At 40.5% G+C, this 492,581-nt stretch overlaps 1 protein-coding gene and 1 pseudogene across 1 annotated transcript; one reads left to right on the top strand and one right to left on the bottom strand.

Annotated features, from left to right (window-relative positions):
• Positions 1 to 23,506: 23,506 nt before the first annotated feature.
• On the top strand, positions 23,507 to 478,422 carry OCA2 (OCA2 melanosomal transmembrane protein). Its single transcript, XM_049905844.1, has 25 exons — positions 23,507 to 23,583; positions 73,653 to 73,858; positions 86,491 to 86,541; positions 112,771 to 112,869; positions 116,976 to 117,167; positions 119,867 to 119,924; positions 122,352 to 122,424; positions 126,289 to 126,449; positions 128,107 to 128,189; positions 131,680 to 131,833; positions 139,003 to 139,074; positions 141,994 to 142,059; positions 144,586 to 144,642; positions 145,302 to 145,426; positions 148,254 to 148,392; positions 165,371 to 165,503; positions 187,282 to 187,429; positions 188,901 to 188,958; positions 191,062 to 191,170; positions 231,185 to 231,312; positions 265,474 to 265,533; positions 266,178 to 266,282; positions 269,293 to 269,386; positions 278,073 to 278,166; positions 477,957 to 478,422. Exons 2-25 carry the CDS (start codon positions 73,668 to 73,670, stop codon positions 478,039 to 478,041), a joined length of 2,535 nt encoding a protein of 844 aa, XP_049761801.1. The 5' UTR covers positions 23,507 to 23,583; positions 73,653 to 73,667; the 3' UTR covers positions 478,042 to 478,422.
• LOC126057277 (translationally-controlled tumor protein-like) lies at positions 214,634 to 215,346 on the bottom strand (annotated as a pseudogene).
• Positions 478,423 to 492,581: the final 14,159 nt, after the last annotated feature.

The raw sequence follows: 492,581 nt of genomic DNA, 5'->3' as shown, positions 1-492,581 counted from the left end.
AAATAAAACATCTGCCCCAAGATTGCTGGCTGAACGTGCTCTCTGGGTGGACTAGCAGTGGCGGATGTGCTACAATCACACAGTAGGTTAGTCTACAGCACAGCAGTCGTCAAGCAACTTCAGTCTAGTGTAGCCCTTTTTTAAAATCAAGACCAAACTCCCTCAGTTAGCAAAGGAGGGGTTTTCAGAGCGGAGAGATTCAAGGCAGACACTGCTGGCTGATGGGCAGGCAGGAACCAGGGGCTCCCAGGGTCCGAGGGTGCGTTGGTTCACACTCCCATTGGCCTTGGGTCAGGTGTCTTTCTGATCTAACCAGCCAGAGGGTAGGACTTGAGCTGCTTGTTCCAGGGACTGTGCATGTAGCAGGCTCTGCAAAGGGAAGGCCTGGGACTGGTGCAGGAGAATTAGCTGGCAAGTCTGGTTCACTAGAACTTGAGAGAGAGGCCAATGTGTTTCGTTTTGGTAGATAGTTTCTTACTCAGGGACAGAATGTTTAGCACTGACATTCGAGGGACAGGGAAGGCCTTTTTCTGGAAACTTTCCATGACCAAACTGGAGAGTGACCACCTGGCTTAGTACTTTTTTCAGCTTGGCTCCAAATTCCCATAAGCTGTATGATGATTTTTTTTTTTTTTTAATTGTGCTTAAAGTGAAAGTTTACAAATCAAGGCAGTCTCTCACACAAAAACTTATATACACCTTGCCACATACTCCAGTGGTTCTCCCCATAATGAGACAACCCACTCCCTCCCTCCACTCTCTCTTTTCATGTCCATTTCGCCAGCTTCTAACCCCCTCTACCCTCTCATCTCCCCTCCAGGTAGGAGATGCCAACATAGCCTCAAGCGTCCACCTGATCCAAGAAGCTCACTCCTCATCAGCACCCCTCTCCAACCCACTGTTCAGCCCAATCCCTGTCTGAAGAGTTGGCTTTGGGGGTGGTTCCTGTCCTGGGCCAACAGAAGGTCTGGGGGCAGTGACCACCGGGGTCCTTCTACTCTCAGACCATTAAGTCTGGTCTTTTTATGAGAATATGGGGTCTGTATCCCACTGCTCTCCTGCTCCCTCAGGGGTTCTCTGTGGTATTCCGGGTCAGGGCAGTCATCAGTTGTAGCTGGGCACCATCTAGCTCTTCTGGTCTCAGGCTGATGTGGTCTCTGGTTTATGTGGCCCTTTCTGTCTCTTGGGCTTGTAATTACCTTGTGTCCTTGGTGTTCTTCATTCTCCTTTGATCCAGATGGGTTGAGACCAATTGATGCAGCTTAGATGGCCGCTTGCTAGCGTTTAAAACCCCAGATGCCTCACTCCAAGGTGGGATGCAGAATGTTTTGTTAATAGATTTTATTATGCCAATTGACTTCGATGTCCCCTGAAACCATGGTCCCCAAACCCCGCCTCTGCTATGCTGGCCTTTGAAGCATTCAATTTATTCAGGAAACTGCTTTTTGTTTGGTCCAGTTGTGCTGACCTCCCCTGTATTGTGTGTTGTCTTTCTCATCACCTAAAATAGTTCTTATCTACTATCTAATTAGTGAATACTTCTCTCCCACCCTCCGTACCTACTCCCTCTCATAACCATCAAAGAATATTTTCTTCTTCTTGAGTTCTTATAATAGTGGTCTTACAGAATATATTTGTCCTTTTGCAAGTGAGTAATTTCAGCAAAAATGCCTTCCAGGTTCCTCCATGTTATGAAATGTTTCACAGATTCCTCACTGTTCTTTATCGATGCGTAGTATTCCATTGTGTGAATCTACTGTAATTTATCCATTCATCCGTTGATGGGCACCTTGGTTGCTTCCATCTTTTCGCTATTGTAAACAGTGCTTTACTGAACATGGGTATGCATGTATCTGTTTGTACAAAGGCTCATATTTCTCTAGGATATAGTCCAAGGAGTAGGATTGCTGGATCGTATGGTAGTTCTATTTCTGGCTTTTTAAGGACTCGCCAAATTGATTTCCACAGTGGTTGTACCATTTTACATTCCCACCAGCACTGTACAAGTGTTCCAGTCTCTCCACAGCCTCTCCAACATTTATTGTTTTCTGTTTTCTGGATTAATGCCAGCCTCATTGGAGTAAGATGAAATCTCATTGTAGTTTTGATTTGCATTTCTCTACTGGCTAATGATCGTGAGCATTTCCTCATGTATCTCTTAGCTACCTGAATGTCTTCTTTAGTGAAGTGTTTGTTCATATCTTTGGCCCATTTTTTTTGATTGGGTTATTTGTCTTTTTGCAGTTGAATTTTTGCAGTATCATGTAGATTTTAGAGATCAGGCGCTGATCGGAAATGTCATAGCTAAACACTTTGCCCTAGTCTGTAGGTAATCTTTTTGGTCTTTTGGTGACGTCTTAGGATGAGCACAGGTGTTTGATTTTTAGGAGCTCCCACTCATCTAGTTTTTCTTCTACATCGTTAGTAATGTTTTGTATACTGTTTATGCCAGGTATTAGGGCTCCTAATGCTGTCCCTATTTTTTCTTCCCATGATCTTTATCGTTTTAGATTTTATATTTAGGTCTTTGATCCATTTTGAGCTCGTTTTTGTGCATCGAGTAAGGTATGGGTCTTGTTTCATTTTTTTGCAGATGGATGTCCAGTTATGCCAGCACCATTTGTTAAAAAGACTGTCTTTTCCCCATTTAACTGTTTCGGGGCCTTTGTCAAATATCAACTGGTCATATGTGGATGGATTTATGTCTGGATTCTTAATTCTGTTCCATTGGTCCGTGTATCTGTTGTTGTACCAGTATCAGACTGGACTACTGTGGTGGTATAATAGGTTCTCAAATCAGGTAGAGTAAAGCCTCCTACTTTGCTGTTCTTTTTCAGTAATGCTTTACTTATCCGTGTCCTCTTTCCCTTCCATATGAAGTTGGTGATTTGTTTCTCCATCTCATTAAAGAATGTCGTTGGAATTTGGATCAGAATTGCGTTAAATGTATAGATCACTTTTGTAGAATAGACATTTTTATAATGTTAAGTCTTCCTGTGCATGAGCAAGGTGTTTTTCCACTTACATAAGTCTGTCTTGGTTTCTTGCGTAAGTGTATTGTAGTTTTCTTTGTATAAGACTTTTACATCTCTGGTAAGATTTATTCCTAAGTATTTTATCTTCTTGGGTGCTACTGTAAATTGTATCGATTTGCCAATTCCCTCTTCAGTGTTCTTTTTGTTGGTGTAGAGGAATCCAGCTGATGTTTGTATGTTTATCTTGTATCCCAATACTCTGCCGAACTCTTTTATTAGTTTCAGTAGTTTTCTGAAGGATTCCTTAGGGTTTTCTGTGTATAAGATCATGTCGTCTCCAAATAGAGATAATTTTACTTCTTCCTTGCCAGTCTGGATGCCCTTTATTTCTTTATCTAGCCTAATTGCTCTGCTAGGACTTCCAGCACAATGTTGAATAAGAGCAGTGATAAAGGTCATCCTTGTCTGGTTCCCGTTCTCAAGGGGAATGCTTTCAGGCTCTCCATTTAGGATGATGTTGGCTGTTGGTTTTGTATAAATGCCCTTTATTATGTTGAGGAATTTTCCTTCTATTCCTATTTTGCTGAGAGTTTTTATCATGATTGGGTGTTGAACTTTATCCAATGCCTTTTTCTGCATCAATTGATAAAATCATGTGATTCTTGTCTTTTGTTTTATTTATGTGATGGATTACATTAATTGTTTTTCTAATGTTGAACCATCCCAACATACCTGGTATGAATCCCACTTGGTCATGGTGAATTATTTTTTTGATCCCAACCCAGTTTTTTGGATAGGTTGTTGAATTCTGTTGGCTAGAATTTTGTTGAGGATTTTTGCATCTACGTTCATGAGGGATATAGGTCTGTAATTTTCTTTTTTTGTGGTGTCCTTACCAGGTTTTGTTATCAGGGATATGCTGGCTTCATAGAATGAGTTTGGTAGTATTCCGTCCTTTTTTATGCTGTGAAATACCTTTAGTAGTAGTGGTGTTACCTCTTCTCTGAAAGTTTGGTAGAACTCTGCAGTGAAGCCGTCGGGACCATGGCTTTTTTTTGTTGGGAGTTTTTTGATTACCTTTTCAATCTCTTCTTTTGTAATGGGTCTAATTAGTTGTTCTACCTCTAGTGCATTTTTTGGAAATCATTTCTTCTAGGTTTCATACTACTCTGATACGATTCTTTCAATTTCAGTTGGGTCTGTGGTAATATCGCCCATTTCATTTCTTATTCGGGTTATTTGCGTCCTCTCCTGTTTTTCTTTTGTCAATTCGGCCAGTGGTTCATCAATTTTGTTGATTTTTTTCAAAGTACCAGCTTTTGGTCTTGTTAATTTTTTCCATCGTTTTTCTGTTTTATTTAGTTCTGCTCTAATTTTTATTATTTGTTTTCTTCTGGTGCCTGAGGGTTTCTTTTGTTTTCTATTTGTTCAAGTTGTAGGGATAATTCTTTGATTTCGGCCTTTCTTTTTGTATGTGTGCATTTATTGATATAAATTGATCTCTGAGCACTGCCTTCACTGTGTCCCAAAGGTTCTGATAGGAAGCGTTTTCATTCTCATTGGATTCGCTGAATTTCTTTATTGCATCCTTAATGTCTTCTATAACCCAGTCTTTTTTGAGCAGGGTATTGTTCAGTTTCCAAGTGTTTGATTTCTTTTCCCTGCTTTTCCTGTTACTAATTTCCACTTTTATGGCCTTATGGTCAGAGAAGATGCTTTGTAATATTTCAGTGTTTTGAATTCTGCTAAGGTTTGCTTTATGACCTAATATGTGGTCTATTCTAAAGAATGTTCCACGTGCACTAGAAAAGAAAGTATACTTGGTTGTTGTTGGGTGGAGTATCCTGTATATGTCTGTGAGGTCAAGTTGGTTGATTGTGGCATTTAGATCTTCCATGTCTTTATTGAGCTTCTTTCTGGATGTCCTGTTCTTCACCGAAAGTGGTGCGTTGAAGTCTCCTACGATTATTGTGGAGCTCTCTCACTTTTCAATGCTGATGGAGTTTGTTTTATGTATCTTACAGCCTTGTCATTGGGTGCATAAATATTTCATATGGTTATATCTTCTTGGTGTATTGTCCCTTTAGTCATTATATAGTGTCCTTCCTTATCCTTTATGATGGATTTCACTTTAAAGTCTATTTTTTCAGAAATTGCCATTGCTACTCCTGCTCTTTTTGGATTGTTCTTTGCTTGATATATTTTTTCCATCCTTTGAGTTTTTGTTTGTGTCCCTGAGTCTAAGGTGTGTCTCTTATAGGCAGCATATAGACAGATCTTGTTTTTTAATCCATTCTGCCACTCTCTGTCTCTTTATTGGTGCATTTAGTCCATTTACATTCAGGGTAATTATGGATAGCTATGAATGTAGTGCTATCATTTTAACGTCTTTTTTTTGTGTGTTGTTGACAGTTTCTTTTTCCCATTTAATTTTACGTGCTGAGTAGATTATATATTTCTTTTCCTCATATTCGTTGTTGTGGATTTTGTTTCTGCTGAGTCTCTTTTATTTTCTTGTAGTTTATTTTAATGAGTAGGATAGTTTGTCTCCTTTGTGGTTACCTTATTATTTACCCCTATTTTTCTAAATTTAAGCCTAACTTTTATTTCTTTGTGTTGTATATTCCTCTCCATATGGAAGACCTATGATTCCATTCTTAGCTCCTCTTTATTGTTTTAATGTTGTTTTATATAATAACATCGCTGTTACCCTCTTTTGAGCTTTTTTTTTGTAATCTTTGGGGTTTTTTTTTTTTTTTTTTCCCTGTCTGGGTTCACTTCTTATTGCTCTGCCCAGTGTTCTAGTCATAGGTTGATACCTGATATTATTGATTTTCTAAGCAAAGAACTCCCTTTAGTATTTCTTGTAGTTTTGGTATGGTTTTCACGAATTCCCTAAACTTCTTTTTATCTGGAAATGTCCTAATTTCACCTTCGTATTTCAGGGACAGTTTTGCTGGATATATAATTTTTGGCTGGCAGTTTTTTTCTGGCAGTTTTTAAACAAGTCATCCCGTTGCCTTCTTGTCTGCATGGCTTCTGCCGAGTAGTCTGAGCTTATTCTTATTGGCTTTCCTTTGTAGGTGACTTTTCGATTATCTCTAGCTACTCTTAAAATTCTGCCTTTATCTTTGGTTTTGGCAAGTTTGATTATAATATGTCTTGGTGACTTTCTTTTAAGATCTACCTTATGTGGAGTTCGATGAGCATCTTGGATGGATATCTTCTCATCTTTCACAATATCAGGGAAGTGTTCTGCCAATAAATCTTCAACGATTCCCTCTGTATTTTCTGTTATCCCTCCCTGTTCTGGTGCTCCAGTCACTTGTAGGTTATTTCTCTTGATAGAATCCATAGGATTTTTAAGGTTTCTTCATTTTTTTTTTAATTCTTCTAATTTTTCTTCAAATATATTAGTGCCAAGTGATTTATCTTCAAGTTCAGACATTCTGGCTTCTACTTGCTCAGTTCTGCTCCTCTGACTTTCTATTGAGTTGTCTACTTCTGTAATTTTAATGTTAATTATCTGAATTTCTGATTGCTGTCTGTGGGTTTTTCCAGCTTACTAAGTTTTTCATTATGTTCATGAATAATCTTTCTAATTTCTTCAGTTGCTTTATCTGTGTGTTCCTTGGCTTGTTCTGCATATTGCCTCATTTCCTTCCCAATGTCTTGAAGGGGTCTGTTTGTTCAGCTTTTGTATTCTACCTCTGATAATTCCAGGAAGGCACTTTTGTCTTGAAGATCCCTGGATTCTTTGTTTTGAGAGCTTGTTGAGGTGATGATGGTCTGTTACTTTCTGTGACTTGATATTGACTGTTGTCTCCGAGCCATCTGTAAGTTATTATATTAGTTTATGTTTGCTTACTGTGTCTTGTTTTCTTGCTTCGTTTCTTTTTTTTAATCAAAATTTTTTTTCTTTTTTTTAAGTCAAACTTTAGATGAAGGTTTATATAACAAACTAGTTTCTCATCAAACAGTACACACATTGTTGTATGTCATTGGTTAACAACCCCACAACATATTAACACTCTCCCTTCTCAACTCTGGGCTCCCTATTACCAGCTTTCCTGTTCCCTCCTACCTTCCAGTCCCTTCTCCAGCTGGTGCGCCCCTTTTGTCTGGTTTTCTTCCGTGGGCCTGTTCGATCTTTGGCTGAATGGTGAAACTCAGGAGTGACCTCATTACTGAACTGAAAGGTATCCAGGAGCCATAGTATCAGGGTTTGTCCAGTCTCTGTCAAGCCAGCAAGTCTGGCCTTTGTCTTTTTAAGTTAGAATTTTGTTCTACATTTTTATGCAGCTCTGTCCAGGACCGTCTATTGTGATTCCTGTCAGAGCAGTCAGTGGTAGCCAGTCACCGTCTTTGTGATTCCTGTCAGAGCAGTCAGTGGTAGCCAGTCACCGTCTTTGTGATTCCTGTCAGAGCAGTCAGTGGTAGCCAGTCACCGTCTATTGTGATTCCTGTCAGAGCAGTCAGTGGTAGCCAGTCACCATCTTGTTCTGCTGGACTCAGTCTGGTAGAGGCTGTGGTAGATGTGGTGCATTAGTCTTTAGTTTTCTTCATTCTTCCTTGCTCCTGAAGGGGTGAGACCAGTGGAGTATCCTAGATGGCACTTCACAGGCTTTTAAGACCCCAGACACTACTTACCAAAGTAGAATGTAGAACATTTTCTTTATAAACTCTGTTATGCCAATTGAGCTAGATGTTTCCTGAGCCCATGGTCCCCACAACCCTCAGCCCAGCAATTCGGTCCCTCAGGGAGTTTGGATGTGTCTATGGAGCTACCATGGCCTTGCCTTGGACAAGCTGTGCTGGCTTCCCCAGTATTATGTAGTGTCTTACCCTTCACGAAAGTTACCACTTATCTATTGTCGATTAAGTGTTTTTCCATCCCCGCCCCTACCCTCCATCGTAACCATCAAATATTGTTTCTTTCTGTATGTAAACATACAAACAATGTTTGATGGGCATCTAGGTTATTTTCTTCTTTTTGCTATTGTGCTTACTCTCCTGTGCTGAGTTCCTTTTGTTCGTGGATTTCTTTTTTTTGTAGATTTTTTTTTTTTTACTAGTTAATCTAAACTATTGTTTGATTTTTTTTTAACTTACTGAGCTTCAAGTGAACGTTTACAAATCAAGTCAGACTGTCACATATAAGTTTATATACACCTTACTCCCTACTCCCACTTGCTCTCCCCCTAATGAGTCAGCCCTTCCAGTCTCTCCTTTCGTGACAATTTTGCCAGCTTCCAACTCTCTCTATCCTCCCATCCCCCCTCCAGACAGGAGATGCCAACACAGTTTCAAGTGTCCACCTGATACAGTTAGCTCACTCTTCATCAGCATCTCTCTCCTACCCACTGTCCAGTCCCTTCCATGTCTGATGAGTTGTCTTCGGGGATGGTTCCTGTCCTGGGCCAACAGAAGGTTTGGGGACCATGACCGCCGGGATTCCTCTAGTCTCAGTCAGACCATTAAGTATGGTCTTTTTGTGAAAATTTGGGGTCTGCATCCTGCTGCTCTCCTGCTCCCTCAGGGGTTCTCTGTTGTGCTCCCTGTCAGGGCAGTCATGGGTTGTGGCTGGGCACCAACTAGTTCTTCCGGTCTCAGGATGATGTAAGTCTCTGGTTCCTGTGGCCCTTTCTGTCTCTTGGGCTCTTAGTTATCGTGTGACCTTGGTGTTCTTCATTCTCCTCTGATCCAGGTGGGTTGAGACCAATTGATGCATCTTAGATGGCCACTTGTTAGCATTTAAGACCCCAGATGCCACATTTCAAAGTAGGATGCAGAATGTTTTCGTAATAGAATTATTTTGCCAATTGACTTAGAAGTCCCCTTAAAACATGGTCCCCAAGCCCCTGCCCTTGCTCCGCTGACCTTTGGAGCATTCAGTTTATCCCGGAAACTTCTTTGCTTTTAGTCCAGTCCAGTTGAGCTGACCTTCCATGTATTGAGTGTTGTCCTTCCCTTCACCTAAAGTAGTTCTTATCTACTAACTAATCAGTAAATGACCCTCTCCCACCCTCCCTCCCTCCCCCCCTCATAACCCCAAAAGTATGTGTTCTTCTCAGTTTATATTATTTCTCAAGATCTTATAATAGTGGTCTTATACAATATTTGTCCTTTTGCCTCTGACTAATTTCAGCATAATGCCTTCCAGGTTCCTCCATGTTATGAAATGTTTCACAGATTCGTCACTGTTCTTTATCGATGCCTAGTATTCCATTGTGTGAATATACCACAATTTATTTATCCATTCATCCATTGATGGACACCTTGGTTGCTTCCAGCTTTTTGCTATTAGAAACAGAGCTGCAATAAACATGGGTGTGCATATATCTGTTTGTGTGAAGGCTCTTATTTCTCTAGGGTATATTCCGAGGAGTGGGATTTCTGGGTTGTATGGTAGTTCTATTTCTAACTTTTTAAGATAATGCCAGATAGATTTCCAAAGTGGTTGTACCATTTTACATTCCCACCAGCAGTGTATAAGGGTTCCAATCTCTCCGCAGCCTCTCCAACATTTATTATGTTGTGTTTTTTGGATTAATGCCAGCCTTGTTGGGGTGAGATGGAATCTCATCGTAGTTTTAATTTGCATTTCTCTAATGGTTAATGATTGAGAGCATTTTCTCATGTATCTGTTAGCTGCCTGAATATCTTCTTTAGTGAAGTGCATGTTCATATCCTTTGCCCACTTCTTGATTGGGTTGTTTGTCTTTTTGTGGTTGAGTTTTGACAGAATCATATAGATTTTAGAGATCAGGCGCTGGGCAGAGATGTCATAGCTGAAGATTCCCAGTCTGTAGGTGGTCTTTTTACTCTTTTGGTGAAGTCTTTAGATGAGCATGGGTGTTTGATTTTTAGGAGCTCCCAGTTATCTGGTTTCTCTTCATCATTTTTGGTAATGTTTTGTATTCTGTTTATGCCTTGTATTAGGGCTCCTAACGTCCCTATTTTTTCTTCCATGGTCTTTATCATTTTAGTCTTTATGTTTAGGTCTTTGATCCACTTGGAGTTAGTTTTTGTGCATGGTGTGAGGTATGGGTCCTGTTTCATTTTTTTGCAAATGGATATCCAGTTATGCCAGCACCATTTGTTAAAAAGACTATCTTTTCCCCAATTAACTGACACTGGGTCTTTGTCAAATATCAGCTGCTCATACATGGATGGATTTATATCTGGGTTCTCAATTCTGTTCCATTGGTCTATGTGCCTGTTGTTGTACCAGTACCAGGCTGTTTTGCCTGCAGTGGCTGTATAATAGGTTCTGAAATCAGGTAGAGTGAGGCCTCCCACTTTCTTCTTCTTTTTCAATAATGCTTTACTTATCCAAGGCTTCTTTCCCTTCCATATGAAGTTGGTGATTTGTTTCTCTATTACATTAAAAAATGACATTGGAATTTGGATCAGAAGTGCATTGTATGTATAGATGGCTTTTGGTAGAATAGACATTTTTACTATGTTAAGTCTTCCTATCCATGAGCAAGGTATGTTTTTCCACTTAAGTAGGTCCTTTTTAGTTTCTCGTGGTAGTACTTTGTAGTTTTCTTTGTATAGGTCTTTTACATCTTCGGTAAGATTTATTCCTAAGTATTTTATCTTCTTGGGGGCTACTGTGAATGGTATTGATTTGGTGATTTCCTCTTTGATGTTCTTTTTGTTGATGTAGAGGAATCCAAGTGATTTTTGTATGTTTATCTTATAACCTGAGACTCTGCCAAACTCTTCTATTAGTTTCAGTAGTTTTCTGGAGGATTCCTTAGGGTTTTCTGTGTATAAGATCATGTCATCTGCAAACAGAGATAATTTTACTTCCTCTTTGCCAATCCGGATGCCCTTTATTTCTTTGTCTAGCCTAATTGCTCTGGCTAGGACCTCTAGCACAATGTTGAATAAGAGCAGTGATAAAGGGCATCCTTGTCTGGTTCCTGTTCTTAAGGGAAATGCTTTCAGGTTCTCTCCATTTAGAGTGATGTTGGCTGTTGGCTTTGTATAGATGCCCTTTATTATGTTGAGGAATTTTCCTTCAATTCCTATTCTGGTGAGAGTTTTTATCATAAATGGGTGTTGGACTTTCTCAAATGCCTTTTCTGCATCGATTGATAAGATCATGTGGTTTTTGTCTTTTGTTTTATTTATGTGGTGGGTTACATTAATGATTTTTCTAATATTCAACCAGCCTTGCATACCTGGTATAAATCCCACTTGGTCATGGTGGATTATTTTTTTGATATGTTGTTGAATTCTATTGGCTAGAATTTTGTTGAGGATTTTTGCATCTATGTTCATGAGGGATATAGGTCTGTAATTTTCTTTTTTTGTGATGTCTTTACCTGGTTTTGGTATCAGGGAGATGGTGGCTTCATAGAATGAGTTAGGTAGTATTCCGTCATTTTCTATGCTTTGAAATACCTTTAGTAGTAGTGGTGTTAACTCTTCTCTGAAAGTTTGGTAGAACTCTGCAGTAAATCCATCTGGGCCAGGGCTTTTTTTTGTTGGGAGTTTTTTGATTACCGTTTCAATCTCTTTTTTTGTTATGGGTCTATTTAGTTGTTCTACTTCTGATTGTGTTAGTTTAGGTAGGTAGTGTTTTTCCAGGAATTTATCCATTTCTTCTAGGTTTGCGAATTTGTTAGAGTACAATTTTTTGTAATAATCTGATTGATAGGATTCTTTTAATTTCAGTTGGGTCTGTTGTGATGTGGCCCATCTCGTTTCTTATTCAGGTTATTTGTTTCCTTTCCTGTATTTCTTTAGTCAGTCTAGCCAATGGTTTATCAATTTTGTTAATTTTTTCAAAGAACTAGCTTTTGGCTTTATTAATTCTTTCAGTTGTTTTTCTGTTCTCTAATTCATTTAGTTCAGCTCTAATTTTTAATATTTGTTTTCTTCTGGTGCCTGATGGATTCTTTTGTTGCCCTCTTTCTATTTGTTCAAGTTGTAGGGACAGTTCTCTGCTTTTGGCTCTTTCTTCTTTTTGTATGCGTGCATTTATCGATATAAATTGGCCTCTGAGCACTGCTTTTGCTGTGTCCCAGAGGTTTTGATAGGAAGTATTTTCATTCTCGTTGCATTCTATGAATTTCCTTATTCCCTCTTTAATGTCTTCTATAACCCAGTCTATTTTCAGGAGGGTATTGTTCAATTTCCAAGTATTTGATTTCTTTTCCCTAATTTTTCTGTTATTGATTTCCACTTTTATGGCCTTGTGGTCTGAGAAGATGCTTTGTAATATTTCGATGTTTTGGATTCTGCAAAGGTTTGTTTTATGACCTAATATGTGGTCTATTCTAGAGAATGATCCGTGTGCGCTAGGAAAAAAGTATAGTTTGCAGCAGTTGGGTGGAGAGTTCTGTGTAAGTCAATGAGGTCAAGTTGGTTGATTGTAGCAATTATGTCTTCCGTGTCTCTATTGAGCTTCTTACTGGATGTCCTGTCCTTCTCCAAAAGTGGTGTGTTGAAGTCTCCTACTACAATTCTGGAGGTGTCTATCTCACTTTTCAGTTCTGTTAAAATTTGTTTTGTGTATCTTGCATCCCTGTCATTGGGTGTGTATTTAATATGGTTATATCTTCCTGGTCAATTGTCCCTTTTATCATTATATAGTGTCCTTCTTAATCCTTTGTGGTGGATTTAACATTAAAGTCTATATTGTCAGAAATTAATATTGCTACTCCTGCTCTTTTTTGCTTATTGTTTGCTTGATGTATTTTTTTCCATCCTTTGAGTTTTAGTTTATTTGTGTCTCTTAAGTCTAAGATGTGTCTCTTGTAGGCAGCATATAGACGGATCGTGTTTCTTTATCCAGTCTGAGACTGTCTCTTTATTGGTGCATTTAGTCCATTTACATTCAGCGTAATTATAGATTAAAAAAAAAAAAAATTTTATGTGTTTAGTTTTGATGCCTTTTTATGTGTGTTGTTGACAATTTTATTTTTCCACTTACTTTTTTGTGCTGAGACGTTTTTCTTTGTAAATTGTGTTCCTCGTTTTCATAGTATTTGACTTTATGTTTGCTGACTCGTTATGTTTTTCTTAGTTTTTATTTTGAGTTATGGAGTTGTTATACCTCTTTGTGGTTACCTTAATATTTACCCCTATTTTTCTAAGTGAAAACCTAACTTGTATTGTCCTATATCGCCTTGTATCCCTCTCCTTATGGCGGTTCTATGCCACCTGTATTTAGTCCCTCTTTTTAATTATTGTGATCTTTTACATATTGACTTCAATGATTCCCTGTTTTGAGCTTTTTTTTTTTTTTAATTAATCTTAATTTGTTTTTGTGATTTCCCTATTTGAGTTGATATCAGGATGTTCTGTTCTGTGACCTTGTGTTGTGCTGGTATCTGATATTGGTCTTCTGACCAAACAATATCCTTTAGTATTTCTTGTAGCTTTGGTTTGGTTTTTGCAACTTCTCTAAGCTTGTGTTTATCTGTAAATATCTTAATTTCGCCTTCATATTTGAGAGAGAGTTTTGCTGGATATATGATCCTTGGCTGGCAGTTTTTCTCCTTCAGTGCTCTGCATATGTCATCCCATTGCCTTCTTGCCTGCATGGTTTCTGCTGAGTAGTCTGAACTTATTGATTCTCCCTTGTAGGAGACCTTTCTTTTATCCCTGGCTGCTTTTAAAATTTTCTCTTTATCTGTGGTTTTGGAAAGTTTGATGATAATATGTCTTGGTGTTTTTCTTTTTGGATCAATCTTAAATGGGGTTCGATGAGCATCTTGGGTAGATATCCTTTCGTCTTTCATGATGTCAGGGAAGTTTTCTGTCAGCAGATCTTCAACTGTTCTCTCTGTGTTTTCTGTTGTCCCTCCCTGTGTTGGGACTCCAATCACACACAAGTTATCCTTCTTGATAGAGTCCCACATGATTCTTAGGGATTCTTCATTTTTTTAAATTCTTTTATCTGATTTTTTTTCAGTTATATTGGTGTTAATTCCCTGGTCCTCCAGATTTCCCACTCTGCATTCTAATTGCTCGAGTCTGCTCCTCTGACTTCCTATTGCGTTGCCTAATTCTGTAATTTTATTGTTAATCTCTTGGATTTCTGAATGCTGTCTCTCTATGGATTCTTGCAACTTATTAATTTTTCCACTATGTTCTTGAATAATCTCTTTGAGTTCTTCAACTGCTTTATCAGTGTGTTCCTTGGCTTTTTCTGTAGATTGCCTTATTTCATTTCTGAGGTCATCCCTGATGTCTTGAAGCATTCTGTAAATTAGTTTTTTATATTCTGTATCTGATAATTCCAGGATTGTATCTTCATTTGGGAAAGATTTTGATTCTTTAGTTTGGGGGGTTGTAGAAGCAGTTATGGTCTGCTTCTTTCTGTGGTTTGATATCGACTGCTGTCTCCGAGCCATCACTAAGATATTGTAGTGATTTATTCTATATTTGCTCACTGAGTCTTTTCTTGTTTTGTTTTCTTTCAATATACATGGATGGGCTACTAGATTGTGCTGTCTTGATTGTTGTAGCCCTTGACTTACTTATGACCTATTACCAGCTGGTTTGGGCTGTTACCAGATATATATGTCTGAGTCCATTCACTATTCTTGAGTAGAATCTGATTTTGGGTCATCAAGTGTGTGATGCACCCTGTCACCTATCCACCTTGAGAAATAGTGGTGATAGTTGTGTGCACCAGATTCTAGCAGCAACTGGGGTTCACACTCCAGGGGGGACAGGATGCTGACAGGCTTCCCCCAAGTGTCAGTGAGGTAGGTGTGTCTCTATTCCTAAAGCACCTTGGTGGGTGGGCTCTGCAGCTGTACCTTAGGCCCCGAATGCAAGTACCTCTACAGATTGGTAGGTGTCACCCTCCTTAGACCCCTAAGGCAGGAGGCTAGGTGGTCTTGGGGGGAGCTTCAGCCCTCAGTTCCCTGTTGTGGGTCAGTGAGGGCTCTGTTGAGTACACAGAGATATCAGACCTGGGAAACTTTTCTTTCCAGTAAATCCGTTAAAACAAATGCAGTGAGATCCCTATCAGAGATGCCTTTGCATTATAATAGCCACCTTGTTCCCTGTAGGGATGAAAGCCTGAGACTGTGGATCACATATACTTCGTTGGAGAAGGATTTTCGGTCCCTGGGTTTTTTGTGGTTGCTCCTCTCCGGCCAGAAGAATGGGTTAGGAAAAGACCAAAAAAGGAAAAGAAAAACCACGGAGCAGTTCTCCCTGTGGCTCAGGAAATTCCAATGTTAATGAAGCCGCCTGGGAAGGGGAGGGGAAGGTTCAGAAAAACCGGAGAGAGTAGCACCCCGGAATATAGCAAAGTTACTTTCTTGGGATGACTGTTTTATCTGAGATTCCCAAGGGGCACGTTGCCTGTGTGCACTGGCTGGGTAGCGATTGCCCCCGAGGGTCAGGCCCGCGTCCCGTGCTTGCGCTGTCTCAGAAGCCGCGGTCAATTCCTCTGCTGCCAGTCCAAAGCCCAGCATCAAGGTTCCCTGGCTGGGACGCTGCACTCCTGGCTCCAGTACCAGTCGCTGCCTCCCGGGGACTTCTCCTCCCGCCAGCCGCGTCGCCACTGTGCCCACGTGGACTGGCTGGGCCCCCTCCCGAGGTCAGTTCAGGGGGATAGGGCTGCGCCCCGAGTTTGCTCCATCACAGGACGCTGTGCTCAGCTCCCCTGTGCCCAGTCCAGAGCCCGGCGCCAAGGTTTCCTGACTGGGACGCTGGCTCCAGGCTCCGAAAACAGTCGTTGCTTCCCCGTAGTTGTTCGTTCTCAGTCTCTGTCACTCAGGTCAACTCTTTAGATCTGTGTTTGTTGGTCAGGGTTCGTAGATTGTCCTGTATGTGATCGATTCACTTGTTTTTCCGAGTCTTTGTTGCAAGAGGGATCCAAGGTAGTGTCTACCTAGTCAGCCATCTTGGCCCCCTCTCTCTTGGTTTTGTTTTGATATGCCCAAATGGGTTGCTTGAGTAAGCTAGCTTGATTATTTTCGCCTTTGGAACTCTGGTGTCCTGTCCCCAGATGGCTAGGGCTATTAGCAAGTATACCAGTCTAGGAAGCCGTTCACTTTTTTTGTTTATGAATTCAGCTCAGGTTTCCAGGTAGCTGATCATCAAGTGTGTGGTACAGGCTCTGTCCTACAATCTTAGAGGGGCAGGGGTGATTGGTGTAGGTACTGGTATCTGGTTGCAGCAGGGGTCACACTCTGAACAAGGCAGGGGGCTGAGAATTGTCCACCATGTGTCTCTGAGGAAAGCATGTCCCTGTTCCCTAGAGCATGCAGGTGTGTGGGTTCTGCAGACGGACTATGGGCACCCAGGGTTTTTGGTTGTAAGGACTGGGAGGTACCAGTTATCATTGGACCCCTGTCGTGGGTGGCTGGGTGACCTGAGTAAAGCTACCAGTCCTTAGGTCCCTGTTGTGGGTAGGTGAGGACCCTGTTTAATAGGCAAAGCAATGTTAAACATCAAACACCTACCTCTCCACCGCACAGCTGAAACAGTTGTAGTCTGCCAACAGGGGCCTATTCTCCTGAAATAGGCCCACACAGGTCCATGCAGAGGGGAAAGGTGCTCAAAGTCCACAGACCATTTATGCCTGGACAGGAGCTGCTTCTGTCCTGAGCTCCCCCGGTTAGTGGAGCTGACACATTATCTTTCCCCCCATTTGCAAATTTTTTCCTTCTCCAAGGCCCGGAGGATGGCTCTAGGCACTCAACGGTGCCTTTCTCAGGCCCAGGGAATTCAGCTGCTGAAGCCAGCTCGGGGGTGGGAGGGTGCGTTAAAATATACGCAAGTACTTAGCTTTTGCTGATAGCACCATTCTTCTCTGGTTCCAGAGGTGTGAGCAGGCTGTGTGGCTGGCTGCTTCTCCCTGAGGAAACTACAGCCAAACGCCAGTACCAGCCTGCCCACCGCAGCTCCAGGAATGGTGCCTGAGGACTCCCCGCCATTCAGGCCCAGTAACTCCTCTCCGCTTCCAAACCATATGTTCCTTCCCCTGCCCCTCTGTTCATTTCCTAAGTTTGCCTTTGATGCTCAGGGTTCCTAGCTTGTCATAAATATACTCATTTCACTTGTTTTTTCGGGTCTTTGATGTAGAGAGGGCTCGCCGGAAGCATCTGTCTGTTCTGCCATCTTGGCTTCCCATATGGTATTTTTATCTCCACCCTTTTGTATTAGTCAGCGTCTGCTGCATAACACTACCTCACAGGTCAGTGGCCTACGAGAAGCTTCATTTACTTCTCATTTGTGCATTGGAGTCTTGGCAGAGAATTGGCTGATCTTGGATGGGTGTCTCTAGGCTTCAGAGCCCTGCTTCACACATCTCTTCTGGCAACCTGGGCACGTCTTACCATGGTGACGATGGAGGAGCAAAAGAGCAAGTGACACATGTTAGTCCTGCACTCAGAACCGCCCTGTCACCTCCACCTACATTCTGCTGGCCAAAGGCAGCCATGTGCAAGGAATTGCATTCTGCCCCATAGAACAGTGGTTCTCAGTCTTGTGCAAGGACCCCTGGGTTCCCAGGTCTCTTTCAGGTTGTCCATGAGGTCCTCCCTTTTCTATCTACATATCTATGGAAACCGTGGTGGCATAGTGGTTAGGAGCTACTGCTGCTAACCAAAAGGTTGGCAGTTTGAATCCACCAGGCGCTCCATGGAAACCCTATGGGGCAGTTCTAGTCTGACCTATAGGGTCATTATGAGTTGGAATCGACTGGATGGCAATGGTTGTTTTTTTTTTTTTAATCTGTGTAAGGCTAGATTTTCTTCCTATACTTCATCCAAAGTGACAGTGCAGTAGGAGAAATGCAGAAGGTGATATGAGGATCCAGCTGTTTTTTGTTAAGCCATACAGTAAAGAGATTTATAAAAATGTAGACAATACCATTCTTCTTGCTAAATGTTTTGTTCTAGAGAATAATTTTTTCAGTGTAATATGTTAAGAAGCAATAGGTTTGTTTTTATTTTTATATGTAGTCTAATTTTATTACTATATTAAGGCCCAGGGAAATGTTATTAGGATACAGATTTGATGTCAACCTTAAAAAGATTCCAAAATGATGGTAAAGTCATTAGTATCAATATATCTCTAGAAGAATTCAAGGATACCCGTAACTTTCATTCCATGAACTTCCCTGTTAGTGGTAGTCACTCAGAGCAAGTTAAAAGTAATGAGCTCGTTCATCTGCCATAATAAAGGTATTTATTCCTAAAAAAAAAAAAAAAAAAATCTTTTCTTCTTCCTTGAGCATGTAAGATATTCTTAAGTTTGAAACTAGACAACTGCAGTGACTTTCCAAGTAGTCTTTTTGAGTATAATTTGCTGCCCCTTCGGTGCTGCCAACTCATGACCATACAGTGAGCAGTGTCTTTCCCTTCCTTCTCCTGCTGGGATTTGGATGAGTCAGAGATTAGAATGTTTCACTCTGCACTTGGTGTCTCTTACATCTCTTCCATGTATTCTATTGTGTTGCATCCTATTGAAGTTCTCAATATCTACCTTTAGTTCCAGGTTTGTCTAGCGTGTTATAAAATGTTAGGTTCTGTCAAGTTGGTTTGACTCAGTGACTCTATGTACAATGAAGCAAAACGCTGCCCAGCCCTGCACCATCCTCAATAATCATCACCATGTTTGAGCCCATTGTTGCAGCCACGGTGCCAATCCATCTCATTGGGGGTCTTCCTCTTTTTCGCTGACCCTCTACCTTACCAAGCATGATGTCCAGGGAATGGCACCTCCTGACAGCACGTCCAAAGCACATGAGACGAGGTCTTGCCATCCTTGCTTCTAAGGAGCATTCTGGCTGTATTTCTTCCAAAATGGATGTGTTTGTTCTTCTGGCAGTCCATGGTATATTCCATATTCTTTGCCAACACCATTAAATACTGCTATTAAACACAATATTTTTATACCTATTGTTACGTTTTTCTTTTGTAGGTAGTCTAATTTGTTAGAATTTTTGGTTCATCTGTCTTCTTGATTCTTAATTTATTCAGTGCTTTTCTTAATTTTTTAATATATTGAAAGCATCCTCTGTATTGGAAATTCTTATACATAAAATAATTGCAGAGATGTATTAATTTTTTTTTTATTAATAATGTTACTGCAGATTCTTATATTGGCTGATTTTCTTCTTTTTATATAATTTCATTTTTTGTTGTTGAGACTATACACAGCAAAACATACAGCAATTCGGCAGTTTCTACATGTACCACTTAGTGACATTGATTACATTCTTTGAGTTGTGTAACAATTCTCACCCTCCTTTTCTGAGTTGTTCTTCCCCCATTAACAAATTCACTGCCCCGATCTTCCTTCTAACCTTCGAGTTAATGTTGTCAATTTGATCCCATATAGACAGTTCTAAAAAGAATGTAATACTCAAGGCGGAAATTTTTTACTTGTTAAGCTAAACGATTTTTGGTTTTAAGAAGACTTAAAGGGATATTTTTCATTTAAGGTTTAAAGATGATCTCAGGGCAATTCTGTATTTTCCCCCTTTTGATTAGGATTCTTCTAGGCAATCTTTGATGAAAATGTTCAGTAATGGTAGCTGGGCACCATCCAGTTCTTCTGGTCTCATGGCAAAGGAGGCAGTTGTTCATGGAGGTGATTAGCCACACATTCCGCATCCTCCTTCTATTCCTGACTCTCTTCTCTGTAGTTCCAGGCACTGCACAACAAATTAGGAGGTAGAACAGAGGCACTAAATATATTATGCCAGTTAACTGTGATGTCCCATGAAACCATGACCCGAAACCAAGAAATCAAATCCCATGAAGTTTTTATCGTACATAAGCAGCCTCAGCAGTTACTCTTTTTGTTTTTATTTTTAAATGAATTAGATATTTAAAATATTTCCAGTTTTAATTGTATCGTGATAGCTATCAATAGATATGATCCAGACAAAAATTATTGAGACTCCAAAGAGCTTTTCAGAGTGTAACAGGGTCCTGAGACCAACCCTTGTCCCTATAGAGGGGGCCCTGCAGTGTCATATGGCGAGGGGTGGGGATCTCCAGGGAGGAAAAAAAGGCCTCCTGTCATGCCCACTCTGTATCTGCTTTTTGTGTATGTTCGGAAGCAATAGTGCAAGACAGACTCGTTCTGAGTTTTGTTTTTTGTTATTTTGTTAATACTGGAGGATTGCCTGTTTCCTTCTCTCGTTACCCTCCACTTCTGCTCAAAAGGGGAGGCTTTGATTTTCCTAGTAAGTTTCTTCACTTGTACCACGTGGTATCCTCAGTGTGGGTGCACCAGGACCTGTGGAAAGGTGACTGTCAGGGAGGAGACACAGCTGTGGCTGAGGACTGACCATTCCCCTGATGAGTTGGCAGGTCCCATCAATCCATATCTGGAATTGTAGAGCCACTCCTCCTGAGGAATTGGGCGGTGTGTATGTGTGTGTGTGTGTTTACCGACCGTGTGGTGGTGGACATACACTTAGAATGTGTCTGAAGTTGTCTGCTCTGATTCTCAAGACCATCATAAGGCTCTTGACACAGTGGCTTTTAAAATCCCAGCAAAACCTGGTTCTGCCCACATAGACATCCCCAACATTTTCACCAGGGGGCTCATGTCCTCACCTTCAAGTACATGCTCAGGTGTCTCCTCCCAAAGAGCGGCCCTGGCCCTCTATCTCCTGAAGGCCCCTCTTTCCCACCCTCTCAGCCCGTACTATGTGTCCTTCCCTGCACTTTATCCATTTTGTATAGTGTTTGTCCATCCTCTGGGCTGAGGTTCCCAAGGGACATCTTTGTTTTCCTCACCATGTGTCTCAGCTCTAGGAACAGTCTTGGCGGAACTAGGGCCGAGGACCTGTCTAGACCTCAGAGTGGCAGCAGCTTCAGGTTACCACTGACACCTCAAGGGCAGAGGAGCCTGGGCCTTTTGGGTGCTGCCCAGGAGTGTCTGGCAGGCTCCTTCCTGAAACCCATCTCCTCCCATCCAGGCAGTGAGGCCTGCCCCACAGGGCTGTTTGGAGCTGAGAACCCGGAAGGTTGCTACATTTGCATTGGTATGGATGCTGCCCAGTGTCAGGGACCCGTGCTTTGTCTTTAAGGTTCTGCTGCCAGGTGTAACTGGGTAGGAAAGTGCTAGAGCACTGTGAGCTTACCTGACTGCAGCTGCCAAGAGGAGGGAGAAGTCTGAGGAAACATCCTTTTTGAAGTGTCAAAGTTCATTGAGAAATCCACTTTGAGTTGCTGTGAACTCCGTCTTTGGAGTGAATCCCCTTACTGCTGGCGCACGGCCCAGTGCCCCTGGGATTTGGCCTCTCTCTCCACGGGGGCTTAAGCCCGCAGAGCAGCCACCCAGCGTGTGAAGTAGGAGACTCCTCGAACTTAGGGGCTCTGCATCTCCAGTCTTGTGATTCCTCACAGTTCTCATCCTTGGTGCAACTCATGTTTCACATTAACATATGCCTGAGAAATCACTAACTCTTTGTAGGGAAGTCATTTCTAGCAGGGGTCACCAGGATTATCCCTGTTACTAGGAAGTCCCTGGTGGGCACTGAGGATGGAATTGTAGAAAGGACCAGGGCCCAGGGCTGCAGAATCTGGGTGTACTCCCACAGGTGCAGCATCTGCGCCCCTGCCCTGCCAGTGTCTTCCAGAGTCCCTTCCTGTTCCCTCAGTGACCTCTAGCCCCTTGCCTCTGCATTAGGTCCAGGTCCTTCTGAAGGCAGGGCTGTGGCCCTCGCGCTGTCTCCCCATGAATTGCTGTTGGCACTCCGCCCCCTCCCCTGCTTCTGGAGGGCTTTAGCTGGTCCTCACCTGTGTGTCGTGTGACTCTGCCAGTGCCCAGGGTCTTCTCAGCACGCAGGTGCGGGGGCAGCGTTGTCTGGAGTGGCATCCCCACGGGGTGAGGGGATGGTGTGAGCCAGCTCTCCATCTCATCTCTGCCCGGGTCCTGTGGACTGACTCAGAGCCAGCCCTCCCAGGGTCACAAACGGTGCAGAAGGGCCGCCTGGGATGTGTGGCAGCTCCACAGTCTACACAGCAGGTGTCCACAGAACTCAAGGAAGGAGAAGGGACCAAGGTGAGGACAGACCTCCACAGAGCTGGGCTGGAGGACAGCAGCCAGCAGCACAGCTGCCTCTCTGGCCTCCCTCTCCGCCTGCCCAGTGGAAACTCCTGACCCCTGACCGCTGCTCGGCACCTAAATTGTACATGGCCTGCTGGGATTTCTGCATCCAAGCTCTGTCTTCCATCTTATGTGTGTGCCCAGTGAGGCTGCTGTTTCCTCAGAACATTTAGGAAACTCTGGGAATTTCTCTGAGATCCAGAGATCCAGAAAAGTGAGACTCTAGGTCCTGTCTTGTCTCTGTCCCAGATCTTTGTGCCTGGCTTCATCACCAGGTCATCCCCAAGACCTGGCTCCCATCACCTGTGTCCCCGTTGGGGCACAGCTCAGCCACCCTGAGCTCAGGCTTCCAAGGCGCTCCACGTTAGGGAGGTGCTGTAAAGGCAATGACAGTGCTCACCTGCTTGGACCTCCAAGCCTCTACCTGTGGATCCGCCTCCACAAGGCACTGTGCCTGCATGGGAGCCCCAGGAAGGGTGGTGGCCAGTTGCACAGACATGCCTCCCCATCAGTGTCCTGGGGCAAATATGTGGGTGCGTGCATGGGATGAGCTGGGTTCCTGGCCCCTGAGCTGACTCCAAGTCCGGGCTTGCCCTGCTTTGACAGGCTGTGCTGCCTCACTGAGGTGTGTCAGGAATCTGACACCTGCCGGCACAGCCTGCAGATGGGTGTGCCTCCCAGGCCTCTGTTCCTGCTTAGCCTGGCCACCCTTCTCGGTTTACAGCCTGTGGTTGTAAAACCCGTGCCAGACGGACAACGATTATCCCTGCACAGCGCGGCCCTTCCTGACCTCCCTGGCTACACTGTGGACAAACCAGTGAGCCCTGAGCTTCCTGCCATCCCCTAGGCGGAGCCAGCAGGGCGAAGGTCCACCTGGGGCTGCCAGTCCTCTGCTGGAGTGTGCGCGTGTGTGCATGTGTTGGTGTGTTTGTGTGTATGTGAGTGCACATGTGAGTGTCTGTATGTGCTGTGTGTCTGTGTATGTGTGTCTGCATGTGTCTATAGAGAGAGAGGGAGGGAGGGAGATTTCCACAGTGTGGTCTTGGGGTCTTGGCTGCAGCCCCCAGTGGGAGGGGGCAGTGAGAAATAACTTGGTGCCAGTCAAGCTTATTGGCCCAGCAGAGATCTCTTAGAAAGCAGAGCAGCAAAAATCCTCAGAATATTCACTTGAGTTGACACCCAGTTCTTGTTGGTGAGGCCACTGCTCGCTTTTATGATGCAGAGCAGAGACTGGGCATTGCCCTGTGAGGGGAGTCTACGCAGCTTGGCTACAGCCAGTAGACTTTTCCTGGGAGCCCCCTGCAGGGCAGGCCTCCTTCCCACAGCCTGTTTCTGTGGCTCGACTTCCCCCTCCCCCCCGCAAGCCTCCTGACTGCAGGGTCAGCGGGCGGGACCTGTGCTACCCTGGGGCGGGGGAGGGGGGAGGGGGGGAGCGGGCTGAGCGGCAGCTGCAAGTCCTCCTGACTCAAAGGGCTGTGTTCTACTCCTCTCCTGCGAGCTCACTGTGGCTGTTAGGCTTCACTCTGCAGGAAGGACCAGCTACCCTCAGGTAAATGGCAATGCTTTGGGTGAAAGAGTGTAATGAGTAATTCTATGCTGGTGAGCAGACAGGCTGCAAATGGGGGATGTGCAGATGTGTGCGGGGTCAGTGGCTGGAGAGGAGCCCACCGCTTGCTACTCCCTGGTGCTGTCTGACCTGCCCACCCACTGCTTCCAAGGACTCGGTGCCTGGAAGACCAGCCCGGCCCCGACCCTGACCAGCTGGGCAGTCAGTGGAGGCCATCTACCTCCCTGAGGGTGGGCTGTGAGGGTAGGGGGACTAGCCTGTACTGCTGTGCATTTGGATGTTTTCCTTGAGCTACGGGTGACCTTTCCCATGGCTTGGTGCATGAATACAGGCGGTCAGGTGCCCTCTGGCTCAGACTGTGTGCGAGACAATTGAGCCCTCATAGCCCCTGTCCTGAGGCACAGTGAAGTGAGTCAGGTCCATGTATTCAACTCTTTTCCTGGAGAGACGCTGAGGTACCCCCATGCGTGGGTGGCACTCGGACTACAAGGAGGCTCCCAGGCTGGTCCCCCTGGATGTGGTGAGTCAGAACCCAGCCCCTGTGGGAAAGGCCTCCCAGGCCTCTCAGGTGCAGGCACCTTGGAGAAGCGCTGCTCAGACAAAGAGGTTCCACGGCACCTCCTCCTGAGGTTGGCGGCTTCAGGAAAAGCTAGCAAGGGGCTGTTGGCCACTGCCAGGTGCTGTCTCCAGAGAACAGGCCAGTGTGTTAGGATGGTCCCACCATATACCGGCTCTGGGGGCCTGGAAACACAAATGTGCTGTGATACCAGCTTTCCCCTAGGTGCTAATGTGGGTGAGAGCTGGAGTCCCAGAAACCGCTTATTACTCCAAGTTTAGTTCAGAAAACCTGAGTGCAGGAGTCCACACCAGGGACAAAGTGGGCTAACTGATGGTGTACCTGAAGGCCTTCCACCCTGATAGACAGTAAACACTGGCTCTCTCTGGCGATTCAAGAAGCGACAGTTTCAGTGTCTGGCCAAGGTTCAAGGACAGCAGGACAGACAGGGAGAGGCCTGGCCTTTCCACAGGAACATGGCCTGTGGGAGATTTCCAGAAGGCAGCCTGGGCCCTGTGTGCATTTTTGCCCATCACCATAGCTGGGCACTCAGAGGGGGTACTTGCCCCAAGAGCTGACTGCTTGTGGGGGGCTCCTGGGTCACCTGGACATACCAGGAAGGATGGCGGTCCCAGTTCTAAGGAAGGTGCTGGGGCTCACTCTGTCCATGGGGTGGTGGTGCCTTAGATGTCCTGGAGACAAAAAGGTGGCAGGACCTGGTGGGCCCAGAGAGGTGGAGAGGGGCTGGGAGTCACCTGACAACAGGTGGACAGGTGGAGCTCAGCAGGGGTCCCATGTCCCACATAAACGGTAACTGCCAGCAAAGATTTCAGAGGCTAGACCTCTCCCTGCTGGCGTCAGGGGCAGCACCCATCTCACCCACTGGTCATCATAAACTTTGTGGTTACCTCCAATTGCCTGGAGGGATGGAGGTCATTGTCAGATGCAAATGTACCCCACCTCCACTCCTCAGGGAACTGATTTGACTTCTCTGGTTGTAGACAACACAAGATGTGCAGGCTCAGCAGGGTCCTCGCCCATCTGCCATGGAGCACAGCCCAGATGGGTGAGCACCTGGCCTTGGAGCCTCTGGGATGGGAGAGCAGCTTTTTTCCTCCTTTGCACGTGTTCTATGGAGCCCTGGTGGTGCAGTGGTTAAGAGCTTGCCTGCTAACCAAAAGGTCAGCAGCTGGAATCCACCAGCTGTTCCTTGGAAACCCTGTAGGGCAGTACTACTCTGTCCTGTAGGGTGGCTGTGGGTCAGAATCAACTCGACGGCAACGGGTTTGGTTTTTGGGGAGTATTCTGACTCTGGCAGCAAGAGTGAGGACAGAGGGAGAAGCAGCCGGGCTCGGCCTGCCCCAGCTGGGTGTGAACGCAGCTGTCACGCCCTGGAGAACAGCAGCAGGAGTGAGGACAGAGGGAAAAGCAGCCGGGCTCCGCCCGCCCCAGCTGGGTGTGAACACAGTTCTCATGCCCTGGAGAACAGCAGCAGGAGTGAGGACAGAGGGAAAAGCAGCCGGGCTCGGCCCGCCCCAGCTGGGTGTGAACACAGCTGTCACACCCTGGAGAACATCCCTCGGCCTGGCCCAGCTGGGTGTGAACGCAGCTGTGATGCCCTGGAGAATATCCCTCGGCCCGCCCCAGCTGGGTGTGAACGCAGCTGTCATGCCCTGGAGAACATCCCTTGGATTTATGTTTCTCCTTTTTGCTGGAAGAAAGGTGTCAGTTCCGTAGAAACGAGTGTTGGGACTGCCTCTTCATGGGCTCTGGAGGCCTCCACAGGACTTGTCTGCACCCTCAGCTCAGGCTGGCGGCCCTGCAACCCCACCGCAGGTCCAGGGTGAAGCAGTGGCGTCATAGAAGGTGGCACTGTTTGGGGGTGTGCATTCCTGGCCCCTTGGTTTTGGGATATGGACAGACCACAGGGTGAGCTGGTAAGGTAGATGTTTTGGGAATAAATCCTCCAGGTTTCTGAGTGAGGCCACCCCCTTCTCTCTGCACTGACAAAGTGACCACTACGGTGGCTTTGCATGGAGGGAGCAGGGGCGGATTAACCAGTAAACAAAGTGCACAGGGGCTTACAGTAAGCAAGCTACGCGCAGGTTTACTTGTTTTTACTAATCTCTAGTGCAGGGTCGCTATGAGTCGGAATCAACTCGATGGCACTGGGTTTGGTTTTTTTGGTTTTAATGCACAACTTTGTGGTGGAAAACAGGTGAAGGTGTGCACGACAGACTAGCAAGTAAGCACAAGTAAGCTTGTGTGTATCTTGTTTATTGGGTAATCCATCCCTGGGAGGGAGGTATTGCTCTTCAAGAGGGTCAGTCCATCTGTGCGCAGTTACGCTGAGGGTCGGCCAGGGTGGCAAGGGCACTGCGCTCACGGGCTGTCTGGGAACCACAGATGTGGTATAGGCTACAGCTTGGGTTTAGAGTGGGAGAAGCCGAATTCCATGGACACCACCCATCACCTGGCACGGGCCAGAGCTGGGGCAAGGAAGGTAAGGTGGCGGTTTCATTGCCCAAACTCCTCTCCGTCGGGCAGTGGCAGCTTCTTAGGTTCTTCCCCTTTGTCGCTGTCCCTACATCTTACACCAGGAAGATACTGACACCCGTCGTCCCAGCAGTGGCCCGGGGTGCATGCTGTGTGTGTAAGGGAAAGGAGCTGCCTTCTTAGGCTGGGCGAGCATCTGCTCCTGTCACTGGAAGACCTCTGCCACATCACTCCAGGATCCAGGGTGAAACCTTGTGACTGTGGACGTGTCACTGCCCAACCTGGTGGAGACCAAGCAGGGAGGCCAGGGACTCATGTCATGTGGGAAAGGGCCTGTCTCTTGCAGACAGAAGGACTTGAAAGATGCACGAGTTCCCCACTGGCTTTAGGAGCCCTCCAGTCACCACTGCCTGTGATTGTGTGCTCGCTATCTCTGTTCTTCCAGTGAGAGCAGGGAATTCCAAGGTTGAGGCTAACGTTTGTGTGAAAAAATCCAAAGTGTTTGAAATAATAGAAAATAGTTCATTAACATAGCATTTTTTAGGTGCCTTCTGATGCACAGTGCTAGTTAGGCATCAAAGATGGTATGAGAGCATCCCAGCACTCTCACGGGACCATTGCCCTCAGCCTGCCTCTGTGTCAGCCTCCTCTTGGTGTGGGCACCAGTTACATAGAGCCTCGCTGAAGAGAGTGTCCCGGGGCAGGGCTAGGCAGTTTCTCTTCTGTGGGGTTGTGACCAGACCACTTCCCAGGGGTGTACAGAATAGTGCCATCGTCTTACAACTGTGTCTGTCATTTTGCCTTAACGACCCATCTGCTGGGGCTCACTGGCCAGGCAGGCAGTGCTCTCTGTGTCTTCTGTTCAGAATCCCACAACCATGTATGCCATGGCAAGTAAACTGAGGCACAGAGTGGCACCCCTCGCTCACCAGGCAGGCTCTGACTAGCCCGTAGTACTGGGCTGGGAAGTGCAGATGCCACTGCAAAAAGTGCCCTTTGTGATTCCAGTGGTGCCCGGTGCTGGGCCTGGCGCTGCACCTGGGACGGACTTTGATTTGAGGCCTCCTGCAACCTGTCCACAGCGTGGAAGGAGAGTGCCTCCCACAGGAAAGGGTGCTTAGGACCTGGTGGTTTAGGTTTTTATTATGAGGAGCCAAATGTAAAATTCTCATAATGGTTTTCAGTATTGGTGAGCAAAAGCCAATAATACAGCAATAGAAATAATTCCAAATTCTGTTAGTAAAGGTGGCCAATCCTCTATAGGGTGGGGGGCAGGGGGCAGGTGCAGGGGCTATGCTCCACAGCTGTTCCTTCTGGAAATCTCTCCGCCTTTCTCTCGTCCTGCAAGGCAGCTGGCACTGCCTCTGAGTTTGTGTGAGGTTACAGAGAGAAGGTCAACACCTGCAGCCAGAACATGCTCCACCCCAGGTGACCTCTCTGCTCTCCTCAGATGCTTGAGGGCGATTTACTCCTTAAAACAAGAACTATAAAAGGGATTAAAGACCATGCAGTTTGGTTGAATGTTCTAGAAGCTTTTAACCAAGTTCACATGTTGCAAACCCATCTGAAGGGATGAGTGGTTGAATTTGGTGGGCTGGGTCCTGTGGGGCCTCGGAAGCTGGTCCTGACAGTGGGCTGTGCTGCCATCATGTGACCATCTTTGTGTGCCCAGGGCTGGCCTGTCCCTGCCGGGGATCTTTGGATTACAGAGCGTACAGCGCTGGGAGTAGGGTCTGTGTGAGGAAGAAGCTTCTAGTGACAAGTGTGCCCTCAGGACTGGGAAATTGTTCCCAAGACGGGAATGGACTACTGAGGGGATTTGTTTTTAACACAAAATTTTCACAGTAGCCAGTCCCTTTTTTCATTCTTCTATTTTCATTATTTTATTACATCAAGTGATTAAAGAACTTAAAGAAAACCCTTAATTAGAATGCACAGACCTCCTCAATGTGGCATGTACTGACTTTGCTCTAATGTAGAGTCCATGCTGGTCCCCTGGCCAGCGGGGTGGTGGGAGATGGCTCACCCAGTATCACGAAGCTCAGAGACCGCATGCTTTCAGGGCCGCACTGGGGAGGCACCTGGGTCCTTAACTGTGGGCTGGAGTGCCAGCCGCTAGCTGTGCCGGCCTCTAGGCCTCTGCTGTCTCATGTGTGGGCCTGCCCCACTATGCCAGCACTCCAAACCCTGATAGAACTCAGTCACACTGTCTGCCAGAGATGCAGGGGGTACTTGGGCTACGGGCTGGGTTCTTATCCCCTCACTGGGTCTTCTCTGCAACAAGGGGGGAGGCCCGGGCTGCATTGGGCCATGCTCAAGCCCTGTTTTCCTTTCTGTCCCTTGGCCGCTGGTGGCTTTCATCCCAGTTCTGTAGTCCCAGGAACCCCGTCAGCACCCCTAGGTGGCTCTGAGGGTGGGGAGGAATGACAGCCTGATCGCACCACCCTGGAGCAGGCTGGAGTCCGGCCAGGCCAACCTCAGGCAGACGGCGGTGTGCTGAGAACATCAGGGTGCCCTGGAGGTTGGGAGAGGGCCAGACACTGGATCCTCCAGAGAACAGTAGGGGATAGGTGTCAGGCTCCCTGGAAGTTAAGTTAGCTGGGAGTGGACATGGACCAGAGGACAAGCAGGGAGGACATTGGGATGCTGGCTGAGTGACATGTCAGTGTCCCACCAGGCTCACTGGGCCACCTTCAGGGCAGGTCACTTCGTAGTGTAAACCAACAGCCATCGATTGTTTCTGGTGACTCTGAGGGCAGCCTGGATGTGCCCTGCTCCCCGTGGGCCTTGGTTCTTCCTCTTGGTCCCTCTGTGGTGTGGTGGCCTCAGGTTCAGAGAATGGGAGGGGCAGTGGGGACACTGCCAGGCCTGTGAGGCTGGGCCTCCCATGGCACCCCTGTAGCCCAGGCTCAGGGTGGGCATGGGCAGTGGGTTTTGGCCAACCATCTCCCACCTCAGAGCTGGGAGGCTTCATCCAACACCCCATCTCTGGCCTCAGTTTGGTGTGAATTGCACAGAGAGAAGGATAGGGACACCTAGGAGAAAGAAGGTTCCTCCAAGCTCAGGCTCCACAGACAGGGGCACACTGGATCCTCAGCCTGCACGTGGAGGCTTCTGGTGGGGCAGACTGGGTGGGCTTCTGGTGTGCTACGCAGCCACCTGCAGGCACACACGCACAAACTATAATACACCTGGAGGCTGTTACTAAAGACACCTAGAAGCAACACAACTTTTAAACTCAATTTAAGAGATAGTGCTGGGAGGGCTTTTTGATTCTCTCTCTCTCTTTTTGTTGTGGTAAACGTATACATAACAAAACATTTGCCATTTCAATGTTTTTTTTTTTTTTTACACGTACAATCTGGCAACATTAATTACATTCATCACCACTACCAATTTCTAGATTTTTCCATCATCTTAACAGAAGCTCAGTGTTCCCTAACCAAAGACTCCCTCTTTCCCACTTCCTCCCGCCCACCCCTGGTAACCACTAATAAACTTTGCTGTCTATACACTTACCTATTCTAGATATTTCATGTAAGTGGGATCATACACTATTTGTCCTTTTGTGACTGACTTTTTTCATTCAGCATAATGTTTCAAGGTTCATCCATGTTGTAACATGTGTCAGGACTTCGTTTCTCTTTATGTCTGAGTAATATTCCGCTGTATGTGTATTCCACATTTTGTTTATCCATTCATCTGTTGATGGACATTTAGGTTGTTTACACCTTTTGGCTATTGTGAATAGTGTTGCAATGAAGATTGGTATAGAAGTATCAGCATTCTTGCTTTCAACTCTTTTGGGTACGTGCCTATGAGTGGTGTTACTGGATCATTTTGGAATTCCATGTTTAACTTTTTGAGGAACTTCCAAACTGTTTTCCACAGTGGCTGTGCCATTTTACAGTCTCACCAGCAACAGTCTCACCAGCAATGAATGAGGGTTCCAGTTTTTCCACATCCTCACCAACACCCGTTTTATATTTTTTTAATCATGCCCATCTTTGTCGGCATGAAGCAGTATTTCGCTGTGGTTTTGATTTACATTTCCCCAATGACTAGTGACCTTGAGCATCATTTCATGCATCTGTTGGCCGTTTGTGTTTCTTTGGTGAAATATCTATTCAAGCCTTTTGCTCATTTTTTGATTGGATTGTTTGTTTTTTGTTGTTAAGTTGTAGGAGTTCTTTATATATTCTGGATATTTAAACCTTTCTCTGATATATAGTTCCCCCAAATTTTCTTCCAGTCTGAGGTTGTCTTTTCACTTTTGTCAATAAAGTCCTTTGATAAACAGAAGTTTTTTGTGTTTTTTTTTTTAATTTTGATGAAGTCCAATTTATCTGTTTTGTCTTTTGTTGCTCATTCTTTTGGTGCCATATCTTAAAACTCATTGTTAAAAAGTAGGTCCCAAAGTATTACTCCTATGTTTTGTTCTAAGAGTTTTATGCTTTTAGTTCTTACATTTAAGTCCTTGATCAACTTTGATTTGTGTATGATGTGAAGTGTGGGTCCAGGTACATTCTTTTCCTCATATGAATCCAGTTGTCCCAGCACCATTTATTAAAGAGGCTCTTTTTCCCCCCATTGGATAGACTTAGCCTTGTTAAAAATCAATTGATCATAGGTGAATGGGTTTATTTTTGGACTTTAAGTTCTATTCCATTGGTATATATGTCTGTTATTATACCACTACTAGAACATTTCGATTACTGTAGTTTTATGTTTTGTTATTAGGAAATGTGAGTCCTCCAATTTTATTCTTCTTTTTTAAAAATTGCTGTGGCTCTGACAAAGTCCAACACCCATTCCTAACTTAAAAAAACCAACAAAATAGGTACAGAAGGGAAATTTCTCAACATAACGAAAGGCATCTATGAAAAGCAACAGCTAGCATCATTCTTAACGGAGAGAGGCTGAGAACAGGAACACGACAAGGATGCCTTTTATCATCACTCCTATTTAACATTGTCTGCAAGTTCTAGCTAGAGCAATAAGGCAAGAAAAAGAAATAAAGGGCATCCAAATTGGCAATAAAGAAGTTAAATTGTCCCTATTTGCAGATGATATGATACTGTGCATAGAAAACCCAAAAACTCCACAAGAAAACTACTGGAACTAATAGAAATAATCAGCAGAGCAGGGTACAAGACAAACATACACAAATCAGTTGGGTTCTTATACACCGATAAAGAGAATGATGAAAAGGAAATCAGTAAATCAATACCATTTATAATAGCCCCTAAAAAAATAAAACACTTAGGAATAAATTTAGCCAGGATGCAAAGGACCTATACAAAGAAAACTACAAAACACTACTGCATGAAACCAAGAGATCTACATAAATGGAAAAACATACCATGCTTATGGATAAGTAGACTCAACATTGTGGAAGTGACGATTCTACCCAAAGCGATTTACAAATACAATGCAATCCAGATCCAAATACCAACAACTTTCTTTAAAGAGATGGAAAAACTTATCATTAACTTTATATAGAAAGGGAAGAAGCACCCGATAAGAAAAGCACTATTGAAAAAAAAAAGAATAAAGTAGGAGGACCTGCACTGCCTGACCTCAGAACCTACTATACAGCCATGGTAGTCAAAACAGCCTGGTACTGGTATGACGACAGATACATTGACCAGTGGAACAGATTGAGAACCTAGATGTAAATCCATCCACCTACAGTCACCTGATCTCTGACAAGGGCCCAAAGTCCATCGAATAGAGGAAAAGACAGTCTTTTTAACAAATGGTGCTGGCAAAACTGGATGTCCATCTGCAAAAAAAAAAAAATGAAACGGGACCGATACCTCACACCATATACAAAACTAATTCAAAATGGATCAAAGACCTAAATATAAAGCCAAAAACTATGATGTTCATAGAAGAAAAAATAGGATCAATGCTAGAGGCCCTAATGTTGTTGTTGTTAGGTGCTGTCAAGTCAGTTCCGACTCATAGCTACCCTATGCACAACAGAACGAAACATTGCCCGGTCCTGCGCCATCCTTACAATCGTTGTTATGCTTGAGCTCATTGTTGCAGCCACTGTGTCAATCCACCTCGTTGAGGGTCTTCCTCTTTTCCGCTGACCCTGTACTCTGCCAAGCATGATGTCCTTCTCCAGGTACTGATCCCTCCTGACAACATGTCCAAAGTACGTAAGACGCAGTCTCACCATCCTTCCTTCTAAGGAGCATTCTGGTTGTACTCTAAGACAGATTTGTTCGTTCTTTTGGCAGTCCATGGTATATTCAATATTCTTCGCCAACACCACAATTCAAAGGTGTCAATTCTTCTTTGGTCTTCCTTATTCATTGTCCAGCTTTCACATGCATATGATGTGATTGAAAATACCATGGCTTGGGTCAGGCGCACCTTAGTCTTCAGGGTGACATCTTTGCTTTTCAACACTTTGAAGAGGTCCTTTGCAGCCGATTTGCCCAATGCAATGCGTCTTTTGATTTCTTGACTGCTGCTTCCATGGCTGTTGATTGTGGATCCAAGTAAATGAAATCCTTGACAACTTCAAATAATAGATGGCATTAATGGGATACAAATCACAACCAACAACACACAAACTCCAGAAGATAACCTAGATAACTGGGATCTTTTAAAAAAGAAACACTTATGCTTATCAAAAGAGTAAAAAGAGAACTTACAGACTGGGAAAAAAAATTGACTATTATAAATCATACAAGGGTTTAATCTCTAAAATCTACAAGAAAATCCAACACTTCTACAACAAAAAGACAGTGCAATCAAAAAATGGGCAAAGGAAATGAACAGAGACTTCACCTAAGAAGACATTTAAGTGGCCAACAGACACATGAGGAAACGCTCACAATCTCTATCCATTAGAGAAATGCAATTCAAACCACAATGAGATACCATCTCACCCCAGCATTACTGGCACAAATCAATAAAACAGGAAATAACAAATGTTGGAGAGGCCGCGGGGAGATTGGAACTCTTATGCACTGCTGTTCAGAATGCAAAATGATACAACCATTTTGGAAGATGATATGGCACTTCCTTAGAAAGCTAGAAATAGAAATACCATATGATCCAGCAATCTCACTCCTAGGAATATATCCTAGAGAAATAAGAGTGGTCACATGAATAGATGTATGCACACCCATGTTCATTACAACGTTGTTCACAATGACAAAAAGATGGAAACAACCTAGATGCCCATCAACAGACGAATGGATACAAACTGTGGTACATACACACAAGGGAGTATTACACAAAAATAAAGAACAATGACGCATCTGTGAAGCATCTCATAACATGGATGAATCTGGAGGGCATTACGCTGAGTGGAGTAAGTCAACCACAAAAGGACCAATATTGTATGAGACGACCGCTGTAAAAACTCATGAAAGTGTTTACACACAAAAAGAAACAATCTCTGATGGTTATGAGGGAGGGGAGGGGTGATGATGGGAAAACACTAAGTAGACAGTAGATAAGCGGTAACTTTGGTGAAGGGTAAGACAGTAAACAATACTGGGAAAGCCAACACAACTTGTCCAAGGCAAGGTCATGGAAGCTCCATAGACATATCTAAACTCCCTGAGGGACCAAATTGCTGGGCCGAGGGCAGTGGGGACCATGGTCTCAGGGAACATCTAGCTCAATCGGCATAACATAGTTTATAAAAAAAATGTTCTACATTCTACTTCGGTGAGTAGCGTCTGGGGTCTTAAAAGCCTGTGAGTGGCCTATAGGATACTCCACTGTTCTCACCCCTTCAGGAGCAAGGAAGGTGGAAACTAACGATACAATGGAAAGATTAGTCCAAAGGACTAATGGACCACATCTACCATGGCCTCCACCAGACTGAGTCCAGTACAACTAGATGGTGCCCGGTTACCACCACTGACAGCTGTGACAGGGATCACAATAGAGGGTGCTGGATAGAGTTGGAGAAAAACGTAGAACAAAATTCTAACTCAAAAAGGAAAACCAGACTTGCTGGCCTGACAGAGACTGGAGAAACCCTGAGAGTATGGCCCCCAGACACCCTTTCAGCTCAGTAACGAAGTCACTCCTGAGGTTCACCCTTCAGCCAAAGATTGGACAGGCCCATAAACCCAAACAAGACTAAAGGGGTACACCAGCCCAGAGGCAGGGACTAGGAGACAGGAGGGAACAGGAAAGCTGATAATGGGGAACCCAAGGTTGAGAAAGGAAAATGTTGAAATGTCGTGGGGTTGTTAACGAATGTCATAAAACAATATGTGTACTAACTGTTTAATGAGAAACTAGTTTGTTCTGTAAACCTTCATCTAAAGTACAGTTAAAAAAAAATTGATGTGGCTATTTGGGGCCCCTTGCAGTTCCATATAAATTTGAGGATGGGCATTGCCATTTCTGCAGTGAAAATTGTTGGGATTTTGATGGGGACTGTGTTGAATCAATAGATTGCTTTAGGTAGTATTGACATCTTTAACAATATTAAGTCTTCTGATCCATGAGCACAGAATATCCTTCCATTTATTTAGATCTTCTCTAATTTCTTTCAGTAATGTTTTATAGTTTTTAGTGTACAAGTCTTCCACTTTCTTCGTTAGATTTATTTCCAGCACTTTATTCTTTAGATGGTATTGTAAATGAAATTGTTCCTTTAAAACCTTTTTCATATTGGTCATTGCTGATGTATAAAAACCTGGCTGAGTTTTATATGTTGACATTGTATTCTGCCACTTTGCTTAATTTATTTATGAAATATAGTAGCTTTCTTATGAGGCGATTCAATTGCCGTTGCTGTCTTGGAAGAAGTACAGCCAGAATGTTCCTTAGAAATGAGGATAGTAAGACTTCGTCTCACATACTTTGGACATGTGACCAGGACGGACCAGACCCTGGAGAAGGGCATCATGCTTGGTAAGGTAGAGAGTCAGCAAAAAAGTGGAAGACCCTCAACAAGATGAATTGAGACAGTGGCTGCAACAATGTGCTCAAACACAGCAGCAATTTTGAGGATGGAGCAGGACTGGGCAGTGTTTAGTTCTGTTGTGCATGGGGTCACTATAAGTTGGAACCATTGACATGTAATAACAACAACAGCTTTCTTAAAATTATTTGAGGTCTCCCAAGTTTAGGATCATGTCATCTCCAGGAAAGGATAGTTTTACTTTTTCCTTTCTAATTTGGATGTTCTATTTGTTTCTCATGCCTAATTGTTCTGGCCAGGATTTCCAGTACAATATTGAATAGCAGTGGTGAAAGGAACATCCTTGTCTTGTTCCTGACCTTAAGGGGAAAGCTCTAAGTCTTTCTTCATTGAGTATGATGTTGTTGTTACTTGCCGTCACATTGGCTCTGACTCATGGTGACCTCATGTGTCACAGAAGAAGACATTGTCCGGTGCTGCACCATCTTCATCATCACTGGTATGTTTGAGACCATTGTTCTGGCTATTGTGTCAACCCATCTCATTGAGGGATTTCCTCATTTACAGACTCTTTACTAACCTTGTTTACTGAAATTGAAGAGGACTTGAAGCACTTACTGATGAAGATCCAAGACCACAGCCTTAAGTATGGATGACACATCAACATAAATAAAACAAAAATCTTCACAACTGGACCAATAAGCAATAACATGATAAACGGAGAAAATATTGAAGTTGTCAAGAATCTCATTTTACTTGGATCCACAATCAACGTCCAGGATGCAGCAGTCAGGGAATCAAATGGTGCATTGCATTGGGCAAATCTACTGCAAAAGGCCTCTCTGAAGTGTTAAAAAGCAAAGATGTCACTTTAAGGATGAAGGTGCACCTGACCCAAACCATGATTTTTTCAATTGTCTCATATGCATGCAAAAGCAGGACAATGACAAGGAAGACCAAAGAAGAATTGAGGCCTTTGAATTATGGTGTTGGCAATGGACTGCAGAAAAATGAAGGAATCTGTCTTGGAAGAAGTACAGTTGAAATTCTTAGAAGCAACAATGCTTCTCACGTGTGTCTCACATACTTTGAACATATTATCAGAAGGGGCCATTTCCTAGAGAAGGGCATCATGTTTGGTAAAGTAGAGGATCAGCAAAAAAGAGGAAGACCCTCGATCAGATGGATATGTTGTTGTATTCAATTGCATCCATATTCATAAAGGGTGTTGGTCTGTATTTTTCTTTCCTTCGGATGCCTTTGCCTGTCTTTAGTATCAGAGTAATGCTAACCTCATAGAATGAATTGGGAAGTGTTCCTTACTCTTCTATTTGTTGGAAAAGTTTATGAAGGATTGAGGTCACTTCTATGAATGTTTGGTAGAAATCCCCAGTGAAGCCATGTGGTCTGGAACTTTTCTTTGGTGGGAGGTTTTAAATTACTGATTCAATCTCTTCCCTTATTTTGGTTCTGTTGAAATCTTCTGTTTTTTCTTGAGTCAGTGTGTATCTGGGAATGTGTCCGTTTCATCTAGATTATTTAATTAATTATTTAATTTGTTGATGTACAATTGTTCATGATATTCTCTTATGATCCTTTTTATTTCTGTAGAGTTCTTTGACAGTTTGTCCTACTGTGGTGGCTTGTATGTTGCTGTGATCCTGGAAGCTATGCCACTGGTATTTCACAAACTAGCAGGGTGACCCATGGTAGACAGGTTTCAGTGGACCTTCCAGACTAAGACAGTCTAGGAAGAAGAGCCTGGTGGTCTACTTAAAAAAAAAAATTGTCCAGTGATAACCTTATGAATAGCATTGAAAAATTGTCTGTTATAGTGCAGGAAGATGAGCCCTTAGGGTTGGAAGGCACTCAAGATACAACTGGGGAGGAGCTGACTCCTTAGAGTTGACCTTAACGATGTGGATGGGATAAAGCTTTAGGGACCATCATTTGCTTATATGGCATGACTCAAAATGAGAAGAAACAGCTGCAAACATCCATTAATAATTTGAATGTGGACTGTATGAAGTATGAATCTAGGAAAATTAGAGGTCATCAAAAATGAATGGAACACATAAAGATCAATATCCTAGATGTTAGTGAGCTGAAATGGACTGGTTTGGCCATTTTGAATCAGACAGTCATATGGTCTACTATGCCAGGAATGACAAATTGAAGAGGAGTGGTGCCACACTCATTATCAAAAGCAACATTTCAAGATCTGTCCTAAAGTACAACACTGTCAATGATAGAATAATATCTGTATACCTACAAGGAAGGCCAGTTAATCTGAATATTATTCAAATTTATGCACCAACCACTAATGCCAAAAATGAAGAAACTGAAGATTTTTACCAACTCCTGCAGTCTGAAATTGATCACACATGTATTGAGTATTCATTTATAATTACTGGTGATTGGAATGTGAAAGTTAAGAACAAAGAAGAAGGATCCGTCGTTGGGAAATATGACCTTGGTGATAGACACGATGCTGGAAATCATATGATAGAATTTTGCAAGCCAAACTACTTCTTCTTTGGAAATTCCTTTTTTCAACAACGTGACAATGACTATACATGTGGACCTCACCAGATGGAAAACACAGCAATCGAATCAACTACATCTGTGGAAAGAGTTGATGGAAAAGTTCAATATTATCAGTCAGAACAAGGCCAAGCACTGACTATGGAACAGACCATCAATTGCTCTTATGCAAATTCGAGTTGAAACTGAAGAAAATTAGAACAGTCCACAAGAGCCAAAGTACAACCTTGAGTACATCCCACCTGAATTTAGAGACCATCTCAGTAATAGATTTCACATGTTGAACACTAATGACTGAAGACTAGGCAAGTTGTAGAATGACATCAAGGACATCATACATGAAGAAAGCAAGAGGTTATTAAAAAGGCAGGAAAGACAGAAAAAACCAAAATGGATGTCAGAAGAAACTCTGAAACTTGCTTTTGAATGTAGAGTAGCTAAAGCAAATTGAAGAAATAATGAGGTAAAAGAGCGGAAGAGAAGATTTCAAAGGATGACTCGAGAAGACAGAGGACAGTATTATAATGAAATGTGCAAAGACCTGGGGATAGAAAACAAAAAGGGAGGAACACGCTCAGCATTTCTCAAGCTGAAAGAACTGAAGAAAATATTTAAGCCTCAAGTTACAATATTGAAGGATTCTGTGAGGAAATTATTAAATGATATAGGAAACATCAAAAGAAGACAAAAGGAGTACAGAGTCACTATACCAAAAAGAATTGGTTGACGTTCAACCATTTCAGGAGGTAGCATATGATCAGGAACTGATGGTACCGAAGACAGAAGTCCAAGCTGCACTGAAGGCATTGGCGAAAAACAAGGCTTCAGGAACTGACGGAATACCAATTGAGATGTTTCAACAAATGGATGCAGCGCTGGAAGTAGTCATCTATGCCAAGAAATTTGGAAGACAGCTACCTGGCCAACCAACTGGAAGAGATCCATATTTATGCCTATTCCCAAGAAAGGTGATCCAACTGAATGCATAGATTATCAAACAATATCATTAATATCACACGCAAGTAAAATTTTGCAGAAGATCATTCAAAAGCAGTCGTAGCAGTACATTGACAGGGAACTGTCAGAAATTCAAGCCAGATTCAGAAGAGAACATGGAACCAGGGATATCATTGCTGATGTCAGATGGATCCTGGTTGAAAGCAGAGAATACTAAAAAGATGTTTACCTGTGTTTTATCGACTATGCAAAGGCATTCGATTGTATTGATCATAACAAATTATGGATAACATTGCAAAGAATGGGAATTCTGGAAGACTTAATTGTGCTCATGAGAAACTTGTCCATAGATCAAGAGGCAGTCGTTCGAACAGAACAAGGGGATACTGCGTGGTTTAAAGTCAGGAAAGGTGTGCATCAGGGTTGTATCTTTTCCCCATACTTGTTCATTCTGTATGCTGAGCATATAATCCAAGAATCTGGGCTATATGAAGAAGAAGGCAGCATCTGGATTGGAGGAAGACTCATTAGCAATCTGCATTAGGCAGATGACACAACCTTGCTTGCTGAAAGTGAAGATGACTTGAAATACTGATGAAGATCAAAGACCACAGCCTTCAGTATGGATTATAGCCCAACATAAAAACAAACAAACAAAAAAAACATATAGAAAACAAAAATCCTCACAACTGTACCAATAAACAACATCATGATAAACAGAGGAAAGATTGAAGTTGTTAAGAATTTAATTTCATTTGGATCCACAATCAACACCCATGGAAGCAGCAGTCAAGAAATCCAACGATGCGTTGTTTGGGCAAATCTGCTGCAGAAGACCTCTTTAAAGTGCTGAAAATCAAAGACGTCACCTTGAAGACTAAAGTGTGCCTGACCCAAACTATGGTCTTTTCAATTGCCTCATATGCATGGGAAAGCTGGATGATGAATAAGGCAGACTGAAGAATTGACACCTTTGAATTGTGGTGTTGGCCAAGAATATTGTACATACCATGGACTGCCAAAAGAAGGAACAAACCTATCTTGGGAGAAATACAACCAGAATGTTCCTAGGAAGCAAGGATGGTGACACTGTGTCTCACATGCCTTGGACATGTTATCAGGAGGGATCAGTCCCTGGAGAAGGACATCATGCTTGGTAAAGTAAAGGGTCAGCAAAAAAGAGGAAGACCCTGAACGAGATGGATTGACACGGTGGCTGCAACAACACTCTCAAGCAAAACGATTGTGAGGATGGCACAGGATCAGGCAGTGTTTTGTTCTGTTGTACACAGGGTTGCTATGAGAACCGACTTGACGGCTCCTACCAACAACATCTCTTTATAGTCTCATTTTGTTCATGTATTGTTTTCCTGATTTCTACCTATCTATTCATATTCTGATTTTATTTATTCATTGTTTTACTGATTTCCTTTAGTACTTTGTGTGTTTTCTTGCATTATATCCTTCCAATCTGTTCAATATTTAGGCTTTTATAAATACGATTTCTTCCCCATTGACTTGTTTGCTTGAATGGGCTCTCATTTCCAGTTTTTTGTGTGCCTTATGATTTTCTTTGTTGTTGTTGTTGAAACCAGGGTGTTGGAATTTTATAAGGTTTTAGCTTTCTTAATTCCACCGGATATGTAGTACTTTTCACCACTTATTCTTGCAAGATCCTCTTAAATGGGCACAGATTTTACTTATCTCTCCCTCTCCCTACTTCTGGTATGTCTGGTTCAGGCCAGACCTAGGTTTCAGCCCTTTAGTGTCTCCCTTACAAGTTAGAAAGCACACACTAATCAATCTGCCCTCAGAGGATGCAGCCTTCAGTCTTTAGATACTGCTCCCTACCCTGTTCTGTGAGGGCACTAATTCCAGCAGGCCAAGGTTTCAGTCCTTTAAGAGCTCCCAAACTGACCTGAAGGTACACACTGATTAAATCATCCTCAGGCTGGTATAGGCCTCAGTCCTTCGTTGCTGCTCTCTCTTCCATTCTGTGGGAACTCAGCTTCATCCAGGCTGCAGTTTCAGTCTTTCAGACATCCTTCAGACCAATCAGAAAATACCCACTGAACAGTCCACTAGCAATATCTGTCCTATTTGTCTTGGAGTCAGAGACTGGGGCCCTTTGAAGTACACAACAACACGCATTGGCTGGGGTCCTGCTCCGCCATAGCTCATGTTCATCCATCTGCCATGCTGGAAGGGAGAGGGGCAGGGACAATGGAAAAAGCACTTGTCCTACCACATGTTCAGAGTTCTCACAGGGCTGATTACAAACTTCCAGTTGGAAGGGTCAGAATCTTAGACCTGCTTATGCCCCTGTCTTCCCAGAATTTTCCTCTTTCACTGGTTGATTTTTGAATATTGAACAAGTCTTGCATACCTGGAGTAAACCCCGCATGGTTGTGGTGTATAATTATTGTACATAGTGTTGAATATTTTTGTTAATATTTTAAGGACTTTCCTACCAAATTCATGGGAGATATTGATCTGTACTTCTCTTTTTTTGTACTATCTTTATCTTTTCTAAAAAAATTATGTATTTTATTTTTGTTTTGCTTGAGAATAGACACAGCAGAACATACACCAATTTAACATTTTTTTACATTTACAATTCTGTAACATTGCTTATGTTCTTCGAGTTCTGCGACAATTTCACCCTCCTTTTCCAAATTATTTCTCCCTCATTAACATAAACTCACTGCTCCCTAAGTTTCCTATCTAATCTTTTGAGTCGCTGTTGTCAGTTCGATCCTATATAGATAGATCTTAAAAAAGCACAATGCTTGAGACAGACATTCTTTACTAGTTAAGCAAAATTTTTATTTGGTTTTAAGAAGACTTTGGGGCATATTTTTGGTTTAAGTTTTAAAGGTTATCTCAGGGCAACAATTTTAGGGGCTCATCCAGCCTCTATGGCTCCAGAAATTCTGAATTCCATGAGAATTTAAAATTTTGTTCTGCATTTCCCCCGTTTTCATCAGGTTTCTTCTATAGAGTCTTTGATCAAAATGTCCAGTAATGGTAACCAGGCATCATCCAGTTCTTGCAGTCTCATGGCAGAGGTGGTAGTTGTTCATGGAGGCAATTAGCCACGCATTCCATTTCCTCCTTCTATTCCTGACTCTCTCTCTTCCTCCGTTGCTTCAGGTGAATAGAGACCGCATGTTGTACCTTGAATGGCTGCTTGCAAGCTTTTAAGACCCCAAGCACTATGCAGCAAAGTAGGAGGTAGAACTGAAGCATTAAACACAATGTTAGAACAATTAACTGGGATGTCCCATGAAACCACGACCCTAAACCTCCAATTTAATCTGAGAAGCTGGACTATATGAAGAACAGGGCATCAGGATTGGAGGAAGACTCGTTAACAACCTGCGTTATGCAGATAACACAACCTTTGCTTGCTGAAAATGAAGAGGACTTGAAGCACTTACTGATGAAGATCAAAGACTACAGCCTTCAGTATGGATTGCACCTCAACGTACAGAAAACAAAAATCCTCACAACTGGACCAATAAGCCACATCATGATAAATGGAGAGAATATTGAAGTCAAGGATTTCATTTTACTTGGATCCACTCTCAACACTCATGGAAGCAGCAGTCAAGAAATCAAAAGACGCACTGCATTGGACAAATCTGCTGCAAGAAATCTCTGTAAAGTGTTTAAAAGTAAAGATGTCACCTTGAGAACTAAGGTGCACCTGACCCAAAACTTGATGTTTTCAATCACCTCATATGCATACAGAAGCTGGACAGTGAATAAGGAAGACTGAAGAAGAACTGACTTCTTTGAATTGTGGTGTTGGCGGAGAATATTGAATATACCATGGACCACCAAAAGAAGAACGAATCTGTCTTGGAAGAAATACAACCAAAATGCTTCTTGGAACCAAGGATGGCAAGACTGCGTCTCACATACTTTGGACATGTTGTCAGGAGGGATCAGTCCCTGGAGAAGGACATCATGCTTGGTAGAGAGTCAGCGAAAAAGAGGAAGACCCGTAATGAGATGAATTGACACAGTGGCTGCAACAATGGGCTCAAGCATAGCAGCAATTGTGAGGATGGTGCAGGACCCAGTAGTGTTTCATTCTGTTGTGCACAGGGTTGCTGTGAGTTGGAACCGACTTGATGGCACCTAACAACAAACCACCCAAATCAAGGAACAAAAACCCATGAGATGTCTGGTTGTATATAAACAGCCTAAGCAGCCACTCCTTTTTTTTTTTTTTTTTGTAAATGTATCTATCACACAACCTTTGCCAATTCAACTTTTTACAGGTACACAACTTCATGACAGCAATTACATTAATCGGCTGTGCAACCCTGGAGGTGTGCAGGCTAAGTGCTACAGCTGCTGACCAAAGGGTTGGCAGTTTGAATCCACCAGGCGCTCCTTGGAAACTCTGTGGGGCAGTTCTACTCTGCCCTATAGGGTCACTATGAGTCGGAATCAACTTGATGGCAATGGGTTTGTTTGTTTTTTGGTTTATGGTGGTCTTATTTTTAGTTTTTTGAGAAACCACAACACTGATTTCCATAAGGGCTGTACCAATTTGCATTTACACTGGCAATGGATAAGCGTTCTAATTTCCCACATCCTCATCAACATTTGTTGTTTTCTGATTTTTTTAATTTAATCTTAGCCATCCTGGTGGGAGTGAAATGGTATCGCATTGTGGTTTTGATTTGCATCTCTCTGATGGCTAATGACACTGAGCAGCTTTTCATGTGTTTGGTGGCCATTTTAATGTCCCTCTTTGGTGAAATGTCTGTTCAGATCTTTTGCCCGTTTTATGTTTATGATTGGGTTATTTGTTTTCTGGTTGTTAAGTTGTCAAAGTTTGTATATATTTTGATTATTAGATTCTTGTCAGATATATGGTTTCCAAAGATATTCTCCCAGTCAGTCTCCTGTCTTTTCACTTTTTTGGTAAAGTCTTTTGATGAACAAAAGTTTTTAATATTTAAGAGATCCCATTTATTTTGTCTTTTAGTGTTTTTGCTTTTGTTATTATATTAGATGATCCATTGTTAAAACTAGACCTGACAGCATTGCCCCTGCTTTTTCTTCTATGAATTTTATGGTTTTAGTTTGCACACTTAGGTTCTCAATCTATTTTGAATTTATTTTTGTGTATGGTGTGAGTCACGTGCCCTCTTTCATTTTTTCTTCATATAGAAATTCAGTTTTTTCCACACTGTTTATTGAAGAGGCTCTTTTTTCCCCATTGAATGGACTTGGCACCCTTGGCAAAAATCAGTTGATCATATATGTGTAGGTTTATTTCTGGGCTGTCAGTTCTATTCTACTGGTCTATGTGTGTATTGTTATACCGGTACCAGGCTGTTTTGATAACTGTAGCTGTATATTTTAAAATCATAAAGTGTGTTGAAATGTGGTGTCTGGGGTCTTAAATGCTAAAAAGCGGCCATCTAAGATGCATCAATTGGTCTCAACCCACCTGGATCAAAGGAGAGTGAAGAACACCAAGGTCACATGATAACTATGAGCCTAAGAGACAGAAAGGGCCACATGAACCAGAGACTTACATCATCCTGAGACCAGAAGAACTAGATGGTGCCCGGCCACAACTGATGACTGCCCTGACAGGGAGCACAACAGAGAACCCCTGAGGGAGCAGGAGAGCAGTGGGATGAAGACCCCAAATTCTCATAAAAAGACCATACTTAATGGTCTGACTGAGACTAGAGGAATCCCGGCGGTCATGGTCCCCAAACCTTCTGTTGGCCCAGGACAGGAACCGTTCCTGAAGACAACTCATCAGACATGGAAGGGACTGGACAGTGGGTAGGTGAGAGATGCTGATGAAGAGTGAGTTACTTGTATCGGGTGGACACTTGAGACTGTGTTGGCATCTCTTGTCTGGAGGGGAGATAGGAGGGTAGAGAGGGTTAGAAACTGGCAAAATTGTCACGAAAGGAGAGACTGGAAGGGCTGACTCATTAGGGGGAGAGTAAGCGGGAGTATGGAGTAAGGTGTATATAAGCTTATATGTGACAGACTGATTTGATTTGTAAACGTTCACTTAAAAGCTCAATAAAAATTATTAAAAAAAAATCTTAAAGTGTGAATCCTCCTACTTTATTCTCTTTCAACATTGCTTTGGCTATTTTGTAACTCTAGCCATCCCACATAAAGTTGAGGACTGGTTTTTCCATTTCTTAAAGACGGTTGTTGAAACTTTGGTTAGGATTTTGTTGAATCTATAGATTGCTTTGAGTACTATTGACATCTTAACAATATTCCGTCTTTCAATCCATTAACAGAGAACAGCTTTCCATTTATTTAAGTCGCCTTTAATCTCCTACAGCAATGTTTTATAATTTTTCATTGTAAAAGTCTTTCACATCATGGGTTAAATTTATTTTTAGGTATTTTATTCCCTAAGATGCTATTTTAAATAAAATTGTTTTCCTAGTTTTCCATTTAATTGCTGGTGTATAGAAACCCAGCTAGTTTTTATTTGTTGACCTTATACCTTGCAACTTTGCTAAATTCCTCTACCAGCTCTAGAAGCTTTCTTGCAGATTCGTTGGGATTTTCTGTATATGGAATCATGTCATCTGCAAATAGGGATAATTTTAGTTCTTCTTTTCCAGTCTGGATAGCTTGTATTTCTTTTTCTTACTGCTCAGGCTAGGACTTCTAATAAAATACTGAATAGAAGCAGTAAGAGCAGGCACCCTTGTCTTACTCTGGTTTCTAGGGGAAAGCTCCCAATCTTTCCCCATTAAATATAATTTTGGCTGTTGGCTTTTCAAGGTGCTCTGGTGGCACAGTGGTTAAGCACTTAGCTGCTAACCAAAAGGTTGGTGGTTTGAACCCACCAGCTACGCCATGTAAGAAAGAAGTGGCAGTCTGCTTCTGTAACAATTACTGCCTTAGAAATCCGATGGGGCAGTTAACTCTGTCCTATAGGATCACTATGAGTCAGAATCAACTCAGTGGCAAAGGGACTGGTCTTGTTTTTTGTTGGCTTTTCATATATGCTCAGAATAATATTGAGGAACTTCCCTTCTATTCCAGTGTTCTTGAGGATTTTCATCAAGAAAGTCTGCTCGGTCTTATTTTGGTTAATACCAAAATAATAATACTTAAGGAAAATAATTATAATGCTTACAGGATAAGTATTATATATACTACTTGTAGAATAAATTGGGAGGTGTACTCCTTCTATTTTCTAGGAGAGATTTGTGTTAATTCTTCTGTAAATATTTAGTAGAATTCTCCAGTAAAACCATTTGGACCTAGAGATTTCTTTATTGGAAATTTAAAATTTTTAATTCAACCTTCTTAATAATTTATTAAAAAAAAAAAACAACCCAAACCCATTGCCGTCGAGTCAGTTCTGACTCATAGCGACCCTATAGGACACAGTAGAACTGCATAAGATTTCCAAGGAGCGCCTGGTGGATTCAAGCCACTGACCTTTTGGTTAGCAGTTGTAGCTCTTAACCACTATGTCACCAGAGTTTCCCAGTAACAGTTTATAGGGCTATTTGAATGATCTTTTTTTTTTTTTTTAAGTTATGGTAACTTTTGCATTATGAGGAATTGGTCCTTTACATCTAAGCCGTCAAATTTACATCTAAGCTGTCAAATTTATCGTAGTATTTCATTATTATTCTTTTAGTTTTGCAGGATCTGTAGTGACATCCCTGTTTCATCCCTGATGTTGGTAGTTTTTGCCCTCTCTGTTTTTCTTTGTCATTTTTGGTAGAGGTCTGTCAATCTTGGTAGAGGTCTGTCAATTTTACTGTTTTTTTCAAAGAATCACCTGTTTGCTTCATTAATTTTTCTCTATTGTTTTTGTTTTCAATTTCATTGCTCTATACTGCTATTTTTATTACTTCTTTCTGCTTGCTTTTGCAATTATTTTACTCTTCTTTTTCTAGATAATTGAGTTGAGAACTTTGCTTATCGACTTGAAACTTTATCTCTTTTCTAATATAAACATTTAATGCTATAAATTTTCCTCTCATCACCGCTTTAGCTGTGTTCTATGAATTTTGATGTATTTTCACTTTAATACAATTTTTTAAAATTTCCTTGGGACTTCCTGTTTGATCCATGGACTATTTAGAAGTTATTGTTAAGTGCTCTCGAGTCAGTTCTGACACACAGGGAACCTACATACAACAGGACAAAACACTGCCTAGTCCTGCACCATCCTCACAATCATTGCTATGTTTGGGCCCAATGGTGCAGCCACTGTATCAATCCATCTCATCAAGGGTCTTCCTCTTTTTCGCTGGCTCTCTACCATATCCAGCATGATATCCTTCTCCAGGGACCGGTCCCTCTTGATAACCTGTCCAAAGTACGTAAGAGGAAGTCTCATCATCCTCGCATCCAAGGAGCATTCTGTCTATATTTCTTCCAAGACAGACTTGTTCCTTCTTCTGGTAGTCCATGGTATATTCAGTATTCTTCGTCAACACCATAATTCAAAGGCATCAATTCTTCCTCAGTCTTCCTTATTCATTGTTCAGCTTTCACATGCATATGAGGTGATTGAAAATATCATGGCTTGGGTCAGGCGCACCTTTGTCCTCAAAGTGACATCTTTGCCTTCAACACTAAAGAGGTTTTTTCGCAGCATACTTGCTCAATGCAATACATCATTTGATTTCTTTACTACTGCTACCATGGGTGTTGATTGCAGATCCAAGTAAAATGAAATCCTTGACAACTTCAATCTTTTCTCCATTTATCATGATGTTGCTTATTGCTCCAGTTGTGAAGATTTTTGTTTTCTTTATGTTGAGGTGTAATCCATACTGAGGGCTGTAGTCCTTGATCTTCATCAGTAAGTGCTTCAAGTCCTCTTCACAATCAGCAAGCAAGGTTGTGTCATCTGCACATTTCAGGTTGCTAATGAGTCTTGCATCAATCCTGATGCCACATTCTTCTTCATATAGTCCAGCTTCTCAGATTATTTGCTCAGCATACAGATTGAATAAGTATGGTGAAAGGATACAACCCTGATGCATATCTTTCCTAATTTTAAACCATGTACTATCTCCTTGTTCTGTTCAAATGATTCTCTCTGGGTCCATGTTCAGGTTCCTCACAAGCACAATTAAGTGTTCTGAAATCCTTGTTCTTCACAATGTTATCCATAATTTGTTATGATCCACACACTTGAGTGCCTTTGCATAGTCAATAAAAGGTAAACATCTTTCTGGTATTCTCTGCTTTCAGCTAGGATCCATCTGACATCAGCAATGATATCCCTCATTCCACATCCTCTTAGGAATCCAGCTTTAATTTCTGACAGTTGCCTGCTGTCAAAACTGCTGCAACCATTTCTGAATTATCAGCAGCCAAGTTTTACTTGTGTGTGATATTAATAATATTATTTGATAATTTTGGTATTCTGTTGGATCATCTTTCTTTGGAATGAGCATAAATATGGATCTCTTCCAGTCGATTGGCCAGGTAGGTGTCTTTCAAATTTCTTGTCATAAACGAGTGGCACTTCAAGCACTGCATCCCTTTGCTGAAATATCTCAGTTGGTATTCCGTCAATTCCTGCAGCCTCATTTTTCATCATTGCCTTCAGTGCAGCTTGGACCTCTTCCTTCAATGCCATTGGTTCTTGGTCATATGCGACCTTCCAAAATAGTTGAATGTCAACCAATTCTTTTTGGTACAGTGACACTTTGTATTCCTTCCATCTTCTTTTGATGCTTCCTGTGTCATTCAGTACTGTCCCCAGAGACTCCTTCAAAATTGCAACTCGATGCTTGAATTTCTTCCTTATTTCTTGCAGCTTGAGAAATGCCGAATGTATTCTTCATTTTTTGTTTTCTAACTCCAAGTATTTGCACACTTCATTATAATACTGCCCTTTGTCTTCTGAGCTGCCCTTGACATCTGTTCTTTTACCTCATAATTTCTTCAATTGGCTTTAGCTACTCTACATTCAAGAGCAAGTTTCAGAGTCTCTTCTCACATCCATTTTTGTCTTTTTTTTTTCTTTCCTGTCTTTTTAATGACGTCTTGCTTTCTTCATGTATGATGTCCTTGATGTCATCACACAACTCTTCTGGTCTTTGGTCATTTGTGTTCAATGCATCAAATCTATTCTTGAGATGGTCACCAGATTCAGGTGAAATATTCTCAAGGTTGTATTTTGGCTCTTATGGATTGTTTTAATTTTCTTCCGCTTCAACTTGAACTTGCATATGAGCAATTGATGGTCTGTTCCATAGTTGGCCCCTGCCTTGTTCTGACTGATGATATTGAGCTTTTCCATTGTCTCTTTCCACAGATTTAGTCGATTTGATTCCTGTGTTTTCCATTCACTAAGGTCTACATGTGTAGTCACCATTTATGTTGTTGAAAAAAAGGTATTTGCAATGAATAAGTTGTTGGTCTTGCAAAATTCTATTGTGCTGTTACTAGCATCATTCCTATCACCAAGGGTATATTTTACAACTACTGATATCTTTCTCTGTTTCCAACTTTCACATTCCAATCACCAGTAATTATCAATGCATCTTGATTGCATGTGTGATCAATTTCAGACTGCAGAAACTGGTAAGAATCTTCACTTTCCTCACCATTGGCATTAATGGTTGGTGGGTACATTTGAATAATAGGATTAACTGGTCTTCCTTGTAGGTGTATGGATATTATCCTATCACTGACAGCATTGTATTTCAGGATAGACCCTGAAATGTTCTTTTTGATGATGACTGTGACATCATTTCTCTTCAAATTGCCATTCATGGCATAGTGTAGACCATATGATTGTTCAATTCAAAATGGCGAATACCAACCAGTCCATTTCAGCTCACTAATGCCTAGGATATCGATCTTCATGCACTCCATTTCATTTTTGACGACTTCCAATTTTCCTAGATTCATACTTCGTACATCCTGCTTTTAGATTATTAATGCATATTTGCAGCTGTTTCTTCTCATTTTGAGTCATGCCATATCAGCAAATGAAAGTCCCTAAAGCTTTACACCATCCATGTCATTAAGGCCGACTGTACTTTGAGGAGGCAGCCCTTCCCCCGTTGTGTTTTGAGTGCCTTCCAACAGGAGGGGCTCATGTTCTGGCACTATATCAGACAATGTTCCAGTGCTATTTGGAAGGCTTTCACTGGCTTCTTTTTTCAGAAGTAGACCACTAGGTCCTTCTTCCTAGTCTGTCTTAGTCTGGAAGCTCTGCTGAAACCTGTCCAACTTGGGTAACCCTGCTGGTATTTGAAATATTGGTGGAATAGTTTCCTAATCACAGCAGCATGTGCAAGCCACCACAGTATGACAAACTGATAGACTTGTTTAATTTTATTGTTTAATTTCTAAGTTTGCAGATTTTCCTGTTGTTTTTTTGTTATACTAATTCGATTCCATTGTGGCTGCAGAACATACTCTGCATGGTATTATTCTTTTAAATTTGTTGAGGTTTGTTTTATGGTCCAGGATATGGTTTCTCTTGGTACAGGTTCCATCCATCTGGAATGAATGTACATTTTGCCATTGTTGGATAGATTGTTCCATAAATATTGATCGAGTCCTATTTGTTGATCATCTTAATGGGTTCTTTTATATCCTTGCTGGTTTTCTGTCTAGTTATTCTATTAATTACTGAGAGAGAAAGAGAGATGTTGAAGTCTCAAACTATAAAACTATCAGTGTATTTTTTCTTTTTTCAGTTCTAGTAGTTTTTACACTATATCTCTCTCAGCTCTATTGTTTCATGCATACACATCTAGGATTGCTATGTGTTCTTGGTGAATTGACACTTTTATCATTATGCAATTGTTTCTCTTTCCCTGGTAATTTATTTGCTCTGAAGTTTAATTTATCTTATGTTAATATAGTCACTCCTACTTTCTTTTGATTAATGTTTGAATGATAAATTATTTTACTTTCAACCTACCTATATCGACGACAGTGGGTTTGTTTATATCATTATTATTTTTTAAAATTTTTACTGTGTTTTAAGTGAAAGTTTACAAATCAAGTCAGTCTCTCATACAAATATTTATGCACACCTTGCTATATACTCCTAATTGCTCTCCCCCTAATGAGACAGTACACTCATTCCCTCCACTCTCTCTTTTCTAGTCCATTCGGCCAGCTTCTGACCCCCTCCACCCTCCCATCTCTCCTCCAGACAGGAGATGCCAACATAGTCTCTTGTGTCTACTTGATCCAAGGAGCTCACTCTTCACCAGTACTATTTTCTATCCCATTGTCCAGTCCAATCCCTGTCTGGAGAGTTGGCTTTGGGAATGGTTTCTGTCTTGGGCTGCCAGAAGGTCTGGGGAAAATGACCACAAGGGTCCTTCTAGCCTCAGTCAGATTAAGTCTGGTCTTTCTTTGAGAATTTGGCGTCTACATCCCACTGTTCTCCTGCACCCTCAGGGGCTCTCTGTTGTGTTCCCTGTCAAGGTAGTCATCGGTTGTAACTGGGCACCATCTAGTTCTTCTGGTCTCAGGCTGATGTAGTCTCTGGTTTATGTGGCCCTTTCTGTCTCTTGGGCTCATAATTACCTCGTGTCTTTGGTGTTCTTCATTCTCCTTTGTTCCAGGTGGAATGAGACCAATTGATGCAAATTAGATGGCTGCTTACTAGAGTTTAAGACCCCAGGTGCCACTCTTCAAAGTGGGATGCAGAATGTTATCTTAATTTTATTATGCCAGTTGACTTAGATGTCCCCTGAAACCATGGTCCCCAAACCCTCACCTTTGCTACGTTGGCCTTCAAAGCATTCAGTTTATTCAGGGGACTTCTTTGCTTAGACCAGTTGTGCAGACTTCTGTAATATGTCTTGTCTTTCCCTTCACTTAACATAGTTCTTATCTACTATCTAATTAGTAAAAAACCCTTTCCCTCCTTCCCTCCTCCCTCTCATAACCATCAAAGGATATTTTCTTCTCTGTTTAAACCATGTCTTCGGTTCTTATAATAGTGGTCTTATACAGTATTTGTCCTTTTGCAACTGACTAATTTCACTCAGTGTAATGCCTTCCAGGTTCCTCGATGTTATGAAATGTTTCATGGATTCATCATTGTTCTTCATCGATGCATAGTATTCCATTGTGTGAATACACCATAATTTATTTACCCATTCATCCATTGGTGGGCACCTTGGTTACTTCCATCTTTTTGCTATTGTAAACAGTGCTGCAATGAACATGTGTGTGCATATATCTGCTTATGTAAAGGCTCTTATTTCTCTAGGATATATTCCGAGGAGTGGGATTTCTGGATCATATGGTAGTAGTATTTCTAGCCTTTTAAGGAAGCACCAAATCAATTTCCAAAGTGGTTGTACCATTTTACATTCCCACCAGCAGTGTATAAGTGATCCAGTCTCTCCACAACCTCTCCAACATTTATTATTTTGTGTTTTTTGGATTAATGCCAGCCTTGTTGGAGTGAGATGGAATCTCATTGTAGTTTTGATTTGCACTTCTCTAATGGCTAATGATTGTGAGCATTTCCTCATGTATCTGTTCACAGCCTGAATGCCTTCTTTAGTGAAGTGCCTGTTCATATCCTTCGCCCATTTTTTAATTGGGTTAGTTGTCTTTTTGTAGTTGAGTTTATATCATTATTTTTGAAGTGACTTTGTTGTAGACTACGCAGAGTTGAGTCATGTCTTTTAATCACTTTGCTAATCTCAACCTTTTAATGAGTGTATTCAGACTGTTTATTCAGTTTAATTTTTTTAAATGTTATAGTTTGTCTTGTTTTAATTTTTGGTTTTCTATTTGTTCTATCTGATTTTAGTTTCTTTTTTCTTGTCTTTCTGTGTGTTACTTGAACATTTTTTAGAATGTCATTTTGATGTATCTGTGATTTTTTTAGTGTTTCTCTTTAAGATATTTTTTGTAATAACTTAAACATTATTTATTTTTTGTAGTTGTTATTATTGAGAATATACACGGCAAAACATAAATCAATTCAACAGCTTCTACATGTACAGTTCAGTGACAATGATTACATTCTTCAAGTGGTGAACTATTCTCACCCTCTGTTTCTGAGTTGTTCCTCCTCCATTAACATAAACTTACTGCCCTCTAAATTTCCTATCTAATCTCTAGAGATGCTGTTTTCAGTTTGATCCCCAACAGGAAGATCTTGAAAGAGGATGATGCTGAAGGCAGACATTCCTTACTAGTTAAGTTAAACTATTGTTTGGTTTTAAGAAGACTTCAAGGGATATTTTTGGTTTAAGGTTTAAAGATTATCTCAGGCCAGTAGTTTCACAGGGTTATCCAGCCTCTATGGCTCCAGCAAGTCTGGATTCCATGAAAATTTGAAATTCTGTTCTGCATTTGGCCCTTGTGATCAGGATCCATCTATGGAATCTTTGATCAAAATGTTCAGTAATGGTAGCCAGGCACCATCCAGTTCTTCTGGTCTCATGGTAAAAGAGGCAGTTGTTCATGGAGGCAATTAGCCATGCATCCCATATCCTCTCTCTGTTTCTGACTCTCCTTCTTCTTCTGTTGCTCCAAGTGAATACAGACCATTTGCAAGCTTTTATGACCCTAGGCACTACATAACAAACTAGGAGCTAGAACAGAAGTTTTTTTTAGTGGCTTCTCTAAGTAGTATATATTTATTACTTATCACAGCCTACTGGTGTCATCATTTTGTCAATTTGAGCAAAGTCCAGAAAACTTATCTGCCTTTACCTTTCCTGTTTGCAATAAAATTGTCTTAAACATTTGTTTTACTTACATTGAGAGCATATCAACTGGTTTTATAATTTTTACTGGAACCATAAAAGACAATTTAGAAAACTCAAGAGGAGAAGTAAAATATATTGCATTTATCCATATTTTTACACTTTTCATTGTTCTTTCTTCCTTCCAGTTGCTCTTAAATGCCTTCTTTTATCATTCCTTTTCCGGTTGGAGAACTTTCTGTAGCCATTCTTTTAGGATAGGCCTCCAGTGACAAATTTTGTTGGTTTCCCTTTACCTGAGAATGCTTTGATTTTCCCTTCATTCCTAAAGGATATTTTCACTGGACATAGAATTCTGGGTTGACAAGCCCTTTCTTTCAGCACTTGGAAAATATTATGCCACTTCCTTCTTCTGCTCTCCAAGGTTTCTAATGAGTAATCTGTAGTCATTGAAATTGTTGTTCTCCTAGAGAGGAGGGATCATTTCTCTCTCATTAATTTCAAGTCTTTTTGTCTATAGTTCTCAGATGTTTGCATATGTCTTGGTGTGAATTTCTTTGAGTTTATCTTATTTAGTATTTGCTTTGAGAATCTGTATATTTATTTATTTATGTACTTTAGATGAAGGTTTACAGGGCAAATTAGTTTCTCATTAGACAGTTATTACACATATTGTTTTGTGACATTGGTTGGCAACTCCATGACATGTCAACACTCTCCCCTTCTCAACCTTTCCCATCCCCTCCTGCCTTCTTGTCCTTGCCCCTGGGCTGGTGTGCCCATTTAGTCTCATTTTGTTTTATGGGCCTGTCTAATCTTTGGCTGAAGGGTAAACCTCAGGAATGACTTCAGTACTGAGCTCTGAGGATATCTGGGGGCTATACTCTTGGGGTTTCTCCAGTCTCTGTCAGACCAGTAAGTCTGGTCTTTTCTTTTTAAAATTTTTCTTGTACTTTAGAGGAAGGTGTACAGAACAAACTAGTTTCTCATTAAACAGTCAATATACACATTGTTCTATGACATTGGTTAGCAACGCCAAGACATGTCAGTACTCTCCCTTCTCAATCTTGGGTTCCCTATTACTAGCTTTCCTGTTCCCTTCTGCCTCCTAGTCCCTGCCTCTGGGCTGGTGTGCCCCTTCAGTCTCATTTTGTTATATGGGTCTGTCCAATCTTTGGCTGAAGGGTGAACCTCAGGAGTGACTTCCTTACTGAGCTGAAAGGGTGTCTGGGGGCCATACTCTCAGGGTTTCTCTAGTCTTTGTCAGACCATTAAGTCTGGCCTTTCTTTTTGAGTTAGAATTTTGTTCTATATTTTTCTCCAACTCTGTCTGGGACGCTCTATTTTAATCCCTGTCTGAGCAGTCACTGGTGGTAGTTGAGCACCATCTAGTTGTACTGGACTCAGCCTGGTGGAGGCTGTGGTAGATGTGGTCCATTAGTCCTTTGGACTAATCTTTCCCTTGTATCCTTGGTTTTCTTCCTTCTTCCTTGCTCCTGAAGGGGTGATACCAGTGGAGTATCCTAGATGGCTGCTCACAGGCTTTTAAGACCCTAGACGCTGCTCACCAAATTAGAATGTAGAACATTTTCTTTACAAACTATGTTATGTCAGTTGAACTAGATGTTCCCTGAGACCATGGTCCCCAGAGCCCTCGGCCCAGCAATTTGATCCCTCAGCGAGTTTGCATGTGTCTATGGAGCTTCCATGACCTTGCCTTGGACTAGTTGTGCTGGCTTCCTCAGTATTGTGTACTGTCTTACCCTTCAGCAGAGTTACCACTTATCTATTGTCTATTTAGTGTTTTTCCATCCCCATGCCTCCCCTCCCTCATAACCATCAAAGATTGTTTCTTGTTGTGTGTAAACGTTTTCATGTGTTTTTACAGTAGTGGCCTCATACAATATTTGTCCTTTTGTCACTGACTTATTTCACTCAGCCTAATGCCCTTCCAGATCCATCCATATTATGAGATGCTTCACAGATTCATTGTTGTTCTTTATCTTTGTATGATACTCCATTGTGTGTATGTACCACAGTTTATCCATTCTTCTGTTAATGGGCATCTAGATTGCTTCCATCGTTTGGCTATTGTGAACAATGCTGCAATGATCATGGGTGTGCATATGACTATTCATGTGACAATTCTAATTTCTCTAGGACATATTCCTAACCGTGGGTTTGCTGGAGCATATGGTATTTCTATTTCTAGCTTTCTAAGGAAGCACCATATCGTTTTCCAAAACGGTTGTGTCAGTTTACATTCTGACCAGCAATGCATAAGAGTTCCTATCTCCCTGCAGGCCCTCCAACATTTGTTATTTCCTGTTTTTTAAATTCATGCCAGTAATGCTGGGGTGAGGTGGTGTCTCATTGTAGTTTTGATTTGCATTCATTTAATAGCTAGTGATCTTGAGCATTTCCACATGGGCCTGTTGGTCACTTGAATATCTTCTGTGGTGAAATGTCCGCTCATTTCCTTTGCCCATTTTTTGATTGGGTTATTTGTCTTTTTGTTGTAGAGGTGTTGGATTTTCTTGTAGATTTTAGAGATTACACCTTTGTCTAATTTGTAATAGCTCAATTTTTTTTTTCCCCAGTCTGTAGTTTCTCTTTTTATTCTTTTGGTGAAGTCTTCTGATGAGCATAAGTTTTTAATTTTTAGAAGATCCCAGTTATCTAGCTTATCTTCAGGAGCTTGTGTGTTGTTGGTTGTGGTTTGTATCTTGTTAATGCCGTGTATTAGGTCCTCTAGTGTTGATCCTATTTTTTCATCTATTAACTTTTGGCTTTTGGCTTTATATTTAGGTCTTTGATCCATTTTGAGTTTGTTTTTGTATATGCTGTGAGGTATAGGTAGGTCCTGTTTCATTTTTTTGCAGATGGACATCCAGTTTTGCCAGCACCATTTGTTAAAAAGACTGTCTTTTCCCCATTTGATGGATTTTGGGCACTTGTCAAAGATCAGGTGACCATAGGTGGGTGGATTTACATCTGGGTTCTCAATTCTGTTCCATTTGCCAATGTATTTGTTGTACCAGAACCAAGCTGTTTTGACCACTGTAGCTGTATAGTAGGTTCTGAGGTCAGGTAGTGTGAGTCCTCCTACTTTATTCTTCTCCAATAGAACTTTTTTTAATCCAGTGCTTCTTCCCTTTCCATATAAAGTTAATGATAAGTTTTTCCATCTCTTTAAAGAAAGTTTTTGGTATTTGGATCTGGATTCCATTGTATTTGTAAATCGCTTTGGGTAGAATCGTCATTTTCACGATGTTGCGTCTAGCTATCCATGAGCGTGGTATGTATTTCCATTTATGCAGATCTCTTTTGGTTTCTTGCAGTAGTGTTTTGTAGTTTTCTTTGTGTAGGTCCTTTACATCCCTAGTTAGATATATTCCTAAGTATTTTACTTTTTTAGGGGCTATTATAAATGACATTGTTTTTGTGATTTTCTTTCCATTGTTGTCTTTATTGGTGTATAGGAATCCAACTGATTTTTGTATGTTTATTTTGTATCTTGCTGCTCTGCTGAATATTTCTATTATTTCCAGTAGTTTTCTCATGGAGTCTTTTGGGTTTTCTATGTCTAGTATCATGTCTTTCACAAATAGGGACAGTTTAACTTCTTCATTACCAGTTTGGATGCCTTTTATTTCTGTTTCTTGCCCTATTGCTTTAGCTGGAACTTCCAGGACTATGTTAAATAGGAGTGGTGATAAATGGCATCCTTGTCTTGTTCCTGTTCTCAAGAGGAATGTTCTCAGTCTCTCTCCATTAAGAACGACTTTGGCTGTTGCTTTTGCATAGATGACCTTTATTATATTGAGAAATTTCCCTTCTATACCTATGTTATTGAGACATTTCTTTTTATCAGAAATGGGTGTTGGGAGTTATTTATGTGGTGAGTATGTTGATTGATTTTCTAAGGTAGAAGCATCCTTGTATACCTGGTATGAATGCTACTTTGTCATGCTGTATTTTTTTTTTTTTGATATGATGTTAAATTCTATTGGCTAGAATTTTGTTGAGAATTTTTGCATCTATATTCACGAGAGATATTGGTCTGTAATTTTCTTTTTTTGTAGTGTCTTTGCCTGGTTTTGATATCAGGGTTATGCTGGCTTTGTAGAATGAGTTTGGCAATATTGCTTCCTTTTCTATGTTCTGAAATAATTCAAGTTACTGGCGTAAGCTGTTCTCGGAATGTTCAGTAGAATTCTCCAGTAAAGCCATCTGGGCCAGGGCTTTTTTGTTGTTGTTGTTATGAGTTTTTAAATTACCATTTCAATCTCTTCTCTTGTTACGAGTCTGTTCAGATTTTGTTTGTGATAGTTTGGGTGGGTAGTGTGTTTTTAGAAATTTGTCTATTTCCTCTAGGTTTTCAAATTTGTTGGAGTATACTTTTTCATAATGCTCTGTTATGATTCTTTTTATTTCAGTTGGGTCTGTTGTAAGGTCCTCCATTTCATTTCTTATTTGGGTATTTGCACCCTCTTGTATTTTTCTTTTTTTCAATTTGGCCAGTTGTTTATCAATTTTGTTGATCCTTTCAAAGAACCAACTTTTGGTTTTCTTTATTCTATTTTTTTTCTATTTCATTTATTTCTGCTCTTATCTTTAATATTTCCTTTCTTCTGGTGGCTGTTGGCTTCTTTTGCTGTTCTTTTCCTATTTGCTCAATTTGTATAGCTAATGTTTCAATTTTGTCCCTTTCTTCTTTTTTGATGTGTGCATCTATTGCTATAAATTGACCTCTAAGCGCTGCCTTTGCTGTGTCATAAAGGTTTTGGTATGATGTGTTTTCATTTTTGTTTGATTTTAGGAATTTTTTTATTCCATCTCTGATTTCTTCTATTACCCAGTGATTTTTAAGAGGGTGTTATTCAATTTCCAGCTAATTGCTTTTTTTCCCTTGCTATTCCTGTTGTTAATTTCTACTTTGATGGCATTGTGGTCAGAGAAGATACTTTGAATTATCTCTGTGTTTTGGATTTTGTTGAGTGTTGCTCTGTGGCCTAAGATGTGGTCTATTCTGGAGAACGTTCCATGTGTGTTGGAGAAGAATATGTACATTGCCGCTGTTGGGTGGAGTGTTCTATATATGTCTATGAGGTCAAGTTGGCTGATTGTACCCCCTAGCTCTTCTGTATCTTTGTCGAGTTTCTTTCTAGATGTTCTGTCCTTTACCAAGAGTGGTGTGTTGAAGTCTCCTACTATTATTGTGGAACTGTCAATTTCTGTTTTCAGTGCTGTGAGGGTTTGTTTTATGTATTTTGGATCCCTGTCATTGAGTGTGTAGATGTTTATTACAGTTAAGTCTTCATGATGGATTGTCCCCTTAATAATTATATAGTGCCCTTCTTTGTCTTTTATGGTGGATTTTGTTTTAAAGTCTATTTTATCTGAGATTAGTACTGCCACTCCTGCTCTATTTTGGCAGTTATTTGCTTGATAATTTTTTTTTCTGTCCTTTGATTTTTAATAAATTTACATCTTTGTTTCTAAGGTGTGTCTCTTGTAGACAGTGTATTGATGGATTCTGTTTCTTTTTCTTTTTAATCCATTCTGTCACTCTCTGTCTCTTTATGGGTGCATTTAGGTCATTTACATTCAGTGTAATTATTGATAGGTGTGAGTTTATTGCTGTCATTTGGTAGTGCTTTTTTTTTTTGTGGTGCTGACATTTTCTTTTTTCCTCTTATTCTCCTGTGCTTAATTTCTTTTGTTTGTAGATTTCTTTTTCATTTCTTTTGTTTTTATTGAGACTTTATGTTTTTCTTCTTTATTTTGATTAGTAGGCTTGTTAACTCTCTTTGTGGTTACCTTGAAATGTACCCTTATCTTCCTAGGTTTGAACCAGTCTATTAATACTTGGTATCATTTTGCCTTCCTCTTCATTAGAAAGTTCTATACCTACACCATTTATTCCCTCTTTTATTGTTCTGATGTTGTTGCCATTTACAGATTAACCTCTCTGTTGTAAGAATTCCTGTTGTAAGTCTTTTAGTTTTGGATAGTCCTTGAGAATTCATTTCATAGGTTGATATTTGGTACAGTCTTGTGTCCTAGATTCAGGCTGTGGTCTGATGTTGTTTGTTCTCAGTCTGGAGGACTCCCTTTAATAATTCTTGTAAGTCTGGTTTGGTTTTACATATTCCCTTAATTTCTGTTTGTCTGGAAATATCCTAATTTCACCATCATGTTTGAACAAAAGTTTTGCAGGATATATTATTCTTGTTGGCAATTTTTTTCTTTCAAGATGTTATACATGTCATCCCATTGTCTTGTTGCCTGCATGGTTTCTGCCGAATAATCAGAGCTTGGTCTTGTTGTTTCTCTTCTGTATGTGACTTTTGGTTTTTTGCGAGCTGCTCTCAGGATTTTTTTTGTCTTTAGTTTTAGCAAGTGTGATTATGATGTGCCCTGGTGATTTTCTTTTGGGGTCTACTGGGGTTCATTGAGCTCCTTGGATGGTCAGCTTTTCATCTTTCATGATATTAGGGAAGTTTTCTGTCAGAAATTCTTCAACAATCTTCTCTGTGTTTCCTGTTTTCTTCCCCTGCTCTGGAACTCTGATCATTCACGAGTTTTTGCTTTTGTTTTTATCACGCATAATTCTCAAGGTTTCTTCATTTTTCTTCATTCTTTTCTCTGATTTTTTGCTAAACAGAGTTGTATCCAAGTGTTTGTCTTCAATTTTGCTTATCCTGTCTTCTGTCATTTCATACCTGCTCCTCAGCCCTTCTATGACACTGTCCATTTCTGAAATCTTGTTTATCTTTTGGATTTCTAATTGTTGTTTTTGTATGAGTTCTAGTTGTGATTCTATTTTGGCATTTGATTCCTGTATTATTTTCCTGAATTCTTTTTTTTTTTTTGCATGTGTTTTCCATGAATTTGTCTTCCTTTTTCATGAATTTGTCTATTTTTTTCCTCATTTTTGTCTGCTTTTTGCTTCAACTCTTGGATTGCTCTGAATATTACAGATTTGAATTCTCTGTCAGGCAGTTCTAGTGCCTTTTGTTCTACTGGAAAGTCATACTGGAACCATCCTGTCCTTTTTTTTTTTTTATACATTTTTATATTGTCTGCTGTCTTTGGGACATTCAGTAGTTCTTTTCTTCATTTATTGATTGTAGACCTGTTTGTTTCATCCTGGTTTTTTGTTTCATTTGGTTATGTGTGAGCAGATGGGCTGTGTGTTCTTTATTGTTTACTTGTCTGTGATCAGGATAGTTTTCACTTCCTTGTTCCGTGGGCAGGGCCAGTCACTCAGCTATGGTGCAGCAAGGCAGGTCCAGCTGAAGGGGAGGGGCTGGGATGGGTTGTTTGTGGCACTTACTAGGGCAAGAGGGTGGGCTGGGAATCTGTGCTGGGCAGGTTCCAGTAGGCTGTGCCTATGCTTCTCAGAGATGTGATATTCAGTGCATGGTGCAGGTAGGCAGGAAGTGGGGGGGAGGTTGTGATATGTGGAGCTAATATGGGTATGGGGAAGAGGAGAGAGAAACAGGATCCCAAAACAAAAAAACAGAAGAAAAAAAGAGTGCTAAGAGATTTTGGCATTGTAGTGGAGGGATGAGAAACCAAGAAATGGAGAAAAAAGGGAAAAAGAAAAAAAATAACTTGATAAAAATTTGGAAGAAAAAAAATCCCCAGGGGTATACTTGGTGCAGCTTCAGAGACAGGGGAAGTGGCTCCCAGGCTGAGCAATATAGCCTGGCTAGAGGGGGTGTAGATTCCACAGAGTGCCAGGTATTCAGAAGACAGGAAAAGAAGGTAAGCATAGAGAGATGAGAACTGAGAAATGAAGAAAGACAGAAAGGAAAAAAGAAATTCCCCCGGGATCCCACCTACGTGGCGGCGCAGAGTTGGGGAGTGGCTCTTAAGCCATTCAGTGCAGCCCAGCTAGGAGGGGCTCCCAAGCTGTGAAAAGAAAAAGAAAGCAAACAAAAGAAAACAGAACAAAGCAAAACAAAATAAAAATTTAAAAAAGCCTCAGGGATCCCACCAGTGGGGTGTCATGGGCAGCGAAGTGGTTTCCCAGCCTTTTGAGAGGAAGCAAAGAAGGCACACAGAGCCAGGTTTTCAAGAGGAAGGAGGGGGAGGTGGTAGAAGGCATGGAAGAAACCAAAAGAAACAGAAACAAACAACACCGGCAACAGACAAATGGCATTCAGTGTGGGTGGGGTGAATCCAAGAGGCCCAGAGCTGAAGAAGTTGCCTATGGGCCAAGAGACTGCAGCCAGTGGGAAGTAGAGGAGCCAGGGATGGGGAGAGGGAAGAAGAGTGGGTGTTAGGAAAGCATATATTGCTAGTTACTAGGTGCTCTGTCTCCTGCTGTGAGCTTCATGAAGCTGCTTTTCCCATACTCACTGTCCACTGATTTCCAATGTAGGCAGGGAAAATCCAAGCTGCACGAATGCTGCACTTCCTGGCCAGCTGAACAACTTCAAGCCAGGAAGCATGGGCAGAGCAGTGGGGGGAAGATGGGGGTTGGGAAAGGATGTATTGCTGTTTACCGGGTGGTCTGTCTTATGCTGGGAGCTCTGTGAAGCTGCTTTCTTGTGCTCCCTGTCTGCCAATGTCCTACAGGAGTCCAACACGGCAAATCCGTGCTGCATCAGCTGATAGGGAACCTCCTTGCTCTCTGTTCTCTGTCAGTTTCTTATTCCATTTGGTGCTTTTCTGAGTTCTTTATCTCTTCATTTGACACTTCGGGTTCCAAGACTGATCTATGTCTCTGTTTTGCTTAGTTTTTCTGGTCTTTGCTGTGAAGGGACAGTGTGGTACTTCTGTCTATGGCGCCATGTTTGCTGGAAGGCTCTCTTTTTTCTTTTTTTTGTGAGTTAGAATTTTGTACTACATATTTCTCCAGCTCTGTCCAGCATTCTCTATTGTGATCCCTGTCAGAGCAGTCAATGGTGGTAGCCGGGCACCGTCTAGTTGTACTGGACTCAGTCTGGTGGAGGCTGTGGTAGTTGTGCTCCATTAGTCCTTTGCACTAATCTTCCCCTTGTGTCTTGGGTTTTCTTCATTCTTCCTTGCTCCAGACAGGGTGAGACCAGCGGAGTTTCTTAGATGGCTGTTCACAAACTTTTAAGACCCCAGACACTACTCACCGAAGTAGAGTGTAGAACATTTTCTTTATAAACTATGTTATGCCAATTGAGCTAGATGTTCCCCAAGGCCATGGTCCCCACAGCCCTCAGCCTAGCAATTCAGTCCCTCAGGGAGTTTGGATGTGTCTATAAAAAAAAAAAAATTTTTTTTTTTTTTTTTATGGAGCAACTCTGACCTTGCCCTGGAAAAGTTGTGCTGGCTTCCCCAGTATTGTGTAGTGTCTTACCCTTCATCAAAGTTACCACTTATCTATTTTCCATTTAGTGTTTTTCCACCCCCACCCCTCCCCTCCCTAAAAAATATTGTTCTTCTTGTGTGTAAACCTTTTTGTGAGTTTTTACAGTAGTGGTCTTATACAATATTTATCCTTTTGTGATTGACTTACTTCACTCAGCATAATGCCCTCCAGACTCATCCATGTTGTGAGATGCTTCAGAGATTCATCATTGTTCTTTATCGTTGCATAGTATTCCATTGCTTGTACGTACCATAGTTTGTTTATCCATTCATCTATTGATGAATATCTAGGTTGTTTCCATCTTTTTGCTATGGTGAACAATGCAGCAATGAACATGGGTGTGCATATGTCAATTTGTGTGATGGTTCTTTTTTCTCTAGGATGTGTTCCTAGGAGTGGAATTGCTGAATCTTATGGTATTTCTATTTCTAGCTTTTTTAAGGAAGCCTCATATTGTTTTCCAAAATGATTGTACCATTTTCATTCCCACCAGCATAAGAGTTCCAATCTCCCCACCGCCTCTCCAACAATTGTTATTTTCTGTTTTTTTTTTTTTTGGTTCGTACCAGTAGTGTCTGGATGAGATGTTACCCCATTGTGGTTTTAATTCACATTTCTCTAACGGCTAATGATCTCAAGCATTTCCTCGTGTATCTGTTAGCTGTTTGAATGTCTTCCGTACTGAAGTGTCTGTTCATATCCTTTGCCCATTGTTTAATTGGATTATTTGTCTTTTTGTTTTAAAGGTGTTCAATTTTCCTATAGATTGTGGAGATTAGAACTTTGTCAGATTTGTCATAGCCAAATTTGTCTTCTTAGTGTAAAGATTCTCTTTTCACTCTTTTGGTGAAGTCTTTTGATGAGCACAAGGGTTTAGTTTTTAGAAGATGCCAGTTATTTAGCTTATCTTCTGGTGTTTGTATATCGTTAGTTATGGTTTGTATCCTGTTAATGTCGTGTACTAGGGCCTCTAAAGTTGACCCTGTTTTTTGTTTTATGATCTTTAGTTTTGGGTTTTATATTTAGGTCTTTGATCCATTTTGAGTTAATTTTTGTGTATGGTGTGTGGAATGGGTCCTGTTTTAGATGAATCTTTTTTTCCAAGGGACATCCAGTTTTATCAACACCATTTGTTAAAAAGACTGTCTTTTGCACATTTGATGGAATTTGGGCCTTTGTTGAAGATCAGGTGACCCTGGGTGGATGGATTTACATCTGGGTTCTCAATTCTGTTCCATTGGTCAATGTGTCTGTTGTACCAGTATCAGGCTGTTTTGACTACCAAACCTATATTGTAGGTTCTGAGGTCGGGTAGTGTGAGTCCTACATTATTCTTCTTCAGTAGTGTTTTACTTTTCTGAGGCCTCTTCCCTTTCCATATAAATTTAACAATTAATTTTTCCATTTCTTTAAAGAATGCTGTTGGTGTTTCGATTGAGATTGCATTGTGTTTATAGATTGCTTTTGGTAGAATTGACATTTCACAATGTAAGTCTAATTATTCATAAGGACAGTATGTTTTTCCTTTTGTGTAGGTTTTTTTGGTTTTTATCAGTAGTGTTTTGTAGTTTTTTTTTGCGTAGGTCTTTTACATCCCTGGTTAGATTTATTCCTTTTAGGGGCTATTACAAATAGTATTGTTTTCATTGTTCTTTTTACTGGTGTAGAGAAAGCCAACTGATTTTTGTGTGTTTATCTTGTATCCTGCTGCTCTGCTAAATCTTTCTATTAGTTTCAGTAGTTTTCTCTTGGAGCCTTTTGGGATTTCTATGTATAGTATCATATCATCCGCAGATAGGTCCAGTTTTACTTCTTCCTTACTAGTTTGGATGCCTTTTATTTCTTGCCTAATTGCTCTAGTTAGGACTTCCAACACAACGTTAAATAGGAGTGGTGATAAAGGGCATCCTTGGTTTGTTCTTGTTCTCAAGGGAAATGTTTTCAGCCTCTCTCCATTAAAAGTAATGTTTGCTGTTAGTTTTGTATAGATGCCCTTTATTATGTTGCAGAATTTCCCTTCTATACCTATTTTATTGAGAATTTTTTATCAGGAATGTGTGTTGAACTTTGTGAATGCCTTTTCTGTGTTGATTGAGATGATCACGTGATTCTTTTCTTTATGTGGTGGATTACATTGATTAGTTTTCTAATGTTGAACCATCCTTGCATACCTGGTATGAATTCCACTTAGTCGTGGTGTATTTTTGTTGTTGTTGTTATGATGTTGAATTCTATTGGCTAGACTTTTGTTGAGAATTTTTACATCTATATTCACGAGACATATTGGTCTGTAATTTTCTTTTTTTGCAGTGTCTTTGCCTGGTTTTAGTATCAGGGTTATGCTTGCTTTATAGAATGAATTCAGAAGTATCCCTTCCATTTCTGTGCTCTGGAATAGTTTGAATAATACTGGTGTAAGCTGTTCTCTGAATGGTAGAATTCTCAAGTGAAGCCATCTGGGCGAGGGCTTTTTTTGGTTGGGGATTTTTTTAATTACCTTTTCACTCTCTTTTTATAGGTCTGTTCAGATTTTCAACTTCAGTTTGTGTTAGTTTGGGTAGGTTGTGTGTGTCTAGAAATTTGTCCATTTCCTCTAGGTTTTCAAATTTGTTGGAGTATGGATCTCTGTTAAGATCCATTTTATTTCAGTTGGGTCTGTTGTAAAGTCCCCTAGTTCATTTCTTATTTGTGTTACTTGCATCCTCTCCTGTTTCTCTTTAGTCGATTTGACAAATGATTTGTCAATTTTGTTGATCCTTTCAAAAAACCGACTGTTGGTTTCATTGATTCTTTCTCATTTTTTTCCTATTCTGTATTATTTCTGCCCTTATCTTTTTAATTTCCTCTTTTCTGGTGACTGTGGGCTTCTTTTACTGTTGTTCTCTTTCTATTTGTTCGAGTTGTGTGGCTAATGTTTTGTTTTTGTCTTTTTCTTCTTTTTTGATGTGTGCACTTAGTGCTATAAATTGACCTGTGAGCATGCCTTTGCTCTGTCTTGAAGGTTTTGGTGTGATATTTTTCACTCTTGTTTGAGCCTAGGATTTTTTTGATTCCTTCTGTTACCCAGTGGTTTTTTAAGGAAAGTACTATTCAGTTTCCATGTATTTGATTTTTTCCTTGTTCTTCCTGTTACTAACTTTTACTTTGATGATGTTGTGATCAGAGAAGATGCTTTGTATGATCTCTATTTTTTGGATTTTTTTGAGGGTTGTTTTGTGGCCTAAGATGTGATCTATTCTGGAGAACATTCCATGTGTGTTGGAAAAGTATGGGTACTTTGTTGCTGTTGTGTGGAGTGTTCTATATATGTCTGTGGGGTCAAGTTGGTTGACCGTGGTCTTTAGATCATCTGTATCTTTGCTGAGTTTCTTTATAGATGTTCTGTCCTTTACCGAGAGTGGTGTGTTCAAATCTTCTACTATTATTGTGAAACTGTCAATTTCTCTTTTCAGTGTTGTTAGAGTTCGTTTTATGTATTTTGGAGCCTGTCATTGTGTGCATAGATATTTATAATAGTCATGTTTTCATGGTGGATTGTCCCTTTAATCATTATATAATGCCCTTCTTTTCTTTTTATGGTGGATTTTGTTTTAAAGTCTATTTTATCTGAGATTAGTACTGACATTGTTGCTCTTTTTTGGTAGCTGTTGGCTTGATATATTTTTTCCATCCTTTGATTTTTAATAAATTTATGTCTTTGTTTCTAAGGTATGTCTCTTGTAGACAGCATATTGATGGGTCCTTTTTTTTTTATCCATTCTATCACTCTCTGTCTCTTTATGGGTTCATTTAAGCTATTTACATTTAGTGTGATTACTGATAGGTATGAGTTTATTGCTGTCATTTTGTAGTGCTTTTTTTTTTGTGATGCTGATGTTTTCTTTGTTCCTATTATTCTTCTGTGTTGAATTCCTTTTGTTTGTGTATTTTTTTCTCTGTTTCTTTAATTTTTATAGATTCTGTGTTACTAAGACTTTTTTCTTCTTTATTTTGATGAGTGGGTTTGTTAACTTTCTTTGTGATTACCTTTACTCCATCTTCCTAATTTTAAACCAGGCTTTTATTACTTGATAATGCCTTGACTTCCTCTCCATTTGAAAGTTCTATACCTATACCATTTATTCCCTCTTTTATTGTCGTGAAGTTGTTGTCATTTACAGATTGACACCTCTGGTTCCCTTTTGTAAATTTTTTAGTTTTGTTTTATCCTCAAGAGTTCATTATCTAGGTTGGTATCTGGCTGATGCTATCTTATGTGCTAGATTCAGGCTGTTGGCTGATGTGTTTGGTTCTCTAACCAAAGGACTCCCTTTAATAACTCTTTAAGTTTGGTTTGGTTTTTACGTATTCCCTCAATTTCTGTTTATCTGGAAATGTCCTAATTTTGCCAGCATATTTGAGGGAGAGTTTTGCAGGATATATCATTCTTGGCAGTTTTTTCCTTTCAAGATTTTATATATGTCATCCCATTGCTTTCTTGCCTTCACAGTTTCTGTTGAGTAATCAGAACTTAGTATTATTGTTTCCCCTTTGTATGTGTCTTAGTTATCTAGTGCTGGTATAACAGAAATTTCACAAGTGGATGGCTTTAAAAAGTGAAATTCTCTCACACTCTAGGAGGCTAGAAGTTCGAATTCAGGGTGCCAGCTCCAGGGGAAGGCTTTCTCTCTATCAGCTCTGGGAGAACATCCTTATCTTGAATATTCCCCAGTTGAGGAGCTCCTCGGTGCAAGGTCTAAAAATTCTTCTGGCTTTTGTTTCTTATTTCTTGTATGAGGTCCCCTTGTCTTCTGCTCACTTCTCTCTTTTATGTCTCAAAAGAGATTAATTTAAGATACAACCTGAACTTGTAGATCGAGTGCTGCCTCATTAGCATAACTGCTGCTAATCCCGCTTCATTAACATCATAGAGGTAGGATTTACAATTCAGGAAAATCACATCAGATCACAAAATGGTGGACAATCACACAATACTGGGAATCATGGTCTAGTTAAGTTGACACACATTTATGGGGGACACAATTCAATCCATGGTAGTATGTGACTTTGCATTTTTCTTGAGCTGCTCTCAGGTTTCCTGCTTTGTCTTTGGTTTTAGTGGGTATAATTATGATATGTTTGGTGTTTTTCTTCTGGGGTCTATCCTATACGGGGTTCGTTGAGCTTCTTGGATGGTCAGCTTTTCATCTTTCATGATATTAGGGAAGTTTTCTGTCAGCAGTTCTTCAATGATCCTCTCTGTGTTTTTGATTTTCTCTCTCTGTCCTGGAACTCTGAATACAAGCAATTTTTTTCTTTTGATGGTATCCCACATCATTCTCAGGGTTTCTTCATTTTTCTTCTTTCTTTTCTCTAATTTTTTTCTCAAAGTGGTATCCAAGGATTTGTTTTCAGTTTTGGTGATCTTGTCTTCCACTATTTCAAATTTGCTCCTAAAATCTTCTATTGTACTGTCCATTTCTGAAATCTTGTTATTTTTTGGATCTCTAATTGCTGTTTTTGTATGATCTAGTTGTTTTTTATTTTGACATTTTGTTCCTGAATTATTTTCCTGAATTCTTCCATTATTTTATATGTCTTTTCCATGATTTTGTTAGTACTTTCCACGTTCTTGTCTACATTTTCCTTATTCTTGTCTGCATTTTCCTTCATTTGTTGGAGAACCCTGAATATTAGAGTTCCAAATTCCCTATCAAGTAGTTCCAGTGCCTTTTCTTCTAGCAGAATGTCATCTGGTGTTTTATTTTGGTCATTTCTGGAGCCATCCTCTGCTTTTTTTTTTTTTTTTTTTTTTAATGTTTTGGTGTTGTCTGTTTCTGGAACATTCAGGGATTATTTTCTTTATTTGTTGATTGTAGATTTGATCGTTTCATCTTGCTTTTTTGTTTTATTTTGTTACGCTTGGGCAGGCGGGCTGAGTGTGTTTTGTTCCTTGCTTACCTGTGGGTACAATACTTCTAACCACCTTGTCCATGTAGGCAAGGCCGGTCACTCAGCTATGGTTCAGCAGGGCAAGTCCAGCAGGGGTGGGGGGGTGGGGATGGGTAGTTTGTTGCATGAACATGGGGCAAAGGGTGGGGGATGGAGGCAGTACAGGGTGGGGTCCAGGGGACTGCATTTGTACCACTTGAGGGTGTGGCACTCAGTGCATAGCACAGATAGGCAGGTGGGAAAGGAGAGGATGTGATGTGCAGAGCTAAGGGCGTGTATGAAAGAAGAGAGAGAAACAAAGTGGAAAAAAGGCAAAAAAAAAGTAAAAGGGGAAATAGAATGGTGATGTGGTAGAATTCGGCAGGTGGGAGCAGAGCAGACCTGGCTGGGCCATGTGCTTGTGGCTGTCTAGCCAAGTGGTGTTGCTTGGCTTGTCAGTAAGTGGTGTGGGTAGCCCATGGGGCTAGGTGGGTGAGAGAAAAGAAAGAAAATGGGAAAGAGAGAGAAGAAACCAACAATCAAACAAATTAAAAAACAATAAAAACAAAAACAAAATATGGTGATGGGGATGTCGGCCATTAGGGGTGGGACAGAATTGGGGTGGTGGTGAGCTGATGTCTCTCTTGCCAAGTGGCACAGCATAGTCTATCAGGAAGGGGCAGTGACAGTGCAGGGACTAGGTTGGAGGCAGAAGGAAAAGGAGAAGGGGCAAGGTAAAGAAAAATAAAAATATGATGCTAAGGGAGCTGGTCTGTGGGGGTGGTACAGACCCAGGGAGGCCATGAGCCAGGGACTCTCCAGCCAAGCAGTACAGCACAGGCCACCAAGAAATTGGGGCAGTGCATGGGGCTGAGTGGTTGGGAGAAAGGAAAGGAATAAGGGAGAGAGAGAAGAAACAAAAAATAAAAAGGTGCTGAGGGAGCCTATTGATTGCATTACAGACACAGGAATGCTGCGTGCAGTGACCCTTCAACTGAACTATGCAACAAGGTCCCTCCAGAAGAGGGGGAGGTGGTGTACAGGGCTGGGTCAGTGGCAGAAAGGAAAGGAAAGAAAGAGGATAGAGGGAAGAAACAAACAAAAAGAACAAAGCAAATAAACCAAAAAAGTCACAGCCCATCAAGAAGGGGAGAGGATGGGACATGTGACTAGCTGGGCAGGAGAAAGGGAAGAGAGAAAGGGAGAGAGAGAAGCAACAAAAAGGCCAAATAAATAAAGAACAACAAAACAAACAAACAAAAGAACAAAAAAAACAAGCCAAAAAAGCACAGCCTGTCCAGATGGAGTGGGAATGGCCCATGGGGCTAGCTTAGTGGGAGAAAGAAAAGGAAGGTAGAGAGAGAGAGAAAAGCAACAAAAACAACAAAAAATTATATATATATATGTATATACATATATAAACAAACAAATAAAAAACTCCAGCCCCAACTCCCAGGTTCCAGCCCCAGCCTCATCTCCCAGCTCCCAGCTCCCAGCCCCAGTCTCAGCTCCCAGGCCCAGCCTCCAGCCCCTTGTTCTCAGCTCCCAGCTCCCAGTCCCAGCTCCAGCTCCCAGATTCGAGGCCCAGCCCTCAGCCCCAGCTCCAGCTCCCAGTCTCAGTTCTCAGCTCCCAACCCTAGCCCCAGCTCCAAGGCCAGCCTCAGCTCCCAGCCCCAGCCTCAGGCCCAAGCCCCAGCTCTCAGTTCCCAGCCCCAGCTCCCAGCTCTGAGGCCCAGCCCCCAGCCCCAGGCCCAGTCCCAGTCCCAAACCCCAGCTCCCAACCCCATCCCCCAGCCCCAGACCCACCCCTAACTCCCAGATCCAGCCTCTAGCCACAACTCCCCCTTCCCAGCTTCAGCTCCAGCTCCAAGCCCCAGTTCCTAGCCCCACCCCTACTTTCCCAAAACATTATTGCCTTACATGATGGATATGGGGTCAATCTTGGGCCTCACCTGCCTACAGTTTTACCTCAGTCTGAATCTCTAAAGTTCTGGCTGGCTGACCCCTTGAATCTTGCTGAAAATTGGACAGAGTTTGCTGCTCCCCCGTTTGAGCTTGATCTTCAATCACCTCTCCTGGCACCCCTTAGATGTCCTGCCCTCCAGCCTACATGATTATTTTTACAGATATATGCATACCAATTTCAATAAACACATTACCCTGTACTAATTCTCCTTCTTCTGCAGAAATACACCATTCATGTTTTTCAAGTCAATAAATCTTTCCATAACAGTTTGCCGGTTAATAAATATCTCTAATTACCCCTCGAGGCGTCTTTTTTTAATTACCCCTTGAGGCGTCTTTTTCTAGGCAGACTGGTTTAGTTAAATTAACCCTTGGGACAGAATGTGCCCTCAAACATTTTCAGGTTCTCAGGTTTCGCAGGAGGCTACTTGCCTCACTAAAAGTATATGCTGCCCTCAAGTGGGAGCTTGTGTAATGGTGAAAAATGAAAGAAATGTTTTGAGAAAATTCACAAAGGTAGAAAGCTGACGTATGAGACGATGTATCCAGGAAGTGTGATTGAGTCAAACTTGTCTCTTTAGGTTTTTGTACAGCTAGATAAGCCTTGTGAGCATATTTATGGTTTCCTGTGTGATAGGGAGCCCTGCTGGGTTGTGTGTGTATGTGTGTGTGTCATATTAGGAAAACCAGAGGTGCCCAATGTAACCAAATGGAAGGTGCCTGCAATAACTTGTGCTGCCCATCATCTTTGGGACATTGTCGTCCCACAAACCATGGTGCCATGATTTGGTGCATTTTTGGGGACATATGCTTCCTGGAAAATATATATCAAATCCATATTTCATAACATAAATTCAGAAAGACTCTTTGATTCAGCATGCCTCCCATTGCTAACACACAGGACCAAAAATAATTTTTTAAAGGAGAAAGGGTCTTGAAAGGCTTTAAAGGGAACACCCAGGATAGGGGTAGGCAGTTACGCACTGAATTTGTAAAGTCTGAATTTTAAAAATTGCATTTAAAATTTACCTTAAATCTATTTTTTTTGATTTTTTGTTTTGTTATATTCATTTCATTTTTATATGTCATGAATTGATCCAACTCCAATTCTGTATCCGGAACTGAAGCCACAAGCACGTACCATCACTTCTCAGTGCTGTGAATCCTACTCGAACCAAAGCTAATGTGATCTCTGGCTTCATGGCAACACTTGACAACAAACCAGGCATATTTGCAAAGCCAAAAACCATGGCTGGAGACTGGGAGGCTGGCAAATGTAAAAACAAACAAGCAAAAAAGACGCCCAAAAAGGAAGATATTGTAAGCTCATAAGTATGACAATCTTTCTCATTTTTATAACAGGTATTACAATTTTTGTATTTTAAAGTACTATTTGCTAGCTTCAAGAAAATATAAGAGAAAAAACACAAAGGAAAAAGCCTCCAAACATCTGTATCTTTGCTGCCCAGGGATAGCCATGTTTTGGAAGGTTTTTGTATTTTTTTAATGCATATTTATCTAAAAAAAACAAATCACAGTATATCAATTGTCGTTTACACATCACTAATATTTCCCAATATCAGTAAATATCCCTCTAGAGCATTTTTGTGGTTGCACAGTATTTCATCATCTGGACATATTATAATTCATTTAACTAATGCTTCGCTGCCGACAATTTAGGCCACAGCTAGTGTGAAATGGGCTGAAGTGCTTATCATTGGGGACAAGCATATGCTGTTTGCCATGCAGTATGAGAATCTTGGAGCGCTGTGTGAAATAAAAAACAAAAAGCAAAGACAGAGCCCTTTAAACAAATGTTAAGTGGCTACATCTGTGGAGAGGGCATTTGATCCAAAGCTGGCCTGAAGCTCTTCACTGGGAAGGAAAAGGAAGATTTCAAAGGCAATGAGAAAAAAATTCTATCAACAAAATTCTAAGTGATTGGTTAAGTAAGAAATCTTTAACTTTTGGGGAGGGACTATAAAAACAGGGAGAGATAATTCATTGGGTTCTTTGGGAAGTTCTTATGAGTGGTTTGGCTTCAGTCGACTGGGTCAGAGGAACTTGAATTGCTAAATTGATATAAACCAGACTCTTTGGGTCCCACTTGGTGCCTTCTAAAGTTTATGGGTGCTCTTTGGAAGAGAAGATGGCAAAACTTCATCTCATGTACTTTGGGCATGTTTTCAGAAGGGACCAGTCCCTGGAGAAGGACATCATGTGAGGTAAAGGGTCAGAGAAAAGGAGAAAGACCCTCAATGAGATGGACACAGTGGCTACAACAAAGGGCTCAAGCATAGCAATGATTTAAGGATGGTTCAGGGTCAGGCAGTGTTTCATTGCATTGTATATGGGGTCCCTATGAGTTGGAACTAACTTGGCACCTAACAACATCTCTTGGGAGAGGTCTGACATTTTCCAGGACGACTAGCATAGATTTAGTGCTGCTTTGAAAAACAGTTCTGGGAAAATGCCCAATGTTACTGTGAGGTTAGCCAAATTTACAGCTTGAACCTGAACATTTAAAAACTGGAAGGGCTGCAATGTCAGCTGCCTTTCTGTGGTACGATTCAGTAGCATGCAGTGTCCCTCCTCCTCCATGCAAACATATTCCCTGTTTGGTTTTCATAAACAGCATTTCTTTCTGGCTGATCACAGTGCCAAGACAGAAGCATGCACTTGGAGAGCAAAGATGGTGGTCTGCCCTCGGCAATACTGGAGATGGAGTCGCCCTGGAAGGCTGCTACCCCTTGTTTAGGCAAGGGGCCACAGGACCCAGCAGGAACACAGGCAAGCAGTACTGCCAGGTGGAGTGGCTGGGCTGCTGTGAGCCATGGTTTTGGCTCCTTCCTCATGGAAAGCAGGTGAGTTGCAAACCGTTTTATCTAATAAATGTGAAATTCACATATGTTGGGTTTCCACTTTTGTGGGAAATATTTCCAGGAATTTTGCAAGAATCTTTCTAGTATTAGATCACTTTCCTGACCTGTTTTGGACTAACAATGTTTCTAAAATGTGGTTAATGTAATTCCAAAAGATAATAAAATTAGAAAACTGATAATTGGCATGAAGACTTAGCATTTAGCATATTATTTCTACTTCTATATCTTAGAGCATGTTTTATTTCATTGTTATTGATTCACATCTCAAGCAAATCAATTGAATATTGTTTTCATGTCAGAAAAGTCTTGATTAACATAAAAAAGAAAATCTTTTTATAAACCTTTAAATACTTATTGATATAAAAACAATAAATGGATTTTGCATATCATTTCTTGTCACCTAATTTGTAATTTGCAAAGCAAAAGTGTCCTTAAAAATGATAAGCAGCAGAGTCCTGTAATGAGGTGTCCCTGCTTTGGGGCATCCAGTCACTCTGCTGACCTGGAGACCCTGATCCCTATGGGCTGTAAGCCCTGCCCAGCAAGAGTCCTGGCAGGTACAGGACTGATTCTCTCCCTCTCATTTAGAAAGGGAAAGCACCACAGAATACACGTGATCTGAAAAACACGTGTGGACTGCCCTTCCCTGTCCTGTATAGCCCTTCTCTAGGAGTAGGACCTCTTCATCTCACAGATGTGGGTTTCCCCTCTGCCCATGCTCGTATTTTGCCACATGTTTATGTGTCTCTGAGTATCCTATCCTCCCATTTTGCCAGTGGTAAAACTTTGAGTTGCTCTTTTTGTCCATCCTGTTTCTGAGATTTCTCTGCATAGATGCCTGTAGCTGTTACTCATTTCTTTGAGCTGCTTGCATAACATTTCATTATATGAATATGCCACAATTTGTATATCTTCTGGCATTGGTGAAAAACCAGGCTCCAGGAATTGACAGAATACAAATTGAGACACTTTAAAAAATAAGAAATTTGGAAGACAGCTATCTGGTCAACTAACAGGAAGAGTTCCATATTTGTGACCATTAAAAAAAAAAAGCAATCAGAGAGGACGTGGAAATTACCAAACAATATCATTAATATCACATGATAGCAAGATTTTGCTAAAGATAATTAAAAAATGACTGCAGCCATATATTCATACATCAAGCCAGATTCAGAAGAGGACATGGAACAGGGATGTCACTGCTGATGTCAGATGGATCTTGCCAGAGAGCAGAGAATACCAGAAAAATGTTTACTTGTGTTTTATTGACTGTATGAAGGCATTCAACTATATGGATCATAACAAATTATGGATAACTTTTCAAAGAATAGGAATTCCAGAACACTTAATTGTACTCATGGGAACCTGCACGTGGATCAAGAAGAAGTCCTTCAAACAAGGGGATACTGCCAGGTTTAAAATTGAAAAAGGTGTGCAGCAGGGTTGAATTCTTTAACCTTACTTATTTGGTCCATATGCTGAGCAAATAACCTAAGACTCTATATGAAGAAGAATACAGTATCAGGATTGGAGGAAGACTCATTAACAGCCTGTTACGGGGATAACACAGCCTTGGTTGCTGGAAGTGAAGACAACCTGAAGTACTTACTGATGAAGGTCAAAGACTAGCGCCTTCAGTATACATTACACCTGAACATAAATAAAATGAAAATTCTTACAACTGGACCAACAAACAGCATCATGATAACTAATGAAGAAATTGAAGTTGTCAAGGGTTTCATTCCTTTGGGTCAACAATCAATGCCCATGGAAGCAGCAGTCAAAAATCAGACAATATATTGTATTGGGCAAACCTGTTTCAAAAGGTCCCTTTAAAGTGTTGAAAAGCAAACATGTCACTTTGATGACTAAGGTGAGCCTGACCCAAGCGATGATCTTTTCAGTTGTCTCATATGCATGAGAAAGCTGGACAATGAATGAGGAAGACCAAAGAATTGACACATTCTACTTGTGTTGATAAAAAATATTAAATATACTGGGGAATGCAGGAAGAACTAATAACGCTGTCTCAGAGGAAGTACAGTCAGAATGCTCCCTAGAAGTGAGGATGGAGAGACTTTGAACATGTTGCTAGGAGGGACCAGCCCCAGAAGAAGGGCATCATGCTTGGTAAAGTAGAGCATCAGCAAAGAAGAGGGAGACCCTGAGGGAAATGAATTGATGCAGTGGCTGCAACAATGGACTCAAATATAGCAATGATTGTGAGGATAGTGTGAGACTGGGCAACGTTTCATTCGGTTGTACCTAAGGTCACTATGAGTTGGAGCTGAATCAAGGGAACCTACTAACAACAACAAAAACTCCTGGCAGTGCTTATTCAGGATTTTCCCAGTATGTTGCTATTAGAAATTGCCCACGATGAACATTCTCATTACACCTTCTAGGACACATGTAAGGGAGTTTCTCTACAGTCTCAGATTCTAGGAGTGAATTGTAGGTCCCAAGGTACTTGTGCCACAGCATCAGACTAATGAGCTGTGTAGTATGCCCTCCCACCAGCTGGGTGGTTGCCCTTGCCTTTCCCTAATTGGTGCTTTTGGATGTTAAGATGGAAGCGTGTGACTGTACCTCGCTGTGGACCAGTGAAGAGTAGCACCTTTCCTGGTGTTTATGGGACACTGGGTTTGTTTTTCGTAATGTGCTGCTTCATACTCTCTGTTTCTTTTTCTTTATTCTTAAAAAAATATTTATTTATTTTGTTGTTGTTGAGAAGATACACAGCAAAACACATACCAATTCAAACAAGAACCATTTAGTGACACTTATTACATTCTTCTAGTTGTGCAACCTTTCTCACCGCCCTTTTCTGAGTTGTTTCTCCTCCATTAACATAAACTCACTGCCCCCTAAGGTTCCTATCTGATCTTTCAAGTGGCTGTTGTCAGTTTGATTCCATATAGATAATTCTTAAAGAACATAATGCTCAAGGCAGATATTTTTTTTACCAGTTAAGCTAACTATTGTTTGATTTTAAGAAGATTTCAAGGCATGTTTTTGGCTTAGGGTTTCAAGATTATCTCAGGGAAGTAGTTTCAGGGGTTCATCCAACCTTCATGGCTCCAGAAAGTCTGGAGTCCATGAGGATTTGAATTACTGTTCTGCATTTTCCCACTTACAATTAGAATTCTTCTTTAGAATCTTTGATCAAAATGCTCAGTAAGAGTAGCTGGGCACCATCCAGTTCTTCTGGTCTCATGGCAAGGGTGGCAATTGTTCATGGAGACAATTAGCCACACATTCCGTATCCTCCTCCTATTCCTGTCTCTCCTTCCTCTGTTGCTCCAGGTGAATAGAGACCAATTGTTGTGCCTTGAAGGGCCATTTACAAGCTTTTAAGACCCCGGGTGCTATGAAACAAACTAGGAGCTAGAACAGAAGGCCAATTAACTGGGATGTCCCATGAAACTATGACCCTAAACTTCCAAACTAAGAAACCAACTCCCGTGAAGTTTTTGGTTGTACATAAGCAGCCTTAGCAGCTACTTTTTTTTTTTTTGTCATTGTTGTAAATATATCTATCACACAACTTTTGCCAATCCGACTTTTTACAGGTGTACAAGTTATTGACAGCAATTACAATAATCAGCTATGAAAACCTATCCTTAATCAATGTGATTTTTCCATCACTGTTAACCTCCTTTTTCCCCCTCCCTCACATTCCTGGTAACCATTAATAATAAACTTTGGTCTCTGTACATTTGCCTTTTCTTGTCTTTTTATATAAATGAGTTCATATAAAATCTTTGTCCTTTTGTCATTGGGTTATTTTGCTCAGCATAATGTCTTCAAGCTCCATTCATACTGTAGCATGTATCAAGACTTCATTTCTCCTACTGTCTGAAGAGTATTCCATTGTATGTGTGTACCACATTCATCTGTCGGTGGGTGTACCACATTCGTCTGTTGATGGGCATTTTGGTTGTTTCCATCTTTTGGCTATTGTGAATAGTGCTGCAGTGAACATCGGTATACAAGCCTCTGTTTGAGTCTCTGCTTTTTAAGTCTTTTGGTATATATCTAGGAGTGGAACTACTGGGTTAAAAAATGGTAGTTCTATCTTTTAATTTTCTTGACAGTATTCATTGAAGCACAAAATTTTTTAATTTTGATGAAGTCTAATTCATCTTTTTTTCTTTGTTGCTTATGACTTTAGTGTCATATCTAAGATGCTATTGCATAATCCACAGTTATGAAGCATTACCCTTATGAAAGTTTAAGATTTTTCATACCTTTAGCATTTATATTTAGTTCTTTGATTCATTTCAAGTTAATTTTTAATATAGTATGAATTAAGGGTCCAATTTCATTCTTTCGTATGTGGATATCAGTTGTCTTAGCACAGTTTGTTGAAAAGATTATTCTTTTCCCACTGAATTTACTTGGCATCCTTGGTGAAAACCAATTAATCATAAATGTTTATTTCTGGAGTTTTAGTTCTGTTCCACAATATGTATGTCTGTCCTTATGCCAGTACCTTATGAATACTGTAACTTTGTGGTAAGTTTTGAAATCAGGAAGTGTGAGTCTTTCTACTTTGTTATTCTTTTTTAAAATTTTTTTTAGCTGTTCTGCCTCCTTGCATTTTTATGTGAATATCAAGATCATTGTCAATTTCTCCAAAAAGGGCATCTGGGATTTTCTTAGGAATTATGTTGCATCCGTAGATTAATTTGGGTAAAATTGCAATCCTAACAATATTAAGTCTCCCAATCCGTAAACGTAAAATATCTTTCAATTTATTTAAGTCTTTAATTTCTTTTAATAACATTTTGTAGTTCTCACTGCATGCATTTGACACTTTTTTTTTTTTTTTGCTAACCAATGAATTTTCTTTAATTTTTATTTTTTGTATTTATTTTTTATGGAACTTTAGATGAAGGTTTACAGAACAAATGAGTTTCTCATCAAACAGTACACACATTGTTGTATGACATTGGTTAACAACCCCACGACATGTCAACAATCTCCCTTCTCAACCCTGGGTTCCCTATTACCAGCTGTCCTGTTCCCTCCTACCTTCCAGTCCCTGCCCCAGGGCTGGTGTACCCCTTTAGTCTTGTTTTGTTCCATGGGACTGTTCAATCTTTGGCTGAAAAGTGAACCTCAGAAGTGGCCTCATCACTGAGCTGAAAGGATGTCTGGGGGCCATATTCTCAGGGTTTCTCCAGTCTCTCAGTCCAGCAAGTCTGGTGTTTCTTTTTGAGTTGGAATTTTGTTCTACATTTTTCTCCAGCTCTGTCTGCACCCTCTATTGTGAGCCCTGTCAGACCAGTCAATGGTGGTAGCTGGGCACCATCTAGTGTACTGGACTCAGTCTGCTGGAGATCCTGGTAGATGCGGTCCACTAGTCCTCTGGACTCATCTTTCCCTTACGTCTTCATTATTCCTTGCTCCTGAAGGGGTGAGACCAGTGGGGTATCCTAGACGGCCATGCACAGGCTTTAAGACCCCAGACACTACTCAGCAAAGTAGAATGCAGAACATACTCTTTATAAACTCTGTTATGCCAATTGAGCTAGAGGTTCCCTGAGACCATGGCTCCCACAGCCCTTGGGCCAGCAATTCGGTCCCTTAGGTCCATGTGTCTATGGAGCTACCATGGGCTTGCCTTGTGCAGGCTGTGCGGGCTTTCCCAGTATTGTGTAATATCTTACCCTTCACCAAAGTTACCACTTATCTATTGCCTATTTAGTGTTTTTCTATCCCCACTTCTCCCCTGCCCCATAACCATCAAAGATTGTTACTGTTTGCATGTAAATTGTTCATGAGTTTTTACAGTAGTGGTCTAATACAATATTTGTCCTTTTGTGACTGACTTATTTCACTCAGCATAATGTCCTCCAGATTCATCCATGTTATGAGATACTTCACAAATTCATCATTGTTCTTTAGCGTTGTGTAATACTCCATCATGTGTACGTACCACACTTTGCTTATCCATTCATCTGTTGATGGGCATCTAGGTCGTTTCCAATTTTTTGCTATTGTGAACAATGCTGCAACGAACATGGGTGTACATATATCTATTTGACTCATTTCTCTAGGGTATATTCCTAGGAGTGGGATTACTGGATCAAATGGTTTTTCTATTTCTAGCTTTCTAAGGAAGCACCATATTGTTTTCCAAAAAGATTACATAATTTTGCATTCCCAGCAGCAGTGCATAAGAGTTCCAATCTCCCCATACCCTCTCCAACATTTGTTATTTTCTGTTTTATTGACTCGTGCCAGTAATGCCGGGGTAAGATGGCATCTCATTGTGGTTTTGATTGCAGTTCTCTGATGGCTAGAGATTGTGAGCATTTCCTCATGTGTCTGTTGGCTGCTTGAATGCCTTATTTAATGAAGTGTCTGTTCATTTCCTTTGCCCATTTTTTAAATTGGATTATTTGTCTTTTTGTTGCAGAGCTGTTAGATTTTCTTGTAGATTTTAGAGATTAGACCTTTGTCTGATTTTTAATAGCCAAAAGTTTTTTTTCCCAGTCCATAGGTTCTCTTTTTATTCTTTTGGTGAAGTCTTTTGATGAGCATAAGTGTTTAATTTTTAGAAGATCCCAGTTATCTAGCTTATTCCCTGGAGCTTGTGTGTTGTTCGTTGTGATTTGTATCCTGTTAATGCTGTGTATTAGGGCCTCCAATATTGATCCTATTTTTTCTTCTATGAACTTCATGGTTTTTGGCTTTATATTTAGGTCTTTGATTCACTTTGAGTTAGTTTTTGTATATGTTGTAAGGTATGGGTCCTGTTTCATTTTTTTGCAGATGGACATCCAGTTTTACCAGCATCATTTGTTAAAAGACTGTCTTTTCCCCATTTGATGGACTTTGGGCCCTTGTCAAAGATCAGGTGACCATAGGTGGATGGATTTACATCTGGGTTCTCAATTCCATTCCATTGGTCAATGTATCTGTCCGGGTTGTTTCAACTACCATAGCTATATAGTGGGTTCTGAGGTCAGGTAGCGCGAATCCTCCTACTTCATTCTTCTTCAATAGTGCTATACTTATCTAGGGCTTTTTCCCTTTCCGTATAAAGTTAATGATAAGTTTTTCCATCTCTTTAAATAATGTTGTTGGTATTTGGATCGGTATTGCATCATATTTGTAAATCTCTTTGGGTAGAACTGTCATTTTCACAATGTTGAGTCTGCCTATTCACGAGCATGGTATGTTTTTCCATTTCTGTAGATCTCTTTTGGTTTCTTGCAGTAGTGTTTTGTAGTTTTCTTTGTATAGGTCTTTTACATCCCTGGTTAGATTTATTCCCAAGTATTTTATTTTTTTAGGGGCCATTATAAATGGTATTGTTTTCCTGATTTTCTTTTCATTGTTCTCTTTATTAGTGTATAGGAATCCAACTGATTTTTGTATGTTTATCTTGTATCGTGCAACTCCGCTGAATCTTTCTATTAGTTCCAGTAGTTTTCTCATGGAGTCTTTTGGATTTTCTAATTATAGTATCATATCATCTGCAAATAGGGACAGTTTAACTTCTTCATTACCAATTTGAATGTGCATTATTTCTGTTTCTTGCCTTATTGCTCTACCTAAGACCTCCAACACTATGTTAAATAGGAATGGTGGTAAAGGGCATCCTTGTTCCAGTTCTCAAGAGGAATTTTTTTCAGCCTCTCTCAATTGAGAATGATGTTGGCTATTTGTTTTGCATAGATGCCCTTTATTATGTTGAGAAATTTCCCTTCTATACCTATTTTATTGAGAGTCTTTTATCAGGAATGGGTGTTGAACTTTGTTGAATGCATTTGCTGCATCGATTGAGAAGATCATGTGATTCTTTTCTTTCCTTTTATTTATGTGGTGGATTACCTTGATTGATTTTCTAATGTTGAACTATCCTCCCATACCTGGTATGAATCCTACTTGGTCATGGTGTATTATTTTTTTGATATGATGCTGAATTCTATTGGCTAGAATTTTGTTGAGAATTTTTGCATCTATGTTCATGAGAGATATTGGTCTTTAATTTTCTTTTTTTGTGGTGTCTTTGCTTGGTTTTGGTATCAGGGTTATGCTGGCTTCATATAATGAATTCGGAAGTATTGCTTCCTTTTCTATGTTCTGAAATAGTTTGAGTAGTACTGGTGTAAGCCGTTCTCTGAATGTTTGGTAGACTCCAGTGAAGCCATCTGGGCCAGAGTTTTCTTCTTTTTTGGGGGGGAGTATTTTTTGTTACCTTTTCACTCTCTTCCCTTGTTATGGATCTGTTCAGATTTTCAACATCATTTTGTGTTAGGTTGGGTAGGTCGTGTGTCTCTAGAAATTTGTCCATTTTCTCTAGCTTTTCAAATTTGTTGGAGTATAGTTTTTTCATAATACTCTGTTATGATGTTTTTATTTCATTTAGGTCTGTTGTAATGTCCCCCATTTCGTTCTTTATTTGGGTTATTTGTGTTCTCTCCTGTTTTCCTTTTGTCAATTTGGCCAGTGGTTTGTCAATTTTGTCGACCCTTTCAAATAACCAACTTTTGGTTTTGTTGATTCTATTTTTTTTCTATTCTCTATTTCCTTTTTTTTCCTGCTCTGATCTTTATTATTTCCTTTCTTCTGGTGGCTGTGGTCTTCTTTTGCTGTTCTCTATTTGTTTAAGTTGTGTAACTAATGTTTCGATTTTGTCCCTTTCTTCTTTTTTGATATGTGGATTTAGTGATGTAAATTGACCTCTGAGGACTGCCTTTGCTATGTCCCAAAGGTTTTGGTATGATGTGTTTTCATTCTCATTTGATTCTAGGAACTTTTTGATTCCATATTTGAGTTCTTCTATTACCTAGTTCTTTTTAAGCAGGGTGTTATTCAGTTTCCATGTAATTGATTTTGTTTCCTTCCTCTTCCTGTTAATTTCTACTTTGATGGCATTGTGGTCAGAGAAGATACTTTGTATTATCTCAATCATTTGGATTTTGTTGAGGGCTGCTCTGTGACCTAAGATGTGGTCTATTCTGGAGAACATTCCATGTGCATTGGAAAAGAATGTGAATGTGTACTTTGCAGTTGTTGGCTGGAGTGTTCTATATATGTCTATGAGATCAAGTTGGCTGATTGTGCTCTTTAGCTCTTCTGTATCTTGGTTGAGTTTCTTTCTAGATGTTCTGCCTTTACCAAAAGTGGTGTGTTGAAGTCTCCTACTGTTATTGTGGAACTGTCAATTTCTGTTTTCAGTGCGGTAAGGGTTTGTTTTATGTATTTTGTAGCCCTGTCATTGGGTGCATAGATGTTTATTATGGTTAAGTCGTCATGATGGATCATCCCCTTAATCATTATATAGTGCCCTTCTTTGTGTTTTATGGTGGATTTTGTTTTAAAGTCTATTTTATCTGAGATTAGTATTGCCACTCCTGCTCTTTTTTGAAAGTTATTTGCTTGACATATTTTTTTTTTCCATCCTTTGACTTTTAATGAATTTAGATCTTTGTTTCTAAGGTATGTCTCTTGTAGACAGCATATTGATGGATCCTGTTTTTGTATCCATTCTGTTACTCTGTGTTTCTTTATGGGTGCATTTAGGCCATTTACATCCAGTGTAATAATTATTGATAAGTGTGAGTTTATTGCTGTCATTTTGTAGTGCTTTTTCTGTGATGCTAACATTTTCTTTGTTCCCCTTACTCTCCTGTGCTGAGTTCTTTTTGTTTTTATAGATTTTGTTTTTATTGACACTTTGTTTTTCTTGTGTATTTTGATGAGTAGGTTTGTTAACTTTCTTTGTGGTTACCTTGAAATTTACCCTTATCTTCCTAGGTTTGAACCAATCTATTATTACTCAGTATCAACTTGCTTGTCTCTCCATTAGAAAGTTCTATACCTATACCATTTATTCCCTCTTTTATTTTTCTGACACTGTTGTCATTTATAGATTAACTTCACTGGTTCCCTTGTGCAATTGTTTTGGTTTTGGATAGTCTTTCAGAGTTCATTTCCTAGGCTGGTATCTGGCTGGTACAATCTCGCATCCTAGATCAGGCTGTGGTCTGATGTTGTTTGGTCTCAGACTGAAGGACACCCTTTAATAATTCTTGTAAGTTTGGTTTGGTTTTTACATATTCCCTTTATTTTTATCTGGAAATGTCCTAACTTCACCATCATATTTGAATGAAAGTTTTGTAGGATATATGATTCTTAGCTGGCAACTTTTTTTCTTTCAAGGTTTTATGTATGTCATCCCATTGCCTTCTTGCCTGTATGGTTTCTGCCAAATACTCAGAGTTTAGTCTTATTGTTCCTCCTCTCTATGTTACTTTTTGTTTTTTGCAAGCTGCTCTCAGGATTTTTTCTTTGTTTTTGGTTTTAGTGAGTGTGATTATGATACGCCTTGGTGTTTTTCTTTTGGGGTCTATCCTATACGGGATTTGTTGAGCTTCTTGGATGGTCAGCGTTTCATCATTCATGATATCAGGTAAGTTTTCTGTCAGAAATTCTTCCATGATCCTGTCTGTGTTCTCTGTTTTCTCTCCCTGTTGTGGAACTCCGATCACTAGCAAATTTTTGCTTTTGATTGTATCCCACATAATTCTCAGGGCTTCTTAATTTTTCTTCATTCTTTTTTCTGATTTTTCCTCAGTGTTGTAGCCAAGTGTTTGTCTTCAATTTCACCTATTCTGTCTTCCATCATTTCAAACCTGCACCTCAGCCCTTCTATGACACTGTCCATTTCTGAAATCTTGTTGTTTATCTTTTGGATTTCTAATTGTTGTTTTTGAATGATTTCTAGTTGTGAACTTATTTAGGTGTTTTGTTCCTCTATTATTTTCCTGAATTCTTCCATTTTTTAATGAATTTGTATTTTCCATGAATTTGTCTGCCTCTCCCATAAATTTGTCTATTTTTTCCTCATTTTTGTCTGCTTTTTGCTTCGACTCTTGGATTGCTCCAAATTTTAGAGATTTGAATTCCCTATCAGGTAGTCCTAGTGCCTTTTTGTCTCCTGGAAAGTCATCTGGTGTTTTATTTTGGATGCTTACTGGAACCATCCTGTCCTTTTTTAAAATAATATGTTTTGATACTGGCTGCTGTCTTCAGGACATTCAGGAGTTATTTTCTTCATTTCTTGATAGTAGATTTGTTTGTTTGGTCCTGCTTTTTTGTTTTATTTCATTATGTCTGAACAGGCAGGCTGTGTGTTCTTTGTTGTTTGCTCGTCTGTAGTCACAATATTTTCACCACCTTGTCCAATTTGCAGGGCCAGTCATTCAACTATGGTTCAGCAGGGCAGATCCAGCTGAAGGGGAGGGGCTGGGATGGGTTGTTTGTGGCATGTACTAGGGCCAACAGGGCAGGCCAGGAATCAGTGCTGGGCAGGTTCCAGTAGGCCGTGCCCATGCTGCTCAGGGGTGTGATGCTCAGTGCAAGGTGCATCTAGGGAAGAAAGAGGGGAGGTTGTGACGTGTGGAGCTATTAGGGGTATGGGAAAGAGGAGAGAGAGGAGAGAGAAACAGGAGCCAAAAACAAAGAAGTAAACAAGTAAAGAAAAAAAGAAGAGCGCTAAGAGAGCTTGCCATTGGAGTGGACAGATAAGAAACTGAGAAATGGAGAAAAGCACAAAGGAAAAAAAAAGAGAGAGAAAGAAAGAAAAAGTAACTAGATAAAAATTTGGAAAAGGAACAAAGAAAGGAAAACCCCACAGGAGTCCCAGAGTCCCACCAGTGGGGCTGCTAAGACTGGGGAAGTGGCTCCCAGGCTGTACAGTATAGCCTTGCTCGAGGGGTTGTAGATGCCACACAGCACCAAGTATTCAGGAGACAGAAAAAGAAGATAAGTGTAGAGAGACAAGAATTGAGGAATGGAGAAAGACAGAAAAGGAAAAAGAGAAAGAGAAAAAAAAAAAAAAGAAGAAAGGGGGGGGAAAGAAAGAAATGCCCCCAGGGATCCCACCGATGCAGCTGTGCAGATTGGGCAAAATAAAAAGAAAACAAAGGAAACCAAAACAGAGCAAAGAAAAATAAGGGAAACAAAAGCCCCAGGGATCCCACCAGCATGGTGTCGTGAGCTGGGGGAGTTGTTTCCCAGTTGAGTGTGGCTTCACAGCCTTTCAAGAAGAAGCAAAGATGGCACACGAGTCAGGTGTTCCAGAGAAAGGAGGGAGAGGTGGTAGGAAGCACAGAAGAAACCAAAAGAGAATGAAAGAACCAACACCAGCTCAGGGACCTGGCCAGGGTGGGCAAGGGCAATCCAAGCAGCCTGAGGCCAAAGCAGTTGCCTCCTGGCCAAAAGACTGCAGCTGGCTGGAAGCAGAGGAGGCTGCGGGTGGGGGCGGAGAAGAGGGGGGTTAGGAAAGCATATATTGCTCATTACTGGGTGCTCTGTCTCCTGCTGTAAACTTCGTGAAGCTACTTTCAAGTACTCCCTGTCTGCTGATCTCCTATGTGGGTGGGGGGAATCCAAGCAGCACAGACGCTGCACTTCCTGGCTGACAGAGCCACTGTAGCCAGCCAGGAAGCTCAGAGGTAGAGCAGAGGAGAGAGAATGGGGGGGTGGTGGGGGTGGGAAAGCGTGTATCACTGGTTACCAGGTGCTCTGTCTCCTGCTGGGAGTTCCCTGAAGCTGCTTTCCCGTGCTCCCTGTCTGCTGATCCCCTACAGGAGTCCAAGATGGAGGATCCGTGCCGCGTTAGCTGATGGGGCCTTCAGCAGGTATGTCTCCTCTATCTCTGTCCTCTGTCAGTTTCTTATTCCATTTGGTGCTTGGCTAAATTCTTCATCTCTTCATTTGACACTTCAGGTTCCAAGAATGACGTTTGTCTCTGTTTTACTTAATTTTTGGGGTCTTTACTGTGGAGGTACGGTGTGGTGCCTTCTGTGCCTCCTACTACCTCCCCCTCCTTTCTCTGAAACACCTGGCTCATGTGCCATCTTTGCTTCTTCTTGAAAGGCTGTGAAGCCACACTCGACTGGGAAACAACTCCCCTGGCTCATGCCACCACTCTGGTGGGATCTCTGGGGCTTTTTTTTTCCTTGGTGCCATGTTGGCCAGCAGTCTGCATTTTGCACTTCTTTTGTTAAATTTCTATTTAAGTATTTTATTCCCTTTGATGCTGTTGGAATGGAATTGTTTCCTTAATTTCATTTTTGGAATATTCATTGCTAATGTATAGAAAGCCTGGAAATCCTGGTGGCATAGTGATTAAGTGCTACCGTTGCTAACCAAGAGGTTGGCAATTGAAATCCGCCAGGTGCTCCTTGGAAACTCTATGGGGCAGTTCTACTCTGTCCTGTAGGGTCGCTATAAGTTGGAACTGACTTGATGGCAGTGGGGTTTGGTTGGTTTTAATGTATAGAAATAGAATTAATTTTTGTATATTGATTCTGTATCTTGCAACCTTACCATGCTTGTTTGTTCATTCTAATAGATGTGTGTGTGTGTGTATTCCTTAGTGTTTTCACTATACAAGATCATGTCATTTGCAAATCTAGTTTTATTTCTTCCTTTCAAATCTGGATGCATTTACTTCCTTTTCTTGTCAAATTACCATGACTAGAACCCCCAGAGCAACGTGGAATAGCAATGGGGAGAGCAGACATCCTTGTTTGTTCCTGATCTTGGGGGGAAAACTTTCTTTTACCATGAGATATGATGTTAGAGATTTTTTGTAGATGTCCTTTATCAGTTTGGCTTGTAGTGTTGTTCACATTTATTTCCTTGTTGACCTTCTCTCTAGTTGTTCTATCCTTTATTGAAAGTAGAGATTGAAGTCTTCAACTAGTATTGTTAAAGTATTTATTGCTTCCTTCGATTCTGTCAGTTTTTGATTCTGGTTCTCTGTTATGTGCATATATATTTATAATTGCTATGTCTTTATTGATGGACTAACCCTTTTTCATTATTAAATTGTCTCTAGTAGCAATTGTTGTCCTACAATCTACTTTATCTGATCTTAATATGGCCACTCCAGCTCTCTTCTGCTACTGTTTGCAAGGAATATCTTTTTAAAATCCTTTTACTTTGAACACATCAGAGTCTTTGATTCTAAAGCGTATTTGTAGATAGCATGTAGTTGGATCATTTTTTAAAATCCATTCTCTCAATTTTTGCGTTTTAACTGGACTGTTTAATCTATTTACATTTAATGTAATCATTGATAATTTAGAATTTATGTCTGCCATTTTGGTTTTTGTTTTCCTTATGTCTTATGTCTTCCTCCACCTCCCATTTCCTCCATTAGTGCTCTGTTTTGTGTTAAATAGATATTTTATAGTGTACCATTTTGATTCCCTTGTTGTTTCTTTGCTATATATTTTTTAGTTCTTTTCTTAGTGGTTACCCTAGGGATTACAATTATGATATTAATTCAAAGCAGTCTACTTAGAATTGGTACCAACTTAAATTCAATTGTGTACAAAAATTTTGCTCCTGTATAGTTCTGTTCCCTCTCGCCAGTTTTGTACTATTATACTTTGTATCCCCTTCAACACAGATTTATAATTATTGATTTATAGAATTGTGTTTTAAAGCAGATGAAAGAATGAAAGAGTTATAAATAAAAAAATACATTTAACTTGTATTTTATATTTCCCTTTGTTACCTTTACTGGTGCAATTTATTTCTTCACGTGGATTTGAGTTAGTGTCTAGTGTGCTTTCATTTTAGCCTGAAAGATTCCATTTAGTATTTCTTGTAGAGCAGGTCTGCTAGCGACAAATTCTCAATTTTTGTTTATCTTAGAATATCTTAGTTTCTCCTCAGTTTTGAAGGATTATTTTGCTGGATGTGGAATTCTTGATTGACAGACTTATTCTTTCAGCAGAAATCTGCTGTTGAGCCTCTACAGTGAAATTTTTACTTAACTTATTGCCCTTTTCAACTCCGAAATTTCTATTTTTTTTTAGAAAAAAATAATTTATCTTTACTGATATTCTCTATTTGGTGAGGAATTACTCTTATACTTTCCTTTAATTCTTTAGACATGGGTTACTTTAGTTCTTTAAACATATTAAAATAGCTGATTTGAAGTATTGTCTAGTAAGTCTAATGTCTGGCCTTCCATAGGGAGAGTTTCTATTAACTGCTCCCTCCTTGCCCCCATACGGATCATACATGTCTTTGCATATCTCATAATTTTTTTTTGTTGCAAATTGGACATTTGAAATAATATAATGTAGAAGCTCTGGAAATTGGATTTTTACCAGGTCTTTCCTGGGCATGCACATAGTCCTATCTATGCACGTGGCCTTCTAAATTATCAAGGGTATGTTGGTACTTTTCAAAGTTCCCTAAGCACATCTCATTTTCCTTTCTAAGTTTTTTGGTCAGCTTTTTGTTTTCCCCAGTAGTTATTGCTGCCTCAGATAGCTGCAGTTTTAAACAATTGCTGCTGATTGTTTGTGACAAGTGTCCCCAGGGAAAAGGCTGTTTACTGTGGAAGCTTGGAGTCAGGTCAAATAAAGACAATCCCTGTAAATGGGATTTTCTAGCTCAAATAATGACAGTTCTCTGGCAATGGAGATTTGGAAGAGCTGCAGCACCCTTGTGCCCTCTCCAGTGGGTGTTAGGCTGCTGGTTTTCACAGTGATTGTGGGACTGTTGGTTTTCAAGGCAACTGTAGAGCTGAGTAGAGGAATATGGAAACAGGACAAATTAAAATGCCACTGTTCTTATTGAGATTCAGTTGTTTTTCTTGAATAAATTCTCCCTGGATTGTTGTAAGACTTTGGTTAATTTTCAAATTTCTGAAAATGTTGATTTTGAAAACTTTTGTCAGTGTTCTCATTGCTTTTATGGAAAAGAGGATTTTTGGAGGTTCTTACTCTACCATTCCTGATGACATCACCCTCTTGTTTTTATTTGAAAGAAAATACCATCTTATAAAATAAAACTTATGAGATGCTATGTGGAAGTACTTTTCTATCCCTGCAAGGGTGCAGGAAGATTGGATTTGGCTTAGAACAAACAAATCATTGCTCAGCTTTGAATTTCAAGCTGGGATTTAAGAAAAACCATTAGTGACAGGATGATAGTTTTGTGAGGCTGGCTGGGAAGCACTGGCCTGCTTGGGCACATCTCTGCTTGCAGTGTGGTACCTCAAGGGTAGGTTAGCATTGCTGGTGGAGGTGTCCAGGTGGGTGGTCTGGGACAGGCCCCCAGTCTACAGTCTTGGGTGGGCATGCTGTGGAGCTACACCTCCCTGCTGTATTGGTGCAGAGGCCAGCAGATCTCAGGAGCCTGGTAGAGACCAGGAAGGTAAAATGTAGGAAGCAGCAAAGGCAGTTTGCACAAAGCCCCCCAGCTTGGTGGAAGAAGCACAATGGGGCGAGGGGCATGTGTGTGTGTGCTCATCCCCACAACCTCACCCTTAGTTGGTGCAATTGTATGTGTGTGTGAGACTCCTTGGGAGGGGAATTTGAATTTTGAATTGACCGATTGCATACATGAAAAGAGACTGAGTAGCTACTGATTGGCATTCCATTTTCCCATCCATCGAGGAAAGTAGGGGCCCAATGATGGGAACTAGAGTAACTAATTTATTCATTGATTACACATCAACATGGTATGGTGGGTTTAAACTTGCTCAAATATTCTTCCTTCCAAGATGGCATTCACCCTTCCTTTTCTGGGTCAAGAAAGATCGGAAATCTTTAGAAGACTTTATTACTGGGAAGCAAAAGATATTGAGAAGTTGTTAAAAATTATTCTTCTTTTTTAATTTACATTTTTGTGTAGTACATCACTTAACGTCATGCATTGTTTAGATTTATCAGCAGTATTTACCTACTCTTTTTGCTGATTGCTTACTTCTAGACTTTTACAAATTATGCTTTATTTTGAAACAATTCTAAACTTACAGAAAGATTGGAAGGATAGTAGAAAGAACCCCAGTCATGTTTTGCCAACTCTCCCAATAATGTCCTTCCTTTATAGCAAAGGACCCAGTTCAGAGTCACATGCTGCATTTAGTTGTGATGTCTCTTCAGTCTCCTTCAGTATAGAACATTTTTTTCAATCTTTTCTTAACTATCATGACTTGAAGCTTTTGAAGATTAGAGTCCAGCTATTTTATAGAAGGTTCTCAGTTACAGTTTGTCTGATGCTTCTTTCTGATTAGGTTCAGGTTATACATTTTGGGCATCAACATCAGAGAAGTGATGCTGTGCTCTTATCACATCCTGTTGGCTGGTGCATGATCTCCATTTGTCCCATTACTGATGAATGTTATTTTGATCACTTGATTAAGGTCAAATCCACCTTGCTTCTCTACTGTGAGATTATTTTTTTCCCTTTTGTAATTAATGCTTTGTGAATATGTCACTGTCTCATTTCTCATCTAAGTTTTTCACCCATTTTAGTATCCTTTGATATTCCTTATCTAAATTACATTTTACTAGGATGGCTGCCTAATGGTGATGCTGGGTTAACTAAGTGTTCATTAGCCCTCGAACGCCCCCTCCCCAACTCTTTGGCACCTCCACGGCCCCTGTGCTCTGGTCCTAACCGTCCCAGCTCTGGGCATTGGTGCTCATTATTCCTGCTGCCCGCAGCACCTCCCCTCACCCTTTTCAGGTCCTCCAGATCTCACACAGGCATCTCTGAGTCTGAAAGCCCTCATTGCCCTTTGAGATTGAGGAGATTAATTTTGGTATATCATTTCATGTATTCCATAAGAGAGAGTCCATTTCTTTGTTGGGACTCCTCAGTTGCAATTGGCAGAAACTCAAAACACAAAATAAATGAAAAGAGGAAGTTCAGGGTGGGTCCAGGGACTCTCTCAGTCCCTCGCTTTGCTTTCTTGGTGTTCCCTCAAGTGGGTGCCCTGGAATGCCACAACTCTGGGTGTACAGACTGCCAGGTTGGCAGCTTCCACCAGGGCCCATCAACAGTCCCAGGGCCAGTCTATTGGCATGGATCATGGGCCCTTCATTGCACCAGAAACTAGGCTTCCATTGGCCAAGGCTAGGGGCCAGAGTCACCTCTTGAGGCTGGAGTGACACCTGCCTTCCTCACCAGGTGGTGCCTTCACAAAAGGGTGCCACCCCCTGTGGTACCATCTGTGACCAACGTGCTGTAGACGTGCAAGGAGGCATGTTGAGTTTGTGCACGGACTCGATAATTTCCTAGTGCTGCCCTAACAAAAGTACCACAAGTGAGTGACTTTAAAGAACAGAAATTTATTTCCTTACAGTTTAGGAGACTAGAAGTCTGAATTCAGGGCATGGTAAGGGGAAGTTCTTCCCTCTTGGCAGTCCTGGTAGTTTTGGGGCATTGTTTGGTTTTCCTTGGTGTATGTCTTCCCCTTCTGTGGGTCTCTGCATTTACTCTGCTTTATATAACTCAAAAGGGATTAGATTTAGGACCCACCCTATTTGGGCATGACCTAATTAACATAATAAAAGAAAAACCTATTTCCAAACAGAATCTCATCCACAGGAATAGGGTCCAGGACATCATATTTTTAGAGGGACACAATTCAATCCACAATACTAAAGATAAAAAATCTTATTGTGACTTGAAAATGACAGGAATAGCTTTTTTTTTTTTTTTAAATTATTCTGTTGTTGTAGTTGACAATATACAAAGCAAAACATACCCTAATTCAACGGCTTCTACATATACAATTCAGTGACATAGATTACATTCTTTGAGTTGTGCAACCATTCTCAGCCTCCTTTTCTGAGGTGTTCCTCTGCCATTAACATAAACTCACAGCCCCCTAAATTTCCTATCCAATCTTTTAGTTGCTGTAGTCAACTTGTTCCCATATAGTTCTTAAAAGAGCATATTGTTCAAGACAGACATTTTTTTTTTTGCAAGTTACGCCAAACTGCTGTTTAGTTTTAAGAAGTCAGGAGATTTTTTGGTTTAAGGTTTAAAGATTATCTCAGGGCAGCAGTTTCAGGGGTCATCTAGTCTCCATGGCTCAAGAAAATCTGGATTCCATGAGAAATTGAAATTCTGTTCTAAATTTCTCCCCTCTTGATCAAGGATTCTTCTATAAAATCGTTGATCAAAGTGTTTAGTAATGGTACGTGGGCACCCTCCAGTTCTTCTGGTCTCATGGCAAAGTGGCAGTTTTTCATTGAGACAATTAGCCACACATTCCATATCCTTTCTCTATTCCTGACTCTTCTTCTTCCTCTGTTGCTCCAGGCAAGTAACGACCAATTGCTTTGAACGGCCACTTGCAAGTTTTTCAGACCCGGGCTCCACACAATGATCTAGGAGGTAGAACAGAAACACTAAACACATTATTAGGCCAGTTTACTGGGATGTCCCATGAAACCATGGCCCTAAACTTCGAAACTTAGGAATCAAATCTCATGAGGTATTTGGTTGTACATAAGCAGCCTCAGCAGTTTTTTTTTTTTTTTGTCATTGTTGTAAATAGACTTGAAAGCAGAGACGCAGAGACTTGTGCACCAACGTTCATTGCAGCACTATTCACAATATCCAAAAAGTGGAAACAACCTAAATGCTTATCAACGGATGAATGAATAAACAAAATGTGGTACATGTATACAATGGGACACTACTCAGCCAGTAGGAGAAATAAAATCTTGATGGAGCTTGAAGACATGCTGAGTGAAATAAGTCAATCATAAAAAGACAAGTATTGTCTGACTACACTTACATAAAAAGACAAGAAAAGGCAAATGTATAAAGACCAAAGATTGTTAGCGATTACAAGGGGAGGAAAAGAGAGGGTTAATGGTGATGGAAAAATTGCATTGATTAAAGGTAATGTTGCACAGCCAATTATTGTAATTGCTGTCAATAAGTTGCACACCTGTAAAAAGTTGAATTGGCAAAAGTTGTGTGATAGATATATTTACAACAATGACAAAAAAAAAAGTAGCTGCTAAGACTGCTTATGTACAACTAAAAGTCTCACAAAATTTGGTTTCCTTGGTTTGGAGGTTTAGGGTCATGGTTGAGGGAATAGCTTCTAGATGTGGCATGCCATTGCTTCGGCTCTGGGCAGCTGTGGGCAGCTGTGTCTGCTTCTTAACAGTCCTATTTGTGCCACGCTTGTCCATGCTCATCTGCTCCAGCCCACTCACCTCTCATCACCACCCTTTCTAGAGCAGTGCCTTCCTCAACACCTACAGGCAAATAGAAGATATTACAGGCTACATGCTTTTATAAAATATAGAACTCCAGTACTTAACATTTTTAAGTTTTGCCTATGCCTGTGGACCCTCTTAATATGGGCATGAGACCTCTGTGAAAAAACGGAGATAGAGCATTCTAGTATTATATAGTATTCTAGTATTATATAGTATTCTAGTATTATATAGTATTCTAGTATTATATAGTATTCTAGTAGTATTATGTGCATTGCTTCATCTCACAAGAGTATCTGATGGAATGCAGTTATTTTGGAGTATGGACTTATTTTCATGTACCCCAATCAACTCTTACTGGTTTTATTTTCAGCTGGCAGATTAGTATCTGATCAGACCCTGTTCCACAATGCTCATATTTAGACTGAGGTTGAACAAGGTCTTGAATAGCCTATCAGCATAAGCATAATTATTATATGTGCCATGTCCTGGGATTAAATACAAATGTGAGAGCTGGTAGCTCACAAGTTTCTAATGAGCTCTTTCCGTCCCGCTGACGTCGAGAAGTTAATTGGGTCCATCTGGTGTATAATCTGTGCTATCTCTGATATCTTTGGTTCTATAAGCCAGCTGCCTGATGAGACATGGGGTTTGCAGAGTTCTAGCTTCAGTATCACAGACTCATAACATCCCTATAGGACAGAGTAGAACTGCCCCATAAGGTTTCCTAGGCTATAAATCTTTATGGAAGTAGATTGCCACACCTTTCTGCCATGAAGCAGCTGGTGAGTTGAAATCGTCAAACTTTGGTTAGCAGCCAAGAGCTAACCACTGGGCCACCAGTGATCCTCGAGCAGAGTATAGAAGGGCAGGTTTGGAGATTAAAAAACAATAGCTTAATAGTGGACATATAAAGTTTCTTGATCTGTAGCTTGGTGCCTTTCACCACCTTTAGAAAATTCTCAGCCATTATTACTTTAAATATATTTTTCGGATTAATTCTCTCTCTCCTCTACTTCTTGGGCTTCAATTATATTAGTATCCCTCACTATACCCTTGTATCTCTTACCCATTCTACTTTTTATTCTTTTGTCATTTTGCATTTTTTTCCTGGCTTATAAAACACAAAGAGGACCTGTGTTTGCTTTTCCAGGAGCTGGGTGGGAGAAGAGGGTGCTACCATGTGGAACCACTTTGGCTGCCCTTGAAGGTCCCTGGCTCCGTCAGGAGTCTCTGGTTCGTTGCTCCTCCCCCAAGCCCACTATAGTGGATACCAGGCTTAGCCTCCCTAGTGCAGCCTGGGAGTGGGCATTTGCCCTCAGGCAACCCTCCATCTTTCCCTGCTGACCGTGCATGGTTTCCTGGATTCTGGCTTATTTTCCGATCTTGGAGATTTTTCTTAGTTCCCAGGAAGCCCAGCAATGCACAAACATTTGTTGCAATTTATCTGAGTTCTAGTTGCATTTTGACGATGGGCCTTTGCAGTGTTTGGCCTCCCGTGTGGCTGGAACCTCCTGTCCTGCTGGCACTTTGGCCTCACCCACCCTCTGAGGGATGCCCTCACCTTGGGGCTGTACTAACAGAATCCAAGAGTCTGTTCACTGGACAATCATAGCCTGTGTCCCTGGGGGAAATCAGGTAAGGGAAATGCAAAAAATCGGTTCTACTCTACTACTTACAGTTCTCCTCCCTTCCCAAGAACATCAAGTTTTCCTGTAGGCTTATCATTGATTTTTATTAAAGTGCTTGCCAAAGCTTATATTCATGGATGCCTTAAACTGCCCGTTTATTTCAAAGTAAGCAAGGGTTGGGATTATATTGAGTGCAAAAGCTGTAATGTACCCAATTTTAAAAAGAGTTCCTTGAACAGGAAAATTAGTTGTTTATTTTCTCATGGTATGACAATAAAGTGACTGCCCTGGGCTTCAGAATCCTGGATCCCAGGTCATTTTATGTATGAGAACATGTCACAAGTTGATCTTAGCACCAGGTCATGTACAAGTGAAGTAATCGTGGAGAACTTCCAACCCTGGTCCCTACATCGGAGCATGGGGTTTCTAGCAATTCTGGTTATTCTGGATTATGGCCAAATAATTTTTGTCAACATGCCTTAGAGCCTTAGCTCCTTAATGGGAACTGTCACTTCTAAGTCATTTCTTTTTTAATTGTACAGAACAAACTAGTTTCTCATTAAACAGTTACTACACATATTATTTTGTGACATTGGTTGCCAACCCCAAGACATGTCAACACTTTCCCCTTCTTGACCTTGGACTCCCCATTATCAGCTTTCCTGTCCCCTCCTGTCTTCTCATCCTTGCCCCTGGGCTGGTGTGCCCATTTAGTTTCATTTTGTTTTATGGGCCTGTCTAATCTTTGGCTGAAGGGGGAACTTCAGGAGTGATTTCATTACTGAGCTAAAAGGGTATCCAGGGGACATTCTCTCAAAATTTCTCCAGTCTCTGTCAGACCAAAAAAGTCTGGTTTTTTTTTTTTTTTTTTTGTGAGTTAGAATTTTGTTCTACAGATTCTCCAGCTCTGTCTGGGACCCTCTATTGTGAACACTGTCAAAGCAGGGTGGTAGCCAGGCACCATCTAGTTGTGCTGGACTCAGTCTGATGGAGAGTGTGGTAGCTGTGGTCCATTAGTCCTTTGGACTAATCTTTCCCTTGTGTCTTGAGTTTTCTTCATTCTCCTTTGCTCCCAATGGTGTGAGACCAGTGGAGTCTCTTAGATGGCTATCCACAAACTTTTAAGACCTTAGGTGGTACTCATCAAAGTAGAATGTAGAACATTTTCTTTATAACCTATATTATCCCAATTGAGGCGGATGTTTCCCGAGACCATGGTTCCCACAGCCTTCAGTCCAGGAATCTGGCCCTTCAGGGAGTTTGGATGTGTCTATGGAGCTTCCATGACCTTGCCTTGGACAAGTTGTGCTGGCTTCCCCAGTGTTCTGTGCTGTCTTACCCTTCACCAAAGTTAAAAAAAAAAAAAAGTTACCACTTGTCTATTTAGTGTTTTTCTCTCCCACCCTCCTCTTCCCTTGTAAACAGCAAAGCTTGTTTCTTTTTGTGTGTAAATCTTTTCATGAGTTTTTATAGTACGGGTCACATACAGTATTTGTCCTTTTGTGATTGACATATTTATCTCAGAATAATGCTCTCCAGATTCATTTGTGCTGTGAGATGGTTGGCAGATGCATCCTTATTCTTTATTGTTGATAGTATTCCATTATGTGTAGGTACCATAGTTTGTTTATCCGGGCACCTAGGTTGTTTTCATCTTTTTGCTTTTGTGAATAATGCTGCAATGAACATGGGTGTGCATATGTCTATTCATGTAATTGCTCTTATTTCTCTAGGATATATTCCTAGGAGTGGAATTGTGGGATTATATGGTATTTCTACTTCTAGCTTTTTAAGGAAGTGCCATATCATTTTCCATAATGGTTGTACCATTTTGCATTCCCACCAGCAGTGCATAAGAGTTCCAATCTCCCTGCAGGCTCTCCAACAATTGTTATATTCTGTTTTTTGATTCGTGCCAGCAATATTGGGAGTGAGATAGTATCTCATTGTGGTTTTGATTTGCATTTCCCTAATGGCTAGTTATGGAGAGGACAAAGTAAAATATTATAATGACACGTGCAAAGAGCTGGAGATGGAAAACCAAAAGGGAAGGACACGCTCGGCGTTTCTCAAGCTGAAAGAACTGAAGAAAAAATTCAAGCCTCGAGTTGCAATAGTGAAGGATTCTATGGGGAAAATGTTAAACGATGCAGGAACCATCAAAAGAAGATGGAAGGAATACACAGATTCATTATACCAAAAAGAATTAGTTGATGTTCAACCATTTCAAGAGGTGCCATATGATCAGGAACCAATGTACTGAAGGAAGAAGTCCAAGCTGTTCTGAAGGCATTGGCGAAAAACAAGGCTCCAGGAATTGATGGAATATCAATTGAGATGTTTGAGCAAACAGATGTGATGCTGGAGGTGCTCACTCATCTATGCCAAGAAATATGGAAGACAGCTTCCTGGCCAATTGACTGGAAGAGATCCATATTTATGCTTATTCCCAAGAAAGGTGATCCAACTGAATGTGGAAATTATAGAATAATATCATTAATATCACACGCAAGCAAAATTCTGCTGAAGATCATTCAAAAACAGCTGCAGCAGGGAACTGCCAGAAATTCAGGCCGGTTTCAGAAGAGGACGTGGAACCAGGGATATCATTGGTGATGTCAGATGGATCCTGGCTGAAAGCAGAGAATACCAGAAGGATGTTTACCTGTGTTTTATTGACTATGTAAAGGCATTCGACTGTGTGGATCATAACAAACTATGGATAACACTGCAAAGAATGGGAATTCCAGAACACTTAATTGTGCTCATGAGGAACCTTTACATAAATCGAGGCGGTTGTTCGGACAGAACAAGGGGATACTAATTGGTTTAAAGTCAGGGAAGGTGTGCGTCAGGGTTGTATTCTTTCACCATACCTATTCAATCTGTATGCTGAGCAAATAATCCAAGAAGCTGGACTATATGAAGAAGAACAGGGCATCAGGATTGGAGGAAAGTTCATTAACAACCTGTGTTATGCAGATGACACAACCGTGCTTGCTGAAAGTGAAGAGGACTTGAAGCACTTACTAATGAAGATCAAAACCACAGCCTTCAGTATGGATTGCACCTCAACATAAAGAAAACAAAATCCTACAACTGGACCAATGAGCAACATCATGATAAATGGAGAAAAGATTGAAGTTGTCGAGGATTTCATTTTACTTGGATCCACAATCAACAGCCATGGAAGCAGCAGTCAAGAAATCAAAAGACGCATTGCATTGGGCAAATCTGCTGCAAAGGACCTCTTCAAAGTGTTGAAGAGCAAAGATGTCATCCTGAAGACTAAGGTGCGCCTGACCCAAGCCATGGTATTTTCAATAACATCATATGCGTGTGAAAGCTGGACAATGAATAAGGAAGACCAAAGAAGAATTGACACCTTTGAATTGTGGTGCTGGTGAAGAATATTGAATATACCATGGACTGCCGAAAGAACGAAGAAATCTGTCTTAGAAGAAGTACAGCCAGAATGCTCCTTAGAGGCAAGGATGGCGAGACTGTGTCTTACATACTTTGGACATGTTGTCAGGAGGGATCAGTCTTTGGAGAAGGACATCATGCTTGGCGGAGTACAGGGTCAGCGGAAAAGAGGAAGACCCTCAACGAGGTGGATTGACACAGTGGCTGCAACAATGAGCTCAAGCATAACGATTGTAAGGATGGCGCAGGACTGGGCAGTGTTTCGTTCTGTTGTGCATAGGGTCGCTATGAGTCGGAACCGACTTGATGGCACGTAACAACAACAACGGCTAGTTATTGTGAGCTCACCTTCTTGTATCTGATAACTGCTTGAATGTCTTTGGTGAAGTGTCTGTTCATATCCTTTGCCCATTTTTTAACTGGATTTTTTTTGTCTTTTTGTTGTAGAGGTGTTGGATTTTCTTGTAGATTTTAGAGATTAGACCTATGTCTGATTTGTAATAGCCAAAATTTTTTCCCCAATCTGCAGGTTCTCTTTTTACTCCTTTGGTGAAACGTTTTGATGAGCATAAGTGTTTGATCTTTAGAAGATCCCAGTTATATAGCTTATCTTCTAGTGTTTGTGTATTAATAGTTATGGTTTGTATGCTGTTAGTACCATGTATTAGGGCCTTTAGAGTTGACCTTATTTTTTCTTCCATGATCTTATTGTTTTTGGTTTTATATGTAGGTCTTTGATCTATTTTGAATTAGTTTTTGTGTCTGGTGTGAGGTATGTGTTCTGTTTCATTTTTTTGTAGATGAACATCCAGTTTTGCCAGCACCATTTGCTATTTTTCTCTTGTATCCTGCTACTCTGCTGAATCTATTAGTTCCCATAGTTTTCCAGTGGTGTCTTTTTGGTTTCCTATGTATAGTATTATATCATCTGCAAATAGGGACAGTTTTACTTCTTCCTTACCAATTTGGATGCACTTTATTTCTTCTTCTTGTCTTACTGCTGTAGCTAGGACTTTCAGCACGATGTTAAGTAGAAGTGGTGATAAAGGGCATCCTTGTCTTGTTCCTGTTCTGAAGGGGAATTTTTTCAGCCGCTCTCTATTAAGAATGATGTTGGCTGTTGGTTTTGTATAGATGGCCTTTATTGTGTTGAGAAATTCCCCTTATATACCTATTTTTATTTTGTTTTATTGTGTCTTAAGTGAAAGCTTACAATTCAAGTCAGTTTCTCATACAAAAGCTTATATACACATTGTTATGTGACCCTAGTAGCTCTCCTACAATGTGACAACACACTCCTTCTTACCACCCTGTATTTCCTGTGTCCATTCAGCCAGCTCCTATCCCCCTCTGCCTTCTCGTCTTGCCTCCAGACAGGAGCTGCCCACATAGTCTCATGTGTCTACTTGATCTAAGAAGCACACTTCTCACCAGTATCTTTTTATGTCTAATCTTTGTCTGAAAATTTGACTTCAAGAATGGTTTTAGTTTTGGGCTAACAGAGAGTCCAGGGGCCATGACCTCTGGGTCTCTCCAGTCTCAGTCAGACCATTAAGTCTGGCCTTTTTGCTAGAATTTGAGGTCTGCATTCCATTTTTCTCCTGCTCCATCAGGGACTCTCTGCTGTGTTCTCTGTCAGGGCGGTCATTGGTAATAGCTGGGCACCATCTAGTTCTTCCAGTCTCAGGCTGATGGAGTCTCTGGTTTATGTGGCCCTTTCTGTTTCTTTATTGGTGCATTTAGACCATTTACATTCAGCTTTAATTATTGATAGTTTTTTTTTTTTTATGAGTTTAGTGCTGTCATTTTGATGTGTTTTTGTGTGTGTGTTGTTGACAGTTTCTTTTTTTCCCTTAATTTTAATTGCTGTGTTGTTTTTGTTTATATGTTTTCTTTTCCTCTTTTTCATTGTTGTTGGTTTTGTATTTGCTGAGTCTGTGTTTTTCTTGTTTTCTGTTTTGATGTGTAGGATTGTTAGTTTCCTTTGTGGTTACCATATATTTACCCTTATTTTTCTACATTTAGAACAATCTTTTATTTCTTTATATCGCCTGGACTTTGTCTTCATATGAAAGGCCTATGACTAGATTTTTTTAGTCCCTCTTTTTTGAATTAATGTTGTCATCGTTTACATGATGATATCTCTATTTCCCTTTTGGAGGATTTTAGCTTTGATTTATTTTTGTGGCTTCCCTATCTGGGTTAATACCTGGTTGCTCTGTCCTGTGTTCTAGTTTTGGGTTGTTATCTGATGTTATTGACTTTCTAACTGGAGGACTCCCTTTAGTATTTATTGTAATTTTGATTTGGTTTTTGCAAATTTCCTAAACTTCTGTTTGTCTGGAAATGTCCTAATTTTGCCATTTTTTTTTTGAGAGACAGTTCTGCTGGATATATGATTCTTGGCTGGCAATTTTTTTCCTTCAAGCCTTTATATATGTCATCCCATTGCCTTCTTGCCTGCATGGTTTCTGCTGAGTAGTCTGAGCTTAGTCTTATTGACTCTGCTTTGTAGGTGACTTTTTGGTTATCCCTAGCCACTCTTAAAATTCTCTCTTTATCTTTGGTTTTGGCAAGTTTGATTATAATATGTCTTGGTGACTTTCTTTTGGGATCTACCTTGTGTTGGGTTCAATAAGCATCTTGTATAGATATCTTCTCGTCTTTCCCAATACCAGGGAAATTTTCTGCCAACAAATTTTCAACAATTCTGTTCGTTCTGTTATCTCTCCCTGTTCTGGTACTCAAATCACTTGAAGATTATTTCTCTTGATAGAGTCCCAAATAACTCCTAGGGTTTCTTCATTTTTTAAAATTCTTTTATCTGATGTTTCCTCAGAAATGTTGGTGCCTAGTGCTTTATTCAGTCTCACTAATTCTGACTTCCATTGCCTCAATTCTGCTTTTATGACTTTCTATTGAATTTTCTAATTCTGAAATTTTATTGTTAATCTTCTGAGGTTTTGTGTGCTGTTTGTCTATGGATTCTTATAGCCTATTAAATGTGTGTAATGATTTGTGCATTCCTTGGCTTGTTTTGTTTTGCCCGATTTCTTTCATGATCTCTCGAAGAGTTCTGTATATTAATCTTTTTTTATCCTACCTCCAGTAACTCCAGGAAGTTCTCTTCATCCAAAGAATTCTTGATTCTTTGTTTTGGGATCTTGCTGAAAACATCTTGGTCTGCCACTTTCTGTGATTTGATATTGACTGTTGTCTCTGAGCCATCGATGTTATTCTATTTATTTATTTAATGTTTTCTTACTGCGTCCTAGCTTTTTTTTTTTTTAATATGCTGAAATAGGCTGCTCTAGTGAGTTAGTTTGATTATTGGTGCCTTTGAAGCTCTAACGTCCTGTCACTAGGTGTTTAGAGCTATTACTAGGTATGTGAGCCCAGGAATCCATTCACTTTTCTTGTATGGGTTCAGCTCAGGTGTCCAGATAGTCATCAAGTGTGTGGTCCAGGCTCTCACGTACAGTCCTAGAGAAGCAGGGGTGATTGTGTATGCGCAGGTATCCAGAGGCAGTAGGGAGTCACATGCTGCGCGAGACAGGGGTCTGAACCCCCCCGCCGAGTATCTGGGAGGAAAGCATATCCTTGTTTGCTATAGCACATAGGCGGGTGGGTTTTGCATCCAGAGTTTGGGCACCTAATGCTGTTGGCTGTAAGGACTGGGAGGCAGCACTTATTCTTGGATCCCTATCACAGGTGACTAGGTGTCATGGATGGAGCCACTGGTCCTCAGGCCCCTGATGTGGATAGGCAAGAACCCCGCATAATAGGCAGAATGATATCAAATGACATGAACTTACCTCTCCAACAAGTAGCTAAATCAGTTGAAATTAGACTTCAGGTACATACCCTGTTGTACTGTGCTAATGAGGGCCTATGCTGTTGAAGTGGTCCCACAGAAGTCTATGCAAGGTGAAAGACATTCAAAGTCTGTTGACCCCCTTATGCCTGCACCTAGGCAAAGGAGCCGTTTCTGTCCTGAGTTCCCAGCTTAGGGGAGCCAGCAGGTTATTTTTTCCCTGTTTGCTAACTTGTTCCCTCTCCAAGGCCAGAAGGATGGTTCAGGGTAAGTGCAGGGTCCTTCTTCTGGCCCAGGGGATGCAGATGGCTGGTACCCAGTGCAGAATGGGAAGGGAATAGGTAAGTGGGTGAGAAGTTTTTCCCGAAGGGGTAGTTTTGGATCTCGGTAGGTTAAACGCAAGTACTTACCGTTTTCTGATTGTGGGCCTATTCTTGCTTGTTCTGGAGGGTTGAGCAGACTCTCTGCTGTTCGGCCTCCCCTGATGTGGAAAATGAGTCTCAAACACCCCTGCTTGCCTCATCACACTTGTGGCAGCGGTGGAATTGGTCTGCAGGGTGCCAGTTCCCAGTGGGCCAGGTCTGGCAACTCCTCACAGCTCCTGAACCATTTTTCCCTCCTCCTGCCACTCAGTCTGATTCCTCAACTTCTCCTTTGATGTTTGGGCTCCTAGCTTGTCATGTGTAATAGATTCACTTGTTTTTTTTTTTTTTGGTCTTTGTTGTAAGAGGGACCACAGGAAGTGTCTGACTACTCCACCATCTTGGCCCCGCTTTCTCCTTTTATACCTATTGTATTGAAAGTTTTTTTTATCAGGAATTAGTATTGGACTTTGTTGAATGCCTTTTCTGCATTGACTGAGATGATCATGTGATTCTTTTTATTTATGGATTATGCTGATTGATTTTCTTATGAATCCCACTTGGTTGTGGTGTATTTTTTATTTTTTTTATATGACGCTGAATTCTAGAATTTTGTTCATAATTTTTGCATCTGCATTCATGAGAGATATTGGTCTGTAATTTTCTTTTTTTTCAATGTCATTGTCTGGTTTTGGTATCAGGGTTATGCTGGCTTCATAGAATAATATCAGAAGTATCCCTTCTTTTTCTATGTTCTGAAATAGTTTGAGTAGTACTGGTGGAAGCTCTGCTCCGAATGTTTGGTAGCATTCTCCAGTGAAGCCATTTGGGCCAGGGCCTTTTTTGGAGGGAGTTTTTTTTTTTAAGCTTTCTCTTGTTACGGAAACCTGGTGGTGTAGTGGTTAAGAGCTATGGCTGCTAACCAAAAGTTTAGCAGTTTGAATCCACCAGGTGCTTCTTGGAAACCCTATGGGGCAGTTCTACTCTGTCTTATAGGGTCGCTATGAGTTGTAATTGACTTGATGGGAACATTTTTTTTTTTTTTGGTCTCTCATTATGGATCTGTTCAGATTTTCAACTTCAGTTTGTGTTAGTTTGGGTAGATAGTGTGTTTCTAGAAATTTGTCCATTTCCTCTAGGTTTTCAAATTTGTTGAAGTATAGTTTTTCATAGTGCTCTGTTATGATTCATTTTATGTCAGTTGGGTCTGTTGTAATGTCCCCCTTTTCATTTCTTATTTGCATTATATGGGTCCTCTTCTGTTTTCCTTTCATCATTTTGGCCAGTGGTTTGTTGATTTTGTTGATCCTTTCAGAGAACCAGCTTTTGATTTTGTTGATTCTTTCTATTGTTTTCTATTCTCAATTCATTTGTTTCTGCTCTGATCTTTATCATTTCCTCTCTTCCTGGTGGCTATGGGCTTCTTTTGCTGTTCTCTATTTGTTTGAGTTGTGTAGCTAATGTTTTGATTTTGTCCCTTTCTTCTTTTTTGATATGTGCATCTATTTTTATAAACCGACCTCTGAGCGTGCCTTTGCTGCGTCCCAGAGGTTTTGGTGTGTTTTCATTCTTGTTTGATTTTAGGAATTTTTAAATTCTGTCTTTGATTTCTTCTATTACCCAGTGGCTTTTAAGCAGGATGTTTCCATGTATTTGATTTTTTTCTCTTCTTCTTCTTATTAATTTCTACTTTGATGGCATTGTGATCAGAGAAGGTGCTTATTATTATCTCAATATTTTGGATTTTGTTGCGGGTTGCTTTGTGGCCTAAGATGTGTTCTATTCTGGAGAAAAATCCATATGAATTGGAAAAGAATGTGTACTTCGCTGCTGTTGTGTGGAGTGTTTTATATATTCCTATGAGGTCAAGTTGGTTGATTGCAGCCTTTAGATGTTCTGTGTCTTTGTTCAGTTTCTTTCTAGATGTTCCGTCCTTTACTGAGAGTGGTATGTCGAAGTCTCCTACTATTGTTGTATAACTATCAATTTCTATTTTTGGTGCTGTTAGTTTATATTATATATTTTGGAGCCCTGTCATTGGGTGCGTAGATATTTATTATGGTTATGTTTTCATGGTGGATTGTCTCTTTAATCATTATATAAGACCTTCTTTGTCTTTTATGATGGATTTTGTTTTAAAGGCTATTTCATCTGAAATCAGTATTGCCACTCCTGCTTTTTTTTTTTTTTTGGTAACTGTTTGCTTGATATATATTTTCCATCCTTTGATTTTTAATAAATTTATGTCTTTTTTCCTAAGGTGTGTCTCTTGTAGGCAGCATATTGATGGGTCCTGTTTTTTTATGCATTCTGTCACTGTGTCTTTATGGGTTCATTTAAGCCATTTACATTCAGCGTGATTATTGATAGGTATGAGTTTATTTCTGTCATTTTGTAGTGCTATTTCATGACGCTGACGTTTTATTTGTTCTTCTTACTCTTCTGTGCTGAATTTCTTTCGTTTGTATTTTTTTCATTTCCTTTGTTTTTGTAGAGTTTGTGTTTACCGAGACTCATGTTTTTCTTCTTTGTTTTGATGCGTAGGTTTGTTAACTTTCTTTGTGGCTATCTTGAAATTTACCGTTATTGTCCTAAATTTAATCCAGTCTTTCGTTACTTGATAATGTCTTGACTTCCTCTCCATTTGAAAGTTCTATACCTACACTCCTTTTATTCCCTCTTTCATTGTTGTGACATTGTTGTCATTTACAGATTGACATCTCTGGTTCCCTTTTGTAAATTTTTTAGTTATGTTTTATCCTTGAGAGTTCATTATCTAGGTTGGTATCTGGCTGATGTGCTAGATTCAGATGGTTGTCTGACGTTTGATTCTCTAACTGAAGGGCTCCCTTTAATAATTCTTGTAAATTTGGATAGGTTTTTACATGTTCACTTAATTTCTATTATCTGGAAATGTCCTAATTTCACCATCATATTTAAGGGAGAGTTTTGCAGGATATATTATTCTTGGTTGGCAATTTTCTTCTTTCAAGATTTTTATATGTCATCCCATTGCCTTCTTGCCTTCATGGTTTCTGCTGAGTAATCAGATCCTAGTCTTATTGTTTCGCCTTTGTATATGACTTTTTGCTTTTCTCGGGCTGCTGTCAGGATCCTTTCTTTGTCTTTGGTTTTATCAAGCATGAATATATGTCTTGGTATTTTTCTTTAGGGTTCTGTCATATGTGGGGCTCACTAAGCTTCTTGGATAGTTGACTTTTCAGCTTTCATGATATTAGGAAGTTTTTTCTGTCAGCAAAACTTCAATGATCCTCTCTGTGTTTTCCGTTTTCTCCCCCTGTTCTGGAACTCGAATCACATAAGGATTTTTGCTTCTGATTGTATCCTACATCATACTTAGATTTTCTTCATTTTTCTTCATTCATTTCTCCAATTTTTCCTCAAAGTGGTCTCCAAGGATTTGTCTTCAATTTCACTTATCCTGTCTTCCATTGTTTCAAGTTTGCTCCTGAAACCCTCTTGCACTGTCAATTTCTGAAATCTTGTTGTTTATCTTTTAGATTTCTAATTGCTGTTTTTGTATGATTTCTAGTTATTTATTTTGAAGTTTTCTGTGTTATTTTCCTGAGCCCTCCATTGTTTTGTCTGTCTTTTCTATGATTTTGTCTGTTTTCCAAGAGTTTGTCTATTTTTTCCTCAGTTTTTTTTTTTTCCTGCATTTTCCTTCATCTGTTGAAGAACCCTGAACTTTAGAGTTTTGAATTCCCTGTCAGGTGGCTCCAGTGCCTTTTCTTCTAGCCGAAGGCCATCTAGTGTTTTATTTTGTTCACTTTCTGGAGCCACCCTCTCTTTTTTTTTTTAATGTGTTTTGGTATTGTCTGCTGTATTCAGGACATTCGGGAATTATTTTATTGGTTGTAGATTTGATTGTTCTACTTTTTTTGTTTTATTTGGTTATGTCTGCGTAGGTGGGCTGGGTGTGCTTTGTTGCCTGCCCGCCTGTGGGCATGACATGTGTCACCCCCTTGTCCATGTGGGCAGGTCCAGTCACTCAGCTATGGTGAAGCAGGTCAGGTCCAGTGGGAGTGGAGGGGTGGGATGGGATTGTGACAGGAATAGGGGGTGACAGGGAAGGACTGGTGGGCAGTGAAGGACAAGGTCCAGGGGACTGCATCGGTACCACTCAGGGTCATGGCACTCAGTGCATGGTGCAGATTGGCAGGAGGGAAAGGAGGGGAAGTGATGTGCAGGGCTAAGTGGGTGGGTTAATGAAAAGAAAGAAGAGAGTGAAACAAAAGCAAAAAAAGTAAAGAAAAAGCAAAAAAATGAAGTTAAAAAAATAATAAAGTAACTGAAATGACAGTGTGGTAGGATTTGGCAGGTGGGGGAGGAACAGACCTGGCAAGGCTGTATTCTGGTGCCTCTCTAGCTGAGTGGTGTTGTTCAGCCTTTCAAGAAGCAGTGTGGGTGGGGCACAGGGCTAGGTGGGTAGGAGAAAGGAAAGAGGGGAGAGAGAAGAAACCGACAAATAAAAATAAAAGAAAATAAAAATAGCAACAACAAAAATATGGTGGTGGGAGAGCCAGCTGTTGCGGGTGGAGCAGAACTGGGGTGACGGTGAGCTGACGTCCCTCTCGTGGGTGGTACAGCATGGCTTGTGAGGAAGGGGTGGAGGCAGTGATGGGCCTAGGTGGGAGGGAGAAGGAAAAGGAGAAGGGGAAAGATAAAGAAAAATAAAAAAATATGGTGCTGAGGGAGCCAGCCTGTGGGGGCAGTGCAGACCCAGGGAGGCCACTTAAAGTAACTCTCCAACTGAGTTGTGCAGCACAGCCCCACCAGAAGGGACAGGGGTGGTACACAGGGCTGGGTGGGCAGGAGAAAGGAAAGGAAAGAGAGAGAAAAAACAGAATAGAAGAAGAAGAAGAAGAAGAAAAAAAAAAACAAGAAAATGGAGCTAAAGGGGTCAGTCGGTGGAGGCAGGGCGGACCCTGGTAGCAGTGAGCTTCTGTCTCTTTGTCCAGGCAACTGTGGCCCATTGGAAAGGGTGGAGGCCATGTAGAGGGAAGAAGGATGGGGGGTGTAAAAGCATGGATCCCTGGTTACAGGGTGCTCTATCTCCTGTTGGGAGTCATTCTTCATGGCAGTCCATTTCTTTTCGAGAAACTGCAACTGAGAGCTAAGTGTAAATAGTCCAGGGAATGATGTTTCCCTTCAGACACTCCTATTGCAAGTAGTAGGAAAATGATACATGAGAACATTCATTCTAGCTTTTGTGGACCTAGATTATTGAAACAGAATTTCAGTATTTCCCCCTAATTCTTTTCTCTCCATATACTTTAGAGATGCCTTCAAGTAATTGAGACAAAAGTGTCAAGAGACCTCACAAGGCAGGCCCCAGGCCCTGTTCCTGTTCTCAGCATCATCTCGAGGTTTCTCACTCTCTTCGCCCTGGCTTCAGCCCCTCAGCCCCCTGCCTATGAGAGCGCAGACTCTCTGGGTGCTAGAAGACAACGGGCATAAAGAAATTTTTCAATCCTGTAATTCTACACTTTAGGAATTCTAAGAATGTATCCTAAGAACCAAAGGCACACACAAAGAGTCATCTATCAGAACCCTTACAGAGTTTCTAACTTGTCTTACTAAAAACCTAAAAATTTCTTAAATTTCCAAGAACAGATGAGTGGTTAAGCAATCCATATAATGAATGGAATGCAGACATTAAACATTATGCTGTAGACACATATTCTATAACACAGGAAACTGTTAGTGACATAGGTAAGTGGAAAAATCAGAGGACAAAGCAATTTCTATATTAGAATGTGTGCCTCTATATACAAGTATTTGAACCTGACTTTAAAAAATATTAATTTACCTGTAGAAAATAAAGACTGAAAAGAAGTTCTCCAAATGTTAATAGTATTTCTGAATTACAAAATTATATACAATTGTTATTTGTTTACAGGTTATTCAAACTATGTGCTGTACTGCCTGCTTGTAACTGTGCAGGCACATAAGAATTTTGGATGCATATGTGCAGAGTTGCTGAGTGAGACATGGGGGAAAGCAGGTACAGAGAGCACCTAGGCTTAGATGTGAAAGGGAAAAGGTCATAAAATACTTTGCACCTTAATTAAGTCAGTAGGAAAAAAGCCAGGCCTTCAATTCTGTGCTCTGCCAATTTTACTTCTAGGCCATGAGATGCATGCTTTTTGGTGAACCTGAATCTTCACTACATGCTGATTTGTGAGTCCTCTTCTTCCAGGACTTAGGTAGGGGAGCTTGTCAGCTGAATGGTCTCTGTTATGCTTCCATTTAAGGCTCATAGAGAAAACTAGATTAGGATCAATGGAGAATGGTATTGGAAGGTGTTGAATTAATTTAAATTTCGAATGGCCTGAGGTCTTTTTGAGACGTTTCCTAGTGTCTTGGTCATCTAGTGCTACTCTAACAGAAATACCACAAGCGGATGGCTTTAAGAAAGAGAAGTTAATTCTCTCACAGTCCAGTACGCTGGAAGTACAAATTCAGGGTTCCGGCCCCAGGGGAAGGCTTTCTCTCTCTGTCAGCTCTGAAGGAGGGTCCTTGTGATGCATCAGTCTTCCCTTGGTCTGGGAGCATCTCAGTGCAGAAACCTCAGGTCCAAAGGATGTGCTGTGCTCCCGGCATTGCTTTCTTGGTGGTATGAGGTCCCCCTGTCTCTCTGCTTGCTTCTCTCTTTTATATCTCAAAAGAGATTGGCTTAAGACACTATCTAATGTTGTAGATCTCATCAATATAACTGCCACTATTCCATCTCATTACATCATAGTGATAGGATTTACAGCACACAGGGAAATTGTAAGGGGGAGGGGGAGAGTTTGCACTCAGGAAAGAGAGAGGAAATGGTCCCTACAGGAGTCCCTGACTCAGCAGTTAAACATTAAGTCAACAAAGTGTTCTAGCCCGAAGAAAGTTAACAAAAAGGGAAGTCAAGTACCATGAGAAAGATATAAGGGGGAGGTAGGAGAAAAGGGTGTAAAGCTCTAAGAAAACTACTGTTATCTGGGCATTCAGGCTCTCTCTCTCTCTCTCTCTGAGTAGCCCACTTGACACCTCCTTGTCAAGCGTACTTTCACTATTAACTCTCTGCTAGCTAATAAACCTCTACTTGATTGGCACTATTTGTCTCAGTGTTTGAATTGTTTCCTACACCGAAGACAAGAACCGAGGGCATTCTCTCCAGTAACAAAATCACATCAGATGACAAAATGGTAGGCAATCATACAATACTGGGACTCATGACTTAGCCAAATTGGCAGATATTTTTTGCGGGCACAATTCGATCCATGACATCCAGTGAAGGTCTTTTTTTTTTTTTTTTTTGGCTCTTTAGGAAGATGATTAAATATGAAAACACTTAGAAACCATTCCCTGTGTGCTTAACTACAATTATAAAATATTTTGTGAACAAGTACAAGGTGTTACAGAAATGCGGAACAATAATGAGACCAGCCAGATGTGGCCACCACAGAGAAATTTAAATGGACTCTGACTTTTCCCCGTTTCCAATTTTCCTTCTGGATGCCAGCAGGTCATACCTTCCTGGTGACAGGGTGCTCTAATGGGTTGTCCTCAGCTCACGGCTATGCTCCTGGGGACTGACAGCACCTCGGCTCCTGTGTGCTGCCCTGAAGGCCAGTGATAATTCTAAGAATGTGGTTGATTTAATGATTTAACTGTTCTATTTGAGTCAAAAAGTCAACCTAATGAAAATAAAGCTATGATTACCAGGTTTAAGCCATTTAATAAGTATTATTAAGAACCTGCATTAAACTAGGTACCATTTATAGTACCAGATAAAACAAAATGAAAGTAACTTGGCAACCGTTCAAAAAATGCTCACAGTCTAATGGAAATAATTCAACCAATAAGCAATAATCTATCTTTATGTTTTCCATTTCTATTATATGATGCAACAAAACTTAGGTTTTTTTTTTTTTTTCATTTATCTACACTGCACAGCTGAGAAAACAAAAGCTCAGGGTGGTGACACAGCACGCACAAGGCCACTGTAACAGTCATCTTTGCACAGTAGTGTTACACAACTACCCAGGGATAGGCTGAACACACCTGGGCATTTGTTGACTCGTTGAGCCATTTATCCAAGTACACCTGAGGCTTCTCTGGCTTTACGGTTAAGGTTAGAAGAGATAAAACAACAACTAATTGTTTAAGCCAGTCTGAAGAGCCAACAGCATGTGAATGGTTAAATTCCACTGGTGGAATTCATCCTTCACCACATCCATGGAAGTCGGGGTATGTGCTCCATACCTCATCCCCTGCCATACTCTCCTCCTCCAGTGGTCATAGCCCCAGGACAGAGTCCTCAGCCAGCTGTGTTCTCTATAGGAACCAGCCAGGGCCTGGCTGGAGATGGTGCCCAGCGGCTCTTGAGCCTTTTTCTAACTTCCACAACATTGGTGGGTGTTGTCAGATGTGGCTCAGGACCCTAGGTTTCAGTTATCTCCAAGACTAGAGACTTATTTTTGTGTCACAGGTGCATGCTAAAATAAAAAAGAGCAAGTGGGTGGAAATAATGTTCTCAAAATTCCTTCTTTGCTGTGCATTTATGGCTTAAAAGAATGACTGGTATTTCCTTAGGTGAATGTTTCGCTCCACCCAAAGCATCTCTACAGGCCTGAGGTCCCTCTACGAAAGACAACCTACTAACATGTAGAATGACATATCCCCAACAATTAGGAATGACACGTGTTTGCAACTTTTCATGAGATGCTGATTGCTTTCCAGCCTCATGTCTCCTTTGATGAGGGTGACCATGTATGCTGGTAGGCTCTGTTGTGTCTGTGAGATTTTTTACCTCTCAAAAGCTCCAGGTTTGGATGACATGTATATGGTACAGGCCAATGCTGTGGAGGGGGACCCCTCAGCTCGGACCTTTGCTTTGTTTCAGGTGTAGCTGCTGCTCCCAGGAGCCCCTCCCTGCCATCTGGTTACCTTTTCATTATGGCCCTGTGGCCAGCTTCTGCGCTTGGCTTCTCAAAGAAGCTACTAACCAAAAAACAAAAGCCATTGCTGTGAAGTCAATTCGGACTTATAGTGACCCTGTAGGACCGAGTAGAACTGCCCCATAGGGTTTCCAACACTATAATCTTTATGCAAGCGGACTGCCACATCTTTTTCCCAAGGAGCAGCTGGTGAGTTTGAGCCTTAGGTGACCAGCTGAGCCCTTAGCCACTGCACCACCAGGGCTCCTAAAGAAGCTATTAGGATGTTTAAATTGCCACTACACTGGGATTTTAGGAAATTGACTGTTCTGAGTATAAAAGGGCTCACCAGCCTCTGACTGCTTTTCTTGATGGGAAGCTCAGTGTAGAATGGTAGGTGTGGCCAGACTGACTGTAGTGCTTGAGGAAGCCTGACAGTACCACCCAGCAGCACGTGGTCCCCGTGCAGGCATCTGCTTTGCACGTCCAGTGTGGTTCATGCTGGACAGGAGAGCTGTTCTGTGTCTTTCCTAAAACTCTAGTTCTCCACAGCTCAGCTATAACTTTTGTGACATTTCAGTGTGAAAGCTATCACTGAATCTTGGCCACACTCCTGAGCGTGACTCACAACAACTGGGGCCAGTTGTGATTTTTACGTTGATGACTCCTGTTTCTTTACTGTCTTCCTCCAGATCTCACTCTGCTTTGCCCCGGCTCTTCAGCTTCGGGTCTAAAGACTCCTGCTTTACGGAAAATACTCCTTTGCTGAGGAATTCTTCACAAGAGAAAGGGTGAGATTCCTTTTCCTTCCTATGAAATTAAGGAATTTCTGGGCATTGCCCTTGGCACTTAGGCGGGAATTTTTTTCTGAGATATGAATTTTTACCTGATCTGTTTGGTCTCTGCCAGATCCTTGCCAGCTCAATGGAGCACATGGTACGTGATCCTAGTGGCTCTGTTCTGTGGCTTGTGGACCCTCAGAACATTGCACTGGTTGATCTATCTACACAGGTGTGTGCACACATGCACACTGCTGACAGGCTATCTCACTAACCTAGCACTTCTCACCTAGGGCAAGGTTGGCCCTGTTTGAAGGTATCTTTGGAAGTCACAACTTGGGGGAGGTGCTACTGGCATCTAAGGGTGGAGGTCAAGGCTGTTGCTGAGCACTCTGCAAGGCCCAGGACACCACAGAGAATGATCTGAGGTTGAGAAGCCCTGCCCTGTATGATGCATAAGAAAACTCCCTTTCTGTGAAGTTGAAGGTCCCTCTGGGGACAAAGCTGGGTGGTTCTGGAGCTCCCTGAGTGAATCTAGCCTGGGGGAGGAGGGCAGGGCACCTCCTAGGATGAGGGCCCAGGCCTCTCCTCTTGCTCCGCCCCTCCCACAGACGGACTCCTCCTGAGCCAACACCTGAATTGTCTAAATTCATGAAGAATAAGAAATAGGATTGGCACAAAGCTAGGTCCTTGAGGCAGAATTCAGGTATACCTTCACCTTCCCATTTCTCCATTACTTCTGACACCAGCTGCTCCTCCCACAGCACTGTTTCTCTGCTGGGTTTGATAACTGCAGTGGCCACACTGAGCTCACAGACCATACTTACAGTTATGTGGTTTATTAGGGAAGTGACAGGCTACAGCTTGAGATCAGGATCCACTGGGGAGTAACAGGAACAACTTGAAATCAGGTCAGGGAATATGCAGGCAAGATCTGGAAGGGTCCCTGAAGTGGAGAGCACATCCTTCCCTTCAATGTAGGACAGTTTCCAACCAGGACAGGCCTCACAGCTGCTTTCCATTGTCAGGCCTTTCTGCCATCAGGCTTCTCCACCATCGGACCTCTTTGTTGTCAGCCTCTCCATACCTAACTGACCCAGCTCTTAGCTCTGCTCAGCTCTCTCAGCTGCTCTCTGTCATCAGGCCTCTTTTCCATAAGGTGCCCTGCCTTAAGCCTATCTGCTGTTGGCCTCTCTGCCATCAGCCTCTCTGCTGCTAACTGGCCCAGATCATAGCCAGTGTAGCAGCTTGCTCAGCTCTCCCTGCTGCTGTTCTCTTAGCAACAGATCTCTGCAGTTGGGCCTCTCCGCTGTCAGCCTCACCTCTGGTAACTGGCTCAGCTCATATCCAATGTTGCGATTTCAGGACCGCTCTGCTTCTATGTGGCTCTGCTTCTCTGCCACCCAGGTCTTAGCCAGCAGCTCTCTTAGCAGTAGCTTTTTTTTTTTTTTTTTTTTTTTACCAGACCTGGGAGGTACCTCTGTGTCCCAAAGGACACACTCCTCTCCAGGCTTATGTCAACCAGGAAGCCTTGAAAAACTCTGCATTTCAGCCCCCTATATAAACCAGTCCTCATCTGTTAAAAGGTGGGGCCTCCCACATCAGACCAGAGTCCGACTAATCCTCACTTACACATGAGATGTCAGTCAATTTAGGTCCTGTACCAAAGTAACATTTTCTGTCAGCAGAAACCAGCTCTTCCCTGGGGCAAAGTAACAACCCTCTAGGGTAGAAAGCAAGTTGTTTCTCTAAAGAACTAGGGCAAAAGTAACAACTCCTTGAGGCTTAAGGGAAAAATCTCCCATTTTTCCAAAGAATCAATGCAAAAGGCCACATAAAGGAACTCATTGCACCACACCCTGGCCCCATACATCACCATCTTGGGTACCCAGTTGTCTTGGAGCCCTCACTCTTTTGCCTGCTGATCCTGCACCCTGCATCACGGGGGCCTGCCGCGCTCCCTCACTGGCCTTCCTCCCCAGCTACAGCCAGGGGCTTCACACTTTGGGGTGCACAGAATTCCCTGGGGCTCACTCTCAGAGGATTCAGGGTTTTGGATGGTGTTTGGGGATCTGGATTCACCATTTCCTAGTGCAGGTCCCACCTGGCTCCCCTCTGGAGGCTCCTGATGATAAGCTGTGTCTCCCTGCCAAGTGCCTACCAGTCCCAATGACTACAGCAAACTCCTTCCACCCCTGGCTCTGCAGGGCAGTCCCACTTGGCTCAAGGGGGCCTGAATGTCACCTCCTCTGGGAAGTCTTGGTCTGTGCCTCTGCCCTGCTCTCTCAGACTTTGAGTTCTTCTGAACTTGTGCATGTGTTGTCCATGGGGTCGTGCTGGCCTGCACCCTTGTTGTCCCACACCCCAGTGCCTACATGGCCACTGACCCTCAGTGACGGATGGATGGAGGATGCAGTTGAGCCATTCCCACCAACCTATGTCTCAAGGCTTCTCTCTTTGGGGACAATTACTTCTCCTTCATCTGGTCTATCAATAACTCTGAAAGCAAACATGGCACATTATCTCTTTCATTAACACTTTCCCTTGAATTTCTTGGTAAACTGTGAAGGCCTGAGGAATTTTTTGAATTCTCATTTCATCAGAAAACCAGTACTGGGTGCATTTTTCCAGGGCACGTGAGGGCTAGGGACGTGCCCTGGGGCCCAAGCTGTTCCAGTCACAGGAACCACATCAGAGGAGCAGGTCATCTTTGCTTAAGAACATTCTTTTCTTTTCTTTCTTTTGTGCATGAAGCTAATTGAGGTAGTGCTAATGGGCATGTCTTTTTGAAGCTTTGTTACTGCCACCTTAGTTCTGTTGCAGTGTTAGTTTGGCCTAATGGCTTATTAGGATGATGTCCATTGATTTATGTTCTCAGAGAGAACATCTCTTGTTTTGAGGCTAGGAGTGCATAGGTAGGGTCTGCTCTGTCCAGCTGGATTGCCACTACCTACATGTGGTCGTTTAAGTTTAGGTTAATTACAATTAAATAAAATGTAACATTCAGTTCCTCAGCTGTGCTTGCCACAGGACTGCTGTATAGGACAGAGCAGAAAGCATCTCCTTGCTGTGGACAGCTCTGTGGATGGCACTGACATGGCTAGCTGTGATCCTCTTCCCACTTATAAGAAAATCATGTTTCCTTAGTTCTAGTTTGGCTATAGTTGTGTTTGTTCCTGGCACACCTGAGCATTTCCCAGGGTCAGGAAACCACAGGAAAGACGAGTGATTATTTTCAAGTCTGTGTACTGTCAGTGTCACCATCCATTGCTCACATGCTGGTTTTGCACAGTCTAGCTTGCCCCTCTGGGCTTCCCCTTATGGGGACAACTGTCTTTTCTTTTAATTGTTGTGAACCAGTTTTAGAGCAGTGGTAAGTGTTTGGAAAATCACAGCACTCCATTGAACTGGCCTCAGGGTGTGCTGGGCTAGTGAGGTCATTCATTTTTGCAGATTGTGGCAGGTGTTAGTGTAAATATTTGACCCCACAAGTACATCATGCAGTACACAAACATCCTGGGTGTCGGTGTGCAACCTCGAGCGTATCTGTGCAGAAGGATAGTTTGGAAGCCCAGGGATGTGACTTTGTAAGGTTTGAGCTTCCACTCGACCCATCCTTCTAGACTCAGAGCTGTCCTCTGCCACTAGCTTGGCGTTCCTGCCCCATGTCCATTGGGAAGGCCCCAGGAGACCACCTTCCTTACAGCCTTGCTACAGAAAGATATGTCACAGAGGAGAAAAATTCACAACGCTCCTTAAGTTACAGGATGATTATGACAGAACTAGCTATTGAGAACTGACTGGATCATATTCAAAGAGAGCAAATATAGAAATGAGAGGGTGTGGATATGAGACAGTAAGGCCCAGACTCAGGACAGGCACTCGTTTCTTGAAAGTCTACAACTCATTTTGAAGACTCCAGTAACCCAGACAATTTGCTTTGAGACCAGAAATCTGTGGCGTCATCCCCATTAGGGTAGGGTGGAGGTTACACTGTCTTTGGTTATTTCAAAAGCCAGGGCTGACTCCAGGACAATTCCCACATCCCCACTGAGAGGAAGCCTCATTTGCAGGATGGTTCCATTTTGGTGAGAGTAACCCCAGACTGTGTTTTCCAGGCTACAGTGTATGCCCATCTGCCCTCCGGATGCCACCACAGCAGAGGAGTCATGGGGACACAGCCCCACAGACTGGGAGCGGAGTCACTTGCTGGGCCGTGATGGGGCTGGGCTGTCTGGGTCTGCTTCCACAGAGGAGAATGGTGACTTTCCTGATGGTGTTCCTGGCACGTTCTGTGTGTGGACACTGAGGTAGGAGGGCTTGAGTGCAGCCCTGTTGGGGTGACACTGCCCACAGGTTTCTTGGCCTGGTACTGGGGCACATCCTCACTTTGTTCTTCCAAAGCCCACTCATTGAAGGTGGAAAGGATGATTTTTCACAATGGCAGGCCACACTTTCTGTCAGGCGAGGGATTGTTTCTCCAAGCCCCAGAGGATATCTGGGTGTGATTCATGAAGCTATGAGAGACTTGGTGCAAGCATGCAGCACACATACCCTGCAGTCCTCCGTTTGTGGGTCTCTGTGGCCATCAGGTTTGCAAATGGAATTAATTCTTGTCAAGAGTGCTAAGAGGTCTCAGAGGCTGGCACTGTTATTGGTAGTTATCTATGAAGCCCTTTACTAGGAGGAGGCTGGTTCTACTGCCTGAGGAGAGCCTGAGGGAGTGGTGAGGCCAGAGCAGAGGGAGCGCCCAAGCTCTGGGGAAGGCTGGCTGAACTGCAGACCCGCTCTATCCTCTGTATCTGCTAGGTACATGCAGACATTGATGTGAAGGGAGGGCTCTATTGAGAGCAAAAGGTTTAAAAATGGCATCCCCTCACCACCTGACATCCCCTCACCCCTCCTGTTCCTTCACCACCTAGAGTCACTGTAGGTCTTCATGGTGCCTGATCATCCCCTTTGTAGACACACCAGTATCTGGCTGATAAGTCTGCTAAGAAATTATGTGAATTAGGCGAGGGGCGGGGGTGGGGGGAGGGGGGAAAGGGTCTGGCCCCATCAGTCGCCAGCATGGACACCTGACACTCTTAATGCCCTTCTTAGCCCCTGGGCCCAGCTCCCGAGGATGCTGTGTGCTCAAATGTCCCACAACTTAGGTGATAGCACCAGGTACCTTTGAGACTTTACCTTCAGTGGTTGTTTTACCTTCTGTGATTAATGGAATAATTGCCTTGAGATCACCACAGACTTACAAGATTCCACGCCATTCTGTCATGTCTAGAAAGTACCATGCACTGTTGATGAGCAAACATTTTATTTTGGGTTGTCAGCTCCGTTGTATATGTCAGAGTCACGTGGAAAGAGATTTGTGTTTAGGATAGCTGGATGAATGCTTCGTGCTTTAAAAAGAAGTGTCATTTTGATTCTTATTTAAATAGGAGCTCTTGAATCATAAGTTGGAAGTGTGAAATGGTTACCCATCAATTTCGATAAATCTAGGTTAATGTAAAACACGATTTTACCATTTTCATGGGATCAAAAAGAAAGTTTTGAAGGAAGGATGGAACTTAAAAAGATGCCCCAACATTGACTTTCTTCCTTCCTCTACCAACACCAACACATACCAGTGCCATGGGCTGCTCAGGGAGAGGGTACAGCGCCCAGGGCCCTATCCTGCCAAGGGGATGCCAGTGGGGGGAGGCCGGACCCTGCACACTCGGCTGGTTGGTTAGGAGGGAGGCTGTCACAGGCCTGTTGGGACAGCGTGAGCTGGGATGGGGAGAATGGCTGGAGGAGGGGAGGCCCCCATGGTGGAGCAGCAAGAAAGCCGGTGACCAGGAGGGGCCTTGAGGGGTGGTTTGGAAGGGCATGGGGGAGTCTTTCTGTGACAGTATCTCCTGAAAAATTCTGAAAAGGCTATATGGTACAACCAGCCACAGACTTGCGATTACTTCCTAGAATTATTATTAGTTTATGGACCAGTCAGTGCTTTTATATTGGAAGATGAAATTCATGTACCTACCTCCCAGAAAACTCTGGGGAAAATCATCGACAAAGATGAATCTGAGAGCCAAGACAAGGCACCTGATTCACTTGTAAATCGTGGAACCTTGGAGCCTTTACAGAGCCCTGGTGGTGCTGTAGTTAAGAGTTACGGCTGCTAACCAGAAGGTCAGCAGTTTGAATCTGAAGCCGTCAACTAATAGGTTCTTGTCGAGCAGACTAGCGAATTGAAGTCAGCCAGACACAGGTTTGGGAGAACAGAAAGCTTTATTCAGAATTTGTAAACTGGGAGACAGGCAGGGTCTCATGACCTAAGGCTGCCAGCGCTCTGAAGCAGGGCAGATGAGCTCCTTTTATAGGGAGCGACATACGTGTGCGTGAAGAGTGAGGGGCAGATCTTTTGATGCTTGCACAGCCCGCATAATTCTAGTGAATGGGTTTTTGTGCAGGGCTCTAAAAATACTGAGCACAGCCCTGAAAAAATGGTGACCAGTCACTACTGCCACCCCAGGAAGGTCATATAGAGGGTAGATTCAGAGTCAGTGTGCCTGTGCCTCAGCTTCTTGCCAGGGGAAGACAAGGAACCTGGGGATTGACCAGTCGTGGTGAAGTGCTGTAAAAGTTGTAACAAAAATGTAGCAAGAGTAGACTTTTCTGAAGAACAACTATTATGGGATGGTTAATAACCATTTCATGACTGCCTGCTTCAAATCCACCAGCCACTCCTTGGAAAGAAACACTATGGGACAGTTCTACTCTGTTCTGTAGAGTCACTATGAGTTGGAATTGACTCCACGGCAATGGCCTGGAGCCTTTACAACCTAGTGAAGAGCCCAAATCTTGAATCCCAGTGCCTCTGCAGGAAGGCACTGCTTACCGTCTGAGTTTGTTCTCCAGCAGTGCTTTTCCAGGAGGCGGTGGTTTCCAGGGAAGCAGTTCAACAGTGCCGGATTCATTTCACCAGGGACAGACTCCTCCAGTGACGGCTGTGGCCCTTCTTTTGCAGGAGCTGCGTGCGTGGGCTGACGGTCACCGGCCTGTTCATCCTGGTAGTAGTGTGCTCCGTGAGTACTGCGGCTCTGCACGGGCCCTCTGACCCACCCTCCTGCCTTCCTCTGCAGGAGATGCCAGGGTGCCTGGGGTGGCAGCTAGGGTTTAGAGGAGGCAGAGGCCCAGCATAGACCCGCTGTGTTCTCACTCAGCAGTCACATCCCCAGATGGGCTTGCTTCCTCGGAGGCAGTTCGTGTACTCTGGATCTCTCCTTCCGCTCAAGGGGCTTACAAACTTTTCTTTTCAATCACATACAATAAATACACTCTTAATTTGCACTGTGACCCTTCCAGCTACATGGGGCCCCTTTGATGTAGCCCTGGGCCTCTGCTGCATGGTTAGCCTGCTTGAGAGGGAGTGAAGCTACATAAACCTTCTTGGAGGCTTCTCCAGCTCCATTGGTCCATCTGTCTCTGTGCTTTCAGAACACACTGCATGCCCAACAGACTCTTCCCAGACTCAAATCAACCTCACATGCCCACACGCCAGGCAGAGTGCTGGAGAGAGGGCGCGTACAGGTGTTCAGTGAACGTCAAAGGCTGGGAGTGATGGCTTCTCTTAAGTGGAAGAAGACAAGTAGGGGCCGTGATGGCGGCTCTTGTGGCACTGAGGGTGAACTGAGCCTGGAAGCCAGGAAAGGCTGTGAAGTGGCAGGGGGCAGAGAGGCCATGGAGTGGGCTTTGAGTGCATCCTGCCATGACTAGACGGATGCTTGCTGCCAGCATTGTGTGTTTCATGGCCTCACCAGTGTATGTGCTGGATAAATGGGTGTGTGTAGCCATCTGTTCCCAGCTGTGTGTGTGTGTTTGTGCATGGGTGTGATGGACATTGTGGGACGCTTGTGAGCTGTGACTAGGATAAGTCTGCTTGTGCTTGGGAAGTTATTTCTGGATGTGTGGTACACGACGGGTTGCGTTTGGTGGATGATTGCTGGTGTTGCGGCGTGACGGGTGTGGGGTTGTAAGTGAGGTCCCCAGTCCCACATGTGTGAGGTGGTGTTTCTGTGACTGCCTTTGTGTCTGAGCTGTGGGCTTGTCTGGGTCCAGGGTGAGTATGATCTGGGTGTAGGGAGTTCTCCTGTCCTTCCACCATGGAGAAACTGTGCTTGTGACCCTGTGTGGTGTTATCTGCACAAGTGGCATGAGAGTGGGAGTGTGCAGAGATGTATGTGACTATGATTGCCCTCTTCCCACCTGTGAGATCAACAAAGATGATCAACAAGATAAAGCACTTGATTCATTTGTAAGTGATGGGACCCTGGAGGCTTTACACACTGGTGAGGAGCCCAAATCTTGAACCTGAACACCCCTGCAGGAAGGGTGGGTAAGCAAATGGTGGGCACTTGAGGTAGATGCTGACTGAGCAGTCAAATTTGAGGGAGGTCAACTCTTAATGCCCACCAGTGGAGGAAAGCCATGGCTCCAGGAAATGCAATCTAGGGATGAGACAAAACAACCATACTGAACTTTGGAAACTAAAGGATTTTGTTTTTCTGGCTACTAATTTGCCTTTCTAAGAAGTCCTAGCGGTGCAGTGGCTAAGCACTAAGCTGCTAATTGAAAGGTCAGCAGTTCAAACGTATCAGCTGCTTCTTGGGAGAAAGACGTGGCAGTCTGCTTCTGTAGATTTACAGCCTTGGAAACCCTATGGGGAAGTTCTAATCTGTCCTATAGGGTCTCAGTGAGTTGGAATCGACTTCAGGCAATGGGTTAATTTACCTTTCTAATTCCTTTCACATGCTTGTGTTTGTAAGTAGAGCACACCCACTGGTAAATGGGGTGGGCGGTGGAGGGGCAGGGGGTGGGGGGGGCAGGGGGGTGGGGGGGTGGGGGGTGGGGGGTGGGGGGTGGGAGGGCGGGAGGGCAGATGTGTGGGCGTGTGGGTGTGTGGGGTTTTTAGTAGCTGGAGTCAGGGCTGTCCAGTGCTCATCTCACCCACTGAGGGCTCACCTGGCTTCTATGTCTATTTATTACTCTTCTGGGAGATGAGTTTTGTGGATACTTCCAAAGTAGAATTTGAGAAATTTGTTTTGAAATTCTAAAATCTGTTCTCTCGTCAGTACTTTAATTTCCTATGGTATATAAGGTGATTTGCAAAGTCCACAAAGACTTATTACCCCAGTTAGGCCACATTACTTTAGTTTTGAATATGGAAAATCATGTTTACCCACTGTTGACAATGTAACTTTTGTGGTTGGGTATTTTATCCTTAAAATGGGCTAATACCAATAATCAATGTTCATTGTAACAGACAATAGTGTAATGAATCAGAATTGTATTTTTTTAATATCTAGGAAAGGGTATTCATAATAAACTGGTGAAGTTTGGATACATAAATGAACAGCATTGTAAGATCCCTATTTTTAACTGTTGTCAAGGTTATTTAAATCCTATTCTTTTCATACCACACGTCTGTAATTGAACGTTTCTGATTGTTACAGATTTTATTTAGCCTGTATCCGGATCAAGGAAAGTTCTGGCAGTTGTTGGCTGTGTCACCATTGGAAAGCTACTGTATCCAGAATATACCTGAGCTGGTCATCACCGTGGCTGGGGTTCACAAAGTCAGGGAACAACTGTTGCTGAGATTGAAACATGGTGATCAGTGTTCTTACACACACATCTTGTTTGTTCAGGACTTTTGAGAACCTGGGGAGAGGGGGCCTAGGGAAACTGCTGTGAGGTGGAGTGTTCTAGGGCAGAGATGAGGAGGTGGTACATTCCTACAAGGGCCTGGTGTTCCTGGGCTCTAGGACACTGGATTCTGTCTCTTTTCCCACTTCCGAGGTTTAGGTAGGTGCTTCCTGTTTACCTGTCTTCATGTGCATTCATTCTTTCCTTGACTCTATGGAAGCCAGAATCAGAGGTGGTAGGGGTGGGAGGGGGGTAGATCCTGGAAGCTCTGGTTTGCTAGTCTCAGAAGCTGGGGTTTGGAAGTCACTGCTGACACCAGAACATTGGAAGGGGTTTTGAATCTTAATGCTGGCAGGCATCTGGGAGAGGAGAGAGCTTTTGTGTGTGCTCCACTTGGGTGACATGCTTTAACGGCTACATGGTTGTCTCCCACCAGTGTGAGATACCCAAGGACAAAGGCCTTCTTGTATTCGTTTCTCTCTTGGTACCCAACAGATGCTCCCAAAACACTCAATAAATCTTAGAGGGCAAACCTATCTGGGTTGGTCCAGTGTTCTCTGATATTGGTCGCCAGGTGTCACTGTTCCAATTTCCTAGTCCTCTTCAATATTTCTTGAAGCCATTCTGTGTTAAAACTTTTCTCCTCACCCCAAATCTTATGTCTGTCTGTACTGGGGAAGGAGCAGGATAGTAGCAAGTTTAGGTGTGGACAAAGGAGCACTTTGTCTTTGGGCCTTTTCTTAGTGTCCTCCGCAGAGACTTCTGTTTTTCTGTTGTCCTCTTTGGAACTCAAGCAGCAGACAGGTGTGGGGAGTATCTCTCTAGCCAAATAGGGCGTCAGCTGTCTGTTCTGGACTCTTTTAACAGCCGTGCCGACACAGCACTGAGTTACCACCACATTTCTGTACTTTTTCTTACCAGCACATTTGCTGGAAAAACTAAACAATGAGAAAGGATTAATCATTCCCTCACACTCCCTAGCACGCACTGCAAATCCTGGAAATATTTTGGCAACAGGGGAGTTCTGCCTTTTCTGTAAACCTGCTCTGTCAGCCATCTCTTTCTTTAGGAATTTAAGGAAGGAGTAAAGGAATTGACCACTGAATTCTTCTAAAATCAGTGAACTTCCGTTAAAGATGTTATTTAGAAGTACGAACAAGTATGAGATTTCTTTTTCTACAACTGTTTTGTCTTCTGGATAAAAACGTAGACTGCTGTACTGTATAGGGGAGCCCTGGTGATGAAGTGGCCAAGAGCTCAGGCTGCTAACAAAAAGACTGCCAGTTTGAATCCACCAGTTGCTCCTTGGAAACCCTATGGGGCAGTTCTACTCTGTGCTATGGGGTCGCTATGAGTTGGAATCTACTTAGTGATACACAACAGCAACAATGTACTGTATAGGGAGCCCTGGTGGCACAGTGGTTAAGCACTTGGCTCTGACTGAAAGGTCAACAATTCAAACCCATCAGCTGCTCCTTGGGAGAAAGATGTGGCGGTCTGTTTCAGTAAAGATTACAGCCTTGGAAACTCTATGGGGCAGTTCTACTCTGTCTTGTAGCGTTGCTATGAGTCAGAATTGACTCAATGACAATGGGTTGTACTGTATAGGATCTGAAGTCCCTGGGTGGTGAAATGGTTAATGAGCTAGCCTGCTAACCGAAAGATTGGAAGTTTGAGTCCATCCAGAGGTGTCTTGGAAGAAAGGTTTGGTGATATATTTCTGACTAATCAGCCACTGAAAACCCTAAGGAGCACAGTTCTACCCTGACACACGTGGCGGTCACCATGTGTTGACGTTGACTTGACGGCAACTGGTTTTATATAGAATCTGTGTTGACAAAGACGCTGATACCCCAGGCTCCAGGAACTCAAAGCCTGGGGTGTGAGGTTCTGCAGGGGTCAGCTGGGGGTAGAGGAGAGAGGGGCCAGGCCTCCACTTTGACATTTATGCAACAGTGGTGTGAGGCTAAGGGGAAGGCGGGAATAAACACTATGGATTACACTTTGAGGTGGGCAGGGGCCTCTTTTCCTGGTACCTCTTTGCTGACCAGGAGCCATTGCCACTGAGTTTTGAAGGATTTCCTTCAAAACTATAGGCTATTTGCTGCTTAGCCAGCCTCAGATTTCTTATTTTCAATCCTCTGTTTCTGCCTTACCGACGGGTGTTGATATGTAAAAATGGCCTGGGGCCGACTTCTGAGCTCCTCCAACCCCACAAGGGAATGGAGAATCAAGATCAGTAGCCCAAGCCTGATTCCTTTGAGACGGGGGTCAGACAGGCCTCCTCTCTCGGCCATCTTTACCAATTCTGACACCAACCGTCCCACCCGTGGCAGTCTGTACTCTGCTGGGTTTGATAATTCATTGCAGTGGCCACACGTAACTCACAGACCATACTCAAGATTGTGGGGTTTATTAGGGAAGTAACAGATTACAATTTAGGCTCAGGAACACTCAAGGATACAGTTTTTCCATCAGGACAGACTCTTTGCAGCCATGCTCACAGGCATGCCTCTCCCTGGCCCAAGGCCTCTGCCCAAAAGCATTCAGCCTTCTCTCTCCGTGGGCCGGGAAGCCCATTGTACCGTCTCCTGCTGCTGGGTCTCTCCTGCCACTGCTCCTCACCATCTTCAGGGTTATAGCTCTCTCTCTCTCTGTCTCCTGGTCCCAAGAGCCTCCCAGCGCAGGAACCCCGGTCCAAAGGATGCACTGGAGCTGACTGTTCTTCCTTGATGGTGGTGGATTTTACCTCTCTGCTCTGGAATTGCCTCCCTTTTAAGGCAGAACTGACCACATAGGCAACGGTTACCCTATCACACAGTCACCTGGGTGGGAGTTAAAGATCGTGGCTAAAAAGGCCACCCACATGCAGTCATCTTGTTTACTGCTCACTGTGGGCCCAGGAACTTGGGCAGGAGTTCTACAATGGCTGCAGGAAGTGGAATCATATACGATCTTCACTATGATGTCAAAATAATCAGAGCTCAAAAGAATTAAAGTATATAGAGTTTATTTGAGCAGTTATCTCTATGCATACAGGGAGACCTCTCTGTTTAGGAAGACTTCTTAGGAAGGCCAATCACAATGAGTTTTTAAGGAGGAAAGGAAGAAACGGAGTAGAAAATTAACTACTGGTTTTTTAATCTTAGCACGATTGATCAAATCATACTGCCCTTCCTGAGATCGGCAGGTATCAGGCCACCAGGTGGTTTTGCCTGGCCAGCCCCCTGTCCATTTGTACAAATTCTCAGGTATTGTCCAGAGGTTTCAACGGCACCTCAACTACTCAGGAAATGCTAAGATTTTAGAATTTTCTCTTAGAAAACAAGGGAAATTCCCTAAAGTTAAATTCTTTGCATAAGGTAAACTCTGAGTTAGTTTATGGTTAACAGATGTCTGTGTCACAAAGGGGAATCTGTGCAACCCCATGGTCACTGTTTCTGCACATTACTTCTTTTTATCTGCTTGTGGGTACATTCCACAAGGGTCAGTGACCTTTGTGAATTTTCCCCTGCACTCAGGGATCTGTCAGTTTGGTCCTCGGTTTCTCTCTCTAACAGTGGGGAGATACCATTTAGATGTTACAACAGAGGATGCTAAATGTGAGGCGTGAGGGGACAAGGAGATGGGCATGGTCGGGATGGTCCTACAGATGTATCTCTTCACGCACCTCCGAGAGGGTGCAAGGCCAGTCAGGCAGCTGGGGCGCCTGGTCTCATTGCGTTTCACCTTGACACACCACAGCTGTGAACCTCAGTGGTGCTTTGGACTCCACGCTGCTCCAGGTGGACCTGGCGGGGGCGCTGGCAGCTGGTGGCCTGAGTGCCCCCGGGAGAGAAGAGCACATCGTGGTCAAGGTCACCCAGACAGATGCTGCGGGCACCAGACGGCGGAGGCCACAGCAGGTCACTCTTACGAGTTATTTGAAAAGAATTTGAAAACTCATTCCATCTCATTGTAAATTGGATTTCCTCTTGAATGGAGGTGATGGGGAGCCATGAGACAAGGGGACCATTATTATTATTAGTTAAGCAATTGACTCTTATCTTTTGCTTTGTCTTTAAAATTTTCTTTTCTCCTTTTCTATGAATCAATTATAAAACTTGCCATTTCAGTAAAACCAGGCTTGTGACTTCAGAATGATTTTACAGGGCAATTCAGGGGAACAGCCTATTTTTAAAAGTACTTTTGTGGTTGTTAAAAGTTCATTTAATTTGGACTTCACTCTGTGACACTGAAGACATACTATAGCTCGGTTCCATCGTGGTTGTGGGTGATTGCAAGAGTGTGCATGTTGTCCACTGGCTTCTTTTTCTGTGTCAATGAGCTAAAGCCTTCTGCTCGTGTCCCATAAAGGGCAGCACTGGCAGGGAGAGCCAGCCCAGAGCCCCCGAGAATTCCTTCTGCAAAGAGAGGACCCTCCCTGTGCAGCCAGCTGCCCCCAGAGCCTGACCTCTGTGACCCACTGAACTGTTAGGCCAAATTCTGCTTGGAAGTCACATCTTCAGTCAGTGGTATCCCTGCCCTAGCCAGGAGAAGGAAGCCCTGTTTATATAGTCCGGCAGGCCCCGGGCAGAGACTGGGTTCTCAGCAGGGTGTGGAGCACTCCTGGGCTGAAAAGGCCACCCAGGGCCTTTGTCTCCAGGATGTAATTTTGGCATTTCATGTGCTGCACCTGCCCTTGGCAACCTGTGAAGAGCTAGGCAGGCACTCTTGCCCACCTGGGAAAGTAAGCCTGGCATGAGGTGGGGGCTGCTGTGCAGCCCCTGTGCACTCAGAGCCCACCTCTGACATGCCACAATGGTAGCCTGAAGACACTCCCAAAGTGCTCTTCCCCTCCCCCACCCCCACAAATTCAGCACAGGGCTCTTCGTGGAAGGAATTTTCCAGATATGGTCCATCCAAACACCGAAATGTTTCACAAGAACTTGTGTGCTTTGCTGCATTGACCGGTTTCAGAGGTCCTAGTTTCAGTTTCTGTGGGATTTGTTGTATTGGCCCTCCACTGAAAGTTCCTTGCCTTCCCCTTGGGCAGCTCTCCTCTCTGCCTCTTCTCCATGTACCACCACTGCAGCTGGATTTGGATTTGCCAATAGCAAGTGAACTGTCATTTCCCAGCTGCATTGCTGGCTCCCCGGAGCCCTAGGTTGCAGAGGCTTTTGGGGGTGGGAGTGCAGCCAGGCTGCCAGCAGAAAGCAGTTCTAAGTAGCAGTCCCTGTAAGTTGCCTAAAAAGGTCTCAGAAGGCTTTTTCAAGTTTGTAGCAACTTGTAGTGATTTATTTTCTTATATCAATATTTACTTCTATGTGGTTTGCACTTTTGTACACTAATTCTGTGTTTGTACTTTTGTATTCTTTTTCTTGAATGAAGCCCTCTGAGTTGTGTACATTTCAAGCACCGCAGACCCTGCATCTGCCCTTAATGCCATAGATGAGGGAGCTACAATAAAACTGCTTCATTGTTCCTCTTTCTCGTTTTCTCATTCTTCTAAACAAAATACCCCAGATCCCAGATGGCATTCCAGTTTAAATGTTTTACCACAATTTTAAACTTGTTTTACAGGTCACCCATAACTGGACAGTATTTTTAAGTCCAAGAAGAAATGAGCACTTTGTCATAAGCAGGACCTTTGAGATACGGAGCAGGTGGGTTCTCAAATGAGTGAGGCCTTAGGAGCCAATGTTCTAGGACTCAGTCACCCACAGAATTTTGAGCTATAGGCCACACTTTTGGCACGAAAGCACCTGGTCAGTTATGTGGCCTGGATGGGGTGGTAATGCTCAGTAGACCAGGAGCACAGAGGATTCTGGAAAGCGTTTGTCTTAGTTATCTAGTGCAGCTATAACAGAAATGCCACAAGTGGGTGGATTTAACAAAGAGGAATTTAGTTTCTCATAGTCCAGGAGGCTAGAAGCCTGAATTCAGGGTGCCAGCTCTAGGGGAAGGCTTTCTTTCTATGTTGGCTCTGGGGGAAAGTCCTTGTGTCTTTTCATCTTCTATTCCTTGGCTCCTTGGTGATATGTGGCATGGCATCTATCTTCCCCCATCTCTGCTTGCTAAATCTGCTCCTTTTATATCTCAGAAGAGATTGACTCAATACACCCTACACTAATATTACCTCATTAGTATAACAAAGGGGGGAAAAAACCCAAACCTGTTGCCGTAGAGTCGATTCCAACTCATAGCAACCCTACAGGACAGAGTAGAACTGTGCCATAGAGTTTCCAAGGAGGGGCTGGTAGATTCAAAGGCTGACTGGTTAGCAGCCGAGCTCTTAACCACTGTACCACCAGGGCTCCATAACCCTTTCCCAAATGGGATTATAACCACAGGTTATGATTTATAACATATATTTTGGGGGGACAGAAGAAACTAGCTTCTCATTAAACAATTAGTACACATATTTTTTTGTAACGTTGGTTACCAACCCCACAACATGTCAACACTCTCCCTTTTTGATTTTAGGTTCCCTATCACCAGCTTTCCTGTCCCCTCCTGCCTTCTAGTCCTTGCCCCTGGGCTGGTGTGCCCGTTTAGTCTTGTTTTGTTTTATGGCCTATCCAATCTCTGGCTGAAGGGAAAACCTCAGGAGTGACCTCAGTACTGAGCTAAAAGAGAGTCTGGGAGCCATACTCTTGGGGTTTCTCCAGTCTCTGTCAGATCAGTAAGTCTGGTCTTTTTTTGTGAGTTAGAATTTTGTTCTGCATTTTTCTCTAGCTCTGTCTGGAACCCTCTATTTTGATCCCTATCAGAGCAGTCAATGGTGGTAGCCGGGCACCATCTAGTTGTACTGGACTCAGTCTGGTGGAGGCCGTGGTAGTTGTGGTCCATTAGTCCTTTGGACCACTCTTTCTCTTGTGTCTTTGGTTTTCTTCATTCTCCCTTGATCCTGACAGGATGAGACCAGTGGAGTATCTTAGATGTCAGCTCACAAGCTTTTAAGACCCCAGAAGCTACTCATCAAAGTAGAATGTAGAACATTTTCTTTACAAACTATGTTATGTCAACTTAGCTAAATGTTCCCTGAGACCATGGTCCCCACAGCCCTCAGCCCCGCAATTTGGTCCCTCAGGGAGTTTGGATGTGTCCAATGGGCTTCCGTGGTCTTGCCTTGGGCAAGTTGTTCTGGCTTCCCCAGTATCGTGTACTTTCTTACCCTTCACAAAAGTTACCACTTGTCTGTTTAGTGTTTTTCTGTCCCCACCTCGTAACCATCAAAGATTGTTTCTTATTGTGTGTAAACCTTTTTATGAGTTTTTAGAGTAGTGGTCTCATACAATATTTGTCAGGCAAATGAAATTAAAAGAATTTTTTTATTGTGCTTTAAGTGAAAGTTTACAAATCAAGTCAGTCTCTCATACAAAAATTTATAAACACCTTGCTATATACTCCTAATTGCTTGTCCCCTAATGAGACAGCACACTCCTTCCCTCCACTCTCTGTTTTCATGTCCATTTGGCCAGCTTCTGACCCCCTCTACCCTCTCATCTTCCCTTCGGACAGGAGATGCCAACATAGTCTCATGTGTCTACTTGATCTAAGAAGTTCGTTCTTCACCAATATTATTGTCTGTCCGATAGTCCAGTCCAATTCCTGTCTGAAGAGTTGGCTTTGGGAATGGTTCCTGTCTTGGGCTAACAGAAGGTCTGGGGATCATGACCTCTGGGGTCATTCTAGTCTCAGTCAGACCATTAAGTCTGATCTTTTTATGAGAATTTGGGGTCTGCATCCCACTGTTCCTCTGCTCCCTCAGGGATTCTCTGTTGTGTTCCCTGTCAGGACAGACCCCAGTTGTAGCAGGGCCCCATCTAGTTCTTCTGGTCTCAGGTTAATGTAGTCTCTGCTTTATGTGGCCCTTTCTGTCTCTTGGGCTCATAATTACTTTGCGTGTTTGGTGTTCTTCATTCTCCTTTGCCCCAGGTGGGTTGAGACCAATTGATGCATCTTAGATGGCTGCTTGCTAGCATTTAAGACTGCAGACGCCACTCTCCAAAGTGGGATGCAGAATGTTTTCTTCATAGATTTTATTATGCCAATTGATTAAATGTCCCCTGAAACCATGGTCCCCAAACCCCTGCCGCTGCTACGCTAGCCTTTGAAACATTCAGTCTATTCAGGAAAGTTCTTTGCTTTTGGTTTAGTCCAGTTGTGCTGACCTGTCCTGTATTGTGTGTTGTCTTTCCCTTCCCCTAAAATAGTTCTTATCTACTATCTAATTAGTGAAAACCCCCCTCCCTCTCCCCTCTCGTAACCATCAAGGAATATTATCCTCTCTGTTTGAACTATTTCTCCAGTTCTTATAATAGTGGTCTTATACAATATTTGTCCTTTCTGTAAATGAAAATTTTAATTGAAGTTCTAATTACATTGATATTGCAAAGCTATTCAATGGGGAATTCCAGGAAATTTTAGGGTTCTTTCTCTTTTTCTTTAGCAGATGCCACTTTGTGTTCCATCTCTCTGGGTTACTGATTGGACTTTTTCAGAAGAGTGCTCCAGTTTCAGTATGCCACAAATTCTTGATGATTTGTAGACTTTTAGTTTGTGGCACTTAATTGCTCTGTCAGGAACTGAAGTTTAAATAGTTGGCTTTGTTCTTTGTCAACAGGTAAAGTGGTTAAATATGTGGTGAGAAGGAAAACAGAAAAAAAGTAAATGGGTAGAATCATATGTGCACTTCCCTGCCTCCTAGTCAACTGTTGGGTGTTGGTTCTAAATCGAGGTGGTACCTCCAGTGAGGTGAGCATGGCTGGCTTGGGCGGAGGAAACTGGGTACCCAGCGCTGCCACAGGGAGCCATCCGGGCCTCACACCACTTACCTGTGCCCCCTTCTGTGAGACCAGATATTGGCTTGATCACTTCTAAGATTCAATCCAGTTCTGACTGTGGCCACAGTTGACACTAACTGATGACATAAGATTCGCTTCCTTTACCTGTTGACCCATTGCTGTTGAGTTGATTCTGATGCTTAGCAACCCTACAGAACAGAGTAGAACTGCCCCATAGAGTTTCCAAGGAGCACCTGGTGGATTCGAACTGCTGACCTTTTGGTTAGCACTGTAGCACTTAACCACTATGCCACCAGTGTTTATTTGCTTCTCTTACCAGCTGGAAAATCTTTGTTTCCTTCTGCAGAGAGGCCATTTTGATCACCATCCAAGGTTCCCTCCTGCAGAACCAGGCAGTTCCTGTCTTGATGGCTCATCAGTACCTCCGTGCAGATGTGGAGACACAAGTCACAATTGCTGTGGCCATCCTGGCGGGCGTCTACATACTGATAATATTTGAGGTGCGTTTGTGTCTGCTTTGCCCACAAGTAAGAACGTTCTACACATTAGACCCTAGGAGGGCTCAGTCCCAGGTACTTAATAGAAGTGGAGAGTGTTTCCACTCGAGGTGAGCATCTCTGCTGTGCACAAAACTGAACTGTGTTGGAGTTGTTTTCTGAATCTGCGCAGAATGAGCTTCTGAGGCATAAGGAAAAGGTTGCCTAAGAAGATTGAGTATGCACATTGTTCTCACCCTCACTCTGCCTCTTGCTGGAAGTGTAACCTTGCTGGGACAGAATTTTAACCTAAGACTCAAGGTCTTCATCTATAAGATGAACCCATTAATGTGTGCCTACCTACTTCCTTAGACGACAGCTATGATGGGAACTTGGGCACTCTCAGGGCTGTGGGCATGGGAGGGTCATCGATTTGCTACTTTATCAAATCAGCTAATGAGCGTTTTCACCAGTGGACTTATATCCTGTAAATCTGCTGTTTTTGGACAACTGTAAGCGTGGCTGTACCTTAAACAGTAAGAAGTACAGGCTCTGCCTGTGCTGGGAACTGTGGATTTAATTGTGAAATGGCACTTTATAGTAGCACATGCTGAGAAACAGTGGCCCAGTAAGTCAAGCCTGGAAGGTCAGTGCCACATGGCTGGGGTAGGTATGAGCAATGGCTGGGAGTTATTGAGGATGTGGTGGCAGGAGGATCAGCCAGGGAATTTTAGAAATTTGCTGTCAGTTGTCTAGATCTTCTGGCCTGTGGGGAGGACAATACTGTGATTCTCAGGGGATGGGAGATTATGTGTGCTTACTCCCCAAAAGGTCACACTGCAGCTACCCTGCAGAGATGTGGCCTTGAATGAGCCCCCAGGCCCCTTCACTCATGTGCTTCCTAGGAGGCTTCAGGTTTGGCGTGGGATGAGGGCCTCAGGGACTGTGACTCAGCTCTTCCTGAGAGAACCACAGGGCAGAGTAGGACATGAACAGTGGTTAATATCACACAGTTTTGAGGCTGAGAGAGCGAGTGCTCTTGGTCTGGCCTGTGGTGTTTGTTAACCTACCGTTCATTACCCTGGCAGGACAGTGCTGCAGTGAGGGGTCTGCACTCCCTAGGAAGGACTGGGGCCCGTGTAGAACCTGGCCATGAATCAACTTGTCAAGACACAAATTGGCCACAAGGAAAATAGTGATCGTTCCAGAGTTAACATGGGTCCTTGGGCTGATGTCTGGGGTGTGACCTGTTCTTCTAAGGGGCCAAATGCAGGAGCACCCTTGGATGTTTCTGGGTTGTGTGTGCTTGAGGAGTGCGTCCTGCCTCTGGGAGAGTGTTCTTCCCCTTGATGTTAACCAGTTACAATCAAAAGGGATGAAGATGAGAAACTTACTACAGATTCTCCAAGTCCTGCTGCCTGATGCTGGCTCATCGATCCAGATGCTCTGCCTTTGCAGCTTTTTACCCCAACAATTTCTTTGTAATGTTCAAAGGCTGGGGCTTCCCCTCTCTCTCACTGTGGATTGTGGGGACTCTGCCCTGTGAGACACAAGCCAGGGTTGAGGCAATGGCTTTTGCTTTTGTAGATTCTGTTTTTATTGAGACTTTATGTTTTTCTTCTTTATTTTGATGAATACATTTGTTAACTTTCTTTGTGGTTACCATGAGATTTACCCTTATCTTCCTAGGTTTGAACCAGTCTATTATTACTTGGTATCGCCTTGCCTGCCTCTCCATTAGAAAGGTCTATACCTATACAGTTTATTCCCTCTTTTATTGTTCTGAAGTTGTTGTCATTTACAGATTAACCTCTCTGGTTCCCTGTTGCAATTGTTTTGTTTTTGGATAGTCCTTGAGAGTTCGTTTCCTACGTTGGTATCTGGCTGGTACAATCTTGCATCCTAGATTCAGGCTGTGGTCTAATGTTGTTTGTACTCAGACTGAAGGACTCCTTTTAATAGTTCTAACAAGTTTGGTTTGGTTTTTACATATTCCCTTAATTTCTCTTTATCTGGGAATGTCCTAATTTCACCATAATATTTGAATGGAAGTTTTGCAGGGTATATTATTTTTGGTTGGCAATTTTTTTCTTTCAAGGTTTTATACATGTCATCCCATTTCATCCTTGCCTGCATGGTTTCTGCCAAATAATCAGAGCTTAGTCTTATTGTTTCACCTCTCTATGTGACTTTTTGTTTTTCTTGGGGGTGCTCGAAGGATTTATTCTTTATCTTTTGTTTTAGAAAGTGTGATTATGATATGCCTTGGTGTTTTTCCTTTGTGGTCTATCCTATATGGGGTTTGTTAAGCTTCTTGGATGGTCAGCTTTTCATCATTCATGATATTAGGGAAGTTTTCTGTCAGCAATTCTTCAATGACCATCTCTGCATTTTCCATTTTCTCTCCCTGTTGTGGAACTCCTATCACTCGCAAATCTTTGCTTTTGATTGTACCCCATATAATTCTCAGGGTTTCTTAATTTTTCTTTGTTATTTTTCTGATTTTTTCTCAGAGTTGTATCCAAGTGTTTGACTTCAATTTCACTGATTATGTCTCCCATCGTTTCATACCTGCTCCTCAGCCCTTCTATGACACTGTCCATTTCTGAAATCTTGTTTATCTTTTGGATTTCTAATTGTTGTTTTTGTATGATTTCTAGTTGTGAATTTATTTTGGCATTTTCTTCCTGTATTACTTTCCTGAATTGTTCCATTTTTTGTCTGTATTTCCCATGAATTTGTCTGCCTTTTCCAAAAATTTGTATATTTTTTTCTCATTTTTGTCTGCTTTTTGCTTCAACTCTTGGATTGCTCTGAATATTAGAGATTTGAATTTCCTGTCAGGTAGCTCTAGTGCTTTTTCTTCTCCTGGAAAGTCATCTGGTGTTTTATTTTGGATGCCACTGGACCCATCCTGTGCTGTTTTTTTTTTTATGTTTTGATATTGTCTCCTGTCTTCAGGACATTCAGTAGGTATTTTCTTTGTTTTTTGATTAGAGATTTGTTTGTTTTGCTTTGCTTTTTTGTTTTATTTGGTTATGTCTGAGCAGGTGAGCTCTGCATTCTTTCTTGTTTTCTCATCTGTAGTAATGATACTCAATGGCAATGGGTTCATATGCATGCAGAACCTGAACGATGGATAAGGAGGACCAAAGAAGAGTTGATGCCTTTACATTATGACATTGGCAAAGAGTATTGAATATAACATGGACTGCCAGAAGAACAAACAAATCTATCTTGGAGGTGCAGCCAGAATGCTCCTTAGAAGTGAGAACGGCAAGACTTCATCTCCCATACTTGGACTTGTTTTCAAGAAGGACCAGTCCCTGGAGAAGGACATCATACTTGGTAAAGTAGAGGGTTAGTGAAAAAGAAAAAGACCCACAGTGAGATGGATTGAAACAGTGGCTGAAAGGCTGGGCTCAAACATAGCAGTGATTATGAGGATGATGCAGAACCAGGCAGTGTTTTTTTCTGTTGTACATAGGGGCACTGTAAGTTGGATCTGACTCAATGGCACCCAGCCAACAACAATACAAGCAGTATCACTGAGTGAGGATTCCAGGAAGAGATCATCAAGAAATACACAGCCTGAGACAGAGATACTTCATAAATGGTTCTGGAGAAGAGCAATGAAGTGGGCAATCAGCTCATCAGATCTGGGCACGCAGAGAAAGAGTGCCATACGGGAGCAATATCACATTGAAACTGGGGAATCACAGGGAAGAGATTCAGGAGTAAAGGTTTGCAGGTTGGGTTAAAGAAATTTCAGGACAGGGACAAATTAATCAGGGAATGCACATTTGTGGAAGGACAAAGGGAAGGTAAAGGAGGGAGGGCATGAGCACTGATGGCCTGTTCAGTGCTGAGCAGGATGGAAGCTAGATTGCCCACACACGTTTATGCAGAGGACTCCCTGCCCCCTCTAAGACTAGGTCATTAAGTGGAGGCCCCCACCTCCCTGCCCCCACTCCTTTCACCTCCCCCACCTGATTGGAGGGTTCCCTTCCCCCACCTCAAAACAGGCTGTGCACACATGCACAGAGACACTGTGTTAACCCTTCCCAACCTTTTGTACTGTCCAACCAATCCATACCTGGACAGAAGTCTTATGCAGGTCCCTCGGCCTCCCAGGGACTCCACCGATGTTTAGTACTAGTGCCAAAGCCCTCCAGGTTTTGTGCCTGAGTGCAGAAAACTTTTGCCACCTAACCCCCCGCCATAGGCTCCCCTGTCCTTCTGCCTGTGCAGAGGTGTTTCTCCCCTTTTATGAATGGGTAGAAACCACTTACCCTCCTGCCCCCACCCTACCATCTACCTGTGACTGAATGGAAGGCTTACCCTGACTACCAAGGCTCCACTGCCCAAATATGCGTGAACAGACAACCCACCAGCAAACAAGGGGGAGTGGCATTTACATCAACACAAAGGGTTTGCACTGTCCCTCAAGCTCTACAGAGGGACCTCAACTAACTGATACCTTTTGCCTTACCACGGGGAAGGACCCTGCTCTCTCAATTCTAAGGAGTCATCCAAAGGGGAATCCTAAGGTCTTAATGCCATAGTCTCTATGTACACACTCAGCTATCCATACTGTCCAGTGAGGGGAAGTCACAATTAACTACCTGGCAGCTCCAGTGACATTTGTACCTCAATATTTAAAAAATGGCAATAATTAAAATATTACAAATGGTAAAACAACCCAAGGAGAAAGGAAAGAATCTAAACTCCTAATATATCAAAACAAAACGAACAAATAATAAAAAAAAACTTTAACAGCTCAAAGAAAATAGACAATTCCAAAGCATATGAAGAGACAGGAAAAGATGGCCCAATCTAACAAACAAAATAAAAGGACAAAAACAATATCTGAGGATGAACAAATAATGGGACTTTCCAATAAAGACTTCAAAAAAACTACTATTAAGTTTACTCAGAGAGATAAAAGAAAACACAAAAAAAATCTATAAGAACTTAGGAAACAGTACAAGAACAAAATGACAAATTCAGTAAAGAGATAGAATCCCTAAAAAATCAACAAGTAGAAATTCTGAAGAGCAAGAATAAAATAAGAAAACAGACAACTCCATGGATGGACACAGAAGTAGAATTGAAAATTGGACAAAAGAATCAATGAATCAGGAAACAAAACCTTTGAGACTACTCAGTTTGAGAATCAAATAGAAAAAAAGCGTAAAGAAAAATGAAGAAAGTCAAAGAATTATATGAGACAATCAAAAGGAATTATATACACATAATGCCCCACCTATCTGTCTGTGCAGAAGTTTCATGCACCCCCCTCCCTCCCCACCATTGTGAATTGAATCGTGTCCCCACTAGAATGTGTGTCAACTTGGCTAGGCTACAATTCCCAGTATTGTGTGATTGTCCACCATTTTGCCATCTGAGGTAATTTTCCTATGTGTTGTAAATCCTACTTCTGTGATGTTAATGAGGCAGGATTAGAGGTAGTTATGTTAATGAGGCAGGACTCAATCAACGAGATTTGATTGTATCTTGAGTCAATTCTTTTGAGATATAACGGAGAGAAGCGAGCAGAGAGAAAGGGAGACCTCATACCACCAAGAAAGTAGAGCCAGGAGAGTGTGTCCTTTGGACCTGGGGTCCCTGTACGAGAAGCTTCTCAACCAGCGGAAGGCTGATAACAGGGATGTTCCCCCAGAACCGACAGAGAAAGCATGCCACTAGAGCTGGCCCTCTGAATTTGGACTTCAAGCCTCCTAAGCTGAGAGAGAATAAATTTCTATTCATTAAAGCCATCCACTTGTGGTATATATGTCATAGCAACACTAGATGACTAGGATACCACCCAAAAGAAAAAGACAAAAATAAGTACAGAAAGAATATTTGAAGAAATAATTGGAGAGAACTTCCCAAATATCTCAAAAGAAGAGATTTTCATCCAAGAAGCTCAATAAACTCCATATAGGATAGACCCCAAGAGAAATTCAACAAGACATATAATAAAACTTTTCAGATCCAAGGACAAAGAAATAATTTTGAGAGCAGCATGTAAAAAGAGAAATACCTCCTAATAAGGTGCCTCAATAAGATTAAGCACTGAGGAGGCAGGGCCAAGTTGCCGGAGTAGTCAGACACTTCAGTGAACCATCTTACAATGAAGACCTGAAAGAACAAGTGAAACGATTACATTTATGACAAGCTAGAAGCCCTGAACATCAAAGGCAAAGTTAGAAAATGGACTGAGCGGCAAGGGAAGGGAGAGATGGTTCAGAAGTGAAGAGGAGTTGCTGGACCTGAATCGCTGGGAACCCTCAGGTTGCAGTGGGTTGTTGGCAGCATTTGGCCACAGTTTTCTCCAGGAGAAACAGCGAGCTGCACAGCCTACTCTCACCTCCAGAACCAGAGAAGAATGGCACTCTTGGCAAAAGCCAAGTACTTGCGTATACTTTACTGCACCCCCAGCCCCCAAGCCAGTTCAAATGGCTGAAGTTTATTGTGTGTAAAAATATACCTCAATAAAGGTATTTTCAAAAGTGCGTTAGACAGGGGGACAAGGGCTGAAGGGGATTCTCTGCAAGTATTAAAGGCGGGAAAGGCTGGTGGAGTGTTCCTCTGTGTGCCTCCCTGTATGGACACCCTTGGCTGGCACATCCATGGCATACTCGCTCTGGAAACACTAGTGGCAAATAAGGGTTGGTGTCTATGCTTTCCTTTCTTTAGATTTTGTCTTAGAAATTTCACTTCCATTTGAATAATAATTAAATACAAAGATACTTTCATGATTCAGTGATGACATTGGACTCTTAATTAGATTAAGCATTTGGTTGTGTACCTTTTGTTTAGTAACAGTCTCCATATTAGGCAGAATTGATTTATGTTGTATAACTAATGGTCCAGTTGCACAGGGATTACATGGAAAAATAATGACAATTTATGGCACGCGTCTCTATAACATATGCTTCATCCTTCTATGATCTTTTCAGGGTAATCTAATTGTTCAGGAAATAAAAGCAGCTTTCTTTAGAAGGCAGAGTGGTGGTGGTGGTGTGGGGTCCAGACCCTGAAATTAGCCTGTGATCTATTTGTTGTCTTAATAGACATGGTATAGATGGAGATATAGACAGATACTCATATCAGCACAGTCTTTTGTTTAAGTCCCTTAAGAAACGAATGCAAAACACTCCTCCTGATTTCTTGTTTCCTTCTAGATCATCCACAGAACCTTGGCTGCCATGTTGGGCTCCCTCGCAGCATTAGCAGCACTGGCCATGATTGGCGATGTAAGTTTCAAATAACGTCAAACTCAGAGACTTCCCAGAAATTGGACTCAACCTGGTGTCTCTCATTCTTCAATATGCAATTTTTACGTTTTCCTCCAGGAACCATGCTAGAGGTTTGAACTAACAAACTTTATCTTAATGAATATTTTTCATCTAATTTTATTACATCACAGTGGCGTGATTTCCCATTTTACATTCAGCTGAGGAAAGGTTCATCAAGACCATGCATCTGTGCAGGGTCACATAGCTGAGTGGTGCTAGTGCTAGATCTACGTTGTGTTCCCTTGGGAGCCAGAGATCACCTAGCCGGGAAGATGGTTGGGGATGTGTCCTGTAGACTTCAGGAGGCCCGTAGAGATGCATACTTGGGGTCTGAGGATGGTCCATCAACAAGAACATGCTGGAGAGGGAAGCCTGGTGGCCTGGTGTTGTTGGAGAGCTGACACTGGGGAGAAATTAAGGAGCCCCCAAAGGTAGCAGCATGTAGACATGAATTTGAAAACAAGTATATGTAATTTAATGGATTATCCTGAAACAATTACTAGATGACATTCAATAATAACCAGTTTATTTTAAAATAACCAGTTTAACAAACTACGTGTGTATTCAGTTATTTATTTATTTATTATTTTTTTAATTTAAAATTTGAATGTAGGCCCCGCTTGAAAACAGTAATAAGAACTTGAACATTTCCTTGGCTAGCGTTGGTGTAAACAAACGCACGCTAAAGGTAAAATGTCCCAGACCCCAGAACTTAGGCATAAAACCACTTGTCCTGGAGGATTTTATCTTAAGAATAAAGAAATGTTCAGGTTTGTCATGCATAAATTTGTTTGTTTATTTCAAGATAGTCATGGCAAGGGATGCAAGTAAGACCCTGAGACATTTAGCATTGGAGAATCAGAGTTGACAATTACAATGTTAGTTTAAATGTTGGAGTCTAAATCTTTTAGACTTTAGGCTTTTACCTTTAATGAGTGGTTTCAGGAGGAACTCAGAAGAGGCCCCTCTTGGCCAGAGTCTGAACTCGGTTGTGACAAGCAGTATCTCAGCAGATTCTCAGTCTTCAGAGTCAGAGTCAGAAAGTCAGAGAGAACTTTTGCTTGTCTTACTTCAAAAATGAGCAGAAATCCATGGATTTATATATTACGTGTGCTATCATGTCCAACTATAATTGGTATGCTTTATTGCCAGTTAGGGGCATTGTTGTATGACATACTTATGTTTTGCTAATTTATAGAGATTTGCATTATTGCCAGTTACGGCATGACATGTACATGTTCTTATTTACTATGTGTGTTTCAAGGCTAAGGTAATTAATTAAAAATTATGGGAACTATTTAGTAATGTATTTATGTTCTGCTAACTTATGAAGTTTTAATTTATAGAGTTGATTAATGTTACATTCTATTATCAGAGAGTGCAGGTGCGTAGCCAAATTTAGGGAAGCTATTTACAACATGCTTTACTATTTCCAAGGTTAGAACAACTTTTCTTTTTTATGTTGGTCAGGATACACTTTTTTTTTTTTTTATTGTGCTTTAGGTGAAAGTTTACAGCCAAGTTAATTTCCCATGCAAAAATCCATACACATATCGTTATGTGACACTAGTTGCAATCCCTACAATGTTACAGCACACTCCGCCTTTCTACCCCAGTTTCCTCTGTGTCCATCCAACAAACTCTTGTCCCATCCTGCCTTCTCATCTTGCCTGCTGGACAGGAGCTACCCTTTGGTCTCGTGTATCTGCTTGAACTAAGAACACTCTTCATGAGTATTATTTTATGTTTTATAGACCAGCCTAATCTTTGTCTGAAGAGTGGGCTTCGGGAATGGTTTTATTTCTGAGTTAACAGAGCATCCAGCAGCCAGTGGCTTAAGGGGTTCCTCCAGTCTCAGTAAGTCTGGTCTTTTTACGTGAATTTGAGTTCTGCTCCACATTTTTCTTCTGTTCCGTCAGGGGGAGCAACTTTCTAATGACTTATAGTTACTGGTTAAGGGGCATTATAGAAGTATACATGTTTCTATTTCTAAGTTCAGAAATTTTCTAACATCACATTATAAGTGACTTATACATAGGTGTTTAAAAGCATTTTAAAAACATAACAGTGGAAAAAGCATTATAGATGTATACATAGTAGTGATTTATACATAGGTGTTTACAAACATAAAAGCACCAAAACAGTGTGAAAGCATTATGGATGCATACATAATAGTGAGAGGATTTTAGAACACAGCAGAAAGTATGCATAACACCACCATTGGTTCATTAATTGTTAAGAATAACAACTATGTGTGCTGTTTTGTTTTGTTAGGAATAACAATTATATGTGCTGTTTTGTTTAAAAAATCACTTACATGGCACAGAGCTGGCACATGCTATAGGGAGATGCCCTGGCTTTGAGCCACTGGGCAGTCTTTTCACCCCAGCCAGCCCCCAGGCACCAGCCTCTGAGCTCTCAATCTCCCTTGGTACAGCATGGCAATGATGCCTGCCTTCCCTGCTCCACAAGTGGTTAGAGGGAGAAATGAGAGCAGGCAGGGGGAGTGCTGTGAAATGTAGGACAAATGGTTGTTGTCATCCTGGCCAAAGACCACTGCACTGAGGAAAGCATGGGTGGACATCACTAAGGCCATATCCAACAAGGCTCATCCTGCAATTTGGGCAATAGGCCTTCATGGAATCAACAGGCACAGGGTCTTTTTAAAAATTACTAATTGTGTAGGCTTGTCATTAGAAATGACTTGCTTGTTGGTGTTTTTGAGGGGTGTTATAATCATACCTCAAAGGCAAGTAGGTGGTATGATTTTAGCTGTGGGCTGATGATGGGTGCAGTAAGCAGCCAGATATTTGTACAGCTTGTTATGGGTGTGGAGTTGGGTGCCAGACTAATCGTCACATTTATGTTTGATTGCAGAGACCTAGACTGAGCCATGTGGTGGAGTGGATTGATTTTGAGACCCTGGCCCTCCTGTTCGGCATGGTAATTGCAGCCCTCCCTGGGGGCGTGACTCAAACCACTGTTAACTGAGACTATCTCTTTTGCTGCTGGAGCTGATCGTTCTGTTAGAGACACTTCACTGCTTAGCAATTACGGCTTGACTGAAGAGTGTTAGTGTGTGTCTAGCTAATTTGTCCTGGGAAGGAATCAAATGGTTGATACTCTATAGTTAGTCAGAATTTAAGTCTAAGACTGTTTGATAGTGAAAAAGAAAAAAATAACCATCTAGAAAATTTAGGGATATTTTTAAGTTACCCAAAACCAAACCCACTTCCGTTGAGTCAATTCTAACTCATAGCGACCCTACAGGACAGAGTAGAACTGCCCCATATGGTTTCCAGCGCTGTAAATGTTTATGGAAATAAACTGACACATCTATCTCCCAGAGAGCAGGTGGTGGGTTTGAACTGCCAACATTTTGGTTAGCAGCACCTGAGCACTTTAACCACTGTGCCACCAGTCTCCTTATTTTTGAATTACTACCCTTAAAATATAAAATAGAATATCTCAACTTAATGAACCATAAAAAAGTTTTGGTGATTAGAAAAGAACATTTAACATTTAAAGTAAGAAATGGCCCCTAATAGTTCCTTTTTTTTTTTTTTGTCGTTGATATTGTTAAGTGGCCACTCTGTACAAGGCAGCTTTGATCTGTGAGAAATGTCACCAAGTCAGCTTGCTATAAGGGAGCTTTAATAGCACATGGGACATAGCCATAGCTCAGTGTAACTATAATCAGTAGAATTTGACAAGGGCTTTTTTTAGGACAGTAGATGATTTGAAGGGACAGCCTCTTCTGTCTCGGCTTTTCTATGTAAAGCAGGCTGCAAGCGAAGGGCCTGCTACCCTAGACTTCAATCTCACCCAAAGTAGCACTGCACCATCTTTGGGGTAAAGTATGGGAGGATGCAGGTGGTGATCTGACTTGTGTATCCCAGAGGAACTAATGTTTATGTTGAGACCTGAAATGCATATAAGGCTTGGGCATCTGGATGGAGGAAGGCATACCAGTTGTCTTATTCAATTCTGACTCATAGTGACCATATAGGACAGAGTAGAACTGCCCCATAGGGTTTCCAAGTAGTGTCTGGTGGATTCGAACTGCTGACCTTTTGGTTAGCAGCCATAGCTCTTAACACCTATGCCGGCAGGGTTTCTGGATGTCTTATAAAGTACATGTTCCTAAAAAACATAAATGAATGGTTTAATTTGGCTTTTCTCAATTGAATAAGTTCAGCAAATCCTCACAAGTTCTATGATTTTAGAACTATGGGGATGCAAAGGTAGTCTCGTATCTTTGTCATGACAGCAACCCCCTCTTTTGGTTTTTTGGGTGATTCCAGAGGCTAACATGCTGCACTGCTTCAACACGACCATGGGAACCACATGAGACCTACCCAGTCATATTGGCCTGGGACTTTCAGTGCTGTGAGAAGCATCAAGTTCTGCAAACAGCCTCCACAGTGGCCGTTTTGTATTAGAATGAACATCAGTGATCAGTTTAGATAAAATGGAAACTTGTATTGGGTCTAAATTGACTTTTAGACATTTTTATTTCATAAGTCTATTTGTAAAAAAAAAAAAGGGCCCACAATTTACCAAATACTTTAATTCATATTTTTACTGAACTATCACAACAACCTTACAAGGTATGGAAAATTAAAAGGTAAGAAAATTAAAGTACAGAGGGTTAAATAGCTTTTTGATCAAAATTAAACTACTCAGAAGTGACAGAATCAGGCTTTTCTTGCTCCAAGTTCAACACTACCATCTTAGGAAGTGAAATATAGACTCTTCCAGAAAGTTCAGACTGGTTGAAATGTCTGGTTGTTTAGATTCTAAACAAATGGGACATGACTTTTGATTAATGTTTAGGATGGTTCTCATCAAATCACTGTCATCCCTAGAAAGAAACACGGGTGAGTAGACATGCTGTTTCCTACAGAACCCCGAGAAGAATTCTTTTAATATGACTGCTCTTGTTTACATGCCTTGATACGATTGGTGCCAACAGTTTAATTACTTTAAAAAACAAAATTTAACCCAGCTTTAAAATCTTGAAATGTCTAAACTGTTGCATGTGTGGCCAGCGAGGTGCAGAGGCCACATTCTGGTGCACTCCTTACCTGCCTCCAGCTCTGTGTGTGTAGGCGCGTCACCTAACTTCTCTGACCAGTGCCTAGTTTGTAAATGGAGAGTAATAATAATGCCTGGTATTTGCTATGAGGATAAGATGGAATGATAATGCGCCATGTGGACAAATCCCTGACAGAAAGCTAAGTGCCAAAGCACTTGCAAGAGCCCCCCTTCAGGTAGCTAATTAGTTATTATGGAACAGAAGGAAGTTGACAGGATGAGGAATGAAGGCCTTTCAACAAGAGATGCAGAGCTTGGTGGTGGGGAGCTTTCTCTTAGAGGCCATGGCTCAGGTAACATCACTCTGACCCACTGTGATACACTGCTCTGCTAAAACATTCTCCTTGTCTTTTTTTTCTCTTTCTCGCATAGATGATCTTAGTAGCCATATTTTCAGAAACTGGATTTTTTGATTATTGTGCTGTAAAGGTAGGTTTAATGTAACATTTAATAGTTGCATATTAATCAATTAATATGTCTATTTTTCCACCATTATGTATTTAGTAAACAAAACCACCATTGAAGCAAGTATTTTAAAATCCTGTCCTCCCTTTTGAAAATGACATCTGTAAAGCTGTGCTAAGAAGTAACATGGCTCTGAGCAATACTCTTAGCTTCTCTATAAATATGTGAAGAAGATCGAGGAAAAGAGTACTGAGGTTGAATGTTTGTGTAATAGTATATAAATTGGCAGATCGAGAGCTACACATCAAAATTGCTCTGCATTTTAGAATATGTAAATATTTCAAGTGATCAGCCTCTGATTACTTTGCGTTTGGTAAAATAATTTTAGTGATTGCCTTCTAAACATTGAGCATATTCACTTTCATAACCACAGCCCTGGGGAAACTCACCAGCATGTTTTGACCTTCAGAATTTGCGGAGGTCTAATGGTTCTATCATTCAGAGTTGGCAAGAAGAGAGCAAGACTAGTGTAAAGACTAATGGTGTGCTTGGGTTTTTTCGTTTTTATCATTGACAAGCTCTTTTAAGACGTTATTTAATCAACTTTAGCATCACTAATGAAGAGTGCCACGTATCCATGACTTTGCCGAACTGTCTTGTCCTTCTTTGTGTGTGTGCCGCAGGCCTACCGTTTCTCCCGGGGAAGAGTGTGGCCCATGATCATCATGTTGTGTCTCATTGCTGCCGTCCTCTCTGCCTTCTTAGACAACGTCACAACCATGCTGCTCTTCACTCCTGTGACCATCAGGTATGCAGCATGCTTCTGCCACAGGTGTTCTGGCTGGACTTGGGGAAGGTGTGGCTCTGCCCAGACAGCCTTGCACAGGGCTCCATCTTTGCACCCATGCGAGTGCCTATCTACTCACCTCATGGGCCCACCTGGTTTCAGTTGAGCTGGCGTGTTGGCACGTACTTTGTATACACCGTGCTGTGCTATGCCAACACCACATAGCCACGGTGCTGTGATGGCTGCAGGGGTGGCCACAGCTGCTGCAGAAACACTTGCAAGGAGTGAGAAGACACAGGCCTTGCTTTTGCAGATATTTGACTTTAATCCTAACCACTAACGACTGGGTTATTGTCCCTGCACACTCTCCCATCCATGGCCTCAGGCCACTCACATGGCTGGGAGGGCTCCTGTCTCTGAGCTGTACCGGAGTGCCCAGCATGAGGACTGGAGAGGCTGTCCTGGGGGCAGAGGGCCGCCAGACTTACCAGGCTGACTGCGGTCAGGGCCAGCCTGGCGATGCTCTGCAGGGACAGTCGGGGAGTGAGAAATTCAGCTTCTTTTAGTTTCATCCACTTCAGTCATGCGCCAGAGGCCACCTCCCAGAATCTCTTGCAGCCTGAGCCTTCCAGGCCATGGGTTGGATCTTGTATCCACACTTATATTCTTTGTTCTGTCAGCCTTGGGCCCCAGGCCTGTGTCCTCCCTGCTTAGACCTGTCATGTGCAGCACTTGGCTTGGCCCTGGGAGTACAGAGGGACAGGACAGGCACCCCCTCAAGGGCTTACAGGGAGTGGCCAGCATTAGCAGGTCCTTCAGCTACACGTTCTGGTTTGTGTCATCAAAGTGATGACCTGTTTGGGAGTTAGATTAGATGAGGAGCCTACCTGGACCCTGAGGCTTATGACACAGGTGCCTTCAAAATTGCTGTAGGGAGCTACTGCCAGCTCAGGAGAATCCTGGGGAGAAGGTATGTGGCATCTGGAGAATGGAGAATCATAGAGAAAGTGGGAGTTGGAGTGTGGGGAGGGGAGGAGAGGAGGAAATGTAGGAGGAGCTGACTTGCTCCCTGTACCTCTACCTAACAGAGGCCTGCACTGCCCGGTTGGTTCCCTGCTGTTGCTGTGGCAGATTTGGGCTCTGGCCCAGGTCTGCCAATTTGCTGGCTCTTGTCCTAACCCATGTATAGACAGGGATTCAGAGTGGGAGAGGCTGGACCTACCACCTTTCCTGGGCAGGGTGGCACACTGTCACCTCTCAGTACTTGGGGGTTCTTCTGAGGATAAATGAATGATGGAGTGAAAGTGTTTGGAGGGCATTAAGAAGGGTAACCTGCACTACCAGTGTTTCAAATTGTGCCCTTTGGACACTTCGGGGCAAGAAGCAGGCCCCAGGGCACGATTCCAGGCCACACACCTGCTCTCCTCCAACCAGAGCTCTCTGTAGCAGACACTTATTTGAAAGCCACCATATTAACTGACTGTGCCAAGTCTCAGCGCAGTGTTGCACTCTTCTGGAAGTAGCTCCTTGGCCAGGAGGCATTGTGTTCCCAGAATGCCTGTGTGGTTCTCACCGAGTGGGTCTGTTTAGCCTTGTCAGAATCAAGTGATATCCTCACTTCTCCAGGATTTGGCTTTCTCATTTTATGTTATGGCAGTGATTCCACTTATTAGGCTAAAATCACGTCTTTCAAGATTCAAGATTTACAGTTCTAAGAGTGACGTGTTATCATGTTCTTCACAACTTTCAAGCTTTGGTGCTTTCATTTTGCCTTTGGACTGAAAAGTAGGAATCTCTGGCCAGTTCAGACTGCATATTTTCTCTGTGCATTGCCTGGGTGGTTTATTAATGCACACCTGTTGTTTTCTTGCTGGAAACAGATCCTTGTGAACCTTCTCCACTGAGTGATGTTGATGACTGGGGGTCTGACGCTCATTTGTGGGGCCACCTCTGCTTTGGGTCCCCAAACATTATTATTTCATTAGCTTCTGTGTGGCTCCATTGGCCAGTGTCTCCCTGAGACCAGCCAAGAGAAGGGCTGTGTGACTCACTCTGACAGAAGGATCCCTGAACTCAGTAGGACCTCCTGCCGGCCTGAAGACCGAAGGCCCAATTTCTGTGTAGAAGTGGGAAGTGCAGGCTGGGCAGGTGGGGAGGATGTTGTGATGCATTTTCTAAACTCTCTTTAGAGCACTGTTATCACATATGTGCACTGTCGGATCACCTGGGAACTTGAAACTGGGCACTGGTGTGGGTGGGCCTAGATAGTAGGACTTTAAAAGCTCTGAGATGACTCTAGTGAGAACAGCTCCATGTGAGACGCAGTGCTATAGGGTGTGTGTTCATTTCACAAGGAAGAAGCCCATGTTTAGCAGCTAAAGGGAAGAGGTGAGGGGGAGCTTATGGACTGAGGGAAAGGGATTCCACATCATAGAAGGGACGGGTAGGGGGAGGGGAAGGAGAGACTGGCGATAGGGTTGGTATGCACTGTTGGGCAGGGTGCTTCTCTGCTGCCCAACAGCCAGCCTTGGAAAGTCTGGGCTAGGGCCAGCCCTTCTGGGGGGACCTACCCAAGGGAAACTCCCTCTAGACCTGTGGGGCCAGGGGCATCAGACTGATAGGTCATGTGGTGGGTTAACTTTGGGAAGAAATAGTCTCAGAGTCAGCTCTAACCTGAGTTCTAATCTCTCAGAGTGTTGTTGTCATTGTTTGTCTCCCAGTCTTGCCCATAGCTGTGTTTGTGTGCCTTCCTTGTACAAGCAAGTGTTCTGAAAATATTTGGATTGCCCACAGGCCTTTTAAGATATGAAAATGAGGGACAACTTTCATTTTCCTCTATTTGTGACAGATTATGTGAGGTACTGAACCTTGATCCAAGACAAGTCCTGATCGCAGAAGTGATTTTCACAAACATCGGAGGAGCTGCCACTGCCATTGGGGACCCGCCAAATGTCATTATTGTTTCCAACCAGGAGTTGAGGAAGATGGTATGTACTAGTATACAGGGTTACTTCAAATAAATGTAGACTTCATCTTTCCCACTTAGAACTCTATTCAACACGAATACATTTATTAGAAATCAAACTCATCTCTGTGTTCATAGTAAGGATATTGGCCATGTCAAGAGTGGGATATTAGTTGACTGGCCCTCCAATGTAGAGCTAAGTGGTCTAAATTGGTTTCACTCTCATTCTGATAACTTTTAAAAGAAATAATTGAGTAAATGATCTATTTAATCACAGTGTATTATATTATGTTAATTATATTAGTAGAGCTGAGGTTTCTCTCGACTAATATTGAGAACAAAATGATCTGTCTCCTCTCATTGAAGATGTGGGATTTTCTTCTCAACTGTGGTGGATGAAACCTCCACTGATGGTGATTCTTCACTGATGAAAAACTTAAGAATTTTTTTAAAAAAGGGTCAGAAAATGAAGGGCTTTAGACATTCTTTAAAGGCCCTTATAATTATTAATATACAATTAATTTTTTCACTACAACAAAGGCAAAGTATTAAAGAGAATGCAAATAGTATTTATATATCTTAAAGGGTTAAATTAGAACTATGTAATTAGGCTGCATTTTTCATTCTTGGTCATCAAAAGTTTTTCAGTCTCGCTTCTCTAAGGTATCAGTAAAAATGCTTTATTATTTTATTTAATATAATGTGTTTTTGTGAATGTGAAGTGTACTTGTATATGCATGCCATCCTTCATAAAAATATTTAAACCTTTGAGAGTTCATGGTTCTAAGATGTTGGTGGTCACTTTGTGGGCCACACCATTCTAGATATTCAGGTATAACTTGGATGTTTTGGCTAAACTTTACACTGCCTGGTTGCCCTGGGACACCACCTGGTAACATTCCCCAGCCTTGCTGGTGAGTTGAGTCATCGCATAGATTTTACTCTGCCCATAATTTTTTTTTTTATAATCATGTCACCTTGTATGCATCAGAGGATGACAGAGACCTGTAATTAGTTCTAGGGCAGTTTGTCACCCAGGATGTATCTATAAAAGAAATATAGGACAGAACTATTTCTAAAAAACTGATATTTGCTTTATTGTTTTTATTGTACAATAATACATTGTAGAAAATAGAAATCACACACAGAAATATACACAAATAAAAAATTTCTTATAATCTCACCACCAAGAAGAAACTCTTCTTATTATTTTCGTGCACATAGTCTCCAAGAATGTTTGTGTGTGGTTGTTCATGGATAGAAAAGATAGCACAACTTCTGCTTTTGATCAGTATAAGGTGCTGGATTTGTTCTCTTGTTTGAGACAGTAATAAAAAAAATAAACGCAACAATGGTTATCAAGACAATGGCCATCAAGCAACAAAAGACAGTGATCCCTGAGACACACAGAAAACAAATGATGTGAGCCCTGTGACTGCCCAGGTCACTGCCTTGAGTTTCCAGGATGTCTTACAGAGAAAGAAATCTAGGTGAGCCCATTGGACTCCCTGAGTTGAGGAAATGGAACTTAGAATATTGGGAGACCAAGGTGGCTAGAGTTCTTAGGATAGACTAACAGAGAGGAGATAGTTACACACAGAGAGAACCCCCAAGATCAAGAGGGTTCCCCTTGAATATTCATCATAGTATTCAGATCAGCGCACACATGTGAGGGAACTCTTCAAGGCCAGGAGGAGAACAACCCAAAAAAGATTAGAAGGAAGAGTGCTTGCTACTAAGATATGACTTGGAATAATGTCTGTTCCTGCTAGGTAGACTAGAAAACCTCTTAATTCATGGGGCAGTGGGTAGACTACCCACAAGTGTCTTACCTAAATAAAAAAAATAGTGGGGAATAATTAGTTCTAGACTAAACACTGTTCTGATTCCACCTAAAAGATACTAAGATAAAGACCCCAAGGAATCAAACTGTTTCTAAATAATTCAGCTCATTCCAGAACAAACCTCAAGAATACTTACGGGAATGCAAAAGTATCCAGCAACACATAGGGTAAAATTCACAATGCCGGACATCGCATAAAAGATTTACTAGGCAATCTTTTTGGAAAGAAGCATGAAAATATGACCTATGGACAAGGAGAAAATTATAATCCAATCCAGAACAGACACTAATGTTAGAATTAACAGGAAAGGGCATTAAAAATATTATTATAACTGTGTTCCAGGTGCTTGTTAAGTAGAAATACAAAAGATATAAAAGCCCAAATATAATTTCTAGAGATGAAAATTATAATGTTCAAGAGAAAAAACACACAGGATAGATTAATAGCAGATTAGAGGTTGCAGAAGAAAAAATTAGTCAACTTGAAAATATAGCAATAAAAAATTTTAAAAATGAAGCAAAAAGTGAAATGGTAACAGGAAATGAAAAACATTAGTAAACTACAGGAAAACTTCAAGTGACCTAACGTGTAATTCTAGTTCCAAAGAAGGGCACGGAACAGGAAAAAAATGAAGAAAAATATAATCTGAATATTTCTAAATTTTATGAATGGTATAAACCCACAGGATCAAGAAGTGAACCCGATACACAAGAAAACTACACTAAGTCACATCATATTCAGATTATATAAAAGCAGTAATAAAGAAAAAAATGTAAAAGCTGCCATGGAGAGAAGACATTACATACAAAGAGAAAAAAAGATAAAGATGACAACAGATTTATCTTCAGAAACAATGCAAGTGAGAAGATAATGGGACAACATCTTTAAAGTGCTAAAAGAAAAATAATGTCCAAATACCAGTGAAAATATTATTTCCTTATATGCACACACACACACAAAAGACTTCTTCTGATACATAAAAGCTAAAAGAATTAATCAGGAGTAGACCCGTGCTGCAAGAAATGCTAAAGAAGGTCCTTAAGGGAGAAGAAAAATAATACCAGATGGAAACATGGATCTACACAAAGAAATGAAGAGCACCAGAAATAATAACTACATGAGTAAATTAATATGATTTTTGTACTTATTTAAATATCTTTAAGATAATTGTTTAACTAAAATAACAATTTTAGAGGGTTTATAACATATACACAAGTAAGATTATGACATCAATATCATAAATACCAGGAGAGAAGAAATTAAAGTACACTAAGCAGTTCTACTCTGTCCTGTAGAGTCTCTATGAGTCAGAATTGACTCGACGGCACTGGGGTTTAATGTAAGGTTCTTACACTATATGTAAGTTGACGTAATGTCACTTGAAGGTAGACTGTGACAAATTAAACGTGTGCTATAAACTCTAAATCAACCATAAAAATGACAAGACAAAGAGTAACAGCTAATAAGCCAGCAAAGATACACAATGGAATCATAAATAATATTCACCTAATACAATAAAAAAAAAGGCAGAAAAAAGAAAGCAAAGAATAGATGGGACAAACATGAATTAAATACCAAGAGTTAAGCCCAACCATATGAATAATCACATAAAAGTAAATAGACAGTATCCCAATTAAAAGCAGGGATTGTCCCAGTTAAAAGGCAGGGAACAAAAAGCCTGATCCAACTATATGCTGTTTACAAGACACACTTAAAGTACAAAGACACAAACAGGCTAAAAGTAAGAATGGCAGAAAACATAGTACACTAATAATTATCAGAAGATTGCTGGGGTGGTTATTTTAATATAACAAAATGAGTATATTAATATGACAAAGAAGATTGCAGAGCAAACAATATTACCAGGATTAAAGAGGGACATTTCACAATGATGAAGAGAGAAATTCATAAAGAGGATATAACGATCCTAGGCATTCAACCAATGACAAAACTTTAAAATACATGAAATGAAAGCTGAAAGAACTGCAAGAAGCAACAGATAATTATAAATATAATTTATAATTATAAAAAAAGATTGCTAAAACAAGTAGACAGAACATCAGCAAGGGTATAGAAGACTTGAATGGCATTATCATTCAACTTGACCTAATTGATATTTGCAGAAAACACCTAACAATATCAGAAATGTGTTCCCATGAGACATTTAAACAAGATAGACTGTATTCTATGACATAAAACAAATCTCCGTAAATTTGAAAGGATTCAAGTAATACAAAATATGTTCTCTGACCACAGTGAAATTGAATTAGAAATTAATAACAAAGACATTTAGAAAATCCCCAAATATCTGGAAGCTGAATAACATACTTCTAAATAACCCAAGAGTCAAGGGTGAAGGAAAAAATTAAAATTGAAAATAGAATGTATTTAGAACTGAATTATAATGAAAACAGAACATATAAAAACTTGCAAAATCTTCTAAAGCAGGAAGTCAGCAAACTTTTTCTTAAATGGCCAAATAGTTAATATTATAGGCATGAGGCCCATGCAGTCTCTTTCGAAACTACTCGACTCGGCCATTGTAGCACAAAAGCAGCAGTAGACAGTGTATAAGTGAATGGGTATGTCTGTTTTCCAGTAAAGATTTGTTGGTTAAAAACATGGCTAGTATGCAAGCCAGAGTTTGCTTGTCCCTGATCTAAAGCAATATTTAGAAGGTGGTGCAATGGTTAAAGCACTCTGCTGCTAACTGAAAGTTCAGCGGTTCGAACCCACCAGCCACTCCCAGGGAAAAAGATGTGGCAATCTTCTTCCATAAAGATTTACAGCTTTGGAAATCCTATGAGACAGTTCTATTCTGTCCTATAGGGTGGCTATGAGTTGGAATCACAGTAGTGGGTTTGGTTTTTTTCTTTGGTTTTATTCACCTATATTAAACCTGTTACCATTGAATTGATTCTGAATCATAGCAACCCTCTACTAGAAAAGAAGAAATAAATCAATGACATCAGCTTCCATCCTAAAAGACTAGATATAGAAGAGCAAATTAAATTAAAAGTAAGCAGAAAAAAGAATAGTATAAAGACCAGAGTGGAAGAACGATAGGAAAAATCAATGAAAGGAAAAACTAGTTTATTGACAAGGTAAATAATATTGATAAATCTCTGGCTACACTGATGAGGAAAATAGGAGGGATGACATCACTATTACCAATATCATTTCCAGTAGCATCAATATGTAAAATACTCTTGAATGAGTCCCACAAAATATATGTAAGACCTGTATACAGAAAACCACAAAATATTACATAGAATAATTAAGGAAAACCTAAATAAATACTTTTATAATGGGTCAGAAGACTCGATATTTAACATAGCAGTTCTCCCCAAGTTGATCTATAGATTCAATGCAATCTCCATCAAAATGATAGCAGGCTTTTTTTTTAGTAGGAATTGACAAGGTGATTCTAAAATTTACGTAGAAACTCTAAGTATCCAGAATGTCCAAAACACCTTTGAAGGTGAAGAACAAAATGGAAGGGATTTCTTGTTCTTAGCTGCTGTCCAGTTGGTTGTGACTGATGGTGACCTTATGTAACAGAACATAATGTTTGTTGTCCTGTCTTGTGCCGTCTTCACGACGGTTGGTATGTTTGAGTCCTTTGTTGTGGCTGTTGTGCCAGGCCAGCTCATTGAGGGTTTCCCTTGTTTTTAATGATCTTCTATTTTATCAAAATGATGTCTGTTTCTAGAGATTGGTCTTTCATGTGTCCACAGTAAGCAAATCGAAGTCTCATCATCCTTGCTTCTGAGAAGCACTCTGGTTGTATTTCTTCTTAGACTGACTTGTTCATTCTTTTGAAAGTCCACGATATACTCAATAATCTTTGCCAACATCACAATTTGAATGTATTAATTCTTTTTATGTCTTCCATTTTCACTAGCCAGGTTTTCCATGCATATGAGATGATTAAAAAGACAGTGGCTAGGGTCAGGGGCACCTCAGCCATCAAAATGACATCTTTGCTTTTTTGAAACTTTAAAGAGGTCATTTGAGGCACAGGAAACCCTGGTGGTGTAGTGGTTGAGAGCTATGGCTGCTAACCAAAAGGTCAACAGTTCGAATCCCCCAGGTGCTCCTTGGAAACTCTAGGGGGCAGTTCTACTCTGTCCTATAGGGTCGCTATGAGTCAGAATGGACTCGATGGCAACGGGTTTGGTTTTGGTTTTTTTGAAGCACAGTTGCAATATGTCATTTGATTTCTTGATTGCTGCTTCCATGGCTATTGATTATTGACCCAAGTAGAATGAAATCATTGACAACTTTAATTTTTTCTCCATTTATCATGATATTTTTTATCAGACGACTTGTGAGGATTTTCATTTTCTTCTTTCTGATTTATCCATACTGAAGACACTGTGGTCTTTCCCTTTCATCACTAAGTACTTCAGGTTGTCTTCGTTTTTGGCAAGCAAGGTTGTGTCATTTTTCTCCATCCATTCCTGATGCTGTATTCTTCTTTATATAGTCCAGCTTCTTGGATTATTTGTTCATCATACAGATTGAATAAATAAGGTAAAAGGTTACAACTCTACCACATACCTTTTCTGACTTTAAACCACACAGTATCCCCTTGTTTTATTTGTATGACAGCCTCTTGATCTATATACAGTTTCTGCCTGAGCACAATTAAATGCTCTGGAATTCTCATTCTTTGTAATGCTATCCATAATTTGTTATGATCCACAAAGTTAAATGCTAACATATAGTCAATAAAACACAATAAATATCTTTCTGGTATTCTCTGCTTTCAAGAATTCCCTGGTATTCTTGTCAGCACAGATCCAGCTGACATCAACAGTGATATACTTCATTCTATGGCCTCTCTGCATCTGGCTTGAACTTCTGGCATTTCCCTGTCAATGTACAGCTGCAGTTGTTTTTGAATTACCTTCAGCAAAATTTTGCTAGCATATGATATTAATCGTATTGTCCAATAATTTTTGCATTCCATTTGCTTGCCTTTCTTTGGAATGGGCACAAATATCAGTCTCTTCCAATTAGCTGGTCAGGTATCTGTCTTCTAAATTTCTTGACGTAGATGAGTGAGTGTTTCCAGCATTGCATCAGTTTGTTGAAGCATCTCAGTTCATATCCTGTCAATTCCTGGAACCTTGTGTTTTGTGAATCATTTCAGTGCAGCTTGAATTTTTTCCTTCAGTACCAGTGGTTCTTGATCATCTGCTGCCCCCTGAAATCGATGAATGTTGACCAGTTCTTTTTGGTAGGGTGACTGTGTGTTCCTTCCATTGTCTTTCGATGCTTCCTGCATCATTCAATGGTTTTGCCTATAAAATCCTTCAGCAGTGCAATTCCAGGATTAAATTTTCTCTTCAGTTCTTTCAGCTTGAAAAATGCTGATCATGTTCTTCCCTTTTGGTTTTCTAACTCGAGGTCTTTGCACATTTCACTGTAATATTGTCTTCTTAAGCCACTCTTAAATCTTCTGTTTATCTCTTTTACTTATCATTTATTCTCTTATCTTTAGCTACTCTGGTCAAGTATTTATGACCAAGTTTCATAGTCTTTTCTGATATCCATTTTGGTCTTTTTCTTTTTTCGTATTTTTTTAATGACCTTTGACTTTTTACTTTCCTCAAGTTTGATGCCCTTGATGTTTCCCCACAACTGTTGGGTCTTTGGTTATTAGTGTTCAGTGTGTCAAATCTTTTCTTGAGATGGTCACTAAATTCAGATTGGATGTATTCAGCATCATATTTCAACTCTCATAAACTTGGTTTTATTTTTTTCAGCTTCAACTTGAACTCGCACAACCTCCCCCTGGCTTTGTCTTGACTGGGGATGTTGAGCTTATCTATAGTCTCTTTCCACAGATATGGTTGATTTTATTCCTGTGTAATCTACCCAGCAAGGTCTACATGTATGTTGTTGTTGTTAGGTGCCGTGGAGTCAGTTCTGACTCATAGAAACCCTGTGTGCAACAGAATGAAACACTGCCTGGTCCTGTGCCTTTCTCATTATTGCTGTGTTTGAGCCTACTGTTTCAGCCACTGTGTCAGTCCATCTTATTGAGGGTCTTCCTCTTTTTTGCTGACCCTCTGCTTTACCAAACATGATGCCCTTCTCCAGCAACTGGTTCTTCTTGATAACATGTCCAAATTACATGAGATGAAGTCTTACCATCCTTGCTTCTAGGAAGCGTTATGGCTGTATTTCTTCCAATACAGATTTGTTCTTTCTTCTGGCAGTCCGTGGTATAGTCAATATTCTTCACTAACACCATAATTCAAAGGCATCAATTCTTCTTTGATCTTCCTTATTCATTGTCCAGCTTTCACATACATATGAAAAAAAAAAAATAAACCTCTTCACCGTCGAGTCGATTCTGACTCATAGCAACCCTATAGGACAGAATAAAACTGCCCCATACAGTTTCCAAGGAGTGCCTGGTGGATTTGCACTGTCAACCTTTTGGTTAGCAACCATAACTCTTAAACACTATGCCACCAGGGTTTCCACATACATATGAGGCAATTGAAAATACCATGGCTTGGGTCAGGCACACCCTAGTCCTCAAAGTGACATGTACAGTTGTCAATTATGTTGTTGAAAAAAAGTATTTCTGATAAATAACTCATTGGTCTTGAGGAATGCTATCATGAAATTTCTGGTTTCATTCTATCACCAAGTCTGTATTTTCCAGATACTGATCCTTCTTCTTTGTCTCCAACTTTTGTATTCCAATCACCAATAATTATCGATGAATCTTGATTGCACAATCCATCAATTTAAGACTGCAACAGTTCGTAAAAATCTTAAATTTCTTCATATTTGGCATTCCTGGTTGGTATGTAATAATAGTCATATTAACCTGGTATTCCTTATAGGCATATGGATATTAACATATCACTGACCCTGTCATGCTTCAGGATGAATCTCAAAATGTTCTTTTTAATGATGAATTCATTGTCATTCCTCTTCTGTTTGTTGTTTCTGGTGTAATAGACCATATGATTGTCAGATTTGAAATGGCCGCTATCAGTCCATTTCAGCTCATTAAGGACTAAGATATCGAACTTCAAAAGTTCTATTTCATTTTTGACAACTTCCAATTTTTCTTGATTTAGACTTTGTACATTCCACAATCCAGTTATTAATGGATGTTTTCAGGTTTTACTTCTCATTTTGAGTCTTACCACATCAGCCCCTGAAGGTCCTGAAGGCTTTACTGCACCCGTATCATTAAGGTCAATTCTACTTTAAGAAGGCAGCTCTTCCCCAGTTGTATTTTGAGTGACTTCCAACCTGGGACAGGTGGGAGACTCATCTTCCAGCGGTCTATCAGAGAATATACTGTTATTGTACATAAGGTTTTCATTGGCTAATTTTCAGATGTAGCTCACCAAGCTTTTCTTCCTAGTCTGTCTTAGTCTGGAAGCTCTGCTGAAACGTGTCCATCATGGGTGACCCCGCTGGTATATGAAATACTGAGCCTTCCAGCCTCATAGCAACATACAAGCCACCATTTTTGTTTTTAGGTGCCATTGAGTCAGTTTCCACTTATAGTGACCCTATGTACGAAGAATGAAACACTGCCCAGCCCTGTGGCGTCCTCACAATTGTTGTTATGCTTCAGCCCATTGTTGCAGCCACTGTGTCAATCCATCTCATTGAGGGTGTTCCTTTATTTTTGCTGACCCTCTAGTTTACCAAGCATGAAGTCCTTCTCCAAGGACTGATTGCTCCTGATAACATGTCCAAAGTATGTGAGATGTATTCTTACCATCCTTGCTTCTAAGGAGCATTATGGCTGTACTTTTTCTGAGACAGAAGTGTTTATTCTTTTGGCAGTCCGTGGTATATTCATATTCTTCGCTAACACCACAATTCAAAGGCATCAACTCTTCTTTGGTCTTCCTTCTTCCTTGTCCAGCTTTTGCGTGCATATGAAGTGATTGAAAACATCATGGTCTGGGTCAGTCACACCTTAGTGTGACATCTTTGCTTTTTTAATACTTTAAAGAGGTCTTTTGCAGCAGATTTGCCCAATGCATTGCATCTTTTGATTTCTTGACTGCTACTTCCATGGGTATTGATTGTAGATCCAAGTAAAATGAAATCCTTGACAACTTCAATCTTTTCTCTGTTTATCATGATGTTGCTTACTGGTCCTATGGTGAGGATTTTTGTTTTCTTTATGTTGAAGTGTAGTCCATACAGAAGGCTGTAATCTTTGATCTTCATCAGTAAGTGCTTCAAGTCTTCTTCACTTTGAGCAAGCAAGGTTGTGTCATCTGCATAATGCAGGTTGGTAATGAGTTTTCCTCTAATCCTGATGGCTTGTTCTTCATATAGTCCTGTTTCTCAGATTATTCCCTCAGCATACAGATTGAATAAGTATGGTGAAAGGGTACAACCCTGACACACATCTTTCCTGACTTTAAACTGCGCAGTATCCCCTTGTTCTTTTTGAACTACTGCCTCTTGATCTATGTACAGATCTCTCATGAGCACAAGTAAGTACTCTGGAATTCCCATTCTTCACAATGTTATCTATAATTTGTTATGATCTACATGGTCGAGCACCTTTGCATAGCCAATAAAACGCAGGTAAACATCTTTCTGGTGTTCTCTGCTTTCAGCCAGGATCCATATGACATTAGCAATAATATCCCTTGTTCCACGTCATTTTCTGAATCCAGCTTGAATTTCTGGCAGTTACCTGTTGATGTACTGCTGCAACCGCTTTTGAATGATCTTCAGCAAAATTTACTTGCCTGTGATATTAATGACATTGTCCGGTAATTTCTGCATTCTTTTTGACCACCTTTCTTTGGAATAGGCATGAATACGGATCTCTTCCAGTCCTTGGCCAGGTAGCTGTTTTCCAAATTTCTTATCATAGATGAGTGAGCACTTCCAGAGCTGCATTTGTTTATTGAAACATCTCAATTGGTTTTCTGTCAATACCTAGAGCCTTTTTTGTTTTTTTTAAACCAGTGCTTTCAGTGCAGCTTGGACCTCTTCCTTCAGTCCCATCAGTTTCTGATCATATGCTGCCTACTGAAATGGTTGAATGTAGATGAATTCTATAAGCCACCACAGTAGGACAAATTGTCAATGGGTGGTGGGGTGGAAGGAATAAGTCTTGAAATCGTGTAGTATGGGAGGACTTATACTACGTAATTTCAAGATTTATTATAAAGCCACAATAATCAGAACAGTGTGATAAATAGAAAAATAAATAAATGGAAAAAGTAGGGAGCCCAGATATAGACCCACACATACATACACACTGATTTTTGACAAAAGTGCAAAGCCAATTCAGTGGAGAAAGGGTTGTGTTTTCCGCAAACGGTCTTGGAACAATCTGAGATTCATATGTACAGAAATTAAATTCATACCACTCACTATATCCAAAAATTGAATCAAGGTGGATCATAGCCATAAATGTAAAACCTAACTGTAAAGCCTAAACCTTTAAAATTTCTAGAAGGAAACATATGTTACAGTTGGAGAGTAAGTATGGAAACAGTGTAAAGTTCAAGTAAGGGTATAGGCTGTTGTGTTTTTTTAGATTGTTCCTAGAACTTGGGTTTTGATATCTATTATTTCTCTCTTTTTTCCCCTTGTTTTTATAACACCATGTTCACCAGTGCTCCAGCAGTTTAGATGCCCCTGGTTAACATCTCATTTGTATTAATGTAAAATCCTAGGCATGCTGTCTTTCTTGGATACAAATTCAATATGAATTGAATGCTCTAAACTAAACAGTGGGAGATGACCCAAGACAAGCCCTGAGTCCTGGTCCTCTAGCAAGCCATGAAGAAATCCGAAGGAAATAACAGTCTATCAGACCATTCCCACAGTTCCTCCATTGCATTTTGACATACTCAGATTTTAAATCTGATGGTAAGGGTGAAAGGTGAGGTATTTGCAAAAAAGTATGCAGAGGATCCCGGAGGTGAGCGCCCCCCTTGCGGACTTGCCAAGACCGTGTCCAGGCTCCGAGAGCTGGAGAACTTGCAGCAGGCATCATCGTCTTACACATGTCCTTCTGGGCCATGGCCTTGGGGCCACCCCGGTTTTCACTGAGGATGGCTTCCTTGTCTTCCCTTCAAGTGACTTCGCTGGATTTATGAGCTAAACTGTATCACAGAGAAAAGATATCTAATGAATCGCTCTTTGTGGATAATCAAGTGCTGTTTTAATTCATTTAATCGTAGTTCAAAGATAAGGGAAAACTTGTCTGTATGGAGAGGCGAATGAGTTCCCAGGGTAAGTGTCTTTGGTAGTGATTACTTTGTAAACCTCAGTGTCAGTGATACCAGATCAGGCATACATCTGCATCACAGGTTTATGTCCCATTATTTTGTTTTTCATCAACCACCTGAAATAGGAAGAACATAGATTACAAAATGCAATTAACTTTGAAATTAATTTTTCAAAGTATTCACAAATAAGATTAATATGTAATTCGGAGGAGTAATAAAAAAAATGGTACTAGACTTCGAGACAGTAAAAAGAGTGACACCTGGCAAATTATCAACTTTCTCTGAGGACCAGGGCAGAAGTTACAGGAATTTGTGAGGAAAGTTCTTTCCACTTCTCATACGGTCTTTTGGGAGAACCCAGTTGGTGGAATTTCCAGCATTAAACAGGCTGGTAGGGAAGATACCCAGGGTCCTCCGTCTCACCATGTGGACAACCTATTGCCCTACCCTGCCTGGTGAGCATGATTCTGTAGTGCTCTAGGATCCCATCCATGTTCTTCTGTGGTCCTTACACCTCCCAGCAGGGTGACTGAGGTGTATTCCCCACCTTCGCCAGTTACACTCGATCTTTTATGCTTGTTCTAAGGGAGATTCACCAGTGGCAAACACAATCGTTCTTTTGACCAACTGTCTTTTCCATACCACTTGAAAAGCCTCTTTGGGGAGCCATGTACCCCTGTGGCATTTTACAGATCAGAGGGTGGCTTTTCCCCGTGTGACCCACACACTGTAGTGAGTGCCAGAATGTCCTTCTGTTGTTCCTTTCATGCCCTGTGTGTCGTGGTGCATGCCAGGATGTCCTTCTGAGGCTTCCCTGTGTGCCCCATGCATGGTGTGTGCCAGGGTGTCCTCCCACTGCTCTGCCACCCGTGTTTACTACATCTGGTGACAACTTTGATGATGACTCTCTTCTAGTTCTTCCTACTCTGCCTCTCTGGTTGCTTCTTCTTAGTCTCTTCTGTAGGGTGTTCTGCCTCCACACTTCTCTTCAATATCAGCGAGCCTCAGGGACCTGTTTTTTTTTTCCCCCTCTTGGGTGATGCATTCTGCCATGGAGCTCACCCACTTCCACACTTTGCTGTTTCCTGTGTGCTGGGAGCTCTGGGGTCTGTATCTACATCAGGGATCCATGTTTCCCATGCACGTCTCCTGCCGTGTGCTCCTTAAGTTCAGAAGGTCTAACATCAATGCATTGTTACTGCCATCACCCCCATTTCTGGAACTGTGATCCTCCCCTTACCAGGTCTACAGATATGATTCTTTTCTCAAATTAGACCTTGGATATTTTAGTAAAACATCCAATAGATTCAGTCAGACACTTCATAAAAATGTCTAAGTTTTTCACTCAGAAGAATTCAAGGAACTAATTTGGCTTGAACCACTCTATACTGCTCAGCCGACTATTTTGACTTACTGTAGAACTAGCCTGAGAGCACCATTCCTAGAAGATGATGTTGCTGGGCCAGGGTGTTCACAGCTGCATCCCCATAAATATATGGAGCTTACGTGGCTATGAATGTCCTGATCTGATTTCCGGGCATACTCTATTGGTTGTTTTGCATCAAAAGTAGTTAAATGCCTCAACATTTGGGTACTTATGCCATCAAATGAGGACAATGTGGAAACTTAAGAAGAAAATGGTTGTGTGGAGCAGGAAAAAATAAAAAAGACTTAGAGGGGCCAGGTAGAACCACAACACTATAGGGAGAAAAGGTTGACTGAAAGCATTGCACTGCTATAAATGAATAGTAACCAAACCATACCCATTGCTGTTGAGTTGATTCAAACTCACAGCGTCCCTATAGGACAGGGTAAAACTGCCCCATAAGTTTTTCAAGGAGCACCTGGTGGATTCAAGGTGTTGACCTTTAGAGTAGCAGCTGAACTCTTAACCAGTAGGTGGGTTTTATTACTGAGAATAGCTGAGGAGTGTAGTCCTCTAGGAAATTACAGAGGTGGGTAAAGCAGTACAGTATAAGAACCCCCACACTACAGGAAGAAAAGGCTGTCTGAAAGCTCTGCATTACTGCAAATGAAAAACCAAAACCCATTGCAGTTGAGTTGATTGTGACTGATAACAACCCTATAGGACAGAGTAGAACTGCCCCATAGGGTTTCCAAAGAGTGGCTGGTGGATTCAAACTGCCCACCATTTTGTTAGCAGCAATAACTCTTAACCACTGTGCCACCAGGGTGCCGTAAACGCATAGTGGAGGAGGAGGGAGGTTATTGCTGAGAATGGCTGAGGAGAGCAGTCTTCTAGGAAATTACAGAGGTGGGTAAAGCAGTAGAACACCCATGTGCCCAAGAGTCTTAGGGGAAGATATTTGCATCCCACTAAACACTTGACTCCACCACTCGTCTGTCAGTTTGTTGTACTGTAGTGCCTTGCGTGTTGCTGTGATACTGGAAGCTATGCCGCTGGTGTTTCACATACCAGCAGGATCACCCATAGTGGACAGGTTTCAGCAGAACTTCCAGAGTAAGACAGACTGGGAATAAGGAGCTGGCGATCTACTTCTGAAAAAATTGGCCAGTGAAAATATTACAGAGAGCACAAAACATTGTCTAATATAGTGCAGAAAGATGACCTCCTCAGGATATGACTGGGGAAGAGCTGCCTCCTCAAAGTAGAGTCAACCTTAATGATGTAGATAAAGCTTTTGGGATCTTCATTTGCTGCTGTGGCATGACTCAAAATGAGAAGAAACAATAAGGAAGACCAAACAAGAATTGATGCCTTTGAATTATGGCATTAGCGACAAATATTGAAAATACTATGGACTGCGAGAAGAATGAACAAATCAGTCTTAGAAGAAGTACAGAATGCTTCTTAGATGGGAAGATGGTGAGACTTTGTCTCATGTATTTTGGACATGTTATCAGGAGGGCCCAGTCCATGGAGAAGGACATCATGCTTGGAAAAGTAGAGGGTCAGTGAAGAAAAGGAAGACCCTCGACAAGATGGATTGATACAGTGGCTGCAATGATGGGCTCAAATATAGCAATGATTGTGAGGATGGCACAGGACTGGGCAGTGTTTCATTCTGTTGTACATAGGGTCACTATGAGTTGGAACTTGACAGCACCTGACAAGAACAAGTGCTCAACTACTAGCCACAAGGTTGTTGTTTCAAGCCTACCCGGAAGCACCTTGGAAGGCAGGCCTGTGATTTGCTTCTGAAAGGTAAAACAGCCATGAAAACCCTATGGGACAGTTCTGCTCTGCACACATGAAGTCATCATGAGTGGAAAGACTCAAGGGCAACGAGCAGCAACAGCACAGTACCTCTGCCTGTTTCTTAAAGTTATCAGTTTGGATTTTTTCATTCTGCCTTTTTCTTACTTCATAAATCTGCCCATTACCACACTGATAGAAACCGTATACGTTTGCTCAGTGCTACATTATTTTTTTATGGAGGCACTTCCAGGACCCCTTAGACCTTTTTTTCCTTTAATTTACTCATCAGTTTTTTTCTTCACTTGCTCCGCCATACCTAATGGGACAACACTTTATAGTTATGTTCCAATAGGCCACTTTGTAAAAAAAAAAAATTAACAATTGTATTTCATGACTGAGCTGGTGTAAAGACAAATACATTAATACTATATTTTAAACCATTTTATTCAACCTAAGAGTTCATTTTTTTCTTTTTACCTCTGATTTTAGAAAAAATTAAAACATTTCATGGATCCCTACAAGTATTGTGAAGCTTTTATTAACCAGATATTTGGGGTATGAGTTCTATAGATAAACACAAAGTCTAAGGTAGCACCTTCAGTGAAAAACTACCAGAAAAATGGTGACTTCTTACACAATTTAAAACATTCCCCAAGGCCCATCTCTCTGTGTTTTCGTCCCCCACTTTCTACCTGTGAATGAGTTCCTCTAGCTCCATCCTTGTTTACAATGTGGTTTTCAAGGGCAGCCATTTGATGTGGGAGAGATGAAGAAGTTTAGGTTATCCGCATGTCGTCGGTAAGCCCGAAAACTGACTCAAGTTGATTGGTCAGGATTTCTAGATGGGTTGTATCGTTAGAAATACCAAAGTGATTTCAGATTATTTTCTAGAAATGAGGGGAGAAATAACTGAATTTTAATACCCAACAGTTCATAGAGTTACTTCTTGCAGCCAAGGCCTTTGAAGGTGTCTTTCTGACCCCCACCTAGTGCCACTTGAGGTCCTCACTAACGTCTCCAGAGAACTTCCCCTTGTGTGCACCCCTCCCCAGTGCACAGTGCCGTGCTTGCCACTTTGTCTGATTCATTCTGTGGCATTTGAATGCTGGTATGCTGCAGGAAAGAGTCACGTCCTCCCAGCCAGTCACCTTTATTGGGGAGGCATGAAAGGGATGAGAGAACCAAACCTAACTGCTTCTGCTCCTGTGGATTCATCCCCTGACACGTCAACCTAACTGTAGTTTTACCCAACCCCAAAGGCAGGCCAGAGACAGGCACAGGAGAGGAGGGCAGGTGTATGAAAGGGCCCTGCCAGGAGTCAGAGTCAGCCCCAGGACCTCTTGGCACCCTGGACGGCTGTCCTTCCCAGGTGGGGGACAACCTTTCAGCATCCAAGGCAGGGATCTAAGCTGGGTGTTTTTATGTGTTGTCTCCTTAGTCTTTCCCATCCATTCATCATGGAGAATGTGCCAGCCTGTGGTGGCAGCAGACTGAACCAAGGTGAAAATCAGATGGAATTGCCTGTTTTCTTCCTAAGGTTGCTTGTAAGAATTAGTTTTTCAACATGAAACAAAAAAAACCTTAAGCTTTTCAAAATCCTAGGTAGAGCACATTCTCTCTAAGCCCGGGTGCAGGTACCCCCCTCACCCTGGTACCCTCCTACCTCTGCCTCAGCTTACCCTGGCCCCTGCTCCGTCTCACCCCCTTTTGCACTTGCAGGGCCTGGACTTTGCAGGATTCACGGCACACATGTTTGTAGGGATCTGCCTCGTCCTCCTGGCCTCCTTCCCCTTCCTCAGGCTCCTATACTGGAACAAAAAGCTTTACAACAAAGAGCCTAGTGAGATTGTAGGTGAGTATCGGCCCCTCTTCATTCCTCCTCAGAGCTCACTGCCATGACCTTATGTTTCCAGGGCAAGTTCTCACAAAAGGTAGGAGGAGTCATCACCCTCAGAACTTTGGGAGATGTGGGCTGTTGGGATGCCCATCTACTCTGTCTGCTGTGACTTTGGGGAGTTTAAATTCATAAGCCATGTCTCTACAGTTCTCTCACAAGTGAGATGGGGGAAGTGATAGCCCCTTTATCAACTGAAACACCATGACGTCATAAAAACACAGCCTACAATGTAAATAACACCTCTGTTGTAGTGGTCCAGAATCATGTAGTAGTTTGCCCATTAAATGTGATTACAAAATTGGTAATATAATCCTGCCCTTGCCAATCAAAAGCACTTTGGGGAGGCACCAGTCAGCAAGGGGAATTGCAGCTGTCTTATTGCCTTTTTTTTTTTTTTTTATTGCTTTGCATTTCTCTCACAGAAACATTTTAGTAGGCATTTTCCTGTGAACAGTACTGATTCAGATACAGTAGGAGAACTGGATTAGTTGGGGAAGAGCAGCCAGTCTTGTTGAGGTCCAGATGTGGGTGCTGTGAGGGTTGCTGGGTAACAGCTGCCTCTGGATTGGCTGAAGCAGGTGATGATGCTTTTCCTTCCTCTGCGACTTCCTGTGGAGTGCCTGACTGGTGTCCTCAGCAAGTCTGAGAGTCCATGAAGCGCATAGATTTTATTTTTGTCTCTTTCATTCCATGTTGTTCCTCCACCCTTGTGTTTTACAGTTTTCTTTATTTTTAATGAGATAATCAAATTCCACTCCAGTGTGAATAGCTGGAGATTTGTGTGTGTTCTTGCCAACACTCAGATTGTCAGGTGGTAATTATGTGAGGAGATTTTCCTTCCTTTAATGTGTGGCTTTCGCCTTATTCAGAATTTGACTATTTTTGTTCTAGTTATGAAAACATGTAGTCAGTGCTACCAGAAAAATGGGATGGTAAGCAGAACCTACTATTTTGGGTAGTACTTAATGACCAAATGCACAAAGAATTGGACTGCCCTTGTGGATATAAAGAAGTCCCTGTGTGGCTCAAATCGTTAATGCACTGGGCTGCTAACCAAAAGATTGGTGGGAAAGATTGGTGGTTTGAGTCTATCCAGGTCTGAGTCCATCCAGAGATGCCTCAGAAGAAAGTCCTGGCAATATACTTCCGAAAAATCAGACACTGGAAACCCTACTGAGCATAGTTCTACTCTGACACACAAGGGTTGCTTTCAGTAGGAATTACTAGACAGCAATTTGTTGTTTTTTCTAATTTTTTCTTTCTTTTTGTGTGTGTATGGATATAAAAATGTTACTTTTAATGAAATCAAGCTACAAGGAGTTGCTGCGTGGCCCCTCAGCCTCATCCTGATGGAGGGGCATGTGTAAGTAAAAAGACTTAACAACTCTGTCTGTCATTGCCAGCTTTGGAGAGGTGAGAGGCATCAGCATGGGGTAGACACAGTGAATAGGACCCAGCCTAGACACTGGCGGAGAGGGGGGCAACCCTTCTGGCAACAGTGCCATGAAGCTTCCTGAGGGGCAGGACTGGCTGACCCTTTGTTGTTGTTGTTGTTAGGTGCCATCGAGTTGGTTCTGACTCATAGCAATCGTATGTACCACAGAACAAAATACTGCTGAGTCCTGCGTCATCTTTACAATTGTTGTTATGCTGGAGCCCATTGTTGCAGCCCCTGCGTCAACCTATCTCCCTGAGGGTCTTCCTCTTTTCCGTTAACCCTGTACTTCACCAAGCATGATGTCCTTCTCCAGGGACTGATCCCTCCTGACAACATGTCCAAAATATGTAAGACAGTCTCGCCATCGTTGCTTCTAAGGAGCATTCTGGTTGCACTTCTTCCAAGACAGATTTGTTCATTCTTTTGGCAGTCCATGGTATATTCAATATTCTTCACCAGCACCACAATTCAAAGGTGTCAATTCTGCTTTGGTCTTCCTTATTCATTGTCCAGCTTTCACATGCATATGATGTGATTGAAAATACCATGGCTTGGGTCAGGAGCACCTTAGTCTTCAGGGTGACATCTTTGCTCTTCAACACTTTGAAGAGGTCTTTTGCAGCAGATTTACCCAATGCAATGCGTCTTTTGATTTCTTGACTGCTGCTTCCATGGGTGTTGATTGTGGATCCAGGTAAAATGAAATTCTTGACAACTTCAATCTTTTCTCTGTTTATCATGTTGTTGCTTATTTGTCCAGTTGTGAGGATTTTTGTTTTTCTCTATACTGAAGGCTGTGGTCTTTGATCTTCATTAGTAAGTGCTTCAAGTCTTCTTCACTTTCATCAAGCAAGGTTGTATCATCTGCATAATGTAGGTTGTTAATGAGTCTTCCTCCAATCCTGATGCCCTGTTCTTCTTCATATAGTCGAGCTTCTCAGATTATTTGCTAAGCATACAGATTGAATAGGTATGGTGAAAGGATACAACCCTGACACAGACCTTTCCTGACTTTATACCACTCAGTATCCCCTTGTTCTGCCCAAACAACTGCCTCTTGATCTATGTACAGTTTCCTCATGAGCACAATTAAGTGTTCTGGAATTCATGTTCTTTGCAATGTTATCCATAGGTTGTTATGATCCACACAGGCAAATGCCTTTGCATAGTCAATAAAACACAGGTAAAGATTTTTCTGGTATTCTCTGCTTTCAGCCAGGATCCATCTGACATCAGCAATGATATCCCTGGTTCCAAGTCCTCTCCTGAATCTGGCCTGAATTTCTGGCAGTTCCCTGTCGATATACTGCTGCAGCCAGTTTTGAATGATCTCCAGCAAAATTTTACTTGCACGTGGTATTAATGATATTGTTCAATAATTTCTGGATTCGGTTGGATCATGTTTCTTAGGAATAGGCATAAATATGGATCTCTTCCATTCAGTTGGCCATGTAGCTGTCTTTCAAGTTTCTTGGCATAGATGAGTGAGTACTTCCAGGGCTGCATCTGTTTGTTGAAACATCTCAGTTGATATTCCATCAATTTCTGGAACCTTATTTTTCACCAATGCCTTCAGTGCAGCTTGGACTTCTTCCTTCAGTACCATGGATTCCTGATCATACACTACCTCTTGAAATGTTTGAACACTGACCAATTCGTTTTGGTGTAATAACTCTGTGTATTCCTTCTGTCTTCTTTGGATGCTTCCTGCATTGTTTAATATTTTTGTCATAGAATCCTTCACTACTGCAGCTTGAAGCATAATTTTTTTCTTCAGTTCTTTCAGTTTAAGAAACGCCTAACATGTTCTTCCCTTTTGGTTTTCTATCTCCAGCTTTTGCACATGTCATTATAATACTTTGTCTTCAAAGGACTGGCTGGCCCTCTGGTATTTAGTTTAATTCATTTTTGGAGGAAAATTATGCTGTCTTTACAAGAATTGCTGATTTCTTATCCTGGTGGTTTACAGAGCAGGAAATACTCCTTTCTCAATTAAAAAAAAAGAGTCCCATAGTATCTTGCAGCCTGTTTTCAGCTTGGTAATTAAGTGAAAGACTAAAAGCATCCTGTTCCTTCCCTTTTTTGAAGAAAAATTTAATCTATGTTTGTCTTTTTTATAATGATTAGGTATTCCTGGCAATAAGATACCTTGATCCACTTTTATCATTGACCAGTTAGAGGTGTTCAGAGTGTTTTATTATCAACCATTCTGATAAAATGAAATAAAATCACACGCGCACACACACACACGCCTAATTTAGTGTATCCAAGCTTGTATTTACGCATTCGTACTTCTGTGTGACCTGGGGCAGTTGTTACATATATAGACTTTCAGGCCCCACCCCCGGGAACCCTGTGTTGTTAATATGCTCTCTGGTAGAGTCATAACTTAAGATAAATTTGGAATACATGGATTTAGAGGGTATAGAAAATAAGTAAAACTGTATGAAAATTGTCCAAATGTTCCTTAGTCAGGAATGAAGAAAAGCTTGAGGAAGTGGTGAGGAATGGTGGGAGGAGAAAAACCTGGAGAATGCTGAAGCTCCATGACAACACCAAGGCCAACTATAAAATAAAGACTTGGCTGTGGAAAGGCGGGGTGATTGCTTTGCACATGCGAGTTTCCAGTTTCGGGGTGCATATGAATCCCAAATACCACCCTGGAGGTTTGGATTCAGCAGGTCTGTGATGGTGTCCAGAGTAATTTCAGGCCAGGTGTGATGATGCTGCAGTTCACACTGGCCCTTGTGTGCCCTGGCCACAGGTGACACATACCACTTGTGCTCACAAGAGGCCAGTGTCCAGAAAGGAGGAAAGCATGGTATATGCGATGAAAAGCACGAGTACCCCCAGAGCTTGCTCCTCTGGTCGCTAAATACTCAGTTCATACTGCTGCTTGCTCACAAAGTACCCTCGTCTTGTCCGCAGCAAACAGCCTCAAGCCCCCATGGGTCGTGGCATCTTCAGGGGCTGGGCTCTCTGGTGGGTGTAGTTCTTCACCAGAGGAACATCCGGTTATAGCTCGTTGATCCGGAGAGAACTGAGAAATAATACACATACGTGAATACAAGTAAAACAACAGCCGCTGGTTTGGGTTTTTTGTTTTGTTTTGTCTTTTCCAACTGCTGGTGACCCCATGTAGTGCAGAGTAGAGCTGTGCTCCCTGTTTGGAAACAGATTACCAGGCCTTTCTTCAGAGGTGCCTCTGGGTGGGCTAGAACCAATAACCTTTCAGTTAGTAGCTGAGTGCTTAACTGTTTCCGTCACCTAGGGACAGCTCTGGTGGCACAGTGGTTAAGAGCTGGGCTGCTAACCAAAAGGTCAGCAGTTGGAATCCATCAGCTGCTCCTTGGAAACCCTATGGGGGCAGTTCTACTGTGTCCTGTAGGGTCGCTATGAGTCGGAATTGACTCTATGGCAACCGTTTTGTTTTCTTTCTGGTAGGGACAGCTCTATGGATACAAATAGCAAATGTTAACTGCTAGCCCCACCCCTCCCCTGATGCAACTTTCCAGCTGTGGTGCAGGGCAGATGACCACAGTCAGACTCCCATTTGGAAAAAAGAAGAACGGGAGACATGCAGTGGCCACTGGTGGGTAGCAGTGGACACATGGACTGTGGCAGGCCCCTTTCTGGGATCTGACCCCAATTCTAATCCCTGGGAGGGTTCCTGATTCATGGTGCCTGTGGTCCTTGGCTCTGCTCTCTGGGAAGTCCTTCCATTACCACATCTTTGGAAGACATGGGGATATGACCTCTGTGGGGTTGAACAGCATGTCAGCTGCCTCCTCCCTCTAGAAAGTTGAGCCCAAGGTGGTGTAAGTTTTGAACAGTTACAGGCTTATAGACCTCTCATGATTTCTATGGCAGTACAAAAAAAAAACAGTGCCCTCAAAATCCTAACTGGCCTTTTAGCTCTGTGGTTCCCTGCAGCAGTAGGCGACAGTATGTACCCACAGCTCTTTCCAAGATACTTTCTCTTTCATCTTAATTGTATGACCCTTCACAGCCTGTCAGGCTTCTGTAGGAGGGCCACACCCACACGCTCTATCGGAAGAATTTATGGGTGGTGCAGTGATCCATTCAGATATTTTCACAATGGAGGTGCCAGCCATCCCCTTCATTTAATCCTTGCTTTGTAGTTGGATTTTAAATAAAAACATTTCTAAATCTTGTCTTTGATTATTTAAGGTTGAGAAAGATTTGCCTCTTCCAAGCCTACAAGCTTCTGAATTTCTGTATTTTCTCTTTCCTTTTATACCCAAGTGCAGACCAGTCAGTTATTTTCTGAGCTTGTTTTTTTTTTTTTTTTTTTTCTGGCACTAACTTGTCAAATGCAGCAAATAGCAGCCAACATGAGCTAATGTTCTCTTTCTTAGCCTCTTCATCTAAAGCTTGTTTATTGTGTACATTTTCTGCCTCATAGGCTTATTTAAACGGAAGTTTGCCACTAAAGGATCCTTAATTCTTTGTCATGTATTTTATATTTCCTTTGATAAAAGGTCATGAAGATTTACCCATATATTTTCTTCTAAGAGTTTTATAGTTTTTGCTGTTACATATAGATCTTTGATCCATTTTGAGTTAATTTTTGTATATGGTGTCAGGATCCAACTTCAGTCTTTTGCATGTGGAAATCCAGTCCCAGCCCCATTTGTTGAAGAGACTATTCTTTCCCCATTGAATGGTCTTGGCACCCTTGTTGAAAATCAGTTGATGATAGATGTATGGGTTTATTTCTGGACTCAAAATTCTATTCCATTGATACGTATGTCTATCCTTGTGCCAGTACCACACGGTCTTGATAGTCGTCGTTGCTTCATAGTAAGTTTTGAAATAGGGAAATGTGAGTTCTCCTACTTTTGTTTTTCAGGATTGTTTGTCTACTCTGGGTGCCTTGTAATTTCATGTGACTGTTAGAATAAGCTTGTCAATTTCTACAAAGAAGTCGACTGGGATTGCATTAAATCTGTTTGTGGAGTATAAGTAGTCCCTGATTTACGATGTACTCGAGTTACGACAAACTGCATTTACTACTGTCTTTTTTTTTTTTTTTTTGGTACATTTTATCGTTAGTTATATGTACTGCACACAGCATTGCAGCACATAATTTGGTACCTTTTATCATTAGTTATATGTACTACATACAGCGTTGCAGCGCATAATTTGGTACATTTTATCGTTAGTTATATGTACTACACACAGCGTTGCAGCACATAATTTGGTATGTTTTATCGTTAGTTATATGTACTGCACACAGCATTGGAGCACATAATTTGGTACATTTTATCGTTAGTTATGTGTACTGCACACAGCACTGCAGCACATAATTTGGTACGTTGTATCGTTAGTTATATGTACTGCACACAGCGTTGCACCACATAATTTGGTACGTTTTATCGTTAGTTATATGTACTGCATACAGTGTTGGGGCACATGATTTGGTACATTTTATCGTTAGTTATATGTACTGCACACAGCGTTGCAGCACATAATTTGGTACATTTTATCGTCAGTTATATGTACTGCATACAGCGTTGGAGCACATGATTTGGTACATTTTATCGTTAGTTATATGTACTGCACACAGCGTTGCAGCACATGATTTGGTACATTTTATCGTTAGTTATATGTACTGCACACAGCGTTGCAGCACATGATTTGGTACATTTTATCGTTAGTTATATGTACTGCACACAGCGTTGCAGCACATGATTTGGTACATTTTATCGTTAGTTATATGTACTGCACATAGTGTTGCGGCACATAATTTGCTGATGTTTCGTTTTCAGATGTTCACTCACAGATGTTGAGTTTTATGATTTACTGTTCAAAACACTGCTGTGTAGATTTAGTTTTCTAAATCATTTGCATCATTTGCTGGAAAAAATTGAGCTGAACACTGATTGCTTTGCTAAAGTTGATAGGCAAAATCAGAAGCAGTGAGATGTTACTGCGAAATATATGAAGAAAAAAAGGAAAGGACCATGCAGACAACTCTCACTAATCTTCTGACTGGAAACGCCATCCCCGTTCCCAGGGATAGCCCAGATGATCCAGAACCTTCCACAAGTGGAGTCATCACCACAGCTGACAAAATGCCAGGATCCTCCAGCTATATTTCATCCCCAGAGTAAATTTTTATGATACATGTGTTTTTTATGTATGTATGTATTAAGATATATCTATAAGTTTATGTGTAATGTTTCTAACCCCCAAAGACAAATAAAGATCAGATTTGAAAAGCTACTGATAATAAAATAATAATAATAATAATAAAAGGCAATAATAATGAAAACTAAAAAAAAAAAAAAGATTTACATCAGAACCAACTTAGGACAGAGTCACTGGAAAGGAACCCTGCCATACGTTGAGGACTACCTATATCGCCATCTTAACAATGTTAAGTCTTTTGATTCATAAACATGGAATGTTTTTCCATTTATTTAGGTATTCTTTAATTTCTTTCAACAATGTTTTGTAGTTTTCAGAGCATAAATTTTGCACTTCTTTTGTTAAATTTATCCGTTTTATTCTTTTTGACACGATTGCAAATGGAATTGTTTTTAAATTTTGTTTTCAGATAGTTTAACATAGAAATGAAATGAACTTATGATTCACTTTCTAAATTTATTCTGAAATATCATGTATTTTTTCATAAGAAACTGATTTTGTTCCACCTGGAGGCTTATACCTCCACTAAGTAACTGGCCATAATATTTTTGAATCTGGAAAAATTTCTGTGATCTTTAGTAAAAAACTAATGACGTTTAAAGCTCCTGAAATATTTTAAAAATAACTATTTGTTGAGGGTTTCCATCTGCTGTTCCCACACTGACCCAAAGGAAAATTCACGTACACAGGAAAACTGTTATGAGAGAAAATCCAGACTCTCAGGAAGAGAAGTCTTTGATAAACAAAAATTAGAAGCTGGGGACTTCAGCTACGAGGTTTCCTTTACATTGATTTCCTGAAGCTCCTCTGTTAATCTCAGCATGAAGCTGGGTTTTCAGCAGCAGTGTCTCCGCTGCTGAGGGGCTGATCAGTGGCATCTCAAAGAGAGTGTTTAGAGCCTACCTCCCGTTCAAGTCCCCTTGTTCTGAAAATGGATGTGAAGGTCACAGAAACAGGTTTCGCTGAAGCTACCTACATTGACCCCAGGGAGGAAGCAGCAGGGGACCATTTCTCTCCTTAATCTTTGATTCTGAAATACCTTAAAATGGGTGTTGGGAGAGCTTTGTGAACCTGTTGTGTATCTGACAGGTCCCCTACTGGCTGGCACCCAGATGGGCCGCAGAATTCCCCAGCTGCATTGCTGTCCTTATTCCTGATGTCTCTCAGGCACTCTGGAGTAACATGGTTGGGAGAGTTTAGCTCAGTGACCTCAAGTGGGGACTTCCTTTCATGAAGTTCAGAAGATTTGCTCAAACCTGCCCCAAACAGATGATTGGGAGCCTTAGGTTTCACCTTGAAATATTATCTGCAGCACTTTGGGGTTAAAATGTTTTCTAGGCACTGGGATGAGTTATTGCCAAAAGTGGACACTGAGTTGTGGGACCAGTGCTTAGGAAGTGCTCCATCCTAGCTGGACCTAGGATCTAACTGATGTGTTCTCTCTGGCATCACTTGCTGCCCCGGCTGCCACACCTTTGTCTGCATTGGGGTATTTAGATAAAAATAAACCAAATACTAATAAAATATAGAGAGCCCCTGGCTGCTAATAGACCAAGACATGCATGGTCCCTGTGGTGACCATGAGAGATGTCTTCATCTCCTAATGAACTTTCTCTGCTTTAGAATTCAATTTATTGAGCTCATTTACTTGCCCTTGATTCTGTCAATGCAGATTCCTATCTTGCCCTGCATGTTTATGGAGGAAAGAGCACGTCTTTGATCTTTGCATGGAGCCCTGGTAGCATCTCTGGGGGCACCAGAAAGCAGGCTTCTGAAAAAGCTTATGAGAAGTGCACATCTGGTGGGAGAGCTCAGCCATCTGCAAAAGCAACCGCCACAAGCACCACCCTGCAAGTGGATGGCTAGGGCATGTGAAGAAGAAACCCCATCCTTGTCTGGGTGACTGGGACCCTCAGGGGACTGTGCTTGACCTTCGGGGTAGTGCATTGAAGCCTGTAGGCTCATCAGTATACCCCAATATATCCCATCCGTAGAAAGGATGTATTAAGAGAAGAGGGATGGGCATATAGCAATTCAGAAAGATGACCAAAGAGCCATACTTTTTCCAGTGGGCCTTCCTCTCTGGCCAGGATCCCCACCCTGGTTGTGGCCTCTCCTCTCTGCCCCACAGCCTTTTTCTCCATTGAATAGGTTTTGTCTTCCTTCTTTGAGTGTGAGTTTGAGGACTAGAATGGTGCCTTCCTTGTTTTTGTATCTTCCACGATGACTACAGTGTCATACAAATCATAAGCCTCTTCGAAATGCATGTAGAGCTGAGTGAATGGAAGTTCTCTGGTCCCCATGGTCAGCTTGTCCCCTAGTGACAGTGAGTGCGTCAGGCCATTAGGATTATCCAGGGAAATCTCCTTTGGACTGAGTCCATGCATAGCAAGCAACTTTTTGACTGATTTCCAACTAGATTTGTCTACAAGAAAACTAAAAAAACCCATTGCTGATAAGTTGATTCTGACTCATGGCGACCCAGTGTGATACAGAATAGAACTGCATTTTTTTGGCCTTAGTCTTTATAGAAGCAAATCTCCGGGTGTTCCTTCTGTGGTGCTGCTGGGTAGGTTTGAACCACGAATCACTCGTGTCACCCAGGGACCTTAGATTTGCCTGTAGAGGGAGAAAATATTAACTGTGTATACAAGTAGTTCAATTGCTAGGCTCATTCTAGTTCTACCATATTGATAAACCAAAAAAACCCAAATCCGTTGCTGTTGAGTTGATTCTGACTCATAGAAACCCTATAGGACAGAGTAGAACTGCCTCATAGAGTTTCCAAGGAGTGCCTGGTAGATCTGAACTGCTGACCTTTTGGTTAGCAGCTGTAGCACTTAACCACTATACCACCAGGGTTTCCATATTGATAGTACATAGCATATTGATGGGCTCTCTGGTGTATACATCAGCCTCTTGTGAGCTTTCACAGTGGGTCATTCTGTTTAAGCCCATTATGCCTGCCTAATGAAGTATGAACCCTTGGTTCATGTAATTAAATTGAACGCTTTCACCTTGTGAGGCTCAAGCCATTTGATTCTAAATTGTGATGAAATCAAATGATTTTCTCTGCTGGAGTTTTGTTGTTTATGTTTTCCTGTGTCTATGGATAAAGAAAAGCATCAGACTCTTTTTCTATATGAACAGCCTGTGTTTTATTTACCAACTCTATCTTTTAGAAGTTAATGAAGCTCTTGATGTGACTGTCTGTGAAATGTTACTCTAGGTAATCTCAGCAACATATTTCCCCCATGGTGAATCTCCTATTGTGGGTCTTTGAGAGACTTTGTGTGTTGCAAGGACTTACCTCCTTGTTTGCTGTTTCCACTGCCATCCACTCTTGTCTTCCTGAGGTAAACACTGATACCTCCATAGGTGGGAATTGAGTAGATACTATTTGTCAAATGCCTTTAAATTAGACCATTAAATATCTCTTCTTGTCTAGACTTCACTCTGGCATCAACTGCCAGAATTTCACAGTTAGAGGAGAGGATGGTTATTGGTAGAAATTTTGATTAGATACTTCCTTTACTATTAGATTAATATGGAGTACTTGCAAAACAGCATAAAAACCAAAAACCAAATGCGTTGCCATTGAGTTAATTCAGACTTACAGCAATCCTATAGGACAGAGTAGAACTGCCCCATAGGGTCTCCAGAGCTGTAATCTTTACGGAATCAGGCTGCCACATCTTTTCCCATGGAGCGGCTGGTGTGTTTGAAATGCTGACCTTTTGATTAGCAGCTGAGCACTTAACCACTATGCCAGCAGGGCTCCTTAAAACAGTATTACTAAGGCGTAATTGACAAACATTAAACTGCACATATTTAAAGTGTATAGTTTGGTACTTTTTGTATATATGCCCATGAAACCATCACCACAATCTAGCTAATGAACACATTCATTACTCCCCAAAGCTTCCTTTTGTCCTGTAATCTCTCCTTCCCTCCCCTCCCTGACATACCCTAGACAACCTCTGATATACTTTCCATTCTATAGATTAATTAACATTTTACAGAGTATTATATAAATATATATATCAGTTTGTTGTACTGTGGGGCTTGCGTGTTGTTGTGATGCTGGAAGCTATGCCACTGGTATTCAGATACCAGCAGGGTCATCCATGGTGGACAGGTTTCAGCTGAGTTTCCAGACTAAGACAGACTAGGAAGAAGGACCCAGCAGTCTACTTTGAAAAGAATTAGCTAGTGAAAACCTTATGAATACCAGTGGAACATTGTCTGATATAGTGCCAGAAGATGAGCTCTCTAGGTTGGAAGGCACTGAAAAGGCGACTGGGGAAGAGCCACCTCCTCAAAGTAGGGTCGACCTTAATGATATGGATGGAGTCAACCTTTTGGGACCTTCATTTGCTGAAGTGGCATGACTCAAAATGAGAAGAAACAGCTGCAAACATCCATTGATAATCAGAACCAGGAATGTACAAAGTATGAATCTGGGAAAATTGGAAATTGTCAAAAATGAAATGGAACACATAAACATCGATATTCTAGGCATTAGTGAGCTGAAGTGAACTAGTATCAGCCATTTTGAATTAGACAATTTTTTATGGTCTACTATGCTGGCAACGACAACTTGAACACAGGAATCAAATCTACTACATCTCTGGAAAGAGATGATGGAAAAGCTCAATATTATCATTCAGAACAAGGCCAGGGGCCGAATGTGGAAAAGACCATCAATTACTCATATGCAAGTTCAAGATGAAATGGAAGAAAATTAGAACAAGTCCATGAGAGCCAAAGTACAACCTTGAGTATATCCCACCTGAATTTAGAGCCCATCTCAAGAATAGGTTTGACACGTTGGGCACTAATGACCCAAGACCAGACGAGTTGTGGAATGACATCAAGGGCATCATACATGAAGAAAGCAAAAGGTCATTAAAAAGACAAGAAAGAAAGAAAAGACCAAAATGGATGTCAGAAGAGACTCTGTAACTTCCTCATGAACTTTAAGCAGCTAAAGCAAAAGGAAGAAATGATAAAAAAAACCGAAGATTTCAAAGGGCATCTGTAGAAGACAAAGTAAAATATTATAATGACACGTGCAAAGAGCTGGAGATAGAAAACCAAAAGGGAAGAACACGCTCGGCATTTCTCAAGCTGAAAGAACTGAAGAAAAAATTCAAGCCTCAAGCTGCAATAGTGAAGGATGCTATGAGGAAAATATTAAATGACGAAGGAATCATTAAAAGAAGATGGAAGGAACGCACAAAGTCATTATGCCAAAAAGAGTTGGTCGATGTTCAACCATTTCAAGAGGTAGCATATGATCAGGAACCCATGGTAGTGAAGGAAGAAATCCAAGCTGCACTAAAGGCATTGGCAAAAAACAAGGCTCCAGAAATTGATGGAATATCAATTGAAATGTTTCAACAAACGGATGCAGCGCTGCAAGTGCTTATTTGTCTATGCCAAGAAATTTGGAAGACAGCCACCCGGCCAACTGACTGGCAGAGATCCATATTTTTGGCTATTCCTAAGAAAGGCGATTCAACCAAATGTGGAAATTATAGAACAATATCATTAATATCACACGCAAGCAAAATTTTGCAGAAGATCATTCAAAAACAGCTGCAGCAGTATACCGACAGGGAACTGCCAGAAATTCAGGCCGGTTTCAGAAGAGGACGTGGAACCGGGGATATCATTGCTGATGTCAGACAGATTCTGGCTGAAAGCAGAGAATGCCAGATGAAAATCAAAGACCGCAGCCTTCAGTATGGATTGCACCTTAACATAAAGAAAACAGAAATCCTCACAACTGGTCCAATAAGCAACATCATGACAAACGGAGAGAAGATTGAAGTTGTCAAAGATTTCATTATACTTGGATCCACAGTCAACAGCCATGGAAGCAGCAGTCAAGAAATCAAAAGACACATTGCATTGGGCAAATCTACTGCAAAGTGTTGAAGAGCAAAGATGTCACCTTGAAGACTAAGGTGCTCCTGACCCAAGCCATGGTATTTTCAATCACATCATATGCATGTGAAAGCTGGACAATGAATAAGGAAGACCAAAGCAGAATTGACACCTTTGAATTGTGGTGCTGGTGAAGAATATTGAATATACCATGGACTGCCAAAAGAACGAACAAATCTGTCTTGGAAGAAGTACAACCAGAATGCTTCTTAGAAGGAAGGATGGCGAGACTGCATCTTACATACTTTGGACATGTTGTTCAGGAGGGATCAGTCTCTGGAGGAGGGCATCATGCTTGGTAAAGTACAGGGTCAGCAGAAAAGAGGAAGAGCCTCAAGGAGATGGATTGATACAGTGGCTGGAACAATGGGCTCCAGCATAACAATGATTGTGAGGATGGCGCAGGACTGGGCAATGATTTTGTTTTGTGGTATATAGGGTCACTATGAGTTAGAACTGGCTAGACAGCACTTAGAACAATGACGATATAAATGGAATCATACCGTATTACTCTGCTTTGCCTGACTTCTTATACTGAGCATAATTTGAGATTGACCCATGTTGTGGTATGTATCAATAGTTTATCCCTTTTTATTGGTGAGTAATATTCCAGTGTGTGGATATGCAATAATATGTTTATCTATTTACCTGTTGATGAATACTTGGGTTATTTTCAGTTTTTGGCTATTACAAATAAAGCTGTTGTTGAACTTTTGTGCAAAAATCTTTGCATGGCCATATGGTTTCTTTTCTCATGGGTAAATGTATATGAGTTATTTTTAACTTGTTAAGAAGCTGCCAGACTGTTTCCCAAAACAAATCTAAAGTGGCTGTACCATTTTACCACTCCCATCAGCTATGTTTGAAAGTTCCATTTCCTCCACATTTTTGCCAATCCTTGTTATTGTCAGTTTTCTTAATTTTAGGCATTCTAATGGAAGGGATGGGAGTATAGTGACATCTCAATGTGGCTTTAGTTTGCATTTCCGTAATGACTAATGACGTTGAGCATCTTTTCTTATGCTTATTTGACATCCATATGTCTTCTTTGGTGAAATATGTATTAAAACCTTCTGTCCATTTATTTGGCGGGGACGGCGGAGGTTATTTCTTTATTATTGAATTTTGATACTTCTTTATGTATTCTGGATATAGTCCTTTATCACACTCAAGCTGTGCAGATATTTTCTTTCATACTTCGGCTCATCTTTTCACCATCCTAACAATGGCTTTCAAAGAGCAGAAGTGTTTAATTTTGATGAAATTCAGCCTATCAATTTTTTTCGAGTTATTCTTTTGCTATTGTATGTAAGAAATCTTTTCCAAATGCAAGGTTATAACTTTTTCCCCTATGTTTACTTCTAGAAGTTTTATAGCTTTAGTTTGTACATTTAGGTCCATGGTTCATTTTGAATTACTTTCGTACCTGGTCCAGGATATGGACTGACTTTCTTTGTTTGCACGTGGATATCTGTTTCCATACCATTCATTGAAAAGGTTATCCTTCCTTTTCTGATTTGCCTTTGAATCGCTGTCAAAAATTAGTTGTTCGTGAATATATGAGTCTAATCCTGGACTCTGTATTCTTACATTGATCTGTTTGTCTGTCTTGATGTCAGTACTACCTAATAGGCATTGAAGTTGGGTAACATTTGTCCACCAATTTTGTTCTCCTCTTTAAAAGTTGTTTTGGTCATCCTAGCTACTTTGAATTTTCATATAAATTTTTGAATTTTCATATAAATTTTAGAATAAGCTAGTTGATTTCTGCAAAAAAAAAAAAAAAATCCTGCTGGGATTTTTATTGGATTTGCACTGACTCTATAGGTCAATTTCGGTAGAACCGGAATCTTAAAAATTTTGAGTATTTTCGACTAAGGAATGAGATATATCTCTCCATATATTTAGGTCTTCCTTAATTTGTCTCAGCAGTGCTTTATAGCTTTCATTTTAAAGGGCTTGTACATCTGTTATCAAGGTTATCTCTATGTATTTCATATTTTTGAAGCTACGTTAAGTATTTTTTAATTTCAATTTCCAACTCTTTATTATTATATATAGAAAACAATTGATTTCTGTATATTGATCTTATATATTGCAATGTTGCAAAACTTTGTTATGAGTTCTGATAGCTATGTTATTGATTAAATTGGGTTTTATACATAGGTGATCATGTCATATATGATTAAAGACAAAACTACTTCTTCCTTTCTAGTTTCATGAGTTTTATATCTTCCTCTTGCTTCATTACACTGGCTAGCACCTCTAGTATAATGGTGACTAGTTTTTTTTTTTTTAGAAGTGGTAAGAGCAGAAATACTTATTTTGTTCTTGATCTTAGTGGAAAGTATTTAGTTTTTCACCATTAAGTATGATATCAGATGTAGATGCTCTTTATCAGGTTGAGGGAGTTTCCTTCTATTCCTAATTTGCTGAAAAAAATTTTTTTTTGTTAGGAATGCATATTTGATTTTATCAAATGATTTTCCTGCTTCTATTGAGATGATCGTAAGAATTTTATTTTTAATTTATTAATGTTGTAAATCACATTGATTTTTCAAATGCTAAACCAATTTTGGATTACTGTGATAAACCCCACTTGGTCATAATGTTTTACCTATTTCATAACATTGTTGTATTGGGTCTGCTAAAATTTTACATAAATTTTTTGTAACTGTGTTCATTAGTGATATCAGCATGTAGTTTTCTTTCTTGTAAAAAATGATCACGTCATTAGCTTACTTTAAATTTTGTATATTGTCTTAGGCAGGGTTCTCTAGAGAAGCAAAACTGGTAATGCATATAAATATATATGTTGTTGTTGTTGTTAGGTGCCGTCGAGTCGATTCTGACTCATAGTGACCCTATGCACAACAGAACAAAACACTGCCCGGTCCAGCGCCATCCTTACAATCATAGTTATGCTTGAGCTCATTGTTGCAGCCACTGTGTCAGTCCACCTTGTTGAGGGTCTTCCTCTTTTCTGCTGACCCTGTACTCTGCCAAGCATGATGTCCTTCTCCAGGTACTGATCCCTGCTGACAACATGTCCAAAGTATGTAAGACGCAGTCTCACCGTCCTTGCCTCTAAGGAGCATTCTGGCCGCACTTCTTCCAAGACAGATTTGTTCCTTCCTTTTGCAGTCCATGGTATATTCAATATTCTTCGCCAACACCACAATTCGAAGGCATTAACTCTTCTTTGGCCTTCCTTATTCATTGTCCAGCTTTCACATGCATATGATGCGATTGAAAATACCATGGCTTGGGTCGGGCGCACCTTAGTCTTCAAGGTGACATCTTTGCTTTTCAACACTTTGAAGAGGTCCTTTGCAGCAGATTTGCCCAATGCAGTGCGTCTTTTGATTTCTTGATTGCCGTTTCCATGGTTGTTGATCGTGGATCCAAGTAAAATGAAATCCTTGACAACTTCAATCTTTTCTCCGTTTATCATGATGTTGCTCATTGGTCCAGTTGTGAGGATTTTTGTTTTCTTTATGTTGAGGTGTAATCCATACTGAAGGCTGTGGTCTTTGATCTTCATTAGTAAGTGCTTCAAGTTCTTTTCACTTTCAGCAAGCAAGGTTGTGTCACCTGCATAAGGCAGCTTGTTAAAGAGTCTTCCTCCAATCCTGATGCCCCATTCTTCTTCATATAGTCCAGCTTCTCGTATTATTTGTTCAGCATACAGATTAAATAGGTATGGCGAAAGAATACAACCCTGATGCACACCTTTCCTGACTTTAAACCAGTCAGTATCCCCTTGTTCTGTCCGAACACCTGCCTCTTGATCTATGTACAGGTTCCTCATGAGCACAATTAAGTGTTCTAGAATTCCCCTTCTTTGCAGTGTTATCCATAGTTTGTTATGGTCCACACAGTCGAATGCCTCTGCATAGTCAATAAAACACAGGTAAACATCCTTCTGGTATTCTCTGCTTTCAGCCAGGATCCATCTGACATCAGCAATGATATCCCTGGTTCCATGTCCTCTTCTGAAACCAGCCTGAATTTCTGGCTGTTCCCTGTCAATATACTGCTGCAGCCGCTTTTGAATGATCTTCAGCAAAATTTTGCTTGTGTGTGATATTAACGATATTGTTCTGTAATTTCCACATTCAGTTGGATCACCTTTCTTGGGAATAGGCATATTTATAAATATATATATAGAGAGATTTATATTAAGGAAACAGCTCACGCGATTGTAGGGGTTGGAACGCCCCAAGTCCTTGGATCAGGATAGAGTCCTTTCCCAATTCACAGAGCCGCAGAAGCTGGTGAACCCAAGATGAGCGGGTCGGAGAGCAGGGAACCTGCTCACTGGTTGTGATGGTTGAGGAATCCTCAAGGACAGCAGGGAAGACTGCAAGGTTTCTCCTGAATCACTTAGCTGCAGGGCCTGGCGAACCCAAGACAGGCAGGATAGGAAGCAGAACTCTTGTTCATAGGCCATGAAGATCGGCGAATTCCAAGACGGTTAGGTAAGCTGCTAGCTCAAGTCCCAAGAACCAGAGGTCAGGCAAGAGACAACTGCTGGATGCAGAACAAGCCAACAACCTTTGCAAGGCAAGCAGGAAGAAAGTAGGTGGTGGAAGGCAGAGAGATGAAGGCTGAGGAAGCAGTGAGCTGCCAAAGGCCCTACCGCTGCTGTTACCATTCAGCAGATTCCATCGTGGGGGTGATCACATATCAGATTTCAACAGGGAAGTGATCACAACATTATACAACTGCCAAAACACTGAGAATCATGTCCCAGCCAAGTTGACACACAATCTTAACCATCACGTATGTCTTTGCCTTATATTAAGACCAAGCCCAAGTTCAGTGAAAGGCTTGTAATGTCATGTTTGGTCTGCACTTACTGACCTCTCCAGCCTTTCCTTCCCACTTCTTTCTTTTTCCCGAATATGTGTTCACTTATTTTTAGGCCTTTGCATGTGCTGTTTGCTCTTCCTGGAGCTTTCTGCCTCATCCTCCCTGTTAGATTGGCTAGCAACATGTTTTCCAAAGGCCTCATTCATTGCAGGCACCTCATTCGTTCTCTGGGATTCTTCCTCTGAGAGTCCTAAGTCTGAGCTAGATGGCCCTGCTCCAGACTCCTCTAGCAACCTGCATCTCTGGTGAGAGAGCACACACCACACAGCAGTGTCTTTGCCTGAGTGAGAAACTCAGGCAACAAGAGGCTGGTGGTAATCAGTGAGGCAGAGGTGAGACATGAGGACACTGTTGGTCGGGGCCAGCATGGCCAAGCATGGTGCTGAAGCTTGAAAGCAGGATCAGCACCCATGCTGGTGCTCACCATTTCAAGGTCTTGAGTCTTCCCTGAAGAGATTTATTCTGCAGGCCATGGGACCACGAGATATTTTAAAGAAGGAAAATAGACGAATAGATAAATGGGTAGAGAGATAAGAGATGAATAAATGAGTAGATGACAGGTAGGTAATAGATGGATAGATACTTGGTAGATATGTAATAGATGGATAGGTGATTGATAGATTGATGATAGATGGATAGATAGAGGTTAGGTAGATAGATATAGACAGATAGGTAGCTAATATATGGATGGATAGATAATATATGGATAGATAGATAATTAATAGATAGGTAGACAAATAGGATAAGCATTGGTCAGACACGACTCCAGTGAAAGTTTGCTAAGGAGCAATCAGAATGCACAAGTATGAGGGGATGAAGGCCTGGAGAAGCCGTGGCCTGGGGCAGGGACCAGTGCACATGGTGAGAGCTGTGCGATATATCCTGAACTACCCTTATGGCCTGGTATTGCTCTGGGTCGCATTTATTTATGCATGTTTTGTATCTCTTTCTGGCTTGATGGAGGCCCACCATTGCCACTTATCAATTTATTTTTCTCCTGTAGCATCTAACATGGTATCATACAGTTATTAAATGTTCAACAAATGTTCATGCAAAAATGTAGAGGAGAATGCCTTTGGCAAGACCAAAGTGACCATTCAAGTTTGCGTACCTGGGAGAACAATGATGCCATCGCAGAAATTAGTAAGGGGAAGAGAGAGTTTTGTGGGAGAAGGTGACATGGTTAACTGTGAGGGTGTAGCACAGGTCTATGGGGAAATCTCAAGGAGCCAGTTGGGACTATGGTTTTAGACCCTGGGAGAGAAGACAGTGTGGGCAATGACAGAGGAAGGGCAGGGGAAGCAGAGAGAGAGAGAATCAGGTGAATTGTGAGCTCATCCCAGTCAAAACCACTCTCAATTAAACTCTTTCATAGTTGATGATGTGTTTCAGTCTGCAATTAGGAAAACAAAAGTGCACAGCTTGTATGTGAATCTGTGGGTTTAGTTGAGAGACTAGCCCAACCTTTTTAGAGGGCAGACAGGCTCTGGGGTGCATGCGGGGATTGAGGCTCCACTGGTGAGACTGGGCCTGCAGAAGGAGTCTAGGGAGTGTGGGACGCCAGCCCAGCTCGTGGGGCACACAGCACACACACACACACATGCATGTGTGCGCGCATACATCCAGACATGCACACACACACGCACGCATACACATACGTACGTATACATACACACAAATACACTGGTGCCTGGGTACAGCAGGCCTGCCCCCCCCAGGGTGGCACCAGGGCTGCTCTGAGCTAGAGTGCAGCTTCTTTAAGGTTGACCAGCTGCTTCGGAATGGTGGTCTTTCGTCACTGTGTATCTAAAGGATATCTGGAAAGCCTCTGGTGCTTTATGGGCTTGCCATGATACCCCTGCGTGTCAGCAGATTTGAGGCATTGGGTGAAATGGTGACACTGTATCCTCTGGAAGCCATCCCCTCCCAGCTCTGCTTGCTGTTCTTATAGGGTGTCTCCTTGTCCGGGGTTCCAGAAGGCTGCCTCACAAGTTGCTGTCCTTCCCATCCCCCCTTTTTGAATTATACCCAAGATTTATTATTATTATTTTGTAAGCCACAAAGTATCCATCCATACTTAATGAAAACATGTGGTGTGTTTTACTTTTAGAGAGTTTTCCTCTTTGCGAGGCTGAGCCTGTAGAGGTAGGCAAGTACTAGCTGACACAGTCTGGGCCTGCTTCCTTTGGGGTCTCTGTCCACCTAGCCCATCTTTATTTCTCAGCATTTGCACTGGTTCAGCCACACTGTAGGTGACCAGGGTTGCTTATTGAATGCATGGTGGCTTCAAATGTACAGATGTTGTCTTTTCCGTGAGTCCACGTGTACATGTGCACAATGTGAATTTATTCAGGGGTGGGCCTGGCAGTCTGTCTGGCTCAGTTGTCTGGACCATGACTCACTTTGCCTCCGCCTTGACCTGGTCCAGTCCTCCATCCCTGTTGGAAAGAGTGTTGTTTTCAAAATTCATCTTTAATTCTTGTGATATGTAGTGTGTGTGCTACACACAATAGATAATTCATAAAAATACTGTGCTTCCTTATATCCTCTTAATGGATATTTTGAGAAGCTTATGCAACATTTTAATGGTAAAATAAGGTTAAAGGTAAACTTTTATGCAAGATTTTAAGATTGTAAAAAGCATTGAATTTACAATTGATTTCATTCCTACTGTTGTATGTCATAAGGTGTTGAATCAATTCACGGGTTCAAATTTGCCTCACTCTATTAATTTCAGCAGTTCATTAGGATTGTCCTTAATCTTCTCACCCATGGCCTTGGTCATAAAGTCCTTTCATAGACTCAACTCAGCTTGGGGGCCTGATGAGGAGGGAGGGCTTTTCCCACCTCCTGCCTCTAACCAAATGCCCTATTGCAGAGCCCCTGGCCCACCTATCCAGAATTACATTTTTAGTTTCAGTGTTGGCTAGATTTGCTTCTGAAATCCATCAAAGGTAATCTCCAGATTATGGCTAAAATTTGGACCTTGAATACTGGCTGCAATAAGTAATTTCCTGGGAGGGAAACAGGTTGTTGCGTGCTGTTATTCACATGTCTGCACAAGAAAGGAATTTATTCTTCAGTGGAAGAGTTGGAATTGTGTCACTTTTTTTCCATAGTGATGCTTAAAGTCAGGCCCTGTCTCTTAGTTTTCCCTACAATGAACAAACACTAAGAACCTAAGGTTTTGAGTTTACTGCACCCATCAGGTGCTGCTTCCTGTTCTTGTAGGGGTGAGGAGGTGGGGTGGGCAGGATGGTGTCCACTCATGTCTGCAGTTCCCTTTCTCTGCAGAGCTGAAGCATGAGATCCACGTGTGGCGTCTGACTGCGCAGCGCATCAGCCCAGCCAGCCGAGAGGAGACCGCGGTACGCGGCCTGCTCCTGGGCAAGGTGCAGGCGCTGGAGCAGCTGCTGGCCTGGAGGCTGCACACCTTCCACAGGTGAGGTAGAATGATTTTCCTTCAGAGTGCCCCAAAACACATAGTTGTAACCCTGGTCTGCACATTAGCGAGTAAGTTTTAGGTGCCGCCCAGCCGTTGATGGCACATTTTATTAATCTTCACACTAGCCCTGTGGGGTGGACATTGCTATTATCCCCAGTTTGAAGTCAAGAAAGCAGAGGCTCAGAGAGCTTAAGCACCTTGTCCAGGTTATCCAGCCAGGAAAAAGAAATGCTTGGGGTTAATCTGCCCTCTTACCCACTCCACAGCTCCAGCTCAGCACAGAACAGTTGTATAACAAGAACTTAAAAAAACAATGCCACAAACTAACAAAACAATGTCCCAGCAGTTTATTTTCAAGGAGACCTATGGTACAATGGTTAAGTGTTCAGCTACTAACTGATAGGTCTGTGGTTTGAACCCACCAGGGACTCCGAGGGAGAAAACACCTGGTGATCTGCTCCTGCAAAGATTTCAGCCTAGGGAACCCTACAGGGCAGTTATACTCTGTCATGTAGGGTTGCTATGAGTCGAATCCACTTGACAGCAAACGAGTTTGTTTTCAAGGAGCTAGAAGAGTACACAAGTCTTACTAACTTCATTTCCTGGCAAGCTGAAACTTAAAGGTCATCAGTAAATTGTTAAGTTTGTTTTTCCCACTAGAACAAGATGCTGAGCTCCAACCTGCCTTTGCTCAAGAAACTGGTGGGAAAAAATAAGACACATGTTTTTGTTTCATGTCTTTGAGCGATGCTGGAGAATTGTGTCTACAACAGAGCTAGAAGCTGGGTGGAACCGAGAAGTCCGTCGGGGGTAGGATCTTTGTAAAACAGAGAAGGACTGATGTTGCTGAAATCATAACCTCCTTCAGGAGAGCAGGAACCAGTGGGCTGAAAGCATGCTGTGATGCAGTGTGCCCACAGGAGGACATGGAGTGAGGGGTCATGCAGCTGGCTTCCTCATGGCCTTCTAGTGTGAGAAAAGGCCAAGAGCTCTAGAGAGGCATGGCTCAGCTCTGCCCAGGCCAGGCTTACTCCATTATCCAGGTCCATCCCCAGAAGCCAGGGAGGCACACTGGCTTTCCTCAGGCTGTGGGGAGGGAGGGCGAGGCACAGGCTGTGGACAAGCAGCAGTCTACCACAAACAGCATAGGCCTGCAAAGGAAAAGCTTCCTGTAAAGGAAAAGAAGAAAAACCCAGTTTTGGGTTTTTTTTTTTTTTTTTTTAAGCTTCCCTTAAAGGAAAAGATTCCTGTAAATTAAAGGGTGGGGGAGAATTGTCTGGAATGTATTCAATATCCTTTAGATTTCAGCACTGCTTCTCCCAGCACAGGGCTTTGAGGATATCTAATCAGTGTCCCTCAGTAGGTGGCTCTAGGACAGGGCAGGACAGGAAGCGCAGTGACACTGCCCTGGCAATCTCCCTCTTTGAAATAATTGGGGAAATAATGAGTTTGACGGCTTCTCTTTTAGACAAATTTCACAAGAAGATAAAAATTGGGAGACCAACATTCAGGAGCTGCAAAAGAAGGTACTGTGTGCTCTCTTCTCTGGGATTTCTGACTTAGCTCCTAGAGAAGAGGGTGATCCCTTTTCTTTACCCACAGGAAGTTACAACTGAAAGTTATTTTCCTCTTTATTCCTGTAGTTGTACACAAGACATAGCTTATTTTCTTGAGTTAATGGGGAGAAATGTTTTCCATACATGGTAGGGCCATTTTGTTAGGAAATCAAGAAGTTAAATGGTTATGCTCTAAGATACTCTCAGGCAAATATTCAAGACACTATAGGAAACATGAGATGTGATTGTCAATCAGTCTTCCCATGACCCAGGAGAGTTGTGTCCTGGTGGGTAACATGTTCTCTGGGGGTTTCTCTCACATGCAGTTGGCTTGCCTCGCTAGATTGGGTTGTTTGGGCCATGAATGAGAGAGCAGACTGTGTACCTCTCTGTGCCCCAGGAGGAACAGGCCTGGGAAGATGTAGGAGGGAGAAGCAACTAAGAATTTTACCGTAATAACCCAGATAGTCAAAAGGAGCAAACTTGACCAACACCCAGAAGAAAAAGTAAGCATAACTTGGGTCACCTCCACTTACATCAGCTAAATGGTGCTGGAACATTCTTTGACCTGCCTGACCCTACATTTCCAGTCTTTGAAATGGCAATGGTTACAATGCTTTCTACGGTTGCTGCGACAGCAAAGAACACTTGTAGTGTGCCCCCTCAAACCTGGGACCCTCATTCCTCTCCTTGGAACACTTCCATTTTTTCTCTGCCATGCCCCCTTCCCTCCTAATTCTCCATCCCAGAATAATCTAACAAATCAGCCTTCCTTGGAGGCAGGAGGGGAATTGAGTGGGACTTGGCTGAACTACAAGCCCTTGCCGTGGCAGAGGAGGGAGGACAGATGCTCAGGGCATGGCCACCATGTGCACAACAGAGGGGTGGCCTCATAGCTTGTGCACAGGGGACAAGATGCTGCAGCTGGAGCTGCCATGACTAGAAGGAGGTATGAGTTTGTGTTTCTGGTGGCTGCAACTTTATCTCATTGACCAGAGAAACCAAGAAATGATGTAGATACATAAACAGATAAGTGTATTTGCTGGCGCAACTGTGTTAACGAAGATCCAGCACAGTTGCCATTTACATAGGGGACCTTGAGTTGGGTGGGGCCCACTGGGGCCTTGCCCCAGTCCCAGCCCCACACAGCCTTGGCCTGTGGAGACTCCCATAGGAGACGGGGCCTTGATGCTGTCCCACCCCTGTGATTCAGGCCCATTGGAAGGAGGTTCAGTGACTCCAAGGTAAATAAAGAGACTGCAGGGGACTGTTTGTCTCCTGCACCATCCCTGTCCCCTGAATGACTTTGTCAGATTCCACATGTGTCATCAGTTCAGGGCAGTGCCTCTCCCTGTGTCCTTGGGAGCTTTACATGTTATAACATGGTAAGACCCTTTTACAGGAACCACATGCGCTGTTATGAAAACAAGCTAGCCTTGTCACCAACATGAGTGTTGTTTGTGCAATAGGAAGAGGGTAGTCAAACTCAAGTATATGACATGGCAAACCCAAACCAAGCCCAACGCTGTCAGGTCAATTCTGACTCCTGGAGATTCCACAGGGTTTCCAAGGCTGTAAATCTTTATGGAAGAAGACTGCCATGTGTCTTTCCCATGGACCTGCTGGTGGTTTTGAACCGCTGACCTTTAGGTTAGCAGTTGAATGCTTTAACCACTGTGCCACCAGGGCTCATATGACACACACCGACATGGAACGTAGATGTAGGGATGGCTGAGCCACTGCAGATTGCTTGTCAGATCCAATAGCTTTCTTAACATCTCTCCCCATGACTGGGTGGGGGCACGGGCTGGAAAAGCCATTTAGTCAGGTGTTTTATAAAGAGATCACACTGCATCTAAATTTATTGAGTGTGTGTGTGTTTTCTTAGAGTTTGAATGCTCTAATCCTGAATCTATTCATTTTTCATTTTAACATGTTTCCTTATTATCTTATTTCAAGTTCAAGGTTTTATATCTTTTATCATCAGGAGGTATGTGTAGTGATTCAAGTCATGTAGGATGACTGCAGGAATCAGAGGCTGTCCCGAGTAAATGAGCTGCTTTTCTCTCACAGCACAGAATATCAGACAGGACTCTGCTCGCCAAGTGCTTGACAGTGTTGGGAGTGGTTATCTTCATGTTCTTTCTGAATTCATTTGTCCCTGGCATTCATCTTGATCTTGGTGAGTCTGTTTTTTGTTTGCAATTCATACCATAGTCAGGAAGGGGACTTTGCCTGCTAGCAGCTGTGCTGGCCAGGAGGCCAGTGAGGGCTGAGCAAGGGTGGAGGCCTTTGATAGAAGGGGGAAACCTCTGCACTGTTTCATGAGAGAGACACAGAGATAGACAGAGACAGGGAGGCCAAGAGAGAAATAGAGATGGAGAAAGAGAGTCAGAGAGAGACAGAGAAAGAAAGAAAGATGAGGAGAGAGACAGAGAGAGAAAGAGAGATTGAGAAAGACAGAGACAGGGAGTCAGAGCCAGAGAGACAGAGAAAGAGACAGGGAAACAGAGAGAAAGATGGAGAGAGAGCAGTAGAGAGACAGAGACAGGGAGACAGAGAGAGTGACACACACTCAGTGTGTGGGTCCCCAGCCCCAAAGGATTTAGCTGTAGAAGGGGTATACAGTAGTTATTATCACCTGCTGGATCTTTTTTAACCGTTCCCTGAGAATCACCCACAGAAGAGCCAGGAAGTAACTTCGGCAAGGTTAGTTCTTCAACCTGCAACTGGACATGAGAGCTAAATGAGACCCTGGTTGTGAAAGGGCTTGAGCACTGCCCAGACACCTGCAAGAGCCCACTCTCCCTCCACCTCACGTGAGGTTTTATCTTCTCCACTCTCCACCCCTAGCCCTGTGCTGAGGTAGGAGAGCCAAGCACAGGCCTGTCCCCAGTTTCTTCCTTCCAGACCATGGCCTCTGCCTCTTTAAGATTCTGCCACAGCCACACTGAGCTCGCCATATATCTTACTAACTCCGGCATCCTTCATATTTTCCACTCTCCAGAATTTTTTCTTATTCACAGTTCTCTCTATTGGTGTCATTATTTAAAACAAAACAAAACAAAACAAAACAAAACAAAACAAAACAAAACAAAACAAAACAAAACAAAACAAAACAAAACAAAATGTACTTCCAACTTCCAAAACACGTTTCACATGAAAGTATGAATTCATGTGAAAGATAAATTTGAGGTGGCGTCAAGGGCTGTTTCTTTAACCAAAGCTTTACTTGTAGTTTTCCTTGAAAAGTGAGCTCTGGATATCCATAATGGTGGCACAACAGGAACAATGTAAACAATGTCACTGAATTGTAAATATGGAAGTTGTGGAGGTGAATGTTTTGGTGTGTATATTTTCACTACAATAAAAAAAAGTGAGTTTTGCTAAGATATTTAAAATAACTTCTAATAAAAATTTTATTTCCTGCAATATTTGAAGAGTATAACTTCTGTGGAAAGCAAAGTCTCTGAACTTATAGAGCAGATGGATAAGGAAGGCAAGCTGCAGTTATTGACACTGCTTCGTTGCTTCTCTGGCTTCTTGGCTACATTAGAAATCTGTAGATTCTAAGTTAGGATCTGCCTATTCTAGTAGAAAGTGACATTTCTAGAGTTCTCACTCATAGCACATGATGTGTATACTCTTGACTGGGTGTTCAGCCTTATGTCTTGTGTTCATGACCTCTCAGAATTTATTTCTCTAAACAATCTCAAAATCCCATTTGTCAGGCTGCAGCATCTGGTTCTGAGCTTTTTGGTGGTTTTTCTACACGACTGATCGGTGTAGAATCACAGTGAAGTAATGAAGAATGCAAAAGCTAATGCCAAAAATATAGCAGATTTTAATTGTATTTGGTGAATGACATCTAGAAATTATTGTTGCAGTGTGATTAATTTTTAATCACACTCCAGACATAATACACTATTAACATTATAAACCTTTAGTCGCTTTAAGAAAGCTGCTGGTCACCACTGGTTATTAAACAAGTAAAATAAGCCTGACGTTTTGTTTACAGAGGGATTCCATTTGAGAATACTTTTGGGTGTTCACAGATTATTTTGTTCCTTTTTTTTAAAAATTTTATTTGAGATTCCACTTTAAATGTAAATACTTTAAAAACTAAAAATATGTGGAAATTTGCATTTGTCGGTACTCTTTGTATTGAGAACAACAATTTTTTAGATTTGAAGTCAGATCTCTAACAGTATGGAATTAAAGATGTTGATTATTGTGAAACTTTTAATATTAGTATGAGAATTTTTTTTTTTACTAAGGTATTACATCTCTTTATGTGGTTGTTTCATCTGTGATTGGGGAACTTACTTCTTGCTTTTAATTTTTGCTTTGTTTTCAATTAGGGTTTGCGTGCAGGTGATTTTTTGGGGATCCTGGAATACAGAATACATATACTTGCTGATTCACCCTGATATGGGGAAGAGTTAGGCTGACTTGGAAAAAAGTTGGGTTAACATATATTTAATGGAGTCTAATTTCCTTAAAGTTACAGTAACTCTTCTGATGGAAACAGGGACAAAATAGATGCAAATTCTTCCCAGGGCTTTCATCAGTAGAGAATGGGATTGTCTATCAATAGGGAAAGTTCTGTTTTGAATCTGACTGCTGCATAAGGTAGCATAATACAATGTGATGTCATCTAACACAAAGCGATATCATCTAACACAAGGTCACATCACCTAACACAAGGCAATGCCATTTAACACAAGATGTCATCTAACACGATCTGATTTCATCTAACACAAGATGATGTCATCTAACACAGTGCAGTGTCATCTAATGCAAAGTGATGTCATGATCTAACACATGATGTCCTATAACACAACATGACATCATCTAACACAATGTGATGTCACTTAACACAAGATCACATCATATGACATTCCTTCCTTTAAGAATCATAACCCAAAACACAGCATTGACTCTTCGTTTGTCCCTTTAATTTTTTTTTTTTTCGGAAGCAGTGTTGACTTTTCCTTTTGGCGTAAGTTTTGTGAATTTTAACACATGTGCAGACTCATGCAGCTGCTAACATAGTCAGAACACAGAAAGTTCCATCTCATACCAACCCCCCCCGCCCTGTGGTTTCTTCATCTCCTCCCTTGAGTCCTGGCAACCACTGATCTGTTCTCCATTGCCATATTATGTAACCTTTTGAGATTGGCTTCTTTCACACAGCACAATGCCTTTCAAATTCATCCGAGTTGTTGCTTTTATCAGTCGTTCATTCTTTTTTGTAGTGGGCACTAGTCTGTGGTATGGATATACCATGGTTTGCTTATCCATTCACCCACTGAAGGACATCTGTGTTGTTTCCACTTTGGGATGATTATGAATAGCGCTGCTCTAAATGCTTATGTACAGGGTTTTGTGTGAAGGTAAGTATTCATCTCCCTTGGGTAATTACTGAGGATTGGGATTGCTGGGTCACATGGTGAATATATGTTTCATTTTATAAGAAGTGTCACATTGTTTTCCAGAGTGGCTGTACCACTTTGCATTCCCACCATCTGTGTATAGGGGTTCCATTGACTCCACATCCCCACCAGCATTTGGTATAACTAGACTCCCTCCCCTGGAGTTCCATATCACCTGATATAGACCTTAAATACAGAGTTTATGTTTTATTTTAATTATGTGTTGATTTCTCTGTCCCCTGACATCCTCCCACGTTTTGGGCTCAAAGGCATGGTTCATGTCTTCTACATTTTTCTTTCTTTTCTTTCCTTGTGGAGATGCCTGACACATTAGTAGATACAAGATACAGGTTTATATGTTGCATGAACAAACTTCAAATTCATTCTCATAGATTCAAACCTACTTATGTTGAGAATTTAATATTTGGCTGACTCAGCCTGGTTCCTACAGAGACTAAAGCCTGAGGCAAAGGCTTGTGTGTGAGCTTTTTATTGGGGCAGGTGACCCCAGGGAGAACAGAGGAGTGGGGAAGTAGAGTGGTGGAAAGGGGCAGGTAAGAGAGGGCTGTGTCATCTTGATGTCCCCATGTGGGAGACTGGTTACTCGACCCTCTCAGTTTGTCTGAGAGGAAATGTGAAATGTGTGTTGGGACCATCTGTGGGGTTGAGTGGGAGAAAGGAGAGCACTTATGCACAGGTTTTTACACTCCATTGGTCAGGGTTTCTTCTCAGGTGAGGCAGCGATACAGCAGTGTTAGCAGAGAAGCCCTAGCTTGGACGCGAGTGTCATATCCCACAAAACACAGTCATGTCACTCCTATATGAAGTGGTGGCACCCATGCAGAGTTGGTCACCGAGGCAAGGCTTGGTTGAGAGATCTGAAGGACTGTGTTGTGCAAGAGGTGACACTTAAGGAAGTGAGTGAGGACCATGGTCACAATCACGATCATCTGGTAAAAAAATAGTCCCCCAACATGCAAGGGTCATTACCTACAGTACACATTGGAAAGAACTCCAGATTGGTCTGACTGTTAAACACAGGTTAACAGCCCTTAGTCTGAAACCCTTGGTGCCTGATATATTTTGAAATTCAGCAAGTTTTGTTTGTGTTTTAGAGAGACAACTCAGTGCATATACTGAGATGGTCAAGGGGCTCTGACCCTAAGAGTGTCAGGAGTGGCACCCTGTCAGGAAAACATCAATATTTCTGCAGGGAAACCTGAGTATTTACAAAAGATGGCATAAATAAAGACCACAAATAGCCTCATTTTAGCCTAAGCCAGGTTTGGCATAAGACATAAAAATTTTGCTTTTCAAAATTTTTAAGATTTTTGGAATTGTGAGAAGAATTCATGACTATGAGAAGAATTTGTAAGGAAAACTCTAAAATGCTATCTTCGGTCTTAACATTTACAACTTTGATTACTAATTTTCTAGATCACTTTCTTCAGTAATTATTTCAGAACAGGCCCCTACATTCTCTCACAATCACTATGCTCTGATTAGACTTCTGTTCTGGAATTTTTTTCTCTAATTATTTCCCTGATTATGATTTCCAAATTGCTGGCCTTCCCAGTGTCCCTGTGGTTGAGCAATTTTATTGTTGTCTTTGTGAAAGTATTTTTAGTTACCAAAATGCAATCTCCTCAATCTGTCACAAGCAAAATAGGACATTATTGAAATGATAATGGTCCAGGCAGATTCCCAGGGGCGATGGGCCTCTTAGCTTCACCATCGTCTTGTCTTTTCTCTGTTCATAGCAGAATAATGGCTGCCCCATTTACTTCCCAGTTTATAGGATCTCAATATCAGTCACATAAAGAGAGAAAAGGCTACTTTGAATCCCAAATTTCCACGTAAAGGGCCTGATGAGCCCAGGTTGGGTAGGCGTTCTTTCTTAACCCAGAAAAACATGGCCAAGAGGGCAGGGACACCTGGTAAATTTGGCCTGGGGTGGGCAGAGGCATAGTTCTCAGAGAAAGAGGACAGACATTCCCCAAACCTCCTAATGTATGTTCTCTAGTGAATAGTATAAAAAATAGTATAGTTTATATTAATTAATCATTCATTCATTCATTGGTTTATACATTTATACAACAAATGCAGGCAGTAGTCTAGGGGCTGGGAATAGCATGGTGAACATGAAAACCAAGCCACTGCTCTCAGTGATCTTACGTTCTAGAGGCGGATGGATCCGCATTTATTCTGCACAGGGAGTCACATTGTGTGCAGCAAGGACCAAACAGCTAATTAAGGCACGAAGATCTTCAGAGCTCTCAGAACCAGATACAGAGTTGAGGCAAGGGTACTTGTATTATAAAGCCAGATATTAAATTTTTCATAATAAAGGTCCAGATGGAATGTCATTGGTATTAAAATGAAAGAGAAGTATAAGGAGGGGAGAGGAGGAAGAGGAGGAGGAGGAAGAGATGATGACATCCAATTGAAAAGGCAATGGAATGCCTCTTGGAGGACATTTGACATGGACTTTGACAAAAGGATAGGATTGCAAAACTTGGGGATGTGATTAAAAACCATTTCGTTCAGAGAGAAAGGGCTGAGCACATACAAGGAAGCAAGTGAACCTTGCAGAATTTCCAACAAACAATGGCAATTGGCCCTCAGTGACCTCTGGTGTATGCCACTGGTGGTAGATGGTGGTGCCTCAGGGAATAGGTCAGGTCTGGGCCTCGGCCTCAGGGCCTCAACAGTGTCATTCTACTGAGTTCAGACATTCATAAAGTCCACAAGAAAAACACCTGTTCTTTTAATGGAGAGACTTTCTGAGAGAATTTGACTGCCTTGTCTTCTAGCCCACATGGTAGCTAAACATAAACTTAAGACTGGTGATGTGAGAAGTTAAATTATAACAAGGATGCAATATATTAATATAAAATAAGTTGTCACTGTGGCAGGGGCAGTATATTTGGATCCTGGGGTCAGTCAAAGGATTTGGATGTTCAGTGGCATCATGCTGAGAGCCTGTGAGTGACAGATGAGGAGGCAAGTCTCCTTAAACCACATCATCACCCAGTCATGCAAGGCTGAGATGATTCTAGTTCCAGGCATGTCTCCTCTAAGGATCTTCCCAGCACTACATCCTGTCTCAGGAAGGTGTCTTCTTGTTATGGTCTCAGGGAAGATTTAATGGAGGTGGCAGTGCTCACTTGCCTTGGAAGGATGGTTTGCACTCAGGCACAATGAGATGGAGAAGACGGTGAATAAAGGCCCAGGGATTGAAAAGTGCAGGAAACCTCATTTTTGAATGAAACAAAAAGGCTAATGAAAGAAATCCACAAAAGAAATTAGAAAAAAACTCACATAGAAATAAAGTGTAAGAGTCCCTGGGTGGCACAAATAGTTAAGTGTTTGACTACTAGCTGAAGGGTTGGTAGTTTGAACCCATTCAGAGGTGCCTTGGGAGACAAGCCTGAGATCTACCTCTAAAAGGTCACAGCCTTGAAAACCCTATGGAGCACAGTTCTACACTTACATACATGCGAGTGCCATGGGTCAGAATTGACTCAACTGCAATGACCATATTTTATGCAAATAGCGCATGCCTTCTATGTGTTTTTTGCCAACCATGCCCTCCTCCCTGAAGGTATTTTTATAAGTGTGCTATGCTAATTTTTTTTTACAGCAACATGTACAAAAATTGGCATAGGGGCACTTGTGAAAATACCTCATGGGCAGAGGGTGTAGTTGGCAAACAAATGCAGAGGGCACATGTTATTTGCATAAAAATACAGTAATAACAGCAACATAAATAAAGTGTATAAAGGCAATTACATACAATTTGTGTTGACCTGAAAATATTTAAATATTTAGATGGCTTCCTCCTAATTTTCGTCAAGTATTTTTCTTAAATGAACATAAATTTCCACGTGATTACTTCAGAATGATGATAAATATAATGTAAATGGATTTGGGATTTTTAAGAACCAGATAGAATAATTAGATTATTTTCCTTGTCAATCTCACCCTGGGTAACCTTGCACATTCCCAAGAACATTGAAGAAATCATGAGAGAGACTGGTTCAGTTTTTTACTTTTAAATTTATTTATTAATAAATAATATTGTATTGTGTTTTCAGTGAAAGCTTACACAGCAAATTAGGTTCTAATTTGACAATTTCTACATAAATTGTTCAGTGACATTAGTTACATTTTTCACAATGTGTCAGCATTCCTTTAATTTTGCTCTAGTTGTTCCATTTCCAGTACTCTAGTTTCTCTGACCCCTTATCTCCTCATCTTTACTTTTGAGTAATTGTTGACTTTTTGGTCTCATACAAATGGTTTTTTAATGGAGCACTGTACTCACACAGGAGCTCTGGTGGCACAGTGATTAAGGGCTTGGCTGCTAACCAAAAGGCTGGCAGTTTAAACCTACCAGCTGCTCCTTGGAAACCCTATGGGGCAGTTCTACTCTAATCGCTATGTATCGGACCTGATGGCAATGGCTTTTTTTTTTTTTTTTGGTACTCACAGTTAATATCCTTTATTTTGTGTGTCGGTCTGTTGTTTCTCTAAAAGACGATGTCAGGGAATAGCTTTGGTTCAAGGTTTAAAGAGGAACTCAGGGTGATAGTCTTAAAGAATCCTCCTCTAGTCTCAACTAGTCCAGTAAGTCTGGACTTTTTAAGAATTTGAGTACTGTTCCATGTTTTACCCCCATCCTATCAGTGTCCATCTATTGTGGCCCTGATCAGAACTGTTGGTAGTGATAGCTGGGTACCATCAAGATCTTCTGGAATCAGGATAGATGAGGCCGTGTCATGTGTAGCTATTAGCCCTGTAGACTAGTTTCTCCTCTGAGACTTTGGTTCTTTCTCTTTTGCTTCTGAGGAGTAGAGACCAGTAGTTGTATCTTAGATGGCTGCTCACAAGCTTTGAACACCCCTGATGTTACTCACCTCACTAGGATGCAGAACATGAACTTTGTGAACTACTTTATTCCAATTGACTGAGTTGTCCAATGAGACTAAGGTCCTAAGCCTTCAAACCCAGAAGACCAATCTCCCAAGGTGTTTGATTATGTCTGAGAAGTATTTGTAACTGTGTTCTCTATGATTATATATGCATGCATACATATATACTTCTGTCTGTACACACATATGTACTCACTGTATCTAAAAAAAAATACTCATACACATATGCCTATACATATACATATGTGACCATACACTTGTTTTTTGGTTGTTGTTGTTGCAAAATTATATATGTCATATTCTTTAGCACAAACATCCTTTCTCTTGTGTACTTCTTCGTGAGATTGTTTATTTTGATCAAGCTGTGCTCATTATACCCACACACTCGGTGCTACTTTTCTGATCACCAAAAATAACGAGTATCTACGGTTTAGAGAGTGATTTCTCCTCTCCAATAGCCATCCCTGGCAACCACCAGATGAACTTTGATCTCTGTATATATAATCTATTCTTGTCTTTTTATGGAAATCTTGGTTGCATAGTGGTTAAATGCTATGGCTGCTAACCAAAATGTTGGCAGTTTGAATCTACCAGATGCTCCTTGGAAACCCATGGAGCAGTTCTACTCTGTCCAATAAGGTCGCTATCAGTCAGAATCGACTTGACGGCAACGGGTTTGGTTTTTTTGGTTTTTGTCTTTTTATGAAAGTGTGATCATACAATATTTGTCTTTATGTGATTGACTTATTTCAGCACTGTGTCCTCCAGATCCATCCATGTTATAATGTTTTGCAGAGTCATCATTGTTCTTAATGGTTGCATAGTATTCCATTGTAGGTATGTATCATGTTTTGCTCATGCATTCATCTGTTGATAGGAACTTACATTGTTTCTATTTTTTTTTTTTGGTATTGTGAATAATGCTGCGAAGAACATAGGTATGGATATATCTGTCCATGTCTGCAGGGTGTACACCTAGGAGTGGGATATCTGGGTAGTAAGGTATTCCTATTTCCAATTTTTTTGAGGAAGCACCATACTCTTTTCTATAGTGGTTGTATCATTTTACAGCATGAACAACAATACATAAGGGTTCCAGTCTCTTCGCATCCTTATCAACATTTGCTGTTATGTTTTTTTTTTTGAATCAGTGCCAATTTAGTCAGGGTGAGATCCTATCTCTTAGTTTTGATTTGCATTTCTCTAATGGCTTGCAGAAGACATTGGTACAGTGGTTAAAGCGCTCAGCTGCTAACCAAAATGTTGGTGTTTGAACTTTTCTGCAGGAGAAAGATGTGGCAGTCTGCTTCCATAAAGATTTACAGCCTTGGAAACCCTATGGAGCAGTTCTACTCTGTCCTATAGGGTCGCTATGGGTCAGAATTGACTCAATGGCAGTGGGCGTTTGTTTTTTTTTGTTTAATGGCTTATGACCTTGAGCATATTTTCATGTGTTTGTTGGCTGCTTGAATGTCCTCTTTGGTGAAGTGTCTGTTCATGTCCTTTGCCCATTTTTTTATTGGGTTGTTTGTCTTTTTGTTGTTGAGTTGTTGATGTTTTCTGTGTATTTTAGAGATTAGACCCTTACTGGATACGTTGTGTCTGAAGATTTTTTTCCCAGACTGTAGGTTGTCTTTTTACTCATTCGATAAAGTCTTTTGATGAACATAAGTATTTAATTTTTATGAGGTCCCAATTATCTAGTTTGTCTTCTGCTATTTGTGCATTTGTAGTTATGTTTGTTAGCCTGTTTAAAAAATTAGGTCCCATATTTTTCTCCCAGTGTGTTCTTCCAGGAATTTTATAGTTTTGGGTTTAACATTTAGGTCTGTGATCCATTTTGAGTTAATTTTTGCGCATGATGTGAAGTATGGGTCTCGTTTTATTTTTCTGCAAGTGGTTATCCAGTTTTTCCAGCGCCATTTATTAAAGAGACTGTTTATTCCTCATTGAATGGACTTTGACCCCTTGTCAAAAATTAGTTGCCCATAGATTGATGGATTTATTTCTGGGCTCTCAATTCCCAGAAATTGGTATGAATCCACTTGGTCGTGGTGTATTATAAAATGAATTTCTTGAATACAGCTTATAGTTGGATCATTTTAAAATACATAATCCATTCTCTTTGCCTTCTTATTTTCTTAGTGGTTGCCCTGGGGATTACAATTAACATCTGTAAGTTGGAATCCACTCAATGGCAACGGGTTTGGTTTCTTGCTTTTTTTTTTCAGATTAATACCAACTACATTTCAATAGTATACAAAACTTTTATATAACTGTTTCTTTCTCCTCTTTTGTGCTGTTATTGTCATACAAATTATGTCTTTATACATTATATGCCCATTGTCTTAGTTATCAAGTGCTGCTATAACAGAAATACCACAAGTAGATGACTTTAACAAAGAGAAATTTATTCTTTCACAGTCTAGGAGTCTAGAAGTTCGAATTCAGGGTGCAAGCTACAGGGAAAGGCTTTCTGTCTGTGGGCTCTGGGGGAACGTCCTAGTCATCAATCTTCCTCTGACCTAGGAGCTTCTAGACAAAGGGACCCCAGGCCTTGGTGGTGTGAGGTCTCCATATCTCTCTGCTTGCTTCTCTCTTTTGTATCTCAAAAGAGGTTGACTTAAGACAGAACCTAATCTTGCAGATTGAGTTAACATAAGTGCCTCTAATTCTGGCTCATTAACGTCATGGATGTAGGGTTTATAACACATAGGAAAATCATATCAGATGACAAAACAGCGAACAGTCACACAATACTGGGAATCATAGCCTAGCCAAGTTGACACAGATTTTTGGGGGACACAATTTAATCCATGACACCCATTGTGATGGTTAAGATTGTGTGTCACCTTGCCTGGGCCATGATTCTCAGTGTTTTGGCAGTTATATAATGCTGTGATCACATCCCTGTTGAGATTTGATATGTGATCACCCCCATAATGGGATCTGCTGTGAGTAGCCAGTTGAAGGGGAATTTCCTTGGGCATGTGGCCTGCAATGAGTGTGGGCAGATATTCTGGCAAGGCTTGGGGGATTTTGATTTTTCTGGATCCTGAAGCTGGCTGCTCTTTGTCTGATTTCTGGTTCTTGGGACTTGAGCTAGCAGCTTACCTGTAGTCTTGCCTCCCAATCTTGGGATACGTTGTTCTTCACAGCTGTGAGCAACAGCCCTTCTCTCTGGCCTGCCAATCTTGGGTTCACCAGCCCCTGAAGCTACATGAATCAGGAGAAGCCTCTTTCCTGACCCATGTGAGCCATTTCCTTGATATAAATGTCTTTGGCTTTCTTTGGCTCTCTCTACTTATGGCTTTGCTAGTTTTGCATCCCTAGAGAACCCAGCCTAAGACACCTATCAACACCCATTTACATTTAATGTAATTACTGATATGGTAGGATTTATGTTTCCTGTTTTGTTATTTATGTGACAGTAGTGGTTCAGTAGTAGAATCCTCTCCATCCATGTGGGAGACCTGGGTTCAATTCCAGGACAATGCCTCTTATGCATGCCACAATCTGTCATTGGAAGCTTGTGTGTTGCATGAAGCTGTTCAGGTTTCAGCAGAACTTTCAGTCTAAGACAGAGTAGGAAGAAGAGCCTGGCAATCTACTTCTGAAAATTAACCAATGAAAGCCCTATGGATAACAACAGTCCAATCTGAACCAATCGTAGGAATAGCACAGGACTCTGGGTAGTGTTTTGTTCTTTTGAGCATGGGATTACCATGAGTTGAGAGATGACTTGATGGCAACTAACAACAAGAGCTAAAAACTTTTTGCTATTTGTTTTCTATTAACTCCATTTCAATAGTATACAAAACTTTTATATGTTATATAGCTGTCTCCTCCCCCTCTTTTTGGTATAATCGTCATGCAAATTGCATCTTTTTATATTATGTGCACATCAGCATAGTTTTATAATTATTAATTTATGCAATCATCTTTTAAATCAGATTTTTAAAAAGTTTCAAACAAAAATTACATTTAGACTATTTTTATGTTTATATATATAATTACCTTTACAGGTGCTCTTTATTTCTTCATGTGGATTTGAGTTTCTGTCTAATGTCTTTTCATTTCAGTTTGAAAGACCCTCTTTAGTATTTCTTGCAGGAGAGGGATGCTAATAGTGAATTCTTTTAGTTTTTGTTTATCTGGACTATGTTAATATCATCTTCATTTTGGAACAATAGTTTTGCTGCTTATCTAATGCCTGGCTGCCAGTCCTTCTCTTTCAGCACTTTGGTTATGTCATCCTAGTGCCTTTGGCATCTATAGTTTCTGTTGAGAGCCATCTGTAAATCTTATTAAGGATACTTGTATATGATGAGTTGCCTCTTGCTGCTTTCAAGAGTCTTTGCCTTCAACAGTTTGATTATAATCTGTCCAGGTGTGAATCTTTTTGAGTTTATTTTACTTGGAGGTTGTTCCACTTCATGGATGTGAAAATTAATGTTTTTTATTAAATTTGGGACTTTTTGGCCATTATTTCTTCAAATATTCTTTCTGTCCCTTTCTCCTCTCCCTTCTTCTGGGACTCCCATTATGTATATGTTGATGTTCTTGATGATGTCCTACAGATTTCTGAGTCTCTATTCACTTTTCTTTATTCTTTTACATTTCTGTTTCTTAGAGTGGATATATTCAGGATTACTAATTCTTCTGCCAGCTCAAATCTGCTGTTGGGCCCCTCTGCTGAATTTTTAAATTTCAGTTATTATGAAATTTCAGTTATATCAATTCCAGAATTTCTATTTGCTTTTTTTTAAATATAATTTTTAAATATAATTTCTGTCTCTTTACTGTTATTCTTATTTGTTGAGACATCATTCTCATACTTTTGTTCTTTACACATGGTTTCCTTCAGTTCTGTGGGCATTTTTAAAATAGCTGATTTAAAGTCTTTGTCTAGTAAGTCCAATATCTGGGCTTCTTCATGTACAATTTCTGTTTACTTCGTTTTTCCCTACTGTGTATATACCATATGTTATTGCTTCTTTATATGTTTTAGTTTTTTCTTGTTGAAACTGGACATTTTAAATAATATAATTTTTTTTTTTTTTTTAATGTGGTTACTCTGGAAATTCGTCTTCTCCCCGCTCACCAATGTGTGTTAATTTGTGGTTCGTTTGTTTGTTTAGTGACTTTCATGAACTAATTCTGTAATGTATGTATTCTATTTCATGTATAATACTGACATCTCTGCTTGATTAGCTAATGGTAAACTAATGATTGGAGAGAGATTTCCTTAAATGCCTTGAACCAATAACAGAACCAATTAAGAGATTTCCTTAAATGCCTTGGCAGGAGGCTCTATATACATGTTGGGGCAATCCTTCAAAGCTTTACCAGACAGTTTACAACCCTGTTCTTGCCTTAACTTCCTGCTTGAGTACAGCTTTAAGATCATTCAGAGATGAAAAATAAGGGCCTTCTCAAGTCTCTTCTAGACATGTACCCAGTCCTATTGCCTTAGTCATCTAGTACTGCTATAACAGAAATAACTACAAGTGGATGGCTTTAACAAAGAGAAGTTTATTCTCTCACAGTCAAGTAGGCTACAAGTCCACATTCAGGGTGTCAGCTCCAGGGGAAGGCTTTCTCTCTCTTGGCTCTAGAGGAACGTCCTTGTGATGCATCAGCCTTCCCTTGGTCTGGGAGCATCTCGGCACAGGAACCTCAGGTCCAAAGGATGCGCAGTGTGGCTTTCTTGGTGGTATGAGGTCCCCAACTCTCTGCTTGCTTCCCTTTCTTTTTATCTCTTGAGAGATAAAAGGTGGTTTAGGCCACACCCCAGGGAAACTTCCTTGACCTTGGATCAGGGAGGTGACCTGAGTAAGGGTGGTGTTACAGTCCCTTCCTAATCCTTTCAACATAAAATTACAATCACAAAATGGAGGACAACCACACAATACTGGGAATCATGGCCTAACCGAGTTGACACATATTTTTGGGGGGACACAATTCAATCCATGACACCTATGCATACATGTGACTTTCTAGATTCATAGGAATATGTTGGATTTTAATACTGTATGGAAATATCATTCCCCGGGTTTTCTTTTAAGTTTTTTGGTCAGTTACTTCTTAGCTTCAACTTTTATTGCCTTCTCAGGCAGTTGCAATATTAAACAGTTGCTGCTGGTGGTTTTCAACAAAAACCCTGGGGGGAAAGCTGTTAAGGGTGAGTGAGCTCTGAATCGGGCCAAATAAAGACAAGCACTGGGAATATGGTTTTCCAGGAAACTTCCAGACAAGTCAGGTAATGAAAGTTCTCTGGGATGGGACTTTCAGGGAACTCCAAACATATTCTGCCTCCTCCAATGGCCATTAGGCTGCTGGTTTCCACCATGAAAGTGGCACTGTAGGTTTTCAAGGCTACCATGGAACTAGGGAGAAGGGATGGAAATCAGGCAAGTTGAAATGACACGAAGCTAGTTTTTATCATGGGTATGCAGCCGTTTTTCTTGAATAAATGCTCCTCGTATTATTGCAAGCCTTTGGTTAATTTTTCAGAGTTTTGAAAAAATTGATTTTCACAACTTTTGATAGTGTTCTCATTGATTTTGTAAAGAAGCAGAATCTTGGAAGTCCTTACTTTACCATTCCCGTTCTGTAATTGTGGTATTTGTTGCATTATTATCAACAAAGACTACACGATTTTTGTTTAGTAATTGTGTGATTGTGACATCTGGCCCTCCCTCCTTGAAAGCTTCTGAGAACTTTGATTACCTGGTGAAGATTGGGCTTCCAGGTGACTTTCAAGAAAAAAGGACAAAAAGATAAGATAATTTTAAGTAAGAACTTTTAGAACGTAAAGCGTGGGTTTATAGGCCAATTTTTTCTTTCAGTGGAAGCCAGAGGCTAGTCTGGGTAGGAATAGGGGTGCAGATTTGAGAGACAAGAGCCCCAGCTGAGGCTAGGTATGTGGCACTTTCCAGTAATTTATATGCGGCTTCCTAGGGAGTGCACCTTCCCCTTTCTCAAAACAACCCCATGACCTGTCCTGACCATTGGATCCTCAAACCCCTGCCATATAGGGCCTCTCTTCTCACTGAATAACATATGAACATGTTTTCTCATCTATTTGGCAATTCTTACTGTGATTTTAATAACTACAACCTTCTTTTGCTATAAAAGTTTTTTGCTGCTGCGTCTGGAGCTTCTTCCCCAATTTAATTTAGCCACATTTCCTGGACCCCATGCAAATGCTGTGAGATATAAAGATGGGGAAGGCTAGTTCTTTTCCTCAAATTGGTTAAAATATTTCATAGTGTTGGCTGGTCAAGTTTTGGCTCTGATTCTCTAAATGTATTTGTTGTAGTGGTAGTCTTCCCTTTTTATTAGCTCCAGTGTGTTTTGAATAATAATGACAATATCCTCCATTGAGTAAAAACGAGTCAATGAATTTGGGGTAGTACAAACAATTCGATGACCGTGCCTCCTTTCATTTTTCACTTCAAATGGTTTGGGTTACATAGACTGCACAAAGTAGTAATACCACTGAGGTTTTTAAAAGGCTAGATAATTTAATTTTTTAATTTGGTGGAAGTATGTTCAGCCAAAGATACACCATTTCAGCAATTTCTTCATGTACAATTGGGGGACATTGATTATATTCTTCAAGTTGTGCCACCATTCTCACTGTCATTATCTTAAACTTGCTGCTCCTGAACTTCCCATCTTAACTTCTGATTTGCCATTGTCAATTTTATTTCACAAATTCTTTAAAAGAGGATAATGCTCAAAAGCATATGCACTTTACTAATTAACATAAGCTATTTTTTTTTGGTTCAAAGAAGACTTGAAGCAATAGTTTTGGTTTAATGTTTAAAGTTTAAAGATAATCTTAGGACAATAGTTTTGGGGTTCATCCAGCCTTAACTGATGCAGAAAGTCTGGATTCCATTGAGAATTTGAAATTCTGCTCCACATTTTTCCTTCTTCTGATCAGGATTCTTTTATAGAGTCTTCGATCAAATGTTCAGTTCTGGTAGCCAGGCACCATCCAGTTCTGGTCTCATTGCAAAGATGGAAGTTGTTAATAGATGAAGCCAGACGCACATTCAACTTACTCCGCCAATTCCTGACTCTCCTTCCTCTGTTGCTTCAGGTAAATAGAGACCAATTGTTGTACCTTCATTCTTTTGCATGTGGAAATCCAGTTGTCCTAGAGGCTGTTTTTCCCCATTTAATGGATTTAGCACCCTTCTTGAAGATTAGTTGACCATAAATGTGTGCACTTACCTCTGGGATCTCAATTCCATTTCACTGGCCTATGCCTTTCATTATACCAGTACGAGGCTGTTTTGATCACTGTACCTTTGTAATATGTTTTGAGATTGGGAAGTGAAAGTCCTCCTACTCTGCTCTTTTTTAATGTTGCTTTGGCTATTCAGGGTCCTTTGCAATTCCATATAAATGTGAGGATTGATTTTCCCATTTCTGTAAAGAAGGCTGTTGGAATTTCGAGGGAGATTGCATTGAATTTATAGATTGCTTTAGGTAGTATTGACATCTTAACAATATTGAGTCTTCTGATCTATGAACATGAAATGTCTGTTTATTTAGGTCTTCTTTAATTCTTTTTGGAAACCGTGGTGGCATAGTGGTTAAGTGCTATGGCTGCTAACCAAAGGGTCAGCCCTTCGAATATGCCAGACACTCCTTGGAAACTCTATGGGGCAGTTCTACTCTGTTCTATAGGGTTGCTGTGAGTCAGACTCGACTCGATGGCACTGGGTTTGTTTTTTTTTTTGATTTAATTCTTTTTATTTTATTTTTATTGTACTTTAGATGAAGGTTTACAGAACAAACTAGCATCTCATTAAACAGTATGCATATTGTTTTATGACATTGGTTAACCACCCCATGGCATGTCAACACTCTCCCTTCTCAATCTTAGGTTCCCTGTTACCAGCTTTCCTGTTCCCTCCTGCCTTCCAGTCCCTGCGCCAGGGCTGGTGCGCCCCTTTAGTCTTGTTTTGTTCCATGGGTCTGTTCAATCTTTGGCTGAAGGGTGGACCTCAGGAGTGGCCTTATTACTGAGCTAAAAGGGTGTCCAGGGGCCGTACTCTCAGGGTTTCTTCAGTATCTGTCAGGCCAGTAAGTCTGGTCTTTCTTTTTGAGTTAGAATTTTGTTCTACATTTTTCTTCAGCTCTGTCTGGGACCCTCTGTTGTGATCCCTGTCAGAGCAGTCAGTGGTGGTAGCCAGGCATCATCTAGTTGTACTCAGTCTGGTGGAGGCTGTGGTAGATGTGGTCCATTAGTCCGTTGGACTAACCTTTCCCTTGCATCTTTATTTTTCTTCATCCTTCCTTGCTTCTGAAGCGGTAAGACCAGTGGAGTATCCTAGATGGCCAATCACAGGCTTTTAAGAACCTAGACACTACTTCACCAAAGTAGAATGTAGAACATTTTCTTTATAAACTATATTATGCCAATTGAGATAGATGTTCCCCAAGACCACCGTCTCCAAAGTCCTCAGCCCAGCAATTGGGTCCCTCAGGGAGTTTGGATGTGTCTATGGAGCTTCCATGACCTTGCCTTGTACAAGTTGTGCTGGTTTCCCCAGTTATGTGTACTGTCTTACCCTTCAGCAAAGTTACCACTTATCTTTTGTCTATTTAGTGTTTTTCTACCCCCACCCCTCCCCTCCTTTGTAACCATCAAAGATTGTTTCTTTTTGTGTTAAACCTTTTCGTAAGTCTTTACAGTAGTGGTCTCATACAATACTTATCCTTTTGTGATTGACTTATTTCACTCTGCATAATGCCCTCCATGTTATGAGATACTTCACAGATTTATCATTGTTCTTTATTGTTGGGTAATATTCCATTGTGTGTATGTACCACATCTAGGTTGTTTCCATCTTTTTGGCATTGTGAGCAATGGTGCAATGAACATGGGTGTGCATATGTCTATTTGTGTGATGACTTTTATTTCTCTAGGATATATTCCTAGGAGTGGGATTGCTGGATCATATGGTATTTCTATTTCTAGCTTTCTAAGGAAGCGCCATATTGTCTTCCAAAATGGTTGTATCGTTTTTCGTTCTGACCAACAGTGCAGAAGAGTTCCGGCAGCCTCTCCAGGATTTGTTATCTCCTGTTCTTTTGATTCATGCCAGTAATGCCAGGGTCAGATGGTATCTCATTGTGGTTTTGATTTGCATTTCTCTGGTGGCTAGTGATAGTGAGCATTTCCTCATGTGTCTGTTGGCCCTTGAATGTCTTCTTTAGTGAAGTGTTGGTTCATTTCCTTGCCCATTTTTTTAATTGGATTATTTGTCTTTTTGTTGTAGAGGTGTTGGATTTTCTTACAGGTTTTAGAGACTAGACCTTTGTTTGAATTGTAATAGCCAATTTTTTCCCCCCAGTCTGTAGGTTCTCTTTTTACACTTTTGGTGAAGTCTTTTGATGAGCATAAGTGTTTCATTTTTAGAAGATTCCAGTTATCTAGCTTATCTTGGGGAGTTTCTTCTTTAATTCTTTAGTGATGTTTTATAGTTTTCTCCGTACAAGTCTTTCACTTCCTGAGTTAAGTTTATTCCTAGGTATTTTATTCTTTTAGATGCTTTTGTAAATGATATTGTTTTCTTACTTTCCTTTTCAGCGTCTTCATTGATGATGTATAGAAACCCGAAAGATTTTTGTGTGTTGATGTTGTATTCCGCCACTTTGCTGAATTCATGTATTAGCTCTAGTAGCTTTCTTGTGGGTTCTTTGGCGTATTCAATATATAGGATCATGTAATCTTCAATTTCCAATTTGGATGCTTTTTTTTTTTTTTCTTTCTTGCCTAATTACTCTGGCAAGAAATTCCAGTACAGTTTTGAATAGCAGTGGTAAGAGTGGGCACAGCTGTCTTTTTCCTGATCTTAAGGGGGATGCTTTCAATATTTCTTTGCTAAGTATGATGTTAGCTGTAGGTTTTTCATAAATGCCTTTTGTCACATTGAGGAATTTTCCATTGATTTCTATTTTGTTGAATGCTTTTATTGTAAAATACTCCTGAATTTTGTCAAAAGCCTTCTCTGCATTGACTGAGCTGATCATGTAGTTTTTTTCTTTGCTCTATTAATGCAGTGTGTCACGTTGATTGATTTTCTAGTGTTGGACCGCTCTTGAATTTCTGGGATAAATTCTACTTGGTCATTATGTATAATCTTTTTTAATATGCTTCTGTATTTGGTTTTCTAATATTTTGTTGAGTATTTTTACATCAATATTCATCAGGGATATTGGTCATAGTTTTCTTTTTTGTGATACTTTTGGTATCAAGATAATGATAGCCTCGTAGAATGAGTTAGGTAGAATTATCTCTTCTGTTTTTTTTTTTTTAGAAGAGAATAAGAAGGGTTGGTGTCACTTCTACTGCAGTTGTTTGGTAGAATTCCTTCAGTGAAGCTGTCCAGACCACAACTTTTCTTTGTTGAGAGGTTTTTGATTACTTCTTTGATCTCTTCACTTTTAATAGGTCTGTTGAGGTCTCCTATTTCTTCTTATGTTAGTGTAGGTAGTTTGTATGTTTCTAAGAATTTGTCCATTTTATCTTAAGTTGTCCAATTTATTGGCATACAATTATTCATAGTATTAGCTAATGATCATTTTTATTTCATTAGGCTCCATTTTAATGCTCCCATTTTCATTTCTGATTTAAATATATATCTACTTTTTTTCTGTTACTCTAGATAAAACTCTATTTTAATGCCCCCATTTTCATTCCTAATTTAAATACATGTGTCTACTTCCTTTTTTTCTTTGTTACTCTATAAAAACTTGTCAGTTTTACTAATCCTTTCAAAAACTTCTATCACTGATTTTTTTCTATAGTTTTTCTATTCTCTATTTTGTTTACCTCCGCACTGATTTTTTTTTACATCTTCTTTCTTCTGGTTGGTTTGGTTTGTTCTTGCTTTTCTAATTCTTCAAGTTTTTGAGTTAGGTTTTTAATTAATGATCTTTCTTCACTCAATATATGCATTTATTGCTATGAATTTCCCTCTAAGCACTGCTTTCACTGTGTCCCATAGATTTTGATATGCTGTGCTTTCATTTTCATTTGTCTGTATGTAATTTCTAATGTCCCTCTTGATTTCTTGTTTGACTCACTGGTTTGCTAACAGTGGGTTTGCTAATAGTATGTTGTTCAGTTTCCAAATGTTTGTGTATTTTTCAGTTTTCTTCCTGTTGCTAATTTCTAGTTTCATACCATTGTGTTCAGAGAAAATACTTTGTATAAATTCAGTTTTCTTAACTTTATTGAGACTTGTTTTGTGACCTAACATGTGGTCTGTTCTGGAGAATGATCTGCATGCACTGGAGTAGGATGTGTGTTGTACTGTTGTTGGGTGGAGTGATGTATACACGTCTGTTCGATCTAGTTCATTGTGTCATTCAGGTCTTCTTGTTTCCTTATTAATCTTCTTTCTAGATGTTTTGTCCATTATTGAGAGTGGTATATTGAAGTTTTCTACTGTTACTGCAGAACTGTTTCTGCTTTCAATTTTTTCAATGTTTGTTTTATTTATTTAGGTGCTATTTTTTTTATACTAGCACAGGAGCCCTGGTGGTGCAGTGCTTAAGAGCTCGGGTGCTAACTAAAAGGTCAGCAGTTTACATCCACCATATGCTCCTTGGAAACCCTATGGGGTAGATCTACTCTATCCTATAGGGTTGCTATGAGTCGGAATCCACTTGCCGACAATGCTTTTTTTTTTTATATTAGGTGCAACTTCCAATTATCTTTGATTCATACTTCGTACGTTCTATATTCCAATTACTAATGTATGTTTGCAGCTGTTTCTTCTTATTTTGAGTCATGCCACATCAAGTTGTTAGGTGCTATCGAGTCGGTTCCGACTCATAGCGACCCTATGCACAACAGAACAAAACACTGCCCGATCCTGTGCCATCTTTACAGTTATTGTTATGCTTGAGCTCATTGTTGCGGCCACTGTGTCAGTTCATCTCGTTGAGGGTCTTCCTCTTTTCCGCTGACCCTGTACTTTGCCAAGCATGATGTCTTTCTCCAGGGACTGATCCCTCCTGGCAACATGTCCAAAGTATGTAAGACGCAGTCTCACCATCCTTACTTCTAAGGAGAATTCTGGTTGTACTTCTTCCAAGACAGATTCGTTCGTTCTTTTGGAAGTCCATGGTATATTCAATATTCTTCACCAACACCATAATTCAAAGGCATCAGTTCTTCAGTCCTCCTTATTCATTGTCCAGCTTTCACATGCATATGATGCAATTGAAAATACCATGGCTTGAGTGAGGCGCATCTTAGTCTTCAAGGTGACATCTTTGCTTTTCAACACTTTAAAAAGGTCCTTTGCAGCAGATTTACCCAATGCAGTGCGTCTTTTGATTTCTCGACTGCTGGTTCCATGGCTGTTGATTGTGGATCCAAGTAAAATGAAATCCTCCACAACTTCCATCTTTTCTCTGTTTATCATGACATTGCTCATTGGTCCAGTTGTGAGGATTTTTGTTTTCTTTATGTTGAGGTGTAATCCATACTGAAGGCTGTGGTCTTTGATCTTCATTAGTAAGTGATTCAAGTCTTCTTCACTTTCAGCAAGCAAGGTTGTGTCATCTGCATAACGCAGGTTGTTAATGAGCCTTCCTCCAATGTCGATGCCCCATTCTTCTTCATATAGTCCAGCTTCTCGAATTATTTGCTCAGTGTACAGATTGAATAGGTATGGTGAAAGGATACAACCTTGACGCACACCTTTCCTGACTTTGAACCAATCAGTATCCCCTTGTTCTGTGCGAACACCTGCCTCTTGATCTATGTAAAGGTTCCTCATGAGCACAATTAAGTGTTCTGGAATTCCCATTCTTTGCAGTGTTATCCATAATTTGTTATGATCCACACAGTCGAATGCCTTTGCATAGTCGATAAAACACAGGTAAACATCCTTCTGGCGTTCTCTGCTCTGCAGCAGTGTATTGACAAGAAACTGGCAGAAATTCAGGCTTAAGAAGAGGACGTGGAACCAGGAATATCATCGCTAACGTCAGATGGATGACACATCAGAGTGGTTCAAAATGGTCCGCTTATACAGTTTATGGAAACGCTGGTGGCATAGTGATTAAGAGCTACAGCTGCTAAACAGAAGTGCGGCAGTTCGAATCCACCAGATGCTCCTTGGAAATCCTATGGGGCGGTTCTTCTCTGTCGTTTAGGGTCCTTACAAGTTGGAATCGACTTGAGGACAATGGTTTTTTTTTTTTTTTATAGCTTGTGCATGAAGTGAGTGCTTCCAGTGTTGCATCCATTTGTTGAAACATCTCAGTTGATATTCCATCCATTCCTGGAGCCTTCTTTTTTGCCAGTGCCTTCAGTGAAGCTTGGACTTTTTCCTTCAATAACATTGATTCTTGATCACATACTGCCTCCTGAAATGATTGAATATCAACCAATTCTTTCTGGTACATTCCTTTCATCTTCTTTTGATGCTTCCTGCAGCTTTCAATATTTTATTGACTACACAAAGGCATTCAACTGCATGAATCACAACAAATTATGGATAAATAACATTGTGAAGAATGGGAATTCCAGAACACTTCATTGTACTCGTATGGAACTTGTACATGGACCAAGAGGCAGTCATTTGAACAGAACAAGGGGATACTGAGTGGTTTAAAAGCAAGAAAGTTGTGTGTCAGAGTTGTATTCTTTAACCATACTTACTCAGTCTGTATGCTCAGTAAATTATCCCGGAAATTGGACTATATGAAGATGGTGGCACCAGGATTGGTGAAAGACTCATTAACAACCTTCTGTATGCAGATGATACAACCTTCGCTTGCTTGCTGAAAGTGAAGAGGACTTGAAGCACATACTGATGGTTATAAAAGACTATGGCTTCCATATGGATTGGACCTCAACATAAAGAAAACAAAAATTCTCACAGCTGGACCAATAAGGAACATCATGATAAACGGAGAAAAGATTGAAGTTGTCAAGAATTTACTTGGATCCACAGTCATCGCCCATGGAAGATGCAGTCAAGAAATCACATGACATATTGCACTGTATTAAAAAGCAAAGGTGTCACTTTGAGGACTAAGGTGCGCCTGACCCAAGCCATGATATTTTCTTTTCTTTTTTTGAGTTTAAATGCATTTTATTTTTAGACAACCTACAAGACATTTTTTTTTTCCTTTAAAAAAAAAATGTGCCTCCACTCCAGATAAATCAAGGTCAAAATAAATGAAGAACTCAAGATGACATCAGTCAGTCCCATTCGTCTAAGTCCTAGTGTTGTGTGGATGAAAAGCAGCAGCCAGTTAGCATGACAGATGATCCAAATAATTACCAAATTTGTTAGCATTTCTCCATTTCTAAACCATCCTTAAAGAATATCATATATGGGGTCACACCATACTCATGGCAGTCCTGCAGAGCAACCATACTATCTAGATTCATGTTTTCACCAATAAAGAACTGGTAGTTTTTGAAATTGGCAAGGATGTGCTTGATTTGTTCTGCAGCCCCTGTCATAAAAGGTTTTTTACTCTTTCTGGTTTCTATTCTTCAAGTCTGCCTTTGATTGATTTCATGTAATCTTTGATGTACTTCTTGTAGGCTTCTTTTGTGAAGCTGGTTTCCTGCAAGTGACGGTTGATGACAATATCAACACCAGTGATTATGGTGCTTTCAGTTCCTTCACCATCGGGGCCTTCAGCTGAGGCATTTCCACCAATGAGCGAGTCATCAATGTTACCCTTGTCCTACTTATCATCTTCCCCTCCACCTCCAGGCACAGCCTGTCCGTGATCTCCCAGATCTTCTAAATGTCGGAGAACATCTCATCTTGGCTGATAAGGTCCGGGTAGATAATTGTGATGGTGCTGAGGGGATCCAAGGGTGGTGCTAGGTTAGCAGGAGCCCGGAGCCCAGAGCAAGCATGGTGGGTGGAGGGAGCGGGCAGAAAAGCCCAAGCAATGGTATTTTCAGTTGCCGCATACATATGCGCAAACCCTGGTGGCATAGTGGTTAAGTGCTACGGCTGCTAACCAAAGGGTCGGCATTTTGAATCCAGCAGGTGCTTCTTGGAAACTCTGTTGGGCAGTTCTACTCCTATAGGGTCGCTATGAGTCGGACTCCATGGCACTGGGTTTGGTTTTGGTTTTCATATATGCATGCAAAAGCTGGACAATGAATAAGGAAGAAGGAACAAGAATTGATACATATGAATTACAGTGTTTGCAAAGAATATTGAATAAACCATGAACTGTCAGGAGACCAAACAAATTTGTTTTGGAAGAAGTACAGCCAGAGTGCTCCTTCGAATTGAAGATTGTGTGACTTTGTCTCACATACTTTGGACATGTTATCAGGAGGGACCAGTCCCTGGAGAAGTACATCATATTTGGCAAAGTAGAGGGTCAGCAAAAAAGAGAACAGCTCTCAGTGAGATGGATTGACACAGTGGCTGCAACAATGGGCTTAAACATAGCAAAGATTGGGAGGATGGCTCAGGACCAGGGGATATTTTATCCTGTTACATATGGTGTTACTATGAGTCGGAACCTCCTGGACAGCACCAAAAAACAACATATTAGGTGCATATATATTTACAACTATGATCTCTCTTGATGGATTGATCCTTTTATCATTATATAATGTCCTTGTTTGTCTTACAACTGATTTTGCTTTGAATCTACTTTGAAATGAAAATCATCACCTCTGCTCTCTTTTGATTAATACTGGCATGGCATATTTTTTCCATCATTTCAGTTTGTGTCTTTGGGCCTAAGATGCATCTCTTGCAGGCAGCATTTAATGTCGATGGGTCTTTTTATTTTAACCCATTATGCCACTTTCCGCATTTTGACTGGAACACTTAATCCATTTAAGTTATTCCGGGATTACTGATAAAAGAGAACTTGTGCCATTTTGTTATTTGTTTTTTCATGTGGGTTATTACCTCTAATTTTTTATGTGGGTTGTTACCTCTAAACTTTTCTATTTTGTTGCTTATTTGAAGTGAGCCATTTTGATTCATTTTTATGTTCTTTTTTGTATTTTTAAAAGGTATTTTCTTTGCAGTTACCGTGAATATTACAATTAATGCTTTTATAATCACCTGTGTTAAGTCGATACCAGCTTAAATTCAATAAGGTACAAAAACAGTATACCCCTACAGTTCTCCCTTTGTGTGGTTGAGCTCTCAATTGTATCTTTATAGAGTTTGTGTCCTGTAACTTAAATTTATATATTTTTTATATATTTGTTATTACAAAGTAGGAATGTCATCGCCCATACAATTATTAAGTAGGAAAACCTTAAAACATGCCCTATTTTTGCTTGAGGAGTTTCTTTTACTGGAGATCTTTCTATAAGTGGCTTCAAGTTTTTTCTTTTTTCTTTTTTTGATGTCCTTTCTTCCTTGTTTGAAGGATTCCTTTTAGTGTTTCTTGTAGGGATGGTCTTGTGGAGATATATTCTTGTAGTTTCTGTTTGTAAATGTTTTAATGTCACTGTCCTTCTTGAAGGCTAACTTTGCTGAATACAGTATTCTTGGTTGACAGTTTCTTTATTTCATTACTTTTAAAATTTCATTCCATTGCTTTCTGGCCTCCAAGGTTTCTGAGGAGAAATTGGCATTTAATCTTATTGGACCTTCTTTGTATGTCACCTTTTGCCTGTCTGTTAAAAAGACTGGGTAATTTCAGAGAATCACAGCAGCTTTTAAACCATTGACTCTTTTTGTAATTTTAGTGGTCCATTTAAACAAAATTATCTGTAAATTATTAGTAGGAGAGTAAGGTGTTAGACATGCATTTCATCATGAGAATTGTTAGAACTATCAGGTCTGCTTAAATGGCTATTACAGGTAATTACATTGGTCATTAACTTTGGCATTCCAATTTGGCTCAAGATATATTAACATTGTTTTCTATGTAAAATTATATTTTCTTCTTAGCACTACTGAGCACAACCATCATATTGGCTACAGAAAATCAAATCTGGAGAACTCAGAGACTAACAGTGTTATTAGAAATATTGAGGCCAAGTGTTTATTCTTTCCAGGACTCTGAATATCTATAAATTTAGGGTCATAATGTTAGAGTGAGCTGTATAAAAATTTTCACTTGCCTCTCTGAAACAATGCTGTGATCATTTTTCAATTCTTTAGCCTCAATAACTTGAACAAGACTTTAAATAAATCCTGTGAGATTAATGCTGTGCCCATACATTTCTGGAGAAGTTAGACAATCATTTGAGTTTAAAACCTAAAAAAGACATTAAGTGAGGCAAACATTAGTTATGACCCTTTCTTTTCTCACTGGCATTCTCATGAATTTGTCACTGATATTTTGATCATCAACATTCTTCAAAGCTTTTTGAAACCACACAACAGCTCCGAAGTTGAGCTAAGCTCTGGTCGGCTTATCCACAGCCTCAGCAAAGTGGGTGCATTCAACTTAGATACCCCTATAGAACTTTTTTTTTTTTTTTTATAGAACCTTAGTATCTAACACTAGCATAGCTGTCACCATAGTATATTATGGAAGTTGTATGTGGGCTGCCTTCTCTATGAAACTGTGAAGGACTCATGACCAGTTTGCCATTACTGAGGCCACAGGGCTGGCTATCACTCAGGACCCTCACCTGAATTTACTCAATGTGTTTGTGTTGATAGAGCTCTCAGTCTATCCAAGAGTTTATCCTGCCAACTTGTCTAACAATGTGAGTGAACTGGCATTTGGGGGACAGCTTAGATACTTGGTACTTGGCCCTTGTACATATCAATATAAGGATCCTGCCTGAATTTCCTTTGCATTAGAAGTCCTGGTATTTGGGAAAGCTTGCTAGACTCCAAAAGCAGCCACCCTTGAGTGACTTGAAAGTTTTAGTTATCACCTTGAATTTATTTGTAGGGCTGTACTATCCCCTCCTAGATTTTCTCGCTTTTTTTTTTTGGTGGTGGGGTGAGATAGACACAGTGCAAAATGATGATTTCTCCACTGTTAATGAAGAGAAACTGGGAGAGCCCCCTTGGTTGGTAAGAATGGACCTAGAGGCCAGTGCCCAAGCTAGAGTCTCAGCTTCAGTGCTTCTGTGCAGGAGTGGGAAACCCTTACCTCTCTTATGGGGAGGCTACTGGGCTATCACCTTACCTTTCTTCCAATCTCAGGTGATATATCTGTCTGGGAAGGTGTGTACCCCATTCCCTCTGTTGCCATTCTATATGCTTCTCACTCTTACCATTCTACATGCTTCTCACTCAAAGCTGTCTATTTGGTTTAAGAGGAAATAATCTCTCCAGTGTTTAGTGGCCTCTTCTGTATCTTCAGCACAGCAGGTTATATCATCAAATACATGTTTAATGCTTCTATCCTAACTCCTAGTTCATCGAATAGTTTCTGGGGTCTTAAAACTTGCAAGTAGCCATCCATGACACAATAATTGTTGTCTATTCACCTGGAACAACAGAGGAAGAAGGAGAGTCAGGAATAGGAGGAGGAAATGGGATATGTGCCTAATTACCTCCATGAACAAATGCCTCCTTTGCCATGAGACCAGAAGAACTGGATGGTACCTGGCTACCATTACTGAACATTTTGATCAAAATTTAGAGCATTAAGGAAAAAGAAGCAAATATAAAAGCTGATCAGACGGGGGAAAAGGCAGTACAGAATTTCAAATTCTCATAGACTCCAGACTTTCTGGAGCCATGAAAGCTGGATGCATCCCTGAAACTAATGGCTTGAGATGATCTTTAAACCTTAAACCCAAAATATTCCCTCAAGTCTTCTTAAAACCAAATAGAAGTTAGGCTTAACTTACCTAATCCTCACTTATCGACTGTGTCATTATCTGACATTTCACATTTATGACAATAGTTAAAAATTTACTATCCGACTATTTTGTGTATTAAGGACGTATGTCTGGCAGTAACAAATGTCGAGGTGCGAGGCGAGAGTAAAGCTGGCTGTAATGGTTGAGGTTATGTGTCACGTTGGCTGGGTCATGATTATCCATCGTTTGGCAGTTATGTAGTGATGTAATTTAGCCATTATGTAAAAAGAAACAGAAAAGAACTTTAGGCTTAGAAACATATAGTGAAATTTTAGAGCTTCAAGGAAAAAGCCATAAATATAAAAGCTACCAAAGAGAAAAGTCAGATTACCTCAAGCAAACAAAAAAAAGTAATTGATTTAAACCAGATTTTTATCAGCAATACTGAGTGCAAAACAACAAAAGAGCACTATTTTCCAAGTGCTGAGAAACAAACTAACTTACTTTTGAACACAGAATTATACACCGGTGAAATTACTAATCAAGAAAACAGCAGCAACAAAAATAAACCCATTGCTGCCAAGTCGATTCGGAGTTATTAGCCACACTGTAGGACAGAGCAGAACTTCCCCATAGGGTTTCCAAGGCTGTAAATCTTTAGGGAAGCAGACTGCCACATCTTTCTCCCATGGAGTGGCTGGTGGGTTCAAACTATCGGCCTTCCGATTGGCAGTCAAACAATTTAACCACTGTGCCACCAGGGGAAAATAAAGGTATTTTCAAATTTACAAGGACTCCCAGAAAATTTATCACCCATAAAAAACCCAAACCAAACCCACTGCCTTTGAGTTGATTCCGACTCATAGCGACCCTATAGGACAGAGCATAACTGCACCATAGAGTTTCCAAGGAGTGCCTGGCAGATTTGAACTGCCAACCTCTTGGTTAGCAGCCCTAGCACTTATTCACTATGCCACCAGGGAAACCTAGTACTAATTCCCATGGAGGAGACTGTGTGTCCGAGGAGAACTACGTTCCATAGGGTTTTCAGTGGCTGACTTTTCAGATGTAGATCACCTAAGATGCCTCTGGGTGGACTCCGACCTCCTACCTTTTGGTTACTACCTGAGTGCATTAACCATTTGCACCATTCGGGGACTCTTTATCATCCGTGGACCCTCTCTCTATAAGTAATACTGAATCATGTATCTGCTGAGTGGAATTCTGCGTCACCCTGTGCCTGAGAGTCCCTTGGGAAAACTGAGGGAACGGGGTTCACAGACCTTCCTGGGTGCTGCAGAAAGAAGCTCCATAGTTTCAGTCCCATTTCTAGGAGCTTCTCCCGTTCTCCCCTGTGGAAGCTTCCCTCCCAGCCTAGGAGCCATGGCGGCACTATCTGCATCCTCTGCTGTTGTATTTGCTGGGCAGCTGTCTGGTCTGTGCTCTGAGTGAGATGTGTTCACAAGAGTGCAAAGGCCTCTCAGGTCATTTTCACAGCTGGTATTCCTGAACCCAAGCAGTGAGTTCCCATTGGTGTATCTCTGCTGAGGTTCACATCCTGTCACCAGAAGAAACATTGAGGAAAGGATCTCGGCTGAGCTTTTAAACTAATGTCTTATACTCTTCTCCTTACAGCAACAGTAACGATGCTGATCACCACAGCATACTGATGCCTTCTGCATGCTGAGCACTGTGGCAGTGGCATCACTAGGGTTGGTGTCACCCAGTGTAGTGACTTATGGTGTCATCTCTTCCCACCCCCCAAAGAACCTCCTCTGGTACCATACCATACAGAATCCTTAGCACTCTTACTCATAAATTGTAATCCCCTGTATCACTTCTTCTTTTCCTTTAATTACTACTTCATTCTCAAAAAAGTTATTGATGTGGATTCACAAATACTAATTATTACATTATCGTAGCTAAAGTACCAGAAAATTTGACAAAATCAGCGACTTTTTAAAAACACTGGCAGCAATGAAAATAACAGTATATGCTTGTACTGCGTGCAGACGAAACCACATGATTCAAAATGTCATTGAAATTCCGTAATAATGACAGCTCTGACCACAGCACCTTGCTGTTGTTGCTTTTAGGTGCCCTCAATTGGGTTCTGACTCATAGTGACCCTATGTACAACAGACCGAAAGACTGCCCAGTCCTGCGCCATCCTCACAGTCCTTGTTATGCTTGAGTATATTGTTGCAGCCACTGTGTCAGTCCATCTCATTGAGGGTCTTCCTCTTTTTCACTGACCCTCTACTTTACCAACATGATGTCCTTCTGCAGGGACTGATCCCTCCTGATAACATGTCCAAAGTAAGTGAGATGTAGAGAGTGCATTAGAAGGTTCCAAAAAATATATTGGCATAGAGTTTTTAGAGAGTGCATTAGAAGGTTCAAAAAGTTTATTGGCATAGAGTTTTAGCCTTTTAGGTATATCGATACATGTAAGTTGGGCTTACAAATTTTTTTGTTGTTGTTTAACTACAGGGATTTTTTTTAGACAGTCATTTTGCCGTCGCTCCCTCTGACAGTGTCACCCCATGTGCTGCGCACCCCTCACACTCCTCTTAGGAGGCCACAGCACTGTAGATATAATTTATAGGTCTTCTCTATAGTCCTTCCTGGTATAAGTTTTTGTCTCTACTTCATGAGTAAGGAAATAAGGCTCAGAGAAAAAGTGACTGGCACAGGTGGCACAGTTAGTCAGTGGAGCAGTCAGTCTGACTCCAGTATGAAACTTCGGCCCCCTGGTGAGCCCACATTTGCTGCCCTCCCAGTTTGAGTCATGGTTTGCAGGATGGGGGTAGAAATGCTCGTGGTGGGTCTAGTTTCCACTCTGTCAAGGAAGAAACCCAAAGATGTGACACTCTTCCCTACTGTGGCATATGGTGAGGTCCCTCTCACCCTCCCCCTGGGTTTCTCGCCTTTTAGAGATGCTTTATATCTCTATGACGAAGCTACACATTTCTTAGAGATCACGCTAGAGGCATTTTCACAGGATGTTTCCTAAGTGGTTGGTGTCCCCTAAGGGCTGAGAATCTGATGGGCACCTTGGTCGAGCATGGTGCACAGTCACAAGGGTGTGGTGTAGATGCTGGTCACCTGGACATTATTACAGGGGAGGCTGCCCAGGTCAGAACCCACAGGGCCTTAGTCCTTGGGAGTGAGGCCATGATGACCCCCGGCATGACCTGAGGAGGTGAGCGCAGCATGGTGTTTTGGATTGGAGTTACAGACACGTAAGACTCAATTTTCCATTCATTTTCCATTTCATTCATCACACCTCTGCATAACCATTGTATGTCCCCTGCCCCGCCCTCTGCGCCACCACTATTAAAAACTCCCTGAGGGCAGGATTCTGTCTTATTCTTCACCTGTATTTCTCCTGGTCCCCAGAAGGTATGCATACAGGAGTGTTTTATTTAGGGTCTAAACAATTGTTTGTTTGATGCCACTCCTCTCATTTTGTGATCCTCTCATTTCCCCAGGGACTTACCTCAGATCCTGTGATAAGACTGTAGATAAAAAAGGAAGTTAAAAGAAAGGGGAAGGAAAAGAGAGCAATATCACAGCCATTTGATGAACGGCTTTTTGTCTCTGATTGAAACTGTAAATGTTTTAGAGTTTTCTTATAAGAAAACTCCAAGGAAGGAGTTTTTGATACAAACTCCATTTACTGCACTGGGCAAAAGAATGACACGAGGAAGATTGGGAGGAGGCTAGCGCACAAATTGCATCCTCCATATCTCTGACTCTTAGGACCTGTTCTTGAGTTCCACCCACAGATATTAGCCAAGCACCCTGGGCCCCTACACAGTGATGATGGTGTTCTCCAGGCAGAAGCAGCTGCTGCAGAGCTGTGGCATTGGTGCTGCCATCTTCAGAAGCATCAAGTGTAGTGCAGGCAGATGTCCCGGTGATGGGATATTCTTTGCCTGGAGACTAGGAACCACGTATTGAGGTCGGATTATAGTGAGGAGTACAGTTCTGACCCTGGGTAACTATTATAATATGACTTCAATTTTCCATTACTTTACAACTGTTATAAGTCTTTTAAAATGTCTTAGACCTTTAGATAAATTTGTGTTATGCTTAGACTCTCAAGTTGTACTTTTTAGGAAAAGAAACAAATATGATTTATGGCATATTTATTTGTATTGCTTTTTCTTTGGAATCTTTTCTGTGGCAACATTAGAATAGTTAGAGGTGGATTTAGACTTATTCTGACTGGCATCTAGAATATTTACCTTGAAATTGTGTTATAATACATAATGTTAAAAATAATTAAAGCACAACAAAATTTGAACATAAGGTTTATTCTGAGCAGTTATTCTGTATGCATATAGGGAGATTATTTAGATTCTAGGAAAAACAAATGGCTTGAAGATGCTAGGTACAATGAGGGTTATAAAGAGAAAAACCAAAACCAAAACTAAACCCATTGTTGTCGAGCCACTTCCAACTTGTAGTGACCCTATAGGGCAGATGTAGAACTGCTCCATAGGGTTTCCGAAGAGCGGCTGGTGGATTTGAACTGCTGACCCTTTGGTTAGCAGCTGTATCTCTTAACCACTGCTCCACCAAACAAAAAACCAAACCCCTTGCTATCGACTCATACAGACCCGATAGGACAGAGTAGAACTGCCCCATAGGGTTTCCAAGGAACTCCTGGTGGATTCAAACTGCCAATCTTTTGGTTAGCAGCCAAGCTTTTAACCACTGTGCCAGTGCTCCACCACAGCTCCATAAAGAGAAAAGAAGAGAGAAATATAGAAGATCACCCACTGGCTAATCTTATCAGGCTTGATTGACTCCTGCCCTTTTCCTTTTACTAAGACAGCTGATATCAGGTCATAAGATGGGCTCAGAGCCTCCAGCCAGCCATATCTTTCAAAATTCAAATTTAGTAAGCCTGGTTTCAAATAAGCAAGAAAAGATTAGCAACTTTGGGTGAAAGAAAAGCCACTGGCAGGATTAATTTTTTGTTGAGAATTTCTTTGCGGTAAATATTTGGTTTTGTGAGTAAGAAATTCTTAAAATCAAACTAAAATGTCTGTAATTAAATTTTCTATTTGACAGTGTAATAATAATCTGCATTAATCTTGTTCATAAATGTTCCATCAGAAGAGACAACAAGGCTTGAAGATATTTCTGGCAGTGTTTGTATCCGGAGGAAGTGCATAGAAGCAGCCGCTGCTAAGCTGTCATTACAGCTTCATCTTATGCAGGACCTTCCCATCTCTAAGTCCCTCCTGGGAATCTCTAAGAGTGGAATGAAAAGTTATTTCCTTTCAAGCGGAAGATATCATTTTAATGTGTTTTGTGTCCTCACCATAGAAAGCTCATGTAGAGTGCTCTCCCCTCTTTCTTTTACAGTGTAAAATGGGGAAAAGAGGTACTGAAGGAGCCAAAGGTGGCGAGTAGTTATTTCAGGAATGTTTTTGAACAAAGGCAGTTGAATTAATACTTGATAAGCCTGGGCCAGCAGTTGATATGCCTCTCATTACTGTTAAAAACTGATGGAAGCCATTTTTTTTCTAATTGTACTTTAGATGAATATTTACAGAGCAAATTAGTTTCTCATTAAACAATTAATACATATATTGCTTTGTGACATTGGTTGCCAACCCCACGACATGTTAACACTCGTCCTTTCTTGACCTCGGGTTCCTCATTACCAGCTTTCCTGTCCCCTCCGGCCTTCTCAACCTTGCCCCTGGGCTGGTGTGCCCATTTAGTCTCATTTTGTTTTATGGGCTTGTCTAATCTTTGGCTGATGCGTGAACTCAGGAGTGACTTCTTACTGAGTTAAAAGGGCATCTGGGGCTGTGCTCTCAGGGTTTCTCCAGTCTCTGTCAAATCAGTAAGTCTGGTCCTTTTTTGCGAGTTAGAATTTTGTTCTCCATTTTTCTCCAGCTCTGTCCAGGACCCTCTATTGTGATCTCTGTCAGAACAGTCGGTGGTGGCAGCACAGCACCATCTAGTTGTACTGGACTTTGTTGGAGGCTGTGGTAGTTGTGGTCCGTTACTCCTTTGGACTAATCTTTCCCTTGTGCCTTTGGTTTTCTTCATTATCCCTTGCTACAGACGAGGTGGGATCAGTGGAGTATCTTGGTGGCTGCTCACAGGCTTTTATGATCCCAGACAGTACTCACCAAAGTAGGATGTAGAACATTTTCTTTATGTTATGCCAATTGAGCTAGATGTCCCCCAAGACCATGATGCCCAGCTTGACTGGAGGCATTTTTGATACCAAACTGGTTTGATGCTTCAGAATAATGTGTCAGACATGGGAAAAATTAACTCCAAGATAAAATTCAGTGTCATTTAGAAGGTGCAAACTAAGCCTTAGAACGGTCAGGGTTAACTTAAACTATGAATCGTGGCTGTTTATTCATCTATACATGCAGCCAATGTATATTGAGTACCAGTTATGTGCCAGGCATGATGTAAGGTGCCAGAAGGCAGTGATCTGGGAGGTTTCCATAAGCAGGAAGAGTGAAAGTCTGAAAAGGAAGATGGGGAGCGAAGTGTGTGTTGGCATACTAAACCCAAATCCACTGCCATTGAGTCCGTTCTGACTCATAGTGACCTTATAGGGCAGAATAGAACTGCCCCAAAGGATTTCCAAGGAGCAGCTGGTGTATTTGAACACCGACCTTTCTGTTAGCAGCTGAGCTCTTAACCACTGTACCACCAGGGTGTGGAGGAGAAGAAATCATCAGTCCAGCAAAATTTTAAAAGACTAGGAGGTAAAGGGCATTCTGACACCAGATTGAATATGCAGGGAACTTTATTTACCATGACATTAAGATTTCAGCGAGCACTCTGGGAAAACTGGGAGGGAGAATCCAAATCTAAATGGAACAAGATGTTGGCATTTCACGTGGTGGCTTAGGAATTTAGGCATGAGAAGCATGATGGGATTAACTGCCTTAAGTTTCACAGAAGAAAGTGTAGACCCAGTGCTGTATCAGGGACCTGACAGAGCTGGCAGAAGCTTGCAGCCTTTCTTTGAGCTTCCAAATAGAATGTTGGTGAAGGGTTCTGCAGGTGTCCTTTGAGAGAATGGGAGGAGAAGTGGAGCCAATGAGCACCAACTCAGTGAAAATGCTGCCCCAGAAGTTGGAAGATAGAGAAAGTTCTTGGGCAGCCAGAGGTTCAGTTCTCCAGTGGTCCTTGGTGGATTGAATTCCTGAGTCCTCTCTTTGTGGAACTGGAAAGTCCAAAGAAATGGGAAGGTGGAGTCCAAGTTGCACCTATTGACCATCCTTCCCAAGATCTTCCCTTTTCCCTCTCTTTTCTTTTTACATAAAGAAAAAAAAAATAATTTTTTTTTTCTTTTTACATAGATGTGTAATATTTAACTATGGGAAGGGTAACATAGTTTGTTACTAACTGGTCATTTTGGGAGTTAATGCTACTGCATACATAATGAGAAGAAGGGTTGTGGGTATAATTCTGTTTGACAGTGTAGTTTGAACCATGTCATCAAGGCACCTTATTAAGTTTGACTGGTGTAGCTAAACCACGTACCTTGTGAGAGATGACACTGCAAATAAAGTTATCCACGGTTAGGAAACCTCTGAGGACTAGGTTCTGAGTTCTACGACTGAGAACATTTAGAAGAACCTTAAGCTCGACCTTCTGATTTAGAGCAAAGGCATAGAAAGGCATGTTTTTGCAGCCACTGGAACAGGTTGGATTTGCAAAGCACATACCTTAGATGTTAATTATTCATTTCTTAGGCTCTGTATCACTGCCAGCATAATAATTTGAGAAGTAACAACTAGAACAACTTTCTTAGTGCTTGCTCTTTGCCATGCATTGTTCTAAGTGCTTTTCATGCACAATTCAATCAGTACTCATAATAATAAAAAACAAACGAACAAACTCATTGCCATTGAGTCGATTCTGATGCATAGCAACCCTATAGGACAGACTAGAACTGCCTGATAGCATTTCCAAAGAACTGCTGGTGGATTCGAACTGCCAATCTATTGGTTAGCAGCCAAATGCGTAACCCCATTTTACTGTAGGAAACTGAGTCACAGAGAGTTAAACTTTACCAAAGTCCACGGATATCAAGTGACAGAGTTGGAATTCAGACTCAGACAGCCTGAGGCAAGAGCCTTGTCTATGAATCATGAAATGATTCAGAATGTAGGTGATGAGATCATAGGGATAAATCTGTGTGTTCTCATCATGACATATGCTTCATTTAAAAAAATTCATTTACCTATATCAAATTAATAGAATATATTGTTATCAAAACTAATAAATTAGTTCCACTTGTGATGATAGAGGGCTAGGCTATTTTAACTTTCTTTCTGAAAATAATAAAAGTTCTGGACAAAAAGTGTATCCAAATAATCTGTGTGAAGGGATTGGAGGGCCACCAAAGAAGTGGACTTTTGACGGGAGAAGCCTGGAATTTGACTCTACTTCTTTACTCAAAGTGACCATTAGTTCTGAACACAGTGGTTGAAAGACTGAGAAGATGAAAAGAACTTTGGGTGACTTCTGGGGCTGAAAGAAAATTATTGGGGTCAGGGAACATTAAGGAGGCAACATCCCAGACTTCAGGTGGGACCTCAAATTGCTATACCTTAGAAGTAAAGGTTAACTGGAAATGGATCAGTTTTGACAGGAAATGAAGCCCAGCTTTAAATTCTCTCTCATTAGATGCAACGTCCTAGTGCTTCTAGTTTATGTGCTTGCAGAAGCAAAAGTAAACCTACTTTAGAAAATAATCACACCACCTTGAGCCTCATTATCTCTACAATTTTTCGTATGCAACATCTGGCAAAAAATTAATGTACTGGCCATTTTAGCAAATAATACTTGACCCAAAACAAACAAGCAAGCAAACAAACAAACCTAATAGACAATAGAAATAGACTCATGGGAGATGTGATAATGGAGCTATTAGATGTGGAATTTAAAATAACTACAATTACTATGTTCAAGAAATAAATTAAGAATAGTATTTTTGGCAGAAAACTGGAAACTATAAAAAAGAGTCATATGGAAATTCCAGAACTGAGAAAATGTGTAGTAACTGAAATTAAGAACTCAATGAATCTGATCAACAGCAGATTAGACACAGATGAAGGAAGAGTTAGTTAACTGGAATATAAATCAGAAGAAAATATACAGATGGAAGCATAGAGAGACAAAAGAAGAAAAACACGGAAAAGAAATTAAGAGATATTTGAGGTGTGCGTAATTGGAGTCTCAGAAGGAGAAGATTTGATAATGGTGTAGAAATGGTATTTGAAGAGATCAAATAAAAGCCAAATTAATGTCGAGTTGATTTCAACTCATAGTGACCCTATAGGACAGAGAAGAACTGCCCCATAGGGCTTCCAAGGCTGTAAATCTTTATGGGAGCAGACTGCCACATCTTTCTCCCCATGGAAAAGCTGGTGGGTTTGAACCACATATCTTTCAGTTAGCAGCCAAGCACTTTAACCATGTCACCACCAGAGCTCCTTAGTTGAAGAGATAGTAGTTGATAATTTGAGCAAACTGGTGAAAGACATCAAGTGACAGATTTAAGTGCTAAGACACTCAGGCAGAATAAACACACACACACAGAGTCACACATGGATACATCATAGTAAAATTTCTGCAAACCAAAGAAAGAGAAAAATCACAACAGATAAAAAGATTATATTCTTTACAGAGCAGCACCATGATGGGCAGCTGACTTCTCAATGGAAAAAAAATAGATATTAGAAGAATATTAAATGATATATGCAAATTGCTGAAGAAGTAACTACCAGCCTGAATTCTATATTCAGTAAAACCATCTTTCAAAAATTAAAATGAAATAAAGATATTTTGAGACAAAATCTGAGAGACTCTGCCACCAGGAAGTTCACACTAATGGAAGTATTTAAATATTCACTGAAGTGTTTAAATAGATGTTTATTTAAATACTTAGAGGTTTACCTAAAATTTTAATGAATAATGGACAAAAAGACTACAAATTAATGATCCAAGCACTGTCATGGAATTACAAAATATACTTCAAAAAAAAGGACAAAATAATACAGTTAGAGTGGTAATTAATGACTTGAAAACAAATGTAAAGTGGAGGTGATAAAAATGCCAAAACTTAATGTCCTGAGAAGTTTAATAATATTTTTCCACTGGGGAGTCATGAAAGAGGGGTAATGCACTAATTGTCAGTATCAGGAATGAATGAAAATGCAGACATCGTATGTATTCACAGATCCTGTGAATATCAAAGTATGAGCGTATATATTACATGTTTGTGTTTGTAGATTTTCCAAAAGAATTTCCAAATATATTATTAGAATAAAAAGTTAATTTAGAAGGGTCACTGGATACAAAATCAGTGTGCTAAACAATTATTGTATTTTTTTATACCAAAAATAAAAATGGAAAATGAACTAAAAGTATTAATAAGCATATAAAATAACTAAGCATCTATGAATATGAATAAATTTACAGAAAGAACCTACAGAGACAGTTAAAAAAACATTATTGGAGGAATTTGTAGGCTTAAATAAATGGCCCCCCACTCTGTGCCTCTGTACCCTCCATAAGGTTGCTGTGAAGTTTGGATCAATTGATGTATACAAAGGCCTTAGTGCAGTGCCTGGTACGTGATGGAGTGCAACATGAATGAATGATTTTGACTGCTTGCTAAGAAGCCTAGGGAAACACAAGAATAATGAAAAATAGTCATGCTTTTGCTGGATTTCCAAGGCCAGTTGGAAAAAAAAAAAGGCCTATTTTGAGCAGATTTCTCATGCATAATTATTAGATGCTTCCTCCTTTCTTCCCACAGCAATTGCCCTATGCATGATGCTATATGCACAGTGCTATACCAGAACTTAGCCTGGGGCCTTTTATCCATGATTGTCACTCTGCTGCCGGTCTACTGCCACACCCCACTGTTGCCTGGCATTTCTTCAGAAGGGGATGTGGCCTTGCTCACTCTGCTGCTTAAGTTTGGATAAATGATCCAGTCAATGATAGGTATAAAAACACCTTTCAGACAACAGCAGTGTTTCTGTGCAACTAAAAGTCCTTGATGACTTGAAATAAACCTCATTTAACCTATTTTGGGCAATCAAAGATTAATACTTATGAGATAATTCACCAAAGAGAGCAGGCACTGTGCTTTGTTCTGCATTCAGAAAGTAACGCGTGTCTGTGAGTTTTCCCGGTTTGGAGGATGACTATGTAATAAACTGCTGTTGCGGTATTCTCTGTTAGTGGCTTCCGGAGTGTGGCTCAGAGTTAGCCCATCTTAACTGTAGGTATGTGAGAACAGGATTCATTCATCAGACAGATTTCATCTGGTCAGAGCAGCTGCAAAATGTCCAGGACAAGGAGCATGTACAAAACACTGTCTATAAAAGACTACAGGTTTCTGATAGAACAAAATTAAGTGACATTTCTGAAAATTGAAACAAGCTGCATTTTGGGATAGGCTTCCTCAGTGGAATTGCCAGATGATTGATTCACAAGTGTGAAAACATTGCACTTGAGACTGAGCGGGGGAGACACATCGACTTGGTGGAAAGGAAAGAAAATCTCAGAATGGGGATGAATCCTGGTTTTGCTCTAGTAAAACTTGTAGCCTGAATTCAACCAGTTAATCTTCCTGAGTCCGTTTCCTCTTCTGCAGGTGAAGGCCAGGGCTTGTACTGGGAAGGTGAATGATGGTAGCCCTCATGTTTATCCCTAAATATTTCATATTTTAAAGGGTATTTCAAATCTTAATTTGTGGTTCCTTATTGCTGATATACAGAAATATAACTGAATTTTGTTTATTGGACAATAACATGGGCATGAGTAGAGTTCTGGGGGGATTAACATGTTCATTATCTTGATTGCAGTGATGGATTCATGGTAAACTTACAAGTAAAAATTTTAATTGTTCACTTTTAATATGTCCAGTTTACTGTATATTGATTATATCAATAAAGAAAAGCAATCAGAAGATAAAAATTTAGTTGTCTAGTGTATTAAGAATTGAACTACATCTATTTATCCATTTATTTATTTTCCAGGCTGGATTGCTATTATGGGTGCCCTCTGGTTGCTAATTTTAGCTGATATCCATGATTTTGAGATGATTCTGCACAGAGTGGAATGGGCGACACTCCTGTTCTTTGCAGCGCTCTTTGTTCTGATGCAGGTAAGGCTTCAGAGCTTTTGCATCATGAGATTTTACCTGGTTTTGACATTTTGCACCATATTTACTGGATGAAGAAAGCCCAAATCTGTCTTCCCACGTAGTCACTAAGTGGAAAATGATGGAAGCTATAAGTAGACTGTTTAAAGTTAACCTCAGCCACCGAAATACTTATGATAAAATTGTTTATTTTTCTTTTTCCCCTAGAATTATCTTGGTAGTTTGTAAGCTTGTTAAAATTTTGTTTGCTACAGCCAGGTGAGGTAGAATTCGCTGTAAGTTGGCTTTGGAGCAAAATGACTTCTTATAGCAAGTTTACTGTAGCAATGTTATTTTCAGGATCTATTTAATTTTGTGTAATATTTAAGTAAATATTTGTTATTATGGAAAAGACTGCATCATAGAAATGAGCGAATCATATATAGTTGCAGTTGAAATTGTTACAGAATTACCCACAATGATTTATAATCTTGAGACTTCATTCATAAATTGTATCTTGGGATCTCTAGAGAAGCAGGGTCAGTTATATATAAGGAGCCCTGGTGGCACAGTGGTTAAGTGCTTAGCTGCCAACTGAAAGGTTCATGGTTCGAACCCACCAGCTGCTCCGTGGAAGAAAGATGTGGCAGTCTGCTTCCCTAAAGATTACAGCCTTGGGAACTGTAGGGGGTAGTTCTGCTCTGTCCTGCGGGGTCGCTAGGAGCTGGAATTAACTCTACAGCAACAGATCAGTATATATATGTACACTTAAAATGTAATGTAATCATAAAACCAAACCCGTTGCCGTCAAGTCAATTCCGACTTGTAGCGACCCTATAGGACAGAGTAGAACTACCCCCTAGAGTTTCCAAGGAGCACCTGGTGGATTTGAACTGCTGACCTTTTTGGTTAGCAGCAGTAGGACTTAACCACTATGTCACCAGAGTTTCCAGTGTAATTATGTGGACCCTTAAAGTAGAAGCAGGATACAGAAGAGTCAGTCAGAGATGTGAAAAAGGAAGAGGCCGGAAGTATGAGAGGCACTCAACAACTATTGCTGACTTTGAAGATTATTATTATTATTATTCTGCTGGCTTTGTGTTTAGTTTGCTCTTCTTTTTATGGTTTCTCAAGGTTGAAGTTTAGGTTATCTTTTTTTAATGTAGGCATTTACAGCTACAGCAAAACAAAACAAATGAACAGAACAATTTGGGGATTGCTGTGAGAAAAAAAAATTTTAAGATCAAAATGAATGGGGAGATATAAAGCATGTCTGTAGACTGGAAGACTTGATATTGTTCAGTTAGCAATCCTAATACCGATCTATAGATTCAATGAAATCCCAAACAAAATTGAAGCACGCTTTTCTGTAGAGACTGAAGAGCTAATTCTACGTTTTGTATTGAAATTCAAAGGACCTACAATAGCCGTAGTAATTTGTAAAAATCACAACAATATTGGAGGACTTTACCTGATTTCAGGAGTTACTTAAAGTAAAGTAATAAAGAAAAAACGTAGACTTATACATCAGTGGGACAGGGTAGACTACAGAAATAGACCCCAGTATGTGTGGTCAACTGATCTTAAACAAAAGTGCCAAAGCAATTTAATAAGGAAAGGGGTACTTTTTCAACCAGTGGTGCTGAATCAGCTGGATACACATACGAAAAATGAAAAGAATGATAGAATTGATTTATGTATATTTTTACTTCTTTATGTCTATTGTAGCATCTTCAGCAATGTTCCCTTTTCCATTGCTGATATTGGTGATTTGTGTTTTCTGCCTCTCTGTCTTTCTGTCTCTCATTTGTCCCTCTGCCTTTCTATTTCTCATTTTCCCCCATGGATGTATCGATTTTGTTAGTTTTAAAAATCCTGTCAATTGTATACTTATTTTCTATTTTATTATTTTATACTCTTATCTTTACCATTTTCTTTCTCTCCTTTTGAGTTAAATCTGTTGAACTATTTTCTAACATTTTTAGATGTAGACTTAGTTTTTTGATTTTTACTCTATTTTTATCCAATATGTATATTTAAGGCTATGACTTTCTCTTTAGTATAGCTTTAGGTGCATCCCCCAACTTTTGGTATGTAGTTTGATTACATTTACTTTTTTATTCATTCAAATTATTTTTACCTGCCATTGTGATTTCTTCTTCATTGTGATTCATGGTTTTATTTTCTTAATTAGCTGATCTGTCATGGTGTTTGTGGGTTTGTCTATTTCTCTTCTCTATTTATACTTTACATATTTTGAGGCTGTGGTACTAGGCACATACAAGTTTAGATTGTTAACTTCCAGATGAACAAAAATAGTTAAACAAGCTTTATTCAAATTTGCAAGGTTTATATTTTTCTATCCTTTGACTTTCAAATTTTCTGCGCCTTAAAGTTTTAGACGTCTTTGGCAAATAGCATATATTTGGGTTTTACATTTTTAATCAAGTATGATAATCTTTAACTTTTAATTAATATATTTATTCTCCTTATATTTAATGACATTACTGATTCATTTGGATTTCAATCTGTCATCTTTTTATTTGTCCTACCTTTTATATATTTATTTTTAGTCTCCTTTCTTGCCTTTATTTGAGTCAGTTCAGAATTATTTAAAGTTCTCTTTTCTCATTTTTGCAGTTATACACTCTTTTACTTTTTCTTTTGTGGTTTATTTCTAGAAATTACAGCCTCAATCCTTAACTCATCAGCGTAGTTCTAAGAATTCCTGGTGGTGCAATGGTTAAAGCACTTGGCTGCTAACATGAAATGTTAGCGCTTTGAACCCACCAGCCGCTCTTCAGGAGAAGAGACCTGGTGATCTGCCCCCTGAAGGTTACAGCCTAGACCCCATGGGGCAGTTCTACTATGTCCTGTAGGGCCACTGTAAGTCAGAATTGACTCATGGCACACAATAACACGGTAGTTTTATTTTTAGTTTTTTTAGGAATCACCACACAATTTTCTACAACGGATGTACCAATTTGCACCCCCACCAGCGATGGAAAAGGATTCCAATATCCTCACACCCCTGCCAACATTTATCATTATCTTTTTTTTCTTTTTTAATCTCGTCCATCCTGTTGTTGTTAGGTACCATCAAGTGGATTCTGACTCATAGTGACTCTATGTACAACAGAACGAAACACTGCCCAGTCCTGCGTCATCCTCACAATCATCGCTATGTTTGAGCCTGTTGCAGCCACTGTGTCAACCCATCTCATTGAGGGTCTTCCTCTTTTTCATTGACCCTCTACCTTACCAACCATGATGTCCCTCTCCAGAGACTGGTCCCTCCTGATAACATGTCCAAAGTTCACGAGATGAGGTCTCACCAACCTCGCTTCCAAGGAACATTCTGGCTGTGCTTCTTCCAAGGCAGACTTATTCATTATTCTGGCAGTCCATGGTATACTCAATGTTCTTCACAACACCATAATTCAAATGTATCAGTTCTTCTTTGGTCTGCCTTATTCATTGTCCAGCTTTCGCATGCGTATGTGGTAATTGAAAATACCATGGCTTGAGTCAGGCCCATCTTAGTCCTCAAGGTGACATCTTTGCTTTTCAACACTTTAATATCCATCCTAGTGGGAGTGAGATGGTATCTCATTGTAGTTTTGATTTGTGTTTCTCTATACCTAATTACTTTGAGCATCTTTTCATGTGTTTGGTGGCCATTTCAATGACCTCTTTGGTGAAATGTCAGTTCTAGTCCTTTGCTCATTTTATGATTATTTGTATTTTTGTTGTTGTCAAAATTTTAGTATATGTTTGGTTATTAGATTTTATTAGATACATGGTTTCCAATGATATTCTTCCAGTCAACAGCTTGTCTTCACACTTTTTTGGGTACAGTCTTTGGATGAACAAAAGTCTTTAATTTTTATGAGGTCCCATTTATTTGTTTTTTGCCGTTTGTGCTTTTGCTACCTATTTATCTTTGGTTTTGAAAACAGAAATTTATTTTCTCACAGTTCAGGAGGCTGAAAGTTCGTATTCAGGGTATTGGCTCTAGGGGAAGGCTTTCTGTATTGGCTCTGGGGGAAGATACTTGTCTCAGCTTCTGTACCCCTGGTGTTCCTCGATTCTTTGGAGAACTCCATATGGTATCTATCTTTCCCCCATCTGTGCTTGCTTGTATGTCTGATCAGCTCCTTTTATATCTCAAAAGTGATCAGGCATAAAGCGTACTCTACACTGATATGGCCTAATTAGCACAACAAAGAAAACCCTATTCCCAAATGGTATTACATCCACAGGTATAAGAGTCAAGACTCCAACATATATTTTTGGGAACGCAATTCCATCCATAACAGTGGAGATTTGGATTTCTCCTAATTGTTGAGGAGCCTTGAAGAGTTTCAAGGAGTAGAGCCACAGGACCCAATTAAAGTTTTAGATGCCTCTGCTACTTTGTAAAATAGACTAGAGCAGGGCAGGCCTGGGGCAGGACCACCTGCATGAATCCAGGGGAGAGATCCTGGTAGAAGGATCTGAAAGAGTGCTACTGCATTCCAGACTAATTTTTCAAAAGTATTAGCTCAAACAATAACACCCTCTCAAAGAAAATTCTCTAAAAGTGAATGCTGAAAAAATTGAGCTATTGTTGCATTTTTCCACCTAAGTTTTTTCTTTTATTGTGCTTTAGGTGAAAGTTTACAGGGCAAATTAGTTTCTTATTCAAAAATTTATACACAAATTGTTTTGCAACATTGATTACAATCCCCACATAGTGTCGGCACTCTCCCTGTTTCTGTTCCATTCGGGGTTTCCTGTGTCCGTTGGTCCAGTTCTCCTGCCTGCTCCTCTTTGCTTTTGGGCAGGTGCTGCCCATTTGAGCCTGTATACTAAGAAACCCATTCCTCATGTGTGTTATCGTTTGCTGTATAGGCCTGTCTAATCTTCAGCCGAAATGTGGACTGCAGTTCAGTTCAGTTCTTAGGGTGTCTGGGGACATAGACTCAGGGGTTCCTCTAGTCTCTGTCAGACTAAGTAAGTCTGGTCTTTGTGTGTGTGTATGTCAGTTTGAATTTTGTTCTACATTTTCCTCCCACTCTGTCTGGTATCCACTATTGTAATCCCTCTCAGAGTGGTAAGTGGTGGTAGCCAGACACCACCTAGTTTTTCTGGGCTCAGGCTGGTAGAGGCTGTGGTTCATGTGGTCCATTAGTCCTTTGGACTAATATTTTCCTTGCATCTTTGGTTTTCTTCATTCTCCTTTACTCCAGATGGGAGGGACCAATAGATGTATCTTAGATGTCTGCTTGTATGCTTTTAAGACCCCAGACATACTGGGGTCTTAAAAGCTAGCCAAGTGGCCATCTAAGATGCATCAATTGGTCCCAACCCACCTGCAGCAAAGGAGAATGAAGAACACCAAAGACACAAGGAAAATATGAGCCCAAGAGACAGAAAGGGCCACATAAACCAGAGACTCCATCAGCCTGAGACCAAAAGAACTAGATGGTGCCCAGCTACTACCAGTGACCACCCTAACAGGGAACATGACAGAGAGTCCCTGAAAAAGCAGGAGAAAAGTGGGGTGCAGAACCCAAATTCTAGTAGAAGATCAGACTTAATGGTCTGACTGAGACTGGAGGGACCCCAGAAGACATGGCCCCTGGACTCTCTCTTAGCCCAAAACTAAAACCATTCCCAAAGCCAACTCTTCAGACAAAGATTAGATTGATCTATAAGATATAAAATGATACTTGTGAAGAGTGTGGTTCTTAGCTCAGGTAGATACATGAGACTAAATGGGCAGCTCCTTTCCTGAGGTGAGATGAGAAGGCAGAAAGGGACAGGAGCTGGTTGAATGGACATGGGAAATACAAGAGGGAGAGGAGGAGTGTGCTGTCACATTATAGGGAGAACAACTAAGGTCACATAAAAATGTGAGTATGAGAAACTGACTTGAGCTGTAAACTTTCACTTAAAGCACAATTAAAAAAAAAAAAAGACCTCAGACACTGCTAACAAAAATAGGATGTAGAACATTTTCCTTACGTTATGCCAAGTGATGTAGACATCCCCTGGGACCATGTTCCCCAGCCCTCAACTCAAGTAACTTGGTCCCTCAAAGTGTTTGGATGTGTCTAGGAAGCTTCTATGACTTTGCATTTGTCAGGTAGTGTTGACTTCCCCTATATTGTGTGTTGTCTTTCCCTTCACCAAAGTTACCACTAATCTACTATCTTGTTAGTGATCTCCTCTCCCCATCCCTCCCCACACTCTTAACCATTAAAGACCGTTTTTTTTCTGTGTGGGAACCTTTTCATGAGGTTTTTATAATAGTAGTCTCATACAATATTTGTCCTTTTGTGATTGACTTATTTCACTCAGCATAAAGTTCTCCAGATTCATCCATCTTGTGAGATGTTTTGCAGATTCGTCATTGTTCTTTATCAATGCATAGTATTCCATTGTGTGTATGTACCATAACTTGTTTATCTATTCGTCTGTTGATGGACATCTAGGTTGTTTCCATCTTTTTGCTGTTGTGAATAATGCTGCAGTGAACATGGGTGTGCATATGTCTATTCATGTGATGGCTCTTATTTCTCTAGGATATATCTCTAGGAGTGGGACTGCTGGGTTGTATGGTATTTCTATTTCTAGCTTTTTAAGGAAGCTCCATATTGTTTTCTGTAGTGGTTTTACCATTTTACACTTTGACCAGCAGTGCATAAAAATTTCAATTTTTCCCACAACCTCTCCAACATTTGTTATTTTCTGTTTTTTGATTAGTGCCAGTAATGTCAGGGTGGGATGGTATCTCATTGTAGTTTTGATTTGCATTTCTCCAATGACTAATGAGGAGCCCTGGTGGTGCAGTGGTTAAGAGCATTGCTGCTAACCAAAAGATTGGCAGCTGAAATCCACCAGCCACTCCTTGGAAAACCTATGGGGCTGTTCTGCTCCTTCCTATAATCTCGCTATGAGTTGGTATTAACCTGAAGGCAATGATTTTTTTTTGTTTGTTTAATGGCTAGAGAAGAGCCCTGGTGTCATAGTGGTTAAAGCACTCGGCACCTAACTGAAGGGTTGGCAGTTCGAAACTACCAGCAGCTCCATGGGAGAAAAATGTGGCAGTCTGCTTCCATAGAGATTTACAGCCTTAGAAAACCTGAGTTCACTGAGTCAGAATTGACTGGACAGCAGTGGGTTATTTTAGTTTAATGGCTAATGATCTTGAGAATTTCCTCATGTGTCTCTTAGCCACCTGAACATCTTCTTTGGTGAAGCATCTCTTCATATCCTTTGCCATTTTTAAAATTGTATTATTTGAATTTTTGTCGTTGAGGTGTTGAAGTATTCTATAGATTTTAGAGATTAGACCCTTGTCAGATACGTAATAGCCAAAAATTTATTCCCTGTCTCTAGGTTCTCTTTTTACTTTCTTGGTGAAGTCTTTTGGTGGACGTGTTTAATTTTTAGGAGCTTCCAGTTATCTAGTTTATTTTCTGGAGTTTGTGCATTGTTAGTTATGGTTTGTATTGTATTTATACCATGTATTAGGGCGCCGAGGATTGTCCCAATTTTTTCTTCCATGATCTTTATTGTTTTGGGTTGTAGATTTATGTCTTTGATCTATTTTGAGTTAGCTTTTGTGTATGATGTGAGGTATGGGTCCTGTTTAATATTTTTTTTTAATTTGGAATTTTTTTAAAATAATTTTTATTGTTCTTTAAGTGAAAGTGTACAAATTAAGTCAGTCTCTCACACAAAAACTTATATACACCTTGCTACATACTCCCAATTACTCTCCCCCTAGTGAGACAGCCCGCTCTCTCCCTCCACTCTCTTCGTGTCCATTTCACCAGCTTCTAACCCCCTCCACCCTCTCATCTCCCCTCTAGGCAGGAGATGCCAACATAGTCTCAAGTGCCCACATGATCGAAGAAGCTCACTCCTCACCAGCATCCCTTCCAACCCATTGTCCAGTCCAATCCATGTCTGAAGAGTTGGCTTTGGGAATGGTTCCTGTCCTGGGCCAACAGAACGTCTGGGGGCCATGACCACCAGGGTCCTTCCAGTCTCAGTCAAACCATTAAGTCTGGTCTTTTTATGAGAATCTGGGATCTGCATCCCACTGCTCTCCCACTTCCTCAGGGGTTCTTTGTGGTGTTCCCTGTCAGGGCAGTCATCGGTTGTAGCGGGCACCATCTAGTTATTCTGGTCTCAGGATGATGTAGTCTCTGGTTCATGTGGCAGTTTCTGTCTCTGGGGCTCATAACTGCCTTGTGTCCTTGGTGTTCTTCATTCTCCTTTGATCCAGGTGGGTTGAGACCAATTGATGCATCTTAGACGGCTGCTTGCTAGTGTTTAAGACCCCAGACGCCACTCTTCAAAGTGGAATGCAGAATGTTTTCTTAATAAATTTTATTATGCCAATTGACTTAGATGTCCCCTGAAACCATGGTCCCCAAACCTCTGCCCCTGCTACACTGGCCTTCAAAGCATTCAGTTTATTCAGGAAACTTCTTTGCTTTTGGTTTAGTCCAGTTGTGCTGACCTCCCCTGTATTGTGTGTTGTCTTTCCCTTCACCTAAAGTAGTTCTTATCTACTATCTAATTAGTGAATACACCTCTCGCACCCTCCCTCCCGCCCCCATAACCACAAAAGAATGTTTTCTTCTCTGTTTAAACTATTTCTCAAGTTCTTATAATAGTGGTCTTATAGAATATTTGTCCTTTTGCAACTGACTAATTTCACTTAGCATAATGCCTTCCAGGTTCCTCCATGTTATAAAATGTTTCACAGATTCCTCGCTGTTCTTTATCAATGCATAGTAATCCATTGTGTGAATATATCATAATTTATTTATCCATTCATCTGTTGATGGGCACCTTGGTTGCTTCCATCTTTTTGCTATTGTAAACAGTGCTGCAATAAACATGGGTGTGCATGTATCTGCTCATGTAAAGGCTCTTATTATTTCTCTAGGTTATGTTCCAAGGAGTGGGATTGCTGGATCTTATGGTATGGTAGTTCTATTTCTAGCTTTTTAAGGAAGCGCCAAATCGATTTCCAAAGTGGTTGTACTGTTTTACATTCCCACCAACAGTGTATAAGTGTTCCCATCTCTCCACAGCCTCTCCAACATTTATTATTTTGTGTTTTTTGGATTAATGCCAGCCTTGTTGGGGTGAGATGAAATCTCATTGTAGTTTTGATGTGCATTTCTCTAATGGCTAATGATCGTGAACATTTCCTCATGTATCTGTTAGCTACCTGAATGTCTTCTTTAGTGAAGCGTCTATTCATATCTTTTGTCCATTTTTTAAATTGGGTTATTTGTCCTATTGCAGTTGAGTTTTTGCAGTATCATGTAGATTTTAGAGATCAGGCGCTGATCGGAAATGTCATAGCTAAAAACTTTTTCCCAGTCTGTAGGTAGTCTTTTTACTCTTCTGGTGAATTCTTTGGATGAGCATAGGTGTTTGATTTTTAGGAGCTCCCAGTTATCTAGTTTTTATTCTGCAGTCTTAATAATGTTTTGTATACTGTTTATGCCATGTGTTAGGGCTCCTAACGTTGTCCCTATTTTTTCTTCCATGATCTTTATCTTTTTAGATTTTATTTTTAGGTCTTTGATCCATTTTGAGCTCATTTCGTGCTTGGAGTGAGATATGGGTCTTGTTTCATTTTTTGCAGATGGATATCCAGTTATGCCAGCACCATTTGTTAAAAGGACTGTCTTTTCCCCATTTAACTAATTTTGGGCCTTTGTCAAATATCAACTGCTCATATGTGGATGGATGTGTGTCTGGAATCTCAATTCTTTTCCATTGGTCTATGTATCTGTTGTTGTACCAGTATCAGGCTGTTCTGACTACTGTGGCAGTATAATAGGTTCTAAAATCAGGTAAAGTATGGCCTCCTACTTTGTCCTTTTTCAGTAATGCCTTATTCATCTGGGGCCTCTTTCCCTTCCATATGAAGTTGGTGATTTGTTTCTCCATCTCATTAAAGAATGTCATTGGGATTTGGATCGGAATTGCATTAAATGTATAGATCGGTTTTGGTAGAATAGACATTTTTATAATGTTAAGTCTTCCTATCCACGAACGAGGTATGTTTTTCCATTTATGTAGGTCTCTTTTGGTTTCTTGCAGAAGTGTACTGTAGTTTTCTTTGTATAAGTCTTTTACATCTCTGGTAAGATTTATTCCTAAGTATTTTATCTTCTTGGGGGCTACTGTAAATGGTATTGATTTGGTGATTTCCTCTTCAATGTTCTTTTTCTTGTAGAGGAATCCAACTGATTTTTGTATGTTTATCTTGTATCCCAATGCTCTGCTGAACTCTTCCATTAGTTTCAGTAGTTTTCTTGAGGATTCCTAAGGGTTTTCTGTGTATAAGATCATGTCGTCTCCAAATAGAGATAATTTTACTTCTTCCTTGCCAATCTGGGTGTCCTTTATTTCTTTATCTAGGCTAATTGCTCTGGCTAGGACCTCCAAGGGAATGTTGAATAAGAGTGGTGATAAAGGGCATCCTTGTCTGGTTCCTGATCTCAGTGGGAATGCTTTCAGGCTCTCTCCATTTAGGATGATGTTGGCCGTTGGCTTTGTATAAATGCCTTTTATTATGTTGAGGAATATTCCTTCTATTCCTATTTTGCTGAGAGTTTTTATCGTGAATGGGTGTTGAACTTTGTCAAATGCCTTTTCTGCATCAATAGATAAAATCATGTGATTGTGACTCTTGTCTTTTATTTATGTGGTGGATTATATTAATTGTTTTTCTAATGTTGAACCGTCCTTGCATACCTGGTATGAATCCCACTTGGTCATGGTGAATTATTTTTTTGATATGTTGTTGAATTCTGTTGGCTAGAATTTTGTTGAGGATTTTTGCATCTCCGTTCATGAGGGATATAGGTCTGTAATTTTCTTTGCTTCCAGTGTCTTTACCTGGTTTTGGTATCAGGGATGTGCTGGCTTCATAGAATGAGTTTGGTAATATTCCGTCCTTTTCTATGCTCTGAAATACCTTTAGTAGTAGTGGTGTTAACTCTTCTCTGAAAGTTTGGTAGAACTCTGCAGTGAAGCCTGGACCAGGGCTTTTTTTTGTTAGGAGTTTTTTGATTACCTTTTCAATCTCTTCTTTTGTTGTGGGTCTATTTAGTTGTTCTATCTCTATTTGTGTTAGTTTAGGTAGGTAATGTGTTTCTAGGAATTCATCCATTTCTTCTAGGTTTTCAAATTTGTTTGAGTACAGTTTTTCATAGTAATCTGATATGATTCTTTAAATTTCAATTGAGTCTGTTGTAATATTGCCCATGTCATTTCTTATTCGGGTTATTTGGTTCCTCTCCTGTTTTTCCTGTGTCAGTTTGGCCAGTGGTTTATCAATTTTGTTGATTTTTCAAAAAAACAGCTTTTGGTCTTGTTAATTCTTTCAATTGTTTTTCTGTTTTCTGTTTCATTTAGTTCAGCTCTAATTTTTATTATTTGTTTTCTTCTCGTGCCTGTGGGTTCCTTTTGTTGCTCTCTTTCTATTTGTTCAAGTTGTAGGGGTAATTCTTTGATTTTGGCCCTTTCTTCTTTTTATATGTGTACATTTATTGATATAAATTGGCCTCTGAGCACTGCTTTTGCTGTATGTCAAAGGTTCCGATAGGAAGTGTTTTCATTCTCATTAGATTCTATGAATTTCTTTATTCCCTTCTTAATGTCTTCTATAATCCAGTCTTTTTTGAGCAGGGTATTGTTCGGTTTCCAAGTGTTTGATTTCTTTTCCCTGCTTTTCCTGTTATTGATTTCCAGGCCATATGGTCATAATATTTCAAAGTTTTGTATAAGGGTTTGCTTTATGACCTTATATGTGGTCTATTGTAGAGAATGTTGCACGTGCACTAGAAAAGAAAGTATACTTGGTTGTTGGGTGGAGTGTTCTGTGTATGTTTATTAGGTCAAGTTGGTTGATTGTGGCATTTAGATTTTCTGTGTCTTTATTGAGCTTCTTTCTGGATGTCCTGTCCTTCACCGAAAGTGGTGTGTTGAAGTCTCCTACGATTATTGTGGAGCTGTCCATCTCACTTTTCAATGCCGATAGAATTTGTTTTATGTATCTTGCAGCCCTGTCATTGGGTGCATAAATATTTAATATGGTTATATCTTCTTGGTGTATTGTCCCTTTGAATCATTATATTGTGTCCTTTCTTATCCTTTTTGATGGTTTTAACTTTGAAGCCTGTTTTGTCAGAAATTAATACTGCCACTCCTGCTTTTTTTGGATTGTTGTTTGCTTGATGTATTTTTTTCTATCGTTTGAGTTTTAGTTTGTTTGTGTCTCTAAGTCTAAGGTGTGTCTCTTGTAGGCAGCATATAGACGGATTTTGTCTTTTAATCCATTCTGCTACTCTCTGTCTCTTTATTGGTGCATTTAGTCCATTTACATCCAGGGTAATTATGGAGAGGTATGAATATAGTGCTGTCATTTTAATGTTGTTTTTTGTGTGTTGTTTCTTTTTCCCACTTAATTTCATGTGCTGAGTAGATTATCTTTATATATTGTCCTTTGCTAATATTCGTTGTTGTTGATTTTGTTTCTGCTGAGTCTCTATTTTTTTCTTGTATTTTATTTTGATGAGTACGGTCATTTGTTTCCTTTGTGGTTACCGTATTATTTACCTTTATTTTTCTAAATTTAAACCTAACTTTTCTTTCTTTGTATCACTGTATCTTCTTCTCCATATAGAAGGTTTATGATTACATTTCTTAGTCCCTCTTTATTATTTTGATGTTACCTTCTTTTATATAATAACATCACTGTTACCCTGTTTTGATTTTTTTTTTTATAATCTTGCTTTGTCTTTTTGGATTTCCCTGTCTGGGTTGACTTCTGGTTGCTCTGCGCAGTGTTCTAGTCTTGAGTTGATACCTGATATTATTGATTTTCCACCCAAAGAACTCCCTTTAGTATTTCTTGTAGTTTTGGTTTGGTTTTTACTAATTCCCTAAACTTCTGCTTATCTGGAAATGTCTTAATTTCACCTTCATATTTAATTGACACTTTTGCTGGTTATATGATTCTTGGCAGGAAATTTTTTCCTTCAGTTTTTTAAATATCATCCCGTTGCCTTCTTGCCTGCATGGTTTCTGCCGAGTAGTCTGAGCTCATTCTTATTGGCTCTCCTTTATAGGTGACTTTTCATTTATCCCTTGCTGCTCTTATAATTGTCTCTTTATCTTTGGTTTTGGCAAGTTTGATTATAATATGTCTTGGTGACTTTCTTTTAAGATCTACCTTATGTGGAGTTTCATGAGCATCTTGGATAGATATTGTCTCATCTTTCACGATATCAGGGAAGTTTTCTGGCAACAAATCTTCAACAACTTTCTCTGTATTTTCTGTTATCCCTCCCTGTTCTGGTACTCCAGTCACTCGTAGGTTATTTCTCTTGATAGAGTCCCACGTGATTTTTATGGTTTCTTCATTTTTTTAACTTGTTTTATCTTATTTTTCTTCAAATATATTAGTGCCAAGTGATTTATCTTTGAGTTCTGAAATTCTAGCTTCTACCTGTTCAATTCTGCTCCTCTGACTTTCTATTGAGTTGTCTACTTCTGTAATTTTATTGTTAGTCTTCTGAATTCCTGTTTGCTGTCTATGGATTTTCCCAGCTTATTAAACTTTTCATTATGTTCCTGAATAATCTTTCTAATTTCTTCAATTGCTTTATCTGTGTGTTCCTTGGCTTGTTCTGTGTATTGCCTCATTTCCTTCCTGATGTCTTGAAGGGTTCTGTATTTTAAACTTTTGTATTCTGCATCTGGTAATTCCAGGAATGCGCTTTCATCTAGAAGATCCCTGGATTCTTTGTTTTGAGAGCTTGTTGAAGTGATCATGATCTCTTTCTTTATGTGACTGGATAATGACTATTGTCTTCGAGGTAATATAAGTTATTGCATTAATTTATTAATTTATGCTTGCTTACTGTGTTGTAGCTTTTTGCTTTGTTTTGTTTTGGTATACCCCTGTGGGCTACTTGAGTGAGCTAGCCTGATTATTTTTGCCTTTGGAGCTCTGATATCCTGTCCCCAGGTAGCTAGAGCTGTTATCTGGTATATCAGTCTAGGAGTCCATTCAGTTTTCTTTTATGAATTCGCTCAGGTTTCCAGGTAGCTGGTCATCAAGTGTGTGGCCCATGCTCTGTCTTAGAGTCTTAGAGGGGCAGGGGCGATTGGCATATACACCGGTATCTGATTTCAGCAGGGGGTCACGCTGTGAACAATGCAGGGTGCTGAGAACCGACCCCCAACTGTCTCTGGAGAAAGCGCATCCCTGCTCCCTACAGCGTGCAGGTGAGTGGGTTCTGCAGATGGACCATGGGCACCCAGTGTTTTTGGTCATAAGGACTGGGAGGTACCAGTTATCTTTGAACCCCTGTCACAAGTGGCTGGGTGACCTGAGTGGAGCTACCAGTCCTTAGGTCTCTGATATGGGTAGGTTAGGACCTTGTTTAACAGGTAAAGCAATGTCAAACATCAAACACCCACCTCTCCACCACACAGCTGAAATGGTTGGAGCCTGCCAACAAGGGCCTAGTCTCCTGAAATAAGCCCACACAAGTCCATGCAGGAGGGAAAGGTGCTCCAGGTCCTCAGACGGTTTATGTCTGCACAGGAGCTGCTTCTGTCCTGAGCTCCCCTGGTTAGTGGAGGTAGCAAATTATCTTTTCCTCCAATTGCAAATTTTTTCCTTCTCCAAGGCTGGGAGCATGGCTCTAGGTGCTCAACAGTGCTATCTGAGGCCCAGGGAATTCAGCTGCTGAAGCCAGCTTGGGGGTGCAGGGGCGCGGTAAAATATACGCAAGTACTTAGCTTTTGCCCAGAGCACCGTTCTTCTCAGGTTCTGGAGGCGTGATTAGGCTGTGTGGCTGGCTGCTTCTCCCTTAGGCAACTGTGGCCGAATGCTAGTACCAGCCTGCCGCTCCCGCTTCGGGAATGGTGCCTGAGGGCTCCCCACGATTCAAGTCTGGTAACTCCTCTCTGCTTTTGAATGACCTCTTCCTCCCCCTGCCCCTCAGTTCATTTTCTAAGCTTGCCTTTGAAGCTCAGGGCTCCCAGCTTGTCACAAATATATTTGCTTCACTTGCTTTTTCCGGTCTTTGTTGTAAAGAGGGCTTGCCGGAAGCGTCTGTCTATTCCGCCATTTTGGCTCCACCCTGTTTCTTTTTTTTTTTTTCCACAGATGAACATCCAGTTTTTCCAGCACCATCTGTTGAAAAGACTGTCTTTTTCCCATTTCATGGACTTTGGTCTTTTGTCAAAGATCAGTGAACCATATGTGGATGGATTTACATCTGGGTTCTCTATTCTGTTGCATTCGTCTATGTGTCTTGTTGTTGTACCAGTACCAGTATGTTTTGCCTACTGTAGCTGTATAGTAGGTTCTGAGATCAGGTCGTGTGAGGCCTAATACTTTGCTTTTTTTTTTTTTTTTTTCCAATAATGCTTTGCTCACCCAGGGCCTCTTTCCTTTCTGTATAAATTTGGTAATTAGTTTTTCCATCTTGTTAAAGAATGCTGCTGGTATTTAGGTCTTTGATCCATTTTGAGTTCGTTTTTGTGCATGGTGTGAGGTATGGGTCTTGTTTTATTTTTTTGCAGATGAATATCCAGTTATGCCAGCACCATTTGTTAAAGAGACGATCTTCTACCCATTTAACAGACTTTGGGCCTTTGTCAAATATCGGCTGCTCATATGTGGATGGATTCTCAATTCTGTTCCATTGGTCTATGCATCTGTTCTTTTACCAGTACCAGGCTGTTTAACTACTGTGGCAGTATAATAGGTTCTATATCCAGTGGTTTTTAAGCAAGGTGTTATTCAGTTTCTGTGTGTTTGATTTTTTTTTCCCTTGCTCTTCCTTTCATTGATTTCTACTTTTATGGCATTTTGATCAGATAGAATGCTTTGTAGTATTTCAATGTTCTGGATTTTATTGAGGGTTGCTTTGTGGCCTAAAATGTGGTCTATTCTGGAAAATGTTCAATGCACATTGCAAAAGAATATATACCTTTCTGCTATTGGGTGGAGTGTTCCATATATGTCTATGAGGTGAAGGTGTTTGATTGTGGCCTTTAGATTTTCTGTAACTTTGTTGAGTTTTTTTCTAGATGTTCTGTCCTTTACCAAGAGTGTTGTGCTGAAGTCTCCTACTGTTGTGGTGAAACTGTATATCTCTTTTCAGTGCTTTTCGAGTTTGTTTTATGTATTTGGAAGCCCTGTCATTGGGTGCAGAGATATTTATTAGGGTTATGCCTTCTTGGTGGATTGCCCCTTTAATCATTATATAATGTCCTTCTTTGTCTTTTATGGTTGATTTTCCCTTAAAATCTATTTTTTTCTGAGATTAGTATTGCCACTCCTGCTCTTTTAGTTACTGTTTGTTTATGTCTTTCCATCCTTTGGTATTTAATGTAGTTATGTCTTTGTTTCTAAGCTGTGTCTCTTGTAGACACCACATTGATGGATTGTTTTTTTAATCCATTCTGCTACTCTCTGTCTTTTTATGGGTGTATTTAAGCCATTTACATTCAGTGTGATTATCGATAGACAGGAGCTTACTGCTGTCATATTGTGTTTTTTATTTGTGATGCTTACATTTTTTGTTCCTTTTTCTTGTGAGTTTTTGTGGATTTTCTTTTCTTTCGTTACTATAAATTTTGTGTTTACTGAGTGTTTATGTTTTTCTTCTTTATTTTGATGAGTAAGTTTGTTAACTTTTTTTGTGGTTACCTTGAAATTTACCCTTATCTTCCTATGTTTCTCAAAGTCTTTTATTACTTGGTATTGCCATGACTTCCTCTTTGCTCGAAAGTTCTATACCTACAACGTTTATACTTTTATTGTTTTGATGTTGTCCTTATTTACAGTTTGATGTGTCCGTTTCCCTGTTTTAAGTCTTTTAGCTTTGTTTTATTATTGAAATTTCTCTACCTAGGTTGGTATCTGGCTGATGCTGTCCTGTGTCTTAGACTCAGGTTGTTGTCTGATGTTGGTTCTCTAACTAAAAGACTCCCTTCAATATTTCTTGTAAGTTTAGTTTGGTTTTTGCAAATTTCCTTAATGTCTCTTTGTCTGTTAATGTCCTAATTTCACCACCATATTTGACAGAGAGTTTTGCAGGATATTTTATTCTTGGTTGACAGTTTTTTCTTTCAAAGTTTTATATATGTCAACCCATTGCCTTCTTGCCTTCATGGTTTTGCCGAGTAATCAGAGCTTAGTTTTATCGTGTCTTCTTTGTACGTGACTTTGCATTTTTCTCTAGCTGCTCTCAGGATTCTTTGTCTTTGGTTTTGGCAAGTGTGGTTATATTATGTCTTGGTGACTTTCTTTTGGGATCTATCCTGTCCGTGGCTCATTGAGCTTCTTGGATGATCAGCTGTTTGTCTTTCATGATATTTGGGCAGTTTTTTGCCAGCAAATCTTCAACAGTCTTCTCTGTGCTTTCCATTTTCACCACCTGTTCTGGAACTCTGATCATGTGCAAATCTTTGCTCTTGATTATGTCCTGCGTAATTCTTAGGTTTGCTTCATTATTTTCTCTGATTTTTCCTCAAAGTGGCGTCCATGGATTTGTCTTCAACCTCATTGATCCTATCTTCTATTGTTTCATATTTGCTCCTAAAACCTTCTATTGCATTGTCCATTTCTGAAATTATGCTGTTTATCTTTTGGATTTCTGGTTGCTGTTTCTATGTGATTTCTCATTGTTTCTTTATTTTCACATTTTGTTTTTGTATTATTTTCCAAAATTCTTCTATTGTTTTGATTGTGTTTTCCTTGGTTTTGGGTATGTTTTTGTTGATTTTGTCTGTTTTCCATGATTTTGTCTATTTTTCCCCAGGTTTTTCTGTGTTTTCCTGGAGCTATTTCTTAATCTCTTGGACAGCCAAAAATATTAGTCTTTTGATTCCAGATCACATAGTTCTATTGCCTTTTATTCTGCCTGAAAGTTATCTGATTCTTTGTTTTGGTCACTGGCTGGAGTCATATTGTCCTGCTTTTTTGTATGTTTTGATATTGCCTGCTGTCTCTGAGACATTAAGGTATTACTTTATTTATTAATTGTATTTTTTTTATCCTGCCTTTTTGTTTTGTTTTGAAAAGTCAGAGTGGATGGACCAGGCATGTTTTACTGCTTGCTTATCTGTGGGCACGATAGCTCTCACCACCTTCTCTGGGTGGGCAGGGCAGCAGCAGCAACGGTGAGCCTGCTTTGCTGTTTACTAATTTAGTGAAGTGGCTGAGGGCAAAGTGGATGGATGCTATTTGCTTCCTGATGTTGGTCCAGTGGTGTGGGAGTGTTCACAGCCATTTGCCAGATGGGTGAGGGACCCAGACAGGGAATGCTATGGACCCACTTCCCACTGTTCAGCAGCTGGCCAAGTGTCAGGAGGGCAGGGGTGATGCAGGCATCATATAATGGTGGGCCTGAGCACTGGGGATGCTCCAGCTGTGGTGGCATGGTGGGGGGGCAGGTGGGAAGGGGGTGAAGGTGGCATATGTGGCTGGGTGAGAGGAAGAAAGGAAAGAGAGAAAGAAATAAAAAGGGGCATAGTGGCAGTAGGCAGTGGGTGGGGGTGAGGCTGACCCAGAGTCTGGTGGGAAAGGTAGGGAGGCAGCATACAGGGTTAGATGGGAGAGAGAGAGAAAGAAAGAAAAAAACAAGCAAATAAAAAATAAAGACTGTACTGTGGGGACCAGTGAGTGGGGGTGGGGCTGACCCAGTTCAGTGGCAGGCCGGTGTGCCAGTAGCACTCTATATGTGGTGGTACGGCAGGGGCCAGCAGGAAGGTGGTGAAGTGGTGTAGGGGGCTAGGTGAGAGGGAGAAGGAAAAGCAAGAAAGGAACAAAACAGAAAAAAGGGAAAATACGGCAAAGTGTTGGGGGCCGGTGAGTGGAGGAAGAGTGGACCTGGGGGCTGGTCAGAAGGGAGGGGAGGTTATATATGGAGCTTGGTGGGAGGAAGAAGGAAAGAAAAGTGGTGGTGCAGCAGGAGCTGGCAGTTGGGAACAGGCAAACCCTGGACGGCAGGAGGCCTGTGGCTCTGCAGCAGAGGCTGGCGTGAAAGAGGTGGAGAGAGTGTACAGGGCTGGGTGGGAAGGAGAAGGAAAAGGAAGAATGAAAAAAAGAGAAAAAGAAATAGTAATAAAAATGGTGACACAGTTGGGGCTGGTGAGTGGGTGTGGGCCTGACCTAGAGGCAGGTGGGAGGGGAGGAGAGGTAACATGCAGGGCTAGGTGGGAGGGAGAAAGAAATAGAAGAAAGAGGGGGAATAATGCCACATGGCAGAAGGGGGTGGGGTGGGCAGGGGGGGCACATATTGTGGACCTCTGTGGCCATGGCTGCTGGGCTGGTTGGGGGCTGGCTACTACTCACTAGAAGGGGAGGGGTTGGAAAGTGGTTTGAGGGGTGGGAAAGTATGTTTCTGTGGTTACCAGGTGCTCTGTCTCTTGTTGGGAGATCCATGAAGTTGCCTTCTATTCTCCCTGTCTGGGGCTGTTGCTGGCTGTTTTCCAAGATGGTGACGCTGTGCTGTGTTACTTGGCATGGGGCCTCCATTACGTATCTCCCCTTATTCTCTGTCTTCCTTCAATTTCTTCTTCCATTTGATGTTTGATATAGTCCTTTATCACTTCATTTGATGCTTAGGGTTCCAAGATTGACATTTGTATCTGTTTTACTTAGTTTTTCAGGTCTTCGCAGCAGAGGGACAGCATGGTGTGGCGCTCTAGGGTGCCATGTTGTCTCTGTCTCCCTGTGCTTTTGTTATTAGATGATCCATTGTTAGAAGCTATGGCTCACACCATTGCCTCTGCATTTTTTCTAGGAATTTTATTGTTTATTTTTCAAATTTAGGCCTTTAATTCATTTTGAATTTTTTTTTTTTTTTGTATACTGTGAGGCATATATCCTGTTTCATTTTTCTGCATGTGGAAATTCAATTTTATCAACACTGTTAATTGAAGAGACTCATCTCTCCCTATTGAATGGACCTAGCACCCTGGTTAAAAATTAGTTGACCATAGATGTATGAGTTTATTTCTGGTGTGCGACTTCTACATTGGTTTGCCAACCACTCCCACCCCCATAAGGTATTTTCAGAAGTGCCACTATGCCAGGTTTTTTACATGTTGCTGTAAAAAATTGGTATTTCAATCTTATGAAAATACCTTACACAGGGAGGGAGTAGTTGGCAAACAAGCACAGAAGGCACACATTATTTGCGTAAAATACGGTATTCACATCTTAAAAATATTAAGTCTTCCAATCCGTAAACATGGAACATCTCTCTATTTAAGTCCTCTTTAATCTCTTTCAACAGTGTTTTATAATTTTCATTGTATAAGTTTTTCACATCCCTGGTTAAATCTATTCCTAGGTATTTTGTTCTCTTAGATGCATTGTAAATGGGATCATTTCCCTAATTTCCCTTTTTATTACTGGTGTATAGAAACTAACTGATTTTTGTTTGTTGACCTTAAACACTGCAACTTAGCTAAATTCCTCTATTAGCTCTAGAAGCTTTCCTGAAGTCTCTTTGGGATTTTCTATGTATAGATCATATATATATATATACATATAGATCACATGTATAGATCATATCATCTGCAAATATTGTTTTACTTCTTTTAAAATCGTGATACATTTTATTTCTCTTTTTCGTCTTATTGCTATGGTTAGGATTTTTTTTTTCCAATTGAACTTTAGATGAAGGTTTACAGAACAAGCTAGTTTTTCATCAGACAGTACACACATTGTTATATGACATTGGTTAACAACCCTATGACATGTCAACGCTCTCCCTTCTCAACCCTGGGTTCCCTATTACCAGCTGTCCTGTTCCCTCCTACTTTCCAGCCCCTGCCCCAGGGCTGGTGCACCCCTTTAGTCTTGTGTTGTTCCATGGGACTGTTCAATCTTTGGCTGAAGTGTGAACCTCAGGAGTGGCCTCATTACTGAGCTGGACGGGTGTCCAAGGGCCACACTCTGAGGGTTTCTCCAGTCTCTGTTAGGCCAGCAAGTCTGCTGTTGCCTTTTGAGTTGGAATTTTGTTGTACATTTTTCACCACCTCTGTCCGGGACACTATATTGTGATCCCTGTCAGAGCAATCAGTGATGGTAGCTGGGCACCATCTACTTGTTCTGGACTCAGTCTGGTGGAGGCCTTGGTAGATGTCCTTTGGACTAATATTTCCCTTATGTCTTCGTTTTCTTCATTCTTCCTTGCTCCTGGAAGGGTGAGACCAGTGGAGTATTTTAAGTGGCTGCTCACAGGCTACTCACCAAAATAGAACACAGAACATATTCTTTATAAACCCTGTATGCCAGTTGAGCTAGAGGTTCCCTGAGACCATGGTCCACACAGTCCTCAGCCCAGCAATTTGGTCCCTCAGGTCCATGTGTCTATGGAGCTACCATGGGCTTGCCTTGTACAGGTTGTGCTGGCTTTCCCAGTGTTGTGCACTGTCTTACCCTTCACCAAATTTACCACTTATCTATTGTCTATTGTGTTTTTCCATCCCCACCTCTCCCCTCCCTCGTAACCATCAAATATTTTTGTATGTAAGCCTTTTCATGAGTATTTACAGTAGTGGTCTCATACAACATTTGCATCCATGTTATGAGAAGCTTCACAGATTCATCTTTGTTCTTTCGCATTGCGTAATACTCTATTGTGTGTATGTACCACAGTTTATCCATTCATCTGTTGATGGGCATCTAGGTTGTTTCCGTCTTTTTGCTATTGTGATCAGTGCTGCAGTGAACATGGGTGTGCATATATCTATTTGTGTGACGACTCTTATTTCTCTAGGATATATTCCTAGGAGTGGGATTGCTGGATCAAATGGTATTTCTGTTTCTACCGGTGTAAGGAAGTGCCATATCATCTTCTGAAGTGGTTGTATCATTTTGCATTCCGACCAGCAGTGCATAAGAGTTCCAATTTCCCCCCAGCCTCTCCAACATCTGTTATTTTCTGTTTTATTGATTCATGCCAGTAATGCCGGGGTAAGATGGTATCTCATTGTGGTTTTGATTTGCATTTCTCTTATGGCTAGAGATCGTGAGTATTTCTTCATGTGTCTGTTGGCTGCTTGAATGTCTTTGGTGAAGTGTCTGTTCATTTCCTTTACCCATTTTTTAATTGGATTATTTGTGTTTTTGTTGTAGAGGTGTTGGATTTTCTTGTAGATTTTCGAGATTAGACCTATGTCTGATTTGCATAGCCAAGATTTTTTCCCCGGTCTGTAGGTTCTCTTTTTACTCTTTTGGTGAAGTCTTTTGATGAGCATAAGTGTTTAATTTTTAGAAGATCCCAGTTATTTAGGTTATTCTCTGGAGTTTGTATGTCGTTGGTTGTGATTTGTATCCTGTTAATGCTGTGTATTAGGGTCTCTAGTGTTGATCCTAGTTTTTCTTCCATGAATTTCATGGTTTTGGGCTTTATATTTAGGTCTTTGATCCACTTTGAGTTAGTTTTTGTATATGGTGTGAGGTATGGGTCTTGTTTCATTTTTTTTTGCAGATGAACATCCAGTTTTGCCAACAGCATTTGTTAAAAAGACTCTTTTCCCCATTTGATGGACTTTGGGCCCTTGTGGAAGATCAGGTGACCATGGGTGGATGGATTTACATCTGGATTCTCAATTCTGTCCCATTGGTCAATGTATCTGTTGTTGTACCAGTACCAGGCTATTTTGACTACTGTAGCTGTATAGTAGTTTCTGAGGTCAGGTAGTGCAAGTCCTCCTACTTTATTCTTTTTCTTCAATAGTGCTTTAGTTATCTGGGGCTACTTCCCTTTCCATATAAAGTTAATGATATGTTTTTCCATCTCTTTAAAGAATGTTGTTGGTGTTTTGATCGGTATTGCATCGTATTTGTAAATCACTTTGGGTAGAATTGTCATTTTCACAATGTTGAGTATACCTATCCATAAGCATGGTATATTTTTCCATTTACGTAGATCTCTTTTGGTTTCTTGCAGTAGTGTTCTGTAGTTTTCTTTGTATAGGTCTTTTATATCCCTGGTTAGATTTATTCCTAAGTCTTATAAATGGTATTGTTTTCCTGATTTCGTTTTCATTGCTCTCTTTATTGGTGTATAGGAATCTAACTGATCTTTATGTTTGTCTTGTATCCTGCTGCTTTGCTGAATCTTTCTATTAGTTCCAGTGGAGTCTTTTGGATTTTCTAAATATACCATCATATCATCCACAAATAGGGACAGTTTCACTTCTTCATTACCAATTTGGATGCCCTTTATTTCTGTTTCTTGCCTTATTGCTACAGCTAAGAATTCCAACACAGTGTTAAATAGAAGTGGTGATAAAGGACACCCTTATTTTGTTCCTGTTATCAATGGGAATGTTTTCAGCCTGTCTCCATTGAGAACGATGTCGACTGTTGATTTTGCATAGATGCCCTTTATCATGTTGAGAAATTCCCCTTCTATGCCTATTTTATTGAGAGTTTTTATCAGGAATGGGTGTTGGACTTTGTCAAATGCCTTTTCTGCATGGATTGAGATGATCATGTGATTCTTTTCTTTCCTTTTATTTATGATGTGGATTACGTTGATTGATTTTCTAATGTTGAACCATCCTCGCATACTTGGTAAGAATCCTACTTGGTCGTGGTGTATTTTTTTTTTTTTTTTGATATGATGCTGAATTCTATAGGCTAGAATTTTGTTGAGAATTTTTCATCTATATTCATGAGAGATATTGGTCTATAATTTTTTTTTGTGGTGTCTTTGCTTGGTTTTGGTATCAGGATTATGCTGGCTTCATAGAATGAATTTGGAAGTATTGCTTCCTTTTCTGTGTTCTGAAATAGCTTGAGTAGTATTGGTGTAAGCTCTTCTCTGAATGTTTGGTAGAATTTTCCAGTAAAGTCATCTGGGCCAGGGCTTTTTTTTGTTGGGAGGTTTTTTTTTTTTTCCCTTGTCAATCTCTTCTCTTGTTATGGGTCTGTTCAAATTTTCAATATCATTTTCTGTTAGTGTGGGTAGGCTGTGTGTCTCTAGAAATTTGTCCATTTCCTCTAGGTTTGAAAATTTGCTGGAGTGTAGTTTTTCATAATAATCTGTTATGATCCTTTTTGTTTCCGTTGAGTCTGCTATAATGTCCTCCATTTCATTCGTTCTTTATTTGGGTTATTCGTGTTCTCTCCTGTTTTTCTTTTGTCAGTTTGGCCAGTGATTTGTTGATCCTTTCAAACAACCAACTTTTGGTTTTGTTGATTCTTTCTATTGTTTTTCTATTTTCTATTTTGTTTATTTCTGCTCTGATCTTTATTATTTCCTTTCTTCTGATGGCTGTGGGCTTCTTTTGCTGTTCTCTTTCTATTTGTTCAAGTTGTATACTAATGTTTTGGTGTCGTCCCTTTCTTCTTTTTTGATGTATGCATCTAGTGCTATAAATTGACCTCTGAGGACTGCCTTTGCTGTGTCTCAAAGGTTTTGATATGACATGTTTTCATTCTCTCTTGATTCTAAGAACTTTTTGATTCTATTACCCAGTGGTTTTTAAGCAGGGTGTTTTTCAGTTTCCATTTAATTGATTTTTTTCCCTTACTCTTCTATTTTGAATGCATTGTGGTCAGAGGGGAAACCCTGGTGGTGTAGTGGTTAAGTGCTATGGCTGCTAAGCTAAAGATTGGCAGTTCAAATCCACCAGACACCACTTGGAAACTCTGTGGGGCAGTTCTACTCTGTCCTATAGGGTTGCTATGAGTCAGAATTGACTCGACGGCATGGGGTTTTTTTTTTTTTTTTTGGTGGTCAGAGAAGATACTTTGTATTATCTTAGTGTTTTCGGATTTTGTTGAGGGTTTCTCTGTGGCCTAAGATGTGGTCTATTCTGGAGAACGTTCCATATACATTGGAAAAGAATGTGTACTTTGCAGCTCTTGGGTGGAGTGTTTTATATATGTCTATGAGATCAAGTTGGCTGATTGTGCTCTTTAGCTCTTCTGTATCTTGGTTGAGTTTCTTTCTAGATGTTCTATCCTTTACCAAAAGTGCTGTGCTGAAGCCTCCTATTGTGGAACTGTCAATTCTGTTTTCAGTGCTGTAAGATAGATGTTTATTATGGTTAAGTCTTTGTGAGGGATCATCCCTTTAATCATTATATAGTGCCCTTCTTTGTGTTTTATGGTCGACTTTGTTTTAAAGTCTATCTTAGCTGAGATTAGTAATACCACTCCTGCTCTTTTTTGGTAGTTATTTGCTTGATATATTTTTTCCATCCTTTGGTTTTTAATAAATTTATGTCTTTGTTTCTAAGGTGTGGCTTTTGTAGACAACATATTGGTGGATCCAGTTTTTTTAATCCGTTCCATCACTCTGCATCTCTTTATGAGTGCATTTAGGCAATTTACATTCAGTGTAATTATTGATAGGTGTGAATTTATTGCTGTCATTTTGTAGTGCTTTTTTTTTTTGTGGTGCTAACACTGGGTTTTTGGTGAACACTTTCTTTGGTTCTCTTACTGCCCTGTGCTGAGTTACTTTTGTTTGTGGATTTCTTTTTCATTTCCCTTGTTTTTGTCGAGACTTTTTTCTTTATTTTCTTTAGTAGGTTTGTTACCTTTCTTTGTGGTTACCTTGATATCTACCCTTATCTTCCTAGGTTTGAACCCATCTATTATTACTTGGCATCACTTTGCCTTCCTCTCCTTTAGAAAGTTCTATACCTATACCATTTATTCCCTTTTATTGAACTGACATTGTTGTCATTTACAGATTAACTTCTCTGGTTCCCTGTTGCAATTGTTTTAGTTTTGCATAGTCCTTGAGTGTTCATCTCCTAGGTTGGTACTTGGCTGGTACAATCTTCGTCCTAGATTGAGGCTGTGGCCGATGTTGTTTGTTCTCAGACCGAAGGACTCCCTTTAATAACTCTTGCAAGTTTGGTTTGGTTTTTACATTTTCCCTTAATTTCTCTTTATCTGGAAATGTCCTAATTTCACCATCATATTTGAATGAAAATTTTGCAGGATATATGATTCTTGGTTGGCAATTTCTTTCTTTCAGGGTTTTATTTATCTTTAAATTTTTATTGTGCTTTAAGTGAAAGTTTGCAAATCAAACAGTTTCTCATACAAATTTTATACACACCTTGCTATATACTCCTAGTTGCTCTCCTCCCAAATGAGACAGCCCGCTCCTTCCCTCCACTCTCTCTTTTCATGTCCATTCTGCCAGCTCCTAACACCCTCTGCTCTCCCATCTCCCCTCCAGACAGGAGATGCCAACCCAGTCTCAAGAGTCTACTTGATTCAAGAAGCTCACTCCTCACAAGCATCTTTTTCTATACCATTGTCCAGTCGAATCCCTGTCTGAAGAGTTGGCTCCGGGAATAGTTTTTCTCCTGGGCCAACAGAAGGTCTGGGGGCCATGACCACCGAAGTCCCTCCAGTCTCAGTCAGACCATTAAGTCTGGTCTTTTTATGAGAATTTGGTGTCTTCATCCCACTGCTCTCCTGCTCCCTCAGGGGTTCTCTGTTGTGTTGCCTGTCAGGGCAGTCATTGGCTTTAGCCAGGCACCATCTAGTTCCTCTGGTCTCACTGATGTAGTGTGTGCTTTATGTGGCCCTTTCTGTCTCTTGGGCTCATAATTACCATGTGTCCTTGGTGTTCTTCATTCTCCTTTTGGTTCAGGTGGGTTGAGACCAATTGATGCATCTTAGATGGCCACTTGCTAACATTTATTATGCCAATTGACTTAGATGTCCCCTGAAACCATGGTCCCCAAACCCCCACCCCTGGTATGCTGGCCTTCGAAGCATTCAGTTTATTCAGGAAACTTCTTTGCTTTTGGTTTAGTCCAGTTGTGCTGACCTTGCTGTGTTGTGTGATGTCTTTCCCTTTGCCTAAAGTAGTTCTCATCTACTATCTAATTACTGAGTACACCTGTCCCTCCCTCTCTCCCCCCTCTAGGAACCACCAGAGAATATTTTTTTCTCTGTTTAAACTATTTCTCAAGTTCTTATAATAGTGGTCTTATACAATATTTGTCCTTTTGCAACTGACTAATTTCACTCAGCATAATGCCTTCCAGATTCCTCAAAGTTATGAAATGTTTCACAGATTCATCAGTGTTCTATGCATAGTATTCCATTGTGTGAATATACCATAATTTATTTATCCATTCATCTGTTGATAGGCACCTTGGTAGCTTCCATCTTTTTGCTATTATTAACAGTGCTGCAGTAAACATGGGTGTGCATATATCTGTTCATGTAAAGGCTCTTATTTCTCTAGGATATATTCCAAGGAGTGAGATTGCTGGATCCTATGGTAGTTCTATTTCTAGCTTTTCAAGGAAGCACCAAATCAATTTCCGAAGTGGCTGTACCATTTTACATTCCTACCAGCAGTGTATAAGTATTCCAGTCTCTCCACAAACTCTCCAAGATTTATTATTTTGTGTTTTTTGGATTAATGCCAGCCTTGTTGGAGTGAGATGGAATCTCATTGTAGTTTTGATTTGCATTTATCTAATGGCTAATGATCATGAGCATTTCCTCATGTATCTGTTAGCTACCTGAATGTCTTCTTGAATGAAGTGTCTGTTCATATCTTTGGCCCATTTTTTAATTGGGTTATTTGTCTTTTTGCAGTTGAGTTTTTGCAGTATCATGTAGATTTTAGAGATCAGGCGCTGATCGGAAATGTCATAGCTAAAAACTTTTTCCCAGTCTGTAGGTAATCTTTTTACTCTTTTGTTGAAGTCTTTGGATGGGCATTGGTGTTTGATTTTTAGGAGCTCTGGGGAAAAAAAAAAAAAAATTTTCCCAGGTGTCTAGTTTTTCTTCTGCATTGTTAGTAATGTTTTGTATACTGTTTATGCCATGTATTAGGGCTCCTAACTTTGTTCCTATTTTTTATTCCATGATCTTTATTGTTTTAGATTTTATATTTAGGTCTTTGATCTATTTTGAGTTAGTTATTGTGCGTGGTGTGAGGTATGGGTCTTGTTTCATTTTTTTGCAGACGGATATCCAGTTATGCTGCCACCATTTGTTAAAAAGACTGTCTTTTTCCCATTTAACTAATTTTGGGCCTTTGTCAAATACCAATTGCCTATATGTGAATGGATTTATATCTGGATTCTCAATTCTGTTCCATTGGTCTATGTATCTGTTGTTGTACCAGTACCAGGCAGTTTTGACTATTGTGGCGGTATCATAGGTTCTAAAATCAGGTAGAGTGAGGCCTCCCATTTTGTTTTCTTTTTCAGTAATGCTTTATTTATCCAGGGGCTCTTTCCTTTCCATATGAATTTAGTAATTTGTTTCTTCATCTCATTAAAAAATGTCGTTGGAATTGCATTAAATCTGTAGATTGCTTTTGGCAGAGTAGACAGTTTTACAATGTTAAGTCTTCTAATCGATGAGCAAGGTATGTTTTTCCACTTATGTAGGTCTCTTTTGGTTTTTTGCAGATGTTTTTTGTAGTTTTCTTGGCATAAGTCTTTTTACATCTCTGGTAAGATTTATTCCCAAGTATTTTATCTCCTTGGGGGATACTGTAAATGGTATTGATTTGGTGATTTCCTTTTCAATGTTCTTTTTGTTGGTGTAGAGGAATCCAACTCATTTTTGTATATTTATCTTGTATCCTGATTCTCTGCTGAATTCTTCTATTAGTTTCAGTAGTTTTCTTGAGGATTCTTTAGGGTTTTTTGTGTATAAGATCATGTCATCTGCCAATAGAGATAATTTTACTGCTTCTTTGCCAATCTGGATGCCCTTTATTTCTTTATCTAGCCTATTGCTCTGGCTAGCACTTCCAGCACAATGTTGAATAAGGTGGTGATAAAGGGCATCCTTGTCTGGTTCCCCATCTCAAGGGGAATGCTTTCAGGTTCTTTCCTTTTAGGATGATATTGGCTATTGGTTTTATATAAATGCCCTTCATTATGTTGAGGTATTTTCCTTCTATTCCAATTTTGCTGAGAATTTTTATCATGAATGGGTGTTGAACTTTGTCAAATGCCTTTTCTGCATCAATTGATAAAATCATGTGATTCTTGTCTTTTGTTCTGTTTATGTGGTGGATTACATTAATTTTTTTTCTAATGTTGAACCATCCCTGCATACCTGGTATGAATTCCACTTGGTCATGGTGAGTTAATTTTTTGATATGTTGTGAATTCTGTTGGCTAGAATTTTGTTGAGGATTTTTGCATCTAAGTTCATGAGGGATATAATTCTGTAATTTTCTCTTTTTGTGGTGACTTTACTTGGTTTTGGTATCAGGGATATGGTGGCTTTATAGAATGAGTTTGGGAGTATTCTGTCCTTTTCTATGCTCTGAAATACCTTAGTAGTAGTGGTGGTAACTCTTCTGTGAAAGTTTGGTAGAACTCTGCATTAAAGTCATCTGGGCCACGGCTTTTTTTTGTTGGGAATTTTTAAATTACCTTTTGAATCTGTTCTTTTGTTATGTGTCTATTTAGTTGTTCTACTTCTGTATGTGTTAGTTTAGGTAGGTAGTGTGTTTCTAGAAATTCATCCATTTCTTCTAGGTTTTCAAATTTGTTAGAGTACAATTTTTCACAGTAATCTGATATGACTCATTTAATTTCAGTTGGGTCTGTTGTAATATTGCCCATCTCATTTCTTATTCCGGTTATTTGCTTCCTCTCTTGTTTTTCTTTTGTCGGTTTGGCCAATGGTTTATGAATTTTGTTAAGTTTTGCAAAGAACCAGATTTTGGTTTTGTTAATTCTTTCAATTTTTTTTTCTGTTTTCTATTTCATTTAGCTCTACTGTAATTTTTATTATTAGCTTTCTTCTGGTGCCTGAAGGCTTCTTTTGTTGCTCTCTTTCTATTCAGGTTGTAGGGATAATTCTTTGATTTTGGCCTTTTCTTCTTTTTTTATGGGTGCATTTATTATTATAAATTGACCTCTGAGCACTGCTTTCACTGTGTCCCAAAGGTTCTGATAGGAAGTGTTTTCATTCTCATTGGATTCTATGAATTTCTTTATTCCATCCTTAATGTTTTCTATAATCCAGTCTTTTTTGAGCAGGGTATTGCTCAGTTTAGAAGTGTTTGATTTCTTTTCCCTGCTTTTTCTGTTTCTGATTTCTACTTTTATGGCCTTATGGTCAGAGAAGATGCTTTGTAATATTTCAGTGTTTTGGATTCTGCTAAGGCTTGCTTTCTGACCTAATATGTGGTCTATTCTAGAGAATGTTCCATGTGCACTAGAAAAGAAAGTGTACTTGGCTGCTGTTGGGTGGAGTGTTCTGTATATGTGTATGAGGTCAGGCTGGGTGATTGTGGCATTTGGATCTTCCGTGTCTTTATTGAGCTTCTTTCTGGATGTCCTGCCCTTCACCGAAAGTGGCGTGTTGAAGCCTCCTACTATTTTTGTGGAGCTGTCTATCTCACTTTTCAATGCTGATAGAGTTTGTTTTATGTATCTTGCAGCCCTGTCATTGGGTGCATAAATATTTAATATGGTTATATTTTATCTTCTTGGTATATTGTTCATTTAATCATTATATAGTGTCTTCCTTATCCTTTCTGATGGATTTAACTTTAAAGAGTATTTTGTCAGAAGTAGACTTTTTGGATTGTTGTTTGCTTGATATATTTTTTTCTGTGCTTTGAGTTTTAGTTTGTTTCTCTACGTCTAAGGCATGTCTCTTGTAGGCAGCATATAGATAGATCATGTTTTTTAATCTATTCTGCCAATCTCTGTCTCTTTATTGATAAATTTACTCCATTTACAGTCTGCATAATTATAGATAGGTTTGAATTTAGTGCTATCATTTTGATGTCTTTTTGTGTCTTGTTGACAGATTCTATTTCCCGCTTAATTTTTTGTGTTGAGTAGCTTATCTTTATATATTGTCTTTTCCTCATATTCGTTGTTGTTGATTTTGTTTCTTCTGAGTCTCTATTTTTTTCTTGTATTTTATTTTGCAGTGTAGGATAGTTTGTCTCCTTTGTGGTCACCTTATTATTTACTCCTATTTTTCTAAATTTAAATGTAACTTTTATTTCTTTGTTTCGCCTTGTCTTCCTCTCCGTATGAAAGATCTATGACTACATTTCTTAGTCCCTCTTTATTCTTTTAATGTTGTCTTGTTTTAAATAGTAACATCGCTGTTTTCCTGTTTGGGGCTTTTTTTTTTAATCTTGATTTGTTTTTGTGATTTCCCTGTCTTGGTTGACATCTGATTGCTCTGCCCAGTGTTCTATTCTTGGGTTGATACCTGATATTATTTATTTTCTAACCAAAGAACTCCCTTTAGTATTTCTTATAGTTTTGGTTTGGTTCGTATGAATTCCCTAAGCTTCTGTTTATCTGGAAATGTCTTAATTTCACCTTTATATTTGAGAGACAGCTTTGCTGGATAAATGATTCCTGGTTGGCAATTTTTTTCCTTCAATTTTGTATATAAGCCATCCCATTGCCTCCTTGATTTGCATGGTTTCTGCCGAGTAAAAAAAAAAGTCCGAACTTATTCTTATTGGCTCTCCTTTATACGTGACTTTCCTTTTATCCCTAGCTTCTCTTAAAATTCTCTCTTCATCTTTGGTTTTGGCAAGTTTGATTATAATATGTCTTGATGACTTTCTTTTAAAATCTACCTTATGTGGAGTTCGATGAGCATCTTGGATAGATATCTTCTCATCTTTCATGATATCAGGGAAGTTTTCTGCCAACAGTTCTTCAGCAATTCTCTCTGTATTTTTTGTTATCTCTCCCTGTTCTGGTACTCTAAGCATTCGTAGGTTATTTCTCTTGATAGAGTCCCACATGATTCTTAAGGGTTCTTGATTTTTTTTTAATTGTTTTATTTGATTTTTCTTCAAATATATTGGTGCTAAGTGCCTTATCTTCAGGTTCACAAATTCTGCCTTCCTTTTGTTCAGTTCTGCTCCTCTGACTTTTTATAGAGCTGTCTGCTTCTGAAATTTTATTGTTAATCCTCTGAATTTCTGATTGCTGTCTGTCCATGGATTTTTCCAGCTCATTAAGTTTTTCATTATGTTCCTGAATAACCTTTTTAATTTCTTCAACTGCTTTATCTGTGTGTTCCTTGGTTTGTTCTGCATATTGCCTGATTCCCTTCATGATGTCTTGAAGGATTCTGTATATTAATCTTTTGTATCTTGCCTTCGGTAATTCCAGGAATGCACTTTCACCTAGAAGATACCTTGATTCTTTGTTTTGAGACCTAGTTGAGGCAATCATGGTCTCTTTCTTTATGTGACTTGTTATTGACTGTTGTCTATGAGCCATCAATAAGTTATTGTATTAGTTTATTTTATGTTTGCTTACTGTGTCATAGCTTCTTGCTTTGTTTTGTTTTGATATGCCCAAATGGGTTTCTTGAGTGAGCTAGCCTGATTATTTTCTCCTTTGGAGCTCTGACGTCCTTCCCCTAGATGACTAGAGCTGTTATCAGGTATATCAGTCTAGGAGTCCATTCACTTTTCTTGTATGAATTCAGCTCAGGTGTCCAGGTACCTGATCATCAAGCGTGTGGTACAGGCTCTGTCTTACAGTCTTAGAGGGGCAGGGGTGATTTGTGTAGGTGCTGGTATCTGGTTGCAGCAGCACATCATGGTCTGAACAAGGCAGGGGGCTGAGAATTATCCCCCACATGTCTATGAGGAAAGCGTGTCCCTGTTCCCTAGTGTGCACAGGTGGGTGGGTTCTGCAGATGGACCATGGGCACCCAGTGTTTTTGGTTGTAAGGACTGCGAGGTAGCAGTTATACTTGGACCCCTGTCGCGGGTGGCTGGGTGACCTGAGTGGAGCTACCTGTCCTTAGGCCCCTGATGTGGGTAGGTGAGGACTGTGTTTAATAGGCAAAATTATCTGGCAAAATTTTTTAATCTGGTTTTGAACTCTGACTTTTCTTTGAATCAGAAGTATATATCAAAATGAAAAGTATGGTTATAATTCTTTTTTTTTTTTTTTTTTTGAAGTTTAAATTTTTTGTCTCTTTAAGTAAGTGATTACTCCAAATCAGTGATTCTCAACAGGGCATGATTTTGTCCCCCAGGGGACAGTGGTAATGTCTGAAGACTTTTTTGGTTTTCACATTGATGGAGGGGAAGTTCTACTGGCATCTAGTAGGTAAAGACCAAGAATGCTGCTGAACATCCTATAACACACGGAACAGCCACCCACAACAAGGAATTTCCTGCCAAAATGCCACTAGCCCTGAGGTTGAAAACCCTTCTCTAAATAGAATTTATCCGTATGACGTAGTTGATATAATAGATTTATTATTTTGAATTGAGAATTGTGATATAAGACCCAGCATTTTTGTTCTAGTTTTGAAACTCATAGATCAAAGTAACAAGTGTAAGTAAATTTGGGAATTTTTCAATTTTTATTTGAACATGTTCAATCTGATGCTTTCAATATTGAGAATCATTCAGCATAATCAAATTGCAATGAAAAGTTCAAATTTGAGAGGTGTTAGACAGCTGTGTCATCCCTGTGTCACTCCTACAAGATTCCCCCTTTGATTCTCTCCTGTTCCAGACTCTCCTTGTTCCCAAGTGTCCCCACTGGTGCTGACGAAGGTGGTAGGTGTAGCAGAATGGCTCCTGTGCTGCCCTTTTCTCTCCTTTATTATCTCCTACCTTTCCTGTAAAACAGTGTTCTGAATGTGTTCAGTACTGTGAAATTAGTTATGTGCTTCAGTTAAATAGACCTTCCTTTCCTTTTTTTGAAGGTTGTAAAAACCAAGCATTTTCTTTTTAGTACTTAAGCTTTAACTATAATGTTTAACTTTAAAAAGGAAGTGAAAATGCAATTTATCTGAAAGACCCTCTATATGGAATGGCATTTGATTAGGTACAGTTGAACAGTGCTCCTATACACAGATCTTAAAGAGATTGCCTTCCATTTGAATTTAAATTTAATATGGATATTAATGTAAATCAGTGAGGAATCCCGTGCCTCTGCTCTTGTGCTGTTTTCCTTGATGAATCTTCTGTGCGCACATATGATAATAAATTATTTATAGGCTGTATATTTGAGTCTGATCTTTTATAAGAAGCAAGAGTCTGGGCTGCGTATTATTTTTAAGACATGGTTTTTAAAAATTTACATATATTCTCAGTTTTAAATTGATTCTCACCATATGTCCATTTCTTCTAGGCATTGGGACATCTCCACTTAATAGAATATATAGGAGAACAGACTGCTTTGCTAATAAAGGTACATTAAGTGGTATAATAGAATGTGCTCCAGACACTGCCCTTTTGATTTTGTTAAAAAAAAAAAAAAAAAAAAAGGGTGGCAAGAATAAGCCATATTATGTAATAAATTACTGCAGGAAACCTATTTTATCCTTTGTAGCCTAGAGCTGAAGGGAGGCATTTCCCAAAGAATATATAATTACAGTTTTCTGCTATTTTGCTGTTAGCCTTTAGTAAAAAATGCCTAAGAAGGAGAGCAACACAACCCCTAGTCTGAACAAATGAGTGCTGCAGAGTCCCCATTCCAGTCTATGTTGGGGTTCAGGTCAGGGTGAGAGTGTTTGTCACCACCAGGTGCTGGCGACGGAAGAGGCAGCTCTGCTTTCCACCTGACTGGACTAGGAGGCTGGAGCAAGCTCTTGGAATTGCCCTCCCGTCATTTACTCACAGAAACCCAGAGGGTCCTATAAGGAGTCGGGAAAGCCTTGGTGTGGCCCCTTTTGAACACCCCCTGGCCACTGAACCTGTGTCTCTTGTGTGTCAGAAGGTCCCTTCTAAATCTCACAGGTTAAATCAAAAGCTAAATGTATGTGATTTAACACTGCAGCTAATTGTGCACAGGTAACTTTTGGCTCTGAGCATTGCCGTTATCTGCCCTTCCAGATGGTCCCTGAGGACCAGCGCCTTGCAGCAGCTATTGTCCTGGTGGTCTGGGTCTCAGCTACAGCCTCTTCCTTGATTGACAACATCCCGTTCACTGCCACCATGGTGAGTCACATGCTTTAGATGTAGAGGGCTCCACTGCTAGCCAGCATGCAATCTGGAGCTTCCCTTCCTCTGAGGAAACAGGGAGTGATACCTTCTCTCTTTGCTGGAGTCACAACCTGAGAAGACAGATGAAGCAGATCCCAGGGAAGAGAATGGTGAGAGCCCAGACTCATAGTGAATGGGAGTGGTCCAAGGTGACTGGTTGTTTTGGGGTCAGCTGACAGAGAGCTGTTGCCCTCCATGGAAGGACTGTACTTTCTTTCTTTCTTCAATACAAATGAAAAGATACTCACTAAATGATTAGGAGTAAAAGTAGCATTTTCCAAACCACCTCGGGGGGTGGGGTGGTAGAAATTATCAATCCAAGAGAAGGCAGGAAATGATGGGAGTGGGGGAATCAGAAGAAAAAAATATCATAAATGGAAAACCAAAATAAAATTGTAGAAATAAATTCAAGGCCATCAGTAATCACAGTATATTTAAACATGTTAATGTGTTTGTTCTGGATTGGGTTGTGTCTCTAAAAATATCTGTATCAATTTGGCTATGCCATGTTTCCTAGTCCTGAGTCCTGGAAATTGACCCCGTTCTTTGGTTTTCCATTTATGATAGTATCTTTTGATATGTAATTCTCAGAGTTGTATCAGCATTTCAATCAATAGTTCCAATCAACAGAGCTAGTTTAAGAAGACAAGGAGTTTATCTCAGGATAGTGCTCCATTCTTGGAATGTCTAAGAGGCAACCAGGAACCCAAGGCCCCTCTGGGAGGCTGCCCCATGGAGCCCTCAGCATCTGCTGCTTTCCTGAGTGCCTTGGCTCACTCCCCCACTGAGTTTGGGAGCTTGGTCACCCTGCCCTGAGTGTTCCTTGTCACTCCCCTTCTCCAAACCAGCCTCTCCAGCTGGTATGAGCACATGCTTCTGCTGGTGGAAGCCTTCTATCAGCATCCCATACCCAGTACCCCTGGCCCACACAGCCAGGAACACCCCACGGCATGCTTACCAGTCCTGTCTGCCACGGCCTCCCTCCGGAATCCCTGGGCAGCCCCCAGAGCATCACCCTGAGACCACCGGGTAGAAGGTCCTCCTCACCTGAGTCTCTGATGTTTAGAGACCCTGTATTCCACCTCTGGGAATCTCCCCTCTGGACCATGTACATCATAGCAGCATTGTCACCTGTGACCAGTGCCCTGGTGCAGTCACATACCTCTGTCTCCTTCCCTATCCCTGTGAGGGATGCTCAGCCTTCTTGTGATTGTCTGGCCCTCCCGGGCATTCCCTGGGCCTTAGAGCAGGACTAGAGGTCTGGCAGTAAGGCCTGGGCACTCTCCTGTTTCAGACCATTCATTGAGAAGGAGTTTTTCTGTATTTTTCAGTGAATTATGATATTATGCTATTTAAATTTAAATGGATATATTTAAGACAGTGGTGGATCACTTTTGTTTGAGAATGGCGATACTACTATATGCTACCGATGGCATCCTTGGGAGAGACTTAAATAAGGACAACACATTTCACATACTAACTTCAAATGTAGGAGGGAGGTCATGTATTTTTTTGAAACTCTTTATGGGACATGTGAGCAACAACATTTGAACCCCATGTGTAGGCGTGGCCATGGAGGTGAAGGGGGCCCTCAGCTAGTCTTCAGTGTGAACTCACTGGATGCTGAACTGAGGCAAATCAGTCTTCACGGGATTAAGTGACAGCCCTTCTGGCCATACCAGACGGGACAAGCACTAGAAAGAGAGGCTGTTTTTAGGAACGGAATCTGTGAAGAGAGGGTCACGTCGGGGCACATAAGGGGTCACGGTGGGGGCAGACAGAGGGTCTGGGCTCTTCACTAAACTACAGGAGCATAAAGGGGAGGAGGGAGGAGTGCTAAGTGAGGTTCTGGCAGTAAGCTCTGAGCATACAGTGTTAGAAAGCATCAGCCACCTTTGGAAAGTCAGGGAAGGCTTCTTAGGGGCCCAGGCTGGCCAAGAGGCTGAAGGAAGGGAAATGCAAGGACCAAGAGCAGAAGCTACTTCAGTAGCAGCATTGAGGATGTCTTAGGCAAAGTTCCTTAGAGGAGCAAAACCAGTGAAGCTCGCACACACACACACACACACACAGACACGTACGCGTGTCTCTCTCTCTCTGTCTATATATATACCAAAAAACAAACCCATTGCCATCAAGTTGATTCCAACTGATAGTGACCCTATAGGACAGAATAGAGCTGTCCCATGGGGTATCCAAGGAGTGACTGGTGGATCCGAACTCCTGACCTTTTGTTTGGTTTATAGCCACCAGCGCTTCATATACACACATACATATACATACACACACACACACACACACACACATGCTGGCATGACAGACTAGAGAATAGAGAATGATGCTTCTGGTTATTGAATGTGAGGCCTGTTAGAGTATCTCAGTGCTAGGGGTCATAGAAAATAGGGCAGAGAGCAGTGTTGGGAAACAGTGTAGCATAGGTTTGCCATAGTGTGCTTTGGAATCAAAGAACTCTGCTCAAATTCTGGCCAGTCACTCACGAGATTTGTGTCTAGTGCCTCTCTGAATCTCGGAATCCTCATTGGTCAATGGAAGGAATAATAGACACATATCAAGAGTGTTTGGGTATTGGATAAGTGACTACATGCAAATATTTAGCACAGGACTTGGTGCATTTTGGGCTGTCATAGATTCTCTTATGTTATTAAGTTCCTGGGCACTCTGCTTAGCTTTTCCTGACATTGCTTCACTCAAGAGTCACAGTGGTGCCTGTACAATGGGGTTGCAGGTAAGGAAATGGGGGACCAGTTAATCATGGGCTGGAGTCAGAGGTCACACAGCTGGGTCAGACTCGAGTGTCTGTGGACCCCAGAGTTCATGTTGGTTTCCTTCCAAATTCTTGTGCTACTTTTTGACTGCTGAAAAATTGTCTTGAGTTTAGTGACTCACAATGTGGACAGTGCCTCTACATTTTCATGAGTTGTAATATCAGTCTTCTTTTCCTCCACAGATTCCTGTGCTTCTTAACTTGAGCCAAGACCCTGAGGTCAGCCTTCCTGTGCAGCCGCTCATGTATTCGCTAGCCCTTGGAGCCTGCCTAGGAGGTAAGGATGCTGACTGCATCTGTGGGAAAAGGCACAGAGGCACTGTTTTCAAGTCAGAAATTAAGAGTTCACTGATACGAGATTGAGGGTAAATTAAGGAAAGCCCTCATGGTTTCCCAAGTGGAGGCACACTGTCAGCTTTGATTGGAATAATTCTAGAGCTAACTCAGCTTCTCTGTCGGCCTGCCGTGTCCCACTCCTGGTGGAACTGCACGTGGCATCCTAAACCCGCACCATAGTCCAACTCAGTCCATACAGCCTGGTCACTGTCAACACTTCCATGTGGAATGTAGTTATGTTCTGAAACAGTCAGAAGCTATTCTCTATTACAGTCCTCTTTCTCCTCCTCTTTTTCCCTCCTTAATGGATGGGGTGAAATGGCGAATGGGTGAACTGAGAAACAGTGACTCTGAGCTAAGAGTAGGAAGAAAGATGAAGGATTTGTTGGGGTTTGATTGAAGAAATTGTAAAGTGCCTGGAGATACTGACCCCTGGGACCTAGTATGATGCCTTTGGGATGTACGTGTCTTTGGAGGGCCCTGTATGAGAATCTTCCTCACATTTGGAAGCCTGATCACTTTGGGGAGCAGAAGAGGACTGCAGAGAGTCTGAGATAAGACAGCAGTTTTCATTCTTTTTTTTAAATTTTAATTTTGTTATTGCTGTTGAGAATACATACAGGAAAACATACACCAATTCAGTAGTTTCTACGTGTATAATTCAGTGACATTGATTATATATATTTTTTATTGTGCTTTAGATGAAGGTTTACAGAGTAAATTAATTTCTCATTAAACATTTAATACACATTTTTTGTGACATTGGTTGCCAAATCTACAACATGTCAACACTCTTCTTGACCTTAGGTTCCCCATTGTCAGCTTTCCTGTCCCCTCCTGCCTTCTCGTCCTTGCCCTTGTGCTAGTGTGTCCATTTAGTCTAGTATTTTTTTTTTTTACATGGTTTAGCTCCATGTATTATTTGTTTTATGGCCTGTCTAATCTTTGGCTGAAGGGTGTACCTCAGAAGTGACCTCAGTACTGAGTTAAAAATGTGTCCGGGGGCCATACTCTCAGGGTTTCTCCAGTCTCTGTCAGACCGGTAAGTCTGGCCCTCTTTTGTGAGTTAGAATTTTGTTCTACATTTTTCTCCAACTCTGTCCAGGACCCTCTATTGTGATCCCTGTTGGAGCAGTTGGTGGTGGTAGCCGAGTACCATCTAATTGAGCTGGACTCGGCCTGGTGGAGACTATGGTAGTTGTGGTTCATTAGTCCTTTGGACTTACCTTTCCCTTGTGCTTTGGTTTTCTTCATTCTCCCTTGCTCCAGTTGGGGTGGGACCAGTGGAGTATCTGAGATGGCTACTCACAAGTTTTTAAGACCCCAGATACTACTCACCAAAGTAGGATGTAGAACATTTTCTTTATAAACTGTATTATGCCCATTGAGCTAGGTGTCTCCTGACACCATGGTCCCCAGCCCTCAGCCCAATAATTTGGACCCTCAGGGAGTTCAGATGTGTCTATGAAGCTTCTATGACTTTGGCTTGGTCAAGTTGTGCTGACTTCCCCAGTATTGTGTACCTTTTACTGATACATTCTTCAGGCTGTACAATCATTCACACCCTCCTTTTCTGAATTGTTCCTTTCCATTAACATAAATTCAGTGCCCCCTAAGGTTCCTATCTAATCTGAGTTGCTTATGTCAATTTGATCACAAACAGATAGTTCTTAAAGACAAAAATGGTTAAGACAGATATTTTTTACTAGTTAAGCTAAACTTCGGTTTTAAGAAGACTTTGGGGGATAGTTTTGGTTTAAGGTTTGAAGATTATCTCAGGATGGTGGTTTCAGGGGTTAATTCAGCTTCCATGGCTCCAGAAAGTCTGGAGTCCATGAGAATTTGAAATTTTGTACTATCTTTTCCCCTTTTTGGTCAAGATTTTGGAGTTTTAATTTTTTCATATAGGCATGCTTAAATAATCCAGCTTTTTTGTTCTGTAATTGATCTCTGGCTATTGAATCCATAACTTTCTTTTTGGTTTATTTCCTTGTCTGAAGAGGGTGATTTATGTCATCCAGCAAAGTTCATAATTTCTAGAGACTGCTAATTAGTATAGTGATTGAGACCTCACATTCTTACCAGAGTACAGCTTGTTAGAATTGTTCTATTAAAGAACCAGCCCCATGGGAAGCTGCAATTCTTCTCATAGTTTTATTTAACATCAGCAATAGAAAGAGTCCAAGGAGACCTGGGAAAGAGTCTTCGATGTGGGATTTTGCTCATTTAACCTTATTTAGTGTCTGCTCTTAACCTGACATTGGGCTAGACAATGAATCACCCTCCATCTCTTGAGTGGGGAAAACAGTCCCCTAAGCTAAGGTTATGACCAACATGAGTAGGTCTGTCCTTGTATGGTGGAATTAATTTTTAGGGAGCACTAGAGAGGGGGTGGGGGAAAGGTCAAGAAGGCTTTCCAAAGCAGGTAGTTTTGAGCTGGGCCTTGAAGTAGGAGAAACCACCTGTGCTCATTCTGATTCCCCCAGAACATGCAGAGAAAACATGGAGGGGCTCTCAAGGAAAGAAGTTAACATGGACTACTTATGTGGCTGTTGTGGTTGTTGTTATTAGGTGCTGTCGAATCAGTTCTGACTCATAGTGACCCCGCGTACAACAGAACGAAACACTGCCTGGTCCTGTGCCATCCTCACAATCGTTGTTATGCTTGAGCCCATTGTTGCAGCCACTGTGTCAATCCATCTCATTGAGGGTCTTCCTCTTTTTCACTGACCCATTACTCTAACAAGCCTGATGTCCTTCTCCAGGGACTGATCCCTCCTGATAACATGTCCAAAGTATGTGAGACAGTCTCGCCATCCTTACTTCTAAGGAATATTCTGGTTGTAGTTCTTCTAAGACAGGTTTGTTTGTTCTTTTGGCAGTCCAAGGTATATTCAGTATTCTTCACCGATGCCACAGTTCAAAGACATCAATTCTTTGGTCTTCCTTATTCATCGTCTAGCTTTTGCATGCATAAGCAATTGAAAATAACATGGCTTGGGTCAGGTGCACCTTAGTCTTCAAGGTGACATCTTTGCTTTTCAACACTTTAAAGAGGTCTTTTGCAGCAGATTTTCCCAAGGCAGTGCATCCTTTGATTTCTTGACTGCTGCTTCCATGGGTATTGATTGTAGATCCAGGTAAAATGAAATCCTTGGTAACTTCAATCTTTTCTCTGTTTATCACGATGTTGCTTATTGGCCCAGTTGCGAGGATTTTTGTGTGGCTAACAACCTAAAATGATGGGCAAACACTCGCTGACTGAGGCCACTTTGCAAGCAGGAAGACAGGTGTAATGAATGAAGGTTTTAAGTTTTGAAACTTTTTTAACCTAGTAGCTCTGGTTGTTGATCGTACTTGTTCTTGGTATATCAGATGCCCAGTCACTAACCCTACACTTATTCCATCGGTGATCTCTCTCTCATTGACTCAGGGTTTTTGAAGACCAGTTTAAATAGAAGTTTTCGGTCAGTTTTAGAAATGTAATTTGCTATATAAGATGGGTGAAATTCACTAGATATTTCAAAACAAGGAATTCTTTCTGCGTCTGACCCCCCCAATTTTTTTTTTTTTCCACTAAGAGCAAAGGGCAATTCAAAAAAGTCTGAAGAAAAAATTGCCTTAGCCTTTGTTTCCTAGAAAGCCAAGGCGTAGGCAAAACTTAGGCATGCTGAGGCTTTATCGGGAGGTGCAGAAAGAGGGTGGGAGGAAGTGAAGTGAGGCAGTGGAGGAGAGAAAGCAAACACACAGTACATCACCAAGCTAGTGATAGCGTCACAGGAAGAGAAAGCCAGTTTTCAGTGAAGTGGAGCATTTTCTAGATGGGCCCTATGGAACCATTGTGCCTTGGAATAGAAGGAGGGAAGGAGAGATTTATTAGTTCCATGCTGTTGTCAGTCAAAGCTTGCATCAGAATGCTTCTGAATCTAGTTAGGAAGTAAGCAATTGCAAGATCGCATTGCCTTCAACCCAACATAGAACAAACCACATTAGCTACAAAACCATAGTTTTTTTTTTTTTTTTTTTAAAAACCCTCAGAACACTGAAGATGCAAAGAAACCTAAATGAAATAAATTCTAGAAAGTGACCATACCTAGGAGTGGAATGGATGGACCATATGGTAGGTGACTGTCAAAATTTTTAAGAGATTGCCAAAGTGATTGTCCACTTTTTACATTCTCATCAGCAAAGTATGAGACTATCACTTTTTCCATATCCTTGCAAACACTTGGCATGATCACTCTTTTTTAATTTTAGCTATTCTAACTAATAGATGTGTAATAATATATCTTTCTGGTTTTAATTTGCATTTTCCTGGTGACTAATGGGAAACCCTGGTGGTGTAATGGTTAAGAGCTACAGCTGCTAACCAAAAGGTCGGCAGTTCAAATTCACCAGGCACTCCCTGGAAACCCTATGGGGCAGTTTTACTCTGTTCTATAGGGTCACTATGAGTTGGAATCGACTCGATGGCAACAGGTTTGGTTTTTTTGGGTTTTGGTGACTAATGATGTTGAGCATCTTTTCATTTGCTTATGTGTCATCCATACATCTTCCTGAGTGAAGTATGTTCAAAAATTTTGCCCATTTCTTTCTTTATTGAATTTTGAGAGTTTTTGCATACTCTGGTCAGATGTGCCTTGAAAATATATTATCTCACTCTGTGGTTTGTTTTTTTATTCTTCCAATAATGTATTTAAAGAGTAGAAGTATTTAATTTTGGAGAAGTCCAATTTATCTATTTTTTTTTTTTATGGACTGTGTATTCGGTGTCATGTCTAAGAAATCTTTGCCTAATTCAAGGTCACAAAGATTTTCTCCTGTGTTTTCTTTTAGAAAATTTATATTTTAGGTTTAATATTTAGGTCTATGCGTCATTTTGAGTGAATTTTTGTATATGGTAAGAGGTAGAGTGAGATTTGTTTTCCTTTGCATATGCATATCTAATTGTTTCAGCACCATATGTTGAGAGGCTATCCTTTTTCCACTGCATTGCCTTTGACTCCTTTGTCAAAGATCAGTTGCCCTTATGCGTATGAGTATTTCTGGACTCTTTTCTGTTCAATTGATCTATTTATATATGCTATTAATATGCTGTCTTAAATACTCTAGCTTTACAATACGTTTTGAAATTAGATAGTGTTAGCTTTATAACTTTTTTTTTTTAATAATTTGTTTTTGGCTTTTCTGTCTTTAAAATATTGAATCTTCTGATGTATGAACAAGGTATAGCTTTTGACTTATTTAAGTCTTCTTTAATTTCTCTAACCATGGAGACTGAGAATAATGACAGTTTTACTTCTTATTCTCCCATCTGGATATCTTTGATTTCTTCTGCTTGTCTTATTGGTCTGGCTGGGATATACAGTATGATATTGAATGACATCACAAAGTTCCTCTCCTTTGTCTCCTATCTCTCAGAGATCACTGTCCTTCTTTGCCTAAAGCCCAGTGCCTTGAATTCATTGTTTTATATACTTTGTCTATTTAGGTTTTGTTTGTTTGGTTGTTTTGGTTGTTTAGAAGGAACCGTTGGTTTATCTTGCCGGGAAACAGAAGCGTTCAGCATAACATTTTAAGGTTCATAAGTGTTGTTGCTTTTATCAGTAAAAAAAATTTTCTTATTAAGTAGTTTTTCATTCTACTATGAAATTTTTCATCACTTTTTGAAGTGTTTATTCACCCGTTGATGGATATTTGGGTTGTTTCTCATTATTTGGCTGTTATGGATAAAGCTGCTGTCAACAGCTGCTACCAGAATGTGGCTTTGTCGGTGTTATTGATTTTAACCATTTGAGTGAGTTGTTATGGTTTTAATTTGGATTTCTTTGATGACTAATGAGCCTTAGAATTTTTATGTGGTTATTGGTCATTTGTACATCTCACCTTGTGAAATATCTCTTTATATCATTTTCTATTTTCTGTTGGATTGCTTGTCTTCTTATTAATGAGTTATAAAATTCTTTATATATACTGGATACAAGTTCTTCATCAGGTATACGTTTTTGTGAATGTTTTCTTCCAGTCTTTGACTTGCCTTTTCATTTTCTTGGTTGTGGTTTTTAGTGAAAATGAGGTTTTAATGGTGAAGAAATCCAACTTTTTAACCTTATTTATGTTCATGCTTTTTATGTCCTATCTGTGAAATCTTTGTGCAGCCAGCCTCACAGGTGCAGAGTTTTCTGGTTATCTACAGTGGGAGGGTGCTGCTGGTGTCAGTGCCTCCATCATGGCTGGAAGCAGGATTTGCCTATTTACATTTTGAATGTGGATCCTACAAAATGTATAAATGGATAGAATGAAGATTCAAATATAATGCTAATTTTTTTGTTTTGTTTTGAACACCTGAGAGAATGGGGATTCCATTTACTCAAATGAGGAGAACTGAGTGGAATGTTAAACTTGAGGTGTCTGTTAGACACCCAAGAAGTGTGCTGAGTGTGTAGTTGGATGTCTATCTTGAGTTCAGGAGGGCCCACGCTAAGTTAGAGTATGTTTTATCTTCTCATTTTGAAATAATTTCAAGCTTACAGAAAATTTACAGCAATACAAGAACTCCTATGTAATATCCTTTACCAGATTTACAACCATTAACATTTTATCACATTTGTTTTTATTATTCACTCTCTCTGGGTTTTTGTCTTGTTTACAGTTTATTAGTTAAGTTGTATTTTAATACATATAAATTTTAATGACCCATATGAAAGTAAATTGTAGATATAATGCCTCGTTATTCTAAATTCTTTAGATTTACCTGGAGGGGGTTGTGGTATCAGGATTTATTTCTATTAGATGGGAGAAATGGCCATGTGATTACACACAAGTGAGAAAGAAGCAGTAGAGAGAAGAAAATGAATGTAGTGGAGAGAGACAGGAAGATTTTGGAGCAATGTCCCCAGATAGGTGAGAGGGGAATGGAGCCTGTGTGTACATGAGGGAGCCAGCCTTCTTCAGGAGCAAAGACGGTTCATTCATGCTAAGGAAAATAGGGTCACATGTATGGGAATAGGTCTGCCGGGGCAGAGGAGGTTATCCTTTATTATCAAATATTGTCTAGTTTCTCAGGAAAAGAAAAAGCTTAGTGTGAGCACAGGAGAGGAGAGAGGAGAAGGTGTAACATATTCAACTAGGTAACTGAGTGATAAAATAGACTGAGAATAGTAGTTTTGATTTCAGGACATGATTGAGAGCCCGTTTGAGGTTAATAATGTACATTTAAAAAGATGTCCATCAGCATGGCTGTGTAAAAGATGAGTTTCCAGATTGTACGGCTGTGTGTAGTGTCAGCCGCATAACTGTGTATATGACCAGTTGTCAGTTGTCTGAGTTGTGTATAAGACCAGATGCATAATCGTGTATAAGACTGGCACAGTTGTGTACAGGATTGGCTACCTGGTCAGCTACATGGATGCCAGCAAGGATGATATTTGGAGATTGGGAGGCAGGACATCGAGATTGCTAGAAGGATCACTATTCTTGATAATGACATAATTTAAGTTAGTGCCATGGGAATAAAACAGTACCTTCACATTACTTTTTACAAATCAACACTGTTTGTTTTTTTTTTTTTTGTCTTTTTAGTTATTTGGGTTATAAGCAACAGAAATGCAATTGAAACTGCCTTGATCAAGTATGCGAGAGTGTGTGTGTCTAAATCTGCCCACCTTTGATGAGGTGGCTGATAGGCTCGATGGTGCGCCACCCTCTGTCCTTGGCGTTTCCTCCTCCTGCCCAGCTCATCTTCGTTGGGCTCCATTCTCAGAAGGGCTGTTCCTCAGGCTGACAGTGCTGTGGTCTGCTCCAGATCTGCAGCTTACAGGTCACCAGCCCTGAGTAGCTCAGTGGAAGGAGAGTCTTGTCCTCACCAGGGTGCGCCCAGATGTCAGATTGAGCTAAATGACTGAGCCTGGATCAGTGTCCCTCTTCCAACACTGATCACTATGGGTTAGAGAGATGGACGATGTGACTGGCTTCACCAAGAAAATCTATCCTTCTTTTAATCAATCAGTGTGTGTATTGGGACAGATGGGTCTCTAATACTGTGAGGCCAGTCTTGGATCATTTTCTTCACCCAGACTACTCAGACGGTTGTTTGTGTCTGTATGTCCCCACATGGATCATATGCAAGTCAAGAGAGGTATTCCATGTCCAGACAAATGCCCTTTCATGAAAAATGCCAAACAAAGTGCTCTAACCTGGTTGTTTTCATCTGTGCAGCCATTATTTCCTCCCTCCCCACCCAAAACAGGGTTTCCTGGTATGTGTCCTAGTCCTGAAGTAGTATTGAAGAAGGCGATTTTCATCTGAGATATCCTCTGCTGCCCCTAAGGACACATTCTCTCCCACTGTCATGGATCCTCTAAAATATAAAATATACTACTGTCTTAACTGGCAGGGATTTGCATGTAGAACAGCTGCAGTTCTACCTATAAATGTTTTTTACAAGCAGTGAATTCACTTTCTTGCTGCTAGTAGGATTTCTCCCCGATATTTGCAAATCAATCACTTTGACTTGCCTGTAAAGAATAATCAAGTCAGGATCCTGTGAGATGGTCCAGATATATAGCAGAACACAAGAGAACAGAAGCCTGCCACCAAGACAAACTGGGTCTTGATTTTGATTTCAGGCAATGGAACCCTGATTGGAGCATCAGCAAATGTAGTTTGTGCAGGAATTGCTGAGCAGCATGGATACGGATTCTCCTTCATGGAATTTTTCAGGTACTTTTAAACTCATTTTCAATTTGTTTAACATATAGCACCTAAGCTTACATTAATTAAAACAACAATAACAATGATGCATACTGTCAAGCACTGGAATAAGCATGTTTTTAGCAATCAGAGAGACTGGCATAGGTGAGGTTAAGCTCAGACAAAACACATTATAGATTTATTATTGAGACTAGTTTCATAATACGGGGGGAATTTAGACATTCTTGGGGCTGAATGATTCATAGTAAGTGAAAGAGTCAGGAGATGGTTGTGGCTTGCCAGGCATATGATGTTCATGCGGCCGCTCTTGTGGAAATTCCCATGGGGATTTGTGGCTGGCTGTACGAGATGAGGTGCACATGAGAACTGTCATCTGTGGAGTGTACAGCAGAAATCCCACACTCACAAAGACTCAGGCATGCTCCGTGTGTAGCCAAGACTGTCACACTGAGGAGGCATTCCCTGTGTGGGCACAATGTGGGGAGGATGGCTGTCCATAGGCACATAGCCAGGGCACACAGCTGCTGGCACACGGCAACCTGCTACAAGGGAGCTTGGACCGCTGTGGGTCCCGATTTCCTCCACACCTATTTTCACATGGCCCAACTGCATGTTTGTTTCCCATCCCTCTCCAAGCTCATGTCTGCACACAGCCACTGTGCAGGCACCACTGTGCAGCATGCTCAGAGCCCCCCTTCTCATTACAGTCAGGAGTATGACCTTTCTCTGAATGCAAGGCTGTGCTGTTTTTAGGTGTCCTCGAGTTGATTTTTGACTCATAGTAGCCTCATGTGACAGAGAACTGCCTCATAGGTTTTTCTAGGCTGTAATCTTTATGGGAGCAGATCACTAGGTCTTTCCTCCCCTGGAGCTGCTGGGTGGGTGCCAGCTTTTCGGTTAGCAGCCGAGTGCTTAACCATTGCATGGCTAGGGCAAGGCTGTGCAATCAATGGTAAATTGCTTGACAGGAATGAATGGAATTACATTCCAAGACTGCTGCTTGAACTCACACCATAGCATTTCCTACATCAACCAGCATGGTGGATAAGCAGGCGGGGGAGGGGGGTAGAATGGACATTGGTGGTCCCATAAAATGGTGCTGCCAACATGAACTTACTACATTGAATTTCAGGTTGACTGTAATCATTAAGGCTATGTGTCAACTTGGCTGGGACCATGATTCTTAGTAGTTAGGCGGTTATGATGTAGTTTGGCAGTTGTAAACTGATGTAATCACTTCCATGATGAGATTTGATATAATGTGATCACCTCCATGATGGAATCTGCTGTGAGTAGCCAATCAATTAAAAGGGAGTTTCCTTGGAGGTATGGCCTGTATCCAATATGGGTGAACTTTCTGGCAAGGCTTTTGGGCTTTTGCTCACTTGGATTCCTGCAGCTGGCTCCTGTTTGTCTGACTTCCTGTTCTTGGGACTTGAGTTATCATCTAAACTGGGGTCTTACCTGCCAATCTTGGGATTCATTGCTCTGCGAAGCCTGTGAGCCAGACCCCTGCTTTCTGACCTGCCAGTCTTGGGTTCACCAACCCCCGTGGCTATGTGAATCAGGAGAAGCCTCCAGCCTGACCTACCAACTTGGGATGCGTTCCAGCCTCTACAACTGCGTGAGCCATTTCCTTGATATAAATGTCTTCATATATTTATACACTTTACTGGTTTTGGTTCTCTAGAGAACCCAGCCTAAGACATTGACCAAAGCTTTTGTTGAAGTTCTTTGGGTGTAAACTCACAGGTGGAATGTATGTACAACAGTGGCATTGCATCTGTGGCTGTGTGGCAGGGGGAAGTGCAGCCTGTGGGGCAGCAGCCCTGGTTCTGAGCCCTAGGCCTGTGTGGTAACTGCTTGTTTGGGCTGGCTGTGGAAGCAGCCCCTGGGCAGTCACACTCAGGTAAGGGCCACCAACACAGGTCTCTGCGGATACTGGAACATTTATTATACTGGTCATTTCCATTGTTCGTGAGCAACTAATCATATCTGGTAGTTTTGTTGAGGTGTTAATATGAATTTACTCACGAAAGACTTGGGAGGCCCTTGGTTGCAGCGCTTAGCAGGACTCTGGACATGTGGCTGACCCTGCTGCTTAGAGACAAGATCCAGAATTTAATTCTGGCCCAAGTTCCTCCTGTCTAGACTCCCATCTGCCTTGGTCGAGTAGGAAAGGACTAATCCCATCACTTAAACAAGAACTGCCTCAGTCAGAACTCTATTCATCACAGCCAGCAGAGCAGTGGCATCAGGATGATCTACCAGTGTCTTGTCTTTGCTCATCGCCCATGAGGGTTGGACCCCTGGAACACAGCCAAGGTTAATAACAATAACCAGGACCTCTGTCCAGTTGGAGGGATTGATGTCCAGGGCACTTGGGACATGTAAGGTGCCCTGGGATTTGTTCAGTAGGTAATATGTGCATATACTGAACTTTAGAAGTAGGCCTTGCATTTGTGTATGATAGGGACAACTTGTGTGCAGTCACAGTGGTGAAGGGCTAGGGTGGTGGTCAAAAAATTGAAGGCCTCAAAAAGCTGAGAGAAAGACTGCTAGTTGTCTCCTCCAAAAGCTCATTTGCCCATAACCCTATGAATTGTATACATTTTCTTGGATGAAAAAAGAATCTCTCCATAGTCAGATGTATTTCAGAACCGTACCTTCATTCTACGCTGGGTTTTTTCCTCTTCTTTCAGCTTGGACAATCTTTTGTGTCAGGAGACCTGGTGGTGCAGCGGTTAAGAGCTCAGCTGCCAACCAAAAGGTTGGCAGTTCGAATCCACCAGCTGCTCCTTGGAAACCCTATAGGGCAGTTCTACTCTGTCCTAAAGGGTCTCTATGAGTCGGAATCAACTCGATGGCTACAGGGTTGGTTTTTAAAAATTTTTTTAGGAACTCAGAGAGGTTTTCCCAGGGAATCTAATGGTTGTAGGGCCCTCATTTGCATGAAATTCTTAGTTTGCAATTGCAAATGTATAAGATTTACTTTTATCTACCTTATTTAAAATTTTCTTTCTATAAAAGGTGGCTTCCTGTGACAAAGAAAGAAAAATATTAGGTGCCTGCTCTATTTTTTTAAATTTCTATTTATCTGATAATGTAAAATTTTCATATTTTAATGGAAAATTGAATAAAATATAGAATACAAGTAACCCATAATTTTGCTACCCAGAAATAACCATTGGTAAGAATTTAGTATGTTTTCTTACTTCCCCCCTTATAAAAAATAAATAATTTTTAACAAATATTTGAATCATGTTGTGTCCTACCTTTTTTTTTTTTTAAATTAATTCATTTATTGTGCTTTAAGTGAAAGTTTGCAAATCACGTACACACCTTGCTATGGACTCCTAGGTGTTCTCCCCCTAATGTGGCAGCACATTTCTCCTCTCCACCCTGTATTCCCCGTGTTCCCCTCTGCCTTCTCATCTTCCCTCCAGACAGGAGTTGCCCCATAGTTTCATGTGTCTACTTGAGCCAAGAAGCTCACTCCTCACCAGTATCATTTTCTATCTTATAGTGCAGTCCAATCCCTGTCTGAAGAGTTGGCTTCAGGAATGATTCCAGCCTTGGGCTAACAAAGGGTCTGGGGACCATGACCTCTGGGGTCCCTCTAGTCTCAGTCAGACCATTAAGTCTGGTCTTTCTACGAGAATTTGAGACCTGCATCCCACTGTTCTTCTGCTTCATCAGGGATTCTCTGTTGTGTTGCCTGTCAGGGCAGTGATGGGTGGTAGCCGGGCACCATCTAGTTCTTCCAATCTAAGGCTGATGGAGTCTCTGGTTTATGTGGCCCTTTCTGTCTCTTGGGTTCATCTTTACCTTATGTTTTTGGTGTTCTTCATTGTCCTTTGCTCCAGGTGATTTGGGACCAATTGATGCATCTTAGGTGGCCACTCTCTAGCGTTTAAGACCCCAGACGCCTCTCACCAAAGTGGGATGCAGAATGTTTTCGTAATATATTTTATTATGCCAATTGTGTGCCCTGCCTTTTGTTCTTCATATTATATTGTGAACATTTAATGAGGCTATTATCTTTCAAAATATACCATATTCTACAATATGTGGATATATCACTTTATTTTACCTTTGTTGGGCATTTAGATTAATTCTTGCTCTTTGTTATTATAACCAATGTTGCAATGATTATCTTCATCAATATTTCATCTCTAATAATTGTTTCATCTCTAGTAACTGAAGATAAATTTCCTGACATACAATCGCTGGCTAAATGAATGGTTTTTAAAGTATCCAGATACATACTGACAAGCTAGCATTCAGAAAAGTTCCTCTATCATTCACTTCATTGACACTGACCGATACTTACTGCTGCCATTTTCAATACTCAGGGCTCTTCTGGGTAGACTAACGGTGGATTCACATTTTATTTTAATTAATTCTATTGAAATTAAACTCTTTTTATGTAAGTATTGAATACTGGCATTTCTTATTCTGTGAACTTTCTATTCATATCCTTTGCCTATGTGTTTCTATTGAGAGATTTCATTTTTTTTTCTCTTTGGGGAAGCTCTGTATCCAAAGGAATCATTTCTGACTTACATGTTGTGACTGTTCCTTAGTTTAGTTTTGTATTTTAAATTTTATAAATGACTTTTAGGTATTCTACAGTTGAAATTATGAATCTTACTCAATATGACCTTTGTTTTTATGTTTAGGAATGTGTTTTCTATTCCCCAAATAAACTTCACTTCTATTTTTATCTAGACTTCTGGTTCCCTTATTATTATTAAACTTTTTCTTCTGAGATAATTGTATATGCACATGCAGTTGTAAGAAATAATACAGAAAAAGCCTGTGTACTTTCATCCAGATTCCCCCAATGGTGATATCTTGCAAAACTACAGTATAATATAACAACCAGGTTATTGACATTGATACAGTCAAGATACAGAAGAGTTCCGTCACCACAAGTATTCCTTCATGTTGCCTTGTATAGCCACGCTAACCACCTCCATTACCTCCCCCTATCCCTGACCCTTGGCAGCCACTAATTTGTTTTCCATTTCTAAAATTTTGTCATCTCAACATTGTTATATACAACAATGTTGTGTTATATGTCACATCGTACAATATGTGGCCTTTTGAGGTTGGCTTTTTTCACTGAGCATATTTGCCTAAAGAATCATCCCTGTTGTTTCACGTATCATCAGTTCATTTCTTTTTATTGCCGTGTAGCACTCCATTGTATGGATACACCACAGTTTTCTTAGCCACTCGCCCACTGAAGGATACCTGGGTTGTTTTGGGCTATTATAAATAAAGTGGCTATCTGGATTATGGACATTTATGGATAGATTTTTATGTAAACACAAGTTTCCATTTCTCTGAGGTAAATGCCCAGGAGTGAGATTACTTGTTTGTATGGTAAGTATATTTAGTTGTTAAAAAAATTGCAAAATTATTTTCCAGAGTGACTGTACCATTTTACATTCCCACCAGCACAGTGTGAGAGGTGCAGTTTCTCTGCATCTTCTCTAGCATTTAGCATTGTCACACTTTATTTTAGCCATTCTGATAGATTGGTACTGATACGTCATTGTGATTTTAATTTTAACTTCCTTAATGACTAATGACATTGGGTATCTTTCCATTTTCTTTTGTAATTACTTTTTATTGTGCTTTAAGTGAAAGTTTACAAATCAGGTCAGTCTCTCATATAAAAATTGACATACACATTGCCATACACTCCTAATTGCTCTCCCTCCAATGAGATAGCACAGTTCTTCCCTCTACTCTCCCTTCCCGTGTCCATTCAGGTAGCTTCAGCCCCCCCACCCCCTCATCCTCCCTCCAGGCAGGAGATGCCAACACAGTCTCATGTGTCTACTTGATCCAAGAAGCTCTTTCTTCACCAACATCATTTTCCAACCCTTATTCCAGTCCAACCCTCTCTGAAGAGTTGGCTTTGGGAATGGTTCCTGTGTTGGGCTAACAGGAGGTCTGGGGACCATAGCCCCTGGGGTCCCTCCAGTCCCAGTCTGACCATTAAGTCTGGTCTTTTTATGAGAATTTGCGATCTGCATCCCACTGCTCTCCTGCTGCCTCAGGGTTCCTCTGCTGAGTTCCCTGTCAGGGCAGTCATCAGTTGTAGCCGGGCACCATCTAGTTCTTCTGGTTTCAGGCTGATGTAATCTCTGATTTATGTGGTCCTTTCTGTCACTTAGGCTCATAATTACCTTGTGTCTTTGGTGTTCTTCATTCTTCCTTGCTCCAGGTGGGTTGAGACCAATTGATGCATCTTAGATGGCTGCTTGCTAGTGTTTAAACCCCAGACGCCACTCTCCAAAGTGGGATGCAGAATGTTTTCTTAATAGATTTTATTATGCCAGTTGACTTAGATGTCCCCTGAAACCATGGTCCTCAAACCCCCGCCCCTGCTACACTTGGCTTTGAAGTGTTCAGTTTATTCAGGAAACTTCTTTGCTTTTGGTTGAGTCCAATTATGTTGACCTCTCCTGTATTGTGTATTGTCTTTCCTTCACCTAAAATAAAACTTATCTACTGTCTAATTAGTGAATACTCCTCTCCCTCCTCCCTCCCCCCTATCACAACCTTCAAGGAATATTATCTCCTCTCTTTAAACTGTTTCTTCAGTTCTTATAATAGTGATCTTATACAATATTTGTCCTTTTGCAGTTGAGTAATTTCACTCAGCATAATGTCTTCCATATTTCTCCATGTTATGAAATGTTTCATGGATTCATCATTGTTCTTTATCGATGCATAGTATTCTGTTGTGTGAATATACCATAGTTTATGCATTCATCTGTTGATGGGCACCTTGGTTGCTTCTAACTTTTTGCTATTGTAAACTGTGCTGCAGTGAACATGGGTGTGCATATATCCGTTTGTGTAAAGGCTATTATTTCTCTAGGATATATTCCAAGGAGTGGGATTGCTGGATCATATGGTGGTTCTATTTTTAGTTTTTTTACAGAAGCGCCAAATTGATTTCCAAAGTGGTTGTACTATTTTACATTCCCACCAGCAATGCATAAGCATTCCAGTCTCTCCATGACCTCTGGAACATTTATTAAGTGTTTTTTGAATTAATGCCAGCCTTGGAGTGAGATGGAATCACATTGTAGTTTTCATTTTCATTTCTCTAATGGCTAATGATCATGAGCATTTCCTCATGTACCTGTTAGCGGCCTGAATGTGTTCTTTACTGAAGTGCCTTTTCATATCCTTTGCCCATTTTTAATTGGGTTTTTGTCTTTTTGTAGTTGAGTTTTAGCAGAATCACGTAGATTTTAGAGATCAGGTGCTGATTGGATCAGGAGTCATACTTAAAGACTCTTTTCCAGTCTGTAGGTAGTCTTTTTTACTCTTTTAGTGAAGTCTTTGGATGAGCATAGGTGTTTGATTTTTAGGAGCTCCCAGTTTTCTGGTTTCTCCTCAGCGTTTTTAGTAATATTTTGTATACCTTTTATGCCATGTATTAGGGCTCCTAACATTGTTCCTATTTTTTCTTCCATGATCTTTATCATTTCAGACTTTTATGTTTAGGTTTTTGATCCATTTTGAATTAGTTTTTGTGCATGGTGTGAGGTATGGGTCTTGTTCATTTTTTTGCAGATGGACATCCAGTTATGCCAGCACCATTTGTTAAAAAGACTGTCTTTCCCACAATTAACTGACTTTGGGTCTTTGTCAAATTATCAACTGCTCATATGTGGATGGATTTATGTCTGGATTCTCAGTTCTGTTCCACTGGTCTATGTATCTGTTGTTGTACCAGTACCAGGCTGTTTTAACTACTGTGGCAGTATAATACCCAGTGCCTTTGAGTCGATTCCTATAGGTTCTAAAATTAGGTAGAGTGAGGCCTCCCACTTTTGTTCTTCTTTTTCAGTAATGCTTTACTTATCCGGGGCCTCTTTCCCTTCCATATGAAGTTGGTGATTTGTTTCGCCGTATCATTAAAAAATGTCGTTGGAATTTGGATCAGAACTGCATTGTATCTATAGATGGCTTTTGGTAGAATAGACATTTTTACAATGGTAAGTCTTCTAATCAATGAGCAAGGTATGTTTTTCCACTTACGTTGATCTCTTTTGGTTTCTTGCAGTAGTGTCTTGTAGTTTTCTTTGTATAGGTCTCTTATGTCTCTGGTAAGGTTTATTCCTAAGTATTTTATCTTCTTGGGGGCTACTGTAAATGGTATTGATTTGGTGATTTCCTCTTCGATGTTCTTTTTGTTCGTGTAGAGGAATCCCATTGATTTTTGTATGTTTATCTTGTATCCTGATTCTCTGCTGAAGTCTTCTATTAGTTTCAGTAGTTTTCTTGAGGATTCTTTAGGGTTTTCTGTGTATAAGATCATGTCATCTGCAAACAGAGATACTTTTACTTCTTCCTTACCAATCTGGATGCACTGTATTTCTTTATTTAGCCTAATTGCTGTGGCTAGGACCTCCAGCACAATGTTGAATAAGAGTGGTAATAAGGAGCATCCTTGTCTGGTTCCTGTTCTAAAGGGGAATGCTTTCAGAATCTCTCTATTTAGGATGATGTTGGCTGTTGGCTTTGTATAAATGCCCTTTATTACGTTGAGGAATTTCCCTTCTATTCCCATTTTGCTGAGAGTTTTTATCATGAATGGGTATTGGATTTTGTCAAATTCCTTTTCTGCATCAATTGATAAAATCATGTGGTTCTAGTCTTTTGTTTTATTTATATGGTGGACTACATTGATTGTTTTTCTAATGTCGAACCAGCCCTGCATACTTAGTATAAATCCCACTAGGTCAAGGTGAATTACTTTTTTGATATGTTCTTGAATTGTATTGGCTAGAATTTCCTGAGGATTTTTGCATCTATGTTCATGAGGGATATAGGTGTGTAATTTTCTTTTTTTGTGGTGTCTTTACCTGGTTTTGGTATCAGGGATATGGTGGCTTCATAGAATGAGTTAGGGAGTATTCTGTCCCTTTCTATGCTCTGAAATACCTTCAGTAGTAGTGGTGTTAACTCTTCTCTGAAAGTTTGTTATAACTCTGCAGTGAAACTGTCAGGGTCAGGCCTTTTTTCGGTTGGGAGTTTTTTGATGATCTTTGCAATCTCTTTTTTTGTTATGGGTCTATTTAATTGTTCTACCTGTGTTTGTGTTAGTTTAGGTAGGTCGTGTGTTTCTAGGAATTCATCTATTTCTTCTAGGTTTTCAAATTTGTTTGAGTACAATTTTTCATAGTAATCTGATATGATTCTTTTAATATCAGTTGGGTCTGTTGTGATATCGCCCATCTCATTTCTTATTTGGGTTATTTGTTTCCTTTCCTGTTTTTCTTTTGTCAGTCTGGCCAATGGTTTATCATTTTTGTTAATTTTTTCAGAGAACCAGCTTTCGGTCTTAACTCTTTCAGTTGTTTTTCTGTTCTCTAATTCATTTAATTCTGCTCTAATTTTTATTGCTTTTTTGTGCCTGAGGGTTTCTTTTGTTGCTCTCTTACTATTTGTCCAAGTTGTAGGGACAGTTCTTTGACTTTGGCCCTTTTATCTTTTTGTATGTGTGCATTTATTGATATAAATTGACCTTTGAGCACTAGTTTTGCTGTGTCCCAAAGGTTCTGATAGGAAGTATTTTCATTCTCATTGTATTGTATGAACTTCTTTATTCCCTCCTTATTGTCTTCTATAACCCAGTCTTTTTTGAGCAGGGTGTTGTTCAATTTCCAAGTATTTGATTTTTTTTCCTGGTTTTTCTGTTAATGGTTTCTACTTTTATGGCCTTATGGTCAGAGAAGATGCTTTGTAATATTTTGATGTTTTGTATTCTGGAAAGGCTTGCTTTATGACCTAATGTGTGGCCTATTCTAGAGAATGTTCTGTGTGTACTAGAAAAGAAAGTATACTTTGCAGCTGTTGGGTGGAGTGTTCTGTATAAGTCTATGAGGTCAAGATGGTTGATTGTGGCAATTACATCTTCCATGTCTTTATTGAGCTTCTTACTGGATGCCCTGTCCTTCACTGAAGGTGGTATGTTGAAGTCTGCTACTATAATTGCAGAAGTGTTTTTCTCACTCTTCAGTGCTGTTAGAGTTTGTTTTTTGTATCTTGCCGCCCTGTCGTTGGGTGCATAATAAATATTTAATATGGTTATATCTTCCTTCTAAATTGTCCCTTTAATCATTATATAGTGTCCTTCTCTATCCTTTGTGGTGGATTTAACTTTAAAGTCTATTTTGTTAGAAATTGATATCGCCACTCCTGCTTTTTTTGATTGTTGGTTGCTTTATATATATTTTTCCATCCTTTGAGTTTCAGTTTGTTTGTGTCTAAGTCTAAGGTGTGTCTTTTGTAGGCAGCGTATAGCTGGATTTTGTTTTTTTTATGTAGTCTGCAACTCTCTGTCTCTTTCTTGGTGCTTTAGTCCATTTACATTCAGTGTAATTATAGATAGGTATAAAAAAATTATTTTTTTTTGAGTTTAGTTCTGTCATATTTTGATGCCTTTTTTTGTGTGTTGTTGACAATTTAATTCTTCTACTTTTTTGTGCTGAGATTTTTTTTCTTTGTAAATTGTATGTTCTTCTTTTTCATTGTAGTTGAATCTGTTTTTGCTGAGTCCTTATGTTTATCTTGGTTTTTATTTTGAAGTATGGAATTGTTATTCCTCTTTGTGGTTACCTTAATAATTACCCCTATTTTTCTAAGTATAAACCTAACTTGTATCTCCCTACATCACCTTGATTTCCTCTCCATACGGAAGATCTAGCCTCCCGTATTTAGTCCCTCTTCATTGATTATTGTCATCTTTTAAATAATGACATCAATGATTCCCTGTTGTGAGTGTTTTTTTTTTTTTTATTTAATCTTATTTTATTTTTTTGATTTCCCTATCTGAGTTGATGTCAGGAAGCTCTGTTCTGTGTTCTTGTGTTGTGTGGATACCTGATATTATTGATTTTCTGACCAAAGAACTTCCTTTAGTAATTCTTGTAGCTTTGGTTTGATTTTTGCAAATTCTCTAAGCTTGTGTTTATCTGTAAATGACTTAATTTGCTGGATGTATGATTCTTAGCTGCCAATTTTTCTCCTTCAGAGCTCTATATATGTCATCCCATTGCCTTCTTGCCTGGATGGTTTCTGCCGAGTAGTCCGAACTTATTCTTACTGATTCTCCTTTATAGGTGACTTTTCGTTTATCCCTGGCTGCTTTTAAAATTTTCTCTTTTACTTTGGTTTTGTAAGTTTGATGATAATATGTCTTGATTATTTTCGTTTGGGATCTACCTTGTGTGGGGTTCAGTGAGCATCTTGGATAGATATCCTTTCATCTTTCACGATGTCAGGGAAGTTTTCTGCCAACAGATCTCTCTGTATTTTCTGTTATCCCTCCATGTTCTGGAATTCCAATCACACGCAAGTTATTCTTCTTGATAAAGTCCAACATGATTCTTAGGGTTTCTTCATTTTTTTTAATTCTTTTATCTGATTTTTTTCAAATATGTTGGTGCCAATTGTCTAATCCTCCATCTCCCCAGTTCTGCATTCCAGTTCCTGAATTTTACTCCTCTGGCTTCCTATTCAGTTGTATAGTTCTGTAATTTTATTGTTAATCTTTTGAATTTCTGAATGCTGTCTCTCTGTGGATTCTTGCAGCTTATTAAATTTTTCATTATGTTCTTGAATAATCTTTTTAATTTCTTCAACTGCTTTATCTGTGTGTTCCTTGGCTTTTTCTGTACATTGTTTCATTTCATTTCTGATGTCGTCCCTGATGTCTTGAAGCGTTCTGTATATTAGCCCTGTATTCTACATCTGGCAATTCCAGGAATATATCTTCATCCGGGAGAGATCTTGATTCTCTGTTTTGAGGGTTTGTAGAAGCAATCATGGTCTGCTTCTTTATGTGATTTGATATCAACTGCTGTCTCCGAGTTATTGTAATAATTTATTTTATATTTGCTCACTGAGTCTTCTTGTTTTGTTTCAGTATACCCACATGGGTTACTAGAGTGCGCTAACTTGATTGTTGGAGACTTTGAAGCACTTACATCCTGTTACCAGATGGTTAGAGCTGTTACCAGGTATATGAGCCTTTGAGTCCATTCACTATTCTTGAATAGAATCAGCTCAGGTGTCCTGATGGTTGGTCACCTAGTGTGTGGTATAGGCTCTCACCTACTATCTTAGAGGAGTAGTGGTGATGGTTGTCTGCGCTGGTTTCTGGTAGCGGTGGGGGGTCACACTCTAAGGAGTGCAGGGTGCTGACAGCTTTCCCTCAAGTGCCAGTGAGGAAGGAGCATCTCTGTTCTCTAGAGCACTCTGGTAGGTGGGCTCTGCAGCTGTACCTTAGGCACCCAATGCTTGTGCCTGTAAAGATTGTTAGGCACCACTATCCTCAGACCCCTTTCATGGGTGGCTAGGTGGTGTGGATGGAGCCTCAGCCCTCAGTTCCTGTATGTGGGAAGGTGAGGGCTCTGTTTAATAGGTAGAGCAGTATCAGACCTCCAAAACCTGCCTCTACACCGCTCAGCTGAAACAATTACAGTCAGACCGCTAATTTTGGGTTTGCATTATAATAGCCACCTTGTTCCATGTAGGGATGAAAGCCAAAATCTGTGGATCTCTTATGCCTGGACTGGAGCTGCTTCTGCTCTGATCTTCCAGTTTAGGGAAGTTGGGAAAGGATTTTTCCCCTCATTGTTAATTTCCTGCTTTTCCCAGGCCAAGAGAATGGGTTAGAAAAAAGCAGGGTACTTCCATCTCTGCCTCAGGGAATTTGAATGTTAATGAAGCCAGCTGGGGCAGGGAGGTGAGTGATCAGATAGATAGGAGAGAGTAGCATGGTAAAATAGACAAAATCACTTATCTTGTGTCCAGAGGGCTGTTTTATCTGAGATTCAAGAGGGTTGTGTAGCCTGCATGTGGCTGGCTGGGTCCCCGCTGAGATTTCCCCAGGGGGTTAGGGCTACATCCCTTGCTTGCCTTGTCTCAGGAAGCCACCATCAGCCCCGCCACACTTGCACCAAAGCACAGCACCAAGGAATCAGGGCTGGGGTGCTGTGTGGGCTCTGCAACTAGTCGCAGCTTCTGCATAGTGTCTCGCTCCCCTGTCACTCAGGTTGATTCCTTAGTTCTGTGTTTGGTGGTCAGGGTTCGTAGATTGTCATATATGTAATTGATTCACTTGTTTTTCGGGTCTTTGTTGGAAGAGGGTTCAGCGGAAACTTCTACATAGTCAGCCATCTCGGCCCTGCCTCTCTTTTCATTTTCTTATTTGCCTTATGTATATCTTCTTCGGTGAAATGTCTGTTTATGTCTTTTGCTCATTTTCTAATTGGATTTTTTTTTTTTGAGTATGCAGAGTTCTAGATACTAGTTCTTTGTTGGATATGTTGCAAATACAATTCCCTAGTTTTCTGTTTGTCCATTTATCCTATTAACACAATCCCTACCAAGCAAGTTTTGAATTTTATTGAGGTCCAGTGTATCATTTTTTCCTTTTATGGGTGATGCTTTTGGTGTCAAGTCTGAAACCTAAAGAATTTGTCCTATTTTTTGTTTTGTTTTATTTTTTCATTGTGATAAAATACGTATAAAAATTACCAGTTTACCATTTTTAAATGTAAAATTAATAGGCATTAGTGATATTCACAGTATCGTGCAACTGTCTCCACTATTTGTTTCTAAAACTTTTTCATCACCCCAAACAGAAACTCAGTACCATTAAACTCTCCATTCCCCATCTCACAGCCCATGACAACCACTAGTTTACTTTTGTTTCTGTGCATTTGCCTATTCTAGATATTTCATATAAGTGGAACCATAAATATTTGCCCTTTTGAATCTGGCTTATTTCATTTAGCAGAATATTCTTAAGGTTTATCCATGTCAAAGCGTGTATTAAAGAGTTTGACTGCTAATCAAAAGGTTGGCACTTCGAATTCACTAGCTGCCCCTGAAAACCCTATTGGGCAGTTCTACTCTGCCTTATAGGGCCTGTATGAGTTGGAATCAACTGGACCTCATCTGGTTTGGTTTGTAGTTTTTGGTTATGTATCTGTATCACATTTTATTTATCCATTCATCTGTTGATGGCCATTTGGGTAGTGTCCATCTTTTGGCTATTGGGAGTAATACTGCTATGAACACTGACTTACAAGTATCTGCTGGGGTTTGAATTGCTACTTTCAGTGCTTTGGGGTATATACCTACGAATGGAATTGCTGGGTCATATTGGAAACTCCTCGTGGCGTAGTGGTTAAGGGCTACGGCTGCTAACCAAGAGGTCAGCAGTTCAAATCCACCAGGTGCTCCTTGAAAACTCTATGGGACAGTTCTACTCTGTCTTATAGGGTCACTATGAGTCAGAATTGACTCAACGGCAGTGGGTTTATGAGAATTCTGTTTAACTTTTTGAGGAACCGCCCAGCTGTTTTCTGAAGCAACTGTACCATTTTACAATCCTATCAGCAATGGAAAAATGTTCCAATTTTTCCACATCATTGCCAACATTTATTTTAATATTTTTTATGATAGCTATGAAGTGGTATTTTACTGTGGTCTTGATTTGCATTTCCCTAATGACTAATAGATGTTTAACATTTTTTATTTGCTTACTGGCCATTTGTATATCTTCTTTGAAGAAATGTCTATTCAAGTCCTTTGCCCGTTTTTTAATTAGATTACTTTTGTTGTTGTTATTGAGTTGTAGGAGTTCTTTATATACTCTGAAATTTAAACCCTTATCAGATATATAGTTACAAATATTTTCTCCCATTCTGTAGGTTGTTTCTTCACTTTCTTGGTAAAGTCCTTTGATGCACAAAAGCTCTTAATTTTGATGAAGTTCACTTAATTTTTTTCTTTTGATGCTTGTGTTTTTAGTGTTGTATCTAAGAATCCATTGCGAAATACAAAGTTCTGAAGATTTATCCCTATGTTTCTTCTAAGAGTTTTATGGTTTTAGCACGTATATTTTGGTTGTTGATCCATTTTGAGTTAATTTGCATATATGATGTGAGGTTTAACTTCATTGTTCTGCATGTGGAAATCCAGCTGTCCCAGCACCATTTGCTGAAATGAGTATTCTCTCTCCATTAAATGGACTTGGCACCCTTGTTAAAAATCAAATGGCTGCGTAGGTAAGTCTACTTCTGGGCACTCAGTTGTATTCCATTGGTCTATATGCCTGTCCTTATACCAGTACCGGAAACCCTCGTGGCATAGTGGTTAAGTGCTATGGCTGCTAACCAAGAGGTCAGAAGTTCAAATCCACCAGACACTCCTTGGAAACTCTATGGGGCAGTTCTACTCTGTCCTATAGGGTCGCTGTGAGTCGGAATTGACTTGACGGCAGTGAGTATACCAGTACCACTTTTTAAAAAAGTTTTTTAATTACTGTAGCTTTGTAGTGCGTTTTGAAATTGGGAAGTGTGAGCCTTCTTACTTTGTTCTTCTTTTTCAGTATTGCTATGACTATTCATAGCTCCTTGCAATTTCATACAAATTTAAGGGTTCATTTTTCCATTTTTCCAAAAAAAAGCTGTTGGAATTTTGATAGGGGTTGTGTTGAATATGTAGATCCTTCTGGGTAGTACCGACTTTTAACAGTATTAAGTCTTCCGTTCTATGAACCTGGTATGCATCACCATTTATTTAGATCTTTGATTTCTTTCAGCAGCCGTTTTGTAATTTTGAGCATGCAGACCCTGTACATGTTTTGTTAAGTTTATATCCAGGTATTTCATGGTTTTCTCTTGGGGGGAGGGGGTAGGGAGGTAAGTGTGGATAGTGTTTTCAATTTCAGTTTCAATATGTTTGCTGTTATTATATAGAAATGGAATTTATTTTTGTGTGTTGATCTTGTATTCTGCGACCTTGCTGAACTTACTTATTAGTTCTAGGGTTCTCTCTGTAGATTTCTTGGTACTTTCTACATAGACAATCATGTCATTTGCCAGTAAACACAGTTTAATTTCTGATTTTCCTCTGTGTATATTTTATGTCTTTTTCTTGCCTTAATTTCACTGTATGGAACTTCCAGTTGAGTAAGCTTGGTGAGAATGAACATCCTTGCCTTGTTTCTTATGTTAGGTGTATTCAGTCTTTTCCCATTGAGTATGATATTAGCTGTAGGCTTTTTGTAGATTTTTTTTTTTATCAGGTTGAGAAAGTTCTTTTCTAGTCTTAGTTTTTGTTTTTTTTTAAATCACGAATGGGTGTTAGACTTCTACCAAATGCTTTTCTGCATCAATTGATAAGCCTATATGGCATTTCTCCATTAGCCTGTAGATATGGTGGATTACATTGCTTAATTTTCAAATACCAAACCACCCTTGCACACCTGAAATAATTCCTACTTTGTCATGATATATAATTCTTTTTTATACATTCATGGATTTGGTTTGCTAATATTTTTGAGACGTTCATGAGAGATATTAGTCTATAGTTTTCTTTTTTAATATGGTATTTGCCTGGTTTTGTTACTAGGGCAATACTAGCTCATACAATGAGTTGGGCAGTATTTCCCCTTCTGTTTCTTGAAAAGATTATGTAAAATTGGTGAAAATTTTACTTTAAAGGTTTGTCAGTGAAATCATGTGAGACAGGGATTACTTTATTGGATACTTTTAAATTACGAATTTAATTTTTAATGATTATAGGGTTATTCAGTTTATCTTTTAAATCTTGTTTGAGTTTTTGATAGTTTGTGATTTTCTAGAAATTGTTCCACTTCTTCTAAGTTGTCAGATTTATGGGTGTAAAGCTGTATACATTATTCTCATTATAATTTTAACAACTGCAGGATATGATACTGATATTTCTTGTTTCAGTCCTGATATTAGCAGTTTGCCTTCTTTGTTTTTATTTTTGTCAGTCTTGCTTGAAGTTTTTCAATTTTATTTACTTTTTGATGAATCAGTTTTTTTTTAATTGATTGAATTATCGGGGTTTTTTTTTTTTTTTTGAATTGTACTTTAGATGAAGGTTTAGAGAGCAAATTACTTTCTCATTAAATAATTAATACACATATTGTTTTATGACATTGTTTGCCAACCCCATGACATGTCAACACTCTCCCCTTCTTGACCTTGGGCTCCCCATTACAGCTTTCCTGTTCCCCCTGCCTTCTTGTCCTTGCCCCTGGGATGGTGTGCCCACTAAGCCTTATTTTACAGGCCTGTCTAATCTTTGGCTGAAGAGTGAACTTCAGGAGTGACTTCAGTACTGAGTTAAAATGGTGTCCAGGGGCAGTATTCTTGGAGTTTTTCCAGTCTGTGTCAGACCAGTAAGTCTGGTCTTCTTTTGTGAGTTAGAATTTGGTGAAGAACCAGGTTTTTGTTTCACTATTTTTCCATTGTTTTCCTGTTTTTAATTTTATTGACTTCTGCTTTTATCTTTATTGTTTCTTTCTTTTTGTTTTCTTTAGACTTACTATGTTCTTATTTTTCTAGTTCCTCTGGGTAGGAATTTAGATTATTGATGTAATACCTTTTCTTTTATCTAATATAAGCATTTAGCCCTATGGATTATCCTCTCAGAGCTGCTTTTTTTGCATCTTACATATTATGATATGTTGTATTTTGATTATCATCCAGTTACATGTATTTTTATTCTTTGAGACTTCCTGTTTGACTTATAGTTTATTCTAAATTGTGTTATTTAATCTCCAAGTTTGTGTTTTCCTATTGTATTTTCGTTATTGATTTCTAGTTTGCATACATTATGGCAATTTTGTGAATGATTTCCATTTAAAAAAATTTGTTTACGTTTGTTTTATGGCCAAGAAAATGGTCTGTATTGGTGAATGTCCCATGGGCATGTGGAAACAAACAAAAAAACATGTATTCTGTTGCTCAGTAGTGTTCCACATATGTCAATTGGATTCTGTTGGTCAATTGTGTTGTTTAGTTCTTTTTGCTGATTTCCTGTCTATTGAGAGTGAAGTGTTGAAGACCCCAACTATAATTGTGGCTTTGTTTATTTCTCCTTTCAGCTCTGTCAATGTTTGCTTCATTTATTTCGAGGGTCTATTGTTTGGTGCATATACATTTGGTATAGTCATGTGTTCCTGATAGACTGATCCTTTTAGCGTTATGTACCTCTTTGTTTCTAGTAATTTTGCTTTGAAAGGTACTTTATGTGATACTAATATAGCCACTCTTGTGCTTTTTTAAAAAATAATGTTTACATGGTATATCTTTGTTCCATCTTTTACTTTCAATCTATCTGTGTCATTAGATTTAAAGTAAGTTTCTTGTAGAAAGACTATTGTTGTAGCATTTTTTAAAATCCATTTTGCCAATCTCTATCTTTTAATTGGTATATTCAGATCACTTACATTTAATGAAATTATTGATATTTTAGGACTTAACTCTGTCATTTTATTATTTTCTTTATATTTGTTTTCTGTTTCTCTTTTCTTTCTTTCTGTGGGTTATTTGAATTATTTTTAGGATTCTATCTTGATTTGGAGCCCTTGTGGCCAGTGGTTAAAGTACTCAGCTGCTAACTGAACGTTTGGTGGTTCAAACCCACTAGTCATTCTGAGAGAGAAAGATGTGGCAGTCTGCTTCTATAAAGATTACAGCCTTGGAAACCCAGTGGAGGTTTTGTCTTTTTCAATCTTGATTTACTTAAATTTTTGAATATTTCCCTTTTATAGTTTTCATACTAGTTCTAGGTGTTATAATACACATATGTAACTTATCACAGTCTACTGGTATTAATATTTTGCTACTTTGAGTGTAAAAACTTTACTTCCATTTAGGTTTCTTTATTCTCTCTCATCTCCACTGACTCCTTTCCAGCAGAAATGGGGCACCAAATTGCACTATCTCATTTCTCTCAAGGGAAAACCTAGTGGCATAGTGGTTAAGAGCTATGGCTGCTAGCCAAAAGGTCTGAAGTTTGAATACACCTGGTGCTCCTTGGAAACCCTATGAGACAATTCTACTCTGTCCTATAGGGTCACTATAAATTGAAATTGACTAGTTGGCAGTAGATTTGATTTTTTGGCTTTATTGCCTTCAAGTGGGGGTGTAAGATCAGCTTCCTGCTGGACCCTGCTGCCCCCAGGGAGGGGGGAAGCAGAGGGATGACTCAAGTGGGGGCAGAAGCTCAGCTCTTTGCTGTGCTTCACTAACGCCAGGTAAGGGGAGGGGCAAGTGTAATGATACTTAACCCTGCTTCACACTACCTTATTTCACCTCGCTGATACTGGGTAAGAATGAAGGCTCAGCGCTTCCTCTGACCTTGTAGATGCTACCCTAATGAGGGAATTGGATCACCACCTAGTTCCACAGAGTGGTGAATGGAAGATCAAATCCCACTCAGCTCTGAGGATACTACCCAACCAGGGGAATTGAATCAGTTCTCACTTTTTCCAGGTATATGGTGGAAGAACATTTTCTTGCTTGGTTCAGCAGCATTATGTGGAGGGGAATTGAAGTGCTGAGCCTGCTTCTGTCAGGCAGGAGACAGAATATTATCTCACTCCTCAGCCTCACTGACACCACCTGGTGAGGGAATCAGAGAACAGAGCTTATTTCCCTGGGGCATGGGGAATGGGGGGCAAGATCAGCTTCCCACTTATCCCTGCTATTTTTTCCAATGGTGTTTGGCAGGAGTAGGGTAAGTATTGCTAGAACGGGTTGTTGTCACCCTGTTCTCATTACTTGGAGCTTTTTTTGTCTGTCCCTGTTGGCAATTCTGGAATGGAGGCTTTTGCAGCATTCTGTTCCTGATAAGAGGCAATAGGAAACTCAAAGAACTCACCATCGTTTTGTTCCTCAGTCTCGACAGCTTTAGGTAGCCTGCCTTCTTCCTGTGTGTGCTTCCTGTGTTATATCCAGGGTTTATACTTGTAAAGGAAAGGACCTTGTTAAGCCTCCCTTAAAGCTTCAACTGCTTAATCCATCTGTAGTTCATTTTATTGTATTATATGAAACAGGATGGCTGGTGTCAAATTATGTTTTTGTTTGAAAATTAGTCAATTTTTAAATTATTTTTGAAGTATGTTAACTCTAGATATAGAACTTTACACTACATACTTTAATACACACGCGTGTTTTTGTTGTTGTTGGTACTTTGAAAATATCCCATTGTTTTCTGGCTCCCATTTTAAATTAATTTTTTCAAATTGAAAAGTCAGCTTCTAGTATTGCTGCTTCTTTGAAGGTAGTAAATTTCTTTTTTTCGTTTATAAAATCTTTCCCCTGTCTTCGGTTTTCCTGTACTGCACACAACCTATAGATGTGATTTTCATTTTTGTTTATCCTGTTTAGGGCATTTAGCATTTTTTGAATTCATGGCTTGATGTCTTTCACAGACTTGGATGATTTCTTAGTCATTATCTTTTGAAATATTGCTCTGGTATCATCTCATCATGTGGGTCCAATTACATGTATATTAGACCTTTATATTGTGTCCCATCTCTTAAGCTCTTCTCTGTAGTTTTTCTTTTTTCTCTTTGTGCTTGAGGCAGAATATTTTCTCCAGATATATATTCCAGTTCACATATTCTCTCTTCAGGTGTATTAAATCTGATCTAAAATCCATTCACTCAATTCTTAATTTTAATAACTGTAAAATTGTGGAATTTTGTTTATTTAAAAATAATTTCCAGTTTTTATAGAAATTTTAGCATTTAATCCTTTGAACATAGTAATCATAATTCAGGTCTGATCACTCCATTATCTGAATGTTTTCTTCTATTTCTTTTGCTCATATTTTTCTGGTTGCAGTGGGGGGAGATGTTGGGGTAAAGGCAAGGGGTCTTCTCCAGGTGCCTGAATGGAGGACGTGTCCCTCCCTGTCTACTAGAGCACGTAGTGGGGAGGGCAGTGCAGCTGATCCTTGGGCACCTGGTGCTGTTGGCTGGAGGGATTGGGAGACACCACGAATTCTCAGGCACCTCTCGTGGGTGGCTAGATGGAGTGGGTGGTACTGCCGGCCCTCAGGCCCATGGTGTGAGTGGGTGAGGCCCCTTCTCAGGGGGCAGGGTGGTGTCCAATATCACAAATCTGCAGCTCCCACTTGGCTGCTACTGATGAAAATGGGCTTCAGGTGGATGCTGTCTGTTTTATGCTAATGAGGGCATGTGGTATTGAATTGGCCTGCAAGGCACTGGGGTGGGGTGAAAGACACTGCAAGTCTGTGGACCCCCTCTGCCAGTGGCTGGGCAAAGGGGCAGGTATCTCTGGACCTGCTGTGAGTTCCTGGCTTAGGGAGTGGTGTTGTTGAATGCATAAGGACTGGAATTAGAGCAGGGTAGGGGGTGGGTGAGGGGAAGGGAGTGCACCTCAGCTGTGGAGCTCTGGTGGGGGGAAGGATTTTGGAGCCAGCGCACACAGTGGGTTGGAAGCTTGTACTTTACTTTCACAGGTCCGGTGTTGTTCCTGTTTGGTTCTGGCGGCGCGTGCAGATTCGCCACGGTTTGGCTGCACCAGATGAGGGGTGGATTTTAGCTTGGGATGTTGCTGCTTGCCTCAGCCTGTGTGCGCTGCGCAGATTCAGCTAGCAGGATGCCTCTATCTTGTGATCCATAGTTCCCTGTTTCTGCTGTTTTTGAATTGTCTCTCCTGCCTGCTGCTCAGTCCAATTCTTCAGCTTTGTCTTTGACGATTAAGGTTCCTAGATTGCCATATATATTCAATTCACTTGTTTTTTTTCAGGTCTTTATTGTAAGAGGAACTACAGGAAGCATGTGACTATTCTGCCATCTTGCCCCACCCTCCCTGCTTTTGATTTGCCATTCAGAGTTAAGCTGGAGGCCTCGAACTTTATTCTCCTACATCATGGCCCACATTCCACTGATCAGAAAACCAGTGTGGGGATTCTATTTCCTCTTGGCTCATCTATTCCCACGATGCACTGAAAAACTGGGGAAATAACAAAGGGATTAGATCACTGTTCCATTGATTGTACAGTAAAGGAAACACAGATCAAAGTTCCATTTGTCATCTGCCTCTGATAAACCTTCACTTTGGAGATCAGCGTCTGTGTCCCTGGGGGTCAGCATTAACTCAGAACTGGCCTCCAGGGGCCCTCAGAGGTCTGCATAACTGCTTTCTCCAGTGGCCTTTTAGGGAGTGCCTTATAGGGTCGCTATGAGTCGGAATTGACAGCACTGGGTTTGGTGTTTTTTTTTTTGGTTTTGGGCTCCTTGTCAAGTACACAAAGTCACTCCTTCATCCAAAAAGAGTGCGTGCACAGCACTTTGGCACAGTGCTAAACACAGAAGAAGCACTGGGTGGAAGGTAAAAAACCGGTTGCCATGGAGTCAGTTCTGACTGATGGTGATCCCATGTGTCATGGATTGAAATTATGTGTGTGTATTAACTTGGTTAGGCCATGATTCCCAGTATTCTGTGGTTGTCTTCCATTTTGTGATTGTAATTTTATGTTAAAGAGGATTGGGGTGGGATTGTAACACCACCCTTACCCAAGTCACCTCCCTGATCCAAGGTAAAGGGAGTTTCCCTGGGGTGTGGACTGCACCACCTTTTATCTCTGAAGAGATAAAAGAAAAGGGAGGCAAGCAGAGAGTTGGAGACCTCATACCGCCAAGAAAGCAGCACCAGGAGCAGAGAGCATCCTTTGGACCTGGGGTCCCTGTGCCTGAGAAGCTCTTCGACCAGAGGAAGGTTGAGGACAAGGACCTTCCTCCAGAGCTGACAGAGAGAAAAAGCCTTCCCCTGGAGCCAACGCCCTGAATTTGGACTTGTAACCTACTAGACTGTGAGAAAACAAATTTCTCTTTTTTAAAGGCATCCACTTGTGTCTCTGTTTTGGCAGCACTAATGACTAAGACACCATGTACGTCAGAGTAGAATTGTGCTGATGGGGTTTTCAAGGCCTTGACCTTTTGGAAGTAGATTTCCAGGTCTTTCTTCCAAGGTACCTCTGGGTGGGTTTGAACAGCCAGCCTTTCAGCTGGTGGTTCAGTGCTTAACGATTTGCACCACCCAGGGACGGCCGCCACCTTTGCTATGGGCCTCTTATTCTTCCTTCACTCTCCACTCAGTGGGTACTACCCGTTCAGATATGAATCTTGGTCTTTCTCCCTCCCTTAGGGACTCTCTTGGCCGCTCTCAGCTTTGTGTCCAGTCAGTAAAGATGTCAGTAACCACGTCAGTAACACATCAGTAATCACGCAGTAACCACATCAGTGACTGCTTCAGCAGGACCGTCTGTCTTCTAAGGTGTGGCCATTCTCTGTGGCAGCCTTGGGCACAGGGCAAAGATGGAGCCCAGCTATGGGCTTCCTGGATCCCGGGAGAACCAGGTCTCCTCCCTCAAGCATAGGACCCCAGGTGGGTCTTCCAAGCACCTCCTCACTATGGGTTACTTGGTGTCTTGGTCATCTAGTGCTGCTATAACAGAAATACCACAAGTGGATGGCTTTAACAAAGAGAAATTTATTCTCTCACTGTCTTGTAAGCTACAAGTCCAAATTCGGCATCAGCTCCAGGGGAAGGCTTTCTCTCTCCATTGGCTCTGGAAGAAGGTCTTTGTCCTCGATCTTCCCTTGGTCTAGGAGCATCTCAGCACAGGAACCTCAGGTCCAAAAGACACAGTGTCTCTCTGCTCGCTTCTCTCTTATATATCTCGAAAGAGATTGGCTTAAGACACTATCTAATCTTGTAGACCTCATCAGTATAATTGCAGTTAATCCATCTTATTACATCGTAGTGAAAGGATTTACAACACATAGGGAAATCACATCAGATGATAAAATGGTAGACAGTCATACAATACTGGTAATCATGGCCTAGCCAGGTTGACGGATGTTTTTTGGGGACACAATTCAATCCATGACACTTGGAGTAGGAGTTTGTCCCAAATAAACTGGTGTTTTATTTTCTACAGTCATGGTTGATGGGTATTTGTCATATCATGGATTGTTTGAAATTACAATGAGTTAGAGAGCACTGTGATTTTTACTGGCCTACAGTTGTCTGGACCTTGAGAGCCTCTGGCAGCACATGGCAGCACTTAGGGAGTTTGCCAGCACTAGCTGAATGCTTGTGCAGAAACTGCTTTTCTCCATGAACCTCTTTTTTCTGAGATGCACAGTGTAGCTCTAAGAGTGCACAAAGGTGAGGAGATCAAAAACCAAACCTGTTGCCGGTGAGTCAGTTTCTACTCATAGTGACCCTATAGGACAGAGTAGAACTGGCCCATAGGGCTTCCGAGGAGCTCCTGGTAGATTCAAACTGCTGACCTTTTGGTTAGCAGCCATAGCTCTTAACCACTACACCACCAGAGTTTCCTCAGAGGTGAGGGGTGCATAGTTTTTGCCACTTCTGTCCCAGCAGCCTGCTTTGGAAATGGCAGAGCCAACACGCTGGGTGCAGGCATGGGAGGAGGGTAGAGGAAGGATTCCAGCTTACCCTGGATCTGGAGAGCCACCCTTGGGATCATTGATACCGATGGTCCTGGATGGGAAAGGTGGCCTAGAGAGTGGCCTTTCAGAACAGGATTGACTTCAGCACTCAGGCCTCGTGGGGCCCAAGGACTTGGGTGGGTGTGGGGGACAAGGGCAGAAACGACCTGATTACAATGTAGGGTCTGAATTATTTTGTCTGCTTCAACCTTACTTTTCCTACATTTAGGTTACTTTTTCTATTCTACAGCCCTGGCTGTGTGAAAATAAATTTAAGAAAAATAAGTCAAGTTGGAGGCATAAAGATGAATCCAGGAAAATCACTATTTATAGTGAGAGAATTTATAGTAAAAGTGGTACCTTATCCCATAGACCATCTTATCTAATAGCTAACCATTCTTTAGGAGTCCCTCGGCAGTGTGATCCCAGGTTGGTTGTTACAATCCACAGAGAGACACCTCACATGAAAGGCCTGGAGACCTGCTTCTGAAAAATCAGCCTCTGAGAACCCTGTGGAGAAAAATCAGCCTCTGAGAACCTTGTGGAGCACAGTTCTGCTCCACACACACGGGGTGGCCTTGAGTCAGAGTTGACTTACGGACAACTGGTGAAGTAACCACACTTTCAAGTACATTAGTTTCTTTATATAAAGAGATTGTGAAAAGTCTTGTCTCAGTTTTTAAAAAACAAAAACGAATGGGAAACAAATTTCAGAAACTTGAATGTACATTAAAGGGTGTACTTTAAAAGTAATTTTAAGATTACTTTCCTCCTGATTAAAGCAATAGCAGTGTGACTATGTGAATTTCAAATAACTGTACATTCAGCTCTTAGTGTCTGTTAATATTTAAAGAGTATCCCACTAAGCTTACAATAAAATGTTCTCACTTTCCAGAATTTAAATGGCTTTGTTTCTACCTTCCAGTAAGCTGGACATTATAAACAAATCTACAGCGGCATAATTGCTTCCTTTGTGTTTTTTCTCAACTTAATTTTTTTTCCTTAAATGATTCAGTAGTATATTCTGTGGAAGGGGTGTAGTCCTGAAACTGCTTTTACTGTAATAAACTCAGACTTATTCTGAGAGCCAGGGTCTTTTCAAAACTCCATTTAATTGATTTTCAAAATTCTTGCCATTTTGTCTTGGATTTTTAAAGATTTAAATCAGGTTTTGATATCCTCAATTTTTGGCTTTTTAGCTCCTTTAGCACTGTGTGTGTTTTTCATTGTTTGGTACTTCCAATTTCTTGTTCTCTATAATTGTCAAATGTGCGTGGCTTACTGTCTTACTGTTTCCACATCCATAGAGAATAAAGCAGTGTTAAATGCACTGTTCAGTAGATTGTGGGATCTTCCTATAAAGCACGCATCTCAAGAGAGGACTCTTTTCTCTCTCACTCACCTTCTGTGCAGAGTGTAGAGCCACTTGAGACAGCCCCTTTCCTAAAGGGTCTTGTAATGTCGCAAAGAAATGAAGTAGAGGGCACCACCAGTGTGTGAGAGCAGGGCTTCCAAATTGGAATCCTGTTGTCGGTGTGTGTAGGAGAGTCACAAAGCAAGTGTTTATGTTCAACTGAGTTTGGGAAATGTCTGTTTTAAAGGGGCTAACCAGACAAGAAACCAGGTTTCTTACTGTAAAACGCCTCTGAGTGTTTAATGGGCTAATGTGCATTGTCAGCCTTCAAGGGGAACACTGTTCTACTCAGTCGAACCTGGGAGGCCTTGGTGGTTTATCCTGAGGGAGCTGCCTGCCAGTTGGCCTCCTTCCTTGGAAACTGACCAGGCCACTCCCATTACAAGAGACTGGCATGTGATTGGTGGAGGGGCAGGCTGGCCGACCAGGCCAAGCCCCTGCCTGGGAAGGTGGAGTTGAACTGCTCGACCTTTCTTCCCACATGCACAGAGAGAAGGAAGAGTCAGCTATGCCAAAAGGCGGGGAGCAGAGAGGCGGCCTCAGGTGCATCCCTGGCCTGGGTCCTGTGGGCTGCCCTGCACCCTCCTTGTCCCCCTCCGTCCACCCCCTAGCTTATTGTGGCCGTGGTTAGTTTCATACGGTAGATTAGTCAAGGACCCTGCCTTGGCCATGAATCCTTGCCTTGCTATTTTCCGTGTGTGCTCTGGCAGGTTACTTGACCTCCCTGTGCTTCAATGTCCTCATTTGTAAACGGGATGAGTAATGGGTTGTTGTCCCCTCATGCTGCTGTAAGTGTGAAAGGAAATAACATTTTCGCTAGGTAAAATGCCCTGTACGTGGTACACCTGATGTCTCAAGAATGCTTTCTCTGGGGGACAGTTCTTGCTGTCTTCCAGAAAACTGTGACTCACCAGTTGGGAAAAGCTGAGCTGGAGGCTTGCTTGAGGCTTTTGGGGACATGAGTGCAGACTCTTTCAGGCCTATATAAAGCCTTCCTTGATTATGGTTTTGCAGATAATGCGTGTTTACAGAAGCAGTCCAGATTGGCTCTGTCTGCAGTCCTCTCTGCTCACGCCAGCTGGTAGCCTGGGCTTGAGAAGCAAAAACCATTCATTTCTTTAAGTATATTATAATTTAGAGTGCAGATCTACTGCATAAATTCATGTCATGCATTGTGAAGCCAAAATAGAAATGGGTTTTCATCAACTCCCCCAGTCCTGGCTGATTGGCTTCCATGGAGACTAGGGCAAGGCTGGCTGGGGGCCTACTGGGGGGCTGGATATCTGAGAGGAGCCTCACTAAAGAAGGGCGTGAGACACAGAACCATGTCAGGATGGGAGTTGGGGACCCTGCAAGGCCTGGGGAGGAGGCCCGACACCGAGGCAGGGTTGCCTTCCTACAAAATGCCAAGGTGCACTCACCTGGGTCCTGGGCCCCTGTGCCATGCTAGTTCACAGCAATCTCAGTACCCTTGGTAGGGCTGTCAGGGCCGCATGCACCTGTGAGGGGCTGTTTCCTCCTGGTCTAGATGCCACCAGGTTTAGATGTCCACCCCCCACCCCCGCCTCAGCCCCAGCATCTCCTGCTCTTGCTCTTCCCTGCCACTGGCCGGGGGAGTTCTTTCTGCCCCTCCTCATGGGTGGATGTACGTTGCTTTCTGCCTGCCCTCCTGGGTGCTAGCCGCTGGAGGGAGCTGGAAACAGCATTTACCTCTGACCCTAGATCCTGTGAGAGGCATCCAGAGGGCATCCAGCAGGAAGGGAGAGAGTGAGATGCTTACAGAAGGCATTTCCCAGAGCTGCCTGAAGCTGCCCTTTAGGTACCCTGTTGGAAGAAGGTCAGGGTCCCGAGAAAGAGAGTCATCACATGTTTTAGTTATCTAGTGCTGCTCTAACAGAAATACCGCAGGTGAGTGGCTTTAACAAATTCATTTTCTCATAGTTTAACCCACCCACTGTTGTGGAGTTGATTCCAACTCTTAGCGACCCTATAGGACAAAGCAGAACTGCCCAACAGGGTTTCCAAGGCTGTAAATCTTTACAGAAGCAGACTGCCACATCTTTCTCATAAGGACCTTTCAATTAGCAAGAGAGTGCTTTAACCACTGGGAACCAGGGCTCCTTTCTCACAGTTGAGGGGGCTAGAAGTGTGAATTCAGGGTGCCAGCTCTAGGGGGAAGGCTTTTTCCCTTTCTAGGCTGGGGAGGAAGGTCCTTGTCTCTTTTAGCTTCTGCTCCTGAGCTATCTTCATGTGGCTTGGCATCTCTCTTCCCTCATCTCTGTTTCTCTAATCTACTGTTTTAATATTTTATAAGAGATTGACTCAAAACATTTCCTACACTAATCCTGTCTCATTAACATAACAAAGATAATCCAATCCCAAATGGGATTATAACCACAGACTTGAAAACCAAACTCATTGCTATAGAGTCAATTCCTACTTAGTCTACCCCATATGACAGAGTAGAGCAGCCCAACAGGGTTTTCAAGGAGTGGTTGGTGGATTTGAGCTGCTGAGCTCTTAAGCAGTGAGCCACCAGGGCTCCAACCGCAGGCATAGAAATTAGGGTTTGCAACACATATTTTGGAAGGACATAATTCAATCCATAGCACCATTCAATCACTTCTCAATTAGGAAAACCATGGAGAATTGGTTTTTTAACTTTGTCTAATGTAATGAGTAATGATTGTTGATTGTTCGAGTCACAGATTAGGTCTTAATTAAAACTTTTACATTTCTATTTGATTCCCAACAGGGCCACCGAAGAGTTTAAAGAATAAAGATTATCTTCACCAATGGAGATTTTTGTAATTCTGCCACCTACAGCTAATGTTGCGTATAGGTGAGCAGTTGACCTGTCCCCAAATCAAACATACCTTAGTTGATTCCTAGAGGCCCCACCTCCAGACAGAGAGAGTGGACATCAGTCTTCTCAAACTTTAAGTATGGACGCAGACTTTGGGTGAAACTGGGCTTTAGGAACATTGCTTATAAAAGAGTTCACACAGCAGGCCTGACTGCTGTTCTCTGGGAGGCCTGCTGGGAATGTGGCCCCTGGCTGGCATCTAGGAATTTGGTCTCAGGAGGGATCCCCCCACTCCCTAACTGGTAAGACTGGCTCACTATTCATAGACTGTACAAACAAGTGGTTTCCTTCTGGGAGTCTGGAATCTTGGTGCATCCTGGCAGAGGGTGCCTATGTGACCAACCTCAATAAAAACCCTAGGCATTGAGTCTTTGAAGAGCTTCTCTGGTAGATAACATTTCATGTGAATTGTTACAACTCTTTGCTGGAGGAATTAAGTATGTCCTGCGTGCCTCCACTGGGAGAGGACTCTCAAAGTTGATGTCTGGTTCCCTTGGACTCTGTCTTCTGGACACGTGCTTTTCCCTTTGCTGATTTTCATTTGTATCGTTTACCTGTAATACATTGTAGCCCTGGGTATGATGATATGCTGAGGCTTCTTTTTCCTTGTGTGGACTTCTACTGTGCACACATGTCATCACCATGAGTCAGAGTCCACTCCACGGCAACAAACATTGACATGAGTCTTCCTAGGGAATCACTGACCTGGGGATGGTCTTGGGCCCCCAACACTTTGAGTTTCAAATAGTTGAGCTACTAACAGTATTTTCAGGGATTACCTCTAACTGATACTTTTAATAACTATGTTGTAAAGATACTAAAGAAGGTAAAGGAGAAATCTGGAATATTCAGTATAACACGTTTGCTTCAAATATTAAAATATTTCAAGTGGGAATGATTTGAAGTCAGAAAATGTTTTTTGCTTTACATACAAAGACAGAGTTGGTGATATATTTGATACCCATTGTTCCAATTTTTGGAACTAAAATTACCAACCTGAAAAAAGTAGTCTGCTTGATAATCTGTTATTTTTTACATCAAAATTTTATTAATCAAGAAAAATTTGGGTTTTGGTTACATAATTTCACATAAGCACATGTTGCTCTGTTTTAATTATTTCCTATCTTTATATTGGCACATCTTCATTTGCTGCTTTAAACTCAAGTCATTGATAATCTGTTATTTTGTAGACCATGTTGAAGGCTGTATACTTTACAGCACCTTAAATTTGAAAAAATGAAAATGAAAACTACCATGTGTGCATTTCGAAATGTGTTTTAATACCGGAACAGCCAGGTCACCCTTTGAGCTTGTGGGGTTTCAGAAGTATGAATAGATTTCTATTTATAGTCTAAAGCTCTTGATTAGATTCATTATACTATCTAATTCAAACTCATGTACACTTTAAGCTCTCTAGTATTGCAGTGTAAATCGTTTTGTTGCTTCAAAATGCTTTTTAATAACCATTTTGATTAGGAAATAAGTCAACACTGCATGTTATTTTTGTTGTAGCAATAGAACTAGTTCATCAAATGTTTCAAAGATAATTAGCAAAACAGTGAACTAATGTAAGCGCCCCTAGTAGCACGGTGGTTAAAGTGCTCAGCTGCATGCGAGAAGATGTGGCAATCAGCCTCCATAAAGATTTACACCCTTGGTGAGCACACAGCTCACAAGCAAAGACAAGAAGGCAGGAAGAGACGGGAAAACTGGACAAATAGAAACAGGGAACCTGGGGTGGAGAAGAGGAGAGTATTGACACATCGCAGGGTTGGCAACCAATGTCACAAAACAATTTGTGTATTAATTATTTAATGAGAAACTAATTTGCTTTGTAAAATTTCATCTAAAGCACACTTAAAAAAAATTATATATATAAAAAAATTTACAGCCTTGGAAACCCTATGAGGCAGTTCTACTCTGTCCCATAGGGTTACTATGAATTGGAATTGACTTGAGAGCAATGGGTTTGGTTTGGGTATGAACTAATATAGAATTTAGAGTTGGATTTTTTGTGGAGAAAATTTATCTAATTGAACAAAGGTGTTTTTCAGTTCTTGATGCAATTTATTAGTCATTTAAAAATTAAGTGTGCTTGTTATGGTAGATGGTACTTAAACCGAACTAAACCCATTGCCATCGAGTAGATTAAAACTCATAGGGACCCTATAGGACAGAGTAGAACTGGGTTTCCAAGAAGCAGCTGGTAAATTTGAACTGCTGACCTTTTGGTTAGCAGCCAAGCTTTTTTTTTTTTTTTGTACTTTAGATGAAGGTTTACAGAACAAACTAGTTTCTCATTAAACAGTACACATATTGTCGTATGACATTGGTTAACAACCCCACGACGTGTCTACACTCTCTGGTTATTGACCTTGAGTTCCCCATTAGCAGCTTTCCTGTCTCCTCCTGCCTTCTAGTCCTTGCCCCTGGGCTGCTGTGCCCATTTAGTCTTGTTTTGTTTTATGGGACTCTCTACTCTTTAGCTGAAGGGTGACTCTTAGGAGTGACTCCAGGGGCCATACTCTTGGGGTTTCTCCAGTCTCTGTCAGACCAGTAAATCTGGTCTTTTTATTTTTTTTTTTCCATGAGTTAAAATTTTGTTCTACATTTTTCTCCAGTTCTGTCCAGGACCCTCTATTGTGATCCCGGTCGGAGCAGTCGGTGGTGGTAGCCAGGCACCATCTAGTTGTGTTAGACACAGTCTGGTGGAGGCTATGGTAGTTGTGGTCCATTAGTCCTTTGAACTAATCTTTGCCTTGTGTCTTTAGTTTTCTTCATTCTCCCTTGCTCCTTTCTGAAGAGGTAAGACCAGTGTTGTATCTTAGATGGCCGCTCACAGGCTTTTAAGACCCCAGATGCTACTCACCAAAGTAGAATGTAGAACGTTTTCTTTATAAACTGTATTATGCCAGTTGAGCTAGATGTTCCCAGAGACCATGGTCCCCACAGCCCTCAGCCCGGCAATTCAGTCCTTCAGAGAGTTTGGATGTGTCTATAGAGCTTCCATGACATTGCCTTGTAGAAGTTGTGCTGGCTTCGCCAGTATCCTGTGCTGTCTTACCCTTCACCAAAATTACCACTTGCCTATTGTCTATTTAGTGTTTTTCCATCCCCACCCCTCCTCTCGCTTGTAACCATCAAAGATTGTATCTTTTTGTGTGTAAACCTTTTCATGAGTTTTTATAGTAGTGGTCTCAAACAATATTTGTCCTTTTGTGATTGACTTATTTCATTCAGCATAATGCCCTCCAGATTCATCCATGTTGTGAGATGCTTTGCAGATTCATCTTTGTTCTTTATCGTTATGAAGTGCTCCATTGTGTGTATGTACCACAGTTTGTTTATCCATTCATGTGTTGATGGGCATCTAGGTTGTTTCCATCTTTTTGCTGTTGTGAGTGATGCTGCAATGAATATGGGTGGGCATATGTCTATTCGTGTGACGGCTCTTATTTCTCTAGGATATATTCCTAAGAGTGGGATTGCTGGATCATATGGTCATTCTATTTCTAGCTTCTAACAAAGCACCAAATTGATTTCCAAAGTGGTTGTACCATTTTACATTCCCACCAGCAGTGTATAAGTGTTCCAGTCTCTCCACAACCTCTCCAACATTTATTGTTTTGTGTTTTTTGGATTAATGCCAGCCTTGTTGGAGTGAGACGAAATCTCATTGTAGTTTTGATTTGCATTTATCTAATGGCTAATGATCGTGAGCATTTCTTCATGTATCTGTTAGCTACCTGAATGTCTTCTTGAATGAAGTGTCTATTCATATCTTTGGCCCATTTTTTAATTGGTTTATTTGTCTTTTTGTAGTTGAGTTTTTGCAGTATCACGTAGATTTTAGAGATCAGGCACTTATCACAACTGTCATAGCTAAAAACTTTTTCCCAGTCTGTAGGTAGTCTTTTACTCTTCCAGTGAAGTCTTTGATTGAGCATACGTGTTTGATTTTTAGGAGCTCCCAGTTGTGTACTTTTCTGCTGCATTGTTAGTAATGTTTTGTATGCTGTTTATGCCATGTATTAGGGCTCCTAACATTGTCCTTATTTTTTCTTCCATGATCTTTATTGTTTTAGATTTTATATTTAGATCTTTGATCCATTTTGAGTTAGTTTTCTTGCATGGTGTGAGATATGGGTCTTGTTTCATTTTTTTGCAGATGGATATCCAGTTATGCCCGCACCATTTTTTAAAAAGACTGCCTTTTCCACATTGAACTGCTTTGGGGCCTTTGTCCAATATCAACTGCTCATATGTGGATGGATTTATGTCTGGATTCTCAATTCTGTTCCATAGGTCTATGTATCTGTTGTTGTACCAGTACCAGGCTGTTTTGACTACTGTGACAGTATAATAGGTTCTAAAATCAGGTAAAGTAAGGCCTCCCACTTTGTTCTTCTTTTTCAGTAATGCTTTACTTATCTGAGGCCTCTTTCCCTTCCATGTGAAGTTGGTGATTTGTTTCTACATCTCAATAAAAAAGTCTTTGGTATTTGGATCAGGATTGCATTAAATCTATAGATCGCTTTTGGTAGAATAGACATTTTTATAATGTTCAGTCTTCCTATCCATAAGCAAGATATGTTTTTCTACTTAAGTAGGTCTTACATGGTTTCTTGCAAAAGTGTGTCTTGTAGTTTTCTTTGTATAAGTCTTTTACATCTCTGGTAAGATTTATTCCTAAGTATTTTATCTTCTTGGGGACTACTGTAAATGGTATTGATTTGGTGATTTCCTCTTCGATGTTCTTTTTTTTGGTGTAGAGGAATCCAACTGATTTTTATATGTGTATCTTGTGTCCTGATACTCTGCTGCACTCTTTTATTAGTTTCAGTAGTTTTCTTAAGGATTCCTTAGGATTTTCTGTGTATAAGATCATGTCACCTGCAAGTAGAGATACTTTTACTCCTTCCTTTCCAATCTGGATGCTCTTTATTTCTTTATCTAGCCTGATTGCTCTGGCTAGGACTTCTAGCACAATGTTGAATAAGAGTGGTAATAAGGGGCATCCTTGTCTGGTTCCCGATCTCAATGGGAATGCTTTCAGGCTCTCTCCTTTTAGGAAGATGTTGGCTATTGGCTTTGTATAAATGCCCTTGATTATGTTGAGGAATTTTTCTTCTATTCCAATTTTGCTGAGAGTTTTTATCATGAATGGGTGTTGAACTTTGTCTAATGCTGTTTCTGCATCTGTTGATAAAATCATGTGACTCTTATCTTTTGTTTTATTTATGTGATGGATTACATTAATTGTTTTTCTAATGTTGAACTATCCCTGCATACCTGCTATGAATCCCACTTGGTCATGGTGAATTAGTTTTTTGATATGTTGTTGAATTCTATTGTCTACAATTTTGTTGAGGATTTTTGCATCTAAGTTCATGAGGGATATAGGTCTGTAATTTTCTTTTTTTATGGTGTCTTTACCTTGTTTTGGTATTAGGGATATGATGGCTTCATAGTATGAGTTTGGGAGTATTCGGTCCTTTTCTATGCTCTGAAATACCTTTAGTAGTAGTGGTGTTAACTCTTCTTTGAAAGTTTGGTAGAACGCTACAGTGAAGCCGTCTGGCCCAGGGCTTTTTTTTTTTTAATTACCTTTTCAATCTCTTCTTTTGTTATGGGTCTGTTTAGTTGTTCTATCTCTTGTTTGTGTTAGTTTTGGTAAGTAATGTGTTTCTAGGAATTCATCCATTTCTTCTAGGTTTTCAGGTTTGTTAGAGTACAATTTTTCATAGTAATCTGATATGATTCTTCTAATTTTGGTTGGGTGTGTCGTAATATCGCCCGTCTCATTTCTTATTTAGGTTATTTGCTTCCTCTCCTGTTTTTCTTTTGTCAGTTTGGCCAATGGCTTATCAATTTTGTTAATTTTTTCAAAGGACCCGATTTTGGTCTTGTTAATTCTGTCAATTGTTTTTCTGTTTTCTATACCATTTAGTTCAGCTCTACTTTTTATTTTCTTCTGGTGCCTGAGGGTTTCTTTTGTTGCTCTTTTGCTACTTGTTCAAGTTGTAGGGATAATTCTTTGATTTTGGACCTTTCTTCTTTTTGTATGTGTGCATTTGTTGATATAAATTGACCTCTGAGCACTGCTTTTGCTGTGTCCCAAAGGTTCTGATAGGAAGTGTTTTCATCCTTATTGGATTCTATGAATTTCTTTGTTCCATCCTTAATGTCTTCTATAATCCAGTCTTTTTTGAGCAGGGTATTGTTCAGTTTCCAAGTGTTTGATTTCTTTTCCCTGCTTTGTCTGTTATTGATTTCCACTTTTATGGCCTTATGGTCAGAGAAGATGCTTTGTAACATTTCAGTGTTTTGGATTCTGCTAAGGCTTGCTTTATGACCTAATATGTGGTCTATTCTAGAGAATGTTCCATGTGTACTCTAAAAGAAAGTATACTTGGCTGCTGTTGGGTGGAGTGTTCTGTATATGTCTATGAGGTCAAGTTGGTTAATTGTGGCATTTAGATCTCTGGTGTCTTTTTTGAGATTCTTTCTGGATGCTCTGTCCTTCACAGAAAGTGGTGTGTTGAAGTCTCCTACTATTATTGTGGAGGTGTCTATCTCACTTTTCAATGCTGATAGAGTTTATGTATCTTGCACCCCTGTGATTGGGTGCATAAATATTTAATATCATTATATCTTCTTGGTATATTGTCCCTTTAATTATTACATAGTGTTCTTCCTTATCCTTTATGATGGATTTAACTTTAAAGTCTATTTTGTCAGAAATTAATATTGCCACTCCTGCTCTTTTTTATTTGCTGTTTGCTTGATATATTTTTTTCCATCCTTTGAGTTTTAGTTTGTTTGTGTCTCTAAGTCTAAAGGGTGTCTCTTGTAGGCAGCATATAGACGGATCATGTTTTTTAATCCATTCTACCACTCCCTGTCTCTTTATGGGAGCATTTAATCCATTTAAATTTAGTATAATTATGGATAGGTATGAATTTAGTGCTATCATTTTGATGTCTTTTTTTGTGTGTTGCTGACAGTTTCTTTTTCCCACTTGATTTTATGTGCTGAGTAGATTATCTATTGTCTTTTCCTCATTTACTTTGTTGTTGATTTTGTTTCTGCTGAGTCTCTATTTTTTTTTCTTGTATTTTATTTTGATGCGTAGGATAGTTTGCCTCCCTTGTGGTTACCTTATTATTTCCCCCTGGTTTTCTAAATTTAAATCTAACCTTTATTTCTTTGTATCACCTTGTCTTCCTCTCTATGTATAAGATCTGTGACTACATTTTTAGTCCCTCCTTATTGTTTTAACGTTGTCTTCTTTTACACGATAACATCGCTGTTTCCCTACTTTGAACATTTTTTTATCTTGATTTATTTTTGTGATTCCTTGTCTGGTTGACTTCTGATTGCCCTGCCCAGTGTTCTAGTCTTGGGTTGATACCTGATATTATTGATTTTCTAACCAAAGAACTCCCTTTATTATTTCTTGCAGTTTTGGTTTAGTTTTTATAAATTTCCCAAACTTCTGTTTATCTGGAAATGTCCTAATTTCACCTTCATATTTGAGAGACAGTTTTGCTGGGTATATGATTTTTGGCTGGCAATTTTTTTCCTTCAATTTTTTATATAAGTTATCCAGTTGCCTTCTTGCCTGCATGGTTTCTGCCAGGTAATCCGAGTTTATTCTTATTGACTCTTCTTTGTAGGTGACTTTCCTTTTATCCCTAGCTTCTCTTAAAATTCTATCTTTATCTTTGGTTTTGGCAAGTTTGATTATAATATGTCTTGGTGACTTTCTTTTACAATCTACCTTATGTGGTGTTCGATGAGCATCTTGGATAGATATTTTCTCATCTTTCACGATGTTGGGGAAATTTTATGGCAACAAATCTTCAACAATTTTCTCTGTTTTTTCCGTCATCCCTTCCTGTCCTGGCATTCTAATCACTCGTAGGTTATTTCTCTCGGTAGAGTCCCACATGATTCTTAAGGTTTCTTCATTTTTAAAAGTTCTTTTATCTTATTTTTCTTCAAATATATTGTTGCCAAGTGTTTTATCTTCAAGTTCAGAAATTCTGCTTTCCACTTGTTCAATTCTGCTCCTCTGACTTTCTATTTAGTTGTCTACTTCTATAATTTTATTGTTAATATTCTGAATTTCTGATTGCTGTCTGTCTGTGGATTTTTCTAGCTTATTAAATTTTTCATTCTGGTCCTGAATAATCTTTTTAATCTCTTCAATTGGTTTATCTGTGTGTTCCTTGGCTTGTTTTACGTATTGCCTCATTTCCTTCCTGATGTCTTGAAGAGTTCTATATATTAAACTGTTGTATTCTGGCTCTGGTAATTCCAGGAATGCACTTTCATTTAGAAGATCCCTGGATTCTTTGTTTTGAGAGCTTGTTAAGGCAATCAGTATCTGTTTCTTTATGTGACTTGATATTGACTTTTGTCTCTGAGCCATCTATAAGTTATCATATTAGTTTATCTTGTGTTTGCTTACTGTGCCGTAGCTTCTTGATTTGTTTTGTTTTGATATGTCCACATGGGTTGCTTGAGTGAGCTAGCTTGATTTTTTTTACCTTTAGAACTCTGACGTTCTGTCCTCAGATGCTAGAGCCATTATCAGGTATATCAGTCTAGGAGTCCATTCACTTTTCTTGTATGAGTTCAGCTCAGGTGTCCAGGTTGCTGATCATCAAGTGTGTGGTACAGGCTCTGTCCTACAGTCTTAGAAAGGCAGAGATGGTTGGTGTAGGTACCGGTATCTGGTTGCAGAAGCAGGTCACGCTGTGAATAAGGTAGAGGGCTGAAAATCATCCCCCAAGTTTCTCTGTGGAAAGTGTGTCTCTATTCCCTAGAGTGTACGGGTGGGTGGGTTCTGCAGACAGACCATGGGCACCCATTGTTTTTGGTTGTAAGGACTGGGAGGTAGCAGTTATTCTTGGACCCCTGTCATGGGTGGCTGGGTGACCTGAGTGGAGTTACCCATCCTTAGCCCCCTGATCTGGGTAGGTGAGGACCCTGTTTAATAGGCTAAGCAATGTCAAACATCAGACGCCCACCTCTCCACAGCAGAGCTGGAACAGTTGTAGGCTGCCAAGAAGGGCCTGTTCTTCTGAAATAGGCCCACATGGATTCATGCAGAGGGAAAAGTTACTCACAGTCCACAGAATGTTTATGCCTGGACAGGAGCTGCTTCTGTCCTGAGCTCCCCCAGTTAGTGTAGCTGGCAAATTATCTTTTCCACCAATTGCAAATTTATTCCTTCTCCAAGGCTAGGAGGATGGCTCTAGGTGGTCAACAGGGCCTATCTGAGGGCCAGGGAATTCAGCCACTGAAGCTGGCTTTGGAGTGGGGGCGGGGTGGGGGTGCACAGTAAAGTATATGCAAGTGCTTAGCTTTTGTCGAGACTGCCATTCTCTTCTGGTTCCAGAGGTGTGAGTAGGCTATGTAGCTGGTTGCTTCTCTCTGAGGAAACTGCAGCCAAATGCTGGTACCAGCCCGCTGCCACTGCTCCCAAAAATGGTGCCTGAGGGTCCCTGGCAATTCAGGGCTGGTAACCCCTTTCCACTTCTGAAATGTCTCTTTGTCCCCCGCCCCTAAGTTCGTTTTGTAACCTTGTCTTTGATGTTCAGGGCTCTTGACTTGTCATAGATATACTCATTTCACTTGTTTTTACAGGTCTTTGTTGTAAGAGGGCTTGCCAGAAGTGTCTGTCTCTTCCGCCATCTTGGCCCCACCTCCCAACTAAGTTTTGTATGTTTATCTTGTATTCTGCTGCTGAATATTTCTAATAGTTCATGTAGTATTCTCATGGAGTCTTTTGGGTTTTCTATGTATAATATCTTATCATCCGCCAATAGGGAGAGTTTAACTTCTTCATTACCAATTTGAATGCCCTTTATTTCTTTTTCTCACCTTATTGTTGTAGCTAGTACTTCCAGCACAGCGTTAAATAGGAGTGGTGATAAAGGGCATCCTTGTCTGGTTCCTGTTCTCAAGGGGAATGTTTTCAGACCCCCTCCATTAAGAATGAAGTTGGCTGTTGGTTTTGCATAGATATCCTTTATTATGTTGAGAAATTTCCCTTCTGTACCTATTTTTTGAGAGTTTTTATCAGGAACAGGGGCTGGAATTTGTCGAATGCCTATTCTACGTCCGTTGAGATGATAATGTGTTTCTTTCCTTTTGTTTATTTGGTGGATTACCTTGCTTGGTTTTCTAATATCGAACAATCCTTGCGTACCTGGCGTGAATCTTACTTGGTTGTACTGTTTTATTTTTTTGATATGATGCTGAATTCTATTGGCTAGAATTTTGTTGAGAATTTTTACATCAATATTCATGAGAGATATTGGTCTGTAGTTTTCTTTTTCATGGTGTGTGCCTGGTTTTGGTGTCAGGGTTATGCTGGCTTCATAAAATGAATTTGGAAGTATCTTCCTTTTCTCTGTTCTGAAATTGTTTGAGTAGTACTGGTGTAAGCTCTTCTCTGAATGCTTGGTAGAATTCTCTAGTGAAGCCATCTGGGCCAGGGCTTTTTTTTGTTGGGAATTTTTAAAATTACCTTTCAGTCTTTTCACTTGTGATGGGTTCGTCCAGATTTTCAACATCATTCTCTGTTAGTTTGGGTAGGTAGTGTTTTTCTAGAAATTTGACCATTTCCTGTAGGTTTTTAAATTTGCTGGAGTATAGTTTTTCTTAATACTCTGTTATGATCCTTTTTATTTCATTTGCTAGAGGGCATTAGCTGAAGGCAGCTCGCAGTCAGCTGAGGGAAAGAGAGGTGTGGAGTGTGGTTCCTGCATGGAGTGGTAGGGAATGCTGGAGGATTTTTGAGGAGCCAGAAGCATGGGACAGAGCACTGCCATCGTGAGCAAATGATTGCCCATTGCCATTGAGTTGATTCCAACTCATAGTGACCCTATAGGACAGAGTAGAATTGCCCCATAGCGTTTCCAAGGAGCAGCTGGTAGATTCAAACTGTTAAATTTTTTGTTAGCAGCTGAGCTTTTAACCACTGCACCACCACAGAAACAAATCCAGAGGGACACCAGAGTCTTCAGGGATTTCAAATTTGAGTATTTTTGACACAAATAATGAAGCCCGGAGAAGAGCAAGGTTGAAAGAGGGATGACTGTGGTTTGGGGAGTGATGCACTTGAGGAGGCAGCCAGATTGGGGTGAGGAGAGCAGCTGTGGTATGGGTTGGGGCAGGAGACACAGATTAGGGGTATCTAGCACTGTCCTCTAAATTAAAATACCAGGAGCTGAGAGAGCACAGGGGTTGCACAGCAGTGGGTGGGTGGCAGATGAAATGGGAGCTTTGTTGTGGACCTTGAAGAAACAGTGGCAGAGCATCCCCCAACAGTAGAAAGCAGGGAGTAGTGTCAGTTGGTGAAGGTGACAGCAGCCCCCACTGGGCAGGATTTAAAATTTCAAGTTGCAGAAGGTATTGTAATAAAAAATGTATTTATTTTTAAATGCATGTTTATTTCAATCTAATAGAAATCCATAAGTGAATATTCTCCCATCTGAGGTCTCTGGAACTGATGGCCACATGTTGCCGGGAATGGTTTGCAAATACTGGAATCAACATTATGTCAGTACTCCCTGGAAAGCACACTGCTCAAGGGGGTGTTGGGTGACCTGGGTTCACCCTCTTGGCCGTGCAGTCCTCTTGCGGAACCAGACTATCCTGCTTTGACCTTCACTGTTCTTATGCTAAATTCTTAGCCATACTCAATCCAATCCTCACCATGGAGTTTTGTAAGGCAGGTGTTTTCATCCATTTAATTTTACAGAAGAGGTAACAGCTCACAAGATCAGTTAGTTGCCCAAGCTGCTTCGTAAGTGTGTAGAGTAGGTCTGTTTCCTGATATTTTGAAGGTCGTGGTGACTGCTGGTGGGAGACTGTTTGAATCCGGCCCAAGGACTAGAGAGCTAGAGGACTAGAGAGCTTCGGGGTGGGTTATCATTCACCTCTCCTGAACACGTGAGGATGGATTCTGGGTGTACTCATCCCAAGCAGCAAAAGGCAACAATCAGGATGAGTTTATGAAGGGGGCCTTCAAACCTGTTTCACTTATAACTAATTGGCTGCTGGTGCTCTTGGTTGAAGGGGCTAGGCAGGCTCAGCAAGGTGGGGGAGCATTTTATGCACCTGAGGTCCTCCTGAGTGCCCTTCAGTATTAGTGTATATCACATGCAAACTCAGCCATGTATGCCTGAGGCCATTTGGCCCCAGGGTTTCAGAAAAACAATCTACTTTTTTCTTTTGCCAATTCAACTTTTTACAAATGTAAAACTTAAATGGTGTGCAACCCTACCCTTAACCAATGAGAATTTTCCATCATTGTTAACCTCCTTCTTTCCCCTTGCTCCCACCCCAGTAACTAATAAAATTTGGTCTCTGTACAATTGCCTTTTCTTGTCTTTTTATGTAAGTGAGGTCATACAGTATTTGTCCTTTTGTGATTGGCTTGTTTCCCTCAGTTAAATGTCTTCGAGCTCCATCCATGCAGTATCAAGACTTCATTTCTCCTACTGGGTGAGTAGTATGACATTGTATACATGTGCCACATTTTGTTTGTCCATTCTTCTGTTGATGGGCATTTAGGTTGTTTCCACCTTTTGGCTATTGTGAATAGTGCTGCAATGAATGTTGGTAGGTAGGTCTCTTTTTGAGTCTCTGCTTTCAAGTCTTTGTGTATATATTCCTAGGAGCGGAATTGCTGGGTCACATGGAAATAATATTTTTAGTTTTTTGAAGAGCCGCCACATTGTTTTCCATAATGACTGTACCATTTTTTATTCCCCCCAGCAATGGGTAAGGGTTCCAGTTTCCCCACATTGTTGCAAACATTTCTTATTTTTATTTATTTATTTAAATCTTAGCCATCCTTGTTGTTATGTGCCGTTGAGTCAGTTCTGACTCTTAGCAACCCTATAGGACAGAGTAGAACTGCCTCCATAGGGTTTCCAAGGAGCGGCTGGTGGATTCGTACTGCTGACCTTTTGGTTAGCAGCCAAGATCTTAACTATTGCGCCACCAGGACCATTCTGTTGATGTTGTTAGGTACCATTGAGTTGGTTCTGACTCATAGTGACCTTATGTACCACAGAACGAAACACTGCTGGGTCCTGTGCCATGCTCACAATCGTTGTTATGCTTGAGCCCATTATTGCAGCCAACGTGTCAATTCATCCCATTGAAGGTCTTCCTCTTTTTCTCTGACCCTGTACTTTGCCAAGCATGATGTCCTTCTCCAGAGATTGACCCCTCCTGCCAACATGTCCAATGTATGTAAGACACAGTCTCGTCATCCTTGCTTCTAAGGAGCATTCTTGTTGTACACTTCCAAGACAGATTTGTTCATTCTTCTGGCAGTCCATGGTATATTCAGTATTCTTTGCCAACACCACAATTCAGAGGTGTCGGTTCTTTTTTGGTCTTCCTTATTCATTGTCCAGGACCATCCTCATGTGAGTGAAATGGTATCTCATTGTGGTTTTTATTTGCATCTCTCTGATGGCTAATCATGCTGAATATTTTGTCACATGTTTGGTGGCCATTTGAATGTCCTCTTTGGTGAAGTGTCTATTGAAGTCCTTTTTCCATTTAATGATTGAGTTATTTGTATTTTTCTTGTTAAGTTGTTGAAGTGTTTTATGTATTTAGGTTAATTCTTGTCAAATAATTTTTCAATGAGATGGAGAAACAAATCACTAACTTCATATGGAAGGGGAAGAGGCCCTGGATAAGGAAAGCATTACTGAAAAAGAAGAACAAAGTGGGAGGCCTCACCTTACCTGATTTTAGAACAGAAGAGAAAGTAGACAACTGGGAGCTCCTGAAAATTGAGCACCTATGCTCATCCAAAGACTTCACCAAAAGAGTAAAAAATTTTTGGCTAAGACAATTCCGATCAGTGTCTGATCTCTAAAACCTACATGATACTGTAAAAACTCAACAACAAAAAGACAAATAACCCAATTAAAAAATGGGTAAAGAATATGAACAGGCACTTCACCAGAGAAGACATTCAGGCAGCTAACAGATACATGAGGAAATGCTCATGATCATTAGCCACTAGAGAAATGCAAATCAAAACTACAGTGAGATACCATCTCACTCCAACAAGGCTGGCATTAATCCAAAAAACACAAAATAATAAATGTTGGAGAGGTTGTGGAGAGACTGGAACACTTATACACTGCTGGTGGGAATGTAAAATGGTACAACCTCTTTGGAAATTGATTTGGCGCTTCCTTAAAAAGCTAGAAATAGAACTACCATACGATCCAGCAATCCCACTCTTTGGAATATATCCTAGAGAAATGAGAACCCACATATGAACAGATATATGCACACTCATGTTCATTGCAGCACTGTTTACAATAGCAAAACAATGGAAGCAACCATGGTGCCCATCAACAGATGAATGGATAAACACATAATAGAATACTATGCAAAGATTAAGAATGACGATGAATCCATGAAACATCTCATAACATGGAGGAATCTGGAAGGCATTAAGCTGAGTGAAATGAGTCAGTTGCAAAAGGACAAATATTGTATGAGATCACTATTACAAGAACTCAAGAAAAAGTTTAAACATAGAAGAGAATATTCTTTGATGGTTACACAAGTGGGGAGGGAGGGAGAGGGATATTAACTAATTAGACTGTAGACAAGAAATATTTTAGATGAAGGGAAAAACAACACACAATATAGGGGAGGTGAGCACAACCGGACTAATCCAAAAGCAGAGAAGTTTCCTGAATACAGCCAAACGCTTTGAAGGCCAGAGTAGCAGGGACGGGGATATGGGGACCATGGTTTCAGGGGACATCTAGGTTAATTGGCATAACAAAATGTATTTAGAAATTTTTCTGTATCCCACTTTGGTGAGTGGTATCTGGGGTCTTCAGCACTAGTAAGTGGCCATTTAAGATACATCAATTGGTCTCAACCCTCCTGGAGCAAGGGAGAATGAAGAACACTAAAGACATAAGGTAAATATGAGCCAAGAGACAGAAAGGGCCACATAAACCAGAGACTCCATCAGCTTGAGATGGTGCTTGGCTACCACTCATGACTGCTGTGACGGGGAACACAACAGAGAATCCCCGATGGAGTAGGAGAACAGTGGGATGCAGACCTCGAATTCTTGTAAAAAGACCAGACTTAATGGCCTGACTGAGACTGGTAGGACCCCAGAGGTCATAGCCTCTGGACCCCCTGTTAGTCCAAGACTGGAACCATTCCCGAAGGCAACTCTTCGGACAGGGATTGGACTGGACTCTAAGACAGAAAATGATACTGGTGAGGAGTGAGCTTCTTGGCTCAAGTAGACACATGAGATTATGTGGGCAGTTCCTGTTTTGAGGTTAGATGAAAAGGCAGAGGGGACAAGAGCTGGTTGAATGGACACAGGAAATACAGGGTGGAGAGGAAGAGTATGCTGTCACATTAGGGAGAGAGCAGCTAGGGGTACATAGCAAGGTGTGTAGAGGCTTTTGTTTGAGAGACTGACTTGATTTGGTAATGTCTTTAGGGAACAAAAGTTTTTATTTTTATGAGGTTTATTTATTTGTTTTGTCTTTTGCTGTTTGTGCTTTTGTTATTATATTAGATAATATATTGTTGAAAGCTAGGCCTGATAGTATTGCCCTGCTTGTTCTTTGAAGAATTTTGTGGTTTTAATTTGCACATTTAGGTCCTTAATATATTTTGAATTTGTTTTTGTGTATGGTGTGAGGCATGGATGCTGTTTCATTCTTCTGCATTTAGAAATTCTGTTTTCCCAGCACCATTTATTGAAGAGACTCTTCTTTTGTCATCAAATGGACTTAGCACTCTTGTCAAAAATCAGTTACCATAGATGTGTGAGTTTATTTCTGGACTCTCAATTCTATTCCACTGGTCTATGGGTATGTTTTTATACCAATACCAGACTGATTACTGTGTTTATTTATTTATTTATTTTATATAGTAGGTTTTAAAATCAGGAAGTGTGAGTCCTTTTACTTAGTTCTTTTCTTTTAACATTGCTTAAGCTATTCAAGGCCTCTTGCCATAGCATATAAAATTGAGGATTGGTTTTTCGTTTTCTGTAAAGAAAGCGTTTGGAATTTTGATTGGGATTGCGTTGAATCTGTAGATTGCTTTGGGTAGTATTGACATTTTGACAAAATTAAGTCTTTCAATTCATAATCATGGAACATCATTTCATTTATTTAAGTCTTGTTTAGTCTCTTTCTGCAGTGTTTTATTGTTGTCATTGTGTAAGTCCTTCACATCCATGGTTGGTTTTATTCCTAGGCGTTTGATTTTCTTAGATGCTATTATGAGTAGAATTCCTTCTAATTTCCCTTTCAGATTTTTCATTGCTGGTGTATAGAAACCCAACTGAGTTTTGTTTTTTGACGCTGTACCCTGCAACTTTGCTAAATTTCTCTATTAGGTCTACCAGTTTTCTTGTGAACTGTTTGAGATTTTCTGTATATAGGATCATGTCATCCGTGGATAGAGATAATTTTACTTCTTTTCCAATATGGATACCTTTTATTACTTTTTCTTGTCTTATTGTTCTGGCTAGGATTTCTAATACAATATTGAATAGAAGTGGTGAGAGTGAGGCAAACTTGTCCCAATTTCAAGGGAAAGCTCTCGGTCTTTCTACACTAAGTATAATGTTGGCTGTTAGCTTTTCATATATGCCCTGAATCATATTGATGAGTTTCCCTTCTATTCCAATCTTTAGGGTTTTCATCAAGAAATCATGTTGGATTTTAACAAATGCTTTCTCTGCATCCCTAAATATTAGCATGTGGTTCTTTTCATTTGTTCTATTGATGTGATATATTACATTGACTGATTTTCTGATGTTGAGCTATCTTTGCATTCCTAGAATAAATTCCACTTGGTCATGGTGTCTGACTCTTAATATGCTGTTGAATTCTGTTTGCTAGTATTTTGTTGAGAATTTTTGCATTGATATTCATAACAGGTACAGGCCTGTAGTTTTCTTTTTTTTTTGTGGTGTCTTTGTCTAGTTTTGGTATCAGGGTTATGTTTGCTTCATAGAATGAATTAAGGATTATTCCTCCCTTCTCTAACTTTTGTAAGAGCTTAAACAGTATTGGTGTCAGTTCTTTACTAAGTGTTTGGTAGAGTTTCCCAGCGAAGCCATCTGGTCTAGGGCTTTTTTGTTGTTGTTGGGAGGTTTTTAATCACTGATTCTGTCTCTTCACTTCTGAATTTGTTGAGACTTTCTATTTCTTCTTGAGTCAGTTTGAGTATGTTGTGTGCTTCTAAGAATTTGTCCATTTCATCAAGGTTATCCAGATCATTGCCATACAGTTCATAATATTCTGTCATAATTCTCTTTATTTCTATTGGGTCAATTGTAATGTTCCCCCTTTCATTTTTTATTTTGATTATTTGCATCTTTTCTTTGTCAGCCTAGCTAAATGTTTATCAATTTTATTGATCTTTTCAAAGAGTCAACTTCTGGTTTATTGATTCTCTCTATCGTTTTTCTCTTTTTTGATTTTATTTCTCTGATCTTTGTTATTTCCTTTCTTCTGGTAGGTTTAGGTTGAGTTTGCACTTCTCTTTCTAGTTCCTGGAATTGTCAAGTTAGGCGGTTAATTTGACATCTTTTTCTTTTTTTTTTTTTATGTAGGCATTTTGTTGCTATGTTTCCTTCTGACTGCTGCCTTCACCGCATCCCACAGGTTTTGGTATGATGTGCTTTTATTTTTATTTGCTTCTAAGACCTTTGTGAATTCTCTTTTGATTTTTTCCCTGACCCATTGGTAGTTTCATATCATATTGTTTAATTTCCACGTTTGTTTATTTTCCAGGTTTATTTCTGTGATTGATTTTTAGCGTCACTCCTTTGAGGTTAGAGGAAATAGTATGATTTCAATCTTTTTACATTTCAGTCTTTTTACTTGATTTGTAATCTAAAATATGGTCTATTCTGAAGAATGATCCGTGTACACTGGAGTAGAATGTATATTGCGGTGTTTATAGGTGGGAAAAAAAATTTTTTTTTTTATAGGTGGAGTGTTCTATACGTGTCTGTTGAATTTTATCAGCGTTTGCTTTATATATTAAGGTGCCCTCGATGTTGGGAGCATATATATTTATGATTGCTTAATCTGCTTGATTAGATGACCATTTTATCACCCAATAATATCTGGTATGGAGTGAAATCTGTCTCCCCAAAATTTGTATCAACTTGGCTGGGTCATGATTCTTAGTATTGTGTGGTTGTTCACAGTTTTGTGATCTGATGTGATTATCTTATGTGTTGTAAATCCTAAACTCTGTGACATTAATGAGGCAGGATTAGAGGCAGTTATGTTAATGAGGCAAGACTCAATCTACAGGATTAGGTTGCATCTTCTATCTCTTTTGACGTATAAAAGAGAGAATCGAGCAGAGAGGAGAAGGACTTCATACCACCAGGAAAGAACAGCTGAGAGCAGGGCATCTAGAAGTTTTCTTGTGGACTCTTTGAGATCTTCTATATATAGGATTATACCATCTGTGGATAGAGGTAATTTTAATTCTTCTTTTCCAATATGGATACCTTTTATTACTTTCTCCTGTCTTATTGTTCTGGCTAGGACTTCTAATACAATATTGAATAGAAGTGGTGAGAGTGGGGCAAACTTGTTCCCTATTTCAAGGGAAAGCTCTCAGTCTTTCTGCATTAAGTATAATCTTGGCTGTTAGCTTTTCATATATGCCCTGAATCATGCTGATGAATTTGATTCAGGGACCTGGGGTCCCTGCACTTAGAAGCTCCTAGACCAGAGGAAGTTTGATGACAAGGACCATCGCCCAGAGCCAAAAGACAGTGAAAGCCTTCTCTGAGAGCTGGTGCCCTGAATTTGGACTTCTAGACTGTGAGAGAATGAACTCCTGTTTGTTAAATTCATCCACTTGTGGTAATTATGTTGTAACAGCACTAGATAACTGAGACAATGTCTGTGATCAATAAGGTTGTGTGTTAACTTGGCTGGACCATGATTCTCAGTGGTTTGGCAGTTATGATGTAGTTTGGCAGTTGTATAATGATGTAATCAACTCTATGGTGAGATCTCATATAAGGTGATCATCTTGATGATGGGATTTTCTGTCAGTCAGTTGAAATGGAGTTTCCTTGGGGGTGTGGCCTGCACCCAATATAGATGGACTTTCTGGTAAGGCTCAAGGACTTTTGCTTGTTCTGGATCCTGCAGCTGGCTTCTGTTCATCTGGCCTCTGGTTCTTGGGACTTGAGCTAGCAGCTTACCTGCCATCTTGTCTTCCGATCTTGGGATTCATCAGTCTATGCAGCCTGTGAGCCAGGGACCTGCTGTCTGACCTGCCAATCTTGGGTTCACCAGCCCCTGCAGCGACTTGAGTCAGGAGAAGCCTCCAGCCTGACGCATGAACTTGGGGCTTTCCAGCCTCTACAACTGTGTGAACCATTTCCTTGATATAAATCTCTCTCTGTATACATTCATATGCTTTACTAGTTTTGCTTCTCTAGAGAACCCAGACTAAGACAATGTCCATCTTTATCTCTTCAGTTTGTCTTTTTATTGTGCTTTAAGTGAAAGTTTACAATTCAAGTCAGTTTCTCATACAAAAACTTGTACACACATTGTTATGTGACCCTAGTTGCCCTCCCTATAATGTGATAGTACACTCCTCCTCTCCATCCTGTATTTCCCATGCCCATTCAGAACAGCCCCTGTCCTCCTTCGCCTTCTTACCTCATCTCTGGACAGGAGCTGCCCACATAGTCTCATGTGCCTACTTCAGCTAAGAAGCACACTCCTCGCCAGTATCATTTTATGTCTTGTAGTCCAGTCTAATCTTTGTCTGAAGAGTTGGCTTTGGGACTGGTTTCAGTTTGGGGCTAACAGTGTGGGGGCCATGTCCATTGGGGACGTCCAGTCTCAGACCATTAAGTCTAGTCTTTTTACTAGAGTTTGCGTTCTGCATCCCACTTTTCTCCTGCTCCATCAGAAATTCTCTGTGGTGTTTTCTACAGTGGCAGTCATTGGTGGTAGCCGGGCACCATTGAGTTCTTCCAGTATCAGGCTGATGGGGTCCCTGTTTATGTGGCCCTTTCTGTCTCTTGGGCTCTTATTTTCCTAGTGTCTTTGGTGTTCTTCATTCTCTTTTGCTCCAGGTGGGTTGAGACCAATTGATGCGTCTTAGGTGGCCACTTGCTAGCTTTTGAGACCCCAGATGCCACTCACTGAAGTGGGATGCAGAACGATTTCTTAATATACTTTGTTATGCCAGTGGACGTAGTTGTCCCCTGAAACCATCGTCCCCAGACCCCCTTCCTTGCTACTCTGTCCCTTGAAGTGTTTGGTTGTAGTCAGGAAATTTCTTAGCTTTTGGATTAGTCCAGTTGTGCTGACTTGCCCTGTATTGTGTGTTGACCTTCCCTTCACCTAAAATATTTCTTGTCTACTAATTAGTGAATATCCCTCTCCCTCCCTCCGCACCCTTGTAACTATCAAAGAATGTTTTCTTCTGTGTTTAAACCTTTTCTTAAGTGCTTATAATAGTGGTCTCATACAGTATTTGTCTTTTTGTAAATGACTAATTCACTCATAATGCCTTCCAGATTAATCCATGTTAGGAGATGTTTTGTGGATCCCTCGTTGTTCTTTATCATTGCATAGTATTCCATTATGTGAATATATCATAATTTGTTTATCCATTCATCTGTTGATGGGCACCTTGGTTGTTTACATCTTTTTGCTATTGTAAACAGTGCTGCAGCGAACATGGGTGTGCATATATCTGTTCCTGTGAGGGCTCTTATTTCTCGAGGATATATTCCCAGGAGTGAGATTGCTGGATCACATGATAGTTCTATTTCTGGCTTTTTAAGGAAGTGCCAAATCAATTTCCAAAGTGGTTGTACCATTTTACATTCCCACCTGTAGTGTATAAGTGTTCCAGTCTCTCCACAACCTCTCCAACATTCGTTATTTTGTCTTTTTTGGATTAAAGCCAACCTTGTTGGGGTGAGATGGTGTCTCATCGTAGCCACCGGAATTTTAATCGAGATTGCATTGTATCTGTAGATCGCTTCAGGTAGAATGGACATTTTCACAATATTGAGTCTTCCTATCCATGAGCAAGGTATGTTTTTCCATTTATATGTCTCTTTTGGTTTCTTGTGGTAGTGTCTTGTAGTTTTCTTTACATAGGTCTTTTATGGCTCTGGTAAAATTTATTCCTAAGTGTTATATCTTCTTGGAGGCTATTGTAAATGGTATTGATGTGGTGATTTCCTCTTCTACGTTCTCTTTGTTGGTGTAGAGGAATTCAACTGATTTTTGTATGTTTGTCTTGTATCTTGCTACTCTGCTGAATCTCTGTGTTAGTTCCAGTAGTTTTATTGCGGATTCTTTGGGGTTTACTGACTGTAAGATCATATAATCTGCAAATAGAGATACTTTTCCTTGCTCCTTACCAATTTGAATGCCCCTTATTTCTTTATATCTAGCCTAATTGCTCTGGCTAGAATCTCTAGCACAACACTGAATAAGAGTGGTGATAATGGGTGTCCTTGTCTGGTTCCTGTTCTCACGGGGAATGCTTTCAGACTCTCTGCATTTAGGATAATGTCGGCTGTTGGCTTTGTAAAAATGCAGTTTATCATGTTGAGGAATTTCCCTTCTATTTCTATTTTGCTGAGGGTTTTTAATCATGAATGGGTGTTGCACTTAGTCAAATGACTTTTCTGTATCAATTGATAAGATCATGTGGTTCTTGTTTTTTTGTTTTATTTATATGATGGATTATATTGATTGTTTTTCTAATGTTAAACCATCCCTGCATACCAGGTATGAATCCCACTTGGTCATGGTGAATTATGTTTTTGATATGTTGTTGAATTCTATTGGCTAGAATTTTGTTGACAATTTTTGCATCGAAGTTCATGAGAAATTTTATTAATCATCTATAGCTGCTATAATAGAAATACTACAAGTGGATGGCTTTAACAAAGAGAAATTTATTCTCTCACAGTCTAGTAGGCTGTAAGTCCAAATTCAGGGCAATAGCTCTAGGGGAAGGCTTTCTCTGTGGGCTCTGGAAGAAGGTCCGTTTCATCAATTTTCCCCTGGACTAGGAGCTTCTCTGAGAGGAACCCCGGGTCCAAAGGACACGCTGTGCTTCAGGTGTTTCTTTCTTGGTAGTATGAGATCCCCAATCTCTGCTTGCTTCCCTTTCCTTTTATCGCTTGTAAGAAAAAGGTGGTGCAGGCCACACCCCAGGGAAACTGCCTTTACATTGGATAAGTGATGTGATCTTAGTATGGGTATTACAATCCCTCTGGAATCCTCTTTAACATAAAATTGCAATCACAAAATGGAGGACAACCACACAATACTGGGAATTATGGCCCAGCCAAATTGATACACATATTTTTTGGGGGACATAATTCAGTCCATGGCAGGGATATTGGTCTGTAATTCCTTTTTTTATGGTGTCTTTACCTCGTTTTGGTATCAGGGTTCTGCTGATTTCATAGTTTGGAAGTATTCCATCCTTTTCTATGCTCTGAAATACCCTTAGTAATAGTGGTGTTAAGTCGTCTCTGAAAGTTTGGTAGAATTCTCCAGTGAAGCCATCGGGGCCAGGGCTTTTTGTTGTTTTTGAGAGTTTTTAAATTACCTTTTCAGTCTCTTCTTATGGGTTTATTAGGTTGTTCTACCTCTGTTGTGTTAGTTTAGGTAAGTAGTGAGTTTGTAAAATTTGTCCATTTCCTCTACATTTTCAAATTTGTTAGAGTACAATTTTTTATAGTATTCTGTTATAATCCTTTTAATTTCAGTTGGATCTGCTGTGATATCGCCCATCTCATTTCTTATTCAGAGTATTTGCTTCCTCTCCTGTTCTTTTATCAGTTTGGCCAGTGGTTTATCAATTTTGTTAACCTTTTCAAAGAACCGGCTCTTAGTCTTGTTAACTCTTTCAATGTGTTTCTCTTCTGTATTTCATTTAATTCTGCTCTAATTTTTATTATTTGCTTTCCTCTGGTGCCTGAGGGCTTCTTTTGCTGCTCACTTTCTATTTGTTCAAGTTGTAGAGATAATTCTTTGATTTTGGCCCTTTCTTCTTTTTGGATGTGTGCTTTTATTACTGTATTTACTGCTGAGTGCTGCCTTTGCTGTGTCCCAAAGATTTTGGTAGGAAGTGTTTTCACTCTAGTTTTATTGTATGAATTTCTTTATTCTGTCCTTAATTTCTTCTGTAACCCAGTAGTTTTTGAGCAATGTGTTGTTCAGTTTCCATGTGTTTGATTTTTTTCCTTGCTTTTTCTGTTATTGATTTCTATTTTTCTGGCTTTATGGTCAGTAAAGATGTTTTGTAATATTTTACTGTTTTAGGTTCTGTTAAGGCTTGCTTTATGGCCTAATATATGGGCTCTTCTGGATAATGTTCCATGTATACTAGAAAAGAAAGTATACTTGGCTGCTGTTGGGTGGAGTGTTCTGTATATGCCTGTGAGGACAAGTTGGTTGATTGTGGCATTTAGATCTTCTGTGTCTTTATTGAGCTTCTTTCTGGATGTTCTGCCCTTCACCAGAAGTGGTGTGTTGAAGTCTCCTGCTATTATTGTGGAACTGCCGATCCCTCTTTTCAATGCTGTTAAAGTTTGTTTTGTGTATTTTGCAGTCTTGTTGTTGGGTGTCTAAATATTTATTATGGTTATATCCTCCTGGTATATTAACCCTTTAATCTAGTGTCCTTCCTTTTCCTTTGAGGAAGATTTAACTTTAAAGTCTATTTTGTCAGAAATTAATACTGCCACTCCTGCTCTTTTTAAATTGTTTTTTGCTTGATATATATTTTTTTCCATCCTTTGAGTTTTAGTTTGTTTAAGTCTAACATGTGTCTCTTGTAGGCAGCATATAGATGGATCATGTTTTTGATCCATCTGCCATTCTCAGTCTCTTTATTGGTGCGTTTAGTCCATTTACATTTAGCATAATTATGGATAGGTATGAGTTTAGTGCTGTCATTTTGATGTCTTTTTTGTGTGTTGTGACAGTTTCTTTTGCCACTGAATTTTCTGTGCTGAGTCATTTTTCTTTATATGTTTTGTTTTCCTCTTTTTTTTGTTGCTTTTGTATTTGCTGAGTCTCTTTTTTTTAAATTTGATGCATAGGATTGTTTGTCTGCTTTGTGGTTACCTTAGTATTTACCCCTATTTTTCTAAGTTTAAACCAAACTTATTTCTTTATATCACCTTCACATTGTCTCCATAAGAAAGATCTATGACTACTTTTTTTAATCCCTCTTTTTTGTTTTAATGTTGTCATCTTTTATATAATAATGTCTCTGTTTGCCTGTTTTGAGTTTTAGCTTTGATTTGTTTTTGTGATTTCTCTATCTGGGTTGATATCTGGTTACTATGTTGTAGTCTTGGGTTGTTATTGATTTTCTAACTGGAGGACTCCCTTTAGTATTTCTTGTAATTTTGGTTTGGCTTGTGCAGTGTCTGCAAACTTCTGTTTATCTGGAAAAGTCTTAATTTTGCCTTCATATTTGACAGTGTTGCTGGATATATAATTCTTGGCTGGCAATTTTTTTCCTTCAAGACTTTATATATATCATCCCATTGCCTCCTTGCCTGTACGGTTTCTGCTGAGTAGTCAGAGCTTAGTCTTTTTGACTCTCCTTTGTAGATGACTTTTCATTTATCCCTTCCTGCTCCTAAAATTTTCCCTTTATCTTTGGTTTTGACAAGTTTGATTATAATATGTCTTGGTGGCTTTCTTTTGGGATCTACCCTGCGTGGGGTTCGTTGAGCTTCTTGAATAGGTATCTTCTCATCTTTCTTGACATCAGGGAAGTTTTCTGCCAACACGTCTTCAACAATTCTCTCTGTATTTTCTGTGATTTCCACCCTACCCCCCGTTCTGGTACTCCGATCACTTTTAGGCTATTCCTCTTTATAGAGTTCCAAATAATTCTTAGGGTTTAATTTTTTTTAATTTTTTATCTGAATTTTCCTCAAATATGTTGATGTCAAGTGCTTTATCTTCGACCTCACTAATGCTGACTTCCATTTCCTCAATTCTGCTTCTATGACTTTTTATTGAGTTGTCTAATTCTGACATTTTATTGTTAATATTCTGGATTTCTGTTTGCTGTCTCTCTATGGATTCTTGCAGCCTATTAAATTTGTCATTATGCTCTTCTCTAACCTTCTTAAGTTCCTCTAGTGCATTGTCTGTGTGCTGCTTGGCTTGTTCTGCATTTTGCCTGATATCCTTTCTGATCTCTTGAGGATTTCAGTGTATTAATCTTCTGTATCCTACGTCTGGTAATTACAGGAATTTCTCTTCATTTGGAAGATTTCTTGATTCTTTGTTTTGGTTGCTTGCTGAAGCCATCATGGTTGGCCTCTTTATTTGATTTGATATTGACTGTTCTCTCCAAACCCTTCAATAAGTTATTGTATTTATTTATGTTTGCTTACTGTGTCCTAGCTTCTTGTTTTGTTTTGTTTTGATATGCCCAAATAGGCTGCTCAAGTGAGCTAGTTTGAGTATTGGTGCCTTTGAAGCTCTGACATCCTGTCACCAGGTGGTTAGAGCTGCTACTAGTTATATGAGCCCAGGAGTCCATTTACTTTTCTTGAATAGATTCAGCTCAGGTGTCTTGGTAGTCAGTCACCAAGTGTGTGGTGCAGGCCTTCACCTACAGTCCTGGGTGAGCAGGGGTGATTGGTGTGGACACAGGTATCTGGGTGCAATAGGGAATCACACACTGAGCAAGGCAGGGAGCTGACAACTGCCCCTGAGAGTGTATGAGGAAAGTGTGTCCCTCTTCCCTAGAGCATGTAGGTGAGTGGATTTTGCAGCTGGACTATGCACATCCAATGCTGTTGGGCGTAAGGACTGGGAAGCAGCAGTTATCCTTGGACCTGTTGCCGTGGGTGGAGTCACCAGTCCTCAGGCCCCTGATGTGGGTAGGTGCCTGTTTAATCGGCAGAGTGGTATCAAATGTCATGAACCTTCCTCTCCACCTTTTAGCTGAAACAGTTGAAGTTAGACTTCAGGTGTATACCCTGTTGTACTCTGCTAATGAGGTCCTATGCTGTTGAATAGGGCCCACACAAGTCTAATCGGGTGAAAGGCATTCAAAGTCTGTGGTCTCCTTATGCCTGTGACTAGGCAAAGGAGCTATTTCTGCCCTGAGTTCCAAGCTTAGGGTATCTGGTACATTATTTTTTCCCCAATTGTTAATTTGTTCCTTCTCCAAGGTTGGGAGAATGGCTCAATGCATGGGACAGGTCCTACTTCCGGCCCAGGGAAAGTGGCTATCACTGAAGTCAACTCCAGACCCAGTACAGAGCGGGGAAGAGTTAGGTATATTGGAGAGAGTTTTTTCCCAAAGGGATGTTTTTTGCTCCGCATGTAAGGAATTATCTTTTGCCAATTGGGTGCTGCTTTTCACGGATTCTGGAGGCATGAGTGGACTCTCTGCTGCTCAGTCTCTCCTGATGTGGAAAGCATGTCCTGAACACCACTGCTTGCCTCGCCACACTCACACCAGTGGATCTGGCTTGCAGGGTACTCGTCTCTGCTGGGTCAGGTCTGGCAACTTCACTGCTTCTGAACCAGTCTCTCCCTCCCCCTGCTGCTCGGTCTGATGCCTCAACTTTGCCTTTGATGTGCAGGGCTCCTAGATTGTCATATATAATCAATTAATTTGTTTTTTCAGGTCTTTGTTGTACAAAGGACGACAGGAAGCATCTGACTACCATCTTGGCCCTGCCTCTCCAGAGTTTGTCTTAAAGCCTACTTTTCTGATATTAAGATTCCCACCACAGCTCTCTTTTGGCTATTATTTGCATGGAATTTTTTTTCTATCCTTTCAATTTCAACTGATTTGCGTCCTTGGTTTTACGGTGTGTCTCTTATAAACAGCATATAGTTGGATCTTGTTTGTTTTTAATCCATCCTGCCACTCTCTGCCTTTTGATTGGAGCTTTTAGCCCATTTGTAGTCACTGTAATTACTGATAGGGAATGAGTTACTTCTGCCACTTTTTTATTTGTTTTTTATGTGTCTTAAGCATCATTTGTCTTTCAGTACTGCTTGCTTTTGTATTTTGTTGGTTTATTTTAGTGAGCCTTTTTCATTCCCTTCTCCTTTCCTTTTGTGTATTTTTTGTTAAAATATATTTTCTTAGTGGTTACCACAAATATTACATTTAAGAGCTTGTATTTACAACATCTTAGGGCAGGTTGGTAGCAACTTAACTTCATTAACCAACAAGAAATTCTGTACCATATATCTATACCATTCCTTTCCCCTTTTTGTTGTTGTCATCACTAATTACGTGTTCTTATTTTATGTGCCTTGTATCACAATTTTATACTGGCCTTTTATATATTTGTTGTTAAAAAATATGAAGGGCAAAACATCTAGAATTATCAAGCATGACTATCTTTTACTAGCTCTTGTGCTTGTTAATGCATTTCCCTTTATTAGGGACTTCTTTTTGTGTGTATAGTTTTGAATTGCTCTCTAGTGTCTTTTCTATCTACAGAACTGTCATTAGTGTCTTTTGTAGGGCTGGTCGGGTGGATATGAACTCTCTCAGCTTCTGTTTGTCTGAGAATGTTGAATTTCACCCTCATTCTTGAAGGATAATTTCACTGGGTATAGTATTCTTGGTGGACAGATTTTTTTCTTTCAGCACTTTGAATATATCATTCTATTGTTTTCTGGCCTCCAATGTTTCTGAGGAAAAATAGGCACTTAATCTTGTTGGGGAAACTTTGTATGTAACCGTGTGCTTCTCTTTCAGTATTCTACCTTTATTTTAAAGTCTTGAGAGCCTAACTATGATGAGCCTTGGCTTAGATCTCTTTGGGTTTATTCCTTTTGGGGTTCTTTGAGCATCTTGGATTTGTAGATCCATATCTTTCATTAGATTGAGGAACTTTTCTGTTATTGTTTGTTCAAATATTCTTTTTGCGCTTTCTCTCTCTCATCTCTTTCTGAAATTCCTATGATGCATGTATTAGCTGTCTTGTTGTCCCATAATTCCATTAAGCTGTGCTCAGCCTTCTTGAGCCTCTGTTCTTGTTGCTCTTCAGCATCTGTCGTTTTAACTGTCTTGTCCTCTAACTTGCTGATTCCTTCTTCTGCCTGATTAAATCTGTTGGCAAGTTCTGCTATTGTTTTTATTTCAGTTATTGTCGTTTTCAGTTGTAATATCTCTTTTTTTAGATCCTTGTTTTGTTCTTGCATTGTTTTCCTTATTTTTTAGTTCTTTGTTTTTCCTTAGTTCTTTAATTATGTTTAATGTTGTTGTATTATATTCTCCCCATCCCCCCCTTTTTTTGTTATTTGGCCATTCCTAGATGCACTAACACTCCCTTTGTCGTGTTCACTTCAATGGGCCATTACTTCTCTGTTCTTTGTGTGTCTCATGATTTTTGTTGTTGTTGTTGAGGCATGGGAATTGTCAAGGTTGTTAACTTTCTCAGTTCTCCCCATTATTTGGTCGTTTTGCCTGCACTACTTTCTGCAAGAAACTCTTAGGCAGGCAGCACCTTTAGCCTTTGCTTACTGGTTCCTGTACCTCTCTGTGATAGCTCCTTTTCCCTCTGTAGTTTAATTAGGATTCAAAAGTTTCAGCTTTCGGTTTTTAACTTTCAGTCTCTCCCAAACACACCAGAAAACATGCTGTGATTCATCTGTCCAACAGCTGGTACTGCCACTCAGGCAAGGTGTTGTGTACTAATCAATAGGTCCACCGGGGGCACAGTCCTATCTCTCTAGTTATTACTCCCTTCTCTTCACTGTTTCTGTGACCACATTTTCAGTCTAAGAACCCACACTCAGTGAGCCCACTTTGGGCTGGGTATCGCCCTCCAGTTTTGCCCAAGACTTCCTTCTCTGTTCTGTGGGCTTGCTTCTATCTGAGCTGGCTTTCAGGGGAAATGGAAGCAGACATTCCTCTGTTTCAGGAGGAGGAGGAGCTTGCTTTCCCCAGAGGAACCTCCAAGAGATCTGTACTGTTGGTTTCAGAGCCCCAGTGGCCCTGTAGTTGTTGGGAGGGTCCCCTCTGAGGTTGATCCTCCTCCTGGCGTCACTGTAGGAGTTTGTGTCAGTCTAGCAGCTAAAAGTTACTGGGTGGAGAGGAATTGTCATGCTCTTCATGGACCCTCAGGGAGGTCTGCCTTGTTCTGTCAGAGCCTGCTCTGTAGTATGTTGACTGTGGGCGTAGCCTCCATTCAAGATGCCTGCTTACCAGCACATGGCAGCCTTAGTCAGTAGTCCTCAGTGCTGATGGGAAGATCAAGCAGAAAGACCTATGCTGATCCCTGGGAAGGTCTGTCCTGTTGGTTTCAGAGGCCTTAGCTATGGGGTACACAGGGAGGCAGGCAAAGTGTTGAATATGGGAGCAGACTCCACTACAGTGGCCTTCTGTAGCAATTTGTAACACCCTGGCAATGAACATTACCAGGTTGGGGGGGGGTGTCACTCTCCGGTTAGATCCCCACGGAGGTCTGCCTATTGCTATCAGTACCCTACCCCTGGTAGTTTGTTGGTTATGAGTGCAGCCTCCACTCAAGATGCCTGCTTCCTAGCACACCACAGCCTCAGACAACAGTTCTCAGGGCCAAATGGAAGTGGGGGCAGACTAACCCAAACTGACCCCCAGGGATGTTTGTCCTGATAGTTTCAGAGGCCTGAGTTATGTAGTGCCCAGAGAGGCAGGTAGAGTGCCAGCTATGAGAGCAGACCCCACTGCAGGGGTCCTTCTGTAGCAATTCACTGCAGGCTTACAGGTGACAGTGTCTGGGTTGGGAGAGGGTTTTTGCTCTCTGAATGGAGCCCTAGGGAGCTCTGTTCTGTTGCTACCAGGGCCCACCCTGTAATATGTTGGCTGTGGGTATAGCCTCCACTCAAGACGCCTGCTTCCTAGTACACAGCAGCTTCAGTCAGCAATCCTCAGTGACAGTTGTAAGGGGGAAGAAGGCAAACCCAAACTGACTCCTTGGGGAAGAGGGGGGTCTGTCCTGTTGATTTCAAAGGCTTGGGTGTACAGGGAGAGGCAGGTACATTGTTGACTAGAGTGGAGAGTAGACTCTACTGCAGGGGGCCTACTGTAGCAATTCACAGTAGGCTTGCAGCCAACAATGTTACCAGGTGTGGGAGGTGCTGGCACACTCCAAACAGACCCATGGGAAGAAGTGCTTTGTTGATTTTAGAGCGGAAACTTGGGGTCCTATCTGTTTTTACAGGCAGGGGGCATGGTGTTTAGGGAAACAGGCTCTTTTTGGGGGACACTTCCCCAATTCGCAGCAGCCGGAAGTCCGTGTGGCTGGGTGGGAGAGGCAGGGACAGTGGGAGAAATGGTTTTCCTATTGTATGCAACTTGTTTCGTTGATTCTTGCCTGTCTGCAGTTTCTAGCTGCTTTCCTCTGCTTCTCAATTCAGAGTCCCTCAAAGCCAAGTGTCAATTCCTTATTGTATTTTGGGGGGAGGGTCATAACAATGGTTTGTTTACACCACTTTCCCAGAATCCTCCAAATCTACTGTTTTTTATCCAAACCCATTGTCATTGAGTCCATTCTCACTCATGGTGACCTCATGTGTGTCAGAGTAGAACTGTGCTCCACAGTGTTGTCAATGGCTAATTTTTTGGAAGTTGATATCCAGCCTTTCTTCTGAGGAACCTCTAGGTGGACTTGAACCTCCAGCCTTTCTGTTAGCAGCTGAGTGCTTTGACTGTTTGTACCACCCAGGGACGTTTTCTTTAAACAGCCTGAGTTCTAGAGCTGTGTAACTGAGTTAAGTGAGCAGGCTGCTCTGGGCCTTGGTGGGAGAGGGTGGAACCTTTCAGCTGGCTCAGGCTTTACGGGGGAAGCAGCACTGCATTCATCCGGCATGTCCCTGAGATCTGCATGGCTAGAGTATACCTCTTCTTGGACTGCCCACCCATGCTTGATAGAAGCCACCTACTAGAGTGACCTCAGCAACTCTCAGCACTTAGAACTGGGCTCGGAAGATTTACGTCAAGTCTGCTAAGATGCTAGTAAGAGATCACTTAAGCATCAGACCATTTCCTGAGATTAGAAGTAAATTCATGAGCAGGCAACACTGGAACATTACGCTTGGTACTTCTGTCTTTCCCCAACAAATGAAGTAATGACCTATGGCTACATTATAGCAGGGTAGGAAAATACAACTTGTAGATGCAGCAATATAAAATTCTACATGAATCTGAGTGAATTTCTTATGGGTGTTGGAGCAAATTGTAATCTTATATTTTCCAGTGATTTTGTATGAACATTCTGAGATTTTGTGTTGATTCATGTTCTTTGTAAAAAAAAAATTATTTCTTCCTTCCCTCCCTCCTTTCCTTGTTGCCTTTCTTCCTGTTTTCCTTCCTCCCTTCCTCTATTAAGAAAACCCTGATGGTGAAGTAGTTAAGTGCTACAGCTGCTAATCAAGAGGTCAGCAGTTCAAATCCGCCAGGCGCTCCGTGGAAACTCTGCGGGGCAGTTCTACTCTGTCTTATAAGGTTGCTATGAGTCGAAGCCGACTCAACAGCAGTGGGTTTGGTTTTGGTTTTGGTTCCTCTAATATAAAATTCCTTTCCAGAGATAGTCAACATTGATTGTTTGTAAGCATATGTATGTGTGTCCTTTTCAAAGACAAATTACAGGGGCTTGTTGTACACACTATTTTGCACCTTGTATTTTTTTTTTTCTTTGTACATGAAGACCATTTCTCTCAACCTTCTGCTCTTCAATGACTGCACTGTCATTGCTGAATCATTATTTTGCAAGAGGTTGTTGGTAGACATGTAAGCGTTTTTTAGATTCTCGGGACCCTTGTACATATGCCTTTGGGGACATGTGTGTGCCTCTAGAAGAGTCTTAGCAGTGGAATTGTTGGTTATGTGTTCTTGGTTATATAATTTTCTGGGAATTGCCAAATTGTCCTCTAAATAAGCTGCACTAATTCACCTCTTCCCACAGGGTGTGAAGACGTCTGTTTTCTGAACTAATACTGCGTACTATCTTTTATCTTTGCCAACTTGGTGGGTAAACAACATATAATTCATTAGTTCAAACACTACCATTAAAGGGCTTATTTCTGGCTGCTATGAGTCAGAATCGACTCGACGGCAGTGGGTTTGGTTTTTTTTTTATTTCTGGCCACCCACAGCCATTTGCGAATGTTCTGTCTGGGCACGACCATCATGATGGCTTCCCTCCAGCACTGTCCTCTGCTCCTGGCCATCTGCCAGGCAAGGCCAGATGGTGACTTGGTTTCTCCTCCCAGTGATGGTCACAGTCTCACCACAGGCTGTGGCATTTGAGCAAACTGAAAGAGTTTGCCTTTCGTTGATTTAGTTAAACTTATTTCCTCAAATACCTTATTATTTTCTTTTATGTTATTTTACTTGGACTGCTGACAGGTGGAAGTCCATGGCATTAGACCTCCCCTGCCCACTCCTCCTTATCATAGGCTGATGGCCTGGGAAATACCCTACACCAGGGGCAGGACTCCTCCTGCCTCCTGGGACACTCCTTTGCAACTGGCATAATCAACACTCCATTGATTCACTTTGTAAATTCCTATCTTTATTTTAATATGAGCACACCTGTACTTAGCATAGTGATTGAATGATTTTACAAATTGAACAAAACTCATTTAGTATTTTAAAAATGCACTATTTGTTTTTAGTGGTGTCAGTTTGTTACCAGATGGAAACACCAGGTTCTTACTCGGCATGACTTGTATTGGCCAATAAATGAGACACTGAGGTGGGAGAACAGGAAAGCCACTTTCATTTTGTTGTACAAGTAAATGGAGTCAGTTGGAGCTACTGCTGCCAAGACTGCTCGCCAAGGGTAGGCAAGCAAGTACCTTTAAAGGGTTTACAAGTCGGGAGGTCATACAAGTTACAGCAACATTCTTAATCATACTATGCAGGTGCAATGGGGTTTACATATAATCTCCCAGCAAAAGCAGGGTTCAGATGGAAAGCTGAGGGGAGGGGGAGGCCAGCAAAGGAAAAGATTTTGCAATACAACACTGTAGGGGAGGAAGCCAGGTAAAGAATACAGCACCGTGGGCTTCTGTCTCACTTCTACCATTCATTTCTTTTTAGACATTGATCATTCAAGACCAGTTTCCATTTTGAAGTACAGCCCGGCCCGGAATTGTTTGACATATTTTTGGGGAGGGGCAAATATTGTACCTAGGCCTTTCATTGTGGCTACTGATCTCTTGTTGGTTTATAAGTGACCATTTACTAAATATTAAAAGAAAAAGAGTGGCTTTTATGCCCTGTTTATGTGAATGTCTCCCTAAAAGGTTCTCTCTTTTTTTTCTCTTCAGATTATCTTAGCTGTTGTCTTTATACCTCAGGGCCCAGGTGATGTGTCTTTATGGGTCTTTGTGAGTCCAGCTCCAGCTGGGTCACATTTTTTATGCTCAAGGACTGGGAATAATGGCTCCAATATTATCTCTTAAGTAATTTTCTTTTGCTTTATGTATTTTTTTCCATCCTTTGAGTTTTAGTTTGTTTGTGTCTCTAAGTCTAAGGTGTGTCTCTTGTAGGCAGCATATACACGGATCGTGTTTCTTTATCCAGTCTGAGACTCTCTGTCTCTTTATTGGTGCATTTAGTCCATTTACATTCAGCATAATTATAGATAAGTATGAGTTTAGTGCTGTCATTTTGATGCCTTTTTGTGTGTGTTGTTGACAATTTCATTTTTCCACTTACTTTTTTGTGCTGAGACGTTTTTCTTTGTAAATTGTGTATTCCTCATTTTCATTGTAGTTGAATTTATGTTTGCTGAGTCATTATGTTTTTCTTGGTTTTTATTTTGAATTATGGAATTGTTAGACCTCTTTGTGGTTACCTTAATATTTGCCCCTATTTTTGTAAGTAAAAACCTAACTTGCATCGTCCTATATTGCCTTGTTTTCCTCTCCATATGGAAGATCTATGCCTCCTGTATTTAGTCCCTTTTTTTGATTATTGTGATCTTTTACATAATGACTTCCCTGTTTTGAGCATTTTTTTCTTTTAAAATTAATCTTAATTTTTTTTTGTGATTTCCCTATTTGAGTTGATATCAGGATGTTCTGTTCTGTGACCTTGTATTGTGCTGGTATCTGATATTATTGATTTTCTGACCAAACGATTTCCTTTAGTATTTCTTGTAGCTTTGGCTTAGTTTTTGCAAATTCTCTAAGCTTGTGTTTATCTGTACATGCTTTAATTTCACCTTCATATTCGAGAGAAGGTTTTGCTGGATATATGATCCTTGGCTGGCAGTTTTTCTCCTTCAGTGCTCTGTATATATCATCCCATTGCCTTCTTGACTGCATGGTTTCTGCTGAGTAGTCTGAACTTATTCTTATTGATTCTCCTTTGTAGGAGACTTTTATCCCTGGCTGCTTTAAAAATTTTCTCTTTATCTTTGGTTTTGGCAAGTTTGATGATAATGTGCCTTGGTGATTTTCTTTTTGGATCAATCTTATATGGGGTTCAGTGAGCATCTTGGATAGATATCCTTTCATCTTTCATGATGCCAGAGAGGTTTTCTGCCAACAGATCTTCAACTATTCTCTCTGTATTTTCTGTTATCCCTCCCTGTTCTGGGACTCCAATCATATGCAAGTTATTCTTCTTGATAGAGACCCACATGATTCTTAGGGTTTTTTCATTTTTTTAAATTCTTATATCTGATTTTTCTTCAACTATATTGGTGTCAACTGCCTTATCCTCCAAGTCCCCCACTCTGCTTTCCAATTGCTCTATTCTGCTCCTCTTGACTTCCTCTTGAGTTGTCTAATTCTGCAATTTTACTGTTAATATTTTGGATTTCTGAATGCTGTCTCTCTGTGGATTCTTGCAGCTTATTAATTTTTCCACTATGTTCTTGAATAATCTTTTTGATTTCTTCAACTGCTTTATCAGTGTGTTCCTTGGCTTTTTCTGTATATATATTTTCTGTAGATTGCCTTGTTTCATTTCTGAGGTCATCCCTCATGTCTTGAAGCATTCTGTATATTAGTTTTTTATATTCTGCATCTGGCAATTCCAGGATTGTATCTTCATTTGGGTAAGATTTTGATTCTTTAATTTGGGGAGCTGTAGAAGCAATCATGGTCTGCTTCTTTATGTGGTTTGATATCAACTGCTGTCTCTGAGCCATCTATAAGATATTGTAATGATTTATTTTATATTTGCTCACTGAGTCTTATCTTGTTTTTGTTTTCTTTCAATATACACAGATGGGCTACTAGATTGCACTGTCTTGATTGTTGTAGCCTTTGAATCACTTATGTCCTATTACCAGCTGGTTTGGGCTGTTACCAGATATATAAGCCTAAGAGTCCATTCACTATTCTTGAATAGAATCAGCTTAGGTGTTCTGATTTTGGGTCACCAAGTGTGTGGTGTAGACTGTCACCTGTTAACTTAGAGGAGTAGTGGTGATAGTTGTGTTCACCAGATTCTAGTAGCAGCAGAGGGTCACACTCCAGGGCGGGCAGGATGCTGACAGCCTTCCAGCGTGTGCCAGTGAGGTAGGTGTGTTTCTATTCCTAAAGCACTTTGGTGGGTGGGCTCTGCAGCTGTACCTTAAGCACCCAATGCATGTACCTCTAAAGATTGGTAGGTGTCAGTATCCTCAGACCCCTTTGGCAGGTGCCTAGGTGGTTTAGGTGGAGCTTCAGCCCTCAGTTCCCTGCTGTGGATCAGTGCCGGCTCTGTTTAATAGGTAGAGATATCAGACCTGGAAAACTTGCCTTTCCAGTGATCCGCTAAAACAATTACAGTCAGATGTCTATCAGAATTGACTTTACATTATAATAGCCACCTTGTTCCCTGTAGGGATGAAAGCCCAAGACTGTGGATCTCATATGCTTGGCTGGAGCTGGTTCTGTATTTTTATTCCAATTTAGGGAAGTCAGGGAAGGATTTTTCGTCCCTGGGTTTTTAGTAGCTGCTTCTCTCAGGCCAGAAGAATGGGTTAAAAAAGGGTTAGGAAAAGAAAAAAGAAACCCACAGAGCACTTCACTCCCTGGCTCAGGAAAGTCCAATGTTAATGCAGCCACCTGGGGCAGGGAGGGAAGGGATCAGATAGATAGGAGAGAGTAGCACCCAGCAATATAGACAAAGTTACTTATCTTGCTTGGTGATGACCGTTTTATCTGAGATTCCCAAGGGGCCTGTAGCCTGTGTGCTTTGGCTGGGTTGAGATTGCCCCTGAGGGTCAGGCCCATGTGTCCGGTGCTTGTGCTGTCTTTGAAGCCTTGGTCAGCTCCTTCGCTCCCAGTCCAAAGTCCAGCACCAAGGTTCCCCAGCTGGGACGCCTCACTCCAGGCCCCCAAACCAGCCACTGCCTCCCTGTGACTTCTCCTCCTGTCAGTGGCGTCATTGCGCTGCCTGCATGCGCTGGCTGGGCTTCCCTGGAGGTCACTTCGGGGGCTAGGGCTGCCTCCCGCGTTTGCGCTGTCTCAGAAAGCTGTGCTCAGCTCCCCTGTGCCCAGACCAAAGCCCGGCGCCAAGGGTTTCTGACTGGGATGCTGGCTCCAGGCTCTGAAAACAGTGGCTCATTCCCCTTGTTTGCTCGTTCTCTCTTTAGCCACGTCAGTGTGCAGCCTGCTTGCGCTGGCTGAGTCTCTACAAAGGTTACCCCAGGGGGCTAGGGGTTAGGGCTGTGTCCTGTGCCTGCCCCGCCTCAGCAAGCCGCAATCAGCCCCGCCACTAGGCACCAGGGAACCGTGAGGGTTGAAGACTGTGGAGGAGGACACCGGTTCCAGAGGCGGTCGCTGCTTCAGGGCACAGCTTTTCGCTCCCCTGTCACTCAGGTCAACTCTTTAGATCTGTGTTTCATGGTCAGGGTTTGTATATTGTCATGTATGTGATTGATGCACTTGTTTTTCCGAGTCTTTGTTGCAAGAGGGATCTGAGGTAGCTTCTACCTAGTCAGCCATCTTGGCCCCGCCTGCATTATTTTCTTTTGATTGGAGATTAGAGATATTAACCTGGATTTAGTCAAGCCCTTAGATGGCAGCCACGACAGGCTCTTTAAACTCACGGTGCTGGTTTTCCACCAGATACTATCTGGTTCTTCACTAGAATTTTAAGAGCGATGTCAGTCGCGTTACTGAAGTGAGCAGACTCAATGTACATCAACAGTTTAGCCTGAAGACTTCTTTTGTCCTTTTAGGTGTGTAAGACAATTGAAGATAAGTTTTATTATGCCTGATACTATCAGGATGCAAACTAAGAACATTACTATCCCTTGCATTAGTAATTTAGCCCATGTACTTATTCCTCATGGTAACCAACCAAATAAATATGGTGTTTGTAATGGGGCAGTTCTACTCTGTCCTATAGGGTCACTATGAGTCGGAATCGACTCGATGGCACTGGGTCTGGGTAAGGGTGTTACAGGGTGTAAACAAATAGTTTGCTGTCTTATCCTATATATATCCTGTTCTACCTCTCCTGTGTTATTTATACAAATGCAACAAGAGGTATTTGCTACAGCACATACTATACTTTCTTGGGCTAATGAAAAATATAAGGCTATTTTGTTATCTCATGTCACCTTGGCTAATGAGGTCAGAGATTACTGCTGTGCTATCTCATTAGCAGCTTCATCTGTTATTTGTCCCATAATAAGCAATCAATTTCTTAAAGATTTATCCAATTGAGCTATTCCATAACTAGGAATTAAACCTACCAACCACACCCTGAGTGTTGGACCAATGGGCTTTTTGACTCTGGTTTTATAGTGTATAACAATTTAACATTACCTTTTCAATATTTACTAGCTTCATTACTATAAATATCTAAATGTAATCTTAAAATTCTCCACATGCGTTGCCCATGCATTCACCAGGAATCTAGACAAGAGATTGCCCACATAAACTCACTGTCAGTTGGAAAGGGATCATTTAAAACCAGTATAGTTGGATCCACCGTACATAAAATTTATCTATAGGAAACAGAAGATACAGAAGAATTCTCATGTAGCAACCAGATTTTCATTAGAGAATACATGATTAACAAGATGATATAGGATGGACCATTCCTGCTGGAGGTCTTCAGTTAATCTGTTTAAAACACACTAAATGTTCTTCCCAAGGGCAAGCTGTCTCTCTTTGGTCTACCTATTAAAAGTCATGGGCCACTTTCTCTGAAGCAGAAGTGTCACAAAACTGTTTTTTTATGAGAGAAGAACTTCTAATTTAACGATTATAATATCTAAACTCATTAGTTAAGTAATTTAGGAGACAGGAAGATGGTTAGTCTTATATCTATAAAGTAGGACCTTAAAACATCAATAGTATTCCCACATAAAACCCATAGTTTCCTTTCGTTTACTCAGTCTTATGTAGTTAATTTCTGTTCCACATGATTCTGGATCAGCCAGTCTGTGCTTCCACATAGGAGTTCTGGAAATTTTATTCAGTCTAGTCATAGTCCTTTTGGCAAGTCCAATATAGTCCACCTTTTATTTATTTTATCTATTTTTTTATTTATTGTGCTTTAAGCGAAAGTTTAAAAATCAAGTCAGTCTCTCATATAAAAACATACGTATAGCTGCTCTCCCCCTAATGAGAAAGCACACTCCTCCTCTCTACCCCGTATCTACTCAACCAGCCCCTGTCCACCTCTGCCTTCCCATCTCACCTCCAGACAGGAGCCACCCACATAATCTCATGTGTCTACTTGAGCCAAGAAACTCATTCCTCACCAGTATCACTTTCTGTCCTATAGTCCAGTCCAATCCCTGTCCGAAGAGTTGGCTTCGGGAATGGTTCCAGTCTTGGGATAACAGAGGGTCTGGGGACCATGACCTCTGGGGTCCTTCTAGTCTCAGTCAGACCATTAAGTCTGGTCTTTCTACAAGAATTTGAGATCTGCATCCCACTGTTCTCCGGCTCCATCAGGGAATCTCTGTCGTGCTCCCTGTCAGGGCAGTGATGGGTGGTAGCCGGGCACCATCTAGTTCTTCTGGTCTCAGGCTGATGGAGTCTCTGGTTTATGTGGCCCTTTATGTCTCCCTTTCTGGCTCACCTTTACTTTATGTCTTTGGTGTTCTTCATTCTCCTTTGCTCCAGGTGGGTTGAGACCAATTGATGCATCTTAGACGGCCGCTTGTTAGCATTGAAGACCCCAAATGCGACTCACTGAAGTGGGATGCAGAATATTTTCTTAATACATTTTGTTATGCTAATTTGACCTGGATGTCCCCTGAAACCATGGTTCCAGACCCCCGTCCCTGCTACTCTGGCCTTCAAAGTGTTTGATTGTATTCAGGAAACTTCTTTGCTTTTGGTTTAGTTCAGTTGTGCTGACCTCCCCTGTATTGTGTGTTGTCTTTCCCTTCACCTAAAATATTTCTTGCCTTCCAGATTCCTCCATGTTATGAGATGTTTTACGGATACATCGTTGTTCTTAATTGTTGTGTAGTATTCCATTATGTGAATATACCATAATTTGTTTATCCATTCATTTGTCGATGGGCATCTTGGTTGCTCCTATCTTTTTGCTTTGTAAACAGTGCTGCAGTGAACATGGGTGTGCATATATCTGTTTGTATGAAGGTTCTTATTTCTCTAGTATATATTCCCACGAGTGGGATTGCTGGATTGTATGGTAATTCTATTTCTAGCTTTTTTAGGGAAGTGCCAAATCGGTTTCCAAAGTGGTTGCATCCTTTTATATTCTCACCAGCAGTGTATAAGTGTTCCAGTCTCTCCACAATCTCTCCAACATTTTTTATTTTGTGTTTTTTGAATTAATACCAGCCTTGTTGGGATGAGATGGAATCTCATTGTAGTTTTGATTTGCATTCTCTAGTGGCTAATGATCGTGAGCATTTCCTCATGTATCTGTTAGCCACCTGAATGTCTTCTTTGGTAAAGTGCCTGTTCATATACTTTGCTCATTTTTTAATTGGGTTATTTGTCTTTTTGTTGTTGAGTTTTTGCAGTATCATGTAGATTTTAGAGACTAGTTGCTGATCAGAGTTGTCATAGCCAAAAACTTTTTCCCAGTCCTGTGTAATCTTTTTACTCTTTTGGTAAAGCCTTTGGTGAGCGTAAGTGTTTGAGTTTTAGGAGCTGCCATTTATCTAGTTTCTCTCCTGATGTTTGTGCATTGTTAGTAATGTTCTGAATACTGTTTACGCCATGTATTAGGGCTCCTAGCATTGTCCCTATTTTTTCTTCCATGATCTTTATCATTTTAGATTTTATATTTAGGTCTTTGATCCATTTTGAGTTCCTTTTTGTGCATGGTGTGAGGTATGGGCCTTGTTTTAATTTTTTGCAGATGGTTATCCAGTTATGCCAGCACCATTTGTTAAAGAGACTGTCTTTTCCCTATTTAACAGACTTTGGGCCTTTATCAAATATCAGCTGCTCCCATGTGGATGGATTAATGTCTGGATTCTCAATTCTGTTCAATTGGTCTATGTATCTGTTTTTGTACCAATAACAGGCTGTTTTGACTACTGTGGGACAGTAAAATATGTTTTCAAATCAGGTAGCATGAGGCCTCCCACTTTGTTTTTCTTTTTCAATAATGCTTTTTTTTTTTTTTTTTTAACTTATCCTGGGCCTCTTTCCCTTCCATATGAAGTTGGTGATTTTTTTCTCCATCTCATTAAAAAATGTCATTGGAATTTAGATCTGGATTGCATTGTACCTATAGATTGCTTTGGGTAGAATAGACATTTTCACAATGTTGAGTGTTCCTATCCATAAGCAAGGTGTTTTTCCACTTACGTAGATCTCCTTTGGTTTCTTGCAGTAGTGTCCTTGTAATTTTCTTTGTATAGATCTTTTATGTCTTGGTGAGATTTATTCCTAAGTATTTTATCTTCTCGGGGGCTATTGTAAATGGTATCGATTTGGTGATTTCCTCTTCGACGCTCTTTGTTGGTGTAGAGGAATCCAACTGATTTTCGTGTGTTTACCTTTTATCCTGATACTCTGCTGAACTCTTCTATTAGTTTCAGTGGATTTCTTGAGGACTGTTTAGGTTTTCTGTGTATAAGATCTTGTCATCTGCAAATAGAGGTACTTTTACTCCTTCTTTGCTAATTTGGTTGCCTTTTTTTTTTTTTTTTTTAAGTCTCGTTGCTCTAGCTAGGCCTTCCAGCACAATGTTGAATAAGAGTGGTGATAAAGGGCATTCTTGTCTAGTTTGTGTTCTCAAGGGGAATGCTTTCAAACTCTCCCCATTTAGGATGATGTAGGCTGTTGGCTTTGTGTAAATGCCTTTTATTTTCCTGAGGAATTTTCCTTCTATCCCTATTTTGCTGAGTTTTTTTATTTTTTAATTATGAATGGGTATTGGACTTTGTCCAATGCCTTTTCTGCGTCAACTGATAAGATCATGTGGTTCTTGTCTTTTGTTTTATTTATATGATAGATTACATTGATTTTTTTTCTAATGTTAAACCATCCCTGTGTACTTGGTATGAATCCCACTTGGTCATGGTGAATTGTTTTTTTTTCTTTTTGATGTGTTAATTTTGTTGAGGATTTTTGCATCTAAGTTCATGAGGGTTATAGGTCTGTAATTTTTTTTTTTTTGTAGTGTCTTTACCTGGTTTTGGTATCAGGGTTATGGGGGCTTCATAGATAAGTTTGGGATTATTCCATCCTTTTCTATGCTCTGAAATACCTTTAGTAGTAGTGGTGTTAACTGTTCTCTGATAGTTTGGTAGAATCTTCCAGTGAAGCCATCAGGGCCAGGCCTTTTTTTTTTTTTTTAGTTTTTAAAATACCTTTTCAATCTCTTCTTTTGTCTTCTTTTGTTATGGGTTTATTTAGTTGTTCTACCTCTGTTTGCATTAGTTTAGGTAGGTAGTATGTTTCTAGAAATTTGTCCGTTTCGTCTAGGTTTTCAAATTTGTTAGAGTACAATTTTTCATAGTAATCTGATATGATTCTTTTAATTTCAGTTGGTTCTGTTGTGATATTGTCCATCTCATTTCTTATGTGGGTTATTTGGTTTGTCTCCTGTTTTTGTTTTGTTGATCTGGCCAATGGTTTATTGATTTTATTGATGTTTTCAAAGAACCAGCTTTTGGTCTTGTTAACTCTGTCAATTGTTTTTCTGTTTTCTATTTCATTTAATTCTGCTCTGATTTTTATTATTTGCTTTGTGTGATGCCTGAGGGTTTCTTTTGTTGCTCTCTTTCTATTTGTTCATGTTGTAGGGATAATTCTTTGATTTCGGCCCTTCATTCTTTTTGGAAATGTCCATTTATTGCTTTAAATTGACCTCTGAGGACTGCTTTATCTGTGTCCCAAAGGTTCTGGTAAGAAGTGTTTTTGTTCTCATTTGATTCTATGAATTTCTTTATTCCATCCTTAATTTTATATTTTTTTCTATAACCCAGTTGTTTTTGAGCAAGATTTTGTTCAGTTTCCATGCGTTTGATTTCTTTTAACCTGCTTTTTTCTGTCTTGATGTCTACTTTTATGGCTTTATGGTGAGAGAAGATGGTTTGTAATAGTTCAGTGCTTTCATTCTGTTAAGGCTTGGTTTATGACCTAATAGTGGTCTATTCTAGAGAATGTTCTATTTGCATTGGAAAAGAAAGTATACTTGCCTGTTTCTGGGTGAAGTGTTCTGTATATGCTTATGAGGTCAAGTTGGTCGATTGTAGCATTTAGATATTCTGTGTCTTTATTGTGCTTTTTTCTGGTTGTTCTGTCCTTCACTGAAAGTGGTGTGTTGAAGTCTCCTGCTGTTATTGTGAGGCTGTCTCTCTTGCTTTTCAATGCTGTTAGAGTTTATGTATCTTGAATCCCTGTCGTTGGGTGTATAAATATTTAATAAGTTTATATCCTCCTCATATATTGTCCCTTTAATCATTACATAGTGTCCTTCCTTATTCTTTGTGGTAGATTTAACTTTGAAATATATTTTGTCAGAAATTAATATCGCTACTCCTGGTCGTTTTTGATTGTTCTTTGTTTTGTATGTTTTTTTCCATCCTTTGAGTTTTTGTTTGTGCCTTTAAGACTAAGGAGTGTCTCTTATAGGCAGCATATAGAAGGATCATGGTTTTTTAATCCATTCTGCCGCTCTCTGTTTATTGGTGCATTTAGTCCATTTGCATTCAGTATAATTATGGATAGGTATGAGTTTAATGCTGTCAGTCTTATGTCTTTTTTTGTGTGTTGTTGACAGTTTCTTTGTTCCACTTCATTTTTTGTGCTGAGTCGTTTTTCTTTATATTTTGTCTTTTCCTCTTTTTCATTTTTTTTTTTTTCTGAGTCTTCGTTTTTCTTGTATTTTATTTTGATGTGTGGGATTGTTAGTATCTTTTGTGCTTACGTTATTATTCACACATATTTATAGTCCATCTTTTTGTTAAGATATTTTGGTCAAATGTTTTCAGCAAATCAGCAAGGTAAAATCTTATCTGTAGATGACAAAACTTAATATGGCCATGATTAACTATAAAAATAATACTCTTTAGTGAAAGACCTGTTAGAAATTAATTGGAAGTGTAACATAAAGTCCAGATAAAATCAGTTAAAAAATTTGGATGAAAATATCTCTAAATATAACCCATTAACCATATTTCTAGAGCTTCAGTTATAATATATAACAGTCTTGAAGCATATACCACACAGTCAATATACCAAGAATATACCAAGATTATCAAGTCTCTAAATACCTGAATTTAAAAAAAAAAAAAAAAAACTTCATAGGTAAATGATGTGAATTCCCCAGTCAAACCATTGGCTTTGATAAAGTTGTAACCAAGTTAGCAATTAAGAACTAATAATAAAATTATGACATAATATTATGTGTTTGTTGTCTAATATTAGTCAAAAACTCAAGAGGAAATACCAAATATAAATCTTAACCCAAAGAGAATCAGGCATTTTTCTTGATTTTGGCAACACCTTCCATGTAATTTATTAAAACTCTTTGGCACTTTTATAAAAATAAAAAATTAAAAAAATTGTGGCTTTCCATTAAGTTTCAGAGTGTCAGGAATTTATTAAAGGTCACCGTGAAACAATACTTAAGTTATTTAACCAAAGATCTTAAAGTAAAAACTTTAGCTTTTTTCTTTTTTTAATGCCATGCGACTTGGTTTTCAGCTCAGGAATCTTATTCTAATGAGAGACCAAACCTCTGTCTTTGAGGCAGATTACACAAAGAATAAATTAACCCTTCAACTCAGAAATTAAAGAAAATTTTGTCATTTTAACAGGAAGAAACCCAATTCTTTGTTTTAATTTTATTTAATGTTAAAGCTTCTAGCAATCTTATAAATCAAACCATTAAACTTTAGTCAGACAGATAAAACTTCTGACCATTTTAAATAAATTTCTTTTTAATAAACCTCTTAAACATCGTCTTTGTTACATACCTCCTTTAAACAGCAAAAATGAACTCACTCAGAGACCCAACTATGTATATATCCCTTCTCCTGGCATAAAAAGCAAAAGTATATAAGCCTAAATTATGACAAATATCTGTTAGTTCAATTTAACATCAGTAGTTTACCTAAAAGGTCTAAGACCTGTATACCATAAAACATAACTGTTGTGGAAAGTCTGTTTAAACATCCTAAATTTTCTTTCAACTTTTACTATTTCTCATATTTTTCAAATCTAATTTTAGCCCTTAAAAACGTTTTCAACTGGCTTTGGAAATCACAAATTCTCTGCTCAACTGACCAATTCATTGATATGGATATAACCTTAAAGTGTCTGGCTAGGGTTGGAAAATTTTCTCAGGCAATTTCAGGTGTATCCCATTGTGATTTCTGTTTGACCTTGGAGACTGGGAGTGGGAAACCCTGATGTTGCCCCACCCTCCCTGTTTTTTGGCTCATGGTAGAATACAAGATTAGGCCATTCTGACTGATTTACATATGTTTAAGTTGATCAAGGCATTTTGAAAGGCTATCTACCCAGTAAATACCAAAGCCCTTTAAGAATTTGGTAAATAAATCCATCAGTTCTTGGCTAGAGAGACTGGGGCTATGAGGTCATCCTAATTCATTAAAAAAAAAATTCATTTACGTATGTTTAAATTGATCTAGGCCTTTCAAAAGGCAAAAGATAACTAATTTCTTTCCCTTTTAGTATTCTCTTAGAAAGCAGTTTTGCTTTCTCTTTATCACAACCTTTTATCTACCCAGGAAATACCACAGCCCTTTAACAATTTTTTTTTTTTCTAGGCTTGTCTCCTTTCTCATACTCTGGAACTGTTAGTTTTAAGACAAAATTATCTTTTTTCTTTAAATAAAACACATTTCATATAATGTCTAGCTTAAATTACTTAGAAAGGCTTTGCTTTTGTGATTGACTTAAACATAAAGTTTTTCAATACACTTCTAAAAGTCAGTTTTTTTTTTAAATGAGGAAAGAACTGAGGCTTTAAGACAGCCCTACAAAAAACAGTCATTTTCAGCCATAGCCTCCAACCTGATATAAGACAGAAACTTAGACACAACTCTCTAGACCAGAAGCAAGATCTCAGAACAAAAGGAGACAGAAAGACCACATAAACTCACCAAACAATATCACACAAAACAAGGATATGGGTATTCTAGTTTCTTAAAGTTTATGTAACAATTTTTGGTAAGATTGACTCAATTCAATAGAAATAACAGATTTTGGATAAAACTTATTAACTTGCTAGAGCGTCAGATGGAGGAATACTATTGTGATTGTTTATTAAGAAACTCTATCATAAAACAAATATGGAGCTACCACTTGGCAAATTTGGCAAAACAAAGCACTATTTTCCACGTTTTCTCTGAGCCACAAAAAGGAAACTTAGTAAGGAATGCCGCAGGGCTTGGACAGTGTTTTGCTTAGACCAATTTGTATCTTCATTGTGTGAGAGTTTGCTTGTGGGTGGCAAGCAGCCTGGTGCTCTAGCCTATCTTGTGACCACCTTATCCTGTCCAGGGAGCTTTTAATACTTGTAATGAGCACTGGCAACCCATTCTGATGGCTTTTGCTGGCCAACATGTGCCTAAATTTTTGAGGCTTATAGTGGCTCAGAGCTCTTCAAAGGTAGAATTACCTCTTTAATGTTTCAAATGCCCGAATCCAGACCTAAACTGCAGTTCCCCAAGAGTTACTAGATATTACTCTTGAAAAAATGATCAAGCAAAAACCCGAGAAAGATTCTCCTTAATCAAACAACGAGTTTTTCAAACAAATATGCAGAACAAAACTTAAGAAAACATGCAGGAAAGAACAAAAAGAACAAGCAAAAGCACGTTTTCTGAGAGCACTCACCCCATTGGTGTCGAAGGGACGTGGAGTACAAATGCTTGTTTCCAGAAGATAGGACCTTTCTTTTTGTCAGCTTCTGCTCCGTCCAGGTCTCCTCGAGGTTGACTGGATTCGTGGTTTTAGAATCCCTGCAGCAACTAACTCTTGTAGGATGAAAACCCCACAAAGTTTAGTAAAGCAGAAAGAAAGGTTTTATTCAGCATACATTTAAAGAGGCAAAAGTAGGAAAGGGACAAGCATGCTGCCAGAGCCATGTCTGTCTGAGTCTCTGTTACCGGTTTTTACAGATGCATCTTAGTGGGCCACGTTTTGGGATCCCTTGAACATTCCCCATTCTCTAGATACACACACTTACACACTCATACAACCTAATCTGCTGCACCAATTTTACAGGCACCTGAGCCTTTTATGCCCTCAGTGGTCAATTCCTCTCACTTCTTGGGACTCTTCTAAGGCCTTACCTATGAATTACCCTTTGACTTAGCAAATAATGCCCTCAATGGTCATTTCCTCCTGCTTCTTGGGACTTTTCGGAGGCCTTTCCTAGGCACTTACCCAACAACCCAGGTGCATTTCATGTCTCTCACAGAGCCATTGTTTGGGTCCCAGGGCGGATTGGCTTTCAGGGCTCTTCCAAGGTCTCCAGGAGAAATCTCCTGGTGGCACAAGACACTGGGGGCATTCTGTTTTCCAATCCACCCCAGGAACCAGACAGATGGCTCCTGGCTGGCTTGCCAGAAATGTCACCAGGTGGAAACCCCAGGTTCTTATTGTATTGGACAATAAACGAGAAATTGAGATGGGAGAATAGGAAAGACAACTTTATTTTGTTGTACAAGGAATTGGAGTCAGTTGGAGCTACTGCTGCCAAGACAGCTCGCCAAGGATAGGCAGGCAGGTTACCTTCAAAGGGGTTTACAGGTTGGGAGTTCATACAGGTTACATCAGCAACGTTCTTAATCCTGCTATGCACACACAATGGGGTTTACATATAACCTCCAAGCAAAAGCAGGATTCAAATGCAAAGCTGAGGGGGGTGGAGAGCCCAGCAAAGGAAATGATTTTGTAATACAACATTGTAGGGAAGGAAGCCAGGTAAAGAATACAGCACTGTGGGGGCTCTGTCTCAAGTTTTTCTGTGATTATTCAGTGAGTGATTGTGCGCTTTTTAGTGACTGTGTCACTATCCAGCGTGTCAAATGTTCCGTTTGGGCATATCACTGTAGGTCTTAAAAATTTCCTAATTAGGCTTCACTTATTGCTGTGCATTTTAATACTTGTTAAATAATTAAAACACAAGAAATTGAAATGTAAGGTTTATTCCGAGCAGTTATTCTATATGCATCAGGGAGATCACTTCGTTTCTAAAAACCGGTGGCTCAAAGAAGGCTAGTTACAATTGTTAAAAATAAACCTTTGAATTATCTCAAAACAATAACATTTGATTGTTTCATAATTTAATACACAATTGCAAAATGTTGGAGGCAAAAATCTCCTATGCATAAAGGGAAAATGAAAAAGAAACACTCCTGAGGATTGAAGACTTCACAGAAGTTTACTTTTCATTAATGAATATAAGTTTCCATGGTGACCAGGCCCTTAATGGTTACTGAATTAGCATTAAAAAGAAGCTCCTGGCACTGCTTACCAAACTAGGAAATAGAACAGAAGCACTAAATACATTAAAACCCCCACTTACTAAATACATTATTAGGTCGGTTAACGGGGATGTCCCATAAAAGCTCCAAACCAAGAAACCAAATCCCACAAAGTGTGTGATTGTAAGTAAGCAACCTAAGCAGCCGCTCTTCCTTTTGTCATTGTAAATATATCTATCACACAACTTTTGCCAGTTCAACTTGTTACAGATTGTACAGCTTATTGACAGCAATTACATTGATCAGCTGTGCAATTTTACCCTTAATCAATGAGATTTTTCCATAACCGTAAACGAATAACTCCCCTTTTCCTCCTTCCCACCCCTAATAACCGCTAAGAAACTTTGGTCTCTATACATTTGCTTATGCTTGTCTTTTTATGTAAGTGAATTCATACAGTATCTGCCTTTTGTAATTGACTTATTTCACTCAGCATAATGTCTTCAAACTCATCCATATTGTAGCATGTATCAAGTTTTCGTTTCCCTTACTGGCTGAATAGTATTCCATTGTATATATGTGTCACATTTTGTGTATCCATTCATCTGCTGATGAGCATTTAGGTTGTTTCCACCTTTTGGTTAATGTGAATAATAGTGCTACAATGAACATTGGTGTGCAAGTAGCTGTTTCTAATTGGTCTCTATTTGTCTGGAGCAACAGAGGATAGGAAAGTCAGGAATAGGAAGAGGAAAAGGAATATGTGGCTAGTTGCCTTGAGAGGGCATGGCCAACACCCAGAGTTTGGAGGGCGGTGCCATTGCCCAGATGGTTTCAGAGAAAGGGAAGAGAGGATTATTTTCAAGTCTTGAGAGCTAATATAAATTGTTCTGCTGGGTTTTGGACTTGGTTGGTGCCTGTTATCTCTTCTTTCCCTTCAATTTCTCCCATTTTTAATGAAAATGTCCACCTTGTGCCTGTTCTACTGTTGTACTTTGGAAGCAGATAATTTACATTCTAGACTTCATAGGTTCACAGATGAAGAGGAATTTTGCCCCAGCATGGAATATGCCTAAAGTTTCACCCATATTTTATAGGGTGTGTTTTGAGTCAATCTCTTATAAAATATAAAAAGGAGTGGCAAGGAAGCACAGATAGGGGAAGACTGATGCTAAGCCACATGGAGACCTCCAAGGAGCCAGGAAACAAGCTGAGGAGACAAGGACCTTCTCCCAGAGACGACAGAGAAAGACTTCCCCTTGAGCTAGAGCTCTGAATTTGAACTTCTAGCCTCCTAAACTGTGAGAAAATAAGTTTGTTTGTTAAAACCATCCACTTGCAGTATTTCTGTTATAATAGCACTAAATAAGAAAGAATTTGGCACCAGGAATGGGGTGCTGCTAGATACCTAAAATATGGAATTGGTTTTGGAATTGGGTAATAGGTAAAGGTTGGAAGAGTTTTAAGGTATCTAATAGTAAAAAAAAAAAAAAAAAAAACAATTTTTATTTATTTTTTTAATAGTAAAAGCTTAGATTGCTTGAAGAGACTGTTGGTTGAATTATGGATGTCAAAGGCAATTTTGGTGAGGGCTCAGAAGGGACTGAGGAGAGCTATAGAGAAAGTCTCCATCATCTTAGAGAGCCCAGCCCAATCTTTAAGCCTTAAACCAAAAATATCCCCTGTATCTCTCAAAATGAAATAATAGTTTAGCTTAACTAGTAAAGAATGCCTGCCTTGAGCTTTGTGCTCTTATAAGATCTATCTGTATGGGATCAAATTGCCAACAGCAACTCAAAAAGATTAGATAGGAATCTTAGGGGGCAGTGAGTTCATGTCAATGGAAGACGAACAACTCAGAAAAGGAAGGTGAGAATGGTTGCATAACTCAGAAAATGTAATCAGTGCCACTGAGGTGTTCATGTAGAAACTGCTCAATTGGTATGTTCTGCTATGTGTATTCTCAACAGCAAAAAAACCAAAATGAATTATTTTAAAAAATGTAACTCCTGAAGCTTTGGCCCTATACCCACCTGTAGCCATGAGACCTCTTGAAATTTAAAGAAGCTCACGTAAATCAAGATATAATGCTTTTATTATTAACCACTATCCTTTTCTAGCCAGAAAAGATGAAATTTACAATAACGTGGCCAAGCAATTTCAAATGGTGGGGAGGGGGGAGGGGCGGAGGGGGAGTCAATGCTTTTGCAGTTTGGGTCAGGCAGGCCTTTTTATGGTTAATTTTTATTTTATGAGTAAGATAAAATCCTTAAATTCAAAGTAAGAGATCTGTTAATTTTTTTCTTTCACATAGTGAATTCTGTTTCCTCTGCTGTCTTACTCATTATTTTTCTATTCATTTAATATCATGCCCATCTCTTTCTACTTATAAGATATTTATATTTTTCCTTGCTCCCCACCCCCACCTTTAGTCTTTTCAGAATAGACCCTGTTTTTCCTATCTTTATCTTTTCTCTATAGATTTAAATGATGCAACATACTTCTAATTGTCTCCTCCTGGCTCTACTTTTAAGAGGCTTCTTTATATTCCTTGGCCAGCACTTTCTAAAGACAGAGTTGTTATTTCCAGTATGAAATATGTGTGAGTATCTCTTTCTTCTACATCCTGAATTTCCACATCCACCAGGGACATGCTATAAGTACAAATCTAAATAACCTGGGAGATGTTTTCTCCTGGTAGAAGAGCTTGAATGCAAGTGAAATGGTTGTCGTTAATGAGCTCTAGTATCTTTCATCTTTTTTTTTTTAATAAATATTTTTTGTGACCTGGTAGACTAGGGACATTTTCTCCAATTTTTGTATCCATTTGAGTCTGACTGAAACCATTCTCCCTCTCCTATGCCCTTGTGTGTGTGCGTGTGTGTGTGTCACTCGGGTGCGCTGGGGCAGGTGAAGAACAAGATGGGGGTGGGCTGCCTCTGCTGAGCTCTAGGGAGCTCCAGGGAGGAGGAGCAGGGATAGTAGTGGGGCTCTCTGGGCAGGTGGAGGCCCTTTCCACTTGGCTGTGACCCAGGCAAGATGTTGGCCAGCACTACTTCTCCCAGCCAAGGAGCATCTGCTGGCCCTGTTCTCTGCTCCTGGCCACCTGCAGCAACAGAGCTCTGTGGATTTGCAGTGACAGCTGCTTTTCTCTTGGCTTCCCCTGTCCAGACAGACTTTTCCCAGTAGACTAAAGCCTGTTCTTGTTCTCAGTAAGGACCTTTTTTTCCTCATTCTTTAGAGTGCACACTAATTCTCTCATGCCTCTCAGTGTGGGCAGAGGGCCATGTAGTGGAGCCTCCATAAGGTCTGTAGTGTGGCTTGGGTTGTGGGAGTGCTTTGGAAAACGGTATGCTGATGACAGAGGGAGCATCTGAGGCAAGCAGCAGCTTTGGGTAGACTGGAGAGATATGGCAAGAGCTAATGAGGGCCTTGGCAAAACGACTATGGACAGGGACTAGCCATGCATATTTTATTTATAGCTCAGTAAACAGTCCTAAAATCACAGAGAAGTGGATTCTGCTTAATGATGGGATTGTAGGTACCTAGAGAATCTTTTACATCATACCTTTTCTTTCTGTAAAGAAGAGAGATTATTCTTTTTCTCTATTGGAATTAGATATTATTAGACTTTGGAAAAAACAAAGCAAACTAAGAATTGTGTATTCGATTATTCCTGAACTTGGGGTGAACAATAACTTAACTAAAATCCTCCCCATCATTTCAAAGGGCAGTTTATCATATAATTCTTTCTTCAAATGAAGGACTTTTAAATAAGTTTTGTTTCTCTTCCTGTCAGTATTAAAACCTATCATGAACTTCATTCCAGTCAAAAGTGCCACCACTCTATTATGTTATGTGGTGATGAGTTTAAGTGAGATTAATAAGGAAAGTATTTTCCCCACATTCATATTACATAGTGGATGTAATTCTCTTCTTTTTGCTAGTATCTCCACAAGAGAACATATTTTCTCCCAAGCATTTTTCTTTTGGAAACCATTTAAAGTTTTATAACTGAATACTTAGAGTCTAGAGATATATTATTTTATATTTTTGCTGTTAAAAGGACTTCTGATATATTTTAGGACAGAGGGTTGTGGTCGATTTTGACAAATGACCACTTTGACCTGTTTGAGGTGGCTCTTTACTGCAACATCTATCTCATGGCTGAGTCATAACCTTCATTGTAAATGTAATATCAGTCAATAAAAATGCTCAACATTCTGTGAAAATTATTTATAGAATACTCAAATCGAACTTTGCAGTTTTTTGCTTGTATAAAATGGATTGGAATAAAACAGAAGTGATCAGGGATCTGTTTAATCACCATCAAGTGCCTAGGCCATGAGGTCTGTGTAGGTCAAGCACCTTCTTATTTGATCATCACAGTCATCTAGATGGCAAGGTCTTTTTTTTTTTAATTGTGGTAAAACGTTAAAAAATTACCATTTTAATCATTTTTAATTGTATAATTCAATGACAATTATATTCACAATATTGTGCGACCAGCACCACTGTTTATCTCAAAAACTTTTTCACCAGCTGAAACAGAAACTCATTGCCTACCTGCCCCTGGTAAACACTAATAAACTTTGGACTCTGCATTTGCTTAGTCTAGATATTTCACATAAATGAGATAATATATTTGTCCTTTTATATTTCACTCAGCATATTGTTTTCAAGGCTTATCCCTGTCATAGCATGTATTAGAGCTTCATCTCTCTTTATGGCTGCATAGTATTCCATTGTATGTATGTTTATCCATTCATCTGTAGATGGACATTTGGGTTGTATCCACCTTTTGGCTATTGTGAATAGTGCTGTTATGAACTGTTTGAGTCCTTGATTCCGAGTGTCTTGGTGTGCACCTAGGAGTAGAATTGCTAGGTCATATGATAATTCTATTTCAACTTCTAGTAGCTGCCAGCAGCCCTTGATGTTTCAGGGCTTGTAAATGCATCTGTCTCCATGGTCTGTCTTCCTCTTTACCCGCTGTGTGTGTCTTTGTGTCTGTCTAGTCTTTTTGTAACTCAGAAATGATTAGGTTTATGACCCACCGTACCCTGGCATGACCTCATTAGCATAACAAACCCCGATATACAAAAAGGGCCATATTTATAGATGCAGAGGTTACAATTTCAGCACATGTTTTGGGGGACACAATTAAATCCATTAAAATGAAGGTTCCAATTTCTCCACATCCTTGTCAACACTTGTAATTTTTCATTTTTTGATGTAACCATTCTCGTAGGGATAAAGTGCTATCTCACTGTGATTTTGATTTCCATTTCTCTAACTAATAACCAATGGTGTTGAGCGTATTTTCATGTGCTTGTTGGCCATTTGTATATCATCTTAGAAGAAATGTCTATTTAAGGCCTTTGCTCATTTTTTAATTGGATTGCTAGACTTTTTGTTGTTGGAAATTGAGATTTTATTAGCTCCATTGTGTAGGTGAGGAAACTGAAGTCCATATGGTTTAAGTGTCATGAAGCTAAAGATAGACAATAGTGGGGGGTGGCACATGCAAATCACTCTGTTACTCAAGTGACAAACAATACCACCCCAGACACACAGCAGTCCTATTTGCCTGTAGAAAGCAAAGATGAGCTTTCATCACAGTATTTTCAGAGTCATTGTTCCCAAAGTAAATGAAATGCCCTAGAACAGTAGGATTCAGCATTATGCAAAATGGAAGATTATCACAAGAGAGCGAAGAAGTCTGGAAATAGGTAGGAATGGCTTTCGTGGGAAAGAGGAGATTCATTAGAGGTGGAGAGAGCCTTACATGGAAGAGTGGGTAGAGTGGGAGGGACTGCAAAGTAGGGAAGCATGATGGGGTCATAAGAGGGAAGGCATGGACAATGTGGAGTGGTTCCCTCTAGTGTTACAATGGGAGGTAGAAAGAGAGATGAATGTGTTGAAGCAAAGAGTAGGGACAGTGACAACATTCTTCTCAAAGAGTTCTAGTTTATCCAGTCCAGTAGGGGAAAGGTCTAGAAGACGGTGGGTAGGACCAGGAGGCCATTATTATTGGATGTAGCAAATTCACAGGAGAGCTTGGGTTTCAAAGAATTCCTTCTTATCCCTCGATTTCTTTCAATATTTCCAACTCCATTTTCCTACTTGAAGACCAGACTCAGTTTTCTGCAATCTATCTTCCCCATATCTACTGTACTGAATACCCAGCCCACCCCCGTCCCTTCCTATGGGGCACCTCCTCCCCTTTCTTCTCACTCGGGGTGTAGTCCCTAATACCAAGGCCAGAAACTCTGGTCATAACAAATCAATGTTGTCCTAAAATGTACAGATCATTCGCCAGCCCTCCCTCCACCTGTGCATTTCTTTTGAATTTCTGCCACATGGCCATCTACCTCCTAAGAAAGCCAATTTTATGTGTTGACAGCTCTAGCAAAGCATCTTTTTTCTCAGGACATGGATTCTGCCTCCCATTGAACACCCTCCCACCCCATAGGTCCTAGTTCAGTACTTTTGGGCAAAAGAGAACAAGATTATTGCTTCTTCCCCACAGACAGATGAGGAAAACTCATTGCTGAGGTTTCTCTTCTGCTGACTAAAGCCCTTGGACTGTTTCTGTCAGTCATCCTCCTGGCCCATCTGATTCCAAGTGTGAGTCCTCTGTTTCCTCAGTAAGGTGTACGTTCACCACAGGGCCCATCCAGATCTGATCTGACTGCCAGAGCATAAATGGCAGAGCAGATGGCAAGTGAGGAATCAGGTAAAATGTGCCTGAGTCACCCTGAGTTCGACTGCTAGTTTCACCAGTCAGTTTACTCCCTGCTTCTTATATTCATACTTCAAATTCCTTGCTCCTGCCCCCCGTCCCAGAATGCCTCCAGCAACACTTGGAAGCCATCCCTCACAACACACACCTCACAGGTTAGCAAATTCTGTCGACTCTTACTTGGAACCTATATCCCAAGTCACCGCTATCCCAAGACCCCCTTCCCCAAGCCATCACCCTGTCCAACCCAGACAACAGGATCTTCCTAACTGGTCCCAAGATGCCCCCTGTCCATCTACAGAGCAGCCAGAATGACATCTTAAAAACGAAAACCAGATTGATCACACCCATGCCCACATCCTTCTGGTGGCTTCTTTTAACACCCAGAAGTTGTTGGGAACCATGCTTCCTCCCCTGTTTTATATCCTGTACCTCTACTCAGGAAACAAATTTATTCACATGTGGAGTAGGCAAACGGGATGTCTATGGGAGCAAATTGTTGGCTGGATGTGTGGCTTCCTTCCCTTTGCCCAGGTGTCTACTTCCTGTACTTCAGAGCAAAGTGAAGATAGGCATAAAGTAATTATCTAAATGGTTTAAGAAAAAAAAAAATGTCTTTGCCTTGTTATTATGTATAACTTCAGAGAAGGTTAAGGCATTTATCTGTATGCCTTGTTAGTATCTATATACCTTAGGGCAAGTTCCTTCACCCCATCCCCAACTGAAATTTTACACTTTCTTTTCCTGGTGTAGACACAGTCTTAGCGAGTTCTTTTGATTGAGGGGGCACTAACAAATTATGGATTTGAGAGTAAAATTGAAATAGGTGGCAGAGCTATGGATGTATTGCTTGGCCTTTTCCACTCTCATAATGAAAATGGACTTAAAAAAACCTTCCACAAAAAAAGAAGGAATTCTCAGGACAAAAAAATCACGCCATCTAGCTTAACACTGCCTTAATCTGGATCCATGAACTGTATATTAGGGCATAAAGCAAGGTTCTCCATGGCAGGTATTCCCTGTCCCTGCGATGGATGGTGTGTCTAAGGCAGGCACAGTGTTGAAGATGCCAGGTATAGAAAGGAGGAGAGGGGAGGAGGGTGGAGCAGGCTGCCTGAAGCTCTCGCCGAGATGTCCCACTAGAAAGCAATGACTCCGGGCACCTTGCACTGCCCATCTCAGATCTCTCCAGATACACTCAGCACTTCTGTGCATATGGATGGCAGGTCATAGACATGGGCATCCACACCAGGTCCTGGTGACTCAGAGATGGTTTCTGGCTGTGTCTAGTAACTTTATTATTATTTTTTTAAACTATAAAGTTAAATTTTAAAGCCTCACAGTGCTCTGGACTAGGACTAGGAAGAAACAATTGCAGGGAGGTGCTCCCTGTCCACTGGAAGCTGGACCGTATCTTATTCCCCACAACATGCATATTGACAGCTCTTGTCACTACATGGATTCATGTGTGCATGTGTGTGTGCACGTGTGCACACATGTGCGTGTGGGCAAGCAAATATATGCACGCATGCATTTCTGTGTACATGCATGCGTGTATCAGGGAATGCACATGCCTGTACGTGTGTGTGTGCTCAGCTGTGTCTCCAGGTATCACTACATGCTGATCAGGAAAATACACAGGGAAGGTGAGCGAGAGAGCATGCTGGGAGTTGGCTGGGAGCTTCTTCAGATGAGTGGTCAGTAAAGGCTCTGGAAATGCTCTTTGATTTGAGTGAGTGAGTGGACTGGGGAGAGAGGCCTGGGGGGAGGAAGTACAGGTAGTGTGGGGAGGGCCTCAGAGACCAGGTCAGGAATTTGGGTTTTTTAAGGAAGATTGTGGAAGGGTGTGGCAAGGGTGTAAGGTGATCTGTTTTTTAAGATGTTATTCTGGTTGCTCTGTAGATGGACAGGAGGTAGCTGGGAACCAGTTAGGAGAATCCAGTTGTCTGTGTTGGACAGGCTGATTGCTTGGGTGGGGGATGCTTGGGGTGAGCGTGACCTGGGATATAGGCTCCAAGTAGAGTCACAGGATTTGCTAACCTGTGAGGTGTGAGGGATGAGGGATGGCTTCCAGGTTTTGCTAGAGGTATTCTGGGATAGGGGTCAGGAGCAAGGAATCTAAAGTATGAATGTAAAGAAGCAGAGAGTAAAGTGACTGGTGAAATCAGCAACCCAGCTTGGGGCAACTCAGACGTATAGTATCCAGTTCTTATTTACTGTCTGTCAGCTTTTGTTAAGGTTGTCAGAATTCCTCCCCCAAGTCCAGGCCACAAGTGGAATGGAAACATGGTTTTATGTAGAAAACACCCTCTCTCTGGTGGAGCAGGGGCAGCCTTTTACACACCAGAGGAACGTGCAAGGTTGTGTCTACACAGGGAACAACAGTCCATGGAGGCAACACAGTCAGATATGATTAAGAACTCCACTGAAGAAACACAGAGATGTGCACAGAGCAGATGTGGGAAAGTCTCACTCCTGCGTACTGGGTGGAGGCAAACTAGCCCTTACTGAGACGGGGAGGCCTCTGCCTGTTGTTAGAGTAGGTGTAGGACACGTCCGGGTCTCTCAGGCCTTCCAGTCTCCAAGGGGGGAATTCTGCTCCCTCTCTAAACTAGAATTTGGCTTTTCTTGTCCCTGGACTTTATTTTACTTACCGGAAAAATAAGTGGTTGAACCAGATGGTTTCTGAAGTCCTTTATGGTTCTAGCATTTTTTATTCTATTTTTGTCAAACCACTTAGGAAATAAAACTTTGGTGTAAATAATGAAAATGAAAAAGAACATTCTATACAAAAGTGCTATGGGAAATTCCTTTTTTATACTCTCATTCTATTTTTATCCACATGAAATTGGGGCATTCTGATTTTCTACTCCACAAACTCAAATTGTGCAACACTTTTTTTTCTTTAAGTTTCTAGAAGATAGTATAAGTACAGAGAACTCAATTTTTGACACATGGTTAAATTTGCCTTCCTTGTGTGTAAATGTTGCTTAAGTACAGCATGTGTTAGGTCAGTGAGCAAATGGAAATAAATGCTCAATTTTCAAAACCCTTTGTGGTAGACAAAGGTAGAGTGTAACTGCCATTCTTCTAACAGTTTCTCGATGGAAATTATATTTGTGGATTTGTAGGTGAAATCATTATTTCTTTTCAGACTTAACCAGGAAAACGTATTAAAGAAATATTTTGTTATATTCTTCTATAGCTTTCTTTAAAAATTTTTTAAAACCGCTTTATTGAGGTAAAATTGACATACAATAAACTGCAAATATTTGAACTATAGTATTTGGTAAGTTTTGACGTTTATCTGTGGTATCATTGCCAGAATTAGGACAGTGAGCATATCTGTGAGGCCCTGGTGTTTCCTTCTGCCCCTCTGTAATCCTTCCCTTCCTCCTCCTCCCCTACTCCCCCACATACCAAAAACCAGTTGTGCTCAAGTCGGTTCTAACTCCTTGCAATTCCATGTGTGTCAAAGGAGAACTAGGTTTTCAGTGGCTGATTTTTCAGAAGTAGATTGCCAGACCTTTCTTCTGAGGTGCACCTGGGCAAGCTTGAACCTCAACCTTTTGGTTGGCAGCCCAGTACATTAGCTGTTTGCAGCACTCAGAGACTCAAGTAAACGCTCATCTGTTTTCTGTTACTAAAGATTAGTTTGCAATTTCTAGAATTTTATATAAATGTAATTATATGGTATGTGGTTTTTTTTGTCTTTTTTTTTTAAGCGTAATTACTGATTCATGTGTGTTGTGCGTATCAATAATTCATTTCTTTGTATTGCTGAGTAGTATTCCATGTCATGGATTTACCACAATTTATTTTCCCCTTGATGGACATTTGGATTGTTCTAATATTTGGCTGTGACAAATACAGCTGCTATAAGCTTTTAAGTATGAGTCTTTGTAGGAATGTTTCTGTTCTTTTGGGTAAATGCCTAGGAGTGGAATGGATATCTTAATACTTATAACCAACCATTCTAGTGGGTATGAAATGGCATCTCCTTGTGGCTTTAACTTGCATTTTCCTGTTGACTGGCAATGTTGGTGCATCTTTCCCTGCACTTATTTGCCATTCATGTATCTTCTTTAGTGAAGTGCCTGTTCAAATATTTTGCCAATTTTGCGTGTGTATTGTTTGTTTTCTTATTGTTCAGTTTCCAGAACTCTTTACATATTCTAGATACAAGTCTTTTAGGAGATATGTGCTTTGCAAATATTTTCTCTTATTCTGTGGCTTATCTGTTCCTTCTTTTAACAGTACATTTTTAAGAGGAGAAATCATTCAGCTTATTCTTTTGTGGATTATACTTTTGATGTTGTATCTAAGAAATTCTCGCTTAACCCAGGGTCACAAAGAATTTGTCGTATATTTTCTTCTAGAATTTTTATGCTTTTAGATTCTACATTTAGGTTTTTGATCCATTTTGAGCTAATTTTTGTATATGCTGTGAGTAAGGATCCAAGTTCATGTGTGTTTTGCATATGAATATCCAGTTCTTGGATATCCAATCTATTTGTATCCTTTTTTTACTACATTGCCTTTGCATAGTTGTCAGAAAATCAGTATATAATATCATTTATCATATCGTGTCATATATAAATATCATATACCAAAAACCAAAAAACCAAACCCACTGCCGTCTAGTCGATTCCAACTCATAGCGACCCTATAGGACAGGATAGAACTGCCTGATAGAGTTTCCAAAGAGCGCCTGGCGGACTCAAACTGCCAGCCTCTTGGTTAGCAGCCATAGCACTTAACCATTATGCCACCAGGGTTTCCAAGTATCATATATGAGTATAAAAATCCATACACATGTGAGCTTATTTTTAGGCTCTGATTTATCTGTCTTTACACCAATACCATGCTGTTTTGATTACTTTATAATAACTCATGAAAGCAGATAGTGTTATCCCTTCATTGCTGTTCTTTGTTTTAAGGATTTTTGCTATTCTAGGTTCTTTGAATTTCCATATGAATTATAGAATGAGCTTGTAAATTTGTACCGAAAGAAGTTTGCTGGGTTTTTTTTATTGCAATTGCTTTGAATGTGTAGATCAATTTGGGAAGAACTGACTTCTTAACAATATTGTCTCCCAACCATTAAAGAAGATCCATTTATTTAGCCTTCTTTCATTTCTCTTAGCAATATTTTATAGTTTCACATTTTTTGTCAGATATATCTCTAAGTATTTCGTACTTTTGATGCTAATAGTAATGTTTTTTAATTCAGTTTGTAATTGTTTGTTGCTTAGAAATACATTGTATAGAAATACAATTGATTCATGTATATTGATTTTATATCCTGCAGCCTTGCTAAACTTACATATTAGTTCTAGTATCCTTTTTGTAGATTCTATCAGATTTACTATGTAGACAATCATGTTGTCTACATATAAACACAGTTTTACGTCTTCCTTTCCAATCTGTATGTCTTTTATTTATTTGTTTTTCTTGCTTGATTATATTGACTATAACCTCCAGTAGAATGTTGAATAGAAGTGGTGAGAGTTGATGTCTTGTTCCTGATCTAGTGGGGAAACGTTTAGATTTTTACCATTAAGTATCATGTTAGCTATGGGATTCTTTTTTAGATAACTTTTATCAGCTTACCCTTTTTTCCCTACTTTATGGGAGTTTTATCATGAATGAATGTTGAGTTTTTCAAATGTTTTTCCTGTGTCTATTGAGGTGATGGAAACCCTGGTGGCATAGTGGTTAAGTGCTACGGCTGCTAACCAAGAGGTCTGTAGTTCGAATCCACCAGGTGCTCCTTGGAAACTCTGTGGGGCAGTTCTACATTGTCCTATAGGGTGTCTATGAGTTAGAATCGACTCGACGGCAGCAGGCTTGGTTTTGGTATTGAGGTGATCATTTTTTTTTCTTTTTAAGTTTGTTATTATAGTGAATTATATTGATTGATTTTTAAAATGTTGGACCATCCTTGTATTCCTGGGAAAAACCTCATTGGTCATGATGTATTATCCTTTTAATATATTGTTGGATGGTCTGAAGCCAAGATTTCAGGTAGCCAACAAAAGACACAGATGACACAATCAGCGGATGGAACAACAGTTTAGTCACATAGAGAAGAAACAAAGTAAGGTCAGCTTCACTAATGGGTGTTGGCCACTCTGGCCAGTGAGTCACTTCCCATGCCATGAGGGACTCTGTTCCCTCCCTGCTGGAAACAGAAGTGAGATTGCCCAGGTGTCTTATAACGCACATATACGAGCAGAATAGAGAAAGTTACTGCGTACCCAAAACAGGGAGGGAGGCTCCTTGATGAGGAGAAGAAAATGGTAGAAAGAGAGAAATTCAGTTTCCATCCTCCATTATTAGGGAATGTTTTGGCCAAGATTTCTGATTTGGTGGCCTGGGTTGGAGGCACAGGGGCCACGACAGACCATCCTTCCAACAGATGAGATTTGCTAAAATTTTGTCGAGAATTTTTACGTCTATGCTTGTAAGGGATATTTTTCTGTAGTTTTCTTTCAATATTTTTTGTCTGTTTTTGGACCAGGGTAATTCTGGTCTCATAGAATTAGTTGGAAAGTATTTTTTTTAAGAGCTTATAAGAACTGATAAAATTTCTTCCTTAAGTATTTGGTACAATTAACCAGTAAAACCATCTTGGTCTACAGTTTGCCTTGTGAGAAGATTTTTCATTACTATTTCTATCTGTCTAATAGACATAGAAGTATTTGTATTACCTATTTCTTATTGAGTGAAATTTGATAATTTGTGTCTTCAAATATCTTTTCTGTTGCCATATTTTTTCATATGACATATTTTATTATTTTCTTATCCTTTTAGAGTCTATGGTGCTGATATCTCCTTAATTCCAGATACTGATAACTTATGTCTTCTCTGTTTTTCCCCTGGTCGGTGTGGCTAGAGTTTTTCAATTTTATTGATCTTCTGAAAGAATCTGATTTTGATTTCATTGATTTTCTTTGTTGTTTTTCTGTTTTCTATTTCATTGATTTCTGCTTTGATCTTATTTCCATTCCTCTGCTCACTTTACCTTTTCCCCCTTCTTACTTCTTTTTATGGTTTCTTTCTTTTTGCACTTCTTAATGGCATTGCTTACTTTGGTCAAGCTGTGTTCATTTACATCCACATTCAGTGATACTTTTCCCATCACCAAAAACAACAAAAATATATGATCTAGAGAGTGATTCTCTCTCCTTCCATCCAACCCTAGTAACCATCTATGAATGTTGGTCTCTGTATATATATCTATTCTTGCTATAAAAGTGGGATCATACAATATTTGTCCTTATGTGATTGACTTATTTCACTTAGCATTATTTTCTCCAGATCCATCCATGTTCTAATATGTTTCACAAACTCATCATTGTTCTTTATGGTTGTGTAGTATGTACATTGTATGTGTGCACCACATTTTGCTTATCCATTCGTTCCCTGGAGGCCACTTAGGTTGTTTCCATATTTTTGGTATTGTGAATAATGCTACAATGAACATAGCGTGCATATATCTGTCTGCATCTCTACTAGATCTCTAGGATATGTACCTATGAATGGGATTGCTGGATCATAACATAATTCTATTTCTAGTTTTTTGAGGAAGCATCATACATTTTCCATAGTGGTTATACCATTTTATAGTCCCATCAGCAACAGATAAGGGTTCCAATCTACCCACATTCTTGTCAACACTTGTTGTTATCTGTTTTTTTGTTGTTGTTGCTTTTTTTTTTTTTAGCTGCACCATTTTAGCTGAGATGAGATGGTATTTCATTGTAGTTTTGATTCATGTCTCTCTAATGGCTTATGGTCGTGAGCATCTTTTCATGTGTTTATTAACCACTTGGGGCCCTGGTGGCACAGTGATTGTTAGGCTGCTAACCAAAAGGTTGGCAGTTCAAATCCACCAGCTGCTCCTTGGAAACCCCATGGGGCAATTCTGCTCTGTCCTGTATGGTCACTATAGTCGGAATCTACTCTATACCAGTGGATTTGGTTATGGGTATTGGCTGCTTGACAGTCATTTCTGGTGAAGTGTCTGTTCATGTCCTTTACCTATTTTTTAATTGGGTTCTTTGTCTTTTTGTTGTCGAGTTATTGAAGTTTTCTATATATTTTAGAGGTTAGGCCCTTACTGAATATGTCATTCCAAAGACTGTTTTCCCAGTCCGCAGGCTGTCTTTTTACCCTTTTGATTAAGTCTTATGATGAGTAGAAGTACTTAATTTTTATGATGCTCAAATTACCTAATTTGTCTTCTGCTATTTGTGCATTTGTAGTTATGTTTGTTAGCTTAATTTTAAAAAAGATTAAGTCCCATATTTTCTCCCTGTGTTTTCTTCCAGGAACTGTATATTTCTTGCTTTAATGTTTAGGTCTTTTATCCATTTTGAGTTTGTTTTTGTGCTTGGTGTGAGGTATGGGTCCTGTTTCATTTTTCTGCAAGTGAATATCCAGTTTTGCCACCATCATTTATCAAAGAGACAGTTTCTTCCCCATTGAATGGACTTTGCCTCTTGTTAAAAATCAGTTGTCCATAGATCATTGGGTTTATTTCTGGGTTCTCAGTTCTATTCCACTGATCTATGTGTCTGTCATTGAACCAATACCAGGATGTTTTGATTACAGTGGCTGTATAGTAATGTTTTGGTACCAGGGAGTGTGATGCCTCCTACTTGGCTCTTCTTCATCAATATTGCTTTGGGTATTCGAGGCCTCTTTCCTTTTATTTTAAAGTTGGTCATTAGTTTTCCCATTTCAGTTGTTGGGATTTGGATTAGGACTGCATTGTATCTATAGATCATTTTGGGCATATGTCTTTCAATCCATGAGCATACACTGTCCTTCCATTTATGTAGATCTCTTTTAGTTTCTTGCAGCAGTGTTTTAAAATTTTCATCGTATAGGTCTTTTATGTCCCTGGTTAGGTTAATTCCTAGGTATTTTATAGTTTGGGGGGCTGTTGTAAATGGTATTTGTCATGGATTGAATTGTGTCCCCCCAAAATATCTGCCGACTTTAACTGGGCCATAATTCTCAATATTGTGTGATTGTCCACCATTTTATGTGATTGTCCACTATTTTATCATTTTTATCATTATGATGTAATAAGATGGATTAATGGCAGTAATACTGATGAGGTCTACAAGATTAGGTAGTGTCTTAAGCCAATCTCTTTTGAGATATAAAAGATGCGAGCAGAGAGACATGGGGACCTCATACCACCGAGAAAGCAGTGCCAGGAGCAGAGCACGTCCTTTGGACCTCAGGTTCCTGGGCTGAGATGCTCCCAGACCAAGGGAAGACTGATGACAAGGATCTTCTTCCAGAGCCCACAGGGAGAGAGAGCCTTCCCTTGGAGCCAGTTCCCTGAATTTGGACTCCTAGCCTACTTGACTGTGAGAGAATAAACTTCTCTTTGTTAAAGCCATCCACCTGTGGTATTTCTGTTATAGCAGCACTAGGTGACTAAGATGGAATTATTTTCTTAATTTCCTTTTGGAGTACTCCTCGTTAGCGTAAAGGAACCTAACTGGTTTTTGTATGTTGATCTCATACACTGCAATTTTGCTACATTCTTCTATTAGATACAGCAGTTTTCTTATGGAATTTTTAGGGTTTCCTAAGTATCGGATCATGTTATCTGCAAATGGAGGCAGTTTTACTTCTTCCTTTCTGATATGCATACCTTTCTTTGTTCTTCTTCTTCTTCTTTTTTTTAATCTTACTGATCTGGCTAGGTCTTCCGGTACAGTACTAAGAGTGGTGTTAATGAGCATCCTTCTCGTCCTCAGGGTTCTTTTTCTATTTTCTTAAGGTGGAAGCTGAGGTTTTTCATTTGATACTTTTCTTCTTTCCTAATATAGGTGTTTAGTGTTATAAATTTCCTTCTTAGTACTGCTTTTCCACCATCCTTGAAATTGATATGTTGTACTTTCTTTTTCATTCAATTAGAAATACTTTCTATTTCCCTTTTGAATTTTTCTTTGATTGATAGGGTTATCTACAAATGTGTTATTTAGTGCCAAATATTTGAGGATTTTTCAAAGATATTTCTGAAATAAGTAATTAAATTCTGTTCTAGTCAGATAATCTTTGTACCAATCTATGAGTTCTTTTGTGCTCTGGGTTCTCTTGTCTGACCTCATCGTCTCCCATTCTTCCCTTCCCCATTCAGGCCTTCTTGCTCCTTTTTGAACATTCTAAGCCCACTACTGCCCTAACTAACTAACTACTAACATGTTGCTGTTGAGTCAATTCCAAGTCATTGCGACAGAGTAGAACTGCCACACAGGATTTCCAAGGAACAGCTGGTGTGGATTCAAACTGCTGACCTTTTGGTTAGCAGCCAAGCTCTTAACCTTTGTGTCACCAGGGCTCTACTGCCCTAGGGTCTTTGTACTCTGGAATTCTTGTCCACTATTTAGGCACATGACTGACTCCTTGCTTTTCTTGGGTTTTTGCTCAGTGTCACCTTATCAGAGAGAATGTTTTTAATCACTTTAATTATAATTAGCAGCTGCTTACCCCTTCCCTGCCATATATATCCATTCTACTTTTTCTACCTCACATAGTGTATATATATATTGGCTTGTTTGCTGTCTCTCCCTCCAAGTACAGCAAAATGCCCTTGCTAGTAGAGACCTTGATGTGTTCACTGTTATGTGCGCAGGGTGAAACAGCACCTGTGTGAAGTCTTTAATGACAGTGATTGAGTGAGTGGGTAATGCCTACCGAGCCCTGGGGGTGGGTGCCCCAGATTTAGCCTGTCTGGGCCATTTTGCAAAAGCTCGGGCCCTTGTCACCTCCTACCTCACCCATAGATCTTGCCTGACAACTGCAAAGAAAATGGCTTCCACTCTGTAGAATAATGAGAAATAATTGTATTTTTTAAAACTGCTTATTAAGAGCTCTCTCATTTAATGAAAAACACTTTGGTTTTCTTAAGATTCAATTGTAATGCAGATCGGACAATGTGTACAGCTGGTCTCTCTCTATTTAAAAGCTCCATCTGGGTTCTCAAAGAAACCCTGTTCTAAATGGAATTCTTTAAAGCTGCAGTGTTTTTTTCAAACAAGCACCTACACAGCTACACTGTTGCTCTGTACATACTGCCATAACTTTGTTAAATGCTTTGTAAATCCAAAGGCTTGAGAATTTTAAAGAGGGATATAAAATCTGTAACAGTATTATTCTGAGTGTTGTGATCAGCATCCAGCCCCCAAGCCCATGGTTTGTGTAATAATGAATGAATGGACATCTTCAGTGTACCTTTTGTTTTTGTCCGTTCATTTTAATGCAGAAAACTCTCCTTCAAAGCAATAAGATAGGCTCAGAAAGACTTTCATAATGTTAAAAAACTCCTAATGATCATGGCAGGGAATGAGGAAGGGGGCAGAAAGATTATTTCACAGCCTTTGCCCCATCACTGAGGACATTTCAGTCTTCTTAATTCTTCTTTTCTCTGGGTTATGAACTGCTGCGATGTGGTTTGTTTAAATAATCATTATACAGAAAAATTAAAACAAAAAATACAACTGAGAACTCAGCTACCTGGCCAACCAACTGGAAGAGATCCATATTTATGACTATTACCAAGAAAGGTAATCCCACCGAATGCAGAAATTATTGAACAATATCATTAATATCACACATAAGTAAAATTTTGCTAAAGATCATTCAAAAGTGGCTGACGGGGAACTGCCAGAAATTCAAGCCAGATTCAGAAGAGGACGTGGAACCAGGGATATCACTGCTTTGGTCAGATGGACCCTGGCTGAAAGTAGAGAATACCAGAAAGATGTTTACCTGTGTTTCATTGACTATGCAAAGGCATTCGACTGTGTGGATCATAACAAATTATGGATAACATTGAGAAAAATGGGAATTCCAGAATACTTCATTGTGCTATGCGGAACCTGTACACAGACCAAGGGGGCAGTCATTCAAACAGAACAAGGGGATACTGTGTGGTTTAAAGTCAGGAAAGGTGTGTGTCAGGGTTGTATCCTTTCATCATAGCTATTCAAACTGTATGTGAGCAAATAATCCGAGAAGCTGGACTCTATGAAAAAGAACAGGGCATCAGGATTGAGGAAGACTCACTAACAACCTGAGATATGCAGATGACACAACCTTGCTTGCTCAAAGTGAAGAGGACCTGAAGCACTTACTGATGAAGATGAAAGACCACAGCCTTCAGTGTGGATTGCACCTCAACATAAGGAAAAGAAAAATACTCACGATTGGACCAATAAGCAACATCATGATAAACAGGGAAAAGATTGAAGCTGTCAAGGAGTTCATTTTGCTTGGATCCACAGTCAACATCCAATGAAGCAGGAGTCAAGAAACCAAAAGATGCATCATCAGGAATGTGAGAAGATGAGAGAGGAGAACCACAATGTTTGACACATACTGAATCTCGTAAATATTTTTTGAATGGCTGAAGGAAAATAATAATGTAAATAATTATTATTTTGATTGACTACACAGTGGATTATTTTCCGTGCTCCTTTCCGAGTTTGGGAGAATCCTCTCCATATGCTGATTCTCAGGGGAGGCAGCTGTGTCAATGCCCCAGGGCTGTGGCCAGTGGAGCCTGGACAAGCCCTTTGCCCTGACTGTACTTCAGGTGCAGCAGGAGAGGACAAGTCACGTATGAGTAGGAAATTGGGGGAAGCTTCTTTCGAAGAAGTCTTTCCGCTTTCCCATAGTCTTCAAGGAGATCTTTTCAAAACAGGAATCAGATCCAGTTCCCAAGACCTGAAAGCAGTGTGGTCCATAGGAAGGATAGTCTCTATCCAAATCATTGTGTGTATGAGGGTAGAAATTGTCTCAAATTATAGGGCTTGCTTTACCTGTACTAGTCTTTACTGAACCAGGAACTGAGAGAGGGAGTGGGAGGTTTGGGTGCATTTTGTTTTGGAGCCAACTAGCTTGCTGATGAATTAGTGGGCGGGGCAAAGCAGGGGAAAGAAGAGCATTCTAGGAGAAGCCTGATGGACAGTGGGGCTGTTTATTAAGAGGGAAAGTTCTGGTTGGTAGGCAGGATGAGGGAAGCACTGTGGGGGGTGGGGAGAGGTATTTTCAGGGCGGGGGTGTTAGACACCAGTTGGGAGGCAATGCCCCTAGGCAGCAGGGTTGAGGGAAGAGGGCCTGCCAGGCGGGCAAGCATTCTGCAGACAGAGGGGCCACATCTTGCAGATATCACAGAGGCCCCAAAGAGAGTGGTCTGTGAGGGGCAGTGTGCAGGGCAGGAAAGCCAGAAGCCAGGAGAGAAGCTGCCCAGCACTGTTGCATGCTGTGCTGAGGCTGTTGGTGTAACAGAGGCGGAAAGTGGATCCTGACTTGGTACCTTGAGAGTAGAAGGTGCCTCCGAATGGCGGCCTCAGGGGGCCATCGAGGAGAGATGGAGGTAAGGAAGTGGAGATGTGAGTGTGGACTGCAGAGATGGGGTTCCAGGAGCCCTACTGCCCCCTCTCCCAAGTTGCATCCTTTGTGTAAGTTACACTCACTCTTCAGGCCTCAGTTCATAGTACCTCTGTTGGACCCCAGGGTCCCTCTCTGTGTCCTTTCTGCGTTTGCATTGGCGCTGACCACACTGTGCTCTGGTGGGTTCAGTTACCATGTGCTTCACCTCACTATTCTATTCCTGAGCCCCTTGCAGTGCTGCAGACAGGGTTCCCCTTCCCCAAGGACAGGCCAACACTCTTCCTATCAGACCTCCGGGCTTGGGATTGGAGACAGGGCTGAGCACACTGTTTTCTATGATTGCCTTTTTCTGCTAGATTCTACAGTTGGCTTACACGCAGAGCTGAGGCAGAGGCTTGTGTTGGCCTAAGTGTGACACCAGGCTCAGTCTGCCCAATGCACAAAGAACATGGATTCTTGGCAGCTGCAGTGCTAAGAGATTCTTGGCCCAGGGCCAGTGAGCTCTTCCATGGGAGGTGTGATCTTATCCTAAAGGGGAGCATTGTTGTATCCATTGTTTAGTGTCTCCTGGCCCCCAGCACAGTGCCTGACCCAGGTCAGATGTGCAGCTAATGTTTGTGGAATGGAGGACTGAAAAATGAACAGAATAAGTAGGTAGTATAGTCGATGCTCACTTCTGATACAGGGCATCTTCTAAGGAGAACACTGTTTAGTCCTTTTGTGGCCTCTGTCTGCCTCTGTACCATTGTACCTCTGTACCATTGTGCCTCTGTACCATTGCGGCGCTGGACAAATAGGGAATTCCCTTCTACAGTGAGGTTGGGGTGGTAGATAGGAAATTAAGAAAACAGGAAAAAAGTATTGTTGTGATGTGACTAAGCTATGATTCTCAGTGTTTTGGCAGACACTATATAATCATGGGTTATTATATAATCACCTTCCATTTTGTGGTTTGATGTGAGCAGCTAGTCAATTGAAAGGAGAATTTCCTTTGGAATGGAGCCTGACTCCAGTATATTCTGGCAAAACTCTCTCTCTTTTTCACCCTGTGCTCTGTTCATTACTTGACCTCCAGTTCTTGGGACATAAACCAGCAGAGGCCTCCAGCCTGCTGCTTGACCTGCAAATTTTGGGTTTTTCAGCCCCCGCAACCACATGAGCCAGCAAAGGTCTCCAGCCTGTCACCTGACCCACAGATTTGGGACATACCAGCCCCGAAAATTATGTGAGCCATTTCCTTGATGTAAATGTCTCTCTATATGTAGCTATATATGCATCAGTTGTTTTGCTTCTCTCGAGAACCCGGACTAAATTATCAAGCCAGAACATAGAAAATGTTCAGAATAATTGAGAATAATTGAAAGGAAAAACAGGCCTTGGATCTGTGATTGGGTGTCTACCGTGTGGCCCCTGGCCCTCCCACCAAAGGCAGGGCTGTACACCCAGGCCTGGCTTAGAATGTTGGTCCTGACAATTAGATGTTCCCAAAAAAAAAAAGTTTTTTTTTTTTTTTTTTTTTTTTTATGGGCATGTCACGGGACCCTGATATTGACAAGGTACTCTGTGGACATCTTTTTCTTAAATGAACTGGGTGACATAAGTGAAGTTTAACAGAAACGTAACGCCCAGACATGACTGAAGTTGCTGGCAAGTTCTGTGGTCATTTGAGCATCAGTACTCCCGGCTGGTCACAAGTGAGGCTAGTGGTTTAGAATCAGTGAGGTGATAGCTCCACCTGCATAAGAAGGTGTAGTTTACTAGTGCTCTTGCCCCTGTGGTCTATACCTCATCTCAGAGATAATCCAGATACAGAGTCAATGCAGAAGTGAATCTTCTGCCCTAGCCTGAGATGTCCCACAGGAGGAGGAACCTGCTGAGAGAAAGAAAGTTCCAAAGACCTGTAAGCTGGATGTTGTAAAGAAAGATGTTCAAGGTGCTATGCCGCTCTCATGTTGGGGAAATGGTACTAGACATTTCATAAGCATTCTGGCTAGCTGATTAGTCAGGAAGCACCAGAAGTCAGCATTTCAAAGCTGTGTCCAGTATCCATGGTGTTACACGAATCCTGTGGGAGCCGTAGGTCCAACACAGCTAAATGGGATTCTTCACAAAAATGTCCCTGGGACTGAGTGCTAGTGTATGGCATGCGCCATATTCTCCAGCATGTCTGCCAGGATCCTCACGGGGAATGCCTACTAACAAATCAACGGACAGCACACGCACCCTGATGTCCTGGGTACACCATGAGGCACGTTTCTCCAGAGAGGGAAAGTGACCAAATGGTGGGTGGGGGATGGGTGTTAATCCCTGGCCTTTCACACCTGAAGCTGTTTATCTAGAACATGGCTCTTGAGTTTCTCTGGGTCTCCATGTCCTCATCCATGTAATGCATCAGCTGCAAGATGATTCATATGTCATTATCTAACATGTTGAGAACAACCCTTCAGGTCCAGTTTTCCTAGTAACTGAGATTTTGACTCTTAAATCAGTATACACATAGGTACTAAAGATATATGTTTAGAGGTTTATCTAGTGCTGATATATCCCAGACCCTTGATAAGTTAGTCATTATGCTTTAAAAGGCTTAAAAATTTAGCCAAAAATAAAGACCTGGGAGCCTGTCCAGAGTAGTTATAGGTAAAAGGCCATTTACACCTGAGAAATGACTACATCTTTTTGAGCAGGACTACGGTGTGGGCTCAGCATGCCAGACTTAGCAAAGGCTCATGGAAATGTGCTTATGTGAGCTCATTTCAACTGGAGTGCAATTTTCCGAGGCACCATTAGTTCAACCGATGGTGGCACAGTCCTGCAGCAAAGCCAAAGTGCAATCATCCCCAGAAAAAAAAATGAAATTAAGCAACTTAATGATTAACAAATAGGAAATCAACCCCCCTGTGAAGTATTTCCATCTGCTTTCCATGCTGTAGATGAGGCCTGGTCTGCTCTTCCTAGTTTTGATATCTGAACACTGAAAAGAATTGTTCCCTAGGTATATAGTCTGAAAATAACCAGTGACTGAAGAGGCTATACTACCACAGCATAGTTGCTCTTTGTGCTGAGGAGGAAAATTGCATTTAGGTTTTTATTGATCCTTGGAGAAGATCTTCCACATGGGACTTCTAGGTTTGGCATTTAAGAATGATGTAGGCATTTCAACAAGAGTGGAATCTTAAGCGCAATCACTTGTAATTGCATTTTCTGCACCACCATTTAGAACTGAGCATGTACATCTAAATATGTATGTGTGTGTATTTTCCTTCTAAATCCCTGGCTCTGTAACATACTTGCTCTTGTCTGAAATTCAGGGTAATACTGATACACTAGTTCATCATCTGCACACATTTAGAAACTTCTCATGTCCATGACTTCTTAAGTTTAAGCCCAGCAGCATTAAGTAATACCAGAGGTCTTCATCTATGTAATCCTGCTATTGATAGACATACTTGCAGGTCATTTGAAGTCATTGCCTAAACTGGGTAAGGAAGACCCTATGTAGAAACCTGTCTCTGCATTTCCATCTCCATAACCACTAGATCCTCTGCTCCCCATGCACCTGCCTTCACAGGCCCTTGGGGGAAATGAGTTGTGCACCTTCCTCACAGTAGTCTAGAGAGTTCTCCTGGGACACACAAGGAGACAAAAACTACCCACAGGCCAAATATGCTGAACTTGTGTTGGTGGAGCTTCATGGAGGAACACAGAAGTTTGGTCACAAAATCCCACGAGACTAGAGTGGGATTTTTTTTCCATAGAAGCCTTTTTGCAGTGTGGGCTAGAGTGACTTATGAGTGATGGCTAAATTGTCAGGAATTTTGTGAGCTCATTGTTGAACATAGCCATTATTAACAATTATACCATGAGTCAGAGTTGACTGGATGACAAGTTATGTTCCTATTATAGGACTCTCCAAGGATAATGGAAGAGACTTCATAGAGAATAGCTTAGAAATAATCAAGGGGCAGGTGAGAGGATGCAGCCTCTCAGATCCATTGCGTGCTGGGCAGGTGTTTAGTGAGGACTGAGGGAAAGCTGACCTTTGGAGATGCTCGCAGTTGTTGAAGCTGGAGTTGTTACAACTCTTTCCAGGGGGGAACACAGAAACAGAGGTACATCAGATATTGAGCCTGTATTTTAGCCTAATAGTTGTCCAACATTGTTGTCCACAAACCTGGATTTAAAATCTTACAGAAGCAGCCTCATCCTTGAATCGAATCTAACAGAGGGACTCCCTGGAATCCTGTGTTGTTTTCTTAACCTATAAAAAAACATGATGCCTTCAGTGTACCTTGAGCATGAAGAGCAGCTCTTGAGAGCCCTTCAGAGGGCTGTGTTCACTCATTCTCACTCCTGTGGGGCCAGCTGGGTCCCTGGCATCATTGTGGCACTATCTGGGTATCCTGTGTATTTTGGAAGCGAGTGTTAGGCTGTTCTGTATGGACTTCAGATGTTCCCAACACAGTGGGACAAGAGCTGCATGATTGTGTCCCAGTCCTGTGCAGCTCCCTGATGGCTCAGGTGTATTGGCCAGCACCTCGATGACACTCAGATGCAACTTGGCAATTGGAGGTGTACCTAACCTATCTTAATGTTAATACTAAAAAGAAATGGTGGTTTGCCTTCTACATTGGCCAGAGTAGAATGGCACCTAATGTGAGCTGTGACAGTATGCGCAGGTGTCTGGTCCAGTCTTTTGGAGGTGGGAGATACCCAAACACCATGGTAGCCACAGTGTGGAAACTAGGCTACTGTTTGATGGGGGCGGGGGGGTGTGATTGTTGAGGTTGTGCATCGACTTGGCTGGATCATGAGTCTCAGTGGTTTGGCGGTTATGATGAATTTTGGCAGCCATATATTGATGTCTTCACCTCCATGATGAGATTTGATACAATGTGGTCACCTCCATGATGGGATCTGCTGTGAGTAGCCAATCAGTTGAAAGAGAGTTTCCTTGGGGGTGTGGCCTGCATCTAATATAGGTGGACTTTCTGGCAAGGCTCGCTGGCTTATGCGCTCTCTGGATCCTGAATCTGGCTCCTTCTGTTAATCTGACCTCCAGTTCCTGGGACTTGAGCTAGCAGCTTACCTACTGTCTTGCCTGCCAACCTTGGGATTTGTCAATCTTCAAGGCTGTGAGCCTGAGCCCTGCTGTCTGACTCGCCATTCGTGGGTTCACTAGCCCCTACAGATGCGTGAATCAGGAGAAGCTTCCAGCAAGACCTATGGACTTGGGATGTTCCAGCCCCTACAACAGTATAAGTCATTTCCTTAATATAAATCTCTGTCTATATATATATTTATAAGCTTTACTGGCTTTGCTTCTCTAGAGAACCCAGCCTAAGACTCTTGGTACTGGGAATGGTTCTAGAGAAACAAAATTTTTCAAGTTGGATTTTCTAAATTGGCTTTCAAGTCTGATTAGCCTTAAAGATGCTAATGACTCTGCTTCCAGTACTAAAGAAGGCACTGCTAACCATGGCATGAAGCGGCAATAAAAAACAACCAAAAACCAAATCCATTGCCATCGAGTCGATTCCGACTCATAGCAACCCAATAGGACAGAGTAGAACTTCCCCATAGAGTTTCCAAGGAGCGCCTGGTGGATTTGAACTGCCGACCTCTTGGTTAGCAACTGTAGCACTTAACCACTATGCCACCAGGGTTTCCAAAATGGCAATAGACATATGCAAAATATCACCATCAATAGATGGGGTATTGGTGAAAGGTGAGGCTCTAGGGGATCACATGTTTGATACTTTTCTACATTTTGTCATAATGAGAAGTGTATGGAAGCTGTTTGGTTGGTCCTACTTTGGCTAGACATATTGGCAAAAGAAAGAGATGAGCTCAGGGCTTCAGGTCAAAGCTCAAGCACCACATAAACAACCTCAAAGTTTCCACTCGTGACTTGAAAGAAAACTATATTTTTTGTAGTAACAGCTGATATTGCCAAAAACCAAACCCAGAGTCTTATTGTAAGAGTTGCTGAATTACGACTCCATCTGAATTCCCAACATCGAGTGGTGTCTGAAGTTAAAGTGAGGGAAATTGCTGGGAAGAAATGGGATCCTGAAACTTAGGTTGGGCACATATGGGCAGATAATCAGGAAGCTGGAAACACTGACCCCCTAAATTCCGTTAAATCAGTCTTGCCAACAAAACCATTAGTCTCTCAGCGCCCATCTGATGAGATTAACTAAGCTGTATCTAAAGACCCTTTGTATAAGTCATGCCTGGGCCATAGCCTAAGGCAGATGCCTTACAAGACAATGCTGAATGTTCTCAAAACATGTTCCCACCACCATTTTGGCTTCTAGAGCTATAAGTAGACTTAGGACCCTAAAGGCCCCAAGAGGTGAAGTACAAAGTATGAGCCAGGAGGAGGTATGCTACACTCCAAAAGAACTGCTTGACTTTTCTAATATGTACAAACAGAAACCTGGGGAATATATGTGGGAATGGATGTTAAGGGTGTGGGATAATGGTACATGGAACATAAAGATGGATTAGTCTGAATTTATTGATATGGGCCCACTAAGCACAGATTCCTCATTCAATGTTTCAGCTCGAGAGCGTAGGAAAGGATCTAATAGTTTATTTGGTTGAGTTGCTGAAGTATGGGTTACACGGTGGCCTATACTAAATAAAGTTGACGTACCAGACCTGCCTTAGTATACTGTAGAAGAACATATCCAAAGAGTTAGGGAAATTGGCATGTTAGAGTGAATTTATCAGGTTAGACCCACGTACTCACACGTGGAGTGCCCAGAGGACACACATTTTACCATAATGGTGAGGAACAAATCTGTGAAGGGAGCCCCAGCATCCTTGAAAACTGTCGTGATTGCTATTTTATGTAAGTCAGGTTTGACAGTGGGTACTGTCCTAACTGAATTAAGACACCTAACTACAATGGGCTAATTGGACCCCATGGTGGTAGGCGTCAAGTGGTGGCACTCAATCAACAATGACAAGGTGAGCGTGGTTACCATAATGGATAGCGGAGTCAACGAGTAATCAAAATGGTCTGACTCATATGGACTTTTGGCTTTGGCTACTTAGTTATGGTGTTCCTAGGAGTGAAATAGATGGGAAATCTACTAAAAATTTACTTGACCTGTACAAACGGATGAATTCTAGGTCAGGTGAACAGCAGTCTAACTTGAATCGCCAGAATAGAGAGTCACGGTGCCTCAATAAATTCCAAAACTTAAGTGAGTTTAAAGACCCACAACCCCTTGAATGAAGGGAAGGCCGGGTCCCCTTGAGTGCCAAAAATGTATACTGTTAATCTTCCTCTCAACCTTCCCCAAAGGGATCTAAGGCCTTTTATGAGAGTGACGGTTCATTGGAGAAAAGGAAATAATCAGACTTTTCAGGTATTACTGGATACTGGTGCTGTGCTGACACTAATTCTAGGAGACACAAAACATCACTATGGCCCACCAGTCAGAGTGGGGGCTTATGGAGGTCAGGTTATTAATGGAGTTTTAGCTTATGTCCATTTCATGGTAGGTCCAGTGGGTCCCTGAACCCATATTGTAGTGATTTCCCCAGTTCCAGAATGCATAATTGGAATAGATATACTCAGCAACTGGAAAACTCCCCACACTGGATCACTGACAAGTGGAGTAAAGACAATTATAGTAGGAAAAGCCAAGTGGAAACCATCAGAACTGCCCCTATTTCAGAAAACAGTAAACCAAAAGCAATACTGCATTTCTGGAGCGATTTCAGAAATTACTGCCACTATCAAAGACTTGAAGGATGCAGGAGTGGTGATCCCCACCACATCTCCATTCAACTCACCTATTTGGCATGTGCAAAAAACAGATGGATCTTGGAGAATAACAGAGTCTTATTGAAAACTTAAAACTTAACCAGGTGATGACTCCTGGTTGTGTAAACAGGTTAATACATCTCCTAGTACCTGATATGCAGCTGTTGATCTGGCTAATACTTTTTTCTGCATATCTGTTTCAAAGGACCACCAGAGGCAGTTTCCCTTCAGCTACCAAGGCTAATAGGAAGCCTTCGGTGTCCTACTTCAGGGCTATATCATCTCTCCAGTCCTGTGTCATAATTTAGTCCACAAGGAACTTTATTGCATTTCCCTTCCATAAAATGTGACACTGGTCCATTACATTGATGACATTATGCTGATCGAACCTAGTAAGAAAGAAGTGTCAGTGACTCTGGACCTATTGGTAAAACATTTGTATGCTAGAGGGTGGGAAATTAATCCGACAGTCAATAAAATTTCTAGGGATTCAGTGGTGGGGGGCATGTCAAGATACTCATTCTAAAGTGAAGGATAAGTTATTGGATCTGGCCCCTCTCACAATTAAAAAGGAGGCACAATGCCTAGTGGACCTCTTTGGATTTTGAAGGCAACATATTGCTCATTCAGGTGTGCTTCTCTGGCCTATTTATTAAGTGACTTGAAAAGCTGCTGGTTTTGAGTGAGGACCATACAAGCAGAAGTCTCTTCAACAGGTTCAGGCTGCTGTGAAAACGGTTCTGCCACTTGGGCCATAAGATCCGGCTGATCCAATGGTGCTTGAAGTGTTGGTGGGAGATATAGATCCTGTTTGGGGTCTTTGGCAGGCCCTTATTGGTAAATCACCATGCAGACCCTTAGGATTTTGGGTCAAAGCCCTGCCATCCTCTGCAGATAACTACTCTCCTTTTGAGAAACAGCTTTTGGCTTGTTATTGGGCTTTAATAGAGACTGAGCGCTTAACCATGGGCCACCAAGTCACCATGCGACCTGAGCTGCCCATCATGGACTGAGTGTTCTTTGATGTACAGAGTCATAAAGTTGGACATTCACAGCAACACTTCATCATTAAATGGAAGTGGGATATATGAGATTGGCCCTGAGCATGACCTGAAGGCACAAGTATGTTGCATAAGGAAGTGGCCCAAATGCCCATGGTCTCCACTCCTGTCACATTACCTTCCATTTCCTAGTCTGCACCTATAGCCTCATGGGGAGTTCCTTATGATCAGTTGACTAAGGAAAAGAAAATTCATGCCTGGTTTACAGATATGAATTTCTACATGATATGCGGACACCACTCGAAAGTGGAAAGTGACTGCATTTCAACCCCTTTCTGGGACTACCTGAAGGATAGTGGTGAAGGGTGATCCTCCCAATAGGCAGAACTTCAAGCATTGCACCTGGTCGTTGACTTTTCTTGGAAGGAGAAATGGCCAGATGTGTGATTGTGTACTGATGCAGGGGCTGTGGCCGATGGCTTGGCTGGATGTCAGAGACTTGGAAGGAACATGATTAGAAAATGGGAGAAAAGGAGGTATGGGGAGGAGGTATGTGGACAGACCTCTCTGAACGGGCCAAAGAAATGAGGATATTTGTATCTCATGTGAATGCTCACCAAAGGGTGACCTCAGCAGAGGAGGATTTTAACCATCAACTAAATAGGATGACATGTTCTGTGGAAACCAGTCATTCTTTTCTCCCAGGCGCTCCCATCATTGCCCAGTGAGTTCATGAGCAAAGTGGTCATGGTATCAGGGATGGGGGTTATACATGGACCAGCAACATGAACTTCCATGAACCAAGGCCAACTTGGCTACAGCCACTGCTGAGTATCCAATATACCAGCAGCAGAAACCAATGCTGAGCCCCTGATATGGCACCATCCCTTGAGGTGATCAGCCAGGAGCTTGCTGGCAGGTTGATTACTGTGAACCATTTCCATCATGGAAAGGGCAGTGTTTTGTTCTTCCTGGAACTGACACTTGCTCTGGATGTGGATTTGCTTTCCCTGCACATTTTTTTTTTTTTTGCACATACTACTTCTGCCAAAACTACCATTCATGGACTTAGAGAATGGCTTATCCACTGTCATAGGGTCCCACACAGCATTGCCTCCGATTGAGGGACACACTTCACAGCAAATGAAGTGCAACAACGGACCCATGCTCATGGAATTCACTAGTCTTACCATGTTCCCCATCATCCTGAAGGAGCTGGCTCGCTGGAATGATGGAATGACCTTCTAAAGACATAATTACAGTACCAACTTGGTGGCAATGCCTTGCAGGGTTGGGGAAATGTTCTTCAGGAGACTGTATATGTTCTGAAGCTGTGTCCAATACAAGGCATTGTTTCTTCAATAGCCAGGATTCATAGGTCCAAGAATCAAGGGATGGAAACGGGAATGGCACCTCTCACTATTACCTCTACGGATCCACTGGCAAAATTTTTGATTCCTGTTCCCACAACTCTATACTCTGCAGTTCTAGAGGTCTTATTTCCAAAGGGAGGAATGCTTCCACCTGAAGACACATCACTGATTTCATTTAACTGGAAGTTAAGAATGCCACTTGGCCACTTTGTGCCCCTTATGCCTCTGGATCAAGGCAAAGAAGGGAGTTACCGTATTGGCTGGTGTGATTGACTCTGATTAGCAAGAAGAAATCAGATTAATATTACGTAGTAGAGGTAAAGAAGAGTATGTCTGGAATGCAGGTGATCCCTTAAGGCGTCTCTCAGTACTACCATGCCCTGTGATCAAAGTCAGTGGAAAACTACAACAACCCAATTCTGACATGACTACTAATGACCCAGACTCTTCAGGAATGAAGGTTTGGTTCACCTCACCAGGCAAAGAATGGCAGCTATCTGAGGTGCTTGCTGAGGCCAAAGGGAAATACAGAGTAGGCAGTGGAAGAAGGTAGTTCTAAATACCAGTTATGACCACGTGACCAGTTGCAGAAATGAGGAGTGTAATTGTTATGTGTTTCTGCCTTGTATGTGCGCATCAAATATTTTTGTTTCCTTTACTTATAAAATATAAAATGTAAACAGGGCTAGTGCGTTTTCAGTTGTATGTGTGTTAGTTGTATTATGTTAGGCACAAGTATGACTTTATAATTATCTTTATTCAGAGATTATGTGTGGTTTAAGGAGATGTGTACAGGTGATAAGTTGACAAGGGGTGGACTGTAATAGTTAAGATTGTATGTCAACTTGGTTGGGCCATGATTCTCAGTGATTTGGCAGTTATGTGTTTTGGTAGTAGTATAATGTGATCACCTCCATGATGAGATTTAATATAATATCATCTCCTTAATGAGATCTGTTGTGAGTAGCCAAGCAGTTGAAAGGGAGTTCCCTTGGAGGTGTGGCCTGATTCCAATATAAGTGGACTTTCTGACAGGTCTTGCTGGCTTATGTTTGCTCTGGATCCTGCAGCTGACTGCTGTTCTTCTGACCTCCTGTTCTTGGGACTTGAGTTGGCACCTTATCTGCCATCTTGTCTATGGATCTTGGGATTTGTTGGTCTTCACAGTCTGTTAGCCAAAGCCCTGCTGTCTGAATTACTGATCTTGGGCTTCCCAGCCCCTGAAGGTACATTAATCAGGAGCAGCTGCCAGCCTGACCCATGGACTTGGGATGTTCCAGCCTCTACAACCATGTGAGCCATTTCCTTAATATAAATCTCTCTCTATATTTATATATAAGCTTACTGGTTTTGCTTCTCTAGAGAACCCAGCCTAAGTCAGGGGACTTTTTATAGCAATGATGTAGTCATTGGAGACTGCGTTATTCCATGTAAAATACACCATTGTTTTTAGGTCCTAAATTCAAGATGATTGCAAATTCAAGCTTCTAAAATAATTAAGAGAATAAAAGTGTGAGTAGAGTGGGGACAGATGTGCCTAGGAGCGAGGCTCATCCACCTCTATGAGAGAATTTTCCCTGAGAAACTGCAGAATCCTGGATCCCTGGTCCCTTTATTTGGCTTCTGATAAATTCCCAGGCCTACCTGTTATATTTATATCTGGCAAAATCTAGTTGTGCCAAGCCTGAGCTCTCTGTCCAGGTACTCCCAGCTCTGCTTACACAGAAAGCAGATGGTGTCAGGAGGCACAAGTATGCCTGGGCCTGGGGAGGCTCACCAGATTGCTTATAGAAAACCCCATGTTATGAATTGAATTGTATCCCCTGAAAATATGTTAAAGTTGTAGCCCTTAGTACCTGTGAACTTGACTGTGTTTGGAAATAGGGTTTTCTTTTTTTATGTTAACAAGGTCATTTTAGGGTAGAATGGGTTCTAAACCTAATCACTTCTGATCCAGAATCTCATAAAAAGGGGGAAACAGTCATGGAGGGACACATATTAAAAAAAAAAAAAAAACACATATACAGGGGGAATATGCCATGTGAGGACCCATCTACAAGACAGGGTATGCCAGGGGCTGTCAGAAGCTGAAAGAGACGAGGAATGATCTTCTAGAGCAGATGAAGAGAGAGCAGAGCCCTGTTAGTGTCCTGAATTCAGACTCCCAGCCTCTCCAGAACTGTTACAACAGCACTAGGACACTGAGACACCCTGTATCATAGCAAATAGTCACTGTATAGTGCACAAAAGCCTTACTTGCCTTCTTAATGTTCAGAAGAATTTTGGGGATAAGTATGTGTTGTACAGTGTTTAAAAAAAATGCCATCGGGTCAATTCCAACTTGTATCAACCCTGTGGAACAGGGCAGAACTGCCCCATAGGGTTTCCAAGGCTATAATCTTTAAGGGAGCAAACTGCAGCATCTTTCTCCTGCAGAGCTGCTGCTAGGTTTGGATCACCAACCTTTTGGTTAGCAGTGAAGTGCTTAACCACTGTGCCCCAGAGCTCCTGTATAGTGTTTATGTACCTAATTCTGGGAACTTAAGTGAATACTTTCTTTTTCTAAATCAACAGTCAGTATAGTCCACTGGGCTCAGTAGCACAACCTTGCTGAGAACTGTGACCTGACCAGCCTCTGTGTCCACTGCATAAATCCTGATACTGGCCAGGCACCAAACCAAAACACCAAACCCACTGCCATCAAGTCGATTCCTACTCATAGCCTCCCTGTAGGCTGAGCAGGTAACAATACCAAATTATGCAGTTGTATCAGGCACATAGTAGGCAGCCATGCAAGAAAGGTTTACTTCAGTGAGAAAATCAAGAACTAAAGGTTAGTCGCACCAGATCAAACAGCCAGTAAGAGGTAGAAATGAAACCACTCTTTTCATGGAACTCCTCCCTGAGAGTGCTGCCAAAGCTGGGTCTAAGAAGAGCTATGTGGGAAGGTGGAAGCAAGGAAAAGGAACAATCAGACTTCAAGGAGTGAGGCCTGTCCCTCTGGACCTCTGCTCTGCAGGAGTCTTCTCTGCAGCTAAATGGAGTATGGGGGCAACAGTGACTGAAGACATGCCAGTGGCTATGTCCGGAAAGAGTCTCTGGACCTCCTCTCAACAATGTCAGCACAGCCTACCAGGAAGGTCCTCCATGAAGTAAAAGGCTTCTTCTTGCCCCCTTAGTTGCTTCTCCATGAAGTCTCCTCCTAGACAGGTCCTTGTATCCTGTAAAATAATCTAGAATCTTGCAGATTGTTATCTGTGTTCTTAATGCCCTTTGACTTCAGGATCCTGCAATCTATGAAACTGTTTCCTGGAGGTGGGAGATTCCACTGCTGAATGGAAGCGTTGTCTGTGTAGTTAAACTGTTATGTTGGCTGCAGAGGAACTATGTCAGAAATGACAACCCCAATTATATCTGAGGGCGTGTGTATGTTGAGAAGCGAGATGGCATTGGGGAGTCATGCCTTGACGCCAAGCCTCTGCATATTTGGGCTCAATCCTGGGCTCCAGTCTCCTTATCCAACTCTTCCTTCCCAGCACCTGTGGAAGGACTGGCCAGAGTACCCTGGAGAAGCTTGTTGGATGAGTAGATGGATGAATGAATGAATGAATGAGCATATGAATGCCCTGTGATATGCTGCTCTCAGATTCTATGGTTCTATACACAGGAAAATTATAGCCAGAGCTCCAAATAAAGCTTCATAGCCAAAGAGTCTCACAGAAGTTAGCCAAAGAATCTCAGAGTAATAAATGCAGCAACTGAAGAATCACTATTTTTTTTAAACCTAATCTTGAACATCTTGACAGGAGAAAATATCCAGCTAAAATGCATCTGAAATTATTTTTAAAATGGCAGAGATTGTTTTCACATAACCTTATTTTTTTTTTTTATTTTGCTAGACCAGCTCATCATTTTTAGGAGGTGAGCATTTAATCTCTGAAAGTATAGATAACATTACTGTGTTCATTTCAGTAATAGTTTAAGAAAGACTAATAAAATGTCACATGAAGAATTTGCGATCAGCTTTATCATTTAGAAGTCAAGCTGAGCTGTATATGTGATAAATTTCCAGTCCAGTTGGGAGAACCTCGTGCAATCCATGATGCCAGCTTCAGGCTGCAGAGCTCCGGGATATGGGGCTGCATAAATTGCACTGTTAGCCCCAGGGAAGTTCTGCTACACTCAAAGCTGTTGAATAAACAAGTTGGCATTGTCAGTGATTATAGGAATAGAATTTCAGTTTTGTGAATGTCCCAGTGGGCAGTGCAGCCATGGAGTCCAGATAGCTGAGTGTCCTGGATGCTCCTTCTCCAAGAGCTGTGCTGGTCCCACTTGGGATCCTGGACCTGAGTAGTGGGCCACACAGGGCTCCCGCTCCTGCTCTGTCCCTTCTTTAGCCTCCCTGAGTATCCTCCTTGTAGACCTCTGCACATTCCAATTCAGCAGCACCCAAGTTATATTGGGCCAGGTCCTGGCTACTCAGAAATAAATTATGTCCTTCCTCATCACAGCTTTACTGTGATGAGGACAGAGACAAGCAAATACTTGATTATGGTCCAGTGTGTGAAGTGGTGCCTCAGAGACATGCAGAGATTGGTAGGGGGTAGTGGTGTGAGAACCAGAGCTCCTAACTAGACTTAGTAGGGTGAGAAGCTACATGTCTATGACAGTTGGGGGTGAGTGTTCCTGGCCAGAAGAACCATAGGGAGGAAGGAATGGCCATTGTGGGGCCTTGTTACTTGAGTGGCAGATGAGCTTTGAGATGGGCAGGCCAGCCTCACTGTAGGGTGAAAAGTTTCACCTGAAAGCCAAACCACTAGAAGATGTTAAACCTGATTAGCTTTGTACTGCCCTATGAAGGATGAAGTAGGTAAAGGAAAGTGGGGTGAGGCTTTTTCTGTGGCTCACTGGAAAAAGCATAGTGCTGGGTGCTTTCCTGTGCTTGATAAGCATTGCTGACTGAAGGAAAGACTATTCCCACCTTACATTTCCAGTGAATCCCTCCTGTACTTCACTCCCTTGGAAGGTGGGGGTGTTCACTAGGCTTCTTTTCTGTTATCAACATCTGGTCAGGGACTCATATATAATAAACCCTCAATACGCATTAAGTCAATGCATAAACATTTTTCTCCCCAGATGATAAGATGTTCGTACAGTGCTGCCCAAGATGCGGCTTTTGTGAGCCGCCCTTAAACCGGGAATAGAAGCCAGCAACAGGGCAGGGGGGATTTTGTGAAGTAGAAAACTGTCTCAGTGAGGAGTTTACTCCACACCACCCTGGGACATTAGCAAGTGTTGATCCTTGGAGCTTCTAACTCCCTGTTTAGTAGTCCCTCTGCTGAGCCACCTCCAGAGTTGACCATCTGAGTGTTTCCTTATTTCTCCTCATGATCCACTCTCTGATTTTCATGTCCTTTCTGTATTTTTTTCATAAAAATCTATTATTTGTTAATATGTCATTAGTTATCATTATTTTAAATTAATAAGTAAATATTTTACATTTTTATCAATTTTCTGATAAATACTGATGAGTATAACTCAAACACACAAAAACTCTTTAGAAAAAAATACACTTAATTTTTTAAAGTATATTAAGGGATCCCGGGACCAAAAAGTTTAGAACTGCTGCTCTAATAGAACCATCTACACTTTGTTTCCATTTGTTTAGAGAGATAGATATCACACTAGTGCCTCCTTAGCTTTTAGGATAAGAATTTGAATGATAAAATCACTGTCACAGGTTTTTTTTTTTTTTTTAACAAGAGAGTGAGGCTGGTCTTATATGGGTGAAAGAAGGCTAGAAAACCATCCCTTCCAAAATATCTCCCCACTAGCCTTCCAGAATCTCTCCTAAAGTCTAAACTTCCTATTGGACCCTTATACTGGCTTCAGAAAAATGTGAGTATGTGAGTATTCTGGAAAGATAATGTATTAAGCTACTTTTAAGCAGTCCTTTGATTCAAGATGTCTAATTTGGCAAAAGCTCCGCAGTTGGACTACTGCTCAGATAACCTGATCTTACTTGTGGGCCCCATGTGTGAAACAGGTCCCAGCTTCATCCTTCTTGGAACCATGATTTTAGTGGTGAGGGTCACTGCAGAAGTCCTGCCAATGTCAGACCCCCTCCCTTCCACTCGTCCCTAACAATACATTGTCCTGTCCCCAGAGTGAACTCTGCCAAGAATGGGAGATTTATTATCTCAGAATATAGAATTTATTTTGGATGTTTCATGAAAGAAATTTACTTTTCAATATTGAAAATCATAAGACAAAAACCTACAGAAGAGAAAACAAATTTCAAAAGTGTAGAATATAGGGGCCTTAAAAATACATGCTCCGCCAGTGGAAACTCTATGGGGCAGTTCTGTTTTGTCCTGTAGGGTCGCTATGAGTCAGAATCGACTTGATGGCACTGTTTTTTTTTAGGTCTCAGAAATTAATGCAAATTTCAGGGAATTCAGTTTCCACAGATTTTTCATGGAGATTTAAAAATTTTTAAGGTACTTTTTAATTTACATGCAGTAAAATTCAGTCATATGGGGAGGGTGGTGGAGCCAACATGGCGCTATAGACAGAAGCACCATACCTTCTCTCCTCAGCAAAGACCCAGAAAGTTACATAAAACAGAGACAGACATCAATACTAGAGCCCTAAGCATCAAATGAAAAGATAAAGAACTCAACCAAGCACCAAACGGAATAAGTAACTGACAGAAAACAGCAAGGAGAGATATGGAGCAGAGGTCCCTTATCAGCTAATGCAGCACAGACTTGCCAACTTGGACTCCTGTCAGAGATTAGTAGGCAGGGAGTACAGGAAAGCAGCTTCAAGGAGATCCCAAAGGAGATAGAGTACCAGCTGGACCTGCCCTGCTGCACCACAGCTGAGTGACTGGCCCTGCTCATTGGGCAAAGAAGTGACAAGTATCATGTCCACAGGTGAGCAAACAACAAAGAACACACAGTCCGCCTCCTCAGACATAACCAAATAAAACAAAAAAACAGGTGAAACAAACAAATGTACAGTCAACAAATGAAGAAAATAACTACTGAATGTTCCAAAGACAGCAGACAATATCAAAACATATTTTAAAAAAAGGACAGGATGGTTCCAGTAGGTATTCAAAATAAAACACCAGATGATTTTCCAGTAGAAGAAATACCTGGATAGGGAATTCAAATCTCTAATATTCAGAGCTATCAAAAAGTTGAAGCAAAAAAAAAAAAAAAGAAAATGAAGGAAAAAATGGACAAATTCATGGAAAAGACAGACAAAATCATGGAAAATACAGGCAAAAAATGGAAGAATTCAGGAAAACAATACAGGAACAAAATGTCAAAATAAATTCACAACTAGAAATCATACAAAAACAATTAGAAATCCAAAAGAAACAGCAAAACTTCAGAGACGGACAGTGTCATAGAAGGTCTGAGAAGCAGGTTTTAAAAAGTGGAGGGCCAGATCAGTGAAATTGAAGACAAATACTTGGATGTCACTTTGAGGAAAAATCAGAAAAAAAGATCAAAGAAAAATAAAGACATCCTGAGAATGATGTGGGATACAATCAAAAGCAAAAATTTGCTAGTGATAGGAGTTCCAGAACAGGGGAGAAAACGAAAAAGACAGAGAGGATCACTGAAGAATTGCTAACAGAAAACTTCCCTAATATCATGAAAGATGAAAAGCTTAGCATCCAAGAAGCTTAACAAACCCCATAGGATAGAGCCCAAAAGAAAATCACCAAGGCATATCATAATCTCATTTACTAATATCAAAGACAAAGAAAGAATCCTGAGAGCAGGACTGAGAAAAATGAAAAGTCACATACAGAGGGGAAACAATAAGGCTAAGCTCTGATTACTCAACGGAAACCACAAAAGCAAGAAAGCAATGGGATGAGATACATAAAACCTTGAAAGAAAAAAAATTGCCATCCAAGAATAACATATCCTGCAAAACTCTCACTCAAATATGATGGTGAAATTAGGATATTTCTAGATAAACAAAGATTAAGGGAATATGTAAAAACCAAATCAAACTTGCAAAAATTATTAAAGGGACTTCCGGCCAACATGGTGCCATAGACAGAAGCAACACGCCATCCCTCCACAATAAAGACCCAAAAAACTAAGTAAAACAGAGACAAACATCATTCCTGGAACCTGAAGTGTCAGATGAAGAGATGAAGAACTCAGCGAAGCACCGAATGGAATAAGAAACTGATAGAGGACAGAGCCAGGAGAGATACATGCTGAAGGTCCCATCAGCTAACGCAGCACGGATCTGCCATCTTGGACTCCTGTCAGGGATCGGCAGACAGAAAGCACGGGAAAGCAGCTTCGAAGAACTCCCAGCAGGAGACAGTGCACCCGGAAACCAGCAATATACACTTTCTCACCCCCCATTCTCTCCCCGCTGTTCTACCTCTGAGCTTCTCGGCTGGCTGCGGTGGCTCAGCTGGCCAGGAAGTGCAGTGTCCATGCTGCTTGGATTTTTCCCACCCATGTCAGAGATTTGCAGATAGGGAGTATGAGACAGCAGCTCCACGAAGTTCCGAGCAGGAGACAGAGCACCTGGTAATGAGTGATATATGCTTTCCTAAACCCCCAAGTAGCACAGGCACAGCCTACTGGAACCTACCCAGAACTGATTCCTGGATCGCCCTATTGGCCCTAGTACGTGCCACAAACAACCCATCCCAACCTCTCCCCTTCAGCTGGGTCTGCCCTGCTGCACCACAGCTGAATGACTGGCCCTGCCTATTGGATAAGGAGGTGAAAAGTACTATGTCTAGAGATGAGCAAACAACAAAGAATGCATAGCCTGCCTGCTCAGATGTAACAAAATAAAACAAAAAAGCAGGATGAAACAAACATATCTACAATCAAGAAATGAAGAAAATAACTACTGAATGTCCTGAAGACAGAAGACACTATCAAAAGATAAAAAAAAAAAAAAAAAAGGACAGGGTGGTTCCAGTAGGCTTCCAAATTAAAACACCAGATGACTTTCCAGTGGAAAAAAAGGCACTAGAACTACCTGACAGGGAATTCAAATCCCTAATATTCAGAGCAATCCAAGAGTTGAAGCAAAAAGCAGACAAAAATAAGGAAAAAATACACACATTTTTGGAAAAGGCAGACAAATTCATGGAAAACACAAACCCCAAAATGGAACAATTCAGAAAGATAATACAGGAGCAAAATGCCAAAATAAACTCACAACTAGAAATCATTCAAAAACAACAATTAGATTTCCAAAAGATAACAAAATTTCAGAAATGGACAGTATCATAAAAGGGCTGAGGAGCAGGTTTGAAACGATGGAAGACAGAATCAGCGAAATTGAAGACAAACACTTGGATACAACTCTGTTTGAGGAAAAATCAGAAAAAGGAACAAAGAAAATTAAGAAACCCTGAGAATTATGTGGGATAGAATCAAAACAAAAATTTTCGAGTGATCAGAGTTCCAGAACGGAGAGAAAATGGAAAACACAGACAGGATCATTGAAGAATTGCTGACAGAAAACTTCCCTAACATTATGAATGATGAAAAGCTGACCATCCAAGAAGCTCAACGAATTCCATATAGGATAGACCCCAAAAGAAAAACACCAAGGCATGTCATAATCACACTCGCTAAAACCAAAGACAAAGAAAAAATCCTGTGATCAGCTTGAGAAAAACAAAAAGTCATATACAGAGGAGAAACAAGACTAAGCTCTGATTATTCAGCCGAAACCATGCAGGCAAGAAGGCGATGGGATGACATATATAAAACCTTGAAAGAAAAAAAATTGCCAACCAAGAATAATATATCGTGCAAAACTTTTGTTTGAATGCGATGGTGAAATTAGGACATTTCCGGATAAACAGAAATTAAGGAAATATGTAAAAACCAAACCAAACTTACAAGAATTATTAAAGGGAGTCCTTCAGTGTGAGAACAAACATCAGACCACAGCCAGAATCTAGGATGCAAGATTGTACCAGCTAAATACCAACCTAGGAAATGAACTCTCAAGGACTATCCAAAACCAAAACAATTTTCAACAGGGAACCAGAGAGCTTAATCTGTAAATGACAACTACATCAAAACAATAAAACAGGGAATAAACAGTGTAGGTATAGAACTTTGTAATGGAGAGGAAGGCAAGGTGATACCAAGTAATAAAACAGCAGTTCAAACTTACGAAGATAACAATAAATTTCAAGGTAAACACAAAGAAAGTTAACAAACCTATTCATCAAAATAAAGAAGTAAAACAAAGCCTCAGTAAAAACAAAATCAACAAAAACAAAAGAAATGAAAAAAAAATCCACAAACAAAAAGAATTCAGCACAGGAGAGTAAGAGGAACAATGAAAATGTCAGCACACCAAAAAAAGCACTACGAAATGACAGCAATAAACTCATACCTATCAATAAGTACACTGAATGTAAGTGGCTTAAATGCACCTATAAAAAGAAAGACAGTGACAGAATGGATTAAAAAAAAAAAAAAAAGCAGGATCCATCAATACGCTGTCTACAAGAGACACACCTTCGAAACAGAGACTTAAATTTATTAAAAATCAAAGGATGGAAAAAATATATACTAAGCAAACAGCTACCACAAAAGAGCAGGAGAGGCAATACTAATCTCTGATAAAATAGACTTTAAAACAAAATCCACCATAAAATACAAAAAAGGGCATCATATGATTTAGGGATGATCCATCATGAAGACATAACCATAATAACTATCTATGCACCCAATGACAGCTCCAAAATACATAGAACAAACTCTAACAGCACTGAAAAGAGAAATTGACAGCTCCATAATAATAGTAGGAGACTTCAACACACCACTCAGCAAAGGACAGAATATCTAGAAAGATACTCAACAAACATACAGAAGAGCTAAAGGCCACAACCAGTGAACCTGAACTCACAGACATATATAGAACACTTCACCCAATGGCTGTAAAGTACACATTCCTTTCCAATGGACATGGAACGTTCTCCAGAAAAGGCCACATCTTAGGCCACAAAGCAACCCTCAAAAAAATCCAAAACATTAAAATAATACAAAGTATCTTTTCTGATCACAAAGCCATCAGAGTAGAAATTAACAACAAGAAGAGCAAGGAAAAAAATCAATTACATGGAAACTGAATAACACCCTGCATAAAAACCACTGGGTAATAGAAGAAATCAAAGATGGAATAAAAAAATTCATAGACTCAAACAAAAATGAAAACACATCATACCAAAACCTTTGGGACACAGCAAAGGCAGTGCTCAGAGGTCAATTTATAGCAATAGATGCACACAAAAAAGAAGAAAGGGACAAAAATCAAAACATAAGCTATACAGCTTGAACAAATAGAAAGAGAATAGCAAAAGAAGCCCTCTGCCACCAGAAGAAAGGAAATAACAAAGATCAGAGCAGAAATAAATGAAATAGAAAAACAATAGAAAGAATCAACAAAACCAAACAGTTGGTTCTTTGAAAGGGTTAACAAAATTGACAAACAGCTGGCCAAATTGACAAAAGAAAAACAGGAGAGGATGCAAATAACCCAAATAAGAAATGAAATGGGAGACATTACAATATAACAAAAAGCCTGAATGTGGCAATTATAGAACAATATCATGAATATCACACACAAGCAAAATTTTGCTGAAGATCATTCAGAAATGGCTGCAGCAGTATATTGACAGGGAACTGCCAGAAATTCAGGCTGTTGATGGTGGATCCAAGTAAAATGAAAGGACGTGGAACCAGGGATATCACTGCTGATGTCAGATGGATCCTGGCTGAAAGCAGAGAATACCAGGAAGATGTTTACCTGTGTTTTATTGACTATGCAAAGGCATTCGACTTTGTGGATCATAACAAATTATGGATAACATTGTGGAGAATGGGAATTCCAGAACACTTAATCGTGCTCATGAGGAACCTTTACATAGATCAAGAGGCAGTTGTTCAGAGAACAACGGGATACTGAGTGGTTTAAAGTCAGGAAAGGACTGTGTCAGCGTTGTATCCTTTCACCATACCTATTCAACCTGTATGCTGAGCAAATAATCTGAGAAGCTGGACTATATGAAGAAGAATGGGGCATCAGGATTGGAAGAAGACTCATTAACAACCTGCGTTATGCAGATGACACAACCCTGCTTGCTGACAGTGAGGAGGACTTGAAGCACTTAGTAATGAAGATCAAAGACCACAGCCTTCAGTATGGATTCCACCTCAACATAAAGAAAACAAAAATCCTCATAACTGGACCAATGAGCAACATCATGATAAACAGAGAAAAGATTGAAGCTGTCAAGGATTTCATTTCACTTGGATCCACAATCAACAGCCAGGGAAGCAGCAGTCAAGAAATCAAAAGACACATTAACAACGGTAAATCTGCTGCAAAGGACCTCTTTAAAGTGTTGAACATCAAGAATGTCACCTTGAAGACTAAGGTGTGCCTGACTGAAGCCATGGTATTTTCAGTTGCATCATATGCACGTGAAAGCCAGACAATGAATAAGGAAGACTGAAGAAGAATTGATACCTTTGAATTGTGGTGTTGGCGAAGAATATTGAATATACCATGGACTGCCAAAAGAACGAACAAATCTGTCTTAGAAGAAGTACAACCAGAATGCCCCTTAGAAGCAAGGATGGTGAGACTGCGTCTTACATACTTTGGACATGTTGTCAGGAGGGATCAGTCCCTGGAGAAGGACATCATGCTTTGGCAGAGTACAGGGTCAGTGGAAAAGAGGAAGACCCTCAACAAGGTGGATTGACACAGTGGCTGCAACAATGAGCTCAAGCATAACAATGATTGTGAGGATGGGTCAGGACCGGGCAATATTTTGTTCTGTTGTGCATAAGGTTGCTATGAGTTGGAACCGACTCAACGAAACCTAACAACAAAACAAGCCCAAATGAATTAAAAAGGATCATAATAGAGTTTTAGTGGTGGGTTTAACAGAGTTTTATGAAAAACTATACTCCAGCAAATTTGAAAACCTAGAGGAAATGGACAAATTTCTAGAAACACACTACCTATGCAAACTAACACAAAATGATGTTGAAAATCAGAACAGATTCATAACAAGAGAAGAGATTGAAAAGGTAATTTATAAAAAAACTCCCAACAACAACAGAAAAAAAGCCCTGGTCCAGATGACTCACTGGAGAATTCTACTAAACATTCAAAGAAGAGCGTACACCAATGCTACTCTAACTGTTTAGAACATAGAAATGGAAGGGATACTTCCTAAATTCATTCTATAAAGCTGGTATAACCTGATACCAAAACCAAAGACACCACAAAAAAGAAAATTTCACAACAATATCTCTCATGAATATAGATGCAAAAATTCTTAGCAAAATCTTAGCCAATAGAATTCAGCATATCAAAAAATAAATGCACCACAACCAAGTGGGGTTCATACCAGGTATACAAGAATGGTTCAACATTAAAAAATCAATTGACATAATCCACCACATAAATAAAATGAAAGAATGACACAATCATCTCAATAGATGCCAAAAAGTCATTTTACAAAGTACAACACCCATTCCTGATAAAAAACTCTCAATAAAATAGGTATAGAAGGGAAATTCCTCAATATAATAAAGACCATCTATACAAAACCAACAGCCAACATCATTCTTAATGGAGAGATGCTGGAAACATTCCCCTTGAAAACAGGAATAAGACAAGGATGCCCTTTATCACCACTCCTATTTAACATTGTGCTGGAAGTCCTACCTAGAGAAATAAGGCAAGAAAAAGAAATAAAGGGCATTCAAATTGGTAATGAAGAAGTAAAATTGTCCCTATTTGTGGATGATACGATACTGTAGATAGAAAACCCAAAAGACTTTGCTAGAATTGAGAACCTAGATGTAAATCCATTCACTCCTGGTCACCTGATCTTCAACAAGGACCCAAAGTGCATCAAATGGGGAAAAGACAGTCTTTTTAACAAATAGTACTGGCAAAACTGGATGTCCATCTGCAAAAAAATGAAAGAGGACCCATACCTCACACCATATAGTAAAACTAATTCAAAGTGGATCAAAGACCTAAATATAAAACCATAAACTATAAAGATCATGGAAGAAAAAATAGGATCAACGGTAGAGGTCCTAGTACACAGCATTAACAGGATACAAACCATAACTAACAACACGCAAACTCCAGAAGATAAGCTAGATAACTGGGATCTTCTAAAAATGTACTTATGCTCATCAAAAGACTTCACCAAAAGAGTAAAAAGAGAACCTACAGACTGGGAAAAAAAATTTTGGCTATTACAAATTTGACAAAGGTCTAATCTTTAAAATCAACAAGGAAATCCAACACATCTACAACAAAAAGATAAATAATCCAATTAAAAAATGGGCAAGGGAAGTGAACAGGCACTTCACCAAAGAAGACATTCAAGTGGCTAACAGACACATGAGGAAATGCTTGAAATCACTAACCATTAGGGAAATGCAAATCAAAACCACAATGAGATACCATCTCACCCTGGCATTACTGACATGAATCAAAAAAACAGAAAATAACAAATGTTGGAGAGGCTGCCAGAAGATTGGAACCCTATGAACCGCTGGTGGGAAGGCAAAGTGGTACAATCATATTGGAAAATAATATGGTGCTTCTTTAAAAAGCTAGAAATACCATGTGATCCAGCAATTCCACTCCTAACAATATAGCCTAGAGAAATAAGAGCTGTCATACGAATAGACGTATGCCCACCTGTGTTCATTGCAGCATTTTCACAATAACAAAAAGATGGAAACAACCTAGGTGCCCATCAACACATGAATGGATAAACAAACTATGGTGCCTACACATAATGGAGCACTTCATAACGATAAAGAACAGCGATGAATCTGAAAAGCATCTCACAACATGGATGAATCTGGAGGGCATTATGCTGAGTGAAATAAGTCAATCACAAAAGGACAAATATTGTTTGAGACCACTACTCTAAAACTCATGAAAAGGTTTACACACAAAAAGAAACAATCTTTGATGGTTACGAGGGAGCGGAAGGGTGGAGATGGAAAAACACTAACTAGATAATAGATAAGAAAAAAAAATTTTTTAAGTGTGAAATTAGAGAAATTTCAGAAAATTCACTGCCATAGTCAAGAAATATAACAGTTCTGTCCACGTGACAAAATTCCTTTGTACTGCACTGTTTTAGACAGCCCCTTCCTCCACCACCTGCATCCTCTGGAAACCACCATTTGGTTCTCCATCCCTATAGTTTTACCTTTTCCAGAACATCATATAAATGCAATATTAGCCTTTGGATCTGGCTTCTTTGGCCTAAGGAGCCCTGGTGGCACAGTGATTTGAACCCATCAGCTGTTCTGTGGGAGGCAGATGTGGCAATTTGCTTCCATAAAGATTTATGGCTTTGGAAACCCTATGGGATCTGTTCTACTCTGTCCTATATGGTTGGAAGTGACTCAGTGCCAACTGGTTTGATTTTTTTCTTTGGCCCACCAAAATGCATTTGAGATTCATTCATGTTGAGTTTATCGATAGTTTGTTCTTTTATATTGCTGGGCTTTATTCCATTGATGGATGGTCAACCGTTTATTTGTTGACCAGGTGATAGTCATTTGGATTTTTTCAGTTTGGGGAAATACAAATAAAATTGTTCAAAACAATCACATACAGGTATTTATGTGAATATATATTTTCTATATTTTGTTAGATTTCCTTTATAACTTTAAAAGGTTAAGGAAGCTGCTTTTTCTTCCTAGTTTGCTAATAGGTTTTTTTCATGAATAAATTTTGAATTTTGTCAGATTCTTTGTTTTTTTTTACTCTCTTGAGACGATCATATGATTTTTCTTTTTTAGTCTGTTAATATGGTAAATTACAGTGATGGATTTTTGAATGTTGAAACAACCTTCAATTCATGGAATAAACTCTACTTGGTTGTGTTATCCTTATCATATATTGCTAAATTTTATTTGCCAAAATTTTGTTGAGGTTTTTTGTGTCTGTGTCATGGAGAATATTTATTTGAACATTTTAAAAGATTTTTCTCTTTGTTTTTTACCATATTTCTCCACATAGTCATTTTAAGGGTTAAAATATGCTTACATAATTTGTCACAGTCTACTTAGATTCAATATTTTATCACTTCAAGTGGAGTCAAGAGCCTTATGCCTGCATAGCTCCCTTTAACCATGCTCTTTATGTTATAGTTGTATTATGTTCTTACATATTGAAATAATGTTTGTTTACTTAAAATGATGTTATATTTTTTGCTTTGAACCATCAAACATTTTAATCAACTATAACGGAGTAGATTGGTGTATTTTATTTATGCAGTTATTTCCCATTTCTTTTGTTCTTTGCTTATTTCGATATTCCAAGTTTCCTTCTGGTATCATTTTCTTCCTGCTTGGAGAACTGTCTTTAGCAATTATTGTAGAACAGTTCTGCTGGTAACAGATTTTCAATGCCTTTATTTCAGTTGTATTCCTGAAGAGCCTTTTTTCTACATACAAAATTCTGAACAGACTGTTCTTTTCCCCCCCGAGCACTTTAAAAATTCATTCTTGATTTCTTGACTGCTGGTTCCATGGCTGTTGATTGTGGATCAAAGTAAAATGAAATCCTTGACAACTTCAATCTTTTCTCCGTTTATCATGATGTTGCTCATTGGTCCAGTTATGAGGATTTTTGTTTTCTTTATGTTGAGGTGTAATCCATACTGAAGGCTGTGATCTTTGATCTTCACTAGTAAGTGCTTCAAGTCCTCTTCACTTTCAGCAAGCAAGGTTGTGTCATCTGCATAATGCAGGTTGTTAATGAGTCTTCCTCCAATCCTGATGCCCCATTCTTCTTCATATAGTCCAGCTTCTCAGATTATTTATTCAGCATACAGATTGAATAGGTATGGTGAAAGAATACAACCCTGACGCACACCTTTCCTGACTTTGAACCAATCAGTATCCCCTTGTTCTGTCCGAACAACTGCCTCTTAATCTATGTAAATGTTCCTCATGAGCACAATTAAGTGTTCTGGAATTCCCATTCTTCACAGTGTTATCCATAGTTTGTTATGATCCACAGTCAAATGTGTTTGCATAATCAATAAAACACAGGTAAACATCCTTCTGGTATTCTCTGCTTTCAGCCAGGATCCACCTGACATCAGCAATGATGTCCCTGGTTGCACATCCTCTTCTGAAACCAGCCTGAATTTCTGGCAGTTCCCTGTCGATATACTGCTGCAGCTGATTTGAATGATCTTCAGCAGAATTATGCTTGTGTGTGATATTAATGATATTGTTCTATAATTTCCACATTCGGTTGGATCACCTTTCTTGGGAATAGGCATAAATATGGATCTCTTTTTTCCAGTCAGTTGGCCAGGAAGCTGTCTTCTATATTTCTTGGCATAGACGAGTGAGAACCTCCAGCATTGCATCTGTTTGTTCAAACATCTCAATTGATATTCCATCAATTCCTGGAGCCTTGTGTTTCACCAGTGCCTTCAGAGCAGCTTGGACTTCTTCCTTCAGTACCATCGGTTCCTGATCATATGCCACCTCCTGAGATTGTTGAACATCGACTAATTCTTTAGGTATAATGACTTTGTGTATTCCTTCCATCTTCTTTTGATGCTTCCTGCGTCATTTAATATTTTCCCCATGGAACCCTTCAGCATTGCAACTCGAGGCTTGAATTTTTTCTTCAGTTCTTTCAGCTTGAGAAACACCAAGCGTGTTCTTCCCTTTCGGTTTTCCAACTCCAGCTCTTTGCGCATGTCATTATAATACTTTATTTTGTCTTCTCGAGAGGCCCTTTGAAATCTTCAGTTCTTTTACTTCATCAATTCTTCCTTTTGCTTTAGGCGTTCGACACTGAAGAACAAGTTTCAGAGTCTCCTCTGATATCCATCTTGGTCTTTTCTTTCTTTCCTGTCTTTACAGTGACTTCTTGCTTTCTTCATGCCATGGAAGCAGCAGTCAAGAAATCAAAAGACACATTGTATTGGACAAATATGCTGCAAAGGACCTCTTCAAAGTGTTGAAGAGCAAAGATGTCACTCTGAAGACTAAGGTGCACCTGACCCAAGCCCATGGTATTTTCAATTGCATCATATGCATGTGAAAGCTGGACAATGAATAAGGAAGACCGAAGAAGAATTGATGCCTTTGAATTGTGGTGTTGGCGAAGAGTACTGAATATACCACGGACTGCCAAAAGAACAAACAAATCTGTCTTGGAAGAAGTACAGCCAGAATGCTCCTTAGAGGCAAGGATGGCGAGACTGCATCTTACATACTTTGGGCGTGTCGTCAGGAGGGATCAGTCCCTGGAGAAGGACATCATGCTTGGCAGAGTATAGGGTTAGCGGAAAAGAGGAAGACCCTCAACAAAGTGGATGGACACAGTGGCCACAACAATGAGCTCAAGCATAACACTGATTGTAAGGACGGCGCAGGACGGGGCAGGGTTTCGTTCTGTTGTGCATAGGGTTGCTATGAGTCGGAACTGACTCGACGGCACCTAACAACAACAACACTTTAAAATATTATTCCATTTCGTTTTGGTCTCCAGGTTTCTGACAAGAAATTCTCAGCCATTTGGATCCTTAATCAATTGCATTTTTCCTCTGTAACTATTATGTCATTTTTCTCTTGCTGCTTTTGATTTTTTTTTCTTTCTGTTTAGTTTTCAGCAGTTTGATTATATATCTGAGCCTGGATATCTTTAGATTTACCCTGTTTGGAGTTTGCTTAGTATCTTGAATCTGTTGGCTTGTGTTTTTCACTAAATTGGAGGGAGTTTTCAGCATGCAGATTAATATATCTTTTAATTTCACTGATTCTGCTATTGTGTCTACAAAATGAGTTTTTAAAATTTCAAGTATTTTACTTTTCTGTACCAAATTTTCTACTTGGTCATTCATTAGCCTACTTATTTTTTAAGATTTCCTGTTTTTTTCCCACTCATTTCAAGATTTCCAGCAATTGCTTATTCTAACCTACTGATGTAGCTGCTTTAAAAGCTTTGACAAATAATTCCAACATCTGTGTCATTTCAGCATTGCCCTCTGTTCGTTGTCTTTTTCCATGCTATTTGAGATTTTCCTGCTTCTTCATACTTTACTTATTTTTGGATTTTATCTTGGGCATTTAAAAATTATACTGGAGACTCTGGGTATTTTTAGAATTATATGGCAATTGTTGACATTTTTATTTAGCAAGCAATTCACCTGTTTGGTTTAGATCACAAGCCCTAACCTGCTTTCTGTGGGCTGTTTATCCAATGTCTGTTTAGTTTTGAAAGCCTTTGCTGAGCTTTTCAAATTTGTCTTGCAAGTGTGCCATCCATTGACCAGTCTGGGGCCTGGGCAGTAGTTAATCTGTTAATTCAGTTCTTCAAATATTTTTGGGTTGATTAGGATATCCACATATGCATAGCTTGGAGTTAATTTCGGAAGGTTGTAAACTTCTTTAAAATACCACTTTCCCAAACACTTCATTTCCTGCATTTTCCCCAATCTGTTCTTTTTCCCTTAAGCCCCTTTTTTAGTCACGCAGTTAGAAAACTGAGGGTTTAATTATCTTGCTTAACTGCACACTTCCATGAGTGTCCATATCTGGGGCCAAGAGCTAGGATGAGTAAAGGTGGAAAATAGGAAATTTACAGCTAATTTGGTGGTTCTTCAAATGCTGTTGTTCTTCCCTAATCTTGCTCCTATATACTTTTCAGAGGTTTTTTTTTTTTTAAAATAGTATTTTGTGTTTTTGGTGAAAGTTTACACATCAAATTAGGTTCCCATTTAACAATTTCTATGTATATTATTTACTGATATTGGTTATATTTTTCACAATGTGTCAGCATCTTCATTTCCATTCTGATTGCTGTGTTTCCATTAAGCTAGCTTCCCTCCAACCCCCCTTTTCCTTCTCATCTTTGCTTTAGGGTAAATGTTGACCATTTGGTCTCACATAGATGATTACTTAATTGAGCACAGCACTCATGAATGATAGTATTTATTTTATAAGCCAATCTATTATTTGACTGAAAGATGATCTCCAGGAATGGCTTCAGATTCAAGTTTAAAGGATATCTCAGGGCAAGAGACTCAGGGGTTCCCCTAGTCTCTCCCAGTCTAGTAGGTCAGGCCTTTTTTAGAAATTTAAGTTTTTTTGCACATTTTTCCCCCATTCTATCAGGGACCATCTATTGTGCCCCTGGTTGGAGCAGTCAGTAGTGGTAGACAGGTACCCTCTAGTTCTTCTGATATTAGAATAGATGAGGCAGTGGTTCATGAGGGCTATTTATTATTTTTTTTAGAGCCTTGGTGCCGCAGTGGCTAAGAGCTTGGCAGCAGTTCGAATCTACCAGCTGCTCCTTGGAAACTCTACGGGGGCAGTTCTCCTCTGTTCTGTAGGGTCGCTGTGAGTTGGAATTGACTCAAAGGCAACAGGTTTGGTTTGATTTTGGTTTAGACTAGCTTCTACTTTGAATATTTGGTTTCCTTCTTTCTCTTCTGCTCGAGATGAGTATAGACCAATATCTGTATTTTCGATGGTCTCTTGCAAGCTTTTAAGACCCCAAACACTACTTAACAAACTATGATATAGAACATTGTACTTATGAGCTGTTGTTGTTGTTAGGTGGCTTCGAGTCTGTTCCGACTCATAGTGACCTTGTGTACAATAGAACAAAACACTGCCCGGTCCTGTGCCATCCTCACAATCATTGCTATGTTTGAGCCCACTGTTGCAGTCACTGTGTCAATCCATTTCATTAAGGGTCTTTCTCTTTTTCTCTGGCCCTCTACTTTACTAAGCATGATGTCCTTCTCCATGGACTTGACAACATATCCAAAGTAAGTGAGACTAAGTCTCCCTATCCTCACTTCTAAGGAGCATTCTGGCTATGCTTCTACCAAGATACAAACCTGTATATACAAATGCCTACAGACACACCTATACATGCATATCCATATACTCTGTACACATATTTCTGTACACATATATGCAAACATATCTACCTATGTAACCACACACATATTTTTTGGTTGTTAATACTGTCATTACGATATTGTATATGTTATAGCAATTACCAAACTTGTCCCTTACTCTTATGTACTTCCTAGTGTCATCATTTACCTTGATCAAGTTGTGCAGACTTTACCCATATTGACAATTGCCTTTCCCATCACCAAAAATAACAACTATCTACTATTTAGAAAGTGATTCACCCTCCCTCCCTCTCTCATCCCTGGCCACCACCCAAAGAATGTTGCTTTCTGTCTGTGTACCTATTCTTGTCTTTTTCTAAAAATGAGATCATACGATATTTGTCCTTTTGTAATTGACTTATTTCTCTCAGCATAAGGTCCTCCACATTCATCCATGTTGTAAGATGTTTCAAGAACTCATCATTTTCTTTATAGCTGTGTAGTATTCCACTGTATGTATGCGCTACATTTTGTTTATTCATTATCCGTTGATGGGCACTTCAGTGGTTTCCATCTTTTTGCTATTGTGAATAATGCTGCAATGAACTTAGGTGTGCACATGTCTCTAAATGTCGTTGCTATTAGATCTCTAGGGTATATACCTAGACGTGGGACTGCTGGATCATAAGGTATTTCTATGTCTAGCTTTTTGAGGATGTGCCATATCATTTTCCATAGCGGTTGTACCATTTTACAATCCTACTATCAGTTCCAGTCTCCTCACAACCTCACTAGTATTTGTTACACTTTCTTTTTCTTTTTTTGATCAGTGCCATTTTTGCAGGGGTGACATGCTATATAATTTTAGTTTTAATTTAATTTGCATCTCTGTAATGGCTACTGATCACGAGCATCTTTTCATGTGTTTATTAGCGTGTGAATGTCCTCCTTGATGAAGCGTCTGTTCGTGTCCTTTGCCCATTTTTGACTGGATTCTTTATCTTCTTTTTTTCCAATTTTCTTATTCCAGTCACCAGTAATTACCAATGTATCTTGATTGCACGCTTTATCAATTTCAGACTGCGGAAGTTTGTAAAAATCTTCAATTTCTTCTTCTTTGCCCTTAGTGGCTGGTGAGTATATTTGAATAATATTTGTATTAAGTGGTCTTCTTTGTAGGCCTATGGATATTATGCTGTCACTGATGGTGTTGTACCTCAGGATAGATCTTGAAATGTTCTTTTTGACGAATGCAATGCCGCTCCTCTTCAATTTGTCGTTCCTGGCATAGTAGACCATGTGATCATCCAATTCAAGAAGGCCATTACCAGTCCATTTCAGCTCACTAATCCCTAGGGTATTGATGTTTGTGCGTTCCATTTAATTTTTGACATTTTCTCCGTGTTTCTGTCAGTTTGTCGTACTGTGGTGGCTTGCATATTGCTGTGATGCTGGAAGCTATGCCAATGGTATTCAGATACCAGCAGGGTCACCTACAGTGGACAGGTTTCAGCTGAGCTTCTAGACTAAAACAGACTAGGAAGAAGGATCTGGCGATCTACTTCTGAAAAAAAATTAGCCGGTGAAAACCTTATCAATAGAAGTGAAACATTGTCATATACAGTGTTGGAAGATGACCCTCTCAGGTTGGAAGGCAATCAAAATATAACTGGGGAAGAGCTGCCTCCTCAAAGTAGAAACAACCTTAAAAACATGGATGGTTTCGTGCTTTTGGGACCTTCATTTGCTGATGTGGCACAACTCAAAATGAGAAGAAACAGCCGCAAACATCTATTAATAATCGAAACATGGAATGCACGAGGCATAAATATAGGAAAATTAGAAATGTGTGCATTTATTGCTATAAATTTCCCTCTGAGCACTGCTTTTGCTGTGTCTCAAAGGTTTTAGTATGTTGTGTTATAATTTTCATTTGTATATAAGTATTCTTTAATTTCAGTTTTGATTTCTTCTATGAACCAATAGTTTTCTAGTAATGTGTTATTTAGTTTCCATGTATTTATTTTCATTGTTCTTTCTGTTATTGATTTCCAGTTTTACAGGTTTTCAAATTTGTTAGAGTTTTTCATAGTATTGTGTTATGATTCTCTTAATTTCAGCTTGGTCTGTTGTGATAACGGCCATCTCATTTCTTATTCAAGTTATTTGCTTCCTCCTGTTTTTCTTTTGTCAGTTTGGCCAGTGGTTTATCGATTTTGTTGATCTTTTCAAAGTTGGTTTTGTTAACTCTTTCAATTGTTTTTCTGTTCTCTATTTCATTTAATTCTGCTCTAATTTTTATTATTTTCTTTCTTCTGGTGCCCAGGCGCTCCTTTTCCTGCTCTCTTTCTCTTTGTTCAAGTTGTAGGGATAATTCTTTGATTTTGACCCTTTCTCATTTTTGGATGTGTGCATTTGTTGCTGTAAGTTGACCTCTGAGCACTGCTTTTGTTGTGTCCCAAAGGTTCTGGTAAGAAGTGTTTTTGTTCTCATTTGATTCTATGAATTTCTTTATTCTGTCCTTAATTTCTTCTATAACCCAGTAGTTTTTGAGCAATGTGTCGTTCAGTTTCCATGTGGTTGATTTTTTTTTTCTTTGCTTTTTCTGTTACTGATTTCTACTTTTATGGCTATATGGTCAGAAAAGATGCTTTGTGGTCTTTTGATGTTTTGGATTCTGATAAGGCTTGCTTTATGACCTAATAGGTGGTCTATCCTAGAGAATGTTCCATGTGCATTGGAAAAGAAAGTATACTTGGCTGCTTTTGGGTGGAGTCCGGTGTATATTTCTATGAGGTCAAGTTGATTGATTGTGGCATTTAGATCTTCTGTGTCTTTATTGAGCTTCTTCCTGGATGTCCTGTCCTTCACTGAAAGTGGTGTGTTGAATTCTCCTGCTGTTATTGTGGAGCTGTCCATCTCTCTTTTCAATGCTGTTACAGTTTGTTTTATGTATTTTGGAGCCCTGTCGTTGGGTGTGTAAATATTCATTATAGTTATGTTCTCCTGGTGTATTGACCCTTTAATCATTATATAGTGTCCTTCCTTACCTTTTGTGGTGGATTTAACTTTAAAGTCTATTTTGTCAGAAATTAACATTGCCACTTCTGCTCTTTTTTGATTGTTGTTTGCTTGATATATTTTTTCTATCCTTTGAGTTTCAGTTTGTTTGTGTCTTTGAGTCTAAGGTGTGTCTCTTGTAGGCAGCATACAGATCGTGTTTTTTATCTATTCTGCCATTCTCTGTTTCTTTATAGCTGCATTTAGTCCATTTACATTCAGTGTAATTATGGATAGGTATGAGTTTAGTGCTGTCATTTTGATGTCTTTTTTGTGTGTTGTTGACCTTTTCTTTTTTCCACTTAATTTTTTGTGCTAAGTAGTTTATCTTTATATATTTTCCTTTTTTTCATTGCTATTGCTTTTTTATTTGCTGAATCTTTATGCTTTTCTCTTTTTTTTATTTTGATGTGTAGGATTAAGAGTTTCCTTTGTGGTTACCTAAATATTTACCCCTATTTTTCTAAGTTTAAACCAGACTTTTATTTCTTTATATTGCCTTGACTTCCTCTCCATATGAAAGATCTATGACTACATTATTTTTTAGTTCCTCTTTTTTGTTTTTAATGTTGCCATCTTTTACATAATGGTGTCTCTCTGTCCCTATTTTGAGCATTTTATCTTGATTTATTTTGTGATTTCCATATCTGGGTCGATATCTGGTTGCTCTGTCCTGTGTTCTAGTCTTGGGTTGTTATCTGATGTTATTGATTTTCTAACCGGAGGACTCTCTTTAGCATTTCTTACAATTTTGGTTTGGTTTTTGCAAATTCCCTAAACTTCTGTTTATCTGGAAATGTTTTAATTTAACCTTCATATTTGAGAGACAGTTTTGAGAGGTATATAATGCTTGGCTGGCAATTTTTTTCCTTTAAGGCTCTATATAGGTCATCCTATTGCCTTCTTGCCTGCATGATTTCTGCTGAGTAGTCCAAGCTTAGTCTTAATGAATCTCCTTTGTAGGTGACTTTTCATTTATCCCTAGCTGCTCTTAAAATTCTCTCTTTATCTTTGGTTTTGGCAAGTTTGATTATAATGTCTTGGTGACTTTCTTTTCAGATCTACCTTGTGTGGGGTTCGTTGAGCATCTTGGATAGATATCTTCTTATCTTTCACAATATCAGGGAAGTTTTCTGTCAACAGATCTTCAACAATTCTCTCTGTATTTTCTGTTTTCTCCTGCCCACCCCCGTTCTGGTACTCCAATCACTTGTAGGTTATTTCTATTGATAGAGTTCCATATAATTCTTAGGGTTTCTTCATTTTTAAAAATTCGTTTATCTGACTTTTCCTCAAATGTGTTGGTTTCAAGTCCTTTATCTGCAGTCTCATTAATTCTGACTTTCAGTTCCTCAGTTCTGCTCCTCTGACTTTCTATTGAGTTATCTAATTCTGAAATTTTATTGTTAATTTTCTGCATTTCTGTTTGCTGTCTCTCTATGGATTATGGCAACATATTAAGTTTGTCATTGTGCTCTTCTCTAATCTTCTTAAGTTCCTCTAATTCTATGTCTGTGCATTCCTTGGCTTGTTCTGTGTTTTGCCTGATCTCCTGAAGAGTTCTGTATATTAGTCTTTCGTACTTTACCTTTGGTAGTTCCAGGGAGCTCACTTCATCTAGAAGATTTCTAGATTTTTGGGGGAGGAGCTTGTTGAAGCCATCATGGCCGCCTCTTTATTTTTTTTGGTATTGACTGTTGTCGCCAAGTCAACAATAAGTTATTGTATTTATTTATTTTATGTTTGCTTACTGTGTCCTAGGTTCTTATTTTGTTTTGATATGCCCAAATAGGCTGCTCAAATGAGTTATTTTGATCATTGGTGCCTTTGACACTCTAATGTCCTGTCACCAGGTGTTCAGAGCTCTTACTAGGTATATGAGCCCAGGAGTCCATTTATTTTTCTTGTATGGATTCAGCTTGGGAGTCTGGGTAGTTGCTCACCACGTGTGTGGTTCAGGCTCTCACCTACAGTCTTAGATGAGCAGGGTTGATTGTATCAGCACAGGTATCTGGCTATAGTAGGGGGGTCATGTGCTGAGCAAGGCAAGGAACTGACAGCAGCTCCTGAGTGTCTGTGAAGAAAGCATTTTGCTGTTCTCTAGGCACTTAGTTGGGTGGGTTTTGCAGCCAGACTATGGACACGCAATGCTGTTGGATGTAAGGACTGGGAGTCAGCACTTTTTCTTGGATCCCTGGCAAGGCTGGTTAGGTGGCGTGGGTGAAGCCACCAGTCCTCAGGCCCCTGATGTGGGTAGATGAGGGCCCTACTTAATAGGCAGAGTGGTGTCAAATGTCATGAACCTGTGTCTGCACCATGTAGCTGAAACAGTTGAAGTTAGACTTCAGGTATATACCTTGTAGTACTGTGCTAATGAGGGCCTATGGTGTTGAAATGGGCTTACTCAGGTCTATACAGGGGTGAAACACATTCAAAATCCATCACCTGCTTATGCCTGTGTCTAGGCGATGGAGCTGTTTCTGCCCTGAGTTCCCAGCTTAGGGTAGCCGGCAGATTATTTTTTCCCCATTTGTTGATTTGTTCCTTCTCCAAGGCTGGGAGGATGGCTCAGGGTTCGCAACAGATCCTACTTCCAGACCAGGGAAAGTAGCTATCACTGAAGCCAGCTTGAGACCCAGTGCAGACCCAGGGGAGTGGTCATTTAAATGGGAGAGAGCTTTTTCGAAAGGGGTATGTTTTGGTCCACGCAGTAGATTAGACACAAGTACTTATCTTTTCCGAGAGTGCCACTTTTCACTGATTCTGGAGGCATGAGCAAACTCTCCACCACTTGTTCTCCCCTAACGTGGAAAACATGCCCCGAATGTCAGTGCTTGCTTTACTGCACTCACACCAGCGGATCCATCCTGTGGGGTGCCAGTTTCCACCAGGTCAGGTCTGGCAACTTCTCATTGCATCTGAACCGTCTCTCCCTCCCACTGCTGCTCAGTCTGTTTCCTCAACTTTGCCTTTGATGTTCAGGGCTTCTAGACTGTCATATATAATTGATTCACTTGGTTTTTGTTGTAAGAGGGATCACTGGAAGCATCTAACAACTCCTCTGTCTTGGCCCTGCCTCTCCATGATGCTGAATTCTATAGGCTAGCATTTTGCTGAGAATTTTTGCATCTGTATTCATGAGAGATATTGGTCTGTAATTTTCTTTTTTTGTGGTGTCTTTGCCTGGTTTTGGTATCAGGGTTTTGCTGGCTTCATAGAATGAATTCAGAAGTATCCCTTCTTTCGTAGATTGAATTACGTCCCCCATAAATGTGTCAACTTGGTTAGGCCGTGATTTCCAGTATTGTGTGATTGTCCACCATTTTGCCATTTGATAAGATTTTCCTGTGTTGTAAATCCTATCACTGTGATGTTAATAAGATGGGATAGTGGCAGTTATGTTGATGAGTTCTATAAGATTGGATGGTGTTTTAAGCCAATCTCTTTTGAGATATAAAAAAGAGAAGCAAGCAAAGAGACATGGGGACCTCATGCCACCAGGGGAGCAGCACCAGCAGAGTGTGTTCTTTGGACCTGAGGTTCCTGCACAGAGAGGCTACTAGAACATGGGAAAATTGATGTCAGGGACCTTCCTCCAGAGTTGACAGGAAGATAAAGCCTTCCCCTGGAGCTGGTGCCCTGAATCTGGACTTCTAGTCTACTAGTCTGTGAGGGAATAAACATCTGCTAAAGACATCCACTTGCATTATTTCTGTTGTAGCAGCACTAGATGACTAACACACCTTCCATCTCTATGCTCTGAAATAGTTTGAAGTAGTACTAGTGCAAGCTCTTCTCTGTTTGGTAGAATTCTCCAGTGAAGCCAAGAGGCTAGGGCTGTTAGGTCTTTTTTGTTGTTGTTGTTAGGAGTTTTGTTTTGTTTCCATTTCAGTCTCTTGTTACGGGTCTGTTCTGATTTTCTCAGTTTGTGTTAGTTTAGGTAGGTAGTGCGTTTCTAGAACTTTGTCCATTTCCTATAGGTTTTCAAATTTCTTCAAGTACAGTGTTTTATACTGCTTTGTTATGACACTTTTTGTTTCAGTTGGGTCTGTTGTAATGTCCCCCATTTCATTTCTTAATTGTGTTATTTGACTCCTGTCCTGTTTTTCTTTTGTCAATTTAGCCAGTGGTTTTTTTTTTGTTGTTGTTGTTGTTGTTGTTGATCCTGTCAAAGAACCAGCTTTTGGTTTTGTTGATTCTTTCTGTTGTTTTCTATTCTCTATTTCATTTACTTCTCCTCTTTATAATTTTCTTTCTTCTTATGGCTGTGGGTTACTTTTGGTGATCTCTTTCTTTTTGTTTGAGTTGTAGAGCTAACATTTTGTCTTTGTCCTTTTCTTCTTCTTTTTTTTTTTGATATGTGCATCTATTGCTATAAATTGACCTCTGAGCACTACCTTTACTGTGTCCCAAAGTTTATAGTATGATGTATTTTCATTCTCATTTGTTATGATGTATTTTCATTCTCATTTGGGTCTAGGATTTTTTTATTCCATCTTTGATTTCTTCTATTACCCAGTGTTTTTAAGCAAAGTATTATTCAGTTTCCATGTAATCGATTTTTTCCTTGCTCTTCCTGTTATTAATTTCTACTCATATCACGTGATCAGAGAAGATTCTTCATATTATATCAATCTTTTGGATTTTGTTGAGGGTTGCTTTGTGGCCTAAGATGTGATCTATTCTGAAGAATGTTCCATGTGCATTGAAAGATAATGTATAGATGGTGCCCGGCTATAACCGATGACCACCCTGACAGGAAACACAACAAAGGACCCCTGAGGAAGCAGGAGAGCAGTGGGATGCAGACCCCAAATTCTCATAAGACCAGACTTAGTGGTCTGACTGAGACTAGAAGAGCCCCAGTGTCACGGCACCCGGACCCTCTGCTGCCCCAGGACAGGAACCATTCCCGAAACCAACTCTTCAGACATGGATTGGACTGGACAATGGGTTGGAGAGGGATGCTGGTGAGGCGTGAGCTTCTTGGATCAGGTGGACACTTGAGACTATGTTGGCATCTCCTGCATGGAGGGGAGATGAGAGGGTGGAGGGGGTTAGAAGCTGGCAAAAAGGACATGAAAAGACAGAGTGGAGGGAGAGGCAGGCTGTCTCATTAGGAGGAGAGTAATTGGGAGTGTGTAGCAAGGTGTATATGGGTTTTTATATGAGAGACTGACTTGATTTGTAAACTTTCACTTAAAGCACAATAACAATTATTTTTAAAAAAAGAAAGATAATATATAATTTGCTGCTGTTGGGTGTAGTGTTCTATATATGTCTGTGAGTCAAGTTGGTTGATTATGGCATTTAGATCTTCTGTATCTTTGTTGATTGCCATCTTGGATGTTTTGTCCTTTACCGAGAGTGGCGTGTTGTAGTCTTCTGCTATTATTGTGGAACTGTCAATTTCTCTTTTCAGTGTTGTTAGAGTTTATCTGGTGTCTCTGCGACATTCAGGAATTATTTTCTTTATTGGTTGTAGATTTGTTTGTTTCGTTTTGCTTTTTTGTTTTATTTGGTTACGTCTGAGCAGGTGAGCTGGGTGTGTTTTGTGTTGCTTGGCTGTCTTGGGTACGATACTTCTCACCACCTTGTTCAGGTGGGCAGGGTCAGTTTCTCAGCTATTGTGCAGCAGGGCATGTCCAGCAGAGAGGGGGAGATGGAGATGGGTCATTTGTGCCACAAACTGGTACTGGTGGAGCAGAGCAAGAGGACATTGCAGGGTGGTGTCCAGGGGTCTGGGGATCTGTTCCGTTGTCTCTTGGAGGCCCATTGCTCAGTATGCAGGGCAGATAGGCAAGAGGAAGATAGAAAATGTGATACATAGAGCTAAGTGGATGAGAGAAAGAGGAGATAGAGGCAAAGAAAAGCAAAAATAAAAAAGAAAAAATGGAAAAGTAAAGTAAATAAAATGGCAATGCTGTGGAATCCAGTGAGTAGGGGCAGAGCAGACCCAGGGAGGCCATGGGCCAGTGGTTCTCTAGCTGAGCAGTGTAGCTCAGCCTGTCAAGAAGGGACATGGGTGATGCATGGGGCTAGGTGGATGGAAGAAAGGAAAAGAAAAAAGGGAGAAAGAAGAAAAAAAGTAAAAACAGCAACAACAACAAAATAAATAAATCTGGTGCTGAGAGAGCTGGCCACTGAGGGCAAGGTGAAATCAGGATGGCAGCGAGCTGGTATCTCTCTCACCAGGTGGCGTGGCACAGTCCCTAAGGAGGAGGTGGAGGCAGTACAGGGCATAGGTGTAAGGGGGAAGAGAAAGGGAGAGAGGGAAAGAGAAAGAAAAATGAAAAATATGATGCTCAGGGAGCTGGCCTGTGGGGAGAGGGAAGAAACAAGAGCAACAAAATAAATAAAAACAGAAAAAAATGGCACCGAGGTAGCTGGCTGGTGATGGCGGTGCAGACCCAGTGAGGCCAAGTGCCAATGGCTCCCTAGTCAAGCAGTGCAGCATGGCCCTTTGAGGAGGGGTGGGTTTGGTGCATAGGGTAGTTTGGTGGGAGAAAGGAAAGGAGGGAAAGGAGAGAGAAGCAGGAGAAAGAAAAAAATGGCACTGAGGGAGCTGGTGAGTAGGGGTGGCACAGAACTGAGGAGGCCATGCATCTCTAGCTGAGTGATGCAGCACAGCCCATCGAGAAGGGCTGGGGATGGTGCATGGGGTTAGCTAGGCAGGAGAAAGGAAAAGAAGGAAGGGAGAGAGAGAAGAAACAAAAATAGCCAAAACAATAATAATAACAAAAAATATGGCACTAGGGGAACTGGCCGTTGGGTGTGTGGCAAACCCAAGCAGCAGTGATCTGGTGTCTCTGTGGCTGAGTGGCCATGGTCCATTGGAAGGTGGCAGAGGCATCGTAAAGGGAAGAATGGTGAGGAGTGGGAAAATGTGTATCCCTGGTTACTTGGTACTCTGTCTCCTGTTGAGAGCTCGGTGAAGTTGCCTTCCTGTACTCAGAAACTTCCTGTTCAAGATGGTGAATCTGTGCTGAGTTAGCTGGTAGAGGACCTTCGCTCCATAGCTCCCCTTGTTCTCTGTTCTCTGTCAATTTCTTATTCCATTCAGTGCTTGATCGAGTTCTTTATCCCTTCATTTGACACTTATGGTTCCAGGATTGATGTTTGCATCTGTTTTGCTTAGTTTTTCTGGTCTTTGTTGCATAGGGATGGCATGGTGCTTTTGTCTATAGTGCCATGGTGGCTCCACCACTCTCATTGTAGTTTTAATTTTCATCTCTCAAATGGCAAATTATTGTGAGCATCTTATCATGTGTTTATTTGCCACTTGAACGTTGTCTTTGGCGAAGTGTCTAGACATGTCCTTTGCCTTTTTTAAATTGGGTTGTTTGTCTTTTTGTTATTGAGTTGTTGAAATTTTCTATATATTTTAGAAATTAGACCCTTATTGGATATGTTTTTTCTGAAGATTTTTGCCCAGTTTGTAGGTTGTCTTTTTACTCATTTGATAATTCTGTTGATTAACATAATTACTTCGTTTTTGTGAGGTCCCAATTATCTACTTTGTCTTCTGTTTTTATGCATTTTTAGTTGTGTTTGTCATTCTATTTTTACAAAAAAATTAAGTCCTATAGTTTTCTCCCTGTGTTTTTTCCAGGAAGTTTATAGCTTTAGTTTTAACATTTAGGTCTTTGGTGCAGTTCTATTCTGCATACTTGAGGTCACCATGAGTCTCATTCAACTCAATGACAACTACCAGCAACAAAGAACACTTTATTTTTCAATTTATTATTTCTTTGTACAGTTCAAATTTTCTAGCCATATAGTATTTCCTTGACTTTAAAAAAAAATTTTAAGAAAAGTTACTGAATAGTGGAATTACAGGTCATTTTTTTTTTAATATTTTGCTGTGTTTTCAAAATGATATTTAAATTTCTATAGATCAAATATATTTTATTTTGTGGGAGAAAATAGAAACTTGTCAATCCACAGAGAAAATTAATTTCAGTTTAATTAAAAATAAACTTGTTTCAAGTATTATGAAGTCTAGAGGAAAATACAAATATTTATCTAATTTCTGGGTAGGGAAGGCTTTTTTAAGGAAAAAAGCAATGTAGCACATTTACAGATTTTGTAGGAAAAATAACATTATGTGTTGTTATATCAAAAAAGCACCATAACCTAAACAGAAAATAACTGCAGCATCTATGATAAAGTGTTAATTTCCATAGTACATAAAAATACCTTCAAAGAAATAAGAAAATGAACAATTAGAATATTGTTGATTATATATTTTTTTAAATGTGCAACCTCTCTAGAAATCAAAAAATGGAAAATGAAATAAACAGATATTCTTTTTTGCTTACTGAAAAAGCAAATACCTTTTGAAAAGAGTAATAGTTAATACCGGAAAGGGTTCAGGAACAAAGGCCTGGACATAGACCATTACTGGGTTCTTCAAACACATTGTTCAAATAAATATAACCCATGCACATATGTATAAATACATAGAAAATATCTGAGAAGATATACGTGGAGCTGGTAACAATAGTTAGATCTGGGGAACAACGAGAACAAACAGTAATTGGGGTAACGGTCCAGGGAGACTAACTTTATCTCTAACAAAGAAAATTTTCCAATATAAATTCTGTAATTATTTGTATAATTAAAAATTAAATTTAAAAATAAATTTGCACAACCTTTCTAGAGTAATTTCACATTAAAAAACCAATTTCACGTTAAGCATTAATAAATGATAATTTATTTTGATCTAACAATTCTACATCTAGGAATTTATTCTAAAGAAACAATGGGATGCCTCAGAAGCATACTATGTGCATATGGACGTTTGAATATAATGGAGGCATTGCAAAACAGTAAAGAAAGGATGTTCTTTGCAGTAAATGGCTATGGGACAGCTGGGTATCTATCTACATGGAAAAATTGAAATTGGACCGCTATCTCACACTATAAACAAAAATCAACACCAGGTAAATTATAGACTTACTGAAAAAGGCAACACTATACAACTTTGAAGAAGACAATGTAGAAGAACATCTTCATCACTGTTATGAATTGAATTGTGTCCCTGCCAAACATATGTAGAAATCCTAATCTCTGTACCTGCAAATGTACCCTGTTTGAATACAAGGATTTTTCTTTTGTTATGCTAATAATATTACACCAGTGTAGGGAGATCCAACACAATGTGGAAATTATCAAACAGTATCATTAATATCACACACAAGTAACATTTCCTGAAGATAATTAAAAAATGGTTGCAGCAGTATATTGACAGGGATCTGCCAGAAATTCAAGCCAACTTCAGAAGAGGATGTATAATGAGGGATATCATTGCTGATGTCAGATGAATCTTGGCTGAAAGCAAAGAATACCCAGAAGATGTTTATTAACTATGCAAAGCATTTGACTGTGTGGCTCATAACATATTATAGATAACATTGTGAAGAATGGGAACTACAGAACACTTAATTGTATTCATTCAGAACTGGTGCATAGACCAAAAGGCAGTTGTTTGAACAGAACAAGGACATCTAGTGTGGTTTAAAATTAGGAAATATGTGCATCAGGGTTCTGTTCTTTCAAATGCTTATATAATTTGTATGGTGAGAAAATAATCCAAGAAAGTGGACTATATGAAAAGAATGTTGCATCAGAATTGGAAGAAGACTCATTAACAACCTGCGTTGTGCAGATGGCATAGCTTTGCTTGCTGAAAGTGAAGAGGACTTGAAGCACTTACTTATGAAGATCAAAGATTACATCCTTCAGTATGGATTACACCTCAACATAAAGAAAACAAAAACCTTCACAACTGCATCAGTAAGCAGCATCATGATAAATGGAGAAAAGATTGAAGTTGTCGAGGATTTCATTTTATTTGGATCCACAATCAATGCCCATGGAAGTAGCAGTCACGAAATCAAAAGACTTTTTGCATTGGGCAAATCTGCTGTAAAAGACCTCTTTAAAGTGTTAAAAAGCAAAGGTGTCACTTTGAGGACTAAGGTGCACCTGACCCAAGCCATGGTGTTTTCAATCACCTCATATGCATGTAAAAACTGGGCAATGAATAAAGAAGACTGGAAAAGAATCGATGCCTTTGAATTATGGTCTTGGAGAAGAATATTGAATATACCATGGATTGCCAGAAGAACAAATAAATCTGTCTTGGAAGAAGCACAGCCAGAATGTTCCTTAGAAGCTAGGATGGTGAGACTTCATCTCACGTACTTTATGACATGTTATCAGGAGGCACCAGTCCCTGGAGTAGGACATCATGCTTGGTAAAGTAGAGGGTCAGCAAAAAATAGGGAGATCCTCAATGAGATGAATTGACACAGTGGATGCAACAACGGGCTCAAACAATAATGGTTGTGAAGTGTTTCATTCTTTTGTACATAAGGTCACTATGAGTTGAAACTGACTCAACAGCATCTAATGACAACAAAAAGGGTGGTTCCTAAACTTAATTCTTCTTGAGTGCTATCTTATGAAAAAGGAAACATACGCAGAGAGATGCACACACAGGTGGAAGATGGCTGCAATGTGAATATCCCTCTGCAAAACAAGAAATGTCAAAAAACACCCTGGGCTAAAAATGAGGAAGGACCCTCTCCTAGAATCTATGCCCTGATTTGGACTCGTAGCTTCCACAAATGTGAGACAATAAATTCTTGTACTTTAAAGCAAAAAAAAAAAAAAAAAAAGGAGGGGGGGCTTGATCCTTTTTGAGTTAGTTTTTGTATATGGTGTGAGATACAGGTCCTGTTTCATTTTTCTGCAAGTAGATATCCAGTTTTGCCAGCACCATTAATTAAAGTGACTATTTCTTCCCCATTGAATGGACTTTAACCCCTTGTTGAAATCAGTTGTCCATAGATTGATGGGTTTAATTCTGGGTTCTCAATTCTATTCCGCTGATGTATGTATCTATTATTAAACCAATGTGAGGCTGTTTTGATTACAGTGGCTGTATTGTATGCTTTGATATCAGACAGTGTGAGGCCTCCTACTTTGTTCTTCTTCAATATTGCTTTGGCTGTTCAGGGCCTCTTCCCTTTCATATAAAGTTGGTCATTAGTTTCTCCATTTCAGTAAAGAATATTGTTGGAATATGGATTGGAGTTTCATTTTATCTATAAGGCACTTTGGGTTATATTAACCTTTTCACTATATTCAGTCTTCCAATCCATGAACACAGACTGTCCTTCAATTTGCGTAGGTCTCTTTCAGTCTCTTGTAGTAGTGTTTCATAATTTTCATTGTATAAGTCTTTTATCCCCCAGTGTCTGTCAGTTTGTTGTACTGTGGGGGCTTGTGTGTTGCTGTGATGCTGGAAGCTATGCCACCAGTATTCAGACACCAGCAGGGTCATCCATGGAGGACAGGTTTCAGCTGAGCTTCCAGACTAAGACAGATTAGGAAGAAGGACCCAGCAGTCTACTTCTGAAAAGCATTAGCCAGTGAAAACCTTATGAATAGCAGCAGAACATTGTCTGATATAGTGCTGGAAGATGAGCCCCCCAGGTTGGAAGGCAACCTGGGGAAGAGCTGCCTCCTCAAAGTAGAGTCAACCTTAATGACGTGGATGGATAAAGCTTTCAGGATCTTCATTTGCTGACGTAGCACGACTCAAAATGAGAAGAAACAGCTGCAAACATCCATTAATAATTGGAACCTGGAATGTATGAAGTATGAATCTAGGAAAATTGGAAAGCATCAGAAATGAAACGGAATGCATAAGCATCGATATCCTAGGCATTAGTGAGCTGAAATGGACTGGTATTGGCCATTTTGAATCAGACAGTCATATAGTCTACTATGCTGGGAATGACAACTCGAAGAGGAATGGTGTTGCATTCATCGTCAAAAAGAACACTTCAAGATCTATCCTGAAGTACAGTGCTGTCAGTGATAGGATAGTATCCATACGCCTACGAGGAAGACCAGTTAATACGACTATTATTCAAATTTATGCACCAACCACTAGGGCCAAAGCTGAAGAAATAGAAGATTTTTATCAGCTGCTGCAGTCTGAAATTGATTGAACATGCAATCAAGATGCATTGATAATTACTAGTGATTGGAATGCAAAAGTTGGAAACTAAGAAGAAGGATCAGTAGTTGGAAAATATGGCCTTGGTGATAGAAACACTGCTGGAGATTGAATGATAGAATTTTGCAAGACCAACAACTTCTTCATTGCAAATGCCTTCTTTCACCAACATAAACAGCGATATACACATGGACCTCCCCAGATGGAACATACAGAAATCAAATTGACTACATCTGTGGAAAGAGATGATGGAAAAGCTCAATATCATGAGTCGAAACAAGGCCAGGGGCCGACTGTGGAACAGACCATCAATTGCTCATATGCAAGTTCAAGCTGAAACTGAAGAAAATCAGAGCAAGTCCACGAGAGCCGAAATATGACCTTGAGTGTATCCCATCTGAATTTAGAGACCATCTCAAGAATAGATTTGATGCATTGAACACTAGTGGCCAAAGACCGATGAGTTGTGGAATGACATCAAGGACATCATCCATGAAGAAAGCAAGAGGTCACTGAAGAGACAGGAAAGAAAAAAAAGACCAAGGTGGATGTCAGAGGAGACTCTGAAACTTGCTCTCGAACGTCGAGCAGCTAAAGCAAAAGGAAGAATTGATGAAGTAAAAGAACTGAAGAGAAGATTTCAAAGGGCCTCTCGAGAAGACAAAATAAAGTATTATAATGACATGTGCAAAGAGCTGGAGATGGAAAACCAAAAGGGAAGAACACACTTGGTGTTTCTCAAGCTGAAAGAAGTGAAGAAAAAATTCAAGCTTTGAGTTGCAACAGAGAAGGATTCCATGGGGAAAATATTAAATGATGCAGGAACCATCAAAAGAAGATGGAAGGAATACACAGAGTCATTGTACCAAAAAGAATTAGTCGATATTCAGCCATTTCAAGAGGTGGCATATGATCAGGAACTGATGGTACTGAAGGAAGAAGTCCAAGCTGCTCTGAAGGCATTGGCGAAAAACAAGGCTCCAGGAATTGATGGAATATCAACTGAGATGTTTCAACAAATGGATGCAGCACTGGAGGAGCTCACTCATCTATGCCAAGAAATATGGAAGACAACTTCCTAGCCAACTGATTGGAAGAGATCCATATTTATGCCTATTCCCAAGAAAGGTGATCCAACCGAATGTGGAAATTATAGAACATTAATATCACACACTAGCAAAATTCTGCTGAAGATCATTCAAAAACAGCTGCAGCAGTGTATCTACAGGGAACTGCCAGAAATTCAGGCTGGTTTCAGAAGAGGACGTGGAACCAGGGATATCATTGCTGATGTCAGATGGATCCTGGCTGAAAGCAGAGAATACCAGAAGGGTGTTTACCTGTGTTTTATTGATTATGCAAACACATTTGACTGTGTGGATCATAACAAACTATGGATAACACTGTGAAGAATGGGAGTTCCAGAACACTTAATTGTGCTCAAGAGGAACCTTTACATAGATCAAGAGGCAATTGTTCGGACAGAACAAGGGGTTACTGATTTGTTTAAAGTCAGGAAAAGTGTGTGTCAGGGTTGTATTCTTTCACCATACCTATTTAATCTGTATGCTGAGCAAATAATACTAGAAGCTGGACTATATGAAGAAGAATGGGGCATCAGGATTGGAGGAAGAATCATTAACAACCTGCGTTATGCAGATGACACAACCTTGCTTGCTGAAAGTGAAGAGGACTTGAAGCACTTACTAATGAAGATCAAAGACCACAGCCTTCAGTATGGATTACAGCTCAACATAAAGAAAACAAAAATCCTCATAACTGGACCAATGAGCAACATCATGATAAACGGAGAAAAGATTGAAGTTGTCAAGGATTTCATTTTACTTGGATCCGCAATCAACAGCCAGGGAAGCAGCAGTCAAGAAATCAAAAGACACATTGCATTTGGCAAATCTGCTGCAAAGGACCTCTTCAAAGTTTTGAAGAGCAAAGATGTCACCCTGAAGACTAAGGTGCGCCTGACCCAAGCCATGGCATATTCAATCGCATCATATGAGTGTGAAACCTGGACAATGAATAAGGAAGACCGAAGAAGAGTTGATGCCTTTGAATTGTGGTGTTGGCGAAGAATATTGAATATAGCCATGGACTGCCAAAAGAACGAACAGATCTGTCTTAAAAGAAGTACAACCGGAATGCTCCTTAGAGGCAAGGATGTCGAGACTGCGTCTTACATACTTTGGACATGTTGTCAGGAGGGATCAGTCCCTGGAGAAGGACATCATGCTTTGGCAGAGTACAGGGTCAGTGGAAAAGAGGAAGACCCTCAACGAGGTGGATTGACACAGTGGCTGCAACAGTGAGCTCAAGCATAACAACGATTGTAAGGATGGCGCAGGACCGCACAGTGTTTCGTTCTGTTGTGCGTATGGTCACTATGAGTCGGAACCGACTCGACAGCACCTGACAACAACAACAACAAGTCTTTTATGTCCTTGGTTAGGTTAATTCCTGAGTATTTCGTAGTTTTAGGGCTCTTGAAATGGTATTGCTCTCTTGATTTCCTCTTTGGAATACTCCTTGTTAGTGTAAGGGAACCCAAGTGATATTTTTGCATTGATATTGTACTCTGCCACGTTGCTGAATTCTTTAGATTCAGAAGTTTTCTTGAGGAGTCTGTGGGATTTTCTATATATCAGATCATATCATCTGTGAAGAAGGATGGTTTTACTTCTTCCTTTCCTATTTGAATACTTTTTCTCTTTCTTGCCTCATAGCTTTGTCTAGGGCTTCCAGTATAACATTGAATAAGAGTGGTGATAATGGGCATCCTCACGTTGTTCCTATTTTCAAGGGGGAGGCTTTCAGTCTTTCTCCATTAAGAATAATGTTGGCTGTTGGTTTTGCATTAAAAAAATGTATATAGCCTTAATTATGTTGAGAAATTTCTCTTCTATTGTTCGCTTAGTTATCTAGTGTCACTATAACAGAAAGTGGGTGGCTTTAACAACCAGGATTTTATTTTATCATAGTTGACTAGAAGTCCGAATTTTGGGTGCTAGCTATAGGGGAAGGATTTCTTTCTCTGTCAGCTGTGGAGGAAGCTCCTGGTATCTTTTGAGTTTCTGCTCCTGGGTGATCTTGATGTCGCTCGGCATCTCTCTTCCCCCATCTTTGCTTGGTAGCTTGCTTGTTCAATCTCTTTTACATTTCAAAATAGATTGACTCAAGGTACACCCTACACTAATTCTGCTTCTTTAACATAAGAAAGAAAACCCATTCCCAAACGGGATTGTAACCACAGGCATAAAGGTTAGGATTTACAATACACATTTTTGGGGGGACATAATTCAGTCCATAACAATTCCTATTTTGGTGAGAGTTTTTATCAAGAAAGGATGTTGGATTTTATCAAATACCTTTTCTGCATCGATATGATCATGTGGTCCTTTTTTTTTTATTCCTGTGGTGAATTACATTGATTGATTTTTTAAATATTGAACCATCCTTGTATTCCTGGTATGAATCCCACTTGATCATGTTGTATGATTTTTTTGATATGTTGTTGAATTCTGTTGGCTAGAATTTTAATGACAAAATTTACATCTATATTCATGAAGGATATTGGCCTTTAATTTTCTTTTTGTGGTTTTAGTTGTCTGGTTTTGGTATCAAGATGATGCTGGCTTCATAGAATAAGTTAGGAGTATTTCTATCTCTTTTATGGTTTCAAAAAGTTTGAGAAGAATTGGTGTCAGTTTTTCTCTGGGTGTTTGGTAAAATTACCCAGTGAAACCTTCTAGTCCTGGGCTTTTTTGTTGTTGTTGTAGCTGGCAGTTTTTTGATGACACCTTCAATGTCTTTTTTTGTTACGGATCTGTTTAGATTTTCTTCCTCTATCTGTGTGTTAGTTCAGGTAGTTTGTGTATTTCTAGAAATTTGTCCATTTCATCTAGGTTTTCAAATTTGTTGGAGTACAGTTTTTCAGAGTATTCTGTTACCGATCTCTTTATGTCAGGTGGAGCTGTTGTAAAGTCTCCAATTTCATTTCTCATTTTGGTTATTTGCCTTTTTTGTCAACCTACCCAGTGGTTTGTCTACTTTATCGATCCCTTTAAAAAAATGAACTACTGGTCTTGATTTTTTGTATTGTTTTCCTACTTTCTATTTCATTTATTTCTGCTCTGATCTTTATTATTTCCTTTCTTCTGGTAGCCTAGGCCTTCTTTTACTTTTCCTTTTTCATTTGTTCAAGTTGTCAGGTGAGGTTATTGATTCTGGACCTTCTCTTTCAATGTAGGCATTTATTGCTATCAATTTCCCTTTGAGCACTGCTTTTGCTGTGTCTTAGACATTTTGATATGTTTTGTTTTCTTTTTCATTTGATTGTATTTTTTAATTTCACTTTTGATTTCTTCTATGACCCAATAGTGTTTTAGTAGTGTGCTAAATTTAGTTTCCATGTATTTATCTGTTTTTCCTGTTGTTGGCTTCTAGCTTTATAAGGTTATGTGACAGAAGATGCTTTGTATGATTTTTTTTTTTTTTGTGGCCTCACATATGATCTATTCTGGAAAATGACCCATGTGAACTGAAGAAAAATGTGTATTGTTTTGATAATGGGTGGAGTGTTCTATATATGTCCTTTAGGTAAACTTAATGTATGTTTTTATTTAAGTTCTCAATGTCCTCACTGGTCTTCTTTTTAGATGTTCTGCCTAGTGTTAAAAGTGTTGTGTTGAAGTCCCCAACTATTATTGTGGAGTTATCTCTTTCTCCTTTCCTACTAGTAAGTATTTGTTTCATGTATTTTGAAGCATTGATGTTAGGTGCATATATATTTATAATTGTTATGTTTTCTTGATGGATTGAACCTTTTTTATGTAAAATCCTTCTTTATGTCTTATAATAGATTTTGATTTAAGATTTATTTTATCTGATACTGCTGTGACTACCTCTGCACTTTTTTGGTTAATGGTTGCATGGAATATTTTTTGTCCATCCTTTGTTTTTTCCAATTTTTTTTGTGTTCTTATGTCTAAGGTGTGTTTCTTGTGGGCAGTAAAAGATGCTATTGTAAAAGAATGGATCATGTTTTTTAGTCCATTCTCTCACTCTCTGCCTTTTGCATGGGGGAGTTTAGATAATTTACATTTCGGTTAATTACTAAAAATGAAGTATCCACTTCAATAATTTTCTAATTGGGTTTTTTTTTTTTTAGGTTTTTTTTGTATCTTTTTATTCTAGTTTTTCCATTTATTTTGTATATATCTGCTTTTTTGTGATGAGCCATTCTTTTTCAAAAGTGCTTTGGATATTAGAGAACTCTTGTCTTCCCATATGAAATTGAGGATTCATCACTTTTGCATTTCTAAAAAGAGTGCCACTGGAATTTTGATCAGGATTGAGTTGTATCTGCAGATCTCTTTGTGTAGTATTGACATCTTGACTATATAATGTTTTCCAATTCATGAGTTGGGAACATTTTTCCATCTATTTGGGTCTTCTTTAGTCTCTTTCAGTAGTGTTTTATAATTTTCATTGTATAAATCTTTCACATCTCTGGGTAAAGTTATTCCTAAATATTTTATTCTCTTAGATGCTATTGTAAATAGAATTGTTTTCTTAATGTTCTTTTCAGATTTCTCATTGCTTGTGTATAGAATCCTAACTGATTTTTGTGTGTAGACCTTGTATCCTGCAACTTTGCTAAATTTCTCTATAAGTTCTAGAACCATTTTAGTAGATTCCTTGGAATTTTCTTTATGTAAGGTCATGTCATCTGTGAACAGGCATAGTTTTGCCTCTTTCTTTCCAATCTGAATACCTTCCATTTCTTTTTCTTGCCTTATGCTCTGGCTAGAACTTCCAGTACGATAGTAAATAGGAGTGGTGACAGCGGGCATCCTTGTCTAGTGTTCGTTTTTATTGCATGTAATGTTGGCTGTTGGTTTTTTATAAATGCCCTTAATCAGGTTGAAGAACTTTCTTTTTATTCCTATCTTGTTAAGAGTTTTTATCAAGAAGTGTGCTGGATTTTATCATATGCCTTTTCTGCATTGAGATGATCACGTTCTTTTCCTTTGTTCTGTTAATGTGGTGTATTACATTGACTGATTTTCTAATGTTGTGCCAACCTTGCATTCATGGAATAAATCCCACTTGATCATAATGTATAATTCTTTTAATATGCTGTTGGATTCCATTTAGTGGTATTTTGTTGATAATTTTGGCATCTATGTTCACAAGGGATATTGATCTGTAGTTTTCTTTTCTTGTGGTATCTTCGTCTGGTTTTGGTACCAGGGTAATGCTGGCTTCATAGAAAGAGTTAGAGAGTATTCCTTTTTCCTCTATTTTTTGGAAGAGTTTGGAGGATTGCTGTCATTTCTTCTCTAAATGTGCAATAGAATTAATTCCCCAGTGAAGCTGTCTGGTCCCAGGTTTTTCTTTGTTGGGAGACTTTTTTATTACTGATTCCATATATATGCTGTTATGTGTCCATTGAGGTTTCCTACTTCCTTTTGAGCTATTTTAGGTAGGTTATGTGTCTCTAGGAATTTGTTCATTTCATTTTGTTGGAGTATAATTGTTCACAGTATCCTGTTATGATCCTTTTTACTTCAATTGGGTCAGTTGTAATATCTCTGTTTTCATTTCCTATTGTGGTTATTTGCATCTTCTCTTTTTGTATCTTCTGTTGAAAGTGGTTTGTCAGTTTTATTGATCTTTTCAAAGATCCAACATCTGGATTTGTTAATTGTCTCTACTGTGTTTCTGTTCTCTATTTCATTTATTTCTGCTCTGATCTTTATTATTTATTTTCTTCTGGTAGCCTTAAGTTTAGTTTGCTCTTCTTTTTCTAGATCCTCTAGATGTAAAATTAGACTATTTGAGATCTTTCTTTTTTTACATGTTACATTACAGATGGAGCTGGAAGACATTATGCTGAGTGAAATAAGACAATCAGAAAAGGACAAATATTGTATGACTTCATTTAGATAAAAAGACAAGAAAAGGCAAATGTATAGAGAACAAAGTTGATTAGTGGTCACTAGGGGTGGGAGGGAGGAGGAAGGGGGGTTAATGATGATGTAAATATCACATTGATTAAGGGTAGGGTTGCGTAACTGATTATTATAATTGCTGTCAATAACTTGTACACCTGCAAAAAGTTGAATTGGCAAAAGTTGTGTGATAGATATATTTACAATAACAACAGCAACAAAAAAGAATAGCTGCTGAGGCTATTTATGTACAACCAAAAACTTTATGGGATTAAGTTTCTTGGCTTGGAGGTTTAGGGTCATGATTCGTGGAACATCCCAAATTGGCCAAATAATGTGTTTAGTACTTCCATTCTGCCTCCTAGTTCATTGCCTAGTGCCTGGAGTTTGAAAAGCTTGCAAGCAGCTATCCAAGGTACAACATTTGGTCTTTATTCACCTGAAGCAACAGAGGAAGAAGGAGAGCCAGGAATAGAAGGAGGATGTGGAATGTGTGGCTAATTACCTCCATGAACAACTGCTTCCTTTGCCATGAGACCAGAAGAACTGGATGGTGCCCTGCTACCATTACTGAACATTTTGATCAAAGGTTCCATAGAAGAATCATGATCAAAATTGGGGAAATGCAGAGCAGAATTTCAGTTTCTCCTGGAATACAGACTTCCTGAAGCCATGAAGGTTGGATGAACCGCTGATACTGTTGCCCTGAGATAATCTTTAAACGTTAAACCAGAAATGTCCCCTGAAGTCTTCTTAAAACCAAACAATAGTTTAGCTTAACTGGTAAAAAAATATCTGCCTTGAGCGTTACGCTCTTTTAAGAACTGTCTTTATGGGATCAAATCGACAACATCAACTTGAAAGACTAGATAGCAACCTTTGTAGGCATTGAATTATGTTAATGGAGGAGGAACAACCCAGAAAAGGAGGGTGAGAGTGGTGCACAACTAGGAGAATGTAATCAGTGTCACTAAATGGTACACATAGAAACTGTTGAATTGGTGGATGTCTTGCTTTGTATATTCTCAACAACAACAAAATAAATAATAATGTTTTATTGTGTTTTCAGTGAAAGTTTACACAGAAAATTATGTTCCCTCTTAATAATTTCTGTACAAATTGTTCAGTGACATTGGTTACATTTTTCACAACATGTCAGCTTTATTTATATTTCATTATTTCCATTCTATTTCTTTTATTTCCATTCATCTAGTTTCCATATCCCTCCCCCCTTGCTTACCTTCTCATCTTTGCTTTAGAGTAAATTTTGAACATTTGGTCTCTTATATATGTTTTGTTTTTTAAAAGAACACAGTCCTCATGAGTGGTATTGTTATCTTATAGGCTAATCTGCTATTTAGCTGAAAGGGCACCTCCAGGAGTCATTTCAGTTTCAAATTTAAAGGTTATCTCAGGGTCATAGTCTAGGTTGTTCCTCCAGTCTCAACTGGTCCAGTAAGCCTAGACTTTGTAAGAATTTGAGTTTTATTCTATTTTTCTCTCACATTCTATCAGGATCTAGCTATTATGTCCATGATCAGAAATATACATTTGTTATTGGGTTATTTCACTCAGCATAATGTCCTCTAGATTCATACATGTTATATTTCAAGAACTCATCATTATTCTTTATAGGTGTATAGTATTGCATTGTATGTATGTACCACATTTTGTTTATTCATTCATCCACTGATGGGCACATAGGTTGTTTCCATCTTTTGCTAATGTGAATAGTGCTGCAGTGAACACAGGTGTTCATTTGTCTGTGCATGTCACTTGTATTTGCTCTCTAGGGTATATACCTAGAAATAGGATTGTTGGGTTATATAGTAGTTTTATTTCTAGTTTTTTGAGAAAGTGTCATAATGTCATAATAGTGGTCGTACCATTTTACATTCCCACTAGCAGTTTGTAAAGGTTCTCCCCACATCCTTGCCAGCATTTTGTTTTTTTCTGATTTTTGATCAGTGCTGTTTTAATAGGGGTGAGATGATACCTCATTGTAGTTTTGATTTGCACCCCTATAATGGCAAATGATTACAAACATCTTTTCATATGCTTGTGGGCCACTTGGATGTCCTCTTTGGTAAAATATCAGTTCATTTCCTTTGCCCATTTTTAAATTATTTGTCTTTTTGTTGTTGATTTGTTGATGTTTTCTATGTATTTTAGAGATTATAACCTTGTAAGATATGTTGTTCCCGAAGATTTTTTTCCCAGTCTGTAGGTTGTATTTTTACCCTTCTGATAAAATCTTTTGATGAGCATAAAGTACTTAATTTTTATGAGATTATCTAATTTGTCTTCTGCCGTTGGTGCATTTATAGTTGTGTGATAGTTTCTTTAAAAAAGATTAGGTCCCATAGTTTTGTCCCTATGTTTTCTTCCAAGTACTTTAGAGTTTTAGCTTTAACATTTAGGTTTTTGATCCATTTTGAGTTAGTTTTTATGTATGGTGTGAGGTTTAGATACTGTTTCATTTTTCTGTAAATGGATATCCAATTTTGCAAGCACCATTTGTTAAAGAGACTGTTTCTTCTCCATCGTATTGACTTTGACCCTTTATTGAAAATCAATTTCCATACATGGGTTGACTTACTTTGGGGTCTCAATTCAATTCTACATGTCTGTGTATCTATCTATTAAATGAATATGAGATTGTTTTGATTACAGTGGCTTATATAGCCACCGTATATAGTATGATTTGATATCAGGTAGTGTGAAGCCTCCTACTTTGTTCTTCAGTATTGCTTTGGCTATTCGGGGCCTCTTTCTGTTCCATGTCAAGTTGGTAATTAATTTTTCCATTTCAGTAAAGAATGTTGTTGGGATTGTTTTTTAACTTTTTTTATTTTTATTGTGCTTTAAGTGAAACTTTACAAATCAAGTCAGTCTCTCATACAAAAATTTATATACAGTTTGCTATGTACTCCTAGTTGTTCTCCACCTAATGAGTCAGCCCACTCCTTCTCTCCACCCTTTATTCCCCATGTCCATTCAGCCAGCTTCTTCTCCCATCTGCTTTCACATCTCCTCTCCAGACAGGAGCTGCCCACATAGTCTCATGTGTCTACTTGAGCCAAGAAGCTCACTCCTCACCGGTATCATTTTCTATCTTATACTCCAGTTCAATCCCTGTCTAAAGCATTGATTTTGGGAATGGTTCCCGGTCTTGGGCTAACAGAAATTCTGGGGACTATGACCCCTGGGGTCCTTCTAGTCTCAGTCAGACCATTAAGTCTGGTCTTTTTAGGAGAATTTGAGGTCTGCATCCCACTGCTCTCCTGTTCCATCAGAGATTCTCTGTTGTGTTCCTGTCATGGCAGTCATTGTTGTAGCCAGGCACCATCTAGTTCTTGTCTAAGGCTGATGTAGTCTCTAATTTATGCAGCCTTTTCTGTCTCTTGGGCTCATAATTACCTTGTGTCTTTGGTGTTCTTCATTCTCCTTTGATCCAGGTAGGTTGAGACCAATTGATGCATCTTAAATGGCCGCTTGCTAGCATTTAAGACCCCAGACGCCACTCTCCAAAGTGGGATGCGGGATTTTTTTCTTTTTTTTAAAGATTTTCTTATGTCAATTGACCTAGATTTCCCCTGAAACCATGGTCCCCAGACCCCTGCCCTTGCTGCTTGGCCTTCAAATCTTTAAATGTATTCAGGAAACTTCATTGCTTTTGGTTTAGTCTGGTTGTGCTAACCCCTCCTGTATTGTGTGTTGTCTTTCCCTTCACCTAAAATAGTTATTGTCTATTATGTAATTAGTGAATACCCCTGTTCCTCCTTTCCTCTCCACCCTCGTAACCATCAGAGAATATTTTCTTCTCTGTTTAAACAAATTGTTCAGTTCTTACAGTAGTGGTCTCATGCAATATTTGTCCTTTTGCAACTGAATAATTTCACTCATCGTAATGCCTTCCAGATTCCTCCATGTTATGAAATGTTTCACTGATTCATCATTGTTTTTTATCGATGTGTAGTATTCCATTGTGTGAATATACCATAATTTATTTATCCATTCATCCATTGAGGGGCACCTTGGTTGCTTCCATCTTTTTGCTATTGTAAACAGTGCTACAATGAACATGGTTGTGCATATATCTGTTCGTGTAAAGGCTCTTACTTCTGTAGGATATATTCCAAGGAGTGGGATTTCTGGATCATATGGTAGTTCTGTTTCTAGTTTTTTAAGGAAGCTCCAAATCAATTTCCAAAGTGGTTGCACCATTTTGTATTCCCACCAGCATGTGTAAGCGTTCTAGTCTCTCCACAACCTCCCCAACTTTTATTATTTTGTGTTTTTTTGGATTAATGCCAGCCTTGTTGGAGTGAAATGGTATCTCATTGTAGTTTTGATTTGCATTTTTCTAATTGCTAATATTCGTGAGCATTTCCTCATGTATCTGTTAGCAGCCTGAATGTCTTCTTTGGTGAAGTGCCTGTTCATATCCTCTGCCCATTTTTTAATTGGGTTGTTTGTCTTTTTGTTTTTGAGTTTTTGAAGTATCATGTAAATTTTAGAGTTCAGACCTTGATCAGAAATGACATAGCTAAAAACTTTTTCCCAGTCTGTAACTAACCTTTTTCCTCTTGGTGAAGTCTTTGGATGAGCATAAGTGTTTGATTTTTAGGAGCTCCCTGTTGTCTAGTTTCTCTTCTGATGTTTGTGCATTGTTAATAATGTTTTGTACACTATTTATGTCATGTATTAGGGCTCCTAGCATTGTCCCTATTTTTCTTCCAAGATCTTTATCGTTTTAGATTTTATATTTAGGTCTTTGATCCATTTTGAGTTTGTTTTTGTGTATGGCTTGAGGTATGGGTCTTGTTTCATCTTTTTGTAGATGGATATCCAGTTATGCCAGCACCATTTGTTAAAGAGACTGTCTTTTCTCCATTTAACAAACTTTGGGCCTTTGTCAAATATCAGCTGACCATATGGGGATGGATTTATGTTTGGATTCTTAATTCTGTTCCATTGGTCTATGTATCTGTTGTTATACCAGTATCAGGCTGTTTTGACTACAGTGGCAGTATAATAGGTTCTAAAATCAGGTAGCGTGAGGCCTCCCACTTTGTTCTTCTTTTTCAGTAATGCTTTACTTATCCGGGGCCTCTTTCCCTTCCATATGAAGTTGGTGATTTGATTCTCCATCTTATTAAAAAATGTCATTGGAATTTGTATTGGAATTGCATTGTATCTATAGATCACTTTGGGCAGAGTAGACATTTTTGCAATGTAAGTCTCCCTATCCACGAGCAAGGTATGTTTTTCCACTTATGTCAGTCTCTTTTAGTTTCTTGCAGTAGTGTCTTGTAGTTTTCTTTGTATAGGTCTTTTATGTCTCTGGTTAGATTTATTCCTAAGTATTTTTATCTTCTTGGGAGCTATTGTAAATGGTATTGATTTGGTGATTTCCTCTTCAACGTTCTCTTTGTTGGTGTAGAGGAATCCAATGGATTTTGGTACGTTTATCTTGTATCCTGATACACTGCTGAACTCTTCTATTAGTTTCAGTTGTTCTCTTGAGGATTTTCTATGTATAAGATCATGCCATCTGCAAATAGAGATACTTTTACTTCTTCCTTACCAATTTGGATGCCCTTTATTTCTTTATTTAGCCTAATTGCTCTGGCTAGGACGTCCAGCACAATGTTGAATAAGAGTGGTGATAAAGGGCATCATTATCTTTTTCATGAGGAATGCTTTCAATCTCTCTCCATTTAGGATGATGTTGGCTGTTGGCTTGGTATAAATGCCCTTTATTATGTTGAGGAATTTTCCTTCTATTCCTATTTTGCTGAGAGATTTAATCATTAATGGGTGCTGAACTTTGTCAGGTGCCTTTTCTGAATCAATTGATAAGACCACGTTGTTCTTGTCTTTTGTTTTATTTATATGCTGTATTACATTAATTGTTTTTCTAATGTTGAACCATCCCTGCATACCTGGTATGAACCCCACTTGGCCGTGGTAATTTATTTATTTATTTTTTTGATATGTTGTTGAATTCTATTGGCTAGAATTTTGTTGAGGATTTTTACATCTAAGTTCATGAGGGATATAGGTCTGTAATTTCTTTTTTTGTGGTGTCTTTACCTGGTTTTGGTATCAGGGATATGGTGGCTTCATAGCATGAGTTTGGGAGTATTCCGTCGTTTTCTATGCTCTGAAATACCTTTAGTAGTAGTGGTGTTAACTCTTCTCCGAAAGTTTGGTAGAACTCTGCAGTGAAGCCGTCCAGGCCAGGGCTTTTTTTTATTGGGAGTTTTTAAATTATCTTCCCAATCTCTTCTTTTGTTATGGGTTTATTTAGTTGTTCTACCTCTGTTTGTGTTAGTTTATGTAGGTAGTGTGTTTCCAGGAATTCATCCATTTCTTGTAGATTTTCAAATTTGTTAGAGTACAATTTTTCATAGTAATCTAATATTCTTTTTGTTTCTATTGGGTTTGTTGTGATATCACCCATCTTATTTCTTATTCAGGTTATTTGCTTCCTCTCCTATTTTTCTTTTGTCAGTTTGGCCATTGGTTCTTGAATTTTGTTAATTTTTTCAAAGAACCAGCTTATGGCCTTGTTCACTCTTTCAATTGTTTTTCTGTTCTCTGTTTCATTTCATTCTGCTCTAATGTTTATTATTTGCTTTCTTTTGGTGCCTGAGAGTTACTTTTGTTGCTCTCTTTCTGTTTGTTCAAGTTGTAGGGATAATTCTTTGATTTTGGCCCTTTCTTCTTTTTGCAAATGTGCCTTTATTGCTATAAATTGACTTCTGAGCACTGCTTTAGCTGTGCACCAAAGATTCTGAAAAGATGTGTTTTCATTTTCATTGTATTCTATGAATTTCTTTATTTCATCCTTAATTTCTTCTGTAACCCAGTCGTTTTTGAGCATAGTATTTATTGTTCAGTTTCCAAGTGTTTGATTTCTTTTGCCTGCTTTATTCTGTCACTGATTTCTATTTCATGGCTTTATGGTCAGAGGAGAACTTTGTAACATTTCGATGTTTTGGATTCTGTTAAGGCTTGCTTTATGCCATAATATGTGGTCTATTCTAGAGAATGTTCCATGTGCATTGGAAAAGAAGATATACTTGGCTGCTGTTGCGTGGAGTGTTCTGTGTATGTCTATGATGTCAAGTTGGTTGATTTTGCTTTTAGATCTTCCGAGTCTTTATTGAGCTTCTTTCTGGATGTTCTGACCTTCTCGGAAAGTGGTGTGTTGAAGTCTCCTACTATTATCGTGGAGCTGTCCATCTCACTTTTCAATGCTGTTAGAGTTTGTTTTATGTATCTTGAAGCCCTGTTATTGAGTGTATAAATATTTAATATGGCTATGTCCTCCTGGTATATTGTCCCTTTAATCATTATATAGTGTCCTTCTTTGCCCTTTTTGGGGGATTTAACTTTAAAGTCTATTTTGTCAGAAATTAATATTGCCAATCCTGCTTTTTTTATTATTGTTCGCTTGATGTATTTTTTTCCATCCTTTTAGTTTTTTTTTTTTTTTTTAGTTCGTTTGTGTCTTTGAGTCTAAGGTGTGTCTCTTGTAGGCAGAATATAGATGGATCATGTTTTCTCATCCATTCTGCCACTCTCTGTCTCTTTAATGGTGCGTTTAGCCCATTTATACTCAGCGTAATTGTGGATAGGTATGAATTTAGCGGTATCATTTTGATGTCTTTTTTGTGTGTGTTGTTGACAGTTTCTTTTTCCATTTAATTTTTTTGTGCTGAGTAGTTTATATTCTGTCTTTTCCTCTTATTTGTTTTCGTTTGTTTTTGCTGAGTATGTTTTTCTTGTATTTTATTTTGATGTGTAGGGTTGATAGTTTCCTTTGTGGTTACCTTAATATTTTCCCCTATTCTTCTAAGTTTAAACCTAATTGTTATTTCTTTGTATCGCCTTGACTTCCTCTCCATATGAAAGATGTATGACTTCGTCTTTTAGTCACTCTTTATTGTTTTAATGTTGTTATCTTTTACATAATGACATCACTTTTTCACTGTTTTGATTGCTTTTTTATCTTGATTTATTTTTGTGATATCCCTATCTGGGTTGACATCTGGTTACTCTGTCCTGCGTTCTAGCTTTGGGTTGATATCTGATATTACTGGTTTTTTAACCAGAGAACTCCCTTTATTATTTCTTGTAGTTTTGGTTTGTTTTTTACAAATCGGCTAAACTTCTGTTTATCTGGAGCGTCCTAATTTTGCCTTCATATTCGGGAGACAGTTTTGTTGGATGTATGATTCTTGGCTGGCAATTTTTTTCATTCAATGCTTTATATAATTCATCCTATTGCCTTCTTGCCTGCATGGTTTCTGCTGAGTTTTCCAAGCTTATTCATATTGACTGTCCTTTGTAGGTGACTTTTCATTTATCCCTAGCCACTCTTAAAATTCTCTCTTTATCTTTGGTTTTAGCAAGTTTGTTTATAATATGTCTTGGTGACTTTCTTTTAAGATATACCTTATGTGGAGTTCGATGAGCATCTTGGATAGATATTTTCTCATCTTCATGATATCAGGGAAGTTTTCTGCCAACAAAATCTTCAACAATTCTCTGTATTTTCTGTTATTCGTCCTTGTTCTGGTACTCCAGTACCTCATATGTTATTTCTCTTGATAGTGTCCAACATGATTCTTAGGGCTCCTTCATTTTTTCAATTCTTTTATCTGATATTTCTTTGAATATATTGGTGCCAAGTATTTTATCTTGAATCTCATTAATTCCGCCTTCCACTTTCTCAATTCTGATCCTCTGACTTTCTGTTGAATTGTCTAATTCTGTAATTTTGTTATTAATCTTCTGAATTTCTGATTGCTGTCTCTCAATGTATTCTTGCAGCCTATTGAATTTTTCATTATGTTCTTGAATAACCTTTTTAACTCCTTCAATTGCTTTATCTTTGTTTTCCTTGGCTTGTTCTGCATTTTGTCTGATCTCGTTCCTGATGTCTTGAAAAGTTCTGTATATTAATCTTTTATATTGTACCTCTGGTAATTCCAGGAATACATCTTCATCCTGAAGATTCCTTGTTTCTTTGTCTTGAGAAATTGTTAAAGCAATTATGGTCTGCTTCTGTGTGATTTGATATTGACTGTTGTCTCTGAACCATCTACGAGTTATTGTATGAAAGTATTTTATGTTTGCTTACTGTGTCCTAGCTTCTTGCTTTGTTTTGTTTTGATATGCCCAAATAGGCTGCTTGAGTGAGCTGGCTTGATTATTTGCACCTGTGAAGCCCTAATGTTCTGTCGCCAGATGGCTAGAGCTGGTACCAGGTATATGAGCCCAGGAGTCCATTAACTTTTCTTGTATGGATTCAGCTTAGGTGTCTAGGTAGCTGGTCATCAAGTGTATGGTATAGGCTCTGTCTTACAGTCTTAGAAGGGCAGGGGTGATTGGTGTAGTCACAGGTATCTGGTTGCAGCAGGGGGACATGCTCTGAACAAGGCAGGGAGCTGACAACTGTCCCCAGATGTTTGTGAGCAAAGTGTGTCCTTGTTCCCTAGAGTGCTCAGGTGGTTGGGTTCGCAGCTGGACCATAGGCACCCAATGCTTTTGGTTGTAAGGACTGGAAGGCAACACTTATCCTTGGTCACATGTCACAGGTGGTTAAGTGATGTGGGTGGTGCAACCAGTCCTCAGTCCCCTGATTTGGGTAGATGAGGACCCTGTTTAATAGGCAAAGCAGCATCAAACATCAAAAACCCACCTCTCCACCGCACAGCTTGAACAGAAGAAGTCAGATCTCAAGCGCATACACAGTCTCCCTACAAGGGCCTAATCTCCTGAAATGGGCCCACACAGGCTCATGCAGAGGTGAAAAGTGTTCAAAGTCCACTGACCATTTGAGCTTGTATGGGAGCCGCTTCTGAAACTGAGCTCCTTAGCTTAGTGCAGCAGGCAGATTATCTTTTCCCCCAATTGTTAATTTTATTCCTTCCCCATGGCCAGAAGAATGGCTCAGAGCATGCAGCAGGACCTATCTCAGTCCCAGAGAAGTTGACAGCCCTGAAGCTGGCTTGGGTGCTAGGGGCATGGTAAAATAAATGCAAGTACTTAGCGCTGTTCTTCTCTGTTTGTGGAGGCATGAGTAGATTGTGCTGCTCGCTGTCTCTCCCTGAGGAAACCATGTCCTGAATGCTACTGCCAGCCCCACTGCAGTTGCTCTAAGGGAACATGCCTGGGGGACACTGGTTCCTGCCGAGTCAGGTCCGGCAACTCCTCGCCTCATCTCAACTGTCTGTCCCTCCCCCTGTTGCACAGTCTGATTTCCTAACTTTGCCTTTGTTGTTTAGGGCTCCTAACTTGTCATATATATAATTTTTTCACTTGTTTTTCAGGTCTTTGTTGTAAGAGGGATCACTGGAAGCACCTGACTACTCTTTCATCTTGGCCCCAGCTCAGTTGGGATTTGGATGAGAATTGCATTGATTTTATAGATTGCTGTGGGTAGTATTGACATTTTCACAATATTAAGTCTTCCGATACATGAGCACAGAATGTTCTTCTATTTATGTTTTTGTCTCTTCTTGTAGTGTTTTGTAGTTTTCATTCTATAGGTCTTTTACATACCTGATTAGGCTTACTCTTAGCTATTTTACCATTTGGAGACTTTTATAAATGGTATTGATTTCTCAATTTTCTTTTTGGGGTTCTTCTTGTTAGTGTAAAGGAACCTAGCTGAATTTATATGTTTATCTTGTACCCTGCAACATTGCTGAATTCTATTAGATAAGAAGATTTCCTGGGGAATCATGGGGTTTATATATAGGATCATGTCATCTTTGAAAAGGGATATTTTTACTTATTCCTTTCTGATTTGGGTACCTTAATTTCTCTTTTTGCCTTATTGCTCTAACTAGGACTTCCAATAAAATATTGAATAAGAGTGGTGATTATCGGCATCCTTGTCTTGCTCCCATTCTCAAGGGGAAGGCTCTCAGTTATTCTCCATTGAGAATAATGTTGGGTGTTGGTTTTGCATCAATGCCTTTAATAATTTTGAGGAATTTCCCTTCTATTTCTGTTTTGTTGACAGATTTGTTTTTTAAATCAGGAAATGGTGTTGAGTTTTAAATGCTTTTTTCTGCATCAATCAAGATGATCATATGGTCCTTTTGTTTTATTTATGTGGTGAATTACATTAATTGATATTTGAATGTTGAACCCCACCACGCATCTGTCAATTTGTTGTGCTGTGGTGGCTTGCACATTGCTGTGATACTGGAAGCTTTGCCACTGGTATTTCAAATGTCAGCAGGGTTGTCTTTGGTGCACAGATTTCACCAGAGCTTCCAGAATAAGACAGACTAGGAAGGGCCAATTGGTCTACTTCTGAAAATATTGGCCAGTGAATACCTTATAAACAGCAGCAGAACATTGTCTGATATAGTGACATAATATGAGCCCCTCAGATTGGAACGCACTGTATAAATACAACTCCAGAAGAGCTGCCTCCTCAAAGGAGAGTCAACCCTAACAAAGTTTAGGGAGTTAAGCATTTGGGATCTTCATTTGCTGATGTGGCACAACTCAAAATGAGAAGAAACCGTTGCAAACAAGCATTAATAAATGGAATGTGGAATGTATGAAGTATGAATCTTTGAAGATTTGAAGCCATCAAAAATGAAACACATAAAGATCAATATCCTAAGCATTAGTGAGTTGAAATGGACTGGTATCGGCCGTTTTGAATTGGACGATCATGTGGCCTGCTATGCTGGGAATGACAAATTGAAGAGGAATGTTGTCACATTCATTGTCAAAAAGAGCATTTCAAGTCTATCTAGAAGTACAGTGCTGAAAGTGACAGGGTAATATCTATATGCCTACAAAGAAGACCAGTTAATACAACTATTTAATGCACCAACCACTAAAGCCAAAGATGAAGAAATTGAATATTTTTACCAACTCCTGCAGTGTGAAATTGATCAAACATGCAATCATGATGGATTGATAATTACTGGTGATTGGAATGTGAAAAGCTGCAAACAAAGAAGGATCAGTAGTTGGAAATTATGGTCTTGGTGAAAGAAACGACGCTAAAGATGATAGAATTTTGCAAGACCAACAACTTCTTCCTTGCAAATACCTTTTCTCAACAACATAAACCGTGACAGTACACGTGAACCTCGCCATATGGAACACACAGGAAACAAATCAACTACGTCTGTGGAAAGAGAAGATGGAGTAACTAAGTATCATCAGTCAGAACAAGGCCAGGGGCTGACTGCAGAGCAGACCATCAATTTACTCATACGTGAATTCAAGTTGAAGTTGAAAAAAAGTAGAGTAGGTCCAGGAGAACTGAAATACAACCTTGAGTATATCACACCTGAATTTAGAGACCATCTCAGGAATGGATTTGACACATTGAACACTTATGACCAAAGACAAAATGAGTTGTGGAATGACATCAAGAACATCATACATGAAGAAAGCCAGAAGCCATTAAAAAGGCAGGAAATAATGAAAATACCAAAAAGGATGCCAGATGAGGCCCTGAAACTAGCTCTTGAATGTAGAGTAGCTGAAGGGAAAGGAAAAAATAGTGAAGTAAAAGAGCTAAACAGAGGATTTCAAAGGGTGGCTTCAGAAGACAAAGTGAAGTATTATAACGAAATGTGTAAAGACCTGGAGTTAGAAAACCAAAAAGGAAGAACATGCTCGGCATTCTTCAAGCTGAAAGAATTGAAAAAACAATTCAAGCCACGCATTGCTTTGAAGGATTCTGTGGGCAAAATACTGAACAACACAGGAAGCATCAAAAGAATAGGGAAGGAAGACACAGTCATTGTACCAAAAAAGAATTGGTCGATGTCAACCATTTCAGGAGGTAGCATATAATCAAGAATCAATGGTACTGAAGGAAGAGGTCCAAGGTGCACTGAAGGCAATGGTGAAAAACAAGGCTCCAGGAATCAATGAATTACCATTTCAAATGTTTCAACCAATGGATGCAGAGCTGGAGATGCTCACTCATCTATGCCAAGAAATTTGGAAGACAGCTGCCTTGGCCAACTGACTGGAAAAAATACATATTTGTACCCATTCCAAAGAAAGGTGATCCAAGAGAATGTGGAAATTATCAAACAATATGATCAATATCACACACAAGTAAAATTATGCTGAAAAATCATTCAAAAGTGATTGCTGCTGTACATTAACAGGGAACTGCCAGAAATGCAAGCAGTATTCAGAAGAGAACGTGGAATGAGGGATATTATTGCTGATGTCTGATGGATCTTGGCTGAAGGCAAAGAATACCAGAAGGATGTTTACCTGTGTTTTAATAGCTATGCAAAATCATTCGACTGTGTGGCTCATAACAAATTATGGATAACATTACGAAGAACGGAAATCCCAAAACACTTAATTGTGCTCATGAGGAACCTGCACATAGAACAAGAGGCAGTCGTTTGAACAGAACAAGGGGATACTATGTAGTTTAATGTCAGGAGAGGTGTGCTTCATGGTTATAGCTTTTCACCATACTTATTCAATCTGTATGCTGAGCAAATCATTCAAGAAGCTGGACTGTATGAAGAAGAACGGGACATCAGGATTGGAGGAAGACTCATAACAACCTTTGATATGCAGATGACATAACCTTGCTTGCTGAAAGTGAAGGGACTTGAAAACTTACTGGTGAAGATCATAGACTACAGCCTTCAGTATGGATTACACCTCAACATAAAGAAAACAAAAATCCTCACAACTGGACAAATGAGCAACATCATGATAAATGGAGAAAAGATTGAAGTTGTCAAGGATTTCATTTTAGTCAGATCCAAAAGCGATGATGGGGAGACTTCATCTCACATACTTTGCATATGTTATTGGGAGGGACTGGTCCCTGGAGAAGGACATCATGCTTGGTAAAGTATAGGGTCAGCAAAAAAGAGGAAGACCCTCAACGAGATGAATTGACGCAGTGGCTGTCAAGCCTAACAGTGATTATGAGGATGGTTTTGGTATCAGGCTGATGCTGGCTTCATAGAATGCGTTAGGGTGTATCCCATCCTCTTTTGTGGTTTTGAAGTGTTTGAACAGAATTAGTGTCAACTCCTTTCTGAGATTTCGGTGAATTCCTCGGTGAAGCCATCTGCTCCTGGGCTTTTTTTTTGTTAGTGGCACTTTTTTGATGACATCTTCAATGTCTCCTTTTGTTATGGGTCTGTTTAAATTTTTTCCCTCTGAATTAGTTTAGATAGTTTGCCTGTTTTTAGAAATTTGTCCATTTTATCTAGGTTTTCAAATTTGTTAGAGCAAAATTTTTCAAAGTTTTCTGTTATGATCTTTTTTTTTTTATTAAATCTCAGTTGAATCTGTTGTAATTCTCCGATTTTATTTATTTTGGTTATTTGCACCTTGTGATTTTTTTTCCTTTGTCAGTCTAGCCATTGGTTTATCTATTTTATTGATCTTTTCAAAGAACCAACTTCTGGTCTAGTTGATTTTTTTCTATTGTTTTTCTGTTTTATATTCCATTTATTTCTTCTTTGGCCTTTATTATTTCCTTTCTTCTGGTAGCTTAGGCCTGTTCTTCATTTTCTATTTTTTTGAGTTGTCAGATGAGGTTATTGATTTTGAATCTTTCTTTTTTTTAATGTAGGCATTTATTGCTATGCATTTCCCTCTGAGCACTACTTTTGCTGCATTCAGTAGGTTTTGGTACCTTGTGTTTTCTTTTAATTATTTTTAAATTTCACTTTTGATTTCTTCTGTGACCCAATAGTTTTTTTAATAGTGTGTTATTTAGATTCCCTGTACTTATTATTTTTTTCCTCATTCTTGTTACTAATTTTAGCTTCATATCATTATAGTCAGGGAAGATACTTTGTATAAATTCAAATTTTAAAAATTTATTGAGCTTTGCTTTGTAACCTAAGATATGATCTATTGTGGACAATGATCCCTTGCGCATTGGAGAAGAATATGTAGTATGCTGGTGTTAGGTGGTGTGTTCGGTGTGTATCTGTTAGCTGCAGTTAATTTATAGTGTCATTCTGGTTTTCTGTATCTTTACTCTCTTTCTGATTGTTCTGTCCATTGTCAAAAGTGGTGTACTAAAATCTACTATTACCGTAGATCTGTTTCTCTCTTTAATTCTATTAGGGTTTGCTTTAAAATTTTGCAGCTCTGGTCAGTCTCCCACGTAAAGACTTACATACACCTTGCTACATACTCCCAATTACTCTCCCCCCAATGAGACAGCCCACTCCCTCCTTCCACTCTCTCTTTTGTCTCCATTTTGCCAGGTTCTAAGCCCTTCTACCCTCCCATCTCCCCTCCAGGCAGGAGGTGCGAACATAGTCTCAAGTGTCCACCTGATCCAAGTAGTTCACTCCTCACCAGCATCCCTGTCCTACCCCTTGTCCAGTCCAATCCATGTCTGACGAGCTAGCTTCTGGATTGGTTCCCGTCATGGGACAACCGAAGGTCTGGGGGTCATGACCACCGGGACCCTTCTAGTCTCAGTCAGACCATTAAGTCTTGTCTTTTTATGAGAATTTGGGGTCTGCATCTGACTGTTCCCCTGCTCCCTCAGGGGTCCTCCACTGTGTTCCCTGTCAGGGAGGTCATCAGTTGTGGCTGGGCACCATCTAGATCTTCTGGTCTCAGGAATGTAGTCTCTGGTTCATGTAGCCCTTTCTGTCTCTTGGGCCCTTTATTACCTTGTGTCCTTGCTGTTCTTCATTCTTCTTTGATCCAGGTGGGATGAGACTCATTGATGCATCTTAGATGGCTACTTGCTACCATTTAAAATGCCAGACGCCACTCTTCGAAGTGGGATGCAGAATATTTTCTTAAAAGATTTTATTATGCCAATTGACTTAGATGTCCCTTGAAACCATGGTCCCCAAACCCCTGCCCCTGCTTCACTAACCTTTGAAGCATTCAGTTTATTCAGGAAAGTTCTTTGCTTTTGGTTTAGTCCAGTTTTGCTGACCTCCGCTGTATTGAGTGTTGTCCTTCCCTTCACCTAAAGTCGTTCTTATCTACTATCTAATTAGTAAATATTCCTCTCCCACCCTCCCTTCGTTCCCCCCTCACCTAACCACAAAAGAATGTGTTTTCAGTTTAAACTGTTTCTCAAGATCTTATAATAGTCGTCTTATACAATATTTGTCCTTTTGCAACTGACTAATTTCACTCGGCATAATGTCTTCCAGGTTCCTCCATGTTATGAAATGTTTCACAGATTCATCACTGTTCTTTACTGATGTGTAGTATTCCATCATGTGAATATACCATAATTTATTTATCCATTCATCTGTTGATGGACACCTTGGTTGCTTCCATCTTTTTGCTATTGTAAACAGTGCTGCAGTGGTCATGGGTGTGCATATATCTGTTCATGTAAAGGCTCTTATTTCTCTAGGATATATTCCGAGGAGTGGGATTGCTCGGTCGTATGGTAGTTCTATTTCTAGCTTTTTAAGGAAGCGCCGAATCTATTTCCAAAGTTGTTGTACCATTTTACATTCGCACCAGCAGTGTAAAAGTGTTCCAATCTTTCCACAGCCTCTCCAACATTTATTATTTTGTGTTTTTGGATTAATGCCAGCCTTGTTGGAGTGAGATGAAATCTCATTGTACTTTTGATTTGCATTTCTCTAATGGCTAATGATCGAGAAATTTCCTCAAGTGTCTGTTAGCTGCCTGAATGTCTGCTTTAGTGAAGTGTCTGTTCATATCCTTTGACCATTTTTTAATTAGGTTGTTTGTATTTTTGTGGTTCAGTTTTAGCAGAATCATGTAGATTTTAGAGATCAGGCGCTGGTCGGAGATGTCGTAGCTGAAAAATTTTTTCCAGCCTGTAGGAGGTCTTTTTACTCTTTTCGTGAAGTCTTTAGATGAGCATCGGTGTTTGATTTTTTTTTTTAAATAATTTTTATTGAGCTTTAAGTGAACGTTTACAAATCAAGTCAGTCTGTCACATATAAGCTTATATACACCTTACTCCACACTCCCACTTACTCTCCCCCTAATGAGTCAGCCCTTCCATTCTCTCCTTTCGTGACAATTTTGTCAGTTTTTAACCCTCTCTACCCTTCTATCTCCCCTCCAGACAGGAGATGCCAACACAGTCTCAAGTGTCCACCTGATACAAGTAGCTCACTCTTCATCAGCATCTCTCTCCAACCCATTGTCCAGTCCCTTCCATGTCTGATGAGTTGTCTTTGGAAATGGTTCCTGTCCTGGGCCAACAGAAGGTTTGGGGACCATGACCGCCAGGATTCCTCTAGTCTCAGTCAGACCATTAAGTCTGGTCTTTTTATGAGAATTTGGGGTCTGCATCCCACTGATCTCCTGCTCCCTGAGGGATTCTCTGTTGTGCTCCCTGTCAGGGCAGTCATCGGTTGTGGCCGGTCAGCATCTAGTTCTTCTGGTCTCAGGATGATGTAAGTCTCTGTTTCATGTGGCCCTTTCTGTCTCTTGGGCTCATAGTTGTCATGTGACCTTGGTGTTCTTCATTCTCCTTTGATCCAGGTGGGTTGAGACCAGTTGATGCATCTTAGATGGCCGCTTGTTAGCATTTAAGACCCCAGACGCCACATTTCAAAGTGGGATGCAGAATGTTTTCATAATAGTAGTATTTTCCCAATTGACTTAGAAGTCCCCTTAAGCCATAGTCCCCAAACCCCTGCCCTTGCTCCGCTGACCTTTGAAGCATTCAGTTTATCCTGGAAACTTCTTTGCTTTTGGTCCAGTCCAGTTGAGCTGACCTTCCATGTATTGAGTATTGCCCTTCCCTTCACCTAAAGTAGTTCTTATGTACTAACTGATCGGTAAATAACCCTCTCCCAACCTCCCTCCCTCCCCAGGTGTTTGATTTTTAATACCTCCCAGTTATCTAGTTTCTCTTCGGCATTATTAGTAATGTTTTATATTCTGTTTCTGCCATGTATTAAGGCTCCTAACGTTGTCCCTATTTTTCTTCCATGATCTTTATCGTTTTAGACTTTATGTTTAGGTCTTTGATCCATATGGAGTTAGTTTTTGTTCATGGTGTGAGGTATGGGTTCTGTTTCATTTTTTTGCAGATGGATATCCAGTTATGCCAGCACCATTTGATAAAAAGACTATCTTTTCCCCAATTAACTGACACTGGGCCTTTGTCAAATATCAGCTGCTCATATGTGAATGGATTTATATCTGGATTCTCAATTCTGTTCCATTGATCTACGTGTCTGTTGTTGTATCAGTACCAGGCTGTTTTAACCACTCTGGCGGTATAATAGGTTCTAAAATCAGGAAGATTGAGGCCTCCCACTTTGTTCTTCTTTTTCAGTAATACTTTACTTATCCGGGGCTTCTTTCCCTTCCATATGAAGTTGGTGATTTGTTTCTCCATCTCATTAAAAAATGTAATTGGAATTTGGATCAGAATTGCATTGTATATATAGATGGCTTTTGGGAGGATAGACATTTTTACAATGTTAAGTCTTCCTATTCATGAGCAAAGTATGTTTTTCCACTTACGTAGGTCCTTTTTGGTTTCTAGCAGTAGTACCTTGTAGTTTTCTTTGTATAGGTCTTTTACGTCTCTGGTTAGATTTATTCCTGAGTATTTTATCTTATCTTCTTGGGGGCTACTATGAATAGCACTGATTTGGTGATTTCCTTTTCGATGTTCTTTTTGTTGGTGTAGAGGAATCCAACTGATTTTTGTATGTTTATCTTGTAACCTGATACTCTACTGAATTCTTCATTAGTTTCAGTAGTTTTTTTTGAGGATTCTTTAGGGTTTTCTGTGTATAAGATCATGTCATCTGCAAATAGAGATACTTTTACTTCTTCCTTACCAATCTGGATGCCCTTTATTTCCTTATCCAGCCTAATTGCTCTGGCTAGGACCTCCAGCACAATGTTGACTAAGAGTGGTAATAAGGGGCATCCTTGTCTGGTTCCCGTTCTTAAGGAGAATGTTTTTAGAATCTCTCCATTAAGGATGATGTTGGCTGTTGGCTTTGTATAAATGCTGTTATGTTGAGGAATTTTCCTTCTATTACTATTTTGCTGAGAGTTTTTGTCATGAATGGTTGTTGGACTTTGTCAAATTCCTTTTCTGCATCAATTGATAAAATCGTGTGGTTCTAGTCTTTTGTTTTATTTATTTGGTGGATTACATTAGTTGTTTTTCTAATAATGAACCATCCTTGCATACCTGGTATAAATCCCACTTGGTCGTGGTGGATTATTTTTTTGTATATGTTGTTGAATTCTATTGGCCAGAATTTTGTTGAGGATTTTTGCATCCATGTTCATGAGGGATATAGGTCGGTCTATAATTTTCTTGTTTTGTGTTGTTTTTAGCTGGTTTTGGTATCAAGGATATGCTGGCTTCATTGAATGAGTTAGGGAGTATGCTGTCCTTTTCTATGCTTTGAAATACCTTTAGTAGTAGTGGTGTTAAGTCTTCTCTGAAAGTCTGGTAGAACTCTGCAGTGAAGTCATCAGGACCAGGGCTTTTTTTTGGTTGGGAGTTTTTTTTATTACCTTTTCAATCTCTTTTTTTTTTTTTTTTTAATGGGCCTATTCCGTTGTTCTACTTCTGTTTGTGTTACTTTAGGTAGGTAATGTGTTTCTAGGAAATCATCCATTTCTTCTAGGTTTTCAAATTTGTTAGAGTACAATTTTTTGTAGTAATCTGATATGATTCTTTTAATTTCTGCTGGGTCTGTTGTGATATGGCCCATCTCATTTCTTAATGCAGGTTATTTGTTTTCTTTCCTGTATTTCTTTAGTCAGTTGGCCAGTGGTTTATCAATTTTGTTGATTTTTTCAAAGAACCAGCTTTTGGCCTTGTTAACTCTTTCAATTGTTTTTCTGTTCTGTAGTTCATTTAATTCTGCTCTAATTTTTATTATTTGTTTTCTTCTGGTGCCTGTGGGTTTCTCTTGTTGCTCTTTTTCTATTTGTTCAAGTTGTAGGGACAGTTCTTTGATTCTGGCCCTTTCTTCTTTTTGGATGTGTGCATTTATCAATATAAATTGACCTCTGAGCTCTGCTTTAGCTGTGTCCCAAAGTTTCTGATAGGAAGTGTTTTCATTCTCATTGCATTCTTTGAATTTCTTTATTCCCTTATCCTTAATGTCTTATTATCCTTAATGTCTTCTATAACCCAGTCTTTTCTGAGCAGGGTATTGTTCAGTTTCCAAGTATTTGATTTCTTTTTCCTGATTTTTTGTTATTGATTTCTACTTTTATGGTCTTATGGTCTGAGAAGATGCTTTGTAATATTTTGATGTTTTGGATTCTGTTAAGGTTTTGCTTTCTGACCTAATATGTGGTCTATTCTAGAGAATGTTCCATGTGCACTAGAAAAGAAAGTATACTTTGCAGCTCTTGTATGGAGTGTTCTGTATAAGTCTATGAGATCAAGTTGGTTGATTGTGGCAATTAGATCTTCCGTGTCTTTATTCAGCTTCTTACTGGATGTCCTGTCCTTCACCGAAAGTGGTGTGTTGAAGCCTTCTGTTATAATTGTGGAGGTGTCTATCTCATGTTTCAATTCTGTTAGAGTTTTTTTTTTTAATGTATCTTACAGCCCTGTTGTTGGGTGCATAAGGTTTTAATATGATTATATCTTGCTGGTAAATTGTCCCTTTAATCATTATGTAGTGTTCTTCTTTATCCTTTGTGGTGGGTTTAACTTTATAGTCTATTTTGTCAGAAATTAATATTGCCACTTCTGCTCATTTTTGATTGTTGTTTGCTTGATATATTTTTTCTATCCTTTGAGTTTTAGTCTGTTTGTCTAAGGTGTGTCTCTTGTAGGCAGCATATAGACAGATCGTGTTTTTTTTATCCAGTCTGTGATTCTGTGCATCTTTATTGGTGCACTTAGACCATTTACATTCAGTGTAATTATAGATAAGTATGAATTTAGTGGTGTCATTTTGATTCCTTTTTTTTGTGTGTTGTTGGCAATTTGATTTTTCCATTTACTTTTTTGTGCTGAGAAGTTTTTCTTTGTGAATCATGTGTTCCTCATTTTCATAGTAGTTGAATTTATTTTTGCTGAGTCATTATGTTTATCTTGGTTTTTATTTTGAAGTATGGACTTGTTAGACCTCTTTGTGGTTTCCTTAATATTTACCCCTATTTTTCTAAGAAACAACCTAACTTGTGTCATCCTATATCGCCTGGGTTCCCTCTCCATATGGATGATCTATGCCTCCTGTGTTTAGTCCCTCTTTTTTGAATATTGTAATCTTTTATATAATGACATCAATGATTCCCTGTTTTGAGCATTTTTTTAAAAATTAATCTTATTTTGTTTTCGTGATTTCCCTGTCTGAGTTGATATAGGGATGTTCTGTTTTGTGATCTTGTGTTGTGCTGGTATCTGATATTACTGATTTTCTGACCAAAGAATTTCCTTTAGCAATTCTTGTAGCTTTGGTTTAGTTTTTGCAAATTCTCTAAGCTTGTGTTTACCTTTAAATGTCTTAATTTCACCTTCATATTTCAGAGAGAGTTTTGCTGGATATATGATTCTTGGCTGGCAGTTTTTCTCCTTCAGAGCTCTATATATGTCATCCCATTGCCTTCTTGCCTGCATGGTTTCTAGCTAGCAGTCTGAACTTATTCTTATTGATTCTCCTTTGTAGGTGACTTTTCGTTTGTCCATAGCTGATTTAAAATTTTTCTCTTTATCTTTGGTTTTGGCAAGTTTGATGATAATATTTCTTGGTGATTTTCTTTTGGGATCTATCTTGTATGGGGTTCGATGAGCATGTTGGATAGATATCCTTTCATCTTTCACAATGCCAGGGAAATTTTCTGCCAACAGATGTTCAACGATTCTCTCTCTATTTTCTCTTATTCCTCCCTGTTCTGGAATTCCAATCACACACAAGGTATTCTTCTTGAGAAAGCCCCACATGATTCATAGGGTTTCTTCATTTTTTTTAATTATTTTAACTGATTTTTCTTCAACTATATTGGTGTCAATTTCCTTATCCTCCAGCTCCCCCACTCTGCATTCCAATTCCTCAATTCTGCTCCTCTGGCTTCCTATTGAGTTATCTAATTCTGTAATTTTATTGTTAATCTTGTGGATTTCTGAATGCTGTCTCTATGAATTCTTGCAGCTTATTAATTTTTCACTATCTTCTTGAATAATCTTTTTGATTTCTTCAACTGCATTATCGGTGTATTCCTTGGCTTGTGCATTGCCTTATTTCATTTCTGAGGTCATCCCTGATGTCTTGAAGCATTCTGTATATTAGTTTTTTATATTCTACATCTGGCAATTCTAGGAATGTATCTTCATTTGGGAAAGATTTTGATTCTTTGATTTGGGGGTTTGTAGAAGCAATCATGGTCTGCTTCTTTATGTGATTTGATATTGACTGCTGTCTCTGAGCCATCTATAAGTTATTGTAATGATTTATTTTATATTTGCTTACTAAGTCTTATCTTCTTGTTTTGTTTTGTTTTAATACACCCAGATGGGTTACTAGTGTGCACTAACTTAATAGTTGGAGCCTTTGAATTACTTATGTCCTGTTACCAGCTGGTTTGAGCTGTTGCCTGGTATATGAACCTCTGAGTCCTTTCACTATTCTTGAGTAGATCAGCTCAGGTGTCCTGATAGTGGGTCCCCCAATGTGTGGTATAGGCTTTCCCCTACAATCTTAGAGGAGTAGTGGTGATGGATGTATGCACCAGTTTCTAGTAGTGGCAGAGGTCACACTCCAAGGAGGTCAGGGTGCTGACAGCCTTCCCCCAAGTGCCAGTGAGGAAGGAGCATCTATGTTCTCTAGAGTGCTCTGGTGGGTGGGCTCTGCAGCTGTACCTTAGGCACCCAATGCTTGTACCTCTAAAAATTGGTAGGCGTCGCTATCCTCAGACCCCTTTAGCAGGTGGTTAGGTGGTGTGGATGGAGCCTCAGCCCTCAGTTCCCTGCTGCGGATCAGTGAGGGCTCTGTTTAATAGGTAGAGTGGTATCAGACCTCCAAAACTTGCCTTTCCACTGCTCAGCTACAACAATTACAGTCAGATCTCTAGAAGAATTGCCTGTGCATTAAAATAGCCACCTGGTTCCATGTAGGGGTGAAAGCCAAAGACTGTGGCTCTTTTATGCCTGGATGGTGCTAATTCTGTACTGCTATTCCAATTTAGAGAAGTCAGGAAAGGATTTTTCACCTGATTGTAAATTGTTGCTTTTGCAGGCCAGGAGAATGGGTTAGGAAAAAAAAAAAAAAAAAAAAAAAAACCTCGCAAAGCACTTCAGTCTCTGTCCCAGGGAATTCCAATGTTAATGATACCGGCTGGGTCAGGAAGTGGAGGGATAAGATAGATAGGAGGGAGTACAATAGATAAACTCACTTATCTTGTTTGGTGAGGACTGTTTTATCTGAGATTCCAGAGGGGTGTGTAGCCTGGAGGGGTGTGTAGCCTGTGTGTGCTGGCTGGGTCCCTGTGGAGATTGCCCCAGGGCGTTAGTGCTGCATCCCTTCTTGCCTTGTCTGAGGAAGCCAGGATCATCTCCACAGCTCTGGCCCCAAGGCTCCGCAAGGGCTCAGGGCTGGGGTGTGGCGAGTTGGGCTCCAGAACTGGTCAGTACCCAAGCGTGCAGATTTTCACTCCCCTGAGGGCTCAGGGCTTCGGGGTGGCATGCTGGTCTCTGGGACTGCTTGCTGCTTTGGCACACGTGGATTCACACTCCCCTGCGGGCTCAGGGCTGTGGCATGGCTCACTGGTCTCTGGGACTGCTCGCTCTTTCAGGGCATGTGGATTCTCGCTCCCCTGAGGGCTCAGGGGTGGGGCTCGGCTCTCTGGTCTCCAAGACCTCAGGCTTCTTCAGCATGTGGAAATCTCGCTCCCGTCACTCAGGTCAATTCCTTAGTTCTGAGTTCGATGGTCAGCGTTCGTAGGTTGCCATGTATGTAATCAATTCACTTGTTTTTCCGAGTCTTTGATGCCAGAGGGGTCAGTGAGAGCTTCTGCTTAGTCAGCCATCTTGGTCCGGCCTCCATTTTTTGTTTTTTTAATCCATACTGCCACTCTTTTTCTTTTGCCTACTGCATTTAATCCATTTACATTCAGTGTGATTATTGATAGAGATGAATTTACTGTAGCCATTTTGTTATGCCTTGTGTGTGTGTGCATTGTTAATGCTTTCTTTGTTTTTCTTTACTTTCTGTGATGAGTTCTTTTGCATATGGATTTTCCTTTCTTTTCATTTATTATTGTTCTTTTGTTTGTTTTCTGAGACTTTTTGTTTTTCTATGTTTTGGTGCATAGATTTATTAATTTTCTTTGTGGTTACCATTTCATTTATAGTTAACATCTTACCTTCAGAAGAGCCTGTTTTATCTTGAAATTGCCTTAACTCCCTCTTCATATGGAAATTGTGTACGGTCATTCCCCTTTTCATATGGAAATTGTGTACGGTCATTCCCCTTTTGTTTGGTATTTTCATTGATTATAACTTTGTATTTCGGATTCTCTGTAGTCATTTTTTAAAACACTTTATTTTACTGTTGTGGTATCCTCATGGCTTGGTATCAGGGTGATGCTATTGTGTGTCTTTTTCTTAGGTTGTTATCTTTTGTCATTGGTTTTCTATTTGAAGGACTTCCTTTAATATTTCTTGTAGAGCTGATCTAATTGTTGCAGATTCCCTTCATTTCTGCTTATCTCAGAATGTCCTAATTTCTCCCTCATTTTTGAATGAAAATTTTGCTGGATGTAAGCTTCTTGGTAGATAGTTCTTTAAGGGCTTTGTATATGGCATCCCATTGTCTTCTTGCTTGCATAGTTTCTAGTGAGAAATCAGTGATTTATCTTATTGGGGTCCCTTTGTAAGTGCTATTTCACTTTTCACGTGCTGCTCTCAAAATTCTTTCTTTGTCTTTGGTTCTGGAAAGTTTGATGATGATATGTCTTGGTGACTTTCTCTTGGGGGTCTGTCTTTTATGGAGTCCATTGAGCTTCTTGCATGAAAATCTCATCTCTTATGATATTTTGGAAGTTTTCTGCCATTTATTCTTCAAAGGTACTTTCTTACTTTTTTTTTCTTTCTCTTCTGAGATTCCTGCTATTAGTATATAATTCCTCTTAATGGTGTCCCACATAATCCATATGCTTTCTTCATTTTTCTTTTGCTTATTCTTCATATGGTGTAATATCAACGGCTTGTCTTGTATTTCATGGATTCTTCCTTCCATCGTTTCTATTCTACTTTTTTATTGTACTTTAGATGAAGGTTTATAGAGAGAACTAGTTTCTCCTTAAGCAGTTAGTACACATATTGTTTTATGACATTAGTTAATGACCCCATATGTCAACACTCTCCCTTCTCGACCGTAGGTTCCCTATTACCAGCTTTCCTGTCCCCTCCTGCCTTCTAGTCCTTTTTCCTGAGCTGGTGTGCCCTTTTAGTCACATTTTATTTTATAGGCTCACCTAATCTTTGGCTGAAGAGAGAACCATGAGAGTGACTTCATCACTGAGCTGAAAGAGTCCAGGGGCCATCTCTCGGGGTTTCTCCAGTCTCTGTCAGGCCAGCAATTCCAGTTTTTCTTTTCGAGTTAGAATTTTGTTCTACATTTTTCTCTAGCTCCGTCCAGGACGCTCTATTGCAATCCTGGTCAGAGCAGTCAGTGGAGGTAGCCAGGCACCGTCTAGTTTTACTAGACTCAGTCTGGTGAAGGCTGTGGTAGATGTGGTCCATGAGTCCTTTGGACTAATCTTTCCCTTGTTTTTTTTAGTTTTCTTCATTCCCCCTTGCTCCTGAATGGGTGAGACTAGTCGAGTATCTTAGGTGGCCGCTCACAAGCTTTTGAGACCCCAGATGCTGCTCACCAAAGTAGGATGTAGAACATTTTGTTTATAAACTATGTTGTGCCAATTGAGCTAGATGTTCCCAGAGACCATGGTCCCCACAGCCCTCAACATAGCAGTTTGGTCCCTCAGGGAGTTTGGATGTGTCTAAGGAGCTTCCATGAACTTACCTTGGACAAGTTGTGCTGGCTTTCCCAGTATTGTGTACTGTCTTACTCTTCAGCAAAGTTGCCACTTATCTATTGTCTATTTAGTGTTTTACATGCCCACCCCTCCCCTCCCTTGTAGCCATCAAAGATTGTTTCTTTTTGTGTGTAAACCTTTTGATGAGTTTTTGTTGTAATAGTCTCATACAATATTTGTCCTTTTGTGATTGACTTATTTCACTCAGCATAATGCCCTACAGATTCATCCATGTTATCAGATGCTTCACAGATTCATCGTTGGGTTCCTTATCATTGAGTGATACTCCATTGTGTGTAGGTACCATAGTTTGTTGATGGGCATCTATGTTGTTTCCATCTTTTTGCTATTGTGAACAATGCTGCAGTGAACATAGGTATGCACATATCTATTCATATGACAACCCTTATTTCTTTAGGATATATCCCTAGGAGTGGGATTGCTGGATCATATGGTATTTCTAGCCTAAGGAAGTGCCATATTGTTTTCCAAAATAGTTGTATCATTTTGCATTCCCACCAGCAGTGTGTAAGAGTTCCAATCTCCCTGCAGCCTCTCCAACATTTGTTATTTCCTTTTTTATTATTATTATTATTCATGCCAGTAATGCCGGGGTGAGGTGGTATCTCATAATGGTTTTGATTTGCATTTGTCTAATGGCTAGTGATCAAGAGTATTTCCTCATGTGTCTGTTGGCCACTTGAGTGTCTTCTTTGGTGAAGTGTCTGTTCATTTCCTTTGCCCATTTTTTAATTGGATTACTTGTCTTTGTTGTAGAGGTGTTGGATTTTCTTGTAGATTTTAGAGATTAGGTATTTGTCTGATTTGTAATAGCCAAAAAAAATTTTCCCGGTGTGTAGGTTCTCTGTTTTCCTCTTTTGGTGAAGTCTTTTGATGAGCTTAACTGTTTAATTTTTAGAAGATCCAAGTTATCTAGCTTATCTTCTGGAGTTTGTGTGTTGCTGGTTGTGTTTTGTATCCTGTTAATGCCGAGTATTAGGGCCTGTAGCATTGATCCTATTTTTTCTTCTATGAACTTCACAGTTTTTGGATTTATGTTTAGGTCTTTGATCCATTTTGTATATATATAAAAAAAAAGTATATGGTGTGACATATGGGTCCTGTTTCTTTTTTTGCAGATGGATATCCAGTTTTGCCAGTACCATTTGTTAAAAAACTGTCTTTTCCCCATATGATAGACTTAGGGCCCTTGTCAAAAATCAGGTAACCATAGGTGGATGGATTCACATCTGGGATCTCAATTCTGTTCCATTGGTCAGTGTATCTGTTGTCATACAGTACCAGGCTGTTTTGTCTACTGTGGCCATATAGTAGGTTCTGAGGTCAGCTAGTGTGAGTCATCCTACTTTATTCTTCAGTAGTGCTTTACTCATCCGGGGCTTCTTCCGTTTCCATATAAAGTTAATGTTAAGATTTATTCCTAAGTATTTCATTTTTTTATTGTCTACTATAAACTGTATTGTTTTTCATCATTCTCTTTATTGGTGTATAGGAATCCAATTAATTTTTGTATGTTTATCTTGTATCCTGCAACTCTGCTGAATCTTTGTATTGGTTCCTGTAGTTGTCTTGTGGAGCCTTTTGGGTTTTCTGTATATAGTATCGTATCATTCACAAATAGGGACATTTTAACTTCTTCATTACCAGTTTGGATACCCTTGATTTCTTTTTCTTGCCTTATTGCTGTAGCTGGGATTTCCAGCACAATGTTAAATAGGAGTGGTGGTAAACTGCATCCTTGTTCCTTTTATCAAGGAGAATGTTTTCAGCCTCTCTCCATTAACAATTATGTTGGTCATTGGTTTTGCATTGATGCCCTTTATTACGTTGAGAATTTTCCCTTCTATATCTATTTTATTGAGGGTGTTTAACTGGAATGGGTGTTGGACTTTGTTGAATGCCTTTTCTGTGTTGTTTGAGATGATCCTGTGATTCTTTTCTTTCCTTTTATTTATGTGGTGAATTACATTGATTGATTTTCTAATATTGAACCATCCTTGCATTCCTGATATGAGTCCTACTTGGTCGTGGCGGAGTATTTTTTTTTGTTATGATGTTGAATTCTATTGGCTAGAATTTTGAGAATTTTTACATCTATATTCATGAGAGATATTGGTCTGTAATTTTCTTTTTTTGTGGTGTCTTTGCCTGGTTTTGGTATCAGTGTTATGCTGGCTTCATATAATGAATTCAGGAATATTGCTTTCTTTTCTATGTTCTGAAATGGTTTGAATAGTACTGGCATAAGCTCTTCTCTGAACATTTGGTAGAATTCTCCAGTGAAGCCATCTGGGCCAGGGCTTTTTTTTGTTGGGAGTTTTTTTGTTTTTGTTTTTAACCTTTTCAGTATCTTCTCTTGTTACGGGTCTGTTCGGATTTTCAACATCATTTTGTGTTAGTTTGGGTAGGTAGTGTGTTTCCAGAAATTTGTCCATTTCCTCTAGGTTTTCAAATTTGTTGGAGTATAGTTTTTGATAGTACTGCATTATGATCCTTTTAATTTCAGTTGCGTCTGTTGTAATGTCCCCCATTTCATTTCTTATTTGGGTTATTTACATCCTTTTGTGTTTGTTTTTTTTTAAATCAATTTGGTCAGTGGTTTGTCAGTTTTGTCAATCCTTTCAAAGAACCAACTTTTGGTTTTGTTGATTCTTTCTATTGTTTTTCTATTCTCTATTACATTTGTTTCTGCTCTGATCTTTTTTATTTCCTCTCTTTTGGTGGCTGTGGGCTTCTTTTGCTGTTTTTTATTTGTTCATGTTGTATGGCTAATGTTTTGATTTCATCCCTTCTTTTTTGATGTGTGCATCTATTGCTATAAATTGACCTCTGAGGACTGCCTTTGCTGTGTCCCAAAGGGTTTGGTATGATGCCTTTTCATTCTCAGAATTTTTTTATTCCATCTCTGTATTCTGTTACCTGGTGGCTTTTAAGCAGGTCGTAATTCACCGTCCACGTAATTAATGTTTTTTTCCTTGCTCTTCCTTTTTTTATTTCTACTTTGACGGCATTGTGGTCAGAGAAGATACTTTGTATTATCTCTGTGTTTTGGACTTTGTTGAGGGTTGCTCTGTGGCCTTAGATGTGGTCTATTCTGGAGAATATAACATGTGCGTCGGAAAAGAATGTGTACTTTGCAGCTGTTGGGTGGAGCATTCTATATGTCTCTGAAGTCAGATTGACTGGTTTTGCTCTTTAGTTCTGTATCTTTGCTGAATTTCTTTCTAGATGTTCTGTCCTTTACTAAGGGTTGTGTGTTGAAGTCTCCTACTATTATTGTGGAACTGTCAATTGCTGTTTTCAGTGCTGTTAGAGTTTGTTTTATGTGTTTTGGAGTCCTGTCATTAGGTGTGTAGATGTTTTTTATGGGTAATTCCTCACAACGGATTGTCCCTGTAATCATTATATAGTGTCCTTTGGCTTTTATGGTGGATTTTGTTTCAAATCTGTTTTGTGTGAGATTAGTATTGCCACTCCTGAACTTTTTTGGTAGTCATTTGCTTGATACATTTTTTCCATCCTTTGATTTTTAATAAATTTACCTTTTTGTTTCTAAGGTGTGTCTCTTGTAGCCAGCATATTGATGGATCCTGTTTTTTTTTTTTTTTAATCCATTCTCTCACTCTCTGTCTCTCTATGGATACACTTAAGCCATTTACATTCAGTGTAATTATTGATAGGTGTGAATTTATTGCTTTCATTTTGTAATGCTTTTTTTGTGGTGTTGACATTTTCTTTGTTCCTCTTACTCTCCAGTGCTGAATTCCTTTTTGTTTTTTGGATTTTTTTCATTTCTTTTGCTTTTGTAGGTTTTGTTTTTACTGGGACTTTATGTTTTCTTCTTTATTTTGATGAGTAGGTTTTTTAACTGTCTTTGTGTTTACCCTGAAATTTACCCTTATCTTCCTAGTTTTTAACCAGCCTATTATTACCTGGTATCACCTTGCCTTCCTTTCCATTAGAAATTCTTTATCTACACCATTTATTCCCTCTTTTATTGTTCTGACATTGTTGCCATTTACAGATTAACTTCTCTGGTTCCCTGTTGTAATTCTTTTGGTTTTGGACAGTCCTTGAGAGTTCATTTCTAGGTTGATATCTAGCTGGTCCAATCTTGCATCTTAGATTCAGGCTGTGGTGTTATGTTGTTTGTTTTCAGACTGAAGGACTCCCATTAATAATTCTTGTGGATTTGGTTTGTTTTTTTACATATTCCCTTAATTTCTGTTTATCTGGAAATGTCCTAATTTCACCATCATATCTGAATGAGAATTTTGAAGGATATATTATTCTTGGTTAGCAATTTTTTTCTTTCAAGGTTTTATATTTGTCATCCCATTGCCTTCTTGCCTGCATGGTTTCTGCCAAATAATCAGAGCTTAGTCTTGTTGTTTCTCCTCTGTATGTGACTTTTTATTTTTCTCAAGCTGCTCTCAGGATTCTTTCTTTGTCTTTGGTTTTGGAGAGGGTGATTATGATATACCTTGGTTATTTTCTTTTGAGGTGTATCATATATTGGGTTCGTTGAGCTTCTTGGATGGTCAGCTTTTCATCTTTCATGATATTAGGGAAGTTTTCTGTCAGCATTTCTTCAATGATCCTCTCTGTGTTTTCCATTTTCTCCCCTTGTTCTGCAACTCTGACCACTCGTAAATTTTCACTTTTGTTTGTATCCCACATCATTTTCAGGGTTTCTTCATCTTTTCATTCTTTTTCTGATTTGTCTTCAGAGTTATATCCAAGTGTTTGTCTTCAATTTTGGTGATCCTGTCTTCTATCATTTCAGATGTGTTCCTCAGCTCTTCTATGACACTGTCCATTCCTGAAGTCTGGTTGTTTACCACTTGGATTTCTGTGTGTTTTTTTATTATTATTATTTCTAGTTGTGAATTTATTTTGACATTTTGTTCCTGTATGCTTCCATTTTTTGTTTGTATTTTTCATGAATTTATTTTTTTTCCTCATTTTGTCTCCTTTTTGCTTCATCTCTTAGATAGCTCTGAATATTAGAGATTTGAATTCCCTATCCAGTAGCTCTAGTGCCTTTTCTTCTGCTGGAAAGTCATCTGGTGTTTTATTTTGGATGCCTACTGAAATCATCCTGTCCTGTTTTTTCATATGTTTTGATATTGTTTGCTGTCTTCAGGACATTCAGTAGTTATTTTATTTGTTTATTGATTGTAGATTTGTTTGTTTTGTCCTGCTTTTTCTTTTTATTTGGTTATGTCTGAGCAGGCTGGCTGTGTGCTCTTTGTTGTTTGCTCATCTGTGGGTATGATACTTTTCACCTCCTTGTTCAATTGGCAGGGCCAGTATCTCAGCTATGAAGCAGCAGGACAGTTCTAGCTTAAGGTGAGGGGCACGTACTAAGACCAACAGGGCAGGTCGGGAATCAGTGCAGAGCAAACGCCAGTAGGCCATGCCTGTGCTGCTCAGAGGCATGATGTTCAGGGTACAGTGCAGGTAGGCCAGAAGAGATGGGAGGTTGTGATGTGTGGAGCTAAGATGGGTATGGGATAGAGGAGAGAGAGGAGAGGTAAACAGGAGCCACAAACGAGAAACAAAGTGCTAAGGGTAGTTGCCCTTGGATCCGAGAAACAAGAAACTGAGAAATGGAGAAAAACAAAAAGTGGTGGGGGGGGGGAAGAAAGGGGAAGAAGAAAAAAATACATTAATTAATTAAAATTAGAAAATAAAAGAAATGAAAACCTCTAGGGATCCCACCAGTGCAGCCGTGATAACCAGGGAAATGACTCCCAGGCTGTGCAGTACAGCCTGGCTAGAAAGGGTAGAGATATCACACAGTGCCATGTATTCAGGAGTCAGGAATAGAAGGTAAGTATAGACAAGAACTGAGAAATGAAGAAACACAAAAAAGGAAAAAAGAAGATAAAAAAGAAATGCCCCCAGGGATCCCTCTAGTGCAGGTGTGCCGTCTTGGGAAGTGGCTCCGAAGCCGTGCAATACAGCCTGGCAAGAAATGCCTCTCAAGCCATGAAAGGAAAATGAAAACAAACAGAACAAAACAAGGCAAAAAGAAAAAAAAAACCCAAGGGTCCCACCAGCTTGGAAGCATGGGCCGGAGAAACAGCTCCCCAGCTGAGTGGCACTTCACAGCCTTTCAAGAAGAAGCAAAGATGGCATAGGGAGCCAGGTTTTCGAGAGAAAGGAGGAGGAGATGGTGAAAGGCACAGAAGAAACCAAAAGAAGGAAAAAAACCAACACAGCAATGAACATGTGGCACTCTGAGAGGAGTGCAAGGTGGCGAATCCGTGTTGTGTTAGCTGATAGGGAACCTCCACATGTATCTCTCCTTGCACTCTTCTCTGTCAGTTTCTTATTCCATTCAGTGCTTGGCTGAGTTCTTTATCTCTTCATTGACGTTTAGGGTTCCAGGACTGATGTTTCTTTCTGTTTTACTTAGTTTTTCAGGTCTTTGCTGTGGAGGGATGGTGTGGTGCTTTCATCTATAGCACCATGTTGGTTGGAAGTCCTCAGTTCTGCTTCTGTGTCCTTTCATTGAGTTGTTTATTTCTGTTTTCTGTTATTAAGCTTCTGAATTTCTAGTTCTTATTTTTTGTAAGGATTTAATTTGTCATTTTCTTTTTGTATTGTTTTCCTGAATTCTTCTAGTCTTTTTTCTGTATATTTCTTAATCTCTTTAAGGAGACTAATGACTAGCTTTTTAAATTCTTTGTCCAGTATTTCCATTATCTGATCTTCCTCATAGATCTTTTCTATCACTTTATTTTTTTCTTTTTCTTGATCCATCTTTTCCTGTCTCTTCATGTGGTTTGTAATAGACTGTTGTCTTCAAGGCATTAAGATTTTCTTTTGTATAAATACCTTTTATCATACAATTGTTTTTTCTTTTCACTTGTTTTGATTTTTCTGGAGCTTAGCTTCTTATCTTTTTCTTTGGATTTATTCCTTTCCCTTATATTGTTTTAATTGTTGTCTTGTGTTATTAGTCAGTGTATGGCTTTGGTGCTGTCGGTTGGGTGTGCTTTCCTCTCACTGGTGGGTATGGTGAGCCACACACACATGGGGGTCCTATGTCATTAGTGGTGTATGATTTCTCTTAGAGGATTGTATGGTGGTGCAAGAACAGGTCTCTTCCCTAGTGTGAGGTACCACATTTTGGGTGGTCAGATCCTTTTACAGCTCTTAAGGAATAACGCAGTCCCTCTGCATTGGCTAGAGCAGTTAGTGCAGCCCCTGGAGCACAGGATGGGTTGCAGGGAGGGGCAGGTAGAATGGGGCATGAAAGCCTGCATGAATGGGGAGGGGCTAAAGAGTGGGGAGTGGCTGGGGGGAGGCAATGAGCATAGTGCAGAGGTCCACTCAGCTGGGGAGGGGCCAGACAGCTGGGCATGGAGCCCCACTCAGCTGGCAGGGCTGGAGAGACATGGAGTCCCACTCAGTCTAGGATGGATCAGCAGAGCTGGATTCAGAGTCCTGCTCAGCTGGGGAGGGGCCAGAGGGCTGGGGGTGGAAACTGATACATCCTGGATGGGGGAGGAGTGAAGCAGAGCCTTCCCGGGTTTTCATAGACAGCTTGCACCTCAGGGAAGGGAGGGGGTGGAGTGCAGCCTGTGCTTGTTAGCACAAGTGACTCATGCCTCTGGGAGGGAATGGGGTGAAGTAGAACTACATGGACAGTAGGGGAAGGCTGTTTTTACATAGCTGATTATGGTGGGGCTTCTAATTTTTACTCTGCAGGTTGACTTTTTGATGGGTATCCCCTACCTAGATGGATGGGCGCTGTCACCAACAAGCAGTCCCTGCCCTAATTTCTTGCTCCCTTCCTTCTCTGCACTCACCAGAGGGACTGGAGCTCATGATTGCCCTTTTGTACTTCCAATTTATTCCTCTGCAAGTGTGTACTCCCTGTCTATTCTGTCTCCTATGCTTAAAAATTCTCCTATGCTTAAAAAAGAAAAAATTCAACTCACCTCACTTTGCTCTAGTAGCACTTCCCTGTAGTTCCCTGGCTTCACAGCTATTCCGCTCCTGTGTGTAAACCTGTCGGGGTGCCCCATCCCAGGATGTGTCCTGCCCACCTCATCATTGTTTCTTTCCAGGGTTATTTACACAGAATCTCTGCTACCAGTTGTGTTCTTTTTGAGGTTGCTTTCCTGGGTTCCTCACTCCAGGTTGTTGCTTGATGCTGTCCCAAAATGGCCACTCTGTGCCACTCTAGCTGGCAAGGCATGGTTGATCTGCAAATCTCTGTTTCTGCAGTGGTCTCATTCTGTTTCTCCCTCCAGTTGGTGCTCAGTCTGTTTCTTCAACTCTCCATTTGATGTTCTGGGATCTAAGGTCATTATTTCACCTGTTTTACTTAGTTTCTAGTCTTTGTTGTAGGGATTCATTATGGTGCATCTATCTAAGCCACCATCTTAACCAGAAGTCCCTCTTCTTTTTTAATGTAGGCATTTCTTGCTAGAAACTTTTCTCTGAGGACTGCATCCCATAACTTTTGATATGATGTGTTTTCTTTTACATTAGCAATATTGCTTTTAATATTAATTTTCACTTTTTCAAGTATATAGGAGTACAATTGATTTTTGTTAGTTGATATTTTATATCCCTTGAACCTGCTAAGTTCACTTTTTAATTTTAGTAGCCTTTTTATATATTTCTTAGAATTTTTCTGCATACATGATCAAGTCATCTGAAAAAAAGACAATTTTACTTTTTACTCTTCACCCTGAATGTGTGCGCATATGTGTTTTCCCTTGCCTTGCTTCACTGGATATAACATTCCATACAGAATTGAATAGAAGTGATGGAAGTGTATCCATAAAGTTGTAAAAAGTTAAAAGGTATAAGTTTGGGAGTGCTCTGGGGAGAAAGCAGCTCTCAATGGTATGGGATAGGAGTACGAGGGGAGGGGGTAATCTGGAATGGACAGTCAGAGAATGCACTTATCTTGGTAAAGTGTGGGTTGTCTCTGAAGGTTATTAAGTAGGGAAAAACCATATTGTGATTAATTACAGTACATGATACAGAAAAGTCTCAAAAACTACTAAAGGGAAAGGGGAAAGAAAGGAGAGAGGGAGATAAGGAAGGGAGAAAGGAAAGGAGGAAGCAGGGAAGGAAGGGAGGGTGGGAGGAAAGGAAGGAAAGAAAAAAGGAAGGAGGGAAGGAAAGAAGCAGTGAAGGAAGGAAGGAAGGAAAGGAGAGAAGGAGGGAGAGAAGGAATAAAGAAGGAAGGGAGGAAGGAGGGAGAGAAGGAATAAAGAAGGAAGAAAGGAAGGGAGGAAGGAGGGAGAGAAGGAAGAAAGAAGAAAGGAAAGGAGGAAAGGGAGAAAAGAGGGAGGGAAGGAAGAAGAGGAGGATGGAAGAGAGAAAGTAAAGGAAGGAAGGGAGGAAGAAGTGGTGTGCAGAATGTACTAGAAGAAGAGGCAGAAGAATAGAATGACACTAAGAAGGTTAATGCAACTGCCCATGCAAGCAGCACTGTGGGCCAGAACCACATTTAGAGCAGGAGAAAAACTTTTTAATAGAAAAATATCTGAAATATTTATAGAAACAGAATTTTTAGGATCTCATGACTGACATACTGCAAAGGGTAATGAGGTACAAATTATGACTTCAAGGACTAAAAAGTGAAATGCTAGATTGAGAGTCATGCTCAAAGAAAAAGCTGGGATGTAGCCTTGGTTTGAGTGGGCTGGAGGCTTTAGCATGGGGCCTGGGACTGCAAAGGGCCATGCAGAGGGCAGAACCATACAGGGGGTCAGGACCGTATGGAGGGCAACAAGCAGAGGGTGGGATTACTCAGAGTGGGGACTGGCTGGAGTGCATGGGAGGCTGGGGCTATGGGCCTAAGTGGGATCCACCTGCAGAAATGAGATAACTAAAACCATCGGATTGATAATTTTCCAAGTGATAAGGAACAGAGAAGGTGGAGGGTAGGGAGAGTGACCAGTGACAACAAAGTCATCAGAGGAAGGACTGGGTGGCCAGGGATTGCCTGTGCTGTCCATGTGAAGGAAAAAGGCCAGGGCTGCGGAGGGGGAGCTGTGACCTGTGAGGGCTGGGGGGTAGGGAAGCATAGCAATGAGGAGTGGCAAGGTCACTGTCCATCAGCATGCTCCACATGGCCAAGGTTGTGACACCACTGCAATCAGTTTCCCAGGTAGGATAAGACCATAGCATTGATCCCTGTGTACCAAGCTGCCTGGTAACAGAAACAAAGAACATTAAACATAAGAATCTCTAAAAATTTGGTTATCAAGTATCTGGAAAGAATTTCTACAAACTGTCAAAGAGCTGAATCAAGAGGCATAACTGATCCCAAGTATGCTTGCCTGGATGGGCTTTCCTAGGAGTTCAGCAAGAACTGTTTTCTCAGGGGTTGGTGAAGTGACACTGCCTGGACAGGAAACCTGGATTCCAGCCTCACGGAGGGCGGCCTGAGAGGCACTGCATCCATGCCAGGATAGTTGATGGGCCTCAGAGACACAGAGGCAGGAGACTAGAGTTTGAGTTTGCAAACAGACCCTCCTCCTCACTGCTGTGGAGACAGGGACAGGAAAGAGCTCCTCCAGAATGCAGAGATACCTGGGCTAAGTGTGCTCACCAGACTATCGTGCTTCTGTCTGGAATGGGACAACAACAGCCCTCAGTGAACAGACCGTAGCGCCCAGTGATAATCTGCAAACATGTCTATTGGAAACAAGTTCTGGGCAGACTTCTCTTAGATAAAAATGAATAAATTGAAAAGGAAATAAATAGCAGCTGTAATAAAAATAGAATTGATGAAACTATACCTGAGCATTAAAAAAATAAAACAAAACACAAAAACATATTGGATTATATATCAAAATTGCTCACTATGGGGGAGCAGAGCCAAGATGGTGGAATAGACAGATGCTTCAGGTGAGCCCTCTTTACAACAAAGACCCGAAAAAACAAGTGAAACAAGTATATTTATGACAAGCTAGGAACCCTGAGCATCAAAGGCAAGCTTAGAAAACGAACAGAGGGGCACGGGGAGGAAGAGATGGTTCAGAAGCAGAGAGGAGTTACCAGACCTGAATCGCAGGGAGCCCTCAGGCAGCATTCCCAGAGCAGCAGCAGTGGGCTGGTACTAGCGTTAGGCCGCAGTTTCCTTAGGGAGAAGCAGCCAGCCACACAGCCTACTCACACCTCTGGAACCAGAGAAGAACAGCGCTCTTGGCAAAAGCTAAGTCTTTGCGTATATTTTAATGTGCACCCCCAACTCCAAGCTGCGTTCAGCGGCTGAATTCCCTCGGCCTGAGATAGGCACTGTCAAGTGACTAGAGCCATCCTCCCAGCCTTGGAGAAGGAAAAAATTTGCATTTGGGGGAAAAGATGATTTGCCAGCTCCACTAACTGAGGAAGCTCAGGTCAGAAGAGGCTCCTGTCCAGGCATAAACGGTCTGTGGACTTTGAGCACCTTTCCCCTCTGCATGGACATGTGTGGGCCTATTTCAGTAGAATAGGCCCTTGTTGGCAGATTCCAACCATTTCAGATGTGTGGTGGAAAAGTAGGTGATTGCTATTTGACATTGCTTTGCTGATGAAACACGGTCCTCACCTACCCACATTAGGGGCCTAAGGACTGGTAGCTCCACTCAGGTCTCCCAGTCACCCGTGACAGGGGTCCAAGGATAACTGCTACCTCCCAGTCCTTACAACCAAAAACATTGGGTGCCCATGGTCCGTCTGCAGAACCCACCCACCTGCACGCTCTAGGGAACAGGGATGCGCTTTCCTCAGAGACACTTGGGGGTCGGTTCTCAACCCCCTGCCTTGTTCAGAGCGTGACCCACTGCTGCAACCAGATACCAGTACCTACACCAATCACCCCCGCCCCTCTAAGACTGTAGGACAGAGCATGTACCACATACTTGATAATCAGGTACCTGGACACCTGAGCTGAATTCATACAAGAAAAGTGAATGGACTCCTAGACTGATATATCTGATAACAGCTCTAGCCATCGGGGGACAGGATATCAGAGCTCCAAAGGTGAAAATAATCAAGCTAGCTCACTCAAGCAACCCATAGGGGTATATCAAAACAAAACAAAGCAAGAAGCTATGACACAGTGAGCAAGCATAAACTAGAACAAAAACTTACAGATGGCTAGGAGACAACAGTCAATACAAAGTCACATAAAGAAACAGACCATGACCACCTCAACAAGCTCTCAAAACAGAGAATCCAGGGATCTCCTAGATGAAACTGCACTCCTGGAATTACCAGAACCAGAACACAAAAGATTAACATACAGAACCCTTCAAGACATCCGGAAGGAAACAAGGCAATACACAGAACAAGCCAAGGAACACACAGATAAAGCAATTGAAGAAATTAGAAAGATTATTCAGGAACATAATGAACAATTTAATAAGCTGGAAAATCCATAGACAGACAGCAATCAGAAATTCAGAAGATTAACAATAAAATTACAGAAGTAGACAACTCAATAGAAAGTCAGAGGAGAAGAATTGAGCAAGTAGAAGCTAGAATTTCTGAACTCAAAGATAAATCACTTGGCACTGATATATATGAAGGAAAATCAGATAAAGGAATTTAAAAAATATGAAGAAACCTTAAGGATCGTGTGGGACTCTATCAAGAGAAATAACCTACAAGTTATTGGAGTACCAGAACAGGGAGGGATAACAGAAAATACAGAGAGAATTGTCAAAGATTTGTTGTCAGAAAACTTCCCTGATATCGTGAAAGATGTGAAGCTATCTATCCAAGATGCTCATCAAACTCCACATGAGGTAGATCTTAAAAGAAATTCACCAAGACATATTATAATCAAACTTGCCAAAACCAAAGATAAAGAGACAATTTTAAGAGCAGCTAGGGATAAATGAAAAGTCATCTACAAAGGAGACCCAGTAAGAATAAGCTCAGACTACTCGGCAGAAACCATGCAGGCAAGAAGGCAATGGGATGACTTATTTAAAAAATTCAAGAAAAAAAATTGCCAGCCAAGAATCATACCCAGGAAAACTGTCCCTTAAATATGAAGGCAAAAGTGGGACATTTCTAGATAAAGAGAAGTTTAGGGAATTTGTAAAAACCAAACTGAAACTACAAGAAATACTAAAGAGAGTTCTTTGGTTAGAAAATCAATAATATCAGGTATCAGCCCAAGACTAGAACACTGGGCAGAGCAATCAGAAGTCAACCCAGACAGGGAAATCAAAACCACAAAGCAAGTTTTTTTTTTTAAAAAAAAGCTCAAAACAGGGTACAGCGATGTTATTATATAAGAGAAGACAACATTAAAACAATAAAGAGGGACTAAGAAATGTAATCATAGACCTTCCATATGGAGAGGAAGATATGGCGATACAAAGAAATAAAAATTAGGTTTAAATTTAGAAAAATATGGGTAAATAATAAGGTAACCACAAAGGAGACAAACTATCCGACTCATCAAAATAAAATACAAGATAAAAATAGAGACTCAGCAGAAACAAAATCAACAACAAAAAATATGAGGAAAGACAATATATATAGATAATTTACTCAGCATATAAAATTAAATGGGAAGAAGAAACTGTCAACAACACACAAAAAAAAGACATCAAAATGATAGCACTAAATTCATACCTATCCATAATTACACTGAATGTAAATTGACTAAATGCACCAATAAGGAGACAGAGAGTGGCAGAATGGATTAAAAAACACTATCTGTCTATATGCTGCCTGCAAGAGACACACCTTAGAGACATAAACAAACTAGAACTCAAAGATGGAAAAAAATATATCAAGCAAACAACAATCAAAAAAGAGCAGGAGTGGCAATATTAATTTCTGACAAAATAGACTTTAAAGTTAAATCCATCATAAAGGATAAGAAAGGACACTATACAGTGATTAAAGGGACAATACACCAAGAAGATATAACCATATTAAATATTTATGTACCCAGTGACAGGGCTGCAAGATATATAAAACAAACTCTATCAGCATTGAAAAGAAAACTACACTACATTTCTGCAAGAAACCAAGAGACCTCCGTAAGTGGAAAAACATACCTTGCTCATGGACAGGAAGACTTAACATTATAAAAATGTCTATTCTACCAAAAGCAATCTATAAATTTAATGTGATTCCGATCCAAATTCCAACAGCACTCTTTAATGAAATGGAGAAACAAATCACCAACTTCATATTGAAGGGAAAAAGGCCCCAGATAAGTAAAGCATTACTGAAAAAGAAGAACAAAGTGAGAGGCCTTACTCTGCCTGATTTTTGAACCTATTATACCATCACACTAGTCAAAACAGCCTGGTACTGGTACAACAACAGATGCATGGACCAATGGAACAGAATTGAGAATCCAGACATAAATCCATCCACATATGAGCAGCTGATATTTGACAAAGGCTCCAAAGCAGTTAAATGGGGAAAAGACAGTCTTTTTAACAAATGTTGCTGGCATAACTGGATATCCATCTGCAAAAAAAAATGAAACAAGGCCCATACCTCACTCCATGCACAAAAATGAACTCAAGATGAATCAAAGACCTAAATATAAAAGCTAAAACGATAAAGATCATGGAAAAAAAAATAGGGACAATGTTAGGAGCCCTAATACATGGCATAAAAGGTATACAAAACATTACTAACAATGCAGAAGAAAAACTAGATAACTCGGAGCTCCTAAAAATCAAATACCTTTACTCATCCAGAGACTTCACCAAAAGAGTAAAAAGATTACCTACAGTTTTTAGCTATGACATTTCCAAATCAGCGCTTATCTTTAAAATCTACATGATACTGCAAAAACTCAATTACAAAAAAGACAAATAACCCAATTAGAAAATGGGCAAAAGATATGAACAGACACTTCACTAAAGAAGACATTCAGGTAGCTAACAGATACATGAGGAAATGCTCACGATCATTAGCCATTAGAGAAATGCAAATCAAAACTACAATGAGATTTCATCTCACTCCAAGGCTGGCATTAATCCAAAAAACACAAAACAATAAATGTTGGGGAAACCCTGGTGACGTAGCGGTTAAGTGCTATGGCTGCTAACCAAGAGGTCAGCTGTTTGAATCTGCCAGGTGCTGCTTGGAAACTCTATGGGACAGCTCTACTCTGTTCTATAGGGTCGCTATGAGTCGGAATCAACTCGATGGCAGTGGGTTTGGTTTTGGGTTTTTAATAAATGTTGGAGAGGTTGTGGAGAGATTGGGACACTTATACACTGCTGGTGGGAATGTAAAATTGTGCAACTACTTTGGAAATCAATTTGGCGCTTCCTTAAAAAGCTAGAAATAGAACTACCATACGATCCAGCAATCCCACTCCTTGGAATATATCCTAGAGAAAGAACAGCCTTTACACAAACAGATACATGCACACCCATGTTCATTGCACCACTGTTTACAGTAGCAAAAAGATGGAAGTAATCAAAGTGCCCATCAATGGATGAATGGATAAATTATGGTATATTCACACAATGGAGTGCTATACATCGACAAAAAAACAGTGATGAATATGTGAACGATTTCATAACATGGAGGAATATGGAAGGCATTATGCTGAGTGAAATTAGTCAGTTGCAAAAGGACAAATATTGTATAAGACTACTATTATAAGAACTTGAGAAATAAACTGAGAAGAAATAGTCTTTGATGGTTATGAGCGGGGGGAGGGAGGGAGGGTGAGAGAGGGGTATTCACTAATTAATAGTAGATAAGAACTAGTTTAGGTGACAGGAAAGACAACACACAATACTGGCAAGGTCAGTACAACTGGACTAAACCAAAAGCAAAGAAGTTTCCTGAATAAACTGAATGCCTCGAAGGCCAGCATAGCGGGGGTTGGGGCTTGGGGACCATGGTTTCAGGGGACATCTAGGTCAATTGGCATAATAAAATCTATTAACAAAACATTCTGCATCTCACTTGGAGAGTGGCGTCTGGGGTCTTAAATGCTAACAAGCAGCCATCTAAGATGCATCAATTGTTCTCAACCCACCTTGATCAGTGGAGAATGAAGAACACCAAGGATACAAGGTAATTAACGAGCCCAAGAGACAGAAAGGGCTACATAGACCAGAAACTACATCAGCCTGAGACCAGAAGAACTAGATGGTGCTCGGCTACAACCGATGACTGCCCTGACAGGAGAGCAGTGGGATGCAGACACCAAATGTTTGTAAAAAGACCAGTCTTAATGGTTTGACTGAGACTATAAGGACCCCAGTCGTCATGGCCCCCAGACCTTCTGTTGGCCCAGGACAGGAACCATTCCCAAGCCCAACTCTTTAGACAGGGATTGGACAGGACAATGGGTTGGAGAGGGGTGCTGATGAGGAGTGAGCTTCTTGGATCAGGTGGATGCTTGAGACTATGTTGGCATCTCCTGCCTGGAGGGGAGATGAGAGGGTGGAGGGGGTTAGAAGCTGGCAAAATGGACTCGAAAAGAGAGAATGGAGGGAGGGAGGGGACTGTCTCATTAGTGGGAAAGCAACCGGGAGTATGTAGGAAGGTGTATATAAGTTTTTGTGTGAGAGACTGACTTGATTTGTAACATTTTACTTAAAGCACAATAAAAATTAAAAAAAAGAATGAAGAAAGTAAAGGAAAAAAAATGCCCCCGAGGAAGCCCACAGGAAGCGGGTTGCCAGCTGAGTGGCAGTGAACTATCTGTCAAGAAGGACCAGAAGTGGTACATGTTGCCAGGTGTTCCAGAGAAGAGTAAGGAAGGAAAATAGAGAAAGGCAGGAAATCGAGAAAAGAAAAGAAGAGCAAAAGAAAATATACCCCAAGGGAGCCCACTGGTATGATGGTGCGGACCGAAAAAGTGGCTTCCCAGCTGCATGGCACTGCACAGCCCTTCTAGAAGGAGCAGAGATGGCACACAGCATCAAGTGTTCAGGAGGAAAGAAGGGAAGAATGTTAGATAAGAAATTAAGGAAAGAAAAAAAAATCCCCAAGGGAGCCCACTGGTGAGGTGGTACAGACTGGGGAAGTGGCTCCCCAGCAGTGTGGCAGTGCACAGCCCATCTTGAAGGAACAGAGGTGGCACATGGCATCAGGTGGTCAGGAGAAAATAAGCGAAAGATGGTAGAGAGAGACAAGAAATCGAGAAAAAAAGAAAAATCCCCAAGGGAGCCCACTGACTTGGCAGCACAGACCAGGGAACTGGCTCCAAAGCCACATGGCACACCGTATCTAGAAGAGGCAGAGAGGGCACACAGCCGGGTATTCAGGAGACAGGAAAAGAAGAAAAATAGAGGCAAGAAATTGAGAAATGAAGAAAAACAAAGAGAAAAAGAAAATGCCCCCAGAGATCTCACCAGTGTGGCGGTGTGGACCAGGAAAGTGGTTCCCCAGCCAAGTGGCACTAAATAGCCTGTGAGGAAGGAGCAGAGATGGCATAGGGAGCCAGGTGTTCAAGAGAAAGGAAGGGAAGGAAGTGAGAGAGAGAGAAGAAACCGAAAATGGCCAAAAAAAGCAACAACAGCAACAAGAATATGGCACTGAAGGAGCCGGCCTGTATGGGCAGGGCAAATTCAAACAGCACTGAGCCAGCACCTCCCTGGCTGAGTGACCATGGCTCACCCAGCGGTATGCGCAGGGCAAGTTCAAGCAGCAATGAGCCAGCACCTCCCTGGCTGAGTGACCATGGCTCACCAGGAAGCGATGAAGGCCAAGTAGGGGAAGAAGGGTGGGGGGTTGGAAAGCGTGTATTGCTGATTGATGGTTGCCCTGTCTCCTGCTGGGAGCTTCATGCAGCTGCCTTCCTGAATTCCCTGTCCACCTATCTGGGTGGCTGAGAAGCCCAAGATGGAGAATCCGTGCCATGTTAGGTGATAGGGTATCTCCACTCTCTGTCTGTTCTTGCTCTCTGTTCCGTGTCAGTTTCTTATTCCATTCAGTGCTTGGTTGAGTTGTTTATCTCTTCATTCGGCACGTATGTTTCCAGGATTGACATTTGTCTCTGTTTTACTTAGTTTTTTTGGGTCTCTGCTGTGGAGGGATGGTGTGGTGCTTCTGTCTATAGCGCCATGTTGGCTTTGCCTCCAGAAAATGACTTTTTGATTAAGAGCTCTAGTAATGGTATGTTACAAAGTCTTTGAGGAAGGAAAAATAAATAGGGAAGAAGAGTTTCAGTCTCAACCCATGTAGATTTCATTAGGAAACACTTCTTTTGAGAAACAATACACGGGAACTCCACTCTCAACGCAACCGCCTAACCTCATTTGAAACGTGAGAGGACATTTGGGCTGCCAGTTTCCCAGCAATCAGGCAGCCCAGCTCGTGGGAGGACTGCATGTCAGCACAGGCACATTTTAACTCAAGGAGAAAGACGTCTAAGGCAAGGGGTGCCTGGGCACCCAGCTGACATTATGTGTCTTGATTTATGCACTGGTATTCAAGAGTTTTTGTCTTCTGTAACAGCATATGGTGTTAGAGCCAAATGTATCAAAAATAATCCTAGAGGAAAATGAACGCATAACGTGACACCAAATGTTCGGCAAATCTGCTTTCCAAAGCCTCTCAGGGAAGGAATTGCTTTTCTGAGAGGCTGAGAAAAAGACATAAATAAATGGACCATGTGGGTGAGGAGCCTGAGCCTGGCAAAACTCTTCACCACAGGTGGGCACATTTGGAGCCTTGCTGGCAGGGACCAGGGATGGCAGAAAGTCATTGCCTTCCTCTTCAGGCTACTGGTGGGAGAGTGAGTGAATTCTTGAAACAGCAACCCAGTTAACCTGAATGAATGGGGGGGGCAGGCTCAAGGAGTGACCCTCAAGCCCATTAGGTCCCATTGGCAAGACCCTGCCACACAACTTGCCTCTTCCACCATATATTCAGGTGTGCAGCTATCCTTGGCAGTGCACTATCAGATTGTCCTATGACAATGTCATCACCTGCCTTGACACTGAAGGGATTTTTGTGTGTGTGTGACTTCCAACATGTATAAGGAAGAAACACACACTGTCTGTCATGAACTTGCCTCACCTGCTGAGATGTGTCCAGAAAGGTGGCCTGAGCCCTCGCCTTTGGGCTTGGAGTGCTCCTGCATCCGTTGATCTCAGACCTTAGCTTTCTCTACAGAGCCTTCACTCCATGGACATCCATTCTGAACATTCTATCCAGGGCCACAGTCCTGCATCATCTTGGGGCCAGAGGGCCAACCTTTCAAGTGCTTTCAGCTGGCAGACATGGCCCTTCTAGAACTGTGATGTTCAGTACGGCAGCAATGAGCCACCTATGGCTACTGGGCCTTGAAAGGTGGCCAGTCCCCACTGAGATGTGCTGTAAGTGTGAAATACACACTGGATTTCCAAGGCTGAGTATTAAAAAATGAATGTAAAATATCTCATTAATAATTTTATACTGATTATATATGCTAAATGGTGGCATAGGGAAACCCTGGTGACTTAGTGATTAAGAGTTCATCCGCTAACCAAAAGATAAGCAGTTCAAATCCACCAGGCACTCCTTGGAAATCCTGTAGGGCAGTTCTGCTCTGTCCGATAGGGTCACTATGAGTAGGAATCAACCTCATGGTAATAGATTTTGGTGTATATGCTCAATAACACTTTGGATGTTGGGTTAAATAAAATATATTATTAAACTTAATTTCACCTGTTTGCTTTTACTTTCTTTAATGTAGTTACTAGAAAATTTAAAATCATGTAGTAACCACATTTTTAAAAAGTCAGCATCTACCCAAAATGGAATGATATATTTCCATTGGACAGTTGGTCTGGAATGTCTCTGCATTTTGAGTAGGTGCTGACCAGAAGAAGCTGGCAAGTTGCTTTACTTTCTAAGACTTGGAGTTCTTATCTATGACTGGGAGTGGCAAAGTGCTTCCATAAGGGATATATAGTAAATATATCTTCAGGCCATGCAATCTCAGTTGCAGCTACTCAATTCTGCTCTTGTAGCTGGAAAACAGCATTGGAAAGTTTGTGAACAAATGGATATGGCTGTGTTCCAATAAAACTTTATTTGCAAAAATAGATGGTGGGCCAGATTTGTCCCACAGCTGAGTTTTCTGACTCCTGTTCTATAAAAAGGGGCTGGCTTATGTAGATGAATTCTCTTCAAACTGTGAAAACATACTTTTTATTCAAGAAGACTTGCTCTGTGCATTTTTATGAATTAGAGGCTCTTTCTGGGGTCTTATGATGAAAATAAGGAACCCAGGTGTCTGCTAACCAAAGGTTGGTGGTTCAAACCCACTCTGCAGGAGAAAGGCCTGACAGTCTGCTCCCATAAGAGGGTTGTTGTTATTGTTGGAGCCTTCAAGTCTGTTCAGACTCATAGACAATGTACAGCAGAATGAAACTCTGCCCAGTCCTGTGCCATCCTCAAAATTGTTGTTACGCTTGAGCCCATTGTTGTAGCCACTGTGTCAGTCCATGTCATTGAGGATCTTCCTCTGTTTTCCTGGCTTTACCAAGAATGATGTCCTTCTCCAGGGACTGGTCACTCCTGATAACATGTCCAAAGTACATGAAACAAAGTTTTGCCATCCTCACTTCTAAGGAGAATTCTGGTTGTACTTCTTCCAAGATAGATTTGTTCGTTCTTCTGGCGCAGTCCATGGGATAGTCAATATTCTTCTCCAATACCATAATTCAAAGGCATTGATTCTTCTTCAGTCTTCCTTATTCACTGTCCAGCTTTTGCATGCATATGGGTGATTGAAAACACCATAGCTTGGGTTAGAAACACCTTTGTCCTTAAAGTGGCATCTTTGCTTTTTAACACTTTAAAGAGCTCTTTTGCAGCAGAATTGCCTGATCCCATATGTGGTTTGATTTCTTGACTGCTGCTTCCACAGGTGTTGATTGTGGATCCAAGTGAAATGAAATCCTTAACAAGTTCAATCTTTTCTCCATTTATCATGATATTGCTTATTGATCCAGTTGTAAGAATTTTTGTTTTGTTAATGTTGAGGTGTAATATGTACTGAAGTGTGTAGTCTTTTTTTTTTTTTTAATGATTTAATCTAAGGCTTGGGATTCTCTTCCAAGCTTATTGGTTGTTGGCAGAATTCAGTTTCCTTCTATTATAGAACTGAGGTCTTCAGTTCCTAGAGGTCATTGATCGTTTCCTGCCATGTGACCTTCTCTACAGCATGGCACTTTGCTTCTTCAAATCCAAGAGGTGAGCATCTCTGTGCTTTGACTCTCTCTCAGGGAAGGCCTGAGCTCTCTGTTAAAAGGCTCACCTGATTAGGTCAGGCCCACCTAGGATAACCTCTTTTATTTTTTATTGTGATTTAGGTGAAAGTTTGCAGAGCAAATTAGTTTCTCATTAAACAGTTAATACACAAATTGTTAAATTGTTTCATGACATTGGTTGCCGATGCTGCTATGTGTCAATGCTCTCCTCTATTCCACCCCAGGTTCCCTGTTTCCATTCTTCCAGTTTTCCAGTCCCTTCTTGCCTTGTCTTTGCTTTTGGGCTTGTGTCCCCATTAGTCTCATATGTGTAATTAAATTATGAAGCAAGTCCCTTGTGTGTGTTATTGTTGGTCCTATAGACCTGTCTGGAGCCCTAGTGGTATAGTGGTTAAGAGCTCGGCTGCTAACCAAAAGGTCAGCAGTTCAAATCCACAAGCTCCTCCTTGGAAACTCTATGGGGCAGTTCTACTCCATCCTATAAGGGTCGCTATGAGCCAGAACTGACTCGATGGCACTTAACAACAACACAGACCTGTCTAATCTTTGGCTGAAGGGTGAAACTCAGCAGTGTCCTAGGGCCATACTCTCGGGGTTTCTCCAATCTGTCAGACCAACAAGCTGGGTCTTTTTTTTTTTTGAATGTGTGTTAGTTTGAATTTTGTTTTACATTTTTCTCCCATTCTGTCTGGGACCCTCTATTGTGATCCCTGCCAGAGCAGTGGGTGGTGGTAAGCAGCACCATCTAGTTGTTTTGGGCTCAGTCTGGTGGAGGTTGTGGTCCATTAGTATTTTGGACCAATATTTCCCTTGCGTCTTTGGTTTTGATCATTCTCCTTTATGCCAGCCAAGATGGGACCAGTGGATGTATCTTAGGTGGCCATTCAAAGGCTTTTAAGACCACAGTCGCTACTCAGCACAGTCAGATATTGAACATTTTCTTTATAGGCTGTGTTATGCCAATTGAGATAGATGTCCCCTGAGACCACGGTCCCCAGCCCTCAGCCCGGTAGCTTGGTCTCTCAGGACATTTGGATGTGTCTGTGAAGCTTCTGTGACTTTGCCCTGGTCAAGTTGTGCTGACTTTCCCACTATAGTGCACTGTCTTACCTTCTGAATGCTGTAGTATTTGATTACATAAGATTAGAGTCTAAAAAAACTTATGGGGCAATACTTCTGTGTCACATATGGTTGCTGTGAGCTGAAATAGACTTGACAGCACCTAACAACAACATGATGCAAATACTTTTGAATGTCAGTGTCATGGATTGAATTATGTCTCCCCAAAAATGTGTGTATCAACTTGGTTAGGCCATGATTCCCAGTATTGTGTGGTTGTCCTCCATTTTGTGATTGTAATTTTATATCGAGAGTATTAGGGTGGGATTGTAATACCACCCTTACCCAGGTCACGTCCCTGATCCAATGGAAAGAGTTTCCCTGAGGTGTGGCCTGCACCACCTTTTATCTCTCAAGACATGAAAGGGAAGCAAGCAGAGAATGGGAATTTCATACCACCAAGAAAGTAGCACTTAGCCTCACCCCACAGATGTGAGTGTGCATCCTTGCCCTCACCCCACAGATGTGAGTGGGCATCCTCGCCCTCATCCCCACAGGTGTGGATGGACATTCTCACCCTCACACCACAGATGTGGGTAGGCATTCTCACCCTCACACCACAGATGTGGGTGGGCATCATTGCCGTCATCCCCACAGGTGTGGGTGGCCATCATTGCCCTCATCTCTACAGGTGTGAGTGGACATCTTCACCTTTGTCTCCACAAGTGTGAGTAGGCATCCTTGCCATCGTTCCCACAGATGTGGGTGATCCTCTTTGCTCTTGTCCCATACGTACAGGTAGACATTTTTGTGCTTATCTGCACAGGACTTGTAAGTCAGTATAGGTATTAGTAAAGAGCACTGGTGGCATAGTGGTTAAATCTTGGCTGCTAACTGAAAGGTGGGCAGTTTGAACCCGCCAGGTACTCTGCTGGAGAAAAATGTGACAGTCTGCTTCCATAAAGATTGCAGCCTTGAAAACCCTATGGAGTAGTCCCATTCTGTAGGGTTGCTGTGAGTTGGAATCGACTTGATGGCAATGGGTTTGGTTTTGGTTTATAGGTATTAGTGGAAACACAGGTACATTTGAAAACATGCTTATGGATAGGAGAAGCACACAATTAGGGAAACCCCTCATTTTCTTAGGACTTCTTTTGTGTCCATGCATAGTAACATAATCTAATGAGGTCCCTGGGTGGTGAAAACAGCATGCAATTGGCCGGTAACCAAAAAGTTGGTGGTTCAAATCACCCAGCAGCACCAGAGAAGAAAAGGCCTGGCAGCCTGTTTCTGTAAACAGAACAGCCAAGAATACCCTATGGAGCAGTTCTCCTCTGTCCTATGGGGTCACTATGAGTTGGAATCAACGGCACTGGGTTTTTTAACACTAGGTTTTTTATTTCTAGAAATTAAAGGTAATTAATTTGGGGAATATATTAAGTTCCTAAGGCCACATTCTTTTGTACTCATGTGATACAATAATGACTGCATACCTCACAATACTTGGTAGGCATCAGTGGAACTTAGGCAGGAGACCTCACCTCATTGCTGGGAGTCTGGGAGTCCTACCCACTTGAAACTGCTCTGTAATCAGTCTCTCTCTGTATTTCAGGTTGGGCTTCCCACTGATGGTGATCTCCTGCACGGTTGGGATGTGCTATCTCCTTGTTGCTCATGTTGTGGTGGGATGGAATTAAACTTGACCCACCACCGACATCAGGCCATGACTCAATGGCCTCGAGACCTCTCTTTGGAGGAGAACAGGGGCTAAATGTGAGGATGCTGCATGATGGAGACACACTACAATAGACCGTTAGCACACATGCTCCTACTCAGGTGAAAGCTGACACAACATGGCCTCCTCGAATGCCCTTCCTCCCCGAGGACAGAACACAGGAAAGACTTTACTCAAGATCCCATGACCCGATAGTGTTTAATATTTCAAAACACTTCTTTCTGCACTATGTTAGAAAAGACACAAATGCAAAAATCTATCCCAAATGGCTTAGGTCGTTTCTGAGGCTATATACAGTTTTGCTGCCTTGTAATCACTCTTCATGTTAGAATAATCAGCATTAATATCATGTACCCTCTAAATATATATTCTTCCTGGGAAAAGACACACAGGTTGCAAGAAAATTGTTTCTTGAACGAAGTTATGGAATTGGCTACTTTCTTATTTTTTTCTAGTAGCTGACATTATGTAAAATTGCATTGTACCTATTTATATTTTTGTTTGGGGCTTTTCAATCATTAGTTAAAAGTCCAGAGATTTGAACTGCAGAAGGTCATGTATTATTAAGTTGTAACTGTCTATTGAATGATATCTTGCATATTCAGTGACATGGAATAATAATTTTCTGATTTGAAAGTGGTGTCTGCTATTTCCATTGATTACTGTCTTAGGCTGGGTTCTTTAGAGAAGCAAAACCAGTGAAGCCTATATGTATGTATCTATATAGAGAGAGAAAGAGAGAGAGAGGGAGAGAGAGATTTATCTCAAGAAAATGGGTCACGCATTTGTACAAGCTGGCAAGTCCCCAGTCTGTGGGTCAAGTGTCAGGCTGGAGGCTTCTCCTGACTCATGTAGCTGCAGGGGCTGACAAATGCGAGATTTGCAGGTAAGACGGCAGGCTGCTGGCTCACAGGCTGTGGAGGCTGACAAATTCCAAGATTGGCAGGCAATATGGCACGCAGCTGGCTCAAGTCCCAAGAACCAGAGCTCAGATGATGACGAGCCACATGCAGGATCCAGAGCAAGCAAGTGAGCTTTGCCAAAATGTCCATATATATATTTTGGATGCAGACCACACCCCCAAGGAAACTCCACTTACAGCTGATTGGCTGATCACATCAGATCACATCATGGAAGATGACTACATCATTATGTTACTGGCAAACCCCTGAGAATCATGGCCCAGCCAAGTTGACACACAACCTTAACTGTCATAGTCCACCCCTTGTCAACTTGAGACATGTACACATTTCCTCAAACCATACACTATCTCTAAATAAAGACAATTATAAAGTCATATTTGCACCTAACATGATACAACTAACATGCGTATAATTGAAAACACATTAGGCCTGTTTACATCTTATATTTTATAAGTGAAGAAAACAAAACTATTTGATATACACAAGGAAGAAATACTCAAAACAACTAAAGTCTTAATTTCTGCAGTTGATCACATGGGCATAAATGGTATTTAGAACTACCTTCTTCCACCACATATTCCATATTCACTTTACCGTCAGCACGCACCTCAGCTGGTTGTGGTTCTTTGCCTGATGAGATGACCCAAACCTCTTTCCTGAAGGGTCTGAGCCATTAGTAGTCATGTTGGAATTGGGTTGCTGTAGTTTTCTATTGACTTCAATCACCAGGCATGGTAGTACTAAGAGATGCTCTAAGTACATCCTCTAAGGGATGTCCTGAATTCCAGACATACTCTTTTTTACTTCCATTATGCAGCATCAATCTGATTTCCCCTTGGTAGTCAGAATCTGTCATGGATTGAATTGTGTCCTCCAAAAATATGTGTCAACTTGGTTAGGCCATGATTCCCAGTATTGTGTCGTTGTTGTCCTCCATTTTGTGATTGATATATTTTTCTTATGTGTTGTAAATCCTAATCTCTGCCTGTGGTTAATGAGACAAGATTAGATTATGTTAGGGGTTTAGAGTGGGATGTAACACCCTTGATCAGGTCACATCCCTGATCCAGTGTAAAGGGAGTTTCCCTGGGGTGTGGCCTGCACCACTGTTTATCTTACAAGAGATAAAAGGAAAAGGAAGTGAGCTGAGAGGGGGCACCTCATACTACCAAGTAAGCAGCATCAGGACTACAGCACACCCTTTGGACCCAGGGTTCCTGTGCAAAGAAGCTCTTAGTCCAGGGGGAGATTGACGGCAAGACCTTCCTCCAGAGCTGACAGAGAAAGCCTTCCCCTGGAGCTGACATCTTGAATTTGGACTTCTGGCCTACTAGACTGTGAGAATAAACTTCTGTTAAAACCATCCACTTGTGGTATTTCTGTTACAGCAGCACTAGATGACTAAGACAGGATCAGTTACACCAGCTAAAATGCTAACCCCCTTATTTGCCTGTTGATCCAGAGGCATGAGCAGCCTAAAGTGGCTGGGTGGCATTCTTAACTTCCAGTACAATGGAATCAGTGTTGTGTTCCTAGATGGGAGCATCCCTCCTTTTGGAACTAAGATCTCTAGAAGCACAAAACATAGGGTCAGAAAGACTGGAAGCAAAAACTTTGCAATTGGGTCACTAGGGTAATAGTGAGTGGCACCACTCCCAGCTCCACCCCTTGATTCCTGGAACTGTAAATCCTGGCTATGGGAGAGACAGAACCATATTTGGACTCTAGAGCATATACAGCCTCCTGGAGCACATTGACCCAACCCTGCCAAGTGTTGTCTCCTAGCTGGTGCCATAATTGTGTCTTTACAAGGCCATTCCATCATTCTGTCAAGTCTGCTGCTTCAGGATAATGGGTAACCTGGTAAGACCAGTGAATTCCATGAGGATGGTCCCATAGCCCTACTTCAAGGAAATGCTGCCTGGGATACCATGATGGTGGCTAATCATTCTGTGAGTCCATGGAGGGTAGTTTTGGCAGAGGCATTGTGTGCAGGGAAGGCAAATCCTTGTCCAGAGTAAGTATATATCTCAGTAAGAATGAAATGCTGCCCTTTACATGATGGAAGCAGTCCAATGTAATCAGCCCGCCACCAGGTTACTGGCTCACCACCTCAAGGAATGGTGCCATATTGGGGACTCAGTGTTGGTCTCTGCTGCTGGCAGATTGGGCACTCAGCAGTGGCTGTAGCCAAGGTGGCCTTGGTGAGTGGATGTCCATGTTGCTGAGCCCACATATAACCTCCATCCCTGCCACCATGACCATTTCGTTCATGAGCCCATTGGGCAATGAGAGGAGTGGGTGGAGAAAGAGGACTAGTTTCTTCAGAACACATCACTCTATTGACTTGATTGTTAAAATCTTCCTCTGCCAAGGTCACAGTTTAGTGAGCATTCACATGAGACACAAATATCTTCACTTCTTTGTCCCATTGAGAGGGGTCTATCCACATCCCTCTCACCTATACTTCCTTGTCACCAATTTTCCAATTATGTTCCTTCCAAGTCCCTGAACATTCAGCTGAACCATTGGGCACAGCTCATGAATTAGTACACAATCGCACATCTGATCATTTCTCCTTCCAAGCAAAGTCAACAACTGGGGGCACTGCTCAAAGTTCTGCCCATCAGGAAGATTTTACTTCACCACTGTTCTTCAGGGAGGTTCCAGAAAGGGGCCGCAGTGCTGTTGTTGTCCACTTTAAAGTGGTGCCTGCATATCCCACAGAACCATCTGTAAACCAGGCACAAGTTTTCTCTTCTTAGGTCAACCAATAATAAGGAACTTCCCGTGAGGGCAAAGGTCCAGACTAGGAGAGGGAAAGTAATGTGACAGGAGAGGAGACCATGGGCATTTGGTCCACTTCCTCATGCAACTTATTTGTGCCTTCAGGTCCTGCTTGAGCTCGATCTCGTGTGTACCACTTCCATTTAATGATGAAGTGCTGCTGTGCACATCCAACTTTATGACTCTGTGGTTTTGACAACATCCAGTTCATGATGGGCACCTTGTGCTGCATGGTGACTTTGTGGACCATGGTTAAGTGTTCAGTCTCTCCTAAGGTCCAGTAATAATCCAAAAGCTGTTTCTCAAAAGGAGAGTAGTTACGTGCAGAGGATGGCAGGATTTTACTCCAAAATCCTAAGGGTCTGTACTGTGGTTCACCAATAGGGGCTTGTCAGAGACTCCAAACAGCATCTCTATTTGCCACTGACACTTGAACCACCATATTATCAGTCAGATCATAAGCCCACGTGGCAAAATGTCTTGCATAGCAGCCTGAACCTGCTGCAGAGCCTTCTCTTGTTATGAGCCCCACTCAAAACTAGCAGCTTTTTGAGTTACTTGATAAATAGGTCGGAGTAGTATATCCAAATGATTGATACACTACTTCCAAAATCCAAAGAGGCCTTCCAGGTTTATTGCCTCCTTTTTAGACGTAGGATAGGCCAGATGTAACAACAACTTCTTCACTTTAGAAGGAATATCTCAACATGCTCCATGCCACTAGACTCCTAGAAGTTTCACTGAGGTGTAAGACACCTGAATATTTATGGGATTATTTTACCACACTCTCCATGCAAATGTTTTAACAATAAGTCCAGAGTCATTGACACTTCTACCTTGCTAGGTCAGATCTGCATAATGTCATCAGTGTAATGGACCAGCATGACATCCTGAGGAAATCAAACATGATCAAAGTCCCTACAGTCTAAATTATGACATAGGGCTGGAGAGTTGATATCCGCTTGAGGTATGACAGTGAATGTGCATTGATGGCCTTGCTAGCTGCAGGCAAACTGCTTCTGATGGTCCTTCAAAACAGGTATGGAGAAAAAAGGCATTAGCCAGATCAACAGCTGCATACCAGGTACCAGAAGATTATTAATTTGCTCAGACAATAAAACTACATCTTGAACAGCAGCTGCAATTAGAGTCACCACCTGGTTAAGTTTTTGATAATCCACTGTCATTCTCCAAAATCTATGTTTTTTTTTACAGGCCAAATAGGTGAGCTGAATGGGGATATGGTGGGAATCACCATCCCTGCATCCTGCAAGTCCTTGATAGTGGCAGTAATCTCTGCAGCCCCTCTGGGAATGTGATATTGCGTTTGGTTTACTATTTTCCTAGGTAGTGGCAGTTGTAATGACTTCCACTTGCCTTTTCCTACCATAATAGCCCTTACTCCACTTACCAGGATCCAATGTAGGGGTTCTGCCAGTTGGAGAGTAGATCTATTCCAAGTATGCATTCTGGAACTGGGAAAATAACTGTAAGATTGGTTCAGGGACTCACTGGACCCACTGTGAGACAAATCTGTGCTAAGACTCCATTAATAATCTGACCTCCATATGCCCCTACTCTTACAGGGGGGCCACTGTAACATTTTGGGCCTCCAGGAATTAATGTCAGTTCAGAACCAGTATCTAGTAATCTCTGAAAAATCTAGCTATTTCCTTTTCCCAATGATCAGTCACTCTCGAAAATGCAGTAGATCCCTTTGGAGAAGGCTGGGAGAAAGATTAACAGTATAAATTTTTGGCAGTGTAATGGGATCCCTCCTCAAGCAGACTCAGCCTCCCTTTCATTTAAAGTGTTGTGGGTCTGTAAACTGGCTCAAGTCTGGGAATTGATTGAGGGGTCATGACTCTATTCTGGTGATTCGAGTTAGACTGCCATTCACTTGACATAGAATTATTCCGCTTGCATATATCAAGTAAATATTTAGTAGATTTCCCATCTGTTTCACTCCTAGGGACACCATGACTAAGTAGCCAGTGCCATAAGTCCATATGAGTCACACTATTTTGATTACTGCCTTGAATCCACTGTCCCTTACAGTAATCATGGCCACCTTTTCTTTGTCAATTGAGTGCCACCACTTGCCCCCTACCACCACAGGGTCCAATCAGCCCCACTGTAGTAGTGGTGTCTTGAATCAGGGCAGTTCCAACTGTCAAATCTGACTTACATAAAACGGCAATCACAGCAGTCTTCAAAAATACTGGGGCTCCCTTCACAAATTTGTTCTTCACTCTTGTGGCAGAATGCATGTCCTCTGGGTACTACATGTGTGGATCTGAGGTTTAACCTAATAAACCCACCGTAACATGCCAGTTTGCCTAAGCCTTTGAATACCTTCTACAGTATACCAATGCAGATCTGTTACTACAACTTCATTTAGTGTAGGCCAGTGGGTAATCCATGCTTTAGTGAATCAACCAAATAAACTATTAGATCTTTTCCTAATCTCTTGAGCTGAAACATCGAATGGAGAATCTGTGTTTTGTTGGCCCATATCGATAAACTCAGACTGATCCAGTTTTATGTTCCTTGCACCATTATTTCACTCCCTTAATTGCCATTGCCACACATATTCCTCAGTTTTCTGTGTGTACGTATTCGAGAAGCCTAACAGTTCTTTTGGAGTGTGGTGTACCTCTTCCTGGGTTACATTTTGTACTTCACCTTTTGGGGCTTGCTGGAACATAAGTCTAGTTAAAGGTCTAGAAGCAAAAGTGGGTGGTGGGAGTGGGTTCTGGAAACATTCATCAACGTCTTGTAAGGCACCTACCTCAGGTGATACCCCAGGCAGTACCCAAGGTATCGCCCAAGACACAGACTCTTCAGGCACAGCTTTGTTAATCTTATCAGAAGAAGATGGAAGGGATAATGGTTTTACTGGGGAGGGTGACTTAGCAGACATAGATGGAGCAATCTCTTCAGATGGGAATAAGAGGGCTGGTTCTGTTGGCAGTAGTGATTTCAATGGAATTTAGGGGCTCAGTGTCCCTAACTTCCTGATTTTGTGCCTGTGTGTTCCCATCCCAAGTTTCAGGATTCCATTTCTTCCCAGGCAATGCTCTCACTTTAACTTCAGACACCATTTGAGGTTGTGAATTCAGTTGACATAGTAATTCTGCCAGTCTCAGGATAAGACACTGGGTTTGATTTTCAGCAATATCAGCTCCGTTATTACAAGAAATAAGGCTTTCAGGGAACAAGTGGCAACTTTCAAGTCTTTTATGCAGTGCTTGAGCTGTGATTCTGAAGCCCTGAGTTCAACTTTTTCTTTTTCCGATTTGTCTAGTGAAAGTAGGACCAACCAATCAGCTTCCCTATATTTCTCATTCTGACAAAAGTATAGAAAAGTATCAAACATATGACCAACCAGAGCCTTGCATCTCACCAATACCTGATTTATTGGTGGTGATATTTTGCATATTAATATTTTCGTGTCATGCCATCGGTTAACAGTGCCCTCTTTACTACTAGAGGCAGAGTCATCAGTGCCTATTAAACTAATCAGAAATGAGAACCAATTTAGAAAAATCATCCTTACAATGTTGTTTCTGTAGAACCACTCTTGGTACCAAATGTCTTAGGCTGGGTTCTCTAGAGAAGTAAAACCAGTGAAGCATATCTATCATCTATCCATCTATATCTGTCTCTGTATCTACCTACCTACTACCTACCTACCTATCATCTATCTATCTATCTATCTATCTATCTATCTATCTATCTATCTATCTATCTATCTATCTATCTATCTATCTATCTATCTATCTATCTATCTATCTATCTATCTATCTATCTATCTATCTATCTATCTATCTATCATCTATCATCTATCTATCTCTCTCTCTCTATCTCTCTCTCTATCTCTCTATCTATCTCTCTATCTATCATCTATTATCTATCTACCTACCTAACATCTATCATCTATCTCTCTATCATCTATCTGTATCTGTCTCTATCGATCTACCTACCTATCATCTATCTGTCTATCTATCTATCTATCATCTATATCTGTCTCTGTATCTACCTACCTACTACCTACCTATCAACTATCTATCTATCTACCTATCAACTATCTATCTATCTATCTATCTATCTATCTATCTATCTATCTATCTATCATCTATCTATCATCTATCATCATCTATCTATCTATCATCTATCATCTATCTGTCTGTGCCTAGAGACATTTATCTCAAGAAAATGGCACACGGGGTTGCAGAGGCTGGCAAGTCCCAAGTCTGTGGGTCAGGCATCAGACTGGAGGCATCTCCTGACTCACATAGTTTCGGGGGCTGACAAACCCAAGATCAGCTGGTCAGACCTCAGGCCATTGGCTCACTGTCTTTGGATGCCGATGAATCCAAGATTGGCAGGTAAGATGGAAGGCTGCTGGCTCACTGGCTGTGGAGCCTGATGAATCCCAAGATCAGCAGGCAATATGGCAGGAAGCTGACTCAAGTCCCAAGGACCAGAGGTCAGAGATTGATGATCTGGATGCAGGGTCCAGAACAAGCAAGTAAGCTTTGCCAGAGGGTCCATATATATTGTATGCAGGCCACACCCCCAAGGAAACTTCACTTACAACTGATTGGCTGATCACATCAGATCATACCATCAAGAATGACTACATTATTACAAACTGCCAAACTTCATCATTACATTAGTGCCAAACCAATGAGAATCATGGCCCAGCCAAGCTGGCACACAACTTTAACCATCATGATTACTCAAACGTGATCAGTGCATCAATTCTGCTGTCCTCTCAGGACTGGTGGCTCAGTCAGCATTTGATAAACACCCTTCTTCTGTGACCTCTGTCCATGCAGCAGGATAAGGTATGCCCGGATCAGAGGGGATGCTGCTGCACTCCAGGGATGCCAATGAGGTGTGCAGGCTCTGCTATGTCAATACATTATGTCTGAAGGAAGAACCTCATCTCAGTCTCTGCTCTGGGGAAGATCTTGAGAAGCAAATACTAGAGTCTTTGCTTAGTAGTGACAGTTGTATAAAGGTTGTATAAAGATCTTCAGGGCACTGGAACCAGGAAGCAGGGGACTTCTGTGGTGCCATTTCTGTCACTGATACCCCAGGGAAGGTGTACTTTTCCACATTTTAGAAACTGTATTTGTAAAATGGTAACCTGCTTTTTTTCTACAAGTTCGGAGTGACTCTATGAGAATAAACCTTTTGGATTCATAAGCCATTTTCAAATTCCTCAACTGTAAATGTAACAGGCAACCCACTTTTATTTCAGTCTGGTCTTAGCCTGCATGTGCACCTGACTTAATGCTCCAGAGGAGCCTTCTCTCAGGTTTTCCAGGGAGAAGGCCATTTCCTTCATTTTCTCTCTGCTCCCCCTCTTTGCCTTGCTGAAACCTAGGTATTCCCTGAACTCTGCCAATAAAAGGCAGTTTTTCTCTCCCTCTTGATGTGCCCTCCCCTCTTCTCCACCTCCCCTGTTAAATCCTGAGCCCAACACCAGACAAGCACCTGGAATCTTGATTCCCAAAGTCTCACTCTCTCATGCTTCCAACACTTCCAATCATTTACTCCAGAGCACCATCAAAAACAAAACTTTACCCACTGAAGCCTCCGATCCATGGCCCACCCCTCTTTTCTCACTCCCCATGTTGGCTCCCTACTAGCCTAGTTTTCTATTTCTATTCTTAGACTCAGACTCTGTTTTAGTCATCTAGTGCTGCTGTAACAGAAATACCACAGTGGATGGCTTTAACAAACAGAAGTTTATTCTCTCACAGTCTAGTAGGCTAGAAGTCCAAATTCATGGTGTCAGCTCCAGGGGAAGGCTTTCTCTGTCAGCTCTGGGGGAAGGTCCCTGTCATCAATATTTCCCTGGACTAGGATGGAGTTTCTCCACGCAGGAACCCCAGGTCTAAAGGACGTGCTCATTCGCTCTGCTTCCGGTGCTGCTTTCTTGGTGGTATGAGGTCCCCTTATCTCTCTGCTCACTTCTCTCTTTTATATCTCAAAGGAGATTGGCTCAAGACACAATCCAATCTTGTAGATTGAGTCCTACCTCGTTAACATAACTGCCACCTATCCCACCTCATTAACATCATAGAGATAGGATTTACAACACATAGGAAAATATCACCTCAGATGACAGAATGTTGGATGATCACAACACTGAGAATCATGGTCTAGCCAAATTGATACACATATTTTTTGGGGACACAATTCAATCAATGACAGACGCTTTCAACAAATGGCAGTTTCTGACATTCCTGCCTGCACCCAGCCAAGCACCTGAAGTGGCTGGAGCACTTTATTGCACTGGAAGGCAGGTCACATTTTCAGATACAGATCACACACACAATGGGCACAATCAGCGTGCCTGACTCCTTTATCATGCTCCCCAGTGCATCATCTGGGCCTGGCTGCAAGCAGAGGACTGATCAAATCAGGTGACTTAAAAGGAATTTACCAGGGATAGTGTAATCCTTCCAGGCTACTCAGGGGCACCATCTCCACCTCTAAATCTCTGAGGGTGCAGGAGGGGGCAGTCACCAGACCTGGAGATATGGAGCTGTGTGCGCAGGGACCAAGCAGGAGCCTGGCCTTCTGCAGAGTGTGCTGCCAACCTGAGTCATTTCCCAGGGAGGAGCTGAAGACCCTTCTTAGGTTCTCACTTCCCTCCCTAGAGTTTATATCAGTCCTTTTCAGTGGCTGAACTCAGCCAGTGCTGAGAGCAAGAGACACTGGAGATGCTGCCCCTCAGGCTAGCCTTTTTGGACACAGCAGGAAGAGAGGTGTAGAGTAAAACTGAGGAGCAAGTGGAAGGTGTTCTGCTCAGCCATGAGTCTGCTCCTCGGCAGACAAAAAGGTCACATCTGCAATAGAGAAGATGCCAAAGGCCCCATCATCTCTCCTGTCATCAAAAGGTGGCATAGATTTGTCCATCTCCTCCTGACACTGTCTCCAGAGTTAGTAGGTGGACAATCCAATGGTTGTTATATTCTGCTTCTCAATAATAGAAGAGAACACGAAAGGAACAGAGTGTCACTGGTATGCATTCTTGCCTACCGTGGCCAGTTATCCTTGTCACGGTTGTTCCAACACCTCAGTCACTTCTGCTTCCAGGAGGGTTCTGTCCTCCCTGTGCTTGCATTAGGTACTGAAAGTGACCATTTGACAGGGCCACTCCTCACAAGGCCATGGGTGGGTGTTGAGGGACACATGGTAAAGCAGCAGGCACAGGACTTGTGGAACCCTCAGCCTCTTCCTCCTGCAGTGTGTCCTGTAGCCTCACCCACCCAGGCTATTTTATAACAGAATGCCCTGTGCATGTCTATTGTCCATGCCCCAGGGGTGAGGTTTATGATGTACAGCTCAAGTTGCACAGTTGCTCTGTTTCCCACCATCAGTGTCAGTCAGGTGCAGTGGCAAGCAAGGAGCTGCTTTTTAAATGGAAAAGAGTTATTGGAACAGGACAGCATGGATTTTCTCCAAGTTCTAAGGGTCTCTGCTGGGATTCTCTGATTGAGACTTGCCATCAGCTTCCTTCAGTCTCCATCTGCCCCAGACAGTTCAGACACCTTCAGATGTGCAGTTTCATGAGGCCCAGGGTAGGGCAGCATGCACCACAACCCCAACCTACCTGGGAGACTTTGCTTGCTTTAGTCCTGCCTCACTTAGACCTTGCAGCCTTGTGTGTGTGTGAGTATATGTGCATGATTAGTGTAACAATGTGCCTTTCACTTTGCAGGGTATATCTTAATGTGAGCCAGACCACTAGACCCCTACAAAATTCAGCCATGTGATAGTCTTCTTAACTTTCACAGGATTTATTTCCTAACCTCTGGTAAGCATGTTTCTTACTAACATATCTAACATGCTGCTACTTCCTCTCATGAAATCTAGTTACCATAATGCACCAGTATAATGGATTAATGTAGGTTTTTGTGGCGCATCAAGAAAATCACGGTCTTCGGGGCTCCTATGACAGAGAGTAAGAGACTTGACCCTTAGCAAGATAGGAAGGGTGTCCATTCTACGTAAATGAAACTGATAGCAATGAGAAAATAAGCATTTGCTGTATACCAACTGCCAAGAATGTTGATTTGCTTCATTGAAGATAACATATCTGCAACAGCAGCTGCAATTGGGATCACCATCTGATAAATGCTGAGATAACCCACTGTCAATGTCCATGACTCATTTAGCTTTTGCACAAGTTGGAAAGGGGTAGCAATCACCACCTCAGCGTTTTTCAAGTCCTTTAAAGTAACTGATTGGCACAATCTCTGAAATTTCCATAGGGATGTTGTATTTCTTATGTTCTACTATCTCAGTACGGGATGGGGCATCTTCTTAGTGTAATCATAGGGAACAAACTTTGGAATTCTGCCAGTTATTTAGTGCATCTATCCCAGTACTTATTCTGGGTTGGGGGAATAACCATAGGATGGGGCCACTACTCCACAGAATCAACTGTTATATGGCCTCACCCCAAGAATCCGTCTATCACTTGAATAAGCCCTGAGGCTGCCTAGTGGACCAGAGTGCATTTTCGGTCTCTGAGGATTGGGAAATTTCAGAGCCATTTTCTATTAACACCTCCTTTTACTAATGCACAATTGCCCCAATAAAATTGCCGTAGGTTTCTCAGAGGAACATGTGGGGTGAGAACACTAAATACATCCATGGCTGTGTTGCAGGATTCTTTTTCAAAGGGACTTGGTTTCCTCCCAATCAAGCATATGCAAGGTCTTGAGACAGGGTTAACTGTGCGGGGCGGTTGAACAAAAGAGCTTTTAAAAGATTAGCATCTAGAAGTTGGGTAAACAGGAACCACACCCTATCGTGAGACAAGCAGACAGATAGGATTAATTGTCCTGGTGGAACAAAAGCACTTTTAAAAAGATTATCATCTAGAAGTTGGGTAAACAGGAACCTATCCTGTCAACATCAGTTAGGATTGGGGCAGCCTGTGAATTACTACCTCCTTCTTAAAAAAAAAAAAAAAAAAGAATTTTTTTTTTTTCTTAGTATCTTTCTAGTTCCCTCCTCCTTTACAGGCTCCGTATGTACGGAGAAACAAAGTGTGACTGCTGTTTGACCTTCCTTAGCTCTCGCTCTCTGAAGATAGCAATGTAGTGCCGAAGGTCAAGTGCGCTTGCTCTATATTCCATAATAAGTAATGCCAAGGGCTGCCAAGAGGACTCCATCTTGAATATCAGCGGGTTCCATCTTAGATTCCAGATGTGCATGCAACCTAATTAACATACACCGCCATTCTATGAAGTACCTGCCCATTGAAAGAGGCCCACTAAATATTCATTACTCTATTGTCTCCACCCAACCCATATAAGCCCTAGCCTTGCTTCTCTTTTTGAGTCGGTCTTTTGGAGAGGCTTAGATCCCCACTGACTCCTTTTGCTTGACTCAAGCAAAATAAAGCTTGCTGAAGATGGGGTTTGTCTTTCACATGTATTCTTACCCAGGAAAAGACAATGACAATTGGTAACAGTCACTAATCCTCCCTATGATGACTTGGGAGCCCTGCTGGTGCAGTGGTTAAGCATTCGGCTGCTAACCAAAAGGTCAGCAGAGGTAGTTCTACTCTGTTCTATAGGGTCGCTATGAGTTGGAATCCACTTCGTGGCAATGGGTTTGGTTTCTTTTTTCTTTTTTAAATGATGATTTGAGTTAGTTTTTTTCTTGCCAGAACCAATTTTTATTTCCAGATTTATGTCAAGCTTCCCATATATTTCATTAATATAGACTCTGTATTCAACATGACTTTTGACATGAATTCCTGAATCTTACTGTGTTAATTGTGCCCACCCAGACTGTCTTAGTCAGGGATCTCTAGAAAAACAGAACTAGAGAGAGATAGAGAGAGAGATTTACTTCAAAGGATTGGCTCAAGTGATTGTAGGAGGCTGGCAAGTCCAAAATCTGTGGGTCAGGTGACAGGCTGGAGATTCCTGTAGGCTTGAGTCTGAAAATCCATATGTCAGATGACAAGAAGAGTGAGGAGTAAGAGTGTTATGCAAAACGTCTATTTATAGTTTGGAGGCAGAACGTACCCTAGGGAAACTCCGTTTTTGTCCTTAAGGTCTTCAACTGATTGATTGAAGCCCACTCATATTATGGAAGGTAACCTGCTTTTCTTGAGGCCAACTAATTGAATCACACGTATTTACTTTATAACAACTAGATTAGTGTTTGATCAAAAAACTGGACACTACAGCCTAGCCAAGTTGACACATGACATTAGCCATCATACTGATGGACACAATTAAGTACTCCTTGGTCTCTGCCACCTTGGGAACCCGATTCTATTACTGCGTCCTCCGTTGCTATCTCCAGGTTCCAAATAGACCCGTCACAGAGCATTCAAGGACCCTAATGTTCCCCTACACAACAATGCATTTCCTAACGCCTTTGTGAAGGGAGCGTCCACTGGGCCCTCTTGCAGTGAATGCTGGAAGCAGTGGAGTAGACTGCACACACTGAGCTGAGCCTTTGGACTTCTTTCTTTACGTGCTGAGGATAAACCAACCAGACACACTATCAACATCGCAGATACTCAAGCCAACACACTCTCTCAAATTCTAGGTGAGTGTACCCATTGATGGTTGTGGCTCATTTAAGCCTACATTTCATCATTCTTGGTGAAATATCCTTAGCATCTCATCATTCACATGCTCCCAGGTTTCTGCTGAAAGAGATGGTAAGGTTCTGTAAACTTTTCAGTATTTAAGCTAATTTGTCTTGAAGCAAACAGAAGGTTAGAGCTCTGGAGAAA

This window comes from Elephas maximus, chromosome 13, assembly GCF_024166365.1.
Source record: "Elephas maximus indicus isolate mEleMax1 chromosome 13, mEleMax1 primary haplotype, whole genome shotgun sequence".
Taxonomy (NCBI): Eukaryota; Metazoa; Chordata; class Mammalia; order Proboscidea; family Elephantidae; genus Elephas; species Elephas maximus.
This window is presented reverse-complemented; position numbering and strand designations above follow the sequence as displayed.

Excerpts from the sequence above, each read along its gene's own strand:
- OCA2 (XM_049905844.1), top strand. The coding sequence starts at position 73,668 with ATGCACTTGGAGAGCAAAGATGGTGGTCTGCCCTCGGCAATACTGGAG. Across the intron at positions 145,427-148,253 it reads TTCACTCCTGTGACCATCAG|ATTATGTGAGGTACTGAACC; the intron begins GTATGCAGCATG and ends TATTTGTGACAG. Across the intron at positions 191,171-231,184 it reads TGGCATTCATCTTGATCTTG|GCTGGATTGCTATTATGGGT; the intron begins GTGAGTCTGTTT and ends TTTATTTTCCAG.